At 41.5% G+C, this 453437-nt stretch overlaps 7 protein-coding genes across 21 annotated transcripts; 2 read left to right on the top strand and 5 right to left on the bottom strand.

The window, feature by feature from the left end:
• Nucleotides 1-35749: 35749 nt before the first annotated feature.
• On the bottom strand, nucleotides 35750-224010 carry LOC140464909 (uncharacterized). Of its 6 annotated transcripts, none has more exons than XR_011955014.1 (14): nucleotides 100390-101394; nucleotides 87732-87828; nucleotides 86923-87649; nucleotides 76459-76754; nucleotides 73164-73269; nucleotides 69808-69901; nucleotides 69612-69721; nucleotides 67519-67660; nucleotides 65948-66018; nucleotides 63278-63406; nucleotides 57218-57370; nucleotides 56233-56311; nucleotides 43929-44061; nucleotides 35750-39465 (listed from the first exon to the last, which is right to left on the bottom strand). XR_011955014.1 is itself a non-coding variant. In XM_072560518.1 (14 exons), the coding sequence occupies exons 2-14, from the start codon at nucleotides 166021-166023 to the stop codon at nucleotides 39388-39390; spliced, it is 2355 nt and encodes a 784-aa protein (XP_072416619.1). In that variant the 5' UTR covers nucleotides 166024-166077; nucleotides 223923-224010; the 3' UTR covers nucleotides 35750-39387. The 6 variants fall into 6 exon arrangements, 5 of the variants coding, with proteins under 5 accessions (XP_072416619.1, XP_072416616.1, XP_072416620.1 ...); XM_072560518.1 differs by lacking the exons at nucleotides 56233-56311; nucleotides 100390-101394 and adding exons at nucleotides 165805-166077; nucleotides 223923-224010; XM_072560515.1 differs by having other exon boundaries at nucleotides 43991-44061.
• wrnip1 (WRN helicase interacting protein 1) lies at nucleotides 209218-272069 on the top strand. 4 transcript variants are annotated; one of them, XR_011955015.1, is made up of 8 exons: nucleotides 209220-209955; nucleotides 223427-223621; nucleotides 223972-224207; nucleotides 261157-261389; nucleotides 265836-265991; nucleotides 268704-268783; nucleotides 269884-270046; nucleotides 271610-271761. XR_011955015.1 is itself a non-coding variant. In XM_072560520.1 (7 exons), the coding sequence occupies exons 1-7, from the start codon at nucleotides 209386-209388 to the stop codon at nucleotides 271844-271846; spliced, it is 1707 nt and encodes a 568-aa protein (XP_072416621.1). In that variant the 5' UTR covers nucleotides 209223-209385; the 3' UTR covers nucleotides 271847-272069. The 4 variants fall into 4 exon arrangements, 3 of the variants coding, with proteins under 3 accessions (XP_072416622.1, XP_072416623.1, XP_072416621.1); XM_072560520.1 differs by lacking the exon at nucleotides 269884-270046 and having other exon boundaries at nucleotides 209223-209955; nucleotides 271610-272069; XM_072560521.1 differs by lacking the exons at nucleotides 265836-265991; nucleotides 269884-270046 and having other exon boundaries at nucleotides 209218-209955; nucleotides 271610-272069.
• Nucleotides 272070-294364: 22295 nt separating this feature from the next.
• LOC140464908 (leukocyte elastase inhibitor A-like) lies at nucleotides 294365-319093 on the bottom strand. The gene is made up of 7 exons (XM_072560513.1): nucleotides 318813-319093; nucleotides 306477-306655; nucleotides 305587-305724; nucleotides 303663-303780; nucleotides 298101-298243; nucleotides 296719-296886; nucleotides 294365-294875 (listed from the first exon to the last, which is right to left on the bottom strand). Exons 2-7 carry the CDS (start codon nucleotides 306642-306644, stop codon nucleotides 294471-294473), a joined length of 1140 nt encoding a protein of 379 aa, XP_072416614.1. The 5' UTR covers nucleotides 306645-306655; nucleotides 318813-319093; the 3' UTR covers nucleotides 294365-294470.
• A 1060-nt stretch (nucleotides 319094-320153) lies between these two features.
• Nucleotides 320154-348466, bottom strand: LOC140464907 (leukocyte elastase inhibitor A-like). Of its 3 annotated transcripts, XM_072560512.1 has the most exons (8): nucleotides 348192-348466; nucleotides 336469-336647; nucleotides 335580-335717; nucleotides 333701-333818; nucleotides 329527-329669; nucleotides 327662-327829; nucleotides 324108-324210; nucleotides 320154-320374 (listed from the first exon to the last, which is right to left on the bottom strand). In XM_072560512.1, exons 2-8 carry the CDS (start codon nucleotides 336634-336636, stop codon nucleotides 320169-320171), a joined length of 1044 nt encoding a protein of 347 aa, XP_072416613.1. In that variant the 5' UTR covers nucleotides 336637-336647; nucleotides 348192-348466; the 3' UTR covers nucleotides 320154-320168. The 3 variants fall into 3 exon arrangements, with proteins under 3 accessions (XP_072416613.1, XP_072416611.1, XP_072416612.1); XM_072560510.1 differs by lacking the exon at nucleotides 320154-320374 and having other exon boundaries at nucleotides 323637-324210; nucleotides 348192-348458; XM_072560511.1 differs by lacking the exons at nucleotides 320154-320374; nucleotides 348192-348466 and adding an exon at nucleotides 337941-338006 and having other exon boundaries at nucleotides 323637-324210.
• A 3741-nt stretch (nucleotides 348467-352207) lies between these two features.
• On the bottom strand, nucleotides 352208-364369 carry LOC140465120 (leukocyte elastase inhibitor A-like). The gene is made up of 6 exons (XM_072560988.1): nucleotides 364194-364369; nucleotides 362986-363123; nucleotides 361702-361819; nucleotides 356325-356467; nucleotides 354126-354293; nucleotides 352208-352790 (listed from the first exon to the last, which is right to left on the bottom strand). The coding sequence occupies exons 1-6, from the start codon at nucleotides 364359-364361 to the stop codon at nucleotides 352386-352388; spliced, it is 1140 nt and encodes a 379-aa protein (XP_072417089.1). The 5' UTR covers nucleotides 364362-364369; the 3' UTR covers nucleotides 352208-352385.
• A 10411-nt stretch (nucleotides 364370-374780) lies between these two features.
• Nucleotides 374781-411091, bottom strand: LOC140464905 (leukocyte elastase inhibitor-like). Of its 4 annotated transcripts, none has more exons than XM_072560506.1 (7): nucleotides 410817-411091; nucleotides 395100-395278; nucleotides 386819-386956; nucleotides 386131-386248; nucleotides 384689-384831; nucleotides 377739-377903; nucleotides 374781-376228 (listed from the first exon to the last, which is right to left on the bottom strand). In XM_072560506.1, the coding sequence occupies exons 2-7, from the start codon at nucleotides 395274-395276 to the stop codon at nucleotides 375824-375826; spliced, it is 1146 nt and encodes a 381-aa protein (XP_072416607.1). In that variant the 5' UTR covers nucleotides 395277-395278; nucleotides 410817-411091; the 3' UTR covers nucleotides 374781-375823. The 4 variants fall into 4 exon arrangements, with proteins under 4 accessions (XP_072416607.1, XP_072416606.1, XP_072416605.1 ...); XM_072560505.1 differs by lacking the exon at nucleotides 410817-411091 and adding an exon at nucleotides 407371-407586; XM_072560504.1 differs by lacking the exon at nucleotides 410817-411091 and adding an exon at nucleotides 400238-400439.
• Nucleotides 410890-439664, top strand: LOC140464906 (MARVEL domain-containing protein 3). Of its 2 annotated transcripts, none has more exons than XM_072560509.1 (4): nucleotides 410890-411195; nucleotides 414678-414918; nucleotides 415813-415994; nucleotides 438363-439664. In XM_072560509.1, the coding sequence occupies exons 2-4, from the start codon at nucleotides 414716-414718 to the stop codon at nucleotides 439052-439054; spliced, it is 1077 nt and encodes a 358-aa protein (XP_072416610.1). In that variant the 5' UTR covers nucleotides 410890-411195; nucleotides 414678-414715; the 3' UTR covers nucleotides 439055-439664. The 2 variants fall into 2 exon arrangements, with proteins under 2 accessions (XP_072416610.1, XP_072416609.1); XM_072560508.1 differs by lacking the exon at nucleotides 438363-439664 and adding an exon at nucleotides 424964-435572.
• Nucleotides 439665-453437: the final 13773 nt, after the last annotated feature.

Below are 453437 nucleotides of genomic sequence, written 5' to 3'. Positions count from 1 at the left end.
GGACATGTAGAAACAACAAAAATAAAAAATGAATAAACATGGAGAACACTGCAAAAAGCCGATTCCCTCAAATTTCAGATACTGTTTTGGAAGTTTTGGTGAGAGATTTGCGTGAAGAGGAACATCATTTATCCAGCAGGTGGCAGGAAGATTTGTAACCATTTGTTCTGCCAGAAAAGGGCATGGTTGTACAGAGAGTGTGGGTGAGAGGAATATAGGCTGATGTACAAATTTTAATTGCCTCATACATGGAAAGGTAAAATGAACTCTTGATTCAGAATGACTATTACTTTCGAATAACCTTACATGGCAACAGAGTTGGTTAATGGAGATTTGTATTCTTTTGGCCCAGAAATTGTGATAGAGGGGTCTTGTGGTGTAGAGGGTAATACCCCTGCTTCTGAGCCAGATGCTCTGGGTTCCAGTCCAGCCAAAGTTTTGACAAAAAGGAAAAGTCCATTTGATCCTTCTAATATCCAGCAATAGCAGATGAAAGAGAGGGGAGAATGCTGGTCAGCCATGTGATAGAGAGACATTGGAACTACAGACATCCAAGTTGCAATATCCATGGAAAAGTGTATGTTGCCATACCAACAGATGCCTTGGAAGCTGTTTGGCTGGACTGCCAGCATAGATCAGACCGAGTGGTGCCAACAGTCCAGGGTTTGATCCTGATTCTAGTTGGACTTGCCTTCAGGACAGAAGATCATGGAATCATAGAATCACTACTGTGCAGATGGAGCCCATTCGATCCATCATGTCTGCACCGACCCTCTGCAGAGTATCATACCCTGTTCCCATAACCCCACATTTCACATACTTAACCCACTCAACCTGTATATTCCTGGACACTATGGGCAATCTAGCATGGCCAATCCACACAACCTGAACATCTTTGAACTGTGGGAGGAAACCAGAGCATGCAGACGAAACCCAAAAGAAGAGGAAATTTGGTAACAGGTCAATGAAAGATGCCTGCCTCTATTTATGCTTGCCTTTGCATAGTTGAGTTTGATGGCATATTCTCCAAATGATCAAATTTGGTGCAGAAAAAAAGGGAGAAAAAGATTGGATAAAGTAAAAAAAGGCAAGTGTATTTTCTAAATCTTCTTTAAAGCCTGGAGGAGTGTTCATTCTCTTCTGGGCCCCGTCCAAACTTTTAAAAATGCTTGCAAGCTGCCATCCAGTTCTCGATCCTGCCCCAGGATTAAAGAGACCCTTCTGTATCACCCCCTCCCCCCCCCCCATAATTCCCCAACAACCTGTGCAACTGATCAATGAACAATGCAGCAAACATTCACCATTGGAAATAGGTGCGCGGCAGATAAAGTCCTCAATGAGCAGGGATGTGCTTTTCATCTGTGGCTGTGGGCAGACATATGGCAGGCTCGCCACCAGTTCCAGGCTAAAGTTCCAAATTCTCCCCCTCACCTTCCCCTAACTTGACTTTACAACGCCACAAGATTTTGCTAAGCTTGCCTCGGATTTCAGGTCTACTATTAAGAGCAGAAACAGCTCAGCAAGTGGAGACAAGAATGCCTTTATGTTTACATAGTGAAGTTTGCTGTCATGTAACAATTCCCTCAGGTAACATTATCTAAAGTGATATTGCAACAGTCCTATTCCAAACAAATAATGTAATGGTTGACATTACATTTAATGATTTATGACCAGAAAGCTCAGGAAACTTTCATTTTAATTGATTTTAAAATTCCCGAGCAACTTGCACATAAATAGTATGATTAATCGATGTCTGAGAAGTGGCATTTAAACTGTATCTGCTTTCTCACACGTCAATGACACTAATTTTTCAAAACAAATGTAATGCATAAACAGAACATTTCATAAAAACAGAGATAAATGCCCCAGCTTTGAAATCTCGCGTCTCTGAGATTAGGGGCCAGGAATTTCTGCTGGGTTTCTCGCCAGGATAGCCTTGGCAGAATTCTGGTGAAAACACTTCATGCCTTAAGCAAAGTTTTCACCTCTGCCAAAAGCACGGTGGAAAAGAGTTGGAAGATTTGTGGAAATGGTCAGCACTTCTTTCTTTTTATTAGTCAAGGACAATGATTATGAAAGGACTTTTCTTTTTCAAAATGTGTGCTTACACCCCTTCAAAATGCCACTGCTTGATTCATACTTTCCTCTCCTTAAAATTAACTTCTGGGTGAAAAGGTCTGTGGGATACCTTCTTGACCAGTCACCAATTAAGGTCTTCAACAGGTCAATCAATGGATCCTTAAGGGTCTCAAATCACCATCTCTTTCAATACCTGCCTTCCCAATGGGCAAGGAAAGTTTTCCAAATGGGTAAAGAGGTCTCCTCCAATCTGGGGGTAATTGGAGGCATGGATAGTGAGCAAGATGATGGTCTCTGAAAGCTAGCTCCTTGCCTCCAACTCTTCTGAAATGCCTCTCCCCTCTTCTCACCAACCTGGCGAGAAGAGTATAAAAATGATTTACCTTCGAGCCATTGGATTCACCAAGGAGTAGGCCTTGAGCAGTAGTTCTTAGGAACTCAGGAGCTCTGACTGACCAGCAACATCTTTGTAACCAAGGATACCAGTACTGAGGCTTGTGATAGGCTGAGGAACTCACCTCAGCTCTGCTTTCAGCTGTTAGTGAGCTGATTGGCGGGCTATACAGCGAGTTATTTCCACAGTGGGGTGTTAGTTGCACCTACCATATCAGTCTTCATACTTTGAGAAATAATTTGTAAATCACACCCATTGGGAGCAGGAAATATTCTCAGTGGAACACTTCTGCTCAATGCTGCATAGCACAGATCGATATATTGAATGCAATACAAACACTTTCAAGTGCGGTGAATGCCAACGTCCTCTCAGACCTCCAAAAGAAAATATTATTTAGACTGTTTTTGATGGAATGGCCTTGATGAGCCTAATGGCCTCTCCACATTCTTTTCTACATTCTTATATGAAGTGTTCCCTTTGCAAGTTCATACACATCTTTAAAAGAACAATTCCTCCCAAAACAGGAGTTTCATTAATTGGCAATGTTAAGGTGATTTCAGATTTTTAATTTAGCTGAACCTACATCCGTTGACAACAAATCAAGATGTTGGCTTGTATTTGCAGCAAATGTCTCAAATGTGGGCACTCAGTGCTAATAGGCTGTGTGCTCAGCAGTACTACAAGTTGAACTACAGGCTGACACTATAGAGCTGTAGCTATATCTGCCCCCCACGTGTCAAGTATTCCTAGAAATCCTGAGTTTTGCCTCAAAAGCTCTGGTTAGGCCCCATTTAGAATATTGTGTCCAGTTTGTGCCCCACACCTCAGGGAGGACATACTAGCACTGGAGTGTGTCCAGCGGAGATTCACACGGATAATCCCTGGAATGGTAGGCCTAACATACCATGAATGGTTGAGGATTCTGGGATTGTATTCATCAGAGTTTAGAAGGTTGAGGGGGGATCTAATAGAAACTTACAAGATAATGCATGGCTTAGAAAGGGTGGATGCTGGGAATTTGTTTCTGTCAGGCGGGATACTAGGACCCGTGGGCACATCCTTAGAATTAGAAGGGGTCAATTTATAATGGAAATGAGGAGACATTTCTTCAGCCAGAGTGTGGTAGGCCTGTGGAATTCATTGCCACGGAGCGCAGTGGCCGGGTTGTTAATGTCTTCAAGGCAGTGATTGATAAATTATTAATCTCGCGAGGAATTAAGGGCTACAGGGAGAGTGTGGGTAAGTGTTGTTGAAATGCCCATCAGCCATGATTGAATGGCGGAGTGGACTCGATGGACCGAATGGCCTTACTTCCACTCCTATTTCTTATGGTCTTATGGTTTAGATTAAATTAGATTACTTACAGTGTGGAAACAGGCCCTTCGGCCCAACAAGTCCACACCGCCCCGACGAAGCGCAACCCACCCATACCCCTACATCTACCCCTTACCTAACACTACGGGCAATTTAGCATGGCCAATTCACCTGCCCTGCACATCTTTGGACTGTGGGAGGAAACCGGAGCACCCAGAGGAAACCCACGCAGACACGGGGAGAATGTGCAAACTCCACACAGTCAGTCGCCAGAGGCGGAAATTGAACCCGGGTCTCTGGCGCTGTGAGGCAGCAGTGCTAACCACTGTGCCACCGTGCCGCCCACTAAAAGAAAATGGTCAGGATATTGTTGTTCAATTTAAAGTATTTCTTATGGATTAGTCAGTTTACTAGTGTTGAGGTCAATCGACCATGATTGTCTTGAATAGTAGAACAGGCAGAAAGGACTGAATGGACTATTCCTGTGCTTATTTCTTATGTTCTCACGCTCATAGAGAGTGTATTCTATGAGAGTGACAATGTTTTCACCCTGATTTACAGAACATTCTATCCAAAACTTGCTTTAACATGCATTTCTTTGTTTTTGTCTTCATTTATGATCTAGTTATTGCCTAGTAATTTTAAGATATTTCAATTATGCTACAGTTTGGGTAAATGGTTGGTTAGGAAGTTTTAGCTTTAAAGTAGTGTCAACTATCTTTACCCTTTAGTTAGAAAACCATTCCTACATCTCTATGACTATGACTCTATGACTTACGTTCTTTTCCTATTAAACGCCTGCCCATGGATCATGGGGTGGAATCCAAGTTTAGAACAAGAATTGATACATTTCTTGGCTAGTTACCACCTACACCCACAATCGCACTCAATAGCACAGGACCATGAATGCATCTTTGAAGAGGTTGACTGATTGAGTTGTGTGGGTGAAGTCAGAACAGATTCAACATTTTTATGAGAACATCATGTACAGTTTTACCACCAAGAATGATTATTAGCCTTCCAGCAATGTGACATCCTCATTTAGTGGCCTCATTAATTCCCCAAAACACTATGTAGACTGCATTAAGTTTGGAGCTCTGTTTCAGAAATTAATTCAGAGATCTACTGCAACGTGCTCTGTCTGGTGTTAAACATTAATATATAAACCATGGCAGACCCAGTTGATGCTACGAGAGCTGATCTTCAACAATAGAACAAAGGATGTGACAATTGATCCCATTAAGGAAACTGAAATTGGATGGGGTTCCTATTCCTGATGAACCTTCAGTAGAATCCACTAAGAATTGGATGTCTGGTGAAAAATGAAAAGGATATTTTGCTGTGACATTACCACTAGAAAATCTGTGGTTACGTATTTTTGAGACACGGGTAGGGTGAGGAGTTCTATGGACTGGGAACTGCAGTATAACAGGGTTTTAAATGGACTCCTCCTTTAGAACTTTGTCAAAGCCAGAGAGACTGAAATCCACACTCTAAACATTTAGGCAACTTAGGTAACTGATATCCAAGCTTAGAGACCCTGCATGCATTGATTGCACTGTGAACATTTATTGCTGTCGGGAAAAAAAATGGAAGCAAGGCAAAAACAGTGAAAGGAGCGCATTGCCATACCAATGTCCCACCCACCCCTTCCCATTGACGACCATCTGCCCCAAATGTAACAGAGCCTGTGGTAACCGTATCGGTCTGTACAGTACCAACAGACTCACCCTGACAGTGGAGGAGATTCTCTACTGAAGGACTGTCGATGATGATGATGATGATGATGATGATGGTGATGATGATTGTTTATGGCACAGGGTGCAGTGTTTTGTAATACACCGCAAACACCATAAACAATAAAGTTCCACAATTCTTGCTTGGATACAGATGCGCACCCAGACAATTCAATGTACACTTTGCTATTTTGTTATGGCAGCCTTCTTTGTTTCTTGTTCTGCAAGGGTTTCTGTATGCTTCTGTTCAGCAGGAATCTATTGTAAACAAGCCTTTGGGGCTTGACTGAGATTTCTGCTGAAATAAGTTTCATAAACAAATAATTTTTATTCCTACCAGCTGTTGTCATATTTTATTTAAATTTTAGAAAGCTTTTGTGCCTAATCTTATGTGCTGCGTTTGACCTCAAGTTTCATTAATGCTGTGCAATGTGCTGTAAAACATCTGAACAGAATCCAAAGATAATACAGGTTTAGAATGTTCCATTTTCTCACACTGCCATGTAACAGGCTGAACATGGGCAGACCATGGTGAGGCCAGTGTGACATTGTATTGGCCAGCACACCACACTACATCGTCTGCTTGTACAGTCTATTTACTTAAACTTTACCCACCATCAGTTGAACAGTGCAACAAGTATTTTTTTTCCCCTATTTCATGTGCAAAGGTATATTATTACACCAAACTACTTGTTTTCAGATCAAATGAAAGAGGGCCTTTGTAGAAAAGTGGCCTGAGTTTTGTTTGTAAATTTGCCCAAAACTAAGACTGTTAACAAGTTTACAATTTCAGAGCACAAAGTAATCTTTCTGCATGGTAACAGAAATAAATTGCGAAGTGAATGATGGGTAAAGCAGAAAGCCTCGATGCAGGAGCTAACATATGGGTAGAGTTCTATTTTAACTGCTGATACCAGGAAATTCCATTAAATCCTTCATCTCCATCCTGCAAATCTCTTGTCGAGTCATGTTGATTCTGAAAGTGCAAAACTGCAGATGGTTTCAGCCCTTTTAAGAAGGGTTCATATGAACATCGTAAATGCCATTCCATACAAAGATATGGCCCAAGTGCTGGAAAATGGGATGAGAGTAGGTAGGTGTTTGATAACCACAAAGCTCTCTTTCTTTGTTGTAACACCTTGTGACTCTGACTCTTTTCGTATATTTCCAACAATTTTAATTTCTGTAGACTTGTCTCTGCCTGTCTTCAGTCCTTCTGTTACCACCTTTACACTCTCAATTTCTCTCTCCATACTCGCTGATGGGAATGGGGGAATGTAGGGGCTTTGCGGGCTGCAGTCATATTATGGTAATGTCACTGAACTAGGAACCCAAATACCCAGGTTAATGCTGTGAAGCTAAGCGTTCAAATCCCACCATAGTTTAAATTCAGTCTTTAAATCTGAACGATAAAGTTAGCCTCATGATGGTGACCATGAAACTAGCATTGTTTGTTCCAAAGATATATTCTCGTGTCCTAATGCCTTTTAGGGAAGGAATCTGCCATTCTTACTCTGTCTGGCTTATATGTGACTCCAGATGCACAGCAGTTTGGTTGACTTTTAACTGCCCTCAGCAATACACTCAGTTTAAGAGCAATTAGGGATATGGGCAACAGAGGCTGACCCAGCCAGGGATTAGATTACTTAAAGTGTGGAAACAGGCCCTTCGGCCCAACAAGTCCACACCAACCCACAACCCATTCCCCTACCTTTACCCCTTCACCTAACACTACGGGCAATTTAGCATGGCCAATTCACCTAACCTGCACATTTTTGGACTGTGGGAGGAAACCGGGGCACCCGGAGGAAACCCACGCAGACATGTACAAATTCCACACAGAGAGTCGCCTGAGGCGGGAATTGAATCCAGATTTCTGGCGCTGTGAGGCAGCAGTACTAACCACTGTGCCACCATGGTCCAGATCCCATGAAAGATTGAGGAGGAGAATAACAAGTGACTTAAGTGTTGCTGAAAAAGACAGATATTATCAAAACTTTCAACCTTGCACTCATCAGAATATTTCAATAAAAATTGACAAAAAAATCAATCTGAGATTTAAATTGGCCACCAACATCCATTATTACTTGTGAGAGTTGTCGACTCCAGCTACATGTTATTGCTAAAGAGTTTCCTTATTTCAGTCCTGAAAGGTCTGGCTCTAGTTCATGGAGAATACCTCCATGTCCTGGGCTTGCCTCACAGCAGAAATGATTTCCCTCCATGTGCTCAATCTGATCCACACGATGTCTTGAAAACGTGGATCAAAGATGTTCGTTTAACCTCCTAAGCTCCAAGAAATAGAACCCAGGCTTGTGTACTCTCTCATAATTTAACCCTTGGTGTTCAGGTAGAATGTACACTGCTCTGCCACAAAGCTCAATATATCTACAGACTCACAGAATTATTATGGTGCAGAAGGAGACCATTAGGCCCATCATGCCTGCACTGGCTCTTCAAATGAGCATCATTACCCAGTGCCAATCTCCAGCTTTTTCCCTACACCCCTGCACACCATTTCTAACAAAATAAATCATCCAAGGCCCTCTCGGTTGAACCCGCCTCCACCACATTCCCAGGCAGTACATAAAGTACCCTAAGCATTGAGAGAAGAAGTATTTTCTTGTATCACTCTTGCTTTTTTCACACATCATTTTAAATCCAGGCCATCTTGCTCTTCCTCCTTTTATGAGCAGAAACAGTTCCTCAAGCTCTATTCTATCCAGCCCGCGCATGATTTTGAAAACCTCTATCAAATGGCCTTTCAAACTTCTTGTCTCCACGAGGAACAGTCCCAACTTCTCCAATCTATCCACATAACTGGATTCATTGCTTTTGCACTCTTACCAATACATCCACATCTTTGCAACAATTGAGGCATCCACGACTGTACACAATACTCCAGCTGAGGTTTAACAAGTAATTTATACAATCCTATCCATGATATTATGCCCAAGAGAGTTCTCTTGATGTTTTCGAAACAAGATACACTGCTGCCTCACAGCACCAGGGACCCAGGTTCGATTCCAGCCTCGGGCGACTGTCTATGTGGAGTTTGCACATTCTCCCCATGTCTGTGTGGGTTCCCTCCCACAGTCCAAAGATGTGCAGGTTAGGTGAATTGGCCATGCTAAATTACCCATAGTGTTAGATCCATGAGTCAGGGGGATGGGTTACTCTTTGGAGGGTTAGTGTGGTCCTGTTGGGCCAAATGGTCTGCTTCCACACTGTAGGGAATCTAATCCCATTAAAAATGTCCACTATGATCCATATGTTTTTACGCAGTTGCACATATCATCACATCATGCCATTACTGAGATATGCCTATCAATGTACGGTCCCCAATGTTATCTCATCAGCTGGGAATTAAAGTTCAGTAAACCTTTTCAAATGCATTATTATAAAAATGAGTAAGTGTTCAATTGTTGTATCTCTGAACAACCAAAGACGGGGAGATTGGACTAAAGGCAGCCAAAGGGTGGCTGATCTAGCCAGCAAAGTTAAATAATAAAGTTAGACTGTGTTTAACTGATCCTGAAACATTATATGCTTCTTACACCTAAAGTTTTAAATCATCAATTTTACATGTACATTAATGAATGGACTCTATACTGATAAATCGCTGAGTATTAACCTCTCACTTCTACATAGGCAACACCCTAGAATGACAGAGTTCAAAAGAAACAATCCGACATTACTCATGTGCACACCATGCGCCACCTAGTGACGGCACTGGTCACAAATACACTCTATCCACGATCATCCCAAGCAACATTGTTCAGTCAGTACCACTGCTTTTAATCATCCCTTTGCCATTCCACTGGGTCCTAATCTAATTAGCACATCAAATTTTGTTCACCTATCTTTCCTCCATAATCATTCTTTGTTATTGATACTCCCCTGAATGTCAAACAGGTGACCTTCACTGGCCTGCTGATGACCTTAACTAGCTGCCCATAGACCGTCGATATCTCCTTGGACCTAAGTCTGACCTGTCCCAAACTGCCCAGGGTGGAGTGTAGTACGTCATTGGTAGTGGTTAACATGTGGGGAAACCAGTCCATCAATTGGCACTGTGAGATTTCAGGCCAACTTGCCTCCTTTCCCCCACCTACTCCCATCAACCAAGAAACTGCTGCCTTTATGGTGTTTGTCATGAATAAAACAATAAGTTCACTAAAGTTAAATACTCTGGCTAATCTCAGTGCAGGGCATCACATGAGTAAACAGACAAGTCACAAGTGATGGAAAACAGAGACTTTGGCATTGGTAACTTTGTTACTGATCTTAATCAGATTGTTCTTGTTTTGAATAAGTCATGTTATATTGAAAGTGAAAACTGGGAATTTCAGCTGCTAAAATCAATTTATTTCAAAGCAGTTTGACATTCAAACATTACATTACAGCACATTTTTTCTTTTGAAAGTTTTCGGTCATGAAGAAAGGACTTGATCCAGTTCCGATGAACAATCACTGACCTGAAACATTAACTCTGTTCTCTCTCCACAGGTACTGCCTGACCCCTTGACTATTTCCATCATTTTCTATTTATCATAAGTTATGTCCGATCTGGCCAGGAAATATCCTCATGAAAATACGAAAATAAAAATGAACATCACAAAATGTTATTTGCCTAAATATCATGCTCCCATCTTCTTCACTCTTTCTGCACATGAACAGGAAGGGAAATGGTATAATATTCATGTCACTGGACCAGAAATCCAGAGGTGTCCAGGTTAATGCTCTGGGAACACTGGCCTAAATCCCACCATTCAGCCAGTGGAGTTCAAATTCAACTATTTTTATCTTGCACTCACCAGGACAATCCACAAGAAATACCAAAATGAAGGGAAAGTAACGGTATGAGAGGAGGGTATTGATTGGTTGGCAAGTGAACTCTGATTGGTAGACGCATTGCTATTAGGAACGCACCAGTTGGATGATAACAAGCAGTTAATGGTCACGATTAAATTTTAAACCAGACGGTTTTACTCTATTGATCAAGGTATTGCCACAAGAAATGAACAACAGAATAGCTGCCACCTATTTGTCTATAAAGAACTGGGCCCTGTGTATTAATACACATAGCTTCCAGTATGCACAGGATTGCCACACTGTAAGCCCAATTTGCAATCTTAAATTGGCTGTCAGCAGATTTCTTTGCACACTCAGGGCTATTTAGCAAAAGTAGTCCAATCACAGGAACGCATCTAATGTTGAGCACAGTGTTGTGCATTTTGCAAGCAGAGACGGGTTAGCTCTGGTTAGTACCTTAGGAAACATTGGCCTAAATCCCACCATTCAGCCAGTGGACTTCAAATTCAACTATTTTTATCTTGCACTCACCAGAACAATCCACAAGAAGGATTCCTGAAGAAGGGCTTATGCCTGAAATGTTGATTCTCCTGCTCCTTGGATGCGGCCTAACCTGCTGCGCTTTTCCAGCAACACATTTTTCAGCTCTGATCTCCAGCATCTGCAGTCCTCACTTTCTCCTGGTTAGTACCTTGCCTGTTGTGAACAGCTAGAAGGATGTGCTGTTGATGTGATCTGCCAGTCTTTGACATGCATGGCCTAAAGGCCTAGTATCACAATGAATGGCACTGTTCCTTTCACCAAAAGTTTGCTTTCCTAAGGAATATTCTCCTACTCTTCGAGATGGCTCCCATCACTCTCTTCTCAAAAATAAAAATCCACCCATGCATCCTCAGCTCCCAGACCACCAATGTATTGTTGAATTGCTTGCCATTGCAGGATGAGGTCAAGTTGTAGAGAAGCCAAATCCTCCTGCAATGAAGCATCAACAAAACCAAAGGATGTTGAATTGCTGTCAAAAGCCTGGCGGTGTTTGTAAGGGAAACATTTCTATGTCGGTGGATTGAGGAAATTGGAGTCTGGATTAGTGGTGCTGGAAGAGCACAGCAGTTCAGGCAGTATCCAAGGAGCTTCGAAATCGACGTCGATTTCGAAGCTCCTTGGATGCTGCCTGAACTGCTGTGCTCTTCCAGCACCACTAATCCAGAATCTGGTTTCCAGCATCTGCAGTCATTGTTTTTACCTGAGGAAATTGGAGGTTCAGGGAATCATAGAATCCCAACACTGCGAGTGGAGACTATTCCACCCACTAACCCTGTACCAACCTTCTGAAGAGCATCCCACCCAAAAACACCTCCTCCATGCAATCCCCATAATCCTGCATTTACCATGGCCAAACCACCCAGGCTGCACAACCCTGGACACAGTAGGCAATTTAGCATGGCCCACCCACCTAATCTCCACACCTTTGGATTGTGGGAGGAAATCAGAGCATCCGGTGGAAACCCACACAGATGAGGGAGATCATGCGAAGTCCACGTAGACAGTCACCCCAGGCTGGAATCGAGACTGTGGGGTACAGGAATGATCAGGAAGTGGGATCGAGGGTGGGTCCATCAGAATCGCTGCCTCTGGTTGTTTGATTCAATTCTGAGTGTCCTCATTGTGACCTTCAAGTTCTTCAACTGTTGTTCAAGCCCTATATCACCAAGATTGCCTTAAATTTCCAAATCATCGATCATATCCTCCTCACTTACAACGTTCCTGTGTTTGCCTCTAAGTTTGTAAACTACTCAAACTGTAATTTGTTAGGAGGCAGCACCTATGGGGAGAGCAGAGAAATCTCCATTTCAAGTCGATCAACCTGAAACTTTAACTCTGTTCTTCTTGCCACAGATGCTGCTAAAGCTGCTCAGTATTTCCAACAATTTCTGTTTTTATTTCAGATCTCTAGCATCCACAGATATTTTACTTCTTTTGTGAAAAACTTCAGTGCCTGTGCACATAAATCCACGTAACGTCCCTATTCTCTTTGCTAACCTAAAAGCAAAACATCTCGAGAGTAATTTCAGGCTTTGTGTAACTTTATGGAAAGCAGCCTCTCATGAATTAGACACAATTAGAGGATAAATAGTTCTCACAACCTTTTCTCTTTTCCATCTTTGTCAATCACTCTACATCCAGTGCAAACTTGTGATGCAATGGTAGCGCCCATGCTCCTGAACCAGGAGGCTAGGATTCAAGTCTCACCTGCACCAGAGGTGTGCAATAACATCACTGAACATGTTCATTAGGAAATAAGTTAAAAAACATGTTTTTAAAAAGTTACTCTAAATTCAGAGCCCTCTTGTGATGCCGTGGTAGTGTCTCAACTCATCAACAAGGAGACCCGGGTTCAAATCCCAACTGTTCCAGAGCTGTGTAATAGCATCTCTGAGCAGGTTGATGAGGAAATATTGATGAAATAATAAAAATTATTCTCCATCCATTGAGTACATGTTTTCCATAATACATAATCAACTGTAATCACTAAGTTATCAACAAATATTGCTTCAATTGTGTTATATTTTTACCAATTTCGCTGTAAAATTGGAGACCTAAAGCAATGTTTTACGCAATTCTATTAATTACCATGGTCCTGATTGGTATATCAACATCTTTCTTTCCTACTGCTGAATTACTTGCCAATCCATTACCTATTTTGTAATTTTTCTTCCCATAACACATGCATGAGTGACCTCTGCATATGCTACAGATTCCTGAGCTGGTTTAACTGGACCAGGAATCTGTCCACATTCGTCATTTATGAAAACTAATTTAACACATCTGCCTTTTGCTGACCTCGGAGAATTTGAGTTCTGTGTGTGGTTGATAACTTGAACAATTGGGTTCATTGTTTCTCTTGCTGCTGGCTTCCTTTACATGGGAAGGGAGAGGTGTCAGAGAGAGAAATATACCCAAAACAGTGAGGCTACAGAAAAACTCGCGCGAATCCATTGAACAGCTTTGAGTTTGCACTGAATTTCAACTCAAATCCAGTCACTGCTTTTTCCTTTTGGGTCCATTGAGCCACTTGTTTGTTCATCTTCAGCCAACAAGAACTTCAATTGGAATGACCTTGGAGTTAGCAGTCAAACTGCTGGACAGGAGAAGCATTAGATAAATTTTCTCCTATGCAATACAGCACAGAGTAGTAATCGAAAGGCCCATACCCTCAAAGTCATTCGCTGGTTTATTTTCAAATCTGGTTAATAACATTGTAATATACAAAATATTACATGAATAAAGGGATATGGCACGTCTCCAACTCATAGACTCAGTCATACACCACGAAAACAGATCCTTTGGTCCAACCAATCCATGCTGAATATAATCCCAAACTAAGCTAGTCCCACTTGCCTGCTCCTCACCCATACTCTTCCAAACCTTTCCTAATCATGTACTTATCCAAGTGTTGCTGTTGCTTAGATGCAATGAAGGTGCAGAAATGGAGGGGGGAAAGAGATGCCAGCGAGACTTGGGGGAGGGGCGTTGGGAATGCAATAGGTGGAAGAGCAGTAGAGGCCCTTTGCAAATCTGTGAGAGAGAACAGTAGAGGTTCTTTGCAGGTCTGTGAGAGAGAACAGTAGAGGTCCTTTCCACCTATCGCATTCCCAACGCCCCTCCCCCAAGTCCCTCCTCCCTACCTTTTATCTTAGCCTGCTTGGCACACCTTCCTCAGTCCTGAAGAAGGGCTTATGCCCGAAATGTCGATTCTCCTGTTCCTTGGATGCTGCCTGACCTGCTGCGCTTTTCCAGCAACACATTTTTCAGCTCTGATCTCCAGCATCTGCAGTCCTCACTTTCTCCTTGTAGTCCACCCCCTCTGATTCAGTTGGATGAGCAACTGATCAGTAACCAGGTCTGTGCAGGTCCCTGACTGACTTACCGCAAATTCACTGACCAGCAGGACTGACTGTGACAGGATCGTAAAGGTGTCGACTCCCTGCTGTGACTGAACCAAGCAGTGGACTGACCATATACAAGGCCATGGGCTGAGTTCTGGAGATGCCGTTGTCTTACTGTGCAGGAGTCCCTTACTGCTGGCAGCCCTGTTGAATTGACAGAGAGTATAGCCCTTAGACTTTGAGACAGTGTTATTCGATTGAAACACATGCGATGTCTTTGCCGTGTAGGCTACTGACACATGTTGCTGGTGGAAGATTCACTCATAGACTCTATGCTGTGCAGCATCATGTCTACTCCCTTGATTACTGACTGTTGACAACCACAAAAAGCTGCCTGACTAAGACACATATCAAGACAGAAACAGTGTGTTGCTGAGGGAAAAACAATGACTGCAGATGCTGGAAACCAGATTCTGGATTAGTGGTGCTGGAAGAGCACAGCAGTTCAGGCAGTATCCGAGGAGCAGCAAAATCGACGTTTCTGGCAAAAGCCCTTCATCAGGAATAAAGGCAGAGAGCCTGAAGCGTGGAAAGATAAGCTAGAGGAGGGTGGGGGTGGGGAGAGAGTAGCATAGAGTACAATAGGTGAGTGGGGGAGGGGATGAAGGTGATAGGTCAGAGAGGAGGGTGGAGTGGATAGGTGGAAAAGAAGATAGGCAGGTAGCAGAGTGCTAAAAGGCAAAGCAAGGCAGGGAGTGCCGAAGTAGGAGAAAGTGATTAGTGCTAAGAGAGTGAGCGTGCAGAACTGAAACACATTCCTGATGAAGAATTTGTGCCTGAAATGTTGACTCTCCTGCTCCTTGATGTTGCCTGACCTGCTGTAGTTTTCTAGTGCCACACGTTTTGACTCTGAGATACCTCCTGGTCCAGTCCATGAGCTGGATACCTATCCCTGGCAGTAACTTTCCAATCAAAGGTGCCTGTGTTCCCACAGGTACAGCACTGAAGTGTAGAACTGTACGGGAGATGTCTTGGAGATGTGCCTTGATGATGAGCTGAGGTTGGCACATGTTTATTGCCAGGGGGAGGCATGAAGTCTCTGCCAATGGAGTGAGCCCTGAGTTGTTAGTGACTGCTCTCCAGAATGGAGGCCTGAAGGAACAAGCAATAAGCTGAAGTGGCCAGGTAACCACTCTGGTTTTCATGTTAGCAGTTGTCACTGACTAGTTTGTATCCAGGGGATGGGAGAATGAGAAACAGCACATAAACAAGTTGAGATTAGATAACAATGAATGTTAATGCAGGTAAGTAGATCCCTTGCTGCTCGTTGGCAGGATTCTCTTCTAACATTTCAACACTTGGCTGGAAAAATGGATTTTTTGATTTTGATGAGGAGAAGCTCTTCCCTTACCATTTCACACAATTTCCCAACTTTCTTGTGATGCTCTACATGGTCCAGGCATTGGGACTATTCTGTCCCACAATAGTAAAGCCTTGTAAAATACACTTATATAAAATAAAAGTGCATTTAAAGGATATAAACCATGTTTAAAAATTAGTGTTCTTTAGGCATTATCTCTAATAAGCAGTACTACATATAGTTTTGCAACATTTCTGTTTGATGAAGGTGAGTCAGTAGATGTAAAGTTTCCATGATTTTGCTTTCAATTTTTCATACATGAGCATACATGTGCTTTTTTCCAAAATTGTCATCCTGACCAAAAATTAAAATCTATTGCTGATTTGGACATGCCAGTGTAGGACTGGGGTACACAAAGTTAAAAATCACACAACACCAGGTTATAGTCCAACAGGTTTATTTGGAAGCACCAGTTTTCGAAACACTGCTATTGCCCTCTACTGCTTCAAACAGGATTGCTCTGTGCACATCAAAAGATAAGATGCATGTTTGTAAAGCAATAACAGAAGCAGAATAAACATCTCGGAGTACATTTTGACTTTGGGTGATTGTGTAAATTGGTAATAGCAAATTTTACATCTCCCCTAATTCTTATTTCCATTGAAGATGTCAAATAAGCTTGTGGGAATAAACTTTGACCTACTTTTTTAAATTCAGCCTTATGCAGAAAACAGTACAGATTTTAAACACAGGAATTTTATTTCCAAAGAGGTAAGTAGCCAAAATTCAAACTGTTTTTACAAAAGAATAAATCCTGTGAGTTATGGAACTGCACTAAATTACTGGCATACTATTATATTGTACCCAAAGCTGTTGCTGAAATAATGGCATGAATGGACCACCTATAGCTGCACTGTCAATCACTACAGTTGTATAAAGGCATATTGCAAAGATAGTAGGGCACTTGTGATGCTCTGACAATGTCCCCACCTCATATGCCTGGATTCAAGTCCCAACTTTTTCAGAGGTGCGTTTTAATACAACACACTATTTGTCTGGGTTGGTTGATATAAAAACATGCATGTACTACAATCCCGGTCAAAGAGACCATTAAGTAGATAATCCTTAACCTCCTTTGTTATTTTTTAATCGACCCGATTTAACTCTTCGAGGTTGCAATTTTGGGTTTGTGCCTCTTTCAAGAAAGATTCAGATGCTTTGAGACTAAGCTGACCTTCACTGTGCCAACTTTCGTTCGTATCAAGGTAACAATACAGCACTAGTCTGTGTGCTGATGTGCACGGTGGATTACACCATGATATTCCATGTCGTCCATGTCAATCTCAAGGTTCTCTTGCATGTGCACACTATAACTTCTGGGAGGGTTGATTAGTGGAATTGCATCTACTCTGAGGTGCAATCCAGCATCACCTTTGAAGTTACCTCTGATGTTGCTTCCGTCAGGGTTCAAATCCGGTAAATCCTAACTGGATGTTTCTGCTGAGATTGCCATTTCATTCCTTTTTCTTTGAGGAGATAAGGCCTTCGCAGGCGAGGTCAGCAGTTATTCCTCACCCTAACTTCCCTTGAGAAGAAGGTGATGAGCTGCCTTCTTGAACCACTACAGTCCATTTGCCAGATTTGGTGAGCTTCTCTAGCACTTTCTGCCTGTGACATATTCTTGTGTTGTGTTCTTTCACACAGAATTACCATTTCCACACTGGATTAGTAAATAGCTGTCGGAGAATTGAGCCCAATAGATCAGAGTCCACAAATGAGGAACAAATGATATTGACAAGCGATTTATTAAACAAAGTGATATCACAGAGGAGAAATTAACCAGGCTGACACAGAACTGATTCTCTGCACAGATGGCATGTTTATAGGGTTACAACACAAAGGTGATCATTGTAAAGCAGTTCCAATACAATGGTGAAAATTGTAAAGAGATTGAAACAAGAATAAACTGAATGGAAGTTAATCAAGCGGCCAGCAGTAACAATTCATTGTACTTGGCACAGGAGATCCCAGCCATCTCCGTGAGTAGGTGGGAATGCCTTCTAGAGGATTCTTCACTGTATTTCCCGTCCACGCGAATATGTGTAAATGTCCCTTCTCCTGGCATTCAGGTGTGTCCATTGTGTTCCTCCTGAGAGCAAAGTCTTCCAGGGTCTCTCAGTCTGCCTTTTGTTTATGCGGTATTTGGTTTCAAAAGGAAAGGAGCCTGCCCTTAGGGTGTTGGGACTGCAGTACTAATCTGGGCTGGGAGCTGATTGTGAAAGCTGTTTTAGGAAGTGTGTTCTCTGGTCTGGGAATGGCTTGGCCATGTCTGTTTTTTTTATGTTAACCTGTTTGGCCAAGACTGGTGCACTCTGGGTAGTTTCTGTATGTGTTGCCAGGCTTGATTTCTGTGTTTTGCAGGCCAGCTTCTGTGTTTGTTTATTTGGCCATGTTGTGGGTGAGCAGGGTGGCACATCTTTTTCCCACAATAGCATAGGTTCAATTTACTCTCAGACAGCTTTACTTGACAGACAAACTGATGACTTGCTGTTACAGAGCAGCTAATGTCCGAATCCTTCATCAAACATGCTGTTGGTCATGTGGTGTCATCCTGGACTTTGACTCATTAGCACACTCAGCTCTTAAAGTGGGAACACAAAAAGGCCAGGGGAACATTACAGTCAATCTTGAGGCCTGTTGCTTTTGCCTCCGCAAAGAAACCCAGGCTTAATTCTAATTTAAGGCATGCAATTCATGAGTATTATCATATTCAGCTTCCTTTTAATTGAATGAGAGGAGCCTTTGGACATTGCTAACAATTTGGTCCTTACTGCAAGTATAAAAAGTCACTTTGTGAAAGTGGTAACATACCGTTTCGCAACAGAATCCCGCCCTCCAGCTGACATCTCATGTTAAAATCACTAAGACACATATGTTTCTTGAAAAATGGACTTGATGTTGCCTGTCTCTGAGTGCCCATATACATGCAGTCATTACTAATAAGGTATTGAATCGTGATGTAACAATTGTGTAATAGAACATAATATAACTGATTGTGCCAGAAAGAACTGGCCTCAGGTTCACATGTACAATAATATTAAAACCTGATTGGCTGCTGACATTTGCCAGAATTCAGCATCTTTGCTATTAATGCTTAATTATTAAAAACAATTGTATACGGTTCTGCTTTTAAAGTGTATTGGTTATAATACAATTTGGCTGCATTAGTTTAAATGGTGCTGCTATTACCTGATTTTCTTATAATGTGGGGTCGCATGAGATCAGAACTAACTAACAAAGACAAAGTGTTTTCCCTGGGGTGGGGGAATCCAGAACTAGAGGGCATAGGTTTAGGGTGAGAGGGGAAAGATATAAGAGAGAACTAAGGGGCAACTTTTTCACGCAGAGGGTGGTACGTGTATGGAATGGACTACCAGAGCAAGTGGTGGAGGCTGGTACAACTGCAACATTTAAAAGGCATCTGGATGAGTATATGAATAGGAAGGGTTTGGAGGGATATGGGCCAAGTGCTGGCAGGTGGGACTTGATTGGGTTGGGATATTTGGTCGGCATGGACGGGTTGGACCGAAGGGTCCATTTCCATGCTGTACATCTCTATGACTCTACATCTCTACAACATGTCATAGCAAAACCGACTGCATTTCTTACTGGAAATTGCATCAAGGGATGTATCTGTAAATTCTGCAATATAGAGATCACACTTATCAAGATCAGTACAATTAAAAACAGCCAGAATTGAATAGAATAGAATATCCTTTATTGTCACCTGTGTTATAGAAATACAGGAGTACAATGACAAGTTTACAATGTCACTTCTAAAGGCGCGATCTTAGTACAAAGTACCTTTGTACAGATTTTATATACAAAATGAGGAATAAAAAAGAAAAGAAATTGCATTACCTTATAGTAATTCATAGTACAGAGGAACTTCGATTATCCGAATATCAATTATCCGAAAATTGGATTATCCAAAGGAGATCTCGAGGTCCTCAATGGAAACATTACATCAAAGACGTGTTTCCAACAGTGATCGCATCTTTTGTTTACAAGGCACATTCTCCAAATGACTGACTGCCTGCCCTCTCTCCCCACACTTTCCCTGGAGTTCTACACAGGGGTGTACCCTAAACCCCCCTTCCCCACATAATCTCTCCAACATTATCCTGTACAGGGCAAAGGTGGAACCTGTCAAAAAGTTGCAGTAAAAAGTTGTGTGTGCGGCTGTGGCTGTGTGCATGTGCATGCGCTATTTGGAGACTTACCCCCACAAAGGCAACGGTGGCTCAGTGGTTTGTATGGGGTTGGATGTAGGGGGGAGGTGTTGCACAGAGTTGGGGAGCAGGGCCTCACGCACTGTGTGCTACTGCATTCTCCTGAACAGGGACTTTAAAGACTCCAAGCCCCAAAGGAAAAGGCATTTAATCGATTAACCGAATAATTGATTATCCAAACGAAATAGAACCCGCCCATTACGTTCAGATAATCGAGGTTCCCCTGTATAGGTTAGAAATAAGACTAGTTAAACGGATAAACATTACAGTCAGATAAACAAAAATCCTCACTAGTTGTCATTTGCTGTGAAAATTACCAATTTAAAAGATGTATTAACCTGGACAGCCAGGTCCAGTGATCCTGACACTTTGTTTTTAATATAGTAAATTTGAAATGTCTCAAAGCCTTTGGGAAGATTACTAACTACAAGTGATTCTGGTCTGATTGTTTCACTGTTACCATTTTACGGGACATTGAACAGGGTTTCCTCCAGTGGTTGAGCAAATCAATCCAATGAGGAGCTAAGCTTTACATGTCAGAAGAAGAAAAAAATGTGAACAATAAGGTAGTGAAACTCTGCTTTTCCAAAAGAAAACCCTCAAATAATATCACAACAATTTACTCAGTAAATTTTGTGAGATGTGGCTTAATTAATTTCATACAGAATTTCTGTCGAGGCTCCCAGAACATGAACAAAAACCCGACAGAGTTTGTGGAATTGCAAAATCCAGTGGTGATTTTTCGTCCATTCATTCATTCATTCATTCACTTCATTTCTTCATTTCAATTTTAACATTTGCAATGAAGCCACAAACTAAGCTGCCCACAGAGATCTCATAGTTTTATTGATTAATGTAATGTTTGTGCTTGGATTTCCCCTTTCTAGATGTCAGTTTAAATCTGGTGTCTAGTCAAAGAGGGCTTCGGCTGCCCAGCAACTGTGATGTCAGCAGGCAATGTGTGCAGCCAATTACATCGAAGAATTCTCACTAACAACAGGCGAAGAAGTATAAACCAAATTCTTTCATTTTTAATCTAAACATTTTCAGATAACAAAATAAATAATATACTTGAATTATATCCTACAAATCAATCTTGAAAATAAAAACATAGGGCTTAAGAGCTGGAGTAGGCAATTTTGACCTTTCAAGCTTTGTAATGGCAAATATTGGGATTTTCAGCTTTATTATCACTGCAAAATCCAAGCCATTATACTGCAAGTTCTTATTTCATATCACAGTGTCCTTAAGAGCTCTGTTTGAGCTAATCCATGGTATCAAAAAGGTACTCAACATTCAATTTTAAAATTTTGACCATGAGATTTAACTAAAGGAACATAAAGGTGGTGAACTTCCCCTCCAAGCCACTCACCACCTTAACTTGGAAATTATATCCCTGTTCCTTCTGTCAAAATCTTTGAATTCCTTCCCTAATAGCATTGCAGTCTACAGCGATTCAAGAAGACAGCTCACCATCACCTTCGCAAGGGCTGCTAGGGACAGCCAGCAACACACACACATCCCATGAATGATTTTTAAATAAATGCATTGAATTGTAATTAATGATTGCATTTGTGAACAATTAATTTGACAAGTGTAGCAGAACCAATGGAATCAATCACCTCCAAAGTGAACTTCAAATGCCTCTTCAGGGAACAACTTTACAACATCCAGCTGACTATCCAGCCCAATCATTTGAAAATGATGGTGAAAAACATAAATGGGATGCAGTTATATACAGTAGTACAGCAGTTATACAGCATGAAAACAGAGCCTTCGGTCCAAACTGTTCATGCTGACCATAATCCCAAACTAAACTAGTCCCACCTGCCTGAACTTGGCCCACATCCCTCCAAATATTTCCTTTCATTTACGTATTCAAATGTCTTTTAAACATTACAGCTGTAACTGCGTGCACCATTTTCTCTGGAAGTTCATTTCACACATGAACCACTCTGAGTAAAAACACTGTCCTTGTCTTTTCTAATTCCTTCACCTCTCACCTTAAAAATATGCCCCCTCGCCTTGAAATCCCCCACCCTGGGGAAAAGACACTTGCTGTTCACCTTATCTTTACCACCACCCTCCCACCCATGATTTCATAAACCTCTATAAGGTTACCCCTAACCTCCTACACTCCAATAAAAAAAGTCCAGCCTATTCTTGTAACTCAAATCCTCCACTCCCAGCAAACTCCTGTCTCTTCTGAACTTCCTCCAGCTTAATATTATCCTTCTTCGTTATGCAGATCATCTGTTAACAAATGTAAAGGCTTATTACAAGTCTTGATTTGGAGATGCCGGTGTTGGACTGGGGTGTACAAAGTTAAAAATCACACAACACCAGGTTATAGTCCAATGGGTTCAACTGGAAGCACTAGTTAGTGCCTTCAATTAAACCTGTTGGACTATAACCTGGTGCTGTGCTGCATTATGAACCCTGTCAGCACCATTAGAACATTTTGGAGGACCCTCAAGAAGGATGTAACACACAGACACCCAGCAAATCCTTAAAGTGAATATTGTTTGATGCACTGAATAACTGAGGGTGCTTGAATGTCATTATACAGTGATATTACATGCTTCTCAGGTTTATCATTTCCATAACATTTGTGAGTGTGTCTGATCAGTTTCACACGGTCCAATAACGGGTATTATCATCGGCAAAGTAGGTTTTACCACTTTGAGTTATCATTGAAAGAAGAGGCTGATATTTCTCAGCAGCTAACATCAAAGATAAAAGGGTTGAATGTCTTCTTTACTGATGCTGCTAGGGAGTAGAATGCAAACACACAGGAACAGCCAGAATGCTTTCACTTGCCCTGTAGCAAGAGGAAATAGTCAAGTTTTGGCAATGTGCACTGGAGAGTGCAGAACACTCATTGTAACACATCATATGCTGATACTACTGCTTACAAATAACAACCCAAACTCTATCTTCACACTCAATTTCCTTGATCTCATCAGCTTATGCTTATTAAGGTAAATGTGTTGGATTTGATTTAATTATTTGAGGCACTTGGGTTTGATTTAATTATCTGAGGCACTATCAATAAGTAAAAGCAGCTGTTCTTTGCTTTAAACCTTTTCACCTCTGCAGTCAACAAACAGTAGATGAGTCATATAAATGAACACACCCTTTAATGGTCAACATCTGCCATTAATCCTAAAGTTTGAATAAAAAATTGTTCCTGGACAGAAATAGCTAATTACTGGTCACATGATGGTTTTATTTTCCATCAAAGCAATCTGATTTAAACTGGTGTGACAATTAGGCGTCAATGAAAATGGGAGAAAATTATCCAGTGGATTACTAACAATGTCCCGCAGTGTCTAACACTATGATGAGAGGTTTCCTAATATGGAGAAAGTGAGGACTGCAGATGTTGGAGATCAGAGCTGAAAAATGTATTGCTGGAAAAGTGCAGCAGGTCAGGCAGCAGCCAAGGAGCAGGAGAATCAACGTGTCGGGCATAAGCCCTTCTTCAGGAATGAGGAGGGTGTGCCAAGCGGGCTAAAATAAAAGATAGGAAGGAGGGACTTGGGGGAGGGCGTTGGGAATGTGATAGGTGGAAGGAGATTAAGGTGAGGGTGATAGGCCGGAGAGGGGGTGGGGGGCGGAGAGGGCGAGAAGAAGATTGCAGGTCAAGAAGGCGGTGCTGAGTCTGAGGGTTGGGACTGAGATAAGGTGGGGGGGAGGGGAAATGAGAAAGCTGGAGAAATGTGCATTTATCCCTTTTGGTTGGAGGGTTCCTAGGCGGAAGATGAGGTGCTCTTCCTCCAGGTGTCATGTTGCCATGGTCTGGCGATGGAGGAGGCCAAGGACCTGCTCTGTCGATGGAGGAGGCCAAGGACCTGCTCTGGCAATGGAGGACGATCCTTCCACATCCATCACAAGTTCACCTGCACCTCCACACACATCATTTACTGCATCCAATGTGGCCTCCTCTACATTGGGGAGACAGGCCGCCTACTTGCAGAACGTTTCAGAGAACACCTCTGGGACACCCGCACCAACCAACCTAACCGCCCCGTGGCTGAACACTTTAACTCCCCCTCCCACTCTGCCAAGAACATGCAGGTTCTTGGCCTCCTCCATCACCAGACCATGGCAACACAACGCCTGGAGGAAGAGCGCCTCACCTTCCGCCTAGGAACCCTCCAACCACAAGGGATGAATGCAGATTTCTCCAGCTTCCTCATTTCCCCTCCCCCCACCTTATCTCAGTCCCAACCCTCGGACTCAGCACTGCCTTCTTGACCTGCAATCTTCTTCCCGACCTCTCCGCCCCCACCCCCTCTCCGGTCTATCACCCTCACCTTAACATCCTTCCACCTATTGCATTCCCAATGCCCCTCCCCCAAGTCCCTCCTCCCTACCTTTTACCTGCTTGGCACACCTGCCTCATTCCTGAAGAAGGGCTTATGCCCGAAACGTCGATTCTCCTGCTCCTTGGATGCTGCCTGACCTGCTGCACTTTTCCAGCAACACATTTTTCAGCTCAGGTTTCCTACTATATCAGTTTATACTAAACAGTTTGTAAGTTGAGTTCATTTTATTGCCTTTTCCTTTGTATGAAAAGCCTGCATTTGTGCCTGTGCTTGGTGAAATTCATCTAAAGTAGTATGTAATCCTGGGAGAGTTGTGACCTTTCTCACTTGCCTGTAGTATCTACAGTCTGGCCCTGGGAACAGTTCACAACCTCCAACCTGTGAGGTTCTTGAAGGTTGAGCTTTGAGGCAAGCACCCTTCATGCAAGGATGTCCAATCATTGTAACAAGAGGAAACCTGAGGGACAGGATCAGGAACATTCTCATTCCCCTCGTTATGATCACCACATTGAGTATCTTCTCAAGTTACTTCATCCCGTCAGGGAGTACCCAGTGTGGAGTAAAGGGTTAATATCTTGGAATACACCTGTAGTTCCTGAGCATCATAAAGGGACCTATGTCATAGCAACATCAGGTCACATAAAAGTGGAGCCAGAGTGCTCTTCTGTTACCAAATGTTTAAAGATTGTTTTGTTCAATAAAGTCTGTTATCGTTCACTCGCAAGAGTGCAGACCTCTCCAGAAAATCCAGGCAGGACAATGTGGCTGTCTGAGAAATCATTTATCAAGTTTCCACTTTTTTAGGCAAGGCAGGTGTGTCAATTCTCAGGACATAGGAAAGATATATATCGAGTCGACTCTACTTTTTTCATTTTGTATAATACGCTGTATCACCCACCAGTCTCAGATTTGGAAGCATGACACTACTCTGTTCCTCTCTCAGCCTTAGTTAGCCCCTTCCCAGACAGCTTTTGAGTGATGAATTAACCTTGTAAACTAAACTTCTCGCTTTAGTCCCAGTATAATACTACATCAAAATGCCGAATCATTCCTCAGTATCCTCAAAGTGGTAGGTTTAATAGAAAGTTGAATGATGATCCACTTTTTGAACCTGGTTCAACTGCAACATTTCCTACTGTGTCCTTTGCATAGGTTAACTATGCAAGCCCACCCGTAACCCCCCTTTTTTTAAATCCAGGATTCAACAATACTGACCTTCTTTTGACTTTTGCCACAAAGATGTGGAAAGTTTTTTGCACTCCAACATAGCCATGCCTTGTTCTGACCTCCTGAAAACCCTTCGCTTTCAGTTCCCACATCGCTACATTAAACCCATGCTACAGTTTCCGTTTATTTTTTCAGGTGAGAAAACTTTGTATCATATACCAGTATGTCAGTTGCTTTTAATTAGGCTTCTGAAATCCCCCTTTCATCTTGAACCATTCTGCGTCAGTCCACTCACTCCATTTACTGTTGTGAAGCAACGCATTTACATTCAACTAATTGAAAGAATGCAGAACAAAAGATAAAAGTCTAATTTCTGTGATTTAGATTTTTCTGTTGGTGATAAGAAACTGTGAATTTGGTTCCAAAGTGCCCACATCAAAAAGTTGTCATGCTGAAGTATAATTACCAGTCAATTGATCAAATTCATTTTCTTTTGGTCCTAAGGAAATGCAGATTGTAATCTCAAATTAAGTGCTCATTAAAATAACTACTTCAAATTCACCTGACAATATATTTCTGTTATGGCACTGCCTCATTCGCGTTTCATTTTGAATTATCTCAGCAAGTATATAGGGATTCATGGATAAGTGAATAAGGTCACAAGCCATGATCTAATCCAATAGTGGGGAGCATGTCAGAAATAATGAGGTCTTTTCACATGACAACTTATCCCAAAATATTTCACAGGAACATGGTGAAGTAAAATTTAACACCAAGCCACTTAGGGCAATCTTATGGCACATGACTGAAAGCTTAATCAAGAGATAGGGCTTTAGGGGCGGCACGGTGGCTCAGTGGTTAGCACTGCTGCTTCATAGCACCAGCGTCCCAGGTTCAATTCCAGCCTCAGGTGACTGTCTGTGTGGAGTTTGCGCATTCTCCCTGTGTCTGCATGGGTTTCCTCTGGGTGCTTTGGTTTCCTCCCACAGTCCAACGATGTGCAAGTTAGGTGAAATGGCCAAGCTAAATTGCCCATAGTGTTAGGTGCCTTAGTAAGAGGGAAATGGGTCTGGGTGGGTTACTCTTCAGAGGGTTGGTGTGGACTGGTTGGGTCGAAGGGCCTGTTTCCACACTGTAGGGAATCTAGTCTAAAGAGTGCCTTAAAAAGGAGAAGCAAGGTAGAGAGGCAGAATCATAGAATCCCTACAGTGTGGAAACTGGCCCTTCAGCCCAGCAAGTCCACTGACCCTCCGAAGAGTATTCCACTCAGACCCATTCCCCTATTACTCTACATTCACCCCTGACTAACCTTCACATCTCTGAACACTATGGGCAATTTCGCATGTGTAATTCACCAAATCTGCACATCTTTGGATTGTGGGAGGAAACTGGAGCACCTGGAAGAAATCCACACAGACACGGGGAAAACATGCAAACTCCATACAGACAGTTGCCTGAGGCTGGAATTGAACCCAGGTCGGTGGGGCTGTGAGGCAACACTCCTAACCACTGAACCAACAGCCACCCCTTGATGCTTCGTGAAGTTTTGGTTTGGTCTGATCAGTCTACAGAATCCATCTTCTTGGACACTTTCAGTTGATGCCTTTTATACAGAGGAGTAGGCTTTCCAGCGATTACCCCAATATGACTCACTTGTTAGCACTCTACTGACTGAATCTGCAGGTTTAAGCCCCACATTGACACCAAGATCTAGACTTGCCTTTTGATTAAGATGTTCAGGCCTTGTCTGTCCTCTCAGGTAAATATAAAGGGACTGCATATTATTCTCTTAAGGAAGATTAGGCCACTTATTCCCAGTGTCCAGATTTTATCCTTCAACCAGTATGGCATATAATCACACTATGTGCTCATATTACCGCTGCCGGGAGTTTGCTGTGTGCAATTTGCTGTAATTTCTCTTAATTTTACAAGGAAGATGCTATGATCTATGACTCTATGATTTGTCCTGATGTTCTAAAAGGAACTGTATTGAATGCCAGTCTTTCCTTTCTTTTCACTGAGAAAGCAGGAGCCATCTTCAGACCCAGGCGTCACTAACAAAAACGGCAAGCTATAGGAAATGAGGGATTCAGCAATAGCCCAGGACAATGCAGACTAGTGTCTATTGTGTTATCCTCGCCTGCAGTAAAGTAAGTGTAGAGTGAAGGGCTGTGTTCACGAATCCAAGCAAGTTATGAGATCATGTTCACCTTACTTCCTATGTCTTTTGTTTATCAAGGAACTCTGGATTAGATTAGATTCCCTACAGTGTGGAAACAGGCCCTTCAGCCCACACTGACCCTCCGAAGAGAAACCCACCTCCCTCTGACTAATGTACCTAACACTATGGACAATTTAACATGGCCAATTCACCTGGCCTGCACATCTTTGGACTGTGGGAGGAAACCCACGCAGACAAAAGGAGAATGTGCAAACTTCACACAGACAATTGTCCAAGGCTAGAATGAAACCTGGGACTCTAGTGAATCTCTTCTTTCAAGGAAACCTATTATTCAATTAGAGTTGTGCCCATGAATTGATTCCAATTTCTCTGAGCCATTACCATTCTCATCTGATTGAAGTTTGTATCTTCCAATAAATCATTCATTCTCTGGTTGACCCTTGACCTTTTCTATGGGAAATCTAAACCACATGATTTCACAATCACTGTCCCCTGAAGTTTCCTAATGACACTTGGTCCACTTAGGCCACCTCAAGAACCAAGTCCAGTAATACTTCCTTTCTTGTTGGATTGGAATTGGTTTCAAAATTATTTAAATTATAATAATTAACCTCCTTTGGTGCCTTTAAACAGGTGAATAGTTAATGGATTGTAACTGAGCAATGCCTTCCCTTTAAAGAAACAAAGGAAGTGAAGTAAAAGTACATTCCCACATGGAGTAAAGGTAGGATTATCAAGTCTAGAGCTCTCTGGATGAAGGATATAGAAAGTAAGATGACATTAAAAATAAGTGCATATGACAGATGTTAGCTAAATAATATCATTCAGAATCTGGTTCAATATGGAAAGTTCAGGGCTTTGAGCTCAGCCCTTGAGAATTGGAAAAAAAATCACAAAGCAAAGAGTTTATGAGAAGAAACTAACAGTCAACATCAAAGGGAATGTAAAAGTCTTCAGTAGGTCATAAATCGGAATGAGGAGTGGGGTTAATACCTGACCTAAAAGGGCATTTATACAGGCAGCATGGTTGAGTATTAAATGAATAGTTTGCATCAGTTTTTATCACAGGGAAAAACAATCACAGTGCAAGAGAAGATAGTTTGAGACACTTGATGGATTTTAAAATTGACAAGGAGAAGGTGTTAGCTGTACTTAAGATTTATAAATTACTAGGGCCAGATGTGATGGATCTAAGGATACTGAGGGAAGGATGGAAATTGCAGAGGTACTGGCCATCATTTTCTATTGCTTCCTTAGATACTAAGATGGTACCAGAGAGAATTGTAAATGTTATATCCTTGTTCAAAAACAGCTGGAAGGAAAATCTAGCAACAGCAGACCAGTCTGCTTAACCTTAGTGGTGAGTATGCTTTGTAGAAATGTTTATTCAGCGCAGTATTAGTAGTCACTTGGAGAAATACAGGTTAATTAAGGAAAGTCAGGATGGGTTTATTGATGATCGTATGCAAATAACTTAGTCAAGTTTTTTGATAAGGCAACATAGAAAGTTGATGAGGGTAATCCAGCTAATGTGGAGGTTGTAGATTCTAAAAAGGCTTTTGATAAAGTCGTGTATGATAGATTTGTGAGCAAAATTAGTGTGTGGAATGAAAGGGACGGTAACAACATGGTTACGTATAAGACTGAATGTCAAGAAACAGAGTAGTCATGAACAATTGTTTTCCATAACAGGGTAATGTTTAAATATGGTGTATATTAAAGACCTAAAGTTTTGGATACAGGAAGAGGCAGTACAAAATAAGGGAAACATTCTTAAGAGAGTACAGCAGCAGAGGAACCTGAGTGAATGAATGCACAAATCAATGAGGGAGAAGAATAGGTTGACCAAGTGCTTGATATAGCAACTAGGATCCTGGGCTTTAGTAATAGGGGCCTTAAGTACAAAAGCAAGGAAGTTATAATCAACCTTGTGAAACACTGGCTCAGCCTCAGCTGGAATATTCTGGTTCTGGGCATATTACTTTAGAAATCACTTTACAGAAGACATGGGCAAGATTCACTAGATTGGTTTCAAGAATGAGCAACTTCAGTTATATGGCTAGACCATAGCACCACATCATGAAGGCAATTCAGCCCATTGAGTCTGCTCTGCCCTTTGAGATCATTGCTGATCTAATAATCCTCAACTCCACTTTTCTCCCTTTTCCACAAAGCCCTTGATTCCCTTTTTAATTAAAAATCTGTCTATCTCAGCCTTGAATATACTTAAAGAGCTAGCTTCAGCACTCTCTGCTGTAAAGGATTCCACAATTTTACTAATCTCAGAAGAAATTCTTTCTCATCCCTACCTTAAATGTGGGACTCCTTATCCTGGGATTATGCCCGCTGGTCCTAGACCCTCCAACAGGGAGAAACAATCTTCCCATTTCTGCCTTTTCAAGTTCCTTAAGAATCTTGCATGTTTCAATGAGGTGATGATAGATTGGAGAAAATGGGACTGTTTCCCTTGGAGAATGTTGAGAGGTGATTTGAGAGAGGGTTTCACCCATTGTGAGATATCTGAACAGAGTAGGTAGGGAGATACTGTTTCCATCAGTGGAAGGGTTGTCAACTAGATCCAGAAAGGACACCAATTTAAAGTGGTTGGCAAAAGAAGCAAAAGCGATAGGGAGGGTGTTGGTAATATTGGTAGTAGTACTCAGCTAGTAGTCCACAGCCACCAGGATAATGCTGTGAAGATGTGGGTCCAAACCCAACCATGAAAAGTGGTGAAAGTTTAATTTCAATAAAAATTTGGAGTTAAAAAATAGTGCAATGGCATGCATGCAACCACTGCTGATCATTGTGAAAAAAACACTTGTTTCACTAATGTCTGTTAATGAAGGAAATCTGCCCTCCAACTTTGGCCTAAGTGTGACTTCAGATCCACAGAAATGTGTATGACTCTTAATTGACCCCTGATCAATTAAGGGTTGGCAATAAATGTTGGCATTGCCTACATTCTATGAGAAAATATAAAAACAAAAACCCTTTTTTACATCGTTCACTCCAGATTTTATCGCACTCTATCTGAGAATGAGGTAGAGACAGGTACAATTCTGCTTCTTTAAAGAGATGTTCATCATTATAAAGTGGAAGATTTGCAGGAGTACATGGAAAAAAGGGAGGGAGGGCATGAAGGGAATTGCTCCTGCAGAGTGCTGGCATGGACATAATGGGCTGAATGGTCTCCTTCAGTGCTCTAACCATTTGTATGATTCTATGATTCAAAACAGCATTTTCACAAAATGGATTAGTTTCTGCTTCACAACCTGCTTCCTGTCTACTCCTGTATGTGTTGTACTTCAGAGAAGCACTAAAGAAATTCATGGAAAATCACTTCAACTCTTAACAGGAGTGCACTGTACTCAGCATCTCCACAGAGTCCATATGGCCAAAAGCCAGGCTTCTATTTTTCCAAGTTGCAGATATCATGGCCTGACTTTAGAAGTAATGTGCCAAGCTGGTGCCAAGTTAGCCAGGTGGATAAGAGCTGCAGTGCAAATCCAAACACTGAGCCTCAAAAATCTGGTTCACATAATATGAAGAAAGAAATTCCACAGAATTCTCCAAAGACCATATAATTTTAGAGATCTCTTACAAAGGACTTACAATGTTTTATATCAATGCGCTGCAAAGTGTGGTGTTGAAGAAAGAAAAACTGAAAAGTAAATTTCAAACATCAAATTCGAAACCTTACATTCAGAAGAAGTTAGCATCTTTACATGGGAAGCCCTCTTTGCCATGATGTCTTCCAGTAAAATCAGCATGTTTCGTTGGTGAGATGGCACATGGCAAGCAAACATTGGAACTCAGACATCTTATGCCATGATGGAAGGATGATGAAGCATCAAAAGACGGTGAGACAGTCACTGCTCCAGACCCCAGTCATGGGAGCTTTCTTTTTCAAATAGATATGCGAATATAAGAGAATGGAGCACGATTATGCCACATCACCTCTTGAGCCTGCTCTGCCACACAGTACAATCACTGATCCTGTACACCTACTTCACCACCCTAGCCCCAGGTCACTTGACAGTCCAAGTTCAGTTTTCACCATGTCCACACTGATTATTGACAAAGTACAGAAAATATTTTTCTAACGTTTCCTTATCATCAATATGGCCTGCTCAGTTCTTTCTCATTCTTTGTTTGACTGGCTATTCTGGTAAATTGCCAGTTTTTTTTTCATGGGTTTTGTGGCACAATGGTAATGTCCCTCCTTCTGAGCTAGAAGATTTGGGTTCAAGCTCCACTCATAGCAATTCTGAACAAGCTTGAGTAGAACTAATAGGAAGTATTCTTACTGTGAACTTTTTCAGAATGGGCTCTAAGTGAAGGAATATTCAATACATTTTGCAAATTCTGATGTGCCTTTTATCACGCTTCGTATTAAAAATGTATGGAGTTAAAAGATGTACTTGAAATCTCACCACACAGTACCAAAACCTTTTAGGTTGCCATTGCTGTCAATGGATACATTGTGATAACAATTACAAGCTTGTTCCTGTTAAAAATGTTCTGTCATCAATTACAGGATTATTGTTTTTCCTTTCAGTCGCACGGTATCTCTGCTTTGTGAATCAAAGATGAACTAACCCTCAGACAGTGGCAGCAGGGCCACTGAATATTTTTAAAGTGGAGGTAAATCGATTTTTGTTATGCAATGGAATCAAACTTTATTCCCATAGATGAGAATATGGAACTTGAAACACAAACAGATCAGCCATGATCTTACAGAATGATGGGACAGGCTCGATGAAGCTGAGTCATAGGATCTCTACATTGTGGAAGCAGGCCATTCGGCCCAACAAGTCCACTCCGACCCTCTGAAGGGTAACCCTCCCAGACCCCTTTCCCTATAACTCTACATTTATCCCTGACTAATGCACCTAACCTACACATTCATTTACACTATGGGCAATTTAGCATGGTCAATTCACCTAACCGGCGCATCTTTGGACTGTGGGAGGAAACTGCAGCATGTGGAGGAAACCCACGCAGACAGGGGGAGAATATGCAAACTCCACACAGTCACCTGAGACTGGAATCAACCCAGGTCCCTGGTGTTGTGAGGCAGCAGTGATACCCACTGAGCCACCAAGTGGCTCCAGTAGAATGCTCTACTTCTGCTTTTATTTTGTGTGTTTGTATATATTTCTGTCTGTGCTGCTGCTGGCTAAAGACTTTAAAGGAGGTACTTAATTGAAGCCTTGTACCTGCAGGACTGATAAGTTAGAGATTTTACTGTCAGCTTTGGTTGGGCTCTGTGCATACTGACTCAGAACAGTGTTGAAAGTAACACCTCCATGTTAAGACCATCATCTGCATCGCGCTAAGCCATATCTCACTGGCCAGGATTGTGTCATGATTGTATATCGATTCCCATGATGTTGTTCCACAAGGTAGTGGCGTTTAGCAGGAAGGAAAGTTGTGAGCTTGACCTTCCCTTCATGCAGACGTACGCAGGAGGTTAGGACAGGCAGTTCGGGTATGTGCTCGACGTCTTGGTGAGCGTTTTGTTCATTTTTTTGATTTTCCATCACCTGCAAAATTCTGGTGAACACCAAACTCTTGCAGGCACCTTTACTGGTCAGGGTTTGGGAGTAAAGCTAATTCCTGTAACTGAGCCAGATAATCAATATTAATAGGTGGGGTGAGCAGTATGAAGTTCATTGACAATCCACCAACAATCTGAATAATTCACAAAGAACAAGACGATCACCTGGATTTAGTGAGCCCTGCTAACATCTACTGGTAACATCTACTGTGCTGGAGCATATTGAAGCTATGGGCTTCAGTAACCCTATATCCGGCTGCACTGCATCAACATTTCTTCAATGGACTGTTATTGATCAGATAATTTGTTGTTTCTTCGATTTATGCCAGAACATGAGGGATAGCACTCCTGCTGTTCTTTGAAATAGCTATTTGCCTACACAGGCAGGCAAGGCCTCAGTTTTAATATCTCATCTGGAAGACAGCACCTCTGGAAGGTCAGTGAATACATATCTCCAAATGTCATATTACATCTCCAGCCTCAGACACTGCTGAATTCATCACACTCCCATCACTTCCCTCTCAACAACCACCATCCATCAGGTTTCAGATCTAATATTTGTGTGCACTGTCATGTCCTCACATTGTTGCAAGCTATTACCTTGCACACAAGCCAACTATATAACCACGAATGACAGCCACATCTCTAAAACAGATTGCACCATATTCACTGATACATCTGTCTCTCTCTTTTGCAGGACTAGGTTGTATATAACTAGACTGAAGGGGAGCTACTGGATGGTGAAACTGCTCGTTCTAACTCCCAGGCAGAACATGGCACTGGACATTATCAGGATGCTGAAGCTGTGGCATGTGGTGGGGCTGAAAACCATCAGAGGGCAACTGCAATTAGGATGGCCTCACTGAAAACTGCCACCCACCTGAGCTACAAGTGCAACCACACAGCAGGGCAAGGATTCATTGCCAGCAACTATGACCATGACTGTGGCCACGAACCTTCCTACTTCTGTTTTCTTCCAGAGTGGTGTTGGAGATATTTGTAACATCTGTCAATTCACTGAGACCTATCATTGAGAACAAAGTATATTTCAATTCAAAGGTAAGCAGGTGGAGACATATTTTCTCCAGGGTACAAGTTTTGTTTATCTAATCTTCTTCCTCACATCCCATATTTCCCTTGTCCTTACCACTTTATTTTAATAGAATCCCTACAGTGTGGGAATAGGCCCTTTGGCCCAACAAGTTCACAATGACCCTTCAGAGAGTATCCCACCCAGACCCATTCCCCTACCCGATTTAATCTATATTTCCCCTGACTAATGCACCTAACCCACACATCCCTGGACACTATGGCAAATTTAGCATGGCCAATACACCTAACTTGCACGTCTTTGGACTGTGGGAGGAAGCCGGAGCACCTGGAGGAAACCCATGCAGATGCAAGGAGAATGTGCAAACTCCACACAGACAGTCACCTGAGGCTGGAATCAAACCTGGGTCCCTGGCACTGTGAGGCAGCAGTGCTAACCACTGAGCCACCATGCCACCCACTTCTGACAGAATTGACATCAAATTGCTGAAAATCCATTCCACATTATGACATTTGATGTCAAATGATTGCTGATTGTTTCTAAGTGTATTTAAATCCAAAAATAGTATCCTGATTTTTTGATATGGGTGATGGCTGTCAGAATATGAGACATTGACCTTGCATGGTTCACTGCAAATGGTCACACCTCAGCTAGGTGCAGGGGGTATGAATCCTCCTTGCTTCTGGTGTAGGACAGCGTTACCATGCAGTATGCTTAAGGGGATACGCATGCAGTCAATGGCAGCTTGCACCCTGGAGAAAATATGTCTCCACCTGCTTACCTTTGAATTGAAATATACTTTGTTCTCAATGATAGGTCTCAGTGAATTGACAGATGTTACAAATATCTCCAACACCACTCTGGAAGAAAACAGAAGTAGGAAAGTTCATGGCCACAGTCATGGTCATAGTTGCTGGCAATGAATCCTTGTCCTGCTGTGAGGTTGCATTTGGAGCTCAGGTGGTGGCAGTTTTCAGTGAGGCCATCCTAACTGCAGTGTAGTATCTCTCACACTACTCTGCTTTACTCATTGCTAAAGCTTAGGTAGGACAATTGCTCCCTGAATATCTTGGGAACATATATCCTCCTTAGACACCTTCACCCCACTTTTTCCTCACTCTTTCAGCAACTCATCCTGCTCTGCACGGCTTCTGTTTATTTTCCAAGGCATTGTGTTCCCCCGGGAAGGACTGCTAATGTTCCTATGTTTAAAAACAGTTTGTGCAGGAGCCTTGAAGTCAATTAAAGCCCTTTCAGCAATTGCCACATTATTTCCTGTAGACATCTGCATCATGTAGCGCACCAAACAAAGTGGGATCCTTTCTACTGTAAAATGTGAGGTTGGCTATAAGCTGGAGTGAAAGTGTAAGCTGGAGTGAGGAGCTCCAACATGGCACCACTGGCATCAAATCAAATTGTTTCACACCAATTAGTGCCATCTTCTGTCTGCTCCGCACACTTCCGGCAGCTATTTGTCACGTGCAAGTTCTCAGTCTCACCAACATGGTGCCCTGCAAGATCTTTCCTGTGGATGCTATTTTGGAGGTCTGAGGGCACAATAAACGGGCACCAACACTTCAATTTTCTTTTTTACCCTGATGGTTTATTTAGAACAATCATACTGCTGTAAAAACTTGGCTCCTTCATGCAAGAAAAAAACCTCATGTGGCTCTGAAAGGTGTACATTCAAATAGTCCATTAAGCTGAAGACATAAAGGGCGCATTACAATGAGGGTTCAGTGTGTTGAAGTGACATTTAAAGTCTTGAAACCAGACACCAGTACATCCTACAGGGATTCCACAGTCAGTGCTGCCAATTATGAAACACCATCAGCATTTTAAGTATGACATATAAGCAGTATGCCCAGTGCTCACTTGCAATGTGACATTTTACACTTGACAGTTATCTGTTGACAGCCTGGCCTTCACGGCAAGTGAGGAGAACATTCTCCGGTTTCTCAACTCAGGCACGCAACGTGACTCACACTCAGAAGGCACTCTGAGCAAAAAGGCTGGAAAACATGCAATATTCTATCAGAATTCAGTTTGGCAGACTCCTACCGGTTTGCAAGGAAGAAAGTAAGCATGACAGTAAGATTATTAAAATATACCTTTTCCACTCATTAGGTGCAAAGTCAACCCATTTGCTTCCACAGATTCAACCGTCTGTATCATTTCTGTTGTTACTACTTACTTCAATTAGAAATATGATTGAATACAAACACTGTCAAAAGTCTCCATGTGATGGCAATAACATATCAGCAGATTTTCTTCAACGTTAGCATACTAATACAATTCTGTTGTATTTATATTGTCACATCAAATCAAAATGTTTCATAAATGGACAAAATAGAATGCAGTTATTCACCTTGCAATGTTAACTTAGTAAACATTCTAGATTCAATGTATTTGAGGGAAATGAGTATAATTCTGCTGGTATATTATTAAACTATGCAAAAAATCAGTTTAATCCATAACAATTATTTTTTCATTAGTTTACAGAATGTGTACTGCATGCCTTAACATTCAAAATAATTATTTTCAGGCTGCTTTGAACAATCACATGAACTTTGTCCTGTTATTCAGCAGTTTGGGGCCTAAATATTGATTTGAGTATCTCAAAAAAAATTACAAATGGGAAAATGTAAGTTGATAATATTTGTACCATTCCATTAACACCCTCATAGTCAACAGGGCTAACAAAGTCAAAATAATCAGATAATCTGCAGTGAAAATACAGTGAGATTAGAATGGAACGTTAGAATATTATATTTCAAGCCAATTGCTCTTCACAAACAAAGTTTCATGTTACAGTAGCTTTGAAAACATTGTTGCAACTGAATTTGCTTGCTTCAATTTAAATTAGAAAAAAATATGATACAGGAACTATAATTTCTTTTGCAAATTGAGAGGAACAAAATATTGTGAGGATGACAGGATTTTAAACTTTCTAGATAACTGTAAGTGATACAAATTGGATTTATGATATGCTTAAAATAAACTAAGCATATTTAAAGTATTTAAAGAGCCAGACATTAAAAATGTCATCCAAAAGTTACTTGCACTGAATACAGATAAATGGAATAATTGTACAGAAGTCACAAGCTTCTACTTAAGGTTTTACACAATTAGTTTTTTTTTCTTGTACTTTGAATGATTTGCTACCTTGATGTACTTCAAACTAATTGTGTTTTCTCATCCATTCACTTACAGTTTTCCTTGTGGACTCACCCTGTGCTTGATAGCGTTCCCCAGTGATAACCTATTCCCCACGTATTTTGGTGGAATGCTGCTCTGTAACTTGCTGTTAGGTGAATGTCTCAGTGATCTAGCTAAACTCACTGACTAAGTTCAGATAACTCTCATTGGTGAAATCCCTGCTTCTATTTGCCATTTTCACAAGAGGAGTGACTGCACCATGGTTACTATCTTAGCAATTTCTACTCTCTACAAAGAAAACTACGGTTAAATGATGAATGAAAATAAATCAGATCCAACATCAGCTTTGATGGAATTGCAGTTATGCAGGTTAGGACAGAGTATCACAACTATGTCTTTTACAAAAACCAAAATTACTTTAAGGCATCATTGAAAACAGTATAATTTGAACAACTGCTGTTTTTGCAGAGATAAAGTACACAATGTTTCACCCATTGATTAGAAATGGACAGAGAGACAGGTCAAAAGTGTCTGGTGCGCACAGCTTGATCTTCCTGATAGCCAGTAAATGGACTCAAGAGTAGAGTTTTCTTGTTAATGCCCATTTGCATTGGGGTGGGAGGGAAAACAGATTTCCATGTATTTAGACTCAGCTCTAACTGCCAATGAGACTTCCAAGGGCTGATATATAAAAATATTATGAGTCTTTCCCCAGAATTGCATTTGCTGGGCAGCCAGTCCTTAATATGTCTTTCTTTGTTGAAATTTTGTTCAAAGTACCAACAGTGACAGGCAGGACCTGTTGAGAGCTCAACTTCTTTAATGGGTCTTTCTCTCAGAAAAAATCGTGGACTAATTGAGTGCCTATGTTCATGCTGTGTTCAGTAAAACTGGGGCAAAACAGCGACACTGCAACATTAAACAACCTTACTTCAAAAATTCACAAAGGTTCTATTCAACTCCTTGCTAATGAAACCAAGCGTCCATAAAATTTTAATATACTGAGACAGTAAAATGGTAGAAAAGGATAAATTAGGAACTGCCACAAGAGGGTGGCAATGGCTCAGTCTGATTGCTGTCAACTGCAGGCAGAGGCTTCTTTCCAAGGCACACAATTACCATTTCATCAACTAACTGGGGCTTTGAAAACATCTTTTAAGAAGTATCTCTAACAATAAGGTTTCTCCAGATCTGTAGAGGATTAAGGGGATAAAAGGTTTAGGAAACGTCCAATTCACAGCTTCTCCAGACTGATGTTTATCTTGTATTCTTCCACGGGATGACAGCATCACTGGCAAGGCCATTGCCCATCCCACGTGCCTGGTCATTGCAGAGGGAGGTTGATATTGTTCTGAGTTTGGAGTCACATGAAGGCTGAGCCAGAAAGGTTGGATTTCCTCTCCTATCGGTCATTAGTTTTTACTATGTTCAACAATGGTCACTATTACCTAGACTCACTTTATATTTCAGATTTATTCATAGAATTTAACCTCTATAGCTACTGAGTTGGATGATCAATTACGGTCATACTGAATGGCGTAGTAGACTTGAAGGGATGAATGACCTGCCCCTGCTTTTTTTTTACGTTTCACCAGTTGCTCTGTTCGGGATATAAAACAATGTCCTCTGGCTGGTTGGTCTAGTGACAGTACCACCATCTCCCTGAAGGAGAGGAAACCGTAATACAGGGATCCTTTGAATTTGAGGAATTCCTTGTGCTTAATTTGTTGATGCCTTAAAATGATGATAACTAATCTTTATATATAAAAATGCAGCTTAGCTTCAAAAACACTGGCCATAAAACTTATATAAATAACAAGAACATTATTAAGATAACTACAATCACACCAAAACACCACTCCTTTCTTAGAAAGATAATTAAATCCCAATGACACCCATACATGATTTTGTTGCCTAAACATAGATTTCCAAACCTGAACCAGATTATGTTAGAGTGGAAGAGTAAACGAAGGCATTTCAGCAAGACGGTGATACAAGTCCTGTGTGCTACTGTCCTACAGAGAAAAGTGCACTTGGTCATAGATCCAAACACCAGATGCTCAAACTTCAATGGAGGCCAATGTCCCAGAACTGCGTTTCTTCAATCGGTTTGCAGCAGTTACTGCATAATAGTTCTTCTATAAGAATAAAATGAGATTACTCTTTTCAATCTACGTCTCATTTTTGATGCAAAAATGTCACAGGCAAAACGTTTTTGCAAAATTAAACACATCATCAAATATTAATACTAAAAATATGACATTACTGCTTTGAATAGTTTTGCAAGCATTAATATTCACTGAAATATACAATTAAGTATTAATTTCAACTGGAGTGCCCCTTGCAGGATGAGATTAAGGAATGGCAATCCAATCTTCTTTCCTCTATTGTAACCTGCTACATGCTTGTTATTTGTCATTGAATGTATTTTGTGGGGATGGGGGTGGGGTTTAAAAATATTCTTTACTTTTTCTTGTGAGTTGTAAGTTGCTTAATGGGGCTGAAAGCCACAGTGTAACCTGTTAGTCTGATTCATTTCTGCTTTGGTCTTCCTTAATGAAGCTTTCAAATGAACTTTGTTAAAAAAGTAAACTGTTATAATCAGCAACTTCAATAGACTTTGCCTTCATTTGGCTGCTTCAACTTTCAATATGGCAGCTTGTGGCTTCTGTTTCAAATGGGTTCATGCTTCTATGAAAATAATGCACAGGGGTACTTCTTCAAATGATTTAAGCACTTATTCGCCAATTTTGAAATCAGTCAATTTTAGTCTCTAAGAATGTTAAAAAGATAACTTTTAAAGTGTATATTTTACAAGCAACCTGGGAAGATTAGGGATGTCAATAGTGATTCTTAATGTTCAACGATGAAAGCAATCCTTTCAGTGCCTTCCATTATAGTCAAGCCACTAAGGTGATCTGACAATTTCTTGTATTCATTGTAAGACTCGTCAGATTTGAATGGTAGAATAAAGGTGGAAATAGTTTGAATTGAGTTTGAATTCTAATTTCACCGTATGTTTTTAGTTGCCTTTACTAGTTCTAGACTTAGCTTCCATTGAAGTGCTGAATAAAGCTTTCCACAGGTTGAAGATTGGCAGATACCGATCTATCTAAAAGAAATACACATCGACCTGCCAATAAAAGATAGAGTGTGGAAATTGATATGCAATAACCCAGATGTCCATCATGCCCCTAGATACAGAAAGAACATGATAGGAAGCAGTGGATTCTGAGATCCAAAGGAGAATTGAAATATCCAAGAGCAGCTTTGATTGAATGAAAGACATGAGAAGGTAAGATAAAATGAACCTGAAACTTAGGGAAGTAATGGTGAAATGCTATAGCTTGTCATCCATGTTTTAGGCCTTGGGAGACATGCACAGCAAACAAAAAGGCTACTGATTAGCTGGAGAAACAAATTACTGCAGATGCTGGAATCTGTACTGAACCAATAAACCCTGGAGATCACAGTGGGTCAACAGCATCCATGGAGAGACAGCAAGGTGACGTTTCGAGTCGAGATGACTCTTTATCAGAGCTGAAGTATGGAGAGGAGAGGACAGCATTTATGCTTTTGTACGGGGGGGGGGGGGGGGCACTGGGATAGTGGGTGTAGGGTGTCGGTGAAGAGAAGTTCTGGATATTATAGCTTAAATGATTGATTGAAACTACCCCCAGTGCCCCCCCCCCCAACGAAAATATAATATAAATGCTGTCCTCTCCACACTTTATTGCAGCTCTGATGAAAAGTCATCTACACTTGTAACGTTAGTCTCTCTCTCTCTCTCTCTCTCTCCATGGATGCTGTCTGACCCGCTGTGATCTCTAGCATTTGTTGCCTTCAGTATTGATTAGCTGGAGATTCAGCCATTTGGTAGTTCCGCATACCTCACGCAGATAAAATAACTAATGTGAAACTGCTGGAAATGGCTGGAGAAAAGAGGAAATTGGTGCTTATCCTCAAACACCAAAAGATAAAATACTTTGGTCACACATTAAGACAAGTGGTAGAGACAGTAACTGGAGAGGAAGATCAATGAAAAATGTAAGACAGGGAATCAGATAAAAAAATGGATGGCAAAAATTATGGAGTTGGCTTATATGGAATGTGTAGAGGCAGCACAGGACAGACAGAGGTAATGGAAAATGACAAAAACAAATGGATAAATGTCAGTAATTCGTGGGAGGATGTGCAGAGGGTGGGGGTGTGGGGTTGGGGGTGCAGAGAAATAAAAGTTAATCAACAATGCATGTTAACAACAGATATACATTTTATGCTCCGTATCAAAATCCAACCAACATTCATGAAGAAGCTTACCAAATGCAGTAATACAAGAAAGTTCCTAGAAGACATAAAACCTAGTAGAGTTACGCATTCATGTGTCAATTCTGTTACTATTGGTGCGAGGCTTGAAGGTTAAAAATATAGATTATTAATATGAAGAATGCAAGAACCAGATTGTAATGCAGATTGAAGTATGGCCCATGGTTTTGAGGTTAGCATGTGCTTCTTTCCCCACATGTTCAGATTTCAGGATTGAAATTATTTGGGTAAACTACTGGAACATAATATTTCTGCCATTTTATTTGGAAAAGGACTGTGAACTCAGTTGAAGATGCAGTTGTATTCTCAAAAATCATGTCTTGAAGTGAAGTGACTTTAAACAGATCAAACGTGTTCTTTAATACCTAAGTAAAAGCTGTAAAGTTCTATAGGACACCATTAATCTGAAAATGGATGCAAGAATTATTCCCTTTAAAGTGAAATACTTTACAGTACCAAATCCAGTGAAGTGGTGATAAACCTTTTCACTCGGTTAGTAACTAGAGCCTGGAATGCACTGTCTGGAAACCTGGTGGACAGAGGTTCACTGATGATTAGATGATTATTGGGATAAAAATAACGTGCAAGGGCATGGAGAAAAAGCTGGAGATTGACACTAGGTAATGACACTCAATCAATGAGCTGCCGCAGACATGATGGGCTGAGTGGCCTCCCTCTGTCTGGTAAAACTTCTGTGATCCTGTGAAATAACTTTTAAAATGAAACAAATTTTAAAATGTAAAATTAAACTAGTAATATAAAAGTGCCACTTGCCAATCCTCTTTCCTGACCTTTCTATTTGTCACATATTCTACTCTCTGATCCTCACGTTCATTATGGACTTTTCCGTCCATTGACGCTCCAGTTCACAGCTTCACCTGTTTACTAACGCACCCCCTTGATGCTGTCCCTTTGACTCACAGCCTCTCCTTCTCCCTCCTGAACTTTTGCAGTGCGTGAGGGTTTTGGAGTTTGTACAGCGAGAGGCAGTTTCCACAATCTGCTCCTCCTGTCTCACTCCATGCATCTCCAGAGCACTCGCTCATAGCAAGTGGGAGAAGCAGGACTGAGAGAGGACTGCGAATCGAAGGGTTAGCAGCAAGACAGAGGGTCAGGAAGAGACCATGTCAATGTGGTGTCAATCAGGTTAGGCAGGTCTGCATCTCATTGGCAGAAAACAACAGCACTGACAGAATGTTGCACTGCCAGAGGTACTGTCCTTTGGATGAAGACATTAAACTGAGGTTCAGTCAGATGTACATAGAAGATCCTAAAGCACTATTTGGAGAAAAGGCAGAGGAGTTATCCTTAATATTTTTAGCAACATCTAGCTTCTAATTAATATTGAAAGAAAACAGATTATTTGGTCATTATCACATTGCTTTTATGGGAGTTTGCTATGTGTAAATTGGCTGTCACATTTCCTAATTATAACAGTGACTACACTTTAAAAGTACTGCACTGACTGTAAAATAACTGTGAATCTTGGGGTCAGGTGCCCACATAATTGCCATTTACTTTTTTAAGGTGAGCAATTTATAAGAGTCAAGTAATCATTTAAATGATAAGGATGCCAATGTTTCTGACTTTTGCCCCTATAGAAAGCTCAATTCCGAAGCACAAATGTCTGAAAACGAGTGAGACGTCTCTAATATTGGACTCAATTTTCCTTGGCATTGCATCAGAGAGGGAACTGCAGCAGATTCTTGGTTTATTTGCCAGGGCCTTGTGACAGTCCCAAGGGCAAACTGCAGACATCTTTGATTCAGTTCAAACCCTCCTCTTTCCCAGGGATAATGTTTAAGCTTTTAGAGACTTCCGTTTGCCAGAAGCCTATCCTGGTGCTGGAACTACTTCCTGCTTTTTGGTGGTGGTGTATGTTCCTGCACTATGGTACTGCAAGGCCATGTTAATTGTATGAAGTAGGAAATAGCTGAGCTCCTGACTGTGGAAGTATATTATGGACATTTTTATGGCAAGTGGAGAGGAGCTGGATAGTCAGTACAAACATCCTTCATTATGATTTCTGTGCTTTGCCCTCTCAGGAATTCAAATAAATTTTCCGAACAAAGCTATACTGGAAATGCTGCACATTACAGAGCAGCCCCTGAACCAAATGTTTACACTGTGCATTGCGTTTCAACGTTGGCTTCCAACAATTTCATTGCATTTTTAAAAAAATGGGCCATACTTCAGATCCATACTCTGGTTTGACGAAGAGAAACACAAAAATGGAAAATGCTTCATCAAATTCCGTTGTAAGCTATTGTTGTACCTTCCACAGCCGTCGCACCATGTATTTCTGAAGAAGGATCTGGGACTTGAGATGAACCTTACATTGTTTAGCTTTCTCTGCTATGTTATTTAGCCAGGGCTGTTTGAGGCACTGGGTGGCACTTATTCTTGCACTGCAAGAGAAAGGCAAAGAGTTATGATGTTTCTGTATATTGGCAGCTTTGAGAAAATACTGGTGCAATTGCAGAAGAATTGTGGCATTTAAAGGCCTTCACTTGTGACAATAATAGAAGTAACAAACTCATGCACAAACACACACATGAACAAATACTCATGCATCAGATCATAGTGATGCTTTTTCAGAGTTTTAATTAGGCGATTGAATTAAAGCACAAGAACAGTGCGTGCATTGAGTACATGCGGGTGCCTGTAGCTGTGTCCAGAGGAAGGCACCTGACATGTGTCAGTAGCTAAAGCAAACGCTTTTCTAATATTCACACTTTAAGCCAAAATAATCTCAGTAAAATCTACATAGAGCTAGGAACGTGCCATGGCAAGAAGCATCACAATTGTAGGGAGTTGCCTGAATAAAGTAGAGGGTCTTTAATTGACAATCATCATTTGCACATTTATGATATCCTTGGTGTGTTCCCCACTTTGCCATCACAAGCACAATAGAAGGTAAATGTTGAGAAACTGGGCTTCCGTTGCGCTGGTGACATTACAGCTGAGGGACAAGGACCAGCTTAATGGGTCTATAATCCAATTGTGATGATAAAGTTGGAACTGTTTCTGATGCAGCAAAAATCAGTTTCAAAGCCATTTACTGAGTATTTTGAGAATGATAGAATCCTAGGCAATAATTTTACAGGTTGAATTATAATCCGAGACCCCTGAGTTTATATACTGTGAGTGTTCCTCAGGAAGAAAGCGAGGAGTAAGGTTAGGTAATTTGGCTCTTTGTCCCCACTCCAAGATTACGGGATCATGAAAAAGTTACAGTGTGGAATGAGGCCATTTGGCCCATTTTGCTTGCTCCAGCTGTATTACCTCATGCCAATCTCCTGCCTTTTCCACATATATTTCCATGCAATTTCTATCCAAATTATCATCCAATGTGCTCTTAAATGCCTCAATTGGATCACCTCTGCCTAATTTTTAGGCAGTGCATTCCATACTCGAACTACTCGCTGAGTGAAAAAGATTTTTCTCACAGCACCCTTGCTTCTGTTGCACATCACTTCAAGAGCATTACGGGAGGCTGCCTTCAGGTTTGCTGAAATATATATGATGGAGGACTGGTTCCAGAGGTGGGAGTGTCAATCAGAGGACAATGTGAGATGGCTAGTAGCCTCACTGGAAGAGGGCGGCACGGTGGCACAGTGGTTAGCACTGCTGCCTCACAGCGCCAGAGACCTGGGTTCAATTCCCGACTCTGGTGACTGACTGAGTGGAGTTTGCACATTCTCCCCATGTCTGCGTGGGTTTCCTCCGGGTGCTCCGGTTTCCTCCCACAGTCCAAAGATGTGCAGGTTAGGTGAATTGGCCATGCTAAATTGCCCGTAGTGTTAGGTAAAAGGGTAAATGTAGGGGAATGGGTGGGTTGCGCTTCGGCGGGTCGGTGTGGACTTGTTGGGCCGAAGGGCCTGTTTCCACACTGTAAGTAATCTAATCTAATCTAATAAAGATGAGCACGCTCAGGCAGAAAGGTGAATTTGATGAAACTTCAACAAGAAATTGGTGTCTGTTCTGCGAATTTGAGAACGAAGAGGCACACAATTGGTTGGATCCCATCCACAGGATTGGACTTGACCAGGAGTACTCCCGTTCATGAACAAACTTTTAGAACAGAGATAAGGAGGAACTTCTTCGGCCAGAGAGTGGTGAATCTCTGGAATTCATTGCCACAGAAGGCTGCAGACGCCAGCTCACTGAGTTTATTTAAGATGGAGTTAGGTGGATTCTTGGTTGTCAAGGGGATCAAGGGTTATTGGGCGAAAGCGGGAGAATGGGGTTGAGAAACCTATCAGCCACGATTGAATGGTGGGAGACAAAAAATCTGCAGAAGCTGGAATCCAAAATAGACAGACAGGAGGCTGGAAGAACTCAGCAAGACAGACAGCATCAGGAAGTAGAGAGAATAAAGAGTGCAATTCTGGTCTCCTTCCTATCGGAAAGAGGTTGTGAAATTTGAAAGGGTTCAGAAAAGATTTACAAGGATGTTGCCAGGGTTGGAGGGTCTGAGCTACATGGAGAGGCTGAACAGGCTGGGGCTGTTTTTCCTGGAGCGTCGGAGACTGAGGGGTGACCTTACAGAGGTTTATAAAATTATAAGGGGCATGGATAGAGTAAATAGGCAAAGTCTTTTCCCTTGGATTGGGGAGTCCAGAACTAGAGGGGCATAGGTTTAGGGTGAGGGGGAAAGATATAAAAGAGACCTAAGGGGCAATTTTTTCACGCAGAGGGTGGTACGTGTATGGAGTGAGCTGCCAGTGGATGTGGTGGAGGCTGGTACAATAAGAGGCATTTGGATGGGTATATGAATAGGAAGGGTTTGTAGGGATATGGGCCGGGTGCTGGCAGGTGGGACTAGATTGGGTTGGGATATCTGGTCGGTGTGGACAGGTTGGACCGAAGGGTCTGTTTCCATGCTGTACATCTCTATGACTCTATGACTTTAAGTCAACATTTCAGGTGTAACCCTTCTTCAGGACTGGGGGTGGATGTGGGGGGGAACTGCAGATAAAGGGGTAGCAGGGCAGGATGGTGAGGTGGGGATAGGTGGGAAGAATGAATCCGGATGGTGGCAGGGAACAATGGAAGAGGGGGGAGGGGCTGCGAAGGGAGTGGAGGGAAGGAAAGGGAGGGTATTTGAAACTGGAGAACTCAATGTTGAGTCCTCTGGACTTTAGCGCTTAAAAATGTGTTGCTGGAAAAGCACAGCAGGTCAGACAGCATCAAAGGAACAGGAGAATCGACGTTTCGGGCATAAGCCCTTCTTCGGGAAGCTCTGATCTCCAGCATTTGCAGTCCTCTCTTTTTCCTCTGGACTTTAGGCTGCCCAGGCAAAAGATGAGGTGTTGATCCTCCAATGGGCATTGTGGTTTGTTGAGGCAATGGAGGAGGCCAAGGATGGTGATATCGGAAAGGGAGTGGTTGGGGGAATTGAAATGGGTGGTGACTGTCCAAGGACTGTCGAAGGGCAGAGGACTTGCAGAAGGCATAGGGGGTGGAGAGGGCAAGATGTTCTTGGTGGTAGAGTCTAGTTGGAGTTGGCAGGAATGTTTAAGGATGATGCATTGGATGTGGAAACTGTTGGGGTGGTTGGTGAGGGCAAGGAGGACCCTGTCTTTATTATGCTTGGGAGGGTGGGGTTTAGAGCAGTCAAGGTTTAGAGCAGAAAAACAATGTGCTTTTCCTCCCTCTGTCATCCAGAAAACCCTCCACTGCACCAGCTCCATTCCCTGTTCCACTGCTCTAACCCCCCCCCCCTTTAAACGCAATAAAGAGAGGGTCCCCCTTGTCCTCACCTATCACCCCCACCAGTCTCCACATCCAATGGATCATCCTTAAACACTTCTGCCACCTCCAACTAGACCCCACCACCAAGAACATCTTCCCTTTCCCACCCCCCTCTGCCTTCTGCAAGGACTATTCCCTTTGACAGTCCTTGGTTTGTGCCACTCTCCCCACCGAACCCCTCTGAACCCCCAGGTACCTTCCCCTGCAATCGGAAAAGATGCAAAACCTGCCGGTACACCAGTCCCCTCACCTCCATCCAGGGCCCCAAACGGTCCTTCCAGGTGAGACAAAGGTTCACCTGCCTCTCTTCCAACCTAGTTGACTGCATCAGATGTTCCCGATGTGGTCTTCTCAGCATTGGGGAGATCAAACGTAAACTTCGGGAATGGTTTGCTGAGCATCATAGCCAGGCCTACGGAGACCAACCAGACCTCCTGGTCACCACCCATTTTAATTCCCCTCTCCACTCCCTTTCTGACATGATCATCCTTGGCCTCCTCCATTGCCACAATGAACCAAACTGCAAGTTGGAGGACCAACACCTCAACTTCTACCTCGGCAGCCTGCACTGAGTTCTCCAGTTTCAAGTAACCTCCCTTCCCTTCCCCCAAATCCCTTCCCATCCCCTCCTCCTCCATGCTACTGCTCCCTACCACCTACCAGATTCATTCCTCCCATTGACTAACCAGCTCATACCCTCTTCCTGTTTTCACCTATCCCCACTTCACCTCCCTGCCCCCGCTACCCCCATTATCTGCAGCTCCCCCCACACCTACCCCCCAGTCCTGAAGAAGGGTTACAGCCGAAATGCCGACTTCTCCACCTCCTATGCTGCCTGGCTTGCTGAGTTCTTCCAGCTCATGACTGAATGGTAGAGCAGACTTGATGGGCTGAATGGCCTAATTTCTGCACCTTATGGTCTAAGAGTGATAGTGTATGAGTGAGAGAATAGATGTGAGAGAGAGGGGACAGAGGGTGAGAGAATGTAACAGACAGAGAGTGTGTGAGGGTGAGAGAAAGAGTGAGAGTCAGAGTACGAGAGTGAGGATGAAAGAGTGTAACACAGGACAGACAGTGACAGTGAGAATAAGAGAATGAGAGAGCATGATGGACAGCGAGAAAATGAGAGCGAGGTGACAGAGCGAGAGTGCATGAGTCTAACTTAGAGAGTGAGAGACAGTGAGATACCATAATAAGACAGTGAGAGAGAATGCAAGAGAAGCAACAGAAGGGAAAGCAAGTGACACAAGCCAAGTGAATATCATAGAACAAGGCTGAACTATTCATAGTGATATTCTTGCAAACTGAACCCTCAGTCTTCCACTGACCAGTGCAACTAACAAGGGTTGGCTATAGCCAATATTGTACTTTGTTTTGCTATTTCCAAAACAACAAATATAAAATAAAAAGAAAATATTCCAGAAATAAACATGACAGCACAAGAACGACAAACAGAAAAGAGAGAGGTCAACTAAGGTCAATGCAAAGGAAAACAAACTAAGTTAAAACTTGTCAGCAAAACTGAATATTTTATAACAGGCTTGTTTTTAGAATTCTCCACAGTGACTAATCGACTCTAAGGCAACTGGTTCACATACTGCAAACTAGATTGCACTTCACAAATTTGTCGTCAGCAGCTTCAGGCTTAATTTAATCCTCCCCCACCAGTGGGTTTGGGGGCAGATGGCACATCGAGTCCAATAAGTGGCCCTTGTGCCAACTCTTCATCCACCGTCCCCTCTCTATTCAGGTACCATGCGCTATGCAGGCATTGCCAACCATGGACCTCCACATTGAGACATAATAATGTTTGGCAAAGTACTGCACCGGCTTGTTATTGTCATTTTGCAAATGCTGGCTGAAGAAGACACCCTCACCCTAAATGCCTACCTTAGGTGCTTTGAGAGGATTTGAAGGTTCATAATTAACCTGCATTTCATTCAATCTAGTATACTGTAGTTGCTGCTCACAAATGTAGTCTCCTCGACATTGGAAAGACAAAATGCAGACTGGGTCACTTTGTACAATAGCTATGTTCCATCCATTAGAATGACACAGATTTCCACTTCAACACACCAGTAGCAAACATCTCTGTGTTGGGCCTGCTGCAGAGTTCCACTACGGCTCAGTGCAAACTGAAAGAACAGCATCTCATATTCCACTTGGGGACCCCACAGTCTTCAGAACTCAGTATCGAGTTCAACAATATTTGGGCCTGAACACCTTCTTCCAGGTCCTTTACCCACCCCAATAGCCCAGGCCCTCTCACAACATGAGTTGCTTTCAGCATAGCTTACCCACTTTCAACTTATTATAGTCCCCATTATCAGCTCTCCTTTCTCCTGGGAGAAAGTAAGGACTGCAGATGCTGGAGATCAGAGCTTAAAAAGGTGTGGATGGAAAAGCGCAGCAGGTCAGGCAGCATCCAAGGAGAAGGAGAATCGACGTTTCGGGCATAAGCCCTTCTTCAGGAAACTGGAGGATCTCCTTTCTCCTGAGCAAACTATCATCTAGCCCTTTGTCTCCCTGACTGTCACTCTATCTCTCTTTGAGCTCCATCTCCACCTATCCTCTCACCTCTTTCCCCAGATCCCTACCCCCTCTCTTCAGCATAAATACTACCTTTTCCTAGCTATCATCAGTTCTGATGAGTCACTGGACTCAAATTGTTACCTCTGCTTTCTCTGCACAGATGGTGCCAGATCTGCTGAGTTTCTCCAGCAATTTCAGTTGATGTTTCAGATTTCCAGTAGCATAATTCTTTGTTTTATTTGATTATTAAGTTGTCTGGCCATTGAGGAGAAACACAGAATTTATGACTCAGGGGCTAGGATTCCATCCAATGCATGACATGACTATCCTCCATCCAAAATCTACCCATCTGACCTTTAGCAGAAACAGGAGGAGATCATTTAGCCCAGCCTTCTGTTGAATGAGATTGTGTCTGATATGGTATAGAAAGTGAGGACTGCAGATGCTGGAGATCAGAGCCGAGAGTGTGGTGCTGGAAAAGCACAGCAGGTCAGGCAGCATCCGAGAAGCAAGCGAATCGACGTTTCAGGCATAAGCACTTCATTCCCGATGAAAGGCTTTTGCCCGAAACGTTGATTCTCCTGCTCCTTGGATGCTGCCTGACCTGCTGTGCTTTTCCAGCACCACACTCTTGACTGTGTCCGATATGTTTCCTAACTCCATTCAGCTTGCTGAGTGACTATCTATTGACCTTAGAGTGAAAATTGCATCTACTGCTACACTCTCATTAGAGAGAGACAACCAGTGATGGTTTAACCTGAGGATCACCATTCGTCCGGAAGGAGGGAGATTGAGAAAGAGAGTTCTTCTTAGTGTGGGAATTGGACTCATACTGTTGGTGTTACTTTACTTTGCAAACTAGCCACCCAGTCAACTGACCCCCTTTACCGTTACTGCTTTTTGGAGGAGTAAGTTCCACACTTCTACCACCCCTTCTCGTGAATAAAAGTTTCATAACTTTTCTCCTTAATAGCCTGGCTCTTATTTTAAGTTTGTGTCCACTTGTACTTGTCCCCCACCAATGGAAATAATTTATTTTACTTTATTTATTCTTTCAATTTCTTTCAAAATTTCAAAAGACCTTCATCAAATTACTCTTAAATCTTCCGTATTCCAAGTTACATCACCTCTCTTCATAATATTTAGATTTCCTACAGTGTGGAAACAGGCTCTTCAGCCCAACCAGTCCACACCGACCCTCTGAACAGTAACCCACCCAGACCCATTTCCCTCTGACTATTGCACCTAACACTATGGACAATTGAGCACTGCCAATTCACCTGACCTGCACGTCTTTGGATTGTGGGAGGAAACCCACTTACACACAGGGAGAACGTGCAAACTCCACACAGACAGCTGTCCGAGACTGGAATTGAACCTGGGACCCTGGTGCTGTGAGGCAGCGGTGCTAACCACTGAACCACCGTGCCACCCCAAATATAACCATAGAGTCCCAAAAAATATTCACACGTACCTGGCAATGACCATCGTGATGAAATGTATTTCCAGTTTACATATTGTACCAGGGAAAAATGGAATGTTCAGTGCACGCTCACTTCTACAAGTTGCTGGCTGGCAGCATTCAATTCTGCCCAGCAGTAGGGGTGGGCAAGTTATTCTTGCAAGTTGTTCAATAAAGCTAGCTGTTCAACAGGGCAGTCTGGACAAATCAAGGATCACTGAAGAACAGTTCAAAAGATTACTGGAACAGACTGAAAGTCAGTGAGTTGTGAGATCAGAGAGTAAACCCACAATAGAAGTGCTGATTTTTTAATGAAGCAACAAGAGAGTCAATAGGCTTTGTGAAGGTGACAATGAATTAATTCTCTATGGTGTTGGAATTCAGGCAAAGTTGTAGGAGTGATTAGGCAGGTGTAGCAGTCAGGATATAAGAAAAGATCCTAGAAAGTTATTGTGGCCAGATGTCACTAATAGATCAGTACAGCTGGGAGTGGGAGGATAAAAATCCGCGAGAAGTGTCCACATAATGCAACTGAGCAAGACTGGTTCTCAGGAAAAGATCTGGCTTTGTTGGCAAAAAAAACTGGAGTTTGTCCATGACAAAAACTGCACTGCAGTACTTAGGCATCCAGGGAGTATGAACACACAACAGGAGGGTGATTGTGTAGAACAGGAGTAGTGTTGAGGCAGTCTATGATGGAACAGCTCATAGGATGGAGTTTCAAGGCTATTTGGCAGACATTTAAACATCACAAAGAATGATAATCTGTGGTTTAGCCATCATGTCATTGACATCTGCAGAGAGTTACTGGGAAATAAATGGAATCTGTCTTGACCACATTTGCTACTTAATGGGCACTATAGGAAGCTTGGTCATGGTATATTAGCCATGTTTACCACATGCTAATCCTAGGTATTAAACATAGGTTGTATCTGTACTGTTCTGAGGTTGTACTGTAGATTTGCTGTCTGTTCAAAATGGGATCTTGTGGCTTTACTCGCTTAGTAAGTCCCCTAGATTTCACTTTTGTCAGCTTCAAACTGGTCCTTAACCAGATCACAACATGAAGTTAAGAACCTCATCCAGCATCATAACATAAACTTGGCAGTCTAGGTTCATATTGCTATCCTCTCAACAAGAGACAATCTAACCATATCCTTTCGAGGTTACCAGCACTGAATCCTTCACTATCGACATTCTAGACATTACCCCTGACAATAAATTGAATAAGAATTGTGAGATAAACATTACGGATCAGAGTCTGCAAACTTGCTGACTCTCCAAAATCTGCCCACTATCTACAATTAGGCATCAACTTTCCTGAATGAGTACAGCTCCAACAACAGTCAAGAAGCTGCTTGATTGACACCTCATGCACCACTCTTAACATTCACTCCCTCCACCACTGTGCACAATGTACTATGTACAGGATATGCTCAACAACTCACTAAGGTTCCTTTAACATTTCCTTTGGATCCCATAACTTCTATCACCTGGATGGACAAGGGCAGCAGGTGCAATGGAAGATCATCACCTGCAAGTTCCCATCTAAGCCACACACTATCTTGACTTGGAACTGTATTGCAGTTCCTTCATTGTTATTGAGTTAAAATCTTGGAACTCACATCATAACAGTATTGTGGTGCATCTACATCAGATGGACCAGTGGTAGCTCAGCAACACCTGTGCAAGGGCATTTAGGGACGGTAACAAACACTAACCTTGCCGATGGCTCCCACATCCCATGATAGAACAAAACAAAACTTTGAAAGAATATACTGATGCCTTGCAGATTCAATAGAACCTCCTTTGATTCATTTATGAATGAAGGCATTGCTGACTGGACTAGCATTTGTTGCCCAGATGGCAATTAAAAGTCAACCTCAATGCTGTGGAGCTGCAGTCACTTGTAGGCCAGCCTGGGTAGTTGACAGCAGTTTCCCTCCCTAAAGGATATCAGTGACTTTTCCTGAATCCATTCTGGATTCCTTTTCAGTTCTGATGAAGGGTCACCACACCCAAAACATTAATTCTGCTTTCTCTCCACACCTGCTGAGCTTTTCCAGCAATTTATTTTCCGAATTTTCCTGACAGTTGATGATGTTTCATGGTCATAATTAGAGTTGCAATTCTAGACTTTTTAATTGAATTCATACCCACAAAACAAATATTCTGTAAAGTGAGGTTACAGCCTTTGAGATGAATTGTCAAGCAGTGCCAATATCAAAGAAGCAGTCAGACGAGTTTCCAAAATTCTGCGGCTGATCAGTGTGTAACTGAGTTTACCATTTTTGCTGAGAACAATTCAGGACTGACAGGATTACCCACACAACACACTAAGCAAGTAGCCAATTAGCCTAATTAAAAGTCTTGGTATGCCATGATTAAAAGCAGGTTGACTGGTCTCCAGTACCCCAATGCAACAGAGGGTTGGATAATTGGGTACACAGTGGCAGGCCCAGGGCTCAGCCTATTGCCCTCCCTGCCTGCCTGGTGTAGGTGGAGCCCAATTAAGGGATTCTACACCACCCCTCCCATCTCACAGTGATGACACGGCTACGTCTTCCATCTTTTTAATGTAAGTTTTGATGAGAGAGTGCCACCACACTGAGGCACTGTCTCAGTTATTTCACTGCAGCTTTCTGTTTCTCTCAAACTGGAAGGCCTATGATTTGCGCTCCAGCCTCGTGAGCCCACCTTCCACCCTCAGTCAGACAGAGAACCTGCCTCTGTATCATTTGAGGAGATGGCTCTGTGAAAGAATACTGCTCCATTCAGGACCAGGAAATGTCCTGATTCCCACCCTCAGAATGAAATTCCAGCCTCTGTGTCTAGATTCTCGCAGCTAATGTACCTCAAAGCATAGGGCTGGATGGTACTATCTCCCACCCAGCCCATGACCGGCATGGATGGAGGAGACAAAAAATATGCTTTTTCTATCCACCACTAAGTGGAATGGAAAGATACAGGGTATGGATCTGGGTAAGGTGTTAACAGTCTGTCCACCCTTAGGCCTAATGAGGCCCTACAAAGTGCCAAAATAATGGCATCAATCTGCCTCCAATGCCTTAATACAACAGGTAGTGGAAGGTGGGTGAGAGAAGGCCACTTTTCTTCATCAAAAAGGTGGTCAAAAGGTGTGGGGGAGTGGAAGGGATCCCAGAGGCAGGAACAGTTGGATCCACTGAGGGATTTGAAAATGAGGGTTAGAGTTTTAAAATTAAGGCATTGTTTGAACAGGGAACCTGCGTGGGTCATTGAGGGGGATGAGAGAGGGACGGGATATGCTGTAAGTTAAGACATGGACAGCCAAGTTTCAGGTGACCTCAAGGTTATGGTGGTTAGAACGCAGGTAACAAAGGCACTCGACCTTTTGGCTAAGACAAGTGTAAAGAAAATATCCAATAGCAGATGGGTTGAGATAGGGTAAGGGCAGACAATATTAACAAGGTTAAAGTAGGCAGTCTTCGTGATGGAACAAATGTGAGTTTGTTAGCTCATCTCATGATCAGTTGTGACATCAAGATTGGGAAAAGAGTGGATTAAACATTAATCCCTTCAATAATGCCTGATTAATTCGCAGATACACTAAGATTCCATTGGGAAGATGGTCCGAGCCAAACAACTGGATTGTTCTTTAGCTATAGGATATGGGTGAGATACTCCACCTAGTGGTTTGGTTGATTATTAACAAAGTACATTGCAATGCACTAAGATCTCACTCACTGCTGCTATTATTTCTCTGAATGCATTTTAGTTCTTAGCCAGGATGCTGTTGTGTGCAACGAACATAAGCTAACACTCATAACAAGTCAGGCAAGGAAAGGAACTAAAGTTGAAAAGTAGTCAATCAGCAAAGACTACTCTGATTTCAATATACATAACTTGCAGACCATATAGGATAATCTGTAAGTGGCTGTCGAATGTAGCTGGAGAAATTGGCAACTTAAGTAGTACTATGTACCCCATTCATAAAATTTTCAATGTTATGCAAACAGCAATAGTGGAAAAAGTGCAGCCAGCCGTGATATGAATGGGCCTCTATGTCTCTTTCAGCTCATTAAAGTCTTGTCCACAACTGGTAGAAACCCCATATCTCTGGGTGATTTACAGGATGTTCAGTTTGTGGACAACATTCAAGAAACTTTATTTTGATGGACTTTTTTTTAAAAAATCTGAATTTTAAAAAGGAAATCGGAAATTTGGAAGGAAAACACACCACCTGTGTTTAAAATGTTTAACGTTTGTTAAGCATTTCAAATGAAAGCTTCTTTTTTGAAAACATAGGTGTGTTGCCATTTCGTCTCATGCAGTATTCAATCATTTTAAAGGTCATCCACGATCATTGTAATTTTGTCAATGTGGCTGACCTGTAATGTGAAGCAGGGTAAAACCTGCTCTGTTGAAAGATTAAAACAGCAGCAACAATGTACAATTTATAACATGTCGAATAGCATGCGGGTATCAAGCAGCTAATGGTCCTTGACGGTAATATTAGACTTCTTTTGCTATTTTATTTATGGGCTTCATGAACGACATCCTCAGCCATCACTCATGCCGGATCATCATGCAGGTGACGCAAGACAGAGAGGGCCCATGTGTCAAAAGTAATTTGGCCTTGCTAATTAGCAAAACAAAGTTGAACATATTTCCTTATGTATGAAGGCCCACATTCATGAGGTACAGAAATAAGAGATTTTCTGTAATTGCACAAATGTTCATGATCAAGTACACAATGCAACCTTCGATGAATGTGGGTGAGGGCAGCATGACAAAGCCAACGAAAAGGTGTACAGTTTTCCATGATCATTACAAACAAGACAGGGACCTTGGAACTGAGCTTGTAGTGTAGGTTGCAGTCTGACAACCAGGGATGTTTAAGGGCCTCATTTGCACTTATCCTCCAGCTAAAGGAAAATAAAACAACAATAGTTTATGTACAGTAGATGCTGGCTCAGAAGCTGGAATAGTTAAAAGATGCAATAGGATTATTTGCTTCATGTAATTTTAATTAGTTATTTAGAACATTAGACAATTCTCAGATTCCAAAACCAGTCGTATTTTGCTTCTGTATAAGATGATTCCTTTTGCTTTTAATTTCAGTGAAATTTTAATGACCCTTGATCTTTGAAGGGTGGAAGAATACTGAGCCCAAACTTACTGTCAAGCATGCAATTAAAAAAAACTGCAGTTAGGTTAATAGTACCAGGGACCTTGTTCTGGATCAAAAACCAAAAGAAGATTGCCTTTGTCTTTCTAGAAAAGCAGCATCAATTTCCCTGCGTTTCTGAGGCAGCTTCTTCAGAACATATTCATTCACCACATCCTACAAATTGTAGATATCATACAAACATTCCTTCCTCCACCTGCTTGTTGCATGTTTGTCCTCAGTGATCTGACCATTTTGATCTTTCACTGCAGCTATTTTAAAGTTATAAGCTTCAGGTAGTTCTCAGCCACAGCATCTGTCTTTCATTTGTTTCAATTTAATCTTTTGCTTTTTGCATTTCTCATTTGTCCAGTTATTCTTGCCTCTCGACTTTTGATTTTATTTCTCTAGTTAACCTGTTGCATTCAGTCCCCATATTAAAATGCATTTTAGGCTCGCCTTAAGGTTTCTAAGGGCTTCTGTCATTATTCATTATTTTAGTATTCAAGTTAGTAATCTAGTGCATTTAACTTACATGTAAATATATTGCAGAATATCATTTCAAAAGACCACAACAGTCAATAATTGTTAACAATGGTGGTTAACTGCTGTGTGAAATATGGTCATTTTATTTGGTTTTATCTGTAGAGACAGCAATACATACCCCTTTTCTTTGATAAGAAGTTTTGATATGAATTCTTTGGCATCTTCAGAGACATTTTCAAATTCTGCATCATCCAAGTCCCATTTACAAACAAGAATGTTATTGAGTGTCTCATTGTCATCTTCCCCAAGAAATGGAGAGAGTCCACTCAGCCTTTAGGTCATAAAAGCAGGGAAACAGGGTAAGGATTAATCAAAAGCCATTGGGTAAATTCCAGCTAATCACACAGCTATTATTATGTGCAATAACAGAAAAAAAGTAACAGAGGCAGTGATGGGAGAAACAGTAATGTCTTGACCACTCACCATATGTCATGAGTCATTAATACTCATCAAGCATTTGTGTCAGTGTATAAGAGCTCTTCCGTAAAGAAAAAACATGGGGAGATGATTTATTATGCCCACCAGTAATGGTAAAACCATAAGTACAAGTGCAAAGAATTAATTACTCCTCAAATAACAAAGAGGAGATGTCTTTTTCCTGGTGTTGCATTCTCATCATTGTGAAGAACAAGTTTTAGAAAATGTATGAATTAATAAACAATCAATCCAGATGCAATCGATCCAAATCATCAGCACAATTCTAGTTCTAGTTTGACAATCAGCACGTACTTGATGATTGTGGAACCAAATGTAATTCCTTAATATACATACATTGTGGATGCCAAGGAGGAAGTAGCTGTGACTTTGCTGTTGAAATAATGATGAATTGAATATGTTCACCGTTTTTAGTGCGTAAATTGTCGAGCCGCTTGTGATAATGAAGAGACACAATTGCAATTGTGGATCACTACAAGTTTATGAATGATTTGTGCACTCCACCCTAAGCCCTAAGAAAACAATAGCTCACCCTCAACCTCTCCATCCGTTTCCTGAGATTGTGTATTGATTATTCATTCAACCCACACCAGAGAATTGGAGCCGGTATTTAATATTGTAATATTTAATAACCTTTGAATGAGGAGGTATAGATGCCCCTATGATAGCAGTCACATTCCTCCATTTCATTAAGGGAACTGTACTGTTTTGTTCCAAAGATAGTAAATCATTTAAGATGTTTTTAATTTGTTTTTTTTCTTACTTTTCATTTTTCTTTATCCTTTATCCTTCTCTTCGCTCTTCTGTGTCTGATTTGACTCTGATGCACCCTTTTTCCCCATTTTTAAAAAATCTCACTGCTTTAGCAGACGGATTGTTGGGCCCATTGAGTCAAGGTCTCAGATGCCTTGCTGCCTTCGCCATGCCATTATCAGCTCTAACTTCCAGCGGCTTACAGGACAAATATTTCCAAATTGAAAAATAAGGCAGCAAGTCTAAGTAAGGGTCATGCAATGAGATACGTTGCTCCAGCAAAATCCAAACCTCTGGTTCATAGTTGTCTAGCTTCTTTCCCCAGGCCAGGTTTCTCTAAGGAATTCTTAAATGTGGAAGCTATCTGGCATAGAAACTCAGAAACATAGAAATGGGAGCAGGAGTAGTTATTCTGCCCTTCGAGCTTTCTCCATCATTCAATATGACCATGGCTGATCTTCCAACTCAGTCTCCGTACTGGAGGTTTCCACAGGCTCACCCACTCTCTGTGTGAAGAAATGTCTTCTCAGCTCAGTGGTTCAGTGTCATAAAGTTCAGAAAATATTCCTGAAGGAGCCATTCAGTGTGAACACAGTAGGGGTTCACTTCTTGAATAGCTTTCATTAATTCAAGGCCAAAACACAAATGAGGCTCCTACTTCACTATCACAGTGCTTAGCACTGCTGCCTCACAGCACCAGAGATCCGGGTTCAATTCCGGCCTCGGGCAACTGTCTGTGCGGAGTTTGCATATTCTCCCTGTGTCTGCATGGGTTTCCTCCGGGTGCTCCGGTTTCCTCCCACAGTCCAAAGATGAGAAGGTTGGGTGAATTAGCCTTGCAAAATTGCACGTAGTGTTAGGTGAAGGGGAAAATGTAGGTGAATGGGTCAGGGTGGGTTGCTCTTCAGAGGGTCAGTGTGGACTTGTTGGACCGAAGGGCCTGTTTCCATGCTGTAAGTAATCTCAACTAATCTAATCTGATCTCCTACAATCTATATTCCATCAAATTGAACTGTATAATCTGATCAACGCTATGCATTATCTTGTTTATAATAGACTTTTCTGTCTCACCATTTGAAATGCTGTTTAAGTCAAAATTTTAAATTAACCAATGCTTTTATTTCCAGACAAATTTCAGCCAAATGTGTTAGTGTGCTTGTCAACTATATTGAACTGCACAGTGCTAGTCCCATGGTATTTATGCAGTTCTACTAGAGTTCTATGGGAAGCTAGCCAGGCCTTTAATCATTGTAAGTTGTTAACAATTCAGAGTGATGAAGGACACTGAACAAACCAACATGATGATATTGTGGCTCCCTTAAAGATCCATTGGTGAGAAATTAGGTGGCATAGTGGCTCAGGAGTTAACACTGTTGCCTCACAGCATCAGGGACCTGGGTTCGATTCCAGCCTTGGGTGACTGTTTGTGCATTTGCTCTGTGTCTGTGCGGGTTTCCTCCCACAGTCTAAAGATGTGTAGGTTAAGTGAATTGGACAAGCTAAATTGCCCATTGTGTTCAGGGATGTGGAGGTTAGGTGCATTAGACAGGAGAAATGTAGGGTAATGGATCTGGGTGGGATACTCTTCAGAGAGTCAGTGTGGACTTGTTGGGTCGAAAGGCCTGTTTCCACACTGTAGTAATTCTAATTCTAAAAAAAAGGAATTTCGGCTACCACTTTAATTAAGGTTAACAAAATAGAGATCTCCTCAGTGCTGCTGCTGGGGTGTGCAGATCATAAATGTTTCCCTGAGCAAAAGTAGGAAGGAAAACTACAGTTACATGTCTTATGATTGGAAAAACCTGCAAGTTATTGGATTGCAAGTCAGCTTTAGCAATGCCAAATGATCACAGGCTTCTCTAATCCACATTGTGACTGTTGGGTGGAGGACTTCTTACTTAGGAATGTCCCAAGACCAAGAAGAACTCAGGGAGCAGAAGCACACAATAATAAATCATAGAAACAAAGAGAAAATAGTAATATAAAAATGACTGCCCTTTACTGTGCTGCATCAACACTTTTCACTATATCTCAGTACATAGAGTCATAGAGATGTACAGCACGGAAACAGACCCTTCGGTCCAACTCCTCCATGCCGACCAGATATCCCAACCCAATCTAGTCCCACCTGCCAGCACCCAGCCCGTATATCTCCAAACCCTTCCTATTCATATACCCATCCAAATGTCTTTTAAATGTTGCAGTTGTACTAGCCTCCACCACTTCCTCTCATTCCATCCATGTACCACACTCTGAGTGAAAAAGTTGTCCCTTAGGTCTCTTTAATATCTTTCCCCTCTCATCCTAAACCTATGCCCTCTAGTTCTGGTCTCCCCCACCCTAGGGAAAAGACTTTGTCTATTTATCCTATCCATAACCTTTGAACCTCTGTTCACATTCTAATTCCTGACCTCCATTATCTTCAATGTCTGAATTTTTTAGTTAAACCTATACAGAATATGTAATTCAAACTCAGATTCACTTCAATATTAGTTATTTTGGAATAGTTGAAAGTAGTACTCTTATCTAAATGTGCAAATGAACAATTTCTAAAACTATTTGTCAGAGTGAAGGTATTGGCACAAGGACCTGGGCTGTTTTTGGACTGCAGCTGTATCGCTGAAGAGAGTGAGGTAAAATAACTCAGAGAAAGGGCAAAGTAAGGATTTACCATTATAGGCCTCGAAGGAATTGTAAATATTGGTGATTGGGGCTCCCTACTGCAGGAGATGCTCTGGGGAGGGCGAATCGACACACATGCACATTCAATTTTAATTCAAGCATGATAATAATATAATTGCAAAAGTAAAAAGAAGTCAAAAAGGTGACATCCTGAAAAGAACATGTCAGTATTTCAGCCATTTGATCAGAGCTGAAGAGCTGCAGAGACTATTCAAGAGGGCAAACTGGAGGGCAGCAGAAAAGAGGGGTCACCCTTGGCTTAGGTGGATGATGGATGTTGCAAAGTGGTTGCAGATGAGCTCCCGGGGATGTGTGAAGATGGTGCAAAACAGATGAATGCGACACACAGTTAACAGCAGGAGTAGCAGGAGATCATAAAGTAGCAAACGTGACACACAAACGCAGGAATTGGGGTATACCACATTTCTTTTAAAGTTCTAACATTTTGAAATGTGAAGAAGTGCTGTCTAATTATACCCAACATGTTTTTTCCAGGCATGCTGAACATTCAGGCAGACTATGGATGAATATTCCAGTGGTTACAAATATGGTTTACCGTACAGTGAATGTGAGCACTTAATTAAGTAGAAATGGCTTTGGCCAAACTAACCAAAACTTCCCATTTTCAAATGAAAGCAAAGCTTTGTGGCACTTGATGCACATCAAAAGTATCGGACGGCACCTCTCAAGGTTCAAGTTTCTGTAAATCATGAGCAGGTCTGCTCATGTGGTTGTCATGTGGAGGTGGGAACTGGTTTGGGCTGTGAAGGTCACACTTGAAAGAGCTTTCTGATTCTTGGCTTTTGAGTTTTACTGGCAGTGGTGGGTCGGGGCAGAATTTTGGAAATGTGTGAGCCCCAAATCAGGTATGGTACATCAGTATGGTCTGGGAGCTTGGGGAAAACCTGCTGATCTTACTGCCACAGTCCCATTTAAAGGAAAGTCTGCAAAGTCCTAATCGGAAGATCTTCCCAGGGGTGTAGGAGGAGACCAGGGAGTGCAGGAGGAGAAATGTAGCATCAGGAAGCTGGGGTTTGGGAGATTTCTGCTGGGAATGGACCATGTTGACAGAGGGGTGTGGGGTTTGGGAGTACTTCTGCTTTTCCCAGCCCCCAAAAAACATTCTGAGAAAAAGATCATTTTCACAGCCTTATGTTGGCCTCTTCAAGCCAGTAAGCTTCACTGGCTGTGGTTCTGCTGCTGACTGAATAGGGTTACTTCTGACTGAAGCTAATCTAATATTTAAATACATAGTAGGTTCTTGCTGTCAGCCTTCAATGGGAGCCTTGTTGGTGACATGATTTGATGATTTATTGATGATATGATTTCAAGATTTGTTGATGACATAATTTCATGATTTGTTGATGATGATTTGATGATTTGTTGATGACATGATTTGATGATTTGTTAATGATATGATTTGATGATCTGAAGATTTGTTGATGATATGGTTCGCTGCTGTCAAAATGGCAGCAGGCAGCAATGCTACTTGCCAGTGCTAGATGTTAAATCTTTGCACTACTCACTACTTGAAGGTTTGTTAAAATCCCAACCTCACCATCTCTGAGATGACGACGGGCAGATAAGTGGTGGGATGCCAGCTATGGAAATACATCTGACCATCACTGAAAGTCAATCAGTGCTTATTATTAAACTTAGAAAGCAAACATAACATGATGGCTGTCACCAGCCCACCAGACCCTCACTAGCTCACAAAGAGAAGCATCTGAAGATAAGAACTGAGGCACTAACTGTGGACTGTTTAGAGTTAAAATGGTTGGGACTGTTGATGAAAATTAACAGTGGTGGCACTCTGAAGGTACAAAACAGATTCTATAGTTTCAAAGACATTAAGACAGGGCTTCCCACATGCGGTTTGGAGCCACAGACTTCAACACTGTGATGGTTACTGGGAACTCCCAATGACTGCTACAAGGTCCCTTTAAATCCTGCCTGCACCGCCTAACCATAACCTTTAAATGCTGGCAGACTCTCTTTCTAATGCTGGGCATGGCCTAACTGACCAATTTCCAAGGCCTGATTCCTGCTCCAAAAAAAGTAATTCAAAAGGTAAATGTTTTCTACTTGTGATTTAAACACCCCACCACTACTCTCACAACCCAATATCTGCCCCTATCCTACACACACACAAATTTGAACCCCCTGGAGATAAGTTGTCACAAGAGGGAATTTTCAGGAAAAAGAAACTTTATTCAGGAAGACAAAACCTAAGGAAATAGATGTTGTTAACAAACATTTTAATGCCTCTTGCTCTCAACAATCCTTTGTGATTTGATTTTATACTTACAGCATATATGTAATCACCCCAAGGCTCCACATATCCGTAGGGAATGAAACAAAGTCATAATTCACAACCTCAGGAGCAAGGAATTCTGGAGTTCCAAAGTTGATTTTTAGTTTCTCTCTTGGTTTATATCTAACAGAATAAACAAAATAATCTTAAATTAGGTTGCAATGCTACACAACAGTACCAACACCTAAATTCCAGCAGTATTAGCTAATTGTGTCTTGGTGGCCAAAAGCACCTATCCCACCAGGTCCTATTTTCTCAGCAGGCGAAAGTGAGGACTGCAGATGCTGAAGATTACAGTCGAGAGTGTGGTGCTGGAAAAGCACAGCAGGTCAGGCAGCATCCGAGAAGCAGGAAAATCAACTTTTTGGGCAAAAGCCCTTTGTCAGGAACGAGCATTCCTGATGAATGATTTTTGCCCGAAACGTCGATTCTCTTGCTCCTTGGATGTTGCCTGACCTGCTGCACTTTTCCAGCACCACACTCTTGACGCTATTTTCTCAAGTGGCTAATGTTCTAATGGAGGTCAAAGAAAACGATTAAAAAACATTTTGAAGCTTTCCCTAAAGTGCCATTTATGATCATTAGGAGCTTCTTACTGATCATTCACAATGGTGACACATATTCATTAAATTGTATCAGGCTTAAGGTCACAATGCTTTTGTGATAAGCCTTAATCTTGTGTTCTTGTTTGAGACTTCAGACATCCACTAGAGTGTTGAATCAACTTCACCTCAGGGAAAACATCACCTGATTAACAGCTCTGACTCTCAAATGAATTATCTCACAATTTTTATTTACACAACTGAAGGTGTTTTGAGTGCTTGCATTTTTGACTGTTGATATTTTAAAGGGTCTAGATGATTGACACTTTCATTATGCTACAGTGAAAGCTACTTTCATAAATGCATAACTTTTTTAAAAAGCAATTCTTTACAATTTCCTGTTGTCACTATAGGATTGATTCACATTGAATGATCAGTGGTCGAAGTAGCATCAAAGTGTCATATGTTACCATTAAAGAAATGATTGGATGTGGGATGAAGGGGCATAGGCAAGCATGGAAGGAATATGGGACTTTGGTGGTGGGTGCAGGGACAAAACCTGGCATGGGAGGAATGGTCATATCATTGAAAAGGTTCGCTCTTCCAGACAATGATTCATAATACCTCAAAGGTGTTATGAGCAATGAGTCCTTTAAAACCTGACAGTGCCTCTACAAAATGTGCAGAGGACTAGGACATACTTATCTCACTATGGAGATGACTAGGTTGAGAGTGTAGAGACAGGGCTCATGAGCCTAGACCAGCCCACTGCCCTTACCCTACACTGATAAAAATAAGAAACCTCAGAAATGGAAGTAGGAATCTGGAATTGGGTTCCTGCTGCCATTTTTACCCTACCATGGCTCCATAAAAACATAGCCCCTGCCTCTACTGGGAGGCCCAGCAACCTGTGTAATGTATTAACTCTTTCTCAATCAGCTCCACCAGCTTCAATAATTTGTGTACGTGTACCCTCGATTCAACAGCTTCACATTATCTGCTGATAGCTCACAAAAATATAGAGTTGACATAACCTTGAAAAATGTAACTATTCACCAGTCAACCACACTAAACAGCTCAATATTGTATTAAACGACAACTGGACCATATCTTGAGGCATAACGACCAGGCCCTCGAGCCTCCTTGGCTATTCAATGAGATCATGACTCATCCCCTACTTCAAGACCATTTTCCAGCATTTTTCAAATATAGTTTGATGTTTTTGATATGTTGAGATATCCTGAGTGAAGGAATTCCTCCTCATCTCAGTTCTAAGCAACTGATACGTTATTCTGTGACTGTCTCCACTGATTTTAAAAACCCACCCTCACCCCTCAACCAAGGGAATCATTGTGAAAAAAAACAAAGGACAATGCTAGGCATGCTCTGCCTGAAGACAGGATCATTGTTGAAGCTTCAACCTGGATTGTTTCCTTGTTAGTTGTCGTTAGTGCTGGTATACCATTGTCTCCCATTGAGGGATAGGTTTCAGGTCCACCTCAGGCAGAGCAAGAATTCAATGTGCACTATTGATGCTAATCTAAAGCTACAGTGAAAGCTACTTTCATAAATGCATAACTTTTTTAAAAAGAAATTCTTTACAATATCCTGTTGTCACTATAGGATTAATTCACATTGAATGATCAGTGGTCGAAGTATATCTACACATTAACCCGCTAGCCAATCGAACTAATCAGCCCTCAACTTGAGACACTTCGCTTGAAAATAGTCATTAAGTAGTTGATTCAAACTTGGACAAATTAGTTACTTTCAGGGAAAACTACTGAACTGAGAAATGGAAGGAAAGAATGATGAGAGCTCAAAATGATTTCTCTTCCAGTACTGTGGATCCAATTGATTTTTTTAAAATGAAGCACTGATGCGCTTACTCAGTTTTCTTTACAAAACTCTTCTGAAGCAAACAAATCAAATTTAAGAAGCTGACATTATCATACTGTCAGCAGACTACAGCTTTTTTAGGGTGATACCATTGCCACTTCAAAGAACATTTTATGTCACAATTTTTTGCTATTTCTGTCAGACACACTGAGACATGCTCCTGCATTACAAGTCTTAAAAAAAAATAAATGAGCTTCATTGTTCACAAATAAATATAATTTACCTTCTGGCCAATCCAAAGTCGATTATCTTTACTTGGTTGGCTTCCCGATTGACACACAAAATATTCTCAGGCTGAAAATATAAAACATTGAAAAAATCAAGTTGTACCAAAGCTGTCCCCTCCACTGTATCAACATGTTCATTAATGTTCCGCGTGGACTCCAAACTAAGCAACATTCCCAAGCCTATTCTGTTCCTTGATGGATTTATCATTTTGAGAAAGGAAGCTTCTGCTGACATAACTGTTTCAAATGTTTCACTGAATTCAATTTCAATTTACCTGGTTCTACGTGTAGGTGTATTTGGGAGCAATGATTTGGAACTTGCCACATATACTAGACGGCACAATAAGCCCCTTGAATCACAGGATCACTACAGTCTTGAAACAGGCCATTCAACTCTCCGAAGAGCAGCCCACCCAGACACCCCCTCTCCAACCAAGTGCAATGGGACCTTGCACTTCCCATTGTTAATCCACCTAGCCTGCACATCCCTGGACACCATGGGCAATTTATCATGGCCAATTCACCTAACTTGTACATTTTTGACTGTGGGAGGAAACTGGAGCACGAAACCCACACAGTCTGTTCTACCACTCAATTAGATAATTTCTGATCAGTAACTCAACTCCATTTATTTGCATTTTCACTTTATCCCTTATTGCACTATATTATTTGATATTTCATATACTTTTAACATCTTTGTCCCTGACTACTAAAGTCCTACCAAGTTTGCACTGGGTCTTCTTTAATTGTGCTCTTCAACTGTCTGTCAATTATCCTTGTCTTATTAGTAATGGGTATATCCCTTTTCCTCTCCAAACCAGGGGCCTCTCAGTTCAAATCCCAACAGAGCAGCTGGTGGAATTCAAATTGAATCAAAAGTTAGTCTCAAATAATGATGTCATGAAACTATCACTGATTGTTTTAAAAAAGCATCTTGTTCCATTAAATTCTTCAAGGAAGGAAATCTGCCAGCTTAACCAGGTCTAACCTACATGTGACACCTCCAGCAATATGGTTGACTCTTAACTGCTCACTGAAAGGTCTGAGCAAGCCACTGAATTCATGGGCATTAGTGGGCAGCACAGTGCCAGAGACCCTGGTTAAATTCCCGCCTCGAGCAACTATGTGGAGTTTGCACATTCTCCCCGTGTCTGTGTAGGTTTCCTCTGGGTGCTCCTGTTTCCTCCCACATTCCAAAGATGTGCAGGTTAGGTGAATTGGCCATGCTAGATTGCCCGTAGTGTTAGGTGGAGGGGTAAATGTAGGGGAATGGGTTTGGGTGGGTTGCTCTTCGGAGGGTTGGTGTGGACTTGTTGGGTCGAAGTAAGTTATCTAATCTAAAAAGGAATGCTCAACAAATGCTGTCCTTGCCCAGATCCTATGAAGTAATTTTAAAGCAGCATCTGGAGTCTTGATCCCCCACATAAATGCAAGAGGACCGTTTATCTATCTCAAACATTAAGTTCAAGTGTTACATTTAACTTTAAATAGCCCTTGCTTTCTTTAGATAAATTACATAATATTATCTCACATGTAATGAAATCCATAAACCTATGACAGGGTTTACCTTTAGATCCAGGTGAAGGATGTACCTCTGGTGCATATATTGAAGTCCTTCACAGATCTGTTTTACAAACAGGATTGTGTCCATTTCTGTTAAATTGTAGCTTTCGTCTATAATCCTGTCAAATAGCTCCCCTCCATCGATACTATGGGGGGAGAAATAAACATCAGAGAATTAATCTCTCAATTTTGTTAAGCAATTTCCTGTGATAATTGTGTATCAGAAAATGCCAAACTCTTGAGCTTTGACTAATTATCGTACAGATTGCCTTCAGATTTCCATTCGGTTTAATGGAAATAACTGCAGCTGGGCACTGATTAGGATCAGACCTTGCTGCAAAAGTGTCCAATTAAAATGTCATCATATTGGCCATCATCCCTCCAAGTTCCACTGATTAATTATGGTGCAACACATTGCGGGTGGCTTTTCACTGCTGTCCCACCCAACCCCAATATAATTTTTCAGTAGCTGGCTCCCCCTTTGCTGTCTAAGGTTCCAGTGGAGAAACTTTTGATCAATGTTTTCATACCTACTTAGTGAAAATGCTCAAAGAAAATTAAAAGCAATACAGTTCTTGTTTAATGCCATAATTTGTTTTGCTTTCTTAGATTTCTCACAGCGATATCCTCGAAATCAATACACGGTTCCGCTAGACTTCAGAACTCTCCTGCAGGTTTGGCAACTCTAATGACAAATGCTTCTACTGTCTTGATTATTAATGACTTAACACTTATTTCATACTTAACACATCTGTCATTGCTCACTGAAAATAACCTCCTTGTTGAATGGAATACCGTCTGTATCACAATATTCGAGACAAAGATTATTGCATTAATCCAGCATTAAGATTCACAACTGTCATTTCTTTATAATTAAATATCTTTCAGGCAACAAGCTTTCCTGTCTGGTAGACTTGTGCTGAAGACCCAAGCTAGGATTTGAATGCAAAAACCAGACTGATTGACACTTCAGTTCAATGATTAAGGAGTGTTGCATTGCCAGAAGTGCAGTCTTTTGGATAAGACATTACATTGAGACACAAATTTCCCATTAAAAGAGCATAAAAGAAACTATTATATTACTCAAGGAAAAGTTGCCGAACTTGTCCAATCGATCAGTCACCTATCAGACAACATCAGTAAAGTAGATTGTCTAGGCCCAATATTATCTGTGGAAACCCAATACATGCATATTGTTTGGTGGATTTCCCCCACATAAGATCATTTAAAAAGAAATCAATTGGCTGCGATTTGGAGATGTTCGTGAAAAGCTTTATATATAATACAGGCGGTTCCCTTCTTCCAAAAAAGACCAGTTTAAACAGTGACAATCTATATATTCCATATATAGGACTATATATAAAGGGAGGGCTTTTATTGGCTTGATTAAATTGTTAGATTGCCCTAAATTCTTGACTGAAACTCTGTTGCATTACCACTGCAATATTTTGAGTTTTAAATTTATTTTATACGAAAAATGAAAAATTGAATAAATAAGTCATGTCAGAGTTGATACTTCTGGTTGGACATATTCAGGGAGGATTACATACATGACCTTTTGTCTCCCAATCTAGTCTAGTAACGTGCACAACCATCTTCCGATCTCAAATGAGAAATCAACAAACTTTTCACTATCTGGCTGTTTGATTCTCAACATTTGTCAAACTGCAATTTATCTCGTCTCCAATTTTTGATAACTATGAAATGAAAGAAAATTTATAGATGCACATAACCCACTTAATCCCTCTCTAATTTTTTTCCTCTTGGTAGCTCACTGCTGAAAATCAGTCTTCATTTCTTCGTAACCCTGAAACAATCCTGGATGGCTATAACACTAAATTGAGACAACAGTCCACCCTAAATTATTTTTTCATCAAGCTGGTCAGGTGTGCTATGACACATCTCTAGGATAGGTGTAACTTGAAAGTGGATTTTCTGTCACAGAGGTAGGGACACTACCATTGTGTCACAAAGGCCCCTCACAGTCAATGTTAAGGTCATGTAATTGGGCATCCTTAAGTATACCTTTTGTGAATAAAGTTGCACAAATTGCCATTCTAATAGATGTTTTGTTGAGATAAATTTGCAGGTACTCACTATTCCATGACCAGAGTGATATCATTCCTTGACTCAAAAGCATCGTACAGCTGGATGAGGTTTGTGTGATTCAGCTGATTCATGACTTGGATCTCATTCCTTACCTCCTCCTGTTAATTAATAACAATGTGCATGATGATAAAAAAGTCAAATTATTTCTGTGGTACACAGCTAACATTATACACACTGACTATACCTTATGCTTTGCTGCTCTGGTTTTGATTATTTTGGCTGCTAAGGTAAGACCTGTAGACTTTTCTACACATTTGTGCACTTGTCCAAACCGTCCTCTGTAATAAACAGTCAAATACAGAAATACAATTGAAAAACAATAATAGTTCAAGCAACAGCCACACTATTACCGAAATAATATTTCCACAATAGGAACATTTACATCACTGAAAAGAGACTTGTTGCCAAACATTTTCGTCTGCGCTCATTAGGGCAAATACAAGAATGCCAAAATTCAAATGGTCAGGTCATCGCATATGATTTGAGGAGCCACTGCAGATGTGATGGGCTGAACTGCCTCCTTCTACACTATAACAATGCCGTGATTCTTTGATGCAGGAGAAAGGGAGCTGATTACAGTAGTATCTTCTGAAAAAGTAATAGTTCTGAAAAGGTTAATGTTGGAAATTAAGCTGCATCAGATGTCATGGACTTGGATGAAAAAAAGATTGAACATTTTAGGATCTTGTCGGGTGATGATCCACACATTTCCCAAGAGTCCTCGTGACAATGTCTAATGTATGAATATAACTTGTACTTAATTGTTTTCATGCAATAAATTGCAGCTCGTTTAAGAGTTTCTTCTCTTTCAGGCTCACTATTAGTTTTCCTCTACCATTGTAAATGAAGTATTCCCTCAGACCCAGTCAAAGAAAGGTGTTGGTAGCAGCAAACTGTCAAAACCACAGGCTGGTAGTGTTTGGCATCACAGCACATGTAAATGTATCCATCAGGAAGTTGAACAATATGATTGCAAGAACTCTGGCCCAGTGTGAATTCACAGGTAGTATTTGCTTGATGCAACTGAATAAGGTTATAACTTAGAATGTTAGGGTAGTTCTAGCTTGGTAAGGTTGGTTGTCAGTGAAAAGCTGCAGTTCACCTGTGCAGAGGAGTGCTTAACCTTCTGATTCCCCAAAGCCTGTCCACGAAATTCAGGGCTCAAGTCAGGAGTGTGATAGAATATTCTCCATTTGCTCAGATGACTGAAGCTGTGACAATGCTCAAAAGCTTGACACCATCCAAGACAAAGCAGTCCAATTGACTCATGCCACATTCATAATGATTCAGTCTCTCCACCACTCATGCTCAGCAGCAGTAATGTGTGCCATCAATAAGATACATTGCAGAAACTTGCCAAGGCTCCTTAAACCAATGACTTCTGTCAAGAAGGACATGGGAAACAGATAGATGGGAGTATCACCATAAGTTCCCCTCCAAGCCACTGACCATCCTGACTTGGAAATATATTATTATTTCTTTAGTGTTGCTGCAACAACCTCTTGGAACTTCCTCCCTAATGGCATTGTGAGTCTACCCACAACAAATGGACTGCAGCAATTCAATCAAGCAGCTCAACACCACCTTCTCAAGTGTAACCAGGACATGGGCAATAAATGATAGCCAAGCCAGTGGCACCCATATCCCATGAAAGAATAAAACAAAGAGCAGTCACTTACATAATGAGGTTAAATCGGCAAAAGTGAACACTTGTAAGTCCTTGTGAGTTTAATGAGATTCGATGACATGCCATGACAGTAACATCTGGGAGGAATCTCTGAGAAATCTGTGGGATCTATCTTGATCATATTTGTTATTTGATATGCATTGCAGTATGTTTGATCAAAACCCTATTGTCCATATTTATTACTAGTTAATTCTGGGTGTTGAAATATTTTGTTTTTTTTTAATAACATAATTTGCATATGTATTGTACTTTGTACTAACATTCTTACGTTATTTTGTAAATTTTATTTCTGTTTGTTCATCCTCTCAGTAAGATCTCTGGATCTCATGTCTGATTTTAAAAAAGATTTCTGGTCCCTAGCCGGATTGTAACATAAATTTGGCAGTCTTGTCTGAGACTGTAGGGCACATGTAAGAAATAGGTTTGTTGTTGACATAAATTAGGTTTTGGATGAAGAAAGTAAATGTAATGTGATTATAGCCAAGTCCTTCAAATTCAGGGCATAATCTTCAAGCTCACCCACGCTTATTCATTAAAGAAGTTGACAAACCAAATAATGCATTCACTGGAGTGTAAAGAGCAATAAGGAGGCATTACAGGAGTATCCATCAACTCCATAATTCTCCTGCCTTCTCCCTGTAATTGGCAGAAACATGAGCCATCACACTGCTTCCTAATCCTCTCCCCTCATTCACGCAGGTTTAATGACAGTGCTTCAGATATTGGCTTCAAACTCGTTAATGTCTCCTTCATGTTTCAGGACCAGCCAGAATCAGAGATTCCTGCCTGCCTACTCTTGTTGTTCCTCCAAACAAAGATCCTGTCTCTTGCAGAGCAGTAAGGGTGGGAGAGAGGGAATCCACAATTGGAGAGGCAGGAGCGAGACAGTCACTGATTAGAGCAACACTTCCTCCCAAATTGTGTACTGCCCACATAAGGGGATGCCTTTCTACCATTACATGTGCCCAAGATTCAACTTTCCCTGGTATTTTGGGGATTTCGGAGGCCTGCCTTCCAATGTATTTTGATCATTGACCTATTGGATTTTAAAAAATTTAATTTCATTAATTCATCATCTACATGATGATCACATGAATCCTTATAATCCAACTGTACCTACATTAACTGTAAAGATTTTACCCATTCAAAAGGCAATCTCCCCAAAATGAAGAACAACACAGCACACATTTTAGTTGTGAAGGTGGCATCGTTGTTCCGGGAGTTTTCAAGCTGTCCAGATGATGTAATATAAAGTACATCCTGGAGCTGGTCAGATTGGGAAGCAGATGGGCTGTTAACCAGGAAAGCCTGTGGTTGAAGGTTCCAACCATGACCTTTGTTGTGAGTCCCCAAAAGTGGGAAATGCTGGTAGATGCCAGTGAGGAATCAGACCAGCAATTCAGAGGAAGGAAGGACCGGTTGAAATTATTGTTTTGGAGAAGGGCTGTTTTGGATAAACTAGAAGAAGGTTTCTTTGGCAGGCTTGGGGGTGAACATTTCTGCTCCTCCTGGCCCACAAGCAGTGCTGGAAAGGCATCCACTCTGCCCTCTCCAGCTACCAGATTTCCTGAGCCCTGGGTAATCTGGCCAGTCAGCAATTAGCTCAACTGATTACCAAAATATCAGGAGCAGAGACTCAGTTAGATATCACAATGATGGACCCACTCCTCCAGAGGAAGTTACTTGAGAAGCTACGAAACACTCCTTGGTTAAAACAGAAGCAGACAGGTTGATATTGTATTTTTTTTTAAATTGCCTTTCTGTGACCTTGAACTGCTCAGTATGGAGAGGAGTGAGTTAAAGTGTATCTTTAACCATGAATCATTTACAGAAGGACATCAAACAGAACTGACCCTCCAAGGACTTCAGATTTGTAGATTGTATAGTAATTGCTGATGTGGGCCATGTTGGCTGAGACAATTCGATGTTCAAATGGAGCAGGTGGAGCAGGGCCATCATCTAGACCAGAAAAGACAAAAATATATAAGAGCATAAATACAATAAAATATGTTGGGGCCTGTGCAGCTGTATAAAGGGAAAAAAAAATTCATAGGACACCAGAAGATTGACATTGACTGCTCATTAATGGAGTATCAGCCAAAGATTGAAAGCAAAGACTAGTTGGATTTACGGGGGTGAAAATTTCAAAACAGATAATACATACGGAATAAAATGTGCCCATGGTAAATAACAATTGAACTATCCATAACTCAACCACATCGTAAAGCAAATGCTACAGGAACAAGAATGGTAGTTTCTGCATCCAATTCCACTTCAACCATCAGCCCTGATTTTAACCAGAGTTAGAGATCAAGTGGGCAGAGGACCATGGTGTGTGCCAAAACCCTTTACCTCAACAACCCAAGTCTTGCTCTTCAATACTCTTGTTAGGAATCATCAGCTGGCAAGAAAATTCAGAATGGCAAGTGGCTTCCAATCAGCACCAAATGTATCATCACCTTCAACGAGATAAATCTCAGGCAAGGGTTTGAAGGGTGTGTGGAAGGAAATGGGATGGAGACGGTGGATGATGGAAGACCTAAACTTTCTTGGTCAGTCCTCCGTGAGGAGGGTTCCTGTTCCTCCTGGTCCCACTCAGCAAATGGAAAAGTAAAAAGCTTACCGGCTGGTGCCATCTCTGGCTCTGGATCCTTTTTGTAATATCTTCAGTTAGCTGAGAAGCCATGATAACTTCCCAATCAGGTTTCAAGTTAAAATTGCAGCAGAGCCCACTCATTATGTTATTCCATCATTTAATAAGAAAGGTAGAAACCAGGAAACTACAGGTCTATCACTTTCGTGCCAACTTTTGGGAAGCTACTGGAATATGTGATGTTACATGGTTTCACATTTTGAACATGAATGCTTAATTTATTTGAGTGTTTTGATTCAAGTCACATCACAATTTAGTCTTTAGGTTGCAAATTTGTTACTTGAACAAAATACCATGATTATTATTGTTATGATCAATCTGTCATTAAGAAATGAATGATTCTGAATTTGAATAAAATTAAGCTATTCAGAAAAAGTCCAGGTGGGTTTGTTAAAGGTAATTCCAGCCCGACTAATTTTTAAAATTTTTTTTTTGAGAAGGTCACTGATAAGGTTTTAGGAATACCTAGAGATGTTTATTCAGGATCCCTTTGACAAGGTGCTTGAAAGGGCATTCTTAACATAACTGACAATGCATGAAAATTGGAGGGATGTTTGGATTTAGGATAGACATTGTTTGAGAGTTTACCAAATCACTGAAAGTTAGTGGGCAGGTGCAAAGAGCACATGAGATAGTTTAATGGTTTATTGGCCTTTATCTCAAATGGGATGGAATAGAAAAGGAAGGAACTTGTGAGTTAGTGTTAGCTATCCTTGATCAGACCCCACCGAGGATTTTGAGTTCAATTTCAGGCATGGATGTCAAGAAGGGTGTACTCATCTTGGTGGTATAGCACAGATTCTCCAAATTAATACCAAGACTTGAAGGGCTAAGTTATGAGGCCAGGTTTCATAGATTCTGCTTATATTACCCTGAGCTTAAAAAATGTACGGATGGTCCAACTGATGTATGTAAAATACTGAAGAGATTCAATAGAGAATTATCTTGGATTGAACATCCAAGAACAAGAGATCACAATCGTACAGTTATAATGAAGCCATTTGGGAGAGAAACACAAAAGCACTTTTTTGTACTAATGGTGGATATCTAGAATTACCGTTCTAAGAAAGGCTACGGTCAACTGAGCTTTACAAAATGAAGATGGGTAAGATTTTTACTGTAAAAGGACATAATGGGAAGGAATGAAAAGTGGGTACAGTCATTTGAAGTTAACATCAACCATGAACTAATTAATTAAATAAGGTGCTGAACAATTTAAACATGCTCCTAAATACTGGTTACTGCTGGGTAGCTGGGGTTAAAATCATCACTGATGGCAGGGCATTCCTTAATCACAACACCTAACAATTTGCTTCATTTGTTTCACTGCTGCATAACTGGATTCTTTTATGGATTCAGTTGAAGGTCTCATTTTAATTTCAAACATTTTTCTGCCTTACTCTGTCCAATATTCCAATGAAAATTATAGATCAGACTATTTCCAACTTGATAATTAGCAATGAACTGAGATCATTTCTTTTAACTGGTTGGTCAAGACAGCTAAATGCAAACAGTGGGAATGGTGGAAGACTGAAGTGAAATGTGATTCTGGGGGCAGAGAAACTCAACAAGGTCAGGCTGAGGGGTCTGCATAAGAAGAGAAGAACAAGATCAGAGTTAACAGAACAACTAAGTTGAAGTGAGCAGGAGAAAGGGATGAAATGGCTAAATAACTCAAAAGAAATATTTAGGGAACTGAAGGTGAATGAATTAAGAATGTGAAAATTTCCTACCTGTGTTATGTCCTAGATGTAGTGAAATTATCAACAGCTTTATTAGGAACATGTTTACTGTTTCACTCTACCTCATACAGAAGTAGCTCCCTAAGATCAAGTGTTTGCCAACAGTAGTTTGTAACCCAATACATATAGCAATAAAAACTTAATATTTTAGAAACTATTCAGAGCTTAATTAATATAAAGGTGATAATACAACAAAAGGTAAAAATCTGAAACAAAAACTGAAGATGCTGGAAATAAGTCAATCAGCATCTGTGGGGAGCAAAGTGCATATACCCAGAAGTGGTAATGGCTGTTTTTTTGACCTTGCATCAATTTGATCTTCATATTCAATTTGCATTCCATAAGTTTTGCTTCAGTGTAAGTCTGCAACTGCTTTACACCAGTGCTAGCCTTGTTCTGTGAATGCTGTAAGATGCTCAGAAAAGTAGCTGCTTATACATAACATAACACTGCACTGATTTCCTTCTCCTGTGAATCTGGGAAATGCATATGCGCAGGGGAGGAATAGTGGGCCTATCCATTTAGCTGCAATGCTAGTGTAAATACAGACTGAAACCAGAGTTAGAACCAAACCTGACTTTGGAATGAAGAGCAGAAAGTCTCCTGACAGAAGCTGGTCTTGTTGTCCATCAGTTTAATGTCAGGTCAGGCTTTGATAACTGATTTACATTCCAGTATTTGGCATTGGGTCTGATACATATTTGATCTTATTAAAATCTTAGAACAACAAGATGTAAGCTGGTGTCTACTTGCCAATCACAATGTGTGGACACTCTTTGGTTGCTTGGTTAATTTCCTTCTGGCTAGCAGTGGATGTTGCATTGCCCAGACATGAGGCCGGTTCAGTTGTGTCTTCCTGGCTGCAGCCTTTTTCCTCCACTCTGCTTTTCTTGTTGTCATCATTCAGTGAACTTTCCCCAGTCCCTCTTCTTTTATTGATGGGACTCAGATCTTTGACTGCATGTGGCTCAGTCTCCTGGGATGTTCCTTCCTCAGGTTCTGCTGCAGCTGCTAATAAAGCTTCAGCTTCTCTTTCGCTATCTTCATATCTTTCAAAAGTAACAAAGTTATAAAGGTTTTTTTTCAAAAGCAAAGGCACACTATGTAAATCCTAATGTTTGGTCTCAAATTCTAGAGTGAGACTTGAACCCACAGATGATAACTTCAAAGTTAAGAGATCTACCAAGAGAGACTCAGCTGATACTTAGTGGTTAGAATATTTGCATTTTTTGACTAAATAAGACAAAGTGTTCACTTGCAATTTTGTTTATTTTCAAAGTTCAATTCATTTATGGTTTCAAAATAACACACATTAAGATGAAGAAAGACACTTCATCTCTCAATATTTCTTTGTTTCTCTCTTCTTCTCTCAGTCACCACCCTGTCTCTGTCTCTCTTATTTTCTCCTCTCTCTCATCTTTCCAAAGTTTCTCAAAGGCATCAATAATTAGAGCGTTTAAAGGATTAATTTACTTTTGATGTTGTGAAATGTGTAAATAAAAACATTGTTTAAAACCTTACTTAAGACATTAGAACTTTGAAGTTCAAGGAGCTAAAATGACAAACCTATTCAAAAAGTCACCTAAGTAATTCAAATCATTTGTCAAGAGATCATAATCATGAAATATTTACTTTTGATTATTCCATTATTCAGTGTTTATTAACTTATAAATGGTTTTCCTGTCATAAACGGACATATTGTTACTCATTGGCAATATGCTGGGAGATATGAGGGCAGGACAAATGGTGTGGGGTGGTGTCAAGGGACATCCCCCACATTTTGTCATCACCATACATTTCTGCCAGCTGTGGGCAAGTTGAAGGTTAGCTGTCCACTTGGAGCCCATTTGAGCCATTTAAGTGTCTGGTTAGGAGTCTCATCCCACTTCCACAGGCATTATTACCCATACTGAGCAGCTTGCAAGCTGTCATATGGGGAGACTGTCCAGTAAAAGCTGTTTAACCTGAACATCTCTTCTCCCTCTTTAATAACCCCTTGACCATTAAGATATTCTCCTCTCACAGCTGCAACCTCAGCATTGGCGACCACTGGTGGTTGTGCTACAATGGCTGCTTAGCTACCGATCCTTTCATTTGGGCCAGTGGGTCTTTAACGTGGCCAGCCATCTTAATGGGTCACAGCAGTGACGTCAGTGGCGAGTTAATTGGTCACCAAGGGCGAATATGTCTCCTGGGATGCACTACCTACTGTAAGCCACATTCAGGCCCCAGTGAGGGAACTTGAGCTGTTTCAGCTCAACATTTTTACCACTTTTTTTGAAGACTGCACAACTCCCAGTGGCACTGGCAAGTGAGGTTAGGCAGAGTAAGGTAACACAAGTGAATTCATGAAGGAAGAAATGGTGCAGGAGGGAGAGCTTCAGATTCCTGTGGCACAGGAAGGACCCTGTACCAGATGGATAGGTCATACGCCAAGGGGCTAGGACCAACGTCCATGTGCAGAGGCTGGTTGTGCTGTGGATCAATGTTTAATCCGAATGACAGGGGAAAGAGAAATTGGATGAAGCTTCAGTGATTACTGGGAGAGGCAAACTATTATAACAAAGAGTGATTCAGAGATAGGGTCAGACAGGGACGCAACAGATAGGCGACTCAGGTGGTTTGGAGTATAAGTGTGTAAATGTAAGAGCATAGTAAAAAGGATGAAGGAGTGACATATTACCTTATATAAAAACTAACGTCACCATAGTCTTACCAGACCATAGTGCAGCTCTCTCGAATGAGACCGGTGATGGTTTAACCTGAGAGTCACACATCTCAGGTGAGGGTAAGACGTTGAGAAGGAGAATCCTTCACGGTAACTCAACTGGTGCAGGAATTGAACTGCATTACAAACCAGCTATTCAGCCAACTGAGCTAACCAATCCCCATTCCTGAAGAAGGGCTTATGCCCAAAACGTCGATTCTCCTGCTCCCCGGATGCTGCCTGGCCTGCTGCGCTTTTCCAGCACCACACTTTTCAACTCTGGTCTCCAGCATCTGCAGTCCTCACTTTCTCCTAACCAATCCCCAGGCAATGACAAAGATCTGGTACAAACAGAGGGAAATTTACTATTTCTGGCAATGTATTCAGAAGAAACAAAGAAGAACCAGAAGGAACGGCTTTGGCAATATTGATCAAATATATTGCTACAGGCCAGGTAAGGCCATGATGTACCTGAGAATCAGAGACAGACTCCATTTAAGTAGAGCTCAGGAAATGTGTGACCAAATACTGCAGTAAGAAGGAGATAATAAAGCATATTTTGCAGATGAATTTCAGCAAGATACAAGAACAACAGAGTTGTGATAAGAGGAAATTCAGATATTCTAACATAGACCAGCAAATAACAGTATAAAGGGCAAGATGGAGAAAGAATTCCTGAAATAGGCACATGAACTTTCTTAAACAATGTTTATAACCCATTGTGGGATGCAATCCTGGAGAATGAAGTAGTGCAAGCAGTAGTAGCTTAAGTGAAGGAACATTTTGGAAAGAATGATCGCAATATTATTAGGTTTAGAGTAATAACAGAAAAGGGCAAGGAACAATCAAAAGTAAACATACTCAACTGCAAGGATGTTTATTTCAAAGAGTTGAAAATGGATCTGGCCGAGATACACTGGAAACAAGAAGTGATTAATAGAAATCCATCAAAGAGGAGATAATTTAGGCATAGACTGGAAACATTCCCACATAGGAGAAAGCAACAATGTCCAAAACTAGAGCTCTCTAGATAATTAAAGTGCAAAGACTGAAATGAAACAATAAAAGGAATCTCACACATGTGTGAAAGTAGATGAGGAGCAACATAAAATGGAAACTAAAGTCTTTTATAAACATAGATATAATAAAAGGATCATTAAAGAAAGGATAGATATGTTTGTGGTAAGCATAAATTCTACAAGAGAGATGGTTTGCACCTTAATAGGTTAGGGACCAGCATTCTGGCAGGCAGGTTTCTACTGCAACACAACTATGTTTAAACTAAGTAGCGGGGGGAGGGGAAAAACTGGATGTTTAAAAAACAAATTGAAGGGAAAGTTAGAACAAGAGAAGTCAAGAAAGACACTGTATCAATGAGGCAAAAAACTCGAAAAGGGATCATGCTGTAAGGTTGAGTGAAATAGGGGTTGATGGGAAGGGTGAGAGCAGTAACAAATTAAAAATACTATACATGAATGCACGAAGCATTAGAAATAAGATGGATGAGCTTGAGGCTCTTTTGGAAATTGGCAGATACGATATTGTGGGGATAACTGAGACGTGGCTTCAAGTGGACAGGGCCTGGGAAATGAATATTCAAGGCTACACGTGCTATCGTAAGGACAGATAGACGGGCAGAGTGTGTGGGGTGGTCATGTTGGTAAGGGGTGATATTCATTCCCTTGTGCGGGGGGACCTAGAGTCAGGGGATGTAGAGTCAGTGTGGATAGAACTGAGAAATACTAAGGGTAAAAAGACCCTCTTGGGAGTCATCTACAGGCCCCCAAACAATAGTCTGGATGTCGGATGTAAGTTGAATCAGGAGCTGAAATTGGCCTGTCGCAAAGATGTTACTACAATTGTTATGGGGGATTTTAACATGCAGGTAGACTGGGAGAATCAGGATGGTATTGGACCTCAAGAAAGAGACTTTGTGGAGTGCCTCAGAGATGGATTCTTACAGCAGCTGGTGCTGGAGCCGACCAGGGAAAAGGCAATTCTGGATCTGGTATCGTGTAACGAACCATATTTGGTCAGAGACCTCGAAGTGAAGGAGCCATTGGGAAGTAGTGACCATAATACATTAAGCTTCAATCTGCAATTTGAGAGGGAGAGGGTACAGTCGGAAGTGACAGTACTTCTGTTGAATAAAGGGAATTATGGAGCTGGCCAAAGTTCAATGGTGCAATACCTTAGCAGGGATGATCGTGGAGGAACAATGGCAGATATTTCTGTGTATAATGCAGAAGTTGCAGGATCAGTTCATTCCTAAAAGGAAGAAAGATCCCAGGAGGAGGCATGGGCAGCCGTGGCTAATGAGGGAAGTTAAGAAACATATAAAGTTAAAAGAGAAAAAGTATAACATAGCAAAGATAAGTGGGAAAACTGAGGACTGGGAGCTTTTAAAGAGAAACAGAGGATTACTAAGAAGGAAATATGCAGAGGAAAAATGAGGTACGAAGGTAAACTGGCCAATAATATAAAGGAGGATAGTAAAAGTTTTTTTAGGTATGTGAAAGGCAAAAAAATGGTTATAACTAAAATTGGGCCCTTGAAGACAGAAACAGGGGAATATATTGCGGGGAACAAAGAAATGGCAAAAGAATTAAATGGGTACTTCAGATCTGTGTTCACTGGGGAAGACACAAGCAATCTCACTGAGGTAACAGCGGCTGAAGGACCTGAACTTAAGGGAATTTATATTTGCCAGGAATTGGTGTTGGAGAGATTCTTAGGTCTGAAGGTTGATAAGTCTCCGGGGCCTGATGGTCTACATCCCAGGGTACTGAAGGAAGTGGCTCGGGAAATCGTGGATACGTTGGTGATTATTTTCCAGAGTTCAATAGATTCGGGGTTGGTTCCTGAGGATTGGAGGGTGGCTAATGTTATACCACTTTTTCAGAAAGGTGGGAGAGAGAAGCAGGAAATTATAGACCAGTTAGTCTGACCTCAGTGGTGGGAAAGATGCTGGAGTCTATTATAAAGGATGAAATTACAGCACATCTGGATAGTAGTAACAGGATAGGACAGAGTCAGCATGGATTTATGAAGGGGAAATCATGCTTGACTAATCTTCTTGAATTTATTTGAGGATGTAACTCTGAAGATGGACGAGGGAGATCCAGTAGATGTAGTGTACCTGGACTTTCAAAAAGCTTTTGATAAAGTCACACACAGGAGGTTAGTGAGTAAAATTATGGCGCATGGTACTGGGGACAAAGTACTAGATTGGATTGAAAATTAGTTGGCTGATTTCGGAATGGCAGGCAGTGTCCAGTGGGATGCGGCAGGGATCCGTGCTGGGACCGCAGCTTTTTACAATATATGTTAATGATATAGAAGATGGTATCAGTAATAACATTAGCAAATTTGCTGATGATACAAAGCTTGGTGGCAGGGTGAAATGTGATGAGGATGTTAGGAGATTACAGGGTGACCTGGACAAGTTAGGTGAGTGGTCAGGTGCATGGCAGATGCAGTTTAATGTGGATAAATGTATGGTTATCCACTTTGGTGGCAAGAACAGGAAGGCAGATTACTACCTCAATGGAATCAGTTAGGTAAAGGGGCAGTACAGAGAGATCTGGGTGTTCTTGTACACCAGTCAATGAAGGCAAGCATGCAGGTACAGCAGGTAGTGAAGAAGATTCATAGCATGCTGGCCTTCTTAACAAGAGGGATTGAGTGTAGAAGCAAAGAGGTTCTTCTGCAGCTGTACAGGGACCTGGTGAGACCACACCTGGAGTACTGTGTGCAGTTCTGGTCTCCAAATTTGAGGCAAGACATTCTGGCTATTGAGGGAGTGCAGTGTAGGTTCACGAGGTCAATTCCTGGAATGGTGGGATTACCTTACACTGAAAGACTGAAGCAACTGGGCTTATATAACCTTGAGTTTAGAAGACTGAGAGGGGATCTGATTGAGACATATAAGATTATGAAAGGATTGGACACTCTGGCAGCAGGAAACATGTTTCCGCTGATGGGTGAGTCCCGAACCAGAGGACACAGCTTAAAAATACTGGGTAGATCATTTAGGACAGAGATGAGGAGAAACTTCTTCACCCAGAGAGTGGTGACTGTGTGGAATGCTCTGCCCCAGAGGGCAGTGGAGGCCCAGTCTCTGGATTCATTTAAGAAAGAGTTGGATAGAGCTCTCAAGGATAGTGGAATCAAGGGTTATGGAGATAAGGCAGGAACAGGATACTGATTAAGGATGATCATCCATGATCATATTGAATGGTGGTGCAGGCTCAAATGGTTGAATGGCCTATTCCTGCACCTATTGTCTATTGTCTATTGATTGGGGAACATGATGGAAGTCTTATTGTGAAGACACAGCACATGGCTAAGGCCTAGTGTAGGAACCACCGGACCTTTTCCTGTATAATAATAATGCGGGCTTGGGTAGATAGGCCATCATTTTAAAACTTAGAGGTTACACAAAACAGAAGATCAGTAGATAGTGAGGTAGAGAGTAACAGTCCTCAGGAGGCCAAAACTGCTGACATGAATAGAAACCTGCAGAATGAAACTTAATAAAGAAATGTAATGTGATGCATTTTGAAAGGAAGAATGAGCTGACAAAACAGGAGAATAGAAATAGAAAAACAGAGAACAGTATCATCTAGTCGCACATTATCCTGATATGGACTTGTATCACTGTTCCTCCTTTATCACAATGTCAAAATCATGGTACTCCCTACCTAACTGCATTCTATGAGGGCTGAATCAGTTAACAAAGCTATTTCACCATCTTAGGGTCAATTATTTATGGGCAATACATGTTGGGCTTGCAGTGATAACCACACTCAAGAAAACACAATTTTTAAAAAATGAAAGCAGTTTAAAAAGATTTTAAAAGTTTTAAAAATCCAAAGATGTGCAGGTCAGATGCTTTGGCCATGCTACATTATCCTGTAGAGTCCAGGTATGTGCAAGTTAGTCAGGGTGTCTATTGGGTTATGGGGAAAGGATAAGGAGATGTTGTTTGGATGGGATGCTCTTCAGAGGGTAGGTGTGGATTTGATGGGCCAAGTGCCCTCTTTCCCCACGATAGATATTCTATGATTTTCGAAGGTATTGTTTAGGTCATTTGAAAACGCTCAACCAATAAGAAGCAGCTAACAAAAGCTCACAAAGAAATAGGAAACCAATGAAGCTTCTCTAAATAATTTTGAAAATCATTTCAGGTAATATATTTCTTATCTGCCTAAGCAAAAATAGTACTTGCAATAAAGAAGACAGTGCAGAAATATTTTTTGAATATGCAATGCCTCAACAACAATCTCTGATGGAATCACTGTACCCCTCGAAGAATCCTGAGGCCAAAATTCATGGTGCATTCAAGATACATCATTTTCACTAAAGAGGTAGCTGTGTAGAACTAATCATATGCATCTGTGTCTACAATGACTAGAGTTAATTTATGATTGATACCCAGTTTAGTAATTAATGGAGCATGCCAGGAACAGCTATTACTAAGGCTGCTTCCTCTTCTGCAACCGTGCATGAATGGAAAATTACCAAAGGCTAAACCTGTCAGTGAAACAATTTTGATGAGCAGTGAAAATAAATGGAATTGTAGCAGATTTGCATAAAATATTTCAACAATATTATAATGTGTCTTGCTCTTCTTGAATTGTAAGACTGAAACAAGAATACAATACACAAGATCTAAGAGGTGTTTTTTTTAGCACATCATATTAAACAGGCAGCAAATGAAATGTTTAATTTGAAAACTCTGAACCTTAGGTGTGCTTTTCCTTTCCCTGACAAGGGAAAATAATTGAGTGTGTCAGAGAGATACTCACCCTCTTCTAGCAATCATCTGTGAGAGAAGGACCAGGGGGCACACTTCTTGACCCACGATCAATGTAGATTTGAATGTAGATTTCTCCAGCTTCCTCATTTCCCCTCCGCCCACCTTATCGCAGTCCCAACCCTCGGATTCAGCACCACCCTCTTGACCTGCAATCTTCTTCCCAACCACTCCGCCCCCACCCCCTCTCCGGCCTATCACCCTCACCCTCACCTCCTTCCACCTATTGTATTCCCAGCGCCCTTCCCCCAAATTCCCTCCCCCCTACCTTTTATCTCAGCCCGCTTAGCACACCAGCCTCATTCCTGAAGAAGGGCTTATGCCCGAAACGTCGATTTTCCTGCTCCCCGGATGCTGCCTGGCCTGCTGTGTTTTTCCAGCACCACATTTTTCAACTCTGGTACTCCAGCATCTGCAGTCCTCACTTTCTCCTAGTTATTCTTAACCCACTTCCAATAAAGGTCCCTAAGAGGTCAAATAATGGTCACTTAAGGGCCTCGACTTGACACCTCCCTGATTATCTACTCAAGCGGGTGACAAGTGTGACTACTTCCTGCCTGGGGAATCACACCAACCTGCTTATCAGGGAAGCCTCCAAATGCCTCAATTTCTGGGCAATCCAAGCCTTACAAACCTTCACTCCCTCAACACACCCCCTGTAACAACCATCCTGTGATCTGAGGATAGAGGAGAGATTCACCTCCTCACTGCTGGATCCCCTGTGTAATGCGCCTTGACCAGAGACCTTTGTGACCCAGAATTTCCTCAAGCTCTTCAATAAGGCTAAGAAGCACGCCCATTAAAACCATCAGCTTCTCATGAGCTGAATGGCGCACAATAGTTTGAGTTTTCTTGGGAGAGAAGGTGATGCATTAGTTACCACGAGCACATTTGCACCCAAACTTGAAAAAGGGAAAACTGTGCCCTGAGTTTCAGACACATTTTATAATGTACATCAAATGATCAGAAAGGCTGCATTTTCTTCAGTATTTGCCTCCAAGCAAGAAAATAATTATTATCAAAAGACAGTTTTGAAAGGACTGTTTTGTCCTTGAAGTTGTAAAGGGATTTTGAAAAATGATCCTGAACTTAAAGTCATTTATTTAAGTACAGCCTTTGTGCAACATTGAACACTGTTCACAGAAACTTTAAAAAGAAAACTACAAATTAGTTGAACTTTCTTTTTAGTTTTTTTTGTGTTGTAGCTCACTATTTAAACCTATTCTCTAAATAGATGAGTCAAAGGATGTAGTGATTACTCTATATTTAGTGTTACCTATTAACCTTGACTCTCTGTGGTATATAAGGGTACAAATTTATTTCCCTATCTGGTTGAGGGTCAAAAAGTTATTTTCCTAGAAAAAAATTAAAAAGCATTTAATTCCTTTCCTCTAAATAGAGCCCGCAATGACTTGTTCTCAAATTCTCTCGGTAGAGATACATTATGCTTAATAAAACTTAGTGTTAGTTATAACTGAATAATCATCAATGTACTAAGATAACATCAGTGGTGATCAGCTATCTTAATTATTTTACCCTCATTGAGCCATCAGTTGAAAACAATTAGATTTTGTTAACCTGTTTCCAGAATGAAGCAAAACATTCTATACATGAGAAGTACTTCTTTCCAATTAGATAAGAGTCTGAGAGCTATCTGTAACTTAGAGGTTATTATTTGAATGGCTTGAAATTGAAAGAGGAGAATTGTACAACAAGACCTCAGTGTCCTTGTGCTTCAGTCACTCTAAGTAACCATGCAGGTACAGCAGGCAGCAAAGAAGGCAAACTGCGTGCTGGTCCTCCTAGTGAGAGGATCTCAATACAGGAACAAAGATGTTTTACTGCAATTATACAGGGCATTGGTGATACCGCATCTGTAATATTGTGTGCAGTTTCCTTATCTAAGGAAGGATGATCTTGCTATATAAGGAGTACAGTGAAGGCTTGGATTTACCAATTCATTTCTGGGATGGCAGATCGAATGAGGAGAGATGACTTGATTCGGATTATGTTACCTGGAGTTCAGAAGAATGATGGGGGAACTCATAGAAACCTACAGAATTCTAACAGGACAGGTTAGATGTTGGAAGGATGTTCCCAATGGTGGGGGATACCAGAACCCATGGATCATAGTTTAAGGATAGGGGATAAACCTTTAAGATTGAGATAAGGAGACATTTCTTCACCCAGAAAGTGGTGAGCCTGTGGAATTTACTATTGGTTGAAGCCAAAACATTATATGTTTTGAAGAAGGAGGTAGATACAGCTTTTGTGGTGAAAGAGATCAAGGGATAAATGGGGGAAGTTGGGATTAGGGTTTTAAGCTCAATGATCAACCATGATTATATTGAATGGGCAGAATAGGCTCAAGGAGTCGAATGGCCTATTGCTGCTCCTATATTCTATGTTTCTATACCATGGTCTCCTTTTGGAAATGGCTTTATTCCTGGTTTGAGGAACCAGGTATTTACTTTCACATCTTAAAAATATGGAATGTTTCTTTCCAGGTAAGGAAAAATTTATGGAGAAATATTTCAACATGAAAGTAATACCTCCCTTTCAGAGTATCTTGCTCCACTAATGATATTGGTCTGGTTGTGAGATTTTACAATTCTTTCAAATTATTCACTGGAAATATCATTTCTTAAAATATACATGCTAATGGATAACCAGATATAAGAAAGCCTCTTACCTGTTTAGCAAGACTGTGCAATTTTTGCCATGACAAACAATTTCCTGATCCTCAGGTAGTTCATCTACCTGTGACACTATGTCCTTCACTTTGGATCTCTCAGCAATAGTAAACTCTGAGTTTGTGCTTTCAAGACTGGTGCCCTTGACCTCTTCATTGCTTCCATCATCTTTTATGCACTTGTTTTCTGTTTCTTCATTTTCTTCATTTATTACATTCTCCTTTCTTCCTTCTGACTCTGATTCACTCATTAACTCTTTATTAATATTTCCATTATCCTCCTTTGTTCGCACATTTTCCAGGGACCTATTGTCTACAATTTTGTCATACATAACATTGTTCTTCTCTGTCCTTTCATCATTTTGTCTGTTGACCCCTGTTTGGGTTTCTGCACGGCTAAAACTCTTCCCAGGCTTATTGTCACATTGTTCCTTTACTGCTGTGTCTTCCTTATTTTCATTACCACCATAACTGTCTAAAATAGCTTCAGTAATCTCTGGAGCTATAACTAAGGAGGTACCTTCTGCCGAGCTGGTAGATTGAGGCCCAAAGACACCTATGTCTTTCTTAAATGGCTTTCCTTTTAGTTTTGCAACATTTTTGTGTTTTGCTTGGCTTCTGATATTGTTCGGATCCTCAAAGAGACTTGTGTTGTTCGCATTTTCTTTATTTAACTTGTCAATCTTTTGATCATGGAAAATATCTCCAACCTCCTGATCAAATATTGCTAGGAAAACAAGATGGAGATATTAAACTTAATATTCTTTGCGTGTGCACTGTACTGCACTAACAAAACTTTTTTTGCATACCTGTTGAATCTGGAGGCTTTTTCTTCTGTTGGGATTTAACTTCTTCAATATTTAAATTTTGCTTTTCTTTCACATCACCATTCTGCTGATCTTTCACCTGCACAACAGGAGGAGGTAATTAAATTTCATGTACACTTTACAGTAGACCTTAGAATTGCAAGATTCCTAAATTTTCTCACATGGTAATCCATTTTGATCTTTGACAAGTAAGATAAATCTCTAAAAACCTAAAGCAGAAGAAGAAAGAGTGGGGTTTGATGCCACGACTGAGTTTGGGTTCAAGACTGACTGGATAATAAGAAGGCAAAATCAAGAACTTTGATCAGGCTTAGACTTCAAAGTAACACTATTTATTATATATAAGTACTTAACACATGGTAATCAGAGATATGCCACATTCTGATCTTATAATTAACTAGGTAAGGATTGATCTTCCTTTGTGTGTTCACGATCATGTGCTCTTAAGATGTTTTAAAGTTCTAGTGAGGCATAGTGTAGTTTTGTGTGGGATAGTGTAATGGTCCATTCTAACTCCATCCATGTTGTCTTATTTATGCTCAGTAATGTGCAGCGACATGACACCATCACAAGGTTGCCCCAGGCTCCTAAAGTTCTTAGTCAGCTATTTTGCCTGAATTTTGTATTCATCAAGGTGAGAGGTGTTGCGATACACTGTAGCCAATTTTTGGCAATAAAATTCAGCACAAAGCAATGCTGATTATATAGACAGTAACAATTCCTTTCACCTAACAATATCCATCTAAATTAAGCACAGCAAAGCATCTATTAACATATCAGCCTATGTTTTTCACTTTCATACATCAATTATTAAACGTAGGAAAATGTATTTCGCAACAAGTAATGGTGAACATACTTATATTGCGTTCTCTTCCCAACCCGAGCGTGAATGTCTGTTTTTCATTCATCATGTGATATGGGCATTGCTGGTTAGGCCAGTATTTATTATCCATGCCTTGTTACCCTGGAGAAGACGATCATGAGCTACTTTCTGAACTACTGCAGCCCTTGAAGTGTAGGAAGACTCATGGTACCGTTAGGGATTTCTAGGATTGTGACCCAGTGACAATGAAGGAACAGTAATACAATTCCAAATCATAACGGTGTGTGTTGGAGGTGAACAGTTGGAATTTGCAATATGTTCCCAGGCACTGTTGCCCTTGTCCTTCTAAAGTAGTGTCAGCCATTTCTGGTGCTATTGCTGAGGAATGAATTCAGAATGTTTTAAATTATATAAATTGAGAGGAAAAACAGGATTTGGAGAACACTGCTGGGGAACATAATATAGCAGAAATTAAATATAACAATTATAATGACTAAGTGTCTCTTGTGGCTAAAAAGGCAAGGTTAAATTAAAGATGGGGATTAATTCTTTTCACTGACTGCTAGAAGCATCAGATATAGAATGCTTGAAAAATATGTGGATAATTGAAAGTTTATGTAAGGAAAATTTGATTTCACACTAACTAAAGAAGGTTTATGCCAAGAAATGGGAATGAATTTAATATGCAGGGCTTTAGATTGTTGAGAAAATATTGTTGTAATTGAAAAAAGGACAGAAGGCACTGGAGACAATATCTTGGGGGATTTTAAAGGTTAAAGGATTTGGCTAGATGTAAAAACACTCAGAGTTGGGTCAACAACAGGATTGCAAAAGTTTCTGAAGGCAGGTAAAGACAAGTTTTTGTTGTAATAACAGATAGTTACAACCTTCAATTATTAACTAGGAATGTGCAACTGGAAGTTAGATGATCAAAGCTAAACTGTCAATTGTGATACAGACCACACCTTGGTACTGGTAAATGTTCCAACTACTAGGGTAGGTGCTGCAGGAGCAGACTGACACTGGGGGCCAGGAAATATAGCTCAGTGCCATTCAGGTGGATTTTTGCTGCTTTAACACTGAGTACCATTTACAACAGGGATTTTAGACTGGAGTAAAATTGCCAAGCTCAGCAAAAAAAGACCAAGAAACTTCAGTTAAGTATTATTGTGCATGCAAATAAATCCAGTCATAATTTTCCATCTGCTTCTAGAAGTTATTCAAGCTGGGTACTCCCTTCGTGCACAAGAATGTATATACGCAGAGCAGTGAAGTAACTCCACAGAAGCTGGTAGCCTGTTGCCAAGTCACCCTTTCTTTATATGTGAAAAGTCCTTGATGCTAATTTAGCTCCCTCAGAGCCAGCTCTCAGAGTGAACAGGATTGTCTGACATGCCTGTTTTTATCTGTCAGTCAGGGCTCCATGATTGGGGCTGTTACCTTGGATCAGTTCATTACAATCATTACATTCCTCTCCTCTGAGTCCAAAGACATAGGCCAGTTCATATGTTTTTGTAGCCCCTCGTGGAGGGTTTTAACACGGGTCAGGTTCGTCCAACTCTGCCTCTGTTACAGGTGGCGCGTAATACACATCTGTTCATCTCTTGTACCCTGAGAGTTTCGGAAGAAATTTATTCTCTTCTTCAGGTGGCAAAGGCATTGAGGCAGTGACATCCACCATGTCCATCTCATATTCTGAGGTCTCCTCAGCGCTTGATGGAGAGGAAGATCCCTCGGGTTCCGTCAACCTTTCCGACTGTTCTGAGGAGCCGAGATGGTTTGCTATTGCCTGGTTTGTGTATTCACCACATTCATATGGTCCACGTGCTTGCTCAGGACTGTCTCACCTACGCGAACTTTAAACGTCTCTGGACCTGACCGCACGTTGGCAATGCTTCAAACCCATGCAGGGTCACCTCCGTGGCTCCTGCACCAAACTTTGCCCCCTGAAGTAAACAGTCTCTCTCCCTTAGCAGAGTCTTGTGACTTGCACTGACATTCCTAGTGCCATTTAATCGTCTCCCCCTGCGAGCACAGGAAAGATCAGATTTAACCTGGAGCAGAGTCTTTTCTCCATCAACAACTCTGCTGGAGCTACCCCTATAATTGCATGAGGGATGGTCCTATAATCAAATGGATACCAGGATGGTTTGGTGTTGGCTGTTTTATCACTTCCCTAAAAACTATGGTCTGCCTGGGCGACCATTTTCAAGGTTGACTCTTCTTTTAGGAGTCAATGCAAAAGTGCCTGGATGGATGCTAGGTTACTTTTGAACTTTTGGTAATAATTCACCAGCTCAAGAAAAGACCAAAGCTCTAGTACAGACGTGGGAGCAGGGGCACATTTGATTAACTCTCACTTTATCTTCCTGGTCTTGTCAATTCTGTAGCCCAAGTAGGTCACCTGGGGTCCCTTCTAAGGCAGAAGCCCACCTGTGAGAAATGTCTAAGGCCTATGACTAATTTCTCTAAGTGCTCCTTATTGGTCTTCCCTGTTAGTAGCTCATCATCTAGATAAATGGCAACCAGGGATAGACCTTGCAAAATGTTCTCCATCGTCAGCTGAAAAATTGCAAAGGCTGATAATACTCAAATGGCAGTCTCCGATATTGTTGCAAACTCTTATGAGTATTAATTGTAGTATACAGATGAGAATCCTCATCGAAGTGCAATTACGAGTACATATGGCTCATGTCCAGCTTCGTGAAGAATAGCCCCACAACTAGCTTTACACATAAATCCTCTATTCAAGGCATTGGGTATATACCCAACTGTGAAAAGCAGTTAACCATTTGTTTAAAATATCCACAAAGGTGAACTGACCAGTTGGGCTTCACAATCAGTATGACCGGTGCTGCCTGTTCCCTTAACTGGATTGGTTTCACGATTCTTTTGCTTTCCAGTCTCCTGATTTCTGCCTCGACTTTTGCCTGAAAGGCAAATGGCACTGGGCAGGCCTTGCAGAATCATGGAATTGCTTTCTAGTTAACATGTAACGTGGACTTGGCTCCTTTGATAGTCCCTCGACGTTCCTGAAAAACTTATTAATACTTAACTAACAGGCAGCCATTTTGTTATCAAAACATTTTGAATCAATCTATTTCTCACGAGAGACTGGAATCAAAGTTGTACCCTTACTCTGTAGCCCAAATAGGTCACTAGGAGTCCCTTCTAAGGCATATACCCACCTGTGGAAAGTGAAGGGATCATGAAACTAGTCCAGTTTATGGAACATGTAGCACCAGTCATACTGATTGTTCCCCAGTAAATGTTCTCAGTCTAGCCAAGGTATTGTGCAAACTTAAAGACTGGAATCCAAAGCGAATTTTGTTAAGGACTGATTCTGCGATCACTAAAATGCTTGCACTGGTATCGACCTCCATTAGAAACAGGTGACCATTTAACCAGATGTTTTATTTTGATTGGTTCTGATTTGGATGTTGCTAAGCAATTTAACTGTCCCAACCCAAATGTAGGTGTGTTTTCCAGGGTGTGTAATTTTCTGGATACTGACCTATTAATTCTCTTACTCAATTAAATCTAATAAGACGTTTTAGCTGTCTTATGCCTGCATAACCGGCAGCAACTACAATGACTTGCCTGCCTGGATCCTGAAGAAAGTTTTAACTGTTTGGCCAAGGAATGGCATTACTTTGGGGGCTTGCTGTGGGCGGAACAAGAGTGTCTCTGTTCAGGATATGTCCTGAGCGAGGTTATGCAACTGCCTTCACTCAGGTGGTGTTCCTGAAGATCAGTCGGACTGGTGAGGGTGCCCACTTCCATCGGGCACTGCAATTCATATGTTCCACTTGACACATTTTCCAATGATAAAGTTAGTTGTAGTGCCTGTTTGAAGTCCAGGTGGGTTTTAGCTAGTAGGTGCTTTTGCATGGTTACATCATTAATCCCACATACCAACTGGTCTCTCCGCATCTCACTTATGGTTGAAACAAAATCACATGCTTCAGCCAGTCACTTTAACCTAGTCAAACATACTGATACATATTCCCCTGGTACTTGAACTGCCGAGTAAAAATGATAGTATCTCAGAATGAGAGGAGGCTTGGGGTCATAATATTCATCGATTAAATTAGTCAACTCTTAAAAGGTTTTCATATCTGGCGCTCAGGGAAAGTTAGGCTCCTAGTAACCAAAAAAGCTGCGGGTCCACAAACTGTCAGAAGAATTACTCATTGCTTTTCATCTGCCCCAATGTCATTTGCTTGGAAAAATAACACGTTCTTTCTACATATGGGGTCCAGTCTTCAAAGGTAGGATCAAACGAGTCAAGCTTCCCAAAAAATGGCATGATGCCAGAAATGCTTCCCCAACTCAAAGAGGACTGATGTGAGCAAATTTCTTCAAGAGCATGCTTTACTCTCGTCACCACTGAATTAACATCATAGAGGCCAGTATCCCATTACTAAGTCACCCTTTATTTAAATATGGAAGGTCCTTGACACTGATCCAGCTTACTCACAGCCAGCTCTCAGAGTGTCAGGATGTCTCACACTCCTATTTGTATCTGCCAGATTAATAGCCCCAATCAGGGAACTCTTATTCTACAAGGTCCACTGGGCTGGACTTGTTACAATCACTACAAGCATTATAACAAGAATGACCCCCCCCCCCCCCCACCCACGTGCAAGATAAAAGGGAAAAAAAGATAAATTAGAGCTCTGTAGTCATGATAGAACAAAATTATGGGCTGACTTACTATTAAATTATACAAGTGGACCTTGTAGAATATGAGTTCCCTGACTGGGGCTATTAATCTGGCAGATACAAATAGGAGTGTGAGACATCCTGACACTCTGAGAGCTGGCTGTGAGTAAGCTGGATCAGTGTCAAGGACCTTCCATATTTAAATAAAGGGTGACTTGGTAATGGGATACTGGCCTCTGTGATGTTAATTCAGTGGTGACGAGAGTAAAGCATGCTCCTGAAGAAATGTATTAAATGGTATTCATACAATGAATCTACTACATAACTATAAGGTCAGTAGAATAAAACCACGGATGCTAAAATAAATATTAGGTAATATCTTTATTCAAAAGATGATAACTGTTTAAATGAGCTACAGATATGGTCATAGGATCAAATTAATTAAGGTTTGGTAAGTTTAAATACAAGAGGTACAAACTATAATTGCCTAAATAGACTGTTCTTGTTCTGCACATCATTATATTGTAGTGAGAAAACAATGGATCTGCCCCAGGTTATGTAATTACTTGGGTGGTTCCGAACAATATTTAGTGTTTATAGAGTTGGCACTTACAGCTGCACTGGATAAGTATTCCAACTGCAGTATAAACTGCCAGTCATAATCTGGGTATCTACACCCTTCATTGACACAATCTGGAGATGAAGAAGGAAGCACCTCTAAAATATTGATCATTCTATAATTAACTAACAAGTAATGATATCAAAGTCAGAACTATCCCTTAGCAGTTTAACCATCTTTATTCATTCTAAAAGTTCTTACTGAAATTTGAGACTGAATTGTATTACAAACCAGCAAAGTGTCAATTTTGGTGAATTTCATGAAGGGTTCCTCTTCATGAGCCTTAGCGAGATTTTCTGCATTTTTCTGGAACTCAAGGAACCTTACCTATGCACCCAGCCTCTCTGGCCCCCACTCAGTTCATTTCCCCTCTCACAAGAGTTTTAAGTACCCACCACTGCTGGGACTTTTTGGGAATCTCAGGACTGGTGCCACATTTAAAATGCTGTTGTGCATAAGGTCAAGCACAATCAGTCCAAAGCTGTCCTGCACAGTTTGTGTGAAATACCCAACACATGGCAGACAGAAAGAAATTGGCACTCTGCTTTGCCAACAGGTTCTTGGAGGTCATGGTGGATGGCATGGTACATCTTCCATTAGGTGGTCTTCTTCATTTAGGTCGAGGGGATCACACCATTGGATCCTACAAGCCTGCTCTGAGGTTGATACCTGATTCAAAGGAATGCACAGCAATGCAGAAAGAAGATCAACAGGACCTCTGCCAAAGTTCCAGCGTAAGTGCCACCATCTTCTCTTTTTTACTTCACACTCCTTCTGTCTCTGCCTGCACCCACCTGTACTGCACATGGAGTAATTATTGCCGGGTGTCCCCAAGATGTAGGGCCGCAGGAACAAGTGACGAGCTGGAATAGCCAGATAATTGCTCTGACTTTCACGTTGGGACTTGTCAACATCTAATTTCTATCCATTGGGTGGGAGAATGGGCAACAGCCCATCAATGAGGTCAGATTAAGTGATAATGATACTAATGTTAATGCACGCATGCATGTAAGCCTCTTGCTATTCACTAGTGCAATTCTTGTCTCACTGTTCAACACGTTTGAAGAGGGGGACTTTTGTTTTCGAATCTTATTGCTGCTGATCTCACCCAATATTCCCAACTTTCTCACCAAATTCCACGTCTTTTAGGAGCTGGGAAGATTTCGTTATTGGATCCAACACTGGTTAATCTTTGAGTGTAAGGTCAGCATCATCTCTTTCATGGCACAGTCTGTCCACAATACAGTTTTTAATGATGCATTAAATGGGAAAAGGTCAATCAATACTGACATAACAAGTAGTGAATGGAACAGATGGTCATTGCTAAAAATAATAAAGTTCAAAATACTCCATCGGTAATTCAATATGTGCGCTCAAACCTTCTGGCAGAACTTTGAGTCATTTTCACATCAGATGCAGTTTTAAGCAATTCATAGATTCTCTCTAATTGTTAGTTAATATACTTTAAGAAGGAATAGACTGGAGTTGGTTTCTGGTTCAAAGCCATCTCCTTCATTTAACCACCTAATGTTAATGAAACAATACTCCTTTAATTAAAAACAAATGTTCACTTTCTTTCATTGGATGTAAAAGAAATGGAATATTTAAAGCTCTTTGACTAGAGTTTGTTTTCAGGAGTTTCCATTGAACTAATCTCCTCAATAACAGATTTGGAGCAAATTTGTTGCAAAATAATAAAACAAAATTGTGTTTTTTATTTTCTCTCTTAGCAATTTTCATCCTTCAGCTGTCATTGATCAAGACTGGGATACATTTAGGTGAGAGTTGACATCTCAGCACTTTGATCAAGTGGTGATCATACTCTTTTTGGCAATCATCTTGCTGTACTGGGCAGGAATCAGAAGTGGCTACACTGTTTTCCTTTCCCAGATCATGAACTATTGTGAGCAGTCTTCCCTGCATCTGCAATTCAACTCCAGAGCGACAGTGATTGGATCAGCACATGGAATAGTAGGGAAGGAGCACAGCAGTGGAAACTTGAGAGGAAGAGGCAGAGTGAAAGTTGCAAGTAAACAAGGAAGGAATGGCGGAAGAGATAAAACATGTCAATATAAGCTGAGAGCAAGAGATGAAATGGGGTGAAGGCTGTCTGTAGGTATTGGTAACTGAGTAAGAGGTGAACAATGCATGTAGAAACTGGAAAAGGGGGCTGAAAGGGAAAGGAATGAGTGAGGAAAAGGAGTAGGTGAAAATAACTAACTTGAAATGAGGAACAAAGCAGGAATTAATGGGCAAGAATTGTAGTAAGAACACAAAGGCTCGCATTTTTTGAGGAGACTGATTGAGAGACTATCAACAGGAAGCGGTTGAAGAGGTAGTTTCCTGTTAAGTTGGTGGGAGATGGTGACAGACAGGTAGTATTCTTGTGAATTCAGGAAGGATAGGAGTGCCTCTGTAAATTGGGCCAAAGATGGTTAGAGGGAACAAAGTGCCCCTGTAAAAGGAAAGATTAATTTTAATATAGCATTTTTGGTCTGTTGACTGTGGATTAAACCAAATGTTACTGAGCTTCTATAGAATGCTTTTAGATTGAATATGTGCTGTAAAGTTAATGTTTGTTGTTTCGTTATTCTGTGGATTATTTTTATACCACCACGTGATATATTCACAAAGGCTTTTATCCTAGGAATGCTACGGAAGGCTTCCTTCTAATGTCCATTGCGAATTCTATGATGGCAACAAGGAGACTCACTTTGTGAGAATGCTGTAAAATACAGAGGCCAAGAAATCCACATTTCGGTTCTGCTGGGTTCGCACTCTTCTGTTCTTGTCAAATGCAACAGTCAATATCTCACATTTGACAATGAACACATACACTTACGGGAACTAATACAAGAGATCAGGATGCACAGGTGCAAAGTTCCAAAGCTGGCTTTTATCCAAGATAGGAGACTTGGCAAGGGAGCAGCAGCTTGATTTTTCATGATCTGTTCTTGTAATGTAACATCAATTAAAAAAAGACAATAATGTTGGTCTGTTGTTATAATATAGGCAATGTACAAATACTATAGCAAAAACTGCTACTGGAGTTTAAATAATACATCCATGAATGACCCTAAGTTAAACTAAGGAGAATATACAAATATCAGAACATAAGAAGCAGGAGCAGAAGTCAGCCATTCAGCCCTTTGAGCTATCTCTACTAAGTAATAAGGTCACAGATGATCTCCTACTTTAAAACCATTTAGCTGTACTATCTATTTATAGTGGGTTATGAGAAGATTTGTAGCTCAGGTTGAGGTTCTGGATGTAGGTTTGCCTCCGGATAAAGCACTGGTGGTGTAGCCCGCTTTCTATTTATATGTTTGAGTTTCCTTGGTGTCACCACAGGAAATGACATTACCAACTCAAGTATTTCATTCGGAGGCTCACTGAAGATGTTACCTAGTATGGTGACAAAATGTCTAAAAACCAACTTTCCAGTTCAGCAAGCAAACCTACCTCCACTATCTATTTATCTTTTGATGTTTTTAATATGTAGAAATCTATTAATATCAGTGTTGAACATACTCAGTGACTAAATCTCCACAGTCTCTGGGCAGAGAATTGCAGAGATTCACCACCCACTCAGTGCCTCCTCATCTCAGTCCTAAATGACCTGTTCCCTAGTTCTATACCACTCAGTCAGGGAAAACAGCTTTTCTACTGTGGTTTCCTGTAAGAATTTAGTATGTGTGAATGAAATCAATCAACTCTCATTATTCCAAGTTTTCAAGGTAAGCCTGGAATCTTGCTGAAGCTAGGCAAGCAGGCCCCAATAAGGTTGGGGGTGGGGTGTGTGTGGGTGGCGGGGAATAGGCAGAATATTGGGGGAGCTAGAGTGGACATGACAATGGGGAGAACAAATGTAAAAATGGAATGATCTGGTCAGGAGGCAAAGATGTCAAATCTTCCACCCCCCCCACCCCTCTCCATCCCTGCCCCCACTCTTTGATCAGACACCAGGAAACCCTGTGAAACATATTAGGCTGGATACTTGGCACAGCCTCCCACTGCTGTAGATTAAATTTCACCACCAGTGAGCACAAAGACCCTTAGTGATGGTGTTAGGAATCAGTTGATTAAAAAGTTAACAAGGACCCTGCTATCATCAAAATGAGTTTCACAGCATGAATCTAAGAAAAGTCAAGCAAATTCACAGAAGCAAAGTGCTCCAAAAGCTGACAGTTCAAGGGCTACCCCAAGGCCTTAAGACAGGCAAAAACTGTGCACATAAAAACAGAGTTATCAACGGTGATGGATGTCGAAAATATTTAGCAACGATGGGTAACATTTCCACATTGAAAGAGTCTGATCAGTTCGGAAAACCGTCCAGATGATCTAACTGATCTCAGTTGACAATCTCTCTGATGGGAACTCCATGGTCAATGGGCTATGAAGCTAAAATAAACATGTGGAAGATGTTATTTGTACCTTGTGTCGACTGTTGCTTATGACAGCTGGACACAAAACAGGTCTGGAGTTATTTATTTAATATATTGCCACCTGTACCTAGGAGCAGTGAAAAATGGATAATGTAACCACGTTCCGGCACAATCTTGGACTACAGAATAAATAGTAAAATACTGAATAAATTAACATTGAATTGACATTACTGAAAACTGAAACTGCTTCAAGAGTTCGCCTTTCCCTCTCCGTAGACTCGACTCTCCCTGCTCCGCCGCTGTGTGACATCTTTCCCCCCGGGCTCCTGGCGATGTGCTTCTTATCTGCAGCTATGGTCAGCATCGCTTCCGTGTCCGCGCCAGCTCGGAGCTGGGGGACGGTCACGCTACACGGGTCCCTCACCTCCACTGACGGGTCCAGGCTCCCATGGGGTCCTCACTCGTCTTCTTGACACCGCCAGCTGAGATGGAGCCGGGATTGAGATACACGGTGGGGGTGGTGGCAGGAGGAGGCTCCAGGGCAACCAAAGTAACAGGCACGTTACCAAACTGGAAAGACAAGGAAGAAGCTGTGTGGTTGAGCAGCTGACCTCTGCTACCATGGTGTGTGTGTGATATTACTATAGATCTCAGCAGTCATTCTTTGGTGCAGTCTGTGAGGTGTGGCATGTTTGGTGGATAACCTTCAGTTGGATTTCGTGTTCATCTAGAAGTCGTAGAAGAGAGCTCCTTCCACACATCTTCACATTCTTCATCTCCAATCTAAATACCCAGGCCTTTGCTCCCATACCTCCCCCCCACCACACACCACCCCCGGTGTTTTCTGCCTGATCTTTTGAAATGTAGATAAACATAGTTGAAAGAGTTCCCATGGTAACTACTTGGTTTGCTACAAGTGAAACATGCAGCTGACAACTAAAAACAACTCACAAGTTGAAAATTATTCAAAATACAGACCAATAAAGCACAACAAAAGTCACAAACCCAACACTTCTTTGACCAGTAAGTTTCAAAAGATTAAATCTCTCTATTTATAGCTATTGGCAGTAATGGAAAAAAACATGATGGAAGCAACATGGGTGACTTTGGAATAGGAACAGAAATAGCTGGGGAAATTTCGCAGGTGGTTTCAAGTCCAGTGACCAAATGTTAACTCTGCTTTCTGTCCACAGATGCTGCCAGACCTGCAGAATATCTCCAGTAATTGCTGTTTTTGTTTCAGGTTTCCAGCATCTGCAGTTTTTTTTGGTGATTTTGATGTGGGACCAATTTATGGAGCATTGCTCCAAATTAATAAATCAAATAGTGATCATGCACATTGAAAAAGGCAAATGTTTTAATGCTTCTGAATTTGATGTACTCAATGAGCTAGTCCATAGATGGTTCTCACCGTAACAGAGCAGCAAGGAGAAGGTTTTGGAGGATGAAGTGGACTCTTTCACCTCAAAACCAGTACTGGGCATCCCTCAAAGCCTCAATCTGGACTGCCTTTATCAGTAACTCCAATGCTACATTGAAGAGCCCACATGTCCTTTCTCTTGAAGTAGGAGCCATGTTGCCCCGTGTCATCTTTAAACACTCCATTGCCATTTGCTCCACAAATATTAATTTTGATCAGCTTTTGAGAGCAAACTTATTGCTGTCTTACTTCAGTGCCTCGATTCAGACAAGTTGGAATTGTGAAATCAGCAATTAGTACCAAAATCGTAATTTGGAGATGCCGGTGTTGGACTGGGGTGTACAAAGTTAAAAATCACACAACACCAGGTTATAGTCCAACAGGTTTAATTGGAAGCACTAGCTTTCAGAGTGCTGCTCCTTCATCAGGTGGTTCAGTGCTCCGAAAGCTAGTGTGCTTCCAATTAAACCTGTTGGACTTTAACCTGGTGTTGTGTGATTTTTAACTTTGTACCAAAAACCTTGTGGCCAAAATCCCACTGAAAGACATAGCACCTATAACCCCCTAGTAAGGGATGTTTAAAAAACCCCAAGGCATTAGCACCTAACATGTCAGGCATTGAGGCCTACTTTACAATAAGTATGAGCTTTTTGGAGCGCAAACAGGAGAAGTGGAAATAAATTGTTGGACGGTGCGTTTAATATTGCTGGAAGTGTGTACAAAGTTACCTTCTCTCTTTTCCTTCTTAATGCCAACTTTTGGGAGGCGATTCCCTTTCTGAAGGTTCGCTGCGGATCACCGCCTCTCCCCCTTGATGCGAATTGGCCTTTGAGAATAAACTCAGCGATTCTGGAATTTTTCAAGGTCTCTCCGAGGTAGTTGATGACTTGCTGTACTCCGACCAGCATACCCTCGATTCCGTCTATCTTCTTGGTCTGTTCCCTGGAGCTCTGGTTCAACTTGGACAACAGATCAGAAAGGTCGGCGGGAACACTTGCACTTTTCTGCTCGCCTTCACGGGGGACGCTGACCTTTGCCACTGCATCCTCTCTGTCGGCCGTCAGCATTTCCACCTTCCGTCCAATTTTGTCAACGTCTTGAGTGATGCTGTCCAACTTCTGGACGACCTTCTCCTGGACGCCGAGGAGTTTCTCTACCGTTTGGCTTAACGACTCGAGTTTAATGTCCATCACACTGAGAGCATCCCCGGAGGTACCCCGAGTGCTCTCCGACAACCTTGTGGAGGGCCCCGTGATGACTGGAGGCCCTTGGTTCTGCATGGCGTTGGAGTCAAACACTTTGGCCAAAGAGTGCACCAAGGTGTTTGAGTTCTTCCTCGGCGGCGTGTTCATCGCGACCCGTGTGACAACTGAAGCTAATTCACTGCCGAGAGGAGCAGAGCACCTTCCAATCAGGTCAAAAGGATGTCAGTTTTCACCAGCCTACAGCAACGACAAAATCCTTCGGGATTATGTTATCCCTTTGCTCCAGGAAGACTCCCTGTGAGTTTCTTCTGTGCAGCCTTGGAAATGTCTGTCTGTGCCTTAATGACTGCACCGCACACTTTCAAATGTTTCCAATCCACACAGCAAAACTCTTTGGCATTCAAGTGCCTGCAAATGATTCCAACAGGCGTTCAGACAAATATAACTGAGGCCACAGCCTGGCGGGTGACCGCTCGCAATCCTTTCTGCTCACTCGCCTTCCTTTGTTCCTTGATGTATTTTTTAGACGCACACAATGGCCGCATTTAGCAGTCGCAAACTGACATTGAAATTCCCATTAGCCCCCCCCCACCCCCAAATGCACTTTATCCTGTGACGTTAGCACTGAAATGAAGGAGGCTATTTGGGTACTTGGTGGCATTTGGCAATGCGCATCTTGCTTGACATTTGAGATACTTTAGAATGCAAAGCCATTTCCACTGTACCTTTGCTCAGTACAATGGCCGAGTGATGCACAATGTGATTTCTCCTTTGAAAAATCGGATTGTTCGGTTTTCTCTGCAATATTTTGACTGTAGGCTGGTGAAAACTGACATCCTTTTGACCTGATTGGAAGGTGCTCTGCTCCTCTCGGCAGTGAATTAGCTTCAGTTGTCACACGGGTCTCAATGAACACACCGCCGAGGAAACTCAAACACGTTGGTACACTCTTTGGCCAAAGTGTTTGACTCCAATGCCATATAGGCATTCAATTGTTTTGGTACTGGTGAAGACAGAAGAGTTATTTCGGCCGGATTTAGAATGACTTTGAAAGCGAGGCTTACATAGACACAGAAGTGCTCAATTTTAAAATTCGAAATAAACCAATTGTTAAGAGTTCTTAGCATGCACTTGGCATGAACATATGTCAACGAAAGGCAGAGTTGTTCAATGGTTTAAAAATCAGGTTCCAGCCTCAATTCTAGGGGATTTTACATCAGGCCTTAGCTGAGTGTTCAGTGTGGTGCTAAGCTGGTGCTCTGCTGTAGGAATTGCCATCTCGGGGGGACATATCCGTTCGAAGGTACTGTTCATGGAACAGCAAGAAATTTCAACTGAAGATCCTGGTCACTATTCTTCAGCCAATGTCACTAAGTTATTGATTTTGAAATAATTTAGGACATCCTGAAGTTTGTCTGAAGTGTGACCTTGGTTGCGATGTGGGGAAATGTATGAGCTATTTGGTGCATAGCAAGATCCCACAAACAACAATGATATTCTGTGTTATAGAGTCATAGATAATGGGATAACACTCCCAATTCCTAATGAACTGCATTCCCCGATTGCTAATGGATCCACGGCGGGATTTTTTGCTTTTGTCAATCTATTTCAGCTGACTTTCCATTTCTACTCTTCCCTGCGCGAGTTTAGTATTTCAGCCTCTCCGCTCTCTGGAAGGTCTTGCCAAGACTCCTCCTCAATTAATGCTGGAAACCTTGTTCTTCCTCCATTCCAAAATACTGTCTCTTCTCCTCCCTCAAAATCACCACTCCCAGTTTCCAATTCTTTCCCTCCTCTGGATTTCAGATTTCTCTTTGTTGTTCCTTCCCTTAGCTCCCATTTTATTTCCATCAATTTCCTCATTCCTTCTCCCTGTCTTGCTGTCCACTTCCCATTTCAAAGATGTCTCTTCCCCCCCTCCCTGTTCCCTCAGAAGAGGCTGGAAGTTGGAGGAAGCCATAAAGTTGGGTGCTCTGGAAGCAGTGCTGGCATTAACTCAGAGGCAGGGAAGACATTGGGCGTCCACCAGCCCTTGGACCAACTGAAGCCCCTGAGTGGCCAATTAATGGCCACTTTGGGGCCTCCTCCCAGGGCCACTGGTATTTCATGTGCAGGAGAGTGTCCACATAAGAGGGCTCATCTGGCAGCCTGTCTGAAAACTGTGAAAGATTTCCCTTGTTTGGTTGTTCTGCGTATAACAGAAGCTCACACATAATAGTCCCCCCACAGGTGCTCCCACCTCACCAACCTGATTGTCTTACTCAAACTCGTCCTCCAGCACCCTCACAAGGTTCAGCCTCTTCAGCGGGTACTGCCAGTCATTCTAGTGGCAACGACTCCACATAGCACTGTTGGAACTAGAGAGATGCCATCCCTTGGGACAGAGGTCTTGCCCTGAGCCAATGAGTAGGTTAATGATCACGTCGAGGAGGAATTTATTCCTGACCTTTTAGCAAGGAAGGCAGGGCCACCACCTCAACATAAAATCTGACCACAGCTTTTGTTCATCTTCCATCGTGGATTTGCAAGTTTTGCTTAAATGGAAGACAGTTTATTTATTTTTTTCCTCCTCTCCTTCAAACCTTCCTGCTTTTCCCCAGTCATAAAATGATGCAGCACAGAGGATGGCTATTCAGCATGGTTTACCTGCATTGCCTGTTTGAAGCAGCAATCCAGTTAGCCTGTACTACTTTTCCTTGGTTTTCTGCTTTCAAGTATTTATACGATTTGTTTTTGAATGCTACTGTTGAATCTGTTTCTACTGCTCTTTCAGTGTTCATTCTCGCTTACAACAACCCACTGTATAAAATAAAATTACCTCACTTTGCATTTGGTTCTTCTGACCTTAAATGACCATGAATCCATATTATCCAGTTGGTGACTCTCACGCTGTTGGAAATATTAATTATGATTATGAATAACAATGTCATTGGCTTTATTTTAACATCTTTATCAACACAGTTAATTCCAGCATTGAAATAATGCTATTTGAGAAAACCAACCAATTATTTCCTTTCCCTAACTCTCTCTCAGTAGTTTTTCCTGAAGTTGATGTTGGTGCAACACAAGGGAAGTTTTTGCCACTTACTGAGTCTCCAGCGACTGGCATCTGAATATCTGTTCATTTTGCATGGCCCTGGCTGCATGTTGTAAGGTCGGTATCATCATGACTTATAAACATCCTTTTCTGGCCAGCTATAATTTGGCAATGCAGAAAGCCTCATTCAAAGATCACCCACAGACACTTGAATTTCATCCTAGGCTGCAACTCAGAGGAAATTAGATCTGAACATAAACTCAGTGTTGCATAAGACTTAGCATTGACCTGAAATGTTAACTCTGTGAAAACAGCTGAAATGTCTAACAGGGTGAATAATGTTTCAATATGTAAGACCACAAGATGTAGAAGCAGAAGTTGGCCATTTAACTCATCAAGCCTGATTCATCATTGAATGAGGTCCTGAGTGACTTGAAAATCCTCAAATTCACTTTCCTACCTTTCCCCCAATGCCCTTGATTCATTACTGACTTAAATTCTATCTATCTCAGTCTTGAATATATTTAATGGCACAGCCTCCACAGCCTTCTATGGTAAGGAATTCCACAGACTTACAACACTGTCAGAGAGAGAATTCCTGCTTATTTCTGTCTTAAATATGTGATTATACCTCTTGTCCTAGACTCTATACAAAGGAAGCAATCTTTCTGCATCTATTCTGACAAGTCCTTGTATGTCTCAATTTAACTGTAAATTTATTTTATTTCTGTAATTAAATCTTTTTTTGAAGCATTTTTCTGTTGTTACCAATACAATTTGAAACTCACATCAACAAACTGTCCCATTCAGTTCTTTCACTAACATTTTTCATAATCGAACACACACCATTGATGCCCATCAATTGCACAGAGCATGCTTTATATTGTGGTCATGTTCACCAGAACTATCTGAGATGCCTTGAATAGATTCACTGCCACCAATTCTTACTGACGTACTTACCTGTTACTGATGCCACATGGGGAAGGATGCCCATATAAAATTTTTCACAGAACATCAACAAACATTCAGACCATTCACTCAGTAGCAGCAGTGTGTACTATCTGCAAGACACACTGAAGAAATTCTCCAAGATTCCTTTGACAGCTCCTTTCGAAACCCACAATCACTTCCAACTAGATACATGCGAAGACCACCACCTGCAAGTTCCCCACCAAACTACTCAGCATCGTAGTTTAGATTTAGAGCATAGAACATAGAACAATGCAGCACAGGAACAGACTCTTTGGGCCACCACATCTGCACAACAATGATGCCATTTGAAACTAATCCCACCTGCCTGCAGGTGTTCCTATCCCTTTATCCCCTGACTGTACATGTGTCTGTCTAAATCCCTTGTAAACTTTGCTATCATATCTGTTTTAATTACTTCCCTGGGCAGCATGGTTCAGAAATCTACCACCCTCTGTGTAAAAATGTTTCTCGCATGTCTCCTTTCACTTTAGCCGCTCTCGCCTTAAACCTTTGCCACCTGGTATTTGGCATTTCCATCCTGGAATAAAGACTCCACTGTCCACCCTATCCATGCCTAACATTTATATATTGTAAACTTTGTTTTAACTGGCACCTTCTCAACCAACACTCTTGACAAACCATCAAAAACTATATTCAATTTTAAAGTATGACTGACAGTGATGTGTATACCCTCTGCTTTACATTTCTATTACTTACTGCATGTTTTTACATTGATTTTAGGAAGTAAATTGATGTTTTTACATAGATTTTTTTTGGGGGGGATGTTGGTGTCTGGAACCTTTGCTTGTTCAGGGTTTACTGCAATTATGTGTACCTCTTGATTATCTGGAATATTTGATCAACTTGCACAACTCTAGTCCCATAGATGCCAACGCGTAAAACAGTTGCTGTACTTCTGGCAGGTCAACCCTCAGCCTCCGACACTGTAGCAAAAACAATCCAATTTTGTCCAATCTCTCTTTATAGTTAATACACTCCAATCTCGGCAACATTCCTGTAAATCTGTTTTGCACCCTCCCTGAGGTCCCCAATCCTTCCTTTAGTGTGACTTGGAAAAATATTGTCACTCCTTTAAAAATCTTGGAATTTCCTCCCAAAATGTATCGTGGGTCTATAATGTACAGAGGAACCTCGGTTATCCGAAGGACACAGGCAGGGAGTATTTTGTTTGGTTAATCGAAAGCCGGATAACATAGTTTAGCCGAGCATCGGGACCTTGCAATCTTGCTGGATAAGCCAATCTTCGGATAATTGAATGCCGAATATTTGAGGTTCCTCTGCATATGGACTGTAGTAGCTCAAGAAGGCACCTCACTACCACCTTCTCAACGGCAGCTAGAATGGGCAGTAAATGCTATCAATGACACCCACATCATGTGAATAGGCTCAAACTTGATAAACAGTAAAGTTTTATTACATAGGCCATCACACTTCTGAGGAACAAAGTGATAAAAATCCACAGCATCATGCTCTGCACTAAGCTCACAGTTTATGCAGCAGTTCATGGTCCTCACCCTCCTGAGTGCAACAGGTGCGTCAAATCCTGAAGAGTTATCACCAGCGCTGTTTTCAGGAAGTCCTGCATATCTGCTGACAGGATAGGCATACCAAGCTAAGAGTCCTTTCCAGGACAAATATCACCAGTATCGGGCTCAGCAGCTACAATGGGTGGGCCACATTGTCTGCATGCCCAACACAAGACTCCCTAAACATATGCTCTACTCCAAGCTTCTCAATGGTAAGTGATTACTAGGAGGGCAGAGGAAATGCTATAAGTGACCCTGGAAGTCTCTCTAAACAGATGTAACATCCACAGCCACACACAAGAATTGCTTGCCCTTGAACATGCAAACTGGAGAAAAAGCGTCCGCAAAGGCACCAACTGCTGTGAGTATCACTAAGTGGAGCACATAGAGGCCAAGCACATAGCAATGGTAGAGGCTCCAACCTTGTTCCCATTATGTGGCCAATATGTTGCAATTGTATAGTATACTTAATTTAGTGAGCTGTGACTTATGAGCAGCGAAATATACATCTGCATGTGACAATTTAAGACCGTTAAAAACAATTCTAGATTTGGAGTGACTTCTGCATTCAATAGACCCCGACCTTTGAAAGGGGAAGTAAACTATATTCACTTAATTCATATTGTTCTATTGTAGAAGGCAGTTAGTACGAGATAAGTTATCTGGCATCCTGAGACCAGCTCCATCCAACAAGCAGTGGAAAGAATGCACAGAAACCAGAGCACCTACCCACCCTGCTCCTCAAACACCACCTTCCCCACCTGTAGCAGAGTGTGCAGCACCAGAATATGTCTATTCAACCACAGCCATAGTACCCACAGCCCTCGGAGTGGAAACAAGTCATCCTCAACCCTGAGAGACTGCCAAAGAAGAAGATTACATTGTACTTAAGACTTACATTACATCTGAGAAAAATGATACTCTCTTATGAGACATCAGCTTGAGATAAGAGTAAGTCCATGTTACTGTTAGCTACTGGTACACAACTAGCTTGGCATAACAAGTATTTAACTAGTTAAACTCTGATTAAACATTGGTTAGCTCCTTCCAGGATCAGCCCATTATAGCATGATGGATGGAGCTGGTCTCATGATGCCAGATAACTTATCTCGTACTAACTGCCTTCTACAACAGAACATCATGAACAAAACAAATTAAGTGAATATAGTTGATTTCCCCTTTCATAGGTTGGGGTCTATTGAATGCAGAAGTCACTCCAAGTTTAGAATTGTTTTTGGGGTCTTAAATTGTCATATGCAGATATATATTCTGCTGCTCATAAGTCACAGCTCACTACATTAAGTATACTATATAATTGCAACATATTGGGTGAACACTGAAATATTTGAATGATTCCTAATTTCTATGTTCTGTGGTATTCAGTATGTTTAGTCAATTGAATATATGATCAACAATTTTTAACTGGTCACCTGAACCAATTACAATTTTTGATTTCATAGTCTTATAACACCTTTGGAGTATGTGTGACATCTCTATGCACAATTGTGAAGGTGACACAATGTGTGTCTCCTAGATACGTGGGTCTTATAGTTCTGTAGAGGTTGGAGAGCTTTTAGTGGGAGGTCTTGTCACAACGTGGGTATTGTCCCTGTCCTGGAGCCAGAAACTCTGGGTGAAAGTCCCACTCCAGAACTTGATGATATTTGTAACATGGCCACACATGTTGAGTATCAATCTGCAAACCCTTCCAAAATACACAAAGGGCAGTGAGACTAGGAAAGATTCCTGGTTGGCCACATGATGGGAACAAGGTTGGAGCCTCTACTATTGCTATCCATAACTTGACTACAACGTGCACATTAAAGTGCATGTTGCCACAGCAACCAGTTTGTATAGAGTTCAATCAGCAGTAAATCTCTTCTCTGTAAGAAAATCCTACTTCATAGATCATATTTAAAGGGATCCCCCAGCATTTAAAAAAAACAATCATTAACTCAGATTTACTAATAAGGCAGGTGCTGCACAGATCATATGGAGGCAATTACACAGGGTGGGAATGAATCAAGGAAATATTTTTCTGAGTTGGAAAACTAAATAAATGTGTTAAAGTTCATGGTAGTGTCAATTCTAAATGATATGTAGAAAGAACAGAATTTTTTATGTTCCATATTGTTTAACGTATGCAGAAAATGTAGACCATCACAAAGAATGTTAGATTTGAGTGCATAGATAAAATCCTAAGATTGTCTCTTGATCTGTTGGCAGTCCCTAAGATTAACTACCAAGGATGCAATGTGTTGCTGAATTTATTAGTTACAGTGGCTCAGTGGTTAGCACTGTTGCTTCACTGTGCCAGGGACCTGGGTTCGGTTCCTGCCTTAGGTGACTATCTGTGTGGCGTTTGCACATTCTGTGTGGGTTTCCTCCCACAATCCAAAGATGTGCAGTTTAGGTGAATTGCCCATGCTAAATTGCCAATGGTGTTAGCTGCATTAGTCAGAGGTAAATGTAGGGCAGGGGAATGGGTTTGGGTGGGTTGCTGTTTGGAGGGTCAGTGTGGATGTGTTGGGCCGAATGGCCTGTTTCCATACTCTAGGGGATCTGATCTAATCTAAAAACTATATTTTCCTGTTAAATGAGTGAAATCTGCAGTTAGATGTTTCTCTGCACTCCCATTTCGAAGTGATAGAAAAAGAGATGACATTGAACAGTGTGGCCTCTCTCTGTAACCCAATTTTCCCCTCTTATCACTGCTGGAAATGCTGCCAGCCATGGTTTCTACTAGCAGGGTGAGCACACTCTGGGTTCATTGCCCATTTTGTACTTTACATTCTTGTTCCTGCCACTCCTGAATGTCCTACATCCATAGGTTTGGGTTAAGACTGGGATGGTTCCAAATGTACAAAACAGAGAGAGAGCCCCTTACAATGGCCTCTTCTTCCATCAACTCTCCAGTATTTCTTAAATCTTGAAGATCATGACTGAGTAGAGGTACTTTCTGAATATCTTGGGTCAGCCTTAAAGGCCCAGTGGCCCATTAAGAGGCCTTTCGCTAACTTCTAATGTAGTTCTAATATAATAGGACTTTCACTTTACCCTAAACTGCAAGCATATTGGAAGACCCATGCCAGCTTGGTAGGAATAATCTCTGGAAAACCTGATTGTCACAGATGTGTATTCATAATATTACATATGTTGCAAAGACAGCTAATATGCCTTTAAAATGGACACAAGGAGTTTATGAAAAGAACCCTCAAAGACACATGAAATCTCTTGTGAATTCAATGGTAACTAATTGAAGACATTCAGGCTTGTTATCGTAAGAATCAATCACAAAATATCATTGAATAATTCAAGAATTGTCCCTCGAACTCGCAAGATGTGTGTGAAGATTCAAAAGCAAAAGCAAAAGCAAATGGGGGATCATTGCAAGTAATTCCAATGCAACTGACTTTGCTTTGTAAAACAATGATTCATCAAAATGACCATTTGCAGCATTTTGTTTGATCATGATAAACTTGGCTGGAAACAGTCATTATGAGGAGAATCATCTGAGAAAGTAATCTTGAAACTAACCACTATTTCTCAACCAGGAGACAGAGGATGGTATCCAGGTGCTGTACTGCAGCAAGAGCCACAGCCTGCAGTGCTATTATAGTGAAACAGAGGAGCTTTCACTCATTCCCAGGATTTGTTTTTTTTTTCAGTGCATATGAGGAAACAACCTCCAACTATTCAACTACATAAACCATCTCATATGCTGAATCTGACTTCACGTTTCAAATCTTACCATTCAGATGGAGAATCTTCAGGGCAAAGCCTTGTAATGATAGTGAGACTGATTGAGCTTTCACCTCCACACATAACTTTAATTCTTACTTGCTTTGAATGCTTAGTTCTGTATGTTAGCTAATAACTGTCTCGTTGTATTTTACTTACATAACTTTGAGCAATAGCTGTGAAGTAAAATACCTTTTGATCTTGCTTAAAGCATAATGCTTAAAGAAATTCTTCGTTCACAGATTACTCTGAAGATGGACTGTTGGATCGATGTCACCTAAAGTCAGAATTAAGCCTGAAGCTCAAGTTAAGTTACACAAGACTAAATTTAGTAACAACTGGTTATGCATGCTTTTAAATGATTTCAAAAAATCAGTTACAAATATCCTTTGGTATAGCAGATTACCAAAGAAACTGAATGTAATTTGAAGGTCAACCTGTTTTAATAACAATGTTAGCTACCCAAAAAAAAAGTCAAACTTATACAACAAAAGCCTTTGTTCACATCTCTCCCCACATGCCCTATAATGAGTCAGGATTTTCTGCCCTACAATTTAATGCAGGGTCAAGTGGTTGCATTTTTCCATCTGCTTTCAGAATGTTTGAATATTCGTTGTTAATGTCTGGAGGTGTTGGATGTGGTGAAGTGTCTTCTACCTTGTGACTCTGAGGTGTGCAAACTGGCTGGTGTTTCAAGTCAATGTGCAATTGGATACTGAACTCTTTGTCACTAGGCTTTCAGTTATTGTCTGGATTTCACAAACCAAAGAACAGTGGCTTCATTCAGTTCTGGATATCATTAACCTACAGAGATTAACATTGAAGCAGAAAGGTCAATTAATTCAATTTGAACAAGCATGGAGCTCATTTGAAAATTATGTGATTGCCAAAAAGGAAAAGAGACCACCATGACACTATCTGGAGACAATTAGGACCAAATGGACTGACAGGTATAGTCTGGACATAAGTAAATCAGAAAAATAGTGGATTATAATGGAAAAATATGAGAGATATTGTTTTGTTTTCTAGGTAGCATGTAACATTGTTACTATTTACCTATAATCCTACCAGAGCCATTATTGCATTAAGATGTTTGATATGATAGTTAAACAATTAATAAAGCATAACAATTTACTAAGTGCCTGGGAATAAAGGCACTTTTCAAGTATATCCCAAAATAGTTCAAGTACTATGAACTACTCTGTAGGTCAGTGATTTGTTGTAAAGTAACTGAGGCAAAACATTTAGCACACATTAAGCTACTGCAGCAGTAATAAAATAAATGTTGTGTTGAAACAGTCTTTCCCCATTCTGGGTTGCATGACCAGCAGTGTGGGCTGTTAGTTCAATTGGCTGGAAGGTACCATGTAGTCAGTTAGTTAGCCATTCAGCTTGGTGTATGAGGTAATCATAATAGAAGTACATTCAATGCCTGGACTATATGTATAAATCTGAAATATATTAATTCACATAATTCAATGGTAATAAACTTCCAGATATCTGTCTCAATATGAACCTGAGACTGTGTGGTATATGTTTAATGTGTTGATATATTGGAAACAATATCACTGAACATTTTTGTCTCCATCAAAACAAGACCAACTATGTGTTTCCAACTCTGTAAAGTCATCCATCCATACACTATCTGCAAAAACCCATACCTGTGCTTCTCACATAACTGTTCCGATATTGCCCTGTTTGACCACTCACTTTATATTCTCTGTAAACTTCAACTTAATGAAAACTCTGCTGCCCCAATACTTTCTTACACCATGTCCCATTCACCTTTCAGCACTATTCTCACTCAAGTACGCTGGCTTCTATTCTAGCATTGCTTTGAATTTAAAATGTTCAGCTCTATGTTCAAATTTCTTCCAGCTTTACAACTTTGTAATCTCTTCCAGTCAAGACCCAATATTCCCACTAAGGCACAAGATTGAGCAAGCAATCAGCAACCTGAAAGTCTCTAAGATGACTGTGCATAAGTCAATTACCTGCATTTCAACACTTTTGTGGCTGTAAGCTGTACAAAATAAATTGTGGCAGACATGTACTAAAATAAAACATGCAAGAACTTTAAAAAATGAATTAACAGGCATGTTTGTGTACCCTGAATTCTGTGTTTTTTCAATTCTAGCCTCTCATGCATCCAAAATGTTCATCATTCCAACATTGCTGAATGTAAAAAGTCCCTGGGTAATAGGTTTTAGAATTCCTTCCCTGAGCCACTTTTCCTGCCACTCTCCCTCTTTCTCTTTGTTTAAGACACACTTTAAGAATTACCTGTCTGCCGAAGTTTGGTCATCTTTCCTTAAACTTCCTTATATGACCTGGGGTTTAACCTTTAGTGTTATAATGTTTTTGTGAAGCATTTCTCTTCTTTAGATCTGACCTTTTATGCATCTTTGACTTTAAATGGTTTCCATTTATTTTACCTGTTGGTGACTGTGCCTTAAATTGCTCAAGACCTTCAGAACTTCCTCCCTACACCTCTCTGTCTTGCTATTGTGCCTTCCTCTGTTAGAACAATGCTAAAACCTATCTCTTTGATCATCTGAGTTAACATTTCGAGTGGTTCTGTGACATACTTTGTTTTATAACGCTCCTCTGAAGTGCCTTGGGATGTTTTAGCAGGTTAAAGGCGCCGTATAAATGCAAGTTATTGTTGTCAGTCAGCAAGTTGACCAGAGATTCTTTGCCGACACTGGGGTGTTCATGAGATCAAAGAGCCTTAATTTACATTTATTTTGGGAGGCTCCAACATAAATTAAGCTGCCATCTCAATTGCTTAAATAGATAGCAGTGTTGAAATGATTCAGGGGTGGGAGGGGGTTGAGCCTACTGTTTGGATTTTAACTCTCATTGTACCTGGTTCCAGCTGGGTGGAGGGTGTTTGGATTCCCCCATTGTTCAGGCAAGAAATTAAACAATTGAAACCTGGTCATGCACTGAACAAAAGCCTTTAGGTATCCGCTCAAATCTTACCAAGAGATGAATGAGAAGTTTAACAAAGGAACAGTAAGTCTCACAACAAAAGTGAGAGACAAATTGCAACCAAGATCACTTGCTTTAGTAGTCCTGCCGATGGCTGTTAAACAGACACAGGGGTCCTCTGGAACATAATCCAGGGTGCTGTCTGAACATGCATCTGTCAGGTCACTTGTATCACCTTCTGGACAGCTGGGAATTCATCCAATTCAGGATTACAGAAAGTGGCAACATGATAGGATCGCACTCTTTAATCATACTGCTGGCTCTCCCAAAGTTCAGACTGAAACTGGTGGCACTCGCATTGCGATTCTCACAGTTAACCCTTTGAAATTTCTAAGCAGAAAAGGAATGCCATCTCCAAATAGCTTGCCAACTGATCTAAATGGATCTGCATGTGAATGGCAAATTTTGCAAGCAGTTGCCATGATGCATTTCTGTTCAGGAATTCCAATCTCTTGTCTATTGAGGGGAGAGAGACAGAGAGAGAGAGAGAGAAAGAGAGAAAGAGACAGGTGGTTTCTGGAGAATTAGGGTTACCCTATGTTACTGACAATCACAGCAGCTCTGCAAGTGATGAGAACACAAGCTGAAGATTCCAATGCCTTTGGCCTCTGAAAGAACTACAGGATTCTGCAATTAAGGAGGTGTACTGTAATACTTGCTGAAGCACATCTACATGCAGGGTGTCATTTTAACTCCCATGCCTGCATGGGGTTTGTGCTGTGTGAGTAGTTAAGATCTTAACAGAGCCAGAGAGAAAGGCTGAGGTAGTGATTAGATTTTTGTAGGACCAGAATTTACTTGGCAAATTCACAACCCTGAACTTTATTAGCACACCAATAAAAAAGGCACTGTACATTATGTCAAGGACAATACATCATGAGTTGTGAATTGCTGCTATTAGATTTTCACTACTGAGTTTCCAAAACTGGGGTCTCACCATCATTCGCCCCTTTAGTTTCAATATATTGCTGAATTTGTGTTGAAAAAAAACCAAGATATTTTTAGGCTGTTCATTGATGTTGCAAGGCTCCTGTTAATGCCACGATTTATGGTCTGGTCATGAAAATAAATTTCTCTGGCCACAAAAGAGGTCCAATTGAATTCATGCAGCTTTAGTTGTGCATGATAAATTATATCTAGGGATTTTTCTAAATATCTATATTAATTGACTGATTCTCTTTTCTTTCTCATGAATCCAATCTTTCTTTCCCTCACTTTATTTCACTTTCTGGGTCTAAGTTGGTGCTAATTCACTTTAGTTCCTTCTCTGACATTTCCTCACTTTCTCTTTCTATCCTTAAATTTCCTCAGTTAGGAAGATAAACCATTCAGCATTCAGGAGATCCCAAGTACCCACTGACTTATCAATTACCATTTCCACAAATTTGCAATGGGAAAATCATATGATTCGAAAACAAAAGATAGAGATTGGATTCACAGTGCTTCCAAGTGAAACCCAGATACATTAACTTCTGGGCCATTATGTTTGGTGAGACCAAAAACAGTGGCTCCTACAAGATCATTAGGCTTACAAGTAGCTCTCCCTTTTTGATTTAGTTTAACTTGAAAGAATAGAGTCTGTGGATGATACGCTAGGTTTGATATGGCAATGACAGCAAATTCACTTTCGTCCTTGCCAAACCAACAACAACTCTGTGAAGCCTCTGTCATCTCACACTGCAAGGGTTCAACAAAAAAGTAGTAAGTATCACAGCTTGGTCAGTTTAAAAGGCAAGTGGTTGAAGTGAAATGGTAATATCTCTGGAACATGTCTTGAGATGCAAAGTTTGTATGGTTTGTAGAATATTTCATTGCTCATTTACAGTTGAATGTCATGGACTGTATTGTATTTCAGATGATGTCATGAAATATTTTTCAGTCAGACTTGAAGTCTGATCTAATCTACTGTCCTGAAAACAAGTTCATATACTTTTGCACTAGAACAGGGTTATCATGAGGAGAGAGAGAAAAAGAGAAAGAATGTAATAAATACTGTGCTAATAAGACATGCCTGTTTGAAAGTCTTGTTTAGTTTCAAATTTTGGTTGTAATTTCTGATTTCCATAAGTTGAATTTGCTTGAAGAACCTACCAATTTAGCACTTGAGCACTGTTCTTGGAGCTGCAAATCAATGCTCCATACATCCTCTTCCACTGAAGGCATAAGTTTGTCGGGCTACCTCACAGCAGCACAACCTGAGGCGGCTCAGGGACTCAGAGACATATTCTCTGAAGCTGCACTGGAGGTCCTGACGGAGGAGATCCTCCAGAAGGACTGATTCCCCCATTAAGCTACAGCCTCAGAACTAAAGGAGGTTTCCTCTCCCTCTTGTCCATCTTTCCTACTGCAGATGGTGCTGCTGTGTCTGGCCTCATCTCCTCCTCCCATTCTTCTTTCAGATCAAGCTGGACCTCTGGCAAGAACCCCTCCTTCCGCAGGCAAATTCTGCAAAGTATCCAGTAAGATGGGGTAGCACACCATTTACTTTCTATAAGTGAAGTCCTTTAAGATTCTTCGCCCAAAATGTGGCTTGAATGTTGATGAAGTGTTTACCCACTGTTACAGAAAGTTTCCTTAAATATCTTGGAAATCCTCTTCCAGCTTATTATGTCACCAAGTAGAGAGTTGGTTAGTTCAGTTGGCTGGACTGTTGGTTTGTGAAACATCAATATCACGGATTCAATTTCTGTGTCGACCAGAGTTGCCATGAAAATCCAGCCTTCTCAACTTCACCCACAACTGAAACAAAATGATTCTCAGTTAAACCCACCACTAGTCAATTCTTCCCACTAAGAGGGTAACCTATCAACCTGTAAGACAATGACAACTTTCACACCTCCAAGTAAAAGCTGAGCAGTTTTCAATTCACAGTCAAAATCCTCACCAGTAGCTACCAAGCTCATGGAGAAAGTGAGGACTGCAGATATTAGAGATCAGAGTCGAGAGTGTGTTGCTGGAAAAGCGCAACAGATCAGGCAGCATCCGAGGAGCAAGAGAAGTGATGTTTTGGCCATTCCTGACGAAGGGCTTATGCCTGAAACATCGATTCTCCTGCTCCTCAGATGTTGCCTGACCTGCTGTGCTTTTCCAGCACCACACTCTCTATCTAGCCCATGCCAAAATCTTTCAGTCCTCAGTTGGGCCTTCCAAGTCCAGAAGTATATATTGCCAGCATGCAAGGCTACATAGTAACTTCTCTCTGAAAATAAATGGACAGCCATTATGGAGCTGTTGCAAATATTGACTGTTTCATCTTAGAAGGAGCTAGTTGGATAAATGTTCCTAGTCACAGTCAAATTCAGAGTTGTTATCAATGCTATCTTCTTCCTGTTCGGAAGCTGTAGTTCTCCCAGCAGCAGACAGCAGGTTTCAATGAGGATATCCAAACTGCAGTGTAAACATCTCACACTCTGTACCTCACTGAGGATCAGTCAGGAGACTTGACCCTTGAAAGTCATGGACTCATAGAAAGAGCCTTACTGACCCTGCCCTCTCACCTTCAGCAACTTGAACTGCTGTGTTGTCCCATTCAGTCTCTCATTCATGCTCTAGTCCAAAGGGATACTTACCAGTCCATCCATATCTGGGAGTACAATGTGTGTGCAGAATTCTTTGATTCGGGGCAAAGTCCTACATCACATTTTTATACTCCATCTATACTTCAGCAACTTTAGATAATTCTGGAAACCACCAAGTACTTCCACAAGCACAACAAGAGCCAAGAGAAATCAATCAGTCAGGAAGCAGAAATGCAGGTTGTCAATCCCTTTAAATAGTGCTGATGGAGAATGTTCCTGAAGCTGAACAAAGTGTATACATTTAAAAGATGCCTTCAGCTGAAACATGGAGATTCAAATTGGCAGCCTTGACATTCAAATTGGCATTAGGTGTTGATTAACATCACAAACTGTCTACAGAACAACCTCGATTACCCAAATGAGATGGGCAGGGAGTATTTTGTTCAGATAACTGATTATTCGGATAACGTTGTTACAGGACCTTGAGTTCTTGTTTGGATAATCTAAGGTTTGGATAATTGATGTTCGGATAACCGAGACTGTCCCTGTATTTGCAAAGGTTCCTTGTGCACATGCTAATGAACCTCAGCAAAATGGCTCTGAAAGAATTTGCATGTGCTGTGGATATGATTTTTAAGGCATAATTAAGCAGTCAAAGCTGAAAAATCAGGCACTTTGGAAATAATGTTACAGCCTCATTCTTTCTTTTCATTTAAAGAATGGCTAACCCAGTACGGGCCTCAACCATTTACAATCTATATCAATAACCTAGAAATAGAGACCAAGAGGTATGCTTGATTTCATTCTGGTCTCAAATCCACTTTCCTGTCTGCACCATCACAACTCCTTCTCCTCCGCCACCATAATGTTATTTATCAAAAATCTACGTAGCTAAATTTACCAAAGACACTTCGATAACTAGGAAAAGAAAGTAAGCTGTCAAGAGGAGCTAGAAAACAATATTAAACAGTCGAATGAGTGGGCAAAAATTTGGCAGATGTAGTGTAATCTATAAACCTGTCCAACTTGAAGAATAGAAATGCAGACACTTTTTAAATAGTAAGAGATTGCAGAACACTGAGCTGCAGAGGGATTTGGAGATGATAGTACATGAAATCAAAGTCAGATCAGTCATGTTCAAGGACCAAATGATCTAAACTCCAATTTTGGATGTTTTCATATGCTGGGTATGGTTAGACATGACCTGGGTATTGTGAGAGTGGAAGTCCCTATTGGTATAGCACATCTTTGAGTTAGCATGCAATACCCGCAAGGTCAAGTTCTCTGTCAATTACACCTTTCACAGTGAGGAAATCTGCAATCCTGGCAGAGAAGGATTCTTGTGCGATTGTACAGCAAGCTGTTAGGAAAACAAATGGAATATTGGAATTTACTGCAAAGGGAATGGAATATAAATGCAGGAAAGTTGTATACAGCTTTCCAAAGGCTTTGTAAGATCACATTTGGAATACTCAGCACAATTTTAGTCTTCTTATTTAAGAAAGATTATAACTGCATTAGAAGCAAGTTATAGAAGGTTCACTCCACACATTCCTGGGATGAGGACATTATTCTATGAGGAAATAGGATAGATTATCCCATGAGGAAATAAGAAATAAATAGGCTGCGCCTGTACTCAGTTGAGTTTAGGAAAATGAAAGGTGATTTTAATAAATCATATAAGACCCTAATGGGATTTGTTAAGAACTCTTTTCCATAGAACATAGGGGAGGCTGGGTCATTGTACTTACTTAAGACTAAGTTGCATAGAATTTTGATAAACAAGGCAGTCAAATATAATGGGGGAGATAAGAATGTGGATTTGAGACCTCAGTCAGATCAGCAATGAATTTACTGAATGGCAGAAGACTTGAAAGGCCGAAAAGTTTATTACTGCTCGGCAGTCCTATATTTCTAAGTTCCAATGCTAAGCAACAGCTGCACTGATATTGAATTTGATACATTCAAAAATTAATTTGGTATAAGGAATGCAGTGATCGGAGAAAATAGGATGTGGATATGTTTTGCGAAAGAGCCTAAACAATTTAAACTACATTTTCCAAATGTTGATGGCTTTGGGGTGCAGATATTTGAATTACCCTAATGTTGAATGTCTATTAATAGCAAAGAGGGCAGTACACATTACCAATGCTTATTTTGGAAATACAGTAATGGAATTTGGCTGTATTTTGATCTAAACATATTATTAGGTGGCAAAAAGTGACAGTGACAGTGACACTAGTAAGTCTGCAACATATTGATAACTTGCAAAGCACAATGGAAATTATCAAAAGGCTGTCTCTTGGTGAGTTTTCACCACTCTCTTTACCCTAGCACCTGTTATTTAATGACAATTATAGACCTCTATTTCCATGATGCACAAAACTGGTCTCTCATTTTTCACATTATGTAATCTATCGTTATCTCGGCAATGGTTACATGATCTCAAGGGCATGCCATACAACACGCATAGAGCATACATTATTTAAACAAGGGGTTTTGTAGAACTCAAAATGATGTACGCACAAAAACAGATTGTGTTGACATGTTCTAATGAAAGGGATTCTATAAATAAAATGCTCTTCATGGAAGACAACTAATGTGTACACACTCACACTATTCATGACAGCTGCAGAATTATGCCTTTCTATCATAAGAAATTTAGTCTTGAAGTAAAGTCTGAAATATAAGACATGTAACCAAGCAGCTTGTACCAAAAAAGTCCTGAAATTGATGCGAATTGCTCATTTAGCTACGCGAGTCACAAGGCAATTATACTGAGTATCATTCACGCTAAAATATTTATTAAAAATATGTTCCTGTACGGTTGACCCTGCTATGACTAATATGGTAACTGGAATCACACTGTGTTGTTAAACAAATAGCTTAGGGCAGATTTGCACTCCATCAGTAGCATTGGTGTGAAACAATTGACTTCATACTGATGCTTCAGTTACAGGGTAAATGCAACCTGAGTCCACATAAGATTAATCAGAGAAGAAAGTTTCATTACATTTGTACAGGAGTCAACTTGGTTTAGGAAGTAAACCATACATTGCACCAATACAGCACCTGCAATGGAACTCAAAACTAATTTAACAGTTTTTTTTTTGTAACTTTCTTCCTTTATTTAGAATGTCTGAATTGGTATGAAGAAAAGTAACATGCCAATTAAATGCAACTCTCTTACACCAAGTGTTTGCAAATGGGACTAGATTAGTTTAGGATATCTGATCGGCATGGATGAGTTGGACTGAAGGGTCTGTTTCCATGCTGTACATCTCTATGACTCTATGACCATGATCGGAAATTTCTTGCACAGACTGCATTTTCTAGCAATTTCTTCAGTAGACATTCCTAAGAAAAGCATTTCATTTCTATTCTGCTAATTATAAAAACAATACATGTGAAATATTATGTTCATTACACAGGCATTATACTTTTAATAGATGAAATTATTCACCTATGTAAAACTTATTGGCTCAAGCTTCAGTTCATGTTCAGAGCCTGCACTATTTATTAGATTACTTACAGTGTGGAAACAGGCCCTTCGGCCCAACAAGTCCACACCGCCCCGCCGAAGCGTAACCCACCCATACCCCTACATCTACCCCTTACCTACGGGCAATTTAGCATGGCCAATTCACCTGACCTGCACATCTTTGGACTGTGGGAGGAAACCGGAGCACCCGGAGGAAACCCACGCAGACACGGGGAGAACGTGCAAACTCCACACAGTCAGTCGCCTGAGGTGGGAATTGAACCCAGGTCTCTGGCGCTGTGAGGCAGCAGTGCTAACCACTGTGCCACCGTGCCACCATGATGCAGGAACAGGAATTTTGGCTTCTAAGTGGCATTTTTTATCTGAGTTTGAACAGAGTTCAGTGGATCCATGTGGGGCTAAAAGACCAAGCAGGTGTTCAATGGGGACAAGGTTCATAGGATCACAAATGATCATGAGGTGTTGAAGAAACAGGGTGTGGATAATAATGATAGCAGGCAGTGGGGAGAGCTTGATGCAGTGCTAGTGGCTTGAGATATAACATGGGAAAAGAGTATGAAGACAGCAAAAGAAAGCTCTCACATTGAGGACAGAGGGGCACAGATTTGGTGGCCTCATGTGTTTGGTCAATCAGGGATTGTGAGAGGATATTGGAAGGTCTCGGGTGTATATTGATGCCTAAATGGCAGAAGGACATGCTGGTGTGCAAGTGGGAATGCACTGACCCATGTTGCACACCATTGGGAATATATTGCAATGGCAATAGAGGTAGATATATAGTAGATCTATGGATTAAGAAATGAAATGCTGGGGGTAAGGGTCAGATTGGGATTGCAATCCCAATATGCAGTCATGGGAGCAAGCTAGGCAATGGTAGAGAGAAGTTGACATTTTGGGGATGGTGGGAAACGGCATGTCTGAGGGATGATGGACTAGGGGCATGTCTTTCTGCTCATAAATATTTTGACACGCAGTGAACCCTTTGAATGTTCAGGGATATAGAGTAGTTTTGTGATGATTGGTAGTACAGAGGTGAAAATGGTGGATATGTTACTGTGGTGAGAGCCTCAGAAGAAGTATCAATGCCCAGCATTCAGCTGAGACAAGGAATGAGATGTACAATTGAAGGCTGTAGTTCATTCATATGTACAGGGGCAGGAGCTGCAGGGAAGTGGGTCAACTTGTGAAGTGTGTCTGAAATAAATTGCACCATATATTGTCATAACATAGTTATGATAATCCATGTTAAACTCCAAGTTCCTAATGAGCTTTAAACATGTTCACAACTGGAGGTGAACACAAATGTCTTTCTGCTCATAAATATTTTGACACGCAGTGAACCCTTTGAATGCTTAATACTCCAAATTTTCACCGTTCACTGGCTAGATATATAAATTTAAAAATTTCAATTGCCAGCATCAGTTTTATTTCAGTAATACTGATCCTGTTCAACTGATATAGTCATTTCAAATCCAATTCTAAAGTAGAAACTAGCCAAATATTTCAATAATGTCTTTCTACCATCTCTTGCTTTTTGATCTTTGTTTGTGAATGTAGTTTTAAATTTCTATTTTTTAAGCAATTTCATCATTTGCCTTTTATTTTTCATGATACCTTTTCATTTGCCTTTCATCTTCCAGGAAGATCAAAGGTACTTGTCAAATTTGGACCAGTTGGCAGCTAGCTCACTTTAAGTGAAAAGGTTATGGATTCAAGCTCTACATGTTTTTTACCAGTGTTTCAGTAGTAATTCACTGGCGATAAAGCACTTTGTGAGAACATGAAAAGCATTGTATATATTTGAGCCTATTCCAGTTCCTTGTTGTCAAAAGAATCTCGTGTCATGTCATTAATACAGGTCCAGAATGTTCATCACGAACGCATACAATTCACTCAAAGGGATTCCTGTGCTTCAGAGGTTGTGTTCCTCCCTCTGAGCTGGGAAGGCCTGGGTTCAAATCCCACTTGCTCCAGAGGTGTGTAATGACATCTCTGAACAGATTGATTGGAAAATGTTTCGAAATCCTACTCTCAAATGTTATCATCAGTAGCCGGCAAAACAGCAGGTGTTAGACAAACTCATCCATGATGTGTGAGGAGGCTGATATTTCACTAGTGTAGTCATTATTTGGAAGCAGCCTGGGCTCACCTTTTCTTTTCAGCATCATTGTTTGAATTGTTTAATGCTGGCATCAATATGTTTTGTCAGCTGTAAGAATGTTCAAAGTAACTAAGTATCGCACCACCACCCCCCCAACCCACCCCCACCCTGGTCTGCACTACTTGAAGACCATTGCCAATGCTTCCCATTAGAATAATTAAAGGCCAAGTATGCTGAACACTAAGAGGCATAATGAGAGGTACACATCCAATTGTAATTTACAGTGAAATATTCAAATACTATTCCAATTTGTTCAAGCCAAATTTAGCCTCAAAGAAACAGAACATTTGCAGAGGCACATTTTGCTCAAATTACAGTACTCTTGCAATAACAACTAGAGGAAAAAGATGATACTGGTGAACATGAGGAGGAACCACTTGATTAGAAAGACAATTGCATGAAGATCTTTCCTGCATTACAACATTTCAAAAGCACTTAATTGGTTGTGAACCACTGTGGAACATCTTAATATTGCAAAACATGTTGTACAAATGGACATCCTTCTTTCTTATTAACCCATTGGCCAAGACTCACATTAAAGGCATTAGGATCTACAAACCAATGGAACACAGTTATCATTTTTATTGTGCTGCTGGTTAACCTAAACTTAATGGCAGCTGGAGACGATGTGCTGTGCCTGCTTCCAAACAAGTGTAGTCAGTCATGAAAACAGAAAATGTGCAGAAACGCGACAGGTTTGGCAATGTCTGTGGAGAGAGAAAGGGAGTTAATGTTTCAAGTCCTGTCTGACACTTCTTCAGAACTAAGAACGTCTTCAGTTCTGAAGAAATATATTAGACTCAAAACTTTAGCTCTGTTTCTCTCTCCATCGATACTGCCAGGCATGCTAAGTTTCTCCAACATTTTCTGTTTTTCTTTCAGATTTCCAGCATCTGCAATTTTTGCTTTTATTTGAGTGTAAGCAATTAACTTGACATCACCCTCAGCCACTAGTGGAATAGAACATGACAGCCTAAAAAATGACTACTGATGGTTATTCGGAGATAAACACTTCACACCGTTTTATGGCATTCCTTTCTCCACTATGATAGCACAAATATTGACCCAATTAAAATATATGGTGTTTCCATTTACTCTTCTAAACTAGTAATTTCACCCAAAGTTTTTTAAAAATTCTGCCATGGGGTCTGGCATCAACAACTAGGCCAGCATGTATTGCCTGTCTCTTGAGAAGATGGAAGAGAGCTGCCTTTTGAAACACTGCAGTTCCCAAAGGATAGGTTCACCCAGACAGTCATTATAAAGATAATTGCAGATTTTGACCAGTAACAGGGAAGGAGTGATTTTTATTTTGCAAAGATATACTTAGTTTATTAAAAAAATTATGTACATACACAGTTACTGAAGCAGTTCTGTTTAGTCGTTGCACATGAATAATAAACAAATCTATCTTGATTCCATCATCTTCTCGGAGAAAGTGAGGACAGCAGATGCTGGAGATCAGAGCTGAAAATGTGTTGCTGGAAAAGCGCAGCAGGTCAGGCAGCATCCAAGGAACAGGAGAATCGACGTTTCGGGCATCAGCCCTTCTTCAGGAATTCTCCTGTTCCTTGGATGCTGCCTGACCTGCTGTGCTTTTCCAGCAACACATTTTCAGCTCCATCGTCTTCTCCCTTGGTTCAGGCAGTGCCCACCAACACTAACCACATCCTCCACTTCTTCAGTTCCCCGGCCCCCAACACTTTATCTTCACTATGGACGTGCAGTCCTTATATACAACCATACCACACAAAGGTGGCCTTCAGGTCCTCAGCTTCTTACTCTCCAATGGACCCATCCAATTCCCCTCCACCTCTACCCTCTTCCGCCTTGCTGAACTAGTTCTCACCCACAATAACTTTTTCTTTAACTCCTCCCATTTCCTCCAAATCTCGGGGGTAGCCATGGAACCCCAGGTACCTTCCCCTGCAACCAGAAAAGACACAAAACCTGCCGGCATACCACCCCCCTCACCCCCATCCAGTCCATCCAGGTGAGACAGAGCTTCACTTGCCTCTCCTCCAATCTAGTTTACTGTATCTAGTGATCCCAATGTGGTTTTCTCTACATTGGAGAGATCAAACATAAACTAAGGGAACATTTCACCGAGCATTGCAACTGGGCCTGCAGGGGCCAACCTGACATCCCAGTAACTGCCCATTTAATTCTCCTTCCCAGTCCCTTTCCAATATGACCAACCTTGGCCTCTTCCATTTCCACAATGAATCAGACCACAAATTGGAGGAACAACACCTCATCTTCCACCTTTGCAGCCTACAGCCTGGAGGACTCAACATTGAGCTCTCCAATTTCAAATAACCTCCATTCCCATCAGCCAACTCCCTTCCCAGCCCCTCCCCACATTGCATTTCTCTCATCGACACCTCCTTCCAGCTGCCAACTGGATTCATTCCTCCCATCGACCAAGCAGATCATACCCTCTACCTGTCTCCACCTATCCTCACCTCATCACCCTGCCTCCCACCTCCTTCCACCCACCCCCAGTCCCAAGGAATGGTTACTCCCAGGACATTGACTTCTCCATCTCCTGATGCTTCCTAGCTTGCTGTGTTCTTCCAGCCTCCAGCTTGTAAACATTAGAATTTGGAACTCCTTGCAGTTGCAAAAGAAACCTTAGGCATTTCTTACTTATACAAGAGTATTGTTACATACATTTGAGGCACTGAGAGGATTGGATAACTGATCGGACTCTCATTGTACTTCAGCTGAAAGGCCTTAGATGGTGGTCTTTCCCCACTGTGCCTTGGCTACTGCTGCCCCAACTTTGCTGTGTCCCTCAGCACATAGTCCTGGACCTTGGAATGTGCCAGTCTGCAACACTTGCTTGAAGTCAACTGTTTGCACTGGAAGACCAACAATTTTTGGGTCGACCAAAGAATGTTTTCCATTGAGTTAATAGTTGTCTTGGTGTGTGTCCCTGGGAACAGATCGTAGAACACAGAGGCCTGTGTCACTGACCTGCTCGGCATAAATCTCAACAGAAATGATGTATAATTCCAGTTCTGGGTGAAGTGTGGCTTCGATAAGAACTTGCAAGTGGTGGTGGTGTTCACATGAACCTGCTGCCCTTCTCAGTGGTAGAGACTGTAGGTTTGGAATGTGCTGTTGGAGGAACTTGGTGAGATTTCAATGGTTGATCATCTCTTTCTCAGCTGTAAGAATCCTTATAAATTGAATTTGGACAACTTCAAATCAGTTTTTTAATTATGTATAGTAAATTCAGTGGGGGAGAGGAGGCATTATCAGAAATAAAGGGCAGCACGGTGGCTCAGTGGTCAGCACTGCTGCCTCACAGTGCTAGGGACCCGGGGTCAATCCCTGCCTCGGGTGACTGTCTGTATGGAGTTTGCACATTCTCCCCGTGTCTGCATGGGTTTCCTCTGGGTGCTCCAGCTTCCTTCCACAATCCAAAGATGTCCAAGTTAGGTGAATTGGCCGTGGTAAATTGCCCACAGTGTTAGGTACATTAGCCAGAAGGAAATGGGTCTGGGTGGATTACTCTTCGGAGGTTCGGTGTGGATTTGTTGGGCCAAAGGGCCTGTTTCCATACTGTCGGGAATCTAATCTAAAAATGTAAATTTCACCCTGGACTAATGAGTTTAACCAATCATCTGAATGTGTTATATCTGACGTGGAAATATGATTGGGTCTGAAAAAATGTAAAATTGTCTCATTCCCCAGAACACAATATTTCTAAAAAATATAAACTTTTAAGGCAACAGTCAATGCAATTCCAATCTGAACATTTAAGTAATGTAAAGTATAATATGCTCCAAATTCAGATTGAAGTTTCTGAGACTCTTTCAAAGAGTCAACAAGATATTCCTAGTAATATTGAGTTGAATTTTTTTGCTAATTAGTATCCAGTTATAGTGAGTTTGAGGGGCAGAAATGCTATGATCCTCTCTGAAAGGATCTCCACACAACAACATCAATTCTCTTCAGTGATGGTCCAGGTCTTGTGGTACAGTAGTAACATCCCTGTCACTGGCCCAGCAACTCTGACATCAAGTCTCATGCCAGCAATTGTTGGTCACAGAAAGAATATTGATAATAGAACATAGAACATAGAACAATACAGCGCAGAACAGGCCCTTCAGCCCTCAATGTTGTGCTGACCTGTGAACTATTCTCAGCTCATCCCCCTACACTATCCCAAAATCATCCATGTGCTTATCAAAGGATTTTTAAAATCTCCCTAATGTGGCTGAATTGACTACATTAGCAGGTAGGGCATTCCACGCCCTTACCACTCTCTGCGTAAAGAACCTGCCTCTGACATCTGTCTTAAATCTATCACCCCTCAATTTGTAGTTACGCCCTCTCGTACAAGCTGACATCATCATCCTAGGAAAAAGTCTTTCACAGTCTACCCTATCTAATCCTTTGATCATCTTGTATGTCTCTATCAAATCCCCTCTTAGCCTTCTTCTTTCCAATGAGAACAGACCCAAGTCTCTCAGCCTTTTCTCATAAGACCTTCCCTCCAGACCAGGCAACATCCTGGTAAATCTCCTCTGCACCTTTTCCAATGCTTCCACATCCTTCCTGTAATGGGGTGACAGAACTGTACACAATCTTCCAAGTGTGGCCGCACCAGCGTTTTGTATAGCTGCAGCATGGTATTGCAGTTCCGGAACTCAATCCTTCTAACACAATGAAACCTAATACACCGTATGCCTTCTTAGCAGTGCTACCCACCAGGGTGGCAACTTTCAGGGATCTATGTACATGGACTCCAAGATCCCTCTGCACATCCACACTACCAAGAATCTTTCCATTTACCCAGTACTCTGCCTTCCTGTTATTCTTCCCAAAGTGCATCACCTCATATTTATCTGCATTGAACTCCATTTGCCACCTCTCAACCCAATTCTGCAGTTTATCCAAGTTCCCCTGCAACCTGTAACATTCTTCCAAACTGTACACTACTCCACCAACTTTAATGTCATCTGCAAATTTACTAATCCATCCACCCCTGCCTGCGTCTAAGTCATTTATAAAAATGACTCACAGCAGTGGTCCCAAAACAGATCCTTGTGGCACACCACTAGTAACTGGACTCCAGACTGAATTTTTTCCATCAACCACCACTCGCTGCCTTCTTTCAGAAAGCCAGTTTCTCATCCAAACTGCTAAATCACCCTCAATCCCATGCCTCTGCATTTTCTGCATCAGCCTACCATGTGGAACCTTATCAAAAGTTTTACTGAAGTTCTTGTATACCATGTCAACTGCCCTACCCTCATCTACATGCTTAGTCACCTTCTCAAAAAACTCAATGATGTTTGTAAGATACGACCTGCCCTTGACGAAACCATGTTGACTATAATCTGTCTCAATGGGCTAATAATCAGCCTGGAAATCCTTCACCACTTCTTTCAAAATCAGGAGGAAAATCACATGCATATTGAGATATACTTGAGAAAAATATTTGTCCAATATTTTCACCAATTTTCACCTGATCACTAATAAATGGGGACAGAGAGTTGTTCGCAATCAATTCCATGTCCCTCAGCTTCTGCCTAAAACCTCGAGCCAAATCAAAATGACCTTTTAACAATTTAACAACGGGCGGCACGGTGGCACAGTGATTAGCATTGCTGCCTCACAGCGCCAGAGACCCGGGTTCAATTCCCGCCTCAGGCGACTGACTGTGTGGAGTTTGCACATTCTCCCTGTGTCTGCGTGGGTTTCCTCCCACAGTCCAAATATGTGCAGGTCAGGTGAATTGGCCACGCTAAATTGCCTGTAGTATTAGGTGAAGGGGTAAATGTACGGGTGGGTTGTGCTTCGGCGGGTTGGTGTGGACTTGTTGGGCCGAAGGGCCTGCTTCCACACTGTAAGTAATCTAAGTAAAATATTATAAGTATATCACTGAGGCAGGTAACAGTTAAGTAAGTTATTTTGATTGCCAGATCGAGTTATTTATGTTGACTTTTATTTGTTTGGTATTCTGGCAACAATTTTCCTGACATATTTAGCCAGCTTCACTGTAACAGACTGAGTTTAGTTTACAGATTGAGAATGGAGACAAATTGGTGGTCTCTCTATTCTTACACCTGAAAAGGAGGAGGGTGAGACTTTAAAGGAGATAAGATTAGTGGCACTTTGAGAGAAGCATCACACAAGATTGTTTTTCCTACAAGAAGATGTCCATGCTATTGGTTTTAAAGTCCCGTGAGCCCTATTTTATATCACCACCTCAGACGGAACCATTTGGTGATAGCTGTCAGTTACTTGCTGGAAATGAATAGTTTATTTCTACATGGACATTAGTTTTGTCTTTGGAGTCAAAGTTACCACCACTTTGAATTTCTTTGCCATTCCATCCTTCCAGGCCGCATCTGATGATCCTTGTCATGCTGTACAAAGTAGCTAGTTAATGATCTCTTCACACAGTTCAGAGAAAACTACCCCATTCTACAAACTGGAAGTATTCCCAGTGGCAGGGATAATTGGGGAATGCACTCCAAAGCATCATAAGAACACTTTCAACTTCATGAACAGGACCACTGCCTCACACAGTTTGTTTTATTTTGTTTTCAAATAAATAACAAAACCGACTTCACAAACCAGTAAGGCTTGGCAATACACCTGCAGCATTTAATAAACATTCTTGAGACTTTTACAGAACTGTAATCCAGGATTCCTCCAATGTTAGCCATGAACTTAATATCAGAACTTAATATGCTTATAACTTCTTATAGCCCAAAGGGTGTCACTAAATCTGTTACACCCCTCAACCACCAGAAGCCCACCTGTGGTAATCACATTGACATCTTAAAATCTGACTGTCGTAGGTATCTGTGATCAGGAATAACATATCCTGATAAATGGTCCAGAATCATTGAGGCATTTATGGTAGATTGTCACACAATAAAAATGTCATGGATAGTTTAATGTTGATAGCACTAAAGCCTTTCCTGCTAATGAAAGCAAGTCAGTTGCCATATAAAGCCATGCATGCTCCATCAACTCATTCCTCCAAATCCCTGCCAATCTTTCACTGCTGCAAATAATGCTGTTATTGTAGCAGCAGACTGCAGGTCTTCAGCTAGCAGCTGGCATAACACAATAGTAACCTCCTGGGGAAGCATGGCCTTGTCATGCACTGACAGCTAGAGACATCTAAATATCAACCACTACATCAGTTAACCTTATAGAGTTTGGTATCTGTGTGTTGGAAACAAATGTCGCCTGTAATGCCTTATCCTAGTGCCCCCCATCTTCACCTCTTCAAACATTTCCCACATTTAAACAGTGACTATACCTCACAAAGTATTTTTCCACTCATAAAATAATGAAGAACTAAAGGGCACAGATTTAAAGTGGTATATTGAGTGCACTGCCTTAAAATGAAATAAAATGTAAGGTAATGGGAAAAAAACCACAAGAGATCGGTGGTAGGTAATGATGCTCATTAGAAGAGCTAGTGCTGACATGACAGGCTGAATCATACATGTCCTTCTGCATCATACATGTCCGTGATTCTGTGGTTGCATTAGTTGCACATTCCAGTGGCCCTGAAAAGAGCTTAGTAAAGGCAAGTCATTCTCTTTCTTCCATATTACAAGAGTAGGTCGATTGTCCCAAGGAGACATTTGTTTAACATTCAATTGGCCATGCTAAATTGCCCATAATGTTCAGGGATGTGTAGGTTAGGTGCATTAGTCAGGGGTAAATATAGCATAATAAGGCAGGGGAATGGATCTGGGTGAGTTACTCTTCGGAGGCTCAGTGTGGAGTTGTTGGGTCAAATAGCATATTTCCACACTGTCATGACTCACAACTGTTTTAAAGTAAAGTCTTAAACCATTTCCAGAAATTACTGTTTCTTCAAGCAGAAGCTCTCCAATGGGATCTTCAAACCTTCACCTCGGAAGTAAAATCTAGGAGATAATTCCCAGGTTTTTACAATACAGTTAACAGGAAGTTTAGAGAAGTACTTGAGCGAGAAGGAAATAGATGGTTACGATAGTAGATTTAGATGACGAAAGATGGTAGGAGGCTTGGGCGAAGCTTAAATACCAGCATGGACTTATTGAGCTGAATTGGCCTGTTTCTGTGCCGCCTATCCTATGCAATAAGCTGCATATTCTCCCACATAAACAGCAGTAATTCTCTGTGAGCTCTGGTTGGGGTACAAATTGATGGTAGTGATATGCCAACATTGCTGCATTCATTTACTCTCAGTTAATCTCAGTAAAGCAGCCTTCAGGCAGACAATATCACTGATTGCCAGTGGCCTTCAGGATTTCAACATTCTTCACCTGGCAATTTTGTATACACCTTATTCATATGACCCTTCTCCGTGCCATTTTAAGAGGTATCTCTTTTTCCAAGTCTGAGGCTTTCCTGACCATCTGGGTAAGAGCCTCAGCAAAAGGCAGAAGTTCTATAACTCATACTGGACCCCACCTAACATGATCTTAATGTGAAGAGGCCAGATCAATTACTAACACCAATCTTGTCCAGACAAACCTGGCAGGAAGCAAGAGGAGCCCCACAAAAGGGTGAAGAAGATAATGAGCCAGAGTTTGTTGTTGAAATTAAGGACGGAATCTCCTGGGCCTGGACTGGGTGTGCACTTAATTAAGCAAACCACCACTATGTTTCCATCCTATTGTGAGGTAAGTTCTGGGTGGCTCGATTTATCAGTGATCAGCACAATTTAGTGATCATTTGAGAGAATGAACCAAAGGCAAGAGTAGTAGCTGCTGAAAACTGCAACCCGTCCTTGCTTCCAATCCCCTACCCCACCCTCTTTGTGTTTCCCCATCCGGCAAAATCTTCCTAACAACACTTAGCTTTCCTGTGAACCGTGCTTCTCTCTGGGAACCTAGGGTTGCTGTCCTGGCAACAGCTATAGTCTCTAATGTGGCACTGCAGAATCATAGAGCTTCCAGCCTCTGAATAGCCAACAGCTCTTGGCTATCAAATACTGCAGTTAATAACTTAAATGGTTAACTGACATCATGAGATAAGTTCTGCCCATCAGGATATAAAGGACTGTTTATGGAATAATCTAACTAGGGTTTGGCTGTAGTTGTCTAATGCTAAGTCCATGTACTTTTAAGTCCAGCCTAACATCTCACAAGAAACTATCCCATAACTCAAATGTCACCTCACTAGCTATTAAATACGGCGCAGTGAATATATTCTGTTGATCAAAAATGAATCTCACTTTTATTGAATATTTTGTGTGAGTATCTTTCCCCACTTGGCATTGGTAACTTGGGCTAATACCAATAAGAAAGGTTGGGTGCAGTGAATATTGTGTAGATTATACATAGTTACCAAAGCTACAAGTGGAAAAATTGAAATTATAAACTCAGAATACAACAATAAGATATTTACCAATCAAAGTAAGTTAAACACCTTTGAGGAAGGATGAAAATTCTATATTTAAGGAAAATTCTTGATTGAGAATTTAAACTTTAGTAAACAAACATCATTATATTTGTTTAAAATTGTTGACAAAAGCTACAAAAGAAACTTTGGAAAAAGGCCACTCAGTAAGAAAATTGTTAAATTGACAGTATAATTTGATTGATTAGAGAGCAAACATTCAAAGCAGAAGAAAAATTTATTAAAAATCACTATTTTGAAGCAACCAACTCAGAAGTCAATTTCCAGTGAACAATGTAACTCTACTGGATAAGCAGAAAACCTTATATATTTCAGAAGAATGTTCATTGAACCCAAGAGAAAATAGACATCATTCAGCATTAATTATATGGGTGTCTATCAATTCTTTACAACTGAAATCTGGAAGATACTTCCGATTTCACAAGTTTTGAGATATTATTCAATTGCCTTCCAACTACAAATAAATATTTAAAATCAATCATTGGACATCCTTTTGATCACAACCACGAGGGGTTATTAGTAAACCCTCGATATGGTGAATTCAGCTGTTTCAAAGAAGCAGTACCAAAACAGCACAGTCAGCTTTACTATGTATGATTGATCCTGATAATATAGTTGTGTTATCCAAAAGCAAATGTGTGAGAATGGTAGGATCACACACAAGTCTACGTTGTTATAATATCAAAAGGAGAAGATCACTTTCTTTCAGAAACACAATTATCTTCTCTGACATGATTTAAGGAACCTAAAGATCTTCTACAGGAAACAAAACATTCAACAGCATCCCTGATGCCTGAGAATGTCCTCTGCAAAGGGAGTTTGGGAAACGGAAGATTCACCAAGGTTCCATTTTAGCAACAAAATGAACCTTAATGTTATGTTCTCAAGTGGCAAACCACCAAATCAACCAAGTTATCAGCCATTTATAAAGTCAGGAACTTGAAAGGACTTGAGGTTAACATAAACCTACTGCACTTAGTTGAAACAACCGTAGAAATAACTTAATAATCAAAACAAACCTTGCAGGAAAAGGTTGCAAAAAAAAACTGTTAGTACCTGAAAGGATTAACTGACACCACGAGGTAAGTTCTGCCTATGGGGATATAGGACTGTGCCTGGGAGGAGCTAAACAGTGTTTGGTTCCAGTTGTTCTAAATGCTAAGTTCCATATAGCTAAACAGTAATCTGTAATTTCTTAAATTCAGCCTGATGTCTCAGAGGAGACTATCATGTAACTCAGATGTAACATCATGAGTTATTAAGTACACTAGCTATTCTGTTTATCAGGCTTAAGCCTTTCCTGCTGAAGTGGGTATCCTTTCCCACATGGTATCAATAAATTAGTCTAAATTCCAACAAGAAGGATTGGTGGCAGTGAATCTATGCAAGGCAGGATCCGGTGGACGTGACCTAAATGTTTGCGACTCTCAGAATGATGTAGATTTTGTTTTTCATACCAAGGTCTTAGTGGTCAGAACTTCCCTGCCCTGCGTCCTAATTCTGGTCAAAGCCTGTCAGCAGTCATTCAGTTACCTGATTGCTGGAAGGCCCAATGGGCTTTCTCACTAGGTGATTCTCTCTTGGAAATTCTCCTCCCTTTGTCCAAGAATGGGAAAGTCCTGAGCTAACAATAATGTTAATCGCACTTGCCATTTTTATGTATAAGTGCTGCTGGAAGTGCTGCAGTTGCACAGTTTAATACAAGTATCCAAAAGTTACTGCCTGAGTTAATCTATTGTTAGATGAGCAAAAACAGCACTTACCTGGATCGTCAGTGAACTGCATTGACTGGACTGAAGTTACGGTATAGTCAGTTCTGCTCTAACGCATGTTTCTTCAACACAAATTGGCTATAATGGGACTGAAGAATTTTGACCATTACTTGTAGAACGCAAACTTTCCTTACCTATATTGGCTATAACATGATTCTGGTCTCATTGGTTTAAATAGTGCTGCTATTATGCAATTTTCTTATAATGTGGGATTGCACATGAACAGACCTATCGCACTATATCAGAACAGACTGCATTTGCGTAGTAGACGTAAATTAAACTTGTCAAAGCCAGGACCTGTAATTGGTAGCATAACTATCCTTTGTTTCATGCTATTGTTATGGTCAGTTGTTACAATTCTCATAGAGACCTACTGTGTGAAAAATAGAGATGAATTACTCAACAAGATGGAAATAACCTGAAGGACAAGATTTCATGTTTAAAGACCTTTGCTGTTACAAATAAACTAAAATTAACATACATCAAACCCAACTTAACAAGGAACTAAATACACAAACAGTAAGATAAGTTACTTTCACATGAACTAACATATTCAACATATCTCTTACAACTCATTTTGCTGTATGCCACACTTTAAACAGATAAATAGCATTACACAAATGAGTCCCAGTCTACTCTCACTTTTTTCCAACAAGCTAATTTTCCCCACCACACCAGGTTGTAACTTCCAATGCCTTTGTGAAGCCTACCCTGGTCTCCCGATCTGACTGCCAGCAACAAGGCCACTAGGTCTCCAAACGTTCTGTCCATCATTTTTCCTTCCTTCAAACTGAAAAAATTGATTCTTACTAGCATCTTGTTTCAACCACATCTTCCTGCATATGTCACACAGCTGCCCATTACTATATCAAGCTGTGAAAACTGTTACTTGATTTTCAATATCTTCAATTTGAGTTTCATTCCAATGACAATCAGATCACATGGGGCTGTCTCCAAAGGTTTAGTATGATCATAACATTCTGTTTCATCACTTAAAACATAACTACCTTGTAAAAATTCACATCAAAAACACTGTCAACTAAAGATTAACTTGCACAGTGATGGGGTTTCATTTCTTCAGCATTTTTACATTGTTAGATATTTTCAGAATATAAAATTTCAACTTTAAAAAAAGAATTGATTTTCCTTTTTTGTCTCTTTTATCTCTCTTAATCTCATTTTTCTTTCCCTCATTTTCCCTCTGTACCTGGTTTGACTTTGCAGCCTGCTTCTCAGTCATTCTTCTGTTTAGCTAACTCTCATCGATTGTGGAGTTAACATGTTTTTTACCCAGTTCACTTAAGTCTAGATATCTTACTTCACCTCATAGTTTCATTGTCAGTTTCTATTTTCAACATTAAAACTCACACAACACCAGGTTATAGTCCAACAGGTTTACGTGGAAGCACAAGCTTTCGGAGCACTGCTCCCTTATCAGGTGGTTGTTGAGTATAAGATTGTAAGACACAGAATTTATAGCAAAAGTTTAGAGTGTGATGTAACTGAAATTATGTTTTGAAAAAGGCCTGAACTGTTTGTTAAGTCTCTCATCTTTTGGAATGACCATGTTAGCGCCTGTTCTTTCCTATGTAAATCACAAAACATTTTTTAAAAGTTACATTCTCAAGTGAACTTTAACAATTGGTGTCATGTCGGCCCAGATAATGCATTGAAGGTGTGAGGTGCCCTGTGTGAGACTGTCTGTGCCACAATGGTCAGACTAATTCTCATCTAAAAAAGGGATTTACAGAATCTTACATGGATTCATGTAGTTTTTGAGCAATGTAAAATGTAAGTCTGCAAGTACAAATTCAACCCACAGACTATATGTGTATGTGTGTATGTGGGTGGGGGGGGTTGGTGGGTGTTATAAGTGTCTGTGAGAGATGTGTGTGCATGTGTTAGTGTAAGGGATGTAAGTCTGTGAAAGAGTATGTGTGGGAGTGTATGCATGAGCGTATGAGAGACGGGCTGCGTGAGTATGTGTGTCTGTAGGAGTGTGTGTGTGTGGGTGTGTGTGTGTGTCTGTCTGTGTCTCTGTGTGTGTGTGTACAGTGCAATGGGGTCACCTGTAGTATGACAGGAACACAAGGTCCCGGTTCAGGCCATCCCAATGGGTGCCAAAGTTGGTTATCAGCCTCTGCTCAGCCACTTTTCGTTGTTGCCTGTCCCGAAGTCTGCCTTGGGAGACGATCACCCGAAAGTCCGAGGAAGAACGTCCTGTATCGCTGAAGAGTTCTCCGACTAGGAGGGAACACTCTTGTCTGTTGATTGTTGTGAGGTGTCCATTTATCTGTTGCTGTAGTCTCTGCTTGGTCTCGCCACTGTACCATGCCTCAGGGCATCCTTGCCTGCAGTGAATGAGATAGACAATGTTGGCTGAGTCACATGAGTACCTGCTACGGACATGGTGGGAGGTGGCCCCATGCATAATGGTGCTATCCATGTCGACATCCTGACATGTTTTGCTGCGTCTACCGTGACAATGTTGTACAGTATTGTCCTGAAAGCCGGGCAGTTTACTACGAGCAATGATCTGTTTGAGGTTTGGTGGTTGTTTAACGGAAAGAGGTGGAGGTGTAGGGAAGGTCTTGGCGAGGTGCTCATCCGCATTGATAATGTGTTGCAGGCTGCGAAGAACATGGCGTAGTTTTTCGGCTCCTGGGAAGTACTGAACAACAAAGGGTACCCTGTCGGTTGCAGCTCGTGTCTATCTCTGGAGGAAGTCATTACGGTTCCTCGCTGTGGCACGTCAGAACTGGCGGTCGATGAGTTGAGCATCGTACCCCATTCTTACGAGGGCATCCCTGAGTACTTCCAAGTGCCCATCACGTTCCTCCTCATCTGAACAGATCCCTGTATATCCGTAGGGCTTGTCCACAGAGGATGGTTGATTTTATATGTTTCAGGTGGAAGCTGGAGAAGTGTAGCATTGAGAGGTTATCCGTGGGTTTGCGGTAGAGTGAGGTGCTCAAATGCCCATCCTTGAGGGAGATGCATGTGTCCATTTTCAACAACTTTGTGGATAAAACAAGAGTGCAGGGTCATCCTAACTAATAACAGGTGACGTTAGATGCTCTGTTAGTCAAAATTTCTGCTACAATTTTCTTTATGGTTTCTCCGTGGCCAGGGACCCTTCACAGAGCCCTCTGAGGAAACTTCAGCCTCCCCTGTCCTGAGCTTTTATTTCCGCCAAAAGGAATCACATTTGAAGTTTTCACTTAGTTGCGCAGGACCAGTCATGCTACCGAGTATCCTGCTTCAGTCCATTTTCCAGGAGACTCACCCGGGCGCTTCAACAGCTTCCTCATTTCCCCTTCCCCCACCTCATCCTAGTTTCAAACTTTCAGCTCAGTTACTGTCTCCTTGACTTGTCCGACCTGCCTATCTTCTTTTCCACCTATCCACTCCACCCTCTCCTCCTTGACCTATCACCTTCATCTCCTCCCCCACTCACCCATTGTACTCTATGCTACTCTCTCCCCACCCCCACCCTCCTCAAGCTTATCTCTCCATGCTGCAGGCTCACTGCCTTTATTCCTGATGAAGGGCTTTTGCCCGAAACGTTGATTTCGCTGCTCGTTGGATGCTGCCTGAACTGCTGTGCTCTTCCAGCACCACTAATCCAGTATTTGGTTTTCAGCATCTGCAGTCATTGTTTTTACCCGGGAGATAGAGGTGACATTTATGCTTGAGAGCAAATGGAACAAAGGAACAGGTAATAATGATATGTTAAATAAAGGAATAGTTAGGTGAGAACTAGGTTTATGTGGGGAACAAATAATCAGTGTGTTAGAGTTTTGTAATGGGTAAGTTGAAATAAAATCCTAACCAGGAAAGCAAAACTGTGATTTGGAATCTATCTGACTTAACTTTAAAGAAAAAAGAACAATACAGGATAAAACAGGCTCTTTGGTCCTCCAAGCCTCTGCTGACACATTTTGCTCTTCCACACAAAAACTTCTTCAGTTACAGGATCTGTATCCCTCTATTCACTTCCTATTCATGTATTCATCCAGGCCTTCTTGAATGTTTCTGTTGTGTCTGCTTCCATCACTTTCTCTGGCAGCGCAGTCTGGGCACTCACCAACTTTTGCGTGGAAACCTTGCCTCGCACATCTCTTTTAAACTTTCCCCCTCACTCCACCCCTTGAAACTGTGCCCTATGATAATCGACCCCTCCACCCTGGGAAAAAGACTCATACTTTCACTCTACTCATACCATTCACAACCTTATAAACCTCTTTCAGGTCACACCTCAACCTCTTGCATTCCAGTGAAAACAACTCTAGTCTATCCAACCTTTCTTCATAACTAAAATCCCTCACACAAGGCAACATCCTGGTCGACCTTTTCTGTACTCTCTCCATCTGGTAGTGTGGTGACTAGAATTGTACGCAATGTTCCAAGTATGGCCTAATTAACATTCTATAAAGCTGCAGCATAACTTGCCTATCCTTATACTCAAGGAGAAAGTGAGGGCTGCAGATGCTGGAGATCAGAGCTGAAAATGTGCTGCTGGAAAAGCGCAGCAGGTCAGGCAGCATCCAAGGAGCAGGAGAATCAACGTTTCGGGCATAAGCCCTTCTTCAGGAATGAGGAACGTGTGCCAAGCAGGCTAAGATGAAAGGTAGGGAGGAGGGACTTGGTGGAGGGGCGTCGGAAATGCGACAGGTGGAAGGAGGTTAAGGTGAGGGTGATAGGCCGGAGTGGGGGTGGGGCGGAGAGGTCAGGAAGAAGATTGCAGGTTAGGAAAGTGGTGCTGAGTTCGAGGATTGGGACTGAGACAAGGTGGGGGGAGGGGAAATGAGGAAACTGGAGAAATCTAAGTTCATCCCTTGTGGTTGGAAGGTTCCTAGGCGGAAAATGAGGCGCTCTTCCTCCAGCCATTGTGTTGCTATGGTCTGGCAATGGAGGAGTCCAAGGACCTGCATATCCTTGGTGGAGTGGGAGGGGGAGTTGAAGTGTTGAGCCACGGGGTGGTTGGGTTGGTTGGTCCGGGTGTCCCAGAGGTGTTCTCTGAAACGTTTTGCAAGTAGGCGGCCTATCTTCCCAATATAGAGGAGGCCACATTGGGTGCAGCGGATACAGTAAATGATGTGTATGGAGGTGCAGGTGAATTTGTGGTGGATATGGAAGGATCCCTTGGGGCCTTGGAGGGAAGTAAAGGGGGGGGGTGTGGGCGCAAGTTTTGCATTTCTTGCGGTTGCAGGGGAAGATGCCGGGAGTGGAGGTTGGGTTGGTGGGGGTGTTGACCTAACGAGGGAGTCACAGAGGGAGTGGTCTTTTCGGAATGCTGATAGGGGAGGGGAGGGAAATATATCCCTGGTGGCGGGGTCCATTTGGAGGTGGCGGAAATGACGACGGATGATACGATGTATATGAAGGTTGGTGGGGTGGTAGATGAGGACCTGTCGGGTTCTGCCCTGGTGGCGATTGGAGGGGTGGGACTCAAGGGCAGAGGAGCGGGAAGTAGAGGAGATGCAGTGGAGAGCATCGTCGATCACGTCTGGGGGGGAGTTGCCGTCTTTGAAGAAGGAGGCCATCTGGGTTGTACGGTATTGGAACTGGTCCTCCTGGGAGCAGAATCGTCGGAGATGAACGAATTGGGAATATGGGATGGCGTTTTTACAGGGGGCAGGGTGGGAGGAGGTGTAGTCTAGGTAGCTGTGGGAGTCGGTTGGTTTATAGTAAAATGTCCGTGTTGATTCGGTCGCCCAAGATAGAAATGGAGAGGTCTAGGAAGGGGAGGGAGGAGTTTGAGACTGTCCAGGTAAATTTGAGGTCGGGGTGGAAGGTGTTGGTAAAGTGGATGAATTGTTTAACCTCCTCATGGGAGCATGAGGCAGCGCCGATACAGTCATCAATGTAGCAGAGGAAAAGGTAGGGGGTGTTGCCAGTGTAGCTGCGGAAGATGGACTGTTCCACATATCCAGTGAAGAGGCAGGCATAGCTGGGGCCCATGCGGGTGCCCATGGCTACTCCTTTGGTTTGGAGGAAGTGGGAGGATTGGAAAGAGAATTTGTTCAGAGTGAGGACCAGTTCAGTCAGTCGAAGGAGGGTGTCAGTGGAAGGGTACTGGTTGGTTCGGCAGGAAAGGAAGAAACGGAGGGCTTTGAGTCCTTCGTGCTGGGGGATGGAGGTGTACAGGGACTGGATGTCCATGATGAAGATAAGGCGGTGGGGATCGGGGAAGTGAAAATCATGGAGGAGGTGGAGGGCGTGGGTGGTGTCCCGAACGTAGGTGGGGAGTTCTTGGGCTAAGGGGGACAGGACCGTGTCGAGGTATGCAGAGATGAGTTCAGTGGGGCAGAAGCAGGCTGAGACAATGGGTCGGCCGGGGCAGTCAGATTTGTGGATATCCTTATGCTCAATGCCCCTTCCAATGAAGGCAAGCATGCCATTGGCCTTTTCTACCTGTGCTGCCATCTTCAGTGATCTGTGGACAGTACACCCAGTCCCCTCTGCATTTATACTCCTATGAGTTCTGCCATTCACTATATAATTTCCATCTGTACTTGACCTTCCAAAATGCATCACCTCACATTTGTCCAGATTAAGCTTCATCTTCATTTTTTTGCCAATGCCTCCAACTGATCTATATCTGCTGTATCCTCTGACAATCCTCTTCACTGTCTGCAATTCCACCAATCTCTGTATCATCTGCAAACTTACTAATCAGACCAGCCACATTTTCCTCCAGGTGATTTACATAGAAACAGCAAAGGTCCCTGCAATGATCCCTGTGGAATGCCACTAGCCACAACCTCCATTCTGAAAAGCATCCTTCCACCACTACCCTCTGTCTCCTATGACTAAACCAATTCTATATCCATCTTGCCAGCGCAGCCTTGATACCATGTGACTTTACCTTTTGCACCAGTCTGCCAGGAGGGACCTTGTCAAAGGCTTTACTGAAGTCAATATAGACAACATGAACCACGTTTCCCCCATCAATCATCTTTGTCACCTCCTCAAAAAGCTTGATCAAGTTAGTGAGGCATGACCTCCCCCATAAAAAACTATGCTGGCTATCACTAGTAAGTCAATTTGCTTCTAAATGCACATAGATCTTGTCCCTGAGAATCTTTTCTAATAATTTCTCTACCACCGATGTGAGGCTCACAGGCCTTTTACCTTTGGTGTTGAACAGTGAGGGCCAAAGATTAAAACGACTAAATCTTGCTGAGGCTGGAGTTGAATTTCTGCTCCTTCTGGCACAGATTACGTGCTTTGAAGACACTTCACTGATGGATCCAACCCTTCATACTTTCATTTAACTGTTGCATTCCGTGAAGTCCAGAAAGGAAGGTCTGAAGGTATTAGGACTAAACAACATGTTAAATACAGACTACAACCTCCTGTGAAGTATTTCAGTCACAGTCTAGCTATTAGAAGGTTTGGTTGCCCATTCCTGGAATCAATCTCTGTTAAAATCAGAAGTTAATGACATTTAGATGCCCACTTTTTTAAATGGTTAGTCTAAGTCTTAATGTTATAAAGCCTTATATGGGCTATTTTATCTTTGAAGGAGTTTCGAATCGTGTTGAATTCTGTGCAGACATGGCAAGCAGGACTACACCTGATCTTATTCCGAGCTGGTTTGAACAGTTATCAAACGTAGGAATGGGTGAATTTCTTCTCATATTGGTAGGTAGAGAAAACTAGCAATTTGCAACTGTGATTTGTGCTCACCTAAATGATTTCAAAGGAAACTTTTCTTGAGGGTATCATTATAACGACCTATATTTGTTGTGTGGTATCAGAAAGAAAATAGCTGCCTGAGTAAGCTTCACAGAAGGTCTTGTAACCAAACATACCCAGCCGAGTTAGACAATAGGTTAGGGATGCAATTATAAATATATGGCTTCTTTTTATATCATTTTACCACAAAATGTAATTCTCCCCAGTATAAATGTGAATTGTTGTTGCCTTTCATAAACTGAGGCAACCTAAAACTCTGTTAACTCATGCAAATTTTGTTCACCACTGTTCTTGACCTGTATTGGTTCCCAGTTAAGCAATGCCGCAACTTTACAATTCTCATCCTGGACTTGAAATCCCTCCTCAGGTGTGTCCCTTCTCAGGTGTGCCCTTCCTACCTCTGTAACCCCCTTTGACAAACCTCTAAGATATCTGCCCAACTCTAAATCGGGCCTCCTACATTTTAATTGTTCCATTTTTAGCAGCTGAGCCTTCAGTGGCCATGGCCCTCCCCGCTGGAATTCACTCACTAAACCTCATCTACCTCTCAACTTCTCTTACAACCTTTAAGACCTTAAAATCTAACTCTACAAGCAAGCCTTTACCCATCTGTTGTTGTACTTTCTTATGTGACCTGGTATCATAATTTGCTTGATTGTGCTTCTGCAAAGTGCTTTGGGACATTGCATACATGAAAAGCCTGTATTATCATAAGTTCCTGCAGTAATAATAGAGTAAACAGAATCCTCAACTTTCATTTCTAAAGTTAAATCTATCAGAGAAACATTCCCTGCAATCAAATGTGTGTTTCTAACACTTCAACAAGGTACAAACAAGTCAGAGCACTGTAATCAGTTAGCATTCCTTACTCAGTGAAAATAAACAACAGTTTTCTATAAATGGAGCTTCATTTTAGAATATGACCTTTGACACTAATTGAAGATTAGCTGTTCTGAACCAAGAGTTCAAGCAGCCACGGCAGTGTAAGCAAAAGTTGCTTACACCAAACATTGCTTCCAAATGCTTCCCCTTTTCACAACTCAAATCTATTTCAGACACTCAGTGGTGGTCATTACAAACATAACTTTATTTGTAGTCTTAAAACATATTCCTCTCACAGTTCATAATCTGGAACTGCAGCAGCAATTCTAAACTTTCAAAAATAATTTTATTGGCAATCTGTGCACTTCTTGAACCTCTGCCAAAATGCTATGGGAGCACCATGTAAGCTAGAGTCTTTTATTTTATTTATGACTTCTTTTTGCAAAAGTTCATCAATTTTGGTCCAGGACATATTCTCAGGGCAAGGTGAATGCCCTTTTGAAGACATACTTTCAGCCAGTGCCTTAGTTTGAATCATACTTTCCTGATAGTCTGACCAATATCAGTTTCATGTGAACGTTTGCATTTTCAGAAATTTTCAGTTGAGCTTTGTCACGTCTGAAGTTCTATTGTTGACAGAGCTTCTCACTGGAGACCAGACACATTTATTAGGAGGACACAATGAGACAAGAAGTGTGTCAGTGGTATTTTGAATCCTCTGTGGAATGGATATCTCTGTATCTATGTTGGATTCTTATTATCCTGCCAATCTCTTGTGTCAGCTTGTGTTGGTTTAATGCTTTGGCCTTTCTTTAAAAGACATTCCCATCAAACCTGTTCTCCTGACTTCTCAAAGTGCTGACTCAAAGAGTATGATTAATTGGGCATTTGCTGCCCTCCATAGTCACAAATACATATGTGAATCAAGGCAGTTGATGATGGAGAAGCTACTACAACTGATAGCAGGACATGAATATTTTCCAATGGAAACAAAGACTGATTTGTCTCCTCTCTTCCTTTCCTGACCTCTGAGAATAGTTGTATTGTCACCATGCATCAGTGAATGTATTGCACCTGGAGGTCAAACTTGGAGAATTTCTGACCTCAGTTGACCGCCCAAGTTGAGCCATGAGGTAAGTTAAATGACACAGATTTTCTGGGCTTTCACCCAGTAAGAACAGTACAGTGTTGGACCTGTGTTGGCACATTACTTATTGCCCCTCTGCCATTTCACAAAATGGTGGAAAAAGATGGCTAGGTGAAAAGCCATTTTAATGTGCAAATTGGGGTTGAAGCCAGTTGCTAATCCAAATACAATCTTTGATGTAATAATGAATCTGTCAACATGAAATTCATATCAGGTGGTTGAACCAGCCCTCCTTAAAGGTACTATTGTAAGTCTTACAAAAATAATTTTGGCTAATTGTTTATTTCTTTAAAAAAGATTGTTATTCTAGTGATTGTAACAACGTCAGCAAGAAGGACCTCACAGATTATGAATTCCCTGACTGAGGCTTGTAATCTAGTCCAAACAGGTAGCCCTAGTGAACAGAGAAGAACAGGAGTGTCAGACATTCTGTTCACTCTGAAGGAGCTGGATTACTGTCAAGGACATGTAAATAAAGGGTGACTTGATGAGATACTGGCCTTTGTGAAGTTATTTCATTTATAAGAAACGAGATACATGAATGCGCTTCTCAACTTCATAATAATCTTCTAGCCTGACTTTTCTAAAAGCCATTGTTTCTCCTGGTCTTTAACATGATAATTCCAGTTTACCACCCTGCAGAAAGTAAGCACTTAGCATAGCTAGTGTCTGCCCTGTCCCCATACAGAGTCAGGTCCCTCACTGCCTACCTGGAGAAGCATAAAGGTTTTCACAGAGCCTGTCTGGTGGCACAGAGACAATGGTTTTGACTTTAACTACTTCCCTAGAGGCTGAAAGGTGCTTTATACATACTGGACAATAAGGAGAATTACAGATAGATAATAACTGCTGGGTCAGTTAGCAACATCCACATCCCATGAGTGAATAAAAAAGATAAGACTATTTCTTACTAGTCTATTTTCCACCTATAATCTTTCCACCTATGTATCATTCTTTGATATATTTAATTACTTCAAGAAACATGAAGGACAAGGCTATTCAAACAGTTGACATATTTGATCATTTTTGAATGTGTTTAAACTAATTCAGCAGGGGGATGGGAACCAAAATTGAAGTTCGAGTATTCAGGAGGATGAAACTAGTGAAGTCCGAACTAAGATTTCAAGATTGCAAGAAGGCACCAGTAGGCGAGAAGTTGGTTTGAAGTATATTTACTTCAACACCAGGAGCATTCGGAATAAAGTGGGTGAACTCACAGTATGGGTTGATACCTGGGCTTTCGATGTTGTCACCATTTCAGAGACATGCATAGAGCAGGGACAGGAATGGTTTTTGCAGATTCCAGGATTTAGATGTTTCAGTAAGAACAGAGAAAATGGTAAAAGAAGGGGTGGTGTGGCACTGTTAGTCAAGGACAGTATTTTGGTTGCAAAGAGAAGTTTTGAGGATTCGTTTACTGAGGTTTAGGCTGAGATTAGAAAAAGGAAAGGAGAGGTTACCCTGTTGGGAGTTTTCTTTAGGCCTCCAAATACTCCCAGAGATGTAGAAGATAGGATAGCAAAAATGATCCTCGATAGGAGTAAGAGTAACAGGGTAGTTGTTATGGGTGTTTTAACTTTAAAAATATTGACTGGGAATACCGTAGTTCAAGTTCTTTAGATGGGTCAGTTTTTGTCCAGTGTGTGCAGGAGGGTTTCCTGAATAAGTAGACAGGCCAACAAGGGGTGAGGCCACATCATATTTGGTACTGGGTAATGAACCCGGCCAGATTTGGACGTAGGTGAGCACTTTGGTGATCGTGACCACAATTCAGTTATGTTTACAATAGCAATGGGCAGGGATAGATAATTACCGCAAAGCAACAGTTATAGCTGGGGGAAAGGCAATTATGATGCAATTAGGCAAGATTGTGAATGCATAGGATGGGGAAGGAAACTGCAGGGAATGGGCGCAATAGAAATGTGGAGCTTATTTAAGGACTAGCAACTGCGGATTCTTGATAAGTATGTACCTGTCAGGCATGGAGGGAGCCGTGGTTTGCTAAGGAAGTTGAATCTCTTGTCAAGAGGAAGAAGAAGGCTTATGTCAGGATGAGATGTGATGGCTCAGTTAGAGTGCTTGAGAGTTACAAGTAAGCCAAGTAAGACTTAAAGAGAGAGCTAAGAAGAGCCAGGAGGGGACATGAGAAGTCATTGATGGATAGGATCAAGAAAAACACTAAGGCTTTCTATAGCTATATCAGGAATAAAAGAATGACCAGAGTAAGATTATGACCAATCAAGCATAGTACTGGGAAGTTGTGCATGGAGTCAGAGGAGATGGGGGAAGGATGAAATGAATACTTTTCCTCAGTATTCACACTAGAAAAAGACAATGTGGTCAAGGAGAATACTGAGATACAGACTACTAGACTAGATGGGATTGAGGTGCATAAGTAGGAGATGTTAGCAATTCTGGATAGTGTAAAAATAGATAAATCCCCTGGACCAAATGGGATTTATCCTATGATTCGCTGGGAAACCAGAGAAGCGATTGCTAAGCCTTTGGCTTTGTACTTTATGTTGTCATTGTCTTTGGAATAGTGCCAGAAGACTGAAGGATATCAAATGTTGTTCCCCCGTTCAAGAAGGGGAGTAGAGACAACCCTAGAAACTATAGACTTACTTTGGTTGTGGATAAAGTGTTGGAAAAGGTTATAAGAGATAGGATTTATAATCATCTAGAGATGAATAAGTTGATTAGAGATCGTCAACACGGTTTTGTAAGGGTAGGTCGTGCCTCACAAACCTTATTGAGTTCTTTGAGAAGGTTACCAAAAAGGAGGATGAGGGTAAAGCAGTTGATGTGGTGTATATGGATTTCAGTAAGGCATTTGATAAGGTTCCTCATGGTAGGCTATTGCACAAAAAACAGAGGCATGGGATTGAGTGTGATTTAGCTATTTCAATCAGAAATTGGCTAGCTGAAAGAAGACAGAGGGAGGTGGTTAATAAAAAATACTCATCCTGGAGTTCAGTTATTAGTATGGTACCACAAGGATCTGTTTTGGGTCCACTGTTGTTTGTCATTTATATAAATTACCTGGATGAGGGCATAGAAGGATGGGCAAGTAAATTTACGGATGACACTAAGGTCGGTATAGTTGTGGATAGTGACGAAGGATGTTGTAGGCTACAGAGAGACATAGGTAAGCTGCAGAGCTGGGTTGAGAGGTGGCAAATGGAGTTTAATGCAGAAATGTATGAGGTGATTCATTTTGGAAGGATTAACAGGAATACAGATTACTGGGCTAATGGTAAGATTCTTGGTAGTGTAGATGAGCAGAGAGATCTCGGTGTCCAGGTACATAGTTCCTTGAAAGTTGCCACCCAGGTTGATAGGGTTGTTAAGGAGGCATACGTTGTGTTAGCTTTTATTGGTAGAGGGATTGAGATCATGCTGCAGATGTACAAAACTCTGGTGCAACCATATTTGGAGTATTTGGAAAGGGTTCAGAGGAGAATTACTAGGATGTTGCCCAGTATGGAGGGAAGGTCTTATGAGGAATAGCTGAGGGGCTTGAGGCTGTTTACGTTAGAGAGGCAACTTAATTGAGACATATAAGATAATCAGACGGTTAGATAAGTTGGACAGTGAGAGCCTTTTTCCTCGGATGGTGATGGCTAGCATTAGGGACATAGCTTTAAATTGAGAGTGATAGATATAGGACAAATGTCAGAGGTAGTTTCTTTATTCAGAGAGTAGAGGGGCATGGGACACACTGTCTGCAACAGTAGGAAACTTGCCAACTTTAAGGGCATTTAAATGGTCATTGGATAGGCATATGGACAAGAATGGAATAGTGTAGGTTAGATGGGCTTCAGATTGGTTCCATAGGTTAGTGGAAAATCAAGGGCTGAAGGGCCTGTTACTGTGCTGTAATGTTCTATGTTCTAATTTAATTGAGCTCACATACAGTGAAGGTACTAAGTAGAGGTGGTATTGTTGTATAATTAATGCTTGGTATTATATGGTACAATAATCGTGGTATGCTTGATGGAATTTACATTAACAAGATCTACCTGAAAACGTGACTATAAAACCAGATCAATGGCTACCATGTCAACAGATTTTTAATAATGTGACGTGCTTGGGAAAGTTAAGTTTTACATTAGTGAGAAAAGAATCCAAGGTAAATTTTATAATATAGTACTGCAGTGAGATTCATGCAAGAGAATAGCATTTAAGAAACTCAGGTATGAAGATCAGGATAATCTGCAATACTTCCCAATAGTTAAATCAAAGGCCTGAACAGGTGGCTAACACACATACCCTTATGCCTAAATTCCCAATATGTACACCTTTCATAAAAAAATTCTCAATCAAAAATGTTCTTCACAAAATAGAGTCCACAGTGTCATTACAGCTGATAGAATCACTGAGAGGAAATTCTTTTTGATTGTAGCCTTGTGAGAAACCAACTTATAGAAACCTGATTAAAGATTCATTGTCCACAACTTGGCAACAGTTTTGGAAATGTCGAAGGTAATGAAAGTGATTTGCCCGCGATCCAAAACCTAAAGTAGGAATAATAATGAAATTGACATGTATGAGCTATAGTACCAAAAGTGAATTATGTCAAAATGGTATATGATTTGAACATTAACAACAGCTTTGATTAATTTAAATATGTCTGAGGTTATTGTCCAATGCTAGTCACCCTTGAGAAAGTGGTGATGAGCTGCCTTCTCGAACTGCTGCAGTCCAATCTATTTCAATGTAATTTCCTTTTATAGAGTTCTTCTATGTCCTTGATAGTAATTAACATTGCAGCATCAGTACTGCAGGAATGAAACACAAGAATACATGGTTTGTAGTAAGGAAATTAGTAGGTGCATACCATTTGAGAAAGCACACGATGTACGGACATTAAAGGTCTGTGTTTTGGACATACAAAACTTTGACTATTATAGTCAATAGTTTATCATGACCTGCCCAATGGCACTACACAGGACTGCATAAACTGAAGGTTGATCTGCCGGACGGCAGATTGAATGGCATCACTAACCTCTGCCAAACATTCCATTCCTGATGATGATAATCCCCTTCCAATTCCTGCAAGTCTTGGCCACAGGATTGAGTTACAGTTCTAGTCAGACTAATTTCCATGACTGCCCTGCTGCTGGGTCATCAATGAGCTAGTGAGGATTTCATGGTGGGTACCATACACAATCTGGAAAGGGTATATGCTTGTAGATTGGAGGATCTCATTAAAGTGAAGAGGGAAAAGAGCCCAAGGGATCACATGATCTCTGTATAACAGACTTATTGCTGTTGTCTGGCACAGATCACATCTCAGAAACTGAATCTAAGGGAGTTAATGGAATTTATATTCTGTGACATTGTAAACTTGACGACATGTAATACAAGGAAAAGTTAACAAGCCTGTATGTCTGAAGTGGAACATCTTTTGATAGCAGTAAGAGGAGATAGGGTTGTAACACAATCACCTGAAGTTTCCAACCTGTGCTTCCAGTAAGTAAGGCACTAGACTAGGTTCACAACATCAAAGGTTTTGTTCTTAGATGTGTCCTACCTCTGGTACTCCAAGAAACATGATGTAACAATGTGTCAGTTGGCCTTTGTACCCTCCTGATCCTTGTCAATGGCATTTATCACTCTAAATTCTGTGGCATCTGTGTGCTAGGTGAATGGTCAGGAAGTAGAATAAGTGTCCACGTCCCTTTGTAGTGATATGTGCAGGGTAGCAGACATGTAATCTGGTGCAACATCTGTACTTAAATTACAAATAACCCTCCCAATATATATAAGGAGAAACTGTTATCCTTTAAGAATTTAATGGAACCAGATTCCTAATAGCACAGAACAAAATGGTTGAGAAGAGATGATTACAATTGTATGATTGTATTTCTAAATCACATATGTTATGCCAAAGAGAGTATGCATGAAAGTAAAACTTAGTCTAACTTAAAAAGTCTCTTTTCAAGCTCATCAATATAACTACAGGTCTTACTGAAAAAGATTTGCCTTTGCAATATGGTGAAAACTCTAGACCTTAACAAGTCTCTTTTTCACATAATAGTTAAATACAGATATGTCAGTTCTTTATATTACAAGCATTTTTTTGTATTTAATTCCATATTTGTTCTTTGAGTTCATCTACCAAGCAACTTCCTTCCATGTATGCTTCCTAGTTTTAAGGAATTGACACCAAATTCAAAAAAACCCATCAGATCTTGACCTCCTCTGTCACCAAACCTATCAAATATTTATAATCCAGTTTCACTGCTTTTCACCCTTTCCAACATCAGGTGTCATGCTCTATTTCTTACGATGGATTAATTGTGGTTATTACTGGTTTTCCATAACTGAGATGACCAAAAGACCGTACACAGTTACTGGTGCATAACATCAGTTTGGTTCAACTGTTAGCACTCTTAATGTTGAAGTCTCGAATGCACTAATGATTCTGACAATGCAACATAGGTAGGCACATCAGTGCAGTGCTGAGGGAGGACTATATGGGCAAAGGAGCTGTCTTTCAGATGAAAGAATTAATTGAGGGCCTGGCTATTTCCACAGGTGGTTATAAAAGATCCTATGACACAATTCAAAGATGCACAGAGTTGCCCTGGTAACAAGGTCAATATATATCCTTCAATCAGCATCAACAAAAATAATCCATTTGGTTATTAACTAATTTTACTGTTGTATGATGTTGCTGTGTGAAGGCTAGCATGTTTTTCTACATAATTGCAGAGACTATACTTCAAAGTGACTCACTGGTTGTGAGTCAAAGTGCTTGGGGATGCCCTTAAGATGTGATAAGGAGTGATGCCAGTTGAAATTGCTTTCTTTCTGTTCTTTGCTAAGGCCTGTAAATTAAAAAGTCCAAAAACAAGTGTGGGAAAAGATTTGCTAATCCACGATAGGCCCACAAAAGCAAAATTGGCAAAACTGTACCAGAACACCCAGAATTCCCGAGCAGCTCACAAGTTGAATCATACAGCATGCAGACACTTTAAGCTCCTATGGACATGACAGAGCACCACAGATATCTCAAAGCCCTAAGGGCAGTTTCACAATGCAGCAATACCAAAGCCACACAAAGAGCAGGTTAGACAGACAGGTACCAGCAAGGACATGCTCCAGGAACAGGACAATGGAAGCACCTCACCACTTCAGAAGAGACACTAACACCTATCTGTGAAGATGAATGGAACCATGATACTGACAGGATGTTGCATTGTGTGAAGGAACAAGACATTCATCCGATAAACTGTTTTCCAATTAGCATCCTTGCAACTAAGTTACTCCATTTCCAGAAACATCGTAGTTTCCCATTTCTTAATCAGTGTCATTGTGCAGTATTACTATAAAACTAGTCTCAGCCTCAGCTCTGGGAGGAGAAATCTGATCTACCTGGGCAGACTGTCAGTTCTGTGTCAGCCTAGTTAATTTTTCTCCCAGCAATATCGCTTGCAATAAACTGTTTGTTAATTTCACTTTGAGCTGTGTTTTGTGATCTCTAACCTATTGGGCAAATTTCTCAGACAACAAGCCATTTATAGGAAGATCTATAATGTCTTATAAGGTGCTATGGGCACTGTTGACAATTCGGATCTTAAACGAATTAGTCTAAATCTCCCTAATTTATGTCTCACTCCCTTTCTAAGTCTTTGTTGAATGTGATAACCTCCCATCCTTCTGCACAATGTATATCATTGTATTTGCTTTCTTTCATTTCTTTGAATATTCACGGGCCATTTTAGTTTGCATTCCAACATAAGCATTACTGGCTTCTCCACTAGACTTCAGAGCCAGCCTGATGTAATCTGGAATTTGTCCATGGTCTTCATTCAAGAAGACTGGCGTGAAGAATTCGTTTGGCACATCAGTCATTTCCTGACAGCCACATGATATTGCTGCTTGGTGAACCTTAAAGGAGGTGTCTAGCTTTTAACATTTCCCATGTTGTAAATAATAAAGTAATTAATCCCTCAATTCTATTCACCTTTCAGTTTTCCTCTTATTACATTCAGTGCTTTTTATGTTATCATCAAACTATTGCTGGTGCTTTGCTTGCGGCTTTGCTCCTGTTGCCTGCACTGTTTATAAAGGCTACTCTCTCACTGTGAACATTCATCTGTAACACTGTTCACACAAAGCCATATTTTCTTCATCATTTCTTAAATTAGCTTTAATTTTTTAAAACATTGGCTTTTTCCTTCACATTATTTGCTATGATCCAAAAGTAAAGTCTTCATTATATTACAGTACTGTGTACTGTTTTGATTCCCTTACTTAAGAAAGTATATAATTACATTAGAAGCAGTGCTGAGAAGGTTCATTTGACTTTTGGGATGAAGGGGCTCTCTATGATGAACAGTTGGACTGACTATATCCATTGGAGTCAAGAAGAAAGAAATATAGCCTTCTTTAAAATTATAAGATCCTGAGAGGACTTAACAGGCCAGACGCTGAAAAGGTATGTCCTTTGCAAGACAGACTGGAACTAGGGGCTGTAGTCAAAAAATGCTAATTTAAAATTGTAAATGCATATTTAAAATGGAGATGTAGAGAAATGTTCTTCTCTCAGAATCTATGAAATTTTGTTCCCCAGAGCAAGGCTGGAGGCATAGATTCTTGATTAATAGGAGATGAAAAGGCTACGGAAAGACAGGAAGATAGAATTGAAGCCACAGTTAAATCTGCCATGATTTAATCAAATGGCAGAGCAGGCTCAAGTGGCTAGGTGTCCTAATTCTGATCTATTTCATATGTCTGTATGTTGCTTGACAGTGCAAAAGCACAGTGATAGTGTAAATGGACAGGACGGCAATATAGAGAGGCTAGGTGAGGTTCCTGACCTGGCTTAGAAGTTCACCGAGGAAAAGGAAAAGTCCATAATTAAAACCTGCACCCTTTCAGCCCTTGTGATATACATTGTTTCAATTTGGCATTAGCCGCCTCAAATGGGGACAGCTTTACACAGATTTTAAGTGCTCTCACTGTGGAGGTTGTTCGGCATTTTCAAATCAACCAAAATCAGCTGAACAAGCCCTGTGACTACAACAGCCCTGTGAAAGTGGGAACAAGTAGACCACCAGATGACATTTACCTAATGGAATGTCAGAACACTTCTAGACAATTATACAAGAACTGACTTAGAGTAGCACACATAGCAAGAACAATGGTGTTGCCCCTTGAAGTAAAACCAAGGTTTACAGAGGAATATCATATTGAGAAACTAAGTGCAAACTATTAATTCTAATGGATTGGCAAATCCAGGAACCAGCTACAATATTCAGGTATGAACTTTACCATTCAATCTGAATTGGCCAAACTAAGAGATAAAAGAACTGACATGAGAAAAAAGACTGCAGAACTTCAGTGTCATTATGATCAATCAGGACACTCTCCAAGAAGGTCTCTGATCCATCTATGGTCCCAAAACAAATGGTATGGCTCCAATCCTCTCAGCAGACAGCATTCAGCTTGCCTGGAACAGGCACAAGATTCTCCGTCAGTAGGAAGGAGAGTTATGTCAGACTTAAAACATTAACTTTGCTTCCCCTTCTATGGACCTGCTGAGTTTCTCAAGTAATTTCTGCGTTTATTTCAGATTTTCAGCAAGTGCAGTATTTTGCTATTATATGGCCGTGAAGAAAATAGTTGTAAGTTAAGTGTCTCGGATCCAATTGCATTTCATCTGAAAAACTCAAGTAAAGTGGTTTAGAAATGTTTAAGGCCATTTCTGCTTAATCTGGATCTATTGCAATGTAGAAAGGCTAGATGAGTTCCTGATTTGGTTTAGAAGTTCATCTAGGAAAAGGGCAACTCCAAAATTAAAACCTGTATCCTTTCAGCCACTGCACTTGTAGTATATGTTGTTTCAGTTCAGCATTAGCTGCCTCAGTTGGTGACAGATTTGCACAAACCTTAAATATACTCAATATTACAGCAATATTCCCAAAACAAAACAAACAAAACCCATATAAATGGAAGATAAGCAGCTCCAGCTGAGGAATCATCCTGGTATTTCAATTAAGCCAACAGCTGGAAGAATTTGTGCAACAGGATTGTCACTCTTGTTGCACATTTGGTGCTGGATGAGGAATGGACTGCATGGATCATTAAAGAAAAGTTCTGCAAACTGAATATGCACCTCAACTAATCACGTGTCCGGCAAGGCCTTCAACGCAGCAAACCTTGAAAACCTGTGGACTAATATGGTTACTCTAAAAAGATGATCTGGATCATCCTCTCATTCCATGACAGTATGGTGACCAGTCTGATTAGAAATGGTACCTCATCAGATGCCTTTCCTGTCACCCGAGGCACCATGCAAGGCTGGGTAATGGTTACAGTTCTGTTTACCATCATGTTAGCCATTCTCTTTTAGGAAACACAGAGATCTCAACAGAGTTGCTACTGAGTGAACACTAGATTAGATCATTAGATTTGGTCTCATAGAATACATTGGTCACTTTTCTCTCATATCATACAATGTACAGGTCATTCAGCTGCTTGTTGGTTGCTTTGCTCTATCTTCAGAATGTCTCGGCTTTACGGCAATTCTGAAAAAGACCGTGATCATGTATAGTCTAGCCCCAAATTCTAAGGCATCATAGTCACAAATCTCTCAATCCATTTAAGATCTTGCTCTAAGTTTCGGAGAAGATTTGTAGCTCGGGTGCTCGTTGTTGTGGTTCTGTTCGCCGAGCTGGGAATTTGTCTTGCAAACGTTTCATCCCCTGTCTAGGTGACATCCTCAGTGCTTGGGAGCCTCCTGTGAAGCGCTTTCTGTGCCGTTTCCTCCGGCATTTATAGTGGCCTGTCTCTGCCGCTTCCGGTTGCGCTTCACAGGAGGCTCCCAAGCACTGAGGATGTCACCTAGACAGGGGACGAAACGTTTGCAAGACAAATTCCCAGCTCGGCGAACAGAACCACAACAAGATCTTGCTCTCTTGGGAATATCCTCTCCAACAATATTCCATTCAATGATAAATACTGCCAATGCCCTGCAAAATCAAGCTCAGCATTCAGGCTGCTCATCCACATGCTCTGGACAGAGTGTGGAGTTTGCTTTTAAAAAAAAAGTCCATTTGGGGCAATGGTTCTCACAGCACTTTCCTATAACATGGCCAACTCACTAACATCATTTATAACAACTGGATTTGTTCACTCCTTTAGTGCTTCAGATCTATTTTCAATAACAAGAGGCTTCAAAACCTCAAACCCTGAAGCTCCTGCAAGATGTACTTGTGAGCATGCTGATCAGCTCTCGACTCGCTGGGTCAGACATGGAGGACCTCTATGTCTGCAAGATGACATTCTACAGCCATCTGTGCAGGGGAATCCACACTATAGGCTGTTCCAACAGAGATAATTTGAAAGTCAATGACTGACCCTGTACGTTAGACCCCATTGCATAAGTAAGAAACAACATTGGAGAAGTGTGTCATTGAGCAGTCTTGAAATTTTAGGAGAATGAACCAGGTCCCTACAGAAGAAATGAATATATGATGAAAACCAATGCTTTCATTGACTTCTCTAAAAGTAGATTCACTTATGTCTCCTAAACAAGACTTGTTCCAGCATCACATACGAGATGATACCAATCTTGGTGGTGAAAAATTGGTCTCCATGCTGAATGCCCATCATTCAAAGTAATGAGAAAATCCATTGATTTGGAACTCGGCCCTTTCCTGATCTCTCCTCATAACTGTATCTTCATCATCCTACAAATTTGCATTGTTCCAAAGCTTCTGATCAGGGTCAGAACAGTATCCCTGAAGCTGTTCAAACAGAAACTCTCCACTTTCCTACATGCCAAACTCATTCAGAACAGGAACTCTTACAGAGCGCGGTGAAGCGAATCTTTGTAGAAGCCATGTTCCTTCTAACAGCACTAGCTACCATATTTTGGTAAGTATTTTAATGTCACGATGCTTTGCAGTGTGTTCATGATTGAGTGTCCAAGCGACAAGTGGGTAAGGTATAAAGTGGGTACGATGATCAGGTGCCAGGTGGTGAGGTGGGTAGCTGGGTGAATAGGAAGTCAATCAGGGCAGTAGTCAGTACACATTGTGAAATCACGAGCTAGTCTGGTTAGGTTCGATGTTGATCAGATTTTGGGCAATGGTCAGAGTGGGGTCTGGTATGATGAGTGGGGGGTTAGTTGGCTGTTGGGGGCGAGTCATGGAAATGTGTCGTGGAGCTGAGCTTGGAAGGTCAGGGGTTAAGTCGAAGGTTGAAAGGAGAGTCAGGGGTTTCACTTGTATACTTAGACAGTAACTAGTCTAGGGATTTTATGTCAACACTTCATTAGTTACTGTCCAAGTAGATATGTCACAACTACCTGAAGTCTTTGACTCCAACTTAAGGAAGGTCCCAGGAAGCAGAAATTTGACCACTAGAAGTTCAAGCTCTCCAGCAAGGTGCAAAGAGTAAATGCATTGAGAGTTCAGCAAGGTCCCCAAGAATATCTTGGATCATACCTCAGGTCTCCGATGATCTGGTGACTGGGAGATCTGGACCATTTTATTATTTCACAGTACCCACTAGAATTCACACTTTCATCCTGTTTACCAAGACAGCGAAATGGATTTTCATTCACTACATGGCATTCTTCATTTCCTGGAATGTGAGTTTTGCTGGCAAGGTCAGCAATTGCTGCCAAACCCTAAATGCTCCTGAACTCAAAAGCGTGCTTGGCCATTTCAGAGAACAATTGAGAGTAAACCACATTGCGATGGGTCTGGAGTCAAAGAAAGCCTGACCAGGTCAAGATGATAAATGTCCTTCGCTAAAGGAATAGATGGGGCTTTACAAAAATCAATAGCAGTTTTATGATCACCGGTACTGAGAGATTCAATCCAGGTCATATTAATTGAACAGCTGCTGCGGTGGGATTTGAAGCTACGTTGCCACAGTATTAATCTAGCCCATCTGGATTACTAGTTAAGTGACAGAGCCACCACGCCACCATCTCTCCAGTTTTGTCAATGCAATTTTCTATAAGTTTGCACTGAGGAAAATGCATCTCACATTTAGCCTCACCCAGTGTCAATTTTCATCACTGCATCATCAAAAATAATATATTTTCTTTTGTTTCCTGTTACAAAGCACCAACTGTAGTTGTCAAACAGAACATGTCGCTGACAGACATAGCACCACTGATTTCCTTTTTTTACAGAGGAAACCTGACAAAACAGCACATCCATGTTCTGTTTACTTGCCAAGCTATTTGCCAAAATATATCCCTTTAACTCATGTACAACATATATAGAACATTTCATGTAAGTGATTAAACTGGAGCCTCCATTGCATTCATTTGTAAATCTGTGACTCCTATCTACTGTACATTCACTTCATAATTTATTTTCAATGAATACTTGGCATTATGCCTGCTAACTTAGTTTATTTAGACATATCTGTCACCCACTTCACTACCAAGCAAGTACTGAATGCCAATTATTCTTGCTGTGAATCATTTGAATCAAAATCTTGAGACAGTTTCTGAAAGATTTAGCACGATGGTTTCCATTCAACATGTGCAGCAGACTAGGTCATAAAACAGCCCATTGCTATAACATTCACACCTTATTGTGGACAGAACTGCAGCTCATAATGAGGCCAATTCTTCAAACATGCAATAAAAAACCAATTACTACCTGTAGCTCTTGGAATGAATATTTCTGTCTCTGTTGTTTGTAGCTAATCAATGTCCAGACCTTGTGCCAAAGGAAACCTAAAAGGCAAAGGCTGACTCCTATCCAGAATGATTTCACTTTGCAAAGTAACTCCATTGCTCAAATCCGGTAGCTTCTCACCATGTGTACTTTCGTAGGAAATATGCTATTAAATATTTGTATTTGTTCCTCACTGATAAAGAATCGTGTAGCTTTAATGAAGCACATGTGCAAGGCACAGTGTCTCTGACAAGTCACACGGCTCAATGTGGGCAGTGTTGCCAACAGTCATACCTAAAAGGAAAAAAATGCATTGGTCGTGTGACAAGTCCAAAACAGGTGCTGAGGAAGATGTATATAGGAATCTTTCATGTGTCATGTTGACATGTTAGCACGAAGCATGGGATATACTATAACAGTGTAGACATGAAACATAGAGGGCCAGATTTTGCCACCTCTAAAAGATTGGCTGGGTCGTGGCAAGGTTCATAAAATGATAGCAGAGGGCATCAGGGCAGAAGCCTGACATCTTCCTGGCACCTTGGGATATACCCAGTAGATTCAGGCAGTCAGTCAATTCAATCAACGAGCCAGGTGGAAAAGATTTAATGGCAGAAGACTTGGAAAATAGTGACATGATTGCTTGATAAATTTACTGGAATTTTTCCAAGTTGTAATTATTAGAATTGATAAGGGAGAGCCAGTGGATATGGTTTATTTAGCTTTCAGTAAGATCCCATGTAAGCAATTAGCATATAAAATTAACATACATGGGATTGGAGTAGTGTATTGACATGGATAGAGAACTGGTTAGTAGAGAGGAAACAAAAGAGGAATCAACTAGCTTTTTTTTTGAGTGGCAGGCAGTGACTAGCGGGGTACTTGGACCCCAGCTGAAATAACTGCACAGAAGGCAGTACCCCACCAGCACGCCACCTTTTATTTACATGTGTACAGTCCATGGGCTTTTACCAGCCAGCTCAAAGACAGTCCCTAGACTGAGAAGAATGTCTGAATCTCCTGTTTGTATCTGTCAGCCAGTGCTCCGAGTGACCTGGGTGAACAACCACAATCAAGGATCTCATAGTCAATGAGATCCACTTGACCATGATTCCAACTGCTACTCCAGTTATTCACAACACATATTAAGGATTTAGATGAGGGACTAAATGTAATATCTCTAACTCTGCAGATGATTCAAGTTTGGTGAAAGGGCAAACAGCAAGGAGGATGTAGAGATGCTTCAGTGTGATTTGGATAAATTAAGTGAGTGGGCAAACGCATGACAGATAAAGTATCGTGTAGGTATATGTTAGATAGCAAATACAGAAAGGCAAATAGCTATCTGAATGGTGCTAGATTGGGGAAGGGGGAGGTGCAATGAAACATGGAAAAGCAAAGCAAGTCAGGCAGCATCCGAGGAGCAGGAAAATCGACATTTCAGGCAAAAGCCCTTCATCAGGAATAGAGGCAGAGTGCCTGTAGAGTGGAGAGATAAATGAGAGGGGGGTCGGGGTGGGGAGAAAATTGCAAAGAGGACAAAAGGTGAATGGGGTTGGGGATGGAGGTGATAGGTCAGAGAGGAGGGTGGGGGAAGGTAGCAAAGAGTACAATGGGTGAATGGGGGTGGGGACCTGCTGTGCTTTTCCAGCACCACTCTAATCTAGACTCTGGTTTCCAGCATCTGCAGTCCTTGTTTTTACCTGCAATGAAACCTGGATGTCTTTGTGCACCAGTCTCTGAAAGTAAGCATGCAGGTGCAGCAGGTGGTGAAGAAGGCAAATGGCAAGTTGACCTTCACAGAGAGAGATTGGAGTACAGGACCTAGGAAGTCTTGCTGCAGCTGTGCAGGGCCTTGATGAGATCACTCCTGAAGTTTTGTATGTGGCTTTGGTCTCCTTCTCTGAGGGGGAAGGTTCCAGTTTTGGACAGAGTGCAACAATAGTTTACCAAACTGATTCCAGGGTTGGCAAGACTGATGCATAAAGAGAAACTGGATTAGTTAGGACCATATTCAATGGATTTTAGAAGAATAGAAGGGGGTTGGGAACTCATAGAAATCTACAGAATTCTAACAAGAGTAACTTGATACACACAGGAAGGATGTTCCTGTTGACCAGTGAGTCCAGAAACAGGGGTCACAGCTTAGGAATACTTGGTAGACCATTTAGGACTGAGATGAGGACAAATTTCTTCACCCAGGGATTGGTGAGACTGTGGAATTCTCTGCCACAGAAAGAAGGAGTTAGCTATAGTTCTTCGGGTTAAATGTATCAAAGGGTATGAAGAGAAAGCAGGAACAGCATACTGCGTTGGATGATCAGCTATGACTGTACAGAATGGCAGGGGAGGGTTGAATGGCTGAATAGCCTACTCCTGCTCCCTATTTTCTATGTTTCTATGTTATTTTACTGCTGATTTGAATGTCTCGAATGCCATGTATGGGAAGGCTGCCAGGTATATCGAGACAGCCTCTCAGCAGGCTTCTGATGGAGTCCTTTCTGGTCATTCCACGGCCTACAGGAAGGAAATCCTCTACCCCACAGCCATGGACACACCCTCAATTCTGCTCGAGGATTCACCTCTCCAATGACAGGACTTGCTAATGGTCTTGACCTTAGGTAAAATTTTGGTCTGTTGTACAGTATCCACAGCAGGAGCCAGAAAAGGAGAAGGGTAGTTAAAAGTAAAAGCAGGTATCTTTTTAGCCAGGGGAGGAGGATAAATTATGCCCTTTAAAATAACTGTGGAAAGAAACAATGTTTATGGAAATGGAACAAAATGAAAATTGTACCTCTTGGCAAAACTTCCTCAAACACTGCACTGGCACCCAACACCCATATATCAAGTCTACTCCCCTCATTCCAACTTTACACCTTTCTGAAATTGGGCTACCTGTTGGCAGGAACATGATCTGGCCTTGTCATTGTTGTACACTTTGTGACAAAGTGCGCGTGAGGGAGATCTGTTATGCACTACATTCCTTATCATTAGTATTTGAGCAATATGGACATTTATCTGTCAATTAATATACAAGATCCACCAAGGAAGCAAGAAAGGAGGCAAAGCTGGGAGTCAGAGGAAACCTCTTTTCCCAGTAAATAGCGAGAAGATGGAAATTACGACTTCACTGGGTGGTTGAAGTGAATAGTATGGGTGCATTTAAGAGGAGACTGGATAAGTATATGAGGGAGAAGCGAAAAGAAGGTTATGCAGATAAAATTAGATGAGGAAAGATGAGAAGAGGATCAAGTGATGCATAAATGTAACCCTGGATTGTTTGGGTCAAATGGGTTTGCACATTTTATGTAAATCTATTTTACTCCAAGTAATCCCTGACAATCTGTTAAACTTTTTGTGGGAGAGGATATCAATTTGAAAGTTAGTTTCTCAAATGGAATCTGAAGAAAACTGGCACTTTTCAACTTGATCAATTTAAGAAAGGAAATATATATATAACAAGCTGAGCCAGGCCTATAGCATCAGATTACGATATGCTGCACTAGCTACATACTCTTTCCTTCACTTTGGGTAAAGATCCCAATGGCATCCAATCAAAACATTTAAGTGGTCCCCAAGCTTGGGAAGTGGGGTGGTCATCAAGGATGCATCCTCCCACCATCTCCTTATTTAAAGAAGGCAGTTCAGAGAAGTTCTATTAGATGAATACGGTAAGATGGGTAGTCTTATGAGGAAAGGTTGGGTGGGTTAGGCTTGTATCTGCTAAAGTTGTTAAGAGTAAGATTGAAATATAAGATCTTGCAGCATTTACGTAGAAAGGATGCTTCTTCTTTTGGGAGAATCTAGAACTAGGGGGGTTAATGTTTAAAAATAAGGGGTAACCCTTTAATACAGAAATAAGGAGAATTATTTTCTCATGGAGGGATTGGATGACTTTGAAACTCTCTTCATTAAAAAGGTGATGGAAACAGAGTGCATGAGCATATTGAAGCTGAGATACATAGACTTTTGATAAACAAGGGTGAAAGGTTATTCAGGGCATGTGGGAATGTAGAGTAATCAGATCAGCCTTCATTTTATTGAATGGCAGAACAGGCTGCAGGGACTAAGTGGCCTGCTAATGCTCCTAATTTGAATGTTCGTGTATAAGCTTCCATAATTTCAAGGGTGTGGATGGTTCTAGGAAATTTAAGGTCACTATACTTAGATTATAAAGGTTATAAATTTGAATAAACTGCTTTGCACAAAGTTGTCAATTTGTGTTGTGTTTGAATACAATTTAAAATCTTGAACCAATTGATCAGGAAACTGAAATAACCTCAAGAAAGCATTCCTACATATCTTCAGGTCCATGATGAATATTGTACAGCTGCAAACATTTTGGAAAGACAATGAAACATAAAATTCAAATTAAATACACTCTGGGAATCGCCTTTATGGTTTTAATGTCATAGAGCCCCAGTAAAACATTTGGATCTTTATCAACAGCTGGGAGTCATGCATGACACGATCATGTACGGGGACATAGCCAAGGTATTTTGAAAATATTGTATTACCCATTGTCAATCTGCATAACTTTTTCCACCCATTTAGAACTTTTCTCAATATCCTGGCAGTGAGACCACCAGCAAAAGTTTAGCTTGTGGCCCTTCAATATTAATAGACATATCAATATAAGTTGTGGATTCTCAAGCTGGTGTCAAGTCCACAAAATATATTTGCAAGAACGTTTTATTTTTTAAAAATGACAAAATGATCAGGATAGGGCAGTATCATTCAGCAGATGTCAAATACCATCCCTGCTCACTACCTTCAATGCTGGTAAAATTATTGTCAAATTATGTTCGCTAACAAGACGCTACCGGTAGTTTCTTTGCTAATCATGTCTCAGCCAATTTCTTGCCCGCTGATTGAAATTACTCCATGCTTTGCTCTCTCTGTTGGGTTCAAATGTAACTTAAAATTGTGCATGAGTGTTGCATAGTCAGTTTTCAGCTTTCTAATTCATTTGTTTGGTCAAGGTTCATGTTTAGTGTGCAACAGCAAATTAAAGTTGTGGGTGGCACAGCGGTTAGCACTGCTGCCTTACAGCACCAGAGACCCGGGTTCAGTTCCTGCCTCAGGTGACTGACTGTGTGGAGTTTGCACGTTCCCCCTGTGTCTGTGTAGGTTTCCTCCCACAGTCCAAAAATGTGCAGGTTAGGTGAATTGGCTATGCTAAATTGCCCGTAGTGTTAGGTGCAGGGATAAACATAGGGGAATGGATCAGGGTCGGTGTGAACTTGTTGGGCCAAAGGGCCTGTTTCCACACTGTAAGTAATCTAATCTAAATGGCAGCTCCCTTTTCAGTCGCCATTCTCTGAGTTCCTGTTTCACAGAGATACAAATAGGCAATCTTACTTTCACCAACTGACCTCACTATTTTGTTCCTTTGCATCCCTCCATCTACTTCACTGCTTTCTAATTAGAACTAGCTCAGCACTATCTGGATAGGCAGTCAGGTGGTTGTTGAAATAGTGCATGCCAGGAAAACTGAATTGAATGCAATTGAATTGAACTGAATTGAATTGAATTTACTGTCACGCAGACCTGAGACACAGTGAAAAGCTTTGTCTTACAAGCAATACAGGCAGATCACAGAGTTAAGTAACATAGATAAGTAAATAATAGCTAACTGAGATGACAAACAAAAGAATTTATTCATTTTCACAAATCTATACACACCTTCATTCCTCTGGAGGGTGGTGTGGAGCACTGACAGGCTGAAATATAACAATTGAACCAACTCATGAATACCCTTCCATTGCCATCAAGTCCGGGACAAGGGATTTCTCATTCAGAAGGTGAATTACTTATTACAGGATTCCCAGCTTGACCTGGTCATATAGCCACAGGTTTTTACACCACTGGTCCAGTTCAGTTTCTTGTCAATGGCATACCCCAGGAAATTGATAGTACAGAAATCAATGATGGTAATGCCATTGAACGTCAAGGGATGATGGTTGGATTCTCTTTTGATGGAGATAGTCATTGCTTGGCACTTGTGTGGTGCAAATGTTGGTTGCCACTTGTCGGCCCATACTGAATAATGTCTAGATCTTGCTACATTTGGATATGAATGGGTTCGGCATTTGAGAAGTTGCAAATGGTGCTGAGTTTTGTGCAGTAATCAATAGACATCCCCACTTCTGACCCTACCCTTCTGATGGAGGAAAGATCATTGGTGAAGTAGCTGAAGATGGTTGATGGTTACAGTACTGTCAAAGAAAACAGTAGATTTCTGCAATGCATCTTGGAGGGAGTACAAAGTACAATCACAAAAATAGACTTTTGATCCATTAGAAATTAAAACCTGTCAACTATAATAGTTACACATTTGTTGTGGTTCTGTTCGCCGAGCTGGGAATTTGTGTTGCAGACGTTTCGTCCCCTGTCTAGGTGACATCCTCAGTGCTTGGGAGCCTCCTGTGAAGCGCTTCTGTGATGTTTCCTCTGGCATTTAGAGTGATTTGTATCGGCTGCTTCCGGTTGTCAGTTCCAGCTGTCCGTTGCAGTGGCCGGTATATTGGGTCCAGATCGATGTGCTTATTGATTGAATTTGTGGATGAATGCCATGCCTCTAGGAATTCCCTGGCTGTTCTCTGTTTGGCTTGTCCTATAATAGTAGCGTTGTCCCAGTCGAACTTATGTTGCTTGTCATCTGAGTATGTGGCTACTAAGGATAACTGGTCGTGTCATTTCGTGGCTAGCTGGTGTTCATGGATGATGAACCAATGTAGTGTACAAAATCCCATGCAAGGACTGCACAAAACACTACATAGGAAAAACAGGAAAACAGCTAACGGTCCGCATCCATGAACACCAACTAGCCACGAAACGACATGACCAGCTATCCTTAGTAGCCACACACTCAGATGACAGGCAACATGAGTTCGACTGGGACAACACTACTATTATAGGACAAGCCAAACAGAGAACAGTCAGGGAATTCCTAGAGGCATGGCATTCATCCACAGATTCAATCAATAAGCACATCAACCTGGACCCAATATACTGGCCACTGCAGTGGACAGCTGGAACTGACAACCGGAAGTGGCAGATACAAATCACGATAAATGCCGGAGGAAACATCACAGAAGCGCTTCACATGAGGGTCTCAAGCACTGAGGATGTCACCTAGACAGGGGACAAAACATCTGCAACACAAATTCCCAGCTCGGCGAACAGAACCACAACAACAAGCACCCGAGCTACAAAATCTTCTCACAAACTTTGAGTTGCACATTTATTTAATAATAAATTTAATATAAAGTTCTGTCTCTGTAAATTGGTTTTGGTGGGGCATTGATCACTGTATTTATCTGAAGCACACAGTCACCATTCCTATAGGTGGTCGGATAACACTGAGTTGTGCAGTATAAATATTCACAACTTTCACATGAAACTCCTGTATCACTCCAAGTGACTTTAATGCTATTTCTAAGAGATTTGCTACGCTGATATTTCAGCATAATAAGATGGCCCATTGGAATGGTGGGCACTGTTAAGAATACTCAGGAAACAGTACAGTTTCCTTGGTTAGAACAACTTGATAGTGTTTTAAAGGTATGGGCTGGATCAGAAGTCTTTAAGAGAACAAGCTGCACAAGTGAGTTCACATAATGTCGAACTGTTGTCCAATATGGAATTTCAGGGTCCCTGGTAAACAACAGAAAAGCATCCAAATGGTCAACAAATGAGTATACGCCAGGCACATTTAAGAATGCTACAATCACACTAAAATGACAAGGACTCTATTCTCCATCCAATTAGTTAATTTTTCAAAAAAGCAATCTCACCTTTAAATCATTGTCAATTTCTACTTCAGGACTTGAGCATAAAATCCAGGGTGCTCTTCAGTATGGTACTCAGGGAGTCCCACACTGTTTGTCAGACTTTAAGGTAAAGCCCCATGTGTTCTCTTTGGTGGATGTAAAAGATCCAAAGACACTACTTAAAGAAGGTCAGATGTGTTCACATGATTTCCTAGGCAATATTTATCCCTCAAATTACAACACCAAAACATTTTACCAAATTTATTGCTCTGTTGTTTTGGGTATCTTGAGCATGAATCAGTTGCAATATATAATTCATTATCCTTAATGAAGCATTTCATTCACTTAAGATCATAAATCTTTAGGTCTCTGTCTGAAGGCAGGTCTGATCCACATTCCACAACCTCCATCACAGTTAAGACAAGAAGACACATCCCAAATTCACACCAATCAGAATGGGGCTGAATGGCCCAGTTCTGCTATTGTGTCATATAGTATCAAATCGGATCGAACCCAGGGCTGCTGACACCAGTTTGATCCACATCAGCCAAGTGAGCCAACCAGGACCCCATAAGAATCTGAATTGCTCTAAAAACATTATTTTCTACATGCATATTATAGTCCTGGTGCTTTGAACCGCAATGGCAAAGACTCCAATTTATCTCCATCAAGCAGCTGACCAGGATTGCCTACCACTCTTCCCACTTGTCATTGGTGCATATTGGAAGGAGTTGCAGGTTGATAATAAATCTCATATTCTGAACCACATATGGGGCTTTATAAAAATTTATTTCATTTACAGTGTGTTACAAAGTACAATGTACAGGATATTACAAAGCCCTCAAAAAGTTACTATAGTGCATTCTCACTTGTGATCTTGGCCACAACTCTGGTGGGATTTTAACATTCGGTTATCAAATCCATACCTTGAGGATCAATTTTCCACGGTATTTAATTTGTATTAATAAATTCAGAAGATTAACAAGTTACAAAGTAATAATAATACATGCGTACAAAATAAATAATTTTTAAAAATAACTTTCCTATTAGAAAAGTACATCACAGTTATACCAAGTTGGTGTTAAGTGCAATTAAATCTTAGAGGAAATGTACAGGCTTCTTTAATTAAGCTTACATTACCTTGGATTCTATCTCCAAAGAGGTGTCAAGGTTTATTTTCAGGAACAAATCTTACCTCATCGTCCTCAGTGTTACCATCTGACTCACTGGTTTTTTCTTCCCAGAAATTTCTCATAGTTTCCACTCTCTCCAAGTAATGAAAGAAAGCCATTTTCCCCAACCTTCGACTGCTGGATCTCTTATTGATTTCCTTCAACCGAGACACCTTCCATGATTTATTGGACGCCATCAACTTTATATCTTCGTATCTTGCCTGTTCGTGACCACCTTTCATGTTTTTTCCATAAATATCTCACTTCACTGGCTTGCAGATGTTTCCTCTTGCAGACTGTGAATGAAAAAAGAACATTTTTTCCTTGTTTCTGGCTGAAGCTATTTAACACATTTGGAGGCATGTAAAAGATAGGTCTCAAAAGCAAGGATCTGAAAAAAATCAACAACTTCATTACTCCTATTGAAGTCATTTTTATTATGTTACCTTTATCCTGTTCTCTGGCAGACACACCTTGGTACACATCCAACTTGTGTTCATAAAACTTATGTTAGAAAACATCTGTGAGGAAAATATTGAATATTTAGTCATTTCACCACCCAATACCTGCTAGTCTGGATTCAGATAGTGCAACTAGTTGATTTGGTCTTAACATTGCTGTGCAGATGTCAATGAAGTAAATCACTTGCTGGTAAAAAAAAAGCAATAGCCAAATTTTCCTTAAGGCGGTCTACACCACTACTATTACAGATCACTGAAAACATGGTTTTCCAAGCACTGATAGATCTAGCTCATTACACTCTGCAATAATTTGTCATTAACATTTATAAAACAATAGTCTGGAATTTTAGGGTCCTCCTGGGGTGACTGGGCAGGCAGAAAGCATAAAAATGAGGACGATAAAAGGGGGATCATGCTCATCATGTAGAATCATAGAAAATAGGATCAGGAATAGGCTATTTGGCCCTTTAAGTCAGCTCTACCATTCATTATGATCATGGCTGATCATCTAATTCAATGGCCTGTTCCCACTTCTCCCTAAAACTATTCATCCCTTCAGCCGCAAATGTTATACCCAACTTCTTGAAATCATAGAATCTTTTGGCCTCAATGTTTTTCTATGGTAGCAAATTCCAGAAATTTTTCCTCAACATTGACCTAACTAGTTTACCCTGTATCTTTAGAACCCTTGGTTCTGGACTACCTGCCATTGGGAATATCCTTCCTGTATCTTCTTGCATACCTGACAATTTGACTGTGAGCTTGGTGGAGGCTTGGTTCCTTCCTGTTTAGTAACCCCAATCCACCCTAGATCCCTTTGCCAATGCTTACTGGATTGGTTCAGGCCTCATCTTCCATCTCGGTACACTTCAACCCCACGGCATCAATGTGGACTTCACCAGTTTCCTCATTTCCCCTCCCCCCACTTTACCTCAGTTCCAACCTTCTAGCTCAGCACTGTCCTCATGACTTGTCCTACCCGCCAATCTCCCTTTCCACTATCTGCTCCACCCTCCCCTCTAACCTACCACCTCCATCCCCACCCCCATTCACCTATTGTATTCTTTGCTACCTTTCCCCAGCCCCACCCCTACCCTCATTTATCTCTCCACCCTGGAGGCTTCCTGCCTCTATTCCTGATGAAGGGCTTTTGCCTGTAACATCGATTTTCCTGCTCCTCGGATGCTGCCTGACCTGTTGTGTTTTCCCAGCACCATTCTGATCTAAACTCCAGTCCAGGTGGAGTCACACCATTTACTTGAAGACAGCTCCTAGTGGCTTTGCTGTTCAGGGACTGATTGCAGTCCTCGCAGCGGACATGGCTCCTATTGGTAATAGACAACAGACAATAGGTGCAGGAGTAGGCCATTCTGCCCTTTGAGCCTGCACCACCATTCAATATGATCATGGCTAATCATCCTTAATCAGTATCCTGTTCCTGCCTTATCTCCATAGCCCTTGATTCCACAATCCTTGAGAGCTCTATCCAACTCTTTCTTAAATGAATCCAGAGACTGGGCCTCCACTGCACTCTGAGGAAGAGCATTCCACACACCCACCACTCTCTGGATGAAGAAGTTTCTCCTCATCTCTGTCCTAAATGGTCTACCCCGTATTTTTAAGCTGTGTCCTCTGGTTTGGCACTCACCCATCAGCGGAAACATGTTTCCTGCCTCGAGAGTGTCCAATCCTTTAATAATCTTATATGTCTCAATTAGATCCCCTCTCAGTCTTCTAAACTCAAGGGTATACAAGCCCAGTCGCTCCAGTCTTTCAGTGTAAGGTAATCCCGCCATTCCAGGAATTGACCTCGTGAACTTACGCTGCACTCCCTCAATAGCCAGAATGTCTTTCCTCAAATTTGGAGACCAGAACTGCACACAGTACTCCAGGTGTGGTCTCACCAGGGCCCTGTACAGCTGCAGAAGAACCTTTTTGCTTCTATACTCAATCCTTCTTGATATGAAGGCCAACATGCTATGAAACTTCTTCACTACCTGCTGTACCTGCATGCTTACCTTCATTGACTGGTGTACAAGAACACCCAGATCTCTCTGTACTGCCCCTTTACCTAAATTGATTCCATTGAGGTAGTAATCTGCCTTCCTGTTCTTGCCACCAAAGTGAATAACCATACATTTATCCACATTAAATTGCATTTGCCATGCATCTGGCCACTCACCTAACTTGTCCAGGTCACCCTATAATCTCCTAACATCCTCATCACATTTCACCCTGCCACCCAGCTTAGTATCATCAGCAAATTTGACCATAAGACCATAAGACGTAGGAGTGGAAGTAAGGCCATTCGGCCCATCGAGTCCACTCCGCCATTCAATCATGGCTGATGGGCATTTCAACTCCACTTACCCGCATTCTCCCCGTACTTTGCTAATGTTATTACTAATACCATCTTCTATATCATTAACATATATTGTAAAAAGCTGCGGTCCCAGCACTGATCCCTGTGGTACCCCACTGGTCACTGCCTGCCATTCCGAAATGGAGCCGTTTATTACTACTCTTTGTTTCCTATCAGCCAACCAACTTTCAATCCAAGTTAGTACTTTGCCCCCAATACCATGCGCCCTAATTTTGCTCACTAACGTCCTATGTGGGACTTTATCAAAAGCTTTCTGAAAGTCCAGGTACACTACATCTACTGGATCTCCCTCATCCATCTTCAGAGTTATGTCCTCAAAAAATTCCAGAAGATTAGTCAAGCATGATTTCCCCTTCATAAATCCATGCTGACTCTGACTTATCCTGTTACTATATCCAGATGTGTCGTAATTTCATACTTTATAATAGACTCCAGCATCTTTGCCACCACTGAGGTCAGACTAACTGGTCTATAATTTCCTGCTTTCTCTCCCCCACCTTTCTTAAAAAGTGGTACAACATTAGCCACCCTCCAATCCGCAGGAACTGATCCCGAATCTATTGAACTCTGGAGAATAATCACCAACACATCCATGATTTCTCAAGCCACTTCCTTCAGTACCCTGGGATGTAGACCATCAGGCCCCGGAGACTTATCAACCTTCAGACCTAACAGTGTCTCCAACACCAAATCCTGGCAAATATAAATTCCCTTAAGTTCAGGTCCTTCAGCCACTGTTACCTCAGGGAGATTGCTTGTGTCTTCCCCAGTGAACACAGATCTGAAGTACCAATTCAATTCTTCTTCCATTTCTTTGTTCCCCATAATATATTCCCCAGTTCTGTCTTCAAGGGCCCAATTTTAGTCTTCACCATTTTTTTTGCCTTTCACATACCTAAAAAAACTTTTACTATCCTCCTTTATATTCTTGGCCAGTTTACCTTCGTACCTCATTTTTTCTCTGCGTATTTCCTTCTTAGTAATCTTCTGTTGTTCTTTAAAAGCTTCCCAGTCTTCCATTTTCCCACTTATCTTTGCTATGTTATACTTTTTCTCTTTTAACTTTATATGTTTCTTAACTTCCCTCATCAGCCACGGCCACCCATGCCTCCTCCTAGGATCTTTCTTCGTTTTTGAAATGAACTGATCCTACAACTTCTGCATTATACACAGAAATATCCGCCATTGTTCCTCCACTGTCGTCCCTGCTAAGGTATTGCACCATTGAACTATGGCCAGCTCCTCCCTCATAGCTCCATAGTTCCCTTTATTCAACAGAACTATTGTCACTTCCAATTGTACCCTCTCCCTCTCAAATTGCAGATTGAAGCTTATTGTATTATGGTCACTACTTCCCAATGGCTCCTTCACTTCGAGGTCTCTGACCAATTCTGGTTCATTGCACAATACCAGATCCAGAATTGCCTTCTCCCTGATCGGCTCCAGCACCAGCTGCTCTAAGAATCCATCTGTGAGGCACTCCACAAAGTCTCTTTCTTGAGGTCCAATCCCATCCTGATTCTCCCAGTCTACCTGCATGTTGAAATCCCCCATAACTGTAGTAACATCTTTGCGACAGGTCAATTTCAGCTCTTGATTTAACTTACATCCGACATCCAGACTACTGTTTGGGGGTCTGTAGATAACTCCCAAGAGGGTCTTTTTACCCTTAGTGTTTCGAAGCTCTATCTACACTGACTCTACATCCCCTGATTCTAGGTCCCCCCGCACAAGGGACTGAATATCATCCCTTACCAACAGGGCCACCCCACCCCCCCTGCCCGTCAGTCTGTCCTTACGGTAGCACGTGTAGCCTTGAATATTCATTTCCCAGGCCCTGTCCACTTGAAGCCACGTCTCAGTTATCCCCACAATATCGCATATGTCAATTTCCAAAAGAGCCTCAAGCTCATCCATCTTATTTCTAATGCTTTGTGCATTCATGTATAGTATTTTTAATTTGTTACTGCCCTCACCCTTCCCATCAACCCCTATTTCACTCAACCTTACAGCATGATCCCTTTCTGGGTTTTCTGCCTCCTTGATACAGTTGTCTTTCTTGACTTCTCTTGTTCTAACTTTCCCTTCAATTTGCTTTTTAAACATCCAGTTTGTCCCCTCCCCCCTCTACTTAGTTTAAACGTAGCTGTGTTGCAGTAGCAAACCTGCCTGCCAGAATGCTGGTCCCTAACCTATTAAGGTGCAAACCGTCTCTCTTGTAGAATTTATGCTTACCACAAAACATACCCCAGTGATCCAAGAATTTAAATCCTTGCTTCCTGCATCAGTTCCCCAGCCACACGTTCAATTCCATTATCTCCCTGTTTCTGGCCTCACCAGCCCGAGGAACTGGAAGCAAACCGGAAATAACCACCTTGGACGTCCTGCTTTTCAGACTTTTTCCTAGTTCTCTGAAGTCCCGCTGTAGTATGTTCCTCCTCTTCTTCCCGACATCATTTGTGCCGACATGTACCACCACCTCTGGCTCTTCACCTTCACCCTTGAGGATTTCCTGCACTCTGTCTGTGATGTCTTTAACCCTGGCACCAGGAAGGCAACACACCATCCTTAAGTCCCGTCTGCTGCCACAAAAACCCCGGTCAGTTCCTCTCACTATGGAGCCCCCTGTTACCATGGCTCTGTGCGATGTCTGACTCTTCCGCTCTGTCTCCACGCCAACGTTTGATTGACAGACCTGGCCACCTCGCGGACTGACAGTATCATCTGTCTCTACTGTTTCCAAAAGATTCAACTTGTTCCTGACAGGTACATCCGCTGGGGTCTCTTGCACCTGTTTCCTCTCTGCCTTCCTCATCGTCTGCTCTCTTCTGGTATGATTGGTGTAATAACCTCGCTGAAGGTCTTGTCCAGAAAGATCTCGTTCTCTCGGATGAACCTAAGGTCCTCGAGTTCTTTCATCAGTGCTGCAATATGCTCTGTCAGTAGCTGAACGTGCACACACTTTCCACACTTATACGAACCAGACACACCAGAGTCGTTGACCTCCCACATCAAGCACGTAGCACACTGAACCAGCTTGGCAGTCATGTCTTCACCCTCTTCAACTGTGGCGTTGTGGAACAGGAGGAATTCCAGTGATGTGAGAGACTAGGGAGTGGGATAATCAGCCACATGAGGGCAAAAACAACAACCTCAGGCAAACAATGAACTGAGTCACACAAAAATTCTGTGGTGGCTTCATGAGCCACTAGGAGCACGCTTTGCCCTTATTTGCCTGTGGGTGGATGAGGCCATTGCCTCTGTGTAAAATTCAGCTCATTGTTTATGCTCCATTCACAAATAAAATGAAAAATGAAAAACACACAATGAAGAAGGTAAGATTGTGAAAGCCGATTGTAAAATGTCTAAATTGTTGGCATGTAATATTCTAATTTTATGAGTAAGACCTTTTTTTTCTTTTTGAGGAATTTGATTTAGGCATTTCAACTTCTGGGAAGTATAACTGATGTAGAAGTGCGAGGTTATTTCATTTAATCTATCAATACACACTGGAGGTTTTAGGAAACAAAATAAACCATTTAGCCCCTCAAACATGTTCTGGCATTATATAAGAATAAGATTGCTTTGCAACATAGTTCAATCAATCTATTTTTTGCCCATATATCTTACTATCTTACTATCTTTGGTTAAAAAACTATAGATATCAGATTGAAAATTAACAATTAACGTATGATCAATTACCATTTGCAGAAAAGAATTTTGAATTTCTAGCATCCATTGTGTATAGAAGTGTTTAATATTAACAAGCATCAAAATTTAAAGTTAATAGAGTCATAAAGATGTACAGCATGGAAACAGACCCTTTGGTCCAATTCATCCATGCCGACCAGATATCCCAACCCAATCTAGTCCCACGAGCCAGCACCCAGCCCATATCCCTCCAAACCCTTCCTAATGATATACCCATCCAGATGCCTTTTAAATGTTGCAATTGTACCAGCCTCCACCACTTCCTCTGGCAGCCCATTCCACAAACGCACCACCCTTAGGTCTCTTTTATATCTTTCCCCTCTCACCTTAAACCTATGCCCTTTATTTCTGGACTCCCTCACCTCAGGGAAAAAACCTTGTCTACTTACCTTATCTATATCCCTCATGATTTTATGAACTTCTGTAAGGTCACACCTCAACCGCCGACACTCCAGGGAAAATAGCCGCAGCCTGTTCAACCTCTCCCTATAGCTGAAATCCTCCAACCCTGGCAACACCCTTGTAAATCTTTTCTGAACTCTTTCACAACATCCTTCTGATCAGAAGGAGACCAGATTTGCACAGAATATTCCAAAAGTGGCCCAATCAATGTCCTGTACAGCCACAACATGACCCCCAACTCCTGTACTCAATACTCTGACCAATAAAGGAAAGCATACAAAATGCCTTCTTCACTATCCTATCTACATGCGACTCCACCTTCAAGGAGCTATGAACCTGCATTCCAAGGTGTCTTTGTTCAGCAACACTTCCTAGGACCTTACTATTAAGTGTATAAGTCCTGCTAAGATTTGCTTTCCCAAAATGCAGCGCCTCGCATTTATCTAAATTAAACTCCATCTGACACTTCTCAGTCCATTGGCTCATCTGATCAAGATCCCATTGCAACCTGAGGTAATCTCCTTCGCTGTCCACTACACCTCCAATTTTGGTGTCATCTGCAAACTTACTAACTATACCATTTAAGCTCACATCCAAATCATTTAAATAAATGACAGAGAGTCACCGATCCTTGTGGCACTCCGCTGAAACGAAACCAGAAAATGCTGGAGTAACTCAGCACGTCTGGCAGTATCTATGGAGACAATAACCGAGTCCAGGTCTGGCAGTGTCTATGAAGAGAGAAATAGAGGCTACACTTTGGGTTCAATATGATTTCAGGACTTTGCATTTGCTAATTTTAATGAGCCTCATGTGAGACGGGAGATCAGATTTTCTTTATTTTCTACATACAGTAATCGGTATTTCTGGGAAATATGCAGATATTTACAGATCTTTACCTCAGGCGATTAAATCAATGGGTAAAATTGATAATATGGGAGATTGCACATGGGTAAAGATAAAGTTACCATAGTCCTTGTAGACTTACAAGTGCCTTAGATGATGGATCGACTTTGGGGTGTCAGGAGGTGAGTTACTCACTGCAGTATCCCTAGTCTCTGACCTGCTCTTGTAGCCAGTGTTTACATGGTGAATCCTGTTGAGTTTCTGGTCAATGGTAACCCCAAGGATATTGACAGTGGAGGATTCAGTGATGGTAATACCATTGAATGTCAAGGGGTGGTAGTTAGAGTGTCTCTTATTGGTGATGGTCGTTATCTGGCATTTGTGTGATGCAAATGTTACTTGCCACTTGTCGGCCCAAGACTGAATAATGTCCATATCTCATTGCATCCGTTCACAGACTGCTTCAGTATCTGAGGAGTCACAAATGGTGCTGAACACTGTGCAGTCATTGTCAGGCAACATCCAAGGAGCAGGAGAATCGACGTTTAAGGCATAAGCCCTTCTTCAGGAATGGCTGAAGAAGGGCTTATGCCCAAAACATCGATTCTCCTGCTCCTTGGATACTGCCTGACCTGCTGCGCTTTTCCAGCAACACATTTTTCAGCTCTGATCTCCAGTATCTGCAGTCCTCACTTTCTCCCACTGTGCAATCATTGGTGAACATCCCCACTCTGGACCTTACGGCAGAGGGAAAGTCATTGATGACACAGCTGATTAACGGTCCTTGGACGCTACTCTGAGGAACTCCTGGAGAGATGTCCTGGAGCTGAGCTGACTGACCCTCCACAACCACAACCATCTTCCTTTGTGCCAGGTATGACTCTAACCAGTGGAGTGTTTGCCCCCGATATCCATTGATTCTATTTTGCCAGGGCACCTTGATGCCATACTCGGTCAAATACGGCCTTGATATCAAGGGCTGTCACTCTCACCTCATCTCTGGAATTCAGCTCTTTTGCCCATGTTTGAACCAAGGCTGTAATGAGTCAGGAGCTGAGTGACCCTGGCAAACCCAAACTGGCGTCACTGAACAGCTTGTTGCTGAGCAGTTGCTGCTTGATAGCATTGTTGATGACCCCTTCCATCACTTTACTGATGATGAGAGTAGACTGATTGGGCGGTAATTGGCCAGAGTCGAGAGTATGGTGCTGGGAAAACACAGCAGGTTAGGCAGCATCCAAGGAGCAGGAGAATCAATGTTTCCATCGTAAGGATTTCTGATGAAGGGCCTATGCCCGAAACATCGATTCTCCTGCTCCTCGGATGCTGCCTGATCTGCTGTGCTTTCCCAGCAATACACTGTCGACTCTGACCTCCAGCATCTGCAGTCCTCACTTTCTCCTCGGTAATTGGCCAGGTTGGATTTGTCCTGCTTTCTGTGGACAGGACATACCTGGGCAATTTTCCACATTGTCGGGTAGATGCCAGTGTTGTAACTGTACTAGAAGGGCTTGGCTAGGAGAGCAACAAGTTCTGGAGCACACATCTTCAGTACTATTGCCAGAATGTTATCTGGACCCATTGCCTTTGCAGTATCCAGTGCCTCCAGCCATTTCTTGATATCACATGGAATGAATCGAATTGGCTGGAGACTGGTGTCTGTGATGGTGGGGACCACCGAAGAGCCCAAGACAGATCATCCACTAGGTACTTTAGATTAGATTACTTACAGTGTGGAAACAGGCCCTTTGGCCCAACAAGTCCACACCGACCCTCTGAAGAGCAACCCACCAAGACCCATTCCCCTACATTTACCCCTTCACCTAACACTACGGGCAATTTAGCATGGCCAATTCACCTGACCGGCACATCTTTGGACTGTGGGAAGAAACCCGGGCAGACACGGGGAGAATATGCAAACTCCACACAGAAAGTCGCCTGAGACGGGCATTGAACCTGGGTCTCTGGCACTGTGAGACAACGGTGCTAACTGCTGTGCCACTGTGCTGCCCCTTCTGACTGAAGCTGTTGTGAATGCACTGCCTTATCTTTTGCACTGATATGCTGGGCTCCTCCATCATTGAGGCTGGGGATATTTGTGGACGCTCCTCCTCCAGTGAGTTGTTTAATTGCCCACCACCATTCACGACTGGCTGTGGAAGGACTGAAAAGCTTAGATCTGATCTGTTGGTTGTGGAATTGCTATGTCAGGATTTCTATTGGCCTGCTGCGCATTGTGAAGAGATAACCCTAGCCATTAGCTATACTCTGTGTAGCTGAAGAGGGGGAAGATGAATAGGAGGTAGAGCAGGAGGTTGGTGAGAAAGGAACTAGAGGAGGAGGAAGGGAAAGGGAAGAACCCACTGACTATTGCTGTGTCTGTTTGACCACAAATGCAAAATGAAAGGTCATCACAACAAACGGAATTTCTAAGTGAAAGCATGCTATATTGCACACAAATAGAATCAACCTTATGCATTTTTAGTGCCTATCTTGTGGGTGCCTTTGCAGTGGTAGGGGGGGGGGGGGGGAGGTTGGGAACAAAATGCTATTTTCGGAGAGAGGGCAGCAGGTTTTTGCTCCATGGGGCCCTTGTGATGGCACCTCAACATCCCTTGTAATCTTGGCAGAGAGATTGCTAGACTGCTGTGGTGACCTAAAGACCCCTTCTGTTCACAGTAATGAATAATGAGCTACCACCACAGATCTCAGGTGTTGAATGGTTGCGGCGTTTGCTGCAATGGAAGCTGCATCATTGGCCATCAGTCACTGCATCATTGTTGGGTCCACAAGTGTGCAAATATAGTTTTTAAAAATTTTTAGAAATGAAATCGTTTGATGTGGGCACTGTTAGCTAACCAGCATTTATTGCCCCATCCCTAGTTTCCCTTGAAAAGGTGGTGGTGAATTGCCTTCTTGAGCTGCTGCAATCCACATGCTGTAGGTTGACCCACAATGCCCTTAATGAGGGAATTCTGGGATTTTGATCCAGGAACGGCAATATATTTCCAAGTTAGGATGGTGAGTGTCTTGGAGGGGAAATTGCAGATGGTGGAATTCCCATATATCTGCTGCCCTTGTTCTTCTAGATGGAAATGGTCATGGGTTTGGAAGGTGGTCTCCAAGGAGACTTGGTGAATTTCTGAACCTTGTAAATAGTACACACTGCCGCTACTGAGTGTCAGTAGTGGAGGGAATGGCTGCTTGTGGATGTAGTACCAATCAAGTGGTTTGCTTTATCTTGGATGGTGTCAAACTTTTTGAGTATTGTTGGAGCTGCATCCATGCAGACAAGTGGGGAGTATTCCATCACAATCCTGACTTGGCCCTTGTAGATGGTGAACAGGTTTTGAGGAGCCAGGAAATAACTTACTCACCACAGTATTCCTAGCCTTTGACCTGCCCTTGTAGCTACTGTATGTGCTCCCTTTGAGTTTCTTGTCAATGGTAACCCTCTGGATGTGACAGTGGGGTATTCAGTGACAGTAACACTCTTGAATATCATGACGTCGTGGTTAGATTGTCTTTTATTGGAGATAGTCATTGGCTGGCATTTGTTTGGAGCAAATGATAATTGCCACTTGTCAGGTCAAGCCTGAATGTTGTCCAGATCTCATTGCATTTGAACATGGACTGCATCAGTATCTGAGGAGTTACGAATGGTGCTGAACATTGTGCATTCAGATGACTATCCTTACTTCTGACCTTTTGATGAAGGGAAGGTCAATGATGAACAGCTGAAGATGGTTGGGGCTAGGACACTTGCCTGAAAACCTCCTGCAGAGATGTTCTGGAATTGAGATAATTAATGTCTAATAACCATAACCATCTTGTTATGTGCCAGATATGACTCCAAATGTGAGAGTTTGCCTCTTGATACTTCTTGATTCCAGTTTTGTTAGGACTCCTTGGTACCACACTCAGTCAAATGTGGCCTTGATGTAAAGGGCTGTCACTCCCACCTTACCTGGTCAAATTGAAAAGGTGAGCTCCAAACCTGTGCAAATCCCTGTGCTAGATTGCCGCTGGGCTCATCTCTACTTCTTGTCATTGAACTTGTTTTCTGGAAGGCTTCCCAATATGCTCAGCATTTTAATTTGCATAATCCTGAACCTTCTTGTGCAGCCTGCATCATAATATCCTTGACTGAGTTCCTTTAGTGGTACTGGTATGTGACCTTATCTAAGAATGAGCATTATCCTTGCCCTCTCTTCCCTGGCTATCAGCCACTTTACCTCATCATGTGCAGATTCCAACTTTCTGCCATTCTCTAAAATCACACAGAGTCAGCTCTGGGAGTATGAAATTATCTGGCAATGTATCTTCATCATCACTGTTTTGTTGCTGTTCCTCAGCTGCCTGGCCATATGCACCAGGTATTCAAAATGAGAGAGTCACAAGGTTGGGATTGTGGTGCAGGGACAAAAACAGTAATTGCTGGAGAAACTCAGCAGGTCAGGTAGCGCCTGAAAGCAGAATTAATGTTTCTGATGACAAGTCACTGGATTCAAAATGTTAACTCTGCTTTCTTCCCACAGATGCTACCAGACCTGTTGAATTTCTCCAGCAATTTTGTTTTTTGTTTCAGAACACCAGCATCTGTGGTTCTTTGTTTTATTTTATTGTGATGCAGAGAAGTGAGGAAACTATGTGGATAATGCTTACACTATCTGCAGCTTGTCAATCAAACAACAATGTAAGGTGAAAGGGAAGATGTGACATTAGGTGAAGGGAAGGTGCGATGTAAGGAGGGGGAATAGGCACAAGGATTTGGCTATCTTCAATACCTAGATACTGATAACAGCCTCAGCAAAGTTCGTCCCAGTAATTGTCTGTTGTATTGCAGTTAGGAGATGCAGACTGCCTGTTCAGTCTGAGGTTCATTCTGCTTCTGTGCTGTAGGTAATTCTGTTTGGCACGCTGGTCCAATTATTTATCCAAAGCAATTTTATGTCCTGAAACTGTTCACTCCTGTCGCCCAGGCATCCAATTGTCCTAAAAATGTCTTACCTAAATTTAAAATAAATTTGGTTATATGTTTTGTGACTTACCCTGAGTAACATCACCGAAGTTGCTTTCAAACCATTCTAACGATATTTGCTGCTGTAATGAACCAAAGAGCATCTTACTTAGATACTTCAATCTTCTCCACCTTGGCAATTTGCAAGGTGTGTACATTTTTTTATCAGCTGAGCTCAGTTGGTGATCCCCACTTCTCAATCAGAAAGTTGAGTTCAATTTTCACACCTTTGGGTTTGTTATGCAGGCTGGTACCTCTGTATGACACTGAGTAAATTCTATACGGTCAGAGTTAACATCCTTCAGAGGAGACATCAAAGGAAGCCCTGTCCATGTGCCCAAGTAGTTCAGGTGTACATTAAAAGTCCAAGTTGTATCCAAAGAACATCTGAAAGTTGTGTTTGAGTCCGTTTTTTTTAAGGCATTAATCAATGCAGAATAAAGAGTTCATAAATACATACCATGTGAATATTTGGTCACAAGTGCACCAACATTTGTCTCAAAGATATTGACATGAATTTTAAGAATGCAATTAGAAGGAAACTCACCAGGTCATGTCAACTGAATCAATGCATCACCCAAGTTTGCACTCAATTGACTAGCAAAGTGTAAAATCATGCAGAGTGTAAACCCAGTGTTCAATTAGATCCATTCAGATTTCTGTCAGGAGGTTCAAATTAAAATTCTCTCCGTCTTTTTGTACTCATAGACAAAATAGATTGATCCAAAGTTTCTGAAGGGTTGTTTGATTGATAGCTTGGGCTGTTGTTGAAATTACACAAAAGTCTGGAAGTAAATTTCATCTGCTGGGACATTTTAGTTTAAATGAATCTACTGTCGTCAAAGTTCGAACAGGTCTTTGGTTCAATATGAGTTCTTCATACAAACTCCAGCTAGAGTTTTAGGGTTACTTTTAAATAAATTTTAGTAACAACCTTTACATAACGGTGAGGTTTCTGAGCAGCATGCTCTAAGCTGTACAAGTGTGACCACCTCACAGAATACTAATGCATGACCACTGAGGTCATGGTCACATCACTGCATACTTCAGAAGTTCATTTATATCTTTCATAAACTCTACCTCTACAGTCTTTGGAAAGAATATAAAAGTAATTTTCATGTTTTCTTGTTTTTTTAAAAATAAATGCTTTCCTTCTATCGCATTAATTAGATAAAAGAGAAAAAACACTTATGTCTTTCTTTCTTTTCATATATTCAGACTTGCATTTCCCCTCTCTCTCTTTCTCTCTTCTAACTTGTACTTTCTGTTTCCTTTCTATCTGATTCTCCCCAATGCATTGAGACAGTGGTGTAATTGTCAGCTTTTCTGCTTTTGAGGGAGCAGATCATGAACCTGTTGTAGACCAATGTTTTTCTTTAATTGTAAAACAATGGAATATAAGTCAGACATGTTTTACAAAGGATGCACAATCTGCCCTGCTAAGTTAGACCCCAGGAAGTACAGATAAAAATGACACCAATATTTCAGTTTTTAAGTTGTTCTTCTTTGTATGCTTTCTCAGTAATTGTGTCCTTCTCTCTGTCTTCTGTTCCTGATGTTATATCCCCATTACCTAAATATATTGATCATACAGTTTGTCATTCACTTTAAGGATCTCCTCATGTTTTTCTTTATATTTCTATTGCTCAACAGTCTGCATCATTGTTATAGGTGAAAGAGATGAGGCGATTCCTGACAAAGGGCTTTTGCCAGAAATATCGACCCTCCTGCTCTTCGGATGCTGCCTGAACTGCTGTGCTTTTCTGGCACCACACTCTCGACTCTATCACTGTTATACTCTTTCCTCACCTTTTATTATTCTGTAGTCTTTCTAACTTAATGAATGTGCTCTTTTTTAACTGATCATTTTTCATTTGACCCTCACTCCTATTGTCTTCTTGATCCAGTTCCATTAATATGCTATTTTAATTTGGCTTTTGTATCCAATTTCCCAAGTCTGGCTCTGAACCTATACAGCTAAACCCTGTGTTTAGTGATCTAAGTGTGTGGCCATGTAAGGATAGAGATTCTGGTCCCATAGATTGGAGAAGCTGAATAAATCAAGACTGGGGCATGTCAGATTAAATATTTAAAAATCACAGCACAGAACACAAAAATGACTTGAAAATAATTGTAAAAAGCTTATAAATACTTTCAAAATAGAAAACTAAAATTAAAAGTTAAGCAATAATTTAAAAATAGGGAAGTGGTGCAAAAATGGAAATCCTGGGCAAGTAATTAAAAATATAACAGTTTAAAAATTGTGGCCTTAGCATCGTTGTGAAATTCATTGTTAAAGAGTTACTGATTTGCAATGACTACGTGATCATTTAGTGTAATTAGCAAAGCTGGAATCAATCCACAAACAGAGATATATTTTCATACACATAGAACTTTTAATTAATGCTAATTCCATTCTGTTATTATTTTAAAGAAACCAATAAACCAATATGCATTTACATTTAGGTTCTTCCAAAATTAGCTGAATTTGGACTTGCACAGTTCATTTTCTTTTTCGGTAAGATGTCAAACCAACCATAAATTTCTAATTCCAGTTTAGAATTCATCAGGTCAATGCAAAAATCATGTTAACCTACTGAAATCAAAAATCCAGAAATATTGTTTATATTGCAGTAAATCAGATCCAGAATGTTTTCCCTTTAAGATGACGGTGTCTGTTCATTAGCAATTCCAAAAGAGCAAGCTAAGGGCTCTGTTTTCTAATATTCAATATGTTTCTTGGCAAACAGTATGGAATGTCAATGCAAAAGACATGAAAGGCGAGCAACCAAAAACAAAATTAGGAAATCAAAACCAGCATATGCCTAATTCTTCTCGTCCAAACTCTCCAGCATATGTCATGAATGTATTGAACCTCTAACAATCTATATCAAACTATACCGATCTACATCAATGACTTGGATGAAAAGACTGAATGCATGGTTGCTAAATTTACTGAATGCATCAAGATAAGTAGGAATGTATGCTATCAGAGGAGATAGAGAGTCTGCCAGAAGATGTAACCAAGTTAGCTGCGTGGATAAAAAAATGGCAAATGGAGTACAATGTGAGAAAATGTGAACTTGTCCACTGGGCAGGAATAGTAAAGAAATGCAGCATATTCCTTAAATGGAGAGTGATTGCAGAGCTCACAGGTATACAGGAATCTGGACGACCTGATTCATAAATCAGAAAAAGTTAGTGTCGAGATACAACAAGTGATTGGGAATGCAGAATCATATAAGTGTTATGGCATGGAAAGAAGCCATTCGGTCCATCATGCCTGCACTGGCTCATTAAAAGAGCATCATTACTTAGTGCTAATCTCCTGCTTTTTCCCTATATACATCCAGCATTATTTTTATTCAAATAATCATCCAAAGAGGTCTCGAATGCCTTAATTGAACTTGCTTCTACCATATTTTCAGACAATGCATGCCATATAACTCGCAGAGTGAAAATATTTTTCCTCACTTCATCCTTGTTTCTTTTGCAGTTCACTCAATTCTGTGCTCTCTTTTTCTTGCTCTTTTTATGACCATGAATACTTTCTCTCTTTCATAAGACCATTCATAACATTGGTGTTGTCTTTGGCATTGAGATGTGTTGCCAGCCACACATCTGCACCACATCAGCATACTCTTACCTGGGTAATGTTATTCGACTCTGCTACTTCCTCAGTGTATGTTACTAAAATCTTCATCCAACGCTTTGTTATCACCAGACATTACTGTACTTTCTTGGTCTCTCATCTTCCACCATATGTAAACTAAGCTCATTCTAACGGTGCTGTTTGAATTCCGTAACTCATGTCAATTCTTGTTCGCCCTTGTCCACCTCTGTCACTGGTTTCCAGTCCAACAATACCTCAATTTTAAAACCTTCTTCCTTGATTTCAAGACTTCATTCTTTGCTATCACTACAGTCTCCTTCAGCCTTACAATGCGTAGAGATATCTATACTCTTCCAATTCTGCTCTCTTCTGCATCACTGATTTAAATTGCTTCATTGTTGCTGATTTTATGTTCATCTGCCCTGTTCAGAAGCTCTGGAACACCTTCCTTAAACCTCTGCATCTCTTTCTCCAACTTTAAGATGCTCCTTAAAATCTACCTCTCTGATTAAATACTTGGTCATCTTTCCCATTATATCCTCCCTTGACTTGGTGTTCTGATTGATATCGGTCATGTTAGGCACACTGGGATACCCCGCTACTTCAAATATACAATGTAACTGTAAGTTATTGCTGGCAAATAGTTACCCTTCAATTGACATCACTGAAGCAGATTATCTGATCAATATGACTTGGCTGTTTTTATTTGGGAGCTTGCTGTGCACAATGAATGGCACACTTTATACCTTACAACACTTCAAAAATATTAACTTTAAAGAGTGTTTGGATATCCTGAGGTCATATAGAGCACTGAATAACTGTAAGTCTTTCCTTCTTTTTATTCCGTTCCTGACCATTCTGTAGTCCCTTCCATAAAGATATTTTTCAAATATGTTTCAATTCGGTTCAAAGTGGACAGGGATCAAACCATTCTTTTTATATTTAAAAATCCTTTAGAAGAAACATTTACCTGCTGCTTTGCTGCTTTTAATTTCCAGAATTGCATTCAAAATACTGCTGGCTAAAAATAAATGTTAGAATAAAGCGTTATCTCTTCAAAATGACACACAGGAAAATGGCAGTTTTGCTGTTTATCAACCAAAACAAGTACAATTATACACAAGTTTGCTTAATGACTAGCACTTGCAAAGATGTAAAAGATTCTTTTTGTGTAGATATTTAATTAATTGGTTGTTATAAATCTGAAAAGATTCGTTGATACAACCAACAATTTCACTTAACATTGATCATTGTTAAATGATTTTGTGAAATTGAATTAGGATATAAATGAACTAAATCTTATCTCTCTAAAAATCAATCAGGATACTTTCTTCTGGACCTAATATACATTGCAAGGTGACTTCAGTTGATCCTTAAGAACCTCTCGATGATGCTACACCAGCAACCAACAAACAATCAATGATTGATTGATTTGATTTATTATCACATGTACCCAAATACAGTGAAAAGCTTTGTTTGTAAGCAGTACAGGCGGATCATATGAAGCAAGGTGTACAGATCATAGGGTGAAAAGAAAATTGGACAGAGCAAGCATACAGGTTACACTGTGCACTAGGCAAGATCACATTAACAAGATCAGCATTATTTGAAATTAGAGAGTCCATTCATCGGTGTAACAACAGCAGGGAAAAAGCTGTTCTTGAACCTGCAAGTGCTTGTGTTCAGGCTTCTGTATCTTTTGCCTTATGGGAGAGGTTGTAAGAGAGTATTACTGAGGTGTGTTGGGTCTTAGATGATGTCAGCAAACTTTCCGCTGCAACAAGATGTGTAAATGGAGTCCATGGATGGGACTTTGCTTCTGTGATGGTCTGGGCTCTGCACACAACCTTCTGTAGTTTCTCATGATCCTGGGCAGAGCAGTTGTCATACCAGGCCATTATGTACAGTATGCTTTCCATGGTGCATCTTTAAAAGCCAAATTTCCTGAGCTGCCTGAGGAAGAAGAGGTGTTGTTGTGCCTTCTTGACTGTTATATCTACGTGCGAAGTCTAGGACAAGATTGTCAGTTATCGTTACTCCCAGGAACTTGATGCTGTCAGCCCTCTCAACCTCTGCAACATTCCATTGATGTAAATGGGGGCGTGTTCTCCTCCTTTCTTTCTAAAGTCAATGATCAGTTCTTTAGCTTTGCCAACATTGAGGGAGAGGTTGTTATCATTGCATCATATCATCAAACCCTCTATCTCCTTCCCATATTCTGACTCATTGTTGTCTGACTCATTGTAACTGAAAAATTCTCAGAGTTCCTCTTGTTCCCCAACCTCTTACGCTCAACACAAACAGGCACACTCTGACAATCTTTGCACTACCATTCTCAGCAACATATAATGTATCCACTGTGAAATATTTACACTAATTCCTACTTCCTTTATTTTCAGTACCAGCCTTTCCAGGCAAAAAAAGTCTACAAAATCCAAACATTCCCTAAACACTACATGTTTTTTAACCAGCTCCTTTGTCACACTCTCAAAAACAGCAGTAAATTAGTTTGGCAAGACCTCCCCTTCATAAACTTTTATTACTGACTAATTTTTCTGTTTTTATTTCCATAGGATCATATAGTTTCCTGATCCAGAAGCAGGCCATTCGGCCAAGTCAATCCTCATCAGTGTTTATGCTCCATTTGAGCTTTCTCTCATCTTTTCTCATCTAAATCTACCATCATAACCATCTATTTCCTTCTCTCTTAAATGGTCATCCAGCCTCACCTTAAATGTATTAATGCTATTTGTTTCAACCACTCCCTGTGGCAGGAAATTCCAAATACTTAACACTCTTTGGGTAAGGAGTTACTTCTGAATTCCCTGATAGATTTCTTGATAATTATCTTAAATTGACAAGCCTACAAGTGTTCTTTACCTCACAAGAAGACACATTGTCTATGTAACCATTATATCAAAATCTTCTATAATTTCAGAGACTTTCAAACTTCCTTCAGGAGAAAGGCCAGTCAATCATTTCCTGATATGCACACTCATGGATTCCTGGTATTGCGCTTGTAAATTATCTTTGGACATCTATATCCTTTTTCCAATATGCTGAGCAGAACTTCATGCTGTACTCAAAGAATGATCTAATCAATATTTTGACAAAGGTTTAGCATAACTTCACTGCTTTTCGTTTTTTCACTAGAAATAAAGCCTAGTATTTAGTTTGATTATTTTGTTAGCTCCACTTACTTGTGTCTTAATGTTCAGTAATTGGAATATAGGTACTCCAAGATCCCTTTGTTTTCATACTTCACTTGGACTTGCACATTCTAGGTAATAAATGTATTCCCTATTTTTCTACCAAATACGTAATATATTTATTTATCTTGAATTTCATGTGCTAATTGTTTGCTCAATCTGTAAATTTATTAACATCCTCACATAATTTGTTGCAGTTCTCCTATTACTGCATTACTACTGATTATTCACTACCCCATTTTTCTCTACACACACACGCACAAAACAGGTGTTATCAACATATTTAGGAATTATGTTTTTAATTCCTAAGTTCAAATTGGTAATGTAAACTGTGAACATCATTGATCCCATAACTGATCCATGAGGAACACTATTTCCCAGCTTTTATCAGTTCAAAGAACAATTGATGATTTCCACTTTCTGCTTTCTGACTTGAAGTCAGCTAATAATCCATTCTTCCTATGTCCTGTGACTTTACATTCTGTGGCCTTATTCACTAGTCTATCACAGGGACCTCATAGGGGCATTTTGAAAATCCTGATAAATTACATCTCGTCCATTACCATTTTCTTTTCTCTCTGTTCCCTCATTAAAAGGTATAATATTTTTGGTTAAGCAACAATTTCTCTTTTAAAACCTATGCTGGCTACTCCTTATTACATTTCTCATTTCTAGATTTTCTTCTATTCTCTCTTTCAAGAATTCCATTGCTTGTTCTATTTCTAATGTGCGGCTAACTGGTCATAATTCATTGGACATGTTCAGTACTATTTCTTTAATACAAAAAATACATTTTCTATCCATCAATCTTCTGGCACTACACCTTCCACTGAATCATCAAATAGAAGTGGTAATGCCTCTGTATCTCTTCCATAGATTCTATAAAAAAACACTCTGATGCAATATTCATCTGGACCAAGGGTTTTGTCTTCTTTGATTTGTTTTGTTCATCACTGATCTTATCATTCAATATCATATCTATCTTTATGTCTCTTTGGTGAATAATAAAGCAAATGATTTAATATTTTTGGCAGCTTTTAGTTGTTATTTGTGTTAATATCACGTCTATCCCTTAATGATTCTATTCTGATTACAGTGCTCTTTATCTGATATGCCTATAAAATCTTATAATTTTGTTTTATGTTTCTTGTGTTCCTCTTTTTACTTTTCTTCTTATCTATTTGTATTCTTTCTTAAAATTCACTTCTTTGCTGTATATGGACTTAATGTATATCATCTTCTGAACCCTTAATTGTTCACTTTAGCTTTTATTCATCCCTCGAACTCACTAGTGTTTACATTACACTTTCATCTTAGCTGAATGGATTTTTCCCCACACTTTGTTGATCCCTGTTTAAATTATTCTCATTTTTGTTTAGCAGTGTTTTTTGCCACTATAGTTCACCATTTTATTTTCCCTCAGCCCTTCAAAATCAGTTATCTTCCAACCTATTATCTTGATTTTTGAAATGCTTATGTCCTTCTCTTATCATCATCTTAAATTAATGTTCCCCTATTTTTACTCCTTGCATCTGCTCAGGTTCATTCTCCATCACACGATCCAATGGTGAGCCATTCCTTACTGGGCTTTTTGCAGATTGAGTTGTAAGATCTCTATTCCTTTGTCCCCTTTATATGTCCCATAAAAATTGGGGCATTATCGTACCTTTTACAATTTGGTATCTTGGATAACATTGTCCATCAATGGCCTCAACTCACCCCTGGCTTTACTTTAACCTTTAATAAAACTAGCAAAGAAATACATTATTATTAACCTGCACTTGCATTGCCATATTCAATATAGAACATTTACCTTGCTGCTGTGATGACCTTTCTATGCTCACAGTTGGCTGTTTGTTATGGAATCAGTCCTAGTTCTATGTTGTTACCCTATTTGGTCTTAAATGAGTTGAGTCAGGAGTCACACAATTTACAGGAGTTAACCTTTACTTTTTCTATGCTGTTTATAATAATAAATGATAATGGAATATATAGAGATGGTTAGCCATTAAGTATGCACCTTTTCAAGAATGTCCCACTCCCCCCGCCCTCCCCCGTCCCCCCCAGCTGCCTCCTCTTTACCATGAACATTCGGGCTCTTTACACGCCCATCCCCCATCCCGATGGTCATACGACTCTCTGCTCATTCCTGGAAAAAAGCCTGAACCATTCCGATCCACCACCGCCCTCCTCCGCCTGGCTGAGCTCATCCTCATTCTAAACAACTTCTCTTTTAATGCCTCTCACTTTCTTCAGGTCAAATGGGCAGCCATGGATACCCACACGGGTTCTAGTATGCCTGTCTCTTTGTGGGGTATATGGAACATTCCTTGCTTTAGTCCTATTCCAGCCCCTACCCACAATTCTTTCTCCGGTATATCAGTGCTGCTTCCCTCTCTCGTCTGGAATTGGAAATGGTTATCAATTTTGCTTCCAATCTCCACCCTGCTCTCATCTCCATCTCTGACTCCTCCCTTCCCTTCCTCAACGTTTTGTTTCTATTTCTGGGGACATGGTAGCCACCAATATTCACTACAAACCAACCTACTCCCACAGTTACTTTGACTATATATCCTCACACTCTACTTCCTGCAAAGATTTTATTCCATTCTCCCAGTTTCTGACTCCATTCATCTGTTCTGATGATGCCAGGTTTGACAAGAGAGCCTTCAAAATGTGCATCTTCTTTCTCAACTAAGGTTTCCCCAGCACCGTAGTTGACAGGGCTCAGCCGGGTCCAACCCTTCTCCTGCACTTCAGCCCTGACCTCCTTTCTTCATTCCCATCACAGCAATTTTCCTCACCTACCATCCCACCAGCATCCACATCCAGAGGACCATTAGCTCCCATTTCTGCCGTCTCCAGCAGGATGCCACTATGAGACACATTCTGCTCCCATCCCTTGTCACAGCCTTCCGCAAGAACTGTTCCCTCTGGGACACCCTGGTTCAACTCCCAAAAACCCCCCACAGTCCCATGGCACTTCCCCTTGCAACCACAGAAGGTGTAACACCTGCCCTTTTATTTCCTGCCTGCTCAGCATCCAAGGGGTCAAGCACACCTTCCAGGTGAAGCAGCACTTTACCTGCACTTTACTCAATATAGTCTATTGTATCCCCTCCTCACAATGTAGTTTCCTCTACAATGGGGAAACGAAGCATAGATTAGGTAAACACTTCTCAGAACACTTAGATTCTGTCCGCAAAAAGACCCTGAGCTGCTCGTTGCCTGCCACTTCAACACATCTTTTGGTCCCGGGCCAACATCCAACGCCGTATTCCAACGCAGCTCAGCGCAAGTGGGAATAACAGCACCTCATTTTCCACTTGGGAACTGTACAGCTTTCTGGATGTAATATCGAGTTCAATAATTTTAGGGTTTGAGGCACTTTCCCCCATGTACTTAACCCAAGCCCCACTCAACAGGCCTTGATATCACAAGGTCTGCTATTACGCACTTCCATTGTTAGCCACTAATTGCTCCCATTAGCAGCCATTCATTCTCCCAGGTGACTGTTATCCATTCCTTTGGGCAAAAGTGAGGACTGCAGATGCTGGAAATCAGAGTCTAGATTAGAGTGGTCCTGGAAAAGCACAGCAGGTCAGGCAGTATCCGAGAAGCAGATAAATCGACATTTCGGGCATTGCTCGAAACGTCTATTTTCCTGCTCCTCGGATGCAGCCTGACCTGCTGTGCTTTTCCAGTACCACTCTAATGTAGACTGTTATCCATTCTTTTGTCTGTCCAACTGTTCTCACTCTTTGGACTCCATCTTCACCTATTGTTTACTCTTTACCCCCTCCCCCAACCTCTCTTTTACATTAGAAACAACCATTTTCTCACTACCTGTTCTGATGATGGGTCACTGGACCTGAAATGTTGACCTGTTTTCTCTCCACAGATGCTGCCAGACTTGCTGAGATTTTCCAGCAGTGTTTGTTTCTGTATCAAATTTGATCTGCTGGTGTTCGCCTACTAACACCTCCTAAACAACTAAGTCTGTCTTTTTTGAGCTAATTCCTCGGAAGCCACTGTCTCTCCAAGTTGGGCAATCATCTGGTCTTTGACCAAAAGCAAAGAGCAGAAATGGAAGATACAGTGAATCTGAAACAACAGCAGCAAATTCTGAAAAGACTTAATAGATCAGTCACCATCCTCTGCAAAGAACATATAGGTTTATTGTCGGGCGAGACTGTGATTTGCGCCTGCCTACCATCTGTCTTACTGAGAAATAGGGGGAGGTGAGCAGTCAAAAAGTATGTATATAATCTCCTGTTCACTATGCAGTCAATATATAACTCAGGGCCCCCATGTAGTTCTCTAAATTTTATTTTCAAGTATCAACAAATGGAGCATGTACTGTCTATGCTCTACCTTATCAGCATTAGACATGAAGTGTCGAGCCAGCAGTCCTGTGCTTTTTTATAGAATCCCCACAACATGTAAGCAGGCCATTCAGCCCAACTGTTAATGAATGACTTAAAAATTTTAAACCCTAACTCTCTGATCCACTTCCCGTGGAAATTTGCGACAGGTATATTGTCATTTCCAAAACAATGAATTGATTTGGTGGTTGGAGAGGGTGCCCAATATTGAAGCAACTTAATCATGGGCTTTACGTTCCAATACTTTGAGGAAAGAAAGTTGAGAAAGAAATGTATTTGTGTAAATTTTTATGTCAGTGGTTGCATGCAATGGTATGCAGTGATGGTTTAGATGGTCCCAGTCAAAATAGTGCAACTGCTCATGAAAACCGAAATTTTAACCTCTGGACCTCATAAACTTAATTTGATTATGTTAACCCTAACCCTAACCGTAATCTACTTTTTCAGTGGTTTTCCACCTTTTATATTATTTCTGTGCAATAAAATGATCAAATTAATGTGTAAGGATAGTTTCATTATATTAGTGTTCCCCTCATTGACTAAGATTTATCAAATCCACAGTGTTTAAGAGCCAGTCAATAACAAATAATATAATGTTATTGACAATAAATAGTGGCAACAATCAAGTAACCTGGAGGATAAAAATATTTTTCTTTAGTTTTGGATACATGCTTTAACAGTTATAAGCCGAGAGTATTCAGCTTCATCTGTGTTGCTTATAGGATCTGTTTCACACATGGATCATCACAGGGAAAAAAAAGTGTGCTGTTATAAAATGTGATCATTAAAAGGACTTGTTACTGTGTGAATAATGAGTGATGGGCTCAACCGATGCCGCCCTGCGTGCTGAGCAATGAAAACATCAATAATTGGAAACCATTTCATGTTTAAATCTGGATAATACATTTAACTGTTATGCTCAGACGAGCATTGCGGTGTAATAGGAGAGAATGGGAAATGATTTGGTTCATTGGAATTCCTCACTTGGACTATGCATAACATACATGTGGAATCAAATGTGGTCATTTTGGTTTTATTACTCCTAATAAAAATTGTTTGATTTCTGCAAACAAGTGCAAACTCCTGAAATCACAAGTAGTACCATTATGTAAAAACCATTGCTTTCAGTATTATTTCATTGCAGGTTTCTATGTAAAAGTCAATTTTGTATCAAGTTTGCAGACATGGAAACCTTTGGAATCATAACCACAGGCTTAACTTCTTCCTTATTTCAAATAGACACAAAGTTGGCCAAAAATGTTCTGTCTCATTTTTTAAAAAATTTGGATGTGCAATTAAATGATTACAGAGTAAAGGCCTATTTAATGACCTCCATCTGGACATCTAATCAATCATCAAACTTTAAGCAGTTGCTCCGAAATACATCCACCATGACATGCATACCAAAGACATGTTTTACAGATGGTTTTGAGCAGATTTTCAAGTATTCATTTGAAAGGTCATTTGTCAATTAGGTGTTAGAAGAAGAATCTGGCAACCATTTAATACTGGTTTTACTTACAATTGGCAATTATTCATCACATGTATCATATTTTACCAAGCACTAAAAAAACTCATGATTAAACCTCCCACATTAGTTCCTTGATCTGTTGTTGTTTCTATTATTGAAAAACATTTATTAAATTAAAAATTTTCTTGAAAACTTACATCAGCACAGAAAATGCAAAATAAAACAGAACCACAAGTCTATTTTACTAACTTCAACTTATAACATTCAAAAATAAAGATTATCATTTTAATTCTTGTGGAATCCACTGTGGTGGTGTTGCTGATGGGTGTAACAACAACAGTTGCTGGTGATCCAGCAAGCCACAATAACAGCAGCTGGTATCCAAATATCGGTGTTCCAACTCAATACAAGGCTTTTTACCTGAAACCAATTGTGAACAACGTACCTGATTTGAAGTTGGTACTTAGAAAAGGCACAGGATTCCAGATTGTCAATAGCATTGTCATGTAATGTCTTCTTTCCTGACACCTGTGTTTTTAAATCAATTATCTTAATTCTGTACCTTTTCAGCTTGACTATTTGGCCTCTAAAAACTGTTGTTCCCCATTTATTCCACAACAGTTTCTGGTTTTGAACATTAATACTAAATCCCCTTTCAGTATTCTCTGCTCTAAGGAGATAAACTCTAACTTGTCTACTTTCCCCTTGTAACTAAAAGATTTGATATATTTAGTGTTCAAAGTTACACTATTCATTTCAATAGCATTATCCATGTGATGCAGTGCACATATGCTAATACCTATAAATGTTTCAATCATTGATGCAATTATAGCAATTTTGTTTAAACAAAATTAAAGGTTGCCATGTGGTGGTGTTGTTTTAGGAACCAGAGTGTCTGCAATTCCTAATACCTCAAAATTGCCAAACTTTACGTGACAAAACTCCAATTAAGCATATTAAAAAGGTAAAATAAGTGTTATTATTCTGTACTATGTTATAATTTAATGAACCATGTTGAACACAAGCAACTGAATATCAATGATTGTTCCACTAGATGTCCCCATTCATTGAAGAAGTTTCTGATATACTTCATACTCCTGCAGGCATAATGCACTAAAACAAGTTAAATATTGTTGCACCGAGGCACAAAGACACCAGGAATGCATTCTTGAAACTTCAAATTTTGTGTCTGTTTCTTAGTGTTCAATGTGTATTCTATTCTTGTCTTGGTAAAGAGGAACCAGAGCTCATACAGAAACATAAGTAATAGCTGGTAGGTTTCGAGAGTGATCATCAATACTGTCAAAGATCATCAACATTGTTAAATTCAATATGAATACTTCAGGATCAGGAAATATACAGAAAACAATTACAAAATTAATGTATTAAAAGTCATAAAGCAAAAACATGGTGTGGAATTTTATATTTCTCTGGGGACCCTACTCCCCTCTGGCTTGCTAACCCCATGGCGAGGTGTCAATGCCAAGCCCAACCCCAAAACAGTGACTTGTCCAGTCACTATTTAAAAATCAGCAGACTGTTAATTGGCTTAAGCCAAGCCTTTCCCCTCATGTGGGGAGAAAGTCAAAGAGCTCCTAGACAATGAAATGAAAGGAGATACTACCCACAGCCTAGGAAAGAAACACGCCACCCACTGCAGGAAAAATCATGAACTTCAAGTGATCATTATTAGCCCTTGTGCAGGCCACCTCTCTCTTGCAGTGCGGAGAATTACCCTGGGGATGGGCAGGTAATTAATGAACCATGGCTTTGCAGATCACCCCTCCCACCACACTTACCATCCTGGACACACAATTCAGCTCAAGAGGTGTAATAAATTAAAACCTATGTTTAAAACATCAGAGCACTCAAGTGGGACAGAGCCTCTTTCCCAAATGACAATTCTATGCAATAACACTGCTATGGGGTGTCACCAGTAAGCGAGGAGGAAGCGCAGAGGGCCAGAAAGTGAGTACTTTGGGAGGAAGAGTTGGATGAGAGTCATTGAGTGAACATGATGCACGCAATAGTGAGAATTGTAAATCATGAGCCTTGGGAGATGCATGTGCAGTGGCAGAGTTAGTGTGAGCGTGAAGTAGCAAACAGAAGATTGTGGCACTTACCTTTGCAGAGAGAAGATAATTGATCTTCTTTCCTGCATTGCTAGGCACGCTGTTTCATCCAGCCATAACACTGACCCAGACTGTAATTTGGGACAGGCTGGCATGATCTGGTAGTGTGATGTCCTGTGGTGATCCACAGGGAAATGGACTGCCCTCCTGTGCACCCAGACCTCCAGGTCATTGTCCTCAAAGTGGGGAAAGAGTTTTCCTTTTTCTGGACCATGTCCTGAATGTTGAGACTACAGAGGGAAGGGTTTTTTTCCTGACTTCCAACATCAGAGATGATGTCCAGTTAGATTTTAAATATGACACCAGCAGTGTGCTGGAAGATCCCAACAGTGGAAAGCACTTCCATCTCTCTGATTGTGCTATTCCATAAGAATGGCACCCAAAAACCCAGTTGTGCAATTAATGAGATGAAGGGTGGATGGTTACAAGAGAAAAGCTGTCTTGAGCTATGATGAACCAGGCCCCAAGAGTTCCATTTAACAAAACATATTAAAGTAAAATGGGAAAATTGTGACCATGGCCCTCGTCACTTAGATCGAGCTGCAAGCTAGGTGTGATGGGCGTGTAATGCAACTGTAAGGACTTTAGAAAGGTCAAGGAAATTGAAAGCAGCAATATTGGTAATTTGCATGGAAAAAGAGGTAATCAATAAAGGCTAGCAGGCAGAGAAGTAAGGGTGTGATAGTACAGTGTGCAACACTTTGAATGCTATTTTTAGAGCTCCAAATAGCAGGGATAAATTAGCAGGATACACAAAGGTGGATTGTGTTGTAGTGGTAATGTCCCCATCTCTGGGCCAGAAGGTCTGGAATCAAGTCCCAATGGGTCTAGAGATGTTTTATAATATATCTGAGCAGGTTGTTTAACTACATGAACATGAACTTCAAAAAAGCTTGTTTCAAAAGCAGCATGATTTGAATGAGAGATTTATTCTAGCTGAAGGAAGCAAAACAGCATTTGTCCCATAGGGAGTAAATCTCTGAAACATAATCTGGACGGTTTCTGGAATGCAGGAAATAGGAGTAGGAATGGGACATTCAGCCCCTTGAGCCTGCTCTGAAATTCAGTGAGACCATGGCATATCTTCTACCCCGACATAACTTTTGTGCTCTATTCCTATCTTGCATAATGTTTTTAATACCTAGCAATCTATCAATCTCTGTTCAGATTACACTCAATCATTTAGTCTCAGTAGACTCCTGGGTCGAGAATGTTCTAAAGATTCACCACTCTAAGTGAAAATGATTTCTCCTCATTGCAGTCCTAAATAGCTTCCTTTTGTTCTGAGGCTGTGTCCCCTGGTTCTAGACCTCCAGCTCCTACTACAGTAAATGTCCATCGTGCATCTACCTTGTCAAGTCCTGTAAAAGTGTTGTATGTAAGGTGCTGGGAATGGAGGGTGGGTTGGTGGGAGGCGTGGACCTAACGAGGGAGTTGCGGACGGAATGGTTTCTGTGGAATGCTGACAGGGATGGGAAGGGAAATATATCTCTGGTGGTGGGGTCTGACTGTAGATGGTGGAAATGGCAGAGGATGATGTGCTGTATCCAGAGATTGGTGGAGTGGAAGATGAGGACAGAGGGCTTTTATCCTTTTTGCTGTTGGAGGGGTGCAGTTCAAGGGCAGCGGTGCAGGAAGTGGAGGAGATGAGTTGGAGGGCATTGTTGATCACATGGGAGGGAAAACTGTGGTCCTTGAAGTAAGAGGCCATCTGGGATGTTCTGGAATGGAATTACTCCTCCCATGAACAGATACAGCGGAGGCAGAGGAATTGGGCGTAAGGGATAATATTTTTACAGGAGGGAGGGTGGGAGCAGGTGTAGTTAAGATAGCTGTTGGAATCTGTGGGTTTGAAGTAGATATGCGCGTTGAGTCAGTCACCAGAAATGGAGACAGAGAGGTCTGGAAAGGGAAGGGAGGAGTCCAAGATGAACTTGAGATCAGGTGGAAGGTGTTTGTGAAATTGATGAACTGTTTAACTTCCTTGTGGGAGCTGATACAGTCATCAATGCAGCAGAGGAAAAAGTGGGGAATGGTGCCAGTGCAACTAAGGAAGATGGACTGTTCCATGTATCCAATGAAGAGACAGGCATAGCTGTGGCCGATGCAGGTGCCCATGGCTATCCCTTTGGTCTGAGGGGGTGAGAGGGATGGACAGGTTGAGGCAGACAATATCACAGCAGCAGTTGGAGATGAAGAGGTCACGGATAGGTAACAGACCAGCATATGGTGTCCAAGTGGATGGAGTACGTTGGAGGCAAGTAAAAGGGTACTTGGAGGATGGGTAGGAGTCCTGAATGAAGAAGTAAGCACAAAGGCGGAGGCAGCAGAAGAAAATTTTGATGTTGCAATGTGTGTGCTGTGCTTTTCAAGCACACACTTTTCGACTCTGATCTCCAGCATCTCCTAAGAAACGCAATGGCCAAGGTTATATTTCAAATCCCGATTACAAATGAGGGACATAACCTTATTATAATGTTTGAAACAGTGATCTGATTCCTTATGGAATCATACTCATACACCATTTCCCACTGTGTTGAAACTGGATGGGGCTACATTATGTGGTTTGGAGTCAGACTTTTATCTCATTAATCCTACTCTCCCCCTTATAAACTACATTTGGAAGTTAAAATTCCCCTAACATTTGTAAACTAAAACAGAATAGGAACATCTCAGTTTGTGCAACAAATAATAAATCACTCAATAGTATAGTGGTAAGGGAACACCCCAGCTATTTTGAATGTCCAGCCTTTATCGCAATGGGCATACGATGATAGAATTAAATATTGGGTTTTAGTGATGGGTGAATCACCAACAAGGTTTTAAATTTGGCAACACTGATTTGGAGGGATGAATCATAGAGTACGGAGTCATATAGTATGGAAAGAGATCATTCGGTCCAACTAATCCATGCTGACCCATAATCCCAAATTAAACTAGTCCTATCTGTCAGCACTTGTCCATATCGCTCCAAACATTTCTTATTCCTGTACCTATCTAAATGTATTTTAAATGTCGTAACTGTACCCGCATCCACCACTTCCTCTGGAAGGCCATTCCACACACAAATCACTCAGTTTAAAAAATTGCCACTCATACCTTTCTAAACTCTTTCTCCTCTCACCTTAAAAATATGCTCCCTAGTCTTGAAATCTCCAATCCTCGGGAAAAGAAAACTCCCTTTCATTTTATCTAGACCTCTCACGATTTTATAAATCTCAATAAGGTTACCCCTCCATCTCCTACACTCCAGTGAAAAAGGTGCCAGCCTATCCAGCCTCCCCCCAATAACAGTCAATAGCTGACCTTATAAAATGGGCACTGGATAATACAACAAACAGTGGGAGATACTTGAAAACGCATTTAGAGGACTCAATGCTCAACATCCTATTCCTTGGATACTTAACTCAGTGAGACAATGTGCTTAGTTTGTCAAAATTTGCTGATCTTCCAATGTTGCCATTTGACACATTTCAAAGTCCAGAATTACATTCTCTGATGGACGCACTGAAGCTTGGGTAGGTACCACAGAAGTTCAATGGGCAAAAGCCACTGTCAAAGCTCTCACCCTGTATACCCACACAAAGTATATCAAGGGACAGGAAACTATGTAAAAACCCTTCAGGCTGAATATCCTATGAATGTTTGGCATGAAATTTAAATGTAGGTGTAAATAATGGAATCCTTCCCGTTCAATACAGTTGGTTTATGTACACTAAATGACCTGAGGCTTTTCAAGAAAGTAACTGATCACCATCTTCTCAAGGGTAATTGAAGATATACGAGCAATGCACAATAAAATTACATTCTGGATTAGAGGTGTTGGAAAAGCACAGCAGTTCAGGCAGCATGTGGGGAGCAGTAAAATCGACGTTTCGGGCAAAAGCCCTTCATCAGGAATACAGGCAGAGTGCCTGAAGGGTGGAGAGATAAATGACAGTTCAGCCAGTGATGTCCATGTCCCCTGAATTTCTTTTTGAAGGTTTGTGAGGCAATGCACGTATTGTTTTGATCTAAATTAAACAATAATGTACTTTATGTAACATCAAATCGGAAACGCTATATAATGTACTTCTACAAATTAAATCTATAATATATATTTAAAAGTATATAGTCCAATAAAGGACTTACACATTTATTTAAACTTTGAAAAAGAAATTAAATGGTACAAGTCAACAAAGTAAAGGAAAAGAATAACATTAACAGAAAGGGCTGTGAGATTTGAATAGCTTAAGCAGTTAAATACCATTTCAAAACTTCTTCTTGTTACAGATTAAATGTTAGTCCAAAATGAAACCTCTTGATACTTGTAAATAAAATCATAAGACAAAGAAGCTGAAGTAGGCTATCAAGCCTGTTCTACCATTCAATGAAATCACAATCATCAGATAAACTTCAACTCCACTCTTGTGCCTTTTCTACATGACCATTGATTCACTTATTGCTTAAGATGTCTGTCTCAGCCTTGAACATATTTGACGACTCAACCTCTATGGCCCCTCGGTGGTAAAGAATTCTACAGTCACTACTCTCTAAGAGATGAAAGTCTTTGCATCTCTTTCTAAATGGATGACCCCTTATTTTGAGATCATGCCGTCTAATCCTGGACTCACCCACAAGGGGAAGTAACCATTCCGCATCAATCCTGTTAAATTGTCTAGGCATCTCGTATGTTTCAATAAGGTCGCCTCTTATTCTTCTAAACTCCAATGAGTAAAGTTCTAACTTCCTCAACTTCAACTCATAAGACAGTTCCTCCTTACCTGGGATTAACCTCGCGAAGCTTTTCTGGACTGTCGCTATGCCAGCATATCTTTGCTTAGATAAGGGAACCAGAACCATTCACAGTATTCCAGCTGTGGTCTGAATAGTGCCTTGTGCCGAGTTAGTAAGATTTTCATGTTTATATATTCCATTCTCCATTCCCTTTGAAATTGGCCTTCCCTATTATATGCTTTTTGTGATTTATGTACAAGGACTTCCAAATCCCTCTGCTCTGCAGCTTTCTGCAGTCTTTCTCCATTTAAATAATACTCAGCTCCTCTATGCTTTTGGCTCAAGTGCATAACCTGATATTTTCTCACATTATATTCCACATATCATATCTTTGTGCCCTTGCTTAATCTGACTGTATCTTTCTGCAGATGCTTTATGGCATCCTCACCACTTACTTTTCCAGCAATTTTTGTGTCATGTACAAACCTGGATATAGTACAGTCATTTTCCTCATCCAAGTCTTTAATATATGTTATAAATAATTGTGACCCCAGTGCTGATTCCTGTGGCACACCATAAGTTATAGGTTCAAAAACACAAATTTGTCAGGCATGATTTATCCTTCGTGATTAATTGCTGACTCTACTTAATCATCTGCATGATCTGCCATTACATCCTTTTTAACAGAATCTAACATTTTCTCAATAAGACGTTGAGCTATACAGTTACCTATATCTCCTTCCCTTTCTCAGTAAAGGTGTTATATTGCCAGTTACCCAATCCTCAGGTTTCTTGGAAGATTACTGCCAGTACATCTATTACCTCAATAGGTACTACTTTTAATATTCTAGGATGCGTCCTATTACATGCAGGGGACCTATTACTCTTTGGCTTTTTCTCTCATCCTTTTTGCTCTCTTCCTTTTGCCTCTTGATTATTTAATAATTTTGGAATGAGATTAAGAATTAATAGACAATGGCTTGCATTTGAGCTGATTGCCCAGTGTCAAGAATGAATAACCATCTTGAAACCAGTCAAGGCGGTTTAAAACTGGTCATTCTTAACTTTTAAATTCAATTCAAAACTATTGGTAGAAAGTACCAGGCTTTGGCTTATTGATAAAGGAAATGTAATTCAGCATTTGTGATGATTAAATCTGACGATAGCATTGCATAGAATATACAGCATTAAAAAAAGGCTATTTAGCCCAAGTAATCCATGTGGTTGTTTCAAATAATGTGTTTAATGGTCATCAAAAACTAAACTGATAGCAGAAATAAAGGTCTGATGACTGTAGGAAGCCAGCTAATACACTATGCACAATTGCATTTCTCCAATTTTCCACCACTTCATTTAAAAATGGTGCCTGCATTATCATTTGTTGCTACAAGTTAACCAAGTTGCCCAACAAATCCATGATCAGCAAAGAAAACTATAATTTGGTTATAAATCTAGTATTATTTCTATCGGTCCTATTTTTGTCAATTTCTCACGTGCATTGCGTACATAATCTTTAAATTGTGCAGGTTCTCTAATGATATGTATGTATGTTATCGTTTGCTGTCCATCTGGTACCTGTTTCTTCCTAGGGTGACTTCCTACGGTATGGTAACTGTTTTGCTGATCCATTGTCCTTGTTGGGCAACAGTGAAACTCTTGAGACAGATGATCATGATGTATCAAATGGTGAGATCATATCTTCCTGATGAGCTGTCTGCAGTGAAGGAACATGTCTCCAGTTGTACATATATGTCTGTGGATGCAGCAGCATGGCTGGCTATTTATGTTCACCAAAGATAATCAAGATGAGAACTGCCCTTCACAGGTCCTAAATAGCGGCAAGAGCTGACTCTTATTGAGAATGTTGAACATTTTCATTCTGACTGGCTCGCCAAAACTCAAAACTGCCAAGTCATTGCCAGAAATATTAAACAAAAATTTGGCTTTCTGAGCTTTTAGCTTGATTTTGTCACTTGCTCCTTTTTCACTATTGGAGGTATAGTTTAATTGTGGTGTAATGGAATATATTTTATGTCTTCAGTAGGTGTAATTGTCCATTTTATTTTGCCATGTTCAAGTCTGTGCTGGATTTGATTGATTTCTTTAGGATCCTTTTGGTGATTTCCAATGCCAGTCAGTTTTTGTTCCCCCATTTGACTGGGAATGGTATGGCGATAATCATTTATGAAGTGCCAGAATTCTTCACTTGTGAATTGAGGGCCATTGCCACTTATCACAATGTTAGGAATGCATAATGACTGAAATGTGCTTTCAGGCATTCTGCAATTTCATTGGTAAGTCATTGACAGCAGCTAGTCTAACACATATTAATCAGAATGAAGCTGTCAGTGTCAAGATAGTCAACTCCTGCAAGAGTAAAGATATCTACTCCAAGCTTCATCCATGGCTATCTGGAATGCCACGCATTATAAAGGACCCTTTAGTTTCTTGGCTTGGTGATCACTACAAGCACTGCACTCGCTGATGTGGCCTTTAATCTTGTTGTTCATATTTGGCCAATGAAGCACTAGTCTTACCTTCCAAAGACTAGACTCAATTCTTTAATTGTTTGCACAAATGCACTTTAGCATTTCTTAACTAATTTCCTTAATAATGACAATTTCTTTTGTGGAAGAAGTGCTATCCTGAATTGCCACTTCATTTCTCTATGCCCAATACTCTTCTATAACAATATGTCTTTGATGTTTCTAGGACCTTTTTCATCACTACTTCCTGCAGCAATTGAAGAGTTGCATCTTATTACATAGTTTGCTTGATTTGAGCAAGTGCTTGTCTTTCAGATTCAATTAGACTGCTGAGTTAATAACTTGCAGAACCTGTCAAGCTGTTGCTTCTCATTGAATTGGGAAGATTTGACACTCCATCTCAGCAGCCTCAACTTTCAGCATGACAAAATGTACATCTGTTTCCTTTCCTTGTAGATCACGTCCAGATGAAATCTCAATAAACAGAGCAACATTCTTTGATGACAGTATGAAGCATGCAGAAATGGTTCGATGAAGATGCTTTGAAATGCCTTGTGGTTGGATTTGAGACAAAAAAACACTGTAGATTCAAGACAGACAAGCTACTTGTCTACCTTGTGGTTGGATTCAACTACAATTATGTCTCCCCCCAAGCAGTATTTGTTAAACTGTTCACAAGCAAAGCCTTCTTTCTCAGCCTGAACATGGCACCATTCAGTTCAAGTTAACACTGTGGATGCAAATACAACTGGTTGTTCTTGTTACCTAAGGGTTGCTCCGCATATTGTCTCACTGGCATCACACTGCAAGGTGACTTCATCATTTATATCAGAGTATCTCAGCACTGGACTTATCACTAACTTTTTGATTATCTTGAAAACTGCTTCTTATACCGTGCTCCAAAACCACTACATCCTTAGCAGTGAGCTTGCATAAGTGGTTCATGCTCTTTGACAAATGAGGCAAGAACTTTGCCAGCCAGGTCACGGATCCAACAAATTGGTGCACTACTTTGGCATCTTTTTGTTGCTGCACGTCTGCTCAGGTTTCATCTCGTCAGGATGCAGGCAAAGTAATTTTTTCCCATTAGTATATAACCTATGTACATGACTTTTTCAATTGTACTTTTTTTGTTCAGTTTCGGACTCATCTGTCTCCAACAGTTGCACTTGACTGTGAGCATGGTCTGCCTTAGCTTCTTCCAGCATATCTTAACATGCAAAGACTAGCAGGTCACCCAAATAGCTTCCACTCCAGGAAGATCATGTTGTGTTGTTCAGATTGGAGCCTGTGACCAGTAGTGTGCTGCAAGGAACTGTGCTGGATCCACTGTTGTTCATCATTAACATAAATAATTTGGATGAGAATATAGGAGGCATGATGAGTTTGCAAATGACACTAACATTGGTGGTATAGTGGACAGTGAAGAAGGTCATCTAAGAGTACAAGAGGATCCTGATCAACTGGGCCAGTGGGCTGAGGAATGGCAGATGGAGTTTAATGCAGATAAATGTGAAGTGCTGCATTTTGGTAAGACATACCAGAGCAGGACTTACATAATTAATGGTAGGGCCTAGGAGAGTGTTGTTGAACAGAGAGACTGAGGGGTACGTAGTTCCTTGAAAGTGGCATCACTATTAGACAGGGTGGTGAAGAAAGCATTTGGCATCTTTGTCTTCATCGGTCAGAGCACCGAGTGTGATGTTATGTTGCAGCTGCACAAGACATAGGTAAGGTCACATTTGGAGTACGACATAGTATTCTGATTGCTCTACTGGAAGGATGTTTTTAAACTAGAAAGGGTTCAGAAAAAGTTTCCAGGGATGTTGCCATGACTGGAAGATTTTTTTTCCTGGCATGTAGGATGGGAGGTATCTTTATGGAGGTTTATGAAATCATGAGGGTCATAGATAAGGTGAATAGCCAAGGTCTTTTCCCCAGGGTAGGGGAATCCAACACTAGAGGGCATATTTTTAAAATGAAAGGGGAAAGATTTAAAATGGACTTGAAGGGCAACCTTTTTATACAGAGGTTGCTGCATTTATGGAACAAGCTGCCAGATGAATTAAGAGTTAGGTACAATTAAAATGTTTAAATGACATTTGGACAGATACACTGATAGGAAAATTTTAGAGGGAGATGATCCAAATTCAGGCAAATAGGATTAGTTTAGTTTAGGAAGCCTGGTCAGCATGGATAAGTTGGGCTGAAGGGCCTGTGTTGTATGATTCTATGACTGTCTGAACCATGTTCTTCTGGCAAGGGGAAATGTGAAAAGCTACAAGCAGCCATCTGTATCTCCCAAATGATACCCAGAATGCAATCAGAAAACTGCTGTTTTTGTCCATATTTGCTTGCCAGTAACCATCCTTCATATCAAGACAGAGTATCATACCTTGGCAAATTGAGGCAAAATTTCTTCCAAGGTTGGCATGAAGTTGTGAGGTTTCTTCAAAACTTTATTAAGATCTATTGGATCTATGCATATGTTGAGTTTTACGGGTGTTTTCAATGTCACCGTGTTACTAATGCAGTCTCTAAGAGTTGTCACTTCCTTGATTAGTTTTACTTCTTTTCCAGTTCTTCTGTTTTATTTTCTAGGTTGGATGAGAGGGCAGTTGGAACTCTCCTTGGTAATTGCTGACTTGGTCTCACACTATCATCTATTTCAAGATGATATTCATTGGGAACACATTCAAGACCTGTAAGAACATCTTTGTAATCTTCTAGAATTCACACTTCAGTCAATAGAATATTGACCTGTGAAATACTCCAATGCTCCTCTAGCTCTAGAGTTACCAGTTCAAGTTTTAAATTTGCTTCAGCCATGTATGGATTTTGCTACTGTTTATATTTGGAACACCAAATCATCATTCTTTACATTACATTGGACTCTGAGCATAATTTGTCCTCTTGGGATGAATACCATTTGATTACACAGTCTCAATTTTACCTTCAAAGGCTTCACTTTTGCATTATCATCCTAGCCACTTTGCACAGGTCTATAAAGCTCACAATTTGCATTAAACATAGGCATCTATGTGACACTTTACATTCACTTGATGTTCTCCTGCAGCAGTCATCATTCTAAAAGTCACAAACTATTTATCATCTTTTAAACTGGACAATGCCAACCTATTGCATGGTGTAACATCATTCATTAGAATCTCCATCTGATATCTTTCCAGCTGCCACTTTTACAAACTTGTTTTTGTGACAATACTGTGGCTTTAAGAGATGTGTTTTGTCTTGTTTTCTTTTAGAGAGAGCTTGGGGGACATGTGCTGAACAGCCTATGAGAAAATAAACATTTTTTTTAAGTTGGAACAATAAAAGCAGCATGAATTGGTGGGGTCAAGATCTCACAGAACCAGATTTTTTAACTTTTTTCAGCAGTTGTTGCTGGGGTCTCAGCAGGGTTGGAAGGCAGTGAATCTCTGCTGGCGGCTACACTCTCTCTCTGACTTTTCTCTGGGTGCTTTTCCTCCAGAGTGGCTGGAATTGCATGTGAGATAATCGAAATTCTGAATTTGCCTTTTCCAATGGTATGTTTATGGGATGTTGCGATATTGGAACAATTAATTGGCAATAGTTACAGTATCTATTATTTAGTTAAGTGTTTCAACAGAGTTACAGTTAAGCCAATTCTTTTCTTTATTCTCTCTTTTGTTGTATTTTAACCATAGTGTATGAATAAATTTACCTAATGTTGAGTAGGTTGACGGATTGAATTGCATCAGGACATTACATTATGTTTACATTATGTTTAAAATACCAAATGGTGCCTCAGCATCTCATTAAGTGTTAAACCAAAATCACACATCTCTGCCAGTCGTTTTAGCCTAGTCAAAAATCCCGATATGGATTCACCTGGTTCTCGAATTGCTAAGTAAAAATGATAGCATCTCAGAATTAAAGGAGACTTGGGGTCATAATATTCCTTAACTAAATCCATCAACTCTTGAGCGATTTTAGTATCTGGTGCCTCAGGGAATGTTAGGCTCCTAATTACCAAAAAAGCTGTGGGTCCACGAGCTGTAAGGAGAATTATTTGTTGCTTTTCATCCGTGCCAATGTTATTTGCCTGGAAAAAATAATGCATTCTTTCCACACACTGGGCCCAGTCTTAGATAGCAAGATCAAATAAATCAAGCTTCCCACATAGCTGCATGATATCAGAAATATTTACCCCAACTCAAACCCAACTGTCGCGGGTGAATTTCTTCAGGAACATGCTTTTCTCTCGATGCCACTGAAATGTCTCCACAGAGGCTGGGTATCCTGTCAGCAAGTCACTCTTTATTTACATGTGAAGAGTCTTTAACACTGACCTAGCTCCCTCAGAGCCAGCTCTAAGAGCTCTAAGGATGTCTGACACTGCTGTTTTCTTTCTGACATTTCTGGTTCTTTTTTCTTTATTTTTCTTTTGTATCCCCTACACTGCCGCCTAACAGTGGTAGTGCTTATGACATCCCTGTTTTTTTTAGCCAGCCAGTACTCCCTGATTAGACCAGATTAACAACTCCAATCAGGGGACTCATATTTTACAAGGTCCACCTGGCTGACCTTGTTACATGCTCCATGTTTGATCACCAGATTAAGTGGAAGATAGCTTTAGTGACTTCCTTGGAATAGGTATGGATTAGAACTGTACCAAATTCAGCCAACGGCAAGAATAGCACTTGAAGAGTAAGCTTTTGCCCACCATAGAACGTTTTGCTCCCATATGGTCAGTTTCTGTAAATATTTGCTTCTTTCAGCTACGATGCATGCATGGGCTCATCTGAATGAGATCTTATTAAATCAACCTGTACAGACATGTTATGACACATGTCTGAGGTAGATGGGACTTGAACCCAAAAGTTGTGGGGACAGTCCCACAACACACAGGAACCCCTGATGTCTCTGGAACAAAATTAGATCATTCGGTCCACTTGGTCTGCTTCATCATTCGATCATGGCTGATTCAATGCAATTGCAAAATCACTCCTCAAACCCCAAGCTTGGGGGGACCTGTGCTACACTGGCAGTATCCCCAGGAGGTCTGGGTTCAAATCCTACCTCCTCTAGAGCAGTAGAGAAACATTCTGACCAGGTTGATTAGAAAATATCTTAAATCCCAATTTACGGGATAATCCCATATCCCTAAATAATATAGTACAATCTTCCTCACAGGTACAGTGCAGTGCAGATTGAGATGGATGATGAATTTTGTTGCACTACTTTAAGTAGCGAAATAAGCAAGCAACTATGATCTGACTCTCCACATTCTCCCAGATTGTGATGTTGCATTTCCTCATGGATTCTAACAGGCTGCTAGCCAGAAGAATACGCTGGTACAATCCCAACGGGTTTGGGTCAATCTAACCCACAGACTCGAATATAACTCAGCTGGTCATTAGTTATTTCCAGGGTTTTTACTCATTTCAAAAGACCCATTTGCCTTTGTTAGGTCAATGAGAGATAGTAATTTGTCTCGGGTATCCTGTACACTGTCGTATAAAGTCTTCTTGATAAATGCCCTGATGTACAGGAGGGCCTCTTGCTATCAATGCACTCCATTTGTACAGTCAAGCTTAAAAGGATTTGCTAACCCAAACTGTTTTCATCATACAGGCTTGAAGAGTGTAGTGCTGGAAAAGCATAGCTAGTCAGGCAGCATTTGAGGAGCAGGAGACTCGACGTTTCAAGCATAAGCTCTTCTTCAGGAATGAGGGAGTGGTCCAAGAGCGCTGAGAGATAAATAGGTAGCACATTCCCATCTACTTTACCCCAGCCCCATCCCCCACTCATTAGAGGTAGTAGAGATAGCATCATTTATTAACCAGACAGATATATAAATGGGCAGTGAGCAAAGGAATACAGATCTTTAGGAAATAGGCGGTAGGTTTAGATAGAGGATGTGGATTGGCACAGGCTTGGAGGGCCAAATGTCCTGTTCCTGTGCTGTAATTTTCTTTGTTCTCTTTTGCCACTTTCAAGGAGCTATGAACTTGCACCCCAAAATTCCTCTGTACATCAATATTCCTAAGGTCCTGCCATTTACTAAACACTTTTGTGCATTTGACTTCCCAAAATGCATCATCTCACACTTGTCCAGATTAAAATCCATCTGCCATTTCTCCACTTAACAATTATGGATAACTTTAATCTTCCTGTTGATGGGACTAATCAATTGGAAAGGGTGACTATGACAACAAATTCAGAGAGTACATTAAGGATAATGTCCTAGAGAAATATGCCATGAAGTCAACCAGAGAGCATGCCATCTTGGATTTGGTAATGAGACAGATTTCATAAATGTTCTCAGAGTAAAACAGCCTCTAGGAAGCCCTGAATTATAGAATTTAATAGGCAGTTCAAGAGTGAGAAACTTGGGTCATAAGTTCATAAGATGTATGAGCGATATTAGGCCATTCATCCCATCGAGTCTGCTCCACCATTCAATCATGGCTGATATGCTCCTCACCCCATTTTCCTGCCTTCTCCCCAGAACCCTCCAACCCATTACCAATTAAAAATCTGTCTAACTCCTCCCTAAATTTACATCCACTGCACTTTGGGGGGAGCAAACTCTACAGATTCGCAACCCTTTGGTGGAAGTAGATTCTCCTCAACTCTGTTTTAAATTTGCTACCCAGTACCCTAAGACCTCTTGTCCTAGAATGCCCCACAAGAGGAAGCATCTGCTGCATTTCTATTTTATCATCTTGAATACCTCAATTTGATTTCCCCTCATTCTTCTAAAGTTCAGAAGAGGTTTACAAGAATGATCCTGGGGATGAAGGGCCTATTATAAGGAATCTTGGTCTGTACTTGATGGAATTTAGAAAGATGAGGGTGATCTGATTGAAAATTACAGGATACTGAGAAGCCTGGATACAAGGGTATGGAGAAGATGTTTCCTCTATTAGGAGAGACTAGGACCCATGGACACAGCCTCAGAGTGAAGAGATGGCCCTTTAGAACCAAGATGTGAAGGAATTTCTTCAGCCAGTGGTGGTAACTCTGTTGAACTCATTGTTGCAGCGGGCTGTGAGTGCCAAGTTATTGAGTGTATTTAAGACTGAGATAGATGGGTTCTTGATTAGTAATGGGATCAAGGATTACAGGAAGGAGACAGAAAAAGTGGGGTTGAGAAACCTATCAGCCAAGGTTGAATGGCAGAGCCGAGTTGGTGGGCTGAATGGCCTAAACCTGCTCCTACATCTTATGGTATCATGGTGAATGCACTATAGCTAAATTTGCAGACAAAAATAGGTGGAAAGGCAGATTGCGAGAGGAAAATGAATAGTTTGCCGACAGATATTGATAGGTTAAGTAAGTGGCCAAAAAGATGGCAAATGGAGTATAATGTAGCAAAATGTGAAGTTGTTCATTTTGGGACAGAGAGCAAATGAACTGGGTATTATTCAAATGAAGAAAAACAGCAAGAAGCTGTAACACAAAGGGACATGGGGTTACTTGTGCATGAAACACAGTAAATTAACATACAGATGTAGCAGATTATCAGGAAGACTAATGTAAAGTTGGCCCTTATTTCAAGGGGGTTGGAGCCTTAGAGTAGGCAAGTCTTATTATAGATATACAAGGTGCTGGTGAGACCACGTCTGGAGTACTGTGAATAGTTTTGGTCCCCTTATTTAAAGGAAAGATACTGTTTCATTGGGAGCAGTTCATAAATCACTAGGATAATTCCTGGTATGGAAGCATTGAGCAAAGATTAAACAGTTTGAGACTTTTCTCAATGGAGTTTATAAGAATGAGAGGTGATCTTATTGAAACATATGGGATTCTTAAGGGCTCGACAGGGTAAATGCTGAGAGGATGTTTCCCCTTTTGGGAGAGTCTAGAATCAGAGGCCATAATCTCAGAATAAAGGGACATAAATTTAAGACTGAGATGAGGAATTTCTTCTCTCAGAGGCTTGAGCATCTTTGGAACTCCTTTCCATCGACAGCCATATGCTGTCTTTGTGCATATTTATGGCTATGATAGATTATATTCTTATCAGTACAGGAATCAATAGTTTCAGGGAAAATGTAGGAAAGTGGACAAGAAGAATACTGGATCAGCCATGATTCTACTAAATGGCGGTGCAAGCTCAAGTAACTGAATGGCTTACTCCTTTTCCTATTTCTTATGGAACTTGAATTCAAAGTCCATTTCTGATTTTCCAATTGCTCAGTTTTATCAAAGAGTTTGCCATGTACTTATTGACTGACAAATCTGTCTGCAAACGTCCCCAGCACTGAATATTCTTACAACATGCAGTTATGTCCCTTCCACTGAGTTGGAAAACCTGGGTTAAAATCCCATCTTTTCCACAGCTGTGTTACAACGTCTCTAAACAGGTTGATTAGAAAATATCCACAACAGGCTGTGATCAAGCAATGCGATGTACATCTCAAATGTCTTGGTCGTAACTGTAGAATGTAGTGAGGTCAGATCAACTCATCTGTAGGCATTAAAAGCAAAATACTGTGAGTACCTGAAATCTGAAACAAACACAGAAAATGCAGGAGAAACTCAGCAGGTTGAGCAGCAACTGCGGGGGAGGGGGGAAAGGTGAGTTAATGTTTCGAGTTCCTTATGACTTTGCCATGTCCAAAGTTAATATTCGGAGCAAAAAATCAAGGAGCGCATAGAGGGGAGGGATGAAAGAAGCATATCCATAAGCTCAGGATGTAGGTCCTTCCATCGTGAAAACAAAAGGGGTGGAGGAATAGGAAGGAAGTATACGTTCGGACCAATGTTTAGGGCGAAGAAATGGCGCAGATGCAGGGGGATAGGACGTCAATAGTGCACTGCCCTGTCTGCTCGCAGCAGATGCAGAGTTTCAGGATCAACGCTCACCTGGACCACTGTCTGGGTGTGAGGAAAGGCGACGGCGAGAGTGATGGGGAACCGGGCAGCAAGAGGCCGCGCCTGTCCCCAGGAGCTGCGTGCGGCGATGAAACGTCTCTCCTGCAGAGCGGGCGCGACGCTGCAGCCAGAGCCCCGCCGGGCCTAGCGCGCGGCGATGGAACGCTGCCCGGGCAGGGCGAGCGCGAGGCAGCTGCGAGCTCGACCGTTAACGATGGCAAGAGCAGGTGCGGCGCCTCGCTGCCCAGGCAGACCCCAGCGACCGCCGCCTCGACCCCCAGTCCCCAAGGGGCGACTGTGTCGCTGCTGCAGCAGCTGGAGGCGAAACCCCTGGCGGAGATCATGAGGCCCACTGTCCTGGCCGAACTTATTGGGCAGAATAAGGTTTTGGGTGAAAATACTCTGCTGAGGACTCTGTTGGAATCACATGAGATTCCGTCCATCATATTGTGGGGCCCACCGGGATGTGGCAAAGTAAGTACGTTTGGCACTATATTTCACTATGGCTGAAAGATGACACATTTTATTGAAAGTTCATTTTTACCCTTATAAGGACAATTCACAAGAAATACTAATGTAAGGGGAAACCAACATTGTTATCCTTTAAATTTGTATTTCTTGTGAATTGTCCTGATGAATGCAGGTTGCAAACCAACAAAATGTCACCTTTTCTTCTTCACAATAATTAAGTATGATAGGGTAAACCTTGTGGATGTACTTTATTCCCCACAGTACAAGTGTCTTGTTTCACTTTGTAACAGGAGTATCCCAGCATTTTTGCCTACTTTTGGTTCACTTGAATGTGTCCAAGTCAGAATCAGAGAATCAGAGGTTGCATCTCTCTGTTTGCAGAATTATGAAATGAGCTCAATCTTGCCACAGAAGAATTTTGAGTTTAGCACTGTTATCGATTGTGGTCAGTGGGTTTGAGCAAAGAAGCGATACGTCGCAAGTCATCACATCGAGCTGGTTGACTTGCAACATGCTGTCAAGCTACCTGATGTTTTTATATTTGCTGGATTTCCATATTACAGTCTCCGCAAACAAGTTGGTGTTTGGCTGAATAGGTAAAACACACCTTAAATCATGTGTTAATACAATGCCAATCGATTTCCTCAACTGAGAAAGGGAACAATTTCAACTGGAGAGTCATCCCTGCATGTATAAATTATTCTTAAAGATGTTTTTAAGTTTGTTTTATTTCTTCCAATGTGCTATTTCTTTCTCAATCCAACATTTTACTTCCCACTCTTTACTTTGTACCAAATTTGACTCTAAGACATCCATTCCAATTCTGCCCTCCTCTGCTGAAAATTCTGCTTAATCTTTTAAATTATATTGATTAAGGAGAATAATCTGTTGATTCCACTGCCTACTAAGGTCCAAGATGCTCCATGAATCCCACACTTCCAGCAATCTAGCAGTTTGAAATATTTGAACTGAATGACTATAAGGCATAGGAGCTACAGCTGTCCAATTGTCCCATTAATTTTGCTCCACTATTCAGTGAGATCATAGTTGATCTAGTAATCCCCAACTCCACTTTCATGCTTTTCCTCATAACATTTGATTCCCATATTGATTAAAAGTCTATCTATTTCAGCGTTGAATGTTAAAGGAAATACTTTAAATACACATGCACAACTCAATGGCAACATGATTTTGAGTCATAGAACACAGCAACAGACTCTTTGGTCCAACTCATCCATACCAAACAGATATCCTGATTTAAACTAGTACCTTTTTGCCAGCATTTAGTCCATACCACTAAATTATTCCTATTCATGTATCCATCCAAATACCTTTTAAATGTTGTAATTATAACAGCCTCCATCACTCCCTCTGGCAGCTCATTTCCATAGACACACCACTCTCTGCATGAAAAAGTTGTCCCTTGGGTCCCTTTTAAATCTTTCTCCTCTCACTTTAAACCTATGCCCTCTAGTTTTGGACTCCACTACCCTGGGGAAAAGACCTTGGCTATTAACCCTATCCATGCCCTTCATGATTTTAAAAACTTCTATAAGTCACCCCTCAGCCTATGACACTCCAGGGGAAATAGCCCCAGCCTATTTATCCTCTTTCTATAACCCAAACCCTCCAATCCTGGCAACATCCTTGTAAATCTTTTCTGAACCCTTTCAAGTTTCACATCTTTCCCATAGCAGGGAGATGAGAATTGAATGCAATAATCCAAATGTAGCCTAACCAATGTCCTGTACAACTGCAACATGACCTCCAAACTCCTATACTCAATGCACTGACCAATAAAAGCATTCGTGCCAAACTCCTCCTTCACCATCCTATCTACTTGCAACTCTACTTTCAAGGAATTATGAACCTGCACTCCAAGGTCTCTTTGTTTGGCAACACTTCTCAGGACCATACCATTAAATGTATAAGTCCTGCTCTGATTTGCCTTTCCAAAATGCAGCACCTCACATTTCCCCACCTGATGAAGATCCCGTTGTATTCTGAGGTAACCTTCTTACTGTTCACTGCACCACCAATTTTAGTGTTATCTGCAAAATTGCTCACCATGTCTCTTATATTCATATCCAACTCATTTATATAAATGATAAAAAGTAGTGGACCCAGCACTGATCCTTGTGGCACACCGCTGGTAACAGGCCTCCAGTCTGAAAAGCAACCCTCCACCATCACCCTCTGTCTTCTACCTTCAAGCCAATTTTCTATCCAAATTGATAGTTTTCCATGTATTCCATGTGATCTAACCATGTTAACCAGTCTACTATGCAGAAATTTATCAAACGCCTTACTGAAGTCCATATAGACAATGTTCACAGCTCTGCCTTCATCAATCATCTTCGTCATTTCAAAAAATTCACTCAAGTTAGTGAGACATGATTTCCTACATGCAAAGCTATGTTAACTATCCTAATCAAGAATGAAGGACTTATGCCTGAAACATTGACTCTCCTGTTCCTCGAACATTGCCTGACCTGCTGTGCTTTTCCAGAGCAACACTTTTTGACTCTGATTCTCCAGCATCTGTAGTCCTTACTTTTTGTCCGTAATCAGTTGTTGCCTTTCCAAATACATGTACATCCTGTCCCTCAGAATCTCCTCCAACAACTTACTCACCATTGATGTCAGGCTTACCAGTCTATATTTCCCTGACCTTTCCTGATCACGTTTCTTAAATAATGGCATCACATTAGCCACCATCCAGATTTCTGGCACTGTGGCTATCAGCGATACAAATATCTCAGCAAGGGACCCAACAATCACTTCCCTAGCTTCCCACAAAGTTCTGGGGTGCACCTGATCAGGTCCCACGGTTTTATCCACTTTAAACTTTTTAAGACTTGCAGCATCTCTTCCTCTGTAATACGAACACTTTTTCAGAGTATCACTATTTATTTACCCAAGTTCTCTAGCTTCCATATCATTCTTCACAGTAAACAATGATGTGAAATACTAATTTAGTATATTGGTAGAAAGTGAAGACTGCAGATACTGGAGATCAGAGTTGCGAGCGTGGTGCAGGAAAAGCACAGCAGGTCAGGCAGCATCTGAGGAGCAGGAGAATCAATGTTTTGGGTATAAGCCCTTCATTCCTGATGAAGAGCTTATGCCCAAAATGTCGATTCTCCTGCTCCTCGGATGCTGCCTGACCTGCTGTGCTTTTCCAAGACTACACTCTTGCTCATTTAGTATATTCCCCAGCTCCTGTGGTTTCTCACATAGGTGGCCTTGCAGATATTCAAGGGGGCACTATTCTCTTCCCAGTTACTCTTTTTTTTGTCCTTAATGCATTTCTAAAATCTTTTTGGATTCTCCTTAACCCTACTTGCCAAACTACCTCCTGTCCCCTTTTTGCAGTCTTGATTTCCCTCTTAAATATACTCCTGCTGCCCTTATATACTCTTCTAGGGATTGGCTCGATCCCTGCTGTATATGCCTAACACATGCTTCCTTCCTTTTCTTGACCAGATTCTCAATTTCTTTAGTTGTCCAGCATTCCCTACACCTACCAGCTTTGTCTTTCACACTAACAGGAACATACAGTTTCTGGGCTCTTGTTTTCTCATTTTTAAAGGCTTCCAACTTTCCAGGCATCTCTTTACTTTCAAATATCCTCTCTCAATCAACTTTTGAAATTTCTTGCCTAATTCTGACAAAGTTGTCCTTCTTCCAAGTTAGAACTTTAGCTTTTCGATCAGGTCTATCCTTTTCCATCACTATTTTAAAACTAATAGAATTATGTTCACTGACCCCTTACATTATTTCCCAAGCGAAGGTCAATTTTTGCTCCTTCACTAGTACGTACATCCACATACCGAATCAGAAAATTTGTACACACTTAAAAAAATTCCTGTCCATTTCAGGCCCTTAATACTATTGCACTCCCCAATCTATGTTTGGAAAGTTAAGATCCCCTACAATTGCAGACCCATTATTCTTAAAGGTAACTTGAGATCTCCTTACAAATATGTTTCTCAATTTCCAGCTGACTATTGGGGGATTTGTAGTACATTCCCAATAAGGTGACCATCCCTTTCTTATTTCTCAGTTCCACCCAAATAACTTCACTAGACATACTCTGCAGAATAAGTACAGCTGTAATATTATTCCAGCCAAGAACATCACCCTCCCTCCTCTCTTTCCACCCTTCCTATAGCATCTATACCCTGGAAAATCAAGCTGCCAGTCCTGTCCATCACTGAGCTATGTTTCTATAATCATCATGATATCCTAGTCCCATGTTCCCAACCATGCCCTTGAGTTCATCTACCTTACTTGTCAGTGCTTTGCATTGAAATGAATGCATCTTAATTTATAAGTCCTACCTTATTGTCAGCCTTGCTCATACCCTCCTTGGCTGTTTGACTTGCTCTTTTCTCAATGCACCAGCCTCAGACCGATCTCTTCTCTCATTGTCTCTCTGATTTTCTTTGCTGCGTCGCCCTGTCTCGCTGTCTCATATCAGTCTGCGCTCTAACAAAACACCTAGACTTTAAATAGTTCTTTTTGTCTATGTGTCAAATTTCTCTAAGGCTTGTGATTTACCTGTATTGTAAAATGGACAATCATAAATAAGCACAGATTAAGTTTACACATTTTTGATTTTATTATTCCATGCACACTAACGACAGTTCATCTGGACAATACATCGATTCTCATTTCATTGCCTGATTATCGCTGTTTGTGAGAACGCATTTCGTGCATTTGCCTACAGTATAACTGTAACCACATTTTTTAAAGTAAGTCATTTGTGGCTGTAAAAGCATTTTGAAACATCCTGAGGTTAGAAACATTCTCTGTATTCTTCATCTTCCTGGTTCAGACATAGGGACACTTCCACTGATTACAAGAGCCCTCGTAACTAGTTTCTGTGATTAGATGACTTACAATGTGGAAACAGGCCCTTCGGCCCAACTAGTCCACACCAATCCTCCGAAGAGCAACCCACCCAGACCCATTCCCCTACATTTACCCCTTCACCTAACACTACGGGCAATTTAGCATGGCCAATTCACCTAACCTGCACATCTTTGGACTGTAGGATGAAACCAGTGCACCCGGAGGAAACCCGGGCAGACACGGGGAGAATGTGGAAACTCCACACAGACAGTTGCCTGAGGCGGGAATTGAACCCAGTTCTCTGGCGTTGTGAGACAGCAGTGCTAACCACTATGCCACCGTGCTGCCCACATTAGACCATGTAAGTAATCAGTGCAGCATACAACTGATACAGCTTCCATTTGTGTATTTACATAATATTATTTTAGATAGTTGTTGGCTAATTATTTTTGTTTCAAAAGTAAAGTTTGTTAAGTGAGTCAGTACCATTCTATGGAAATATTTCACATCACTCTTTTGCCCATTCCACTAAAGCCCCAGCTATGTTGCCACTCAAAGCTCATAATACCAGGTCTGAATTGTCCCTTTTATGATGGAGGAATCATGCTTTTCTTGAATATGATCGTTGCAGAATAAATTTATAAATGACAAATTAATTTCAAATTAGATTGACATGAGCTGGTTCAGTGTTTTATATGGGCGTAAAGAGAGAATGCAATCCTTGAAAAATATGGTCAAACGGGGTAGATGCACAGTGAGACTGAGGGATACTGATGTACAAATCAGAAAAAATCCAAGTGATGATAATAAGATTTTTTTTGTTATTTTCTTTGAAGGTTTCTTTTTTATCTGATATAAAAAAGTATTGAAAATGGTGGTGGGAGGAAAAACGTGGTTTGCCTGACTGTCCAGCATCATCCAGTTGGCTAATGAAGTGAGTCTTTATTTTCCCAGTTGGAGTAGGAAGGCTCTGATCATAAGGATGTGTGTTTTGGCTGTAGCATGTTGCCAAGTCATGAGAAGAAACTTCTGGGAATAGATTTAATGCCAACCTTAGCTGAAAAATAGCATGATAAGTCTTTAAAATTTTGGGGATTGAGTGGAGAGAGAGAGAGACAAAATGTTTCTGCTTCTCGGTGAATTCAAAAAGAGGCCATACGTAGAAAGGTAGCTACCAATAAACCCAAAAAGAAATTAGAGGGAATTTTTTTCACTGATTGAATAATTAGAATCTGGAACTTTCTATTACGTGGAATCTGGAACTTTCTATTAAGGCAAAGCTAGATAAATAGATGAAGGATAAAGGAATGGATGTATATCTTGATGGGGATAGATAAGATAAGGTGGGAGGCAGCTTGTGTGTGGATTAACACTGGCTTGTACCAATTGAGTTGGATGCTGTAAAGTTTATGTAAAAAGTGTAGAGGAATTTAGCGAGTGCACGATGTCATCCAGATACTGAAGGTGGTAGTAGATGTCAAAACTGAAATAATAAAATGGACCAAGGTGATAGGTCCTGTCTACTAAAATCAACAATATAAATTACTGCAGGAAACCTTGTAGTGACTGAAGTAGAAATCTAATTTTGCAATTTGTCTAACAGTTATAATGAAGCTTGGTTTTTCTTTCTGTATATAAAATTTCCATCCTGAAATATTGATGTGTCTGTATTTAATGTATTAAGCACAAATGATTTGAGGAATATTTTAAATGTACTTACAGTCAATCTTTTAAGTTTGGTCTTTTACTTAGCCAGGTTTTATGGGTCTTTGATGGAATGTGATCAAAATATGACACCCTGGCCTTGCAGTAATATTGTGTTTCATGTGGCTTATTTTTATCATTTTAATGGTTGTCTATGATGGATTTATGTACTTTGTTAAACTACATAGGCTTAATCCACTTCTGCCAGCAAAGAATACAGAAGTCTTCAGATTCCTTCACGTATTTCAAAATTATTGTTAAATTGTAAATATTCTTTTTTTTAAATATAAGTGTATAGGAGGTTGAGGGTAGTGAGGTCAGGGATAGACTTACAAAGTCGTGAGAGGGCACAGGCAATCAGGATGTTGGTTTGAATGTGTGTACTTCAATACCAGGAGCATCTGGAATAAGGTGGGTGAACTTACAGCATGGGTTGGTACCTGGAATTTGATGTTGTGGCCATTTCAGAGACATAGCTAGAGGAGGGACAGGAATGGTTGTTGCAGATTCTAGGATTTAGATGTTTCAGTAAGAACAGTGAAGATGGTAAAAGCGGAGGGGGTTTGGCATTGATAATCAAGGGTAGTATTACAGCAGCTGAGATATCGTTTGAGGACTGCTCCATTGAGGTAGTTTGGGCTGGGGTTAGAAACAGGAAAGGAGACGTCACCCAGTTGGGTGTTTTCTATAGGCCTCCAAATTGTTCCAAGAATGTAGAAGAAAGCATAGCAAAGATGGTTCTGAACAGGAGCGAGAGTAACAGAGTAGTTGTTATGAGGGACTTTAGCTTCCCCAATATTGACTGGGAATACTACGGTTCAAGTAGTTTAGATGGGTCAGTTTTTGTTCAATGTGTGCAGGACTGTTTTCCGACACAGTATGTAGATAGGCCAACAAGGGGTGAAGCCATATTGGATTTGGTACTGGGGAATGAACCTGGCCAGGTGTTAGATTTGGAGGTAGGTGAACACATTGGCGATAGTGACCACAATTCGGTCATGTTTACAAATGCAATGGGCAAGGATAGATATGTACTCCATGGAAAGGGGTATAACTGGGGGAAAGGCAATTATGATGCAACTAGGCAAGATTTAGGATGCATAGAATGGGGAAGGAAACTGCAGGGGAGGGACACACTTGAAATGTGGAGCTTATTCAAGGAACAGCTGCTGTGAGTTCTTGATAAGTATACACCTATCAGACAGGGAGGTAGTTGTCGAGATAGGCAGCTGTGGTTAACTAAAGAAGTTGAAGCTCTTCTCAAGAGGAAGAAGAAGGCTTAAATGAGGATTAGGTGTGAAGGCTCAGTTAGGGGGCTTGAGAATTATAAATTAGCCAGGAAAGATCTAAAGGGAGGGCTAAGAAGAGCCAGGAGGCTCATGTTGGTAGATATGATCAAGGAAAACCCTAAGGCTTTCTATAGGTATATCACAAAAAAAAATGACTAGAATAAGATTATGTCCAATCAAAGGTAGTAGTGGAAAGTTATGTGTGGAATCTGAAGACATAGGGGAAGCACTTAATGAATGCTTTTCATCAGTATTCACATTGGAAAAGGGCAATGTTAGTGAGAGTACAGAGATACAGGCTACTAGATTAGATGGGATTGCGGGTTGACAAAGTGGAGGTTTTAGCAATTTTGGAAAATCTGAAACTACATAAGACCTGTGGGCCGGATGGGATTTATCCTTGGATTCTCTGGGAAGCCAGGGAGGAGATTTCAGAGCCTTTGGCTTTGATCTTTATGCCATCATTGTTGACAGGAGTAGTGCCAGAAGACTGGAGGATAGCAAATGTTGCTCTCTTGTTTAAGAAGGGGAGTTGGGACAACCCTGGTAATTATAGACCAGTGAGCCTTACTTTGGTTGTGGGTAAGGTTATAAGAGATAGGATTTATAATCTTCTGGAAAGAAATAATTTAATTAGGGATAGTCAACCCGGTTTTGTGAAGGGTAAGTCGTGCCTCACTAACCTTATTGAGTTCTTCGAGAAGGTGACAAAACAGATGGATGACAGTAAAGTGGTTGATGTGGTGTTTTTGGACTTCGGTAAGGTTTCAGTAAGGTATTTTATAAGGTTCCACATGGTAGGCTATTACACAAAATACCGAGCTTCGGGATTGAAGGTGATGTAGCAGTTTGGATCAGAAATTGGCTAGCTGAAAGAAGAGAGGCTGGTGGTTGATGGGAAATGTTCATCCTGGAGCTCCGTTACCAGTGGTGTGCTGCAAATATCTGTTTTGGGGCCACTGCTGTTTGTCATTTTTATAAATGATCTGGATGTGTGCATGGGTTAGTAAATTTGTGGATGACACTAATGTAGGCAGAGTTGTGGATAGTGCCAAAGGATGTTATGGGTTACAGAGGGACATAGATAAGATGCAGAGCTGGACTGAGAAGTGACAAGTGGAGTTTAATGTGGAAAGGTGTGAGGTAGTTCATTTCAGAAGAAGTAACAGGAATGCAGAGTACTGGGCAAATGGTGAAATTCTTGACAGTGTAGATGAACAGAGAGATCTCTGTGTCCTGGTGCATAAATCCCTGTAGGTTGCCACCCAGGTTGATAGGGTTGTTAAGAAGGCATATGGTGTGTTGGCATTTATTGGTAGGGTGATTGAGTTTTGGAGCCACAAGGTCATGCTTCAGTTGTACAAGAGACTGGAAGGCTGCACCTGGAGTATTGCATACAGTTCTGGTCCACTACATTATAAGAAGGATATGGAAGCTTTGGAAAGGCTTCAGAGGAGACTTACTAGGATGTTGCCTGGTATGGAAGGAAGGTCTTACGAGGAAAGGCTGAGGGAATTGAGGCTGTTTTTGTTGGAAAGAAGAAGGTTAAGAGGTGACTTAATCGAGACGCATAAGATAATCAGAGGGTTAGATAGAGTGGTCAGTGAGTGCCTTTTTCCTCAGATGGTGAAGGCTAACATGAGGGGATATAGCTTTAAATTGAGAGGTGATAGATTTAGGACAGATATCAGGGGTAGTTGCTTTACTCAGTAATAGGGGCGTGGAACGTCCTGCCTGCAACTCGCTGATGTTAAGGACATTTTAAATGGGCATTGGACATACATATTGATAATAATGGAACGGTGTAAGTTAAGTGGGCATCAGATTAATTTCATAGGTTGGCACAACATTGAGGGCCGAAGGGCCTGTACTACTCTGTAACGTTCTAAGTCCGGCAAAGATTTATTTTAGAGAACTCTAGAAATGACTATAGTCTCACTGTTTTATTGTACTTTACTGTCTAGAATTGATCTATGTTCATGCTTTCCACATAATTAGTCCCAGTGCCTGCCACTTGTACCTAAATGATTATTCGTGCTATTGATATTAAACCGTGGAAATATGTAGCATTTGGTGATAGTGTCTTTGGTTACAGCTTGTTTATTTACCAGTAAAACATTACATTTCAAAAGCTTGGGGGTGTGGGGGGGTGGCACAGTGGCTCAGTGGTTAGCAGTGCTATCTCAGCGCCAGGAACCTGGGTTCAATTCCCGCCTTGAGTGACTGACTGTATGGAGTTTGCACATGTTCCTCGTGTCTGCATGGGTTTCCTCCCACAAATTGAAGATGTGCAGGTCAGGTGAATTGGCCATACTAGATTGCCCATTGTGTTAGGTGCATTAATCAGGGGTAAATATGGGGAATGGGTCTGGGTGGATTACTCCTCAGAGGGTCGGTCTGGACTTGTTGCGCAGAAGGGCCTGTTTCCGTACTGTGGAGAATCTGATTTATACCCCTTTACAACTGCAATATGTTGCCAGCAAGGCTTGTTATACACAATTTGCCATTCAAAGTTTTCTTCAGACTCTAAATCTTGGAGTTGCTACTGCAGTGTAGTGTTGCACGAATGACTTTTTCAGCCTTCATTGTTATCTGTAGTGATGTCATCATTAAAAGTCCTACATGATTTGTAGATCCAAATGGTTCTTGATTGTCACACCTGAAAAGAACTTTCACTAAAGTGCTTGTCGCTGGACTTTCTTCAACTGAGTTCTCATCTGATTTGGTGCATTGTAGTCTACACCGTTCAACAATCTTGTATTGTAACAACAGATTCTTAATTGTGTTTATGGGATCTGCCAATAGTCAAAGGCATCTCAATTCGTTATATAGTGTTTGTTCTTCCGTGACAGGATACCAAGATTATTTGAGCTTGATTGCTATTTTAGTACTTGACTTCCTTGTTGTCTTGTTGAGAAATTGTGTAATAGATGTAGGATTCTGTGCATTGATGTTTGCCTCCATCAGAGGTGCCTACGCTGACTATTAAACTCTGAAAGTAGTTTAAATTGTCAACCATGTCTATGGTTTTGTTGTTCACGGTGGTAAAAGTTTGAAGGTTTGAAACACAAAAATGCACTACTTTAGATTGGGGCCCAATGAATTGGCCTCATCTTTTAGAATACGATGTTTTATCTACTCTGTTTGCCAAGATGTAGTCAGAGATCACCAATAGAATACTGCAAAATCAAGACCCTTGGTCGCAAATCAGATCAAGGCTGATGCTTCATTGTTGAACTAGTGATTCAGTTTGGCAGAGCACACTAACTGTACTTTACATTCCTCCTGTGCAGATAACTGGTTACATCCTTGCATATGAGTTAAAGAAATGAGCCAGTTTATCTGAAGCACCAGATTTAGGAACAACTAACTTGAATTCCTGTGTACTAAGTCAAAAACTGTATTGAAAATAATGAAGGCTTCCTGTAATGGCTTTTGGTATTCTCTTATGTTCATGATGCTGATAAGCTCCATACTTGGTCAGTGATGGACCTGATTGCAATTTCGCTCTGGTTGTTTCTTATTTTAAAAACATGATATTCTATATACTTCCTTTAAAAATGCTATCTCAGAAAAGTTAAACAGGCTGTGACTATTTCTGTTACCTGTTCTTTCCCCCCCCACCCCCCTATCTTCCCACTGCAGTTAGTATCTTGTATGTTTTGTCGATAGTCCCACATAAAACACTTTTCCTTTTAATTCGTTGGATGTTGAAACCCACACTCAAGTGGAGATTTTTCTTTCAGTTAAGATTTTAGGTGGTAGGACATAGTGTTAGAAGCTATACTCAGTTCAGTGATGGACTCAGTAATCCATCATGAGAACAAAAATAGATCATTTCAGTCCTTGAGTATATTCAATCAAGTGGATGATTGGTACCTTTAGTCCCAGCATCAGATTGGAGCTAACTGGGTACCTCTTCGAGAGCTAGCACAGTAGGAAGTGGGATGACAAAATAACAACATCAATTAAGTTTGAATGAGCCCCCTGATTCAGTTGCCCAAATAGTCTCCTTCTGTGCTGTGCTATTGTGATACCTACCTTTGTCCTATAAACCTTGCACTCTAAAAATCTAGTCATTAATCTCAGTTTAGAAATACTTATTTGACCTGGTTTCAACAGCTATTTGCAGGAGAGGATTACAAATTTCCACAATACATTTTATCTACTGACATCATTCTAATCTTTCTCACCTGAAGTTCCTTACTTTATAAAATTGGAGAAAACTTCTATCGAGCCAGACAAACCCTGAATCAGAATTCCTCTGTGTCCTTTCAGACTATGTAGAATTGTATAGCACAGATTGAGACTCAGAGGTACAATTACAATGTCAGTTACATCATTGATCCCACCATACTAACCTGTTTTGAGAAGGTGAACGGGACACAGACCAGAACCTAGATGGAGAGAGTGCTATTTTAGGGAAAATGAGGCTAATGATGTCAACTGGTATTGATTTGAGTCGTCAGCCAAAACCTGCCAGAAGTGGAGGAGAAGATCAAATTTTTTTCTCCTTTTCCTCAGAGACATGAATACGCATCCTAATTTCTCAAAGAAATGCTGGGCCTCCCCAAACCAGATTGTTCCCTCGATCAGCAAAACCCATGTCCAAATCATGCCTGTTACTGTTTGTTCATGCCCACACTTGTCAACATGACTTTGAATCTAGGCAAAAGTGAGGCCTGCAGATGCTGGAGATTAGAGTCGAGAGTGTGGTACTGGAAAAGCACAGCAGGTTAGGCAGCATCTGAGTGTGAAAGTGTATATGGTATGAACAGGTAAGGAAAGAGTTAAGTTTTGAGTTTTCTGAAATGTGATTCAGCTGAGCATGACTCAGATGAGATAAGAACTTGCAGTTAACAATGGTGTGCTGGAGGCAAGGGTCACTGGTTAACAAGGTGGAAAAGCATTCATTATGTAGAGCCATTTAACAATATTGGAAGAATTTAGTATGTAAAGTCGGTTAACAAGGGGGAAAGTATCCATTATGTGAAGCCATTTAACACCGTTAAGAACATTCATTGTGTAACAGCAGAAGGCTTAATCTTTACTGTTGACATTTGCTGATTATAATGGTAACCAAATTAATATGTATGTTGCCTTATCTGGACACTCCTCCATGTAAAATGACATTATAATTCATTAAGAAATTGCTGTTCGAGAGAAGACCGAGAACTTATGTCTCTGTGCACATGGGCAATTGTTCTCTCTCCCTCCAGGGCCCGGAATAAAGATGATGGAGGTAAAACTATACTGTGTCTCTGAGTGTTTTGCTTCCACTGAGGAGGGGAAACGGGACAACACGAGGAGCAGGAGAATTGACCTTTCGGCAAAAGTCCTTCATCAGGAATGAGGCCCGGGTTTTAATCCGTCGGGATGGAAACTGCAATATTTTATTTAAATAAGGCCCAGTTGTTATGTTTTGGAGGGTTTCAACATCTTCAGCCTTGTTGGGTTTCCTGCACCACACCACCTGCATGCCAGCCCATTAATGTCAGCACATTGATTACAGAAATATGGATTTAATTATGTATATCTGATAAATGCAAAAGTCCTGCTTAATTTTTTTTTAGAAGGACCAGAATAGTACTGTGTTTTTTTTTAAAAATGAACTTTTTTTTCAGACATCATTAGCCCACGTTTTAGCAAGCAACAGTAAGAAACAGAACAGTTCAAGATTCGTAAGTCTTTCTGCTACGAATGCAGCCACGGATGTGATTCGAGAAGTTGTAAAACAAGCTCAAAATGAACTAAAGCTATTCAAAAGAAGAACAATTGTATTTTTTGATGAAATTCACCACTTCAATAAAACACAACAGGTAAACATATGTTTGCTATCTGAAACTTTGGGAACACAAATGTTTTAAATCACATGTTTTATATTGAATTATGAAAAATTAATTTGAAACCCGGATTAAAAATGTTGATCTCCTGTCAAAACATTCCATTTAAACAATCAATACAAATTGAATATTTCACTCAAACATATTTTGGGGGATAATTTTGGCATAAGCTGGCAAGCCATGTTCTCACATGAATCAATTAACGTTTTCTCCTAATTATTTTTATTTAAGCTGTTTCCTACCACTATGGATTAAGTAATTGGAAACAAAAACTTACATTTTCAGTCTGTTTTGTGATAACAACTTTCTCTTTCTCCAATACTCAGAACACATTGCTGCCTCACGTCGAGTGTGGAACAATTACACTAATTGGTGCGACAACAGAGAACCCTTCCTTTCAGATCAATTCAGCATTACTGAGTCGCTGCCGTGTCATCGTTCTTGAGAAGCTGTCAGTAGAAGCTATGGAAACTATTCTGCTGCGTGCTTTAAACTCTCTTGGGATCAGTATACTAGGACAGGATAAAGAAGCCAGCTCTGTGGATGGCAGTAAAGAGTCTGAGTAAGTTGCTTTCAAACATAACTTGTAAAAACAGAATGTCCTGACTCTGGTGGCTGGGCGCCAGTAGGAAACTACTGTAAATATTGTATAAGTAGCTAACAGCAAAACTGGGGTTCCAAGTATGAAAAATGGCACTAAAATGGACTGAGGACTGTATGATATTTTGACTATGGATTGACTCACTGAATGTTTTGTTTGTAGATTGCCACCTACTTGATAAAGATACTACTTGTAACCCAAGCTACTAATGCTCCTTCAAAGGTCATTGTTCCCTAGAAGATTCAAAAGTATTGATTGCTTTGGTTGACTGTTAATTACACGTCATACTGGAAAAAACGTTTAGTTCAATGACAGACTTTACAAAGCTTAGGTTAATTGACATCGAGTGTTAGAACCAACTATATACGAAACACATTCTGGAGGAATTCCCTCGTTTTACTCACAAAATAGGAAAATTGCTTGTTTTATTTTCTCTTTTTAACAAGTTTATGTGCTAAGTAACTGTATTTTGCAACATTATACTTTTCTAGAATTAGTTATTATCTAGTGAAAAAAATGGATTTGCTCCTATTTACTAGCTCATGATTTTTTTTTCCTATTGTTGTCCAAACTAAGGTACATTTACAGGTGAAATTTTGATGGTATGTTAAATATGATGCCACAGATTTTGCTGAATCCAGCCAGCTGCTTGTGACAAGGAAGAGATTGCCTGTGAATTGCTAATCTCTGCAAGTTGCTGGCAGTTATGTACTGTTTGCTTCACAAAACAAACTTTGCCCTGAATCTTACCATAATTGTTATGAAATTAATGCTTTTCACAATACTTGTTCACTAAATATTTCATTTTGTTATATCTGGTAATTAATAGTGATAGTATCCTTTTAGCAATGTAAGGGGCATCCAATCAACTCCTTGATGTGAAAGTGTGGGTTTACTTTCTTTCAGGTTATAAATTATTGTTGAATGTTTTGAGGATGGCAGATTTTGATTTTTTTTTCTTCCTGAGAAGCGAAGGTTAATGGTCAAATAAAGGTTTTCAAAATTATACACAGTTTCAATAGAATTGCACTGCTCACTCTGAAGAGAGATGTATAGAGTAGAGAAATTTTCAAACTCGCTGAAGATTTTCAGATCTGTTCCATGCAAAAAAGTGTTCCACACTGCAGGATTTTAATTGTACAGCCACTTCTGCAATTGGGTACTCTTGAAAGCAGATGCAGAAGCTGCTGAGTGAGCTGGTGAAATGGCCTGCCTTAGTTCTTTGGGGCTTCAACCCACTTATGTCATTCAATTTTAGGATCTCATTCTCACAACTCCTCATCTCCTCCCTGTAACTTTATTTACATCAACTGAGACCTCCACCTACCCCAATTGCTCCTTTCCTAACTTCGTGTTAACCTATGGTAGTTCATACACCTTCTAAGGCAAAAGTGGGGACCTGCAGATGCTGGAAACCAGAGTTAGATTAGAGTGGTGCTGAAAAAGCACAGCAGGTCAGGCAGCATCTGAGAAGCAGGAAAATCGACGTTTCGGGCAAAAGCCCTTCATCAAGAATGCTACCCATTCTGATAATTGCAGGTTGTGCAAATAGTCAAGCAGCAATTATAATGTGTGGTGGGACTTGGTGTTGTGTTAACAAACAGCACTTGAACTGAATGTAAGCACCAGGTTTTCACCTTGGAGACATGGTTATGTATTAGATAAAATTGCAAGGACAGGACAGACCTAGTAGTACATCATCATCTTTACATGGAGATTAAAGGCTTGAGAGCCACTCAGATGGAGGAATGAGTAAGAGGTTGTACTAAAGTGGGTGAATTCAATGTCCAAGCTGGTGCACAAAGAGAAATCAAAAAGGGAAGGAAATAAACTGTGAAATCAAATCTACAGAACAGAAGTTGTCCATTTGATCCAACCAGCCAGGCTGTCATTTATGCTCCATCCGCATTTTCTCCAACTTGTCAGCATCGAAATTTTTTCTCCTCTTCACATGCTTGTCAAGTCTCCCCTTAAATTCATTAATATTGTTTGCTTTTATTCCACATTCTCACCACCCTCTAGGTAAAGACGTTTCTTCTGAATTCCTTTATTTGATTTCATGGTGACTATTATATTATCACTGGCTTGATCTCCCAACGAGGGAAAAGAAAATTCTAGTTTGCATTTCTGAGGATTCAGATTCTATACCTTATCAAAAATTGCACCAGGATCATGAATCCAGAAGTCCTGCCCCATTTCAAACAGATTATATTTCTGATGTCACATAAATGGTGATGATGAACTGTGGGATATGCCTCCGATCTGAGGAAACCAGTGCACAGCAGGGTCCTTTAGAATTTAGTGCTGAGTGAAAACAAATGCCATTTTGGGTGCATTGAAGACCTTACCCCAGCACATGACTTCAGATTTTTCTTTGAAGAAATAAGAGACATATAAATTATTAAAGGAGATAGGATCTGTGAAACTGTCAAGCTGCAAAGTTATTTAAATCTGCTGTTACTATGACTAAGTAGCAATGAGTTTACATTCAAAGTTTGGGAGAAGATTTGTAGCTCGGGTGCTCGTTGTTGTAGTTCTGTTCGCCGAGCTGGGAATTTGTGTTGCAAACGTTTCGTCCCCTGTCTAGGTGACACCCTCTGTGCTTGGGAGCCTCCTGTGAAGCACTCCTGTGATGTTTCCTTCGGCATATATAGTGGCTTGTCTCTGCCGCTTCCAGTTGACAACCGGAAGCGGCAGAGACAAGCCACTATAAATGCTGAAGAAAACACAGAAGAGCTTCACAGGAGGCTCCCAAGCACTGAGGATGTCACCAAGACAGGGGATGAAATGTTTGCAACACAAATTCCCAGCTCGGCTTACAGGACCACATCAAAGAGTTTACATTTTGAGCGACTTGGTGACTAACAAAGTTAAAACCTATACATTTGTGAATAGGTTAAATTAAGAAAACTTGGCTTTCTGTTAAATTTTGGGTTGATAGCTGAAAAAGGGAAAAGTTGCAACTTTGTTAATGAAAGCTTTGGTGTAGCATGGAGTAATTAACTTATAGAATCATAGAGTCACACAGCATGAAAACAGACCCTTCGGTGCATGCCAAACATGTTCCCAAACTAAATTAGTCCCACTTGCCTGCATTTGGAATGTATCCCTCCAAACCTTTCCTGTTCATGTACTTATTTAAATGTTGTAAACATTGTAACTGTACCTGCATCCACACTTCCTCTGGCAGTTCATTCTGTACACTAACCATGCTTCATTTAAAAATAATTTGCTCCTCGTTCTTTTTAACTCTTGCTCCTTTCACCTTAAAAATATGCCCCTAGTTTTGAACTCACCCACCTCGGGAAAAGACCTTTGCTATTCATCTTATCTATGCTCCTCATGATTTTATAAACCTAAATAAGGTCACCACTCTACTTCCTATGCTCCGTTGAAAAAAGTCCCAGCCTTTCCAACCTATTTTTATAACTCAAACCCTCTATTCTGGTCAGCATCCTGGTTAATCATTTCTGAACCCTTTCCTGTTAATAACATCTTCTCTGTAACAGGGCAACTAGAACTGCGCACAGTACTCCATGTGAGGCCTCACGAAGGTCCTATGCAACCTTAAAATGTCACCCCAATCCTATACACATAATGAAGGCAAGTGTGCTAAACACCTTCTTAACCACTCTGTCCAGTTGTGAAACAAATTTCAAAGAATTATATACCTGAACCCCTAGGTTCTCTGTTCTATGACACTACCCAGGGCCATTAATTGTAAAGGTCCAAAATGTAATACCTCGCATTTATCCAAATTAAACTCCATCTGCCACTCCTCAGCCCACTGACCCAATTGATCAAAATCTTTTTGTAATTTTAGATAACCTCTTTCAGTGTCTACTATAACCACTAATTTTGGTGTCATCCACAAAGTCATAACCATGCCTTCTTTATTCTTTTTCCAAATTATTTATTTAGCTGACAAACAAAACTTAAAGTTTATATAGTAATAAATTTGATTAACGGATCTGAAAGATAGTGTCATATTGAGAATAATATTCTTTTAAGATAATTAGTAAGGAACTGAAAAAGTAATAAATCTAAGGTTAAAAGGGACATTTAACAACTTGATACGTATGGAAGTATAATTTCTTCATGGTTTCATGTTTATAAGCTGCGTATCTGTTTCACAGGGATGCTTACAGAGTTAAGAGCTTGTGTTTGGATTGGTAGTGGAATTCAAATATGCTAGGCATCAGATTCTTTGCAGAGAGCTTTATGCACAGCTTTTCCGCTTCTACCACAACCTCGCCAGTGCTAGTTGTTAGCAGGTCTGTACTATGCTCATAATTTCATATTCGTCCCATTTGTTTCCTGATGGTTTGGTTGATGAAGCAAAGTTTGCTAGTCTTTCTCCCTGCCTTGTTTATTATCCTGGCACATATATAGCTATAAAGACAAAAGTTGTGCACTTAGCATAAATAAAGTGGATTTGTGCAGGAAGGCAGAGCACTTGACTGAGGTATTAGATTAGTACTTAGCATCTTGTTCCTTGGGAAAGTGCAGTTAATTCATACTGAAAGTGGAGGTAGTTGAGACATTGGTTGACAGATTATAAGGAGATATTGAAAAGGTTGGCCAAGGAAGGAAGTAAGAATGGAAATTGTAGAGGGGCTACCCGTACTCTTCCAATACTCCTTTCTATTCAGGTGGTGCTGGAAAACTGAAGAACACCACCTTTCAAACCATGAGCACTGCCATCTAGAAGGCTAAGGGCAGTAGACACATGGGTACACCACCATCTGCAAGCTCTCCCCTCCAAGCCGTTCACTGTCCTGATTTGGAAATGTATTGTTGTTTGTCCTTTGTCACTGGGTCAAAATGCTGGATTTCCTCCTCTAATATCATTGTAAGTCAAACTACAACATGTGGTCTGCAGCAGTTCAAAAAAGCAGTTCACCACCACCTTAGTGGTAATAAATGTTTGCCAAAGCAATGCTCATGTCCCATGAGTAAATTTTAAATAAAAAAAGAGTTGGAAAGTGGAAATAAACGAGTTGCTGTTACAGGGAGATGCCTTAGATGAGGTGAGTCAAATAGCTCCCTTCTGTGCTGTAACTATTTTATGAAAAGTGGGCGGAGGAATCAGATTTTTAGTGAAGGTTTTTGTTATCTTTTAAATCACTCTTTCACCAGTGATCATTTTACTGTATTTTCCAAATATCCAGAGTCTTTCTTACAAATGGAAATCTTCTGACACAGCAACCTTTGTGAATATAAATGCTCGTCGAACAGTTTTTGCTTTCCTAATTACAAGAAAGGAATTCTGTTCCTTGTTGCTTTTTTTTTCTTTTTTCCCACACTACCGCTTAGCTATGGTGGTGCTTATATTTTCCCCTGCACCCGTGTTGTGAGTGTGCAGGTGTGGGACACAGTGAAAGACACAAGTAGACAAATCTTTATTCCATTTTCACCGCCAGGAAGAAAGAAAATACCCATGTGGCCAGTGACAAGCAATGCCCTTTTTAGAGGGCAATGCTGCGTGATGAAACAATGAAGAGGAGGGCAGGGATTAAATCAAAATAGAGTTGGAGGGGGAAATAATACACTCCACTCCCTGCGGTGCCCACCTCTCCCTGAACAGCTCAAGGGTGTTGGTGGACTCCGCGTGCTCCTTCTCCAGAGACACCCGGGCTCTGACGTAACCACGGAAGAGGGGCAGGCAATTGGCCCTAACGACTGCTCCTTGTTGCTTTTATTCCCACGTTCCTAATTATCAAGCCTCTCTTTAAGAATTGTTTTATATTACACACCTTATCTATAGAGTGATAAAAGTTATTCATATAAGATGTAGGAAATAGAAGCAGGAAGAGAACAAACAGCCCCGAGAGCCTGTTCCACCATTCACTAGGATAATGGCTGATCACACATTCCTCATGTCCACTTTCTGGTGCTTTCCCTGTAACCCTTGATTCCCCTACGGATTAGGAATCTGTCTATCTCAGCCTTAAATATACACAAGGACTCTTTCCCCACAGCTCTCTGTGGCAAGGAGTTCCAAAGATGCTCAATGTTCAGAGAACAAATTCCTCCTGACCTCAGTCTTAAATGTATTCTGAGACTATGCCCTCTAATCCTAGGCTCTCCCAATGGGGGAAGCATCCTTTCAACATTTACTTTGTAAAGCCCCTTCATAATCTTATATGTTTAAAAGAGACCACTTATCATTCTTCTAAACTCCAGTGAGTAAAGTCATAATCTGCTTAGCCTTTGCTCCATAAGACAATGCCTGTACACCATGGTCATCCTAATGAACTTCCTCTGAACTGCCTTCAAAGAAATTATGTGTCTTTCCTTAAATAAGGGAACCAAAACTGCTCAGAGTATTGCAGATGTGGTCTCACTAACATCTTGTACAGTTGTAGGGTCAGAAGTCACGCGACACCAGGTTATTGTCCAATAGGTTTATTTGGAATCACAAGCTTTCGAAGCACTGCTGCTTCGTCAGGTGACTGTTCATTCAATAACAGATATGCCGAATGTTTTATAGTCTCCACAATAGGGGCAGAACAAAAGGACTCCAGATTGACTTAGAAGCCAGTATGATATGTAAGAGACAGGAGGCAATGGGCAAGTCATGGAAGAAGACACCCTCCAAAGCTGTTGAAATGTAAATTTTAAGGAAGACATTTTGAGGAGCAAAAGATCTGAGTTAGTAGATTGTTTAAGGGTCACTGTAAGAAATATTGACTGAAGAAATTTGCCAAATATGCCAAATGAAACCAATTATAATTGTGGCAGCTGAGCAAGAAGCTTTTAAAGTAGTGTTAGAGATGACCGTTCACTGAGGTTTGATTGTCTGTGAAGTTATTGTTGGCAGTTGAATCTTTCTTTCTAATGCTTGTTTTAAGATGATTTCAAATACTTGTAACGTGTAACTTAGTTATACTTTTTATATTATGTGTAATTAACTTTTACAGCTTGCTAAAAGTACACTGCTAGACTTTGTGAATATGTTCAATGACTGACCACCGTGTTAAACAAATGTAAATATAAAACTTGTGGTCTATCAAGCCAGGTCTAAGTTTGGATCCTAGTTATCTGTTATCACAGATATACCCACTCATATACACATCCACCCACGCACCTTTGATTGAGAATCCTTTCTCTGTTTCTGCCTGGCAAAATGCAGGAGAGTTTCATTTTATTTGTAAAGATATGTCTTTTTAAATTGTACTTTTTAAAATTAAAGAGAGAAAAGTGATTTAAAAATCAAAGTTTGCAACATGATTTGAAAGCAAGGAATTTATTACTTAATGCTGCTTGTATGTCAGTGGGTCACACCAGTGTCTACAGACAGACTGGAGATGACAGGTTATTTACAGATGGAGCTTTCGTTAGTAACAAAAATCTGATTGGTCTGTGGACAAGTGACCAATTATTGATGACAAAGGTCTTTTCCATGCCATATGACTGGTTCGCGGGTTTGGGCTAGGGTCAGAGAAATGATCCGATCTCTCAAGAATTCAGGAGCAATCTCTTGGTTCTCTGCAGTCAAATTTCACTTTGAACAGGAAAAAAACCAGAGTATATTTTCTTCAGCAATTGCAGTAAGCTGTGACTTTCAATTGATTCGTCAGAGACCACTTTTGAAGTGAACCAGCCAGCTTGCTACCAGCATCTCAGTGGAGGCATTCAGAAAAGGAAGGTCAACATGAAACCTTCCGATAAGCAAGAATCACTCAACTTGCATTACTGATGTGTCTCAGGATCTGAGGATGTCTCGACGAAAGAACGTCCATGGTACTTACAAGGGGAATTTTGAACTTTTAGTTGCTGGTTTTACTCTGCCCAGATTGTTATGTGATTAGCCAGGAGTCCATTACTATACATTACTCTGCTAATTACATGAATTTATTCAGTATTTGAGTTGCTCTAAAACGTACGGAGCAGTATATCTCTGAAGTAAATCTTCTGGAATGTCAACGCATTCTAGTTTTGGCAGCAATGTTCTGCCCTAAAATGGAAATTTTCACCCCCCTGTCCCCAGACAGTGGTCAATCCACCCTATCCCATTTTGAATCTGCCACCCCATCCCTGACCTCGGTCAGTGTCCACACCTTGTACTTGAATGCCTTCTCCAGTCCCAAAGATGGTCCACTCTGTCCCATTCTGTGCATGTTCCATTAGCAGCAGCTTTTTATCTGGAAGATGTAAGTAAAATTAAAGAGAAAGTTTGCAATGTGAGAACAATTTCATCCAGGCCAATGAGTGGGTTTGGTCTATGGAAACTGGTTGGGCAGTGGCCAGACCATTTGGCAGTGGTACAGTTTCTGGTGTCAGGAAGTTCAATGAGTATGCATGTAATTTCTGCCATTAATATGTTAACATGTCACATATAGTAATATTAATATGGGCACTGTAAATTAATTGATAAGTCCTTCTGGTGTTCGTTGAAATTCTAATATTGCAAACTTAATTCTTTCTTTCAATTAGTGCATCACTTTAAAGCCATCATAAAATACTTGACACTATAATGGATTTTCCTGATGTGACTTATTTTTAAATACAAGTCTGGAGGATATATATAGAATTGACACTGTGGTGTATTTAGATGATTTATCTAACCAAATCTTGGGGTTCATGTTACAACATAAACAGCAAAGATAAATCAGTTTTTATAATTGTCTCTGAACTGTAAGGTTAGATTACAACCTTAAATTTCTCTACTGTTAATAGCACCTGTCTGTTGTTTGTCATTTTGTCACTAAGTATTTTGGACTAACCATTTTCTTGGCATTGGTCATGTCCCTGAATATTGTGTTTCATGGTGTTGACAGTATATCCTTTTTTAAAGAAAAAATGGTTTTGAAATTCTTATTTAAGATAATTTTTGTGGAGGGAGGTAAGATGTTTTCAAAAGCTAAATTAAGGAATTCTTTAGTTTTAATGAATAGGTATTGACTGCAATTTAAAAATAAAATGGTCTTGCAGGTTTCTGTGATAAACAGAAGTACCTAGGAATATTTAGAAAGTAAGTGCAGTTCACAGAACTGGCTTACTTTGGCTTAGTGTACATTTATGATGAAAAACATTGAATTTATTGGATTTTCTTTCTCTGTTTATAAATGATGATTGCTTTATAATTTCTAATTATTGCACTTCTGTATCTGTGTTGAGAGACTTGTTGCTATTAATGTACTGTGTGTTATTGGATGAAACTAATGCTGTTAACTAGCAAACATTGTTTTCATAATTCCCTGCAGATAGATAGAATTCCTTATACTGTCAACTCCACTTAATTAAACACATGATAAATTCTTGTATCTTCTGGTGAGTGAATGGAAATTAAAAATACAAAAGCACTTACTCATTATTCTATCCATTTTGCCACAATTTAAAAAAAACTATTTATTATTTGAGTGACTAGTGTACAGGTGCAAGTAATGGGTGATCCTCTATAAAAGTTGACTTCGCCTCCCCCACCCCATAACTTTTAGCCAAAGCATGATTTCCTTTTCCACCTCAAGTACAAGTCAATCTCTGACCTTTAACCCAAACCATGAGAACTCTTGATACATACCAGCTGTAGTGCAAACCTACTTGATAGAATCATATTATAACAGAGCATTGCAGATGACTGCTCAACTTCCCTTTGTCTGTGCGGATCAATATGTGATGTCAAGGGTATGTCCTCATTGGTGCATGTTGTGTTCCCATGAATCCTCCCATCTACAATGGAAGTATTGTGAAAAAGGAGCAGGAGACTCAGGGCTCAGTTCAAAGCCATTGAAATTGTAGAGCTGACAAATAATTGTGCAGAGCTAGAGAATTCGAGGTGTCAGAGAAGAACATTTGGAAAGCTTTCTACGTGACTTAGATAGGTGGCTGAAGAATAAGAGCAGAAACAGAGGTAGTTGCAGTGAGAAAATGAAGTTGCAAAATAAGCCAGTCAGTATTGCCACAACAGACATGATTTGGATAAATCCTTGAGCAATATATTCCCTGAAACAAGCAAGGAAATTATGAATTGCAGATTTCAAATGCAGCCCTGGATGGTGTACCTTTTTAGTAAAGGGAAATAATTTTCTACAACATCAAAAGTCCAATATTTCACAGCATCTTGCACCAAAGCCTGATGACTGTGCGATTTTTGATCTTGGAAATGTGATAAGACAATGTGAGGTTATAGTTGAACAGGTTTATTTGAGGAGAAAGTGAGAACTGTAGGTGTTGGCGAGTCAGTTGAAAAGCATGACACTGGAAAAAACACAGCAGGTCAGGCAGCATCCGAGGAGCAAGAGAGTCGACATTAAGGGCATAAATGCTTAATTAGGAATGTAGTGGGGGAAGAGACTGGAGGGAAAGGTAGGTGGGATGGTGATAGGTGGATGCAGGTGGGAAGTGATAGCTTGTTGTGGAGGATGGAGTGTACAGGTGGGAACAAAGATGGGCAGGTAGGTCAGGTCAGGAAGGCGGTGCCAAACTGGAAAGTTGGATCTGGGATGAGATGGGGGGTTGGGAAACTTGGAAAGTGGTGAAGTCTCTGTTGATGTCGTGTGGTTATAGGGTCCCGAGGCAGAAGTCTTCTTTCTACAGTCAGCGGGTGGCTTTGATTTGGTGGTGGAGGAGGCACTGGATTTTCATGCCCTTGGGGGAATGGGAGGGAAAGTTGAAGTGTTTGGCCATAGGGTGGTGGAGTTGGTTCGTGTGTGCAGACAAGAAATGTTCCCTGAACTGATCCTCGAGTTGGTGCTCAGTCTCCCCGATGTCGAGATCACATAGAGAGCAAAGGATGCGGTAAATGAAGTGGGAGGATGTGCAGGAAAGTCTCTGCCAGATTTGAAATTATCCCTTCAGGCCTTGGGTGGAGATGAGGGGGGACATGTAAGTGCAGGTTTTGCACCTCATAGGGCAGCAGGGGAAGGTGCCGGTTATGGACAGTGGGTTGGTGGGGGAGTGTGGACCTATTGAAGGAGTCGAGGAGGGAATGGTCTCTGCAGAATGCAGATAGGGGTGGGGAGGGAAATCTGTTTTTGTTGGGCGGGGGGAGGGTGGTGCTGACTGTAGGTGGTGAAGATGGAGGGAAATAATGTGCTGTATCCGGAGATTCGTGGGATGGAATGTGCGGGTGCTTGTGTTTTCAAATAAACCCATTGGAGTAAAACCTGGTGTTGTGTAATTTTTGACTTTGTCCAACACAGTCCAACACTGGCACCTCTACTCGATGATCACATTTCAGCAGTTTGTAATCAAACACCAGAAAAGAATAGCCTAAACATGGTTGAAACTCTCATGAATTTTGTCATGCCAGTGAGTTATAGCATGGGCAGAGTTGGAGAGAAAACATTGACAACATTTGACTATGAAAACAGCAGATTGTGTTGTATTGTATATCTGACAGGCCAAACGTGATATTCAGGAAAGAAGCCCTCCCTACCAGCAATTTCCAAAAAGCGTCGTTGCTCTAATTCATGATGGATGGATGGATGGAAGTAACGTAAAAGTTTGGAGATTCCAACCAGGAAGACTACATAAAGATAAAAGTCTTTTCATCTGGGATGTTTTAGATCAGACCTTGTTGATGATCTGAAGTTAAGTGGTAGAATAGTAACATCGCAGTGATTCCCAGTGTTTTTGCCAGCCTTGCTCAACCATTGGGTATCTGTAAAGCCAAGAATGCAGAAAAAAGTGGACTGACTGGATGATTGGAGGAGTGAAGGCTTTCAACAGCAGCAGAACTGTGCTCCAGCACAATCTGCAACCTCCTGGCCTGGCGAATCCCTAACTCGACCATTACCATTAAGCCAAGGGATGCACCCAGGATCAATGGAGAGTGCAGGAGGGCATGCCAGGAACAGCATCAGGCATACCTAAAAATGAGGTGTCAACCTGGTGAAACTACCAAACAGGACTACTCGTATGCTAAATGGCATAAACAGCAAGTGATAGATAAAGCTGAGCAATTCCACAACCAACAGATCAGACCTAAACTCTGCAGTTCTTCCACAGCCAGTCATGAATGGTGGTGGACAATTAAACAACTCACTGGAGGAGGAGCCTAGCCTCAATGATGGAGCAGCCCAGCACATCAGTGCAAAAGATAAGGCTGATGCATTCGCAGCAACTTCAGTCAGAAGTGCTGAGTGGATGATCCATCTTGGGCTCCGGTGGTCCCCAGCGTCACAGAGACTAGTTTCCAGCCAATTTGATTCACTCCACGTGATATCAAGAATCAGCTGGAGTCACTGGTACTACAAAGGCAATGGGCCCTGATAACATTCAGCAATAGTACTAAAGATGTTTGCTCCAGAGCTTGCCGCTCCCCTAGCCAAGCTCTTTAGTGCAATTACAACATTGGCATCTATCCAACCATGTGAACAGTTGCCCAGGTATATCCTGTACACAAAAAGCAGGACAAATCCAACCTGGCCAATTACTGCTCAATCGGTCTACTCTCCATCATCAGTAAAGTGATGGAGGGGATCATCAACAATGCTATCAAGCAGCACCTGCTCAGCAACAACCTGCTCAGTTGTGCCTAGTTTGAATTTCGCCAGGGTCACTCAGCTCCTGACTCTTTACAGCCCTGGTTCAAGCATGGGCAAAAGAGCTGAATTCCAGAAATGAGGTGACATCAAGGCTGTATTTGACAGTGTGGCATCAAGGAGCCCAGGCAAAACTGGAACCAGTGGGTATCAGGGGGCAAACACTCCACTGGTTAGAGTCATACCTGGTACAAAGGAAGATGGTTGTGGTTGTGGAGGGTCAGTCATCTCCGCTGCAAGACATTTCTGCAGTGGTCCCTCAGGATAGTGTCCTAGGCAGAACAATCTTCGGCTGCTTCATCAGTGACCTTCCCTCTGTCATAAGGTCAGAAGTGGGGATGTTCGCCAACGATTGCACAGAGTTCAGCACCATTCATGACTCTTCAGATACTGAAACAGTCCGTGTTCAAATGCAACAAGATCTGCACAATATCCAGTCTTGGGCCAAGAAGTGGCAAGTAACATTTGCACCACACAAATGCCAGACAATGGCCATCACCAATAATAGGCAGTCTAACCACTGCCCCTTTGACATTCAGTGGTATTACCATCTCTGAATCCCCCAATCTCAATATCCTTGGGGTTACCATTGACCAGAAACTCACCACATAAACACAGTCACTAGAAGAGCAGGTCAGAGGCTCGGGATACTTTTGTGAGTAACTCCCCTCCTGACACCCTAAAGTCTATCCACCATCTATAAGGCACGAGTCAGGAATGTGATTGAATACTCCCTATTTGCCTGGATGGGTGCAGCTCGAACAACACTCAAGACGCTTGACACCATCCAGGACAAAGCAACCTGCTTGATTGGCACTGCATCAACAAACATTCAATCCCTCCACCACTGGCACTCAGTAACAGCAGTGTGTACTATCTACAAGATGCACTGCAGAAATTCACCAAAGATCCTTACACAGCACCTTCCAAACCCACGACCACTTCCACGTAGTAGGAAAAGGACAGCAGGTACTTGGGAATACCACCATCTGCAAGTTCCCCTCCAATCCACTCGCCACCCTGACTTGGAAATATATCGCCGTTCCTTCACAGTCGTGGGTCAAAAACCTGGAATTCCCTCTGTACCGGCATTGTGCGTCAACCAAGGCAAGTGGACCGCAGCAATTCAAGAAGGCAGCTCACCACCATCTTGTCAAGGGTAAATAGAGATGGACTATTAACGCTGGCCAGCCAGCGACGCCTAAGTCCCACAAATGAATAAAGAGAAAATTCACCAAGAAATGCTACATATGAGCTCTGGCATCACCAACCCTTTGTGAGTGGGTTATAGAGGTCTGGGATGAAATCATAAAAGATCACCAAAAGCAGAATGGGATGAGCTATTTGACTCTGAAGTTGAAGAGTGGGAGGGTGGTTTTCATGGAACTAATACATGTTTGGTGAACATTCTGCTGCTAAGTATTCTTTTCTGTACCATGAAAAGGCAGAGTAAAATTGTTTGAATTTTAACATTTAGATTTTGCTTTTGAATTTAATGTACAGAAATTAATGCCTGGGAGAAAGTGAAGAATGCAGATGCTGGAGAATCGGAGTCAAAAAAGGTTGGAAAAGTACAGCAGGTCAGGCAGCATCCATGGAGTGAGAGAGTTGATGTTTTGGACCTATTCCTGATGAAGGGCTTATGCCCAAAATCTCATGTTCCTCAGAAACTAATACCTGTCTCCTTGGAGACTATGATTGAGAAATAAAAGTTTTTAATACTTAATCATTTTTGAGGGAAACAGTCTTTGGCATGGGATCTGTGATAGCAAGGTGGGTGGAGACAATTGATTGCCAAAGATATTACTTGTAAACAGTCAGTATCCCTACTTGTTAACTAAACATTTAGATTAGAGTCGTAGAGTCATAGAGATGTACAGCACGGAAACAAATCCTTCCATCCGACCTGTCCATGCTGACCAGCTTTCCCAACCCAATCTAGTCCCACCTGCCAGCACTTGGCCCATATCCCTCTAAACCCTTCCTATTCATATACCCATCCAGATGCCTTTTAAATGTTGCAATTGTACCAGTCTCCACCACTTCCTCTGGCAGCTCATTCCATACACGCACCACCCTCTGCATGAAAAAGTTACTCCTTAGGTCTCTTTTATAACTTTCCCCTCTCACCCTAAACCTATGCCCTCTAGTTCTGGACACTCCAATCCAAAGGAAAAGACTTTGTCTATTTATCTTATCCATGACCCTCATGATTTATAAACCTTTATAAGGTCACCCTTCAGCCTCCGACACTGCAGGAAGAACAGCCACAGCCTGTTCAACCTCCCCCTATAGCTCAAATCCTCCAACCCTGGCAACATCCTTGTAAATCTTTTCTGAACCCTTTCAAGTTTCACAACATCTTTCCAATAGGAATTGCACGCAATATTCCAACAGTGGCCTAACCAATGTCCTATACAGCTGCGACATGATTCCCCAACTCCTGGACTCAACACTCTGACCAATAAAGGAAAGCGTACCAAACGCCTTCTTCACTATCATATCTACATGTGACTTCTCCACTTTCAAGGAGCTATGAACCTGCACCCCAAGGTCTCTTTGTTCAGCAACACTCCCTAGGACCTTACCATTAAGTGTATAAGTCCTGCTAAGATTTGCTTTTCCAAAATGCAGCACCTCCCCAGTATCTGAATTAAACTCCATCTGCCATTTCTCAGCCCATTGGTCCATCTGATCAAGATCCTGTTGTAATCTGAGGTAACCTTCTATACTGTCCACTACACCTCCAATTTTGGTGTCATCTGCAAACTTACTAACTATACCTCTTATGCTCACATGCAAATGATTTATATAAACAAAGAAAAGTAGTGGACCTAGCATCGATCCTTGTGGCACTCCACTGGTCACAGGCCTCTGGCCTGAAAACAACCCTCCACCACCACATTCTGTTTTCTACCCTTGAGCCAGTTCTGCATCCAAATGACTAGTTCTCCCTGTATTCTATGAGACCTAACCTTTAATTCAACTTTGCATGAGTATTCTCCCTAAACAAAGTTACACCTATTATAGAATTGTTGTAAGGACAAGCATACAGTCTGCTCTTAACCTGATAAATGTTTGAGCTATATACTTTTCCATGAATATTTAAAGTGGAAAGGCCATTTAGTCCACTGTATCTACAGCTCTCTTTGCTGGAGCAATCTAAGATTAATCCCACTGTCCCATTCTTTCTTTTCCCACAACACTTCCTCAGCTTCAAATATAATTTCCCCTTAATACACTAATTCAAAACTGTATCCAAGGAATTCCATTCTCCACTAATTTTTCTACAAGGAAACAATTCTCTATATCATTTTACTTGTTGTCTTAGTGATTCTTTTAAATCTATGACTCCTTCGCTATTGTATCCCTTGCAAAAGGATACAATAACTAGACAGTTCTGTACTACCAAACATGGAATAGTAACCAAAATTGGTTCTGATGAGAGCAAACTAGAAATTTAAAAACTGTGTAAATAAATTTCTATACCTTCAGAAAAGATTGAGGGAGAAGGGAAATGAGATGTGCTGATACCCTTGTCTCTAATTGTCTCATTGCTGTCACATTGCCTCTTTAGGTGATAAGAAATACTAGCAGAAATAGGCCATTTTGCCATTCAAGCTTGTCCCACCATTCCGTAACAGCATGGCTGATTTGCCCCAGGCCTCAGCTCCACTTTTATGCTAGTTACTGATGGCTCTCAATTCCCCGATTATTTAAACAAAAAATTACCTTCATCATTAAATACTCTGTGAGCAGGCCTCCACAACTCTGATAGAGAATTCCAGGCATACAGTACCTTCTAAATCAACCCCTTTATCCCAGTCATCAGCCTAATGAATCTCTCTTGAACTGCATCCAGTGTAACAATTTTTTAAAATATGGGGGCCAAAATTACACACCAAATTCCATGTGTACCCAGTCAACATCCTGTACAGTTGCAGCAAGAATGCCCTTTCTTTTTAAATTCCAGCCCTCTAACAACAAAGACCAAGATTCCATTTGTTGCCTTAGTGACTTGTTGCACCTCCGTGCTGATGTTTTACTGTTTCATGCGCAAGAACATCGAACAGTACAACACGGTGCAGACCCTTTGGTCCTTAATGTTGCATCAGCCTTTTATCCTGCTCTTGGTTCAGACTAACCTACATATCCTTCATTGTATTATCTTTCATGTGCCTGTCCAAGAGTCACTTAAATGTCCCTAATGTATCTGAATCTACTACCACTGCTGGCAGTGCATTCCATGCACCCACCGCTCTGAGTAAAGAACCTATCTCTGACATCACCCCTGAACCTTCCTCCAGTTACCTTAAAGCTATGCCCCCTTGTGAAAGAGATTTCCACCATGAGAAAACATCTCTGGCTAACCACTTTATTGATTGTCTCGCAACATCTTATAGACCTCCATCAAGTCACTTCTCATCCTTCTTCACTGCAGTGAGAAAAGCCCTAGCTCCCTCAATCTATCTTCATAAGACATGGCTTCAGTCCAGGCAGCATCCTAGTAAATCTCCTCTGCACCCTCTTTTAAAGTTTCCAGAGATTTTCTATGATGAGGTGATCAGAACTGAACACAGTATTGCAAGTGTGGGTCAAACCAGGGCTCTATAGAATTGCAACTTAACCTTATGGCTCTTAAACTCAATCCCCCTGCTAATGAAAGCCAACACACCATACACCTTCTTAACACCACTAACAACCTGGGTGGCAACTTTCAGGGATCTATTGGCATGGACTTCAAGATTCTCCTGTTGCCGTACACTGCCAAAAATCCTGTCTTTTAATCCTGTATTCTGCATTTATTTTCAACCTTCGTAAGTGAATGACTTCACACTTGTGCAGATTGAGCTCCATCTGCCACTTATTAACCCAGTTCTGCATCCTGCCAATATCCCGTTGCAACCTACAACAGCCTTCCACACTATCTACAACTCAACCAACCTTCAGTCATCGACAAACTTACTAACCCACCATACCACTTCCTCATCCAAGCCATTTATAAAAATCACAAAGAGCAGGGGTCCCAGAACTGTTCCCGGCAGATAACCACTGGTCACAGAGCTCCAGGCTGAATATTTTCTATCAACCACTATCCTCTGTCATCCTGGGTCAACCAATTCTGTATATAGGCAGACAGGTGTCCCTGTATCCCACCCCTCCTTACTTTCTGAATGATCCTACCATGGGGAACCTTATGAAACGTCTTGCTGAGATCCATGTGCCCCACATCCACTGCTCTACCTTCATCAATGTGTTTTGTCACATCCTCAAAGAATCTTATAGGGTTTGTGAAGCATGACCTGCCCCTCACAAAGCCATGCTGACTATCTCTAATCAAACTATGGTTTTCCAAGAAATCATAAATCTTGTCTCTCAGAATCCTCTCTAATGTTTTGTTCACCACTGTTATAAGACTGACTGGTCTGTAATTTCCAGGATTGTCACTATTTCCTTTCTTGAACAAGGGAATCACATTTGGCACCCTCCAATCATTTGGTAGTACTCCAGAGGACAGTGAGGGCACAACAATCATCACCAAAAGCATGGCAATCTCTCCCCTCGCTTCCTGTAGTAACTTATGGTATATCTCAGAACACCCAGATTCTTCTGTACTGCATTTTTGTAGAGTCCTCAGCTATTTTTCTATAATCAGCAAACTTGGATATATTACACTCTCTGCTGCCTCTTCTAAGTCAGTAAAATAGATAACTGAGGCTAATGGACCGACCTTCGTGGCACTCACTAGTTATGTATTTCCATCCTGAAAAAGATCCTTTGATCCCAAATATGTCTTCTGTGTTAAGAAGTCCTCAACCTTTGCAAATAATAACCATGATGCTGCGAGCTCCTATCTTGTTCAATAAATCTTTGTGTGGTATTTGGCATTCTTGAAAGCCAAATACACGACATCTGCCAGTTTCCCTTTACTGTTTGTTATATTCTCAAAAAACACTCAAGCAAACTTGTCTCTCAGTTTCACAAAGCCATGTTGACTGATCACGTTAACCTTTTCTAAATGATCTGCTATTTCTTTTTCAATAGTAGACTTTTTTCCCAATTATCAATGTTAGGTTAACGTTAGGTTAACATCAGGTTCACAGTTTCCTGCTTTTTGTCTCCTTTCATTCTTGGAGGATGGGGATGATCATCCATACCACTGGAGTCAAAGAGTGTAGTGCTAGAAAAGCACAACCAGTCAGGCAGCATCCAAGGAGCAGGAGAGTCAACCTTTCGGGCATATGTCCTTTATCAAGAATGCGGCTTCTGGGCCAAGGGGGCTGAGAGATAAATAGGAAGGATTGGGGCTGGGCGGGAAGGTAGCTGGGAGTGCGATAGGTAGATGTAGGTGGAGTCGAAGGTGATAGGTTGGAGAAGAGGGTGTAGCAGATAAGTGGGAAGGAAGTTGGATAGGTAGGTCAGTTCAAGAGGGAGGTGCCGAGTTGGAAGTTTGGGACTGGGATAACGTGGGGGAAGGGGAAATGGAGAATCTGGTGAAATCCACATTGATCCCACATAGGTGGAGGGTCCCAAGGCAGAAGATGAGACGTTCTTCCTCCAGGCGTCAGGTGGTTAGGGTTTGGCAATGGAGGAGGCCCAGGACCTGCATGACCTTGAGGGAGTGGGAGGTGGGGTTAAAGTGTTGAGCCACAGGGCGGTGGGGTTGGTTAGTGCAGGTGTCCCAGAGATGTTCTCTGAAACAATCCACAAATTGCTGTCCTGTCTCCCCAGTGTAGAGAAGACCACATCAGGTGCAACGGATGCAGTAGATCACTTGTGTGGAAGTACAAGTAAATTTCTGTCGAATATGGAAGGATCCTTTGGGGCCTTAGATGGAGGTGAGGGGTGAAGTGTGGGTGCAGGTTTTGCACTTCATGTGATAGCAGGGGAAGGTGCCAGGATGTGAGGGTGGGTTGGTGGGGGGCATGGACTTGACAAGGGAGTCGTGGAGGGTATGGCCTCCCTGATATGTAGATGGGGTGAGGAGGAAATGTATCTCTGGTGGGGTCTATTTGTAGTGGCGGAAATGATGGAAGATGATGCAGAGTATCTGGAGGTTGGTGGGGTGGAAGGTGAAGACCAGGGAGGTTCTGTTTTTGTGGGGGGTCTGATGTGCCTGGTATAATGATCATGCCATGTTAGAGTTTCAAATTAGGTTTGAGAGAGAGCAACTCAGTCTCAAACCAGCGTCTTCAACTTGAGGACAGCTAGAGTTGGGCAAATCAGTAAGTGAGCAAGCAATGGCAGACATGCCTGTCCAGCAATCACTTCCATTTAATCAGTTGGTTTAGATGTTAAGTATTTTAAAAGTGAATTTCTTCGTTCTGCACTTCAGCTGCAACGATGTCTCCTGATTTACACCACTTGGCCAATCAAAAGATATGTGAAAGAAATATCCACTAATCACTTACCTGATTTCCTGAGATGTTGCACTTTAGCTTTGACAGTTAGAAAAAGGTTTAAGGGGTTCTCTGCTTCAGTTTTTGTCCACCACTACAATTCTCACCCCAATCCACTCTTTTCTCTTTATGAAGCTGCAGTCCCTGCTTTCTCTTGCACAGTGTCAGAAGCAAGCAGTCCTCTCTGTCATTATTTTAGGTGTTGGTGGCCACCTTCCAAAAATTGTCTCGCTCTTTCTGGCCTGCATTATTTGCCCCATGATATGGAGCGGTATGGTGGCTCAGTGATTAGCACTGCTGCCTCACAGCACCAGGGACCCAGGTTCGATTCCAGCCTCAGGCGACTGTGTGGAGTTTGTACATTCTTCCCGTGTCTGCGTGGGTTTCCTCCCACAGTCCAAAGGTGTGCAGATCAGGTGAAGTGACCATGCTAAATTGTCCATCGTGTTAGGGGCATTAGTCAGAGGGAAATGGGTCTGGGTGCGTTACTCTTTGGAGGTTCGGTATTGACTTGTTGGGCCGAAGGGCCTGTTTCCACACTGTAGGGGAATCTAATCTTAAATAAAATGGTAGTTGAAGTGTAGAAGTGTACTTATCCTTCTACAGATCATTGCTGTTGCTTCTTGCCTCCTTCACTTCAAGGAAAAAGAATGTGGATCTTACAAATTGTGAGAGACACTTGCGTGATGTGATTTTCGTAGTTGAAAAGCTGCCAGTGTTCTAGAGTTGTGGGTGCATGCGTTAAATGTGTGGCGCTGAGCTAAAGTAAATGAATTGAAGGTTCGAGTACTGATGGATGGAAATCAGTGGTGGATGGGTGACAGGATTGTAGTATTTTGAGAATGGCTTATCATGCAAATAGTAGGTTATGCCACTTGAAGAAGTCATTCACCGTGACAACTCGTGAGCTAACCAGGTGACTTCTAGTTCGTTCTTATTCTTGTGGCAACACTCCTGGACAGACTTCTATTGTTACTTCTCTCTGCATCCTGAGTATTAGTTAGTGTGGGGGTAGGGGGAAGTGTCTCCTTCCTGCCTGCTATAGGTACATGACTTCTCTCTTTTTCCCCACCTTTTCCACCAGAATATTAGTACACATTCTCTTGTGTTCAGCCAGTGTTTTAACTATCAGAGCCAGTGTTGGGTTTGTAAATTACTGATTTGGAATTAGTCCAACTGATTCCACTTTCTGTAGCCAAAGTGTATCCCCAGTTCTAAGAAATGCAAGTTGCCTTTCCATTTACATTATTATCAGAACCTTATTGATACTAATGTAAATGGCAAGCAGCATAAATTTATAGTGTTGCCTGCAGCACAATGAATGGGTGCATATTGATTACCTACAACGATCTCTACACCTGTTTTGGCGGTTAACAGTTTTTTTGCATTACCACCTTGGATGCATTTTTAAAATAATTTCTCACTTTGGTCACATGTATTTCCTATTACAGATTTAAAAAGTACTGTTTAAGTTTATTTCTAAGTTGAGCCTTCATCAACACATGATGAGCCCTGTGTGTCATGTACATATTTAAACATCAGCAGTGCTATACCAAAGGTTATCAAGTGCAATTTTCTTTTACCTTTTCACCTCGTAAACAATTTGCTTCTGCTCTGGAACCAATTAATTTTGTAGATTTGTCCTTGGACTGTGTAGAGTGTCACGTCAGTTATGAATCAACAGAACCTTTTGTAGGAACACAGCTGTTCGTATTTTTTATGCCACTGTGTGAATTTAGTCTCCTTTTCAAAAAAGGTATGACTTCATGACGAGTTCAGCTACACTGCTAAAAAGGTTGTTGTTTATGATCCAAGGGCTTTCCTTTCCAGTGGAATTCGCCAACTGCAAGCGAAGCAAAGTCCTGTAATTGGATATGATTTTTGGTCAATGAGATGTAGGTAATGGAGCTTGGGAGCTTCCGTAGGTTAGTACATAGGAATCGAGAAGCTAATGTTGGTGACAACAGCAGCAAGCACCACAACATTCTTGTTATTTTACTGTTCAGAATTTTAGTAAACTGATTGACCAATTAAACATGATATAGATTAATATTTAAAATAGTGGACAGTGGATTTTGACTGCTTAGAGCTAATCAGACAATACCACTGGTAACTTATAAAATGTTTTACTCATGATACTTTGATTTTAAAACTTTCACAATTAAGTGTGAAAACCTCTTGCTCTCAAAAACAAAGAACAAAGAAATTTTACAGCCCAGGAACAGGCCCTTTGGCCCTCCTAGCCTGAGCTGATCAAAATGTAACGTCTAAACCTTTTGGTCAATTCCTAAGCATCTGTATCCCTCTATTCCCCACCTACTCATGCATTTATCCAGACGCATCTTAAATGAATCTACCATGCCTGCCTTTACCAGCTTTGATGGCAACACGTTACAAACACCCACCTTCTATGTGAAGTACTTGCCGCTTATATCCCCCTTAAACTTTCCACCTCTCACCTTGAATGCATGACCTTTCGTTATTGAATCCTTCACCCTGGGAAAAAGCTTGTCTCTATCCACCCTGTCTATACCCTTCATGATTTTGTAAACCTCAATCAGGTCTCTCCTAATCTCCTTTTTTCTAATGAAAATAAACCTAACCTATTCAACCTTTCTTCATAGTTAGCACCTTCCATACCAGGCAACATCCTCGGAAACCTTCTCTGCACCCTCTCCAAAGCGTCCACATCCTTTTGGTAATAAAGAACAAAAAAAGTTACAGCCCAGGAATAGGCCCTTCAGCCCTTCAAGCCTGAGCTGATCAAACTGTACTGTCTAAACCTGTCGATCAAAGCGTCCACATCCTTTTGGTAATGTGGCAACCAGAACTGTACACAATATTCTAAATGCGGCCGAACCAATGTCTTGTACAATTTTAACACGACTTGCCAGCTCTTATACTCAATACCCCGTCCAATGAAGGCTACTTTCGCCCCATTCAAAGTTTGGTAGAAGATTTGTAGCTCGGGTGCTCGTTGTTGTGGTTCTGTTCGCCGAGCTGGGAGTTTGTCTTGCAAACGTTTCGTCCCCTGTCTAGGTGACATCCTCAGTGCTTGGGAGCCTCCTGTGAAGCGCTTCTGTGCTGTTTTCTCCGGTATTTATAGTGGCCTGTCTCTGCCGCTTCCGGTTGTCAGTTCGAGCGCTCCACTGTAGTGGCCAGTATATTGGGTCCAGGTCGATGTGTTTGTTGAGACAGGCCACTATAAATACCGGAGAAAACAGCACAGAAGCGCTTCACAGGAGGCTCCCAAGCACTGAGGATGTCACCTAGACAGGGGACGAAACGTTTGCAAAACAAATTCCCAGCTCAGTGAACAGAACCACAACAACACTTTCTCCCCATCCCCACCCTTCTCTCATTTATCTCTTCACCCGTCAGGCACTCTGCCTGTATTCCTGATGAAGGGCCTTTGCCCGAAACGTCGATTTTACTGCTCCTCGGATGCCGCCTGAACTTTTCCAGCATCTGCAGTCATTTTTTTTACCTGCTTTCTGGACCACTATCCATCTGTGCAGCAACCTTCAGGGTACAAGGGACCTGCACTCCCAGATCTCTCTGCCCATCAACTTTTCCCATGGCTCTTCCATTCATTGTATAATTTGCTCTAGAATTAGACTTGCCTAAATGCATCACCTCACATTTGTCTGGATTGAAAACCATCTGTCACTTTTCCGCCCAACTCTCCAGTCTACCTATATCTTCCTGTATTCTCTGACAGTCCCTAATGCTTTCTGCTACTCCATCAATCTTTGTGTCACCTGCAAACTTGCTGATCATACCAACAGTTCCAAAGGAGAAAAACAACAACTAACTGCCATTCCTAGATGTCGCAGTAGAGCGAACAGTCATTGGGGAACTTCAAACCAGCATCTACAGGAAACCAACACATACGGACCCCAAAAAATGAACTACAGAAGCAATTATCCCAACACCCACAAACAAAGCTGCATTAGAACGTTATTTTTCAATGAGTCACCACACACTGCAGCACAGAGGAACTACGAAGAGCAGAGGAACATCACCGAAAGAGCATATTCAAAAAGAACAGGTACCCAATGAGCAGAACCTACTGATTTTTCAGCAACAAACCCAAACAAGCAGACAAAGCGCGCCCAGAAACCCTAGCCACTTCCACTACATCCAAGTCATCTTGGAAATGACTGCCAGACTACTCCGACCTCCTGGCATCATGGTAACTCACAAACCCACCAACACACTAAAACAACAGCCAATGAACTTAAAATATTCTATACAGACAACAAGCAAAGCAAATGTAATTTACAAAATACCTTGCAAGAACTGTAACAAACACTACATTGGACAAACAGGCAGAAAACTAGCCACCAGGATACATGAACAGAAACTAGCCACAAAAAGACATGACCCACCATCACTATTATCCTTACGTACAAATGAGGAAGGACACCATTTTGACTGGGACAACACATCCACCCTCTGACAAGCCAAGCAGACACAAGAAGTATGGCATTCCAACTGGAACTCTATCAACAAACACAACGTTTTGGACGCCATCTATCACCCTCTGAGGAAATAAAACAGAAAATGACATCACCCACACAGGAAACCTAAACGCACAAATAGAAAGTGGGACATAACACAATGCTTCACTGGAGGCTCACTGATAGTGTTACCTAAGTATGGTGATGAAACGTCTGAAAATGGACCTTCCAGCTTAAGTGAGCAAACTTACATCCCGAACCTCAATGTGAGCTATAAATCTTCTCAAAACTCGCTAATGGTATTGATTTGAGAAGTCTGTGAACAAGATCATATCAACTGCAAACAGTACCTTTTAGCATGAAACTTTCGTTACACATCAGAGAGGTATAAGGAAATTGGCAAGCCAAATAAGGAGATAATAAAATGGTTAAAGATGGGTTTTAAGAAGATTCTTACAGATGGAAATTTGAAGAGTTTGGAGTGATAAATCAAAAAATAGGCGACCCAGTGCATGGCCACCAATACTGAGTATTTCAGTTTATAAACAAAAGGCACAATCAAGCCAATGGGCAGTATGAAAGAGTTTGTAATGTTGGTGGAGGTTTTGAATGTAGGTAAGGGTTAAGACCATGAAGAAATATAAATGCCAGGAATGGAATTTTAATTCCACTTAGGACCCAAGAGCAGGTCATCAGGGACTAGTGTGATAGGAATTGATGGCAACATTTGTGTGGATGAAGCTGTGAGGATGGCGAACAGGAAGGTACTAGGAAGGATGGAAACAATTAATTCTCAAGCATCAACTGAACTGAGCTCAGGCAGAGCTGCATGCTGTCACAATGCTCAATCTATAACTGGATAGTAAGTGTAGAGTGAAATGAGAAGTTTCCCCTCTTCTAAAAGGTTTAATTTAAAGAGGTAAGTCAGGCAGTTTTTACTCCTACTCCATGTGGGAAGCTAGGCATATTTCCAGTGCCTCAGACAGCATGTGACAGGCTCTGTCGCCAGCTGCAGCTCCTGAAACTTCCTGAAAGGTCTCCAAGATGCAGCGTCACAAGGTGACACTGTAGCACATCTGCAAAGCTGAGAGAACTATGGATAGCGCATAACCAAAGGTGGTTGCACAGTAGGCCAAGACCCACAGGCAGAAAGGGAATGGTTGACCACCAGTTAGAGTAAGAGGATGAGGCAGGCAGTGCAGGAATCTCCAGTGGTTATTTCCCTGCAAAACAGCTGCTTTGGGTGAGGGGAATGCCCTCTCCAAGGAAAATAACCATGACAAAATTTGTAGCACCACAAGGAAAAAGCAGAAAGTGTGGAAATGCAACATTCATGGGGGATTCAACTCTAAGGGCAATAAATGGCAGACACAGAAATACCTAATGAGTGTCCAGGATAGTATGTTGTCTTCCTGATGCTTGGGTCAACGATGTCTCTCAGTGGCTACAGGGCATCCTAGAGGTGGTGATTGAGCAGTCAGTGGTTGTGATATATATTGGTATCAACAACATAGGTAAAACAAAAAGGGATGAGGTCCGAAAAGCAGAACATGGGGAGTCAGGAAGTGAGTTGAAAAGGAGGACTTCAAAAATAGTGGTCTCAGGATTACACCCAATGCCACACGCTGGTCAGATTAGAAATAGGATCGAATCATAGAATCCCTACAGTGTGGAAACAGGCCCTTCGGCCCAGCGAGTCCTCACCAACCCTCCGGAGAGTAACCCACCCAGACCCGTAAACAGATGAACAAGTGGCTAAAGAGATGGTGTGAGCAGAAGCATTTTACATTCCTGGGGTATTGGCTCCATTTCTGGGGGAGATGGGACCATAACAAGCTGGTCGGGTTATACCTGGGCAGGATCGAGAATGATGCCCTAGGTGAAAGTTTAACCTAAATTTCCAGCATATGGGTGCCTATTCAAGGAGTCAGAGGAAGTGGAATCAAGGGCACTAACAAAAGGCAGAAAGGGGAATAAGGGAATTGTTAGGCAGAGGAGTCAAAGGCCAGATTCTCAGAAGGCCACAGTAAAAAAAATAGTGGAAACGGGACGAGGAGTGTTAAAAAGATGAGCCTTAAGATTTTTTACTTGAACGCATGGAGCATTTGAAATAAAGATCACTGATTAATCATGCAAAAAGACATGGTACAGTTGGGATTATGGAGGCAGATTATGGCTACAACATTACTAGGGATATAAACTGAACATCCAGGGATATTGGGTAATTTGGATAAACAAAAAGCAGCAGGCAGCGAAGTTGCATTACTGGTTAAAGAAGTTATAAACAATATTGAGGGAAGGTATTAGCTCAGCCAATATAGAATCTCAGAATTAAGAAATTCCAAGGGGCAAAAAAACATTACTCTGGGTGGTATATAGATTGCCAAGCTGTAGCAGTGATATTGCGAACGCCATCAAGTAGTAAGTCAGAGATGCATGCGGTAAAGGAACATGTGTAATTATGGGTGACTTTAATCCGCGTATAGAATGCGCAAATCAAATTATCCACAATACCATAGAGGAGGAATTCCTAAAGTGTATACAGGATGGTTTTCTGGACCAATATGTTGAGGAACTAACCAGAGAACAGAGCATCCTAGAATGAGTATTACAAAATGACAAAGGAATAATGGGTAATGTAGTTGTAAGAGACTCCTTGAGGTTAGCTACCATAATATGATAGAATTCTTCATCAGGATAGAGAGAGAGAGAGAGAGAGATGGTTGATTCTGAGACCCAGGGTCTTGAATCTAAATAAGGGAAACTATGATGCTGAGAGGTATGAGTTGGCTATTTTGGATTGGGAAATATTACTGAAAGGAATGACAATGGATTGTTAATGGCAGACATTCAAAAGTGAATGGATGAACTACAAAAATTGTTTATTCATGTCTGGTGCCAGAGTGCAAAGATAAGTGGCCAAACAATGGCTTATGAGGGAAGTTAATGACAGTGTTAGATGCCACAAAGAAGGCGAGAAGAAACAATAGACTTGAGGATTGTGAGCATTTTAGAAGTCAGCACAGGAGGACGAAGCAATTGATTGTTTAAGGAGGGGAAAATTAAATACAAGAGTGAGTTTGCAGAGAACATAAGAACTAACTAAAAGTTTTGGTAGGTATGCAAAGAGAAAAAGATTGGTCAAAACTAATGTGTGTCCCTTATAGTCAGAAATGGGGGATTTAAGATGGGGTGAATTGATTACTTTATCTCACCTTGCACAGCTACTGACCACAACAAAGTTCGAAGTTAAAAGGAAGGTGATATTGCCGCTTATTTACATATCAGCTGGTATTTAGCTCAGTTTCAGAAACCAATCAGCCAGATGCCATAAGGGAACCAAAACAAACACTGTTCTATTGAAAAGACAAAAAGCTAGCTCAATCAAAGATTATTGACAATATGTTTAAAATGTGCAGATATAACCAGCTACCCTTCTTGAAAAGTAATCACCTCCATGTCTGAAAAATATTCTTACAGGGTATCATCTTAAAAGTACTTTGTCCAGGTAATAATCGAATGAGTTTCAACTTGCAAATGTTGAGAGCAGTTTCAGCGAGACAGGTTACTGAGGATTATACCTGCAGTAAATGCCCTGGTTACGAATCCTATCAGATTGAATGGATCGGTTGGAGAGGCAATGAGGAATTTACAAGAGCAAGGGGTGTGGTGGATGGCAGTTATAGGAAGTGGGGAATACAGTCAAAAAGATGGTTTAACTTCAGGAAAGGTAAGAAAGGTAGGTAGATAATGCAGGAGTCTAGATTAGAGTGGTGCTGGAAAAGCACAGCAGGTCAGGCAACATTCGAGGAGCAGGAAAATCAATGTTTCGGGCAAAAGCTCTTAATCAGGAATAAAGGTTTAGGTAGTGTAGGAGTCTTCTGTGGCTATCCCCATTTTAAACAAGTATGCTGTTTTGGAAAATTTAGGGGGTGATGGATTCTCAGGGGAATGTAGCACGAACAGCCAGGTTTCTGGTATTGAGACTGGCTCTAATGTAATGAGAGGTATGTCGGGTACCAAGAGATCGATTGCGTTAGGGGATTCTCTAGTCAGAGGTACAGACAGGCTTTTCTGTGGCCAGCAGCGAAAAATCAAAATGATGTGTTGCTTCCCTGGTACCAGGATGAAGCCTGTCTCAGAAAGGGTGCAGAATGTTCTCAAGGGGAGGGGCAAGCAGGAGGTCATTGTACACATTGGAACCAATGACATAGGAAGGGAAATAGTTGAGAGTTGGGACGTCACGTTGTGGCTGTACAGGACATTGATTAGGCCAGTTTTGGAATATTGCGAGTGATTCTGTTCTCCTTTCTATGGGAAGGATGTTGTGAAACTTGAAAGGATTCAGAAAAGTTTTACAAGGATGTTGCCAGGGATGGAGGATTTGAGCTATAGGGAGAGGTTGAATAGGCTGGGGCTGTTTTCAGTGGAGCGTCAGAGGCTGAGGGGTGACCTCATAGAGGTTTATAAAATCTTGAGGGGCATGGATAAGATAAATAGACAAAGTGTTTTCCCTGGGGTGGACAGAGTCCAAAACTAGAGGGCATAGGTTTAGGGTGAGAGGGGAAAGATATAAAAGAGACCTAAGGGGCACCTTTTTCATGCAGAGGGTAGTACGTGTATGGAATGAGCTGCCAGAGGAAGTGGTGGAGGCTAGTACACTTGCAACATTTAAAAGGCATCTGGGTGGGTATATGAATAGGAAGGATTTGGAGGGGTATGGGCCAGGTGCTGGCAGGTGGGACTAGATTGGGTTGGGATATCTGGTCGGCATGGACAAGTTGGATCGAAGGTTCTGTTTTCATGTTGTACGTCTCTATGACTCTAAGTTCTTGGTCATGATTGGAACAAGGTTGGTCACGTAGAATTCATTGAATATGAATTCCCTGATTGGGGCCATTAACCTGAGCCAATCAGGGAGTCCTGGCTGACATAAGTAAAGAGGAGTTTCCCACCGTCTCACACCTGCGCACACACCACATGGGTGCTGGGTAAAATATAAACACTACCGCAGTTAGGCAGTAGTGTGGGGGTAAAAGAAAAAAATGTATAACCAAGAGATTTAGATTCTCTTCAGTGTAGGGGACTGACTTTGTGCTGGTTGGTGCTACAGTCAGTGTGCTCCTACTGGTACAGAGGAGAAGAGTTTCTTTGTCTTTTTCCCCCCTTGTTTAGGGAAGATATTTGTTTCCTTTTTTTGTTTGCTTTATAGTTGGTTTGTGTTTGTTTCTTCAAAAAAAAACAACCAGGAGATTTAATGTCTCCTTAGTTTAGGTCACTGACTCTGAGCTGGCTAGTGCCACAGTCAGTGTGTTCCTGCTAGACAAAAAGAAAAGGAAATGTAAACAGGAGTCTCCAGGATTACTCTTGGGACTAGCTCTAAGTTAGCTAGTCAGAGTCCATGAACTTAACTTGTGTAAATGAAGGTGACTTAGTGATGGGATACTGGCCTCCGTGGTGTTGTTTCAGTGATGACAAGAGAAACAGGATGCTCCTGAAGAATATTCACTCGCCAGTCATCTTCAAGTTGGGGGTAAGCATTTCTGACATGCCTTTGTTTTGGAAGGTTGACTCATTTGATCCTGCTGTCAAAGACTGGGCCCAGAATATGGACATGATGCTTTATTTTTTCCAGGTCCTATGAGGTCAGACTTGAGTAAGAGAATCATAGGCCGGTATCCAGGAGAGTGCACACCTTGGGATGTTCACGTACATGTGGTGTGGGACAGTTAAATTGCTTATCAACATCCAAATCAGAATCAGTCAAAATAGATATCTTGGTTGAATGATCACCCAGTTCTAATGGAGGTTGATACTGGTGCAGCTGTATCAGTAATTGCAGAACCAGTCTTTAACAAGGTTCACTCTGATTGCACAAGTTTGTGCAAGACCTTGGTCAGACTGACAATCTATATTGGGAAACTGTTACAGAGTACGGGTTCGACTTCAGTTCCGGTCACTGATGAGAGGCAGTTGGTTCTGTTACTACTGATTGTAGTAAAAGGTTTGGGGCCCAAGTTTGATGGGATGAAATTGGTTGAGAAAGATTCACCTTGATTGGCTCAACATTTTTCATATAGAAAATGGTTGCCTGAGTGCAGTCCTAATTAAATATCTGGACGTTTTTCAAGAAGGTCTTGGTACTATCAAAGGTGCCAAGGCCACCTTGCATGTTGACCAGGAAGTAAGTCAGGGATTCTGCAAAGCCCACCTAGTGCCACTTGCCTTGCATTCAAATGTGGAGGCAGAAATCAAGAGGCTGGAAAGCAAAGGAATACCAAACTAGTACCATTTGTGGAATGGGCAGCACCGGTCATACCAATTTATGAAGCCTGACTGGTGGTGTTGCCTTTGTGGGGATTTTAAGCAAACCGTAAATTGCTTCTCACAGCTGGGTAAATACCCAATCCCTTGCACAGAGCACTTATATGGAAAACTGGAGTGGGTGCTATACTTCACAAAGCTGGGGATGAGCCCCACCTACCTGCAATTGCGACTTGATGAGGAGTTCCAGAAGTATGCCACAATTAATACCAGTAGGGTTTGTACTAATATACAAGACTACCACTTGGGGTATCATCAACTTGAACCTTTTCCAGCGGACGATGGAGAACATTTTACAAGGTCTAACCCAGGTTGCCATTTATCTGAATGACATGCTAATAACCGGGAAGACCAATAAAGTGTATCTTGAGAACTTGGACATTGTGCTTAAACATTTCTCCTTGGTGGGTGCATGCCTTAGATGAGAGAAATGTGTGTTCCATACATCTCAAGTGACCTACTTGGGCTAGAGTCGACAAGATCAAGTTGCATCCATTGGACGATGAAGTGAGGCCGATCAAAAGTATGCTAGCTCCCATGTTCGTACTGGAGCTTAGGTGTTGGGTTGGTGAATTATTATAGAGGATTCATATGTAACCTGGTCTCCATCTTGGCACCCTTACAACTGCCATTGAAAAAGGGTCAGCCTTGGAAATGGTCACAAAAGGCAAAAAGTAGCCTTTAGGGAAGTGAAAAAGCAGCTATCAATGTCTGAGGTGTTGGCCCGCTATGAGCCCAAGGGAGATGTGCTGACATGCGATGCCTCCCCATATGGTATCAGGGTAGTGTTGGCTCATTGGCAGCCCAATGGAGAAGAACCTTTGATCGTGTATGCTTCCCAAACTTTGCCTGATGCTGACCAAAGATACACCCAGATAGCGAAGGAAGGTTTGACAATCATCTTTTGAATGAAAAGTTTCCACCAACACCTTTTACAGATGTAAATTTCTAATAATAACAGGTCATAAACCTCTGCTAGGGCTAGTTAAAGAGGACAGAGCTGTGCTGCCAGTAGCTTCAGGTCGAATTCAGTGGTGGGCCCTTATTCTCAGTGAATACAATTACAAGTTGGAACACTGTAAAGGAAGCCAAATAGCAAATATGGATGCCTTGAGCCATCTCCCACTGAGCGATACACCACTGGTTGTGCCTCTCTGTTCAGGTTTTAACCTTTCTGAATAGCTTTGCGGTCATCGCTGACGTTATCCGACTGTGGATACAAAAATATCTTGTCCTGACAAACTGAAACAGCTGGCGATGATAGGGGGAAGCAAAAGGACCATCACAACCTGAATTAAAACCTTTCAGGTCTCAGCAAGACCAGATCACCATAGAGGATGGCATGTTGTTACGGGGAGCAAGGGTGATTGTCACCTCCACATACTAGCTAATCTGCAGAAGAGTCATCCAGGGGTCATCCAAAATGAAGCTGTTGGCAAGAGAGTATGTCTAGTGGCTAGGTTTGGATGGCTACACAGATTAGCAGGGCAGTGCCCAGAGTGCCAACAGGGTCAAAATTACTGTCAGCAGCTCCTCCACTTTTGTGGGAATAGCCAGGTAAACCCTGGACTCAGTTACACATCAGCTATGATGGTCCTTTCATGGGCTCAGTATTCCAGGTCATTGTGAATGCCTGTTCAAAGTGGTTGCGTGTACAAAGAGTTCATTCGTCAAACTCCGGAATGACGATTGAAAAGCTGCACAAATCATTTGCAATACATAGACTGTTGGATGTACTGGTCACGGACAATGGGACATCATTTACCAGCAGTGTTTTTGAGTATTACCTGAAGTCAATTAGCATATGGCAAGTTCAGACAGCTCCATACCAAACGTTGTCCAATGGTCTGGTAGAAAGAGTAGTCCAAACGTAGAAGGCAGGCTTAAAGAAACAGCCTAGAGCTTTGCTTGAAACAAAACTGTCCCGGTTTCTGTTTGATTATAAGACCACCCCTCATGTAACTACAGGGTTAGCTCAAGGAGAGTTGCTGATGGGGAGAAGATTTCGAGCCAGGTTAAACCTGATTTTTTTTTAAATTTCAAAAATATACTTTCTTCATAAAATATTTTGATGATCTGTACAATTGGTGGTGCCATTCATAGGCACACCTTGCATTTCTTTACATACAGAGATCGGAATTAATCATTCGTATATACAGGTCTGTACATTTACCATCCATATATTTAGCTAAGGCTTCAGCAGAGTCCACTTACTGAGTGGGCCCCCTGTTCTTTGGCAGGCAGAAGTTACAAGGTGGTCTTTCCCCACTGTGCCTTGGCGGCAGCTGCCCCAAGCTTCGGCGCATCCCTCAACACATAGTCCTGGACCTTGGAATGTGCCAATCCGCAACACTCAGTCGGGGTCAGTTCCTTCAGCTGGAAGGTCAACAGGTTTCGGACAGACCAAAGAGCATCTTTGACTGAGTTGATGATCCTCCAGGCAAAGTTGATGTTCGTCTCGGTGTTTGTCCCGGGGAACAGACTGTAGAGCACAGAATCCCGCGTCACGGAGCTGCTCGGTACGAACCTCGACAAACACCACTGCATTCCTCTTCAGATTTCCTTTGTGTAGGCACATTCCAGAAGAAGGTGTGTGACAGTCTCGTCCCCTCCACAGCCGCTTCGAGGGCAGCATGTGGTGCGGCAGAGAGTCTGGGTATGCATAAAGGATCTCCCAGGCAGAGCCCTTCTCACCACCAGCCAAGCCATGTCTTGGTGCTTGTTGGAAAGTTCTAGCGATGAGGCATTCTGCCAAATGACTTTGGCAGTCTGCCCCGGGGGGACTGCTCGACAGGATCCGTCCTCTCCTTTTCCCAAATGGTCTCAAGGACACTACGTGCTGACCACTTCCTGATGGACTTGTGGTCAAAGGTGTTTTTCTTTATAAATTTCTCCATGAAGGACAGGTGATATGGAACGGTCCAACTTGGAGCATTCCGCGACAGCAAAGCCAGGCCCATCCTTTGCAACACCAGGGACAGGTAGAACCTCAATACATAGTGACACTTGGTGTTTGCATACCGGGGATCCACGCACAGTTTGATGCAGCCACACACAAATGTGGCCATCAGGGTGAGGATGGCATTGGGTGTGTTTTTTTTCCCCCGTTGCCCAGATCTTTATACATCGAGTCCCTTTGGACCAGGTCCATCTTTGATCTCCATATAAAATGGAAGATGGCCCAGGTGACTGCGATGGCACAGGTTCTGGGAATAGGTCAGACCTGTGTCACATATAACAACGCTGACAGTGCCTAATGCCTAATGACCAAGTTTTTACCTGCGATGGAGAGCGACCGTAGCTTCCATCTGCCCAGTTTCTGCTTCACTTTCCTGATACGCTCCTCCCAAGACATGGCACACACCCCAGCCCCTCCGAACCAAATACCCAGCACCTTCAGGTGGTCTTACGGTGAAGGGAATGAAGGATTGGTCGGCCCAGTTCCTGAAGAGCATGGCCTCACTCTTGCCTCGGTTTACCTTGGCCCCCGAGCTCATTCAAACTGGTCAAATATGCACATGAGTCTGTGCACGGACAGCGGATCCGAGCAGAAAATGGCGACGTCATCCATGTACAGGGAGGCCTTTAACCTTTAGGCCCCTGCTGCCAGAAATAGTCACCCCTCTCAGGCTCGCATCCTTCCTGATAGACTCGGCAAATGGCTGTATGCAGCACATAAACAGAGCAGGATAGAGAGGGCAGTCCTGCCTGACTCCAGATCTGACTGGGAAGCTGTCTGATTCCCACCCATTGATTGGTGTAGAGCGATCTGATCCAATTGCAGATTCCCTCCCCAAAGCACATTTTGGAGAGAACATCTCTCATATACTTATGTGATATCCTGTCAAAGGCTTTCTCCTGGTCCAGGCTGATGAGGCAGGTGTCCAACCCCCTGTCCTGCACTTAGGCGATCGTATCCCTGAGGAGTGCGAGACTCTCAGCGATCTTCCTGCCAGGTACAGCACAGGTTTGGTCAGGGCGGATCACCGATCCCAGAGCAGACCTGACCCGGTTGGCAATGACCTTTGACAAAATTTTGTAATCTGCATTCAATAGTGAGATTGGTATCCAATTTCTGATTTCCTCCTTCTCCCCCTTCCACTTGTAGATGAGGGTAATGATGCTTTTCCTCATGGATTCATTCATGCTACCTGCCAGAAGCATACTGACATACACTTCCAGCAGGTCCTAGCCAGTCAAGTCCCACAGAGCAGAATAGAGCTCATCCAGAGGTAGAGACTGGTCCAGTCTCGGTTAAACCTGATATTCCCAGATTTGGATGGGGGGGGTGGCGGATGGTGACGCGGCATCAGGAATATCAAAGCGACCTCATGCCACCTTTAAGTGGAAAAGGATGAAGTTTGGTGTTGGAACTATGTGGAAATAGTCAAATGAAAGCTGCTGCCTCGCAAACAGGACAGGAGCGAAACATACCTGGCACATGATAAAAGCCCAAAAGGCTACCAGAAAGAGTGGGTTCTCCTCCTCTGTCAACATCATCACAACAAACCCATCTAGTATCTGAAGCAGTTGGATAATGTAAAGATCGAGAGCTCTTGTATATTGTTTGGAGCTTCACTTAGATGGCCAGTTTTGATGGTGTAAATATAACAGGTGCAGAATTAATTTATTAAGCTCCTGTGTCCTCTAATTTCCACAGATCTCCATCATAAATAACCTCTAGGTTATCCAGGAATTGCACAATATAGTGTTACTGCAAACACTGAAATTTTGTTCAATACTTGCGGAAGTAATTCCAAAATACTTCCACTTCAGTACAGCTACAGTCAATTTCCCATCTCATTCTATTGAAATTGCATTAGAATTTTGAACAACATTCTTTTGAAGGAGTTTAAGCATTGACCTAAATTAATAAACCATTGTTCCCATTAAGCCTGTTCTGTTTAGTCGAAGTTTCAACTCCGATCTGTATGCTGACAGTATGCGACACTGTCACAGGTGGGGATATTGGTTCGCCTGTGGAGTGTTTTTTCCTTTCTAAGCAGATTTGGAAACCAGATTTGGTGTTTGATTTTTATCTCCCATAAAATCAAGCAAAAAATGATTAAACCTATTTACCCTATTATCTATCTTCCTATGATTGATACCTGTGAATGGGAAGGATAATTATTCTCACACAAACAAATTATGAATTCAGGCACAACTTAATAGATAAATTAGGCTATCCTAAAGTCATATTACATGCCATTTAAGAGCATTTCTTTCCATTTCGGAAACTAAAGTGACATTTTATTCTCTCATCTAAAATATCAAATGGTCCACATATAGGAAAGCTAAGGAAAATAAATGCAGCACCTATAGATTATTATTTTAAAAAATTAAATGTAATGTTTCACTACAAATCCAGTCTTCACACCAGCATTTGCTTAGAGTGATGCACATTTCCTTGCTGATTCAATGAAACAACATGCTTCTTTGATTGAAGTGTCAGTGCGTACAATAAAAAGTGGTGTGTATTACATAATCCTTTTACACAAAGAAAATAATGTTTAAAAAAAACAAAATGGCGTTCTTTTTATTTATTGGGTAATTCTAAATGATGGGTTTTTTAATTAATTTACAGTTTCATATAAATATTTCATTTGGAATTTAAATTGCATTTTCAGAAAAATTCAAATATTGTTTTTATATTCTGAAGACAAGTGTTAAGAGACAAGTGTAGAACTTTATTTTTGTTTACAGCAGCATTGCAGCTTGCACAGTAAAGCATTAGCTGTTGTGTACTGAATTACTTTGTCTCAATTTTGTACTGATTTGACATACCTACCTTCACTGTCACATCATTAAGCTTTTTTGAGACTATCATAAGTCCCTTCAATGACATCTATTTGATTAACACCATTTCACTTTGAATGTAGTTGCATTGACAGTTTATACTTGACACTTAAAACATTGACAGCTGCTCTTCTTTCCTGAAGATGCAGACTAGCTCTGAGATCTGAGAAGGAGCAGCAGTCCTCTTGTACTATGCCTCAAACAGCAACTGTTGACAGATACTTTATCGTTGGCATGGTGATGCTGCTGAACCTGCTTCTGTTTCCATTCAGCGCTTATATATATATGTATATATACACACTTTCCATCAGCAGTCACTTGGATAGTAATCAAGAGCTTGGTTCCTCATCCATTTGTGGGGGGAGAAATACTGGGGGGGTTTAGCAAACTGAAACGAGGATCAGGTGTCTTCAGTTCTAATTTTTTTTAATTCTAGGCTGCACATTTCAATTGAACCAGAAGCAATACGGAGCATTGCCTACCTATGTGATGGTGACGCAAGGGCTGCATTAAATGGACTTCATCTTGCGATTCAAGCAAAAGTCGCTGAAGCAAAAAAACCCCAGAATGATTTTGCACAGAAAAATACTCTGGCAAAGAAGATTTTAATTAAGGAAATGCACATAAAAGAAGGACTCCAAAGGTCTCACATATTATATGATCGAGCAGGTAAGTTATCTGTACAGCGGAATGAACTGGTCTAACTGTAGACTAAATAGTAATTCTAAGTTTAATACAGAAGATGGTGGAAGTATTCAGTAGGTCAAGCAGCATCTGTGGAGATATTACAACGTTGGTCCAAACATGGTCAATGAGCTGAACTCAAGTGGGAAAGTGAGGCTGACTGCCTCAGTGTAAAAACAGCATGTGACCATATGTAGCATCAAGGAGCTCTAATAAAATCCTTTTGAGAATCAGGAGAGCTAGTTCTCCACTGGTTGGAATCATAGCTTTCAACAATAAAGATGAATGTAGTAGTTGAAGTTTAATCATCTCTGCTCTCAAAGTCTCAAAAGTGACCAGAAGCCTTGGTCAGGGATGGGTTTTGAGGCGGCTATTGGAAGAGGGAAAGGAGGCAGCGGATTTAAGGGAAGGAATTTGAGGGGGCCTGAACAGTTGATGTCATAGAGATATTCAGCACGGAAACAGACTCTTTGATCCAACTCGGCAGATATCCCAACCCAATCTAGTCCCACCTGCCAGCATTTGACCTATATCCCTCTAAATCCTTCCTATTCATATACACATTCAGATGCCTTTTAAATGCTGTAATTGTACTAGCCTCCACCACCACCTCTAGCAGCTCAATCCATACTCGCACCATCCTCTGTATGAATAAGTTGCCCCTTAGGTCCCTTTTATATCTTTCCCCTCTCACCCTAAACCTATGCCCTCTAGTTCTGGACTCCCCCGCCCCAGGGAAAAGACCTTGGCGATTTATTCTATCTATGTCCCTCATGATTTTATAAACCTCTATAAGATCACCCCTCAGCCTCCGACGCTCCAAGGAAAACAGCCCCAGCCTATTCAGCCTCTCCCTATAGTTCAAAACCTCCATCCTGGTAACATCCTTGTAAATCTTTACTGAAAACTTTCAAGTTTCACAACATCCTTCCCATAGGAAGGAGTCCAGAATCGCTCGCAATATTCCAAAACTGGCCTAATCAATGTCCTGTACAGCCACAACATGACCTCCCAATTCTTATACTCAGTGCTCTGACCTGATCAGGTCCTGGGGATTTATCCACTGTTCTGCATTTCAAGACATCCAGCACCACCATCTCTTTAATATGGACACTTTTCAAGATGTCACCATCTATTTCCCCATATTCAATATGTTCCATGTGCTTCTCCACAGTAAACACTGATGCAAAATACTCGTTTAGTATCTACCCCATCTCCTGCAGTTCCACACACAGACTGCCTCGCTTTAAGGGGTGCTATTCTCTCCCTAATTACCCTTTTGTCCTTAATCTATTTATAAAATCCCTTTGGATTCTCCTTAACCATATTTGCCAAAGCTATCTCCTGTCCCTTTTTGCCCTTCTGAATTTCCTCTTAAGTATACTCCTACTACCTTTACACTCTAAGGATTCACTCAATGTCTCCTCATGCTGCCAACAATGGAATAAAGGGGGTGGGAACATGCAAAAGGACAAATTCAGGGAAAGTATAGTTCAGGGGTGGTTTCAGATCTGAATGTGTGCAAGAGATCTGGATGGTTGAAGAGATGAATGCGAAAAGATGCCAGTGAGAATTATGAAAACAGCCAGAAATATTCAGCTTTTTCTAATGTTTCCATCTCTATAAACCAGGTAACATCTTAGTAATTTTGTGTGGTGTCCTCGTTACTGCCTCAATATTAATTAATTGAATAGTTAGTAGAAAATTATTTTGAAGGAGGAAAGAATAAAAAATTAAATAATTTATTGAATACCATAAATAGTTGTGATTTGCAATGTTAATGACTCAGCACTGTTTGGGGAGGAAATTGTCTTTAACATAAGCAAAATTCTAACATCATATGTCACGAGTATTACAAATACACTTGAGGAACTGTACCATATAGAACATAGTACAGTACAGGCCCTTCAGCTTTCGATATTGTGCCAAATTTTTATCCCTACTCCAAGGACAGACTAACCAACATGCCCTTCATTGTACCAAGTTCCATGTGCCTATTCAAAAGTTGCTTATGTCCCTAATGTATCTAACTGTACTACCATTACTGGCAGTGCATTCCACACACCCATCACTCTATGTAAAGATCCTACCTCCGACATCTCCCCTAAACCTTCCTCCAATTACCTTGAAATTATGCGATAGCTATTTCCGGCATGGAAAAACGTCTCTGGCCATCCACCTACCTATGTCTCTCATCATCTTGTGCAACTCTATCAAGGTACCTCTCATCTGTCTTCGTTCCAAATAGAAAAGCCCTAGCTCCCTCAACCTTTCTTCGTAAGATATGCCCTCCAGTCCAGGAAGCATCCTGGTTAATCTCATCTGCACCCTCTCTAAAGCTTCCACATCTTTCTTATAATGAGGCGACCAGAACTGAACACACTAGTCCAAGTGTGGTCTAACGAAAGCTCTATAGAGCTACAGCATAACCTCACAGCTCTTAAACTCAATCCCCCTGATAATGAAAGCCAACACACTATATGCTTTCTTGACAACCCTATCAACCTGGGTGGCAACTTTGAGGGATCGATGGACGTGGACCCCAAGATTCTTCTGTTCCTCCACACTGCCAAGAATCCTGCCTTTCACCCTGTAATCTGCTTTCAAATTTGACTTTCTAAAATTAATCACTTCACACTTGTCCAGGTTAAGCTCCATCTGCCACTTATCAGCCCAGATCTGCATCCTGTCAATATCCTGTTGCAACCTACAACAGCTCTCCACACAATCTACCATTCCACCAACCTTTGTGTCATCTGCAAACTTACTAACCCACCCTTCCACTTTCTTATCCAAGTCATTTATAAAAATCAAAGAGCAGAGGTCCCAGAACCAATTCCTGTGGAACACCACTGGTCACCGAGCTCCAGGCTGAAAACTTTCCATCTGCCATCGTCCTTTTTCTTCTATGGGCTAGTCAATTCTGCATTCAGACAGCCAGGTTTCCCTGTATCCCATGCCTCCTTACTTTCTGAATGAGCCTACCATGGGGAGCCTTATCAAACACCTTGCTAAAACCCACGTACACCACATCCACTGCTCTACCTTCATGAGTGTGTTTTGTCACACCCTCAAAGAATTCAGTAAGGTTTGTGAGGCATGACCTGCCCCTCACAAAGCCATGCTGACTGTCTCTAATCAACCTATGGTTTTCCAAGTAATCATAAAGCCTGTCTCTCAGAATCTTCTCCAGTACTTTACCCACCATAGATGTGAGACTGACTGGTCTGTAATTCCCAGGTTATCCCTAGTCCCTTTTCTTGAACAAGGGAATCATATTTGACATCCTTCAATCATCTGGCACTACTCCAGTGGACAATGAGGACACAAAGATCATTACCAAAAGCACAGCAATCTCTTCCCAAAATCTGCCTCCCAATCTGCTCCTACATTTCTCTGTTGCTACTGGGTGGTTCTGTAGAAAACTCACAATAAAGTAACTGCTCCTTTCCTGTTTCTAACTTGCACCCATACTGACTTGAAGACAATCCGTCCTTGATGACCTCCATTTTTGAAGCTGTGATACTATCCCTAATATACACACACACACACCCCATTCCTTTTGAAACATCTAAACCCTGGAATATCCAACAATCATTCCTGCCCCTGTGATATCCAAGTCTCTGTAATGGCCACAACATCATAGTTCCAAGTCCTGATCCATGCTCTTTAAGTTTGTCACCCTTATTCCTGAAACTACTTGCATTAAAATGTACACACTTCAACCCATCACACTGACTGCATCTTTGTCCAATCAAGTGCCTATCCCTTCTCAAACTCTCTGCACGCTGTATCTGGCTGTTCATTACCTACTCCATCATCTGATCCGTAGCTCCGGTTCCAATTCTTTCCCCCCCCCCCCCCCCTTGCTAAACCTTCCCGCAGATTTCTAGTAAACTTCCTGCCCAGGATATTAGTGCCCCTCCAGTTCAAATGCAACCCATCCTCAGTAAGGCATATAATTATTTTATCTCATCAACAATGTTTACCTCTCATCATATTTTTGATCAGATGGCCAAACGTACGCACATCACACATCACATGGAATCATTTGATAGGATCAAGAGTTGGACATTTGACCCCTGGAGCCTGGTCAGTCACTCAATGTATTCATGGCTGATAATTAAGCTCAATACCCCAATTCCACCTTCCCCCAAATCCCTTGATGCCTTTAGCCACAAAAGCTTTATCTATCTCATTCTTGAAAACACATTGTTTTGGCCTCAACCACTTTCTTTGGTAGTGAGTTGCACAGACCAGCCACTTACCCCTTATTTACCCCTTACCCTTAATTTGTGACCCCTGGTTCTCAACTCCCACCATCAGGAACATTCATATTGCATATATACACTGTGCTCTGGACTGAATAATATCATTGGAAGTATGAGAGTCAGCTAGTCAGTTATCACAGAATACCTGCTTAATTCTCAGGTGAAGAACATTATAATTGCATCTCAGCACTACACAAGACGATGCGAGCCTCCGATGAGAAGGCTGCCCTCTATTGGCTTGCAAGAATGTTAGAAGGTGGTGAGGATCCATTGTATGTTGCACGGAGACTGGTGAGATTTGCGAGTGAAGATGTAGGTAAGACTTCAAAATAGCAGTATTGAATACTTCCATTTATTCCAAGCCTTTGAATAGTTGAGAAGAGAGTAGAAAGAAAATAAATAAAACTGACAGTAGGAACTCCTACTGATCACTGCAGCTCCCCTCAATTGATCTATCACAGATCCCTGGACTGAACATGGCCTATTTTGCAGACTGTAGTGATATGGAATTCTGACCCAGCAGTCAACTGATTGTGTCACATTGCTGGGCTAAGATCAGATGCTACTCTTGACTGAATGTGGCAGGTCCCCCAACTGACGACAGCCCCTTTGTCTTAACAGAGGATGACTACCGTTAGACTTTGCTTCCACCGAATGCCATGTCTCTTATTCTGTATACTTGCCTCCTGAGGTGCTGGCACATGCTGTTGGTGTGACATTGACATAGCATTGGAGCCACACAGCCATATGTTTGCCCTTTTGACTGATAACTGCTGACAGCTCTGAAAAGTTGCATGTCTTTTGTCTTGATTTGCCTTTTGGCACAGACAAAAAGTGCTGTGAACCTGAAAGTTCTGAACTAAGTGCAAGACATATAGAAGCAAGGAAGAGATGTTGTGAGCATCCCATCTCATCATTCACACCTTCGGTGGAAAATCAGACTATTTTTTTCTTCACATCAAGAATTGCATTCTTCTGATCTTGTATATTTCCACTGACTTGTAATTTCCCATGCTGTTCAGGAGCTGGAACAATTCCACCAGTGGTTTATTAATTTTACTCATTAATATAGTTATGTAATTTTTTAACATGAACTATATTAATGTATAAAGTATTGCTTCTAAATATTGATGTAGAGCCAAAAAAACTGCAGATGCTGAAATCCAAGTTAGACAAGCAGGAAGAACACAAAGCCAGGCATCATCAGGAGGTAGAGAAGTCAGCGTTTCCAGTGTAACCCTTCTGAAGAACTGGGGGTAGGTGTAAGTGGGGCTGGGATAAAGGGGGCTTTTAGGTGGGGAGAAGGGCTTAGTGTGAGGTAGTGATAGGTGACCAGAGGGAGAGGGTATGGCCTGGTTGACTGATGGGAGGAATGAATCCGGTTGGTAGCTGAAAGGAAGGGTCGTAGTCCTTCCAGATGAGACAGGTTCACCTGCTCTCCTTCAACCCAGTTTACTTATCCGGTGCTCCCAATGTGATCTTCTCTACATCAGTGAGGGCACTGTTTCGCTGAGCATCTCAGCAGGGCCTGAAAGGGCCGATCTGTCCTCCCTGTCACCACCCATTTCAATTCCCCTTCTCATTCCCTCTCCGACACTACCATCCTTGGCCTCCTCCATTACAGTGAATCAGACTGCAAATTGTAGGAACAACATCTCTGCTTCCACCTGGGCAGCCTACAGCCCGGAGGACTTAAGCTTGAGTTCTCCAATTTCAAGCTACCAACCAGATTAATTCTTCACATCGACCAATCAGACTGTACCGTCTACTTGTGTCCACTTACCTCTGCCTCACCGCTCAGCCGTGCTCCACACCCAAACCCTCCCCCATCCCAGCCCCCCCTTTATCTGCAATTCCCCTTACACCAACTCCCAGCCTTAAAGAAAGGTTACATTTGAAATGTTGACTTCTCCACCTCCTGATGCTACCTGACTTGCTGTGTTCTTCCAGACTCCTGCTTGTCTACTGTAAATATTGAGTGACCTGCTTTGTCCTCGTGCGCATGTTATTTGCTTTCTGCCGAGGGTAGATTTTCAAATTGAACTCGGATCAAAAGGGAGATTGCAGATTGGTTGTCATGACTGGAATTAGGATACTTCCTGGTTCCACCCAGATTATACCCTCTTTTCTCCGTGCATCCATTTCTTAAAATGTGGGATTGGTCAGTTCCTCAAAGGCCAGGCCTGTCCTGGGCCCACATAGGAAATCTGTTTAGTACAATCTTATAAGATTGTGGTGGAACTCATCAGGTAGGAGCTGATTTGAGTTCCAGTGAAACTTTTTGATGAGAAGAGGTATTGGATGAAGGTTTATTTGGTTGACTTGCAAAGCCCTTCAAGCACATGGGGGTTAGCAATGGTAGTTAATAATACTTGAGGTAAAAACAATGACTGCAGATGCTGGAAACCAGATTCTGGATTAGTGGTGCTGGAAGAGCACAGCAATTCAGGCAGCATCCAAGTAGCTTCGAAATCGACGTTTCGGGCAAAAGCCCTTCATCAGGAATAAAGCTTGCCAGATTAAGTAGAACAATTAATTGATTTCACCATCAATCTCTTCTATGTTCAGGGAACTCTAATAGACCAGTCATATCCAACCCTTTTTTTTAATGTTGTGTTATTTGATGCACACAATAAAGCTACATTGACTACGTTTAAGTGAAAGTTCCCACTCATTTGCTGGTCTTCTAATATCATGCTGTTCTGGTTTGGAATTATCCATCAAATGTGACAGCTCTTTGGAGATGATCTTTTTGGTAGACTGGTGTTTCTTAAGGCATTTTTATTTTCACAGTGGTCCCACTACGTTTCTCATTTTTTTCCTTTTGCTGACTTGTCCTCATTTCCAGTGCACATCCTAAAATGTTTGCAGAATTGTAGTAGGCAATTGAGACATCAGACACTAAAACCATCTTTACTTCAAACTCTGCAATGAAACCAACTTGTATAAATGCACAAGTGTTTAGTCCTTTTAGAATTTCTGAAAGATGGTACATTAAACTCAGCTGTCGTTTTTTGATCTTTTATAGGACTAGCAGACCCTTTGGCTTTGACCCAGGCAGTATCTGCTTACCAAGGGTGCCATTTTATAGGGATGCCTGAATGTGAGGTATTTTAATATTTTATTCTTGTCTGTGTATTTATATCTGGATTATAATAACTATTGTGTACCTTCAGAAATCACATTCCTTTTATGATTCTTAATCTGCTTTTAAAGGGTATCTGCCAGATTCTGTTTCCACCCTCCAATTGCAAGTTTTTAAAAGCTGCAAAGAAGTTCCATGTGGTTAATTAAATTCCAAATGAAGTGCTGCTGGTGTAGTGGTTCTGCAATCATAAATATGACCACTTAGAGCCAGATAACTGATGGCCTAAGGGCCATTGTACCATCCGATCCCAGTAAGACCAAAGCTGACATTTGTTACGGCCCCCAACAACTATAGAAATATAATTCTTTTGGGCCAGGACAAAGATGCTCTTGAACTTGATTTGATTGAATTTCTGTAAACAAACAGAATAGATATGCCTTACAGTGCCAGGGACCCAGGTTCGATTCCAGCCTTGGGCGACTATCTGTGTGGAGTTTGCACATTCTTCTGTGTCTGTGTGGATTTCCTCCAGGTGCTCCGGTTTCCTTCCACAATCCAAAGATGTGCATGTTGGGTGAAATAGCCATGCTAAATTGTCCATAGTGTTCAGGGATGAATAGGTTAGGTGCATTAGTCATGGTATATGTAGAGTAATAGGGTAAGGGAAGGGGTCTGGGTGGGTTACTCTTCAGAGGGTCAGTGTGGACTTGATGGGCCAAATAGCCTGGTTCCACACTGTAAGGATTCTGTTCTATGTTCCTAATTGACAGTAGCTGAAAATGTGTTGCTGGAAAAGCGCAGCAGGTCAGGCAGCATCCAAGGAACAGGAGAATCGACGTTTCGGGCATCAGCCCTTCTTCAGGAAATGAAGAAGGGCTGATGCCCAAAACGTCGATTCTCCTGCTCCTTGGATGCTGCCTGACCTGCTGCACTTTTCCAGCACACATTTTCAGCTCTAATCTCCAGCATCTGCAGTCCTTACTTTCTCCTCCTAATTGACAGTAGCTTGCTTAAACAGGGGCAGTCGAGTATTGTTACTGCAGGTGTCTCCTAGGACTGCTCAGGATTTTCTTTAGACCGATCCTAATGAGAAGCATTTATCCCCATACTGCAAAATTAGGCAAAAAGACAAGTATAATCCGAGAGACATCAGGAATGACCCCACAATTCAGCCAAGGTATCCAATCTGTACACCATGAATCGAGCTTGAATTTTGACTCCATCCTTATGAGGTGGCAAACAATGTGTACAAAGGAAAAAGCAACTCATATGTTGATCAGAAGGTAAAAATTTTGCATATGTTAATTTTTAAGAAAATTACACAATTGATTTTTATTCATTCAGTTAATTATGATTTGGTATGTGCATTTGAAATTCTAAATTTCAGATATAATGAGTCAGATTTTCCTGCCACAAGAGAAGCATGTTAATGGTGCATGTCAGTATTAATGCAAACGTTAGCCTGTGAGGTCGGGGGTGAAGAAATGTTCCATGAGGCAAAAATCTCCAGGATGTGCTTGTTAGTTTACAGCATTCCACTTAAATAAAAGCAAAGTACAGCATTTGCTGTAAAGCTAAAATCAAATCAGAAAGATCTGAAGAAACTCTGCAGGTTTGGCAGCATCTCTGGAAAGAGAAACAGAATTAACTATTTGGTTCAGATCCAATTCAGAATTATTTTGTCTCACAATAATGTGGTATATTTGATCAGATGGTAGAACAACTGTTTCACGTCTATCACTGTGTGAAGAAACTACATCCCATATTCTGGACTAAACAATATCGTTCAAGGTATAAACATGCAAAGTTATGCATGGTAGAAAAGCTACTAAAATCTGTCATTAGAAATAGATAATCCAAACTGATCAGGCTACGGTGCATCAAGTTGTTATTTTTCCAGATACTGACAAATAAGATAGTTCAGGGAGTGTCTTTGGGTGTTATCTGTCTGGACTCCCAGAAGGTATGTAATAAAACTGCACCATGAATTACTCGCAGAAGTGAGAACACGTAATATTGGATTTGGTCTTTTTAATTCAGTCAGAAATTATTTGGAGGTACTAGAAAGTAAAGGGTAGATATTATGAGTGGTGGGATGTGACATATAGCCATCCAAAGGATCTCCACTTGAGCCTGAACTTTTCGTATTTATTGATGTTGTGGATAAAGGGGCTGGAGAATTGTGTACCAAGAAAAAGGGATCATAAAGTTAAAGTTAGTGTCGTAGAGGTAAGATATATTAGAGATTTAAACATTTTTTTCAAAATACCATATCATTGTAGTTTTCAAAATTGAGGTTGATGGCTTAAACAAGTGTATGAAGGAATATGGAACAAAGTCAGGAAAATGGCTATTGAAGTGCAGATCAGCAGATCTACTTCATTGACAGAGCAGAATTCTCTTTCTTATGTGCCTTTAGTATCAGGACAGTGAAGAATGCTTCGAAATGGTGGTCAGTGCAATTTTGCAACCTTGATCAGCCTTCCAGTAAAAGAAAGACAATCTTGCATTATCTTGAATCTATCATGATGTCCCAATTACAGCAAGTAGCCCCTTTTGTAGGAACCTGTTAATTATAAATGGACAACACTAGAAAACATGTTTATTTTCCAATCTGTAAAACTTTAGGTGATCTTGTAAAAAATTGAATTAAATATTTCCTACTATTTAAAGAACAGAAATCTGCTTAATGTACTAAGACCGAAGAGAAAAGCACATAACCAGTAAATCATAAGTCATGTTTCTGATTGCTCATGTTTAGTGTAACAGTCATTGTTGAGGCTTATTTCAGTTTATAGAATGATGGGCAAATTTAAGATTAATAGTCTTCCTCTCTTATCATACAGGTTATTTTAGCACAGTGTGTAACATACCTGTCAAGAGCACCAAAATCGGTTGAGGTGTACATGGCATATGATGCTGTTAAAGAGTCCCTGAGGAACCACAAGGGTCCGTTGCCTTCTGTTCCACTGCACCTAAGAAATGCACCTACAAAACTCATGAAGGATCTTGGCTATGGGAAAGATTATAAATACTGTTCTTTGAACAAGCCAGAGGATAATCCCTGTTCAACTAAAGAATAATCACTTTTTTGAGATGGGCTTCTTTCTCTCCCCCTGACATTTGTATTTCCTTTTGCCTTTCTAACAATCGGAGTTAACACTAAAAAAAAATTTCACCAGCAAAAGAAAAGAAACCAATGTACTAGCTGCAAACTTGTTAATTCTGTCATCATCTTCTGTTCCTGTCATCTCTGAAGTACATTCATTCTAAAAACATGTAAGCAAGAATAAAAACATGACTTGACTTTGGCTATTTATTCCATTTTTGTGTGGGTCCATCTGGCGTTTCAGTAGTTAACAGTTGAAGACAGCTGAACGTCTGTCTAATTTCCATATCAACGAAGAAAGATGAACACTTCACTGGATTCACAGATAGATAAATAATCAGGTTTGTATTAAATCTGTTACTTGCATGTTGTTGAACCAGTGCTTGTTTTTTTAAAACCCAAAGATGCAGCAAAAAACAAAATCAGAAATGGAGTCTGCTTTTCTCTTTCATGTAACTTATGCAGTGTTATATTGTCACATTCTCAGGCATTGTACATTCCTTTACATACAATGATTAATTTGAATTACAGTCACTATGATGTAGGCAATCATGATCATAAGGGCCTATAAACAAAAAAAAATTAACACTCCATATGACTATAGATCCCAAAAATTAGTTTTGAATCTAGGCTAAATTTGATTTTAGTGGACACTGTTCTCCAGAAACTTTTAAGTTCTGCATCAGTACATAGTGGGAGTTCGTGTTCATTCTAACAAAATAACTGATCTCAAGAATCTACTGGGTTGCTTTTGGTAAAGAAATCTTTTTTGGTATAAAATAGGATGAATTTAGTTTGGGGCTCCTTGTTATGGCTGAGTAGAGGTATTTCTACTATGTATTTGCCACTATGCCATGGTGGTCAATATAGTTCCAATCTCTAAAGTGCTGGTAATAACTTGGATACAAAATGGGTTGAGTGATGGGTAATAGGGTCAATGAATAGTTTTTAGGCTGCAGGAAGGTTTGTAGTGGAGTTCTCCAGAGATTAGTTTTGAGACCCCGGCTTTGCTCGATATGTATTAATAGTCTGGATCTTGGTGTGTAGGAAACAATTTCAAAGTTTGCAGATGAAACAAAACTTGGAAGAATTGTATACTGTGAGAAAGATGGTGTGGAACTCGAAAAGGATGTTGACAAGTTGATGCAGTGGGCAGGTGGATGGCAGATGCAGTTTAATGCAGAGAAGTGTGAGGTAGAAAGACAATACAAATTACAATTTTAAAGAGAGTACAAGAGCAAATGAACCTGGGTGTATATTTGCTCAGATCATTGAAGGAGGCAGGACAAGTGGAGAGCAGTTAGTAAAGCATATACTATAGTGTCTTCCACTTAATACTACGGGCATAGTGTACAAGAGCAAGGAGGTGATGCTGAAGTTGTACAATACTTAGACCTCAGATGTGTGTGCAGTGTGGGTGCCACAATAAAGGAAAGTTGTGACTGCTTTAGTGAGAGTGCAGAAGCAATTTACAAGAATGTTTCCAGGAATGCAAAACTTCAGTTATGCAGTTAGATTGAAGAATTTGGAACTGTTCTCTTTGGGAAGAATAAATCCAAAAGCGGATTTCATGTAGATTTTCAGAGTCCTGAGCTGGCCAAATAGAGTAGATACGGATAAATTGTTCCTGATTGTAAACAGCATCAGAACGGGAAGACATATATTTAAATTAATCTGCAAAAGAAACAAGGGTGAATTAAGAAAAATAACTTTTGCACATAGTGACTAGGGTATGAAATGCATAGCCTGGATATGTGGAGACAGATTCAGTTAAAGCATTTGAGAGGACATTGGATGATTTTTTTTGGATAGAAATAGTAGGCAAGGGTGTAGAAAAAAGCAGAAGATTGGCACTATGTAATTAACCTTTTCTAAAATACCAGTGCAAGCACAATTGATCGAATGGCCTCCTGCACTGTAATAATTCTGTAATTCACTGGTTATGTTATTTGCTGAAATTATTAACTGCTGGGATGTAATTTCAGAATATCAAGCAAACTTTGATACTTAGACTCTGCGTTTACAAGACAGTTATTCATTGCTGTACTCCAGTATGATGGGGGACAGGTAGTGTGCAGCTATGCTCTCAAATTACTTTAATACCGACAAATCACAGCAGGTGTCACTACGTCACGATAAATGGAAACAGTAACTTACCCTGCCCCTTCCTGGCTTCATGGCAGAGCTTACACAGCACTGAATGGGAACCTTGTGTTCTGTAGAGTTCAGTTACACTTCTAATAAATTTTACTGCATCTTTGATGGGGGTTAGATATTGGTTGGGGGAAGTTTGTCACTTCATTTCAACTGATGTATTTATCCTGCAGATTGGGTTCAACAATATTCTTAACTGGCAAATTCAAAGTAAATCCTGAATAAAAGTATCAGGCTTTTTTCGGGGAGGCGACACTGAATATGTGAAATGGATGATTGCATAATTAGCGACTGGTTTAAGCTGTGATTAATTCTCTCCCTTCCAGTTCACATTTTGCACTAATGCCGAAGATGAATTTCACACCATTGTTCTTTGCTGACATCATCTGGGCCACCTGTTCAAGTAATCATTATTTTCTTCAGGAGAAAAGTAGAAAAAGCGTCCAATGTAAATGTACTGGAGTAACCCTTTTGCAACATAAGCACAAGAAAAGGAAATATGTGGTGCAATAATGACCATAGTGGTATTACTAAAAGGAGAAGGGCAGGAAGGTTGAGAGAGTAATTGAATGAAATGACTGATTTTTGCTTGTCTTTGTTCAGGAGTATGAAGCTTCAAGCATGTTTGTCTATTCCATGAGTTTGTGATTCCCACTAGTTTAATACCATTGAAACAACAAACTAGGGTCTGTTTGAATTCAGCACTTAGTTCAGATGAACCTACTGTGTTTGGCTGTAATGTGATTACACCCAATCGTTCCAAACTAATACTCATTTCTGTCAACGTCAGTATTCGTGACAATATTGAGTGGGAGATTTACCATACAGGAAACCCAGCTGCGAGTGTTCTTCTTTCCATAGCACTCAGTGCTCGGTTGAGGGTCTCAACCGCTGTGCACCACCTTTTTCCCTTCCTCTTATTGACTGATTCTTGGCCGGTATGACTACCCCCAAATTCCTTAATTCTGGACAAAGCCTACTGGTCAGTTAATCGAGGGAGATGTTCGTGTAATGTCACTGGTCCAGGTGCCCAGATTAATTCTTGGGCAACGTAGGTTAAAATCCAACCGTGCCAGCTGATGGCACTAAAGAAAAAAGTCCTCACTAATGATAACTTTTAAATTAACCTTGGTTGTTGTAAATCAACCCACCTGGTTCACTAATGTTCTTCAGGGAAGGAAATCTGTCATCCTTGCCTGGTCTGGCTTGCATGTCACACCAAACCCTCAGTGATTTGGTGGGCTCTTTATTGTTGTCTGAAATGGTCCAGCAGGACACTTAGGTCAACTGCAATTATTAGATTAGATTACTTACAGTGTGGAAACAGGCCCTTCGGCCCAACAAGTCCACACCGCCCCGCCGAAGCGCAACCCTTACATCTACCCCTTACCTACACTACGGGCAATTTAACATGGCCAATTCACCTGACCTGCACATCTTTGGACTGTGGGAGGAAACCGGAGCACCCGGAGGAAACCCACGCAGACACGGGGAGAACGTGCAAACTCCACACAGTCAGTCCGGGTCTCTGGCGCTGTGAGGTAGCAGTGCTAACCACTGAGCCACCGTGCCGCCCAATTAGATAGACAACAAATGCTGGTCTTGCCACTGGCACCCATATCTTCTGAAAGAATAGATTTTTTTTTAAGCAGTAACTTCATTAGATGCTGCCCTGAGTGTCTCAGGAAGGATTTTCAATCTGAAGAGTTTGTGAAAGGAGACTTTGTTGCTTGTCTTGCTGTGATAGCACTGTAAAAGATGTGATCCTGGAAAAATTTCTGATAATGTCCATGTTGTTAATCAAAAGTCCATGGAAACATTTTGCATGCAATAAACAGTGGGCACTATATCTTTGCCACGATCTGCAAAATCTGACCTATTGTATTTAGATGTAAATGATTAAAAATGTATTCCAACAACTTGCCTGACTGCCTGAGGTTCCTTAACATCTCTTTGTGCAGCTATAAACCTTGCTTTGGAACAGACTATTCTTGGCTAATTCAAAAGCTGAACTTCTTTGAAAACATCAACAACTTGCATTTATATCATCAAAGTTTGATGCAAACAAAACAGATCGTTCACAGGGTTAAAAGGAAAATGAATGCCATTGCCAGAGGAATATACGATTAGGAGAAACAGAGTGCCATCAAGGAAACCTGGTAATACTAGAGCCAATAGGGGAGAATTCTTTCTGATAGCTGAAGCCATATTTGGCAATTGGGAAGATGGTTGTAGTTGTTAGAAGCCAAGCATCTCAGCAATTGGCTGATTACGTAACGTTAAATTCAACAACTAATTTTTTCAAATAATGGAGCAACCCTGGCCAACATGCAACTGGACAACATATAGGTTTTGAATTGCTAACTGTGAAGTAGCATTCATATCATACAGATTTTAGACAAGGACTATCTCCAACAAAAAAAAAGGCATTCAAGGGTAATAGCACGGTCAGCATCATGGGTTTGTGACTTGCTAGAAACTAAACTGCGCTAGCCACGTAAATATTAGCACTCCTAGAGCAATCAGAGGCTAGATATTCAAGGGAAAGTCTCATCTCCAGACTAGCCAAAGCCTCTTCAATACTTATATGTCTGAAGCAGGGATTGTGAGAAAATGCTTGCCTGGATTCGTGTAGCTGAAACAGTAATCAAAATTCACCACCATTTAGGATAACGATATATTCTTGATTGACATCATCCACACTATCTCCAGTGTACATTAAAGAAAATCACCAAAGCTTTTCAACGTCACATTTAAAAACACCAATGAGGACAAGGGTAGCAAGTGTCTCCATATTTCAGTACAATTCAGTCATCATTCTGACTTGGAGATGCATAATCATTCCTTCATGATTGCTATGTCAAATACCAGAAATCCTTGCTCAACAGCATTGTGGGAGCACTTGCACCTCAGGACTATGACATGTTTAATAAAAATGATTTAATTTGTGGGTCTCACTTGATCTATTTTCCATTCCATTTGCGTTTAAAAAGATGTGCTTTCTTCGTGATCATATCCAATGCATGCAGCACATTTAGTACTATAGCTGGAATGCTGTTCAGCATTATAGCCTTGACTGTACACAGCATACTTACCTGTATCTTGACATCCAATGGAGCGAATTGAATTCGTTGGGAGACTGACATTTATAATGATGGGAACGTCAGGAGGCCAGGAAGAAGTGCTACTAGTACTTCAGTCTGAAACTGATTGTAATGCTTGAACCTTGTTGACGTTCACCATGCTGAACTCTGCCATTGTTGAGGATGTTCATGGAAACGTTTCTTCACATTAATTGCTTGTTTGTTCCTTGCACGATGCTGTCATAGATAATTACATCTAGATTAGTGAAGTATTTTTTCCCTTTGGCTTTTGCACTATCTGTTACTAATCCAATATGGAAGCTTCAAAACTTGACCAGCTAATTTAGTGCGAATACTCCAATCTTGATGTGCTTTAGCTGCCAATCAAGTCTATATTTTGTACTTCTCATTTTAAGGTTTCTTCTCTGTGATGGTGTGGGGGAGGACTAAGCCATCAGCTGGTTGAGGATCAGTAAATTATAGTTTCTTTGTTATGTTTGACTTCAAGCCATGAGGCATTATAAGATCCAGAGTCAATATTGTATACCAAATATATATAGCATATATTGCAAACTGGGGGACAGTACTTTCAGAGGAAACTGATAAGTATAATTCAGTAAGTATAGCTATGCCTGGTTGTTTAGATAGTCTGAGAGCCCAATTTTGCACCAACACTTGTGTCAATGAAGGAGAGTTGTCAGGGATTCACTGAGCAGATTGTACCTTCAGCATTGCTGCTGCTTAGTCTGTTCTCTTTTTTTGCTGCATTTCAATACAATTAAAGGTAATTAAGAATCAACCATAAAGGTGTGGGACTGGATTCATATACGGGCCAAACAGGAAGGACAGCAGATTTCCTTCCTTAAAGTATATTAATGAACCATGCTGTTCAAAAAGCAAATGAACATCCTGGCCCAGAGCAACTGGACATTAGTAACCAAGATCAGATTTGACCCCGTAATGTCATATCCTGAAAAGAGTGCTGCAAAGAAAATAATGTGTGAACTGTAGCTTTGTTTCAGCATGAATGAGCAGTGGAAGGTTTAACTTCCCAGTTCTGAGTTGATATGAGGTTTGTTTTGGCAATATTCAAGGACCAATCAAGTATGCAGAATTTGAAGGGACCAAGGATGCTTGTGAATTTGATGCGGAGTAGGCAATACTTAATTCTGACTCCCATCCTTGATAGTAGAACAGGCTGCATCCCTTCAGCTGTGAAGGTTGAAGACATCAGCAATGCTAATGTGCTCCAGGTCATTATGGTTTGACCCGTGACTAAAATCTTACTTTGGCCTGCATAACTGAAATCTGACCACTATGCAATCTAGATTATGTGGACGGTGTTGGTGCCTCAAGTATCCTACCTTGAACAAAGTACTTTGATTAATCAATAGAGCAAAGTATTTTGCCCCTCAGTTAGGCTTGCAAGACAGAAAACTTATTTTAGATCAGGAGAAATTGAAAACTACTTTGCGGTTTACAAAGCATTTAATTTGTATCATTGGACATACTGTCTACAAGTAATTAAGGCATTTATTTATGCAAATGATTTTTTCCTTTTTTTTTTGTTTGTCCAGTATGCTAGTTATAAAACTATCACATAAATTCATTACAGAAATGTGGACACCACTGGTAAGGTCATTGCCAATCCCTAATTGCATAGAGAAACAGTTCGGAGTCAATCCCATTGTGGTCTGGAGTCTCATGAAAACCAGATCAGATAAGGCCAGCAGATTTTGTTCTCTAAAAAGAACAGCGTTGCCATTAGATTAATTAATTTTTATTCCAGATTTTCTTCTAAATAGAATTTTCACTATCTGCCCTTGATGGGATTTGCACCCATGTCCCTAGAATATTAAATAAGGCTTCTGGACTGCAAGGCTTACCACTATACCACCACCTCCCCAGTACATTATCCGTTATGGTTTCTGAACGGTCAATTGTCAGCAACTTTCACACCAGAAGATGGCATTGCCTGCACCATACAGACCCCTTGCTATAGCAGGAGTCCAGTAACTAGGAGGAAGTGCTTCATAGCAGAAGGCAGGCGATGCATGAGTTTTAAGGGTTTCTGGCAGGAATTTTAATGTAGGGACAGCCCCTCTCCTAAGATGCTGCTGCCTGCATTAGGCTTCTGCTACTTTTGCTGCTTGGCCTTCAGCTGGGCTCCCCCTGCTGACAAAGTCAGGGATACCAGCTTCCCGAACAGTGCTCAAGGTTGCATTTGACTCCTACTTTTTGAACAGTTAACTGAAGATGCAGCCTGCTAATTGACCAACATTCTTAAAATTAAGACAGCATGGATACTGAATGGGTGAGTGATTTACAAAAATAAGGAAAATTCAACCATCAACTGCTGAAATGAACCACATAATCTCTGTATAATTACGTTCACCAATACTGGATAACTGACTAGAATTGGAGAAACAGTTCTATGTTAAGGTGAAAGAAGTATCTTTATTAAATGTTCTGAACAAAGTGAAGAGTTAATCCCAATACAATAATGCAATAAACCAACAGAATATACTGAGCTTTTTTAATATTATGGTTATTGACTAGGACATTTCCTTACATTAAAAGGAAGGGATGAACCTCCAATTAAAAATGAAAATTGCAAATATATTTTCAATATATCTCCAAAATTGTGGTTTATTACATTGTACTACATCCACTCAGCAATCTGATATTCCAATCAGTCACAGCACTAAAGGAACCCGTCAAGCAAGCTGGAGCAACGCATTCAGTCATTCTCCCATTCAGTCCTTCAATTGCTGCAAGTTAAATAATGAAGCTAAAATTCCCCGGCCTTTGTGCTGGAATTTTAAGCCCATTTCTTTGTATTATTAGCCCACTCTCAGAGGAGCAGGCTCTAGTGAGCTTTGAAACCTCAGCAAACAGCTCACTCAAACCACTGCTCTAACTCTTGAACAATGCAGACATCGGTTCCAGCTGGAAACTAATTCTGTTAATGTCAGCTTCTGGCACAGTGAATAGCAACATTCATAACACCAAGATTAACATCCTATTCATTGTTGGATGCTAATTCATAGTTCCTATGCGTTCCCTAACCCTTTATCAGTTGAACACTAAACTGAATTGCCTGGCTGTGGTGGCAGAGAGCACAAAAGGCCTGGAGAATTTTTGGTAGGAGCACTACAATTCTAGTCCATGGATTTACTGTAGCTTCAAACTTATGGTGCAGAAAAAGTAACAAACAATAGTTTAATTTATATTGAGTCATTACTATAGTAATGCATGCCAAAGTACTTTGACAGAACACCTAAGGATGAGTGTCTTTGATGACCATGACATCTGTACTGACACCAAGATCCTTGATATCTGTCATCATTCTGACTCTCCTATGTGCATCCAAAACATGGACTATGTATACATGCCACCTCAAGGTCCTTGAGAAGTACTAACATCCTAACATCAATGTCCTTGAAGCAGCTAACAGGACTAACATCAAGGCCATGATCATCCAAACCCAACTATGCTGCACTGGCCAATGTTCTTATGATGCCCAGGTTCTGATTGCCAAAGCTCAAGGAAGGCACTTGAATGATAAGAGGACAAAGGAATTGGTTCAAAGACTCCCCAAAGGAGCTTTTAGAAAATGCAACATAGATGTCAATGCCTGTAGACCCTCATTCAGATAAGACTGATGTGAAAAGACTCATGTATGAAGGGACACAATTCTGTGAGAGCGCACTTGGCAACTGGAAGTACAGAAAAGGAACTGGAGAATAATCCAAGATGGAGGATAGGAAAAAATTATGGTTGTAAGAGCTGCTGCTTTTTTTTTGAGGTATTTTGAGGTACACCAGTCAATGAAGGCAAGCATGCAGGTACAGCAGGTAGTGAAGTAAGCTAATAGCATGCTGGCCTTCATAACAAGAGGGATTGAGTATAGAAATAAGAATTCTTCTGCAGCTGTACAGGGCCCTGGTGAAACCGCACCTGGAATATTGTGTGCAGTTCTGGTCTCCAAATTTGAGGAAAGACATTCTGGCTATTGAGGGAGTGCAGCATAGGTTCACGAGGTCAATTCCTGGAATGGCAGGACTATCTTATCTTGAAAGATTGGCGAGACTGGGCTTGTATACCCTTGAGTTTAGAAGACTGAGAGGGGATCTGATTGAGACGTACAAGATTATTAAAGGATTGGACACTCTGGAGGCAGGAAACATGTTTCTGTGATGGGTGAGTCCCAAATCAGAGAATACAGCTTAAAAATAAGGAGTAGGCCATTTAGGACAGAGATGAGGAGAAACTTCTTCACCCAGAGAGTGGTGGGTGTGTGGGATGCTCTGCCCCAGAAGGCAGTGGAGGCCCAGTCTCTGGATTTGTTTAAGAAGGTGTTGGATAGAGCTTTCAAGGATAGTGGAATCAAGGGTTATGGAGATAAGACAGGAACAGGATACTGATTGAGGATGATCAGCCATAATCATAATGAATGGTGGTGCTGGCTTGAAGGGCAGAATGGCCTACTCCTGCACCTATTGTCTATTGTCTATTTTATGTGTCAGAGGTGATTTCCTTGAATTCCAGGAGAAGTAATTACTGTTTTATAAACTGTTACATCGTTTTGGAACTTCTGGGGGGAGGGAGCATGATGGGGGGGGAAGGATCAAAACAACAGCACTTTCAAAAGGAGGAAGAGAAACCACATGGTCAGAGAAAGAAACCCACACTGCTGTCTTACACAGCAGTAAATCTGCATAGCTACTGCCTTTGCTGTTTGAGTTCAAAAATCTCTGGACATCGGAGTGCGTCTAAGAAGAATTAACAAACAGCGAAATTTATAGCTAACATTGGAGGAACCTGTATGGAAGAGCTCACTGCACGGGAGAAGCCAACTGCATAGTTTTTTAAAGTGTAACCTTGCTGTAAATCTACAATAGTGAGTAGAGTGGGTTCTTTTTTCATTATATGATTTATTTATATCGGTCTCTTGATTAAAGTTTTAAAAATATAAACATAAAACTAAGCCTGGAGCAGTGTTTTTTAGAGCAGTAAGATGGTGCTATTTTCTGGGTCTGTAGATTTTAAGCAGCAAAGACGGCCTTTAGTAGAGTGATGTGCTCTTCCCGTTGGGTGTGGAAGATTAGGGAGAGTTTCCATGTTACTGATTATTACGTCTGCAGTATGTGTCTTTAGTTGCAAACCCTATCAGATCACATGGATCGGGTGGAGTGGTAGTTAGAGACAACGAGGAATTTACAGGATCTGGGGGGTATGATGGATGGCAATTATTGGAAGGGAGGAAAACCACAGTTATGGTCAGGTGGAAGGGTTACCTCCAGGAGAGTTAGGAGAGGGAGGCAGTTGGTGCAGGAGTCGCCCGTGGCTATCCCCTTCTCAAACAAGTATGCTGTTTTGGAAAATGTAGGGGGTGATGGACTCAAGGGAATGTAGCATGAACAGCCAAGTTTCTGGTACTGAGACTGGCTATAGTGTGACGAGGGTTATGACAGCTTCTAAGTGATCGATTGTGGTAGGGCACTCTTTAGTCAGGGGCACAGACAGACATTTCTGCAGCTGGCAACGAGAAATCAGGTTGGTGTGTTGCCTCCCTGGTGCCAGGATCAAGGATATCTCAAAGAGAGTGCAGAATATTCTCAAAGGGGAGAGGGACCAGTAGGAAGTCATTGTGCCCTTTGGAATTAATGACAGAGGAAGGGAAAAAGATTGGATTCTGAAGGAAGAATATCGAACGTTAGGCAGGAATTTAAAAAGGAGGTCCTCTAGGGTAGTAATATCTGGATTATTCCTGGTACTATGAGCTAATGAAAGTAGGAATAGGAGAATAGAGCAGATGAATGTGTGGCTGAGAGACTGGTGCTGGGGAGAAGGGTTCACATTTTTTGATCATTAAAATCTCTTCTGAGGTAGAGGTGACTGGTATAAAAAGGACTGATTGCACCTGAATTGGAAGGGAACTAATATACTCGCGTGGAGATTTGCTAGAGCTACTCGGGAGGATTTAAACCAATAAGGTGGGGGTGTGGGACCAAGGTTGATAGTGAGGAAAGAGATCAGTCTGAGACTGGTACAGTTGGGAAAAGGAGCAAGTAAAACAGTCAGGGCAGGTCGGAACAAAGCAGAGAAAGAGATAGGACTGATAAACTGTATTTATTTCAATGTAAGAGGCCTTACAGAAAAGGCGGATGAACTCTGAGCATAGTTAGGAACATGGAACTGGAATATCATAGCAATTACAGAGATGTGGCTCAGAGATGGACAGGACTGGCAGTTTAATGTTCCAGGATGCAAATGCTACAGGAAGGACAGAAAGGGTGCAAGAGAGGAGGGGGAGTGGTGTTTTTGATAAGGGATAACATCAATGGTGTAATTAGGGAGGATATTCCTGGGAATACATCTAGGGAGGTTATTTGGGTAGAACTGAGAAATAAGAAAGGGATGATCACCTTATTGAAATTGTACTATAGACCTCCCAATAGTCAGCAGGAAATTGAGAAACAGATTTGTAAGGAGTTCTCAGTTATCTGTAAGAATAAGCGGGTGCTTGTAGTCAGGGATTTTAACTTTCCGAACATAGACTGAGATTGCCATAGTGTTAAGGGTTTAGATGGAGACGAATTTGTTAACTGTGTACAAGAAAATTTTCTAATTTAGTATGTGGATGTACTTAGTAGAGAAGATGCAAAACTTGACCCACTCTTGGGAAATAAGGCAGGGCAAGTGATTGAGGTGTAATTGGGGGATCAGTTTGGGGCCAGCGACCACAATTCTATTAGTTTTTAAATAGTGATGGTTAGACCGGATCCTAACGTTAAAGTTCTAAATTGGAAGAAGGACAATTTTGATGATATTAGGCAAGAACTTTCAAAAGTTGTTTGGGGGTGAATCTTCACAGGTAAAGGGCCAGCTGGAAAATGAGATAACGAGAGTCCAAAGACAGACATTCTATATTCTCCCTTCACAATCTCATCCTTTTCCCTTCCTCTATCATTAATTCCAATGTGCACAATCACCTCCTGCTGGTCTTTGTCCCGTTTGAGAATATTCTGATCTCTCTTTGAGATATCCTTGATCCTGTTGTGGTGAAGGGCAAAGCTGGTAGGTGTAGGGAATGCTAGATGTCTAGAGAATTTGAGGTTTTGGCCAATAAAAGGGAAGCATATGTCAGATATAGACAGCAGAGATTGAGTTAATTGCTAGTAGAGTATAAAGACAACAGGAGTATACAAGAGGGAAATCAGGAGGGCAAAAAGGGGATATAAGATAGCTTTGGCAAATAGGGTTAAGAAACTTCCAATAGGATTTTATAAATACATTAAGGACAAAAGGGTAACTAGGGAGAGAATAGGGCTCTTCAACAATCAGCAAGACAGCCTATGTGTGGAGCCACAGAAAATGGGGGAGGTACTACACAAGTATTTTGCATCAGTGTTTACTGTGGAGAAGGACATGGAAGATATAGAACGTAGGGAAATAGATGGGGACATCTTGAAACACGACCATATTACCAAGGAGGAGATGCTGAATGTCTTAAAATGCATAAAAGTGGATAAATTCCCAGGACCTGATCAGGTGTATCCTAGAACTCTGTGGGAAGCTAGGGAAGTGATTGCTGGGCCCCTTACTAAGATACTTGTATCATCAATAGTCACAGGTGAGCTGCTGGAAGATTGGAAGTTGGCTAATGTGGTACTGTTATTTAAGAAAGTGGTAAGGACAGGCCTGGGAACTATAGACTGGTGAGCCTGATATTGGTGATGTTGGAGGGAATCCTGAGGGACAGGATTTACATGTATTTGGAAAGGCAAGGACTAAATAGGGATAGCCATCCTGGCTGTGTGTGTAGTATATCATGTTTCACTCACTTGATTGAAATTTTTGAAGAAGGCCCCCTTCCCTCACCCCCACCTGCCTGGCAGTGCATTCTCCACCCTCATGTCCCTCTATCTTTGCCCCTCCCACACACACAGCTTGGGCCAGGGGGTGGCAGCTCTCACCCACATGCCCCACCCAGCCAGCCATCGCCCTCTCCCTCCCTCGCTCTTGCTGTGTTGTCCAGAGTTGGGGGGGTGGTGTGATGTCTGAGGGTAGTCATTGGGGGATATGAGGGGGCGGTGGTGGTGTCTGTGCAGGTAGGTCTGTCTGGGAGTGGGGCATTCTTATGGGTGGGGATGAGTGTCTGTGAGAGGTCACTTTGGGGGTTACGGGGGGGTGAGGGAGAGGCGTAGTATTCCCACAGTCAGACTTAGTCTGTGAGCCCAGTGGCTGACAGTGCCCCCATAGTCTGTACTGTGAAACAAAAAATCACAATGAGGGGAGATGCGGGCCAGACAGAGAGGCAAGAATGGGGAGGACAGAGGGAGCGATTGAAATAGTTTGAGAGTGCCCCATATAATGGTCAGAATAGAGGGGCATGGGCTCATGACTGTACATTGGCAAAGACCAAAGTAGAGTGATACTTACAGGTTACAGTTATCCACCCGCACACTCTCCACAGGTCCTGATTTATATGAGTTGCTCACGGTGCAGCCAAATCATTTTTACCTATTCATCATATTTATTCAGCATTTACTTCTCCCATTTATTATCAGTAATTCCTTTGATTCCCTTTTGTTTTGCTCTCTTTCTATGGGCATCATTTCCATCTATCCATCTCACTGATTTCCCCACAACCATCAGGGTTTTGCCACCTTTTCCTAGCTGCTTTCAGTTCTGATGAGGACTCACTCAGCTTGAAACATTAACTCTGTATCTTTCTCTACAAGTACTGCCAGAACTATTGAGTTTCCACAGCATTTTCTGTTTTAGTTTCAGATCTTTAGCATCCACAATTATTAGGTAAATATAGGCATGAAAAGTTGGTGAAGAGGGGGAAGAATAGAAGATGGGGGAAGACAGGGCAATGAAAAGGATGGAGTGAGAGAGGAAAGATATAAAAGAGACCTAAGGGGCAGCCTTTTCACATAGAGGGTGGTGCGTTTGTGGAATGGGCTGCCAGAGGAAGTGGTGGAAGCCAGTACAATTGCAACATTTAAAAGGCATCTGGATGGGTATATGAATAGGAAGGGTTTGGAGGAACATGGACTGGATGCTGGCAGGTGAGACTAGATTGGGTTGGGATATCTGGTCGGCATGGATGAGTTGGAACAAAGGGTCTGTTTCCCTGCTGTACATCTCTATGACTGTAAGTAATGAAGAGGATTGATGAGGACAGAGTGGTGGATGTGATCTATATGGACTTCAGTAAGATATTTGACAAGGTTCCTCATGGTAGACTGGTTAGCAAGATTAGATCTCATGGAATACAGGGAGAACTAGCCATTTGGATATAGAACTGGCTCAAAGGTAGAAGACAGAAGGTGGTAGTGGAGGCATATGACCACTGGGTTCACTGCTTTTTGTTATTTATATAAATGATTAGGATGTGAACATTGGAGGTATAGTTGGTCAGTTTGCAAATGACACCAAAATTGGACGTATTGTGGACAGCAAAGAAGGTTACTTCCAAGTACAACAGGATCTTGATCAGATGGGTCAATGGGCTAAGGAGTGGCAGATGGAGTTTAATTTCGATAAATATGAGGTGCTGCATTTTGGGAAGGCAAATCAGGGTAGGACTTATACACTTAATGGTAAGATCCTGGGGAGCGTTTCTGAACAAAGAGACCTTGGAGTGCAGGTTCACAGTTCCTTGAAAGTGGAGTCACAGATAGACAGGATAGTGAAGAAGGCGTTTGGTATACTCTCCTTTATTGGTCAGGAAATGTTGCGACTGTATTGAACATTGTTTAGGCCACTTCTGATGTGCAGTTCTGGTGTCCCTCCTATAAAAAGGATGTTGTGAAACTTGAAAGGATTTCAGAAAAGGTTTACAAGGATGTTGCCACTGTTGGAGGATTTGGGCTCTAGAGAGAGGCTGAAGACACTGAGGCTGTTTTCCTTGGAGCATCAGAGGCTGAAGGGTGACCTTCTAGAGATTTATAAAATCATGAGGTACATGGATAGCGAGAATAAACAGTGTCTTTTCCCTGGGGTGGGGGATCCAGAAATAGGGGGCATAGGTTTAGGGTGAGAAGGGAAAAATTTGAGAGGGACCTTAGGTGCCACTTTTTCATGCAGAGGGTAGTGCATGTATGGAATGTGCTGCCAGAGGAAGTGGTGGAGGCTAGTCCAATTATAACACTTCAAAGGCATCTGGTTGGGTATGCGAATAAGGAGGGTTTAGAGGGATGTGGACCAAGTGCTTGTAAATGGGACTAGATTAGGTTAGGATATCTGGTCAACATGGACGAGTTGCACCAAAGGGTCTGTTTCTGTGCTGTACATCTTTACGACTCTGTCACTCCATAAATAAATGACAGCAATTTCAAGGCCAAGGACCAATTCCACTTCTTGCCAAATGTATGGTCAGAGATGCAGCTCTAGGTTTGGTCTGATCAACCTCATAAGGACTACAGAATCCATGACCTGTGACATAGAATTCCCTCAGTGAACAATCATGCTTGGCAGTGAGTGGTTGCTGATGACAATAATTGCATGAAAGAATTGAACAGAAATGATAGAATCCCTACAATGAATAAAGAGGCCTTTCATCACATCGAGTCTGCAACAGCCCTCCAGAGGTGTTGAACATTGTGCAACCACTGGTGAATATCCTCACTTCTGATCTTATGGAAGGAAGGTCGTTGATGAAGTAGCTAAAAATGGTTGGGCCTAGGACACTTCCCTGAGGAATTCCTGCAGAGATGTCCTTTCTATGTGCCAGATATGACTTTAACTTGCAGAGATTTTGCTCCTTGATACCCACTAATTCCAGTTTTGCTAGGTCTCCTTGATGCCACACTCAGTTGATTGTGGCCTTGATGTCAAGGGGTCTTGAGTTCACTCTCCTCTTATCTCTGGAATTCAGCTCTTTTGTCTATGTTTGAACTAAGGCTGGAATGATGGGGGTATAATGAAGAAATTACTTTCCAGCCCCTACAGGTAATGAAGAGCTCGCCAGGAAATTATATTAATTATGTTTGAGCAATTGTTAAACTACTTACCTCTTATATGATGTGACCCAGTCTAGTTCTCTTTTGACAGCACATAGGAAAGCCTAATACACTGCACATGTGAGCAAATAAATTTCCTTTAGGATGGAAATCATTCTTTGTCTCAGGAACTATTCAAGGTTATGTTTCCAACCACGTGAGTGAACAAACCTGGACACGACCGTCAAACCAAGGAACTCCACAAGGACAGAAGTGATCCTGACTTGCGTATTTCTATTAATATAACTCCATCACTTCCAGTTTTTGTTCAATGTCGAGGCAGACATGGTTCAGTTAATGCCACTCTTACCTTCAAGTCAAAAGGTTGTTGGTTTGAGTTTCCCAGCAGAATGTAAGCACAAAATCTTGGTTTTGGTTTTGGATAAAATGTTAAACTGAGGCTGCCTTCCTCCTAAGTGAATGTAAATGATTCTGTGACAGCATTTTGAAGAAGATCTGGGTTGTAATCCCTCATATACTGGTCAATATTTATTCCTCAGTTAATATCAGTAAAAAACAGATTATCTAGACACTAAAACGTTTCTGTTTGTGGGATCTTGTTGCATACAAACTGGCTACAATGTTTCCTGCTCTACAATATTGATTGTACTTCAGAGTATTTCATCGGTTGTTAAAATTCCTGAGTTCCTGAAAGGCATTATGTAAATAAGTCTTTCTCTTGTTTCCCTTAATCATGATAGAATAATATCTAGCCACTCTCTTAATTGCTTTCCTTATTGTGTATTATGTGTTATTCCAATCTACGTGCCTCACACTTATGTCTATATTAAATGTTATATGTCAGTATTTGCTGATTTCCTTTAACTTTTTTGCAGAATATTATGCACTTTGATAATCTTCAGGGACATTTGAATGTGGAATTGGAGGGTGGGTAGAGATATAGGCAGGCAGGGGTTGGTTTATGGAGAGAGTTACAGAGTGTGAGTTATAATAATTGAGAGATTTTTATGTTTATGTTGCTCCCTATCCAATCTATATCGCCATTAAGACTACAAGGACTTCCTTTGAGTAACTAAGGATTGGCAATAAGTGTGTCCTCATTATGTTGTCTATCTGCTGCAAATTATTTCTTTAAATAATAAAGCAGATGAAGAGGGAAATAGTTAAATTATCATGCCTGAGCTGGCTGTTTGAAATAGCTACCCAGTTCATCATGCTGTCTCATTCTAACCCAATTTGGAGGTACTGGTGTTGAACTGGGGTGGACAGAGTTAAAAATCGTACAAAACCAGATTATAGACTAACAGGTTTATTTGGAAGTACAAGCTTTCAGTGCTGTTCCTTTGTCTAGCTACCTGATGAAGGAGCAGCGCTTTGAAAGCTAGTGCTTCCAAATGAACCTGTTGGACTATACTTGGTGTTGCGTGATTTTTAACTTCATTCTTTCCCCATAGCCTTACACTATTTTATCCTTCAAAATTTAATTCAGTTTTCTTCTTTAAAAGTTATTACTTAATCTACTTACACCATCCTTTCAGACAAAATTCCAAATTATAATAACCACATATATCAAAAGATATTTTTTCATTGGTCTTTAAGTTCTTTTGTCAAATACCTTAAAATGGTGGCCTCTGCTTATTGATGTTACTGACAGTAGAAACAGTTTCTTAATTTTTTGGTATCACAGCCATGCAAAGTTTTGAACACTTGTATCTCTCCTAAACCTTTGCTGCCAAGAGGAGGACAATCCTTTATTTCTTAATCTGCTACCACCCTTGTAAATCTTTGCACACTTTTCAATATCTTGACCTCTTTCTTAAGTTGTGATGCTCAGTAGGGACCATAATATTCCAACCTTGGCCTAACAAGTGTTGGACCTCCTAGCTTTTGTACTTTATTGCTGTCTTATAAAGCCAAAGATCCCTTGTATCTTTAGCCTTCTCAACTTGTTCTACCACCTTTAAAGATTAGTGTGCACACTCCCTTATTTCTCCTACTTCTACTCCTAAGTCCTTTAAAAATTGTATCATTTAATTGTCTGTCCTCATTCTTTTGAGCCAAATCAATCATGAGCTGCATTGCCTTCTGTCAGCCAAATTTACTTGTCTGTGACCTTTTGAAATCAATCCTTTCCATTGTTTGCCATATTTCTGAATTTCATGTTATCTGCAAAATTTGAATATATACCCTCTATATGTAAATCTAGGTCATTAACATACATCATAAAAAGTGTCGTGATCAGAATGTAGACCTCTCAAAGATACTTCTATCTAGATGTAGGTTTGCTCGCTGAGCTGGAAGGTTCATTTCCAGACGTTTCGTCACCCTACGAGGTTACATTTTCATTGGGCCTCCAGTGAAGCACCACTGCTGATTCCTGCTTTCTGTTTATATGTTTGGGTTTCTTTGGGTTGGTGACGCCAAGTGACTTGACCCATGAGGGTCCAACTGACATGAGGATGCCATCTTATCCTTCTTGGACATGATCATGTTCCATCTGTCACTGAGCAGGGCCAGTGCTCATCCAGGAGCATAGCAGCCATTTTAAATGTGGCACGATGCCAGAACGCTGGTCTCAGGGATGCTAGAATCGGACATGAGGTGATGGTGCAATTAGTGAGATATGGCAGGGAATTGTGGCAAAAAATCCTCCAGAAAAAGCCTGATACAACCTACACTTAGCCTTCTTCACTGTCAAATTGGTTATCTATGATTACAAAGAGGTCTTGATCAATTGGTTCAATGGATTGAGGAGTGGTTGATGGAGTTTAAGTTGGATAAATGTTAGGTATTGCATTTTAGTAAAACAAATACGGGCAGGACTTACACAGTTAATGGTAGGACTCTGCATAGTATTGCAGAACAAAGAGACTCAGGGCCTCAGGTACATATTCCTTTGAAATTTGTGTCACGGATAGACAGGGTGGTTAAGAAGGCATTTAAGATTCATTCCTGATGAAGGGCTTATACCCAAAACGTCGATTCTCCTGCTCCTTGGATGCTGCCTGACCTGCTGTGCTTTTCCAGCACCACACGCTCAACTCTGATCTCCAGCATCCTCAGACATCACTTTCTCCTCCAAGAAGGCATTTAGAATGCTTACCATCTGAAATAACTCCACAAAGGCTTGTATCCCATCACCAAGTCACTTATTATTTACCATTACATAGTACTTGATACTGAACCATGAACTCAGAGCTGGGTCCTCAAGTGAACAAAACCCCTGACGTTCCTATTTATATCTGCTAGGTCACCAGTGTGCCAACTCTACCCAGAGTTGTATTGTACCCTCTCTACAATATAGAGGGGCATCATATGTCAGTACTGCTCTTCGTCTCTGATCATAGCATGCCAATACCTCAGACGAATGATAGCTGCTTCTCCACTTTTCTAAAACCTACATCTTGGCTGTATGACTATTATAAAGCTGACGCTTTTTCAATAGCAGGTGTAGCGGTACTAGGATGGAGGCAAGATTACGTATGAATTTTCTGTAATAATTCACCTTCTTGAAAAACATCCAGATATTTAATTAGGATGTCACTCAGGCAGCCATTTTCAAATCAGAAAATGTTGAGCCAATCAAGTTGAATCTTTCTCAACCAATTTTGCCCCATCAAGCTTGGGCCCAAGGCTTTAACTACAATCAATGGTAACTTAACCAAATGCTTCTTACAAGAGACCAGAATTGAAGTTGTACCTGTAACCTGCATAAGTTCCCTGGTATAGGACCTCAGCCTGGCCGAGATTCTATGCACACTTAAGGGTTGGAATCCAGAATGAATTTTGTTAAAGACTGGTCTGTGATCATGGATACAACCGCACCAGGGTACACACTCTCCTGGATACTGACCTATGAGTTCTCTAAAGCGATTTAAATCAGTTGGGACTTTCTTTGCTGCCTAGAGTCCCTGGAGTCCACATACCGGCAGCAACTACAATGACCTGCTGGCCTGGACGCTGAAGAAAATTTTACCTGTTTGGCTGAGGGTTGACTTTGTTTTGAAGCTTTGCTGTGGGCTGACTTAGAGTCCCTCTATTTATGATATATCCTGAGTCAGGCTTTGCAATTGCCTTCATTCAAGCTCAGTCAGCCTGGTGAGGATGTCTTCTTCTGTCAGTGGAGTCAAACTCCACTTGCTACATTTTCGAATGACAAAATTAGCTGTAGCGCCTGTTCGAAGTGCATTTGGGCTTCAGCAAATAGGCACTTTTGCATGGTCACATCATTCCATATAGTCTCTCAACATCTCACTTAAGAGTTAAACCAAAATCACATTTCTCTGCCACTTATGTTAACCTTAACAAAAATCCTGATATGGATACCCCAGTAGGAGAGTCACAAGATGTACAGCACAGAAACAAACCCTTCGGTCTAACTTGTCCGTGCTGACTAAATATCCTAATCTGGTCCCAATTGCCAGCACTTATCCCATATCCCTGTAAACCCTTCCTATTCATATACCCATCCAGATGCCTTTGAAATGTTGTAATTGGACCAGCCTCCACCACTTCCTCTGGCAACTTATTCCATATACACATCACTCTCTGTGTGAAAAGGTTGCACCAAAGGGCCTTTTTAAATTTTTCCCCTCTCACCCTAAACCTATGCCCTCTAGTTCTGGACTCCCCCAACCCAGGGAAAAGACCTTGTCTATTTACCCTATCCATGCCCCTTCAGGATTTTATAAATCTCTATGAAGTCACCCCTCAGCCTCCGACATTCCCTCTAGGAGGGAGACCAGAATTGAGAACCTGTCTGCAAACTGTTGAGTGAAATCGATAGCAAATTTCTACTAAGATTGGAGAACTCATCAGTCATTGCTTAACTTATTGTGTGCTTTCAGTCAAGCAACAGTTTATTTTGGTGCAGAAATTTCAGTGAAGTCTTTAAAGGCATAACATTACATGGACATTTCAAATAAATTAGAGATAGAATGGTCATTTATTGTAAAGCTTGCCTTAATTCAACTACAAGTGTACCTGCAGCAAAGTGCAATTTGATAACTAATTTTAATGTTCAGTCAATCATAAAGTAACAAAGTCAACAGCCTTTTTACTGGGCGTGGAGGCGGAAGGTGTCAGACCACATTGTCCAGCAGTAAGAACATACAGCATATGCAAAGCTTCAGTGACAATAAGTGTGGTGCTGGAAGAGCACAGCCGGTCAGACAGCATCCAAGGAGCAGGAAAGCCGACATTTCGAGCATAAGGTCTTCATCAAGATATTCTTGAAGAAGAGCTAATGCTTGAAACATCGAATCTCCTGCTCTTCTGATGCAGCCTGACCGGCTGTGCTTTTCCAGCACCACACATTTTGACTCTCTCAAAGCTTCAGTGACACACACAGAGTCAGTGGTTACTTTAGTGCCTCAATCCTATCATACTCAGCAAAGTTCACTCTATGGGTGGTGTTGTACATTACTCTTCCTCAGGAGGCTGTTGCCGATGCTGATCATTAAATGTATTAAACCCTCACTAGGACTCTACTTTGCACTCATTAAAGCTTACAAAGTGTAACTAATTTCAGAAAATTGACACCTGGCACTTTACAACATCACTTAGGGACTCAGACATAGAACCACAAGTTTCCAATAACTGCAGCCCCAGAGTGCCAAACTGTATTGACAGAAATTAAAATGTATCTCTCTCCCAATCCCAGATTGTAAATTAGCAAAAGGTCTGCAGAAATGGTGGAGAATTGAGGAACCCCCTGAAAATCCTATGTGAAATGGCAATAGTTTGATTAAAACTAGCATTTCATTCAACAATCAGTGAGATAAATTACAATGGATTCTGCTTTAAAGTTAGATGTGAAATTATATAACTAAAATTGATCCAAATGTATCAATCTGTCCATCCACAATTAGCTGAAGTCCATGAGGGCTTGGCGACATGAGTGGGTTAGAGAGAAACAAGTAGCTGACTGGAAATCTCTGTGCATTTGTAACCTACTTTCACCATTTTGGAAGGATTAGTAACTGGTGCATTAACGTATTTGATTTCATAGTGAATCCTTTTCCATGGCTGACAAGTCCTTAGGTAGGATTCTGGGAGAAGAAATCACTCTAATTAGAAGGTCTATCCTCCATAATATGTTACTTATTTCTCTTTCTGCAGATGCTGCCAGGCTTGCTCAGTACTTCCAGAAGATTTTCTTTACAGAGCTGGAAATCTTATTTTTCTTTTGATTCACTGAAACGTTTAATTAAGTTTTTTTTAAAGATATAAATACAATCTTTTTGGCATACTGAAGAGTTACCAAGTAAAATATGGTCATTTAATGTAATCACCTTTAATAGTATTCTTTTGCATTTAATACCAATATATTTTCCACATTTTGCTTTCAGGTTTTATTGCGTCGTGTTACTTGGGGTGCTGTTCAGGGAGAAGAGTACCTGCCAAAGAACAGAATATTCTTTGTTTTCTTGTGCCTGATGAAAAAGAGGAAGGGATGATCAGCAGTGAAAAACTCTTCATCCATCCGCGCACACAATACAACCATCATTGCTGTAGCTGCTGCTGCTTCAGTTCCCTCCTCATTCACTTCCACAAAAGACTTGTGTGCAACTTTGGAGACATACAAGTCACGAGTTGCAGACATTCCAGACAGATCGGCCCTCGTACTATCAAAAACATCCCCCATGCCTAAACTGGACAGGGGCGAGTTCAGCTCATAGTCACCTTCCAGTTTAAATTTGGGCAGACGAACATGAACGTCCAGCTTTCTCATATGGTTTGGATGTGTCCATTCTTGTAGTTTTTCTAATGTAAGTTCCTGCTCCAGCTGACACAACAAAGCAAAGAAATACAAGTTAGTCACAAAGCAAGAATAGCTCAGGTAAAAAATGACTAGGTGCTGCAAATTTGCTTCCACCTGATGAGGCAATGCTTAAGTTATCTCCTGTAATATAAATAACTGGGAATGAATAATGTGGCACTTAAGATTCCAACAGCCATTTATTACAGCTAACTATTAGGAAGAAACATTACATTCCTCACAAGTGTCGAGGCTAGTATCAAATTGTTAGGCTGTAGCAGAGAACATAAAATTGCTAAGGTGTGAAAGCTGAAGAGTTACCCAAACCACCCTCCTACTCTATAATCCTGCGTTCCCTATGGCTAATCAACCGAGCCTGCACCTCCCTGGATACTATGGGCAATTTAACATGGCTAATCCACCTAACCTGCACATCTTTGGACACAGGGAGAATGCACAAACTCCACACAGGCAGCCACCTGAAGCTGGAATCAAACCCAGGAGCCTATTCTAAATACATAGGAGCCCATTCTAAATACATAAAGATATATTGTGCAGGTAAAGTATTTCAATGTTTTGTGGTTAATCATAATGAACATTTCAATGTTCAGCAGGGGTTTATCAATGAGCACATAAACCAAACAGACCATTTTTCATTTGAGCTAAATACATCTAGTTAGGATGCAACATTCCCATCACTCCCTTTACTGTTTATATTTCTTTTTAAAATTCATAACATATTCGTGTATAATAGTATACATGTATAATAGTGTCCTCTCTAGAACAGAAGAGGAAGATCAGGCAGGTATTGTACCTACAACTCTTGCCTAGTATACCGTCCTTAAATCCCACATCAGTGTTTCCAGTCAATTTTGACTTGAAGTTTAGGATGACATATGAACACTAGCTACAGGAAATGAGTGGAGGAGTCGTTCCCACCACAGAGATAACATTGATATTACAGAATGGTGGGGAAAGCAACATGGGAACCTCATGAAGCATTCTGTGTGAGTTTTGGCATTCTTGACATGCAAAATGAACTGGTTGTGGTCACGCATCTCCCAACGCTAATTACACTTTGTCAACAGCAACTTCTTAAATTAGATTAGAACAGATTCCCTACAGTGTGGGACCTTTGAACCTTCTGTGTTTACATCCAGACATCAACTTCCTTTTCCAACTTTTTTTACTCTCCAATGGTCAAACAAATTTCTTTATTGGATTTCCTGATCAGGTCTGCCACTGAGTAGTATTCGCCTACAATGTCCATCCTAACATTTTCTATTTCTTTTGGCTGTCTCTCCACCTACTTTCTGAATTCTACAAGTGCAAGAATGATGGATAGGAAGAGACCCTCTGGACTATCCAGCCTGTCTCTCACAATCACAGTATCATGTGAATGCTTTTTGTTTTTGTTTTACATCTGGCACCTGCTCGTCTGTATCTCATCCAAAAATCAAGAGACAAGTCTTTTTAAGGTGTTAAAGGCATCAAGGGCTAAAAGGGGAAGAAGTGGGATACAACATTTAGATAGGGGAATAGCCATGGCAGTATTGAATGGCAGAGTAGGCTTGAAGGGTCGAATGGGTGAAATTGAGGACTGTGGATGCTGGAGATCAGAGTCAAGATTAGAGTGGTGCTGGAAAAGCACAGTAGGTCAGGCAGCATCCGAGGAGCAGGAAAGTCGACGTTTCAGGCAAAAGCCCTTTATCAGGAATGAGGGGCTTTTGTCTGAAATGTCAATTTTCCTGCTCCTCAGATGCTGCCTGACCTGCTGTGCTTTTCCAGCACCACTCTAATCTTGAAGGTTAAATGGCTGACCCTGCTCTTAGTGTCTATGTTAACTTGAAATGAAGAAAAGTTGGAGTACCTGTTTCAGGCCTGTAGAATCATCCATGATGTCATCTGGCAACAAGATGATCATGCTTAAGTCATTACCAGCATATGGTAGCTCGAGAACTTGGAGTTTAAATTCTTGAACACGTGAGATAAAGAACTTCTTCATTTGGTACATCATTTTCACTGGCTTTGTTTCATTCTATGGAAAGTAATCAAAGCACTTTATTATTTTGCAATTAAAGTTTAAAAAAATATTGTGTTGAAGGAAACGATAATGAGAACAATTGAAAAACAATAGAATTGTAAAAATACAGGGAAAAACAGTAACTTACAAAAAGAGTATTTCTATATAAGAATATGTAATACACATATTCTAATTCAGAGTAATGCATAACTTAAATCATTTGTACTTTTTCTCATTTTCAGAAGGGACGGACATTCAGGGTTATTTCTAAGAAATGTTGTTTTGAGCTTGGAGCCTTGAGGAGTGGAGGCTTGTTCAAGGACAACCTGTTTTAGTACAGGTACACAATCCTTTATCCCAAATTTCAAAATCCAAACAGTTCCAAAATACAAAGTTTTTAATCGATGTTTTTTTCTGTATAACAAGATTGTTTCGCATGTGAACAGGTGACCCAACTCCACACCCACTCGATCCACATCACTCAGATGTGATGTGTCGGCCTGGCCCAGCACTGGCAGGTGTCTCAGCACTTCTACAAGTCACACGTAAGTCTGCTGTTCAGCCAGACTTCTTGCCACTGTGCCACTCCACTCATCCAGACTTGGCACACAAAGTAAAAAGAAACTACTATTCGTGAAACCCAAAGTTTTCAAATCCATTCAGTCTGTTAATCTGTTGTTGAACAAACAAATTTCAGTGTTCTTACACATCAAAAGTCTTTAGTACTGCAGTACCTCTTCAAAATATTAATCAAAATGTGAACTCAAACCCTCTGCTGAGATAAGCACATTTGAGTCGTTTTAAAATCAACCAAACTTTCATAATGGGCTCAGCTACAATGTAAGCCCTTAGGAAATTACAGCAATGAAGCCTGTCAAATGAGAACAAGTAGTTGTGTTTTTTCTAAGTTACAGCAAAAGACCTGTCAAATCAATGCAATCTGGAAATAATGGTTTGCTTTAAAATTCTGGCAGCAACAGCCTTGTTTCATTCTTTTTCATATGTCTGGGAATTTACATAACATCAGAACATGACAGTTGAAGATCTTATCCATCAATCAACAGTGTTTCTGGCCTACCATAACTTCCTACATCCCACAGTGTGTGTATAAATCCTGGTGTTTTTAAGAGGTCTCTGCATCATTCCAGCTCAAAGAAAATCTGTCTGACTACCTTGACTCCGAAGAAAACAAATGACCTGATGCAGTGATGATACTTGGTCCGAAGTACCTTATTCAGTTTGAATGGCATTTCCCTTGTGTCTTGTTCATCAAAGGTCTCAGCCCAGGTTCCTTTGAAGTAGATAGCATTCACCAACACGAGTCTAGTATCACTGTCCACTGAGCCCTCGGCCAGCAAGTCTTTGATTTTATCTAAATGGAATAAAATTCAGCAAAATCAGCACACTGGAAGAAGACAAAACAAAAGGGAACAGTTTCTGCCATTTGTAATTTGTTTTTGTGATTTGAGGAATTCAGGAGAGAAACAGAACTAAATTAATAGTTCCCAAAGGTTTTGATTATATTTTTGAAAATATTAGCACTCAAAAATTTATGAAAACCAGGACATTAATTAACCAAACTATTTTGAAGGCCTCCTTCTGCTAGGTTATAGATTGTTCTAGTTCACTGGGATAGCAGATGGAAATCAAACCCCACAATTCCCCGAATTGACCTCCAACAAACTGTAGCTTGACCAATCCAAGGAATGTCACCAGACAGTCTTTCCTTCACTCAAAGATTCTTGGTATGTAAGTATTCCCCTCACTGTTTGAAAAGCAATATTGTCTTACACAGCTAAAAATGGACATCATTTAATATTCCCATGTTGCAAAACTCTCCTGGTATCTCAGCTTCATAGCATTTGTATTTACATTCTAGTTTACAATCCAAAAAGGGTGTGGTCCCTTACATGATGTCACTTCATTGGTTTTAGATGCAGCATCAATGACTCTGAAAATGACTGGATTGAATATTCATGATCTCAATTTCCTCAACACAGTTGCAAATGGTATTGCTATCCTGGTCATGTCAAAATCTGTGCCCTTTTCTGGTCATAATAAGTGCCAGATGAACCTTCCCAGTATAGAACCTCCTAACCAAGTACCAAAGCTTTGGTAGATTTGGATGAAAACAGAGGAACGTGCTGTGCTGTCAAATTAGTGATAAAGTTTACATTTCTGGGAGACTTTCATTTTATTTCTCAGAAGTAGAAGCAAAATTTGCTAACTCAGAGCAGCAGTCAGACTTAGAAGTGTGAGAATGGTATGAAAACAAATGATGCACAAACTCAGTAGATCTTACAGCATCTTTAGAGAGAACCAGAGACAGTGTTTGAGTCTGGTATGTCTTATCAGCACTCTTCCAAGTTAAGTCATGACACTGTTTTCTTAGATTCCAAGGCTAGTCACATCCAAAATATTCATGTTGACTTTCTCTCCACATAAATTGTCAGACCTGCTAAGTTTCTCCAGCACTTTGTGTTTATTTCAAACCTCTACCATTACATTATATTTAATGTAAAATGGTACTCATTCCTATCTAACAGGAACTAATCCCAAATGGCCCTCAAATTGTCCTTGGTGATTGTAACTGAAAGAAGTTCAAGTATCAATCATAATCTGATTTCTCTAGTCTGCAGAAAGTTCATCTCTTTTCTGAAAGTTCCATTGTACCCAGTTTTATTTTGTTACTTTGAGGCTCTGTGCATTTTAATCACAAAAAACAAAATGTAAAAACAGAGTTAAGATAATGGGAGATTCTAGGGAAAGTACAAAACATATGGCATGTTTCTTTGTCAAGTCCTTCCAATGTAATGAAAATTAAAGCTTGAAGCCATCAAATGTAAACTCCTGGACATCAGACACAAATATTTAAGATCATCCAGTCAAGGAAATTATCAAGCTCAGTGAGGAGAAATCGATAAAAGAATAACACAATGGAAATGATCAAACAAATGTCGGTCTTGTTGTGCTTCAGATTATAGCAATGTAAGTGAAGCTCATTCACAACTAATGCCTTCTCAGAAATGTTGCAATCTAGCACAAGGTTGTGGACAGTGATGTTAGCTTGTGTCGTGGTATTGCGCAGTCACCATAAAAGATCAATCAACTTCGGGTGTCGTGTGAAATTAGACAGAATTTACACCCAGATCTCTACAAATCTTCTCACTAAAAGTTCACCAATGCCCCATTATAAAGATCATTCCTCCTGCAGAGGCGTCCACTGATTTAGGTGAATGTGGGCAGATTCTGATTACCTTGAGCCTTTTGTGATAAACAGCACATTACACACAAGATTGACATTCAGGCAGCGCAGGATAGAATGGAACATTTGTGTGCCAGTCAGAACTGCTCCAGATTTCAGGGAAAGCCAGTACATAAACTTACCAATATAGAGAACATTTAATTATTCAATTCAATGGCTCATCAGAGAAACTCTTATTAACTTGCTCTAACACCTTGACTTTAAAAAGAAAATTAACCTATTAGGCTGTACTAGGACATACTCTGATGGAGGGACGATTTGGGACACTAATATTGCACCACACCCGCAAAAGGTAGTTAATCCCATTCTCCTGCCTTTTGATATAACCTTTGATCTCCTGACTAAATCAAGAACCTATCTATCTCTGTCTGAAATGAACTCACTAAATTGGCTCCCACAGCCCTCTGTGGCACCACCCTTGCGTTGGAAAGGGCTGTCCCTTCGCTCCGAGGCTGTGCCCTCACCAGGCTGTCTGTCGTATTTGTGGAAACATCTTCTCCATGTCCTTTCTATACCAGCTTCTCAGTATTCTGTAAGTTTACTCATCCTTCTAAACTCTATCCATATCGATCCAGAGACCTCAAACACTCCTCATATGACAAGCCCTTCATCCCAGGGATCATTCTTGTAAACATCCTCAGGAACCCTCCAATAGCAGCACATCCTTCCTTAGATGCAGAGCCTAAAACTGCTCACAACTTTGCAAATACGGTCTGACCATAGTCTTTTACAGCCTGAAAAGTATATCCATACTTGTATTCTCGCCCTCTCAAAATGACTGTGCATATCGCATTTGCCTTCTACAGCTTCAACACTACCTGTCCTTCCACCGATCTTTATCATCTGCAAATACCCTCAATTCTTTTATCAAGATTGTTAGTTATAACGTGAATAGATATGAATCCGAACACAGACCTCTGCAAAATTCCACAAGTCACCAGCTGCTATCCTGAAAAAAAATCCCTTCATTCCCACTCTCTGCTTTCTGCCAGTCAGCCAATCGTCTTTCCACGCCTGTACTGTATCCCTAACACTGTGTTAGCAGCCTATTTAGCAGCCTCCTACACACACTTAATCAACAGCATTCTGGAAATCGAAATAGATCATGTGTACTGGCTCTCTCATTTAATTGACTTAATACCTTCTTCTCCAGTCTCATTTTCCAGTGGTCCAATGTCTACACTCCTCCCTCCCCATCCCCCACCCCATGCCCCAATACTACTTATATGTCTAATATAAACCTTTTGTAGTCTATCTTTGAGCTTGTTTATCCTTATATTTCATCTTCCCCCCCCACCCCCCCTTACTGCTTTATTTGTGATCTGATGCTTTTTTAAAGGTTCACAATTCTCTGGCCTCCCATTAATCTTCATTACATTGCATACTTTTTTCTTTTGCTTTTATGCTGTCTTTGACTTCCCTTATTGGCCATAGTAGCCTCATCTTCCCTTTAAGGAGAAAGTGAGGACTGCAGATGCTGGAGATCAAAGCTGAATATGTGTTGCTGAAAAAGCGCAGCAGGTCAGGCAGCATCCAAGGAACAGGAGAATCGACGTTTCGGGCATAAGCCCTTCTTCAGGAATGAGGAAAGTGTGTCCAGCAGGCTAAGATAAAAGGTAGGGAGGAGGGACTTGGGGGAGGGGTGTTGGGAATGCGATAGGTGGAGGGAGGTCAAGGTGAGGGTGATAGGCCGGAGTGGGGTGGGGGCGGAGAGTTCAGGAAGAAGATTGCAGGTTAGGAAAGTGGTGCTGAGTTCGAGGGATTTGACTGAGAAAAGGTGGGGGGAGGGGAAATTAGGAAACTGGAGAAATCTGAGTTCATCCCTTGTGGTTGGACGGTTCCCAGGCGGAAGATGAGGCGCTCTTCCTCCAATCGTCGTGTTGCCATGGTCTGGCGATGGAGGATTCCAAGGAATTTGTGGCGGGTATGGAAGTGTCCCTTGGGGCCTTGAAGGAAAGTAAGGGGGGAGGTGTGGGCGCAAGTTTTGCATTTCTTGCGGTTGCAGGGGAAGGTGCCGGGAGTGGAGGTTGGGTTGGTGGGGGGTGTGGACCTGACGAGGGAGTCACAGAGGGAGTGGTCTTTTCGGAATGCTGATAGGGGAGGGGAGGGAAATATGTCCCTGGTGGTGGGGTCCGTTTGGAGGTGGTGGAAATGACGGCGGATGATACGCTGTATATGGAGGTTGGTGGGGTGGTAGGTGAGGACCAGTGGGGTTCTGTCCTGGTGGCGGTTGGAGGGGTGGGGCTCAAGGGCGGAGGAGCAGGAAGTGGAAGAGATGCGGTGGAGGGCATCGTCGACTACATCTGGGGGGGAAATTGCGGTCCTTGAAGAAGGAGGCCATCTGGGTGATACGGTTTTGGAACTGGTCCTCCTGGGAGCAGATGTGGTGGAGACGAAGGAATTGGGAATATGGGATGGCGTTTTTACAGGGGGCAGGGTGGGAGGAGGTGTAGTCTAGGTAGCTGTGGGAGTCGGTCGGTTTGTAGTAAATGTCCATGTCGATTCGGTCACCTGAGATAGAAATGGAAAGGTCTAGGAAGGGGAGGGAGGAGTCTGAGACGGTCCAGGTGAATTTGAGGTCGGGGTGGAAAGTGTTGGTAAAGTGGATGAACTGTTCAACCTCCTTGTGGGAGCACAAGGCAGCGCCGATACAGTCATCGATTCTTCCTCCATGGAATAAATTTCAGCTGTGCCGCCCAAATTGCCCACAGAAACCCCTGCCAATGCGGCTCCACTATCTTCCCTGTTAGGCTGGTCCCACCAACTCTGGTCAGCAACTCTGTCTTTGCAGTTACTGTTACTCAATTGTCATACTGTTATGTCCAGTTCAAGCATCTTCCTCTCAAACTGAAAAGGCGCTTGAATAACGAGAGACCATATCCTGGATTCGAATGCAGCATTTCGAGTATATTCATTAGATTACTTACAGTGTGGAAACAGGCCCACCGAAGCGCAACCCACCCATACCCCTACGTCTACCCCTTAACTACACTACGGACAATTTAGGATGGTCAATTCACCTGACCTGCACATCTTGGGACTGTGGGAGGAAACCGGAGCACCCGGAGAAAACCCACGCAGACACGGGGAGGACGTGCAAACTCTACACAGTCAGTCGCCTGAGGCGGGAATTGAACCCGGGTCTCTGGCGCTGTGAGGCAACAGTGCTAACCACTGTGCCACCGTGCCGCCCATTCATCACAAAAAAAAAGTCAGATTCCAAACCAGCAAGCCAACTGCTTCCACTCAGACCTTAAATCAAGGTAACCTGGTTCAGGTCCAAGGGTGTTAATTTAATAAGCAGAAAATAAAGAACTGCAGATATTCGAAATCTCAAACAAAAACAGAAATGACTGGAGAACGTCAGGACAGATGACAAGTTCACAGCATCTACTTTATGCTCTCAATAAAATTTCTTTAAATTTTTTTCTTCAAATTCCAACATCCATATTTCTCTGGGTTTTAAATTTTTCAGTTCTCGCTTTAACCTCAGATTGCAAATGTCCGAATGAGGAGAACAACTTACTTGCAGTCTCTGCTTCCACCCACTTATTGATCTCCTGCCTAACTTCATTTGCAGCAGTTTGGAAATCAACTGCAGACATCTTTGCTCCATAGAATTTCATGGAGGACGTAAAGAATTCCTGCACAATACATAATGGAAAACAGAATTCTACACATTTTGGAAGATTTGAAGATTGATTTAATAATGATCAAATAATTGACCACCAGAATTGCTAAACGTTGGTGTATTGTCTGCACAGCAACATTAAAATAGATTTGAAGAATGTTTGATGCTGGGATGTGGCTTTGCTGGATAGGTCAGCATTTATGGCACATCCTCAAATGCCCTTGAGAAGGTGGCAGTGGTGTGTAGAGAAGGCAGGGCCAGAAGTTTGATCAAATGGTAGTGAAGGAACAGCAAAATAGTTTTAAATTAGGATGGTGTGTGACTTGGCGGGTTACTTACAATTGGTGGTGTTCTCATGTGTCTGCTGTCATTGTCCTCCTAGATAGTCAAAGTCATAGGTTTGGAAGGTGCTGTCAAAGAAACATTGGTGAATTCCTGCAATGCATCTTGTAGACAGTACACACTGCTGTTGCCAAGTGGCAGTGGTGAAGGGAACGAATGTTAAAAGATGGCATACCAATCGAGTGGGACATTTTCTCCTGGGTAGCATTAGGTTTATGAGAGGTTGTGGGAGCTACACTCAATCAGGCAAGTGGAGGCAATTCCACTACACCTCTGATTAATGCTTTGTAGACAACGGACAAGCATGATGGAGACTGCAAGTGATTTACTAGGCTCAGAACTCTGAGCCTCTGACCCACCCTTATAGCCACCGTATTCTTATGGTTAGTCCAGTTCTGTTTCTGGTCAATAGTAATACCAATGTGTTGAGTCTCAAAGATTCAACAATTGTGATTTTGATAAAAGGTGTAGATTATTATTTTTTGGGAGACTGGATTGTTAAAATAGAGGCAAATAGGTTTTGTTTTCAGTTTTGTGGAAGCAAATGAGATTTTACCTTAAAAGAAAGTAAAACATTGTTTGGAAGCAAGGCTTATGAACATCATTTCTAAATAAAGCACAAGATTCAGTCAACTACCCAATCAAATGCAAATATTCAGATAGACAGTGAAAACAATCCAGGGGTCTCTGCTGTTTTTGCATTCAATTCAGAAAAAGATTTTAAGCTTCATCCTAGGAAAATAACCAGGCATTCTGTTCAGGAAGGAATAGTTTCATCTAAACACCTGAAATGTCTGTTGGGTTTGTGAATTCTCCAAGCTATGAGATTTTGTATGGAAGCGTTCAAGTTGTCTGAATTGAAAATAGGTTTAGGCCATCAGAATTGGAAAGAAATTATAAAACGGACCCAGAAGGAGAATTAGGAAATATCAGACAGGGAAAGAAATGTAAACAATGAGATGTGAGTGATAATTCTCTTGGATGCATATCTGACAAGGATACCTCTGGAAGGAAGACTGAAACATTATTTTGCTGCTTATGTTGTGTTTCCTAAACAATATTATGAAGCATTGTTTGTTTTTACTTCTTTTGTGTAGTAACACTGTCTTCTTATGTTAAAATACATTGGTAGTCTCAAGAAGATGTGTTCAATGACTAACCAAACCTACAAAAGATTTAAACTTATTACCTATCAAGCCTGGTTTCATTTTAGGATCTGACTTGTTCAGTATTAACATCAGCTGGGGTCATAATTTAATGCCATTGAATGCCAAATGAGATGGTTAGATTTTCTCTTCTTCAAGATGGGAAATACTTGGCACTTGTATGGTGTGAATGTTGCTTGGCAGATAGCTGGAACTCTGTCTTTGAAAGGATCATTGTAGGGACCCACATGCAGTACAACTGGCATGAGTTTTCTAGCCTAGTTCCAGAAAAGTGGAAGAATGTGGAAACTGGTGACCAACTCACAACTTACCTCTAGGAAGCTATAGGTCTTCTCTCCATATAGTCGATTGGCCACTTTCAACAGATATGCAGCATCAGCTCGGTTAATCTCTGATTGCATTTCCTGGAATCCAGAGTGGACATTTTGAACTTGATCAAAATGAAGAGTCTGTTATCAGAATAAATGCAGAAAATAAACATTACACAGGGAATTGAAGAAGAAGTTATTATCTCCTATTTTTAAGTCCAATTAGAACAGGGATGAGGAGGAATTTATTGTCTCAGCAGGTATCTTTGGAACTCTTTACTGTGGAGGGTGTAGAGGTAGGGTTGTTAAGAATATTCAGTGTTGAGATAGACAGATTTTTAATCAGTGAGGCAATCTCAGGTTATGAGAATGAGGAAGGGAAATGGAGTTTAGGATTATCAGATCAGCCATGATCCCATTAAATGTCAGAGCAGACGCTATGGACTGAATGGCCTACTTCTGCTCCTATATCTTATGGTCATACAATCTCTTTCCGCCATTTTGGTTCCTGCTGGTTTCCTTCACACTTTTCCTGCAGGCAAATTTTCTGTGCTGAGATACTATTCTGCACTTGTTGATCACCCTTCAGGAATACCTAAAGAAGCCATTCCACAGGTCTAAGGTGAGAGACCATTTAACAGTCATTTATTCAACCAAGGGTCAAGTCATTTAAGAAACAATCCTGATCTCAGGCAACGTCCACACATTCAAAGCAGTAGAGGTCATCGAGTAATGAAGCAGAAATTCCAGTACATACTCCCATCCAGAACAATGATGATTCCACTTAGATCAGCTAACAGCATAACTAAGAATTGAATCTCTGACTCTGTTAGGTTCTGCCCCTCACTTCCTCCTGAATTTATCAAGAGAACACAGACTTATTTCATACATACTTTTGCCATCTGAGATGCCGTGTTATTTTTTGCTCCAAGGTAAACCATGGCCAATGCAACAGAGATGCTGAATGGAGAAAAAAAGATGTTGCCATCTTGATTGCTTTCAATCAGCTTTCTGAATAGGTCAAGAGTGAAAAGGCAATTTGCTTTGCTTAGCTCCTCCATGGTGTTTTACACTGCAAAGAAAGTAAATATAAATTACAAATGTTTAGTATGACACGTTCTCAAGAAGGTTTACAATTTACTAAGTTTGCAACTGAGGAAGGAAGTGACTTCTAAGAAATTGCAAGCTGGGCGTTTGCAGTGAAATGTTTACAACCTCGCTATAAAACTGTGTACAGGCTTTTATTCTTTGTATGACTAAGGTGAAGTTGCTGAGGTAACCTTGGTTAATTGGTCAATACCTGAGGCAAAAATATCTATCTTCAATGCATTCATATTGAAAAACCAGCTTTTAAATCAACATTATACTTTCGCTGCTCGTTGGATGCTGCCTGAACTGCTGTGCTCTTCCAGCACCACTAATCCAGTATTGTACTTTCCAGTCAGCTAAAGTAAATAGCTTAACTTTACTTGAAGCAGATAATAATATTTGGAAATAATTGTGAAATAAAAAAGTGAGGCCCAAATGCACCTTCTCGGAGATAGCAGTGGGAAATATCACATTACATACTGTTAAAAATGAATGTTAAAGGCATTAAATACAATGTTACTATCATGAAAGAAATACAATTTGTTTCTAATAACGTACTTTAAAACAGAAGATATCTTTCCATACAATAATGTTTGAATACATTTTTCTCCAGCATCTTGAATCCTAAACTAGCATTAATCATTAAATTATGCAAGGTCAAATGCACGTATGTGAACTTTTGTCTACCGTTTACTCTTCTACCACAGACCACATGCTTACTATGGTCATTTTAACTAGATTTATCTACTCCGTAAAACAATGCAAAAAGATTACCCAATCAAAGTTAGGAAAATTAATAAGGCATTGAAGCAAAAAGGTGATTGAGTAGTGTAACAGGCTGAGGAGCTGAACAATCAGGTTATGTCTTATCTTTTGAGTTTAGGCTGTTGATTTTAACTTCTTTCAGTAGTTTATTAACCTGTGGGCATAAAACACACTATCAAGCATGCAATATCACACAAGACGACTTATTCTTATATTGTGTGCCATTGTCCAACATTATCAACACTTCAGTCAATGGTCAGCCACTGTTATTCATGTTTCAACACTTGTCTCTTCTGAACAGCTAGTAAAAGAAGCCAGTGAAAAAGACTGGAATTCTGCTTTTGGCTGGTGAGCTTACTTGTGCATTATCTTGAAACAGAAGGTTTTGAAAGAATACGTGCAGAAGCACACACTGATATTCTAGGCTATGTGTAGTCCCATGTTGCTACATGTCATTCTGTTCATAAAACTTGTGTCCACCATTCATCTTGATTTCATAGGGAAACAAATTTACAAAATGAGATGTAAACACTTGATCATCAACTATTAGTTTCAATGAGTTTCCATCACAACCTTCAAATATTGTTCCTTGAGCAAATGACGAGATACATTGACAAATAACCAGAAAGTTCCAGATGAATAAAATCAGTTGATCCTTATCTATTCAATCTTCCATGAATATCCTATAGTTTCTCATACAGTTTTGAAATCTTAAATGCAACTTGAGTTTTCCCATGCACTACTTCACCTGGAAATTTATACTTACCGTTGATCACTCACTTACTAGTTCCCTTGCTTTTATTGATTTCTAAAGCATTCATAAGACACTTACATTTGATAGTTAAAAAGTGTGGTGCTGGAAAGAACAGTTGGTTAGGCAGCATCCGATGAGCAGGAGAGTCAACCTTTCGAGTATAAGCTCTTCATCAGGACCACAGTTCTTGACTCTGATCTCCATCATCTGCAGTCCTTACTTTCTCACACTTATGTTTGCAGAGGATTGTAAAGGGACAGAAACCCTATTAGACACATGCAAGCTCTACACAGGTTACCTCCCATCTTACTTGCCCCTGCCCTACCAACACAGCTTTCTCTTCCCTTCTTCCTCACCTCCTTTTCTAGGTTCCCCTGGAAATGCATCTGTTCTCTTTTCCATGACCATTCCATGAGGACACATGTTTTATATTCTCACCCCCACTGAGTAAAGGACTGCTGCCTTAATTATTATTTCTCATTTACAACCTGGTTTTGAACCTTACAAGTGGAGACATACCAAAAACCTTCAGAGTTTGAAATAACTCTCTTCTGTAACTTCTCTAGCCTTTCATTTCTAGGTAATAGTCCTTCCTGATAGTTGCAACTTCTGTGGTGGTACCACTCCTGTAACTTTAGGAAATGTGGAAACAAAGGGCTTCCAAATCCTTTGAAACATGGAGACCAGAGCAGCACATAGGTGTGATTTCTCCAGGTTGTACAAATATTTGATTTAATTTATTGTAGTTATATGTACCCATATTCAATGAAAAGCTCTGTGTGTGAGCAGTAGAGGCAGATCATAGCAAACAAGTACATATAGATGCTAGGGTGCTTAAACACAGTGAGGCATACAAGGTTACAGTTGCACAGGATTTGCACAAATCACAATCAACATTAGCAAAAATATTTATATAGTGTCGCTTCCTACCTTCAATTTGATTAGAATTAATTTTAACTATTTATTCTGAATTCAACTTCAAAGTTTATATGAGAAACTTTTTCGAATGTGTTTTGGAGTCCAGGTAAACGAGACCATATTGCGGTCTGGTCTGCATTGGAGATGTTGCTTCCACTAAGCGGGTGAGCATAGTAAAACATGATCATTCCTTTTCTATTGTGTATTTTTTCATCAGCTAATGGAGAGATCCTCAAATACACTTTGCAGTATGGACAGAGTTTTAATCTCCTGTCTATCTTATACCCTTTTTTGAACATGAGCCCCTCCACTGACCACCTTCTGGTCAGTGTCTGTCCAAATGTCCAACCACTCCCTCATAAATGCATCACTGCCTTAAAGTATCAGTCCTGGGGGGATCCTAGATGGCAGCGTCCTGGTAGGAATACGTTTGCTGGGCCCTGCGCTGCAATACCGACTCGACAGAGGCAGAACCTATTCAAACACTTTACTGTGTGTCAAAACACAAAGGAGCTGGAAACCTGAAAAACCTTACTTACCCTTGTCCTTGCAGCTGCAGAATGCCGAAGAAAGGAGGAAGCTCGCCTGGGGCCGGGTACACGGGCCAGCCCTCTGAAGCAGCAGGCTTGCTTACTCACCAGACCCTGGTTGAGGAGCTGGATATATCCCGCAAGGTCCTGGGGAGGCAGATCCAAAAAAAATGAAGAGAAGCTGGCTCCTGTATCTGCTATGCTGCAAGTCTTGGGAAAAAGGACCAATGAGCTCGAGCGCTGGGACTGCAGGGGTAGAGGCAAAGACTGACTCCTCCAAGAACTGCATTGAAGCCCTGGAAACACAGGTCCAAGGTCTGTTGATCTGGTAAACGATCTTGAAAACAGGGGCAGAAGAAAGAACCTGAGCATTGTCGGCATACCGGAGGGGACGGAAGGTGAGCGGCCGGGGGAGTTCTTCAATAAGTAGTTCCCGGAGTTCCCCGGTTTGGAGGTTGAGAAGGGAAGGATAACAATTGAAAGAGCCCATTGGATTGCGGCACGAAAACCAGGGGCAGATCAGCGCCGACGCCCCGTCCTGGTGAGACTCCAACATTATAAAGACAAGCAAAGGGTCGTGGAAGCCTCTAAAGCCCGGGGAGGGACCCGAAGGTGTTGGTATGTGGTGGCTCCAGGATCATGGTTTTTCAAGACTTCTCAGCAGCAGTGGTCTGGAAACAGAAGTCCTACCATGGCATCAAGAGGAGATTGAGAGAGCTTGGGATTCGGTATTCCTTACGATATCCAGCGGTGCTTCAGATCAATCATAATGGTTCCATAGATTTGTTTGACTCAGAGAAAGCAAAGACCTTTGTGGACATGTTGACTTACGTCGAATGGACGAATTGGTGTAGAGGATAGAACTGTTCAGGTTTGCTTTTCTTTAAAAAGGACTTGGTGGAGTCTCCTTTCTGGTAATAAGTTGCATGAAATGATGTCCAGGATGGATAGAGTACTTATTTTCAATTTCTAAGTTATGTTAAGGGATGGGTGACATATTTATTTTTAGTTTACTTGTCTATAGTACTAACCTTGCTCTTGGTGTTTTACTTTCTCTACTGGGTGGGCGGTGTGTGTGGTGTGATCCTAGCTGGTAGGAGTTGAGAGGGCAGTTGGAATAGTTAGTAGGGTTGTAGGATGTGTAGGTACCCCCTTTGAATTGGGGGGTAAATTCCTCCAATCAGTCCCTTTGGCGATTTTTTTGTATTTCTGTTTTTGCTGTATATAGTTTTTATAAGTTTTGTCGATCCGTTGGATGTAGTTACTTTAGTCTGTGTAATTTTGGAGTTTTATGGATTCTTTTGCATTAAAGCTCAGGGATCTGTAGTTTGGGTTCCTCCTTCCTGGAGACTAGATGGTGCTGTGGAAGGTTATGGCTAAGGATGTTTTTAAGGGGTGCACCTGGGATATTAAGGGAAGTCACTCACCTGTCAAGAGTAAAAAGATACTTTCCAGCCTCAAAAGGGAGAAGGTGGATGTTGCCTTATTACAAGAAATACACCTGGATGATGCAGAGCATTTGAAGTTCAACAGAATGGGTATGACCAGGTTTATTTTTCATTTTCAATAAGAGTAGAAGAGGGGTGGCCATTTTAGCTAGAAAGAATCTCCCATTTAAGTTATTAGAGTGCATTAAAGACACACATGGGAGATTTGTAATCCTCAAAGCTTTGGTACATGGGGAAGAATACGGGATCTGAAATTTTTACTGTCCCTTGACCCACCCCCTTAAATTCTTCACAGCCGTACTTTCTAGACTGGTGAACCTTGCGTCCCAACATATTGTAGGAGGGGATTTCATTTGTTTCATAGACCCTACAGCAGACAGATTGCCCAAAGGTACGCCGGTATCTTCTTTGAGATCTAAACAATTAAGGGAACTGTGTGCTGAACTGGGGTTGGTCGATGTGGGGGCACCTTCACCCTACTAGCAGGGACTTCACATTCTTCTCACCACAGAAATGCCATACCAAGACGGATCTTTTTCTGACACCCACAGCACATCGAGGCTCGGTGACGTCATGTACAAGAGGCAATACCATTATTTCCAATTACGCCCCAGTATATTTAATGGTTATGTGTAAGAATACAGTGGTAGGCTCAAGGCACAGGTGACTGGACCCCTTCATCCTTAAGGATAGCAAGCTTATCAAATTTTTTTCTTCTGAGTTCAGGACTTTCTTCGGTATTAATTCAGGCTCGGCCAGTAGCCCATCCATTCTTTGGGAAACAGCTAAAACCTATGCTAGGGGGTTGATTATCTCATATTCAGCCAATAAGAAGCTACAGACAGGTGAGCAGCAACACTTGCTTGAGACGCATCTAAAAACAGCTGAAAAGGCGTACATGGACAGGTCCTCTCTGGTTAAACTGCAGAGGATCACGGCGCTCTGGTCCAGGCTAAACTCTATGCTCACACAGACAGCCAAAAGGGAGCTCACATTTTCAAGTCAAAGGCTGTTTGAGTATGGGGATAAGCCGGGCAAGTACCGTGCATACCTTACTAGGTAAAGGAGTGCCCGCCCCAAGCCATTACCTCGATCAAAGAGGACACTGGAAATTTTGACCTACAGTTCTAAAAGGATTAATGCAGCATTCTGGAAATATTACTCTGAATTATACCATTCTGAAAGCTGAGAGTGGGCAGGTTAGGATGGAGTCCTTTTTGAAGAAGTTGGGCCTTTCAGTAGTAACCCCGAACAAAAGTCTCTCCTCAATGCCCCGTTGTCAGAGCAAGAGGTGCAGGAGGCTGTGACGCAGCTCCAGAATGGCAAAGCGTTGGGTCCTGATGGACTCCCCAGTGAGATCTATGAGGAATTTATAAGTATATTGTCAGGGCCGATGCTTAGTACATTTAAAGACCCACATAGTCATAGCCTCGTCCCACCATCTCTAAGAGAGGGAAATATCTCTCTCATTCTTGATAAAGGGAAGGCCCCGGAGGATTGTGCTTCCTATACACCCATTTCACTCCTGAACGTTGACTTCAAAATTCTATCCAAGACTTTGGCATTAAGGCCAGAAACTGTACTGCCCTCCATCATTGAGGAGGACCAGACAAGATTCATAAAAGGTCGCAGATCGACAGATAATGTCAGGAGATTACTTGACACGATCCAAGTATGTCAACAGCTATCGATACATGGATTGGTGATCTCCTTAGATGTGGAAATGGCATTTGACCAGGTCGAGTGGCCAAATCTTTTTCATATTTTGAAGCAGTTTGGCCTGGGAGAGACCTTCATCAGGTGGGTGGAGGTTTTGTGTAGTGATCCTCTTGCCACGGTCCTCACCGATGGTGCACAGTCAAGCAATTTTAATATTTGTAGGGGTAGTTGACAGGGCTGTCCCTTGTTACATTGGTGATTGAACCGCTGGCAGAGGCAATATGCAGGGATCCAAATATAACTGCTCCAGAAGTGGGGACGAAGTCACATAAGATCGCACGGTGTACGGATGATGTCCTTGTCTTCTTATCAAATCCAACAGTTTCAGTGTCACACCTGGTACAATGCATCAACTTATTTAGTGGCTTCTTGGATTATAAGATCAATTTTGCGAAGTCTGAAGCCATGCCCATGGCTGGTCTCCCGAGAGTGCCTGATCCTGACGGCAGATCTCTGTTCCCCTTTAAATGGTCGCAAGGGGGCTTTCTCTACTTAGGCATATTTATTACTCCCCATTTTGAATGGGTATTTAAAACCAATTCTGTCCATTTATTCGACAGAATCAAGAAGGACCTTTGTAAATGGGAGGCACTTCCGAATTCTTGGTTATGTTGGATAGCCCTCAGTAAAACGAACATTCTGCCCCGTCTGTTGTATCCTATGTGAATGCTTCCTCTGTTTTTCACTGAACGAATATTTAGAAGACTGAATGGCTGGTTTAGTTCTTTTGTCTGGTATCGAAAGCAGCCCCTAATTAAATTGACGAAATTTCAGTTACTTTACAGACTGCGAGGAGTGGGCCTCCCAGATACCAACAACTATCATACAAGCTCAACGCTATCTTACATGAATGATTGGGCCCAGGGGGACCCTCACTCACTTTGTTTGGAAATCGAAACATCTCAGGCAAAATGCCCCCTTGTTAGCCTGCTGTTCTTAGACAAAACGAGAACAGTTAAGGAATATTGCCATAGCCCATTAGTCATCAGTACTGTTAAGGTGTGGAGGGCAATGCGTCAGGGTGAGGGCAATATTATCAAAACCCATCATTTTTGACACCTATAGTTGGTATGCTGGGCTTTTAGCCAGGGATAATGGACTCTGGGTTTAAACTATGGGCATCAAGGGGCGTGTCTTGTCTGGGTGATTCATTCAAAGGGGACATACTGATGTATTTTGACCAGTTGGCTCGGAAATATGAATTGCCCAGTAGGGATCTCTTTTGCTCCTTTCAAATTATAAACTTCATACAAAAAGAGACCACACTTCTTACTGATCCTTATAGGTCCAACATGGAGAATAGGGTGTTGAGTGCTGAGGGTACATTATCTGTTAGCAACGCTTATCATCTATCGGGAGAGGATCCCTCGGACGAGACCGAACAGCTTTGTAGGATGTGGAAGAGGAAGTTGGACGTTGAGATCTTTTCTAAAATATGGGAGGCTATCTGGGAAAATGCTAGAAGGATCTCAATTTGCAAAAGGACCCACACCTTGCAATTGAAGATTCATCTGGCCCCAGACCGCCTCGCTAAATTTAAAGTGGGAGCATCTTCAATGTGTCCTAAATGTAAAGTGAGTGTGGGCACGCTGACTCAATGTCTTTGGTCCTGCCACAGACTGCGGGCATACTGAGTGCTGTGGTAGGCGAAATAGAAAAGGCCTTGGGGGACGGAGGTGAAGTTGAACCTGGTATCTCTTCTTCTTGGCTTTGTTAATTCTCTTTCATCAGATGCACAAACAAAAAAAGGCTTTTCAGTATTCTCACTTTTTGCGTTAGAAAGAACATTCTGTTAGGGTGGGTGTTGGAAAATCCCCCGGGGTGGTGGACTGGCATAAGCTAGTCATGAAGCACATCCCCTTAGACTTTCTGACGAGTATGGTGTACCATAAAACTGAGAATTTCTGTAAGACACGGTGGCCCTTTTTAGACTACCTGGGTACAGGTTTGTCCGCCATACTAACATGGGACTTTACATAGCCATGGCAATTCTAAGTAATGGGTTTGGTATCCAGGGGGAAGGAACTACGAACATATGAATATGTATAAACTTATGCGCTCGATGATCGAGGGCTATTGCTTTGTTTTGCTGAGCTGTGTTATGGTTGTTATCATAATTATTATTGTTCAGATTCTCTTTTATAGCTTAGTTATAAGTTAGTATTTATTTATATAATTAATGGTTTTGCTTTTTTAAAATATCGGTTTGAGTTATATTTTATTTTTAATAATAATATATTTTAAAATATCTATCCTAAACTCTCTTCATTTTGTGAAAAGAATTCCTACGGTCCAAAAGGAGGCCAGTTAGTCCAACAATTCCACACAGACCCTCTGAAAAGCATTCCAGAATTTTTTAAAAACTGCATTTCATGCTATTTGTATAAAAGTGTGTATGAATTTTACTTGGTTTCATTTTCTCTGGTGTGTTTCTCAAGATTTTCCCACTTGCTTTTGCAGAATGTGGCCAGTCCGCAATTTTGCTTCTGTGTAGAACTTTCAGATAACTAGCAGAAAGTGAGGACTGCACATGGAGATCAGAGCCAAGAGTGCGATGCTGGAAAAGCACAGCAGGTCAGGCAGCATCTGAGGAGTTGGGGATTTGATGTTTCAGATGTTTCCTGATGAAGGGCTTACGCCCAAAATGTTGATTCCCCTGCTCCTCGGATGCTGCCTGACCTCCTATGCTTCTCCTCTAACTGCCCAGTTACTGTAATAAACTGGGACTATCAGCCAATGCTGCTGCTGTTTTCTCTCTGGGCTGAGATGTCAGTCACCGAGCCTGACAACTGCCCTGCAGTCATTTTATGCTGGGAGCAGAGCTAATGTCCTCAGGGTTAGACTCCTCCCCCTTACGGAGCAGAGGGGTGTAACATGTAGAAAGTGATGGCTCAGCTGCTGCTGAGTCTCTTTGACCCTCTGAGCTCTCTGCTGACTGGTTTCTGAAGCTAACTACGGTCAAGCACCATCCATTCTGTGTGACTGCTTTTAATGAGTTTAATGTGGATAATTCAACTCACTGTGCACCTTTGTGCATTCTGCGAGTGCCATTTTTGCTTATCCCCTATTTGAAACAAAAAATCTGAATGAAGGCAACAATTCCCGGAGTGGGTGAGTTGTTAACCAGAGGCTGCATCTATCTTCTCATGTGGATGTCATCATTTTACATATTTTATACCTATCCCTTACGTTTGTTATTGTATTATGTAGTTTTCCCCTATATTATTACTCTTTCAAATTTTACCATTTGAATTAGAGTAGGTGTTTCTTCCTGGTCATAAATGTGAGGCATTGCACCTTGATAAAACAAACAAGGCTAGGGCTTATACTATTATTGGTAGAGCCTTGTGGAGTGTTGTAGCACAAAGGGACCAAAGGACCAACTTCACATAATTCTTTGAAGTTTGCATCACATACAGACAGGATGGTTAAAGAAACAATCATTTGTCATGCTTGCCTTCATTGCTCAGTCCTTTGAGTGTAGGGGTTAGAAAGTTCATGTTGAGATTGTATACAACATTGAGGAGGCCTTTTCTAGAATACTGTGTCCAGTCCTGTTTGCTCAGTTATAGGAAGGATATTATCAAGCTGGAAAGGATTCAGAAGAGATTTACCAGAATGTTGCCAGATATGGAGGGTTTGAGTTATAAAGAAAGGTTAGATAGGCTGGGACGATTTTTACTAGAGTAAAGGAGGTTGAGATGTGATAGGTTGTTATAAAATAATGAAAGGTATAGGTAGAGTTAATGATAGTTGCCTTTTCACAAGGATGGGGGATTTCAAGACTAGGGGGGACATTTTTAAGGTGACAGGAGAGAGATATAAAAAAGACATGAGGAGCAAATCTTTTACAGAGAGGATGGTTCACGTGTGGAATGAACTTGGTTGTGGGTACAATGACACAATTTAAAAGACATTTGGGTAGGTACATGGATAGGAAAGGTGTGGAGGGCTTTGGACCAAGAGCAGGCAGGTGGGACTAGTTTAGTTTGGGATTATGTTCAGTATAGACTGGTTGGATTGAAGATTCCGGCAAGGAAACAGACCCTATCTGGTCGATATCCTTTCCTCACTAACAGGAACAGCACAGTGGCTCATTGGTTAGCACTGCTACCTCCCAGGTTCGATTCTAGCCTTGGGCGACTGTCTGTGTGGAGTTTGCACATTCTCCCAGTGTCTGCGTGGGTTTTCTCCGGGTACTCCGGTTTACTCCCACAGGCCAGGTGAATTGGCCATGCTAAATTGTCCATAGTTGTTAGGTGCATTAGTCAGAGGGGGGTGGGTTACTCTTCAGAGCGTCAGTGTGGACTTGTTGGGCCGAAGGGCCTGTTTCCACACTGTAGGGAATGTAATCACTTAAGCAAGTTGTCTGGTCATTTGTTTCATTTCTGGTTATGGGATTTTGTTGTGCACAAATTCGTTTCTGTACATCTGACATTATAACAGTGACTACACTTCAAAGCTCATCATGGGCTCATACAAAGTGCTTGACAGCCCAAGATTGTCAAAAGTGTAATATAAACAGACGTTCTTTCTCTCGATCGATTAAAGATGCCTATTGGAGTTCCTCAAGGTCTTCACATGGTTAGTGACTGTTAACACATTGCTGTTTGAGAGATCTTCCTGTGACCAAATCAGCTTCCTTGTTTCCTACATCACAACACTTCACTTCAAAAGCTATTCCTTGGCTGCAACATGCTTTGTCACATTCTAAACCCACAAGATCAGGATTGGACAGCAGGGGCAATCTCATAGAAACCAATACATTTCTAACAGGGTTGATGCAGGAGTAATGTTCCTGATGATCAGGGAGTCTGCAACCAGGGTCACAGTCTAAGGATATAGGTCAGGCCAGTTTGGAATGAGACCCAGTGAGTGGTGAATCTGTGGAATTCTCTGCCACAGAAAGCACAGAAATAGGGAATGTTTTCAAGAAGGAGTTATGCATCATTCTGAGGGATAAAGGATCATAGGGTATAGAACAAAGCAGGAAAAGGATACTGAGTTAGATGATCAAACATGGTCATATTGATTGGAGCAGCAGGTTCAAAGGGCCGAGTGGCCTATTCCTGCTCCTATTGTTAGAGTCATACGGTTGGTACAGCACAGAAACAGACCCTTCCATCCATCTAGTCCTTGCTGACCAGATGTGCAGAGTTAACCTTGTCCCACTTTCCAGCATTTGGCCCATATCCCTCTAAACCCTTCATATTCATAAACCCATCCAGATACCTTTTAAATTGTACCAGCCTTCACCACTACCTCTGGCAGCACATTGTATACACACACCACCCTCAGATGAAAAACATGCCCCTCAAGTTCCTTTTAAATCGTGCTCCGGCACCTTGAACCCATGCCCTCTAGTTTTGGACTCCCTACTCCGGGAAACGACCTTGACTTTGCACCTGATCCACACTGCTCATTTTATAAACCTCTGTAAGATCACTCCTCAGTCTTCCACAGCCCAAGGAAAATATCCCCACCCTATTCAGCCTCTCCCGGTAGCACCAACCCTGGCAACATCCTTGTAAATCTTTTCCAAGTTTCTACAAAAAGCTCTTTGGAAATCCACGTCCTTTCCATGAAGCTGATGTATAATAATAGTTCCTGCTTTGCTTTGATCAGCTTCAAGATTTGTTGCCTTCATGGGTAACGCACTGACTTATTTTCAACTCATCGCCCTGTCTCCAGGAAAACTGGACGCACAGCGATCCTTTCTGAACTCCTTCAGTAATCCGGGGGAGAAAAGTCCCATAGTATCTTCACGATTCACAGCTAGTTTCCCATTTTTAAGAATCATGACTTTTACGTGGCTGCACTCTGGAATGGACGTATTTTTCGGACACACCAGCATAAAACATTTGCAGCAAGTAAACACACAACATTGTCAACCCTCAGGTTTGCTTTTACTTGGCGCCTTTCATGGTTCAGATATGAAATTAATGCAGCGCTGACAGGGAGATGTAGGGTAACCGAGCGACCCGGCTGAGAGAGAAATCCCTTTACCTGATGCTCCAGGATCTTTCAGCAGCTCCGACTTCCTTGCTTTCTCGGTGCCCCCGCCTTTAGGGCGGTGTTTTATCCCAGCGCTTCCGCACCCACAGCCTCGAATTGACTGCACTCCTACCGCTTCTCTTCTCAACAAACAGGAATTAATCGATTCTGACTTGTGCTTGAAAGTTGTTGCCAAATTACAGAGATTCTGCGAAGTGTCTATGTTCCGGAACAGTCTCAGAAACTGAAACAAAACCTCCAGCTGAATAGAGGTCGGTGAGGTACTGACCCAGGGATGAACCTAGAACACAGAACCGAGAACAGCACAGCACAGGAACAGGCCCTTCAGCGAAGCATGTCTGTGCCGACCAATATACCACGCTCAACTAATCCCATCTGCCTGCTCATGGTCCAGATCCCTCTATTTCCCACCTGTTCAGGTCTCTCTCTCTAGATGCCTCTCAAACGTTGCTATCCTTACTGTTTCTACCACCACCTCTGACAGCACCTTCCAGGTACCTACCACCTTCTGTGTAAAACACTTACCACATGCATCTCCTTAAACTCTCTCTCTCTCTTACATTAAACCTCTGCCCCTAGTTTTTGACATTTTCACCAAAGGATAAAAATTCCACTATCCACATGCACGCAAACTTACATATAAGTCTATGAGCTGAATTTGCAGAATTGTATTTGCAGATATACTCTATTCAAAAACCACACAATCTGTAGGGAGTCAATATTTTTTAGAATCCATATGACGTTTTATAAATTCCTACTTTGGAAACAGAACCAGTCTGACTTTAGATTGGAATACATACTCTAACCTCACAACCTTAATGCATTATCAGAGCTGAGATGTCACCTTTTGTTAATAAAAACTTAAGTCATCTTGGGATTGTGACTTGAAAAACGTTCTGGGATTTACATACTAATGAGCCGAAACCTGCAAACCATTCTAAAAGATGAATGACTTAACAGCAGTCTGGTTTGTTCAATATATTGCATCAGTGCATGACACTATGAGCATTTACCATAAATTCTGTGCCCTATGATCCTACTCCACTAACTACCTGACAGTGCTCTGAAAGCTTGTACTTCCAAATAAACCTGTTGGAATATAACCTGGTCATAGAGTTGTGAGAAACAAAGCTCACACACCTCAATAATTGCAGTCCGAGACAAAATCTGAATCAGCAGTGTCCTTTATTTTACACTTGCAAGTGGGTGAGATGTCCAGTGCCTATAAGGTAGAGGAGATACACACACCAAGTTCAATTCATACATAATATTTATATGATTTGATGTCTTTTGTTTTACATCACTCCTCCCCTGCTTACATCGTCCACTCCCTAAGACCGGCCCCCATTACCCCTGTTTATCTCTTGCCTTATCCGGCCTTGTCTGTGACAAAATGCTTATTTCTGGCCTCACAAGGCTGTTTGACCTCATCCTGCTGTAGGTCATTGTTGGGCATATTCTTTCTTCATCATTATCTACCCCCTTCATCTGTGTCTTTACCGAGGCTGTTCTGATCCCTATGACCCTTTTAATTGGGGTTTGTTCCTCTGTCTCTGTAAAAGTGGGAAACAGATGTTTATACCTACTGTTTATACAGGCGTATCTAGCTTAACTTCATCCTCTCACAACATCTTATCTATTTGCCCGTAATGTCTACCATTGTTTTGCTGGCACATCTCATTCTGACATACAATTTTAGCTAATACAAAAAAAATTATATATTTCCTCCACATCGTTTCCATTCTTGTTGACTCAGCTCGTGGCTAAAACAATTACACATTGGTGTAAGTTCATTTTACTTTGTAAAATGGAATTGCAGAATTGCAGAAGTAACATTAATTTACCTATATCCCACAGAGTCGTAGAGATGCAAGGCACAGAAACAAACCACTCGGTCTAGCTCGTCCATGCTGACCAGGTATCCTAACTTAATCTAGTTCTATTTGCTGGCACTTGGCCCATATCCCTCTAAACCCTTCCTATTCATGTACCCATCCAGATGCCTTCAAAATGCTGTAATTTGTACCAGCCCCCACCATTTCCTCTGCCAGCTCATTCCATACACACACCACCCTCTGTGTGAAAACATTGTCCCATAGGTCCCTTTATATCTTGCTCCTTTCATCCTAAACCTTTGCCCTCTAGATCTGGACTACCCCACCCCGGGATGTCTATTTATCCAATCGTGCCCCTCATGATTTTATAAACCTCTATAAGGTCACCCATCTACCTCCGACGCTCCGGGGAAAACAGCTCCAGCCTATTCAGGCTCTCCGTATAGCTCAAATCCTCCAACCCAGGCAATATCCTTGTAAATCTTTTCTAACCCTTTCAAGTTTCACAACATCTTTCCTATAGGTGGGAGACCAGAATTAGACACAATATTCCAAAAGTGGACTAACCAATGTCCAGTACAGCTACAACATGCTCTGACTAATAAAGGAAAGCATACCAAATGCCATCTTCATTATCCTGTCTATCTGCGACACCACATTCAAGGAACTATGAACCTGCAATCCAAGGTGTTTTTGTGCAGCAACACTCCCCAGAACCTAACCATAAAACATATAATTCCTGCCCTGATTTGTCTTTCCAAAATGTCGCAACTCAAATTTATCTAAATTAAACTCAATCTGCCAATCTTTGGCCCATTCGATCTTATGATCTTGCTGCACAATTACCTGATGAAGGTGCAGTGCTCCGAAAGCTAGCACTTCCAAATAAACCTGTCGTGTGATTTTTAACTTTGTCCACACCATTCCAACACTAGCTCCTCCACATCACCCTATTCATGCCTGCCATAATTTTACGGACTTCTATCAGGTCGCTCCTCTGACATTTTAACGAAAACAATTCAAGTCCAACCTCTCCTTATGGTTAATACAGTCCAATACAGACAATATCCTGGTAAACCTCTTTTGAACCCTCTCCAAAGCTTCCACCTCCTGGCTGCAGTGTAGTGTCAAGAACTTCACAAAATACTCCAAATGTAGCCGAAATGAAGTTTTGTCCAGCTCCAACATGACTTGCCAACCTCTTCATTCAGTGGCCCAACTGATGAAGGCAAGAATACTGTACAACTTCTTTACCAACTTATCCACTTGCTTTGCCACTCTCAGAGAACTACGGATGCACAGATTAGGTGGTAAAGTAGGTGTACAGAAGGATGTGACAAGGATTTGACTTGGGAAAAGCTGCAGGAACACCTCGCATCTCATTCCTGGTATAGTTGATTTGTTTTTAATCAAATATCCTTCCCCAATCCATGGGAACAATGGTACAATGAATAACTTATCATCTTTTACTTGATCTGATCTGATATATTGAAAGGGAAAATCAAAATCTTATTCTTCACTGCCTCGTAATGAGAAAAGGGAATGCTTTGGGATTTCTCCTCGAAGTTGTAAAAATCTAGTTGGACCAATGGGTCTGTTTCCATGCTAGATGACTGTATCACTCTGCATATATATCAAACAAAATCAGACTCCGTCGTCGGTGACCAGATTGAGAGGTAAGTACTGGAAGGGATCAGGACATTGCAGTGTGGGCAGAACGAGAATAGATTTCAGAGTTGGGGAGGGCTGGGAATGAGTAGAATCGCAAAAGGAGGGGTGTAACATCTTTGAAGTGATTGCTGCAGTTGTAGAGTACTCTTCCTCAGGAGACCGTTGACAGTTCTGAGGAAGGGTCACATGACCCAAAGTGTTAACTCTGATTTTCCTCCACGATGCTGCCAGACCTGCTGAGCCTTTCCAGCAATTTCTGTTTTTGTTTGAGACTGTTATATATTGCTGAGTGTTAAATGCGTCAGACCCTCACTTACCTGCCTCGCAGTAATTAAACCTTACAAATTTTCTGTAATCGAGCCCCGTAGATTACAGCGTCGGTTAAGAGAAACTGATAGTGAGGACCTGACTCATCTATTTCACATTAAGAGTAACTGATGTAGAAACACAAGTACCCAATACTACGAGGAGCAGGATTTTGTAAAATCATATGTATAACTGCAGCCTCACACAATGTCAAAACATTGCAAGATAATATATATTTATCTCTCCCAATCCCTGATTGTGACTTCAGCAGAGCATCTGCAGAAATGGCCAGGAATTGAGGAAACACACGAAAATCCCATTTGTGGAATGACAATAGTTTGTTGAATTAAATATCAGTTTTTGTCAGTGAGATAAATTGCATTGGATTCGGTTTTAAAGTTAGGTGTGAAATTATTTTACTAAAATTGATATAATGGTCTGGATCTGTCCATCCAGAATTAGCTGAGGTCCATGAGGGGAAAGTGAAGTCTGGCAGATGCTTGAGATCAGAGTCAAAAGGTGTGGTGCTGGAAAAGCACAGCAGGTCAGGCAGCATCGAAAGAGCAGGCGAGTCGAACAGCTTATGCCCAAAACATCGACTCTCCTGCTTCTTGAATGCTGCCTGACCTGCTGTGCTTTTCCAGCACCACACTTTTTAAGTGAAGTCCACAAAGGACCCGAGGTATATTGCACAGAGAGAAATAAGTGGTTGGCCAGAAATCTGCCTGCTTTTGCAATTTACCATTGATGTTTTGGAAGGGTTAGTAACTGGAGTTTTAACCTATTTGGTTGCATTTGAATGCTTTTTCTGTGGTTGACAATTCCTTTGGTAAATTCTGGGAGAAGAAATAACTCTGATGAAAGATCTATCATCCAGAAAAAGGTGAACTCTGTTTTCTCTCTACAGATACGGCCAGACCTGCTGAGTACTTGCAGAAGATTTTCTTGACATTGCAGATTTCCAGAATTTTTCTTTTGATGAAATGAATCTGTGTTGTGTTCATTTCAATTGAGTTTTTATTTGTAAACACAGTTATTTTGGCATACAAAAGAGGTCCAAGTAAAATACACCCCCATCTAATGTAATACCATTAAGATTAGTCTTGTACGTTTAATGACACTGTATTTTCCATAATTCAGGTTTTATTGCGTCGTGTTACTTGGGGTGCTGTTCAGGGAGAAGAGTACCTGCCAAAGAACAGAATATTCTTTGTTTTCTTGTGCCTGATGAAAAAGAGGAAGGGATGATCAGCAGTGAAAAACTCTTCATCCATCAGTGCACACGATCCAACCATCATTGCTGTAGCTGCTGCTGCTTCAGTTCCCTCCTCATTCACTTCCACAAAAGACTTGTGTGCAACTTTGGAGACATACAAGTCACGAGTTGCAGACATTCCAGACAGATCGGCCCTCGTACTATCAAAAACATCCCCCATGCCTAAACTGGACAGGGGCGAGTTCAGCTCATATTCACCTTCCAGTTTAAATTTGGGCAGACGAACATGAACGTCCAGCTTTCTCATATGGTTTGGATGTGTCCATTCTTGTAGTTTTTCTAATGTAAGTTCCTGCTCCAGCTGACACAACAAAGCAAAGAAATACAAGTTAGTCACAAAGCAAGAATAGCTCAGGTAAAAAATGACTAGGTGCTGAGAGTTTGCTTTCAACTGACGTGGCAATGCTTAGGTTATCTCCTGTAATATAAATAACTGGGAATGAATAATGTAGCACTAAAGATTCCAACAGCCATTTATTACAGCTAACTAGAAGGAAGAAACATTACATTCCTCAAAAGTGTCTAGGCTAATATTAAATTGTTAGGCTGCACCAGAGAACATACAATTGCTGTAGTGTGAAAGCAGGCCATCCCACCCAAAGCACCCTCCTCCCCTACAACCCTGCATTCCCGATGGCTAATCAACCTAGTCTGGATACAATGCGCAATTTAACATGGGCAATCCACCTAACCTGGACATCTTTGGACACAGGGACAATGTACAAACTCGACACAGACAGCCACCTGAAGCTGGAATCAAACCAGGAGTATAATGTTTGGAAGCAGTGTTAACCACTGAGCCACCGTATGCTTCCAGCAGTGTGTCATACTTCAAGTGATCTGAGGGAAGTTGAAGTATGACCCCTTAACATTATGAACTCATAACTCATTATGAGCAGGGTTGTAGGGGAGGAGGGTGCTTTGGGTGGGATGGCCTGCTTTCACACTACAGCAATTGTATGTTCTCTGGTGCAGCCTAACAATTTAATATTAGCCTAGACACTTTTGAGGAATGTAATGTTTCTTCTGAATAGTTAGCTGTAATGATGCAATGATGGTAACATGAGGATGTATCCAAAAGGCATGCTGATATCCCAACTCTGAGACACAACACAATGAGGAGTCATAGATAAAAATCACAACAGCAGGTTATAGTCCTACAGGTTTATTCAGAAGCACTAGCTTTGGAGCGCTGCTCCTTCATCAGATGGTCTTCCAAATAAACCTGTTGGACTATAACCTGTTGTGAGAAACAGAACTCACAATATAATAAATTTCAGTCCGAGTCAAATTCTGAAGCAGCGAATTTTATTGAAACGTTCTTGCAAGAAGGGATGACTAGCAAGAAGCCACCCCGATCCAGAAATTATACAGTTTAATTCTCGTTACTTCCCCATTTACCTCACTGGCCTTCAAACCTATGAATATTCCTTATTGTGTTCTGCCCCTGCCCAGCTGCGCTCCATCCTTGTTTACTTCTCCCCCTACTCCAAGCCAGGCGACCCTCCCCACTAGAAGTGACTTGGTTCACCTCAGTGCTGACATGAGGGAAATTTGCTGAGCTTGGCCTATCTTGATGTTCTTTTTCAACTTATCTATTTGTCTGTAACATCTTCCATTATTTGCAGGCACGTTCCATTCTTGTATGCACATTTCAGCTAACTCAGAAGAAACTATGTATCCCTTTACATAGTCTTCATTCTTGTATGCACATTTTAGCTAATTCAGCTCTTTGCTGAAACAATTCTACACTGGTGTAGGTTAGTTCATTCACCTTGCATAAGCAATTATGCTTCCAGAAGTAACACTACTTTACATATATCACACACTGTTGTTGTGTGATTTTTAATGTTGTACATCCCAGTCCAACACCAGCACCTCCAAATCAGAGTGATAGAGTTACACAGCATGGAAACAGACCCTTCAATCCACTTCATTCTTGACGACCAGATATCCTAAAATGATCTAGTGCCATTTGTCAGCATTTGGCACATGTAGCTCTAAACTCTTCCTATTCACAGACTCCTGCATACATCTTTTAAATGTTATAATTGTATCCACCTCCACCATTTACTCCGGTACTTCATCCCTTTCATGCACTACCTTCTGTGTGAAAAAGTTGTCCCTCAAGTCCCTTTTCAATCTTTCCCCTCTCACCTTATAACTATGCCTTTAGCTTTGGATCCTCCACCCTGGTGAAAAGACCTTAGCTATTCACCTGACACAAGCACCTCATGATTTTATAAACCTCTGTAAGGTCACACCTCAGACTCTAATGCTCCAGGGAAAACAGCCCCAGTCAATTCAGCCTCACCCTAAAGCTGAGTCCTTCCAATCCTGGCAATATCCTTGTAAATCTTTTCTGTACCCTTTCAAGCTTAGCAATAATGTTGCCTATAGCACGGAAACCAGAACTGAGCACACTATTCCAAAAGTGGCTGAACCAATGTCCAAAACTTGATCTCCTAACTCCTATACTCAATGCACTGACGAATGAAGGTAAGCAAGCTAAACGTCTTCTTCACCACTATCTACCTGTCACTACTTTCAAGGAATTATGCACCTACATCCTGAGGTCTGTTTGCACGGCAACATCCCCCAGGGCCCTACTATTAAACGTATACATTCTGCCCTGATTTGCCTGATCAAAATGCAACACCTCACACATACTGTCTTTACCTGCACGATAGACCTTGGTGTATTCAGAGTGAAAGTATTTCATATTTTGAAGTTAATCACAGTGAACATTTCAATCCTCAGTAGGTGGTTCATCATGGAGCAAATGAACCGAACAGACCATTTTTCATGCGAGCTAATTATAATGAGCTAGCATGCTAACATTCCCATCACTCCCTTTATTGTTTATATTTCATTTTCAACATTGTAATATATTCACATATAATGGTATAAATGCGAAATGTTTTCCTCTCTCGGCCAGGAGAGAAAGATCAGGCAGGTATTGTACCTACAACTCTTGCCTAGTATACCGTCCTTAAATCCCACATCAGTGTTTCCTGTCAATTTTGACTTGAAGTTTAGGATGGTATGTGAACACTGGCTTTGTAGCCAATGGGAAGTGAGTGGAGGAACCGTTCCCACCTCAGATAGCATTGATATGACAGAAGGGTGAGGAAAGCAACATGGGAACTACATGAAGCATTCTGTCTGATTTTTGGCATACTTGACATGCAAAATAAACTGGTTGTGGTCACCCATCTCCCAACGCTAATTACACTTTGTCAACAGCAACTTCTCTTTGAACCCTCTGTGTTTACATCCAGGCATCAACTTCCTTTTCCAGCCTTTCTACTCCCTGATGGCCAAACACAAATGTCTTCATTAGATTTCGTGATCAGGTCTGCCACTGAGTAGCATTTGTCTACAATGTCCATCCTTACATTGTTTTTATTTCTTTAGGCTGTCTCTCCATCTACTTTCTAAATTCAACAAGTGCAAGAAGACAGGAAGAGACCCTCTGGACTATCCAGCCTGTCTCTCACAATCACGGTATCATGTGAATGCTTTTTTTTTACATCTGGCACCTGATCGTCTGTATCTCATCCAAAAATCAAGAGACAAGTCTTTTTAGATGTTAAAGGCATCAATGGCTAAAGGGGAAGAAGTGGGAATACAACATTCAGATACGGGAACAGCCATGGCAGTATTGAATAGCGAAGTAGGCTTGTAGGTCCGAATGGCTGACCCTGCTCTTAGTGTCTATGTTAACGTGAAATGATGAAAAGTTGGAGTACCTGTTTCAGGCCTGTAGAATCATCCATGATGTCATCTGGCAACAAGATGATCATGCTTAAGTCATTACCAACATATGGTAGCTCGAGAACTTGGAGTTTAAATTCTTGAACATGTGAGATAAAGAACTCCTTCATTTGGTACATCATTTTCACTGGCTTTGTTTCATTCTGTGGAAAGTAATCAAAGCACTTTATTATTTTGCAATTAAAGTTTTTAAAAATATTGTGTTGAAGGAAATGATAATGAAAACTATTCAAAAATAAATAATGGAATTGTCAAAAATGGGGACAAATGGGGAAGTCAATAACTTAAAAAAACAGTATTTCTATGTAAGTGTGTGAGTGTATGAAATACACATGTTCTTATTCAGAGTAAGACATAATTTAAACCATTCGTACTTTTTCTCATGTTCAGAAGGGACGGACATTTAGTGTTATTTCTAAAAAAAATCTTTGTTGTGAGCTTTGAGCCTTGAGGTGTGGAGGCTTGTTCATGAACAAACCATTTTAATATCCCTGAAATGAAGAGAGTGAGTTTGGTGTTTAGTACATTAAAGGGATTTAGCTGCAGAGACAGGTAGATGCTCGTTCTGAGATTGACGTGATACTGAGGTTAGCCTGCAGTTTCTTTTCAGTTAAATCAGGAAGATATAGTAACTGAAAGAGAGCATCGAGTGACTGAGTAGGATTTCACAGGAACAAAAAAAATCGACCACAGCAGGACCAGCCTGTTGGAGAAGCTTTGCTGTGAAGGTAGCAGCAAAACATTTCTGGGCTTTGGTGTTTGTAAGGATATTGCTGGGAAGAAAGGAATTTTATCATATGTTCTGGGGCTGCAAGGTGGCTCAATCATTAGCACTGCTGTCTCACAGCAACAGGGTCCCAGGCTCTTCTCACAGAAGCCCCAGTGTGGAAGCAGGCCATTCAGCCCAACAGGTCCACACCAACACTCCGAAGACCATCCCACCCCCTACCCTATCCCTGCATTTCCCGTGGCTAATCCAGAAGGCCTGCACTTTCCTGGAAACTATCGGCAATTTAGCATAGTCAATTCACCTACCCTGCACAGCTTTGCACTGAGAGAGAGGAAACTGGAGCACCTTGGGAAACCCATACAGAGACAGGGAGAGTGTGCAAACTCACACAGTCACCCAGGGGTGGAAACAAAACCGGGTCCCTGGTGCTGTGAGGCAACGGTGCTAACCACGGAGCCACTGTGCCACTCCACTCATCCATATTCGGCACACAAAGTAAAAAACGATCATTCATGAAACCCAAAGGATTTAAATCCATCCGGTTTGTTTATCTGTTGTTGAACAAACAAAGTTCAGTGTCCTTCCACATCAAAAATCTTTAGTACTGCAATATCCTCTTCAAAATGTCAATCAAAATGTGAATTCAAACCCTCTGCTGAGTTAAGTACATTTGAATCATTTTAAATTCAACCAAACTTTCATAATGGGTTCAGCAATAATACAAGCCCTTGGGAAATTACAGCAATGAAGCCTGTCAAATGAGAACAAGTAGTTGTGTTTTTTTCTAAGTTACAGCAAAAGACCTGTCAAATCAATGCAATCTGGAAATAATGGTTTGCTTTAAAATTCTGGCAGCAACAGCCTTGTTTCATTCTTTTTCATATGTCTGGGAATTTACATAACGTCAGAACATGACAGTTGAAGATCTTTTCCTCCTTCAACAGTGTTTCTGGCCTACCATAACTTCCTACATCCCACAGGGTGTGCGTAAATCCTGGTGTTTTTAAAGACGTCTCTGCATCAGTCCAACTCTAAGAAAATCTGTCTGACGACCTTGACTCCGGAGAAAACAAATGACCTGATGCAGTGACGATACTTGGTCCGAAGTACCTTATTCAGTTTGAATGGCATTTCCCTTGTGTCTTGTTCATCAAAGGTCTTAGCCCAGGTTCCTTTGAAGTAGATAGCATTCACCAACACGAGTCTAGTATCACTGTCCACTGAGCCCTCGGCCAGCAAGTCTTTGATTTTATCTAAATGGAATAAAATTCAGCAAAATCAGCACACTGGAAGAAGACAAAACAAAAGGGAACAGTTTCTGCCATTTGTAATTTGTTTTTGTGATTTGAGGAATTCAGGAGAGAAATGGTATTTTATTAACAGTACCCAAAGATTTTGATTATTTATTTTTGAAAATATTAGCACTCAAGAATTTATAAAAACAAGCAGACCTTCCCACAAAACATCAATTAAACAAATATTGTTTTGTCTGCATTCTTCTGCTAGCTTATAGGAAGTTACAGCTCACAGCAGATGGAAATCAAACCCCACAATTCCCAGAATTGATCTCCAACAAACTGTGGCTTGACCAATCCAAAGAATGTCATAACTCAGTCTTTCCTACACTTAAAGACTCTTGGTATCAAAATATTCCCCTCACTGTTTTGAAAAGCAATATTGTCTTGCACAGCTAAAAATGGACATCACTTAATAATCCCATGTTGTAAAACTCTCCTGGTATCTCAGCTCCATAGCATTTGTTTTTCCATTCCAGTTTGCAGTCCAAAAAGGGTGTAGTCCCTTACATTATGTCATTTCATTGGTTTTAGATGCAGCATCAATGACTCGGATTGAATATTCACAATCTCAATTTCCTCAACACAGTTGCAAATGGTATTGCTATCCTGGTCATGTCACAATTTGTGCCCTTTTCTGGTCATAATAAGTGCCAGATGAACCTTCCCAGTATAGAACCTCCTAACCAAGTACCAAAGCTTTGGTAGATTTGGATGAAAACAGAGGAACGTGCTGTGCTGTCAAGTTAGTGGCAAAGTTTACATTTCTGGGAGACTTTCATTTTATTTCTCAGAAGTAGAAGCAAAATTTGCTAACTCAGAGCAGCAGTCAGACTTAGAAGTGTGAGAATGGTATGAAAACAAATGATGCACAAACTCAGTAGGTCTTACAGCATCTTTAGAGAGAACCAGAGACAGTGTTTGAGTCTGGTATGTCTTATCAGCACTCTTCCAAGTTAGGTCATGACACTGTTTTCTTAGATTCCAAGGCTAGTCACATCCAAATATTCACATTGACTTTCTCTCCACATAAGTTGTCAGACCTGCTAAGTTTCTCCAGCACTTTGTGTTTATTTCAAACCTCTACCATTCACAGTGCTTAACTTATATTTCATGTAAAATGATACTCTTTCCTATCTAACAGGAACTGATCCCAAATGGCCCTCAAATTGTCTTTGGCAACTGTAACTGAAAGAAGTTCAAGTATCAATCATAATTTGATTTCTCTAGTCTGCAGAAAGTTCATCTGTTTTCTGAAAGTTCCATTGTACCCAGTTTTATTTTGTTATTTTGAGGCTCTGTGCATTTTAATCACAAAAAACAAAACGTAAAAACAGAGTTAAGATAATGGGAGATTCTAGGGAAAGTACAAAACATATGGCATGTTTCTTTGTCAAGTCCTTCCAATGTAATGAAAATTAAAGCTTGAAGCCATCAAATGTAAACTCCTGGACATCCGACACAAATATTTAAGATCATCCAGTCAAGGAAATTATCAAGCTCAGTGAGGAGAAATCGATAAATGAATAACACAATGGAAATGATCAAACAAATGTCGGTCTTGTTGTGCTTCAGATTATAGCAATGTAAGTGGAGCTCATTAACAACTAATGCCTTCTCAGAAATGTTGCAATCTAGCACAAGGTTGTGGACAGTGATGTTAGCTTGTGTCGTGATATTGTGCAGTCACCATAAAAGATCAATCAACTTCGGGTGTCGTGTGAAATTAGACAGAATTTACACCCAGATCTCTACAAATCTTCTCACTAAAAGTTCACCAATGCCCCATTATAAGATCATTCCTCCTGCAGAGGCGTCCACTGATTTCGGTGAATGTGGGCAGATTCTGATTACCTTGAGCCTTCTGTGATAAACAGCACATTACACACAAGATTGACATTCAGGTAGCACAGGATACACACAGGTGCACTTGTGTGCCAGTCAGAACTGCTCCAAATTTCAGGGAAAGCCAGTACATAGCTGACCAATACAGAGGACATTTAATTGTTCAATTTAATGGCTCATCAGAGAAAACCTTATTAACTTGTACTAACACCTTGATATTTAAAAAAAAATTAACCTATTAGGCTGTGGTAGGACATACTCTGAAGCAGGGAGGATTTGATTCCAGGCTTTCTCACCAAGAGGTTGGGACACTAATATTGCACCTTAAGAGCAAAAAGGTCATTAATCCCATTCTCCTGCCTTTTGATATAACCTTTGATCTCCTGACTAAATCAAGAACCTATCTATCTCTGTCTGAAATGAACTCACTAAATTGGCTCCCACAGCCCTCTGTGGCACCACCCTTGTGTTGGAAAGGGCTGTCCCTTCGCTCCGAGGCTGTGCCCTTACCAGGTTGTCTCTGGTATTTGTGGAAACATCTTCTCCATGTCCTTTCTATACCAGCTTCTCAGTATTCTGTAAGTTTACTCATCCTTCTAAACTCTACCCATATCGATCCAGAGACCTCAAACGCTCCTCATATGACAAGCCCTTCATCCCTGGGATTAATCTTGTAAACATCCTCGGGAACCCTCCAATAGCAGCACATCCTTCCTTAGATGCAGGGCCTAAAACTACTCACAAATTTGCAAATACTGTCTGACCACAGTCTTTGACAGCCTAAAAAATAAATCCATACTTGTATTCTCGCCCTCTCAAAATGACTGTACATATCGCATTTGCCTTCTGCAGCCTCAACACTACCTGTCCTTCCACTGATCTTTGTCATCTGCAAATACCCTCAATTCTTTTATTCAGAATGTTAGTTATAACATGAATAGATATGGATCCAAAAACAGACCTCTGCAAAATTCTACAAGTCACCAGCTGCTATCCTGAAAAAAATCCCTTTATTCTCACTCTCTGCTTTCTGCCAGTCAGCCAATCGTCTTTCCACGCCTGTACTGGACCCCTAACACTGTGTTAGCAGCCTATTTAGCAGCCTCCTACACACACCTAATCAACAGCATTCTGGAAATCAAAATAGATCATGTGTACTGGCTCTCTCATTTAATTGACTTAATACCTTCTTGTCCAGCCTCATTTTCTAGTGGTCCAATGTCTACACTCCTGCCTCTCTCCCCCCCCCCACCACCCCGCCACCCCTCCACCCCCCCCCCCCCCATGCCCCAATACTACTTATATGTCCAAAATGAACCTCTTGTAGTTTTCTATCTTTCAGCTTGTTCATCCTTATATTTCATCTACCCCTCCACCACCACCCCACCCCCCTTACTGCTTTATTTGTGATCTGATGCTTTTTTAAAGACTCACAATTTTCTGGCCTCCCATTAATGTTCACTTCATTGCATACTTTTTCTTTTGCTTTTATACTGTACTTGACTTCCCTTGTCAACCACAGTTGCCTCATCTTCCCTTTAGTCCGTTTCTTCCTCCATGGAATAAATTTCAGTTGTGCCTCCCAAATTGCCCACAGAAACCCCTGCCAATGCTGCTCCACTGTCTTCCCTGTTAGGCTGGTCCCACCAACTCTGGTCAGCAACTCCTTCATGTTTTTGTAGTTACTGTTACTCAATTGTCATACTGTTATGTCCAGTTCAAGCATCTTTCAGACCGAAAAGACCCTTGAATAACGAGAGACCACGTCCTCAATTCGAATGCAGCATTTTGAGCATATTCATTCATTACATACCCACACAAAAAAAAAAGTCACATTCCAAACCAACAAGCCAACTGCTTCCACTCAGACCTTAAATCAAGGTAACCTGGTTCAGGTCCAAGGGTGTTAATTTAATAAGCAGAAAATAAAGAACTGCAGATATTGGAAATCTCAAACAAAAACAGAAATGACTGGAGAATGTCAGGACAGATGACAAGTTCACAGCATCTACTTTATGCTCTCAATAAAACTTCTTTAAATTTTTTTCTTTAAATACCAACATTCAAATTTCTCTGGGTTTTAAATTTTTCAGTTCTCGCTTTAACCTCAGATTATAAATGTCCGAATGAGGAGAACAACTTACTTGCAGTCTCTGCTTCCACCCACTTATTGATCTCCTGCCTAATTTCATTTGCAGCAGTTCGGAAATCAACTGCAGACATCTTTGCTCCATAGAATTTCATGGAGGACGTAAGGAATTCCTGTACAATACATAATGGAAAACAGAATTCTACATGTTTTGGAAGATTTTGAAGATCTGATTTAATAATGATCAAATAGTTGACCACCAGGATTGCTAAACGTTGGTGTATTGTCTGCACAGCAACATTAAAATAGATTTGAAGAATGTTTGACGCTGGGATGTGGCTTTGCTGGATAGGTCAGCATTTATGGCACATCCTCAAATGACCTTTGAGAAGGTGGCAGTGGTGTGTAGAGAAGGTAGTTCCAGAATTTTGATCAAATGGCAGTGAAGGAACAGCAAAATAGGTTTTAAATTAGGATTGTGTGTGACTTGGTGGGTTACTTGGTGGTGTTGTCATACGTCTCTTGTCCTTGTCCTTCTAGATAGTTAAAGTCATGGGTTTGGGAGGTGCTGTCAAAGAAACATTGGTGAATTCCTGCAATGCATCTTGTAAACAGTACACACTGCTGTTGTCAAATGTCAGTAGTGAAAGGGATGAATGTTAAAGGTGGCATACCAGTCAAGTGGGACATTTTCTCCTTGGCAGCATTTGGTTTATGGAGTGTTGTGGGAGCTACACATCCAAGCAAGTGGAGGCAATTCCACTACACCTCTGATTAGTACCTTCTAGAGGATGGACACGCATTATGGAGACTGCAAGTGAGTTACTTGCCTCAGAATTCTGAGCCTCTTACCCACCCTTATAGCCACAGTATTCTTACGGTTGGTCCAGTTCTGTTCCTGGTCAATAATAACCTCAATATGTTAGATACTCATAGATTCTACAATAGTAATTTTGATAAAAGGTGTAGAATATATTGTCATTTGAGAGACTGGATTGTTAAAATAGAGGCAAATAGGTTTTGTTTTCAGTTTAGTGGAAGCAAATGGGATTTTACTTTAAAAGAAAGCAAAACATTGAAAGCAAGGCTTATGAACACGATTTCTAAATAAAGCACAAGATTCAGTCAACTACCCAATCAAATAGAACTATTTAGAATGACAGTGAAAACAAACCAGGGGGCTCTGCCTTTGAGTTCAATTCAGAAACAGCTCTCAGCTTCGTCCAAGGAAAATAACCAGGAGATTAGTTCAGGAAGGAAGAGTTTCATCTGAGCACCTGAAATGTCTGTTGGGTTTATGAAGTCTCCAAGCCATGAGATTTTGTATGGAAGTGTTCAAGTTGTCTGAACTGAAAATAGGTTTAGGCCATCAGAATTGGAAAGAAATTATAAAACGGATTCAGAAGGAGAATTAGGAAAAAATCAGACAAGGAAAGAAATGTGAGCAATGTGAGTGATTACTCTCTTGGATGCCTATCTGAAAAGGATACCTCTGGGAAGAAGACCAAAACATTACTTTGCTGCTTATGTTGTGTTTCCTAAACTATTTTATAAAGCATTGTTTGTTTTTACTTCTTTTGTGTAGTAATATTGTGTTCTTATGTTAAAGTGCACTGGCAGCCTCAAGAAAACATTCAATGACTAACCAAACCTACAAAAAAAATGTAAACATATTACCTATCAAGCCAGGGTTCATTTTAGGATCTGACTTGTTCAGTATTAACTTCAGCTATGGTCATAATTTAATGCCATTAAATGCCGAATGGAAGTACTTGGCACTTGCATGGTGCCAAAGTTACTTGCCAGATAGCTGGAACTCTGTCTTTGAAAGGATTGTTGTGAGAATCCATGTGCAACACAACTGGCATGAGTTTTCTAGCCTAGTTCCAGAAAAGTGGAAGAATGTGGAAACTGGTGACCAACTCACAACTTACCTCTAGGAAGCTATAGGTCTTCTCTCCATATAGTCGATTGGCCACTTTCAACAGATATGCAGCATCAGCTCGGTTAATCTCCGATTGCATTTCCTGGAATCCAGAGTGGACGTTTTGAACTTGATCAAAATGAAGAGTCTGTTATCAGAATAAATGCAGAAAATAAACATTACACAGGGAATTGAAGAAGAAGTTATTATCTCCTATTTTTAAGTCCAATTAGAACAGGGATGAGGAGGAATTTATTGTCTTAGCAGGTTGTGAATGTTTGGAATTCTTTACTGCAGAGGGTGTAGAGATTGAGTTGTAAAGAATATTCAATGTTGAGATAGATTTTTGATTAGTGAGGCAATCTCAGGTTTTGGGAATGAGGAAGGGAAATGGAGTTTAGGATTATCAGATCAGCCATGATCCCATTAAATGGCAGAACAGGCGCTACGGACTGAATAGCCTACTTCTGCTCCTATGTCTTACGGTCATATATTCTCTTTCTGCCATTTTGGTTCCTGTTGGTTTCCTTCACACATTCCCTGCAGCTATTTATTCTGTGCTGAGATACTATTCTGCACTTGTTGATCACCCTTCAGGAATACCTAAAGAAGCCATTCCACAGGTCTAAGGTGAGAGACCATTTAACAGTCATTTATTCAACCAAGGGTCAAGTCATTTAAGAAGCAATTCTGATTTCAGCCAGCATCCACACGTTCAAAGCAGTAGAGGTCAGAGTAATGAAGCAGGAATTCCAGTACATACTCCCATCCAGAACAATGATGATTCCACTTAGATCAGCTAACAGCATAACTAAGAATTGAATCTCTGACTCTGTTAGGTTCTGCCCCTCACTTCCTCCTGAATTTATCAAGAGAACACAGACTTATTTCATACATACTTTTGCCATCTGAGATGCCGTGTTATTTTTCGCTCCAAGGTAAACCATGGCCAATGCAACAGAGATGCTGAATGGAGAAAAAAAGATGTTGCCATCTTGATTGTTTTCAATCAGCTTTCTGAATAGGTCAAGAGTGAAAAGGCAATTTGCTTTGCTTAGCTCCTCCATGGTGTTTTACACTGCAAAGAAAGTAAATATAAATTACAAATGTTTAGTATGACACGTTCTCAAGAAGGTTTAAGATTCACCAAGTTTTGAAACTGAGGAAAGAATTGACTTCTAAAAATTGCAAGCTGGGCGTTTGCAGTGAAATGTTTACAACCTTGCTATAAAACTGCGAACAGGCTTTTATTCTTTGTATGACTAACATGAAGTTGCTAAGATAACCTTGGTTAATTGGGAGAAAATGAGGACTGCAGATGCTGGAGATCAGAGCTGAAAAATGTGTTGCTGGAAAAGCGCAGCAGGTCAGGCAGCATCCAAGGAGCAGGAGAATGGACGTTTCGGGCCCTTCTTCAGGAACGTCCATTCTCCTGCTCCTTGGATGCTGCCTGACCTGCTACGCTTTTCCAGCAACACATTTTTCAACCTTGATTAATCGGTCAATACTTGAGGCAAAAATATCTATCTTCAATGCATTCATATTGAAAAACCAGCTTTTAAATCAACATTGTACTTTCCAGTCAGCCAAAGTAAATAGCTTAACTTAAACTGAAGTAGATGTGTCACGATAATATTTGGAAATAATTGTGAAACAAAAAGGTGAGGCCCAAATGCACCTTCTCAGAGATAGCAGTCAGAAATATCACTACATGTGCTCTTAAAAATGAATGTTAAAGGCATTAAATACAATGTTATTATCATGAAAGAAATGCAATTTTTTTCTAATAACATACTTTAAAACAGAAGATATCTTTCAATACAACTAATGCTTGAATACATTTTTCTCCAGCATCTCAAATCCTAAACTGGCATTCGTCATCAAATTGTGGAAGGTTAAATGCACGCATGTGAGCTTTTGTCTACTGTTTACTCTTCTACCACAGACCACATGGTTACTATGGTCATTTTAACTAGATTCATCTACTCTACAAAACAATGCAGAAAGATTACCCAATTAAAGTTAGGAAAAATTAATAAGGAATTGGAACAAAAAGGTGATTGAGTAGTGTAAGAGGTTGAGGGGCTGAACAATCAGGTCATGTCTTATCTTTTGACTTTAGAGCATTGATTTTAACTTCTTTTAGTCGTTTATTAACCTGTGGGCATAAAACACATTACCGAGCATGCAATATCAGGCAAGATGACTCATTCTTATATTGTGTTCCATTGTCCAACATTATCAACACTTCAGCTAATGGTCAGCCACTGTTATTCATGTTTCAACACTTGTCTCTTCTGAGCAGCTAGTAAAGGAAGCCATGAAAAAAGTGAAATTCTGCTTTTGGCTGGTGAGCTTACTTGTGTATTACCTTGAAACAAGGTTTGGAAAGAATACATGCAGAAGCACACACTGCTATTTTAGATTTTCTGTAGTCCCATGTTGCTACATGTCATCCTGCTCATAAAACGTGTGTCCACCATTCACCTTGATTTCATAGAAAAAAAATTTACAATTGAGTTTCAATTACCTTCAAATATTGTTCCTAGAGCAAATGACAAGATGCACTGAAAATAACCAGATAGTTCCAGATGAATAAAATCATTTGATCCTTATCTATTCAATCTTCCATGAATATCTTATAATATCCCATACAGGTTTCCCATGCACTACTTCACCTGGAAATTTATACTTCCTGTTGATCACTCACTTACTAGTTCCCTTGCTTTTATCGATTTCCACAGCATTCATGAAACACTTATGTTTGATAGATAAAAGGTGTGGTGCTGGAAAAGCACAGTCAGTTAGGCAGCATCCGATGAGCAGGAGAATCGACGTTTCGCGCATAAGCTCTTCATCAGGACCACACTTTTTGACTCTGATCTCCAGCATCTGCAGTCCTCATTTTCTCCATTTACATTTGATATGTTTGCAGAGGATTGTAAAGCACAGAAACCCTATTAGGCCCAAGTTCCACACAGGTTACCTCCCATCTTACTTCCCCCTGCCCTATCAACACAGCTTTCTCTTCCCTTCTTCCTCACTTCCTTTTCCAGGTTCCCCTGTAAATGCATCTGTGCTCTTTTCCATGACCATTTCATGAGGACACATGTTTTATATTGTTTTATATTCTCACCCCCACTGGGTAAAGAACTTCTGCCTTAATTATTATTTCTCATTGACAACCTGGTTTTCAACATCCTAACAAATGAAAACATACCAAAACCCTTCAGAATTTGAAGTAACTCTCTTCTGTAACTTCTCTAGCCTTTCGTTTCTAGGGAATACTCATTCCTGATAGTTGCAACTTCTGCTGTGGTACCACTCCTGTAACTTTAGAAAATGTAGAAACAAGGGGTTTCCAAGTCCTTTGAAACATGGAGACTAGAGCATTGGTGTGATATCTCCAGGTTGTATAAATATTTGATTTGATTTTTTGCAGTCATATGTACCCATGTACAATGAAAGGTTGTGTGCGCGAGCAGTAGAGGCAGATCACAGCATCTGTATGTACTTGTTGACTAAGTTAAAAATCACACAACACCAGGTTATAGTTCAACAGGTCTAATTGGAAGCATGAGCTTTCAAAGTGCTATCCCTTCATCAGGTGGTTGTGGAGAACACATATAGATGCTAGAGTGTTTAAACACAGTGAGACATACAAGGTTACAGTTGCACAGGATGTGCACAAATCACAATCAACATTAGCAAGAATATTTATATGCCGTGTTGCTTCCGACCTTCAAATTTGAATAGAATTCATTTTGACAATTTATTCTGAATTCCCAGAGTACTGAATTCGACTTCAAAGTTTACATGAGAAATTTTTTCAAATGTGTTTTGGAGTCCAGGTAAACGAGACCATATTGCGGTCTGGTCTACATTGGAAATGTTGCTTCCACCAAGCGGGTGAGCAAAGTAAAACGTGATCATTCCTTTTCTATTGTGTATTTTTCATCAGCTTATGGAGAGATCCTCAAATATACTTTTGCAGTATGAAGAGAGTTTTAATCTCCTGTCTATCTTATCCATTTTTGGACATGAGCCTCCCGCCACTGACCACCTTCTAACCTACTGGTGTCTGTCCAGTGTCCAATAACTCCCTCATAAGTGCATCACTGCCTTAAAATATCAATCATGGGGTATCCTAGATGGCGGTGTCCTGGTAGGATTGCGTTTGCTGGGCTCCGCGCTGCAATAGTGACCCGACAGAGCAAGAGCCCATCCAAAACACTTTACTGTTTGTAAAAACACAGTAAAGGAACTGGAAACCTGAAAAACATTTCTTACCTTTGTCCTTGCAGCTGGAGAATGCCAAAGAAAGGATGAAGCTTGCCTGGGGCCGGGACCATGGCCCAGCCCTCTGAAGCAGCAGGTTTGCTTGCTTGAGGAGCTAGCCCTATTTCGTGAGGTCCTGGGGAGGCAGAGCCAAAAAAAATGAAGAGAAGCTGGCTCCTGTAGCTGCTATGCTGCAAGACTTGGGAAAAAGGACCGATGAGCTTGAGCGCTGGACTGCAGGGGTAGAGGCAGAGACTGACTCCTCCAAGAACTGGATTGAAGCCCTGGAAACACAGGTCCAAGGTCTGTTGGATCTGGTACACGATCTCAAAAACGAGCAGAAGAAAGAACCTAGGCGCTGTCGGTATACCAGAGGGGATGGAAGGTGAGTGGCCGGGGAAGTTCTTCAATAAGTGGTTCCCAGAATTCTTTGGTTTGGAGGGTGAGAAGGGAAGGATAACAATTGAAAGAGCCCAATGGATCATGGCACGAAAACCAGGTGTGGATCAGCGCCCATGCCCTGTCCTGGTAAGGTTCCATCATTATAAAGACAAACAGAGGTTCATGGAAGCCTCTAGAACCCAGGGAGGGACCCGAAGGTATTGGTATGCGGTGGCTCCAGGTTCATGGCTTTTCAAGACTTCTCAGCAGCACTGGTCTAGAAAAAGAAGTCCTACGATGGCATCAAGAGGAGATTGAGAGAGCTTGGGATTCGGTATTCTTTACGATATCCAGCGGTGCTTCAGATCAATCATAATGGTTCCATACATTTGTTTGACTCAGAGAAAGCAAAGACCTTTGTGGACACGTTGACTTAAGTCGAATGGCCAAATAGGCATAGAGGAAAGGACTGTTCGGGTTTGCTCTGCTTTAAAAAGGACTTTCTGGTAATAGGTTACGTGAAACATTGTCCGGGTTGGATAGAAATTAAAAGTAAATACTCTCAGTTATGTTAAGGGATGGGTGACATATTTATTTTTAGTTTACTTGTCTATAGTACTAACCTTGCTCTTGGTGTTTTACTTTCTCTACTGGGTGGTCGGTGTGTGTGGTGCAACCCTAGCTGGTAGGGGTTTAGAGGGCAGTTGGGATGTTTAATAGGATTGTATGATGTATAGGTACCCCCTTCGAATTGGGGGGTAAATTCCTCCAATCAGTGCCTTTAGCGATTTTTTTGTTTTTCTGTTTTTGCTGTATATAGTTTTTATAAGTTTTGTCGATCTGTTGGATGTAGTTACTTTAGTCTGTGTAATTTTGGAGTTTTGTGGATTCTTTTGCATTAAAGCTCAGTGATCTGTAGTTTGGGTTCCTCCTCTCTGGAGTCTAGATGGTGCTGTGGAAGGTTATGGCTAAGGATGTGTTTAAGGGGTGCACCTGGGATATTAAGGGAAGTCACTCACCTGTCAAGAGGAAGAAGATATTTTCCAGCCTTAATAGGGAGAGGGTGGATGTTGCCTTATTACAAGAAATACACCTGGATGATGCAGATCATTTGAAGTTCAACAGAATGGGTATGACCAGGTTTATTTTTCATCTTTCAATAAGAGTAGAAGAGGGGTGGCCATTTTAGCTAGAAAGAATATCCTATTTAAGTTATTAGAGTCCATTAAAGACACACATGGGAGATTTGTAATCCTTAAAGCTTTGGTACATGGGGAATACAGGATCATAAATGTTTACTGTCCCCCGACCCACCCCTTTAAATTCTTGACAGATGCACTTTCTAGACTGGTTAACGTTGCGTCTCAACATATCATAGGAGGGGATTTCAATTGTTTCATAGACCCTATTGTAGACAGATTGCCCAAAGGCCCGCTGATATCTTCTTTGCAATCTAAACAATTAAGGGATCTGTGTGCTGAACTGGGGTTGGTCGATGTCTGGGGGCACCTTCACCCTACTAGCAGGGACTTCACATTCTTCTCACCCCATAAATGCCATACCTAGACTGATCTTTTTCTGACACCCGCAGCACATCTGGGCTCGATGATGTCATGTACAGTAGGCAATATTATTATTTCCAATCAGAATACAGTGGTAGGCTCGAGGCACTGGTGACTGGACCCCTTCATCCTTAAGGATAGCAAGGTTACTGAATTCTTTTCTACTGAGTTCAGGGCTCTCTTAGATATTAATTCAGGCTCGGCCAGTAGCCCATCCATTCTTTGGGAAACAAAGAAAGCCCATGCTAGGGGGTTGATTATCTCGTAGTCAGCCAATACGAAATGAGAGATGGGTGAGCAGCAACATTTGCTTGTGGTGTGTCTGAAAACAGTTGAAAATGCTCACTTAGACAGGTCCTCTCTGGTTAAACTGCAGAGGATCAGGGCGCTTCAGTCCAGGCTGAACTCTATACTCACACAGAAAGCCAAGAGGGAGTTTACATTTGCAAGTCAAAGGCTGTTTGAGTTTGGGGATAAGCCGGGCAAGTACCTAGCATACCTTACTAGGCTTTAAGAATTTCAGCCTTCCAGTAGTAACCGCGAACAAAAGTCTCTTCTCAACACCCCGTGAGTTCTATAAAGAATTTATAAGTATATTGTCAGGGCTGATGCTTAGTACATTTAAAGACCCACATAGTCATGGCCTTGTCCCACCGTCTCTAAGAGAGGCAAATATCTCTCTCATTCTTGATAAAGGGAAGGCCCCGGAGGATTGTGCTGCCTATACACCCATTTCACTCCTGAACGTTGACTTCAAAATTCTATCCAAGGTTTTGGCATTAAGGCCAGAAACTGTACTGCCCTCCATTGAGGAGGACCAGACAAGATTCATAAAAGGTCGCAGATCGACGGATAACGTCAGGAGATTACTTGACACGATCCAAGTATGTCAACAGCTATCGATACATGGATTGGTGATCTCCTTAGATGTGGAAATGGCATTTGACCAGGTCGAGTCGCCATATCTTTTTCATATTTTGAAGCGGTTTGGCCTGGGAGAGAGCTTCATCAGGTGGGTGGAGGTTTTGTGTAGTGATCCTCTTGCCATGGTCTTCACCGATGGTGTACAGTCAAGCAATTATAATATTTGTAGGGGCAATCGACAGGGTTGTCCCTTGTCACCATTGCTTTTCATATTGGTGATTGAACTACTGGCAGAGGCAATACACAGGGATCGCAATATAACTGCTCCAGAAGTGGGGATGAAGTCACATAAGATCGCACGGTGTACGGATGATGTCCTTGTCTTCTTATCAAATCCAACAGTTTCAGTGCCACACCCGATACAATGCATCAACATGTTTAGTGGCTTCTTGGATAATAAGATCAATTTTGCGAAGTCTGAAGCCATGCCCATGGCTGGTCTCCCGAGAGTGCCTGATCCTGACGGCAGATCTCTGTTCCCCTTTAAATGGTCGCAAGGGGGCTTTCTCTACTTAGGCATATTTATTACTCCCCATTTTGAATGGGTATTTAAAACCAATTCTGTCCATTTATTCGACAGAATCAAGAAGGACCTTTGTAGATGGGAGGCACTTCCGAACTCTTGGTTATGTTGGATAGCCCTCAGTAAAACGAACATTCTGCCCCGTCTGTTGTATCCTATGTGAATGCTTCCTCTGTTTTTCACTGAACGAATATTTAGAAGACTGAATGGCTGGTTTAGTTCTTTTGTCTGGTATTGCAAGCAGCCCCTAATTAAATTGACTAAATTGCAGTTACTTTACAGACTGCGAGGAGTGGGCCTCCCAGATACCAACAACTATCATACAAGCTCGATGCTATCTTACATGAATGATTGGGCCCAGGGGGACCCTCACTCACTTAGGTTTGGACATTGAAGCATCTCAGGGAAGATGCCCCCTTGTTAGCCTGCTGTTCTTAGACAAAACGAGAACAGTTAAGGAATATTGCCTTGGCCCATTATTCATCAGTACTGCTAAGGTTTGGAGGGCAATGCGTCAGGATGAGGGCAAAATTACTAAAACATCATTTTTGACACCCATAGTGTATGCTGGGCTTTCAGCCAGGGATGATGGACTCTGGGTTCAAGCTATGAGCAATTACGGGCGTATCTTGTCTGGGTGATTCATTCGAAGGAGACATACTGATGTATTTTGACCAGTTGGCTCGGAAATATGAATTGCCCAGTAGGGATCTCCTTCGTTCCTTTCAAATTTTACACTTCATACAAAAAGAGACCACACTTCGAACTGATCCTTATAGGTCCGACATGGAGAAGAGGGTGTTGAGTGCTGCCGGTACATTATCTGTTAGCAACGCTTATCATCTATCGGGAAAGGATCCCTTGAACAGCTTTGTAGGATTTGGGAGAGGAAGTTGGATGTTGAGATCTCTTCTGAAATATGGGAAGATATCTGGGAAAATGCGAGAAGGATCTCAATTTGCAACAGGACCCATGTCCTTGCAATTGAAGATTCTCTACAGCGTCCATCTGGCCCCAGACCGCCTCGCTAAACTTAAAAGCAGGAGCATCTCCAATGTGTCCTAAATGTAAAGTGAGTGTGAGCAAGCTGACCCTTTGTCTTTGGTCCTGCCCCAGATTGCGGGCATACTGAGTGCTGAGGTAGGCGAAATAGAGAAGGCCTTGGGGACGGGGGTGAAGATGGATCCAGTATCTCCACTTCTTGGCTTTGTTAATTCTCTTTACTAGATGCATACAATATCCTCACTTTCTGTGTTAGGAACAACATTCTATTAGGGTGGGTGTTGGAAAATCCCCCGGGGTGGCGGGCTGGCGTAAGCTAGTCATTAAGCACGTCCCCTTGAACATTCTGATGAGTATGGTGCACGATAAAACTGAGAATTTCTGTAAGACACGGTGGCCCTTTTTAGACTACCTGGGTACAGGTTTGTCCGCCATACTAACATGGGACTTTACATCGCCATGGCAATTCTAAGTAATGGGTTTGGTATCCAGAGGGGAGGAACTACGAACATATGAATATGTATAAACTTATGCACTCGATGATGAAAGTCTATTGCTCTGTTTTGCTGAGCTGTATTATGGTCATTATCATGATTATTATTGTTAAGATTCTCTTTTTGTAGTTTAGTTAATAGTTAGTATTTATTTATATAATTAGTGTTTGTTTTAAAATATTGGTTTGAATTATTTTGTATTTTTAATAAAAATATATTTTAAAATATCTATCCAAGACTCTCTTCATTTTGTGAAAAGAATTCCTACTGTCCAAAAGGAAGCCAGTTAGTCCAACAGTTGCACACAGACCCTCTGAAAAGCATCCCAGATTTTTTAATGCTATCTGTATAAAAGTGTGTATGAATTTTACTTGGTTTCATTTTCTCTCGTATGTTTCTCAAGATTTTCCCACTTGCTTTTGCAGAATGTGGCCAGTCCACAATTTTGCTTCGGCGTAGAACTTTCAGATAACTAGCAGAAAGTGAGGACTGCACGTGGAGATCAGAGCCAAGAGTGCGATGCTGGAAAAGCACAGCAGGTCAGGCAGCATCTGAGGGGCAGGAGAATCGACGCTTCAGACATTTACTGATGAAGGGCTTACGTCCAAAACATTAATTCCCCTGGTCCTCCGATACTGTCTGACCTCCTATGCTTCTCCTCCAACTGCCCAGTTACTGTAATAAACTGGGGCTATCAGCCAGTTTTCTCTCTGGGCTGAGATGTCAGTCACCGAGCCTGACAACTGCCCTGCAGCCATTTTGTGCTGGGAGCAGAGCTAATGTCCTCAGGGTTAGACTCCAACCCCTTATGGAGCAGAGGGATGTAACAGGTAGAAAGTGATGACTCAGCTGCTGCTGAGTCTCTTTGACCCTCTGAGCTCTCTGCTGACTGGTTTCTGAAGCTAACTACAGTCAAGCACCACCCATTCTGTGTTCCTGCTTTTAATGAGTTTAATGTGGATAATTCAACCCACTGTATATCCTTGTGCAAACTGCGAGTGCCATTTTTGCTTATCATCTGTTTTAAACAAAAATCAGAATGAAGACAATACTTCCCAGAGTGGGTGAGATGTTGACCAGAGGCTGCATCTATCTTCTCGCGTGGATGTCATCATATTATATATTTTATACCTATCCCTTATTTTTGTTATTGTATTATGTAGTTTTTTTTCCCCTATATTATCACTATTTCTTACTATTACCATTTGAGTTAGAATAGGTGTTTCTTCCTGGTCATAAATGTAAGGTGTTGCACATAATTCTTTGAGGTTTGCATCACATACAGACAGGATGGTTAAAGAAACAATCATTTGTCATGCTTCCTTCATTGCTCAGTCCTTTGAGTGTAGGGGTTAGAAAGTTCATGTTGAGATTGTACACAACATTGAGGAGGCCTTTTCTAGAATACTGTGTCCAATCCTGTTTGCTCAGTTATAGGAAAGATATTATCAAGCTGGAAGGGATGCAGAAGAGATTTACCAGGACGTTGCCAGATATTTCAAGACTAGGGGGCACATTTTTAAGGTGACAGGAGAGAGATTTCAAAAGACATGAGGAGCAAATCTTTTACAGAGAGGGTGGTTCATGTGTGGAATGAACTTCCTGAAGCAGTGGTGGATGTGGGTACAATGAGACCATTTAAAAGACATTTGGGGTGATACACGAAGAGGAAAGGCTTGGAGGGATATGGACTAGAAGCAGGCAGGTGGGACTAGTTTAGTTTGGGATTATGTTCAGTATAGACTGGTTGGACTGAAGAGTCCAGCATGGAAACAGATACTATCTGGTCACTATCTTTTCCTCACTAACAGACTTAAGCAAATTGTCTGGTCATTCATTTCATTTCTGATTATGGGATCTTGCTGTGCACAAATGGGCTTCTGTACAACAACAGTGACTACACTTAAAACCTCATCATGGGCTGTCCACCACTTTGTATCAGCCCATGATTGTCAAAAAAGTGTGATATAAACAGAAGTTCTTCCTCTCTATTGATTAAAGATGCCTGCTGGAGTTACTCAAAGTCTTCACATGGTTAGTGACTATTAACACATTGCTGTTTGAGAAATCTTCCTGTGACCAAATCAGCTTCCTTGTTTCCTACATCACAACACTTCACTTCAAAAGCTATTCCTTGGCTGCAACATGCTTTGTTACATTCTAAACCCACAAGATCAGGATTGGACAGCAGGGGCAATCTCATAGAAACCAATACATTTCTAACAGGGTTGATGCAGGACGGAGTTCCCGATGACTGGGGAGTCTGCAACCAGGGTCACAGTCGAAGGGTACAGGACAGGCCAGTTCAAACTGAGAGGAGGAGAAATTGCTTTACCCAGACAGTGGTGAACCTGTGGAATTCTCTGCCACAGAAAGCAGTTGAGACCAAAATAGGGAATGTTTTCAAGAAGGAGTTATGCATCATTCTGAGGGATAAAGGATCATAGGGTATAGAACAAAGCAGGAAAAGGATACTGAGTTAGATGATCAAACATGGTCATATTGATTGGAGCAGCAGGTTCAAAGGGCTGATGGGCCTATTCCTGCTCCTATTGTTAGAGTCATACGGTTGTACAGCACAGAAACAGAGCCTTCCATCCATCTAGTCTTTGCTGACCAGATGTACAGAATTAATCTTGTCCCACTTTCCAGCATTTGGCCCATATCCCTCTAAAACCTTCATATTCATAAACCCATCCAGATACCTTTTAAATTGTACCAGCCTTCACCACTACCTCTGGCAGCTCATTGTATACACACACCACCCTCAGGTGAAAAAGGTGCCCCTTGAACCCATACCCTCTAGTTTTGGACTCCCCCACTCTGGGAGGAAGACCTTGGCTTTTCATCTGATCCACACTCCTCATTTTATAAACCTCCCACCCTATTCAGCCTCTCCCTGTAGCTCCAACCCTGGCAGCATCCTTGTAAATCTTTTCTGAACCCTTTCTCGTTTCACAACATCTTCCCAATAGTAGGAGATATTTTTTCTAAGTTTCTACAAAAAGCTCTTTGGAAATCCAGGTCCTTTCCATGAAGCTGATGTAAAATAAGAGTTCCTGCTTTGCTTTGATCAGCTTCACGATTTCTTGCCTTCATGGGTAACGCACTGACTTATTTTCAACTCATCGCCCTGTCTCCCGGAAAACTGGACGCACAGCGATCCTTTCTGAACTCCTTCAGTAATCCGGGGGAGAAAAGTCCCATAGTGTCTTCACGATTCACAGCTCGTCTCCCATTTTTAACAATCATGACTTTTACGTGCCTGCACTCTGGAATGGACGTATTTTTCGGACACACCAGCATAAAACATTTGCAGCAAGTAAACACACAACATTGTCAACCCTCAGGTTTGCTTTTACTTGGCGCCTTTCATGGTTCAGATATGAAATTAATGCAGCGCTGACAGGGAGATGTAGGGTAACCGAGCGACCCGGCTGAGAGAGAAATCCCTTTACCTGATGCTCCAGGATCTTTCAGCAGCTCCGACTTCCTTGCTTTCTCGGTGCCCCCGCCTTTAGGGCGGTGTTTTATCCCAGCGCTTCCGCACCCACAGCCTCGAATTGACTGCACTCCTACCGCTTCTCTTCTCAACAAACAGGAATTAATCGATTCTGACTTGTGCTTGAAAGTTGTTGCCAAATTACAGAGATTCTGCGAAGTGTCTATGTTCCGGAACAGTCTCAGAAACTGAAACAAAACCTCCAGCTGAATAGAGGTCGGTGAGGTACTGACCCAGGGATGAACCTAGAACACAGAACCGAGAACAGCACAGCACAGGAACAGGCCCTTCAGCGAAGCATGTCTGTGCCGACCAATATACCACGCTCAACTAATCCCATCTGCCTGCTCATGGTCCAGATCCCTCTATTTCCCACCTGTTCAGGTCTCTCTCTAGATGCCTCTCAAACGTTGCTATCCTTACTGTTTCTACCACCACCTCTGACAGCACCTTCCAGGTACCTACCACCTTCTGTGTAAAACACTTACCACATGCATCTCCTTAAACTCTCTCTCTCTTAGATTAAACCTCTGTCCCTAGTTTTTGACATTTTCACCAAAGGATAAAAATTCCACTATCCACGTGCACGCAAACTTACATATAAGTCTATGAGCTGAATTTGCAGAATTGTATTTGCAGATATACTCTATTCAAAAACCACACAATCTGTAGGGAGTCAATATTTTTTAGAATCCATATGACGTTTTATAAATTCCTACTTTGGAAACAGAACCAGTCTGACTTTAGATTGGAATACATACTCTAACCTCACAACCTTAATGCATTGTCAGAGCTGAGATGTCACCTTTTTTTAATAAAAACTTAAGTCATCTTGGGATTATGACTTGAAAAACGTTCTGGGATTTACATACTAATGAGCCGAAACCTGCAAACCATTCTAAAAGATGAATGACTTAACAGCAGTCTGGTTTGTTCAATATATTGCATCAGTGCATGACACTATGAGCATTTACCATAAATTCTGTGCCCTATGATCCTACTCCACTAACTACCTGACAAAGGAGCAGTGCTCTGAAAGCTTGTACTTCCAAATAAACTTGTTGGAATATAACCTGGTCATAGAGTCATAGAGATGCAAGGCACAGAAACAAAGCACTCGGTCCACCTCGTCCATGCTGACCAGGTATCCTAACCTAATCTCGTTCTATTTGCTGGCATTTGGCCCATATCCCTCTAAACCCTTCCTATTCCCATCCAGATGCCTTCAAAATGCTATAATTGTCCCAGCCCCCACCATTTCCTCTGCCAGCTCATTCCATACACACACCACCCTCTGTGTGAAAACATTGTCCCATAGGTCCCTTTATATCTTGCTCCTTTCATCCTAAACCTTTGCCCTCTAGATCTGGACTACCCCACCCCGGGATGTCTATTTACCCTATCCATGCGCCTCATGATTTTATAAACCTCTATAAGGTCACCCGTCTACCTCCGACGCTCCGGGGAAAACAGCTCCAGCCTATTCAGGCTCTCCGTATAGCTCAAACCCTCCAACCCAGGCAATATCCTTGTAAATCTTTTCTAACCCTTTCAAGTTTCACAACATCTTTCCTATAGGAGGGAAACCAGAATTAGACACAATATTCCAAAAGTGGACTAACCAATGTCCAGTACAGCTACAACATGCTCTGACTAACAAAGGAAAGCATACCAAATGCCGTCTTCATTATCCTGTCTATCTGCGACACCACATTCAAGGAACTATGAACCTGTAATCCAAGGTGTTTTTGTGCAGCAACACTTCCCAGAACCTAACCATTAAACATATAATTCCTGCCCTGATTTGTTTTTCCAAAATTTTGTAACTCACATTTATCTAAATTAAACTCAGTCTGCCAATCTTTGGCCCATTTGGTCTTATGATCTTGCTGCACAACTACCTGATGAAGGAGCAGTGCTCCAAAAGCTAGTGCTTCCAAATAAACCTGTTGTACTATAACCTGGTGTCGTGTGATTTTTAACTATGTCCACAACATTCCAACACTAGCTCCTCCACATCACCCTATTCATGCCTGCCATAATTTTACGGACTTCTATCAGGTCGCCCCTCTGCCTCTGACATTTTAATGGCCATATTAATGGCATCTGTAAATCTCCACTTACAGTCATCGGCCATTGCTCAACTTGAGTTCTTTCAGTCAAGCACCAGTTTATTTTGGTGTAGAAGTTTCAGTGAAGCCTTTAAAGGCATAATGTTATATGCAATCTTCGAATAGCTATCCAAGACAATTATTATTTATTATAATGGTTGACTTAATCCAATTACAATTGTACCTGCAGGAAATTCGAAAATTAATCTTAATGTTCAGTCATTAATAATGTCAACAGCACTTTTGCAAGATGTGGAGATGTAATTTGTCAGATCAGATTGTATATGCGGTATGTTTGGACTATTGGACAAAGCTTCAGTGACACACTGAGTGTTTGCTCTAGTGCCTCAACCATTAAAAGAAAAGCACACCAAATGCTTTCTTCACTATCCGTGTTTCTGTGACACCACTTTCAAGGGACTATGAACCTGCAGTTCAGCAACACTTCACAGAACCTTACCATTAAGTGTAAAAGTCCCGCCCCTGATTTGCCTTTCCAAAATGTCGCACCTCACATTTATCTAAATTAAACTCAACCTGCCAATCTTTGGCCTATTTGGTCTTATAATCCTGCTCCATAACTACCTGATGAAGTAGCAGCGCTTCGAAAGCTAGTGCTTCCAAATAAACCTGTTGCGCTGTAACCTGATGTCGTGTGATTTTTAGCTTTGTCAGCAAAGTGCACTCTGTTGTAGAGTACTCTTCCTCAGGAGACGGTTGACAGTTCTGAGGAAGGGTCACATGACCCAAAGTGTTAACTCTGATTTTCCTCCACGATGCTGCCAGACCTGCTGAGCGTTTCCAGCAATTTCTGTTTTTGTTCGAGACTGTTGTCTATTGCTGAGTGTTAAATGCGTCAGACCCTCACTTACCTGCCTCGCAGTAATTAAACCTTACAAATTTTCTGTAATCGAGCCCCGTAGATTACAGCGTCGGTTAAGAGAAACTGATAGTGAGGACCTGACTCATCTATTTCACATTAAGAGTAACTGATGTAGAAACACAAGTACCCAATACTACGAGGAGCAGGATTTTGTAAAATCATATGTTTAAATGCAGCCTCACACAATGTCAAAACATTGCAAGATAATATATATTTATCTCTCCCAATCCCTGATTGTGACTTCAGCAGAGCATCTGCAGAAATGGCCAGGAATTGAGGGAAGACATGAAAATCCCATTTGTGGAATGACAATAGTTTGTTGAATTAAATATCAGTTTTAGTCAGTGAGATAAATTGCATTGGATTCAGTTTTAAAGTTAGGTGTGAAATTATATTACTAAAATTGATGTAACGGTCTGGGTCTGTCCATCCAGAATTAGCTGAGGTCCATGAGGGGAAAGTGAGGTCTGGCAGATGCTTGAGATCAGAGTCAAAAAGTGTGGTGCTGGAAAAGCACAGCAGGTCAGGCAGCATCTAAAGAGCAGGCGAGTCGAACAGCTTATGCCCAAAACATCGACTCTCCTGCTTCTTGAATGCTGCCTGACCTGCTGTGCTTTTCCAGCACCACACTTTTTAAATGAAGTCCACAAAGGACCCGAGGTATATTGCACAGAGAGAAATAAGTGGTTGGCCAGAAATCTGCCTGCTTTTGCAATTTACCATTGATGTTTTGGAAGGGTTAGTAACTAGAGTTTTGACCTATTTGGTTGCATTTGAATGCTTTTTCTGTGGTTGACAATTCCTTTGGTAAATTCTGGGAGAAGAAATAACTCTGATGAAAGATCTATCATCCAGAAAAAGGTGAACTCTGTTTTCTCTCTACAGATACGGCCAGACCTGCTGAGTACTTGCAGAAGATTTTCTTGACATTGCAGATTTCCAGAATTTTTCTTTTGATGAAATGAATCTGTGTTGTGTTCATTTCAATTGAGTTTTTATTTGTAAACACAGTTATTTTGGCATACAAAAGAGGTCCAAGTAAAATACACCCCCATCTAATGTAATACCATTAAGATTAGTCTTGTACGTTTAATGACACTGTATTTTCCACATTTTCCTTTCAGGTTTTATTGCGTCGTGTTACTTGGGGTGCTGTTCAGGGAGAAGAGTACCTGCCAAAGAACAGAATATTCTTTGTTTTCTTGTGCCTGATGAAAAAGAGGAAGGGATGATCAGCAGTGAAAAACTCTTCATCCATCAGTGCACACGATCCTAACATCATTGCTGTAGCTGCTGCTGCTTCAGTTCCCTCCTCATTCACTTCCACAAAAGACTTGTGTGCAACTTTGGAGACATACAAGTCACGAGTTGCAGACATTCCAGACAGATCGGCCCTCGTACTATCAAAAACATCCCCCATGCCTAAACTGGACAGGGGCGAGTTCAGCTCATATTCACCTTCCAGTTTAAATTTGGGCAGAAGAACATGAACGTCCAGCTTTCTCATATGGTTTGGATGTGTCCATTCTTGTAGTTTTTCTAATGTAAGTTCCTGCTCCAGCTGACACAACAAAGCAAAGAAATACAAGTTAGTCACAAAGCAAGAATAGCTCAGGTAAAAAATGACTAGGTGCTGAGAGTTTGCTTTCAACTGACGTGGCAATGCTTAGGTTATCTCCTGTAATATAAATAACTGGGAATGAATAATGTGGCACTAAAGATTCCAACAGCCATTTATTACAGCTAACTAGAAGGAAGAAACATTACATTCCTCAAAAGTGTCTAGGCTAATATTAAATTGTTAGGCTGCACCAGAGAACATACAATTGCTGTAGTGTGAAAGCAGGCCATCCCACCCAAACCACCCTCCTCCCCTATAACCCAGCATTCCCTATGGCTAATCAATCTCACATGGGCAATCCACCTAACCTGGACATCTTTGGACACAGGGACAATGTACAAATTCCATGTAGACAGCCATCTGAAGCTGGAATCAAACCCAGGAGCATAGTGGTGTTTGGAAGCAGTGCTAATCATTAAGCCAACGTATGCTTCCAGGAGAGTGTCATCCTTCAAGTGATCTGAGGGAAGGTGAAGTATGACCCCTCAACATTAGGTCACGTGATGTGATGTAATGGTGGTTGCATGAGGATGTGTCCAAAGGCATACTGATATCCCAACTCCAAGACGTGAGACAACTTAGAGTCATGAACTTATGCAGCATGAGTGGAGGAGTCATTCCCACCACAGACATAACATTGATATTACAGAATGGTGGGGAAAGCAACTTGGGAACTTCATGAAGCATTCTGTGTGATTTTTGGCATTTTTGACATGCAAAATGAACTGGTTGGGGTCAGCCATCTCCCAATGCTAATTACACTTTGTCAACTGCAACTTCTCTTTGAACATTCTCTGTTTACATCCAGCGATCAACTTCCTTTTCCAACCTTTCTACTCCCCGATGGTCAAACAAATTTCTTAATTAGATTTCTTAATCAGGTCTGCCATTGAGTAGCATTTGCCTACAACTTCCATCCTAACATTTTCTGTTTCTTTTGGCTGTCTCTCCATCTACTTTCAAAATTTGACAAGTGCAAGAAAGATGGACAGGAAGAGACCCTCTGGACCATCCAGCCTGTCTCTCACAATCACGGTATCATGTGAATGTGCTTTAAATGTGCACCTGACCATCCGTGTCTCACCCTAAAATCAAGAGACAAGTCATTTTGAGGTGTTAAAGGCATCAAGGGCTAAAGGGGAAAAAGTGGGAATACAACATTCAGATAGGGGAATAGCCATGGCAGTATTGAATGGCAGAGTAGGCTTGAAGGTTAAATGGCTGACCCTGCTCTTAGTGTCTATGTTAACTTCAAATGCAGAAAAGTTGGAGTACCTGTTTCAGGCCTGTAGAATCATCCATGATGTCATCTGGCAACAAGATGATCATGCTTAAGTCATTACCAACATATGGTAGCTCGAGAACATGGAGTTTAAATTCTTGAACATGTGAGATAAAGAACTCCTTCATTTGGTACATCATTTTCACTGGCTTTGTTTCATTCTATGGAAAGAAATCAAAGCACTTTATTATTTTGCAACTAAAGTTTTTAAAAATATTGTGTTGAAGGAAATGATAATGAGAACTATTTTAAAATAAATAACGGAATTGTAAAAATGGGGACAAAGACAGTAACCCAAAAAAGGAATATTTCAATATAAGAATATGTAATACACATATCCTAATTCAGAGTAATGAATAATTTAAACCATTTGTACTTTTTCTCATGTTCATACGGGACAGACATTTAGTGTTCTTTCTAAGAAACATTATTGTAAGATTGGAGCTTTGAACTGTGGAAGCTTGTTCATGGACAAGCTATTTTAATACAGGTACACAATCCTTTATCCCAAATTTCAAAATCCAAACCGTTCTGAAATTCAAAGTTTTTATTGAAATTTTTTTCTGTATAACAAGGTTGTTTGGTGTGTGAACAAGTGACTCAACACCAAACCCACTCGATCCACGTCACTCAGGTGTGACGTGTTGGCCTGGCCCAGCACTAGCAGGTGTTAATTGGGTCTCAGTGCTCGTACTAGTCACACATGGGTCTGCTGTTCAGCAAGATTTCTTTTATTTTAGTGTGAAAATGTCATTTATTCTGAAATTCAAAAAATTCCGAAATCCGAAAAACAACGGGCCCCCAAGGATTTTGTATAAAGGTTTGTGTACCTGTACCAACATCTGAAAAGAAGTGCTTGGGTTTGGTGGCTTAACACATTGCAGGAGTTTAGCTCCAGGGACAGATAGATGCTTGTTCTGAGATTGAAGTGATAATGAGGTTAGCTTGCAGTTTCTTTTTAATTGAATCAGGGAGAGATACTAACTGAAGCAAAGCATCGAGTGACTGAGCAGGATTTCACAGGAACAAAATCAACTACAGCAGTACCAGCCTGTTGGAGAAGCTTTGCTGTGAGATAGTGGCAAAACATTTCTGGGCTTTGGTGTTTGTAAGGATATTGCTGGGAAGAAAGGAATTTTATCATATGTTCTGGGGCTGCAAGGTGGCTCAATCATTAGCACTGCTGTCTCACAGCAACAGGGTCCCAGGCTCTTCTCATAGAAGCCCCAGTGTGGAAGCAGGCCATTCAGCCCAACAGGTCCACACCAACACTCCGAAGACCATCCCACCCCCTACCCTATCCCTGTATTTCCCGTAGATAATCCACCAGGCCTGCACATCTTTGGACATTACGGGCAATTTAGCATAGCCAATCCACCTAACCTGCACATCTTTGCACTAAGAGAGAGGAAACTGGAGTACCTTGGGAAACCCATACAGAGACAGGGAGAGTGTGCAAACTCACACAGATAGTCACCTGACGGTGGAGTCAAACCTGGGTCCCTGGTGCTGTGAGGCAACAGTGCTAACCACGGAGCCACTGTGCCACTCCACTCATCCATACTCGGCACACAAAGTAAAAAAACAATCATTCATGAAACCCAAAGGTTTTAAATCCATTCGGTTTGTTTATCTGTTGTTGAACAAACAAAGTTCAGTGTCCTTCCACATCAAAAATCTTTAGTACTGCAATAGCCTCTTCAAAATGTCAATCAAAATGTGAACTCAAACCCTCTGCTGAGATAAGTACATTTGAATCATTTTAAATTCAACCAAACTTTCATAATGGGTTCAGCAATAATACAAGCCCTTAGGAAATTACAGCAATGAAGCCTGTCAAATGAGAACAAGTAGTTGTGTATTTTTTCTAAGTTACAGCAAAAGACCTGTCAAATCAATGCAATCTGGAAATAATGGTTTGCTTTAAAATTCTGGCAGCAACAGCCTTGTTTCATTCTTTTTCATATGTCTGGGAATTTACATAACGTCAGAACATGACAGGTGAAGATCTTTTCCTCCTTCAACAGTGTTTCTGGCCGACCATAACTTCCTACATCCCACAGGGTGTGTATAAATCCTGGTGTTTTTAAGAGGTCTCTGCATCATCCCAGCTCAAAGAAAATCTGGCTGACTACCTTGACTCCGAAGAAAACAAATGACCTGATGCAGTGATGATACTTGGTCCGAAGTACCTTATTCAGTTTGAATGGCATTTCCCTTGTGTCTTGTTCATCAAAGATCTCAGCCCAGGTTCCTTTGAAGTAGATAGCATTCACCAACACGAGTCTAGTATCACTGTCCACTGAGCCCTCGGCCAGCAAGTCTTTGATTTTATCTAAATGGAATAAAATTCAGCAAAATCAGCACACTGGAAGAAGACAAAACAAAAGGGAACAGTTTCTGCCATTTGTAATTTGTTTTTGTGATTTGAAGAATTCAGGAGAGAAACAGAACTAAATTAATAGTTCCCAAAGGTTTTCATTATATTTTTGAAAATATTAGCACTCAAGAATTTATGAAAACCAGGACATTAATTAACCAAACTATTTTGAAGGCCTCCTTCTGCTAGGTTATAGATTGTTCTAGTTCACTGGGATAGCAGATGGAAATCAAACCCCACAATTCCCCGAATTGACCACCAACAAACTGTGGCTTGACCAATCCAAGGAATGTCACCAGACAGTCTTTCCTTCACTCAAAGACTCTTGGTATGTAAGTATTCCCCTCACTGTTTGAAAAGCAATATTGTCTTGCACAGCTAAAAATGGACATCACTTAATATTCCCATGTTGCAAAACTCTCCTGGTATCTCAGCTTCATAGCATTTGTATTTACATTCCAGTTTACAGTCCAAAAAGGGTGTGGTCCCTTACATGATGTCACTTCATTGGTTTTAGCTGCAGCATCAATGACTCTGAAAATGACTGGATTGAATATTCATGATCTCAATTTCCTTGACACAGTTGCAAATGATATTGCTATCCTGGTCATGTCACAATCTGTGCCCTTTTCTGGTCATAATAAGTGCCAGATGAACCTTCCCAGTATAGAACCTCCTAACCAAGTACCAAAGCTTTGGTAGATTTGGATGAAAACAGAGGAACATGCTGTGCTGTCAAGTTAGTGGCAAAGTTTACATTTCTGGGAGACTTTCATTTTATTTCTCAGAAGTAGAAGCAAAATTTGCTAACTCAGAGCAGCAGTCAGACTTAGAAGTGTGAGAATGGTATGAAAACAAATGATGCACAAACTCTGTAGGTCTTACAGCATCTTTAGAGAAAACCAGAGACAGTGTTTGAGTCTGGTATGTCTTATCAGCACTCTTCCAAGTTAAGTCATGACACTGTTTTCTTAGATTCCAAGGCTAGTCACATCCAAATATTCACATTGACTTTCTCTCCACAGACGTTGTCAGACCTGCTACGTTTCTCCAGCACTTTGTGTTTATTTCAAACCTCTAACAATCACAGTGCTTAACTTATATTTAATGTAAAATGGTACTCATTCCTATCTAACAGGAACTGATCCCAAATGGCCCTCAAATTGTCTTTGGCAACTGTAACTGAAAGAAGTTCAAGTATCAATCATAATCTGATTTCTCTAGTCTGCAGAAAGTTCATCTGTTTTCTGAAAGTTCCATTGTACCCAGTTTTATTTTGTTACATTGAGGCTCTGTGCATTTTAATCACAAAAAACAAAACGTAAAAACAGAGTTAAGATAATGGGAGATTCTAGGGAAAGTACAAAACATATGGCATGTTTCTTTGTCAAGTCCTTCCAATGTAATGAAAATTAAAGCTTGAAGCCATCAAATGTAAACTCCTGGACATCAGACACAAATATTTAAGATCATCCAGTCAAGGAAATTATCAAGGTCAGTGAGGAGAAATCGATAAAAGAATAACACAATGGAAATTATCAAACAAATGTCGGTCTTGTTGTGCTTCAGATTATAGCAATGTAAGTGAAGCTCATTCACAACTAATGCCTTCTCAGAAATGTTGCAATCTAGCACAAGGTTGTGGACAGTGATGTTAGCTTGTGTCGTGGTATTGCGCAGTCACCATAAAAGATCAATCAACTTCGGGTGTCATGTGAAATTAGACAGAATTTACATCCAGACCTTCTCACTAAAAGTTCACCAATGCCCCATTATAAGATCATTCCTCCTGCAGAGGCGTCCACTGATTTCGGTGAATGTGGGCAGAGTCTGATTACCTTGAGCCTTCTGTGATAAACAACACATCACACACAAGATTGACATTCAGGTAGCACAGGATAAACACAGGTACATTTGTGTGCCAGTCAGAACTGCTCCAGATTTCAGGGAAAGCCAGTATATAAACTGACCAATACAGAGGATGTTCAATTGTTCAGTTCAGTGGTTTATCAGGTAAATCCTTATGAAATTGCATTAACATGAACAGAGAGTCATAGAGATGTACAGCATGGAAACAGAACCTTCGGTCCAACCCGTCCATGCCGACCAGATATCCCAAACTAATCTAGTTTCACCTGCCAGCACCCGGCCCATATCCCTCCAAACCCTTCCTATTCATATCCTCATACAAATGCCCCTTAAATATTGCAATTGTACCAGCCTCCACCACTTCCTCTTCCAGCTCATTCCATAGACGTACCACCCTCTGTGTGAAAAAGTTGCCCCTTAGGTCTCTTTTATATCTTTCCACTCTCACCCTAAATCTATGCCCTCTAGTTCTGTACTCCCCGATCACAGGGAAAAGACTTTGCCTATTTACCCCATTCATGCCCTCATAATGTTTTAAACCTCTATAAGGTCACCCCTCACCCTCCAACGCTCCAGGGAACACAGCCTCAGCCTGTTCAGCCTTTCCCTGTAGCTCAAATCCTCCAACCCTGGCAACATCCTTGTAAGTCTTTTCTGAACCCTTTCAAGTCTCACAACATCTTTACGATAGGAAGGAGACGAGAATTGCACGGAATATCCCAACAGTGGCCGAACCAATGTCCTGTACAGCCGCAACATGACCTCCCAACTGCTGTACTCAATACTCTGAACAATAAAGGAAAGCATACCAAACCCCTTCTTCACTATCCTCTCTACCTGCAACTCCACTTTCAAGGAGCTATGAACCTGCACTCCAAGGTCTCTGTTCAGCAACACTCCCTGGGACCTTGCCATTAAGCGTAAAAGTCCTGCTAAGGTTTGCTTTCCCAAAATGCAGCAACTCGCATTTATCTGAATTAAACTCCATCTGCCACTTCTCGGCCCATTGGCCCATCTGGTCAAGATCCTGTTGTAATCTGAGGTAACCCTTTTCGCTGTCCACTACACCACCAATTTTGGTGTCATCTGGAAACTTACTAACTGTACCTCTTATGCTCGCGTCCAAATCATTTATATAAATGACAAAAAGTAAAGGACCCAGCAGCAATCCTTGTGGCAATCCACTGGTCACAGGCCTCCAGTCTGAAAAGCAACCCTCCACTACCACCCTCTTAACCTATTAGGTTGTGCTCGGACATACTCTGAAGCAGGGAGGATTTGAATCCCGGCTTTCTCAACAAGAGGTTGGGACACTAATATTGCACCACAAGAACCAAAAGCTGTTAATCCCATTCTCCTGCCTTTTGATATAACCTTTAATCTCCTGACTACATCCTTTCTTTTAAATCAAGAACCTATCTATCTCTATCTGAAATGAATTCACTAAATTGCCTCCCACAGCCCTCTGTGGCAATGGGTTTCAGATTCACCACCCTTGGGTAGTAAAGGGCTGTCCCTTCGCTCTGAGGCTGTGCCCTCACCAGGTTGTCTCTGGTATTTGTGGAAACATCTTCTCCATGTTCTTTCTCTACCAGCTTCTCAGTATTCTGTAAGTTTACTCATCCTTCTAAACTCTATCCAATACAGATCCAGAGTCCTCAAACGCTCCTCATATGACAAGCCCTTCATCCCTGGGAACATTCTTGTAAACATCCTCGGGAACCCCTCCAATGGCAGCACATCCTTCCTTGGATACAGGGCCTAAAACTGCTCACAAATTTGCAGAGGAAGTGGTGGAGTCTGACCACAATCTTATACAGCCTGAGAAGTATATCCATACCCCGTATTCTCGCCCTGCCTTCCTAACTGCCAAAAGAATCTGTAGGTTAACCTCAACAGAATCCTAAACCAGGACACCTCAGTCCTTTTGTGCTTCAGTCTTGTGAAATCTTTCAACATTTGGAAAACAGTCTAGACATCTACCCTTCCTACCAAAGCACAAAACCCCACACATTCTCACGTTGTATTTCATCTGGCACTTCTTTGTCCACTACCCTACCTGTCCAAGTCCTCCCGCAGCCTCACCACTACCTGTCCATTCACTGATTTTTTATCATCTATAACATGAGCAAAGATACCCTCCATTATTTTGTCCAGATTGTTAATGATAACGTGAATACATATGATCCTAACACAGACCTCTGCAAAATTCCACAAATCACCAGCTGCTCTCCCGACAAAGATCCTTTTGTCCCCACTCTCTGCTTTCTGCCAGTCAGCCACTCTCCATGCCAGTACTGTACCCCTAGCACTGTGGGTCTTATCCTATTTAGCAGCCACTTGTGCACACCTAATCAAAGGCCTTCTGGAAATCCTAATGGATCGTGTCCACTGGCTCTCTCTTGTTTAATTTGCTTATTACCTACATCTCCAGCCTCATTTTGCAGTGGTCCAATATCTCTGCTTACCCCCAACCCCCATAATTCTTATATATCTAATAAAAACCTCTTGCAGTTTTCTATCTTATGAGCTTGTTATGCTTATATTACATCTTTTCTCCCCTTACTGCTTTACTTGTGATCTGGTGCTTTATTTTAAAGGCTTCACAATGCACAGGCTTTCCACTAATCTTCAGTAAATTGCATACTTTTGCTTTTATACTGTCCTTGACTTCCCTTGTCAGCCACAGTAGTTGCCTCATCTTCCCTTAAGTCCGTTTCTTCCTCCATGGAATAAATTTCAGCTGTGCCTCCCAAATTACCCACAGAAACCCCTGCCAATGCTGCTCCACTGTCTTCCCTGTTGGGCTGGTCCCACCAACTCTGGTCAGCAACTCCATCATGTCTTTATAGATACGATTTCTCGATTGTCATACTGTTATATCCAGTAAAAGCATGCTCCTCTCAAACTGAAAAGGCCCTTGAATAACGTGAGATCTGTCCTAGATTCAAATGTGGCATTTTGTGCTCATTCATTCATTACATATCCACAAAAAAAAAGGCAAATTCCAGCCAACAAGCCAACTGTTTCCACTCAGACCTTGAATCAAGGTAACCTGTCTCAGGTCCAAGGGTGTTAATTTAATAAGCAGAAAATAAAGAACTGCAGATATTGAAAATCTCAAACAAAAACAGAAATGATTGGAGAATTTCAGCAGAGACAGCAAATTCACAGCATCTACTTGATGCTCTCAATACAACCTCTTTAAGTTTGTTGAACAAATTCTAACATCCAAAGACTTTTAGTTTCCCTGTGTTTTTAAATATCAGTTCTCACTTTAACCTCAGATTATAAATGACCGAATGAGGAGAACAACTTACTTGCAGTCTCTGCTTCCACCCACTTATTGATCTCCTGCCTAATTTCATTTGCAGCAGTTCGGAAATCAACTGCAGACATCTTTGCTCCATAGAATTTCATGGAGGACGTAAGGAATTCCTGCACAATACATAATGGAAAACAGAATTCTACATGTTTTGGAAGGTTTTAAGATTTGATTTAATAATGATCAAATAGTTGACCACCAGAATTGCTAAACATTGGTGTATTGTCTGCACAGCAACATTAAAATAGATTTGAAGAATGTTTGATGCTGGGATGTGGCTTTGCTGGATAGGTCAGCATTTATGGCACATCCTCAAATGCCCTTGAGAAGGTGGCAGTGGTGTGTAGAGAAGGTAGTGCCAGAATTTTGATCAAATGGCAGTGAAGGAACAGCAAAATAGTTTTAAATTAGGATGGTGTGTGACTTGGTAGATTACTTACAGATGGTATTGTTTACATGCGTTTGCTGTCCTTGTCCTTCTAGATAGTCAAAGTCATGGCTTTGGAAGGTGCTGTCAAAGAAATGTTAGTGAACTACTGCGGTGCATTTTGTGAATAGTACATACTGTTGTTGCCAAGTATCAGTGGTGAAGGGAGCACCTGAATTGCATGTTAGGTTTGTGAAGTCTCCAAGCCTGAGATTTTGTATGGAAGTGCTCAAGTTGTCTGAACTGAAAATAGGTTTAGGCCATCAGAATTGGAAAGAAATTGTAAAACTGTCCCAGAAGGAGAATTAGGAAAAATCAGACAAGGAAAGAAATGTAAGCAATGAGGTGTGAGTAATAATTCTCTTGGATGCCTATCTGAACAGGATACTTCTGGGAGGAAGACTGAAACATTATTTGCTGCTTATGTTGTGTTTCCTAAACTATTTTATAAAGCATTGTTTGTTTTTACTTCTTTTGTGTCGTAATATAGTGTTCTTATGTTAAAGTATATTTGTGGCCTCAAGAAAATGTGTTCAGTGACGAACCAAGCCTATAAAAAATTTAAATTTATCACCTCTTAAGCCAGGTTTCATTTTAGGATCTGACTTGTTCAGTATTAACATCAGCTGGGGTCATAATTGAATGCCAAATGGGATGGTTAGATTTTCTCTTGTTCAAGATGGGAATTACTTGGCATTTGCATGGTGCCAAAGTTACTTGCCAGATAGCTGGAACTCTGTCTTTGAAAGGATCGTTGTGAGAATCCATGTGCAACACAACTGGCATGAGTTTTCTAGCCTAGTTCCAGAAAAGCGGAAGAATGTGGAAACTGGTGACCAACTCACAACTTACCTCTAGGTAGCTATAGGTCTTCTCTCCATATAGTCGATTGGCCACTTTCAACAGATATGCAACATCAGCTCGGTTAATCTCCGATTGCATTTCCTGGAATCCAGAGTGGACATTTTGAACTTGATCAAAATGAAGAGTCTGTTATCAGAATAAATGCAGAAAATAAACATTACACAGGGAATTGAGGAAGAAGCTATGAGTTATTATCACCCAGTGGTTAGCACTGCTGCCTCACAGTGCCAGAGATTCGGGTTCAATTCCCGCCTCAGGCAACTGTTTGTGTGGAGTTTGCACATTCTCCCCGTGACTGCGTGGGTTTCCTCTGGGTGCTCTGGTTTCCTCCCACAGTCCAGAAATGTGCAGGTTAAGTGAATTGGCCATGCTAAATTGCCCATAGTGTTAGGTGAAGGGGTAAATGTAGGGGAATGGGTCTGGGTGGGTTGCTCTTCGGAGGGTCGGTGTGGACTTGTTGGGCCGAAGGGCCTGTTCCCACACTGTAAGTAATCTAATCTAATCTAAAATTTTTAAGCCCAGTTAGAACAGAAGCGAGGAGGAACTTCTTCTCTCGGGGATAGTAAATCTTGGGAATTCTTAACTGCAGAGGGTGTAGAGGTCATTAAGAATATTCAATGCTGAGATTGACAGATTTTTAATCATTAAGACAATCTAGGGTTATGGGAATAAGGATTGAAAGTGGAGTTTAGGATTATCAGATCAGCCATGATCCCATTAAATGGCATAACAGACGCTATGGACTGAATGACCTACTTCTGCTCCTATATCTTATGGTCGTACAATCTCTTTCCGCCATTTTGGTTCCTGCTGTTTCCTTCACACATTTCCTGCAGGCATTTATTCTGTGCTGGGATACTAATCTACACTTGCTGATCACCCTCTGGTAACTCATAAAGAAGCCATTCTACAGGTCTAAGGTGAGAGAGCATTTGACAGTCACTTATTCAATCAGGGGCAAGTCATTTAAGAAACAATCCTGCTCTCAGCTAGCATCCACATATTCAGAGCATAAGAGGTCAATGAGTAGTGATTAGAAGCAGGAATTCTGGTTGATTCGTGCATCCAGAACAATGATGATTCCACTTAGATCAGCTAACAGCATCAACTAAGAATTGAATCTCTGACTCTGTTAGGTTCTGCCCCTCACTTCCTCCTGAATTTATCAAGAGAACACAGACTTATTTCATACATACTTTTGCCATCTGAGATGCCGTGTTATTTTTTGCTCCAAGGTAAACCACGGCCAATGCAACAGAGATGCTGAATGGAGAAAAAAAAATGTTGCCATCTTGATTGCTTTCAATCAGCTTTCTGAATAGGTCAAGAGTGAAAAGGCAATTTGCTTTGCTTAGCTCCTCCATGGTGTTTTACACTGCAAAGAAAATAAATATAAAACACAGATGCTCAGTATAACAAGATTCTCAGGAAGATCAATGAATTACCAAGTTTTGAAACAAAGGAAAGAATTAGCTTCAAAGAAATCACAAGCTGGGCAGTGAAATGTTTACAACTTTGCTGTTCAACTGGACAGGCATTTATTCTTCATCCGACTAAGATGACGTTGCTGAGGTAACCTTGGTCAATTGATGAATGCTTGAGGCAAAGACATTTGTCTTCATTGCATTCATATTGGAAAACAAGTTCAAAGTTTGTGAGAAGATTTGTAGCTCTGGTGCTCGTTGTTGTGGTTCTGTTCGCCGAGCTGAGAATTTGTGTTGCAGACGTATCGTCCCCTGTCTAGGTGACATCCTCAGTGCTTGGGAGCCTCCTGTGAAGCGCTTCTGTGATCTTTCCTCAGGCATTTGTAGTGGTTTGAATCTGCCGCTTCCAGTTGTCAGTTCCAGCTGTCCGCTGCAGTGGTCGGTATATTGGGTCCAGGTCGATGTGCTCATCCACAGATTCAATCAATAAGCACATCGACTTGGACCCAATATACCGACCACTGCAGCGGACAGCTGGAAATGACAACCTGAAGCAGCAGAGACAAACCACTATAATTGCCGGAGGAAACATCACAGAAACGCTTCATAAGAGGCTCCCAAGCACTGAGGATGTCACCTAGACAGGGGATGAAATGTCTGCAACGCAAATTCCCAGCTCAGCGAATGGAAAACAAGTATTTAAATCAACATTGTACTTCCCAGTCACCTGACATAAATTGCTTAACTTTAAGTGAAGCAGGTAATGTGCCACTGCAATAATTGGAAAATTTGTGAGAGAAAAAGAAGCATTGAGGCCCAAATGCAGATTCTTGGAGATAGAAGTGGTAAATAGCGCATTACATGTGGTTAAAACTTAATGTTAAAGGCATTATACGCCATGTTCCTATCATGAAAGAGATGCAGGCCTCACCCATTTTTTTCTCATAATGTACTTTAAAATAAAAAATATTTTCCAAAATAAATAATATTCCTCACAGATTTCTCTATAGCAGCTATGAATCCTCAACAAGCATTCATCAGCAAATTGTGAAAGGTCGAATGCACACGTGACAGCTTTCTTCGACACGTTGCTCTTCCACCACAGACCACACAGACATGGATCATTTTCACAAGATACATCTACGCCATAAAACAATGCAGAAAGATTACCTAATCAAAGTTAGGAAAATTATTAAGGCATTGCAACAGAAGTGATTGTTCAACCCCCTCAGCCTGTTACGCTATTCAATCAGATTATGTCTTATCTTTTGACATTAAGCCATTGATTTTAATTTCTTTGAGTCGTTTATTAATCTGCACTCATGAATCAAGTTACTGAGCATGCAATATCACCCAAGAAGATTCAACTTTATTATATTGTTTATTCCTGATGAAGGGCTTTTGCCCGAAACGTCGATTTCGCTGCTCGTTGGATGCTGCCTGAACTGCTGTGCTCTTCCAGCACCACTAATCCAGTATTTGGTTTCCAGCATCTGCAGTCATTGTTTTTACCTCACCTACTTTATTATATTGTGTTCCATTGTCCATCATCAACACTTCAGTCAATGATCAACCATTGTTATTCATGTTTCAAAACTTGTCTCTTCTGAACAGCTAATAAAGGAAGCTTTTGAAAATGCTGGACTTCTGTTTTTTTTATCACTGATGTGTTATCTTGAAGTTCAGGGTGTTGACATAATAGGAGCAGAAGCAATATAGTACTGCTGTTTTAGCCAATCTTTGGTCCCATGTTGCAACAAGTCATTCAGCTCATAAAGCTTGTGTCAACAATTCTCCTTAGTTTCACAGAAGAACCCACAAAATGAGATCGTTTTGCAATTGATCATCCACTAATAGGTTCAATGAGTTTCCAACGTTACCTTCAAATAGTTGCTCAAGGAAACATGTTCTTATATAAGAAGATACATTGACAAATAACAAGATTGTTCCAGACGAAGAAACTCTTTTGATCCTTATTTATTCATTCATCCATAAATATCCTAGAGTTTCCCATTACAGATTTGAAATCTTAAATGCAACCCCGAGTTTTCACATGCACTACTTCACCTGGAAATTTATACTGACCGTTGATCAACCATTTCTAATTCCCTTGTTCTCTGACTTGTAGCTATTTCTATACCATTCACAAAACACCTATGTTCGTCACTTTTGCAGAGGGTTGTATAGCACAGAAACCCTATTAGGCCCATGCACGTTCCACACAGGTTACCTCCCATCTTAATTCCCCCTGCTGTATCAACACAGCTTTCTCTTCCCTTCTTCCTCGCTTCTTGGTCTGGCTTCCCTGTAAATGCATCTGTGCTGTTTTTCATGACCACTCCATGTGGCCACACGTTTCATATTCTCACCACACTTGGTAAAGAACTTCTGCCTGAATTATTATTTCCCATTTACAGCACCCTGATTATGAGCTCCCCTGCAAGTGGAACCAACCCAAACACTTTCAGAATTTGAAATATCTCTCTTCTGTCACCTCTCTACCCTCATTTCGAGGGAAAAGTCATCCCTTATAGTTACACCTTCTGTTGTGGTACCACTAGCTTTTACATTTTCTAAAGGGTTTTCAGGTCCGTTGAAACATGTGGACCAGAACAGTGCACAGTTCTTTAAGTATGATTTCACCAAGTTCTATAAATAGTTATACTGTGTTAAAAATCACACAACACCAGGTGATAGTTCAATAGGTTTAATTGGAAGCACTAGCTTTCGGAGCGCCGTTGACAACCACCTGATGAAGGAGCGACGCTCCGAAAGCTAGTGCTTCCAATTAAACCTATTGAACTATCACCTGGTGTTGTGTGATTTTTAACACAGTATAACTATTTATAGAACTTGGTGAAATCATACTTAAAGAACTGTGCACTGTTCTGGTCCACATGTTTCAACGGACCTGAAAACCCTTTAGAAAATGTAAAAGCTAGTGGTACCACAACAGAAGGTGTAACTATAAGGGATGACTTTTCCCTCGAAATGAGGGTAGAGAAGTGACAGAAGAGAGATATTTCAAATTCTGAAAGTGTTTGGGTTGGTTCCACTTGCAGGGGAGCTCATAATCAGGGCGCTGTAAATGGGAAATAATAATTCAGGCAGAAGTTCTTTACTAAGTGTGGTGAGAATATGAAACGTGTGGCCACATGGAGTGGTCATGAAAAACAGCACAGATGCATTTACAGGGAAGCCAGACCAAGAACCTGGTGTTGTGTGATTTTTAACTTTGTCCACCCTAGTCCAACACAGGCATCTCCAAATCATAGTTATACTCTGTTTTGAATTATATTGCATCTGTTCCTTCCTACCTTTCAATTTCATTAGAAATTACTTTGACAATTTACTCTGAATTCCCAGAATACTGAATTCAACTCAGAAGTTTGCACGTGGAATTTTTTCAAGTGTCTCTTGGATTCCAGGTAAACAAGACCATATTGCGGTTAGCTCTGTATTTGGGTTGTTGCTTCTACCAAGGGGTGAGCATAGTAAAATGTGATCATTCCTTTTGTATTGTGTACTGTTCATTTGCTTGTAGAAAGATCCCCAAATGTACTTTTGCAGTGTGAACAGAGATTTATTTTCCTCTGTCTATTTTATCCCCATTTTTGAACATGACCCCTAAACTGACCTGATTCTAACCTACCCATGTCTCTCCAATGTCCAGCAACTCCTTCATAAATCTTTATTGCCTCAAAATTTCCATTTTAGACTCTCTCTTCATTTTGGGAAAAGAATGAAATCCCTACAGTACAGAACAGGGCCATTTTGCCCATCGAGTCCACTCAGACTCTGAAGATCATTGCTCCCAATCCCAGCCCCACACCCTAACCTGCACATCTGTGGACTCTGGTAAGAAACCAGAACACTCGGCAGAAACCCATGCAGACATCAAGAGTCCACACAGTCACACAAGGCTGGAAACCAGCCCAGATCCCTGGTGCCGTTAGGTTGCCGATACCATGTGGATTCCTTGTCATTTATTTATTGAGAGGTTGTTTGTAGAAAATAAAGCACTGGATTTCAGGTTATTTGTACAAACATGTTTATGAGATTTACTTTGATTCATTTTCTCCAGTGTGTTTCTCAAGATCTTCCCACTTGCTGGATGTTATCACAGAATTTGGCAAATCCATGGCTTTGCTTCAGGAATTATACGTCTCCTCTAACTGCCCAGTTACTGTAATAAACTGGGACTATTAGCCAGTGCAGCTGCTGTTTTCGCTCTGGGCTGAGATGTCAGTCACCGAGCCTGACAACTGCCCTGCAGCCATTTTGTGCTGGGAGCAGAGCTAATGTCCTCAGGGTTAGACTCCTCCCCCTTGTGGAGCAGAGGGGTGTAACAGGTAGAAAGTGATGTCTCAGAGATCTGCTGATCAGTCTCTTTGTCCCTCTGCTGACTGGTTTCTGAAACTAACTTATGGTCAAGGCACCAGCCATTCTGTGTGTCTGCTCTTGACAAGTTGAATTATCCATGTTAAACTCACTGGACTCCCTTTTGCACACTGTAAGTAATGTCTTTGCTTATCCACTGTTTTAAACATAAAAACTTTGAATGAAAACCTTACCTCCAGGAGTGGTTGAGATGTTGACCAGAAGCTGCATCTATCTTCTCATGTGGATGTTATCATATTGTATACTTTATACCTATCCCTTATTTTTATTATTGTCTTGTTTGAATTGCTATATTTATATATATTATCACTATTTCTTATTCTTGCCATTTGAAGTAGAGTAGGAATTTCTTCCTGGACCCCCAGTCAATGTTTATTCCTCACTATCATCACTGAAGCATTGGTCATTTGCTTCATTTCTGATTATGGGATCTCGCTGTGCACAAATTGGCTTCTGTCCATAACAGTGACTACACTTCAATTGGCTGTCAAGCACTTTGTATCAGTCCAAGAATGTGAAAAGTGCTATATAAATGAAACTTCTTTCTCTCTATCAATTAAAGATGCTCGTTGGAATTCCTCAAAATCTTCACATGGTTAAAAAAAAAGCAAAACAGCATTTATTTAGCTTTGCATTTCCTCCACTCAAAGTGCATACATGTCACTAATACTGACAACTTTCTTCAGAGTGAATCTCTCAATTTTTAGTACCCTATGGTGATGATAGCTCTCGGGTCAATCGGGCTAGTGACTAATTATCTCATTGCTGTTTGAGAGATCTTCCTGTGACCATATCAGCTTCTTTGTTTCCTATATTACAACACTTCACTTCAAATTTTGGGTTCAGAGTGTGTTGCTGGAGAAGCACAGCAGGTCAGGCAGCATCCGAGGAGCAGGAAAATCAACGTTTTGGTCCGGAGCCCTTCATCCGGCACAAAACGTCAATTTTCCTGCTCCTCTGATGCTGCCTGACCTGCTGTGCTTTTCCAGCAACACACTCTGAACTCTGATCTCCAGCATCCACAGATCTCACTGTCTCCTAGTTGACTTCACTTCAAAAGCTACTCCTCGGCTGCAGCGTACCTTGTTACATTCCAGACCCACAAGATCGGGATGATGGGGAGTTCTCATAGAAATCTATAAATTTCTAACAGGGTTGATGCAGGAGGGAGTTCCCAAAGACCAGGGAGTCTGCAACCAGGGTCACAGTCGAAGGGTACAGGACAGGCCAGTTCAGACAAAGAGGAGGAGAAATTGCTTCACGCGGACAGTGGTGAACCTGTGGAATTCTCTGCCACAGAAAGCAGTTGAGACCAAAATAGGGAATGTTTTCAAGAAGGAGTTATGCATCATTCTGAGGGATAAAGGATCATAGGGTATGGGATAAAAGCATGAATAGGGTACGGAGTTGTATGATCAAACATGATCAGATTGATTTGGTTCAAAGAACTGAATGGCTATTTCTACTATTTTCTACAGAGTCATACAGAGTTGTACAGCACGGAAACAGACCCTATTCCAACTCATCCATGCCAACTAGATATCCTAAATAGATTTAGCTCCGTTTACCAGCACTTGGCCCATTTCCCTTTAAACCCTTCCTAATCATATCACCATCCAGATGCATTTTCAAAGTTGTAATTGTACCCATCTCCACCACTTCCTCTGGCAGTTCATTCCATACATGTTCTACTCTCTGAGTGAAAAAGCTGCCCCTTAAGTCCAAATCAATCTTTCCTCTCTCACCATAAGTGTACGCTCACTAGTTTTGGGCTCTCCTAGCCTGGGTAAAAGACCTTGGCTCTTCACCCTGTCCAAGCCGCTCATGTTTTTATAAACTTCAATAAGCCTCTGATGCTCTGGGGAAAACAGCCCCAGCCTATTCAGCCTCTCGCTATAGCTCAAACCCTCCAACCCTGTTAACATCCTTGTAAATCTTTTCTGAACACTATCAAGTTTCACAACATCCTTCCCATAGTAAGGAGACCAGAATTACATGCAGTGTTCCAGAATTGGCCTAACCAACGTCCTGTACAGCCACAACATGTCCTCCCAACTCCTTTACTCAATGCACTGACTAATAAAGACAAGTGTACATAACACCTTCACTCTGCTGTCTTCTTGCAACTTCGCTTTCCATGAAATACTACCCTGCACTCCAACGTCTCTTTGTTCATTGACAATCCCCTGGACTTTACCATTAAGTGCATGAGTCCTGCCCTGATTTCCCTTCCCAAAATGCAGTCCCACAAATTTATCTAAATTAAACTCCATCTGCAAGTCCTTGGCCCACATGCCCATCTGATTAAAATCAGCATGTTCACCCTCAGGTTTGCTTTTGTTTGTTCACTTCATCATTGGAGATAGGAAATGAATAACTCCGCAGCAGTTCCCAAACTGGCACTACATTGTTTTTTTTGTCCTATGGGCTTATGTTTGTTCTCAGTATAAGAGAATACGGCAGATCGAACATCAGTCACATGTCTCTCTCACACTAATGAGGATCGAACAAAGATCTCCATCACTGACAGGGAGATGTGGGAACATTGAGCGACCAGAGGGAGATAGAAAGACCCTTACCTGATCTGCCAGGGTTTTTCAGTAGACACCACTTCTTTGCGTCTTCTGCGCAATCTGCCTGTGGCGTGGTATTCTATCCTGGAGTGCCCACAGCCTCGAAATGACTGCTCTCCTGAGGGTTTTCTTAGTCACACACTGGAATTGCTTACTTCCAAATCATGTTTCTTATTTCTCAAAGTTGCTGCCAAATTACAGAGATTCCAAGAACAGTCCTGCCCCAGCACAGCCTCAGAAATGAAAAAAAAAAACCCTCCTGAATTCAGGTAGGCGAGAGTTCCTCACACAGGAAGTGCAGTGGGCCAGGGATGAACACAAAACCTAGGACAGTACAGCACAAGAACAGGACCTTCAGCTCATCATGTCGGTGCCGACCATGATACCATTCTGAACTAATCATATGTCCCTGCACATGGTCCCTATCCCTCTATTTTCCACCATTCATGTGCTTGTCTAAATGCCTCTCATATCTACTTCTAACATGTCCCCTGTTCCATACACCTACTACCCTCTGTGTAAAACATTTGCTTTTGTGTATCTCCTTTAAACTGACCCCCTTTTATCTTGAACCTGTGCCCCTAGTTTTTGACATTTCCATCCTGGGAAAAAGACTCCAATTATCCATCCTATCCATGCCTCTCATAATTTTATACACTTATGTCAAGTCGCTGCCTCTGCCTTTGACACTTTAGCATAAACAATCTGATGTACACAGACATGCTGACTGATTGGCCAATGGAAATTCCTGGCCAGTAATGCTTATTTTTCTCACTCCACAGATGCTACCAAATCTACTGAGATTCTCCAGGGTCGAAGAGTGTAGTGCTGGAAAAGCACAGCTGGTCAGGCAGCATCCAAGGAGCAAAAGAATCGATGTTTCGATTCCTGATGACCAATTCCTGATGAAGAGCTTATGCTCAAAACATTGACTCTCCTGCTCCTCAGATGCTGGCTGACCTACTTTTCCAGCACCATACTCTTTGACTCTGATCTCCAGCTGCTGCAGTCCTCACTTTCTCCTGAGATTCTCCAGCACGCTTTTTACGTCAAATCTCTGGCATCTGCTGTATTTTGCTCCTGAAATGACTTATTGGTCTCTGTGGTTTATAAGGCTGTTCCTACGTATGGAAGAATTTACTGCTGAGGAGAAGTTCCGTATGTTGGGCTTGTACTCATTGGAGTTTAGAAGGATCACTGAGTGACCTTCTAGAAAAATACAAGGTTCTTCAGGTCCTTGAGGGGCAAGTGCAGAAAGGTTGTTTCTCCTTGTGGGGACAGTTGATGACCAGAGTAAGGACTTACCCACTTAAGCTAGAGACAATGAAGAATTTCCCCGTCTCAAAGTGCTGTTATATACTTGTTTAAATGCTCACTGCATAATGGTAGTATGCTGCAGGGCATTCAAGGCGTCAGAGTTACTGTGACAACAGGCATGTTGAAGTTGGGAGCTCCAGATCGTGATGGGAGAGCATCCAAACCTCTGCCTATATGCCTAACCAGGAATCTCCTCTGCTCCTACCACCTGCCAAAGGTACGTGTTGCAAGAATTTATAGAGTGATACTTAACCTGATTGACCATGTTATGACCACAACTTGTATTTCTAATAATGACTCTGAACTGGAGGAGCTGTAGTCATCTGGTTTCTTGGTCTTTTCTTAATTGAGCGAATAGCCATTTGTCATTCTTTAATTCAAAGGGCACGATTCTTGAATCTGGGAGCTTTGGAACATGACTAATGCATTTTCAATTTACATTTAAGCATCCCATGGTGGAAAACATCAGTTTCTGAACACATGCCATTAAGTTCAATCTTTATTCCTGTGCCTGTGGAATTCATTGCCACAGAAGGCAGTAGAGGCCGGGATGTTGGGTGCCATCAAGGCAGAGATTGATAAATTCTTAAACTTGCAAGGAACTAAGGGCTATGGGGAGAGTGCGGATAAGTGGAATTGAAATGCCCATCAGCCATGATTAAATGGCGGAGTGGACTTGATGGGCCAAATGGCCTTGCTTCCAATCCTATGTCTTATGGTCTAACTCAAGTTCCTCCTCTTTGTCATGTTAATGACAGTAGCCCAACAATAGTCAGTCATTCATCTGGGATTGATTAATTTTGTGGGTAACTTTACTTGAAACAAGTTATGAGATAACTTCAAGTGGCAAACCAATTGTTTTCTGATGGAGTAGACCATACAGATGCAGAAGGAGAAAGTGAGGACTGCAGAGGTTGGAGATCAGAGTCGAGAGTGTGGTGCTGAAAAGCACAGTCAGGCAGCATCTAAGGCCTTCATACAGACGCAGAGCAAACTAAACAGGCAGAGTTACACCATTGTATACCCACAGCATATAGTGTCCTTAAAGGTAAGCACTCTTAAACTGGAAAGGAACACATACACGATCCTAAATATCTGTAATATTTCCTTGGAAATTCTGGTATTGCATTCTGTGTCTATGCTGGAAGCCTGTGGAAAGTATTTTGAAAAATAATGAAAAATTCATGGACTGACTATGCTAACAACTTAATGGGAAAAATGTAAACGTGGGAGCTGGAAGCTCAGCAGCTCAGGCAGCATCTGAGAAACAGAAGAGTTGACAGTTTGGGCATAAGCCCTTCATCATAAATGTGGAGGGGGAAGGGGGCTGAGAGATTGAAAAGAAATCAAAGGAAATACTTAAATTATAACAATCTCTGTGGAGACTGATAATGGTTCAAAGAGAAATTTGAGGTTCAGTTATTAGCTGAGAAAGATGCCAAAAGATATCACATTTTAAATGCAAACTTTGACTTTATCAAAAGACGAGTGACAAAATGCTTCTTTTGCAGGCTACTTGTCGTATAAAAGAACTGAACAGTATTTGTTACTTTTCCACAATTACTGCCAACCCCAATTTTGTCTCATTATTCAATCTCGGTAACAGACACACACTTTTCCTGAAACCAATGCAAAATGTTTTGCAGCTCCCAATGGATTTACTTCTTTGTATTTCCCAAGACATACTACCATCCACAGCAAGGGTGTTCCTAGGGAGGGTTACTCCAGATTCAGTTTGGAAAAAGTTCCAATTGCATTTACAACTGACATCCCTTGAATTGCAAACCAATTCCTACTTGCACTCTGCATGGTGAATGACAACATCAGCATTTTCTCTGCCTTACGTGTGAGCTACCATCCATTTTATAACTTCATTCACCAACCTGAAATTTAACGATACCGATCCAAACACTTAAAGCAACAGGTGGTCCAAAAGTAATAACAAGTGTACAAACAAAAATAGTGACCTCCTTGTTTAAAAGGAAAGCCTTTTAAGAAGTATCTGATTGTTTACTTCTACTGGTTTACCTACATCGCACAGCTGTGAATAAACTGAAGAAAGCACGAGGAAAGTCCAAAATATTTTATTTGACATCGTTGCACTGCATCAGTGATATTTTAAAAATTGCAATCTCCAATATACAGGTTAAAGCTTAAAGACATTGTATAGAGCAATAACATTATATATTTTGGTCTGAACTTCAGAACGATTTTCTTCAGAGGTTTAAATGCCCCTTCCTGTGAAACTTCATTCCCTTACATTCACACACAGCACATCAAAAGTAATTCAAAACGCAAAACACTCCAATTTTTGGAATTTTTAAAAAAAAAGTCTAGACAGAAACAGAAACAATCACACATTCTTAGAAGTTTACAAGGCAGCTGAAGGAATACAAAGGTGAACCCAGCTAACAATTTGAGTTTAATACAGCAAGTAGGATATGGGGATGTATGTCTAAACCATGTTTCTAAACAGATAACTTATAAACTGATTCACAAACTGAGCTGAATTTGAAGCAAACTTCAGACAGTGAAGAAGTCAAATCATTTCCAAACTCCTTAACTACTGTAATGGCGTTTGGGTGTGATCAAGAGAGAGTGTATGATCTGCCTGTATGAATGAAGGCACTGTTATTACTTCAGGAATAAAACAGATGGGGCAACAAGGTTAAAATTAAAGTCACCCCCTATCTTCAGTTCTCTTGTTACATCACAAAGATTGAAAAAAAAGGTTCCTTTGTTCCAAAATGCCCAGACACATGGTTGACTAAAAGCTTTTAATTTAGAACCCTATCCCCTTCACTACCATCAACCTATTGTTGTCACTTTCGGTAAGAAAGCGGGATTTGCAAACTAACCTCTCAAGTAAGAATTATTTCCATTATTTCAATTTAGCTGCAGAAGCATTTTAAAATAACGTACATTTAATTAAAAATCAATACATTTTATTGTGTCCTATTCCATCTCTCTCAACTGCCATTAAACTGCACTCTCTTACGATCTCTAGACTGTCCAAAGCTTCAGTTTTCCCCATTTGGAAAACCACTTGTATGGACATTATCCAACCAATCTGAGCAGTGTTGGATGGCAATAGCTGCGGTTTTGGGGTTTTTAAGGCGAGGAGAGCCTTCCGAAGAACAAAATACTGCGTGTTTTGTTGTGCCTGATGAAGAACAGGAACGGGTGGTCAGCCACAAACTCGAATGTAATCACTGCACAGCGCAACAGAAAGACAGGTGCAGTGGCAGCAGCAGCCTCTGTGCCCTCTTCATTAACTTCGACAAAAGCTTTATGAACAACCTTTGACAAAACCAGATCATTTTTCTCAGTCATCCCAGAGAAGTTAGCATGTGAATCACTGAAAGCATCTAGCATTCCCATTTCAGTGAGTGTTGCTTTAAGATCATATTGCTCCTCGAGCTTGAATTTTGGCAACACAACTTTAACTTCCATATTACTCATTTTCTCTGGGTTGGTCCAATCCATCAGGTTATCAAAAGTGAGTTGACTCTGAAGCTAAAAACAAAACAAAAAAAAATCTAAATATTAAAAGATTTATCAGTATCAATCTTTATACAGAATATTTAGAACACAATGCCCCTACTGACTAATATTCACAGCTACACCACATATCTGTCTTTGGTGCCGGTCTTCTGTAACCTTACCTGTGAGGATTTAATCAGTGCATAAAATAGATAGTAAGGTGGGAAAACACAAGAACAAATTGGGAGAGATAAACATTTTTAAAATTAGTGGAACCTGGAACTTCAGATTCCATCAAGCAAGTAGTTGTCTGATTTCATGGCTACGTGATTGATGCTTCAATTATTTTCTTTAAATATATGTGTTTGCAAAAGCTCCTCTGTCTCTCCTCACCCAAAATTTACCTTGATAACCACAGCCCCCAATCAAATGATCATCCCCCAAATGCACTGTAATGTTCATTTCAACCACTCCCTGCACTGACAAGTTCTAGATTCTCACCAGTCCTTAGGTGAAGTTTCTGCTAAATTCCTGATAGGATTTCTTGCCAACTGTCTTATATCATTGGCTTCTAGTTACGACCCTCCCAACAAGAGGGAATATTCTCTGTTTACTCACTCTATCAAAAACTTCCATAACTTTAAAGACAGCTAATAGGCCACCCTTTAGCTTCTCCCTTCACCTCTTACTCCAACTCAACCCCTGGGGAAAAAAAAATCATATCAATGATTTCTTGATATGTACACTGATGCATGTCTGGTAGATTCCTTGGAAATCTCCTCCCCACCCTCTCCATTCCTGCATATCCATCGTATAACATGACAACCAGAATTTAATACATTGGAGCACAATAAAACAGCAGAGATTGTATACTCATGAATTATTCCCAATGCATTGTATCCAAAGCATTCAGATTCAAAAAGAGATATTTTGATAGCTGGTTGGCCATTTCCTTATTGTTTGTTGGAAAAATGCTGCTCAAGAAAACTGGCGAAACTCTGCTCTTGGATTATGAAAAGTTAGGCTTGTTAATACCGAAAGGAGCTAGCAATCTGTCCAAATGCTGGATCGATTTTAATGCATGCTCGATGGTTGCGAAGTTAAGCTTCCCTTTTTCCAAATAATTCAGCCAACACGTATTAAATTCAATTGTAAACCATTTGAATAGATTCCTTTAATAAAAAGCAAAATACTGCGGATCTGGAAATCTGAAACAAAAAGCACCGCAATGCTGGAAAGACACAGCAGGTCTGGCTGCATCTGAGGACAGCACATTTGGAGACTGATTGGACTTCTTTGGAACTAACTGGACTTGAAAGGTTGACTATTTCTTTTGCCACTGATACTGCCAGACCGGCTGAGTTTCTCCAATAGATTCTTAGACTGAATTTTACTCCCATTTATTCATGAAATTGATATTCATTGTTTGGATTCACTTTTGGTTGAGACATGCTAAATGAACCATTTTCCCTACCCCTTCTCAATAGTTTGGTTTCCTTGGAATAAACTGAAGCAATGTTCCATGTTAAAACTTGCAACTTACTTTTTCCAGCTCATTGAAGTTGTCATCAATATCTGGCAACAGGATGATCATACTCAGTTCATTCTGAACATAGGGGAGCTCAAGTATCTTGATTTTAAATTCTTGAATGTATGCCATATTAAACTTGGCTTTTTGCCACATCATTTGCACTGGTTTTGTTTCATTCTGCAAGTAAATAGAGACTATTGGTGAAACGACAGAACGCAAATTTATCCAAAATGGAAAATAATTCCAAGGTCAGGAGGTTTCAAACTGAAGCTTCCGTTCACAAAGCAACATCTGTTCAGAGAGCTTTCTGACATTAACCACTTCTCAATGTCAGCGTGGTATATGACTCACACAATCACTGTTTCATCTGAAGTTGCACAAGTTCACAGCAATTGGGAGTTTCAGGATCAAACAGGCCACACTCAAACAAAATGCTCCCTTTACAAATGTAGGGCCATGTGTCAGTCTTGAAGAGAGCACACAATGTGGATAGAAAACTTAGAATCCCTACAGTGTGGAAATAGGCCTTAGGGCCAAACAACCTGACCGACCCTCCGAAGAATAACCCACCTAGACCCATTCCCCTACTACTTGACATTTACCCCTAACTAATCCACTTAACCTGTACATCCTTGAATATTATGGGCAATTTAGCACAGCCAATTCACCTGGCCTGCACATCTTTGGATTGTGGGAAGAAACCCACGCAGACATGGGGAGAATGTGCGAACTCCACACAGTCACCAGAGGCTGGAATCCAACCCAGGTCCCTGGCGCTGTGAGGCAGCAGTACCTTACCGTGATTGAGAGTGGAGCTGGAAAAGCTCAGCAGGTCAAGCAGCATCAGAGGAGCAAGGGAGTCAACGTTTCAGGACAGAACCTTTCATCAGGGCTGAGGGAGAGGGTAGGGGCTTGTGAAATAAAGAGAGGGAGGGTGGTGTGGCTGGGAGAAAGGTGGGTGGGGTGGCGATTAGTGGATGCAGGTAAGGGATGGTTGTGATTGGTCAGTGGGAAGGGTGCAGCAGATAGGTCGGAAGGAAGATGGACGGATACAGTCAGGTGAAGGGGGTGGGGCAGAGAGAGGGAAGGCTGGGCCTGGGATGAGGTGGCAGATTTGGAAGCTGGTGAACTCTATGTTAAGACCATATGGTTGTAAGCTCCTGCGGCAGAACCGGAGATGTTCTTCCTCCAGTTTGCGTGTGACTTTGTGTTGACATTGGAGGAGACCAAGATGGACATGTCATCAAGAGGGTTGAAATGGATGGCAACTGGAAGGTGAGGTCGATTGGAGTGTACGAAAATGAGTGTTTCCTGAACTGTTCCATGGGTTTGCACTCGGACTCCCTGATAAATAGGGCATCACATCAGGAGCAGTGGATGCAATAAATCAGGTTCAAAGAAATGCAAGTGGATCTTTGCCAGACTTGGAATGATTCTTTGAGGCCTTGGATGGAGGTGAGTGGGGAGGTGTTGGAGGAGGTTTTGCACCTCCTGTGACCACAAGAGAAGGTACCAAGTGGAGGAGAGGTTGATGAGGAGTGTGGACCTAACAAGGGAGCCATGGAGGGAATGGTCCCTGCGAAACTCGGATTAGAGGTTGGGAGGGAAATGTCATTTTAGTCAGATTGCAAGTGGTAGAAGTGGAGAAGAATGATGGGTTGGACTTGGAGATGAATGGGGTGGAATGAGAGGATCGGGGACTCTATCCTTGTTGTGGTTGAGGGGTTTTTCTAGAGAGCAGAGGCGTGGAAAATGGAGGGGATGCAGTTGAGGGCATTGTTGTTAATGTAAGAGGGAAAATTGCAGTCATTGAAATAGGAGGACATCTGGGATGTCTTGGAGTGGAACAGCTCATCCTGGGAGCAGATAAGGCAGAGGCAGAGGAATTGGGACTACTGGGGGGTGGGTTGTTATCGAGGTAGCTGTGGGAGTTGGTGGGTTTATAGTAGATGTCGGTGCTGAGTTAGTTGCCGGTGATGCACACGAAATGAACCAAAAAAAAGGGGAGGGGTTGTCAGAGATGGACCAGGTGTGTTTGAGGTCAGGGTAGAAGGCGTTGGTGTGGTGAATGATCTGTTCAAGCTTCTCATGGGAGCACGAGGCAGTGCCGATACAGTCATTGATGTAGCAGAGGAAAAAAGGTGAGGGATGATGCCAGTGAAGCTGCAGAAGAGGGACTCTTCCACTTATCCTACAAAGAGGCAGGCATAGCTCAGACCCACGCAGATACCCAAAGCCACCCCTTTGGTTGGTAGGAAGTCAGAGCATTGAAATGAAAAGTTGTTCAGGGGGAGGACCAGTTCTGCCAATCGAATGAGGGTGTCAGTGCAGGGGAACTAGTTGTGTCTGTGGGAGAGGAAGAAATTGAAGACCTTGAGGCCTTCTTCATGGGGGATACAGGTGTAGAGAGACTGGATGTCCACAGTGAAGATGAACTGTTGGAAGCCAGGGAACCGAAAGTTATGGAAAAGATCAATGGGGTGGGTGGTGTCCCAAATGTAGGTGGGGACTTTCTGGACCAAAGGCGACAAGACAGAATCGTGATAAGAGGAGAGGAGTTCAGTGGGATAGGAGCAGGCAGAGACGATTGGCCGACTGGAGCAGTCAGGTTTATGAATTTTGGGGAGAAGATAGGCAGTGTGGGAATGGGGAATGGAGGTTGGAGGCCGTGGATGGGAGATTTTCCGAGCTGATGCGATTGTGGATGGTTTTGGAGATAATGGTTTGGTGATGAGAGGTCAGATCGTGATTGAGGGGACGGTAGGAGAAGGTGTCGGTGAGTTGGCATGTGGCTTTCGTGAGGTAGAGGTTGGTGCACCAAACTACCACTGCGCCACCCTTGTCAGGATATTTGATGGTGAGCCTGGGGTTGGAGTGGAAGGAGCAGAGGGACACTTGGATGGGGAGGAGGTTGGAGAGATTCAGGTGAGTGATCTCCGGACGGCAGTTAGAGATGCAGAGGTCAAGGGAGGGTAGAAGGTTAGGAGGCCAGGATGAGGTGTTCAGTATGATGGAGTTTGTTGGAGGCAGAAGGAGGGGTCTTTGGAGGGTGAGTGGGATTAATGTTTGAAGTAGTAGGCACGGAGGTGGAGATGGTGAAAAAAAAAAGTATTCAACATCTAGATGTGTGCAAAATTTGTTGATGTGTGCACAGTGGAATGAAAGCAAGCTCTTTCCTGAGGACTGATTGTCCTCCATGAGGGAGAGTTCAGGGGAAATGATAAATACCCGGCAAGACTTTGGGCTGGAGCCTGGTGTAGAGCTGGAGTTGGGAGTGGGGATGGTGATGGTCTCGGTCTCTGGGAAATGCATGTGGGAACAGTCATGTGATGGGTCATGTGACGGAGCTTGTGACTATTACCACAGATTTCTGCAGGTTTTCCCCACGTAAACAATATTCATCTCTTCTATTCTTTCGCTAAAGTTCAAAACCTCACATTTTCCCACATTATATTCCATTTATCAAGTTTTTGCCCACTCGCTTAACGGGCTTATATCCCTTTGTAGACTCATATAATCCTCGCCACTTACCTTCTTACCTAATTTTGTCATCTGCAAATTTGGTGATGGTCCACTTACTTTCCCCATCTAAGACATTAAACAATCCTCAATAATTGTGGTCTCAACACTGATCCCTGTGGCGCTTCACTAGTTTCATGTTGCCATCCTGAAAATGCCATCTTTATCCCAACTCTGCTTTCTATTATATATAGTGAATCCTCCATTTGTTATAACATGCACCTCCAACACATGGGCTCTTATCTTAAGTAGGAGAAAGTGAGGACTGGAGATCAGAGTCAAAAGTGTGGTGCTGGTAAAGCGCAGCTGGTCAGGCAGTATCCAAGGAGCAGGAGACTATGTTTCAGGCATAAGCCCATCAGGAATGTAGGCCATAGGTCCTTCATCAGTGATTCCTTCCCCTTGTTACTTGTTAAGTCCAGCCATATGGTTTCTACATTATCATTCCCAAGATGATTTCTGCCAGTCTACTCATTCTATTGCTTACTAACAAAGCCATGCCATCACACTTGTCTTCCTGCTTGTCTGTCCTTTTGAAAGGTCACTTATACCTAAATATATTGCTTTGATTTCCTTGTACTCATGTCTCCCTAATGGCTATAATATCATCTATTTGTGCCTTTAATTCATTTATTTTGAGATTTTAAAAAAAATCAAAGTTCAGACCAACTTAAAGCTAGAATAAGGACCTACATTCTATTACTCTAGATTTTTCTGTGCTTGTCCATTACAGTTCAAGGACCAACATTTTATATATCTCCACTGTTCCTTAGTTCTCCCCATTTCAAAATGTACTCGTTTTTTGGTTCAAGATGGATGATCTCACTTGTGTACAAATCTATCTACCGCCATTCTGCCAATTTAATTTGATCGGTCATTTTATGATCCCCATTTATTCTAGAACACAGAACAATACAGCACAGGAACAAGCCCTTCAGCCCTCTGACCCTGCGCCAACACATTTGCCCTTCCATACAAAAACTGTCTTCACTTACAGGATCCAATTCCCTCTATTCCCTTCCTATTCATGTATTCATCCAGGTGCTTCTTGAATGCTGCTACTGGGTTGGCTTCCACCTTCCATCTGACAACATGTTCTAGGCACTCAGCATCCTTTGTGCGAAAAACATGTCTCACATATCTCTTTTAAATTCTGCCCCTCACACCTTGAACCTGTGGTCCCCTAGTAATTGAGCCCTCCACCCTGGGAAAAAGCTTCATACTTTCCACTTTATCCATGCTATTCACAATCTTATAAGCTTTTATCAGGTTGCCCCTCAACCTCCTGCGTTCCAGTGAAAACAAACCCAAATAAATCCATAAAGACCATTCCCTCCACGACTGTCTGGTCAGGTCCACATCCCTTAACAACCCAACCTCCCCTGCCACCGCAGGAATTGCAAAACCTGCACCCACACCTCCTCTCCCCACCGCTCCCCCCCCCCCCCCCTTCCAAGGCCCCAAAGAAGCCATCCACACCCAAAGTTTCACCTGCACTTCCATACATGTTATTTATTGTATCTGTTGTTCCTGATGTGGTTTCCTCTACATTGGTGAGACTGAATGCCTACTAGCAGGATGCTTCAGAGAACATCTCCAGGACACCCACACCAATCAACCCCACCGCCCTGTGGCTGAACATTTCAACTCCCCCTCCCACTCTGCCGAGCACATGCAGGTCCTGGGCCTCCTCCATCGCTACTCCTTTACCACCCAGCACCTGGAGGAAGGCGGCCTCATCTTCCGCCTTTGGATCCTTCAACCCCAGGGCATCAATGTGGACTCCACCAGTTTTCTCATTTCCTCTCCCCACCCCCCGCCACCTTACCCCAGTTCCAACCTTCCAGCTCAGCGCCACCCTCATGACCCGTCCTTCTGTCAATCTTCCTTCCCACCTATCTGCTCCATCCTCCTCTCTGACCTATCACCTTCACCTCCACCTCCATCCACCTATTACAGACTCAGCTACCTTCCCCCAGCCCCACCCCATTTATCTCTTGACCCACTAAGCTCCCAACCTCATTCTTGATGAAGAGCTTTTGCCCGAAATGTTGATTTTCTTGGTCCTCGGATGCTGCCTGACCTGCTGTGCCTTTCCAGTACCACTCTAATCTTGACTCTGATCTCCAGTATCTGCAATACTCACTTTTGCTTGGCCCTTGAAAACAAACCCAGTCTATCCAACCTTTCCTCATAGCTGAAATCCCCCATACCAGGTAACATCCTAGTAAACCTTTTCTGTACCTCTCCAAAGCATCTACATCCTTCTGGTGTGGTGACCAGAAGTGGAATATTGGGTACAAGTGTGGTCCAACTAAAGTTCTATACAGCCAAAGCATAGCTTGCCTATCCTTATACTCAATGCCCCTAGTTAGTATACAGACTTATTGTTATGATAAGTGTAAACTCCACCTCTACATTATGCTATCAAAATCATTAAATCAACATGTGGCGAATACAAGATTCCACACAGGCACCACTCGCTACTTCATTCCAATTTGTGGACATATTTAAATGAGTCAGGGATAAAATGTGGATGTCAATGGTGCTGAGTTATACTCACCTGGAGAACAATGAAAGCTTGGGAATGCACAAAGAGGCCAAATTTAAAGGAACACAAATTTTGAAAGGTTGTAGGCTGTTGGATAGAGGTGGGGAGGGGGAGGTGGGGAGGGGGAGGTGGGGGCGGGTTGGGGGGTGAGGCCACAGGATGATTTGTAAACTATTTTTCAAACTAAGGGCATAGCTGGAACAGGGGCGAATGTGGGTTAGCAAGCCCGTGGCGTTGGGTAAATGATTTAGGGAGAGATGGCATGCAGGTAGCAGAATCTTGGTTTAGGTCAAATCAGAGAGAGAATATTAAAAAGGCCTGGAACTCACATCAAATACGAATGGCAATGAGGAAAGTTAGACGGGTCTGTAACAGTGTAAAGAGTGTGGTGCTGGAAAAGCATCCGAGGAGCAGAAAAAAAAAATCCAAAAAAAAAAAAATTCGATGTTTCGGGCATGAGCCCTGATTCCTGATGAAGGGCTTATGCCCGAAACATCGATTCTCCTGCTCTTCAGGTGCTGCCTGACCTGACGTGCTTTTCCAACACCACATTCTCATCTGATCTCAAGCATCTGCAGACCTCACTTTCTCCATGCAACAGCGTAATGCAGGAGGACTGAAAATCCAATCATTCCATCACACTTCCAGCTGCTAAACCGTTCATTCCAAAAATCTAACTCTTTATCTATCTTTAACTCTAAATCTATCTTTAAATAAATTTTTGTTTATACTGGCTCAGCTAAGGATGACAAATACAATTATGTATATTTTACACCAATCATGGGAACTTAATTATACTCAGAAGAGCAACATACTTCTGGGCTTACAATTCCGAGTTTTTGCTGATCAAGCAGTGGATAAGCCACTGTTCAGATTTTCTGCCCTATTTTACCTGGCTTATTCGGAATTGTCCCTCTTGTGTGTTGTTTTCTTCAAATTTTCGTTCCCAGTTCCCTTTAAAATAAATGGCATTCACAAGGACAAGCTTCGTCAAACTGTCCACAGTGCCTTCGCTTAACAAATTCCTGATCTTGCCTGGAGGATAACGGAAAAACAAATGCACTTACAGGTGAAAGATCAAATGAAAAAAACAAAAAGAAATTCAAGTCCACAAGAAGTGGCAACCTTATATCATCTGACCAACAAAGTGTAGGGCTTAGTGACTGGACTTCCTGAAGCCAGACACTTGACATTTCCAGCTGATGCCGTCCAATGGTGGCTGGGACTATATGTCAAATGGGACCTTTTTGGGAAGCATTAACCAAATTATCTCTCACCACTACGACTGTTCATATAACACAGTAACAAGGGGTTTCAGAGAAACAAAACAAAATGTGACTCCACGCCACATATGATGATATTAGGTCATTCATAATGAGATCGATTTGAAGGAATGCTTTTCAACAAAAAATAGGAATGAGGTGTGGAGGGGCTTTTCCAGAGTTTCAATCCCAAGCAACTGAGGCATAACCACCATTGGAGTGATTCAGATCAGTGACATTCAAGAGACCAGAATCAGAGAAGCACAGATCTTTCAGGGGAGTTTGAGAGGCAGGAGGGTTATAGGGATATATCAAGACAAGGTCATGGAAGGTTTTGAAGAGAAAAAAAAAAAAGAGGATAAGAATTTTATTAAAAACCAAGATCAGCTCCCAGTCAAGCAATGTAAATGAGCAAGAACCTAGACAATAGGGGAACTGGATGCAAGTTATGGATGTCTTCAGGTTTACAAAGATATGATATGTGTTGGCAGAGTCAGGTCTGGAAGCGACAAAAGCTTAAACAAAGGTTTTAACAAGTGAACTGAGACATAGGTGAAGTTATGGAGTCAGAAATCAGCCAGTCTTAGCGACAATTCCAAATATGGTCAGAAGCTCATCCCAGGTCAAAATGTGGCGGCAAGTTTAAAATGCAGACAGTTGAATGAATTTAACAAAGAAAACCAGGAGTGATAGCTGAGTCATTGAATTTATTCAAAACAAAGTTAGAGAGATTTATGATTGATGATGATTTGGTTGGTGGGGAGGGCATGAGGGAGTAGAAAAGGTAGATAGGAACATGCAATAAAAGGCTACAATCAGATTATAAATTATCCTAATGAATGACAGAGCAGACTCAAGGGCTATATGGTAGCAAGGGAAGGGAGTTTGGAGCAGGGACCAAAACATTATGGTTTAGTCTTCCCTCTATTTAAAAATGAAGGAGATTCCTGTTTATCCAGTGCTGATTATAAGAAAACAGTCCGATATGTTAACATGGGGAAGCAAAGTGGCAAGCTAGAACTGGAAAGACTTTGCATTTCTTCAAATAGATCAATTTGCCAGCAGCACTTGCCTTCAGTTTGTGTTTCAGTCCAGGAGTTGATCTGTTGTCTGACTTCTTCAGCTGCCTTAGCAAAATCCACTGCAGCTAATTCTGCCTCGTAATATTTCAGAGTAGATGCAAGGAAATTCTAAAGGATTAACAGGCAACACATCAAAGATAACCTAGTTTCCTACTATTCCACAATAAAAATGTTAATTTTACAAGTGGAACAGAGTAACAATGAAGTTTTAGGGGAGGGTGGACCAAGGGAAGGAGATGGACAAATACATTTCCACCATCGGCAAACTGAAGTGACAGCAGCATTTTAAAACTGCTGAAAAAAAAAGAGAAGTACATGAACCATCAGTAACATCGTTAATCAAGATAACGCAAAAGAATACCAAACATCCAAGGGAGCCACAATGCAGAGAAAAGTCAACCAAAGCAAGGCAGACTATTTGACCATGCTAAGGAAAGGCCAACATTACACGTCCATTCACAGCCAATTTTCAACAAGACAATAAATCAGAATCAAGAACTTGAGTTGAATCTCCTCTGCAAAGACCAAGGACTAAAAAGCAAGTGCATGACTCCCAATGGCACTGTCGTGATCAGCTCATTGAAAATAAAAACTCCTTCCCTTAGTATTTTGTTGGGCTGTGCAATTCTGTCTGATCAGACTTTATGCACCAGCAGAGGTTTACCGCAACCTGTTTACCGAGAGAAAGTTGTAGCTCTTCTCCCCATAGAGGCGATTGGCTAGCTTCAACACATAGTTTTCATTAGGCTTGTTGATTGCAGCTTGAAGTTTCTGAAATTCAGAATGAAGGTCGTGTACTTTATCAAAACCAAGCACCTAAAAAGAGAGCGAGAGAGAGAGAGATACAACAAAAACCGTTTAGAGACATTTTAGGTAGAGAATTCCAGTTCTAAACTGGGGAAACCACACCAGCTATTTTTGAGAAACTGTACCAAAAGAACACCAAATTGGCACCAACTGGTTTCTTGTTTAACAAACAACTTCTGCATCATTTCATTTTGATATGTAGATATGTTCATTCTTCTGCCAATTGGTTTACACAAATGGCCTGTAGATCACAAGGTTTATGTTATATTAAGTATAGTTAAATCTGAATTTGAGAGTTTTGCTAATCTAACAGGAAGTATTGCAATATCACATGATCTTGCTCACCAAAAGCTGACTGAAAGTGTGTTTTTGGCCATAGGAAAAAGGTAATAGAGAGGCAAGGATGGATGGTGGACTGCTGGAACATGAGGCTTAAGAAGCAGCAATGGGAAACAAAAAAATGGCAGAGGAACTGGATACTTTGCATCAGTCTTCATGGAGGAAGACATCAGTAGCATACTAAAAATTCAAGAGAGTCAGGGGCTAGAGGTGAGTGTACTGTCCTTCGCTAAGAGAATTTGTTGGGGAAACTAAAAGGTCTGAAGGTGGTTAAATCACCTGGACCAGATGGAGGCATTTCAGGGACCATCCTAGTCAATGGGGGTTCCAGAGGACTGGGAAATGGCTAATGTAATACCCCTGTTTAAGAAAAAAAAGGGAGGCAGAAGACGGGAACTTATAGCTGGCTAGCCTGAACTCTTGTCGTTGGTCAGATTTAGAGTCCTTTATTGAGTGAGTATGAGATTGCAGAGTATTTGGAAGTGCAGGTAAAATAGGGCTGAGTCAGCATGGCTTTATCAAGAGAGAAAGTGAGGACTGCAGATGCTAGAGATCAGAACCAAGTGTGTGTTGTTGGGAAAGCACAGTAGGCCAGGCAGCATCTGAGGAGCAGGAGAATCAACGTTTTGGGCATAAGCCCTTCATCAGGAATGAAGTTTCTGATGAAGGGCTTATGCCTGAAATGTTGATTCTCCTGCTGTTCAGATGCTGCCTTACCTCTGTGCTTTCCCAGCAACACAATCTTGACTTTTTAATCAAGGGGAGGTCATTTGTGACAAACCTGTTAGAATTCTTTGAGAACTTAAAAAGTTAGACAAAAGGGAGCCAGCCGACATGATCCATTTGGGTTTCCAGAAAGCCTTTGACTAGGTGCAGCACAGGAGGCTGCTACATAACATTCCAGCCCATGCTGTTAGGGGCAAGGTACTGGCATGGATAGAGGATTGGCTGGCTGGAAGAAGGCAGAAAGTGGGGATAAAAGGGCTTTTTTCAGGATGGCAGCTGGTGATTAGTGGAGGTGGGAGACATGCATGTTGGAACTGCAACTATTCACATTAGATATTAACAATACACATGAACGAAATGTGGGCATTGTTGCTAAGTTTGCAGATGACAAAGAGATAGGTGGAGGGACAGGTACTGTTGAGGAAGCAGGGAGGCTGCAGAAGGACTTGACAGATTAGGAGAGTGGATGAAGAAGTGGCAGAGGGAATACAATGTGGGAAAGTGTGAGGTTATGCATTTTGATAGGAAAAAGCATAGACAATTCTCTAATGGGAAAGGCTTCAGAAATCTGAAGGACAAGGGCCCTTAGGTGTCCTAGTTCAGGATTCTCTTAAGGTTAAGATGCAGGTTCAGTCAGTTAGGAAGGCAGATGCAATGTTCACATTCATTTTCGAGAGGATAAAAGAGCAGAGATGAATTGCTGAGGTGGTATAGGACTCTGGTCAGACTGCATTTGGAATATTCTGAGCAATTTTGAGCCCCATATCGAAGGAAGGGACAGACTGGCCTTGGAGGAGCTCCACGGGAGATTGACAAGATTGATCCTGGGGCTTGTCATATGGAGGAACAGTTGAGGACTCTGGGTCTATACTTGGAGTAGAGGGAGGAGAAGGGATCTGATTGAAACTTACAGAATACTAAGAAGCTTGGATAAGGTGGACATTGTAGAGATACTTTCACTGGTAGGAGAGACTGGAACTAAAGGGCACAGCCTCAGTGAAGCGATAATCCTAGAGAACTGAAATATGGAGGAATTTCTTCAGTCAGAGTAGGGAATCTATGAAATTCATTGCTGCAGAGAGCTGTGGAGGTCAAGTCATTGAGTGTATTCAAAGCAGAGATAGATAGATTCTTGATTAGTAAGGGGATCAAGGATTATGGGGAGAAGGTAGGTAAATGTGGTTGGGAAACATATCAGCCATGATCAAATGGTGGAGCAGACTCAAATGAGCTGAATGGCTTAATTCTGTTCCTAATTGGTATGGTCTTGCAGCCTCATGGCAAGATGAAGGCACTGTGAGGTGGTTTCTTAAATAATGTTTTCCTTACTTCAGCAGACTAAACATTCTTTAGCAGCACAAGACCAAAAACTTCAAAAGCAAAATAAAAGTTTCCACAAACTGTGTATGCACGGCTGAAGTTCTAAATCCAAGGTTTCCAAAACTGGAGGCACAAGGTTAACAGAGGGGAAATGTCCAATAAAAGGCTTTAATAATGTGGACAATTAGTTGCTCCATGGCTGAGATGAACAGCGGGATGGTTTTAGCTTGGGCAGTCTGAATGTCAAGAGACACTGGGGTCATGCCAAGTACTACCAGTGAGGTAAGCTATTGGCTGTTCAGAAAAGCTCCTTGCCATCTGTGTACCTTGAACTGTGTAGTGTTATCTTATGAAGTTGAGTCAGTGTGAAGGATTTGCCAACAGTGTAACGTCAGTAACACCTAATGGAATTCGTTTCTATGGTGGGCCAATCCTCTCCTGATTAAGATTCAGGCCAGAATATGAGCAGAGTTTTTAATGTGTGCTTGGTCTCTGCCTCCACACACTCACTATCTCCACTACTGTACCCGCATCTCATCAAGGCTCCCGTTCTACCACCCTCTCACAATTACAACCAACACCGTGTGGCGCTGGCCCTCATCCAGCCCCAATGCAATGACCCCTGCATGCTGCCTATTCACTCAAGACACCTACTTCCCCACTATTCCCCCACCAGCACAGTTGTACCAACCAATTTCATCTGACTCAATCCCTCCTTCGCTCTCATTCCAGGAGAGGAACAAGACAAAAAGCCTACAATACAGCAAAAGCAGCCAAGACGGGTGTTGGGGTGCCCAATATTCGGCTCCTCTTTCTCCACAAGGAGAGGATCCTGACCCCACACAAAGCTGTGGACTGAGATTCAAGGCTGCCGTCAGTTTACTGTGCAGAGACTTTCTGACCGAACAGTCTGTCATTTGAGTGAGGACTATTCCTGTTAAATGAGAATGTCTTCGAGACAGCCATTTGGTTACTGCATTGCATTTGTGTCATGTACACTGCGGGCACACAATGCAGGAGTAAGATGACATAATACTCAGTAACATGTGCCACCCCTAGACTGATCACTGTTGACGACCGTGACAATCAGAACTGCTTTGTGTCAAACACCAAAGGGCAAGGCAGAGCCCAAATTCAGGGAATCCCCAATTTACAAACCATCCCGACTTACAAATACTCATACTTACAAATGGTATCCCACACATGAGTATCACTTTAAAGACCAAACATACAAGTATTTCCTGTGATTACGAACAACTGCCTTAGATTGATAAGCATCATGTTCCAACATGCATACAATTCAACTTGTGAATGGACTCAGGAATGGAACCCAGGCTGCACTGTGAGCTCTGAACTCTGTCTGAGGGTGAAAACAATAAAATGCATAACAACGCAAGGCAGAGATGCTGTCTGCACTCAGATAGGTGCCAAGTGAGTGGACAAGGAGGCACAGCCAGATCCAGTCCATGAGCTCGATGGATGTCGGCCCCTAATGGGTGTAATTTCCTGGCAGCATATTCCAATGAAAGGTGCCTTTGCTCTCAGAAGTGCAGCACTAAAGTGTGCAACCATGCTTTCAACGTACTGGAAATGAGCCATGATAATGCAGACAGGCTGGTACGTGGCGAAGCCAAAGTCCATGGACAGGGGGAGCATGCTCAGTGCCAGGAATCGGTTGAAGAATGTGACACTTTGGTCTTGACATTGAGAAGGGTCTCGCTCAATACCTCACTCGATTTCTCACCACGGTCTATGTCATTTAGGACCTGGGAAGATTTCACCCAAAAACAAATTTATGACATGTACTCAGGGCCTACAGACTCAAACATGGTGGGAGTTTGGCAGCACAAGAACAGAAATAGACAATTCAGCCCCTCAGGCCTATTCAATGAGATCATGGCTGATCTGTGACCTAACTGGCCAGATGGAGAGACTTACTGAGGGTGGGAAACAAGTCACTAATGGAACCGTGGTTGACAGAAAAAACGCCTTGGGGGAAGAAATTGAATGCATGGAGGGCTCAACGCAAAGCAAATTGTAGAGGGGAAAATCAAACTAAATTCGCAGAGCTAGCAGAATAAGGAAGCAACATCAGCTTCAGAGCAAGAAACTCGGACGTGGAATTCTGGATGACTTATAGCTTAGGAGGGCCGTAGCAGAAAGGTCATTAAACAGAACATTACAAAGGTGACGATCAGGTGGCAGGGAGAGGGAGATAAAGCAGGGGCAGTTTTGGAAGGAAAAATATAGCCTTGTTGACAGATCAAATGTAAAGAAGATCCCAAGAGTCTGGCCTACTGCATTTGGAGAAAGTGAGGACTGCAGAGGCTAGAGATCAGAGTCAAAAACGTGTGGTGCTGGAAAAGCACAGAAGGTCAGGCAGCATCCGAGGAGGAAAATCGACATTTTGGGCATAAGCTCTTCATCAGGAATGTGATGGTAGCTGGGAAGGAGATAGATAGATGCAGGTGCGGCGATGATTGTGACAGGTCAGTGGGGAGGGTGGACCGGATAAGTGGGAATGAAGATGGACAGGTAAAGAGGGCGGTGCCAAGTTGGAAGGTTGGATCTGGGATGAGTTGGGGTAAGGGGAGATGAAGAAACTGATGAAGTCGACGTTGATGCCATGTGGTTGAAAGGTCCAAAGGCACAAGATGAAGCATTCTTCCTCCAGTTGTTGGGTGGCTTGGATTTGGCAGTGGAGGCGGCCCAGGACTTGCATGTCCTTGGAAGAGTGGGAGGGAGAATTGAAGTGGTTGGCCACAGGGCGGTGGGATTGTTTGGTGAGTGACCCCCAGAGATGTTCCCCGAAACGTTTCGCAAGTTGGCGTCCTGTCTCCCCAATCTAGAGGAGACCACATCGAGAGCAACGGACACAGGAGATGAGGTATTTGGATGTGCAGGAAGATCTCTTTGGGGAAGCATCCTTTGGAGTCTTGGAAGGAGGTGAGCATGGGCAAGTGTGGGTGCAGGTTTTACACCTCTTGCGACATCAAGGGAAGGTTCCAGGTGTGGAGGGTGGGTTGTTGGGGGACCTAGACCTAACAAGGGACTGGTCTCTGCTGAATGCTGATAGGGGTGGCGACGGGTCTGACTGTAGGTGGCCGAAATAGTGGAAAATAATGCACTGTGTCTGGAGATTAGTGGGCCAGAAGGTCGAGGACCAGGGAGGTTCTATTCTTGTTGTGGTTGGAGTGTTGGGGTTCAAGAACAGAGGAGCGGGAAGTCGAGGAGATATGCTGGAGGGCGTTGTTGATCATTGTATTGGGAAATTACGGTCCTTGAGATAGGAGGCCATCTGGGATGTCCTGGAGTTAAAGAGAGAGAGTGTTACAAATGGAAATAGAGAATCTGATCATAAGTTTAACAGCAATAAATGGGCCAGGTGTCCTACTCCTGCTACTTACACGAATACACAGGACGCCAGAAAAGGACCATAGGCATCATTGTGCTACTGCTCAGCAGGGGGTCAAGATCAGTCTGTCCTGACTGGAGTATCGGCAACACGAGGGAATAAGTTACATTTCGTAGCATCACATATTACAAAACTTAGGAACCAGCAAATTAACAGCCTATGTTGCAACAGCAGACCGAGCAGCTCTCTGGACAGCAACATACATTTCAGATCATTAGTCATTTGTTTACTTCCAGAAGAAAAAAAATGCAACACAAGAAGATAACACAAATACCAAATTTGGAGTTTATTAATGGAATGCATTATTTAACTAACAGATAGGGAGACAGCATTTGCCTATGTTTTTGCACAACATAATGCAATGGAGTTATTATGCTGAATACACGTTTGTATTTAGCTTTGAGAATGCTGTCAACTGCAATCCAGAGTTGGCACTCTCACAAAGCATTTGCTTCATTTTATGTGCCAAACCCACATTAGATCATGTGTTAAAAGCTACTGTTATTCCAAATGACAGCATTTGCTGATTGCACAGAAGTTCATCTTCCAATAATTCAACCCAGTTAGGCAGTTTCACAGGTTATTAAAGGTTAAGGAAATACTCAAGATATTTTTTAAAAATTACGACTTAAATCATAAAAAGCAAATCCTCAAACTTTTTTTTAAAAAAATATGCACTATTTTTGTTGTCATGGCTTAAGACCGTATATCACACCATGGAAAATTAAGTTGTTTTTGTTACAATATAACTCAAACTGTGTGACCAAAAAGAAACATTTTTAACAAAAGCCATCCACACAAAGCTGGCTTTTTTAAAAAAATAGCTTTTTCTGTTGAATAATCAGCTTTGTCAATGCAATCCATTGCACAAATAGGTCACATGGTAAAGTTTTGCTCAATTCCTATCTTACCTTATTACAAAACTTAGTAGATTAGATTATCTGAACACTGATATTACCCATATTTGGAAAATTACCACCGTTTCCTGAAGGCCTTAGCCTGGCAAAAGATCCTGAAACACATTACATTTTTAAAGCAACCTTTTCCCCCCTCTCCATTCTTGTGGGGTTTTAAAAAATATTTTTCAGCCAATGTCAGTGCAGTGAAGTTACAATGATCTTTTGGCAATCAATCAGGTTCAGAGGAGAAGGTTTCGTCAACTTCAGAATTAATTTCTGTCAGAATTAAACTATTAAACTGAGTGAACATTCTTCGTTTGTTATTTCCCCCTCTCCCAAAAGCTTAGCCTTAGCTAGTTTTCTGACGTATTTGTAAACACACCATTTTTATATTGGAACGCATCAATCTGAACAATTGATCATCATCTCTGTTGAACAAAACTGTAAAGGTTCACCATTAAATGGGGCTAATGGTTTTCTGAAATACAACACCTTACAACCAGACCACTGACTTTCTCCTTCACTGACAAAAAAAAACAATAAAACCAGGAGGGAGATGGAAATAAAAACTTAAGACAGATGCATTGTAGCCAGAAACGCACTGTCTGAAAGGGGAATGGAATCAAATTCAACAGTAGAGTGTTGTATAGATCGATTATTTTAAAGTAAAAGGGCTCTCGAGGATGTGCTAGGGGGTGGCACTAAAAGGTAGCTCTTTTAAAAAGCTGGCACTAGCCAGACAGATCACACAGCCTCTCCTGGTGCTGTATAATCCTATAACTGCTTCCAAAGTCGCAAATGTAGTGAGAAATGTGATAAAGATAGATCATTTGCCACATTAAGCATTTCGTACCTATTTGCTTTTCATAATTAAATGCCCAGACTGTTCAGTTTAGAAGTCCAAAAGGCAAATAAAAGAGGGCACAGTCAAGATTGGCAATTGCATTGTCAAAATGTATGGATGTACATCTCAGGAAAGGAGGAACAGGCTGGCTTGATTTTCTGTCTGGGGTGGGAGAGTGCCGAGGGATGATTTGTCAAGAGTTATTTACAATTATAAAAATTTTTGATCGAATGGACACACAGATAACATGTGGCGTTTGAGAGGAAGAGCAGGACTAGACACCTGTTAAAGACACAATCACCCAGCAATCCAAAAGGGAACTCAGAAAATGAAATCCATCCCCCAAAGAGTGATGAGAAATGGAACTCACTATCAAAGGAAGTGGCCAAAGTGATGAATATAAAAGCATTTATGAGAAAGCTACACTGTAATTTGAAGGAAATGAAATAGAAGGGTTACAAGGATAAATTAAAATGAGGAAAGATCAAAGGTTACTCAAATGCAGTACGAACATTGACATGGTCTGGTTGGATTAACTGGTCTGTTTCTGCTCTATCCTCTATAAATAAAAGCATACCTTTAATATTGCAATTATCATGATACACCCACCTTGGCCATCTGAGTGGCAGTATTTCTTTTTGCACCTAGATACACCATAGCCAGAGCAGCTGATATACTCAGTGGAGATACAAAGATATTGCCATTTTTGTCATTTCTATCCAACTGTTTGAAGAGATCAAGAGCGAACTTGACATTTGAAGTACTCAGAAGATCCATTCCTGACATATCTAGAGTAGGAGAAAAGAAAAACATTGAATTGTGGTTCGTTCTGCTTCTCCTACCAGGCAGTGTCAGAAAAGACACTGTGTCAAAATTTGCTTGAATGCCAAGGAGTAATTTTTGTCTAAATTGCAAAAGTATGTTTTATCCATTAAAAATCATCTTTAAATACATACAAAGGTTCTAAACTATATCTGTACAATCTTTGTAGAGAAAAAAAACAAGGAAAGCATCAAAATTTTGACCTTTCTCAGTGTTTCTGTACAGTTGCAAAATACAAAGCAGACACTTAAGCAGGTAATTATTTATTAATTATTTATGCTCATTTTGAGGCAGCAATTGGGTCTGACAACTGAACAGACCTGTTATGGTTTGACAGAAAGGCCTCAGACAGTGGCATTTCTCCACAGCACCTTGGCAGTAATTGTCCCAAGCTATAGTGCATTCCTCAGCACGTCGTCCTGGACCTTGGAACGTGCCGATCGAGGTCAGCTCTTTACACTGCAAGACCAGCAAGTTTGGGCAGACCAAAGAGTGGCTTTCATTGGGTTGATGGTGCTCCAGGCGCAGACGATGTTTGTCTCGGCGTGCGACCCATGGAACAGCTCTATGTCACAGAGCTGCTCGGGATGAACCTCAACAAAAACTCTCCAGACCTTCTTTGCAAGGCCACATTCCAGAAGGAGACGTGTGACCATCTTGTTACCAGCTCAACCACTTCGAGAGCAGCAAGCTGTGGCGCATAGAGACTGGGCATGCATGAAGGATCGGGCAGGTACTACCCTTCTCACCAACAGCCAAGCGATGTCTTGGCACTTGATGGTATGTTCTGGTGATAAGCCATTCTGCCAAATGTCTGACAGTCTGCCCAGGGAATCATGTGACAGGATCCACTCTCTCCTTCTCTCAAAGGGTGTTCAAAGACACCGCATGCTGACTACTTCCTGAAGGACATGTGGTTAAAGGTGTTTCTCTTTGCAAATTTTTCCAAGAGGGACAAGTGACATGGAACGGTCCAAACACTTAGATTAGATTAGATTCCCTACAGTGTGGAAACAGGCCCTTCGGTCCAACAAGTCCACACCGCCCCTCCGAAGAGTAACCCACCCAGACCCATTTCCCTCTGACTAAAGCATCTAACAGTATGGCAATTTAGTATGGCCAATTCACCTGACCTGCACACAGACATGGGAAGAATGTCTGTGTGGAGTTTGCACAGTCACCCGAGGCTGGAATCGAACCTGGGTCCCTGGTGCTGTAAGGCAGCAGTGCTAACCACTGAACCATGCTGCCCTTGGAGTGACCAGCACAAACAAGGTTAGACCCATCCTCTGCAACCCCAGGGACAGGTAGAACCTCAACACATATTGACACTTGGTATTTGCACATAGCCCTTACTGAGTAGAAAAGTTGATTAAGATCCGAGCAAAGAGTTTATTTATATTGGGGGTATGAGAAACACAGTAAGGTTGTGAATGCTGGTCAACATTGCAGGAGCAGTGTTCCAGTTTTGCATATAATGGAGTGACAACAGATTTCAGAACAAAAGAGAGTAACCAGAAATTTCACCAAATGTAATATCTTAGTAATTTCAAATTGATGATATATGCAATTATTAGATTAGAAAGTCATGCCCCTGTTCTCAGAATACAATTTCCTTCACCCAGAACGAGTAAAAACAAAATCACTAAAACCTGAAAGAGTTGGTTCTGCATACACCAGCAGCCCCTCAATGAAAACGAGTAATTGCAAATTCCCTGGACTCAAGCTAATCTTCACTCAGTTTGTAGGAAGACCGTTCAAAATTCCAGTTGGCTCAGGTTCTAGTTTCCATTACGGTTCTGTCCAACCTCCTAGACTGCACCCTAAGCAAATTTGAGCTCACTCAAAACTCTTCTATCCATATCCTCACTCACACAGAGTCCCCATCACCCAGAAACAAGAACAGAAATTGCTGGAAAAGCTCAGCAGGTCTGGTAGCATCCGTGGAGACAAATCAGTATTAAAGTTTCAGGTTGAATGACCTTTCCTCAGAACCAGTTTCACTGCCCCAACACCGAGAGCTCACTGATTTATAATGATCAGAAAGGGCTGATTGACGAGTTGGCAGGCCAGCCCTGTACACACTGGAGGTTAGAAGAATGAGAAGTGATCTTATTGAAGCACACGCTGGGGGTTGTAGGGGGAAGAGGCAATGAGGCACAGAGAGGATGTTTCTCCACGTGGGGATATCTAAACGTTGGCAGCACAGTTTCAGAATAAAGACGCCACCATTCAACTTAGAGGTGAGTGGACATTTCTGCTGTCGAAAGCTTGTCAATCTTTGAAATCCTGTAACCCAAGGATAGGATGTCTATGTTATTAAATACATTCAGGGGTGAGACAGACGTAATTTTAATCAGTGAGGGAATCACGAATTCTAGACAGCAAGCAGCAAATGGAGTGCAGGCGACAACCAGATCAACTTTGGTCCAAGTAAACGGTGGACTCGAGGGGCCGAATGGCCAACCTCAACTCCAATTTATGTCCTGTTCCAACTGCACCTCCATGTTAAAATCCTCCTCTTTGCCTTCTAATCATTACTTTCTCAAGCGTAATTAAGGATTGGCAATAAATGCCAGCCAAGCCAGTGACACCCATATCCTGCGAAAAAAACCTTTCATCATTCCTTCTGTTGCATCACTCATTATTTATATTGATTATCCGCCCAGTTCTACAAACTTTGGATTTCTGCACACCTCCAGTTTTAATTGTCCTATTGCTGATAGCACACCTTAATCCTTCAAATCCTACTTCTGACTGCCTGTTTTAATACTGTATGTGGACTGGTGCCAAAATGTATTTGAATACACTTCCACAAAGATGCTTGGGACTCCACTGAAAGATAAATACAAAATTATTATCCCACTCCATCCAACAGTCTGGTGACTATAAGTCAAAGGATCAGCAAGGGTAAAGGATTAATGCATTATATGTCACTAAGCAACATTAGTCAGTAAAATCAGTTAATTGTACTTGCAGACTAAGAATGCATGACCCACTTATTTCAAATACTAACAACATATATACTTTTGAAGATATAAACTGAAGACCTGCTTTATACGAGGAGACACTGGATATCAAAATACCCACTGCACCAGAGAAATCTTCAAAACACAACAGCAACAGAATTAGCATAGGGTTTAAAGAACGGCTTCTGAAAGCCCTGTTTTTGTCTGCCCTCACCACAGTACATTCAAAAAAGCTTTCCAGTGAATCTTAACTGAGTATAAAGGTCAGTATTACAACAATATACCAGCCAATACTATATGGTTACAGGAAAAAGTCAACAAGGGTGTTCCAAGCTCAAGATTTGCAATGAATTTAATACTGTGTAATATAACTATTATTCATACAATGCCTGATTCACAACCATTAAGGTTCAACCATTCTGACAACACTATTTTCCCCCCATTCCTCTGAAACTGTTTTCAAAGTAGGTTAGTTAGTTGAGGTTTGACTTTCGTGTCTATAACAGAGGCTTACAGCACAGAAATAGACCTTTTCCTTCATATGCACCAACCAGACATCCCCATGTGATCTAGTCCCATTTGCCAGCATTTGGCCCATATCCCTCCGAATAATTCCTATTCATTTACCCATCCAGATGCCTTTCAAATGTTATAATTGTACCAGACTCCACCATTTCCTCTGGCAGCTCATTCCACACACACTACTCTCTGCTTTAATTAGAGTTTTATGACTAGGATGCAAATTATTTTCAACAAGGGGAAAGATTGCAGGAATTTTATATAGGAGAAAGTGAGGACTGCAAATGCTGGAGCTCAGAGTCGAGAAAGTGGTGTTGGAAAAGCACAACAGGTCAGGCAGCATCTAAGGAGCAGGAGAATTGATGTTTTGGACATAAGCCCTTCATCAGGGATCAAATATTCCAAATGTCTCACCACCACACACAAAAGTGGTTTTGTGGGCAATCATTAGGAACACAAGCCATTATAACCTTGTATAACAGACTACTGCAAATAAAACAACTTTCCTTATACAAAGCACATTTATGGGAGAGGAAGTTAATTCTAGTCTTGCAGAGTAATAAATGTAACAAGGGACACTCTCAATTAAAACTGAATCCAACTGGAAATAAACGAAGATTACAATCCCAGAACAAGGCAGGTTGACTGATTAAGGTTGAGGGATACCCCTTACTAAATAGAAATATGAGTATTTCTAAAGATTGCCATAAGAAATGTTCAGGAATGTCTTTTCAGATCAAATCAACAGGCGTTAGATAATTCCAGAAAATTAGTAAGGAACACTTAATAACAAGTTATTACTTGCTAATCCCGACTCATTGAGTGAAAGGCTCCCTTTCACTCAATGAGTCGGCACTGAAACATTCAGAAATTTAGGAAAGATGAATCACTCAGCCAGTAATCTTTGGGGTGTGGTTATGTTGCTTTAAGAGCATGGGAGGCCGAGCAGTTATGATGGTCAGATTACCGAACCAGTCATTGCACAGGCCTGGTCTCACTATCCAGAGAAACCCCAGCGCATTTCAACTCCGGGATTTGGGATCGAGTTGTGAAATACGGGAGAATAATTTAAGCCACATCCAGTTGTGTAGGGACAACGGGGCCACACCAAAAACAAAAAGGGGAGGAAAGAGGGAATAATCGGGAAAGAGCGTTAGCTGGTTTCTGCATTCTCCCCTCCTGGCGAGGGAGACAGCGAACAAGGACCGGCCTTTGCAATGGGCGAACGCTATCCCTTCCCTATCGCACTGTCCAAGTGCAGTAAGTATTCCTGGCTGAAGCACCAGCAGCAGGAGGAGAAGCAGACCCACCCGAGTAGCGGCTGAGCCAGGGAGAGGCGCAGTGCTCGGGTTCACTCAGCGCTGTTACTGCACCCTGACAGATGACCACAGTAACACAGCAACAGTACAGGGACCAGCTGATAGGAGGCATACTCACTGCGGTGTGACTGGCAGCACAAGGAACACTCAAGCATAACATCAGCACCCGCTACGGTTCCTCCTATTTTATTGAGTCCAATGAGCTGACAAGGCTGGTCCCCAGAGAGCCCAGACACATGACAGTGGGAGGGATAGGAGGGCTGGCCTTTACGCTGTTGCCCTTTTGTTCCCGTTCCGCTCAACCGGGATCTCGCCGCAATAAAAAACCCCAGCAAAACTCAGCGCGGTCTGGCAGCGTCAGTGGCTGAGACAGCAGAGTCTAACATTTCGAGTGTTGGGATTCTTCACCAGCTTCCTGTTCCTACTCAGAAACAAAACCAGACATTTCGAGTTTGATTAAAAACCATATATAAGTGTAGTTCTGAGGAAGGGTCGCTGGAGCCGAAATGTTAACTCTGGTTTCTCTCCACACATGCTGAGCTTTTCCAGCAATTCCTGTTTTTGATTTCCAGTATTCGTGGCACTGTACCATAGAATCCCTAAGTGGAAACAGGCCCTTCAGCCCAACAAGTCTGCACTGACCCTCTGAAGAGTAACCCCATCCAGACCCATTCCCCTCACCTACACATCCCTGAACATTATGGGCAATTTGGCATGGCCAACCCACCTAACCAGCACATCTTTGGATTGTGGGAGGAAACCCACACAGACACTGGAAGAATGTGCAAATTGTCACAAAGATAATTGCCCAAGTCGAACCAGATCCCTGGTGCTGTGAGGCAGCAGTGCTAACCACTGAGCCACCGTGCCACCCATAATTCAGCCTGTTCTTATTCCCTGCCTTAACTAAAGCCCATTGAGATCCCAGCAACCAGCATTTTTATAAAAACCAAAGGAACTGTGGTTCCTGTAGATCAGAAACAAAAACAAATTGCTGGAAAAGCTCAGCAGGTCTGGCAGCATCTGTAGAGAGAAAGTAGAGTTAACGTTTCGGGTCCAGTGACTCTTCCTCAGAACTGCACTTTTAGATTGTTTTTATTAAACCTGTTCAGTTTACTGATGGTAGTTTAATAGATTTTTTTTTTAAAAAGTACCCCGGGTGATTCCTCGCATACAGGATTTGTACATAAAGCTGGCAAGGGCATTGTTCTTCATGGAGCTGTGAACCATGTGTACTTGCAATTGAGGTTAGGTGAGCATTCCTAGAGGTATGCTACAAATCTGTGAAATTCCCCGCTCAGTGAAGCCATTGAGGTTACCTCATTGAGTCTTTTCAAGGCAAAGATAGATTTTTTGAACATTTAAGGAATTAAGGGTTACAGTAAGAGGGTGGGTAAGTGGAGCTGAGACCATGAAAAGACCAGCCATTGAATGGCAGAGTAGGTTCGAAGGGCCAAATGGCTTACTCTTGCTCCTAGTTCTTATCTTCCTCTGTTAATACACATAGAGGTTTGTCCCAATATATAAGACTGCCATTTGGGATATCAAGCTAAAAATCACAACACCAGGTTATAGTCCAACAGGTTTAATTGGAAGCACACTAGATTTCGAAGCGACGCTCCTTCATCAGCGTCGCTCTGAAAGCTAGTGCGCTTCCAATTAAACCTGTTGGACTATAACCTGGTGTTGTGTGATTTTTAACTTTGTACACCCCAGTCCAACACTGGCATCTCCAAATCATTTGAGATGTCATCAGCCTGTGCAATGTTTCAGCGGATTATGGAGAACATTTTACAAGGTCTCTTCCAGGTTGCCATTTATCTAGATGATGTACTAATAACAGGGAAGAACAATGAGGAGCACTTGGGAGAACTTAGTCACAGTCCTTGGACCTTTCTTCCAGGTGGCCATACCCCTTAGAAAGGAAAAGTGTGTGTTCCAGGCACCCCTAAATGACCTATAGAGTCAATAAGACCAGGTTACACCCATTAGAAGATAAAGTGAGGGTGAGCAAAGCTGCCCCAGCTCCCACATCTGTACTGGAGCTTAAGTCTTTCCTTGGGCTGGTGAACTATTATGGAGAGTTCATACGTAGCTTGGCCTCTATCCTGGTACCTTTGCACCAACTCTTAATGTGTTAGTCTTGGGAATGGTCGGATAGCCAAGCCATAGCTTCCAGGCAAGTGAAGAAACAGTTATCATCCTCTGAGATGTTGACACATGATGGTCCCAAGCTAGATCTGATAATGACATATGATGCCTCCATGTACTGCATTGTGATGGTATTAGCCCATAGGTGGCTTAATGGAGAGGAAAGCCTAGTATCATTTCATCCAGGACACAGGCTAATGCAAAACATAAATACGCCCAGATGGAGAAAAAAAGGTTTGGCAATCGTTTGGAATCCAGAAATTCCACCAATGTCTTAATAGATGTAAATTTGTAATAACAACAAATCACAAACTCCTGCTAAGTCTAGTTAAAGAGGCCAAAGCAGTGCTGCCCATAGATTCAGACCAATTCAGGCAGTGTGTTCTAATACTGGACCATCACTAACCTGGTACCAAAGAATATTCATGCAGCGTGCCTCAATGACTACCGCCCAGTGGCTCTGACTTCCATGATTATGAAGTGCTTCGAGAGGTTAGTCGTGACTCGTATCAACTCTAGTCTCCCTGTTTGCCATGATCTCTTGCTATTCGTCTACCATCACAGTAGGTCCATGGTAGACACTATCTTCCTAGCCCTACACTCATCCCTGGAATCCCTGGATAACAAGAATACCTACGCCATGCTCCTACTCATTGAAGGTGGGGCTGTAGTCAACGCTATTATTCCAAAAAAACTAAGTCGCCAAACTCCGAGACCTAGGTCTCTGCTCTACCCTCTGCAAATGGATCCTCGAATTCCTGACCCACAGACCGCAATCAGTGAGAGTAGACAACGCACCTTCTCCACGACAGTCCTCAACACTGGTGCCCAGCAAGGCTGCATACACAGCCCCTTACTATACTCCCTGTACACTCATGACTGCATGGCCAAATTTCATCCTAACTCCATCTACAAGTCCACTGACAATACAACCGTTGTTTGATATCCGGCCTACAATGACAAGACAGAATACAGGAAAGAGATACGGGAAACATATTGTTATCTTTATAGATTTGGTGTAAAGATAACAATCTCTCCCTCAACTTCAGCAAAGCAAGCGATAGGAGCTGAGGTGGAGATGATCGAGAGCATCAAGTTGCTACGAGTGATGAGTGATCACCAACAATCTGTCCTGGTCCACCCACATTGATGTGTTGGTCAAGAGACACCTGCATACACATGACATGGGTGCTGGGGAAAAATAAGCACTACCGCTGTCAGGCGGTAGTGTAGGAGGGAGAAAAAAAACAGGAGTGTTAGAGGTTCTGAAAAAAAAGAAAATTAAAAAACAGGACAATGTGGTTAGCACTGCTGCCTCACAGTGCCAGGGACCTGGGTTCGATTCCAGCCTCAGGTGACTGTGTGGACTTTGCACATTCTCCCGGTATCTGCGTGGGTTTCCCCTGGGTGCTCCGGTTTCCTGTCACAATCCAAAGATGTGCAGGTTAGATGAATTGGCCATGCTAAATTGCCCATAGTGTTCAGGAACGTGTAGGTTAGGTGCATTAGTTAGGGGTAAATAGGGGAATGGATCTGGGTGGGTTACTCTTTGGAGGGTCGGTGTGGACTTGTTGGGCTGAAGGGCCTATTTCCACACTGTAGGGATTCTATGGTAAAAAATTGAGGAAAAAAACAGGAGTGTCAGAGGTTCTGTTCGCTCTGAGGGCGAGGGATCAATGTCAAGGACTCTCTGCATGTAAATAAAGGGTGATTTGGTGATGGGATATCAGCCGCTGTGGAGTTATTTCAGCTGCCATCTTGGATATTAAATAGGGTGGCCAAAGCACCTTTTCTGGTGAAAGGTCAATGACAAAATCCAAATCATGACCATTTAACATATAGCAGACCCCAACTTCAACTTTGAATGGAATTGGGAGGTGCATTCAACACACATCCCACCCATTTGTATCACTGTTGTGTTGTATACATAATGTAATGTAAAAGAAACTAAAGCAATGACTGGAGGATGATCAGAAAACTGTTCATATGTCCTCCTGGGCCACAATACATTTCCCTCCTGCAGCTGGCCTGTCCAATGAATACCTCAACTCCCACGCCAAGCGCCATCTGTTGGCCAACTCAGTCATGAAGCTGGCAGATTGCCAATGTTCCCACAAGGAAGAAAGTTATTATGGGCCAATCACTTTACACCAACAGCCCTCAAGGAAATGAGACTTGAGCTAAAGACGTGCTAACAACAAGCTCCATCCAGGTAACATGAAAGGGACAGTGGCCCCATGTTCCCCTCAATTTAACATTTCCCCTGGATTTCAGAGATTTAGAGTGGAGAGCAGCAATAGACAAGGAAACAGAGCAGTATTTATACTTCCTTGCCAGCATCACCCAGAAATAAAACAATTAAAAGCATCCAGGGCAGACGGAGCAGAATCAGAACCAGAGTGTTGGAACGAACTGATGTGCTAAAGAAGAAAAGCGACAGAATAAATTGAGAAATCACCCACAATCTCAAACATTCATTCATTCCACCACTGATGCTCAGTAGCAGCTATGTGCTTCATCAACACAATAAACTGCAGCAATTCACCAAGGTCCCTTCAACAGCACCTTCCAAAACCCACAACCTCCAGCACTTAGAAGAATAAGGACAAGAGATACATAGGAATTCCACCACCTCCTAGTCACACATCATCCCAATTAGGAATCATATTAATTATCCTATCCTAACAGCACACTGGGTGTACCTATATCAAATGGATTGCAGCCATTCAAGAAGGAAGTTCAATTTCTCCAGGGCAATTGGTTATAGGGAATAAACACTGACCAAGCTAGTCATATATGATGAATAAGAGCAAAGGAAGAACAATTCTAGGATGAATTGTGGAGATGAGTTATGGGTTGCACACATGACTGGATACCAACTGGAAGCAAAGTCTAAGGGGATGAGTTTACTGTTCAAAATATTTCCTTAATTTTTCCTAACATTGATTTGAGAATATTAATTATTTCAAAAATCTTCCTGTCCCTTCCAACAGGATGATTTGGTGTTGTGACAGATCTATAGTTCTTCCAGCATTGTGCCTCTTGAAGTTGTATTGTTTACAGAGATCCCTTTAAGATCAAGAACATGAGTTTGTTTGGTGGAAATGTGGACCTGTTCAGAATGTTAGAGATAATGGCACTGACTTTTGGTAGACTATGTTGCAACTATGCCCTCTGGTGGAACGCAATTGCTTCATGCCATTATTAAACATCAGTATACAAATGTACATAAATGGACAGGCTCATCTTAATTACATTTCAGAAAACAATTTGTTTCTGTCTGTCAACAGGAATGGTCTATCTATTCACACAAAGAGTCAACCTTTATTGTCTTGATGCATTGCATTGCATTTTTAGCCGCCTGGGGTTGGAAACAGTGGTGGGCTGGTGTGGAATTTTGTACTGCCTGTTAGTTTCCCAGCTCCAATACATCAGCCATATTGGAGTGGTCTAGCTACAAAGCCATTATTTCGATTTAAATTGTAACGGGTTGGAGGGAGGGCCTCTCCATACTGTAATGCCCTCTCCCTCACGTACCTTCAGTCATACTCAATCACAAAATCAGAGAAATCTTACAGTGCAGGAGGCCAGTCAGCCCATCATGTCTGCACCAGCTTTTTAAATGAGCATCATTACCTAGTGTCGATCTCCTGCTTTCCCCCCATACCCTTGCACATCACCTTTACCTAAATAATCATCCATTGCCCTCTTGAATGCCTCAATTAAACAGGTCTCCAACACATTTCCAGGCAGTGCTTTCCATACCCTAACTACTTGCTGAGTGGAAATTTCTTTTCCCCTTACATCATCCCAGCTTCTTTTGCACATCAACTGAAATGTAAGCCCTCTTGTTCTAGTTCCTTTTTCGAGCAGAAACAGTTTCTCTTTATCAACTCGATCAAGCCAGTTCATGATTTTGAAAACCTCCATCAGATTTCTATCTAATGAGAACGGTCTCAACTTCTTCAATCTATCCTCATAACTGAATTTTCTCATATCTTTGACCATTCTAGTAAGTTGGTTCTGCACTGGGATGATAGTTAAAAATAGCTTTAGACACCAGACATCAACATCTGAAACAAAAATGAATGCCCAAAATGGTTTAGACACATAGTTAGGGGGCAAGGTGACTCAGTGGTTAGTGCTGCTGCCTCAGAACACCATGGACCAAGGTTTGATTTCAGCTTTGGGCGACTGTCTGTGTGGAGTTTGCATATTCTCCCCATGTCTGTGTGGGTTTCCTCCCACGTTCCAAAGTTGTGCAGGTTAGGGTGGATTGGTCATGCTAAATTGCCCATAGTGTTCAGGGATGTGTAGATTAGGTGCATTAGTCAGGGGTAAATGTGGAGTAATAATGGATTTGGGTGGGATACTCTTCAGGGAGTCGGTGTGGACTTGTTGGGCTGAAGGGCCTGTTTCCACACTGTACAGATTCTATGATTCTCTATAATCTTGTTTTCCTTATTTGTCCTTTGCTTCTTTGATCTTCACTGTCTCAGAATGAAAGTTTTGATATTCACTGACCTTGTGTTTCAGGGTTTTGTAAATCTCCCCAGATCAGGTGAATGTGAAATGACTGGTTTGCTCCTGTGTTGCTAAATCAGCAGGAAACAGCAGGGACAGCACCTCACCTATAGCCAGGATCCTCCACTGAACTCTGAAATGTTAACAGTCCTGATCATAAGCAAACCTCAATACTTACTGCATTAGAATCTGTCACTGGTGATTTTCCCTTTAACTGGAAAAATCCTTTTGATAGCAAATGGGAAATGACTAGACCTGCCCATGTAGGAAAGGGAAGAACGAAAACATTGCCATCAATCCTCATCATAAGCCCCATTCCCTAGCCACCAGGTCTATCCCTCTCCCTGGTCATTATCCAGGGGTGAATCAGATCCATTTGTAACCTTTAATGCTATTCCAGGGTCTTTTTGGGACTGAGCAGGCAATTCTCGACTTGCAGGTCTTTGGCATGGAGGCCATGTTATCCGATTAAGCAGTGGGATTTGCTTCCTTTTCTTTCCTTCTCTACCATTACTCTAGTCAAAGTAAAGTTCATGGGACTTGAAGCATGAGGCAACTTGATGGACTAGTACTCACCATTCTGAACAATTGGTACCAAGCTCTTCTGATGCATTAGAACCAATTCCACTGTTCTTTAAGAATTTCAGAGTGCCTTTGAAGTGTTTTCTTTGTCCTCGCTTAGAACATTGGTCACTTGATGGTTTGAGGTTCTTGAATGCAGGACTGATGAGAACTGAGGGTAGCTTGCAAATCTGATTCAGGATGGGCAAAGACACTGCAATCATCTGCAAACTGTGTAGAATAGAATAGCTTTTATTGTCACTTGTACTCCAGCACAGAAATAGAAGTGACAATAAAGGATATTCTATTCTATACAGTTTTTAGATAATTGCAGTGTCTCAGCCCATCCTGAAAAGTTTTTTTTCAATGGTTGCCTTTAATAGTGTCATCTTAGGTACAAGTACCTTGGTAAAAATCTTGGATATAAAAGAGAATTAAAAGGAAAAATAGTAGCATTACTTACAGTGTGTAAAAATAAGTTAGAGATAAGGTATTTGTAACAGAGGTAAATAGAATTACATTACAGTCTGGTAAAGAATTCCAAATAGCAGTGGCTCAGCATGTCGTCAGACCCCAGCGTCAGGTACAACAGCATTATGTCTATGATAGTTGAGTTTTGACACAGAAATGATAGAGGTTAAAAAGTTTTCCATCTCAACAGTATTTAATACTGATACCAGATTACAGCTGATCTTTGGGACAGGACACAGTGGCTCAGTGGTTAGCACTGCTGCCTCACAGCACCAGGGACCTGGATTCAATCCCATGTCTGTGTGGGTTTCCTCCAGGTGCTCCGGTTTCTTCCCACAATCCAAAAGATGTGCAGGTTAGGTGAATTGGCTATGCTAAATTGCCTAGAGTATTCAGGGATGTGTAGGTTAGATGCATTAGTCAGGGGTAAATGTAGGGTAGTGCAATGGGTCTGGGTTAATTACTCTCCGGCTCAACAAGTCCACACCACACCCCAAAGGGCCTGTTTCCACACTGCAGGTATTCTATGATTTGACAAGGTGAGTAGCCACTGTTAGTTAGATAGTAGATAGTACATGGGCTATCAAGTAGTCTTGTCTAACCCCAGTTTGAATTTTGAAGGTATCTATTTCATATCTCTCTGGTCAGTTACCGTCATATCATAATATAGCAGGTTAGGATTGTGATGATGTTTCTCGGACATCCAAATGTTTGGAGCAGAGCCATATAATTTTTCAGTGAAAGCTTTGGATCAGGTTGGTAAATGAAGAATATCAACTTTAAAATAAAAACAGATCACTTCCCTTCTGTAGCATTGTCCATCACTGCCACTACTTGAGCTCATCTACTACTGAATTGCTCCCCCACGTCTTGTACCTTGAGATTTAACTATTGCAATGTCCCCTGGCCAGCCTCCCATTTTCCACACTCCATAAATGTGAACTCATCCAAATAAATAAAAAAACCCTCCTATTTCACGACCATGTCTCCTGTATCTGGACACACACAACTGTGGATGCTGGAAATCTGAAATAAAGAGAAAACAGAAATCACTGGAGTAACTCTGCAGGTCTGGCAAGTGTCCAGCCAACTGAGCTAACTGACCACCAAAGTGACAGATTGGGGCTCACCCATCATCGTAGCAGAAACCAGCGTAAAATCCAGCAGGATGTTTGAGCGAGTAAGCATTTTCTACAGCGTAAATGCCAATGAAATAATGGAGTGAGACCCCCCCTGGAGAGCAATGATTCCAAAATGGATTTCATAGCAGTTTCTGAATGATTTTATTTTCCACCCAGACAGCAGTGGGGATCTGGATGCATTGCCTGGGAGGATAGATGAGGCAGTAATCTCACAATTTGTAAAAAGTACTTGGATGACATATAATATCCAAGGCAATATGCCAAAAGTGCAAGTGTATAGAATTAAAGTCATAGGGTTATACAACATGGAAACTGATACTTCGGTCCAAACAGTCAATGCTGACCACATTCCCAAACTAAATTTGTCCCACCTGGCTGCACTTAGCCCATATCCCTCCAAACCTTTCCTATTCATGACCTCATTCAAATGTCTTTTAAATGTTGTAACTGTATCTGCACCAACCACTTTCTCTGGAAGTTCATCACACATGAACCATTCATTCTCTGTGTAAAAAAGTGGCCCCTCATGTCCTTTTTAAGTCTTTCTCCTCTCACCTTAAAAATGTGCCCCTGAGTTTTGAACTCCCCCACCCAAGGGAAATGACCTTATCTATGCCACTTACGATTTTATAAACCTCAATAAAGTCACCTCAACCTCCTGAGCTCCAGTGGAAAACTGTCTTAGCCTTTCCAGTCCATTTTTTGTATGTCAAAACCTCTATTCCCAGCAACATCCTGGTAAATCGTTTCTGAACCCTCTCCAGTTTAATTGTATCCTTCCTATAGCAGGGCGACCAGTACTGCACACAGTACTCCAAAGGTGGCCTCACCAACATGCTGTACAACTCAACGTGACGTCCCAACTCCTACACTCAAAGGTCTGAGCAATGAAGGCAAGTGTGCTAAACACCTTCTTAAGCATCTCCCCCCACCCCCCCGAGGCAAATTTCAAAGAATTATGTTGATGGGCCATAAGGCCTCTACTGTACGGAGTTATTCAATGATTTTCTCTGGGGTCCACAAAATAAAGTGGAAATGTCTTTGGTCAGCAATAAACGAATGGGTGGGGACCAAGATATTGGATTAGTGGTGCTGGAAGAGCACAGCAGTTCAGGCAGCATCCAACGAGCAGCGAAATCGACGTTTCAGGCAAAAGCCCTTCATCAGAGCTTTTGCCTGAAACGTCGATTTCGCTGCTCGTTGGATGCTGCCTGAACTGCTGTGCTCTTCCAGCACCACTAATCCAGTATTTGGTTTTCAGCATCTGCAGTCATTGTTTTTACCTTGGGGACCAAGATATGTTGTACTCCATCCCCTCCCTCACCCCCTCTCTGCCTTCCAAGTCGCCTGGTTTCTTTGTTCTCCTGACACCGCCTTCCTCTCTCTCCTGTTACTATCCCCAAAACCTGCTCTTTCCATGTTCCTAGTCTCCCTCTATCCTCCCTGTGTTGTCGTGAGAATCACTGTTAACTGTGAGTGAATAGCAGTTTTTGAAAGTATTATTAATTAAGTTGACATGAAACACGATGAGGAGAAAATGAGGACAGCAGATGCTGGAGATCAGAGCTGAAAATGTGTTGCTGGAAAAGCGCAGCAGGTCAGGCAGCATCCAAGGAGCAGGAGAATCGACACTGAAGAAGGGCTCATGCCCGAAACGTCGATTCTCCTGTTCCTTGGATAAAACACGATGAATATTGTAAATACAGCTGGAGGTTTGTGATTACTTACAGATTTGGATGTAGGATCCTTAGACTGAAAAACATTTTGTGAACCCTTGTCCTGGAGTATTTGACCAAGCTGATTGGTATTGCACTGTACGCACTACAATCCCACCTTTACAATTCTTACCTGGGTGCCCCAAAGTAGCTTTCAATCGTGATATAATCACCGCCCCCTACAGGTTCGCTTCCAGAGTGAAAGGTTCAGGTGAGGGGGAGCAGGGACGAACAGAGATTGGATTCTCTCCTGCTCGGGGCACAATCTATTCAGTTTGCTGGTTTAATCGTTAACCCGAAAACTGAACCTTGTGGGCCGGTTACAGCGTTTTGTGGAGTTGAGATGAACTTTACAGGGGAGTCTCTTTTTTTCAACTTTTAAGCAGTTTCTTCCATCTATGATGAACTCGGCTCACCGTTTGCTGTAGTGTGTGGAACCGGAATAACCAGTTTATTCCCTGCTTTTTTAACCGCCTGGTTTCAGTTTGCCAGCAAGACGCCGCTGATGAAAGGTGAGGACTTTATCTTGGTTTGAGCTGAGTTTGGATAAGCTTTTTTTCCGCCTTATTTACACCTTATCTTTCCTTTCTTTTACACACACATGAACAAATATATCTAAACACCTGGGACTGCGACTGGGGCGAACGATTGGCCTAATTCTGGTCCTATTAGGGTGATTTGGAGATGCCGGTGTTGGACTGGGGTGGATAAAGTTAAAAATCACATGACACCAGGTTACAGTCCAACAGGTTCATTTGGAAGCTAGTTTTCGGAGCGCTGCTCCTTCATCAGGTGGTTGTTGTCCTATTAGGGTGGTCTGACTTAGAGAGTGTTGTCAATCTCCTCTAGCACACGTAGGTCGGGCCGAGTGGTCTTCACCAGTGGGAAGCACTATCCCCGCTTTAACTATGAAGCCGCTGTTTGTCCAGCGTGGTTTAATTTGCTCTGTACCTGATGAATCCACAGCCTAACCTGAGTGAAAATGGTTTAGCTATAACCGCCCACCGACAAATCCGGCATTTTCTTTTGAAAAATCTTCCCCTCAATCAAGTCCCAAGTTTTACTGCCTCGGAATGTGTCAATTTGTTATTTCCTTTCGAACTGCCAAAAAAAGACACTTCTGGAAGTGCATTGGAAATGGCTGCTTTTGGATTGAGCTCTTGAAAACACAGCAGTCTTCTCCCACTCTAAATGGAAGGAAACAAAAGCAGAACCCGTGTTTTAAGAGTGTTGTTAAATAGCATATCAATTTTGACATTCATTACCAAACTTAGCTTTCACTGCCTCTCAGTATCTTAAAAGATAAATCCATATAACCTACTAGGCAGCTGTAGCAAAACAAAAGCTGGATATATTCTGTAAAAATATTGAATTGTTTATGCGTTGCTTGTTTTTCTTGTTGGCATGTTTCAACTTGTCCTGCTTCTGCTAAACTGTAACCTGTCAAAAGAAACTATAAATAACAAATCTGATGTACTTTGAAAGGGTGCTTCATACAGCACAGTAATGGACCCTTCGGTCTAACTTATTCCTGCTGGCCAGACATCCCCAATCTGATCTAGTCCCATTTGCCAGTGTTTGGCCCAGGTCCCTTTTAAACCCTTCCTACACATGTACTCATCCACATGCATTGTAATTGTACCCGCCTCCAACTGTTTCTTTGGCAGCTCGTTCCATAGACACACCACCCCCTGCTTGGAAAAAGTTAACCCTCAGGTCCTTTTCGAAATCTTTCCCCTCTCACCTTAAACCTATGCCCCTCTAGTTTTCGATTCCCCAACCTTGGAAAAGGACCTTGGCAATTCACCCTTTTCTATGCCCCTCATGATTTTATAAACCTCTATAAAGAGTGGAGGGTTTGAGCAAAAAGGAGAAGCTGACTAGACTGGGGCTTTTTCCCCGTATCGAGTCCGAGATTGAGGGGTGATCTTGTAGAGGTTGACCTCATACAGGTTTATAAGAAAAAAATTCTGGATTCGAGAATTTGAAACGGTCACTAAACTCTCTAGAGTCTTGAACATTCCAATTTGTGTACCTTAACCATCTTGACATTTGATCTTGTATTTTGGTGGAATCGAAAGCGAATAGTACTCAGGCCACTTTTGGAATACTGCATTGTTTGCAATTCTGGTCTCTCTCCGAATCAGAAGGATGTTGTGAAACTTGAAAGGGTTTAGAAAAGATTTGACCCATCATGTCTGTGCTATCCAAAAATGTTGTTTGGTGTGATGCTGGAAAAGCACAGCAGGTCAGGCAGCATCCGAGAAGCAGGAGAGTTGACTTTTCAAGCATAAGCTCTTCATCAGGAATGAGGCTTGTGGGCCAAGGGGGAGCTGAGAGATAAATGGGAGGAGGGGTGGGCATGGGGGAAAGGTAGCTGAGAATGCAATGGGTAGATGAAGGTGGGGCTGAAAGTGATAGGTCAGGGATCTTTCCCTCACCATCCCTATCTGCGTTTCAGAGAGATCATTCCTTCACGAGTCCCTTGTCAGGTCCATGTGCCCCCACCAACCCACTCTCCCCTTCTGGCACCATCCCCTGTCGTCGCAGGAAGTGCAAAATCTGCCCCCACACCTCCCCATCCTCATCTCCATCCAAGGCCCCAAAGGATACTTCCACATTTGACAGAAATTTACCTGTACCTCCACACACGTCCTCGACTGCAACCGTTGCACCCAATGTGATCTCCTCTACACTGGAAAGACAGGATGTCAACTTGCGGATCGTTTCAGAGAACATCTCTGGGACACTCGCACCAACGAACCCAACCGCCCCGTGGCTGAACACCTCAACTCCCTCTCCCACTCTGCCAAGGATGTGCAGGTGCTGGGCCGCTTCTATCACCGACCCTTACAGTCTGACGCCTGGAGGAAGAACACCTTATCTTCTGTCTTGGGACACTTCAACAGCACAGGATCAATATGGATTTCACCAATTTCCTCATTTCCCCTCCCCCCACTTCATCCCAGATCCAACCTCCCAACTTGGCACTGTTCCCTTGACCTGTCCTACCTGCCCATCTTCCTTCCAACCTATCTGCCCCAAACTCCCCTCTGACCTATTACTTTCACCCTCACCTATCGCATTCCCAGCTACCTTTCCCCCACCCCCACGCACCCCCACTCAGCCCCACCCCCTCCCATTTATCTCTCAGTCCCCTTGGTACACAAGCTTCATTCCTGATGAAGGGCTTATGCCCAAAACATTGACTCTCCTGCTCCTCGGATTCTGTCTGTACGGCTGTGCTTTCCCAGCACCACACTCTTCGACTCTGATCTCCAGCATTGACAGTCCTCACTTTCTCCGAAAAGAGTTGTTCAGCCTGATTCCACTATTCAGCTGTTCGTTTGTAGCCCTGTGGGTACAGGTCTTCAAGTACATATCCCAGTGTTTTGGAAATGCCAATGCATTTTTAAATCGCTTTGACATTCCTGTTCTTGCTTTCCAATCTGACCTGCTTGTGGCCTTCCCTATTACTGTACTTTTCTCCAACCTCTCAATTTTCTGTACTTCTGTAATTCTGGACTCTTGAGCATGTCTGATTTCAATTGCCCCACTGTTGATGGCCATCTCTTCAGGATAGGCCATAAGCTCTGGAATTCTCCCTTTAAACCTCTCTTCCTCTCTTTCCTCCTTTTTTAAAAAGATTCCTTGAAACCTGGACTTTTAACCAAACTTTGCTCATCTAACCTATGAGGTACAATGTCATGCTTTACAAAATGATGCCCCATGAAGATTTTTGGGATGCTTCATTATAGTAAAGGTGCTATATAAATGTAAGTTATTATTGTGTTCTGTTTACTGCAAAGTGATTTAATAAACAAAAATATTTTTCCCCGATGTAATATTTCAGGGCTATGGGACAAGGGGAGGGCAGTGGAACTAGCCAAATTGCACTTACTGAGAACCAGGTTGGATTTGATGGGCTGAATAGCCTTCGCTTGTGCAGTAACCACTTTATGATTCTATTCCATAAATGTACTTACATCTTCAGATTTGATGTGAAGACCTGGGAACAAATGAAACGGCAAAATGTCTGATGTTAATAAAGTTCCAAGAGGTTCTGATAGAAATCGACCTTCAAATAGACCTCATCGGGAAAAAAGATCTCAAGACCACACGAGTTCCGAGAATAATCATTCTGGCAAACGTAGCAGAGAAGATCGTCGAGATTACAGGGAGTCTCACCAAAGCAAACCCAATTCTTCCCGACAACCGTACTCTCCAAGCGAAAGGTATGCTCGCTTATAACTTCTCCATCTTTCTGTTTTGTATTTGTTCAGTCATGGGACGTGGATGTCATTAGTTAGGCCCACATATGTTGCTTCTCCCTAATTGCCCAGAAAGCAGTTAACAGCTAAACACATTGCTGTAGGTCAGACTGGTAAGGGTATCAAATTTCCTTCCCAAAAGGAACCATCTAGGCTTTTATAACAATCAACAGTGGCCACATGGTTAGCATTAGGCATATTTTTTATTCCAAATTTTACTAAATTCAACTTTCACCATCTGCATGGTGGGAAAAGAACCCCTTGTTCTCAGAATATTAGCTGTGTTTCTGGCTTACGGTCCAGTGACAGCATGTAACATTTTCTTTATTCTGTTAATCATGTAGCATCAAGTACAGTAACTTTCATTTACTTAGTGTACAATTTCAGGACCAGTGCCCATGCTGAGCACCACACAAAGATGTTAGAAAAGACAGTGATCTCCTTTATAATGGGCCAGTCTGAATCCAAGGCCTGGCTAGTCTAACCCGCCAAAAATATTCGAGATATTCCAAATGGAGAAGGGACTGATCCATCCCAGCTGACCCTTTAATGAAAAATTAAAGTAGGACCAAGTTTTGTTTTTATGAAAGTGGAATTGAAAGCTCAGTTAAAATACCAAGTTATTTATTGAAAGGGATTTCTAAAAACCAGTGATAAAGTAGCAACTTGATGCGTTTGTTTTATGGTGGAATTCGTGTACTCCACAAAAGTGTATGTATTAATCCAGTAAGATTGTGTGCTAAACTGCACTGCATGCACAAACAGTAACTTGAACCCACTTGTAAATATTAAACCTGTTACAAATCTTTAAACGCCATTGAAATAGATGATTGAGTTAAAAAAAATGCTTTGTTTCAGTAAACATGATTCACGAGAAGAATACTCCCAACCTCCTGGTTCTAGAGTACCACCATCTCATCCAAACAGTCGGCCAGCTTCTTCCTCACCACCTTATTACAGCTCACCATCACTAACTAACACTCCTCCTCCTCCCAAAGAGTCTTTTGGGACAAAGTGCTCCTACATGTGCTCAAGAAGAGGTATGTACAGTGTGACTGAGTCGAATGATAATGAATGACATTTCACTGTTTCATTTTTAAGTTGAAATACGAAATGTTTTTATCTTGGGGATGCAGGTGATTAAGTTTAAGTTCATTTAATAGTGACACTGGTTTGCTGAAAATGGTTAAACATTCCATTGGATTTCACCTCGGTATATTAGTACCTGGGTGTTTGTCATACAGCAAACTTACTGGATTTCTTGTTTGGGACCAGGTATTCTGACAATACAAAAGATTCACAATGCATTTTTCCATATTGCAATGTTTTGATAAAAATACGGTTGAATGATAATGAATGACATTTCACTGTTTCATACGGTAAGTCTTCTGGTTGTGAAAAGTGTGGTTTAAATGCCTGCCCATTTTTTCAGTCCGGAATGTTCTTCCACCAGCCCTATTAGCAGTGGATTCCAGATCATTACTTTTCACTCTTAAAATACTTTCCTAACCTACCCTCTGATTCTCTGAAGAATTATCTCAAATCTGTATTGTCTGATTATTTCCATTGGTGAAAGGGTCAATATTCAGTTGGTTGAAACAGGGAGTAGCGAGCATTTATGTCCCATTTAAAAAAGATCGTTGTCATATTGTTGAATGTGTTATTGAAAGTTTGATCATATGGATTTTTCAAATGATGTTATATAGCAGATTTCACAAGCTACAGGCTTCTCAATGTATTTTCTAACCAGTGACCTATATTTCAAATGTTGTCACTGTTGTGTTGTAGGAAACAACATGGCAGCATAGTATTGTGCAGCAAGTTCCCACAAATGGCAATATCTCTGTTTTGTGCTGTTGATAAAAGGATAAATGTTTGTCTGGGAACCAGCAGTAATGCCTGTGCTGCTCTTTGCGATAGTCATGGAGATATACAGCATGGAAACAGACCCTTTGGTCCAACTCATTCATGCCGACCAGATATCCTCAGTGAATCTAGGCCCATTTCCCTCCAAATCCTTCCTATTCATACACCCATCCAGATGCTTTTTAAATGTTGCTATTGTATCAGCCTCCACCACTTCTTCTGGCAGCTCATTCCATACACGTACCACCCTCTGTGTGGCAAAGTTGCCCTTTAAGTCCATTTTTAAATTTTCCCCTCTCACCTTAAACCTATGCCCTCTAGTTCTGGACTCCCCCACCCCAGGGAAAAGACTTTGGCTATTCACCTGATCTATGCTCCTTGTGATTTTCTAAACCTATGTAAGGTCACCCCTCAGCCTCCGTGGCTCCAGGGAAAATAACCCCAGCCTGTTCAGCCTCTCCCTATAGTGTAAACCCTCCAACCCTCTCAATCTTTCCTGAACCCTTTCAAGTTTCACAACATCCTTCCTAGAGCAGGAAGACCAGAATTGGATGCAGTATTCCAAAAGTGGCCGAACCCAATGTCCTTTACAGCCGCAGCATGACTGCCCAACTCCTTTGTTAAATGCACTGAGCACTAAAGGCAAGCATACCAAATGCCTCCTTCACTATCCTGCGACTCTGCTTTCAAGGAGCTGTGAACCTGCACTCCAAGGTCTCTTTGTTCAGCAACACTCTCCAGGGCCTTATCATTAAGTGTCTAAGTCCTGACTTGATTTACCTTTCCAAAGTACAGCACCTCACATTTATCTAAACTAAACTCTCTCTGCCGCTCCTCAGCCCATTGGCCCATCTGATCAAGATCCCACTGTACTCTAAGGTAACTTTCTTCACTGTCCACTACACCTCCAATTTTGATGTCATCTGCAAACTTACTACCATACTCCAGTGTTCACATCCAAATCTTGGTGTCATAAGATCCATCTACCCGGACAAGCATGGGGGCTCTCTGTTAAAGATCTCAACCAAGAGACAGCACCTGCAGTAATACAGTACTCCATCGGTGTTGCATTTGAATGTCAATCTGAACTTTTGTCCTTGAGTCTTGGGGAATAGTGCTTGAAATCAGATCTTATGATTCAGAGACAAGAGTGCATTAACTGGGTCATGGCTGACACAGCTCACCATAGTCAGATTGGCAGCTCTACTGGTTGCGTATCTTTGCCTGTGATTTTCTTTTTGCAGTCTTAAGTTGCTTTTTGCTGTCTTCAGCATTTCTGGAAACCAGCACAGCCCTCAACCAATAACCTGGTTTGAGACAATTTCCCAATTAGGACCTGTTAGTAAGACTGAGCCTGCAACTCAGCATTGGAAGCGGTTGACAGGGGTTTAAAAATGGTTGAAGTACCCGAGGTAGATTCCAAATATTATTTTAAGGTCTCAATAGGTGCAAGGTGAACTAGGAATCTTTACAAGACAGGTAAAGCGTATCAGTCAAATGTGCAGTAGGATGGATGACCCTAGGTGTTGTTGAGAAGATGAGTCTTGAAGCTGGGTAGAGAAACCAGAGGGGTTTACTAAGAAAGTACATTATCTGCTTAAATAACTTAATCTCAGTATAAATTTTCAATATATTTTTAAAAGTGTGCTGCTACACTATGGAGTCTTTATTTTTGTTTCCTGAACCTCATCAGGTAGGGAAGACCTGATTTTCTGTGCTTCATGTCTCAGTTTAGATTAGATTACTTTAGATTAGATTACTTACAGTGTGGAAACAGGCCCTTCAGCCCAACAAGTCCACACCGCCCCGCCGAAGCGCAATCCACCCATACCCCTACATCTACCCCTTACCTAACACTACGGACAATTTAGCATGGCCAATTCACCTGACCTGCACATCTTTGGACTGTGGGAGGAAACCGGAGCACCCGGAGGAAACCCATGCAGACACAGGGAGAATGTGCAAACTCCACACAGAGAGTCGCCTGAGTCAGGAATTGAACCCGGACCTCTGGAGCTGCGAGGTAGCAGTGCTAACCACTGTGCCACCGTGCCGCCCAAACCTTCAAGGTCAGCCGTGTGTTAGTTATAACTCGCTCTGGGTTTAGGTTCTACTGCAGGCCTTTAGCACACTGATCAACGTTGACGTTACTGGGAGAGCATCAGCCATATTGTCAAAGATGCCATCTTTTGGGTGGGACATTCAATTAAGACTTCATCTGTCTGCCCAGGTCCATATAAAGGATCCCGTGACGCTAGTTTTGAAGAATCATAGGAGTGTGGTGTCCTGGCCAAATATTTATTGCTCATTCAACATCACATATTCACGTATCTGCACATAAGCACACTGTGGAATCTTGCTGTGTGCACATTGGTTTCAAAAGTCCTACATTGGCTGCAAAAAAGCTTTGCGACACCCCTTGGATGTTAAAAATGCATTACATAAATAGAAGTCTGTCATTTTTTTCCACTCCCTCATCATCACTTGGTCAAAATCCTGAAATTCCCTCCCTGATGACATTGTGGAGCAACCAACAGCAGGTGGATTGCAGCAGTTCAAGAAGGCAGCTCAATATCACCTTTTCAAGGACAAGTAGGGACAGGCAATCAATTTTCACCAGCCAGTGATGCCCATGAGTGGACTTTTTAAAAAACTTCAGCTTCTCACAAGTTGCCACACTTTGGAGGGTTGTGTGGACAGTACAGTTTGGGAGTTGGAGTTCTGCGGTCTGAGACCATTAGCTGGTCAACACGCCAACAACACAGACTCAGTTCCCACAGTGACTGAGATTACTATGACGATCCCACCTTCTCAGTGTCTCCCCTCACCTGAGGCATGGTGTCCCTCGGGTTAAAGTCACCATCAGTTGCCTCTCCTTCATGACAGAGTAGCCCTCTGGGATTGTGGTGACTTTACCTTTTACCCAGTATGTCCTGTAGTATATTGTCATTCTGGTTCAGGAGAAGTTTAAAAAAGTGTGAACTACAAGTTTGTATAAAGAGGTCGCAGGAAAACTAAAAGGAAGAAAAGATACTTCTGTTTTGTTGCACATTACTTTGGAGTTTCTGTTGGAATGGTTCCAGATTTGTCCCTGTGAAACTACGTAACCAAACCAGTTTTAACCAGCTTAGCTTCAGGGAAGAAATATCAAGCCACACCCATTCAATCAATTCTTCAGTGATGTAGGTGTTGTGTTGTCACTGTATTGAAACCTGTGATGTATGATGTGACCATTGAACCCCAGGCTATAAAGTGGCGATTGAGTTACAGCATAAGCATGTGATGTTGTGATGTATTTTTCTGTCCTTGCTCTGCTGCAATAAATGGCAGAGATTTCTTCAGACGCGAAGTTCTTTTTGTTCTTCCCAGGCAAAGCAAAATTTATCGAAGCATGTAGGACGATTGATTTCTTTCTAAGCACTTGGCACAAATGGATTTTTCAAAGAATTCCAATTTCCTATTAGATGGGGTTTGTTGGGTGGGTGGTTGCGATTGGCTGGGGAGTGGGACAATGTGAAGGACCCTCTGTCTGTCAAATCCCACAGAAATTGTGCCAGATATGCTGCTGTTAGACCCAAGATTTGGGACGGTTTCATGAATGAGCTTGTGATGGAATATCTAAGTTGCCTTAATTCCAACTGTCTTGGTAATTTCCAAACTGAATTGAGGTCTAACTTTCTAGAGTTTGAGGATTTCCATCAAATAGTTTGTGTTTGTTATGTAGCTAGGTGCTCTGCATCACCGCAGATGACACCAGATACTTATTCCTGGTATGAGCCTAATTGCATTCCAGACTGCTTGTGAAATATGCTTTCACTGCTCGTCACTATGTAGGCAGCCTGCACTATAGCTGCAAAAGCACAAAGGTTCTGTTTCATATGATACGTGGTGGTTTTGCATAGAACTGGAGAGCAACAATGTTTAAATAATTTGAAAGAAAGGAAACTGATTACTTAATAAAATTTAACTGTCACTGCCTATTATTCAAATGCAGTAAATCCCTGGTGTCCATGAAATCACGAATTGTGAATTCACCCATCCGGGCCAAAATATAGGTATCAATAAAAATCAACATCAGCAGGCATTTAACCTACTTTTAACCTATTTTTTAACAAGCTCCACACTAACAAATTTCTTCATTCGCAGAGGTCCTCAGGAATTGAACCCTCGTGAATATTGAGGGATGATTGTCTCAGTGCATGCAGTCCTTCACATAAATAGTTGCCCACTGTTTGAAATGATCTGCAAGTTAGAATGAGCTTATTAAGATTTTCTGTATTTTGCTTTATGCTGAAGTTCTTCAGCTTATTGGTCTGAAAAGGTAGTACTGTGTTCTGTTTCTTTTTCTCTCATTTTGTGGCCGCAACTAAATCTGCCTACCACGCACTTGTGCAGTAAAATTTTCAGATCCTAACTACTTTTGGTTCTCAATCCTTCCACCAATGCAAAATTTTCTCCATATCTATTCTGTTTAGACATCTGTTCAATCTCCTTGCAACTTTGGTTTCCCTAGGCATTTGGGTATGGAGGGTTCAGTGCCGGTAGATAATGTTTGTTGTATTTATACGCACCAACTTTGTCCACTTCCCTTGGTAGTGTAAGGGGGTTAACAATGTGATGCCAGAAGAGCTGTTTTTGCAACTTTGAATTGCTACCATTACACTTTCGTACATTGCTTTCATGAGTTGCTGCTTCACCTCGTGCAATGGTGCTGCACTCCAAGATCCCTTGTGTGCTGGAGGAGGCCTGGTTTACATGGGGCACCTTAGTTAAGTATTCAGATTGAAACTTTCTGTGAAAATAAAGTGGTTAATCCTGAATTTGCAAGAACTGTATGTAGCGTGATATTTTGAAAGCTCAGATGTTAATTTGTTATATGTGTGCTTCCTAATCCTGTTTATGATATGGAGGTGCCAGTGTTGGACTGCTATGGACAAAGTTAAAAATCACACAACACCTGGTTATAGTCCAACAGGCTTATTTGGAAGTACAAGCTTTTGGATTGCTGTTCCTTTGTCTAGCCAACTGATGAAAGAGTACTGCTCCGAAAGCTTGTACTTTTGAATAAACCTGTTGGACTATAACCTGGTGTTGTGTGATTTTTATTTTTAAATGTTTCCTGTTTACTCAGTGCAGTGCTCTAATGTAATTGGTACTTTAATTCATTTAAGAATTAAACTTCCATCAATTGCACTATCATGTGATACAGCTAAGGCACATCCTCCTCAGTTACAAATTGTGCAGAATATGACCAATTTTTAAAAACAAAGTACTGTGAATTTTGGAAATCTGACATGCAAACAAAAAAGTGCTGGAGGAACTCAGCAGCTCTGCAGCATCTGTGGAGAGAGAAACAGAGTTAACATTTCAAGTCCAGGACGACACTGTGGAACTCTGAGGAAGAATATTAACTCCACTTCTCTCCACACTCGCCAGAGCTGCTGAGTATCACCAGAACTTTATTTTCATGAACAATTTTATTACCTTCTCCGTAAGGTAAATGAAAAGCTCTTCTTCTGTTTAATATGTCATAACTAATTACTACAAAGTAACTGGTTTCATTTCTCTGTAGTTTTTAATGGTGTCTTCCAGGTTCATTCAACTAGTTAATCAAAATACACTAACAGACATTAGGCTTGAGTTAAAGTATTGGTTCTTAAACTTGCTGTCAGTGCGTGTCTCAAATAATCTGTGGAGCTGGTAGCCCAATTACTGCAAAAGCCGCTAACTTCTATATACTACCTGAGCACGTGTGTGTTTATGAGAAGCTGGAGCTGGTTTCCCCAAGGAGAACAAAGTTGAAAGGAGATTTGATAGGGATCTAAACAGAATAGACGGGGAGGAAATTTTTGTGTTGGTGGAAGGATTAAGAACCTAAGTAGTTAGGATCTGAATTTCACTGCACAAGTGTGTGTTAGGCAGGTTTCGTTGCGGCCACAAATGAGAATTAGAAAATGACCTGGAAATGGAACGTTTGTAAGGCCACAGGAAAAATACAAAAGAATGAGACAACGTGTGATTTTTTTTTTTCCCCTGTGGCACAAACATGGGCATGACTGACTGACTGACTGACTGACTGAATTCCCTCCTTTGTCTTTCATGGTCTTATGATTTAAGTGAAGAAGTGAGTGGTGGGATTAAATTCTGAAACTGGAGGGCATTGTCATTCAATTCTCCCCCCCTTTATGAAAGATGAATGTTGACCACGGTTGACCTAATGACCTATTTCCATGTTGAAATCCCTTATATCCTCTCAGTGGATAGAATAATTTGTTTTGAGCTCTGGAGGTGATATGGGACAGGCATCAATGATCATTGTACCAGGGTTCTTGAAGACCTGAGTGCATTGCTCCAAGCATCTCAGTATGATTATAAAGAACCAGCAACTCTACATTGACCCAACAGCAGAGGTCCCTCCCAGGACAAAACAGTGGACAGCTTTCAACTGAACCCATAGTGAACCCAGGACAATGCAGTGTGTGAAAGACAAAGGAACGACCTGAAATGTGATTGTGGCTGTGAGTCCCACGCCACATTAATGTGACCACTAAGATCTGTCACAGGATATACTCATCCTTCCACTCTGCTTCTTGTGAAGTCTTTGATTGGATAATCAACTGAGGTATTTCTAAGGAAAGTAGCAACAGAAGACGGACACCACAATAAGGAGGAGGATGTGCTCCACTTCATACACTTGCATAAAAGCTTACCAGTCCTGGTAAAAGCAATAAAAGTCAACTAATGTAGATGCCTATAGGCTGAATGAGTCCCATCAGAGAAAGAGCAGCAACCATAGTAATTGAACTTTGGGCTCCTTTTAAGAGTGGGAAGCATATACAGATAGTATATTGTTGCAGTACAATAGGAGACGAAGGGCCAAAATAGATTCAGAAGCAAGAATGTGGTTTATACAGCAAAATCCTCCCCACTGTTGGAATGCTGTATGTTGTGGTATGTCCACCAGATCTAGCTGAGATGCCTGAGGTAGATTCACTGTCCCCAATCTTTTTTGTTCCTAATACAAAGTTTTGGAAGAAGATAGTCTCATCTTGACATACAGCCAAAGTTTACTGCTTAAAAACAATATATAAGCTATCTGAGATGCACAGTAATCTGCTGTGAGATATCAGGCTTGACTTAAGTACACATGACTGCATACTGCAACTCCAGAACTCACTAGTTAGCTTCTCCTCGGGATAGTGCTTTTATATCCTGATGGGAGGAGCTTATCTTAGTACCTGAAAGGGTTAACTGATATCCTATCTGCCTAATGCAACATAGTGAACTTTCATCATACTGGCGAGGCAGATAGGTTGTCTTGCGAATGGAAACTGCAATTCTGAAACAGCAGTGCTGTGCATTTTTTTTTCATTCCTATCTGAACAAGATTCACAAATGAGATTTGACTACAGCAGTGTGTGCAGGTTTAAAAACAAACCAGAAGTGCTCAGCCTTTCAATAAGTACATGGAGAGAGAAAAACAAAGCTAATGTTTTGAAAGCAGATAGTTTCAGTCTGTCTTTATGAAAAGTCCAATATGCAATGTGAAAATAATGTGTTCTCTCCACGGATATTCACTGCCCTGCTCCCTGTTTCCACCACTTTCTTTTTTCAGTTAAAATCTTGGATCTCCAGCGTCTTCATTTTTTTTCTTTGATATTTTATTTTAATATATCCCAATTCTGAATGAAATTCTTCCACAAAAGAAGTAGATACATGAACCTATGGGTCATGTAACTACATCTTGCTGTGTTCAGCTGAAATTAAAAAAGGAAGCAATTTACCAGATAAAAGTGATCAAAGTATGAGATTCCTTTAGCAGCATGGTCGAATATCAAAAACGCAAAATACAGAAGAAAAGCAAAACAGATGCTTTATGACATTAATGCCATAACATTCCTGCTTGAACTATAAGTTTATCTATTAAAACCATTGCTGACAATCTAACATTTATAACAATCTCGAGCTACTGACACTTTGCAATTAAAACATTTAATTATATAGTGCCAAATGAATTGATGTCTAATGCTCTTCTGCACTCCCTGGTCCTCTGCTGTATCTTCTGTTGATCTGTTGTGTTGAGGTGTTGGACTGGGTGTGCTCTGTTCCTGCACTAACAACTTCCTCAATCTGCTTGTTGCAGGGTTGTTGCAGATCTTTGAAATCATTCTGAACCTGGTGGTGCTGATCTGTGCTGCAGCAACCCGGAGTGCCTCTGCTGGCTTCGACAGCATCGGAGGCTTCGGGAGCACTTACTATTACAACATGGGCTATGCTAACAGCGGATTTCTAAATCACGAAGTGCAGCAGATCGGCGAGCTAGATGTTCAGTACAACAGGATGAAGTCGGCCACTGTGTACTGTGCAGTAGGGCTCAGTGTCATTCTGTTTGCTTTTGCCGTGGCCTTTCTTGTTGCTGGATGCATAATGCAACACAACAGGTCCTCTGTGCAGGACAGCACAGTCTTGAACTTCCTGATCATGGAGTGTGTGGTGAAGGCTCTCGCAGCTGTGGTCTATCTTATTGGAGTGGCATTGTACCTTCATTTCATTCATAAAATTAATGCCACTGACACATGCAAGCAGAGGGAGTCACTCTACAATAGACATGGCTACAGCTCGGTGAAATGTGCCATACTGGGCACCGAAGTTGCCGTTTCCATCTTTGCTGTCATGCTGATCATTGTGTACGTTGCCGAAGTGGTACTCGGAGTTCTGGCTTACCGAAAGATGCACGCAGCGCGACCAGAATACAGCAAACCTCTGGGCACCTCTGTTGGGCATCCTGCTACATCCCCTGAGTTGGCACCAATTCAATCCCAGTTATCATACATATAAACTTGAGTTTAACCATGTATACCACTGTGGATGCTGAACATCTGAAACAAAAACAGTGTGTGGGCTGGCAATACGCAGCAGGTCTGATAGCATCTGCAGAGAGAGAAAGGCACAATCGACATATTGAGACCAATGACCCTTCAAAGATAGCTGGGGAAGGGCCGAATTTACCCTGATGTCAGAGTAGAGTTGGGGGTAAGAGGTTAAAGGTAAAGTCACCCTAGCTGCTTTCTCAGAGAGAGTCGAACGGAGATGGCTTAACCTGAGGGTCACCCTGCCTCAGGCGAGGAGAGACATTGAACAGGAGTCCTTTACAGTGACCTCAACTGATGTGGGAATTGAACCCATACTGTTGGCATCTTTCAGCATTACAAACCAGTTGTCCATCCAGTTGAGCTGATAGAATACTTAATGTCCAGAGAGAGTGAGAGAGAAAAGGGATAGGCAGTCCAGGTGATTGCTGCTGAGACAGAGAAATTATGGCCAGGTATTAAATCTCTGTTTTGCCTATCCCTTTTTCTCTTTAGGTACTCTCTCTGTGTACTCTACTCAGTGCATCTACACCATCATTGATGTAAAATTCAGCCTCCCCCAACTATCTTTGGTGGTTCAACTCGAAACATTTTCTCTCTACAACTATTGCCAGACCTGCTGTTATTAACTGAAATGTCCTGTCCAAATGTTGCCATGGTACCTTTAATAATACACACAGCAAGATACATTTGCCTGATTTTTTAGGTCTCAGGATCTACAACTACAGGATCTACAAGCTTTGGTTTTAGAAACAAAAGCTGCCAACTCTTGCCAGTCTTGGGGTTAAAGCATACTGTATAACATTGATGCAAACTTTGTGTAATAATTTTTGTGAATGAATAGCTAAACCTTTGTGCATTCAGAAACTGTGGGTCTGAATTCCTGTTATGGAGAACCCAATTGCAACCTGACTCTTATGCTTCCACTCTGAGCTTCTTTATAGAACCACTACTCTTTATGCTGCTGAAGAGTACTTAAGTAGAAGGACAGTAACATTCTATCTTATTGTGGACATGGGCAGGAGCGGGCTGGAAATATAGGGGGCAGGGAAGAAAGTTTAATGCGATTTTGCAGCTTTTTCTCGAAACAAGAGTGTCAGATTTACACAATGGGCCAAGTTCAACCTCCTGGTTTTTACCATTGCCACAATTAGCAGAAATTAGAAATTAATGTGCGTTTTCATGTGTTTTGTTTTGGGCAGCACAGTAGGTTTTGTGCCAACCCCATTCTCAAAGCATGCTTTCTCTCTCTCTCTGGAAACAGGATCTGGAGTCCTGCCACTTGGAGATTCAGCATACACACTGTAGGCCACCCCCTTGACACCGCAGTGTAGATGGTTAATGTAGAGGGGTCATTTTGCTTTCGGATACCTTGGAAAATGCTATAATTAACACAATCACCTCGAGTCAGAAAGGTCAAGTCCAGCTCGGGGACTTGAGGACAGAAATCAAGGCTAATGCTTTGCTGCAGTGCTGACAGAGTTGCTGCACTGTCAGAGGTGCCACCTTTCATGTGAAAAGTTAAATCTGTATTCTCAGGCAAATATTGAAATATCCTGCAACACAGGTTAGGAAAAGAATGAGTGGATTTCTCCAAATCTCACCTCTAGTGTCTTTACCAATATTTATCCCTTAATCATCATCATAAAAACTGATTACCATGTTGCTGGTAGTGGAAGCTTGCTACGTACAAATTAGCTGCTGTGTTTTCTACAGTAAAATAGTGAATACACTATTTCCTTGCCTGAAAAGTGCTTAGAGACGCATAGTGGTCATGTAAATTTGCTACATAAATGTAAGATTTTCTTTTCTTTTTCAGCATGATTATTTAAGTAGAACTCCAATGCCAACATCATGTAGCAGTCACATTCTGACATATATTTCAAAGTTGAGATGGGTAAGCTATTATGGGAATATATGAATTTAATTACACTATTTAATTACTCTCCCCATCTGTGTGTAATCTCTCCATTATTAATGGACAGATTCTTCACAATGCTAAAGTGGAGAAAAATAAACACAATTATCAGATGGCAGTGACAAAATAGCCATTTTGAATTGATCATTGTACATTATTGAATCCACACAGTGTGTCTAGTTACACTTAAAGTGTAATGGCAGTTAATATTACAAAATGGGTACATTACTCACCCCTCTTTTTCAAGTCTAGACGTTTACATATGTGCCAGTAGCCTCTCATGACTGCAACTTTTATTATGGAAATGATTAAGCAAAGCTACAAGTTATAGACGGGAAGCTGCATGGCATCCTGGGTCTGAAGCATTTTACTGAACATGCATTCCTGCTAAAGGATTGAATTTGGGAGGTAGGTTAACAATTTGGATCAAACAGCTGGAGAATATTGACGGATTCTGAATTTTTTGTGAGTTTATGCCCTTTCATTTGCGGCTGTAATGAGGTTTCTGTTTAAGAGGAAATAATGACCTATTCTATCAATCCAACTATTATAAACCTGCTGAAGGGGCACATTTGGCCTGACTTTTGATCCTTTGTCATCTCTCAGATCTAAAATTGAGAATAGTTTTGACTCTCCACCTTTTACTACACATTGCAAAAATGAGAGTATGTTAACGATGTGATGTTTAAGATGTGGCACCGGCAGCAGTCACATGCTATAAAGACTCTGAAAAATCCTAGAGATATATATTATTAAGATCAAAATTGTACATAAAGTGTAAATAAGAGTGTGAAACTCTTGAATGTTAGACTGTAGTTATCTTTAGGGAAAGTAGAGATGGCACCAGACTTCGAGTGGGAAGTCTAAGCATGATTGACCAGGATATTGGATGGTAGAGAGTTTGAGTTATGAAGAGAGATTGGATACAATGGGGTAGTTGGAGTGGAGGAGGCTAAGGAGGAACATGATTGAGATGTATAAAGTTTTCCCATTAGAGAGATCAATGACCAGGGCGTAGATTTAAAGTAAGCGGCAGGAGGTTTAGAGGGAATGTGATGGCAGGGGTTGAAATTACCTACAGAGTGGTAGGAATCTGGAACTCTCTGCTTATAAGAATGGTAGAGACAGAAACAACATTTAAGATGCAAGGCTGTGGGCCAAGAGCTGGAAAATGGGTTTTAAATTGTTAGGTGTTTGACCAGTGGAGAGTCGAGGGACCATTTTTCTCTGCTGTCGGCTTCTATGACTCAATTGACAGTCTAAGGAAGCAGAGTCTCAGTGGTATAGGATAAAGCCCTAAAGTCCCAACCAGCCAAATTCATGAAAACTGATTGATTAATTGATTCAGGGTTTATTAGTGCTGGCTGATCAAACCACAATTATTTGGAACTAACAGATAACTCTCAGGAAAATTTGTGATGTTAAGTGACTTCTTTAGAAGACTAAGGGGCAGCAGCTGCTGTGTAGTACAGCTAGGCTAAAATGAATTTGTACTCATATATTAATTGCCAATAATGTTACTTCAAGCACAACATTGCATTCTCATTTTACTTCAGTTCATGTGATGGTAAATATACGTTAAAGGCCAAGTTTCCTACAAGCTGAAATACTTGATAATTTCTGATAGTGTTATGTGGTGGAATCCTCCTTCATCATGTCATCTTGAGTTCTAATTTTTTTACTTGTTATATCTTGAGGAATTTCAAATTGCTTTGTTGGAGGAAATTCATCACAAGAGCAGTGATATCAATCATGGCTTCTCCAAACTGGAAGTTGGAAACCTCAACTTCCCACCCCTACCTCCTCACTACTTTTCCAGTGGGGTCACCATGGGAACATGTTCAGGAAGCACTAGGATACTTTAAAATGATACTGAGAATACATTGCAGTGCTTTATGAATTGACAGTGAAAAGGACAATTACCTTTTTGGCATTGATGTCTTGAGACAGAAAGTTAACAGGGTTACTCAATGTGTAGAAGTGTGTTGAGAAAGAAAATAATTTTAATGGTAGTTTTGATAGATATGTACTTAGCAATGAACGATCAAGGAAAGTCCATCTGCTTTGATTACTACAAGAATGTAACAATATTCTTAAAATATAAGCTACACTACTGCTGACATTCTTTAGTTTTATTTGGTAGTGTGCTGTGAACGTGAAAGAATACTTGGAGAAATGTAACTGTTCTCTTGTTAACTTAATGTTATTTTGTGAGGTGTGTTGTCATACTTTTAAGCAAAAGGAAGTTGTTGGAAATTCTTTATCATTCTTTAGTGAAGTGTTTGACCCTCTATGGTTTCATTAGCAATGTATTATACAGTTGTAAAACATTGTGATTTACCTTTGGTAATTTAGTTTGGCCTGGGCAGGACGCACAAAATGTATAGGGAGGACATGCAAACTATACTATCTGTCTAGCAATACAGGGGTGTTAGTGAATAAACTAAATGTCAGCCATAATGTCCAAATGTGACTCCTTGGAAGATCTAAAACAGCAAAGTCCAAGAATAAAAAAAAAGGACAAGTCTACAAAAGATTGCAGGGAGGCAGCCGAGTTTCATGTGGTGTGGTGGGATGTGAATTTCTGTCTTTGATTCAATAGGAGTGGGCTTACAACTTTTAGGAAGGATCTGAAGAAAAGTTAAGCAAGTGCCTGGACACCCTTTTGACTCACTGAGGAATACTAGAGCGCTTGGACATTTTGAAAATGATGTAATGTTGTGTTATGTGTCTCAGCCAGAGCAACTTAACAAGACAGTGTGTCAGTGTACCTTTTTAAAGAGACATGCTAGTGATTTCTTTGCTGCATTATAATGTGCCCTGCGAGTGTACAAACAATTCATTACATCGTACTGCAAATCACATGAAACATGACATGCTACTGGAGATAAGCTGGCCAGTGATGCTTAGTGTTAGCCCAGACACTCAAGTGCTTGTGGTTGCAGTGTTTGTTCATAATTGTCTGTTAGATTCTTCAATACCACCATATCCACACCCAGTTTCTGTGGTTATGAGGGACAATATAAGCATGTTGCACCAGATTATACACCTGTAGTAGAGACAAACTCGCACCTTACTATGGTTAGACTATTGGCGGTGGGGGTTGTGGAGCAGAAGGGGTGATTGAAAAATAATATTGGATATAGCTTACTGGATCTAACACGTGATTGGTGCTGTTTTGTATCTTAAGTATTTAACATTCACTTGAGGTTTAGGAAAGTTTAATTCTATTAGCTATGTTGTTTATGTTGTTGAACCATATTGCGTTGTCCTGTATAATTTGAGCGGCTTAATGCCATTCTCCTAATGTTATGGAATGTCCAAATTGGTGAGACTCGGTCTCTGCAGTGGTATTGTCTACTCAAGGATGGTTAGGAATTTGCAACAAAAACTGGCCTTGCTAGTGCCTATATCCCATGAAAGAATAAACTGAAATTCCTGCTGAATAACATTATCAGATTGCATTTATGAAATTATTTCTGTCCAAGAAAATAAAGAAAGCATATGGAAAGCATAAAAACAATGCAAATTTAAAAATAAACAAACCAACATAAAAAAACTGCAATGCTGCATTACTAATCATTGACACTACTAGAAAATTTGTTTATTTGGGAACAGGAGCAGGCCATTCAGCCCGTCAAGTCTATTCCGGCATTCAACGTGATTTAAGGCTGATCGGTGGCCTAACTCCACTTACCTGCCTTTTGGCATGTTCCGTTTAATACCTTTTCACTTTACAAAAAATTATCAATCTCAGTTTTAAAATTGACATTGAATCTGCTGCTATATTAGTAGTTAATCAGTTTAAAAGATCAATGTTTAAGTACCAGCAGGAAGCTTTATAAATTCTGACTACATAGGAATGGAATTTTAATATCTCATTTTTGCAGAACTGTTTAATTTGTGATTTCTGAAAAGTTTACAGGTGTACTTTATTCATCTAGTTACAGACGTTTTCAGTTTCATAGTTCATTCAGAGCTGCTCACTTGTATTTGTCTGAGTGACGTCAGTCTGTTACATATGGGCGGCACGGTGGCACAGTGGTTAGCACTGCTGCCTCACAGCGCCGGAGACCCGGGTTCAATTCCCGCCTCAGGCGACTGACTGTGTGGAGTTTGCACGTTCTCCCCGTGTCTGCGTGGGTTTCCTCCGGGTGCTCCGGTTTCCTCCCACCGTCCAAAGATGTGCAGATCAGGTGAATTGGCCATGCTAAATTGCCCGTAATGTTAGGTAAGGGGTAGATGTAGATGTAGGGGTATGGGTGGGTTACGCTTCGGCGGGGCAGTGTGTGGACTTGTTGGGCCGAAGGGCCTGTTTCCACACTGTAAGTAATCTAATCTAATATATTTTATGCTAATATTATGATTCTGCAGAGATGGTGGGAAATACGTTAAGCTTACAGGGAAAAAAAAGTGCATATGTATGGGTCAATTTTCCAGTTTTATTAATGTTTGTTGAAGCTCTAGAGCCATATTTTATTTTTTGGTTTACAAATGACTTTGTTTTTCCACAAGGAGACTATAATTTAAAAAAAATTACTACAGTGTTAAAAGATCTCACTAACCACGAGGGAATAAACATACTAGGGCTCAATCTGTAGAAAATACAAGACTGGGAGGTTTCCAATTAAGAGATCTCTTAAGATTATGAAAGGGTTTCAGTGAGAGATATTGAGGAGACGTTGGCTGCTTCTAGATTAAAGGAAAACGAGCTATTAAAATAAGTTAATCGGTAATAAATCAAATCGAGAATTCGGGTTAAAAGACGTTACCCAGAGAATTATAAAATTATGGAGCTTACTGTCATGCAGATTGGTTGTGATGAATAACAAAGGTGTATTTAAAGAAACAAATGAAGATGGAAGTGATGGAAAATGTTGATAGAGTTTAAATGGAGGAGGATAGAGAGGAGCTTCAAATAAACTCTAGTCCGGAGTCATTTGACTTCCTACCATACCATACGGGCAGCATGGTGGCTCAGTGGTTAGCACAGCTGCCTCTCAGTGCCAGTGACCCAGATTTGATTCCAGCCTCGGGCCACTATCTACGTGGAGTTTGTATATTCTCCCTGTGTCTGCATAGGTTTCTTCCAGGTGCTCTGGTTTCCTCCCTTGGTCCAAAGATGTGCAGGTTAGGTGAATTGGCCATGCTAAATTGTCCCGTAGTGTCCAGGCATGTGCAGACTAGGTGGGATTAGCCATGGAAAATGGAGGGAGAGAATAGAAGGGTGGGTCTCAGTAAGGACCACCTTCAGTAGGATGGTGTGATCTTAATGGGCTGAAAGGCCTGCCTGTTTGCTGTAGGGATTCTATGTACTCTTTGTAAAATAATCTAATTAAATAATTACATCATTGTCAATGTAGCAATTCAGCACCTAAACTGAGTTTTAGTCATAATCTCAAAAAAGCCTCTGTTTCCTCCTTAGAAATCAGATTTGTGCTGGTTTTGTTTTATTTAGTTATTTGAGAGTAAACTACTTGGTTGTAAAGATGAGGAATACCAGATAACTGAGGGGGGGATAAAAGTTACCGTATTTTCAACGTAAATCCTTGTTTGTCCTGTTTTTCTGACTTAGCGTAAGACAGATTGAATCCAACTAAATGAACTTGCTTCATTTTTTAAAGGAGAACAGACAGACAGACAGAAAACTCCCAAGTTAATCAGTAAACCAAAAATGGGGAAAGGTTTAGGTAATACATTATTGACAGGGTAATTTTGCGAAAGTTTGTGCCCCAGAAGTCACAGACCTGGGGTGTAATCAGTCAGTACCATCTTCAGGTATGCCAAGACATAGCCAACAAAACTCTGTGACCATCAGTTTATCCAACAGAATTGATAACCTGCTACATGGGCCTGTTAATGGGCTGCCCTGGCTCGGCCAGGAGCAGACCCCCAGCACTTCAGTTACTGGAAGAGAGACTGCACCTTCTCACACTCCACATCCAGGTGGTGGTGGTGGTGTGGGGGGACAGGGGGAGAAGAATGTCCCCCGCCACAAAGTCTGGAGGCTGCAGCAATTGGAGCATGGTCAGCCAGGTGGATCTCATTAGAGTACGAGGGTTCCATGACTGGGGCTGTCAACCTGATCCAGTCAGGGAGTGCTGGCTGACCGATATAAACAGGAATGTAACACACAGCATTGCCCTTTGATGTGAAGGGCACTGCTTGTCATTGGCCACTCGGGTGTTTCCTTTCCTTCTGGTAGTGGAAATTTGAATAAAGATTTGTGCACCTTGGGGGAAAAAAACACTCCTTAGTTGTTCACTCTGACAGCTGGCTTTGAGGGAGCTGGATCAATGTCAAGGACTTTCCACGTGTTAATCAAGGGTGGCTTGGTGACGGGATACCAGCCTTTGTGGAGTTATTAAAAACAAAACACTCCTCAGTGAATCATTGCTAGTGCTGTTAGGAAGAGTTTAAAATGACTTGACGGAGGATGGGAAGCAAGATATGGTGCTAAGAATAATAAACGAGGAGAATAGCTTGCACAAGAATAAAAAAAAAGGAATATATCACACAGCATTGCCCTTTGATGTGAAGGGCACTGCTTGTCACAGGCCACTTGGGTGTTTCCTTTCTTCCTGCTGGTGGAAATTTGAATAAAGATTCGTGCACCTTGGGGAAAAAATATAAACAGGAATGTTGGGTTTGGGGCCTGGCTTTGCCATTCCCCTCCCTTGTAAAATTGCTGTTTCTCTTTATACAGCTGAAAATGTTAATTGTTTGTGTAAACCGTGAATTGTTTAATAAAATATAAACAGGAAAAAAAAAACAGGAATTTTGGGATTTGAGTTAAGTTCTCATTTCCCTGAAAACTGGTTGAATGGTGGAGTCTGGGGCCTGGCTTTGTCATTCCCCTCCCTTGTAAAATTGCTGTTTCTCTGTATCTAGCTGTTAATGTTAAGTGTTTGTAAGCTGTATCTTGTTTAATAAAAAAAAACTTGAAGATATAAAGAAAAGCAATGTCAGAGGTTCTGCTCACTTTAGGAGGTGGCTCAGCACTAGCTGGGTCAAAATCGTGTACTACGCATGTGTAAATATTTGGTGATGGGATGTTGGCCTTCATAGAGTTATTTCAGAGGCAAGTGCCAGATTGCTGAATTTATAATTGGAAGGTCACTCTTGTAGCATCTAGATGCAAAGAAGTCAGTACTACAACATCTTCATTATTTCAACTGATAAGAATGTGAGTGTCTTTATGATGCATTTATTATAAATTCATCATAGATGAAAGTACTGAGTGTAAGTGGATCTGTTTACTCTAAAACACAGCTAAATGTTTTCTGAAGTCAAATTTATGAGCTGTAACATTGTGAATCATATTAGCAGCATTAGATTACAGTATAAATATGAAAGATTTTTGCATATGTACATTATACCTCAGTATATTCTTAAATATTGATTTAAATTTTAAAGGGATTTTACAGTTTTTATATGGTGAAAGTGAAGATAACATGTCAAGTTTTTTTTTTCTTTGCCTAATGATTTGTTTATGAAAATGCTCAACTTTTAATTCTTCAACTTTTTCCTCCTAACTTCACATGTTTTGTTGAATTATTTTTGCAAACAAAACAGCACATGAAATGAAATTTTACAAAATGGTCATTGTATAACATGAAGAAATGTAGCAGCTGTTATCAGTCGAAATAGCAAATTTGTTTATGTAAAATATATCAGGAAAGTGTATGAAACAAAATAGATTTTGCTTCAGGTACAATGTTTTTCAACAACATTTTGTGGGACAATGGGGCTTGTATGTTCTAAGACTCGCAGATTAAACCAGAACAAAATAGCAACTAAATATTTCTGTCTGATATTTTGTATTTAAAGTTCTTTCTGTAATTCATTCAAGAGAATAAATTGTATGGTTTCCTTTTTACAAGTGTCATTACAGTAACTTTATCAATTATTTTATATGTACATTGTTACCTCTAAAAATTCAGAAATCTTGTAATAGGGAGGTGAGGGAGTGAATAAAGCTGAAAAAAAATTGTTTTATTGCCCATTAATTTAAATGTAGCATTCAAAGCAAAAAGGCAAAGGCACAAGACTAAAAGTGTGTGTGTGTGTTAGTGTGAGTATGTGTGTGTTACAGTTCACCCTGGAAGTCTAGGTTGCTGTAACAACATGCACAAGTATGTTGCTGTCTCAAGATCTGGATAACAGTGGGAGAGGCTGCAATATTCTTTCCGACACATGGCTGGCGAGGCATCTCACACTCTCTCTCTCTCTCTCTCTCTCTCTCTCTCTCTCACTCTCTCTCTCTCTCTCACTCTCTCACTCTCTCTCTCTCTCACACTCTCTCTCTCTCTCTCTCTCTCTCTTCTCTCTCTCTCTCACTCACTCACACTCACTCTCTCACTCTCTCTCTCTCTCACACTCTCTCTCTCTCTCTCTCTCTCTCTTCTCTCTCTCTCTCACTCACTCACACTCTCTCTCTCTCTCTCTCTCTCTCTCACTCTCTCACTCTCTCTCTCTCTCACACTCTCTCTCTCTCTCTCTCTCTCTCTTCTCTCTCTCTCTCACTCACTCACACTCACTCTCTCTCTCTCTCACTCACTCACTCACTCACTCACTCACTCACTCACTCACACACTCACTCACTCACACACTCTCTCTCTCTCTCTCTCTCTCTCTCTCTCTCGATCTCTCTCTCAATCACTCTCTCCATTGTGCTGAAAGGATTTATAGCCTGATACACAATCTCTTTAGCCATGTTATGACACCGCTTCCTTGTCCATTGAGTCCTGAGGTGACACTTCACCCTCTGATTCTGGTTCTGATGCTGGGGTGCCACAAAACTACCCAAAAGTGATTTATTTTTTTGACCCAGACTCTCTCAACTGAGTGCCTTTCTTCCAATAGAAACTAGTAACCATCTATAAAAACACCCATCTGTAAAATTGAATATTAACAAGCACTGCCTATTTTGGGCAAAGCAAATCATCCAGGGGTGGGGGAGTTAGAGAGAGCAGGAAGGGACTGACTCAAAGTGGATTTGGAGGAGGAAGTCAAAGCACTGTATTCCCTTGCAGTGCCCACCTCTCTCTCAAGACATTGATGGACATCGCATGCTCCCTTTCCAAAGACACCCAGGTATGAATGTAACCATGAAAGATGTGCAGACAGTCAGCAGTAATACCCTCCCCTCCAAAGTCTGCTGCTTGGACCTGTTTATAGTCAGCATGGCCAGGCCTATGAGAAGGTCCTGCAGTCAGATTAGTGTGATTGTGGGAAACCATTAACAGGCAGTTTTCCATCTCTAAAGGAGCTGAAAATGTGTTGCTGGAAAAGCACAGCAGGTCAGGCAGCATCCAAGGAACAGGAGAATCGACGTTTTGGGCATAAGCCCTTCAGGAATTTATCAGCCAGGATAGGGTGTAGCCTGCTCTTTCCAGAGCTAGGGGTCAGCAGGCAATAGAAACTGGAAACACTCAGCAGGTCAGGTCACATTTAAGGAAAGGGAGAAGTCAACATTTCAGGATGATCTCTAGCATCAATTTGGTAACTTCCTATGTTTTTTCACTTTGTGAAAGGCTTTCGCCCTTGCCTTGCATTGGTGGTAGTGACAACAATTTAATGACAGTAGGTTTGGTCACCAGGTTTTCAGATTAATAATAGTAACTAAACCAGCCTTTTTACATAATTAGCAGAAAAGTTGACAAACTTTTGACAGAGCTGTCATCAATAAATAACTTTATTAAATTTAAATTTGTGAATCAATTTAACCACTGGCTTGAAGGATCTGTCAAAACTGTGGAACAAAATGCTAATCATTTTATCAACTAATTTTTAATGGCCAATTAGTCAACCAGTTTGGAGAATGCAATGGCAATAATAACAAACTCTCTGAGCTTGATACCTATACAATCGTTTAAAGAACAGTGGCTTCAGCAATTAGACATATTTTAATTTTGTTTGTCTTCATTGACCCTGTTTAGCTTTGCATTTCTTAAGGTGTATCAACAAAGGGTTCAGAAAAGGTTTACAAGGATGTTGCCAGGGTTGGAGGATTTGAGCTATGGGGAGAGGCTGAACAGGCTGGGGCTGTTTTCCCTGGAGCGTCGGGGTGACTCTGTAGAGGTTTACAAAATCATGAGGGGCATGGATAGGACAAATAGAAAAAGTCTTTTCCCTGGGGTGGGGGAGTCCAGAACTAGAGGGCATAGGTTTAGGGTGAGAGGGGAAAGATATAAAAGGGACCTAAGGAGCAACTGTTTCACGCAGAGGGTGGTATGTGTATGGAAGTGGTGGTGGCTGGTACAATTGCAACATTTAAGAGGCATTCAGATGGGTATATGAATAGGAAGGGTTTGGAGGGATATGGGTTGGCTGCTGGCAGGTGGGACTAGATTGGGTTGGGATATCTGGTCGGCATGGACGAGTTGGACCGAAGGATCTGTTTCCATGCTGTACATCTCTAAGACTCTAACATCGTTTCAATAGGATGGAGACCAGAATTGCATGCAATATTCCAAAAGTGGCCTAACCAATGTCCTGTAAGTCGTAACATATCCTTCCAACTCCTGTACTCAATACTCTGACCAATAAAGGAAAGCATACCAAACACCTTCTTCATTATCCTATCTACCTGTGACTCTACTTTCAAGGAGCTATGAACCTGCACCCCAAGGTCTTTTTGTTCAGCAACACTCCCTAGGACTTTACCATTAAGTGTATAAGTCCTGCTAAGATTTGCATGTAAAGTCCTTGTGTGATTGCATGGTTTTAAAATGTTTGCTTTCTCTTTGCAGGTATCTTGCAGTTTAGCGAGGTTGTAACCAATATCTTGGTCCTGATTTGTGTGGCAGCAGCACAAGCAGCGATATCTGGCTACACGTCCATGGGAGGACTTGGCGCGGGTGCTTTCAGCATTGATTCGGCATACAGCCCTTTTCAAGGCACTGAGTTGGAGCAGATCCGGGATCTTGACCTGCAGTACAGCCAACAGAGAACCCCTGGAGTGTATGGAGGGGTAGCTGTTAGCATTGTTGTGGGAGCTCTCACCCTTCTCTTTTTAGTAGGTGGTGCTAAACCGCTTCACCGCCTCTCCTCAAAATTTCTCATGGCTGAATTTGTGTTTAATATTCTTGCCTGCATCGGCTATATAGTGGGTGTTGGACTTTACCTGCATCTTATGATTTTGGTAAATAGCACGGAAGTCTGTAGGCTAAGAAACCGCTTATATGCCCGTCACGGTTATACCTTTATGAATTGTGATGTACAAGGTGGAGATGCCGCTGTTGCTCTATTTGGTTTAATTTCTTCTTGCCTGTATTGCGCAAGTGCAGTAATGAGTTTTCTCACAATGAGGACACTGAAGAAAATTACCAGAGATATGTACATGAACAATACGGTCCGACGTGACTTTGAGGAATTTGAACATTCTAAACGTACAAACCATCGGGAGGATAAGGCTGACCAACAGCTCACAACTCTTGTTTAAGATAGCTAAGCAAACTAAATTTTGCGTTTCAAATGTTTCAACCTTTAACTAGTGATTAGTTGAGCCAGGTAGATCAGGAGGGTTCCATATTCAATCACTGATCTGCACTGTGTTAGCTGATACCAGCTGGTATAGTGGGGGACCATTAAAATTGGACTCCACTCCCAGGGATAGAAAAGAGGAAAATTAGTTCAGAATTTCCAATTCTGGTGGCTATCCAGTAGCATCTGCAGGAAGGGTGCATCTTGTAATGTTAAACAAAAACCATATCAGGATTGTTTCTGATGATCCCTGGATTCAGACGACCAATCATAAGGTCATAATGGCCTTGGCTGAAACATTGGAAAATATAAAACGCACCCAAATACAAGGGGAAACAACAGAAAATGTTGATCCATTTAACATGCTGAATAAATGTTTTTTGAAAGTTAAATGGTACAACTCTGGTGAAGGTTTATAATCTAATGTATAAATTTTATAAAAGGTTTTGATATTTAGATCATTTTGGAGATCACTGCACACACATGTTTAATACCTAATTATGTGAATTAGAACATGATATATTGTATGCATTGCTGAAAATGTGTTGCTGGAAAAGCGCAGCAGGTCAGGCAGCATCCAAGGAGCAGGAGAATCGACGTTTCGGGCATGAGCCCTTCTTCAGGGCCCTTCTCCTGAAGAAGGGCTCATGCCTGAAATGTCGATTCTCCTGCTCCTTGGATGCTGCCTGACCTGCTGCGCTTTTCCAGCAACACATTTTCAGCTCTGATCTCCAGCATCTACAGTCCTCACTTTCTCCATATTGTATGCATTGCAAATATTACTTGGTGTACATATCATACAGATGTATAAAATAAAATCTGAATGCTGTTTTTCAAGTCAATTGATTCAATTGTGGATGTCTGCTGTCAGTCTTTGGCTGATGGCAATGCCAACATATCAGTATTCAACACAATATGATTTTAAACTGGTGATAAACAAATTAAGTTTCACTCTTTTTGTCCAATGTGTGCTTTTACTGTGTTAAGCATGTTTTTAAAATTATCCAAAAATTCCAATAATCCAATGCTTTAGTAAATTTTCAGTATGTTGTCCTTGCTACTATAAGGAAGAATCCTACAGTTGTTTGATAAGTCTAGTTCACAAATTGAAATAATAACTGTAAAATGCCTTGTGGAGACCCTTGGCCATACATAAGATGGAACCTAATGTTGTGTACAGTAAAATATTTGGTTTTATATATGATCTTACATGTGGCTTAAAATCTCAATTTCTTAAGTCTGTCTTGAATGTGATACATTTTAAATAAATTGACTTTCTGAAGTAATCCTTTCATGTGTGTTTTTGGCAACTAAGCGCATGGAAATGAGAATTTGATCAAAATATTGGTTCCACGTTCATTCAGAGGCTCGATGTAAATTGTTCCATACAGTCATGGTCCCTTTTTTTAAATAAAAGTTTATTGCTGGAGTTGCCACTTTGGTCATGTTGGCCATCTACACTTTAAAACCATGAAGCGATTCTAACCACATGGAGACCCTTGTTCCGTCATTGACGATGTTATGATTAGGCCTGAGACAGATATTAAATATTACAAGAGTTTTCCAATATAGAAAGCATAGAAACTAGGAGCAGAAGTAGGCCATTCAGCCATATGATCATGACTGACCTTCAGTCTCAATGTATTTTCCCACTTTCTCCTCCTATTCCTTGACGCCTTTTAAAAACTAGGAATTTATCGGTCTCGTTCTTGAATATATTCAGCATTCTGACCTCTATAGCCTTGTATGGTAGAGAATTTCACAAGTTCACTATGCTTTGAGTGACACAATCTTTCCTTATCTCAGTCTGACCAGTCTGGCAGCAATAGGAGGTTCTTCCGGCCTCTCGCTGGTCTACTTTGTGTTCCTTTAAGCAGCAGGTAACTAGATCCTGTGTTGGAAGCATTATGGAAATCTGAGACTGAAAGGTCATTGGATGTAGGTTTGCTCACTGAGCTGGAAGGTTTGTTTTCAGATGTTTCGTCACCATACTAGTTATCAGCTTCAGTGAGCCTCCACATGAAGCTTCCGGAGGCTCACTGATGATGTTACCTAGTATGGTGACGAAACATCTAAAAATGAACCTTCCAGCTCAGCGAACAAACCTACATGCAGAACCTCAACCTGGTTCTACAAAGCTCCTCAAAACTCGCTAATTGAAAGGTCAGATTGGCTTGATAAGCCAATGTGTAAATAACTGAAACAGAAATTGCTGGAGAAGGTCAGCATATCTGGCTGCAGAGAAAGCAGAGTTCACTGAATAATTTGGCGGAAGGGGCTACATTGTGGGACTGCAGCAATTTGGTTTCCAAAATCAGAGAAAGCTTATTCACCCCTCGAGTGAACAGCGAAAGAGTGCCCTATTTAAACAGGGATAAAACAATAACTGTGGATGTCGGAAATCTGAAACAAAATCAGAAATTCTGCAGATGATTGCACAAATGGAAGGAGTACTCTCTAACCTCCAACTCTCTCACCTTCAGCTCTAGCCTGGAGAGAGGCGGAGCTCTGCTATTCCCCTATTCCTCTCACCATACGCACCCCCCCCCCCCCCACCCCCTTCAACAACCCGCAGCAGGTGGGTGGGACCGACAACGAAGGGGAGATGTTGAATGCGCAAGAGAAGCGGAACCAAAACCAGGAGGGGATGGAGGTGGAAGAAGGCGAGATTGCAACCATTGCCGAAGGGTAAGAATTGTTGTAAAAAGAAGAGGAAAAGGGATCCCAGTGTGTCCAAGAGAATGAGACAAGAGGGAGGATTCCAAATTTTAGCCCTGAAAGCAACTTGAAGTTATGACTCATGTTGGGGATGAGTGAGGTGCTGAAAATTGGAGAGAGAAAATAATTGTAGGTTTTAGGGAGATGGAAGCTCATTTTTCACTTAGTAAACAAAAGGAACGATAATGAGAATTCGGATCCAATTGGTTGCAACTAATGATCTCCGAAAAGGGAGCTGGCTGGATTGGAAATTCGGGTTTTCCTTTAATTTGCTAGAATTTTCACCGCTGACAACGCTACAAAGGTTTTATTTTAAAATTATTGTCCCCTTCCAATGGAAACGAGGTGTTTTCTGGCAAACGTTCTTGTGGTTTCTGAACAGAAAGAGGGAAAGGCAGGAGGAAAGAAATTGTGGTCAGAAGTTACAAAAAGTAGCGCCCAAATTGCCCACCCAGGCATCGGGCTCTCTCCTCACAACAGGGCGTTAGTTGGGTCTAGGATTTACTTGGCTGGCTGGTGTGCAGAGACAAGAAATATTTCATCGAGAAGAAATTGAGCAGCACAGCCAGTACACAGTTGGATCATTGAAGCATGAGTCAGTGTAATGACTAAAAAGGGAGGACAGGAACAAGTCGTTTTTTTTCATTCATTCATGGGATGTGGGCGTCACTGGTTGGGGCAGCGTTTATTGCCCATCCCTAATTTCCCAGAGGGCAGTTAAGAGTTACCCACATTGCTTTTTGTCTGGAGTCATATGTAGGCCAGACTAGCAGATTTCCTTCCCTAAAGGGCATTAGTGAACCAGATGAGATTTTTCTGGCAATTGGCAACCGATTAATGTTCATCATTAAACTCTTAATTATAGTGTCACTACAATGCAGAAAGAGCCCTCCAAAGGGCACCTCACTCAAATCCAGCCTCATACCCTATCCCCATAAACTCCTCATTTACCACCACTAGCCCACTTAACCTGCACGTCCCTGGACACTAAGGGCAATTTAGCATGGCCAATCCACCTAACCTACACAGCTTTGGACTGGAGCACCTGGAGGGGACATGGGGAGAATGTACAAACTCCATAAAGACAGTCATCTGAGGGTGGAATCGAACCCAGATCCCTGACATTGTGAGGTAGCAGTGCAAGCCACTGTGCCATTCCATTCTGAATGACCAGATTTATGTAAATAGTTAAGGAGATCTATCTTATTTGGATTTGCACGAAGGGTTGGTAATGAAAAGAAATACATAGACAAACTGGGAACACTGTTGGATAATGTATTCTGTGCCATCCCCTATCCCGAGAGTCCCAATAGATGTTTGCATTTAAATAACACCAAAATACTGTGAATGCTGGAAATCCGAAACAAGCATAGTGAATGGTGAAGAAACTGAGCAGGTCTGGCAGCATCTGTGGAGAGAGAAACAGATCTGAAGTTTCAAACTGGTATGACTCTTCAGAACCTTCAGATTTTTGCATTTGTTTTGCAGAACAAACTAACCTTGATGAAGCCCACAGCAAGTGTTAGTGGAAGATACATCATATTAAACCATTGTGCTCATGAAAACACTTCAACTAGAACTGCCTACTTTAATCCTACTTACCCTTATCTTTTGAGGAGAGAGAAAAACAGGGTTAATGTTTCAAGTCAGATATGACTCTTCTTCAGAATTGTAGTTCAGGGACTTGGGGTCCGGGATTTTGAAACGAGACAACTTAAAATTAGGTTTGGAATTAGCAAGAGATAAAACACCACATTTGTACTAAAAAAGAAGTGATGGCACTAGAAATTGTTGAGGCTTTCCTGCAAATGGAAGAGGTGTCCCTCAGGAACATGCAAGAGTTCCCAAAAGCCAGGCTAATTGAACTAACAAGTAAACCTGAAGTAGCATTGCCTGCCAGAGCTGGGAGGGCAGAAAGTTTTGAGCTACTAGAACAGCACTCGGAAGTATAAGAGGGAACTTAACTTCTGAAGGAAAAACATTAAGATATATCTCTCTTTCCCCCCGCTGTCCAGCTCCAGCTTGTTGTTCTCACCCGTCTCTTTCTATAAATTACTTTCTCCATACCCCTGCTGAAGGAAGGAAAGCCTTTCCAGGTATTCCAAGGGTAAGTTGTCAACCAGTAACTGGAAGATTGAACTTCAGTACAGACAAACTTGTGTACCCAGCAAAAAATTGAAGAAGTGTCGAAGGAAACTGGAAAGACATCAGACTAAAACCATTCATCGAGTCCTGAATTCAAGATTGTTACTATCCAGCCATGTTATCCCTGTTTTTATCTTCACCTCCAAGCATGCCTGAATGTGTGTCTGGAGGTAGAGTCATGGAATTTTAAGTTAGTAATTCATATTTTTTCATCATCAGTTAAAGACCATTTGTTCAATATAAATAGTTTTCTTCTGATTATGTATACAAACATTATGGCATATATTATGCTGAGCTGAATTTACTAGGCAGATAAGTTGGATAATTAAACTAAATCTTTTCATAATTGTGATAACGCCAGGAGTAGCTGGGCGTGATTTCCAGCTACAACCACTCCCTTTGGCTTTTTTCCTGTGACACATGTGACCTCTAATCTCCCTCACCCTCTTAACCTTTTCAATCCTTCCTTTCTCTCCCACTTGCTCTTCCCTGCTGTTTTTACAGTACCAAACACATCACTTTACCACCTATTCCAAAGTGTCATACTGGGATTGAAACATTAACTCTGTTTCTGTCTCCACAGATGCTGCCAGGCCTTCTTCAGCATTTTCTGTTTTTATTTCAGATTTCCAGTGTCTGCAATATTTTTTGCTTTTGTTAATATTCTCAAAACCCATTTTACGTAGGCTTTGACATCTTAGAGCAATTGAAGTTTCATGCTATCAATCTCTCTTTAAATCCAGTGCCCAGAAGTAAAAGAATGTTGCACAATCCACTTTATATCCTAGTTTCTCTCTGCAATTTACATTAACTTGGTTTGTGTGTGATCACATAGAACTCTAAATGGTTGGATAGTGTCACCAATTTGTATTAAACATATCGTATTACATGCGAGCTGTCAGGTAAGGAAGTTGTATTATGAATAGGTCTAATTAACTCCAAATTGCTTTCTAAGATATGATAAGAAGTATAACTGTTTAAATTTTATTTTGTTGCAGTCCTTCTGATTCTACGCAAGATTTCCAAAAGGTGCAAGGTGAAATGGAAGCAGAATTGAATAGTACAAAATCTGGGCAAGCAGTTATTGGTCACGCTTCAGTTGAGGCAACTGTTACTTTAAAATCCACACCAAGTCACAAAACTGCAGTGATGGACCTCCAGAAGAAAGAGGAATATCACAAGAAGAGCAGGGAGTTCAGCATCACCAGAAAATCCCCAGCCTCTATTACGAGTTCTAAGAAAGCCATAAAGAGCTCTGATGGAGCCAAGACCCGTCCGTCAAGCAGTCAAAGCCCTGCAGGATCCAGTCCAATGGAATTGCAACCTTCAATCTTAGGAAAATCTCTTCAGCCAATGGGGAGTTTATCTTCTATGACAGTACCTATGCGTTTGGATGCTCTTGCCTATTTGTTAAATCAAGCTGTTATGAACTCACATAATGTAATACCTCCTGTGCCAAATTTTGCCAACCAATGCAGTTTGGCTGCATGTAGGAACACAATCCCCCTGACCTACTGCGCTTGTCATAGAGGAACTCCTAATTTAGTTGACTGTCCTTCGGTACCTATATATTTGACCCAACAACATACCTCTACTAATGCAATTTATCCCAATCAAGGATTTGTCAATCTAGGATACCAGCCTGGTCCAATTAACTCAGTGCCAAGTCAGAATTGTAGCAATGTCGGTCAGCATGTTGCTAATAGAGAAACGGATGTTCACACAAACAGAAGATGGGAACAGATTAATTCTTCACTTTCTTCAACAAGTATAAAGAAATGGGATGATTCCAAAGCAGTGCAAAACTTTGATGAAGCTTCTTACAATGAACGATGTAATAGTGATTTTAATCAGGCAAGAAGTTCTTTCAAGGGAAGTTATTTTGGAAGTACTTCACTTCCAGGAACCTCTGGGAATTGGAAACGTGGTCAGAATGATAATCGTGAATGGCAAGGCAGGGGCTTTGGTAGGTCTGTAAGAAAGTATAATGATTCAGGTAGCAGTTATAGGGTGGGAGGTGCAGGTGATCATTATAAAAGGGAACACAGGGAAAGATCATTTGGGTCAGACTTTAGAGTCAGAAAGAGAAATGAAGACGATAACTCTTGGTCATCGAATCAGGATTCATATTCAACTCCCAAACAGATGCGCTTGTCAGAGAATGCTGAACACAGCTGGCAGCATAGAAGAGGACAAACTGGCTGGGCACAGGAGGAAAACAAACGTTTTGGAAAGAATTGTAGGTCCAAAACAATTGACACTACAGATAAAGAGAAGGCATTCATATTTTCTGGAAAAAGAATTTCGTCCGGAGAAGATTGGGATGCAGAATATGACACTGAAGAAACAAAATCAGGTGGCATTAAAGAAACATCGTTCATTCCACAGCACGTTAAAAACAAGAAAACTGTAACAGATGATGTTTGGGAGACTGACTGTCTTGAGAAAGGGCATTCAAAACAAGAGGGCCCATTACAGCTTCAGGAAACTGAAGAGGATATTATAGATGTGGGAAGAGAGGACTTTGATGCTGGCAAGAAATGTCATCCCTTATTGGGCTCTGTTACTTGTGTCCAGAGCAATACATCATCAGATGTAGAAAACATATTTAAAATTATGGAGAAAGATGTTGCATGTGACACCAGAGTGAATGTGACTGAACAGGAAGTAAACACTGTTGAATTACATGCTACCTCTTGAGGAGTTGACTCACATGTCTGTGAACATGTTGAATAATAAATACCCACAATGGAAACAATTGAAGCAGACAACCATAGACTAACTGCAGAAACATTTGAGAAGTCTGCGAATGATACATTGAAGATTGCCAAGGAACATTAATATATTAAGAGCACAAACAAAGGACATGATGAAGACAGTCCTATAATGCAGAATGCTGCTGATCCTGCAACTTTGAACCTGCCCTCCAAAAAACATGAATCTGTTTCTTGAGATGGTGAAACTTAGTGGTTGAGCTAAAAGAACATGAAAATACGGTTGAGTCCTTTAGTGTGGCAAAGAATAAAAATCTAACCAAGTAAAGGATTGATAACTTAATTTCTTGAAGATTTAAGTAAGCAAAACCTGGAATAAACATGGACAGAATTTCTTTTTGTTTTATTTAATTTGTGGAATCTTAAGTGATAGCACCTGTCTTGTGTTTAATCGCATGAGCATTTAATAAATGGGGAAATTTATCTTTAATGTAAGATAAGAAAACCATCATAAAATGAAACAGATGTTCAGAATTTTCTTCTGGCTTCTCAAGCTGCACAGCGTAGAGTTGGCAGAAATGTAGCAGGCATCCTATTTCTGTATGTATGCATTATTTTACTCAACTGTAGACAATGTTAAGGCACAGGAATGCAAGTATGCTCTTAAGCCAAAACATGAGATAGTGTCTGATTCTTGTGTTGTCTGTAAATCAGAATGATCAACTTGGGCATTGACATTTGCCCAAGCCCCTGTAAGTTTGATATGATCAGAACTACAGTGTTACATTTAGCATTCATTCTGCTTTAGGTGATGTACATAGATACATCCTTTCAGAATAGAGATTCTGCGTTATACCGTTTCAGCTATTATTTTGACTAAACTAGTATTGTTTATTTTATATGCAGTACACTAAATATTCAAAAAAGACTAATAATTTGATTGTATAAGGCTACATTTTTACACAGCAATACTTTGGTTAGAAGAATATAATTTGTAAAATTTGCTGTATCTGTGACATTTTAATTGCCATTTGAAATAGCTGCTGCTATTACTGGTATGCCTTTTAAAGCTACTCCAACAGCCACAATTAACGCACTTTTATATGTTTATTGACTTATTTTGTGGAATGTTTCCACTCAAATGGTAAATACTGATGACATAATTATGAGGATACACATAAATAAAACATATTATGTAAGCAAATTGGACCAAGTAACTCAAGTAAAAGTCACTAAGCTGTGGTCAAGTGTACATGGCAATTTAGGAACACTTGCTTTCATAAGTTCCTACCAGCTCGCTTATTTTAAAATACATTCAATACTCACTATTTTCAACAATAATTGAAAGGACTGCAATCATATTTGTGACATTTTTTCATAAAGTTGACACTAACACCTATTTAAGCAGACCAAAACATGAGAAGATAATTTTTCGTATTTTTATGTGTTTAATTTCCCACAATATTTTGAGACTCAATAACTTTACAAATACTAAATTAGCTGTGTGGGCATTTTTGGCAATTAGCCTGAACAGTAATTACATAACTGAGGTTGGTTCCAAATGTATAGGTTTCAGATAACAATTTTGGAGCTTGAATACCTTAATTTACCTGCTTGAGAATGACGACAGACTAATTTTCCAAATATTTACTTGTATACATTATTAGGGCAAAAGCTTTTATAAATGGAGTGGAAACCATAGCCATAAGAGGTTTTGTGTAGAACTCTTAAAATAAGCATAATAGTGATAACCTACCATTTTTTGCTTGTTTTATCATATTTCTGCTGTCAAAAAAGTGTTAGAATAAGCTAGCTGACTGTAAAAAGCATTTCATTTGGCTGGTATGCACTCACACCAGCAAATAAAGTGCTCTACTCAAATCCAACAGGAGTAAGTCAGAAGGAGATTCTGTTCCATAATATGGTTTTATACTTGTCAATGGCGACTTGAAATCAGTGCTACTTGCACTATTCCATTTTTGAACAAATCTGTTAAAGGAAACATTCCCCATCGAAAGCTTCTTGACATATTCTGGGAAGGCGAAAAGTAATTATTAATGGAACAAATGTACATGCATTAACACCAGGTCTAAGTAAAATGAGAATAATAATCAGATTTGCAGTACCAAACCACTGGCTTTAAGTAATGTTTTGCGAGTGCACATTTGGAGCAAAACCATGTTGTCTTTCCAGCTGCGATGTAATCATTGAATTTTTTAAATACCAATGCCAGAGGCAGAATTTGTAAGCTCTGGTTTGAGTGGAAGCTGCATTTAACTGTCCTACATTTATGGGAAGATGTTGTTTTGGTTGTGAACTCCCTGTTTTGCTGTATTTGTTTATTTTTCTGTTGGCTGAATGAGTCAGAAAATTTGGATTGCTATCCGTATGTTACGAAGCTTTTTTTGATCGTGAAGTTCTGAAAGGTTTTCCTTCACTTTTTAAAGATGTAAGAATAATGTTTAAATTGGTGAGTTTTGAAGTTGAAAATTGACTGTAAGCATGACATTTTGAAAGGAATAATCAAGAAGAGGTTTTGGGTTACATTTTGTTAGTGCAGATTATGAAAGAAATAATATCTTTGCTTCAGAAATGCAACATTTAACACAGAAAAGAGCAAGAATCAGAAGAGAAAGCATGATGATGTAATGTCATCAAACAGCCTTTACGTTTTGCATTGTGTTATTTTTGAGTTGCTATTATTTTGCTGATATTTTAACTGAATTTTTCTTATTAGGTGTAGAACTCTTGAAACTAACAAAATTGACAATAACCCACATTTTTCATGTTATATCACATTTCTGCTGTCAAAAAGCTGTGCTGATGTAAGTTCCTCCTTCCCTTTCAAATGATTCCCACAGAAAAGCCACCCACAATTTCAGTCTTTACAACTACATGAAGATGGAAGTTATGAGCCAAATTCTATAGTATGTTATCCAATCAACAATTCCAGTCGAGTGTATTGTGATTCCTACCATTATTAATCCCAGAGAACAGACAAGGTTGTTATCTGGATTTCTGCATGTGTTGCCATTTTGGTTACTGCATGATTGGAAGTGTTTTCAGCACCTGCCATCAGTATTGTAACATTCCCAGTGGCTTTTACAAATGTTTATTTGCATTTTTTAAACTTTAATTCAGCACTAAAGCTTCAGTATTCCACAAATGAACAGTAACTGGCTTTGTTGCTGTGATATGTTGCGTTAAACTGTTTTTGATAAGTATAACCACTTTATTTTTGTCAAACAATAAATAATTTCAATGGAAAACGTTGTCTTAATGGTTTTCTCTAAACATTGGTTAAAGTACATTAGAAAGTTACCCTGTTTTGGTATGAACAGCATTCTCAAGTCTCTTAGAAGTTATGAAGAGTTTAAAGACCTTGTTAAATGCATCATGCACTTGAAATAGCTTAATTGTTCTCACCACTGCCTGGAAGAATTAGCCTGTAGAATGAGTTTACCAACAAAAGAATTCAGCTCCATAATGGCCTAGAGCTCCAAAATAGATAGTGGAACATTTGAGATTTATGGATCAGTCAATTTAGAAAATGAAATAAATGCAAAGCAAAATAAAATCTAAAATCTAAAGAAGAGAGAATATGATGTGTCCCAGTGAGAACAGCTTGTGGAGCAGAGTCCGGCACGAAAGTGCAGCTTGGGATGAAACTTTGGCAAAAACATTATTTCTGTGCAGAACTGTGCAGAAGGACAGTTCGGGTTGACAGGACAGGTTGGGGGAAGGGAGGGTAATTGTGGAGGAGAAAGATGAGGTTTAGGACGAGGGGATGAAAGGCTTGGTGAGAGAGTGTGGTGATTGTGGGAGGGGGTGAGAAATGAGGATAAGAGGATTGGGGAGGGACATGGAGGAGGGTGATTAGAGGTGGGGGTGGAGATGGGGGCAAGGGGATTGTGGAGGAAGAAGTGAGGGATGGGGTAAGGAGATTGGGAGGGACATGAAGTATAGGGTGATTAGAGGGGGTTGGAGTTGGGGGCAAGGGGATCAGGGAGGAGGAAGTGAGGGATGTGGTAAGGAGATTGGGGAGGAGGTGGGGGACTAAGCAGGGGGTAGGGCACTGTGGGGGTTTGGGGAGGAGGAGGGATTGGGAGATGGGAAGATTTGAGGGAGGGGATTCCGGGAGGGGTTGGGAGGTTTAGGGGAGAGTGTTGAAGGAAGGGTGAGGGAGTTCAGGACGGGATTGGTGGAGGTAGATTGGGTTTGGTGGAGTAGAAGGGGGAAGGTGTTGGGGGTGGGGGAATTGGGGTGGCTGAGATTTCAGGGAGGTGGATTGTGGGAGGAGGGGGTGAATGGAAGAGGACATGGTGGTATTGGGGGAGGGGATGCCTGGGGTGTTGGAGGTGGATGAGTTAGGAGAGGGGGTTGTTGGGTGGGAAGTTGGAGAGGATGGATGGGGTGGGGGTGTTGGGGGAGGGGATGGATGGGGTGGGGGTGTTGGGGGAGGGGATGGATGGGGTGGGGGTGTTGGGGGAGGGGATGGATGGGGTGGGGGTGTTGGGGGAGGGGTGTTTGGGGAAGGGAAGGATGGAGGTGTTGGGAAAGGGGATGGATGGGGCTGTTGGAGGGAAGGGATGGGGGTGTTGGGGGAGGAAAGGGATGGGGGTGTTGGGGGAGGGAATGGATGGGGATGGATGTGTTGATGGAAGGATGGGGGTGTGTTGGGGGGAGGTTGTTGGGGAGGGGTGGTGGGGAATGGATGGGGTGTTGGCAGAGAGAATGGATAGGGAAGGGTGGGGAGGATGGGGTGTTGGGGAGGGGTTGGGTGGTGTGACAGGGAGCAGAGGAATTGGTGTGTTGGGGAGAAAATGGATGGGGGAGTGGGGTCTGGGGAGGGTGGATAGGGTGGGGGGGGTGGAATGGCACTGGGGGATGGTGTGGATGGGGGATTTGAGGGAGAGTACTGATGGGATGGGTAGTGTTGGGGGTGAAGGTAGATGGATGAGGATGGATGGGGGAGAGGTGATGTTGGGAAGGGGTGGATATGAGTGGAAGATGTGTGGGAGGGAAGATTGGGAGTGGGGGAGGGTTGGATGGCAGTGGGGGTTGTGCGAGAGAGGTGAATGGATGTGGGGGAGGGGTGGATTAGAGTGGGCATATAGGGGAGGGGAGGATGGCAGTGGGGGGGAGTGGGTGATTAGTTTGGGGGAGGAGGGATGGGGGTGGGGAGGAGTTTGGGGGAAGGTGGATGGGACTGGGGTATGTGAGGGAGGGGTGATGGAGGGTGAGGGGTGGATGGGGATGAGGAGTGTGTGGGGGAAGGGCGGGTGGGTGGATAGGGGAGGTTGAGAGAGTGGGGGAGATGGGGGTAGGGAGTGTGTGGGGAGGGGTGGATGGGGGTGGTGTGTGGGGGGGTGAGTGGGGTTGTGGGGGGGTGGAGGTGTGGGGGGGTAAGTGCGGGTGTGGGGGGGTGAGTGGGGGTGCGTGGGGGGGTGAGTGGGGGGAGTGAGGGGTGGTGAGTGGGGGTGGTTGGAGGTGGGGGAGGGGTGGATGGGGGTGGGGTGGGTGTGAGGGAGGGGTGGATGGGGGTGGGTGTGAGGGAGGGGTGGATGGGGGTGAGTGTGGGGGAGGGATGGATGGGGGTGGGTGTGGGGGAGGGGTGGATGGGGGTGGGGGAGGGTGGGTAGGAGGGGTGGATGGGGTGGGGGAAGGGTGGGTAGGAGGGGTGGATGGGGTGGGGGAAGTGTAGGTGGGAGAGGTGGATGGAGGTGGGGTGGGTGTGGGGGAGTGGTGGGGGGAGGGGTGGAGAGTGTGTGGGGAAGGGTTGGATGAGGGTGGGGAGTGTGTGGGGGAGGGGTGAATGGGGGGGTTTGTGTGGGGGAGGTGTGGATGGGGTGGGGAGTGTGTGGGAGGAAGGGTGGATGGGATGAGTGTGGGGGAGGGGTGGATGGGGTGGGAAGTGTGGGGGAGGGAAGGGAGGGGTGGATGGGGGTGGGAAGTGTGGGGGAACGGAAGGGTGGATGGGGTTGGGAGGGGTGGATGGGGTGGGGAGTGCGTGGAGGAGGGATGTATGTGTGTGTAAAGTGTGTGGGGGAGGGATGGATGCAGGTGGGGTTATGTGGAGGAGGGGTGGATGGGGTGGGAGTTGTGTGGGGGAGGGTTGGATGGGGGTGGGGTTGTGTGGAGGAGGGTTGGATGGGGGTGGGGGTTGTGTGGGGGAGGGGTGGATGGGGTGGGGGTTGTGTGGGGAGGGGTGGATGGGGGTGAGGGTAGTGTGGGGGAGGGGTGGATGGGGGCGGGGGTTGTGTGGGGGAGGGGTGGATGGAGGGGGGGTATTGTGTGGAGGAGGGGTGGGGGTTGTGTGGGGGGATGGGTGGGTGGCGGTTGTGTAGAGGAGGTGTGGATGGGTTGTGGGAGGAATGGATGGGGTGGGGGTTGTGTGTGGGAGGAGTTGATGGGGTGGGCGTTGTGTGGAGGAGGGATGGATGGGGGTTATGTGGGTGTGAGGTGGATGGGTGTGGGGTAGATGGGGTGGGGAGTGTGGGGGGGATGGGCGGACGGGTGTGGAGTGGATGGGGGTGGGGAGTGTGTGGGGAGGGGTGGATGGGGGTGGTGTGTGTGGGCGCAGGGGTGTGGTGGTGTGTGGGGGGTGAGTGGGAGAGGGGTGGATAGAGGTGGGGAGGGGTGGATGGGGGTGAGGGTAGTGTGGGGGAGGGGTGGATGGGGTGGGTGTGAGGGAGGGGTGGCGTGGGTGAGGGGTGGGTGTGGGGGAGGGGTGGGGCAAGGCTGGGTGGGAGGGGTGGATGGGGG

Source organism: Chiloscyllium punctatum, chromosome 41 (genome assembly GCF_047496795.1).
Source record: "Chiloscyllium punctatum isolate Juve2018m chromosome 41, sChiPun1.3, whole genome shotgun sequence".
In the NCBI taxonomy this organism is placed as follows: Eukaryota; Metazoa; Chordata; class Chondrichthyes; order Orectolobiformes; family Hemiscylliidae; genus Chiloscyllium; species Chiloscyllium punctatum.
The sequence above is the reverse complement of the archived record's forward strand: the minus strand, read 5'-3'. Positions and strand labels throughout refer to the sequence as shown.

Bases quoted from the DNA above. Each gene is read 5' to 3' on its own strand.
- LOC140464906 (XM_072560508.1), top strand. From the start codon at position 414,716: ATGTCTGATGTTAATAAAGTTCCAAGAGGTTCTGATAGAAATCGACCT. The intron at 414,919-415,812 runs GTATGCTCGCTT...GCTTTGTTTCAG, and splicing joins CCGTACTCTCCAAGCGAAAG to TAAACATGATTCACGAGAAG. The intron at 415,995-424,963 runs GTATGTACAGTG...TGCTTGTTGCAG, and splicing joins CTACATGTGCTCAAGAAGAG to GGTTGTTGCAGATCTTTGAA.
- LOC140464907 (XM_072560510.1), bottom strand. From the start codon at position 336,636: ATGGAGGAGCTAAGCAAAGCAAATTGCCTTTTCACTCTTGACCTATTC. The intron at 333,819-335,579 runs GTAAGTTGTGAG...TGTATTGTACAG, and splicing joins AGACCTATAGCTTCCTAGAG to GAATTCCTTACGTCCTCCAT. The intron at 329,670-333,700 runs GTAAGTTGTTCT...TATTCCATTTAG, and splicing joins GGTGGAAGCAGAGACTGCAA to ATAAAATCAAAGACTTGCTG.
- wrnip1 (XM_072560520.1), top strand. From the start codon at position 209,386: ATGGCGCAGATGCAGGGGGATAGGACGTCAATAGTGCACTGCCCTGTC. The intron at 223,622-223,971 runs GTAAACATATGT...TCCAATACTCAG, and splicing joins ACTTCAATAAAACACAACAG to AACACATTGCTGCCTCACGT. The intron at 261,390-265,835 runs GTAAGTTATCTG...CTTAATTCTCAG, and splicing joins CATATTATATGATCGAGCAG to GTGAAGAACATTATAATTGC.
- LOC140464908 (XM_072560513.1), bottom strand. From the start codon at position 306,644: ATGGAGGAGCTAAGCAAAGCAAATTGCCTTTTCACTCTTGACCTATTC. The intron at 303,781-305,586 runs GTAAGTTGTGAG...TGTATTGTGCAG, and splicing joins AGACCTATAGCTTCCTAGAG to GAATTCTTTACGTCCTCCAT. The intron at 294,876-296,718 runs GTACTCCAACTT...TTGTTGTGTCAG, and splicing joins ATTCTACAGGCCTGAAACAG to CTGGAGCAGGAACTTACATT.
- LOC140464909 (XM_072560514.1), bottom strand. From the start codon at position 101,013: ATGAACACGCCGCCGAGGAAGAACTCAAACACCTTGGTGCACTCTTTG. The intron at 87,650-87,731 runs GTATGCAAAAAA...TTGTTTTCCTAG, and splicing joins AAAGCCTCCAGATTCAACAG to CAATATTTGATCAGGAGGTT. The intron at 73,270-76,458 runs GCAAGTAGACAC...TTTCTGGTCTAG, and splicing joins GTGTCCACACATTGTGATTG to ATGATGGCCCTGCTCCACCT.
- LOC140464905 (XM_072560503.1), bottom strand. From the start codon at position 400,231: ATGCCTCCTATCAGCTGGTCCCTGTACTGTTGCTGTGTTACTGTGGTC. The intron at 386,957-395,099 runs GTGGGTGTATCA...CTCTCTTTTTAG, and splicing joins CTGCCACTCAGATGGCCAAG to GTGCTTGGTTTTGATAAAGT. The intron at 384,832-386,130 runs GCAAGTGCTGCT...GTTATCCTCCAG, and splicing joins GACTGAAACACAAACTGAAG to GCAAGATCAGGAATTTGTTA.
- LOC140465120 (XM_072560988.1), bottom strand. From the start codon at position 364,361: ATGGAGGAGCTAAGCAAAGCAAATTGCCTTTTCACTCTTGACCTATTC. The intron at 356,468-361,701 runs GTAAGTTGTTCT...TATTCCATTTAG, and splicing joins GGTGGAAGCAGAGACTGCAA to ATAAAATCAAAGACTTGCTG. The intron at 352,791-354,125 runs GTACTCCAACTT...TTGTTGTGTCAG, and splicing joins ATTCTACAGGCCTGAAACAG to CTGGAGCAGGAACTTACATT.